Genomic DNA, 576,716 nt, shown 5'->3' with positions numbered 1-576,716 from the left:
GACTCAGATGATAAAGAATCTGCCTTCAATGCAGAAGACCCAGGTTCAATCCCTGGGTCAAGACTAATACTGTGTCTACACTTATCTCCGGTTCCATACCTGTTCTTCATCTTCTCTTCCTCTTCAACTGCTTTAAATTTTGGTCTCTCTCCACTGCTTTGACTTTGAACAGCCCTCTTGATTAATGATAATCATACACTCACCGTATGCAAATTCCTCTTGTATAAATCATCTGCCATAAAATACAAAAAATTATTTTGCATATTTCACAGCTACTTCCTTGAAAGTTCTCTTTCCTGTCTTGGCCTCATGCTCATCTGTCTCTTCCATTGCTCTGCACATAATCATTCCTCTCAAGATTTTTCCTCTCTTCCACCATTCGTCTTTTCTTTTCATTGTATAGCAGGATAAGAAATATGCATAGATAATTCAAGTAAGGACATCTCCAGGGCCTGCCCACGAAAGTCTCTTGCATCTTCCACATGGCAGGTGGATTCTTTACTGTCTGAGCCACATGGGAAGCCTGTGTTATGCTACAGGTTGAGCTGTAAACCTAACTTGCTATATTATGTGCGTCCCTCATGGCTCAGATAGTAAAGAATCAGTCTGCAATGCAGGAGACTTGGGTTTGATCCCTGGATCAGGAAGATCCCCTGGAGAAGGGAATTGCTACGCACTCCAGTATTCTTCCCTGGAGACTGGCATGGACAGAGGAGCCTGGCGGGCTACAGTCCGTAGGGTCACGAAGAGTCAGACTATTTTATGGGATAGTCCTTCTCAACCCTGATTGCATGTTTGAATCAATTGGGTAGCTTTAACATGACCAATTCCTGCCCCACTCAAGATAAATATACAGTAAGTTCCCTACATGAGAACATTCAAGTTGCAAACTTTCAAAGATGTTTATGTGCACGCCAGCTACTGTACTGTACTGTGTATTTTTCAAGGTACTATACCATAAGATTTATTTTTGTGTTTATTTTTTATGTACGTATTATTTGTGTGACAAGCATTATATTATAGTACTATATAACTGATGGTGATAGTTGGGCATCTAGGCTAGCTTTGTGGATTCACGAACAAACTGACCTTACGAACGCTCTCTCAGAATGGAATCCATTCACATTTAAGGGACTTCTGTATCTGAGAAGCAAGTGTATAATCTGTATTTCTAAAGGTTTTCCATATGATTCAAATATGCAGCCAGAGTTGAGAACCACTGATTTTGTGGGAGAAGATTCTAAACATAAAATCATATACTGCTTGTTATGAGTTAATTTGGGCTAAGAATTAACTTCTGCATGCACAAGGGAACACTTTAGAAAAGGACTAAACATTTGAGGTCTCTGCTTAAATCTAGAAGGAAAAGGATTAAAACAATCAGTGATGTTTTCCAGTTTGGCAAGGACTCAGAATTATAATCTGTAAGATGACTGGGAGAAATAAAGACATAGTTCAGAAGTATAAGATTGCATTACAGCTGAACCAGCTACACAGTGGGCAAAAATGTCCCTAAGGAGTGAGTGGGGGTGAGAGGTGTGAAGAGATTATTTCTAATTTCCAAGTATCTCAAGCCACTGTTCCCAAATATACGTGGTGGCCTTATCTTAAGGCAGCATGCTTTAATGACTAGAGACTAGATTGAAAAAAAAAAAACAACACACAGATTTAGAACCCACACACCTTGAGTTCAGTCTTGGTTCCACTTTGTTTTGCTTTGTGATTTCAGGCATCTTAACTCACTTGTCTTATTCTGAATTACATTGTTTGCAAAATCATAATGACTGCACCTAATATCATGATTAGCTGAGATGATTTATATGAAATTCTTAGCATATATTAAGAACTCAATATAGAGTTATCTTTTCAGTAGTTTCCACTAGAAATAAAGCACTTTATCTATCCAATCCTAGCTTTAATTTTATTCTTTATTTCCATTTGCTTCTTCTCTAAATGTCATCCTTTTAATCCTCACATACAGACACCTTCTATATCCTCAAAGACCCAAATCAAACACTGCATTTTCTGACTGTGCTAAATTTTCTGACTGTGCTAAATTTTCTGACTTTACTAAAGGTAGAGACACAAATTCTAAGAATGTTAGTATTTATCCACATAGTAATATAGTACCCATTGATAAATTCTTATAGGAAAAAGGTTAAATATCTTACTTTAGTTTGACTATCTGAAAACTGCAGAGTAGGTGTGCGTGAAACTATGGGCGATGGAATAGTTGCATAAATAAAGATTTCAAAGACTATACATTGATAATATATACCTTTGTAGGAGTAGCTGGTGGGGAGAAAAAAGAACAATGAACATCCACCATAAAAATTTTCCATGATAAATAGAAATTGTCACACTTTTCACTTTAAAATTCAGATTTATTTTAAAAGGGGGAGCAGAGGAAATTGAGTTCAGAATCTTGTTTAAAATATGCCTTCCAAGGCCACCCACCCAACAGTCTAACCTCAAACTGACTAATTAGGTACACTGGCTTTATGAGGCATGTGCTTTAAGAACTAGGATAATTTTTAATAGCCTAGCCAGGAAAAACAACAGAAGTAGAAAAATATTTTTATAGTTGAAAAACTTGGCAACAGTTTTTCTGCAACTGAGAACATATTTTGGCTATCCTTTAAAAAGTCCTGGAAAGACAAAAAGAATTAGGATGCACACAGAAGGCTTTTGAAAAGAAATTTTAAATAATTTGCATATCGCCACAGAAATGAGAGCATCCTCATGACTGCTAATTTAAATAATCAAACATATACAGCATTATAAAAAAAAGGAACAATGAACCCTGAGGGATGTATAATGTAGCATAAAATTAAAAAGAGGTTGACCTAACTGACATTAAATTTGATTGAGAAGTTTCTCTTAAAGGTCTTGTGCCCTTTCAGTTCTGCAAACAACTTGCAGGTCAACTAAATTTCTTGTATTTGTGGAAGTCTTCCATGTCAGGAAAAATCCATGATCTCTGCAATAGCCCTCAAACTCATTTTCTTATTTGAACTGATTTAAAATCTATAAGACTAGGATTATACTCGTATTTCAAATTATGTGCACTTAACGTGCTGCAGTCTATGAGATCGCAGACTCAGACATGACTGAGTGACTGAGCTGAACTGGATGTTTGATTACTAGCAATTTTTTTTGTTTAAAATATATATTTTACTTCTAATACATACATTTGTATACATAATTTCCAATACATGATAGACATACACGTTCTAAACATGTCATGTTTCCCACATAGTAATATGCAACTGTTTGATAAATTCCTATTGGATAAATGCTAAATAGTATATTCATGTTTGACTATCTTAAAACCACAATAGGTGTCTGTAAAACTATGGGTTGTGGAATATTTGTACAAAGAAAGATTTCAAAGTGCATATGTACATAATACGATATATAAGAATCCGTCTGCAACGCAAGAGAAATGTTTTTGATTCCTGGGTTGGGAAGATCCCCTGGAGGAGGGCATGGCAACCCACTCCAGTATTCTCACCTGGAGAATCCCGTGGGCAGAAGAGACTAGCGGGGTATAGTCCATGGGGTCTCAAAGAGTCAGACATGACTGAGTGGCTAAGCACAGAATAGAATGATATATATAATGCATCTAAACATTGATGTGTATTACAAATACATTATAATATAATTTATTATATATTATCTGCATATTTATAAGCATAAAATATAATAGGGAAATGTGTGTATATATATGTACAAACATGACAGCGTACATATGTATGTGTACGAGAGAGAAAGAGATACAGAGAGAGACATGAACAGAATTTGGTTCAACCCGTTTGACAGTCATTGTTTCAACCAGATAAAGATGCTCTCTGCACTGGGCTGTGGGGATGAGCCCAGGGAGGATGTGTGATGAGGGCCTGGCACATTTCCACTGTCCCGGGGAGATTTGTGTGGTTGGAGAACTCAGAGAGCACTGCCAGCAAATGCGGGAGCTCGATAAAGAGGAAGCTTGTCAGGAAGAGCTCCCAGTATCCTTCAAGAACACATGGAGCAGAATTAGCAAGCACAAAGAATACCAAAGAGGTGGGGAAAGTCGGGCAAGAGCACTGAAAGTCACTCATCATTAAGATCAGGGTTATGGAACTGGCAAATCTGAACATTATTTCTAGCTGTTGACTGATGAGTCCTGGCAGCATATGAATTGTTTTAACAGTTAAGTCCCTAAAGGAAGAAGTGAGAATCCTAGATGAGGACTGGATTATACCAAAACTGCTTGGTGCAGAAGAACTTCTGGACTGAATTTGAATAGACTTTACTCCCTGAGCTACTGGGATGAAGAATTACCATCAATGCTTTAGTGAGGAGAACCTTGAAATCAACATTTCAACTCAGAACCCACCTGCTCTGTATTCCAGGCTTGGTAGTAAACTGTGTTGAAAGCCCCCCTTCTGAAGGCCTTTACTTGGGAATTGTTGTTTCTTTGCTCATTTTCATTAAAATGCCAAAGTATGTCAGCCCACATATCTTCATAGTGAATATATTTTTGTCTCTACTTGAGTACTTTAATGAATATATTTGTAAAGCAAGACATCGAATAAGCTTTTTTTTTTTCTATTTTTGATTTTTTAACACATTCCACCAAATTTTTTACTAAGAAATTTCAAGATGACATTCATTCATACTTTTGAATTTTGTAAATGTCAGGATTTGTTGTTTTTCAGTCAGTCAGTCTTGTTTGACTCTTGGGACCCCCATGGACTGCAGCATGCCAGGCTTCCCTGTCCTTCACCATCTCCTGGAGTTTGCTCAAACTCATGTCCATTGAGTTGGTGATGCCATCCAACCAACTCATCCTCTGTCATCCCCTTCTCCTCCTGCCTTCAGTCTTTCCCAGCGTCAGGGTCTTTTCCAATGAGTCAGTTCTCCACATCAGGTGACCAAAGTATCGGAGCTTCAGCTTCAGCATGAGTCCTTCCAATGAATATTCAGGACAGATTTCCCTTAGGATTGACTGGTTTGATCTCCTTGCTGTCCAAGGGACTCTCAAGAATCTTCTCCAATATCACAGTTCAAAAGCATCAATTCTTCAGCGCTCAGCTTTCTTTATGGTCCAACTCTTCTCATATCCATACATGACTGCTGGAAAAACCATAGCTTTGAGCAGATGGACCTTTGTTGGCAAGGTAATTGTCTCTGCTCTACTCCAATGTCAGCATTGGAATCTCAAAATTAAATATTTGGTGTTCTATTAGCTCTGATAATTTAAATAGTTCAGCTACCCTCTTGGTTTTTTAAGTATTAAGTATAATTTTGTTGGTTATTTTATCAGTCACAATTAACTAATATGAAATTGCTAAATAGTTGTCTTTGGGTATTCTCTTTGTGAAAGTAACCATTCATTTAAAAAAAGAAAAAGAAAATGAGAAGTAATTGCCTGGGCAACGGCAACCCACTCTGGTACTCTAGCCTGGAAAATCCCATGGACGAAGGAGCCTGGTAGGTTGCAGTCCATGAGGTCCCTAAGAGTCAGACACAACTGAGCGACTTCACTTTCACTTTTCACTCTAATGCACTGGAGAAGGAAATGGCAACCCACTCCAGTGTTCTTGCCTGGAGAATCCCAGGGACGGTGGAGCCTGGTGGGCTGCTGTCTGTGGGGTCGCACAGAGTCAGACATGACTGAAGCGACTTAGCAGCAGGGTTACCCCCAAGGTGGGCTGCACCTCACATCCAAAATAGGTTGCAGTATTAACAATGACTGTACCATAGGTTGCAGCAAGAGGGTATAAATACATGTAGCAATATTACTCATTTGTTCAGGATTTCTAGAGACAGAAGGGTCATGTTAAGACCAAGAAAATCCTAAAATAGTTTGAGAATTTGGGGTGGTTACGAGGTGGGTCTGAGATGAAGATTCCCTGGTAAAGGCCACGGCTTGTGTGGTTGGAGATTCAGGGTTTCTTATGAGCTAGAAAAGATTGGGGCAGAAAGAGAAGGGGGCAGAGGATTTGAAAGCCATTGGCAGCTGAACTATTCATATAGAGCAAAACTGTTCACTCTTCTTATATAACAAAACTGGGTGAGTGGTTCTGACCTGTGCTGCAGACTGGATCATGCCCCCTACATCCTTATGTTAACGTCCCAGTACCTCAGAATATAGCTGCATTTGAAAATAGGAATTTTTTAGTTAAAATGGAGTCCTTGGTGGTGTTATTTTAGTGGTTTAGTGGCTAAGTCATATCTGATTCTTGCAACGCCATGGACTGTAGCCCACCAGGCTCTTCTGTCCACGGGATTCTCCAGGCAAGAATACTGGAGTGGGTTGCCATTTCCTTCTCCAGAGTCCTTGGGATGGGGCCTAATTCAATATGGCTGATGTCCCTATAAAATTAGGAGTTTATGACAAAGACAACACAGATGGGGACAATGTGTGAGGGCAAAGCAAGAAGCTGGCCAGCTGCAAACCAAGAAAGAGGCATCAGAAGAAATTAAGCCTGCTGACACTTTGATCATGGGCTTCCTGCCTGTGGAACTGTGAGAAATACCCAGTCTGTGGTGTTTTGTTATGGCAGCCCTATCAAGTTAGTTGGGGTTGTCAGACATGCTGGTCTACTAGAAATCAGCAATATCCATCAATTATTTGATAGAAAACTTAACATGAGTTAAGTTAATAAAAACCACAAAAAGAGGCAAATGTTCACCTACTAAATGTCTCAGACTGAAAACCCTAAAGTACTAAGAATTGACAAGAATTTGGAGCAACTTGAACTCTCTTAGATTGCTGGTTAAAAGCAAACAGTTGTAGGCACTGAAAATTAGCATACATTTACATATATACATTATATGACCAATCAAGTGCATCCCTAGCTATTTATCCAAAGAAAGAAACAACCATTTCAAAAAGACAACATACCAGAAGTTTTGGATTCTTACCTTAATTGTTTTGACTTCATTTTGTTGCCTCAGAGGCACAGCTTGACAGTTTCTTAAGGCCATAATAATGTCAAGAGTTATAGCTTTTCAGAATCCATCTGATTTGCTCCCCAAACTGGGACATGTTTTGAATGCAACTGAAAATTGGAGGGTCCTGTAATATTAATTTGGAAATTTCTGCTAATTTATGTCACCAAAAGTTCTGATTTGAGACTGAGCCTTTGACCATAGGAATTGCATAATTAACTTCTTATCAATTAGTTAATTGAATTTATAGATTGAACTTGTTTTTCTTACCAAAATCTGATTTACTACTTATAATTAACCATAATCCCCTTAAAATGTAGTACAATGGTATAGAAACATAATTTAAGAAGTATGTTATATCTTGGACTTTAATTTTCAGAGTTAACAAGATATGTTTTTAACAAAAGATTGAGTTTAGGCAAGTTACATCAATTCAGTTCAGTTGTCTATTTATAAGCAATAAGTTCAGACAGTTTACTATTTATTTTTTAAAGAAATATTATTGGCAGCTTATTTATGTAGTACAGTTCTTTCACATAAAGACTTCATCAGTGGATTTACAGTAAAAATATTGACCAGAAGTGGACTTGTGTTCAAGACTAACCTCTCCTATTTTGACATAAGGCATAGTGTTTCTTGGTGCATTAATTGTCTCCATGAATCTAAATATAATGACAGAACCAACATTATTTGGATTTTTATGAGATTCAGAGGATAATATGCAACAAAAATTATACTGACCCCCTTTTGGTAAAAAAAAAAAAAATCCATTTGGATTCAGTTCAGTTCCGTTCAGTCACTCAGTCTTGTCCGACTCTTTGCCACCCCATGACCCTCAGCACTCCAGGCCTCCCTGTCCGTCCATCACCAGCTCCTGGAGTTTACCAAAACTCTTGTCCATTGAGTTGGTGATGCCATCAAATCATCTCATCCTCTGTCGTCCCCTTCTCCTCCTGCCCTCAATCTTTCCCAGCATCAGGCTCTTTTCAAATGAGTCAGCTCTTCACATCAGGTGGCCAAAGTATTGGAGTTTCAGTTTCAACATCAGTCCCCCCAATGAACACCCCGGGCTAATCTCCTTTAGGATGAACTGGTTTGATCTCCTGGCAGTCCAAAGGACTCTCAAGAGCCTTCTCCAACACCACAGTTCCAAAACATAAATTCTCCTGTGCTCAGTTTTCTTTATAGTCCAACTGTCACATCTATACATAACTACTGGAAAAACCATTGTTGACAAAGTAATGTCTCTGCTTTTTAATATGCTGTATAGATTGGTCATAACTTTCCTTCCAAGGAGTAAGCGTCTCTTAACTTCATGGCTGCAATCACCATCTGCAGCGATTTTGGAAACCCCGAAAGTAAAGCTACTGCTTCCACTGTTTCCCCATCTATTTTCCACGAAGTGATGGGACTGGATACCATGATCTTCGTTTTCTGAATGGGTATTGGGATACATATAGTTCGACATCAAGGTATTTAAGCTAGTGCACTGGTAGCTAGATAAACTGATAGCAAGCTTCAGTGTGAGAAGGTGGGATGAGTAGCCTTAGCTAAGCTAAGTCACTTCAGTCGTGTCTGACTCTGTGCAACCCCATAGATGGCAGCCCACCAGGCTCCCCAGTCCCTGGGATTCTCCAGACAAAAACACTAAAGTGGGTTGCCATTTCCTTCTCCAATGCATGAAAGTGAAGTCGTTTAGTCGTGTCCGACCCTCAGCGACCCCATGGACTGCAACCCACCAGGCTCCTCTGTCCATGGGATTTTCCAGGCAAGAGTACTGGAGTGGGGTGCCATTGCCTTCTCTGTGAGTAGCCTTAATAAAGTATAAATTAAATACATAGGTCAGAGTACAGAGCTAGAACTTCCTCAAAGGTGTCATGTGGCATGTGGCATGGATGAAGTCAGGGGCAGGGTTACAAGGCAAGGAAGCTTAACACTGAGGTTTTGGAGATGATTCATGGAGTTTATTTTATATGAGTAGAGTATTAGAATATGGGAATTATCTAAACTTGCTTTCTGCTTTCCCAAAGCTTCCAAAATTTTGCAAAGTGATGTTGGGCTATGTGATAGAATCTTGAAATAGATATAGACAAATAAATACATATAGGTAAAATTGAGATACATATATTTATATACACACTGTGCTCTTCAAACCATATTGGAATTTATCAATATCATATTTCGTAAATTTTAAAGATATGTAACATTTTTAGACTATTTTGCACTCAAAGCATAACTAGAAAAAATGTTAGAAAAAGTACAATATTTATGACTCAATGATAATAGATTATTTTTTGAAACTAGGAAAAATGCATATTCATTACAAATTTTATTTTTTACATGATGCTGGCAGTCCCAAAAGTTAAATTTTTTTTTTTTAACACAGCTCTTGTCAGAGAATGTTTAGATAATATTATTTTAAAACTAGCATTAAATATACTTTGATTATTTTTAAAAGTTATTAATTTTTTGGAAAATAAAACTGTTTTACATGTCAGTAATTCTATCATTGTTCACACTTCTAGACTTAATGAAAATTAAAGGAGTTTTGTTAAAGTAAAATAAAATTTGACAATGGAAAAAGCTGGTATTAAAACCTCTTAAGGCGTTTAATGATAATATATGAGTGAACTGAGTAATTTTTGAAGCTACATTATATTTGTGTTATTTGTGCCTTGTATATTGTTATTGTTTGGTTGCTGTTTTAGCTGCCAACAATTTTGTGACCCCATGGACTGTAACCTGCCAGACTCCTCTGTCCACAGGTTTTCCCAGGCAAGAATACTAGAGTGGGTTGCCATTTCCTTCACCAGGGGATCTTCCTGACTCAAGGATGGAACCCATGTTTCTTGCACTGGCAGGCAGATTCTTTACTACTGAGCCAGCAGGGAAGCCTGCCTTTTATAAATGCCTTATATATACTAAGCTTATTAAATAGTAGGCCTGATACAATTGTAGGTACAGATTACATGTTTTGAAAATGTATAAATGATACATTAATTGTGGAACATCTATTTTAGAAACTAAATGGTACAATCTTTTTTCTCATTTCTCATGAGCATGGTGTTGCAAAAACTACAGCATTATTTCATGCATTTTGGTAGCCACCGTAGAAGTCCATACATTCAGTACTTATCTATTGAACCAATTCAATTTAATTAAATTCAATTTAATTTTTAATTGAAACTTTGCCATGGAGTTAGAAAATAAAATAATTTTATAGCCTTAGAAAATCAAGCTTACAGTCTGGCTAGATCCCAAGAACTAAAATAGTGTCATCTAATTATTAGAGGAAATTGTCTCTCCTACATGATTCTGTTATCTTTTTCTAAGGGGAAAAAATGTTCTATTTTGCTTCCAATAATAAGACGGATTCCTCAAGTAAAGTGAACTGCATTACAATTACAACATGAGAAATTGAAAATAAACTAGAAATTTTCTCATCTTGGTTTTAGACAGAGTCAACTTCAGTAAAAATACTCAAATTAGAAAAATGAGAAAGCAGATTATCATATTCCTCAAATGACCAAATATTCAGAATATTTCTATGTCAAAAAAAGTACAATAGAAATTTGCAGAAATCAAGTTTTAAAAACCAAGCAAACTGAAATTACACGGAGAGTTTAATAAAACCCAGACCATCATAGGATTCTTTAGGCATCAACGTATTACCTGGTAATTAGTATTTTGGTCTGTGCTAATTATATAACTTTAAAAGAAATGGAAAGCAAAAAGGTTTATACCAATCTTGCCATGGACATTTCCATAGTTAATATTTACATTCTAAATGATGATCACAGCTGACAGGTTTTGCTATGATTTTAGCCATAAGGCAATTCACTGTACCAAGCACTGAATATATATATATATATATTTTCATATATATAATTATATATAATATATATTTAATATAAAATAAATATAATATATATGTAGAAAAGAATTACATCAAAATATATCTGGGAAATTAAAACTTGATGCTCAAGTTGATTTAAGTTCCAAAAATCTAGCCACTTGTCAAAATTTCACAAGATACAGGCTGGACACTGAAAGTGTTTAGCATAGCATCTTTTTTAGAAACTTGAGTTCAATTTACTTCTTTTTAAACTAAACATTTCTAAATTCTTATCAAGCAAAAATAATCACACAGTAATGACAAATATTTTTCATGCACCCAGGCCACCCAGGAGAAGCAACATAATTGAGATTTTTAGCCTTAAGAATTCTTACATACACAGCAAAAGGTGTTGTCCTAAAGGTCCACCCATGAAGGGAAAACTAGTATTTTTTTCTCTTGGTTCTTGAAAGCATGCTAAATTAGAATGAGATATTTTATGTGATAAACAAGCAGTTTAGCACATTAAGTACATTTCACATGCACTTGTGAGTCTACGTGAATAAAGTCATTACAGGTCATCCTGAGGATGACTGAGCCTGAGAGGGACTGGAGGCTGTAACTATCAAGTTTCTTCCTCCACTGGCTTTATGCAGGATAATGACTTTTCTCAGGTTGCCTTGGCAATTATCTAACAGTTTGGCTCATTGACTCAAAGCTGGTCAAAAAGCCAATTTAATAAACTACAGAAATGTCTTTGGCTAAGTGATGGCCCCAGATGAAGGCACCAGAAACTACTCAAGTGAATCTGATGCAGCCACTGGGCCACGGTCCACTGTGCTTTGCCCCCAGTCCAACTCAAACGCCCCCAGGCAGAACACTTCAGGCCACTCAGAACAAAGCCCTGACTTCAGAAAGGTTGATATTTACAAAAAGTAAGGCTTAAAGCATTTCAAGTGTCATTGGTTTCTGTAGCCTTAAAAATATACAAATCACTAACAAAAGAGAAAGACTCACGGACTTAGAGAATGAACTTATGGTTGCCATGGGGGAAGGGTGGAGAGAAGAGATAGTTAGGGAGTTTTGGATGGACATGTACACACTGCTATATTTAAAATGCATAACCAACAATGACCTGCTGTATAGCACATGGAACTCTGCTCTGTGTTATGTGGTAGCCTGGATGGGAGGGAGTTTTGGAGAGAATGGATACATGTATATGGATGGCTGAGTCCCTTTGTTGCCCACCTGGAACTATCACAACATTGTTAATCAGATATACCCCAATACAAAACAAAAAGTTTAAAAAATATAAAATAAAAACAATCTTTAAAAAAATAAAAATATACAAACTAAGAGAGCCACTTTTCCTGCATATAATTATATTTAATGGTCTAGAATTTAAACATATATGTATACATATGCTACATATATTTTCCCAAGAGGGGGTTCTATGCAATGAATAATACATATTCTAGAAAGTGCAAAATTATGGTGAACCAACCAATATAGCAAGCCATAACATCAGTAGATAATATTCGATAATTTTCTAGAATAATTGTTTTCAAATGCATCAATTTTAATTAAAGTAAATCTGCTAGGTTAACCAATGCTGTATAAAAACTTGTAGTAGTTTAAAATTTGTAGTAGCTTCAAATAGCAATGATCTGTAACTTCTCACCATTCAGTAAATTGCTGGGTGGTTCTATGAAGCTTTTACCTGCCCTTCCTAGCACAGTTGCTAGGTGACCAGGCTGGAAATCCACATCTTTCTCGCAGGTCTTTCTGGGGCCAGCGTGAGGAACTCCACCCATGGCAAAGGTCATGAGGAAGGAGGCTTGGCATACGCAAAGGCGTGATCAAGCCTCAGGAAACCCCCTGTTCCCGAGCATCTACCCCCCAAACCAGAGTCTGTTTTATGCTCTCACCTACACCTTTGACTTTACAGGGGGCTCTCCCCCATCACCATTTCTCTCGGCAAAGGAGTTAACTTGCATCTCCAAGTCAATAAAAATTCCTGGGCATGACAAGAGTGTTTCAGCTTACGGACTCCTCTGAAGGTTATCTAGCCCGCCTGTATAGTTTCGTCCGGCCACATGTGATTGTTTACAGCCTCCCAACCTGAGAGGCATGAGATGTTTTAGACTTACTAAAGGCAAATTCTTTTGGGAAATTGTCAGTATAGTGGGTTGGTTAGGAATTATATTGGTGAAGGGTTTTTTCATTTGTTGTGCCAATAATTACTGCTAATTCCCTGCCCTGGGTGGGACAAGGGTGTCTCAGGTCAAACCTCTCTGCTGACAAACTAGCTTGTGTGACAGGATTATCCATACTCCTGCCACTATGCACATGATTGTTTACTACCTCTCAACCATAAACAGCACAGAGAGTTTTGGAGTATTTTGAGAGTCTTAATTAGCATAGGGCTTTTCTCATTGTTGAGTCAATGATTGCTATCAGGCCTCTATATCCTTAGGCACCTGGGAATATATTAATCAATGCATTTGGAATATAGAAAAGGAAATATAGTAGTTTTTGATGTTAGCAATACTAGACTTTTTGAGTTAATGAATTTTCTCTTTTGTAATAGATCACTGTACTTTGTTATAAATCACTGTGTCCTTGCTACATAAAAATGTAACTTTATCACTATCTTAAGACTAAATAGATCTTAAGGGGAACATTGGTGAAAGGATTTTCACTTGTTGGGCTGATGTTTGCTGCTAAATCTCCATATTCCCTGCCCTTATAATGAATATAACTAGCATATAGGAGAAATAAGTATTAACCTTTAAGATTAATCATGTTAACCTTGGGTTAAATAAATTCCTTTCTTGATTGTAACTCACTACACCCTCACCCTATAGGAATGCAACTTTATTTGGAGGGTAGTGCCTGGTTTAAGAAAAAACACCCTTGGAAAAAATAAGTTTTTAGGTTATCAGAAAGAAAGGGTCGTAAAATGTCAGCAGGTCTCATGGCCAGAAGATGATGTAAAACCCCTAAGACTTTTTTTATACATTTATGTGAAGCACCTGATTTTGATAAAGGTCAGGACTGCTGACCCCCGCGTGACTGTGTATTCATCCCTATGTGTAACGAAAGGTATATAAGCAAACCCCAAAATAAAGAAATCAGGATCAGTTTCCAGAAAGACTGATTCCCCCATGTCGCTTCTTTCTTGCTCCCGTTTTTCTGGCTGAATTCCCATCTGGAGCATGGGTGCTTGCCATGTCTACTTACTTGCCCCGGTTTTCAAGCCCACACGAGAAGGAGCTCAAGGAGGGGCACCTTCCGATATTCAAGTGGCACTGGTGGCCCAAAGTAGATGGTGCAAATTCCTTGTCTTGAATTTTATTGGTATCCCACGTAAACCAAGTTATTCAGCCTCTTTTTCTCTCCTACTATTTTCTGGCCGAATTCCCATCTGGTACATGGGTACCCACCAAGCCTACTAATTTTGCCTGGGCTTCTAAGATCGGACCAGGGGGCCCTCAGTGCCTCCTCTCCTTCAAGAGAACTGGAAGATGCCTGCGGCCTAAGTAGGTGGTGATTGGTATTCCATGCAAACCAAGCTATTCAGCCTCATTTTCTCTGCTAATTTTCTAATCCCTCTCTATCTGTAATTAAATAAGTTATTTCCAAGGACGCCAACTCCATCCCCACCTTCGAATCATCCTGGATCCACCGGGGCTGGACCCCGGCAGTCTGGCAGTGAGTGTAGGCAATTCTCTGGCAGTTTTCATTTCTCTTCCATGATGCCTCTCATCCTCCAGGAAGGCAAGCCAGTTTCCTCCCATGGGGGGCTCAGGGTAACATCCCAACAGACGAAGACTTAAAACTGCCACCTTCTTGATACCTGGGCCCAGAATTTGCCTAGCATTTTACTGCCATATTCTGTGAGTAAATCAAGTCATTTGTCCAGGCAGACTCAAGGAGAAAAGAGCAACAGAATCCCTCTGTTAAAGAGTGTGGAAACAATTATACTCACTTTGAGAACAGCAGTCTTCTTCAATTTTCTCATAGACTGAGAGGCAAATGCACCTGCTATTTTCCCAACAAGAGGTCCTATTTCACAGTTTTCATAATGTTGAATGATATCCATTATGCTTTACATGTACATAATACAAATTTGCAAAAAAAGCTGTAGGCTTCAGAATATATAACTATATTACAGCATTGCAAAAATCTAAGAATAATTCCTGTATTCATAAAGAGTCAGACATAACCTAGAGAGTGAACAAGAAAGGTAAAGCTGTCTCCATCCTTCCTTGCAACTTCTTGTGGACTCTTGGATGCTTCTCCCACTGGCCTGCCTCTATAAAGCCACAGGCCTGTTTCCATGTCTCTGAGAAATTTCTCAGTGATCTCCCAATTGCTATAGCCTGAATAAAAATACCGTCTCTTTAGTTGTTTAGAGCATCTTGCCTTTTACATGCAGCATAAGTCAATATGAGAAAAATAGCAACACACTTAATTTCAATACAATTCAAAGCACAAACTTGCTAAGTTTAAGCCTCATGATTCAATTCACAGCTCTTAATTATCCATGTGGTAGGTTTAATTTTCAGTGAATCAAAATATTCACTTATTCTTTTGTTCCCATTGTTTGAACGCCTTCACTCTCGATCAAATAAAACATGAAGCTCACTGACATTCATAAGGATATATTGTAGGTTTCTTATAATAGAAAAGTTTATGAGAAAATTCTAAAGAGATAACAAAGTGTAGCAGGGAGGAGGTACAGTTTTGTTGTTTTTTTGAATTATCCATTTTTGCCTACTGCTCTCAGTGGGAACATTAGCCTGTCACAGGTTACTTCATCTTTTCACTCCACAAAAACTTAACAACTATTTTTGGATCTTTGATTTCTTCTGCTTTTCAATTTCCTAATTTAGACGAATGGATAAGAAAGCTGTGGTACATATACACAATGGAATATTACTCAGCTATTAAAAAGAATACATTTGAATCAGTTCTAACGAGGTGGATGAAACTGGAGCCTATTATACAGAACGAAGTAAGTCAGAAAGAAAAACACCAATACAGTATACTAATGCATATATATGGAATTTAGAAAGATGGTAATGATGACCCTATATGCGAGACAGCAAAAGAGACACAGATGTATAGAACAGTCTTTGGACTCTATGGGAGAAGGCAAGAATGGCGTGATTAGAGAGAATAGCATTGAAACATATATATTATCACATGTGAAACAGATCGCCAGTCCAGGTTCGATGCATGAGACAGGGTGCTTGGGGCTGGTGCACTGGGACGACCCTGAGGGATGGGATAGGGAGGGAGGTGGGAGGCGGGTTCAGGATGGGAACACATGTACACCCGTGATGGATTCATGTCAGTGTATGGCAAAACCACTACAATATTGTAAAGTAATTAGCCTCCAATTAAAATAAATACATTTAAAAAATAAAACTTTAGTGTTAGAGACAAAGAGAAAAAAAGTAAGAGGAGGCACTTTGTTTGTGTAGGGAGGGGAGGAAAGGTGACATACAAGGTGTCACCAGTGTTTAGGGGAAGGGAGTGCCTCTTGTCCTAATCTTTATTAGACGTCTTCTGACTGTTGTTTTAAAGGAGTGTGAGCATCCTGAGTTTCTCAAGACCGATAGTCTTCCAGCTACCTCTCAACTCTTAGAACAGCAAAAAAACAGACATACACAATGTGTAAATCTATGAATTTGGCTATGTTTCTGCAAAATTTATTTACACAAACAAGTGGTTGGCCAGGCAGTCGACTGTAGTTTGGCAACCCTTGATCTGGTTTTTTGGTTAATTGAGATAGAAGAAATGGAAACATATTACAAAGCTATCAGTGTGTGTGTGTGCATTTGTGTCATGGGACATAAACATTATCTTTGAAGACACTGTAATTGGATGGAATTATACAGGGAGTTCTGAAAAACACATTCATGGACTATTGGTCCTAATTTTTATCCACCCAGAAGTGCTAATTTGCCAGTTACTTCAGGTTATAATATACATTTTCTCTGTGTATCATCTGATTCCAAGGATTGTTTTATTTCAAAAACTTAGTGTTCTCTTTGCTGATATCTTAGGTCAGCAGCAATCTGTCAGTCATTAAAATAAACTTGCTTGATTATTTTTATAGACAATGATCCATTCTGTCTGGTCTACTTTTGTTTACAAAATGACTAGTTTAAAATGGGTGAAAAGTCCATGGAAAGACAATGACAAATTTAAAAGTTCCTTCCAGGGATTGCTACTACACTCTCTATATTCATAGTAAATGGTCTAAATTTCATTAAAACCTTGCTTTAACCAGTTGAGATAAATAAGTGAAGATAATCAGTTTTGGAATAGCATCAATACACTGGCTATAAAAGGCAATTTTCACATTGCCATCCAGTGTGACAATGGGCCCAAGGTATAGATTTTCCACTTTAATCTAAATTGAAATTAACATCAGATTAGGAAACAAAGAAAGTAAATTAAATCATGGAAACAATCGTACTGACGTTCAGTAAAACCTACCATCCAAGGCAAAATAGCATATATCATCTTCCTTCTATTCTGAGACCTTGCTTTGTGGCCAAGCTGTATTTCCTTTCCTCCAAAGAAATCTTTCTTTCTTTGTGTACTGGGCGTGAAACAAAATTACTGACTTCCATCCCCTAGTGGCTCAGCAGTAAAGAATTTTCCTACAATGCAGGAGACACAGGAGACCCAGGTTCGATCCCTGGGTCAGGAAGATCGCCTGGAGGAGGGCTTGGCAACCCATTCCAGTATTCTTGTCTGGGAAATCTCTTGGACAGAAGAGCCTGGGGAGCTATAGTCCATTGGATCACAAAGAGTTGGACATGACTGAAGCAACTGAGCACAAACACATCCAGAAATGGAACATACATATATTTACTGAGTAACTGGATATCCAAGGACAGTTAAATTAATTAGTTGGTTTTTTTCTTCCCATGAAAGTTAAATAAGAACTCAGTAAAAGATTACCCTTCTAGATAATTGTATTTATTTATTTATTCTATTTAGTTTTAATTAAAAGTTTCAACAATATTCTCTTGAAACTGGGATTAGCCTGGTTCTGAAAGCATAAATCATATTTTCCCTAAATTCTCTTGAAGCACTTCACAAATTTTATTAAGTATTTGAGTCTGATTTTTATGTGAGGTTCATGATTTGGTATAATTTCAAGAAATGCAGTTATCTTTCATATGGGTTCGCCAATAGATGTGTCCATGCTTGAAGTAAATTATAGAGGAAACGTGTTCTCAGTTGTGTCCAACTCTTTGTGACCCCATGGACTGTAGCCCACCAGGCTCCTCTGTCCATGGGATTTCCCAAGCAAGAGTACTGGAGTGGGTTGCCATTTCCTTCTCCTGACCCAGGGATTGAACCCGGGTTTCCTGCATTGCAGGCAGATTCTTTGCCACCTTTCTGGTACTCTACTGAAACCAGATTTAATTTGCTTAGAAAAACTAAAAGTTTTGTTTTGGACCATTTTAGATAAAAACATAATTTGATTTTCTAACTTAGTAACTATTCAAAAAATTCAGTTGTACTTTTTAAAAGGTGGTATATAAAAGGGAATTTTTCATTTAAAGAACTCTGTCATTTCCTGTGGGACTCTCTCTCACCACCCCTAAGCCTAAACATAGATAACTGAGGTTAAAGGGAATGTTTGGTTTGAAATGAAGAAATTTTAGGCATATACATCACTTTACATAACTGATTTCACCAACTCTCTGAGTGGTGGTGGTGATGGTGGTTTAGTCTCTAAGTCATGTCCGACTTTTGCAAACCCATGGTCTGTAGCCTGCCAGGCTCCTCTGTTCCTGGGATTCTCCAAGCAAGAATACTGGTTGGGCTGCCATTTCCTAATCCAGGGGATCTTTCTGATCCAGGAATTGGACCCAGGTCTCCTGCATTGCAGTCTGAGCTATGAGGGAAGCTCCTGAGTGGTATTTTTAAATAATAAAGTATATTTTAAAACTATAACATATTTTACATGACTATGAAACCTGCTTTCTCTCTTCAATAGCAAATGGAATAAAGACAGTAGATTTTCTCACATTTGTGTGTGTGTGTGTCTGTGTGTGTGTGTGTGTTTTCTTTTGTATAGTCCCCCCTGTAATATCTTAAAAATAGCCATTGTTAAGGAAGAACATAGAAAGGTCATAGAAGATTACCTATAAGTCTGACAGTTAAAAACCACTGTAATTCACTTAGATTGTTAATAGGGGCCTATAAATTTTAGATTCATAGCAGGAAACACTTAGTAGCTTGACATAAAAGGTATTCTTGTTATTTTTATGGAGACTTTCTTTTTTATTGAAGTAGAGTTGACTTACAATGTTAGATTAGTTTCAGGTGTACAACATAGTAATTCGATATTTTTATAGATTATACCCCACATAAAGTTGCAAAATATTGGCTATCTTCCTGTGCTATACATTTCATCCTTTTAGCTTATTTTTTTATATCTAGTAGTGTGTACCTCTTAATCCCTTCCCCCTTTCATGCCCCACACCTCACACCTCTAATCTCTGGAAGTAACCATTAGTCTGTTAACTGTATCCATGATTCTGTTTTGTTTTTTTTTATGTTTTTTCCTTTTTTTTTCCCATTTTTTTTAGATTACACATGTGCATGAAAAAAGACAATCTGCTCTTTGATACTAGTCTTAGCAATATTTTTTGATCTTTCACATCAGGCAAGGGAAACGAAACCAAAATAAGCAAATACAACCTGAGTAAACTTAAAACCTTTTGCTCAGGAAGGAAACCATCATGAAAATGAAAAAGGCAGCTTACTAAATAGAAGAAGATATTTGCAAATGATATCCTGTTTGTTAACTTACTGCTCTATCTGGTTCAAATTTTGCCCACCAAGAGATTAAGTCTTTACCCAAATACACCTGAGGACAAGGAAACCATGTTTATAAGCAGAAAATGAAGTCCCGTGTCCTCTCTGTTCATGCTGCTTTATTAATTCTTTCTCCAAGAGGTTGGACGACTTATTTCTAGGGTCAGACGTGAACATCTAAATGTTTTCAACACAGACCTCACAGTATTGCCAGTTCCGTAAAGTAGCGTGATTAAAGGTATTTATTGCTGGTGCTAGGCAACCTGATCAGTCTGGGCTCTGGGAGAGGCTCTCTTCACACTTTATTCCCAGCACTGAAGCTAAATTGAACAGATGGGGTGTGGTCTTGATTGGCAAAAACCTAACTGATGAAGAAAGCTAAAGGCTGAGACATTGAGCATCTATTGTCAAGTTTAAGCTTAGCTGGGTCCTTTCGAGTTTGTTTTACAGCTTAGCGGGTTACACTGTTAGCACTGTTTTTTGCAATAAATCCACGGAAAACCTAACATTACTTGTTTTGTTTCTTATTGTGTATATATAAATGAATACTAACAAGTTTTTTCAGCTCCTTAACATAAGCTTCAACAGGCACAGAAAGCTGTAAATTTGATAAAGTATGAGGTGAATGATATTTTATAAAGCTATTTTCTATGGCGTCAGTTGTGTTTTGCTTCATAGTATATCAGCAAAAAATAAAATTCTTCATATTTACAGAAAAATGGTATGTCTGATAAGAGGTTAATATCTGAACTATATAAAGAACACATAAAATTCATTATCAATAAAACAAGCTATCTGATTAAAAAATGAGCAGAGGACCTAAATAGGTATTTTTCCTAAGACATAGATGGCCAAGAGGCATATGAAGAGACACTCAGCATCACTAAGCATCAGGGAAATGCAAATCAGACCACAATGAGATGTATCTCACACCTTTCAGAATCACTGTCATTCAAAAGACGTGGAGTGACAAGTGTCAGAGAGGAGGTGGAGAAAAGGGAACCCAAGTACAATGTTAGTGGGAATGTAAGTTGGTTCAGTCAGAGTGGAAAACAGTATGGAAATGACAAAAAAAAAAAAAAAAAATAATGAAATGGAACTGCCATGTGATCCAGCAATTCCAATTCTGAGTATTCATTTGAAGAATATGAAAACACTGGCTTGAAAATATATGCACCTCAATGTTCACAGCAGTGTTATTTAAAATAGTCAGTTATGACAGAGTATTTTTTTTTATAGCAACTACATATTTGACTTTTCTCAACTGGAAATGGCTGACTTAATATTTCAGTTTTAGTAATCATTTAACCATTGTTTTTTGTTTTTAATTCTGAGTCACTGCCCTGTCTCTTTGTCCAGCACACACTCTTCTACTGAATATCAAAACCTGTTTTCCTTCCTCAAGGAATTCTGCATATCCTAGGTTTTCTCCTAAACTTCCGTCTTCCTTACAAAGGCACCCTCACCTGTTAAGTGGTCATCTTGATTTCAATTGCTTGATTCTTTGAGCTGACATGTATTGTTTTCTGGAAATTTTCTTCATCCATTATACTCTCATGATGGAACAACTATCTGTTGTGATCTAAGGCTGGTCTCTGACACCTACCAGACTCACCTATTCTGTTTCGAGCTTCCTAGGACAGCCAGGGTTGATGTAGTCCAAAAGCCATAACAATAAACATTTTATATTTCAAGATTAATAGCAATGCTATTTCAAAATTAATAGCAAATCATAGCAAATTATTTTTCATAACATTTCATCCAGCCTCATATCTGCCTTTGTGATACAAGTAAAGCCTTGACAAGGCTTTAAAATTAGACTGAGTCTCAGAAAATTAAAAGAACTAACTTGGTATTACAAAACTAAGAGGTGGAAAAATGTGGACTCCTCTGAAGTTTTCAGAGAAATTTTTTTCATTTTACTACTTATATCTCTGAGCGGAGAAAAAGACACAGTCAGAGGCAGAGAAAGAGAATTTCAACCTGGCTGGCTCTTACAGATCACAGTTGATTATCTAAAATTGGTTATTAAACAAACAGATATTACATACTTGTAACATACATACACACGGAATAGTCACATAATTACATCAAAGAAATCATCCATTGACTTTACTCTCATATTCTTTCCACTCACTGAATACTTAACAATTAGACTTCGGAGATTTAGGGAAGAATTATAGGCTATATTGTATTTTGGAAGAGTAATGAAAATGCACTATAAATATATAATTACTACAAGATGCTAGATATACCAAGGGTTATCTAGCAATCATGGTTTCCTTGATCGCTCAGTGGTAAAGAATCCATCTGCCAATCTGGGAGACATGGATCTATCCTTAGGTTGGGAAGATCCCCTGGAGGAGGAAATGGCAACCCACTCTAGCATTCTTCCCTGGGAAATCCCATGGGCAGTGGAGCCTGGCAGGCTACAGTCCATGGTGTCACAAAAGGTAGGACACGACTGAAGCAACTTAGCACACACACACGCACACTGCAGTGAGATACATGTTGACATGCATTTTGGAAGAGCAGTGCTCTTGATAATACAATTAAATATCGCAAACATAACGGTCTGCTTCATGACACAGTTTGCACTGACTTATTCAGTCACTCAGAGAGACTAATGGGAAAGCAGGTCAAGAAGGAAACTGTTATTTTACTGTGGCAAAATTCCATTTAAGGTATTTTTCAAAAATTAGTAACTAAAATGACTTACCAACAAAAAGAGTCAAATTCTGAAGTATGGAAATATAAGTGATACAGAAATATTTAATTGCATTATGTTAATTATTTTACTGTTTTATCCTGGACTATAGCTTATCCAGTTGTACTTACAGCCAAATTTGCCTCAGCACAGTTCTTATCCATAAACCACTATTCACATGAGAAAAGTGACAATTTAATTTTCTCAAACATAAATATTCACTTCTTTTAGAAATAATATATTATCAAATCACAGCCATTGCTTTGCAGATGGAAGCATATGAATTCATATAAAACGTCCAGAAATACCATTTCTTAGTTTTTAGCTGCTGGCAGATTAAAGAAAATGCCTCAGGACATTTTAATCTGAATTCTAAAGAGTGCATTTTGTTATAAACAAAATAAATGAGTATGACTCAATTTGTGTGTCAAAAACCATAGTTCTCATAATTTATATTAATCACAAAGCAGATGTTACTTTAGTAATTAGTTGAATTCATTCAAATAGATCTTCTCTCTATATAGAAAAATCTGTAGTTAACATACTGTGTTGTGGTTAACTTCCAAGGTTACTGTTTTTCATCTGAAGCTACCTGAGTTTTTTAGTAGTTATGCCTATTTAAAATAGAGTCTTATAATTACATTTGAGTTCTTAATACAGATTAAGAGTAACAATATCAAACATATGAACAAACAAAAAATAGCTTCATTAGGTCATTTCACTTTAAAAATTGATTTTATAATGAGCAGCATCAACTATATACCACATCAAATAACAGGCGCATTCAGCACATTCATAGTCTTCATGGACACATAGACATGTGCACACACGCACACACACCACACACGGACACACACCACACACGGACACATAACCATGTGAATGTCACACAGAGTTCAACATCTGCAGGGCAATGTCATTTGACCCATTTGTGGTGAATTGCACCATTTGATCAGTATGATGGTAAGTGTAATATAAGATAACATGCTTCTTTTGCAGGGTAATCTACTAATGGCATAAAGCGGGGCTTTGTTATTTTAATAACAGAATTTATTTTTGAGAAATTTTAAGGCTATAGAAAAATTAAGCAAAACATACAGAGAATTCTCATAGATCTTGTCACCACCGTTCACAGTGACCCCTTTCATTGACTTCTTGTTTTAGTTTGGTACATTTTTATAATTTGGAGGTGATGCTGTTACTAACAAAACTCCATAGCTACATCACGGTTCTCTTCTCATATTGTACATTCTGTCATTTTGGACAACAATATCAATGGTTAACTAATATCCACCATTATTATCCATACAGAATATTTTTACTATCTTGAAAACCCCTTCTGCCCTAATCATAGCTAACTGCTTGTCCCCAGACCTCAGACATCGCTGATCTTTTAATTATCTCCCAACTTTGATTTTCCCTGAAATGTCATAAAGCTGGAATTTACGCCGCCTTCTCAGTTTGATTTCTCTCACTTAGTCATATGGATTTAAGGTTCCTTTTTTCATAGCTTGATAGCAGCTTTGTCTCATTTTTTTTGTGCTGATTAATATTTTATTGTTTACTGAATTTATCCATTCACCTGCCAAAGTACATCTTGATTGTTTAAACTATCAGCAATTATTAGTGATCTATAAAAATTGCATACATCAATGTGGCTAAAAGACTAGAATGGTTTTCCTGGTCTCCAGGACCTGTTACTTACCAAATGATTTTCAACACAAAACCCACATTTTCTTATGTTAATTCAGCATTTATTCTACACACACATTGTACAGATTTTTTTCACACATTGTGATGAGCAAAACATCATGAAAATTAAAAATAACAATAATGGGTTTCAATCTTCTACTGTGAGGGCAATGATTATATTATGAGTTAATAGAACTTAAGCCTTGAGAAAAGCTATGACATCTGAACTGAATCATACAAATGTTTGCTAATTTTATTAACTACTGTGTTTGGTGAGGTGGACCACCTGCTCATATACTTGCTGACTATTTGTATGTCTTCTTTGGATAAATGTCTGTTTAGATCCTTTTGATCTTGTTCAATTTGGTTTATTTGTTTTTTTGCTATTGAGTTGGAGTTTACCATGTATTTTGTATATTTGATGGATATATAGTTTACAAATATTTTCTTCTATTCTGTAGATTGCCTTTTCACTTTGTTTACTGTTCGCTTTGCAGAAGTTTTTTTAACTTGATATAATTCCACTTGTCTATTTTTGCTTAAAAATTTGCTAAGAAGATAGATCTTATATTAAATGTTCTCATCATGCCTATGGGAGAAAATAGGCTAGAAAGAAGCTCTTGGAGATAATAGATAGGTTTATGGTATTGATTTTGGTAGTGTTTCATGTGTATGCACTTAGCTCTAAACCCATCAGACAGTATTCATTAAATATAAACAGCTTTTTGTATATCCGTCACTTATGCTTTATGCTGTTTAATTCAGAGAGAATTGAATTAAACAGTTTATGTCAAAAAATTTGCTAAAGAGTTTTCAGGATTTCAAGATTAATGCCATATTATTACTTAAACCCAATTTATCACAAGACTATCATTGCTAACTGAAATTTTATATTTCAAAAATTATGTTACACAATCAGAAGTTCTAAATATATGTTAGTATAAGGGACAAGACTTAAATTACAGAAAACTCCTAAAAATTAGTTTATAAAGAGTACTTTTGATAGTTTCTCAATCCCTAAAAAAGGCTTTCCAAGTGGCACTAGTGGTAAAGAACCTGCCTTCCAATGCAAGAGACAAGGGTTCGATCCCTGGGTTGGGAAGATCCCCTGGAGGAGGAAATGACAACCCACTCCAGTATACTTGCCTGGAGAATCCCACAGACTGAACAGCCTGGCAGGCTACAGTCCATAGAGCGGCAAAGAGATGGACATGTCTGAAACTATTTAGCCTATGCACACAATCCCTAAAAATATGTTCTATGTAATTTTCCAGTGTCATTGAAACCTATAGTCAGACTTCCATATCTGCTGATTCTTAATTTGTAGATTCACTCAACTATAGAGCGAAAAAAAAAAAAAAATTATAGAAAGTTCCAAAAAGCAAAACTTGAATTTGCTTTTTGTTCAAATAGCAAATAAGGGAATAGTTGTGCCAGCAACTATTTACAGAACATTTCCATTTTATTTACAGCTAATTATATACAATTCACATGGTATTAGGTATTATAATTTACCTAGAGATGATTTAAATATACAGGAAAATGTGTAGGTTATATGCAAATACTGTGGCATTTTATGTCAGAGACTTAAGCATCCTCAGACATGGGTATCCAGAGGGGGTCCTGGAATTAATCCCCTGCAGATGCCAAGAGACAATTACACTGTCCCTACAAGAAGGCCGTGATAAAGGTGTCGAAATATGTGTTATAGAGTCTTAGATAGCCTAAGCAAGTGAATTAAATCAAGAAATCAACTATGCTCAAGTCTAGTAAAATCTACTACACAGGATAAAATAGACTGTATCTTCCCCTCTGACGATATTTGCTTCACTGAATTCTTCATAGGCTGAATTCAAATATGAAAATAATGTATAACAACTCTTGCCCTAATGATCGAATATGATGAAAATCACTTTCCTAAGACATTTGACTCATTGAAGTATAAACAATAAATAACTCCTCATTATATTAAAATATGCTTTTCAAGGAAAAAGAAAGTCCAATATGATTACTGATAAACCAAATATTAATAATATATTACTATGAAAATTTAAATGATAGGGTAAAAATGAAGATATATACTTCTGTCATCAGTATATTCTTACATGGGTAATATACAGCCACTTTCCTGCCTTTCTCTCTCTATTTTCCCCTAGTATTTTCCTGTCTCTATCCATTAGTAAATAAATGACAAAGGAGAGGAACATTCACTTGATTACTGCAAGACCCTGGCTAAGCTAAGAGACTTCAAATAACTGTCATATTGAGCTTCGCTGAGTTGATTTCTGAAGTCATGTTCCCTTTGAAGTCTCAAGGTCTCCTGTTAATATGGCCAATTTACAGAAAATTTATATATATATGTATATATGGCATGAGGTGCCCAAGAATAAATATTTTGATAACTCAATATGAGCTAAAATTGTATGACGCTATTTTAAATCACTTCCTCTTATATCCTACACATACTTTATTTTTCTGTGTTTTTTGTATTTGCCAAACAAACATTCTTTAATATGGATTTTATTTTTTATAATGATTAATTTTCAGTTTTGTGTTTCAATTTCTTATTAGCTCTAAGATATCTCATACTTATTGCCTTAACACTGCAGAATGATGGTTTTGTGAAAGGGTTAGATTCAGAAAACAAAGACTGAGTTAACTGCAGTTTAAATTGTGATCATTTAAGCTTAAAGAAATGTTTAAATTTGGGGCCACTAAAATGTGTGTGTTGACCATGGAACTTAGCATGGTCCCTACAACTTTGGAGTCTGGAAATTCACACAACGTGACATAAGTATTTAGATGTTGCAAGCACATTTCTGTAGCAAACATTTGGTGACTGTTCCCCAACCCCATCCCTACCTTCTTTTCCCCTTCATTCTTTCCTCTCCACCCACATGACCTCCCTTGACAATCTTTTCAGATTTTCCATCCTGAGTCCCCAGGCTCACACTGTGAAGCTACTGACATTTTGAGCCAGATTTTGCAGTAGAGGAGTCTGTCCTGTGCATTACAGGTTGCTTGGCAGCCTTCTTGATCTCTATCCAATAGACAGCAGGAGCGCCCGTTCCCATTGAAGGCAACGGAACGCATGCAGATATCATCAAATGTCTCAGGGGGGCGGGAGCAAAATCTCCCCAGGCTGAGAATCTTCCTCTAGGGCTTGGTGTTGCTTGCGTCACCAAATGACAGAATAAAGTGATCTTAATGACAAAGATCTCCAGGTGCTTCTAGCGGTAAAGAACCCGCCTGTCCATGCAGGAGACACAAGAGACTGGGATTCAATCCCTGGGTCAGGAAGATCCCCTGGAGGAGATCATGGCAACCCACTCCAGTATTCTCGCCTGGAGAATCCCATGGACAGAGGAACCTGGCAGGCTACGGTCCATGGGGTAGCAAAAAGTCAAATACGATTGAAGCAACTGAATAGACACACACACACACACACACACACACACACACGCGCGCGCGCGCGTGCGCGCGCGCGTATATATATGTGTGTATATATATATATATATATGTATAGAGAGAGAGAGAGAGAATTTCTGTTCAGACAATGAAAAAACTGTATACCTAATAAATTCACATACATTCAGTATGCCTAGAAAATATTGCAAATTATTTTGCATTTGTCTCAGGATAAAATAAAACTTACCCCACTGCCACTGTTTTGCATAGAGAGGGAAAAAAAGATAATTTAATTAGACTTGCTATGGCTGGCAGACCCACAGATAATAGAAGAGCATTACTTGAAGAACAATAGTAATTAAAACAACTAAAGAATATATTATGTTCATCAAGTTAATAAAGTACCTTTTGTCTTTTTCTTATATGGCACTTCTTATATTTCAGAACTCTACACACAGCAGATCAAAAAATAATAAGTTGGCTTTGCAGTTGAAAAAAATCTATGTAGTTTTATTAATGAATGGTGTTGCATAGTGATACCATCATTACCTCCAGAGGATCGTTTACCAGACTGTTTACCTACATTCACGTAGGATGATTTAAATAAACAAAAGGGAAAAAGAAATCTTCTCAATCTTCCCTGGCAATAGTGATTTGAATAACACTTCCATTTTCCACTGAATGTATATGCCTTTTTCCACCAAAGGATTTCATATCTCCTCCTGTAAATCATCATTTAGCATCACTTCCTTCACTACAAGATACAAATTTCAGGCTTTATGCATATAGAATGCTGACATTTATTTGCTGAGATTTATATTCATTTTAAAAAATGTAACTGTCAACATCTGAGAATCATTTTGACTGCATATCTGACTTGAGATTTTGCATCTTTTTTAAATAAAAATACCACAGCAAAGTAAGAAATCTAACATTTTGTCAAAATGAATACATAATTCTATCTTTTCTTTTGCTTCTGAAATCTTAGTTTCTTTTTTGTTAACATGTGTGTGAAGTCAGTGGAAGAAAAATGAAGTAGGCAGAAATTAAATTAAAAGTTGTTATAATTATCTATTTAGAGCAAATGACAAATGCATTTTTTATTGGAAATGAACTTGAAGAAATCATTAAGAATTATTGTTTAAAATTATTTTATTTAAAAGAACACTAGTTAATAAACCTAAAAATAGTACCATTTTAAGTATGTCTTGAAGACCTCTCTATAAATTTTTTAAAATCTAATATAATGAAGGCTTTAGGTCCTCTGTAAAAAATAGCAGGTGAATATCATTAATTTTGTAGTAACTATATAGTAAGCTGCATGGTTGAAGTTTTGGCAGTTCATATATAACTTATAACATATATTTGGATCAGAATTTTTAATATGCTCTATTTCTTCTAGTTTTATTATTTCTATTGGTGCTGCTATATTTTCAAATATTCGTCATTTGAAACTCCCATTGACTTATCTGAAAGAGAGAATGGACATCTCTTTGCAGGAAAATTAAGATGCTTTGAGTTGGTAATGCCTTCAGCCATGAGGTTCAGGGTATTTTCTACATCTTGTTTGAAATAGAAGTGATTTATGGAACTACTCCAAATAGTTTTATCTTGGACTTCTGAAAATTGGTAACCAGGAAATAATGAATATGGATGACATGCTTTCCCATTGGTAGTGCTCAACATACAACATGCTCATCTTAAACATAATATTTGCTGATTTTAATCAATCACAAATATTTAAGCACTTTTGTGTACAAAAGTTGCATTTTTAACTACAATAAATTGGAAATTTTTGGAAGTAGTGCTTTTTAAGAAGTAATAAAAGGAAACAAGACAAAAAAGGCAGATATGGTCCACGTTAGAACAGTCTGTTTAGATTACAATTAAATTGCACTAACACAGTACTAAATGATTGCATATGCAGACATACAGGTATTGTAAGAAACACAGTTATTTTCATATGACATTAGATGGACATCAATTAAAACAAATCAACTGATATTTCTAGGAGATTTACTTAGGTAGCATAATTTCCTTGAATATTTAATACTAAGTTGATTGTTTATAACATTCAAAAAGACATAAAGATGCTTTTTAAAAGCTGCCATTATAAATACACCAACATAAGATATGTGAATTTATCAGATATCAGAAATAAAAATCCTTACATTACAATTTCATTATTTTATAATAAAATATTTTATACTTTATATTTTACAAAACTGAGATTAGACAAATATTCATCATATCTGAACAGTTTGTTTTAAGTTCTAGGGCTTCCATGATGGTTCGGCTGGTAAAGAATCCACCTGCAATGCAGGAGACCCCCGTTCAATTCCTGGGTGGGGAAGATCCCCTAGAGAAGGGATAGGCTACCCACTCCAGTATTCTTGGGCTTCCCTCGTGGCTCAGATAGTAAAGAATCTTCCCACGGAAAATGCGGGAAACCTGGGTTTGATCGCTGGGTTGGGAAGATCCCCTGGAGAGGGGAGAGGCTAGGCACTCCAGTATTCTGGCTTGGAGAATTACATGAACTGTATAGTCCAAGAGAGAAGGGTATTTTAGCATTTGCAAACGTGTTGATGCAAGTAGGGGATCACCGTCAAGGAGGTTCCATAAGAGTTCCTCTCCTGAAATCAAGGACCACTGTCTTTACAAGTCACCGTGGCAGTAGGAATACCATACAGGCATCACTGGCTTTAAAGACTATTCTTAACCATTGGTTTAGTTCACCTCATCAAATGCGACTTTAATTTTATGCCTCTCTTCTCTTTATAATGTATCTGAAGCAATGGTGGCGCAGAGGTTAAAGCGTTTGTCTCCAATGTGGGAGACCTGGGTTCGATCCCTGGGTTGGGAAAATCCCCTGGAGAAAGAAATGGCAACCCACTCCAGTATTCTTGTCTGGAGAATCCCATGGACGGAGAAGCCTGGTAAGCTACAGTCCACAGTGCTGGAGTGCTGATTGCACATTCCACTCAAGAACATCTTACTGTTTGATCTGGCTATCACATGCTGATTGAACAGCTCAGGACATTGTATAAGGTAGTGGCAGGGCACAGGATGCTAGAGAAGGTATCTTTGGGGAAAAATAAAAATAGGCTAGGTGACAAATGGCTTCCCAGATGGCTCAGTGGTAAAGAATCTCCCTGCGAATGCAGGAGATGCAGGTTTGAACCCTGGTTTGGGAAATTCCCCTGGAGAAGGAAATAGAAGGAACCACTCCAGGATTCTTGCCTGAGAAACCTCATGGACCGAGGAGCCTGGAAGACTACAGTCCATGAGGTTGCAGAGTCAGACAGGAATGTGGTTGAGCATAAACGCAGGTGACAAATAAATGAAGACAAGGGACTTCAAAAAACTCAGCTGTGGCTTAATGGCCAAGTATTGGTGCCAAGATAGAAATGGGGTGATCTGGAAGATATTGGACAGGTTTGGCCAAAATAACATGCTTCACTTTGACCCAAACTGAATTTAAGTTGAAGAAAGATAGAGCGTGGGGCTTGAAAGAGACTAAGAACTGGAGCTGAGGATTTGTTCTTCACGTACACAAGTTATATTTAAAACTGCAGGAATGGAAAAGAGTGCTGACGATTAGTTTTCGTTAAAAGAATCAGAGGGCATTCTAGGGGGAAAACGTCCAAGAGTGAAGAAAAAGATACTGCCAGTGAGCATTCAGTTCAGTTCAGTTCAGTTGCTCAGTCGTGTCCGATCTTTGCGACCCCATGAATCACAGCACGCCAGGCCTCCCTGTCCATCACCATCTCCCGGAGTTCACTCAGACTCACATCCATTGAGTCCATGATGCCATCCAGCCATCTCATCCTCTGTCATCTTCTCCTGCCTTCAATCTTTCCCAGCATCACAGTCTTCTCCAATGAGTCAACTCTTCACATGAGGTGGCCAAGGTACTGGAGCTTCAGCTTTAGCATCATTCCTTCCAAAGAAATCCCAGGGCTGATCTCCTTCAGAATGGACTGGTTGGATCTCCTTGCAGTCCAAGGGGCTCTCAAGAGTCTTCTCCAACACCACAGTTCAAAAGCATCAATTCTTTGGCACTCAGCCTTCTTCACAGTCCAACTCTCACATCCATACATGACCACAGATAAAAATTACATCAAATTTTTTAATATATATCAGTAACATAGAAACTGGGGAGGAAAACAGGTTAATAAAGAAGGAAGAATTGAAATCATGGATGTGGGACAACCAACCACAGATCATGTAGTACTGAAGCACATATTTAGTGAAAAATATCCACATATAAGTTGACCCACAAAGTTCAAAACTCTGTTGTTCAAGGATCAACTGTATGTGAAGGGATGGATGGGTTAATTAACTCAATGGGGAAAAAATCTTTTCATAATGCCTACCAAATCATTACATTGTACACTTTAAATAGTCAATATTTTATAGTTTTCTTAATTACACTTCAATAAGACTGGAAAGTCTTTTTTTTTTAAATGTTGGGAGAAATAAACAGCAACCTAGAATTCTGTGTCCTGAGAAATTATCCTTCAAAAGCGCAGGAAGAAAAATTCTCAAACAAAAGAAGGAAAGAAAGAAGGGATGATCAATAATAGTACCTGAAGACTAATCAAGAAGGTTAAGAGCTAACGCTGGTCATTAAGTCATCAGTAATGTTTGCAGGTAATTTTAGTAATATTATAGGGAAAATGCCAGAACAAAAGTAACTGGAGCATTTGTATAACAAATAAAGACAAATTTAAATGTATAAATAATAGATATATTTAATGAATATCTCATTAATTTTTCATGTGTTATATTTTATTCGAAAATTATTTCCCAAGGAAGAAGGACCCTGCCTATCTAATTCAATTGTATGGTGTCTCTAACATCACATTGGATTACTAGGTGCCATGGATAATCATGATGAAAGACACTGGGAAAAATTAATATATTTGGAGAAATTCTTGTGGAATTATAGTGTTGGCTATTCTATGGGTTAAGGGTTCAAAGTCCAGCTGTTTGGCAACTGCCAGAGCCAACCATCTATCAGTTAGGGTTTAAAATCTGCATTGCAAATAACCACCTGGTAATGATAGTTACCATTTGCCATTGCTTACACATTACACATAATGGATTGCCTTGGAAAGGCCAAGTATTCAACAGGCACACAGCTAAAATAATGTTTGAATTTTTATGCCAAGAGGAAAAATGTGCCTATGTTTTCAATACAATTTTAACTTATAGAAATCTCCCCCCTATTACATTTTTAACCGTTTGATTCTTTATTTTAACATTAAACTTAAACCTTTTGAGAAAATGTCCAACTGTCTACAAAAGCCCTTTAATAAGAAATGTTGTCTTAATCATTATTCCAGCTAGACTTTTCTTTCTAATCATCCCCTTGCCAAAGAATCCAAACAAAATTAATTTCCCCTGAAACTCTTCCTCTCTGCTTTTACTGTCATATTAAACTCTGAAATGATTAACAGATGCCAATTATGGAAGTTCTTCACAAATGAAACTTTGGATGCATTTTGAAATAATTGAGAAGAATTACTTCTCAACTCAGTAAAAGCAAATACTGACACTTGTTTTCACATCTTTCATTAATTTAAGAGTCTGTTGTATTGAAAGTAGTAATCAAGCCAATTTGGAGAGCCATGTAAGCCAAACTCATTTCCCATTTCATATTTTTATGAGGTCATTGAATTTAAAGTGATAAAAAGTAATGCCCGGAAATTCACTGTCTCAGGATTTTACTGAGAAATCTATGCAAAGTTTAGCACTCATCTGAATAATTGACTCTAAATAACATAACTAATGAGTAAAAAGGTCCAGCCCAAAATATTTCCTTTCTCAATATCAAAAGTCTCCTCTAATTATGTTTAATAATTCTTTTATACTAATTAATGATATTTAGCCAGTTGGTAGCATGTGCAGTAAATCGGAAGAAATTGAGCAAAACATTGCAAGCAAGCTATTTTCTGGAAGTGTAATATCCTTCCACATTTTTCGGCTAACAGTACTATTCTAGATTCTGTCATGTTTTATTTCCCTAACAAGTTTAGGTAAATTTTATTTAGAGATATCATAAACTCGTATGTGTCAAACAATCCCACTGAGAAATAAAGGAGATTTTTAGAACTCAACTTTATTATTATCTGGCTATTGGTAGGAAAAGAAAATGAAATATGAAAACAGTTATCTTCTACTATATAACAGTGTCAGATGATTTGGAAAAAAATCAGATGGTTGATTTAGAGAATCATATAAAAGAACAAACTAAAAGCTGTATAAGAACCAGAATTTTGATTACTTATAGGTGAGGCTTATTCTCTACTTATGTGTTAGTGGAATGCTTAATAACTTGAAGAAATAAGTTAAAGAAATTCACTACTAAAAATATTATTTTATATTATTAACTTTTTAAGCAAAAATCATGATTTATATAAATTTAACTTGCAGAGATATTAGTTAATATATACAGATTATCAGTATTAGGAGCCCCTTTTGTTGTTGCTGTTGCTGTTTAGTAGCTAAGTTATATCTGACTCTTCTGTGACCCTATGGACTATAACCCTCCAGGCTCCTCTGTCCATGGATTTCCCAGGCAAGAATACCCAAGTGGATTGTCATTTCCTGCTCTAGGGGATCTTTTGGACCCAGGAATCGAGCCCATGTCTCCTGCATTGACAGGCAGATTCTCTACCACTGAGCCGCCAGGGACCCCATAAAGCATTTAAATATCATGTCTTACTAAATTTTTATTTCCAACAAAAAATTATTGAGAGATTTAAGTTCTAAGAAATTTAAAATATATTGATTTTTTCAAAAATTGTTTATTGAGATGCTTTAATATGCAGTCATATTTCTATATGCAGAACAGAAAAAAATAAAAGATCTTGAAGTAGTCGATGGGAAAAGCAAGATAATCAATGCAAGACAGAGTATAATCAAAGCTACAATACAGATCATTCAGCAGGTTTTTATGTGGATGTAAGTTTTCATCTCCTTTGAGTAGATATCAAGGACTGTGACTGCTGGATTATAGGGTAGGAATATGTTTAGTTTTTGTAAGAATCCTCCAAATACTCTTTTATTCAGTGGCTATCTCCATAAGCAAAAAAAAAAAAAAAAAAAGAATAAAAAATTGCTGTTGTTCCATATCCTTCCTAGCATTTGGTGTTGCTGGTGTTCTAAATTTGGGACATTCTAATAGGTCTTCACTGGTATCTAACTGGTGTTTTATTTTCACTCCCTGAGGCTTCCCTGGTGGCTCAGACCGTAAAACGTCTGCTACAACGTGAGAGACTCAGGTTCAATTCCCTGGGTCGGGAAGATCCTCTGGAGAAGGAAATGGCAACCCACTCCAGTACCTTTGCCTGAAAAATCCCATGGAAGCAGGAACGTGGTAGGTAGGCTACAGTCCATGGGGTCACAGACTCTACAGTCCAAGAGTCAGACGCGACTAATTAACTTAAGGACATACGATGTGGAGGATCTTTGATATGTCATTTGCCACCTATATATCTTCTTTGATGAGGTATCTGTTAAGAATCTGGCTCATTTTATAATCAAGCTTTTGTTGTTGTTGTTGAGTTTTAAGAGTTTTATGAGTAAAACTTAACGTAAAAGTCCAAGGATAGGATTAATGAAACCTGGATTTTTGCCACTACTGTTTATCTTCCACAAACTAATTTTATCACCTCAGGCAAAACACTCATTTTCTTTGCTGTGTCTTTATTCAGCTATAATATTACAGGAGTTCTGTGGGAGAGGGTGTAAAATTTATTTCTGCTTAAATGTTTTTATATTTTACCTTTCTTCTAAATTGGGCTTCCCTGGTGGCTCAGATGGTAAAGCGTCTGCCTGCAATGTGGGAGACCCAGGTTCAATCCCAGGATTGGAAAGATCCCTGGAATAGGAAATGGCAACCCACTCAGTACTCTTGCCTGGAAAATTCCATGGACTTAGAAGCCTGGTAGGCCACAGTCCATGGAGTCGCAAAGAGTCAAACACAAGCGAGCAACTTCACTTTCACTTTTCTTCTAAATTAAACACCTTTCCTATCCCCTGTACATTTCTTTATCAGTTGCCTGCGTGCTAAATCACTTCAGTCATGTCTGCCTCTTTGTGACCCCATGGACTGTAGCCTGCCAGGCTCCTCTGTCCATGGGATTCTCCAGACAAGAATACTGGAGTCGGTTGTCACGCTCTCCTCCAGGTGATCTTCCCAACCCAGGGATTGAACCCATGTCTCTCGCATCTACTGTACTGGCAGGCTTTTTTTTTTTTTTTTTTTTTTTAACCACTAAGGCCACCTGGGAAGGCCCTCTTTATCACTTACCTCACATTAAACATTTTAAGATATTTGCTTCCAAAGGTTAACGTGAATTCATTGAGGGCAGAGTCTCCCCAGAAATACAATATTATCCCCTGAAGATGGTGGATTTTAAATAAGTGCCTACTTTTAAACTAAATGTTATCCCAGCAATTTCAGCAATGGCACATTTCATCTCCCATCTTGAAGGGCAAAGAGAAGACAGAAAGAATGAGATCAGTCCATCATGAATACAGGAAGAAGTAGACATGTTCTAAAGATGTGTCCAAGAAAAGAGTAGGTCAGAGAAGATGTACAGAACTTCTGACATTGTAAAAGTTATTTTACACTTTTGATATTGAGCAATACAATGGTTGTAGGGGTATGGCAATAAAATATGACACAGCATTTAGGAAAGAATGCTACAGAATTTGAGATGAATTGAAAATGCTATCAAATTTGGATATACAAATAATAAGCCTTATTTGTTGTTTTATAACACATTTCACAGCAATTCATAAATCATGGATTATATATTAGGTCATATGTTCACCAGCTTAAACTGCAAGGATGAGTGAAAACACTCTGCTTAGTTTGGCCTCTACTCAAACCTAATGCATTTTATATGTCAAATGAATTCAATGCGTTCAAGGATAGAATGCAATTTATTTTTTGGCAAACATACGAGTTCCCAGTTTGAAGAAAATACTACTGGATTTTTTTTTTCAAAGCAATATTTAAATTTGAGTATAAATCAATCAACCAATATTTGATTCAAACACACTGAAATCTTTTTAACATGAATTAGAAAATTGCTTCAGTAAAATACACTTAGGCTTGGTGTTCTTGACTTAGTTTTTTTTTGAGTATAATTTCAAAAACGTTCATCGAGATTTGTTCTAGCACACAGATGTTTTCAACCTTTACCTGGATTTCACTATAAGATTGGAGGTATAACTGCCATGTGATTGGGAATTCTAATGAAACCCAGTTCATTCCAACAAGACCAATTAGAGTACCGCCTTGATGGAGTCAGTAATATCAGGATAAAAATGTCAGAATAGGGCTCCGTGCTCTGGGTTTGGGTGGTTTAAATCAGGCCTTTCAATCAAGGGATCTGAGTTGGATGGAGCAAAGTGTATGAAATATTAATTTAAATTTAGTGCTCAGAGTGAAGTGAGGACATTGAAACAAGCCTGGACAGAAAACAGTGTTTTAATTAGTGTGTTCTTTGCTCAGCTGGGGCTTCCCTGATAGCTCAGTTGGTAAAGAATCTGCCGGCAATGCAGGAGACTCCAGTTTCATTCCTGGGTCGGGAAGATCAGCTGGAGAAGGGATAGGCTACCCACTCCAGTATTCTCTGGCTTCCCTTGTGGTTCAGCTGGTAAAAAAATCTGCCTGCAATGTGAAAGACCTGAGTTTGATCCCTGGGTTGGGAAGATCCCCTGCAGAAGGGAAAGGCTCAGTTCAGTTCAGTCTCTCAGTCATGTCTGACTCTTTGCAACCCCATGGACTGCAGCACCCCAGGCGTCCCTATCCATCACCAGCTCCCGGAGTTAACCCAAACTCCTGTCCATGGAGTCGGTGCTGCCATCCAAACATCTCATCCTCTGTAGTCCCCTCCTCCTTTTGCCTTCAATCTTTCCCAGCATCAGGATCTTTTCCAATGAGTCAGCTCTTCACATCAGGCTGCCCACTCCAGTATTCTGGCCTGGAGAATTTCATGGACTGTATAGTCCGTGGGGTCGCAAAGAGTCAGATGCGACTTTCACTTTCACTTTTTGTTCAGTTAAGTCATCAATTGCCCCAAGGAAGAGGCTTGCAGCCCAGGTGAACAAAACATCGCCTTGAAGGGAGCCCTTGAGCAATTCTGTCATCAGTGGCTTTATTGAGTGGTTACACAGTAGTTTAATCTCCTGGGCAAGCGATTCCTAGAAGAGAGTAAGCTCCTGTCTACGAAGTAGGTTTCTAAATTCTCGTAATGAAACCACGTGAAGCCACGGTCGCTCTATGCTTAAAGTGGAGATGAGACCGTTTCTGAGGGCGGAGGGCGCTCTCTCCTGCGCTGGAAGCCATCTCGCAGGGGCACCTGGTGACTGCTGGCGTTTGGCTACTCTGAAGGGAGTCCGCCTGAAGTGCACACACGATGAAAAGCGAAGATGGGAGAACGGCAGAGAAGAAGAGCCAGAGCTCTGCCCAACTAGATCCGAACGGCGGCCGTGGCGCTCGACTCCTCACACAGGTAAACCAGAATACTGACTTTGCGTTTCTGGACAGCTCACCTGGGGTGTGTCATTTGCCTCCGAAAACATGGTGGTTGAGAAACACGCTAAACCTTTGATAATGATTTCCTTGGCAGATAGAACTGATGAATGGAAAAGGGACTGCTCCCTTAAAAATAATGACTGTAAAGAATATTTAAATATATGGGCAAACCCTTGAGAATGCAAATAAGGGGAATAAGGAATACGAAAAGCTTCATTTCAGTAATTCAGCAAATTTTGCTGGAGACCTATTGTGTGTCACAAGTAGTTCTAGATGCTGGAAATAAAACAGAGAAAAAAATCCTTGCCTCATATCTTCACCTTTTTTTAAAGTACTGTATTCACACTAAAAGAGGAAGTTCAAGGGATTATTAACAGAAGTCATCAGTAAGTATTGAAGTCATGGTTGCTATTACTCTTTGTATTATATACATATATTAATTTTTTCTATAATAAACACTTATTATTTATACTCCTAAAAATGGATCTAAGAATACTAAAGAAATGGAAAGGCACTGATAACTCAGAAAGAGATCTCTTTGGCTTCAACTCAATCTCTATTCACATAAGAAGCGTACTCAATTCAGTTCAGTTCAGTTCAGTCGCTTAGTCATGTCCGACTCTTTGCGACCCCATGAATCACAGCATGCAAGGCTTCCCTGTCCATCACCAACTCCCGGAATTCACTCGAACTCATGTCCATCGAGTCCGTGATGCCATCCAGCCATCTCATCCTCTGTCGTCCCCTTCTCCTCCTGCCCCCAATCCCTCCCAGCATCAGAGTCTTTTCCAATGAGTCAACTCTTCGCATGAGGTGGCCAAAGTATTGGAGTTTCAGCTTCAACATCAGTCCTTCCAAAGCATTCTAAAGCTACTCAAATATAGCTGAATTAAGGTACCATTTGGGAATCTCCAATTCCTGTCTCGATCATCTTGATCATACCCAATGAAGAACTCAAGAAGATGTAGATAAGTGAAAGAAAATCTAAAGTGTTAGTCTTGAGAAATTATTTATACAATACAAAAAGACTCACAGACATAGAAAGTAAAACTTATGGTTACCAAAATGGGGGTGGGAAGAGGGATAATTTAGGAGGAGGGGATTAGCATACACACTACTATATATAAAACATATAACCAACAAGAACCTACTGTATAGCACAGGGAAATATACTGAATATTTTGCAACAGCCTATAGGGAAAGGAATCTTATCCTAAAACAAAAGTGAAAAAAATTAACAGATCATATTAAAATTCACATAATAATTGTAAGCATCATTCACTTCCGTTTTTCATCATTAGATACTATTATTGAAAAATCTCATCATTCTGCACATAGTGTTTTTCAGTCTACATTTTAATCTATATTTTTATTGCCTATTTTTTTTAACAAAATTTGCTCTATTATGGGTCTCTTGCCTTGACTTCAAAAGAAATGAAAATTTCAAAATGTATCTTTCATTCAAAAATGTAGGTACATTTCTTTTTTGACAATCTTTGACATTAATATATTTTCTTTTGATAAAGTTTAATAACACATATTAGAACTGAAAATTAAAATTCACTTACAGAAAAAGAATAAAAAACAGTACAACAATTATAATGGCAGAAATTGCTTTTTCAAACAGTACATGTGGTTTAAGAAAATAGGAAGTAACTTGCAAACGGTGTGTATTATATGACTTCCCTGGTGGCTCAGACGGTAAAAGCATCTGCCTACAACGTGGGAGACCCGGGTTCTATCCCTGGGTTGAAAAGATCCTCTGGAGGAGGAAATGGCAGCCCACTCCAGTATTCTTGCCTGGAAAATCCCATGGACAGAGGAGCCTGGCAGGCTGCAGTCCATGGGGTCGCAGAGAGTCGGACACGACTGAGCGACTTCACTTTCATATATATATATCTATATATAATCATGTAGAAGTAAAAGGTCAATATCTCTACTACACATCTAAAGTTTTAAGTGGTTTTACTTTTTCACTGGTTACATATCAATTTTCAGACAGCAAATGCAATTTGATGACAAGTGACCTTATCCCTGTCAGTTAGAGATGTGTCTTCGAGCCATCAACCCCAAATATATTACTATCCTTGTACTCTTACAGGAACAGAATAACACATCTTCATTAAATGTCAAGTGTTTATCTTATAATTTAGAATTGATAAAAATATGATAGAAAATTGTGTCATGATAGTCAATTTAACATGATATAAGTTGGCATTTTAGGAAAATATGCCACAATATAAGATGTGGGTACCCATCAGATTTTTAGCATCTTGAAAAGTCTGCCTCTGAAGTTTTTGTTATCTACATGGAATCATAGAAACAAAACCATATATGTTTGCATTATATACTAAATTATTTTATAAATATTTTACTGCATTTGTTAAATATAAATAAATTTCTTTGTCAAAAGAGCAGTGAGAAAATATTTATGCAGTAAATCATGTTTTCCCCCCATGTCCTCTTGCTTTAGACCAATGAAGCAATTGGTTCAAAATTCAGTCATCTATTTTATATTCAAGGTCTTGTTGGGTGGTCTTTGATTTTACTAATGTGTCAGTCAGTGCCAGTCTTTACTGCTGCTGCTGCTGCTAAGTCACTTCAGTCGTGTCTGACTCTGTGCAACCCCATAGACGGCAGCCCATGAGGCTCCCCAGTCCCTGGGATTCTCCAGGCAAGAACACTGGAATGGGTTGCCGTTTCCTTCTCCAGTGCATGAAAGTGGAAAGTGAAAATTGAAAGTGAAGACGCTCAGTCGTATCCGACTGTTAGTGATCCCATGGACTGCAGCCTTCCAGGCTCCTCCGTCCATGGGATTTTCCAGGCAAGAGTAAGGTTTTATCAAAATTCAAAATGGACAAATACCAGACTTTCTTTCAGTCAGATTTTATTTAAACAGTGTAGACAAAGCTAGAGTCAACCCATTTGAAAATGTGCTTTTGCACTTAAAAACAAATGAAACAGAGAGATTAAAATATAAGAAATACAATATGTATGAATAACTAATATCCACAGTAAGTCTTGGACTAAGAATCCAAAAGGGAAGAAGAACAAAATAGCTAAATGGAATGCTTGTTGCTGGGCAGATTTTCCTGTTATTTTTTTCTCCTCCGCCTCCGCTTTCTCCTCCTCCTTAGTATTCACCTGGTCAGCTGGTTCCCCCCAGAATGAACCACTATAGAGTGGAGTAAGTTAGAAACAGAAAGAGAAACATCTTATGACATCCCTTATATGTGGAATCTAGAGGAAATGATACAAATTAATTTTCTTTCAAAGTAGAAAGAGAGTCACAGACTTAGAGAAGGAACATGGTTCCCGTGGGGGCGGGTGAGGGGAAGAGGTAATTAGGGAGTGTGGGATGGACATGCACACACTGCTATGTTTAAAACATAACCAAAGAGGACCTGCTGTAGAGCGCAGGGAACTCTGCTCAGTGTTATGTGGCAGCCTGGATGGGAGCCAAGGTTGGGGGAGAATGGATGCATGTATATTTATGGCAGAGTCCCTTTGCTGTTCACCTGAAACTGTCACAACATTGTTAACTGGCTATACCCCAGTACAAAATAAAAAGTTAAAAAAAAAAAAAAAAGAAAAGAAAGAAAAAATTAAAGAACAATGGGAGAATTCCACAAGTATTCATTCCTTGGGACAATCTAAAGGCCACCTACTGTAACAGGCACTTTACCCCTCAATGTGAAAGTGATTCTTCATGACCCCATGGACTATACAGCCCAAGGAATTCTCCAGGCCAGAATACTGGAGTCGGTAGCCATTCCCTTCTCCAAGGGATCTTCCCAACCCATGGGTCAAACCCAGGTCTCCCGCATTGCAGGCAGATTCTTTACCAGCTGAGCCACCAGGAAAGCCCCCTCAATGTGAACCTAGACTCATAAAAACTATTTAACACTATTATATCTGAGATCTGGGACACTTGATGCCCAGCTACTAGTTATTTATGATTCTGTTCTCTTCTTAAAGGTCATCAGTTCAGTTCAGTTCAGTCACTCAGTCGTGTCTGACTCTTTGCGACCCCATGAATTGCAGCACCCCAGGCCTCCCTGTTCATCACCAACTCCTGAAGTTCACTCAGACTCACGTCCATCAAGTCAGTGATGCCATCCAGCCATCTCACCCTCTGTCGTCCCCTTCTCCTCCAGCCCCCAATCCCTCCCAGCATCAGAGTCTTTTCCAATGAGTCAACTCTTCGCATGAGGTGGCCAATGTACTGGAGTTTCAGCTTTAGCATCATTCCTTCCAAAGAAATTCCAGGGTTGATCTTCAGAATTAAAGGACATAGTTTTAGTTAAAAAGAAACAAACAAATGAAAAAAAAAGTATATTTTTGAAGTGAGGGCATTAGATACATTATTCGTCAGTTTTATAGGGTGATAATCAGCAAGCAATTATTAAGCATCTAATATGTGCTGGGAAGCCTGTGGAACTCTTAGGATGTTTGGGTAAATAAGATGAAATGCTTGTCTAGAAAAGGAGCATGAGCTATATACATACAAATGTAATCAAATTGTCATACACGGTGATAAAGGCATTTGATACATACATTAAGCAAGCATCTATAAAATCTTTTACTATGAACGTTGTATCTAGTGAAAACACTATTTATATATTTCACCATATTTAAGTCATGTTACATCAGTTATATATTTTCCATCGCATCATTTAGTATTATATATTTGTAATTTATTTTCCTTACCTAAAGGCATGCTTTTGCAGTAACTTACTTAGACACTCAGAGAATTTTCAGTAAATTGACAAGCAAATTAAATAAAACAAACTATCAATTCAGCTAAATAATTGGTCAAGAAGTCAATTTGACAAGAAATTGTTTTGACTGAAATGGCTTGTTGTTTGATGAAGTTAATTTTTCAATTTAGTCAATGCTTTTAAAGCAATTTTATGTGTGTACAAACAGCTTTAATCTACTGAGGAATTTCATTTCCAGTCCAAAGTAACTAACCCTAATGGAATTCTCTTTGATGGCATTGCCTTATATTCAGACAAATCAGTGGTCGTCCCGATAAGAAATGATAAACATAGCAACATGTTTTTGAAGCGTGAAGTAGAATAATTTAGAAGCCTAATAGTCCAGGTACAAATAATTCTACATAAAATTGGTTAATTACAACTCAGAGATAAATGGAATGTGTCCAGTTGCAACAGGAATTGCTCAATTGCCTGTGCAATTATCCAATTGTAGCAGTAATTATGGCTGCTAATTTTTTTCTTTCCAAAATAAGTTCAGAATCATATATGTATTTTAAATCACAAGTACACATCTTTCCACTTCTAAAGTTTTCTTCAAAGCATTTCTAGTTTCCATCCTGTAGATTTTTCTTGAAAACATCTCTAAGTATATTATGTAAAATTAAGTGTGAGACAAAAGTTTACAATTAACAGACTCAATTTTATACCAGAATAATCAATTCTCTTCATCTACATATATTATTTACTGAGGAAGATCTTATACTAGTTTAAGGTAAAAGAATGATTCTGAAACCTTGTTCAACACAGAACACTCATTCTGTTCAACAACATTTTTTTCTGGTGAACCAGAATTATGCAGACATGGTTAAGCAAAGTTGTTTTTGAAAATGTAAATTATTAATAGCGTGTATATTGCTCAAGTATAAGGTCATGAAGGAGTATTGAATTACTCAGGAATAATAGGAGAGAAAATGGAAACCCACTCCATTCTTGCCTGGAAAATTCCATGGACAGAGGAGACTGGCAGGCTACAGTTCATGCGGTCGCAAAAGAGTCAGACATGACAATGTGCGTACACACACTCAAGTTTGATTTACAAATATCTTACTGTTTTCACATAGTATTATAGATTCTCAAAATAGTTGGCAAATGTAGTTGACTCAGTTTCCAAAATATAAGGGTGAATGCAAAATAATTTAAACCTAGTGACTCCACGGAGGCATACATTTCAGATCTGTACTTTGACATCAGTTATACCCTATTACTCATTGAGTTTCCACTCTCATTTGCTGGGTGGGTGGTAGTATTCAGAATGTAAAGAACATAGTAGCTTGAAGAAGAATTATTAAAGAACAGATTTGTGAGAGATAGTTGTCAGCAGAATGAAAAATAAATCCCTTTGAAAAATAAAGGAGTTGAGGAAGAAGGGAAGGATAAGTGAAGAAAAGATGGTTTTCCTAAGGTAGTTGAAAATAAGGTATGTTGAGACATGTATTATAGGTTTTAGGTCTCAATTCCCATAGTAAGTTCAGTTTAGTTCAGTTCATTTCAGTCGCTCAGTCGTGTCCAACTCTTTGCTACCCCATGAATCACAGCATCCCAAGCCTCCTTGTCTATCACCATCTCCCGGAGTTCACTCAAACTCATGTCCATCAAGTTGGTGATGCCATCCAGCCATCTCATCCTCTGTCTTCCCCTTGTGCTCCTGCCTCCAATCCCTCCCAGCATCAGAGTCTTTTCCAATGAGTCAACTCTTCGCATGAGGTGGCCAAAGTGCTGGAGTTTCAGCTTTAGCATCATTCCTTCCAAAGAACACCCAGGGCTGATCTCTTTTAGAATGGACTGGTTGGATCTCCTTGCAGTCCAAGGGATTCTCAAGGTCTTCTCCAACACCACAGTTCTAAAGCATCAATTCTTCTGTGCTCAGCTTTCTTCACAATCCCACTCTCACATCCATACATGACCACTAGAAAAACCATTACCACATCTATTTATTTTTTCTCCCAGGAAAATGTTAAAGAAAATGATCCCAACCTTACCTTTTCATCTCTGTTTGCGAGTTTGGCAATAAAACACATTTTATTTTTATTTAATCATTCAGCCATGAGCTGTTTTTAGTGAAAAGGCGGACAGCTATTGTGCCCCCACCACCGTTTTTTGTTTTTTGTTTTTTGTTTTTGACTGTAGTGGTCACCTGCGTTGTTGGAAAGAGTAAATGTCTGGAGTTCTAAGGTAAGCAGTACTATGTTAAATCTGAAACTGTGTGACAAACTTAATTCCTCTGTCTCTGACTCCTTATCCTCTGAGTTATGGAAATTGTCCTTATGAGTTGAGTTGCATTGCCCAGACACTTACATAGCCGGTGGTCTCACCATGATCCCTCAGAAGCTGACTTCATTTGGAAATAGGGTCTTTGACATGTAATTTGTTATGATGAGGTCACACCAGAGTACAGTGGACCTAGTCATCTTATATAATCAGTGTCCTTACAAAAGGGGAAGTTCTAGACACAGTCATGCACACAGAGAGAAGGTCTCGTGAAGATGAGGGCACAGACTAAGGGAAGCAGCCAGAAGCCAAGGCAAGCTAAAGACTGCCAGCAAACCACTGGGACGTAAAAGAGTGTCATGGGCTAGAGTGCCCCTCACAGACCTCAGAAGGAGCGTCTCCATGCTGCCTCATGTGAACCTCCAACGTCTGGGCTTCAGAGCTGTAAGAGGGTAAGTTTGCGTTCTCTAAGCTCCCCAGTCTGCGGTACATTTCATAGCAACTGAGCAAGTGTGCCTGTGACTCTGTCATTCTGAATGTCTGAGTTCCTGCCTCCTCACTAAGTAGGGGCAGCAGATACAGCGAGGCTAACATAGCAATAAAGCTATCAAGGGTGGTTTCAATACGCGGTATGTATTCTGTTAATACATACTCAGAAAAGACTCTCAGAAAAGTTCCTTTCTCCTGTAGAGTGGAGAAGAACTTGAATCTGTGGAATGAAAGATCTATTTGACTAGAAGCCTCACCTGTGAATTTGACTAATTTTTGTGTTGATTTTTGTTATATGCATATATATTTTAATTACACAAAACCTTAAATTTTTAAAGGAAAATATGAAAGAAGAAAAGTGTCTTGAGGGGATCATCTCCCAAATCGTTTCACCATCTTTTCCCTCCACAACCAGCCTACTAGTACTCCTGATTTTTGAAAAAAAATGAACCAGTGTGTAGAGGAAAATGTTGCTTAGTTCAGTCACAGTTGAATCACAGTTGAATTGGTTGAATTCAATCATCCAATTCCTCTATTCAAAGCTAACAGTCCTTATTGTATAAAAAATCACTTGAAAGATGAAATTGATGTGATTCCAATATTCTCATTAAATATAGTTTTATTTCAGGATGTAAATTGATTTGATACTTTGATTGAGTTTATTAAATTCATTCATTATTTTTTTAAAATTAGTTTTGTTGAAGAGGTCTATAGCTTATTTAGGTAATACTAAAAATTCAAATTTCAGTGAATTAATCCAGTACATTCTGTTTTTGATGCATAGACTCAGTGCCTTTGGTAAACCACTTAAGAACTAATTGAATATTTCATTATGGAGGACAATCATGGCTCCCACTGCAGACAAGCTCTCAGACCAAGACATACTGGTTCTCACTTTCTGAGATAACAGCATAGAACAAACCAAGATGCTCATAGAAAATAAAAGAAGGAAAACCTGTTTCCTCCAGAGAACATTATTTCAAAGCTGCCACTTACTCGTATATTGCCACAAATCATTGACAGTTTCAGCTTGGCCATCAAGAACACATTACTTCAATCCACTGTGAGGAGAAAACTGTCAACAATATTGATTACAAATAATTTCATGCCAAGAAAATATGGAACACTGAATATGAGACACCAAAACCCCAATGCGTGTGATTCCAAAGGTACACTGAAGTCTTCTCAAGTTGTTTTCAAAAATGACATGAACTGCTTAATTGAGTTCATGTCATTTACCTAAATGATTATTGACCCTTGTTTATTGGGAGCTAACGATTACAGGATTACAATGAGACTTATTTTTTTTCACTGCCAAGTACATCTGTCTTAATATAATTGTTTGAAGCTGTACTTTGAAAATTTATATTAAATAGAAAAATTAGTAAAAATTCACATATCCAGTTTTTGCTAAATATATAGTACATGCATAATCTTTGTGCTTGCCAGGGGGAGTGAGTGGTAAAGAACCCGGCTGCCAGTGCAGGAGACATAAGAGACACAGGTTCAATCCTTGGGTCAGGAAGACTCACTGGAGGAGGGCAGGGCAACCCACTCCAGTATTCTTTCCTGGAGAATCCCACTGACAGAGGAGCATGGTGGGAACAGTCTATAGGGTCGCAAAGAGTTGAACATAACTGAAGTGACTTAGCATCATGCACATACTTATGTCTTCACTATTGCTAATAGAAATTGTTTAACTGGTTGATTGTTTAACTGGAAAGCAGCTATTCCAAGGAGTATAAAATGTTTACAATGGTTCATTAAATATCCTAAATAAAAAATCTGCAATGTAACAGGAAGCATATATCAAACATAGAGATATCCATTGCACTGTAACAGAAATAGTCTGGTGTAACTTGAATGTCTAATGATGGCAGTATTAGAACTCTATTTGAGAGAAAACCTACAGCAACTGAGTTTATCTTTAATGTTTTAAATATTAACATGTTATACTAGTAATGCTGAAGAAGCTGAACTTAAACAGTTCTATGAAGACCTATAAGACTTTCTAGAACTAGCACCCCCAGAAACACCTGGAGTAACAGGCAAATTTGGCCTTGGAATACAGAATGAAGCAGGGCAAAGGCTAATAGAGTTTTGCCAAGAGAACACACTGGTCATAACAAACACCATCTTCCAACAACACAAGAGAAGACTCTATACATGGACATCACTAGATGATCAACATTGAAATCAGATTGATTATATTCTTTGCAGCCAAAGATGGAGAATTTCTCTCCAGTCAGCAAAAACAAGACTGGGGGCTGACTATGGCTCAGATCATAAACTCCTTATTTACACATGCAGACTTAAACTGAATAAAGTAGGGAAAACCCCTAGACTATTCAGGTATGACCTAAATCAAATCCCTTATGATTATACAGTAGAAGTAAGAAATAGATTTTAGGGACTAGATCTGATAGACAAAGTGCCTGATGAACTATGGACTGAGGTTCATGACATTGTACAGGAGACAGGGATCAAGACCATCCCCATGGAAAAGAAATGCAAAAAAGCAAAATGGCTGTCTGGGGAAGTCTTACAAATAGCTGTGAAAAGCAAAGGAGAAAAGGGAAGATATACCCATTTGAATGCAGAGTTCCAAAGAAGAGCAAGGAGAGGTAAGAAAGCCTTCCTCAGTGGTCAGTGCAAAGAAATAGAGGAAAATAATACAATGGGAAAGACTAGAGATCTTTTCAAGAAAATTAGAGATACCAAGGGAACATTTCATGCAAAGATGGGCACAATTACAGACAGAAATAGTATGGACCTTACAGAAGCAGAAGATATTAAGAAGAGGACTTTATAGATAGTGACAAAGAAAAATGTGTTCAGTAGAAAGCATAGTTCAAAATTTAAGTTTTGCTCTTTTCCTGGGTTAGAAATATGTGGTCTATCAATGTTCTCTCATGATTCTGGGCAGTGGCAGTGATTAGGAGAGTAAACAATCAACACAGCTACAACCTTTCTATATCTAGACAAACACTCTGTTTTTCACTTTCAGTTCAGTATTCAATAAATTGAGATACTCAGATGTTATCATAAAGTAGGTTTTGTACTAGATGATTTTGACCAAATGTAAGCTAATATGAATGTTCTGAGCAAGTGAAGTCATAATTTTCAGTGAGTAAGAGGTATTAAATGCATTTTTGATTTTAGGATATTCTCAACTGATGATAGGTTTATTGGAATGAAGACTCTTGAGAGTCCCTTAGAGTGCAAGGAGATCCAACCAGTCCATTCTGAAGGAGATCAGCCCTGGGATTTCTTTGGAAGGAATGATGCTAAAGCTGAAACTCCAGTACTTTGGCCACCTCATGCGAAGAGTTGACTCATTGGAAAAGACTCTGATGCTGGGAGGGATTGGGGGCAGGAGGAGAAGGGGACGACTGAGGATGAGATGGCTGGATGGCATCACGGACTCGATGGACATGAGTCTGAGTGAACTCTGGGAGTTGGTGATGGACAGGGAGGCCTGGTGTGCTGTGGTTCATGGGGTCGGAAAGAGTCAGACACGACTGAGTGACTGAACTGAACTGAATTGAACATCAAGGTAAATCAATGAAGATCTGCAATTAAGAATTAATAAAAATACACTCACTGGAGGGTCCCCCCTTCATACACCATTATTTTAGAATAGTCACCACTATGAACCACTCTCATCTACCCATTTTCCGCTCTGGTAAAAGTACCATGATAAGCAATGGGGCACAAAATATTATTGCACTCCACCATGAGACTTAGAAATTACTTGAGGTGTTCTATGGTGTATTAAAGAATAGAAACAATACCATGTATAATATCAGCAACATTAAATAAAAATAAACAGTACCAATCATAAGAAACTGCAGGGTCTCCACCTAGGAGTCACCTGAGTGCTCACAAAAGGAGAGAGAATTTAAACAATACTAGTACTATAAGAATTAAAGGGGCTTCCCTGGCATCTCAGTGGTAAAGAATCCACCTGCCAGTGCAGGAGACATGGGCTCAATCCCTGGTTTGGGAAGATCACACTTGCAGTGGGACAACTAAGCCCGTGTGCCACAACAATTGAGTTGTGCTCTAGGACCCAGGAGTGAAACCTACTGAGCCCACATGCTGCAGATACCAAAGCCCCACACACCCTCGAGCTCCTGCTCTTCAGCAAGCAAAGCAACCATATGAAAAGCCCACACACTACAAATAGAGAATAACCCCCACTCATTGCAAGTGGGGGAAAGTTCAGGCAACAACAAAGACCCAGCACAGCCAAAAATAAATAAGAATTAAAAGAGGAAAGAAGATGTAGAGATGGTTCTGGGGTTGGCAAAATGAAGTTAAATATATGATATTGTAAATAGCAGCTTAGTTTGTTTTGAATAGAAAGAGCTGGGCCCAGAAGTGGAAGACAGGGGAAGAGTGTAGACAGCCTCAACTAATGACCTGTGTGTTGGACTTCAGCTTGTATATATCGATGGTAGTCAGACTTCTAATACTTTTACCTAGAGTGATCGGTATTGTGAAATTGTATAGTACATTTAAAACTCATACTGGGAACCTAATCAGGGCACCTTTTTCAAAGCAGCAAAAAAGTGATCAGCGCCCCGTAACTTTGCAACTCCTCTCTTCTCTCCGAGCTCCAAGGATGGTTTGAGCATCTCTGCTTATAGAGACTGAATGAACAGTTAAAGTTTAGGGCGTGTCCTTGTATGCTTGATGGGATTTCAGGAGATATTCAAAAAGGGCTCAGAAAAAATACTATAAAAAAAGATTAAGGATGTGTTGGACTAAGAGAGATAAGGATAAAGATTCTGATTTAATATCACAAAAATCCATTTAATTATCCTGGGGTGCTAAAATGGGAAATTGAGAAGAAAACCATGATTTCTCAACAGTTCCTTTAAAAAAATTTTTTTTAATCTATTTTTATTGTTATTTATTTATTTATTTTTTAATTTTTATTTTTACTTTATTTTACTTTACAATACTGTATTGGTTTTGCCATACATTGACATGAATCCACCACGGGTGTACATGCGTTCCCAAAAATGAACACCCCTCCCACTTCCCTCCTCCCCCATAACATCTCTCTGGGTCATCCCCGTGCACCAGCCCCAAGCATGCTGTATCCTGCATTGGACATAGACTGGCGATTCGTTTCTTACATGATAGTATACATGTTTCAATGCCATTCTCCCAAATCATCCAACCCTCTCCCTCTCCCTCTGAGTCCAAAAGTCCACTCTACACATCTGTGTTTCTTTTGCTGTCTCGCATACAGGGTCATCATTGCCATCTTTCTAAATTTCATATATATGTGTTAGTATACTGTATTGGTGTTTTTCTTTCTGGCTTACTTCACTCTGGATAATTGGCTCCAGTTTCATCCATCTCATTAGAACTGATTCAAATTCATTCTTTTTAATGGCTGAGTAATACTCCATTGTGTATATGTACCACAGCTTTCTTATCCATTCCTCTGCTGATGGACATCTAGGTTGCTTCCATGTCCTGGCTATTATAAACAGTGCTACGATGAACATCAGGGTACATGTGTCTCTTTCAATTCTGGTTTCCTTGGTGTGTATGCCCAGCAGTGGGATTGCTGGGTCATAAGGCAATTCTATTTGCAATTTTTAAAGGAATCTCCACACTGTTCTCCATAGTGGCTGTACTAGTTTGCATTCCCACCAACAGTGTAGGAGGGTTCCCTTTTCTCCACACCCTCTCCAGCATTTATTGCTTGCAGACTTTTGGATCACAGACATTCTGACTGGTGTGAAGTGGTACCTCACTGTGGTTTTGATTTGCATTTCTCTGATAATGAGTGATGTTGAGCATCTTTTCATGTGTTTGTTAGCCATCCATATGTCTTCTTTGGAGAAATGTCTATTTAGTTCTTTGGCCCATTTTTTGATTGGGTCGTTTATTTTTCTGGAATTGAGCTGCATAAGTTGCTTGTATATTTTTGAGATTAGTTGTTTGTCAGTTGCTTCATTTGCTATTATTTTCTCCCATTCAGAAGGCTGTCTTTTCACCTTGCTTATATTTTCCTTTGTTGTGCAGAAGCTTTTAATTTTAATTAGATCCCATTTGCTTATTTTTGCTTTTATTTCCAGAATTCGGGGGGGTGGGGGGGGTGGATCATAGAGGATCCTGCTGTGATTTATGTCGGAGAGTGTTTTGCCTATGTTCTCCTCTAGGAGTTTTATAGTTTCTGGTCTTACATATAGATCTTTAATCCATTTTGAGTTTATTTTTGTGTGGGGTGTTAGAAAGCGATCTAGTTTCATTCTTTTACAAGTGGTTGACCAGTTTTCCCAGCACCACTTGTTAAAGAGATTGTCTTTACTCCATTGTATATTCTTGCCTCCTTTGTCAAAGATAAGGTGTCCATATGTGTGAGGATTTATCTCTGGGCTTTGTATTTTGTTCCATTGATCTATATTTCTGTCTTTGTGCCAGTACCATACTGTCTTGATGACTGTGGCTTTGTAGTAGAGCCTGAAGTCAGGCAAGTTGATTCCTCCAGTTCCATTCTTCTTTCTCAAGATTGCTTTGGCTATTCAAGGTTTTTTGTATTTCCATACAAATCTTGAAATTATTTGTTCTAGTTCTGTGAAAAATATCGCTGGTAGCTTGATAGGGATTGCATTGAATTTGTAGATTGCTTTTGGTAGTATACTCATTTTAACTATATTGATTCTTCTGATCCATGAACATGGTATATTTCTCCATCTATTAGTCCTCTTTGATTTCTTTCATCAGTGTTTTATAGTTTTCTATATATAGGTCTTTAGTTTCTTTAGGTAGATATAATCCTAAGTATTTTATTCTTTTCATTGCAATGGTGAATGGAATTGTTTCCTTAATTTCTTTTTCTACTTTCCCATTATTAGTGTATAGGAATGCAAGGGATTTCTGTGTGTTGATTTTATATCCTGCAACTTTACTATATTCATTGATTAGCTCTAGGAATTTTCTGGTGGAGTCTTTAGGGTTTTCTATGTAGAGGATCATGTCATCTGCAAACAGTGAGAGTTTTACTTCTTCTTTTCCAATTTGGATTCCTTTTATTTCTTTTTCTGCTCTGATTGCTGTGGCCAAAACTTCCAGAAGAGAAGGCCTTTGACAAAATTCAACATCCATTTATGATAAAAACTCTGCAGAAAGCAGGAATAGAAGGAACATACCTCAACATAATAAAAGCTATATATGACAAACCCACAGCAAACATTATCCTCAATGGTGAAAAATTGAAAGTATTTCCCCTAAAGTCAGGAACAAGACAAGGGTGCCCACTTTCACCGCTACTATTCAACAGTTCCTTACCAGTGGTGTTAAGTGAAGTATAAGACCAATTTGAAATTGGGATCCATTGACATATTTCTGAAAGATGGAATAGTGAGTAACTCTGGATAACCTAATATTTAAAGATAAATATTTCATCCGGTTAGTTGCTTAAAAAATGGCGAATGTAGAGCTCCATTTATAGAAACAACATATGCTAAAAATAGGATAGAAAGAAGCTTGCATCAGGTTATAAAATATCTAAAAATATATATATTATTAATGTTGCAATAATATCAACTAAATAAATGGAAGAAAATATTTGGAGAAAAACAACCACCAACATTCCCTAGACTACAAAATCAAAACTGCATTTTCAAGTAGAAAATAATTATTTCAGTGCTTAGGCACTTTTCCCATATCTGTGCTAAACACATTTTATCTTGACTATTTCCTGAATGTGAAAATTGCTTGCAAGGATATAAAATAGATGTGGGAGTAGAGTTGACACATTTTTACTAAAATGATTGAAATGATTATACATATATATATGTATATAATTTAATATATATTTGTTGTCATTTAGTTGCTATGTCTGACTCTTTTGCGATCCTATGGACTATAGCTCAGCAGTCTCCTCTGTCCACAGGATGTCCCAGGCAAGAACACTGGAGTGGCTTGCCATTTCCATCTCCAGCAGATTTTCCTGACCCAGGGATCAAGCCCACATCTCCTGCATTGGCAGGTGGATTCTTTGCCACTCTGCCACCTGAGAAGCCCTAAGGAATACATTATGTTTTCCCAAAGAACAAAGTTTGGATGGGGTCATCTTGGGTTCTATTACTAGGGTCATTTGGAGGAGGAAGGAAACCCAGCAGGAGGAAGCTACATTTTTTGGCTCATTTCAGCTGTTATGTGGGGAGTGGTCTGTGACAGAGAACCTGGAAACAGCCAGACTAAGGAGAACTCTGCAGGGGTCCAGCCTGGCAGTGTTACAGGAGTTAAGAGGTAGTCAGACTACATATCTAAAGAAGGGTGTTCAGTTGCTGGTGAGTGAGCAAAAGAGAGGGGTCAAAGATGAAATCACAGGAACTTCCCTCGTGGTATGATAATTAGGATTCTATGCTCCCAACACAGGGGACATAGGTTTGATCCCTGGTTGGGGAAGTAAGATCCCACATGCTTCATGTCATAGCCAAAAAAAAAAAAAAAGAAATCATAGATTCTGGGTTATTTAATGGAGGTGTCATTTATTTAAGAAGAAAACTGTGGGATGAGCATGTTCGAGAAGAAAAAAAAAATCAAAATGCATTTCTGGACTTACTATGTTTGTTATATTTATTGTAATCACAACTACAGTCATGGGGCATACATTTTATTCTATTCAGTTTTCTCTTCAATTAATGGCAAGATCACTTGGATTGATAGCCATAGATGTTAGTTTTATGAATAAATGAAATCAATTCCTGAACAATAATTATTGATTCTTTGACTGTATGAAAAAGAGGTTTAAAACGTTTAGGATTTATATGTATGTGTCCTACTTTGTTATTTATTAGTCAGGACTAGACTAAGATACCTGAGTGCATTCTGTTGTTCCTGTTGTTTGTGTTCTTTAAAGCTTAATATGGAACATTTAAGTAATGCACAATTACAGTCTTTTCCAGACTCCATGAAACTCAGTTCCTTTGTGGAAGACACACTGAGAGGTAATTGGTAACATGGAAACAAGGGGTGATGATAATTACCCCAGCTCGACAGGAACTCAAGCCTGCAAGCCCATAGGACACTGTGGTGACTGACATTAAAAGCTCTCAGTAACATGCCCATTTCCTGCCACTGAGATGTGCAGTGACTCCCTCCTATTCCAAGCCCCCAAGAAGCAGAAGCTGAGGTAGGATTAAATGAGCAAGACTTATATTAGAGAAAGTGCCTTTGAGGAAGCATAGGGGGAAGGACTGGTAGAGTACAGTGCAATCCTGAATGAAGGAGAGATGTGGGAAGGCATGTTACATGCAGTCTAAAGAAGTTTCTAAAGAAAAAGCAAGAGAGTTCCAGAAAAACACCGACTTCTGCTTTATTGACTATGCCAAAACCTTTGACTGTGTGGATCACAAAAAACTGTGGAAAATTCTTCAAGAGATGGGAATACCAGACCACCCGACCTGTGTCCTGAGAAATCTGATTGCAGGTCAAGAAGCAACAGTTAGAACTGAACCTGGAATAAGAGACTTGTTCCATATTGGGAAAGGAGTATGTCAAGGCTGTATATTGTCACCCTGCTTATATAACTTATAGATAGAGTTCATCATGGGAAATGAAAGGGCTGGCTGAAACACAATCTGGAATCAAGACTGCCGGGAGAAATATCAATAACCTCAGATATGCAGATGACACCACCCTTATGGCTGAAAGCAAAGAAGAACTAAAGAGCCTCTTGATGAAAGTGAAAGAGGAGAGTGAAAAAGCTGACTTAAAGCTCAACATTCAGAAAACAAAGATCATGGCATCCGGTCCCATCGCTTCATGGCAAATAGATCAGGAAATAATGGAAAGAGTGAGAGACTTTATTTTCCTGGGCTCCAAAATCACTGCAGGTGGTGACTGCAGCCATGAAATCAAAAGACTCTTGCTCCTTGGAAGGAAAGTTATGACAACCTAGACAACATATAAAAATCAGAGACATTCCTTTTCTTAAAAAAGTTTGCCTAGTCATAGCTATGGTTTATCCAGTAGTCATCCATGGATGTGAGAGTTGGACTATTAAGAAAGCTGAGCGCTGAAGAATTGATGCTTTTGAACTGTGGTGTTGGAGAAGTCTCTTGAGAGTTTCTTGGACTGCAAGGAGATCCAACCAGTTCATCCTAGAGGAAATCAGTCCTGAATATTCATTGGAAGGACTGATGCTGAAGCTGAAACTCCAATACTTTGGCTACTTGATGGGAAGAACTGGCTCATTGGAAAAGACCCTGAAGCTGGGAATGATTGAAGGCAGGAGAAGAAGAGTACGACAGAGGATAAGATGGTTGGATGGCATCATCTATGCAATGGACATGAGCTTGAGTGAACTCTGGGAGTAGATGATGGACAGGGAAGCCTAATGTACTGCAGTCCATAGGGTCACAAAGAGCTAGACACAACTGAGCAGCTGAAATGAACTGAACTGAAAGAAATTTCAGCAAGGCCTCATGAAATGCTAGCCAAGATCAGTGGTCAGAGTTGTCCCCTGTCTCCCAGAAATGTGTCCACCTTAGGATATACTTCCAATACTCCATTCTTTAGTAAAAACAGACAGAAGAGTTGAGGCCTTGATATAAATGCAAGGATGGCTTTCAAATTTCAGTAGCTGAGGCCCTTGGACAAGCATCTCCAGAAGCTTTACAGCAAAGCATGACCCAAAGATAGATTTACATTGAGCATGTGCAAGAAATATTTTCTGTAGATCAAGTGAATTGTCCATCAGAAGGACACTGACCAAGGTAGCTCCCATCATCAATTAGAGTTAATTGTCAAGAACTAATATTAGCAAAGTAAGAATTTCAAATAAACATACTTTCAAGTCTGTTTGGGCTGTCATAAAAAATATCATAAACAAATATTTCTGTCTCACAGTAACAGAGGCTGAGAATTCCAAGATCAAGGGACTGCCAGATTTGGTATTTTGTGAGAATCTACTTCATCTTTCAAGGCTGACTTTTCTCAGTGATCTTGCATAAGGAGGCTTTCTCCAGCATTCCTTTATAAGGGCACTAATTCCATTTTTAAGGGCTTCACCCTTATGACCTCTCCAAAGCACCACCACCTAAGACCATCCCCTTGAAGGTTAAGATTTCTAGATATGAATTTTGAGGAGATACATTCACTATACCACAATTATTCACATGGATTATGTTGAATGTATCTGCATTCTCTGTTGATATTCAGAAGCCCAGGCCAAATGGAAATCATTTGGATCAAGGATAAAACAACAAGAACATTAATAATAGAGACAATGTTAGGTTTGGGGGCTTCAAGGTGTTTTTCTTAGGAAATTACATCAACTTGTATGTGAGATGAACTCTGCATGATCATAAATATTGTACAGAGGACGCAACTGAAACAGAGAGTTTACATAAAATCTCTGAAGTTACATAGCTAGTTTCCAAATCAGGTATCCTAACTCAAAATGAAGGAAAAAAAAAAAAAAAAAAACAGACTCTCAACCACTATGGTATCTTGGTTATCTTTGGAGTTTTAGACAACTCAGAAATGATCCATAGAAATGATTTACTATAAAGTGAAGTGAGCCTCCTGATGAAAGTGAAAGAGGAGAGTGAAAAAGTTGGCTTAAAACTCAACGTTTGGATAACTAAGATCATGGCATCTGGTCCCATCACTTCATGGCAAATAGATAGGGAAACAGAAGAAACAGTAAGAGAATTTATATTTTGGGGCTCCAAAATCACTGCAGATGATGACTGCAGCCAGGAAATTAAAAGACACTTGCTCCTTGGAAGAAAAGCCATGACCAACATAGACAGCATATTAAAAAGCAGAGACATTACTTTTCCAATAAAGGTCTATCTAGTCAAAGCTACGGTTTTTCCAGTAGTCATGTATGGATGTGAGAGTTGGACTATAAAGAAAGCTGAGCACTGAAGAACTGGTGCTTTTGAACTGTGGTGTTGGAGAAAACTCTTGAGAGTTCCTTGGAATGCAAGGGGATCCAACCAGTCCATCCTAAAGGAAATCAGTCCTGAACATTCATTGGAAGGACTGATGCTGAAGCTAAAACTCCAATACTTTGGCCACCTGATGTGAAGAACTGACTCATTGGAAAAGAGCCTGATGCTGGGAAAGATTGAAGGCGGGAGGAGAAGGGGACGACACAGGATGAGATGGTTGGATGGCATCACTGACTCGATGGCTATGAGTATGAGTAAACTCTGGAAGTTGTTGATGGACAGGGAAGACTTATGGGCTACAGTCCATGGGATCACAAAGAGTTGGATACGACTGAATGACTGAGCTGACTGAAAGTGAAGTGAAGTGACAGTTAGTCATACCCACCTCTTTGGAATCCCGTGGGTGATAGCCATCCAGTCTTCTCCATCCATGGAATTCTCCAGGCAAAAATACTGGAGTGGGTTGCCATTCCCTTCTCCATGGGATCTTCCTGACCTAGGGATCAAACCTGGGTCTCCCACATTGCAGGCAGATTCTTTACCATCTGAGCCAAAACTGTGTCCTTAATATGACTCTCAAATTTTTTTCTTTTTAATTTTTTTTTAAATTTCTTCACCGCCCTGTGTGGCATGCAGAATCTTATTTTTCCAACCAGGGATTGAGCCCATGCCCCCTGCATTGGGAGCATAGAATCTTAACCACTGGATCACCAGAGAAGTCTCTACTCAAAACATTTTGACTGCAGCAAATACAGTGAATTTTTTTTTCAATTTCAAAATCTAGAGTTTTGTAGCAAAGTATTCTCAAAATATCCAACACCATATCTCTTAGAGGAATAAAAATCAAATATTCCAATAAGCACAGTAGAGCCCAAGTGAAAAGAAGATTTTTGAGGAATAGCCTAATATCAAATTGGTTTGGCACATCATTGGGATGTAGTTTTGAAAATGATTTATCAATAATAATACCATTCACTGATTATGATGAATATTAATTTCAAAGTTTTACCAAAATGTGAGTTATTCTTTACCAATCTGTTAACAAAATGAGAATAAAACACTGTACCCAAGGAACTTCTTACATCCTGTGTAATTATAATGCTTTCATGCTGGACATTTCAGTTACCCTTGATCTTTGCTCTGAAAGCTTTACAAACCTTTAGGAAGTCCATGGAAGAGGGTTAAGCATGAGTCCCCTGAAGTGCTACCATTAATTAAGTAGTTTCTATTTTAACAGGAAAAAAAAAAAAGCTAGAAATATGACTGCAGATGCTGAAGCTGAAGCTGAAGCTGAAGCTCCAATACTTTGGCCATCTGATGTGAAGAGAAGACCCTGATGCTGGGAAAGATTGATGGCAGGAGGAGAAGGGGATGACAAGAGGATGAGATGGTTGGATGACATGAGTTTGAGTAAACACCGGGAGATAGTGAAGGACAGGGAAGCCTGGCATGCTGCAGTCCATGGGGTCACAAAGAGTTGAACATGGCTGAGTGACTGAACAACAAAGTGAAATTATCAATGTGATCATCAAAACAGTGAAGACATAAAAACCAAAACTTGGAAGGAAAGTTATGACCAACCTAGATAGCATATTCAAAAGCAGAGACATTACTTTGCCAACAAAGATCCATCTAGTTAAGCCTATGGTTTTTCCAGTGGTCATGTCCATACATGGTGTGAGAGTTGGACTGTGAAGAAAGCTGAGCGCTGAAGAATTAATGCTTTTGAACTATGGTGTCGGAGAAGACTCTTGAGAGTCTCTTGGACTGCAAGGAGATCCAACCAGTCCATTCTGAAGATCAGCCCTGGGTGTTCTTTGGAAGGAATGATGCTAAAGCTGAAACTCCCTCCAGTACTTTGGCCATATCGTGCGCAGAGTTGACTCACTGGAAAAGACTCTGATGCCGGAAGGGATTGGGGGCAGGAGGAGAAGGGGAAGACAGAGGATGAGATGGCTGGATGGCATCACTGACTGGATGGACATGAGTCTGAGTGATCTCTGGGAGTTGGTGATGGACAGGGAAGCCTGGCGCGCTGTGATTCATGGGGTCCAAAGAGTCGGACATGACTGAAACAGAACTGAAGAAGCCAAGTAACTGGCCCAAATACACCACTGGTGGAGGCAAATTTTGAACCTCACAGTCTGACCCCAAAGAGCTTGCCACTCTCCTTTGCCTGCTTCAAGGGACACCTTCCATTTCTCTTGTCCCCCAAGACATCCAGTTTCTATACACAGAAGAGACTGAATGCAAATTTGTTGAGTGAAGGCAAACAGACATAGTCCTTGTTTCTGCAGGACGAAATATCACAGGACTGGAAATCCCATTTTAAAAATAGAAGAGGATTTTCAACTTTTGACATTACTCCACATCAAGGTTAAAGAATTGCAGAAAAATGAATAGAGTCAAGATAAGAAGGAAAGAAAGGAGATGTATGGTGTTGATTCTGGAAACTATAGTCCATAAATGTCTACCTCTAGCAATATCAAAGGTAACATATAGTTATGAGTTAATCTGCACCACTGACCCCCCCCCACCCCCCCAAAAAAAAGATATCTTGAAGTGTTAGCCCCTGGTATCTCTGAATGCAATGTTATTGAGAAATAGGATCCTTGCCCAGGGACCATGCTAACCTTCTGTATATCATTCCAGTTTTAGTAAATGTGCTTCAGGGCAGGGATACACAGACGTGGAAAATGGGACTTGTGGACACTACTAGGGAAGAAGATGGTGGGACGAATGGAGAAAGTAGAACTGACATATACGCTGCCATATATAAAATAGATAGCTAGTTCGAAGCTGCAAAGAACATAATCAATCGGATTTCGGTATTGACCCTCTGGTGATGCCCATGTGCAGAGTCTTCTCTTGTGAAGACTACTTAAATAGTCTTCGTTTGTGAAGACATAGTCAAAGCTATGGTTTTTCTAGCAGTCATGTATAGTTGTGAAAGTTGCACCATAAGGAAACCTGAGCACCAAAGAATTGATGCTTCTGAACCGTGGTGTTGGAGAAGACTCTTGAGAGTCCCTTGGACTGCAAGGAGATCCAACCAGTCCATCCTAAAGGAAATCAGTCCTGAATATTCATTGGAAGGACTGATGCTGAACCTAAAACTCCAATACTTTGGCCACCTGGTGCAAAGAACTGACTCTTTGGAAAAGAGCCTGATGCTGGGAAAGATTGAAGGCAGGAGGAGAAGGGGACGACACAGGATGAGATGGTTGGATCGCATCATGGACTCAATGTACATGAATTTGAGTAAACTCTGGGAGCTGGTTATGGACAGGGAGGCCATGGGGTCGCAAAGAGTCAGACAGGACTGAGTGACTGAACTGAACTGAGTCAGAAGCTGCTATATAACACTGGGAGTCCAGCTTGGTACTCTGTGATGACCTAGAGCGGTGTGATGGGGGAGGGGGAGGCTCAGATGGGAGGGGATATATGTATACATATAGCTGATTCACACTGCTGTATAGCAGAAACCAGCACAACATTGGAAAGCAATTTCCTCCAATTAAAATATGCATTTAGGAAAATAACATTAAATAGAGTCTTTACAAAGTTCATCAAGTCAAAATGAGGTCATTACTGTGGTTTGTAACTCACTATGCTATGACTAGTGTCCTTGTTAAAGGGGAAATTTGCGCACAAAACAAGCATACACAGACAGATGTAGACGTGACTACACAGCGAAAGCTCAAGATCAAGGGAGACTCTCAGAAACTAGGAGACAGGCATGGGATAAACTGTTGCCCATCACTTTCTGAAGGAGCCAACCCTTCTGACACCTCAATTTTGGACTAGCATCCAAAACTATGAAACAATTCATTTTCATTATTTAAGCCACCCAATCTGTGTACTTTAATACAACAGTCCTAGGAAATTAATAGAGTTTAGTTGATGCAGAATCCTTTCCTCCCAGTTTCAAAATGCTGAGTAATAATTCTTTCACTCACAGGCCAAGTGAACCTCAGAGCCTCAATTAGTATGAGGCTGAATCGAATGACTTCTTTAAGGGAGAAATTCACAAAAAAGAAAGAAGGAAAGAAATCTGTATGTCTTGGTGCTTTTATTCCTCCTTGTTTGCTTATATTAGCACTACTTTCTTTGCCCTAGAGCCTTCAAAGGAACTCACCTTGTGTTCATCCAATGAAAACAAGTCATCATTTGGTTCATTCAAGTGGCCACTTTGGGAGTAAGGAAAGAGAATGTGCTTGGGTTTGTTCGAAGTGAGCATTTGAAAAATTAAAACAAAGAAGAAGAAGAAGAATGATTATGTAGCCTTGAGAAGACACAACTGGTTTGATAAAACTCTTAATGAAGTCTGAACTAGCGTTATAAAGCTGTCTTTAAAATAAATTGTGTGTTCCATTTTAAAATACAAGTAACAAGGGACTTCTCCGTTGGCCAAGTAGTTAATTGCATACTCTCAAAACAGAGGACATGGCTTTGCTCTTTGGTGGGGGGACTAAGATTCCCCCCCACCCACACACACACACACACACAAAAAAAAATGACAAAAGGTAAATAAATAAATAAATAAAAATACAAGTAACAATATTTTTAAAAAGAAAGAAATTAAGCAAACTCAGCACAGTGGCTATTTGAAGAATGATATTTCCTTACCCATACATGTAAAACTTTGCCTCACAAATCCTATTGCCTAGCTGTAGCTTCTTGGAAAAATGTTGTAGGAAACACTTTAATAAAAGCAAGCTTCAGACTTGGACAACAACGTGCTATACCCCAAACCATGCATGCTTCAAAAGGAGATGATAGCTATTCTTTTTCTGTATGCCCAGTGATAATATTGCCGAAGTGCTAGGATTATTTAAGTGGGAGCCAAATTAATCTTTATTAATCCTCATCATTGTGGTTACATAATGTCTGGATTAGAATGTCTGGTGTGTGACAATGTCTTTCCTCTTCCAGTGGCAATCAGAAGTGTAAAAATAAACCTTACGCTTTAAAAGAAATGTCGATTTTGGAAAAAAAAAAAAAAAAGATATACTCATCTGAACCAAAATAAGAGGAGAAAAAGGCTTTCCAGGAGAAAAAATATACACTATGTCAGAGCTCTAGACGTGTTCTTTTCTGTTAATATATTCACTGCTATATGTCAGGGCTGTGAAAATAGGTGGCAAAACAAGAAGGCAGGTGGCCAAACGCATACAGAGAAATTTTATAAATGTGTTCATTTGCATTTTTTGATAAGATCTCTTTAGAGCTTAATTAATACCTTTAAAATTACTTCCTAGAATGATCTGTGCATAGGCCCAATTGAAATTGCCACCAGGTGCTAATTAGTAAGTGAGGTCAAGTCCCATAATAAATAAATAAATGCAAACACAAACACCTCCCAAGGAGGACTGGTGCCTGCCATTCCAGTGTTTTCCTTTGCTGATGTGGTTTAGTCTGGATCCCTCTAAATGAATTCTCTGCTATAAGACCCCCACTCACCAAATCTAACCCATTTTATGGTGCCAAATTCAATGAAGCACCACAGTGTTTAATCAGCCTTCCCAAAGGTTTGATTTCCTCTGGATCTCTGACTCCCAGAACTTGCAGCCTGACACCGTAGCATACACTAGGGTCTGGCTGGATTGCCAGGTCTCAATCCAACTTGGCTCCCAAGTTGAAGTTATCAAACAGCCTCTCCTAAGATCTTCACATCTTCTATAATATTATTTTATTCTTCAGTTGCTAAGTTGTGTCTGATACTTTGAAACCCCATGGAGTGCAGTATGCCAGGCTTCCCTGTCCTTCACCATTTCCTGGAGTATTTACCCCATAGTTAAAATGTCACGCATCCATATTTATATGTCCGTATAGATGGTTATCTTTTTAGATATAGCCATAGACATTGACACACATATCAATGTGAAATTAAATACAGATCTGTTTTATGTGTCAGGAAGTATACGGGATCTAGAAAACACATAAGTGGAAAAAAAGAATCTTCTAGAAATAATGGAAGAAACCAATAGTAAGTATGTAGATATAACATCACTTTTTGTTTGCCCAGAATTTCAGAATTTAAGACATAAGGATTCAAGCATTATAATGAAATCCAGGAGTGATTTTTCAAATCATTTTCCCGTTACTTTGTGTTTTTAATAATTTTATTCAAGTTGATGTCATGTCTCCCTGTGGGAGGAGGGGAGAGAATGTACATGGTGTGACTTCTCTTCAGATACGCTCTGGACTGTAATATCTCGGCACAGCTGGAGAAACTTAGAGGAATGCTTTCCCATCTGACGACTCTGATCTGGGTAATTTCAGTCTATTCTAAATTCCTGGAATGTACTCTACCTGAAGTTCATTATTAGCTTCATCAGAGGAATCACATTTTGTGAACTGCCTGCCTACAGCACCCTAGTCTGTTGGAAAAAGTCATTTAACAGTCATGCTTTTCCTAATTGCCTGAAAGATCTTAACTTTTGAATTCAGATGAAGAGTTCCTCATTATTTTAAGGTTCTTCCTACAAATTAAATCAAGTAAACTTAAAGCTATCCAATGTGATTTCTCTATATTGTATTAAGTATTTAATTGACATTTTTCGAGTGTGCAGTTTTTTGTACTTATTGCATTGCAAGCATAGGAGCTTTCTTTAGATCTGAATGAGACTGACGAGGTTAAAATGATTGGATTCTTCACCATTTTGCTGTCAGTTAATCTTACATTGCCCTAAGAACAGGCATAAACCATTTACTTCATATTTTCTCATAGTGATTGATCTATTACCCTAGAACTTTGAACTTGGAATTGCATGATCAGCCTGCTCAGTATCACAGGGTCTCAAAATCATGTCCTAGGGAAAAGTCATTGATCCAACTGAAATGAAAAACTGCAGTGTAGCCAAGGTCTAATCACTCCCAAACGTGTCAGGATTTTCAGAATGTTTTTCATGAGGAAATAAAAAGCTGCAGAGAATATCAAAGAGCTTTTTGAGCAGTGTGCCACACACCTAATAACTCGGGTGCTTGCTCTTCAGTTGAGATGAGAAAATGCTAATGTTTACGTAAACCAAGTCCACACAGAATGATAAGCGGTAGTCCACAAAATGATGGCTAGAAAGTGAAAACGTAAGGCAGATAATTGGAGGAGTCTTTCTATTTTATAGCTTCTTATGACTATCAAAAGCATTCTGGTGCATATGAACTTGCTATGGGAATATAAAATCAACTTTCATAGGAATTTTGTACACAATTGTAATTTTTTATTTAGTTTATTCAACACTTCATTCTGACCCACTCTTTGACTTGCAAAAGTCAGACACTTATTGTGAGGAGTTACACCACTTAGTAAATAATGCTGCTTTGATTTATTTAAAATTAACCCATATTTCTCTACATCTCAAAGTCAAGGTCTATACAGTGGAGGTGGAAAACGACATTGGAAAATGATTTAAAAGTACATTTGTAGAATCCTGTCTTTCTTGTGACTCTTTTTTTCTCAGAATTTGAAGAAATTGGCATTTTTTTTTTTTTTTTCCATCATGTAGTTTGTCCTTAACTGTTCTGTTTCACAGACGTCCTCCTAAACTTCTGGAAAGGAGGTAAATTATATATGAGTATAAAGAAAGAACATTTGTAGTCAAAATGAAATTAATTGCACTTTCAGATTATGACTGTTTAATTTGGGGGAGGAAGCAAAACAATAACCAAAATCTTCTAAAATCAGCATTAACCAATCTTCATAGATTTTTCCATATATGTTTTAGGTCCTATTTTTATTTCCTATGGTTCTAGTTCATAGCAATTATAGATTTAAAATATATTTTACCCTTGTGACTATTTGTAAGTTTCTTAACATATGAAAATGTGGGAAAACCAATAGGTAAAGTTATTAGTACCTAAGTTTGAACAATATAGTGTAAAAATTTCAATACTACAATAATACTGAGGGGCAAAGTCTTGATTTAAGACATTTTTAAAAAACAGTGGAAACTAACACTATATTGTAAAGCAACAATGTGTGTGCGTTAGCTGCTCCGTCGTGTGCAACTCTTTGCGACCCCATGAACTGTAGCCCGTCAGGCTCCTCTATCCATGCGATTCTCCAGGCAAGAATGAAGTGAAGTGAAGTGAAGTGAAGTCGTGTGGACTCCATGGACTGTAGTCGACCAAGCTCCTCCATCCATGGGATTTTCCAGGCAAGAATACTGAAGTGGATTGCTGTTCCCTTCTCCAGAGGATCTTCCTGACCCAGGGATCGAATCCAGGTCTCCTGCATTGCAGGCAGATTCTTTACTATCTGAGCTACAGGGAAGATCTCTCCAATAAAAAGTAATTAAAAAATGTATCTTTTGTAAAAAGCTGATTTGTACATGAAGTTGTAATTGATGAATATTAATTGGGAATCTACTGTAGAATTAACATGATGGTAAACACTGAAAATGGCTATTGAATAAGATTCCTGTCCCTAGCAGGCTCCTACCTTATATGCTAGCAGGGATTGATAGAGACATAAAGTAGTTTCAAAAAGCAAGAAAAAGATAAATGCTGTAATAGAGTTAGGTACAAAAGCCACAGCAACTTAAATATAGCACGGTTAAATACATCTGAGGGTGTAAAAACAGAATTGTATAAGGGGTGTAAACCTTAGGCTGTATCTTGAAGAATTAATAACTCAAAAGAGTATTTTTTGTCTGTGAAAAGAAAAAAGTATTCCACCCAGATGGAATAGATGATTGATCCTAGAACTTTGTTAAGATAAAATATTCTGTGCAATGTACTGTTGCAGGAAGGCGGACACCTTCCAGGGCTGGAAATGGGGCTCTTGTCTAACACTGGGAAATGAATTGTCTGAGGAGACACGGGCACTCACAAAGCAAGAGATTTTATAGAGAAAGGGCACCTGGGTGGAGAGCAGTTGGGTAAGGGAACCGAGGAGGACTGTTCTGCCACGTGGCTAGCAGTCTCAGGTTTTATGGAGATTTTATCTCAGGTTTATGGATGGGATTAGTTTTTGGGTTGTCTTTAGCCAATCATTCTGACTCCGAGTCCTTCCTGGTGGCGCACACTTTGTTCAGCCAAGATGGATGCCAGCAAGAAGGATTTTGGGAGGTGGTGGGACAGGTGGTGTCTCCTTTTGACCTTGCCTGAATTCTTCTGTTTGGTGGTGGCTTATTAGTTCTGTGTTCCTTACCAGGACCTCGTGTCATAAAACAACTGAGGCAAATGGTTACTATGGTGCCTGGCCAGGGTGGGCTGTTTCATTCAGTGTGCTGCCCCTAATAGTACCACAAATTTTGGCAGTTTAAAATAACCACATAATATAAAGAAAGGCATTATTAGCTCTCAATAATATGTGGGTATGTTTCTGTTTTACACAAAATATAGAGAAAATTTTACATAAAACTCCAATGATTGAAACTCTTGTGAAGTCACTATTCTTCTAATTATCTCAGTTCAGGCAATTGCAGTTCTTGAGTAAAATGTTTTTATTTTCTTTGTTGTCTTATGTACAATTTGAGTCACAGGAGAAGGAAGGTCTCCAGCTTCAGGCACAAAGGTTTGAATTGAAATCTACTGCTTAATGGATAGTGGACAATCTATTTATCTCTCTGATTAGGTGACCAATTTTCACCATTTGCCTGCTTATTAAAATGTGGGTAATAATAGTGACTCTTCCTGGCTATTGTGAGTTTTTAAGCACAATTCTTGACCCACATTAAGCCATCAATTACTATTATTAGCATTATCATCACCATCATTTTTATGATAATTACTTAGGAAGAGAACATTATGTTAATATGAACGAATTGAGTAAGAAAAAAATCTTATTTCTAGAAATAGCAAGGTCAACTAGTCTTTCATTTCCAAAAGAAATCAGTCATGACAGAATATATGCTTGTTGCCTATCATTTTTTTTCAAATAAATATTTTCACATGAAACTTTTATTCAAAATGTGTCTTTATTTTTGTCATTTTGGACTTTTCTTCAAGTACTCATAAAAATTGCCAAATGCCTTTATTTTACCAAGTAGATAATTCATTTTTGAAGACCTACATCTTTGCTATTTATATCAATATCTTGAACAATGAGTATTTCTGTAAGTTATGGTTGATGACACATTATCTCTAATAATAAAATTAAAGAACAGTATAAACTAAAATCACTTTTTTTTTTTTTTTTTTTTTGCTTTGTTTTGGAAATGACAACTATCCCTTCTTTTTAACATCACTGGAACAGAATATTAAGTGCTGGCAGGAGAAATAACACCTTTCTTAAAGATCAAGTAGGTAATTTTAATTTGAAAGAACAGTGAACTCATTGCCAGAAGACATATTTAAACCCCAAATCTGTCTCTTACACACTGGAAATTTCAATCATTCAATGAATTTCTCTGAGAGTCTTTCCTTAATTGACAATCTTACCATTTGTTTTTGATGTAGAAACACATTGATATAAAATATTCTGCTAACTGAGCTCACATCTACAAACCTAAGGTAACATTACAAATTAATACAGAAGTTATTATCATTGAAGATTCAATCCCTGGGTGGGGAAGATCCCCTGGAGAAGGAAATGGCAACCCACTCCAGTTTTCTTGCCTGGGAAATCCCATGGACAGAGTCTGGCAGGCTACTGTCTAGGGGGTCATAAAGAGTCCGGCAAGACTGAGAGACTAACACTTTTACTTGCTGTTGTCATTTAAACTGATGAAAAATGTCTCCTGGTCAATTTAAGGGGAGAATATATTTTCTAGCAATGGAAAACTTTCCTTTCCTCCACTTCAGAAACAATAGCTAATTCATAATGATTATGTGAAATGTCTATGTCAGAAGCCAGTGCTACTTAAAAGCTGAACTGGCGTGTTGTGTGTGTGTGTGTGTGTGTGTGTGTGTGTGTGTGTGTGTGTGTGTGTGTGTAGAGACAGAGAGAGAGGGAGAGAGAAAGAGAGATTAAGATTTTTAAAATAATTTCTGGTTCTGTAATACTTTCATTCTTTAAATGCTTCTGCATTTGCTGTTAATGGCATATAAAAATCAAACCAAACTCGACGGTTCTTATCTGCATCAGCCCTTCTTTGGCGTAGGGACTGTAACGCTGTTGGAACTGGAGTTCTGGGTCGTGCCCGGAATCCCTCCTCAGTGAGAGCTTCTTTCATCTTCCCTTGCATCTGCGGTTCTCACCTTCCACCTTTGCAGGCACTATGTAATTATCATGTCCGCGGACCACTTTTCATTTCTCCATCAGCTTTGACAAGAAGATGGACCCTCTCGCTACAGACTACATGTCATTGCTCATGAAGCACTTGCCCAACAGGAACTTAAATATTAATTGTGAAAAAGCTGCATGGGGTAAGGATCTTTGATGAACTAAAATTACTGTTGTGCCGTGATGTGAAGGGCCTTTAATTTTGCCATCTGGGTCTAATTGACAGAGAATGGCTAAGAATTGTAGCCTGGAGAATTGGTGAACTTTGCATATGAACAATTAGCTAGAAAAAGAGCAAGGTAGTTTGGAAAATTGTGAGTATCTCTGAAAACGAGGTGTCTGCATACCTTCAGATTATGCAGCCAGTATTCCATCAACCAGACACACTTCTTGCACTGAACAGTAGCTCGGACTGCAATTAAGATGAGTGTCAGTGCACTGGACCTAAATACACAGATTTCAGTTTTCTCTAGAAGCCAAGATCCATGTCACATGATCTGTCAGTGTTTTCCCTGCCCCGGTTTTCCTAACACTTCCTATTACAACAAAGATATCATTTTGCCAGATCTCTGATATGAGATATAAATATCTGAGACATTTGATTTAGTAGATATTTATCTCTAACACAAAAAATAAAGAGAAGTGGTTATAAGTATTTATATGTTTTAGTCAAAATTAACTGATTCTGGGTTTAGTCATAAGATCAGTTTTTATTTTTAAAAAACACACCAAAGAGAACTGGATTAAAATAATCCTTTTATGCTTTAAAACAATTAATATACTAGAACAACTTGTAAGAAGAAAGCTATTCACCTGCCATTAACCAAATACCAATCTGTTTACACATCTCATTATCTTTTTTCTTTGAAATCAGCTTGCTTAGGCTGTATTTTTTCATGTGGATTTGTTTCACTGGAAAATCAATGACAAAATTTGTTTTTCTTATAAACATTAGCTACAAGAAGTGGCTTTTAAAAAATAAACTATTGATATTTTTGAGCATTACACTTAAAAATTAGTGTTGGATGTTTACCGTTTTTGAAAAATAGGATTTTAAGCATGACGGTTTGTTGTTCAGTTTCTAAGTTGTGTCCGATTCTTTGGGACACCATGGACTGCAGTATGCCGGGATCCCCTGTCTTTCATGAAAGTTACATGTGAGAAAATATTATACCGGATCAATTTTAACATTAGATATAATGAAGTCACCAATTAGATACAATGAATGTTATAACTGTAAGTCTAACAGAGACCTTAGATGTCACCTGCCCTAATCCTTGCTTTCTAAAGATAAAAGGATGGAGACCCTAGGGTTATGTAACTCTGGTAGTTAGTACCTTAGATGCCTCTAGAATCTACTCTATTGACGTCAAACACTCAACCCACTGAAAGAAATCGAGAGGAATTACAAGTACCATTCCAATGCATGACTTACAGCTTCAAGATCCAGATCAAGGACACTTTATGGACAAAAATGTAGAAAAACTATATAGAAATCTCTGTTTGGAGCCACCATTAGAGGCTTAAGGGAGACTGAAAACATCAGCTAACCTTGAACACTGCAAATTTTAATGGGGTGAGGAAAAAAGACAGCACATTTTAGGAGGAAATGCATTGATGTTTCCCATATAAAATATATTTGAAAGAAGGAAAATAGTTATTAAGACAGCTGTTTTTGATAATTTCTTGAGAAGCTTCATAATATATGAATGAGCAAAATTGGTTTTGGCAATCTTGATAGCTAAAAATGTATGTTTCTGTGATTTATTTGATCAGTTCTGTGCTTCTGTTAAACTCTTAAGATAGTGTTAGCATTGATTTTAGATGGAAAATACACATGTAGCGGAATGGTATAATATGCCACTGCCTTTGTTTCTGGCTGTGATAATGGTTTGCATGTGTCAAAAACAGTCACTTCAAAAACAATAAAAGTTTTTGGAAAATCTATACAGGCTGCCTAAGAGTTATGCCAAAACATGTTTCCTTTTCATCAGGATATGAAAATCAAACATTTTCACTGAGTCATTCAACTGTAGATAGCTGAAGCACCAGAGGTTGCTGAAATTTTCTCCCTCTTGAGTTAGTCTGTGATCAAAAGGAAACTGCGAGCATCACTCCTTCTTAATCACATGCAGTTAATTAGAATAATGTATATCTTGGGAAAAAGAGGTGCTGGCCTGTACTTGGAATAGGCTTTATTGGAAACATATCTAAGTGAAGGTGATAAATGGACCATACAAACAGATGAATGCTTTTCCAATTGTATTGTTGCTACGTTAAAAAAAAAAAAAAAAAATCAGTGCATTTCTCCTGAGCCACAAGCTGCTCTCCATCTGATTTCTGTACACTACTATTAACCAGTAATGAGATATTCCATACACTGATATCGAGCTTCTATTTCTCTTCATGCCTGCCAAAACATCCCTTTTTAATAACACCCTAAAACAGGTCCTTCCTGTCTCTTCTCTTATATAAATGTATTCTTGTTCCTTTGTTTTATTAACATCATCAGTGCTGTCTCCTAGGTAAAAGATTCATTACTTGGCTGTGATTCACAGAATTGGAGCAGTAACTAAATTACCAAGGGAATATATCAGAAAATCAGCTGTTGTTATATTACTGATCAGATTCTTTAAAAGAGGAAATAAAGAAACACTCTTTGATCTAGAAGCATGCCTATAGGTCAGGAGAAAGCAGCTCAAGTCCTTTAGAAGAAGTGGAGGGAAAGAGGGGCTAGGATGAATTGAGAGCCTGAGATTGACTCTGGCACACTATTGTTACTATGTATAAAAATGCAAGTAATGAAAACCTGCTTATAGTGCAGGGAATGCTCTGGTGTGACCTAAATGGAAAGAATCCAGATCCACGGGGCTATATGTATACGTGTAACTGATGTGCTTGGCTGTACAGTCAAAACTAACACAGCGTTGTAAAGCAACTATGCCAATAAAAACTTTAAAAACATAAATAAAAATCAAATAATCTAGTACAGAAAAAAAAGAAGGGATACACTAAAGAGCGTCAATAGGCGACAACCAATGCCTACTTAATGCTGAAAAATGGGTGTGACTTTATCCTGATGCTCCCTTTTTAGTGAATATCTGTTTGTTGCTCATTAATTAAATTTGGGCTAGCTATATTTCTGTGATCCCTCAATAACTGATGACTGCTAAGGGAGAATCAAAACCCCACTGCTAATTAAACTTGTAATTGTGAGTTGCAGTCTTTGAAGTCTTTTTTTCCAGAATACTGTTCCTGAGACCATGGTTTTTTTTTTTTTTTCCCCCTAGCTTCTTTCAAAAGATCCATACCTCTCAAATGGCATTATACAGCGAAGATTTATCAAAACATAATGAATTATCACTGGCAATGATAATTTTGAGACAAAGATTACGAATAATCCAATTGGGTGTGCCCAAAAGCCAATTACAAGCATAATCATGGTAATAAAAATAGCAATAAAGATAAAATTGGAGAATGTTAACAGTTAATAAACAGGAATCTTTGCTTTGTGACTTGATTAAGCATCCATCTCTTTCTTGCACTTTTTTTTTCCTCTTTTATGATCAAGTCCCGCTTGATTATGAAACCTACTGTCAGCTTGTCTGGATCTGCTTCATTCTGCAGACATATCAGTTTCCTCTAATTGCTTCAGTTGAGGTCTGCATTCTCTGAGCTTGGAGATCACCAGAAATACTGATCAGAAAATGTAAGACTGTCTCATTTGGGGAAATCTGTATATATATATTTTTTCAAGGTATTGTAACTCTGGTCCTCAAATATATTGATACTTCAGTTAGCCAGAAAGGGGTTTATTCCAGTAATATCTTTAATTACACATAAAACCAGATAGAGTAAATTCATTGCAATACAACGGTCAGAATGTAGCTTCATCTTGGAATTCTAAGATCCATGGCTGAATCAACAGGAACATGATATTAATGATCTTGCATTAAGCCAGGATGAATACCCAAACTCTTACCACTAATAACAATTGAGGGTTGTAGGAAATATATTGAGTTCACTTTTTCATTTCATTGCCATTACACTTGTTCTTAAGCTCACCCATTTTTTTTTCTTTTTAATGAAGAGGTTTTGTTTGATTTTGAAATAATTGGTGGAAGAAATGTGGATTTGTTTTTTAACCTCAAGGTAAATAGAGACTTTCTATCTCAGTTCATATGTAAATATGATACACTGTAATTTAAAACAAAGTTATGAAAAACAAACGCAAATGTTTAGCATGATAGGATAGTTTGGAAGATAGTTTGGAAGTTTCAAGCCAACAAGAATTGCAGAGTTTAGACATATTTGTTTGACTTTGGGTTTTGTCACAGTGAACGTGCTATTGCCACTTCATTTTTCTAAGACTCAGGTTTCAGGTCAAACTGCATTAACTGCTCCTTAGATTTGTTGAGGAAGTATATAAAATCACGCATGCACAGTGTCTGGCATAAGATAGGTGTTTAGTGTGTAGTAGTTATTTAAGGTTCAATCATTGCGAGCTTTTAAATGAAGAATATTTTAACAGAATGCATTTAAACAACACCACAAATTTAGGGATATTCTAGTATATTGACCTGTGTCTCCATAATTCTGTGCTTTTTCCACATATCCTGTTAGAGAATTTCCACGGAGTTAGCAGCAGTGTGCATAATCAGTTCAGTCGCTCAGTCACGTCCGACTCTTTGCAGCCCCATGAATCGCAGCACGCCAGGCCTCCCTGTCCATCTCCAACTCCCGGAGTTCATTCAGACTCACGTCCATCCAGTCCGTGATGCCATCCAGCCATCTCATCCTCGGTCGTCCCCTTCTCCTCCTGCCCCTAATCCCTCCCAGCATCAGAGTCTTTTCCAATGAGTCAACTCTTCCCATGAGGTGGACAAAGTACTGGAGTTTCAGCTTTAGCATCATTCCTTCCAAAGAACACCCAGGGCTGATCTCCTTCAGAATGGACTGGTTGGATCTCCTTGCAGGCCAAGGGACTCGCAAGAGTCTTCTCCAACACCACAGTTCAAAAGCATCAGTTTTTGTACACATTACTCAACCGCAAAAGGAACAAAGCTGTACATTTACAGAGACGTGGATGGGCCTAGGTGACAGTCATTCAAAGTAAGTCACCAAAAAGAAAAACAAATATCGTACATTCATGCATATATGTAAAATTTAGCGAATGTTACAGATGTACTTCTTTGCAAAGAAAAACTGGAGACACAGATGTAGAGAACAAACTTACGGACACCAGGAGGGGAAGGAGGGGGGAAGGAGCTGGGGAGACTGAGATTGACACAACCGCACTGTTGATGCTCTGTATAAAGCAGACTACTAAGGAGAACCTACTGGATGGCACAGGGAACTCTATTCTGTGGCAATCTAAATGTATTTACTTATTTTCTTTTAAAAATTTACTTTATTTTTTAAAAAATTGTTGGAATATTATCTCAACCAATCTTAAAAAAAGCATTCGACATGGAGCCACATGTGTGATGCCCTAGGCATTTGGATATATGTTGTAAAAAGAGGGAGTAGACATATTTGGAGGAAGCTGAGACTGCTGCAGGAAGTGTTGGCCTCTGCTTCACAGGGGTCCATGGACGTCCTTGCCTGAAATTGGGAGACAAGTTGCACCTGCCTCCCCTGGTGCCCTGCGTGGTCCAGGGCTCTGGGAACATCACCATCTTCACCCTCATCTTCTCTTGTGTCATCAACTACCCTCGTGGTTCAGTTCCACACTGGAACTTAAAGAGAGGCTGTCCTGTTGCTTTTCTTTGTGCTGTGGCCAGTGCTGGGGAACCGCTGCATGCATACTCATGCACCAAACAAGAAGCTTTCATCATCTTCATTGTGTAACTTTTGACATTATCACAGAGTGTAAACATTTTTTTGAAATTGGGTAGTTTGTGTAAATTGCTTTTTTTTTTTTTTTAAGCAGAGGTGGAGAGATAAAGGACCTCCAGAGGGCAGTTATGAGCCTTGGGGATCTGAAAAGGAAGATCTATTCCAGTCATTACTCACCAAAGGAGGGCATTGGTGGCTGCCTTCACCCACCACCACACCGGGTCTTTCATTAGTGCAGAGTGAAAGGTCAGTGAGAGTCCTTGCAGTGACTTGGGAGTTTTGAAATTTACTTCCAACCACTTAAAAACCTTTGTATCTGGATTATACATCCATAAGTGCTCATTTAGAAGAGATTTGCATATATAAGCCACATAAAAATTAAGGGAATTAAAGCTAAGCTGAACCATTTCCTGTTTCATCTTAATGCTAATCTTTTGCCTTTACTTGCTGTTTCCTCATGTTCTTACTCTTGGATCCTTTGGATTCATTTTCTAATACTAGTGTGAAAAATCTATACACTTTATGGATTTTTGAATGTCATATTTTGTCAAACATGAGAGGTATACATTTTCACAATCTGATATATCTTGGTTGTTGGAGAAGACTCTTGAGAGTCCCTTGGACTGCAAGGAGATCCAACCAACCCATTCTGAAGGAGATCACCCCTGGGATTTCTTTGGAAGGAATGATGCTAAAGCTGAAACTCCAGTACTTTGGCCACCTCATGCGAAGAGTTGACTCATTGGAAAAGACTCTGATGCTGGGAGGGATTGGGGGCAGGAGGAGAAGGGGATGACAGAGGATGAGATGGCTGGATGGCATCACGGACTGGATGGACGCGAGTCTGAGTGAACTCCAGGAGTTGGTGATAGACAGGGAGGCCTGGCGTGCTGCAATTCACGGGGTCACAAAGAGTCGGACACGACTGAGCGACTGAACTGAACTGAACTGACTCTGGTTGTGTCCTGCAAATCAGACCACAGATAAGACTCCATGTTTATTGTTTTGCATTGGTATGCAGGAGTTAGAGCTAAAGGTAAAATTTTTAGGGTTAGGATTTAGGGTTAGTGTTAGGGTTATTTTTAGGGTTAGGGTTAGGTTATTAGGTGCTCATTTTTAAGTGAGCTGTGTAGTTTTAGTTCCACAGGTATGGATTTAATTGCCAATTAAATTATATTTACAAATTTTTCATCATGCATTAGCGTTAAAATAAAAAAGGTACTATGTCCCCAGGAAAGAACGGAACAGCAGAGCATAAATTCAGTGTAACTGAAGAACATATTAATCAGTGGAGAAATGATTACAATTTCATATTTTCTTGCGAAGTAACAAGAATATGCTTTATATCTGGAAGCTTGAAAGTCCTCTCCATTTCAGTTGCATTAGGATTGTATGTTCCACCTGCAATGCAGGAGATTCCTGGGTCAGGAAAATCCGCTGGAGGAGGAAATGACAACCACTCCAGTATTCTTGCCTGAAAAATTCCATGAACAGAGCAGCCTGGAGGGCTAGAGTCCATGCATTTGCGAAGAGTTGGACACGACTGAGCAACTGAGTGCGCATGCACGCAGGATTGCATGTCGCACCGCAGACAATGAAGTTGATGAAGCTGATGCCAGGATAAAGCACCAAACAGCTAGGGATAGGTGGAGGAAAAAAACAAAGTAAAAGAGGTGCTGGTGTGACAGATTTATACATCAAAGAGGGCTCTTGTTAAGGTGTCAAACATCAATTTGTCAGAAATTTTCTGCTGATGTTGAACAGGAAACCATAGCAGCACGTTCCTTTAAGAAATGCTGCATCCCCAGGGCTCTTGTCAGCGCATAGCATGGGGTTGTGTGCAAAAAGATGTTGATTTAGGCTGAGTTAAGAGCGACCCAAGTCATGGACTCTGTATATGAAGTAACATCAAACTTAAGTTTACACCACTTTTTTTTTCTTTCTTGTGTGTGTGCAGAAAAGTGATATAAAAATGTTTAAATTTTCAGAGAGCAATATACGCTATACAGCCTTGATGTATTCCTTTCCAGATTTGGAACCAGTCTGTTGTTCCATGTCCAGTTCGAACTGTTGCTTCCTGACCTGCATACAGGTTTCTTAAGAGGCAGGTCAGGTGGTCTGGTATTCCCATCTCTTTCAGAATTTTCCACAGTTTATTGTGATCCACACAGTCAAAAGCTTTGGCATAGTCAAGAAAGCAGAAGTAGATGTTTTTCTGGAACTCTCTTGCTTTTCCAATAATTCAACAGATGTTGGCAATTTGATCTCTGGTTCCTCTGCCTTTTTAAAACCCAGCTTGAACATCTGGAAGTTCACGGTTCACATACTGTTGAAGCTTCGCTTGGAGAATTTTGAGCATTACTTTGCTAGCATGTGAGATGAGTGCAATTGTGTGGTAGTTTGAGCATTCTTTGGCATTGCCTTTCTTTGGGAATGGAATGAAAACTAACCTTTTCCAGTCCTGTGGCCACTGCTGAGCTTTCTATATTTGCTGGCATATTGGTGCAGCACTTTCACAGCATCATCTTTTAGGATTTGAAATAGCTCAACTGGAATTGCATCATCTCTGCTAGCTTTGTTTGTAGTGATGCTTCTTAAGGCCCATTTGACTTCACATTCCAGGATGTCTGGCTCTAGATGACTGATGTCAGAGCCTATATCATGCTGTCCTTGAAAGCCACTTTAATTATCTTTTTAAAATTTTTCTAAGCAATGAATAGGTTTAAGAAATAGGGAAAAGGGAAATCAAGACCAAGAGCTGGTAACGATGAGATAGAAGATGGTTTTGATAATGGTGTAGGATCATCAATTTTGATTATTGAGAAGGGAGGCCCTGGACATTTTCAGAATGGAGGAAACAAGGAATGAGTCAGTTTGGGATTTATCAATGTTGAAGAGAAAAAAAAAATTATGTTATCAACACCGAAATGTTCTATTCTCTCTAGTATTTGAAAATAAACACCTGGGTAGACAACTGAGTTTTGATGTCTTGCATGGTGATAGACATTTTGAAAAATAATCTACACTTACCTACTACATTAGAAGCTGCCCATACCATACAATGTAATATTGCATTCCTACGAATCTACATTGGAAAATTTTGTGGACTGGGATATTTTACAGAGACATTCATAGAAGCATGGCTCATGATAGTGAAATATTGGGAAGGACTTGAATGATCTGCACAAGTTGTGGTAAAATGTGTAGCACACATCAATTACAATTAATTACAGCTCCCACACTCTACATATTTAGCTAGAGCTTCTTCACTGAGTAGTGTTCATCTGGGAATGTCATGTTTATTTATGCACTAAAATGTCCACTCATTTTTTTTTTATAATTTTAAGTATACATGTTTCATTTAGTGATATGTATGTTAATTATATGTACACAGTGAATATACACACAAAAATGTACAAAATTCACAAGCATATTGATATCAAATAGCACTAAAATGAACAAATGTGCAACAACTATGTGAACATATGTTTTGATGCTCTGTGCCCATTTTATAGGCACAAAAACGAGCTTCCCTGGTGGCCCAGTGGTAGAGAATCTGCCTGCTGAGGCAGGAGATGCAGTTCCATCCCGGATTGGGAAGATCCCCTGGGGAAGGAAATGGCAACCCGCTCCAGTATTCTTGCCTGAGAAATCCCATGCCCATAGAAGCCTGGAGGGCTACAGTTCATAGGGTCACAAAAAAGTCAGACTTGACTTAGGGGCCCCACAACAATTGGTACAAAAATGCTTTAAACAAGAGAAAAGGCTTATTGTGATGCTGGTTAGGAAGATGCTTAACATCATGGAATAATTTCTCCCTTTCTTAACTTATGAGTTTAACAATGTCCTGAAAAAACATTAACAGGGATTCTTTTTAACTGCACAATTTGATTTTGAATTTATCTGGAAGAATAGGAACAGACAAAGATACCTAGGGAAACTCTAGAAAAAAACAATAGGGAGCAATCACTACAACTTGTAGAAATTGAAACATATTGTGTAGACTATATTCATTTTAAAGAATCAGAAAATAAATGCAAAAAATAAAATTATCAAGATACTAAATATGTAAGAAAATTGTTATAAACATTTGGAGCAAGGACATATCTTCTCCCAAGGTTCAACTAAGAGCTCATGGAAAAAAATATCTAAATAAATAATAGATAAATTTAAAATTTACCATTTAAAATTCTTAATGGGGAGGACACATCAAAAGAAGCAAAGTCAAAATAAAAATGACAGGTTGGAAAAACCTGTTTTCTTCCAATATCAACATCAAAGAGCCAATCTTCCTGAAATATATGCAGTCACTATTGGTGCATAATAAATGATCAACAACCACCCAATAGAATAAATAATAAATGCATCCAGTTAAGGCTTCCCTGGTGGCTCAGTGGCAAAGAACCTGCCTGCCAATGCAGGAGACACAGGTTCAATCCTTGGGTCAGAAAGATCCCCTGGAGAAGAAATGACTATCCACTCTAGGAGTCTTGCCTGGGAAATCCCTTGGACAGAGGAACCTGATGGACTACAGTCCATGGGTTCGCAGGAGTCAGACATGAAGTAGTGACGAAGTACGCACACACACACGCACAATACAATTACCTCTTAAGTGTTGTAAAAGGTAACCAGACTTTTTGTAAGAATAACACAGATTATATCACAGACTGATATACAGTTTCCCCCATTGGGTGAGGAAAGGTCTAAAAGCTTAATAAAATGGTCCTGAAGCAGGCATTGGCCCATATTTTAACTCCATGGAAAGCCAGTTGGCAGTATCTATGAAAATTGGGGTGCATGTGTACAGTAGCCGAAAACAGCACCCCAAAATAAGACTATAGGAGCTCAGGACATGCCACCCCAAATAGGATGGTTTGCCGTACCGATTATTTTGAGCTGCTCTTGAAAAAGAGCTAAGGAAGTAGGAGGTGTTTTCTGAACTCCTCTTAGCCTAGAGACAGATCCTACGGAAGGAACTCTGCTGTCAAAAATTCCCTCCCCGGGAGTTCCTCAATCGGGGAACGTTGACTGGTCACAGGACAGAAGACGAGACGTTAGTCAAGCCCACACCCAGACAAGTTTTGCCAGCAAGGATCATTCTTCCCCTCTGCTTTCGTAAGGGACCCATTCATCTTTACAAATCACTGAATCTCCCCAAAGAGGCCAAGGCCCCTCTTCCTTTTCCCCATTAAGATGGTAGATCAGCTTTCATTTCCTTCCTTTTTTCTTCCCTCCTTCCTTACATTCCTCCTTCAGTCTCTCCTCCCTTCCCTCTCATCCTTCTTTTTCACCAACGACCATCTAGTTGAAAAGCAAAACATGCGTAGCACTACTAAATCTTGTTTCCGCTACATTGTAGTAAGGGAAATTTAAAACGCACAGATTCCAGAATCTGGTTAGATGTCATTTGTGGGTTTTATTCTTCTGTGATGTGTTACAATTTCTTCTATCTGTGGATATATTAGTGGAAGTTTAGAAGCAGAATATTTGAACAAGGAAAACTTGTTGCATTCTCAAAGACCTAACCCTTAAACTGAAATTGCAAAATGTAGTATGATTTTAAAATACTATTTTGACCTTTAAATACAGCCAATTTCTCTTTGAATTGAATAGTAATAATAGATATTTGGGTTTATATTTTTCACAACTGTATTAATGACAATTATATTTGACATCATATATACCCTTCTTTTCTATTAAAAACTATTTTGTAAAAAATACCATTTGACTTAAATAAAATTAAACAAAAAAGCTTAGCATTTAGCATTTTTTAAAAGTAGAAAAGTGAAATCAGCCTATTTAAAAAATCAGGTTATGTTCAAGTCATACCCCCACATCTTATATATTCTATTTCTATATATATTCTTATATATTTCTATTTCTATGTGTACATTCTGCCTACCTCATGTACACACACACACAAACACACAAACACACACAGAGCCAGAGTCAGAGAAAGACAGAGATTTAAATATCATGAAGAAAAATAGTGAGATTTGTTTCAACATTAGGAAGCCACCATCAATACTTTAAAAAGACATTATGCATAGGCTGATATTTTTATTAAATTTTTTTAAGACTGTGAAACATTAAAATTATTGATTTGTGGTTCTTCTGAAATTAAACTAGCAAGTATCCCTGTGTACCTGATAGGTTATTGATTTCCTTCAGAAAGATTTAAAGAAATGTGATGGAACTGAAAGATCTATGGGAAACTAAATTGTGCTTAGCACATTGTCTCATAATTGAAGGCTTTTTTTATTCAATTAGCATTTTCTTAACTATATGTATCTTCTTTTATTAAAAACAGTCTGATGATTAAGTGACTCTATGAAATAAATATTTGATTATTATAATATTGCTGAATATTGGTCATAAAAATATATTAAGAAAAATCAGCATATTTAAGAAGACAAGGCACTAAAAGTTCTTGTTGCCTGAAAGTTTATCATTATTTTTTAGTTTCTGACTACAATGCTGTGCTTTTTCTCGACCAGATCATTTTCATCATATATTTCAAGTCTGCAGAAAACCAGTTCCTGTCTACAAATATTTCCAATTTCATTCATCCTTTGAGTCATTCGTTACACCCTCAAACCTGTGTTGTTGTAAGTAAACCTTCCATGATTTGTTACATGCGAGACAGAGAAGAAAGCTCAGTCTTGAATTTCAAATATTTATGGTTCAAGGGAGCAACTAGGGGTCGAGGGCTGGGGAGCATGGCTTTAGCGCAGGAGCTGCTCATTAATTGCTTGCTTCTCACCGTTCCATGCTGTTGTTGTCTGCATCTCAGTAATTTTAAACCTAGGACCAAAAATGAGAAGGTGACAGCTACTGGACGATTTTAAGAAGGACATTTCGGGCAGAGAAACAGTTGATTTGAAGACCCTGAGAAGTGAAAGGGTTTAGCGTTTTTGACAGTCTTTGAGAAATCAAAGAGCCATGCTGAGATTGTCAGGGTATATTCTTGTGTGACCTTTGTGGTCACGGGGGGAATAAGGTCCTCACTTTACAATAATTTAATATTCACTGAAGTGTATTAAGGAGTTTCCAGGCAATAGTACTGGAGTGGGTGGCCATTTCCTTCTCCAGGGGATCTTCTCAACCCAGGGACTGAACCCGGGTCTCCCGCATTGTAGACAGATGCTTTACTGTCTGAGCCACCAGGGAAGTCCTTGTATTCAGGAATAGTGATGAGAAAAGAAGCAAACAGGATTAGTGAATCACCTATAGACACAGTTACAAATACCAGGCTCAGTCACCTCAGGTGTGTCCAACTCCCTGTGACCCCATGGACTGTAGCCCACCAGGCTCCTCTGTCCATGGGATTTCCCAGGCAAGAACACTGGAGTGGGCTGCCATTTCCTTCTCCAGGGTCTCCCTGACACAGATTGAGCCCGGGTCTTCCACTGCTCCGATACTGCAGGGAGATTCTTTGGCCCTGAGCCGCCAGGGAAGCCCACAAATACGACTGTGTCCAGTTTTCAGAGTGTCAGTCCATCCTAGTAATAAAATATGACTGAGCCATTAAAGTGATTTTGACCTGATAAAATAAGTATAACATATTTTAAAGGACAGAGTACAAATATTTGCATTATTTTCACCAAGTACCTTTCAAAAATAAGAACGTGAAGAAGATAATAATGTTGATGGGATATGTAACACTGTACTTTGGTCTATATGGGCATGTTATAAATAATGACTGAATGAGTGAGTTAATTAGGCAGTATGAACAAGACCATCTATTCTCATATTAAACAAGAGTTTAAACATGTTCATCTGTACAAGTATGTTTGCGTGTGTGCATGCGTGTCCGTATGTGGTTAGAGAACATTCCAAAGAACTGAAAATGATGTTTATTTATTTTTATTTGTTTTAAAATCTTTCTACTGTAAATGTTTTAAATTATTAGATGTGCATGATAAATTATCATTTTTTAATTATGTTTTCAATATATTTTCTACTCATTTTCTGAAAGAGTCATTTCCTAGGCAGGTTGATAAGAAGTCCAGGATCCTGAGGAGGAGAAAGGGGTCTGGAATTCTCAAGGAGGAGGAAATGACAAATATTTTTTTTTCTCTACATTCCTTAGTCTTAGTCACATAAAATGTTTTTTAATTTAAGCCCAGAACTGATGATTTCACGACAAACAACTCAGTTTAAACTTTGTACTAAGGATTATGTAACAACAATGTATCCTGCTCAAGGACAGTTTCTCCTTAAAAACCTTCTGGCTGATCCTGTTATCTTAAAATGTAAATAATGGGAGTGGGTCTAGGAAGATCTTCACAACAGTGAGACATTCTTTTGATTTATTGCAATAGCTAATTTTAAAAGTATATAACTCCCTTGCTTAGAGTAGGGATGGGGGCACTCTCCATCCCCCTTCTGATGTCTATGTCAGAAGCTTTCTTTGTCCCTTTTCACTTTAATAAAACTCTGCTACACAAAAGCTCTTGAGTGATCAAGCCTGGTCCCTGGTCCTGAAGCTAAATCTTCTTGGAGATTAAGAATCCAACACCTTTCACGATAAGCTATCATTTGTAAGACAATATCCTGTCTCTAGCCATATAGGCAGTAGGTGCAAGCTATCTTTATAGTACGCCCTAAATTGTTACATACTTTCATTAAATTGATTCATCATATTTCAGGCATAAATTTGTGCTTTGCAATTTGATACATAATTAGGTGAATTTACTACTTACTTGTGCATACTTTGCAGAAACAACATAAATATATTAACATTAGTAATTTCAATATGAGGATCCTTGCTCTAGTCCTGACATTACCTTAAATCTCAAGATGCTAGGCAAAAAAGACTTCCTTGATAAGTAAGTTTAAAAAACTCTAGACCAAATAAAGTTGAAAAGCTCGTGCCTGTGTGTTGCTCTTTTTGCTGAGGCTTCCCAGGGTTGTGCACTAGGAAGGGGATAATCTGAAATTTCTTTTCTACAATTCTCTTGATAGCATAGTTAATCTGAATAGGTATTATCCATATAATTTCCTGCAAGTGATGAGCGAAGGAATATGCATGGGAACTCTGTTCTTGCTCTGAGAGTTAGGTAAAGCAACATGGTACAGTGGCATCCCCACTGAAACACACATTAGAAGATTCATATTTTAGTTCTGACCACTTGAAAACATTTAGACTTGTGAGCCAGGTCATTTTAACTATCTAGTCCTCTATTTACTTAGCTATAACAATATACAGCTAACATCCTATCTTTCTTGCACTGGTAGACCTTATAAAATAGAGATATCTAAATTCTACAAAGGGGTTTCCCTGATAGTTCAGGTGATAAAGAACCCACCTGCAATGCAAGAGACCACAGTTCAATTCCTGGGTTCAATTCCTAGAAGATACGCTGGAGAAGACATAGGCTACCCACTCCAGTATACTGGCCTGGAGAATTCCATTGACTGTATAGATTTGCAATTCTACAAAAATAGCATCTAATTATTAATTTTAAGGGCTATCCAGGTGGCGCTAGTAGTAAAGAACCTGCTTGCTGATTCAGGAGACATAAGAGACTGGGGTTTAATCCCCGGGTCTGGAAGCACCTGTAGGGTCACAAAGAATCAGACACCCCTGAAGTGACTTAGCATGCACACACACAGACCTTGAAGTTGCTAGTCTCTTTCTTCAGAAGTTATAGTATATAGCATATTGCCTGCTATATTTGAAAACTCTGAAGTGTGCTACCTTTACAATGTTTAACTTAAGGGAAAATATAGAAATAATCTCTCTCCATTGGTAAAACAGAACCCAAAATAAAGCTATACTCCTGAATTCCTTAGAAGAGAGGTAAATATCGAACATCATATTTTTAATATGTGTTGCTATCTTACAAAATTGTCTTGGTACTTTTACCGATACGTTATAACAAAAATGGTTTGATGACTTATTTTGTTCTCCAAAAATAATAGGATGTCATTGACTTTTTTTAACCTGGCAAACCTATCACTTTATCCTCTCTGTTTTAAAATTTATTTTCCTGTTTTCAGTACCTTTGTCTAGGGTTTGGTAATATTTGCTATTTTCCTCAGATAATTTTATTCAGGCAATTGGGAGGATTTAACAATAGCATTAAAGAGTGGTCTTAAGGAATCCTGTTCACTGTCTTTACAGAAACTTGACATTTTTGCATTTTTTCCCTGGTACCTGTTAATTCTCACCCCATGACTTGGTTGAGACCCTACAGCATAAAGTTCTAGATCCACCACTCAGGATGCTAATGAAAACACCAGATATGGAAGCAAATTTTGTCTATGAAGATTCTTTTTCTTTGATTTTAAAGTGTGAGGTTTTGCAACTTTATGATTATATTTAATATTGCTGTTACTTAATTCCTTTTTGCATTTAATTATGATTCAATCCACTTTTGTATCAAAAGTCTCTCATTTAAATGTGAATTTGAACTTAAATGCCAAATATGTAAAATTTCAAACTTTTCATAATAGAGAATTTAACATAACCTCTGTTCTCTTTAGCTGTATTTTTATTATTCCCCTTAGAATTTCAGTTATCATTATTATTAAAATCAGTTTAAACACAAGCACAAACTGAATTATTTTGCTCTTAGGTGGCTTGTTGTACAATTCAGCTGTTCGTTTAAAATTGCCATTATTGAATTCAGTCACATTAGAATTAGCAGAAGCTTTGAATGTTTCTTTTACATGTTAACATATTTCGGCTTTCAAGGGACTAAAGCAGGAGCATAAATCTAGTGTTTAACTGGTAGAGTTAATGTGATCAAATTGTAAAGCCAATTGACTTAATTATCAAATGTTTGTTTGCTGGGTAATCAGAGTAAGGAGAGGTTTATTTTGAAACGCCATCAAAACCTAGACAACAATGTTGCCAATCCACATATTAGAAAGAGTTCACACGTGCGGAGGAGAAAAAACCAGAACAACCCGGGAGTGACTTCAGAGACTTCACATGGGACCAACACTGGGAACCAGAATGAAACTGTGCTGGTCAGAGGTCAGAGTTGGTGGGTGGAGGAAAGGGCTAGGGATCAATTAGGAGATCACAAGGCATTAAGTCTAGGCTTGGAGTTTTTCATCTTTACTGAAGAACATATTTGGTTATTACTTCTGACCTTGGGGTTATAGTGTGCCAATTATTTCCATTCGTTCATTTTGTAAAATTCGCTGTGATTGACTATATAATAGGAAAATGTTAGATTTTCACCTCTGTAGAGGAATAGATGTTCTTTATTGCTTTAAGAAGTTCTGAAAGATTATAAAAGGTTAACTGTGATTACACTTGAGTTTAAATAAATGTAGATTCTACGTTTAGAAGAAATGTAGTGTGACATAACACCCTGATACAAGACGAAAGGTGGAAACTATTAATGTCAATTATTAGCACTATCTCAAAGGCACAACAGGTACAGCACTGTGTCTTACGCTGTTTTCATTACACATTTAACAATAGGAGATGCTTATTCAATACAGAAAGGGGATTCCTTTTAGTCACTAGTAACTGATTAATGCATTTCATCCACTGAAGTCATCTGGAGTTTTTCAGATGTCTGTTATGATTCTAGAATTCCTTATATTAAAACAAACAAAGTTCATAGAGCAAATAGTTTAACAGCAAGTCAAATGTTCCTGAAGTATAAAGGTGCTAGACAATGTGTGCCCTAGAAAACCCTCTGATTACAACTGATATAAGTTTTAAAAATAACCAGACTTTAATAGACTAATTGTGAAAGATTAGTCTATTTATCTGAGCTTGTTAAACACTGCAGTAGACTGGAACCAATTAAATAAATAACTCTAATTCTATATTATTAACTTCAAAAGTCCCTAGTTCCCATCATTGCAGTGCTATGATAGGTAATTTTTTTTCAAAGCACAATTCTTTTCCCCCACAAAAGGAAGTGTAATTGGCACATTTTTGAGTGAGTCTACATATATCAGACTAAATATGGTCAATTGAATTTGCCATATTAGCTCCAAAGATAAATAGAGCAAAATATCGAATTAAAATTTTGTCTTTTGGGTGCAGGTCAAATTTTATCCAGATAAACTATTTCAATGTATTTAACTCACCACATTAGAATAAATGATCTGTATGGTTCCTAAAGATGATTTTCTTTAAATCATGTTTAATAACTTAATTTAAAATATGTTCCTGACCTCACCACCACAGAATCCCATAAGAATTCAAAAGTTCAAAAATAGTACAGAAAGAAAAATGAAAACAGACTCTGGATCATTGATCAGCATATGTGTCTGATGCAAAAGTGAGGCTTGTTCATCTTTTAATACATTCACTGTTGCCTAAACAATATGAACATTAATATTTTTATCTCAGAACTAATTGAGAACTCAGAGGCTAAATTCCAGAACTGAACTTTCTCTACTCTGTCTTGGTTAAGCTAGAAAAAAGTAAATATACTATTAATATCTTAAAATGAGGATTTAAAAGAAAATTATTTCCATGAGAAATATTTGTTAATTATTTGAATGATGTGGTTTGATATTAAATACTAAAACAAATGTCTTTTACAGATGACTAATATGATAGTAACTAAAATGTTCCTAGAATTAAGTTAAAAAGAAAATTTGGAAATTTGTTGCCTAGATTTACTCTTTGGAGAAGGCACTGGCACCCCACTCCAGTACTCTTGCCTGGAGAATCCCATGGATGGAGGAGCCTGGTGGGTTGTAGTCCATGGGGTCGCTCAGAGTCAGACACGACTGAGCAACTTCACTTTCACTTTCATGCATTGGAGAAAGCAATGGCAACCCACTCCAGTGTTCTTGCCTGGAGAATCCCAGGGACGGGGGAGCCTGGTGGGCTGCCATCTATGGGGTCGCACAGAGTCAGGCACAACTGAAGCAACTTAGCAGCAGCAGCAGCAGCAGATTTACTTTTCAAAATCTGGTCTCCCTAGCCTTCTCTCTCTCTCTCTCTCTCTCATCCATCTCACAAATGTGAATTTCAGAGCTGCTTTTCCATAAGCTCTGATGATGAATATATTTTAGTTGAAATTCTTTCTTCCCAGGGAAATTTTGCAAATCAGAAATTAAAAGAAAAGTTTCTGGACATTATAGCTAAAAGCAAGGGCATTTTCTGATACTTCTTTCATCTCTTTTTATCAACCTGAATTAGATTCCAGATCCAACTGTGATAATGTTGAACCATGTTCATCCATGTGTCAGAAGCTAATATTGATTCATTGAAAATTTCTTAAGTCTCCTATGCCCTTTGCTATAGAGTATTTTATTTTGGAAAAAAATAAAAATTTAAAAAAAAAAGGAGAGAGAGAGATAATTTGACTATTAAATTCTTCCTTTGACCAAGGCCAGTGAAATTCATCTGCAATGCAGGAGATGCAGGAGACACGGGTTTGATCCCTGGGTGGGGAAGATTCCCTGGAGGAGGGCATGGCAACCCACCCCAGTATTCTTGCCTGTAGAATCACATTGACGTAAGTACCTGGCTGGCTACTGTCTATAGGGTCGTAGAGAGTTGGACAGGACTGAAGTGACTGAGCATGGTGAAATCCTAGAGCACTTGAGGAAACTGTCCAGGCCCTGGTGTCATGTCCTATGCCCAGAAGCTTCTGTCCATGTGAGTTTCCATAGCTTCCTGGAAGCAGGCAGTGATGCAGAGATCTTTGTATCAGTCTGTATCTGGCTCACAACAGTTTCATTCTCCCGAGTGCTGAGCTCCTGTAAGTGTCCAAAAACCCTTGAAGAAAGGAGTAAGTGAATTTTAATATATTGACCAAAAATGCAATGTTTTTAAACAAGGACTTTATCATGGAGCTTCCCTGGTAGCTGAGAGGTAAAGAATTGGTCTGCAATGCAGGAGACCAGGGTTTGATCTTTGGGTCAGGAAGATCCTCAGGAGAAGGGAATAATAACCCACTCAAGTATTCTTGCCTGGATAATTCCATGAACAGAGAAGCCTGGCAGGTTACTGTTTGTGGGGCAGCAAAGAGTTGGACATGTCTGAGCAACTAACATTTTCACTTTTCTTTCTTTTTGTCGTGCATTGACAAACTGGAGCAAAAGGGGGAAAAAAAAAAAAAAAGAAGGAAATCTGTTTGTTATCAAATGGAAGGTCTTTATCCTTTTCTGGAAAATAAGATGAGCAGAAAAAAAATGGGATTACAAGAAAACAGGAAATAACAGTCTTCAGGTACTGGGGAAAGCATTATTTAGAAAATGTCATCTCTTAAAGGAACAAGTTCACATTTTAAGTTGAGAATTAATGAGTAGAATAGATAGACTTCTTAAGACTAAACCTGACTCCTTTGGTTAATGTCCTGATGTTTCTTTTGAGAAAAAACCCAAAGATGCTAATTCATGGTCATCATACCGACCCTTTCATCCCAAATCACGTATGTCAAATGTCAGCTGATTAACTCTTTGCTCAGTTTCTAGAGAGGACACTCCAGAGGTGGGGGGGAGGGCGCATAGAAGTGGCTTATAGACGGTAATTGGTGTCCCAGACTCTGGGAAACAGATCAACTTTCAACCAAGTCTGTTAACTTACTTTAAAATATTTATTCATTCTTTTACTATTACAACTATCGTTTTTAGGCAGTTGACTTCACATTATTGGACCAGGCACTGGGAAATAAACCACTAGGGAAATGTCATATAAGTTTAATAATTTACACTGTAAAACTTGCCCTAAGTTAATTTACTAGCTTTTTAGATTCCCCTCTGAGACCATGAGTCCCTGTTTAGAGTACAGTGCTAAATTAGTTAGTGAGTATTTTAATTTGTGTTCTATATTTAGTTTCGTAATCAACTTTCTTGTAAATAGAATGACTTTCTTCACTTCTGTTGCTGTTATTTAATTTAAAACTGCTTAGTAAAATTTCTAATAAGTTTTGCTTTAATTCTGTAGTTGTCATTTTTTGACACTGCTTTTCAAGGCAAATCGAGTTTAGTGCCTGATTCCAACTTTATAACAATATTCATTTCAGTCTGTACATTGAGAACTCTCAGTTTTAGACTCTTTGTGATTAGGAGATGCTGGCCTTCCTGTGGGGGAATCTGCAATGACCCAAAGGTTCCTCTCGTTACAGTGGACTCTGTGCCAACCAGTTTGTGATTTGTAAAATCGATTCAGTCTCAATACGGGTACTAAGTGAAAGTGAGACCCTAACAGTATGGTGTGTTCTATCATGTTCCATCGTGACTCTTGGTGACTCCATGAACTGTAGCCCACGAGGCTCCTCCGTCTATGGGATTGTCCAGGCAAGAATACTGGAGCAGGCTGCCATTTCTTACTCCAGAAGATCTTCCCAAACCAGAGTTAAAACCTGCATGTTCTGCACTGGTAAGGAAGACGTTTTACCACTGTGTCACCTGGGAAGCCCTCCTGAAAAACATACAAATGAGCACTTTTAAAAACTCACTAACAGACTTTTCTTTTCTTGAAAAGTCAGCAAAGTAATTAATGCTTCAACTGGAAGACAAAATTATTTCAACTACAAATGTATAAATATAAATTATATTAATGAATGTTTATTCATTAAATATGGTACATTATCTTCATTATCACTTTATATTAATTTCACACAAGACATTTATAATGTTATCTGATCTGAATCACACAGAAGAAAGATTAAGTTTATATTATAATAACTTTTCACATGTACTAAACTTTGGAATAAATAAAATACTTTCATATTTGGTGTTGTTCTCAAATATTTAGAATTTGAATTTAGAATATTACTGAGGATCTTATATATTATTATCTAAGATGGTGGTGAATATAGTTTAAGCCCATTTTTCTTCTATGTGCTTATTTTCCAATTAATTTTATCATTCCACCATTTGTGGTCTAAATTAGAAATTCCATATTCTATTAGGTTTTTAAAGTACTTTCAAGATATATGGAGCAAATATTTAATCAATAAGTTTCTCTAAATTTGGTTTCCAATCTATAGATATACATACTAAGCCCAATTAACATTTTTAGTAAGATCTAAATATAATAGCATTTTTAAAACTGAATGTGCCTCACAAAGATGAAAACCACTGTTTCAGTTTGAATGTATTCTCCTGGTGGATCAGTTATTGCATTGTGAGAAGGGGACTATCTCCCTCTTTATTTATGGGATTTCTGCTACTGGCAGATAATCACTGCTAGTGGAGTGTTAATACTCCTATTAATATCCTTTCAGGTCAGTGCTTTTTCTATGGCTTTTCCAAACCAGAATTCTCCTTGGAGAACATCAAAGCCATTGAATGAAATTAGTTGTAAGAGTGTCGCTCAGAATCACAAGGTTACTGAAACTCAAATGTATAATCATTTTTCAAAGAAAGCAAAAGAGAGACTCTTGATTTTTTTTTAATAATCCCATAAATGCTTAATTCAGAGAACAGATCAAAGTATCGGTAGTAAAAAGACTTTGTGAGATAGCTGGCAAGGTGAAATATAAACACTGTAGTGTACTGGTTTTCTAAGTTAATAAAGAATCTATCCATCCATCCATATTAAGGGACTCTGAACGTTATAAAGGCAGAATCCGTTATTCAATTATTTTAAAGTAATAAACACTACTTATTATGGCTTAGTGAGTGATAGTGAAAGTAGCTCAGCCGTGTCCAACTCATTGCTGACCCCATGGACTGTACAGTTCATGGAATTCTCCAGGCCAGAACACTGGAGTGGGTAGCCTTTCCCTTCTCCAGGGGATCTCCCCAACCCAGGGACTGAACCTAGGTCTCCCTCATTGCAGGTGGATTCTTTACCAGCTGAGCCACAGGGAAGCCCAAGAATACTGGAGTGGTAATGTATCCCTTCTCCAGGGAATCTTCCTGACCCAGGAATCGAACAGGGGTCTCCTGCATTGCCGGCGTATTCTTTACCAACTATAAGAAAGCCCTACATGCTGAACTTAGTCATGTACAACTGTTTATGATCCTATGGACTGTAGCCTGCCAGGCTCCTCTGTCCACGGAATTCTCTAGGCAAGAATACTGGAGTGTGTTGCTGTGCCCTCCTCCAGGGGATCTTCTTGACCCAGGGATGGAACCCAGGTCTCCCGCATTGCAGGGGGATTCTTTACTGTCTGAGCCATCAGGGAAGCCTGTACTAAGACTTAAAATGCCAACATTTGCAAACTTTCTTCTCGAGATAAGAATAAGACAAGGCCAATCTTTAAGTTTCCTAATAACATTTTATAAAAATTTTAGCAGAAGCAAACGTAACTAACAATCATTTTCTCCCCATTCACTATTGTAAGGATTTTTGTTTAGTCCTCATAAGCCTAAAAAAAATTCTCCTTATTCAGACTTTGTAGATGAGAAAACTAAGGCATAAAAAGCATCAATAAATTTCTTAAAAATACAGAGTTGTTGACATATGACTTAATCCACAGGAAAATTCTGACTTCTCAGTCACCCTTAATTATCTGTAAATGACTTATACATTCCTTAAATTTTTCTGTAGTACACTGTGGAGGTAACCAGACCAAGTTGCTTTGACTTCATTTAGACTTTGTGACATAAATATCTAAAAAAACTAAGCTATGTCAGGTTGTACTGGCAGAGTTCTGTTAAAAAATATAACCTCTTAAGAGGAAGCAAGTACTTGGCTGAAATGTATTTTACATTTTAACATGCCAGTGAAAAACTGTAGTTTTAAAATACGAGATGAATTAGTTCATCATGTCCCTCCTCTTTCAAGAAAATTGATCCATAGATCTGAAGAGAGGAAATTCCCCAACAAGAAAATAATTATCCTTATTAAGGTTTCCTTTCAATTGCTGTATTTGACATCTTTAGAAGATAACATTTATGATGAAGGAATTAGAGTATTATTCAGTTATGGAGCAGATGATTTTTAAAGCTGGAAGATAACAAGGAAATTATCATAATCAGGATTGTCATCATTATCAAAATCATCAGTGGAATAGTCCTGGGTAATTTCCAAGAAAATGAAAAAGAATGATGATTTTCCTGAAGAAATTTACATATTAAGTCTCAAATTTTCATTGTTGAACACATACATTATGAATGTACTAAAGCCATCTCAGAGTTTTCAAGCCAATGTGGGTAGGGAACAGAAAACTACTGCAAGTTCTAAACTTCACTCTTAAGCTGTAAATATACTGATACATTTTCCTTGAATGTTAAAAAATGGCATCCTTGCTTTTCAGAGTGCTACTGATGAGAGTGTTGGGGTTTTAAAACTTCTATGTCAATAACCGCTATAAATTACTTCCAGGTTTTCCTTTCCTGGGAAAATACATTTATTTATTTATTTTTCATTCATATTTGCATATTTGTGAAATCTCCCACAAGCAGAATCCTGTTGTATGTTTTTCTTTTCTGTACAGAAATGTGAGGATATCATAAACTCTATTTCTCCATCCTATATTTTTCCTTGTAACATGTCGTAGAGGTCAGTACCCAATAGTACACGTAAAGAAGACTAATTCTCTCTAAAGGCTGAGTGTACTTGCATAGTTGCAAGAGGACTTATAGAAATCTGAATTTGAAAGTCATTTTAGTTGTTTTCAGTCTTCTACTCTTAAACTGTTCCATGAATGACTTTGTGTGCAATTTTTTACTTGTAGGACAAATAGAACTGTTAAAGAAATAGAACGGCTAGGTCAGAGATTGAGGGCACTTTAAATATATACAAGTAAAATACACATTCAAACATGTACGTCACCCTAGAGTGATGGGATGCAGTGGGATCTGGGAGCGAGTTTCAAGGGGGGGGCCACATATGTATACCTATGGCTGATTCATGTTGATGTGTGGCAGAAACCAACACAACATTGTCAGGCAATTATCCCCCAATTAAGAGTAAATAGAAAACACACGTATGTGCTAAGTCCCTTCAGTCGTGCCCGACTCTGAGACCCCGTGGACTGTAGCCCACCAGGCTCCTCTGTCCATGGGATTCTCCAGGCAAGGTTACTGGAGTGGGGTGTCATGCCCTCCTCCAGGGGATCTTCCTCAGGGACTGAAACTGCCTGTCTTACTCCTGCATTGGCAGACAATTTATATATATATATATATACACAAATAAATATATGCGTGTGTGTCAAAATATATGTAAATTGCCTTCTACAAATATACCATTTTCACATCCATCAGTAATGCATGAAAATGCCTCAGCAGTACATTAAGATTTTGTTTTCATTTTTGTCACTTTTTGCCAAATTTAATTTACTTTCATCTTAATATAAGTGAGGTAGATTAACTGTATATAATAAAGCATGCTTGCTTATTTTTAAAAAATTGTTTATTCATACCCTTCATTAGTTTTTACCTTGATTTCAATTTCATTCTAATGGATTTGTAGGAGATCCTTACGTACAAGAAAAGTTCCTTTTTAATCCCATATGAATTGTAAACAGCAACCTTACCGACAAAAACTGAATTGGTAGTCCCAGCTTTTCACTTCTCTTAGATTAGATTCTATACCAAAAACCTGGTTCTTGCCACATCGTGAGATGGCGGACTTTTCCACCCCTGGAATTTGTCCTTGTCAATGTAGTTTGTTTTGGCTAAAGATGAGTTCATAGAATGGAGAATGTAAATTTGCTTACAAGATAGATCTTGAAATCTGAAATTGTTTGATCTACAATTACAAGTGGTTTCCCACAGTTACCATTGTATGTTCAACCTGACCACCACATAGAACCCATACAAAGACCAGAGCTCACCCTTGGCCAGCAGCCAAACCTCGCTGGTGCTGCAGGTTGAAGCAGAGATTCCCCTCTCCCCTCAGCAACCTTGTTTGAGTTAGCTTATCCAGATGCAACCTAAGACTGTGTGGGTATGAGCACAAATCCTTACTGAGTGAGCTCTGAGATCTGGGGGTAGCTTGTTACGCAGCAGCAACTGACAGAAACATTAAATGGTCAGTTGTCTCTAGTTGTCATGATGTTTTTTTTAAGTTGCATTATACAGGTATACTATTTATATAGCTTAAATTTATTAATGAGCTTTATGTAAACTTTCTAAGATTTGTATGTATGCTGTGGATATGGGTCTAACTACTGAAATTCTGAATTAATATTAGATGATCTATTTTATTGTAGCTTAATGGTGCTTTTCTTTTGTTTAATTATCCAACACTTTCAGAATTTCTTTTAATACAAATTATGGAGAAGGAAATGGCAACCCACTCCAGTATTCTTGCCTAGAGAATTCTGTGGATGGAGGAGCTTGGTGGGCTGTGTCCTTAGGGTCACACAGAGTCGGACACAACTGAAGCAACTTAGCATGCTTGCATGCAAGAGTAGAAATTAAAAAATATTTTTCAACTTAGCTGTTATCTGCTATTTACTTAATAAATTATATTTATTATATTCCTCTTAATATATATTTAATAAACTATATTTATCATGTTTCTCTTAATATACCAAATTTTCCAATATTAGTTAGATTCAATTTTTTTCTTCTTATCCTTCATTCTGGGAGTCATTCTTACTTATCTTGTCTAAGAGATCCAAAAATAAATTAGCATTTAAAATCAGTTGGAATTTTCATTAGAATTACATAAAATATAGAAATAATTTAGGAAAAATTATATCATTTAAAATACACTGAGTCTTCATTTTCAGTTTCTATAATAATTTTTTTACTTATTACTTTTTGTGCCTCAGGAGTACCTTTTAAAGTTTGTTGATGTTATGTCTATTTTTAAAAATTTTATCTGCTAACTTCATCTTCTATTTCACTGCTGTTTGTCTACACAGAAGATACATAAATTTTGTATCTAGCTAGTTAAATGAGTTACATCTTAATCTTTATTTCTATTTTTTCTTGTGTATTATAAATCTAGATGAAATATATATCTTAAAGCAATCATAAAGGTTTTAAATATTTCTCTTCTGACTTTTTGAAAACATTTCCTGGGAAATAATTTTGCATGCTCTTTGGGCTTCCCAGGTGGCACAGTGGTAAAAAATTCACCTGACACAGAGATGCGGGTTCAATTCTTGCATCCGGAAGATAGATCCTCTGTAATAGAAGTTGTCAACCAGCTTCAGTATTCTTTCTGGGAAAGTTCCATGAACAGAGGAGCCTGGCAGGCTCCAGTCCACAAGGTTGCAAAAAGTCAAACGTGACTGAACAACCGAGAACACGTGCACACAATTGTAGACTCACAGATTAATTGTATTATTTATTAAAAAGAGAGAGACCCTGGATAATCTTTACCCAGCATCTTCAAAACCACGACACAATATGTAACACTATATACCAACTAGAGTATTGACATTCATTCAATTGAAACACACAAGTTTCCCATCACACAAAGGATCTTCATGTAACATTTTATAGCCTCACCTACTTGTCTCCCATAACATAACTTGTCTACCTTCTCCTTAACCCATCTGAAACCACTAAAGCATTCTCTACTTGTGGACTTTTGTCATTTAGACAATATTGTATAAGTAGAGTACAAAGCCTTCTGTGATTGACTTTATCACTCAGCAAATTTTCTGGAGATCTTTCCAGGTTTTTATGCGTATCAACCATCCATTCCTTTATATTGCTGAGCAGGAATCTATGGAATGGCTAACCCATTGTTTGTTCAATCATTTATTCATGGAAGGGCATCTAGGCTGATTCCAGTTTGTGGTTATTGTGGATAAAGCTTCCTGAACATTTGTGTACTGGTTTTGTGCCAATCTAAGTCTTCACTTTTCTGGGATAAATACTCAGGTGTGCCATTGGGGGTGTTTATTTAGTGCTTTAAGAAAGAGACATACTGCCTCCTGGAGTGGCTGTATCACTCTGCAGTCTCAGGAGCAATATATGAATGATTCAGTTCCTCTCCATCCTTGTCATCATTAGATGCTGTCCCCCCTTTTTTTTCTTATCTTAGTCATTCCAATAGGTGTGTGCTGGTATTTCATTGTGATTTTAATTCACATTTCCCTAACAGCTAATGATGCTGAACATCTTTTCATGACCTCATTTGCCATCTGCATATCTTCTTCAGGGAAATTGCTCTTTGTGACTTCTGCCTTGCTCTAAATGGATAGTTTGCTTTTTATTGTTGAATTTTGAGAGTTCTTTTTATATTTCACATGCTTATTCATTGTTAGATAAGTAGTTTGCAAATATTTTCCCGCACAGCAGCTTGTTTTCACATCCTGCTAAGTCTAAGAATTTTTTACTTAGTCCTATGTCACAAAGATTTCCTCCTATCTGTTCATAAAATTTTGAGTTTTGAATTTAATTCCATAATACTGCTTAAATTAGTTTTCTTGTAAGGAATGGAATTTAAGCCAAGGTTCACTTCTTTTTTTTTTTTTTTTGAATCTATGCATGTCCAGTTGCTCCAGCTATATGTTGAAAGTCTATTTTACCTTCTTTGAATTGTTTTTGCAACTATGTAAAAAAATCAGTTGGGAAGAATTGTGTGAATCTATTATTGACTTTGCTAATTCTGCTTTTCCTCTAAGTATCCATCCCTTAGTCAGTACCACACTGCCCTAAGTACTGCAGATGTTCGCACACATGCTCAGTCGCTTCACTTGTGCCTGATTTTTTTTTTGCAACCTTGTGGACGATAGCCCACTAGGCTCCTCTCATGGGATTCTCCAGGCAAGAATACCGGAGTTGCTATTCCTTCCTTCAGGGAATCTTCTCAACCCAGGGATCGAACCTGTGTCTCTTGAGTCTCCTGCATTGCAGGAGAATTTTTTTTTTTACCACTGAGCCACCTGGGAAGCCCCTCTGAATAGTGAGAGCTCCCCCCAAAAAGAACAGAGACTCAGAATGGAAGAAAGAATCACTGAAATTATTTTAAAGTATTGAATTCTCCTGAATGAAGAAAGTCACTGAGTTGAAAGGCCACACTGATAGCAAAACAAATCAACCCCACACCTAATCCATCATCATAGAATTTCAGAACACTGGATGTAGACAGACAATTCTCAGAGCTTCCAGAGAGAAAAGACAAGTTGCATACAGTATAATACTATAGCACATAGAATAGTAGAGTACATATAGTCTCTATAATATCTAATCTATATACTATATATAATACATGTACAGTATTTATAGTATCATATGCAGATTATAGTAAAGCTGAATATTAAATCAAGTCATTCTTTCTACATTGTTCTTCTTTAATAAGCTTGCCTTAAGTATTATTCTAGGTCCTTTTACCATGTATACGTTTTAGAATAAGCTTGGCAACAAATTTCGTTCAGCTTACCTACATCTGGATATGTCTTGATTTCCTATCCATCCCTGAAGGATACTTTCATTGGATATTGGATACTGGCTTAAGAGCTCCTTTCTTTCAAGGTCTGAAAATGTCATGCCTCCTTCTTATGACCTCCATGATTTATGATGATAAATCCACTGCCATTATAATTGTTTTTCTTATAGATGAGTTGTCACTTTTTTTTTTTCATGCTGCTTTCAAGATCTTTTTTCTTTGTCTTCAGTTTTCAGAAGATTAATGATGTGCATTGGTATGGATTTGTTTGAGTCCATCTTGTTTGATTTGCTCAGTTTCTTGACGCTGTAAGTCAAGGGTCTGCTGTCCACTGTGAGCATCCGGGGAACTATGACCAGCTAACGTATTAGTTTGTAGTTAGAACAAAATCTAAGACATGTCAGAATTCTGAATAATCAGGCACAAAAATTTTAAAACACTTTCCAAGACACATGCAGAAACCTTCAAGCTCAATAATAATCAATGAAATTCAGACCAGACAACAAAATAACTTAATTCTTTAACTGTTAGAAGTATTAATACTTGTCCATGAATTTTTATGAGGTTTTTGCCACTCTCGTCTACTATTGATACTACTATTACTGTTACTCAGTTATATGAGGGTAACTGAATAATATGTTGAAATGTCTTAAAAATGTACACCTTAATATAAAATGTTTACATAATATATCAATTTAGTTTCTAAGAATTTTTGATTTCTAGATCTCAAAGAACATTCTTTGCAACACTGATCATGATATAAAAATATGGCAACGCTTCATATATAACCTCTAACAGTAATATTTTAAATGAACAAAATAAAGTATATTGAGATGAAATATTCTGTAGCAACCATAAGGTACTCTCAGAAGTCTTTTTTGTTGTCAAAAGAAAATGATCTCAGTTTAGTTAAACATAATAAGCATGACGCAAAGTGGAATTTTTAGAGAACAATTCCATATTTGAAAGTAATATATTTAGATGCATTAAATAAAACATAAAATATATACTATCATCATACACTCATGGATGTCTTATGCATACTAGTTCATGAGAAAGAAATTGGGTGGACGTATAAATTTTAGAATTTTCAGCATCTAAGTGAGTTGAAGCCAAAAGTTTGGATGAGTTTACCAAAGGAGGGTGGAGAAAAGTACCAGGATCCAGGGATTAAATACTGTGTCTAACATAATTAGATTAACAAGACATTGAGGTTTCATAAGCAGGAAATCAAATGGGTGAAGATACATTTTGGGAAACAAGTAAAAATATTGAGAACCTACTTAACAGAGACAAAAAATATGAAGTAAGATGAAGACTAAAGCTGACCTTGATCATGAAGAGTCCAGTATTTTCCAGTGAAGTCCTTTAGGAAATAAGAGTTATCTCACTTGTTTGAGGTCAAAGAAACCAAAACTCACTTAATTTAAAAAACTGAATAAAATAATAATAAAAATACAATTTTCCACTGTATATTAAGACTATATCATTAACAATAAGATTTGGCAAGAATTGCAGAAAAATGGTTGCATGCTCAGAAATGCAGTAACATTATCTGTTACATTAGAAAGGCAAGTGAGAAAAGCTTTGTATGTCATAATTTTTAAGGAATCTGAGAAGACATTCTTGAAATGCCTCAGGAAGTTTTATGGAAAAACAGGGTATTTCTTCACCTAATAAACACGAGGAGTGATTAGAGTTTTTCATTTATATTTTTGCTTTGAATTTTGGAAGATCTAAAAGATCTTTTTTTTTTTTTTAAGAATGCATGTTATGTTGAGGAACACTTATTGGGTTTTTTTGTTTTTGTTTTTATTTGACTGTGAAAACCATCTATTTATTACACATCGTATCCGGTAGTGGCTGACCTCTCCTGATCCACATGTTTCTATCAAAAGCATGTCCTGTGCCATGACCCCACCTACTTCCAAGGCTAATTAGTACAGAGGTGATAGGAGCTGAAATAATCTGAATATGTGCTCTAGATTTTGGAACAATATCTTTCTAAGTGGATGAAACTGAGAATATGTAAATACAGCCTTTCTCAGTTTAAAAAAAAAAATCTGTCATATAAACAAAGAAGAGCTTCCCTGGTAGCTCAGATGGTAAAGAATCTGCCTGCAATGCAGGAGACCTGAGTTTGATTCCTGGGTTTTAAAGGTACCCTGGAGAAGGAAACGGCAACCCACTCCAATATTTTTGCCTGGAGAATCCCATGGACTGAAGAGCCTGGAAGGCTACAGTCCATGGGGTTGCAAAGAGCTGGACACGGCTGATTAACTTTCACGTTCAAAGAACATACAGGAAGAGAAACAATAGGCAAGAGGTCAAGTGAGGAAGCCATTTTCAAGAGTATTCAATCTGTTAATCTACTCAGGTTCTAACTCCTATACTCTTAGGACAAAATCCTTTTGTTATTGCAAGCCACACAAGTCAGATTGTTATGTAAAATTTAAATGATCATAACTGCTATGTTAATTCCTACATTCATTATTTAGAGTCATTGAAATATCTTGGAAAAGGAGAATGACTTTTAGAGGTTCCATCTTCCACTAAAGAAAAAAAACATGCTTTTTTAAGCTTAAGAAGTTTAATTCAGATATTTCTTTTAGGAATTATAATTCTAAATGAGCAATCAACATCCGGTATATGAGTATTTTGAAATGATGGATTAGAGATAGAAGTAAGTATCTAGACATAGAAATAGGCATGTGTGGATATGTCAATTTTTAAAACACATGCTCTTCATAATGTTATTATATCTATAATACTCTGAATAATATTACAGTGTAGAAGAGCACTTAAAATGTATTTCATTTTTTAATTTCCATAATTTTACAATGATCTTTTCTGATATAGCTTTCTGAGTTCTATTGTTCTAACAAAATAATCATAAAAAAAAGAAAAGTTCAACATTTTGTAGGGGCTTCTTCACATAATTAAAACCTCTTAAGTTATTAAATTCAGGACCCAGTAATCTTTGCTTCTGACTTACAATAACAAAACTGTGCTAACTTTATCATGTGTAATCTTACTGCTAACTTCACATAGTGCTGTGAAAGTGCTGAAAATCTGTACAAGTTTTCCACCAATAAAAATGATTAAAATCCTAAATCATTGTGATAGGATATCAGAGGCTGCAATTATATCTGCTAAGATAATTGAATGGAAAAAAAATCACTGTTAAAAAAATTACAACCAGTAGTTTTCTTAGCATAGGGTATCTTTCATGTATTTTTAAACAATTTCTCCAATAAATAAAACATGAGCATCTGTATTAATTTTCATGCATAACTAATCCACGTAGAACAGTCTCAATCTATTGTGTCATTAAAATGGTTAGCTTTGCTATAAAAATAAATGTAATGCCCATTGCTGAAATTTGACAAAATCAGAAACAAAATTGCGGTATTACACCATGACTCCACTGCTACTGTTGGTCTTCTTACACACGTTTGTATTTTTATATGACAGATATTAGCTTATAAATAAAATATGGTCGATAGTTAATTTCTAAGTGGATTTTAATGTTCATAGTACAACTAATATGCAGGGTATGTCATGCCAAATGCCAGGATAGATGAATCACAAGCTGGAATCAAGATTGCCGGGAGAAATATCAACAACATCAGATATGCAGATGAAACCACTCTAGTGGCAGACAGTGAAGAGGAACAAAAGAGCCTCTTGAAGATCAAAGAGGTGGGTGAAAATACTGGCTTAAAACTTAGCATTCAAGATACTAAGATCATGGTATCTGGTCCCCTCAATTCATGGCAAATAGAAGGAGGATTGTGGAAGCAGTGGCAGCAGGAAGATTTTTGTCTTGGCCTCCAAAATCACTGGGGACAGTGACTGCAAGAAATTGAAAGATGCTTGCTCCTTATAAGGAAAGCTATGACAAATCTAGACAGTGTATTAAAAAGCAAAGATAGCAATTTGCCAATAAAGGTCATATAGTCAAAGCTATGGTTTTTCCAGTAGTCATGAACAGATGTAAGACTTGGGTCATAAAGATGGCTGGATACTGAAGAACTGATGCTTTATTTTGGTGCTGGAGAAGACTCTTGAGAGTCCCTTGTACAGCCAGGAGTTCAAACCAGTCAATCCTAAATGAAATCAGTTCTAAATATTCATGGGAAGGACTGATACTGAAGCTGAAGCTCCAGTACCGATACTGACTTATTGGCAAAGACTCAGACGCTGGGAAAGACTGAAGGCAAAGGAGAAGAGGGTATCAGAGGATGAGATGGTTAGATATCATCACCAACTCAATGCACGTGAATTTGAGCTAACTCTGGAGATAGTGAAGAATTGGAAAGGCTGGCATGCTGCAATACAAGGGGTTACAAGGGGTTGCAAAGGGTTAGACACAAGTTAGTGACTGAACAACAACAAGCACACCATAGATTGTCATTTATTAACAAAATAACAAAAGAATTAATACTGCAGAAAAAAGTTTAAAAGCAAGTGAGACTTTATACTGGTTTTATATTTAAGATCATGTTTATTATGCACTACAATATGCCCACATAGAGGAATTCGTAAACCATTGTCCACAGGCTAAACTGTCTTCCTATTTTTATAGATAAGGTTTTATTAAAACTGCCACACAACACTGTAAAGCAATTATCCTACAATTAAAAAAAAATCCTACCACATTTACTTGTTTTCAAATTGGGGTTTTGCACTAAAATGGCAGAGTTTAGTGATTTTGAAGGAGAGAGAGACAACATGACCCCCAAAACTCAAAATATTTATTACCTTTCCATATACAGAAACATGTTTCCTAATTCCTGCTTTAGGATATCAAACAAATGTAATATTCACTGCATTCAACAGTTTACAATCTTTTCAAGCAGAAAAATATATACATCAAATAAATACCTATCAATTGTTGCATTTTTCCTACTAAATTCTTCCAAGCAGGGATATTTCACTTGAGGATTCTAGTTTGAAATAATCTTTAATGATCTTTGGTTAGTCAAGCACACTGATTCTTCTGTGTGTGTGAGTGTGAGTGTGTGTGTGTGTGTGTGTGTGTTTATTCAGTCACTCAGCCATGTTTGACTCTGTGACTCTGTGGACCCTAGCCCACCAGGCTCCTCTGTCCATGGGACCTCCAGGCAAGAATACTGGAATGGGTTGCAATGCTCTTCTCCAGGGCATCTTCCCCACCCAGGGATAGAAGCCATGTGTCCTGAGGATCCTGCATTGCAGGCGAAATCTTTACCATTGAGACACTACTTTTACTTTATTATGGCATTAATACTATCCCAAACACTTCAACACAGAATCTTTAAAACCATATTATATTGTCCATAGAGTAGAATTCTTGCTCTTAAAAAATTTTTAGAAGTAAATTAATTTTCATTTTCTATCATACATTGTAAATATGATTTCAATATCACTAAAGATCTCAGTAAGACCTAACATATGCAAAGTATAGTCTGAAAAATTTTGCTCAGAGGTTCTGTTAAATAAAATTGATTTCTTCTGAGAATAAAGTGCTGATACTTCTGGATAAACTAGGGTAAATTAAGAATGTAGCATTTAAAAATCAAATGAACAATAATATATTCCATCTGCTTAGATTTTTTAAGTTAACATTTAAAATATAATATTGATTTATACTTTGTTTTTTGATTTATCAGCTCAAAAGTAGACCATATCTGCAGTTCTCTTTTAACTTTAAAAAAGGACCTGTATCTAGTTGAATATAGTCAGAACTATAAAATCTAAACATTTCCAAGCCCATGTATGTTTTATGATTTGATAAATGGCCTCCATTGAAGTAAACAAAGCCATAGAAAAATATTTTGAGGGTGAAAGAGTCTTCTTGTGATATGAATTTTGCACACTGATGTATTGAAAATTAATAATCTGGATGAAGAACTACTTTTGAAAACATTATTTGTAAGGCACTGGAATAATATAAGGAATACAATGTTAGAAAGTTAAGCTGTTTGTGCTTCTCTTCTTTTATTTATGTTTTTTACTGTGATAAGTTTAGTCCACAGGAGATCTATCCTCTTAAATTTTTCAGGGCACAGTGCAGTGCTGTTAACTATGAGCACATAACAGAACTCTAGGATTTATTCATCTTGTATAATCAAAACTTTATAGCCATTGAGCATTTCCCCATTTTTGTCTCCCTTGGCAACTACCATTCTACTCTCTTTCTGTAAGTTTGACTCTCTGGGGTCTTCATATACATGGAGTCATGCAGTAGTTATCTTTTTGTGACTTGCTCATTTCACTTAACGTAATATCCTCTTCTTTCCTCCATGCTGTTACATATGGCAGGGTTTCCTTTTCTTTTTTAACTTGGAGGATGATTGCTTTACAATGTTGTGTTGGTTTCTACTGTATCACAATGCAAATCTGCCATAAGCATATAAATATCCTCTCCCTCTATGGCCTCTGAGCCCTCTAGGTCATCATGGAGCACTAGTCTGGACTCCTGGTATAACAGAACAGCTTCTCATCAGCCATCTATTTCACACATGGTAGTATATATACATCAATTGTATTCTCTCAGTTCATCTCACCTTCTCCTTCCCCCACTGTGTCCACAAGACAGTCCTCTACGTTTGTGTCACTATTTCTGCCCTGCAAATGAGTTCATCAGGACTTTTTTTCTAGTTTCCGTATATATATATATATATGTGTCACTATATATTTGTTTTTGTCTCTCTGACTTACCTCACTCCGTATAACAGGATCTGTGTCCATCCACCTCATTTCATCTGACTCAAATGCACTCCTTTTTAGAGTTAAGTAATATTCCATTGTTTATGTGTACCACAACTTCTTTATCCATTCATCTATCAATGGCCATTTAGACTACTTCTACGTCTTGTTGATTATAAAGAGAATTTCCTTCTTTTTAAGAGTTGAACTATATTCTGTTTTCTTTTTCCATTCATAAATCAGTAGACATTGATGTTTATTTCATATCTTGGCTATTATAAAGAACATTGTTATGAACATGGGAACCAGATCTCATGGAAATATTGATTTAAATTCTTTAGGATATATATACCCAGAATTTTCATTGCTAGATAATATGGCAGTTCTATTTTTAAGGAACCTCCATGTTATCTTCCGTAATGACTGCACTTGTTTGCATTCGTATCAGCAGTGTACCAGTATTCCAATTTCTCCACATCTTTGTCAATGACTGTTAACTGTTTTTTTTTTTTTCTATTTTGTCTTTTTTTTTTTTTTTCTTTAAGTCCCATTCTAAGATGTGGGGCATAATATCTCTTTGTGCATTTTCCTGTGGCTTAGTGATCTTGAGCATCTTTTCCTATACAGTTTAGCCATGTATGTGTCTTTGCTGGAGAAATGTCTATTCAAGCATTTTGCTCATTTTATATTGGGCGCTGCTGTTTATTATTGTGTTGCAGGATTTTCTTATGCTTTGGAAAATAACCCCTTACCATATTTATGGTTTGCAAAAATTTCATACGTTGCATTTTCACTGTGTCGATTGTCTTCTTTGTTGCACAGAAGCTTTTAAGTTTGAGGTAGTCCTCCTTGCATATTTGTCCTTTGGTGTCATATCCATGAAATAAGTGCCAACACTAATGTCATGAAGGTTTTTTGCTATATTTTCTTCTTATAGTTTTATAGATTTAGGTCTTATGTTTAAATCTTTAACCTGTTTTGAGTTGACTTTTGTGTATGCTGCAAGATAAAGATCCAATTTCATTCTATTTCATGTGGCTATCTGATTTTTCCAGCACTATTTGTTGAAGAGACCATACTTTCTCACTCTGTATTCTTAGAACTTTAGCTAAAGATCAATTGATCATATAGGTGTGTTTATTTCTGGACTCTCTACTCTGTTCCAATGGTCTATATGTCAGTTTTTATGTCTGTACCAAATTTTAAAAATTACTGTAGCTTTTTAATTCACTGGAAGTCAGGAATGTGGTGTCTCCAGCTTTGTTCTTTCTTAAGGTTGCTTTGGCTATTTTGAGTCTCAAATTATAGCTTGGATTCTTCTCTCTCTGAAGGAACAGAATCTGATGTATATTATGGTTAAATACAAGAATGTGTATTTCATAAATGAAAAAAAGAAACATTAGAAAAGATTTTCTCTTTTGCATAGAACAGATTTCAAGTACTTCTAATTAGCACTGGCAACACTAAAATTTGTAATCTCTTTATTTACTCTAAGTAGCAAACTCTACCCTCTGCCTTTTGGATTTCTGATATTTGAGATTCATTTTAGATCCAAATATGTTACATATTGAAGTAGAGTATTTTTAAATTATAAGCAATCTTAGAGATCACAACTTTATCACTTTTTTTTTTAGCAGTGATAATTGGGATTCAGTGAGTATATGGAAGTAACTGGGTAGAGTTAGTTATTTTTCCAAATTAAAATCAGCTTTTATTTTTTTCTCAAATGTAGTATGCACTGCCTTATGTATGAAAATTGGTTATTACTTAATCCAAAAAAGGTAAACAGTAAAGGCCAAATATCAGATGCATTCCCTAGGGTAATTCTGATGTATATTATTATTGCCAGACAAACTCACTCAGGGACTCATTGGTTTCATTGATATTCTAGAGAATCACAGGAGGAATATTCACCCACACTGATGCCAGTTATGTATGTAAATCCTCTGTACAATGATGGGAGAATTACCCTAAAGTGTTTGACTTAATTAATCTTTTCTGAGACCCTTCACTACAGAACTAAAAATCTAAATAATGAGTAGGGACAGAGTATTAAATATCTTTCTGCACTTAGGGGATGATTAATTATAATGGCTAAACCCCTGAACATTAAGTTGAATACTAATCTGATGACAGAGTTTGGAATTAAGCCAGTGCTATGCATACATCTGGATGCTTTCTACCCTTTGGACGGAATAATAAAAAGAAGAAGAAGGACATATTAATAGTTTATATTCATTCCGTTTAACACAATCTCCTTTATATGTGTTTGTAAGTTAAGTGTAAAAGTAAATTTCTCATACTTTCTTAACCAAAAACATGAGCTGCATATTTATCTCATTGATTTGATACTCCTCTCTGGGTACTGAGATATATAAAGTGGATGTTCTTCAAATACAAGTGAGGGAAATAAACAACAAAGAAGAAAGAAACTGACCCTATAATTTACACAAACATCTTTCTGTTGTGCTTGCCTGTTGTCTGAAGACAGCTTGAAGAAAATGTACAGTCTTGTGTAGTTGCAAACTGCTTTGAGATGGTTTTGATTTACAGAGCAAATACTCACTAAATTGCTCTGTATCACATGAGCTTGCAGGGCTGGTGCAAATAAACTAAAAGGGCAAATGGATAGAAGGTCAAAGATAAATGTTATTAAACACTTTTGCCAATAGACAATAGAAATAGGAAAACCGCTTTCACAAAAATAAAAAAAAAAAAGAGTTGGAAAAACAAGAAGCTCTTTCAAACTTGCTTTCATTGTTCCAAGAGATCTACCCTATCCCAGTGACAATAGACAGAAAAATGTCTGCCAGATGTTTATTTCTGAGTCCTTCTTCTCTAGCTTTGGTGTTTAGAAGTAGAGAAGAATACGAGGTCAAATATCCACCGCCTGAGCACTAATAAATTTTCTTCTTTCTTCAATGTTGATCGATTTGGTCATGACACCATTCTTCAGATCATTCACCTTGCTCCATTCAGTTGAAATAAAGCACCAGACTGTTGCTGTGTGCTAGGAATTTTCCCCCATTAACGCACTGCTATAGTGCATTTCCCTCCCCTTATCTGTGACCAGAAAGTAGATACATATCAGATCTTACAAAGTTCTCAGACAGTAAAGAATCTGCCTGCAATGCAGGAGGCCCGGGTTGGATCCCTGGGAGGGAAGACTCCCTGAAGAAGGAAATGGCAACCCACTCCAGAATTCTTGCCTGGAGAATCCCATGGGCAGAGGAGTCTGGTGGGCTATAGACCATGGGGTCACAAAGAGTCAGACATGCCTGAATGCACGCACACATATGTGTGCACACAAACACACACACACACTCAATGGGGGCAAGTCAACACATGAAGAGAAAACTACAAGGGCTACTAAGGCTAGGAAAGAATTAATGGGAAAGAAAATCTATGGAAGGGCACCCTTGGAAGAGGATCACTTCTAGTTGAAGAAGGTGGAGTTTCAGCCTATTGGATGGAGTTTGCTGAGTTGCCTGCCCCAGAGCTGGTCCAGGGTCTCCAAACTAGCAGGCATATTCTCAGAGAGATGGGAGCCACTGTGCATGGGTGGGGATGTGGAGCATGTCCGTGTGCTACAGCAGGAGCAGCTGAAACCAGGCGGAGAGACAAGCGCTCTGCAAGAATCAGCTCTGGCTGCAGCATCTCCGAGAAGCTGGGCAGGACTGCAGTGGGCACCCCTGAAGGGATCCTGGCATGTGAGAGTGGGGCTGGGCAGGGAAAGGGATCTGAGAGCGCCAACTCAGACTGGGGTTTGGGTCTGGGATGTCTAGTGCCCCTGGTGATACTGTTACTACTGCCTGAGTCATCTGCTGAAGAAAACAGGCGATGCAGGCGATGTGGAATTTTTTGCAAGCATTTTCTCCCATTCCATAGGTGGCCCTTCTGTTTTGTAGCTCTGCAAAAGCTTTTAAGTTTAATTAGGTCCCATTTGTTTATTTTGGCTTTTACTTCTTTTGCCTTAAGAAAGAAATCCAAAACAGTGTGGCTACCATTTGTGCCAGTGAATGCTCTGCCTACATTCTCTTCTAAAGAGTTTTGTGGTTTCAGGTCTTACATCTAGGTCTTTAATTCATTTTGAGTTTTTTATCTATAGTGTGAGGAAATGCTCTGAACTCATCCTTTTACTTGGAGCTGTCCAGTTTTCCCAGCACCATTTATTGATACCAAAAGTACCATCCATAAAAGAAGAAATTGATAAATTGTTCCTGTATAACAATTTAAAATGTATGCCCTTTGAAAAATGCTGTTTAAAGAATAAAACTGCAAACTGGGAGAAAATACTTGCAAATCATATATCTGAGGAAGGACTTGGGTCTAGGATCTATAAGAACTCTCAAGACTCAGTAATAGGAAAACAAACAACTTAGCTGAAAAATGTGGGAGGGAGAGGCTAATAACTGAAATACTCCACAAAAAAAGGGTACATAACACATACGCATATCAAAGATGCTCAATATTAACAGTCATTGTTATGGTGGTGGTGATGGCTGTGTAGTTGCTAAGTCTTTGAGATCCCATGGACTGTAGGCCAGCTGGCTCCTCTCTCCATGGGATTGCCCAGTCAAGAATACTGGAATGGGTTGCCATTTCCTTGTCCAGGGGATCTTCCAGACCCAAGGGCTTGAGCTGAATTCATGTCTTGTGCACTGACAGATGGATTCGTTACCACTGAGCCACCTGTGAAGTCCATTGATAGTCATTATGGTCGTGGAAATGAAAACCAAAATGGAATACAACTATCCGTCAGTTGGGAGAGTTAAAATTTAAGACGGATGATACCAAATATTGATGTGGATCCAAATGACCTGGAGCTCTCATACACAGCTCTTGGGGTGCAAATGGTATAAACAATTCCAAAACCAGCTCCACCATTTCTTGAAAACTTAATCACACACTGACCCAGCCATTATACTGAGATAAAGAATAAGGACTGTTATGAAGTAGATAAAACAAAGATAACAGGTGACTTTAAAATCTTCATCTGTGCTCATTCTAGCCCTTGTCTTGTGGTAGAAGTGGGAGTTGAGAATGCAACACTATGGAAAACAGTTTCTTTTTTCCAGACCTGAGTTTTAGGTATAAATGTTAAATTTCATTAGTATAACTATTTTTCCTTATGAACAACATTTCTTATAAAATTTATTGACCTTTAAATGAATCCTTGTGTACTTTTCTGGTGCTCAGCTTAATAAGCACTTTGATCCTGCTCTCTGCTTGAGGGAATACTATATATATCATGCTGCAAACATCTTTACTAAGCTGAACCACAGTAAACTCAGTTTAAATAGACTCCATTCGTATCTTTGAAATCTTGGTAACACAAATGCCTACATTCCAGAAATTACAGAATTCGTATGTGTTTGTCCTGAGTATTTCTTTGGAAAAAAGAACTGGTCACAGCATCAAATTAGAATGCTTAACCTTCCATACAGTTTACAGTGGTACTTTTTGGAAAAGATAACATGTTGTCAAAGCCATAACCAAAAAAAAACCATTAAAACAAAAAACTAATCCTGCCAGCTGGTTAACTGGGTAAGACATTGGGTGAGGCCACAATTTGTGATAAGAAGGTGGGTTGAAAATACCATTTAAATCAGGCATATCTGAAGGAAGTACAAACACTCCTATTTCGGTACCAAAATAAAATACACACATGAAGAGAAGCACGTTTATTGTGAATATTAAAATAATTTACAAAAAGTAATCTCATTTCTCACCAGACGTTTTACAAAATAAAAGAAAAATATAGTTAGGATTTTTCTAAAAGTCACTGTCATTGTGTTGCCTCAGGCTACTGATCAACTTCACTTCCATCTCCTTTCCAAGTCCTGCTGGTGATGTGGCCAATATGAATTCCCTACAAATGCACTGGGCTTTGTCAATGCTCTTTATTGAAGGAGAGCCCTCAGGAGAGATCCATAATGAAGGAGCAAAGTAGGCTAGAGACAATGGCTACTCAAGCACGTGATGTCAGGCGAACTCCAGTTTGTAACCAGACCCCAGCAGGAATTCCTTAGGCTTGTCTTGCCTTGATACAATGGACTTGAATTTTGTAAGTCCTGGAAGAAACTTCTAGGCTCCTCCTCTATAAGGAGGGATCAAGCACCCTAAAGGCAAGCCCTGGGAGGAAGCAGGTGGGAGCCAAGAGTGAAACCCCAGGTGCACAGAGGGAAAGGGCAGACCAGGGATCCAGGGTACCTGGTCTGGAACCAACAGCATCTGATGCAGGTGAGAGTGAAAGTGAAGTCACTCAGTCGTGTCTGACTCTTTGCCACCCTGTGGACTGTAGCCCACCAGGCTCCTCCATCCATGGGATTCTCCAGGCAAGAATACTGGAGTGGATTGCCATTTTCTTCTCCAGAGGATCTTCCCAACCCAGGGATCGAACCAAGGTCTCCCACATTGCAGGCAGACGTTTTAACCTCTGAGCCACCAGGGAAGCCCTCTGATGCAGGTGTGTTACCTTATTTCATCCTAGCAACAGCCTGCCAGGTAGATAGTAGTTTTATGTCTGTTTTCCATAGGTAACTGATGCACAGAGAGGTCACTTAACCCCTCCCATTTTACATAGCAAGTAAGCAGCTGCACCTTTACTTGGAAGAAAGAATGAGAGGGTTGGAGGCATAAAGGGGCAAAGTGGAGAGGGGGAAAGAGAGGGTGGTGGTTTAGTCTCGAAGTCATGTCTGACTCTTGAGACCCCAGGGAGCCTGCCAGGCTCCTCTGTCCATGAGGATTCTCCAGGCAAGAGTAATGGAGTGGGTTGCCATTTCCTTATCCAAAAGAAAGGTTGGAAGGAAGTAAAACTGTAAAACACGTGTATGATCTCCTACTGTACAGAGGTTCCTACTGAATTTTGGAAATTCAAATAAATTGCTGTCAACATTTGAGGTTCTTTATCTGGTTCTTGATGTCCAGAGGAACTTGGGTCAAGGCACATAAAGCCTATGACCCTAGTCAAGATACATGCATTTTAAAAATCCATTTTTTTCATTTCAAAATTTCAGTGAAAATGACAACCTCTAACTTAATAACCAGGAAACTGCTTATTCTATTTTTCCAGGACATTTACCTGGATATTTAACTTCTCTTTCTTATGTTTCCCAATACGAGGATTGAATATTTACAAGTACAAACCCTAGTTCATGCCTGATGTTCTAGGTGAGTGATACATAAACAAGACTAAAATAAATTATGTTATCTTTAGGTGACTTGGTTTCAATTTTTGTAATATGAACATATTAAAATATATTACATATTCTAGATTTAAGAATATAATATATTTCAAAAGATATTTAAAATAAAAATATGCTATGAAACATATGCTTATTATGAATACTTTTCAAAATGACATCCTTTTTATAAACTGATAGGTAAAAATTACTCATATCCACAATGACAGCTCCTTTGTTCCTCACATATGATATATTTCTGTCCATTTGTTCATCTCTGTGCTTATGCCTATAGCCTCTGTTGTACCCTTGGTACTTCCTACTTAGAACCACAAAGGAGCTACCTTACCTATTCTATTGTTGGTGATAACAAAATAGTTCATCCTTTTTTTCCTGTATATATGATTGCATGATTACGCTGGATTATACAATCCAAGTCCTATGAAGCTGATTCAATGAATTACAGCAATGTAACTGATTAAATGTAAAATGTCGTTTCTTTAGCCAGCTTCTTTTACCCCCTTTTCCTTCATTTGCCTCTTTATCTCTTTAAACAAATTAACGTAGACCCCTATGTCTTTTTATCCTCCACTTAAAACAGGTTTCTTATAAGTTGTCTTGCATAAGTTTCTAAATTATATATAAAATTTTATATCTTGAAATTTCTCTGGACATCTCAAGTCATCACTGCCTATATGTCTATCTGGATGGCCAATATAAGACCAAATGTATCTAGGTAATTTGTCTTTTGCATCACATTGTATTGTTAATTTTGAGAGTTAGTGTTTATAAGATAAAAGCTAAAGCACCATACTTTGGCCACCTGATGCAAACAGCCAGCTCATTGGAAAAGACCCTGATGCTGGGAAAGATTGAGGGCAAGAGGAGAAGTGGGAAGATAGAGGATGAGATGGCTGGATCACATCTGTCACTCAAAAGACATGAGTTTGAGCAAACTCTGCGAGATGATGAAGGACAGGGAAGCCAGGCAGGCTACAGTCCATGAGGTCACAAAGAGTAAGACACAACTTAGCAACTGAACAATAACGAAAGCACCATATTATGCAGTTCTATGTCTCATGTGATAATTTGCAAAAGATGAGTATGAGCTCAATAACATGGTAAGAACATTGTGCCATAGTGATACTACTTTGAATACCATCTAAGAGGTATTTCCTTTTTGTGTACTTTTATACTTTATTTGTAGCTCTTTCTCAGAGTTCCCCAAGGAACTTTGCTACTGCTCCCAATTTCTGCCGGGTATGCCTTACATGGGCTTCACACACACTCCCACAAAGTCTTGACAAAGGCGGTCAGAGAGGGAACAAAGGAGGCACGATTCTTTATATCAAAGACAGTACAACACATTCAACCCGATTTTATAAGAAGGTGTATAATACACATTATCCATGCATCGTGAGAACATCCTTGTCATTCTAGGGCTATGGTGAGTCTTGCCAGGCAATTCGAAATTGTACTTGCAAATACAATTCCTGGTTCTTGTAATGTGATCTAGGTGAATGATGCATAAACAAGCGTGGCTCTTATCACCCAGTGCCTGGGAAGACAAATGGAATTCAGGTAGCGTATTCTGAGCAATTAGATAGAGACGACTCCCAGTGGTACCGCTCCTCAAACTCCACATACCTCAATGCTTATATAAAACAATTGCTGTCTGATGAACGCTTTTACCAAAGCAGCAGAGAGACAACACTATAAATGGCGTGAAGTAGTAACACTTGACCTAACACTATAACAGCTATGATAATGGGAAATGAAAAGGAAGTGCAGACATAATGGATTATAAATATCAAAGGCATGTTGACACAAAGAAGGAAACGTCACAATGCAGTTGGCATGATCAATGTTTTAAATGAAATCCGTGATAGCCACACTCAGGAGGCAAGAGCTGGTGGGAAAAGAAGTGCTCTTCAATGGCTCAAGGACTTTTTCTCTCTCCTGTGTCAAGTGCAGCAGTCTACACAGCATAGGGAGTTAATATATACTGATGGCACGAAATTTAAAAATCAAATCAGATAATCTTTGGCATCAATTTAAGACACAGATTACCAATAATCAGTGCAGAAAGAAAAGTCGCTTTCCTGATGTTAGAAATTATGTGCCGTTCTTGAGCTATATTATACAATAATAGGTCTTATGCATTTTTTCTAATTATAGGATAACTGAGGAAAAATTGGGGGCCCCTGGTGGCTCAGCTGTAAAGATTCCGCCTACAAATCAGGGGCAGCGGGAGACGTAGGTTCCATCCCTGTGTTGGGAAGATCCCCTGGAGAAGGAAATGGCAACCTCACAGGTTACAGTCCATAGAGTCACAAAGAATCAGGCACAACCGAAGCAACTTAGCAAGCAGAAAGGCATGAAAAAAGTAATGAAAGGTAAAGACATAGCAAATTTTCCCATATAGGGTACATATTTCCAAGAAAAATCACGTACACACATTCTCATACACTCTGCATGCGTGCGTGCTAAGTCACTTCAGTTGTGTCTGAGTGTTTGTGACCCAGTGGTCTGTAGCCCACCAGGCTCCTCTGTCCATGGGGATTCTCCAGGCAAGAATACTGGAGTGGGTTGCCATGCCCTCCTCCAGGGGATCTTCTCAACCCAGGGATCAAACTTGCCTCTTCTGCAATGCAGGTGGATACTTTACCACTGAGCTACTGGGGAGACCCCTCATATACTCTAGATATGCTGAAATGTAAATTCTTCATTCAGAGCACTAAATTTTGGGCACTCTGAAATACAAACAAAAGAAATAACCTCAATGTTACGCAAGTATGTGCTTTCTGTTATACCAATACACTTTCAGATCAAACTCACTGGATATTTTTCTGGGAGTAGAAATTTTTCTTTTACTAAAGAACATACAGAGAAAACAAAATTATTTCTTTAAGAAAATATCTGTCAGACTTTTGATAGACTGTTCCATTAAGCCATTTCAATAAATTCCCTTGATATTTCATTCTTAAAATTCTTTGATAAATTAAGTAATTAGCTCAGCTCCAATATTGTTAATTAATTAATAATGCTCATTTTCATTGTTTATTGATTCAATATTCTGTCTACACCTGAGTAAATAGTCTTCTTTCAGAAAGTTACTGGTTAAATTATCCTATGTCATTTATCACTAAAGTCACGGACATGTTTGTCCTGTGAAGTTCCCTCTCTGCTAAGAAGTAATTGAGGCTTTGAGCTTCCAAAAGGTTAAGTAATCTATGAATGACCAAATAGTTTCATCTCAGAAGGTCATTGTTCTTAAAAGTCACAGTCATTAGAAGTGATTGCAGCTTAACTACCTACCTTGGAGTTGTTTTTTAAGTCTTGAAGAATTAGAAAGCAAAATAAAAATTCTCACTTTTATCAGGGGTTAGATTACCATAGGGTCAGTGCCTTCAAGGTGAAGTTGTCAGTGTCTGAGTGCAATTTTGTACTCAGTTGTAAAGAGACCCTAAATTGCTTAGAAGAAAAGTATAAATAACCAAGCTCTTTTCGTGAGGGGGATATTTTCCATAAATACAGGTTTGTGCACACACATACACCCACACCCACACACACAAAAAAAAAACTAAAATTTTTTGCAGAGTTGTGTTGTTTTACTGTTAAAAATAACATTTCCAGACCTCAAATCATAAACATAACATCATATGTAATTTTCAAAAGTTCCAGATATTTGTATATGAAGAAAAGAAACCTATTGAAAGGAATTAGTATCTCCTTTCAACTCTCCAGCCAGAGCAAGATTGATGTGGACTGAAAAAAAAAAAAATCATGCCACCTAAAAGTTGAGAGTGATGTTTTATTTGAGGGGAAATTTTTAGGACTCCCAACCCAGGAGGCAGCATCTCATAAAACCCTAAGAGAATGGCTCCAGTGAGGTGTGAGGGTAGCCAGGTTATATCGAATTTTTGTAACAAAGGGCAGGTAGTTGGAATGTCAAAAGATTATTGTTAATTAAAGAAGACCAGATATTCCGACTTAAGGAATTTAGAGCTTTTCTATGCCTGGGAAGATGCCAGATCTAGGCTCACTGAAAGCATTCCTTTGGTATGCACCCCAGCTCTCTGAGGCCCATATCCTGTGTTTTCACACCCTGAGTTTCCTTAGGACTCATCATAGGGAGTGGCTGCAGTCTGGTGGCTGCTAGTCTTCTTTTCAGCCTTGAGTTCCCTTAGGGCTCACCAGCTGACAATGTCCTCAGTAGCCTCTGTGGCCCCACAGACCCGCGTGCCTTCACTGGTGGTTCTGATGGTTCAGCGTCCACCTGCAATGCAGGAGTCAGGAAGATCCCCTTGGACAAGGAAATGGCCACCCATTCCAGTGTTCTTGCCTGGAGAATCCCACGGACAGAAGAGCCCAGCAGATCACAGTCTATGGGGCCATTAGGAGGTGGACAAGACTGACTAATATCCACACGTTCTGTAGCTCACCAGGCTAGTCTGCCCACGGAATTTTCCAGGTGAGAATATTGGAGTGGATTGCCATTTCCTCCTCCAGAAACCAGCTCACGTTGGAGGGCTGCAATTATTGATAACTGTGACATCCTTGTTTACTGATCTGGCAGGAAATATTCCATTTCTCATCTCCGTCTACTGTTGAGCAGACTCCTTTTCTGTTTGCCTTTCTTTCAGACCTGAAGAATCATTTTATCTGTGCTCCACAGAGTCCAATTTATCTTTCTAAAAAGCCAAAATGAATATCTACCTGATTCTCTTTCTGAATCACCTTTTAGCGTCTTCCAAAGCCTGTCCTGCAGTCCAAACGTGTTTTCGTAAAAGCGTGAAAGACACGGAAACACAGTTTTAAAGATGGTGGTAATTTGAACATCGATGACACAATTTTGAACTCATCTATTCTTTTGACCAATAAACGGCCAACTTAAAAAATAAGCCACAACATGAGAATGGTAAGCTAAGTTTTATTTGGGGGCAAAATGAAGACTAGAGCCCAGGACACAGCATCTCAAACAGCTCCGAGAAACTGCTCCAAAGAGGCGGAGGAGAAGGTCAGTACAGAGGTGATTTTGGTGAAAGGGAAGTGCATGCAATCAAGCACATAATTTTTGCAGAAGTTTTCTGTTTCCTGTAGGTTGCTGCTAGTCCTAAGACGTCTCACCATAAAGGATTTCAGTGCTTTTCTAGATATGAGAAGACTCAAGAATTGGACTCATAAAATTGGCTTCTGAAAATATTTATCTGAAGGCCTGTCCTGCCAGTTTTTCCCAGGGGACAGAGTGCCTTGTTCCTGATCTTCACATTGATCTACTTTCAGGGGTATTGAAAGTCAGCTGCTGCAGCAGGACGGAATTTAATCCTTGTAGAGGGAGTTGGGAAGTGCCAATTTGTCGTTGACAAAACCACCATGCTCCTTGACAGTTCCTCCCTTCTGCATTTCTAAATAATAGTGATTTTCACTAAAGATTGATAGGCACTTCTCTCTCTGAGATGTGTTTGTTTATGTAATTACTAGAAGTATACGATTTGGAAAACCAATCCACCACCGACTCAAATCCTGCCCCAGTTACGCAGTTGAAGATGAGTTGAGCTATAGAACTCCTCAAGTGCTCCGTCACTCAATCTTGTCTGACTCTTTTGCAACCCCATAAACTGTAGCCAGCCAGGCTCCTCTGTCCATGGGATTGTCCTGCCAAGAATACGGGAGTGGGTTTCCATTTCCTTCTTCAGGAGAATTCCTTAAGGGCCTCAGGTAAATTTCACTGAATTGTAATTCAATATTTTTATTTCAGTCCACACAACTAGATGTATTGGTGAGACTGGACACTCTCATCATCACAGTGAATTGCAATGTCTCATCTCTGAATTAAATTTAAATTGAATTTGAAAAGACTTTCCAGCCCATAAAAGAAGGATCAGGGAAAATGCTTCATTTATCTCCATCTTACAAACTGAAGGGAATAGGTTGCTGAGTGTTTTATCATCAAAAGTTCATATTCTATAAATCTGAATTGGGAAATGGGAAAAAATCAAGTCATTTAAAATTTATTAGGAAAAGGAGGAGAAAAAGCCAGTCAAAATGTACAGCTAATAATTTTCAGTGATTCCAGAAGCACACACAAAAAATCATTCCTCATTCTTTCTTCAACTGTGCTGTGAAAGGATACATTTTAAAGTGTATCTTTTGCTTCTTTAAAAAAAAAAAAAGCTCTCCTGTCAAAATAAGAGCTGCCTTTCAAATTTCCAGATTACAGGTGTTCCCCGTGATGTAATTAACTTAAACAACTGTCTTTCTGCCATGATGACAAAGGTGGAACAATTTATGTAACAACTATCCATCTTGAGAGAGTTTATAAAGCCCTTACTCATGATTGGTTTCACACATTGATTAATAGGCACGTTTTATTTCAGACTTTAATTAAAAGCAATAAAAACAGTCAACTGTAGGCCATGACAAAAAAAAAAAAAAAAGCCATTAGTGAGATGGGAGATCAAGCAATGAGCAAATTTAGTGTGAGACCTTGTAAGGAGATCCATATGCCTGTGCTCACAACCTCTCTGAGACAGTTCCGCATGCGCGCACGCGCATGCACACACACACACACACACACACACACACACAGCAATAAAGAGTAGAACCCACAGATTTAGGTCCAGTCTGCTTTAATTTAAGAGAAATTTGCACCATATTTTTCCGTATTTATATTAATATCAAAGTTAGTGGAAGCAAAATAAAGAAAACTTTCGAATGAGCAAAGTCTAGCCTGCATGTTTCGTTATAAAATACAAATTGCTAAATTAATGCTGTTGCATCTGAAGAGTAACTTAATATAAATTGTTGAACAGATGTCATGGACTGTTGAGACTCAGAAAATTCAAGCAAACCGTTATTGAGTCCCATAGTATTATACTAATCACTCACATTCTACTGCAATTTTTTTTTTTTTACTGAATATAGAAGTCTTAGTTTTATACTTTTTCCTTTGATATTTCTTTTTTAAATTTATTTTTTTATTTAAGTATAGTTGAATTACAATCTGTTAATAACTGCTGTACAGCAAAGTGACTCAGTTTTATGTAGACACATATCCTTTTAAAAATTCTTTTCCATTATACTTTATCACAAGATATTGAATATAGTCCCCTGTGCTATTCAGTAGGACAGGGACATTGTTTATCCAGTCTACATATACCAGTTTACATCTGCTGATCCCAGACTCCCAGGCTAGCCCTCTCCCACTACCTGATTGCTTGGCAACCATCTGTCTGTTCTCTGTGTCCTGTAATCTCTTTCTGTTTTGTGGATAGGTTTATTTGTGTCTTATTTTAATTTCTACATAATGTTTACCTGGATCTTAAGCCCTATCCCATGTAGAAGAGCAGCAGCCAAAGGTGGAGTATTAGCAACTCACGGGGGGATATGAGTTGTGTGATTTTTTTTTCTTTTTTCCTTCATTTCTATATACATTTCTATGCACTTAAATGACAGAGCAGCAACTCAGAGGAACTTTTTTTTAACACGTCTGGGTATTTACAGAGACAAAAGTTCATCTTCAGTTTTCTGAGATTCTGAGGGACATTCTTTACTCTACAGATGTACCTGGATCACAACCAAATAAGGGGTTCAGAAAATGTCTGAACTCAGTTTATCTTTGAAAGGAAGGCATCTTTCTCAACCCCACTAGGGAGAGCCCTGCGGTGTTCAGGCATGATGTAAGGGCCCGACTTCTCAGGGCTCCGTGTCTTGGCACAGAAGGCAGACAGATACCAACTTAGCAATTTACGAGGGCAGTGTTACAAAGGTTTGAAAAATGAAATCTAGTGTGACAGCAAAAGCATTAACATATGAGTTTCACAGCCTCTCCCCTTTCATTCCGCATTAAAGATAATTCTATTTTTGCCAGTCTTGTGCAGGGTCTTACGTGCAGATTGGCCACAATGGGGTGTGGGTGGTGGGGGGGGAGGTTGGAAGGGGGTAAATTAAAGAAAGGCAAACACAAATTGACTGTGTTGGAAAAGGTAGAGAATTACTTCTAGAGGATAAAACATGTAGAAAGTGGAACTGGAGATAAACATGAAAGCAATTCTACTGTGTTTTAGAGAGGTGAGTGAGTTGGGCATTTGTAAGAGATAGCACAGCTTTGCTGAAGGGAGTGGAAAATAAAAGGATCGAGGAGGGAAATGGGCCTTTCGAAAATATGTTTTAACATTGCTTGTGTCTGTGCTCTTCTCAGAAACAACACTAAATATTTAAAGTGTTTTAAAAAGCTCTTTAGATATAGGGTTGGGATTTTATTGTAATGCCATGTTTTATAAATATATCCAAAATGGGTAATAATTTATACAGATTTTGTTAATATAAAATCAAGTGTAAAATTCTTTTTCAAAAGTGTGTGTCTAATGATCTAGCCAGTTCTTCTCAAAACTATCACAGGCCTGTAAAATCCACTCTCCAAACATGCCATAAGTTACAGTATATTTTAATGTGAGTTCACTATATTGAAACATAGTGATACCAGATATTTAGGGATTGTTTGATTTTCCTGTTAAGGAAAGAACTATATCTTCTTCCTGCTATTGCGGTAATATAAATAAGGATTAAGAATCTATGACCTACACATATGTGATGACAGTTTTCCCCTGGAATGGATGTTATTCTGTTTTGTAGTACCTATAACTTCTAGATCAGTTGTAACATATTACAATTTGATTCTCCTGGAACATAGAAAAATCCACTTTTTCCTCACAGTATACAGATAAAATAGTACAAGTCTTGCTAATTATTTTAGTATAGGTTCACAAGTCCATTAAAATCTCAATATTAGCAATCACTTTCTTGTAATTAAAATGCAGCTCTTGTTCTTTTCATTTTATTGGTTTTGTTGATTACTGTAGGTCCACAGTCTATTACAAATCTGAATATTAACAACCCATTTTTGGCAATTAAAATGCATCCTTTGTTCTTTTCATTTTATTGGTAAACAGATAATACTTGCCTAAAAATTCATTGTGATATTATTAATTGTGAGCAACTAGTTTTAAGAATTTTAGACTTATAAGTGTCTTTCTACTTGTCCAAATTATAACTTGTAAGCAAATACACATTTACATATATGCCATTTCCACCAAGCTCAAGTCAATCCATAGACTTAAATAAATTCTTTTCTGTGTTACTTTATCTTTGTTACTTAGGGGAATTTTGAGAGTGTTTCATGGAGTCAGAAGACCTGAGTTGAGTATTAACCAGTCTTCATTTTTTTTTTTCCTAAGATTTTTTTTTTTTAATGTGGACCATCTTTAAATCTTTATTGAGTTTGTTACAACCTTGCTTTTGTTTTGTGTTTTGGATTTTTGGCTAGGCATGTGGGATCTCAGCTCCCTGAGCAAGGATGGAACACACAGTCTCTGCATTGAAAGGTGAAATGTAACCACTGACCCTCCAGAGAAGTTCCTTGGCCCTTCCTCTTAGTTCCTGAAAATCCCTGTACTATCAGTACAAATCATCCCGGTTTTCTTATCTATGATTTGGAGATTAAACTTGAACGTACTGCCTCTGTATTTTGCCAAGTTATTACAAAACCATGCAAGGGAAGTGCCCAGGATTCTACAGGGAGCAGCGCATAGCAAGTTGCAATAAAATGAAGTGGTTATTTTCATAATAGAATTAGCATTTGCATTCTCTTCCAGAGCCTCAAAGAAAGAGGCACAGCATTTTCATACTTTTGCTTCTAGCAACAAAACTATCATCGGTGTAAAAAATACAGAATGCTGGCTCTGTGTTACATGAGAGCTCCCACACTGGCCTTGATGTATATGCTCTGTTCCACAGAAAAACATTCATGGCTATACGATTCTCACGTCCTCTTTCCCTCTCTCTCTGCCATGCGAACAGAATTTGGAAAAAAATAGGCATTTGTTAAAATCTATTTTTCATTGATCAGATGAAGATATTTTATGTTCTTATTGTAATTGTATTACTCTGAGATGTTGGGATCAATGTAGTGATAACTTCAATCAGGAAAATATTGATGTGTAAACCTAGGTCTAGAGACTTCCCTGGAGCTCCAGTGATTAAGACTCAGTGCTTCCACTCCAGGGAGCATGGTTTGATCCCTGGTTGGAGAACTAGCATTCCACATGCCAAGTGACATGGCCAATAAGTAAATAAGTAAAAGCTCTTTTAAAAAAGGCTATAAAAAATAAGTATATAAATAAACCTAGGTCTGAGTATCACTGTTGTTTTGTTCTCGGTCTAGGAAATTATGTGAGATTTCTCAAAAATTTTGGAGGCTTCTTTGGCAGTGATGAAGCCAGGGTTTCCACAATATCTGATATGCAGGGTTTAGAGATTTTTCTTCAGATGTTAAATAAAAGTAGAAGTCACATTTTGCAGTAATTCTAAAGAATATCCTGCAACTGAAATCTATGTTACATCTAGAATAACCGCAACAGAGAAATTCCTTTACAACTTGTGTATTCTAGGCCATTTCATCTTAGTGGTAAGAATAAAATGATAATAAAGTTTCTGAATAGATTTTTTCTGGTTCTGCATCAACCAAATTTACAGGAATCCCAGTCCCAGATAATTCTTCTCAAATAGACGCATGGAGGTATGGGATGAAATGGGAAGAAAAGGGTAGCACCAAGGACATGGTCATCAGTAGACAGTCTGATGGGTTCTAATGGCCCAGACAGGGAAGCCTGGCATGCTGCAGTCAATGGGGTTGCAAAGAGTCGGACACGACTGAGCTACTGAACAACAACTATAACCAATGGCCCAGTGAGACTGTGTCCTTACTCTTTCTTGACACAGGCATTGGGATTAAAGGCCAGAAAAATGATCAAATATCAGAGCTAAGGAATAGACATTTATTCCTACAAAGTGAGGGGGTTACAATCTGGTTTGCCAGAATGTGATTCTCCTGTCTTTTTATTTAACTACTTTAAAAACTTTTTAATTTTATATTGGAGTAGAGCTGACTAACAAAGTTGTGATTGTTTCAGGTGAACAGTGAAGGGACTCAGTCATACATATACATGTATCCCTTCTCAAAACTCCCCTGCCATCCAGGGTGCTGTGTAACACTGAGCAGAGTTCCCTGTGCTCCACAGTAAGTCCTTTCTTTCTCAGGGGACTGGGTCAAGCCATCAAAAAACAGAGGAGGAAGCATCAAATTGACTTTGACAATCAAGAAATGCATCACTCAGGAATCATTTGGCCTGAGACTTGGAAATTATTTGCTGATTTGCCAAATATCAATGAAGAGGGATACCACACCTTCATCCATTTCACCATGTCCATTGAGTGCAGTAGCCAGGTGCCATGATGAAAAGTGAAGGAAAGATGATGGTGCTTTTCCTCTTGGTCCACTAGATTAGCGGACATGATAAACTATGCACATAACGACACAACTGCTTTTGTGCCTACTAAGTGCCTTGAGTGGGATGATAGAAAATTTCAGGTTGCTATGCCCGCCTGCTAAGTCACTTCAGTTCTGTCCAACTCTTGAAGGTTCCATGGACTGTAGCCCACTAGGCTCCTCTGTCCATGGGATTCTCCAGGCAAGAATACTGCAGTGGGTGGTCAGGGGATCTTCCTGACCTAGGGATGGCACCTGCATCTCTTACGTCTCCTGAACTGGCAGGCAGGTCCTTTTCAGCTAGTGTAAGCTGGAAGGCCATAGATATATATGGGCGTCCTTGGTGGCTCAGATGGTAAAGAGCCACCTCTAGCCTCCTCCTAGAATGCAGGAGACCTGAGTGCACACACACGCAGTCTTTAACAGTCCTGGCTAACTCTCTAAAAGTTCTCTATTTTCCTATTACTAACAAAATTCCATAGGTCCAAAATGCTAACGTGAGACCACAGTGCTTCCTTGGCTACAGAACAACTAAGTGCTAAGTCAGCAATTCAACACCTCTCTCTCTCTCTCTCTCTCATACATATACATATATATACATAAATGAATTTTTTTTTTTTCTTAGAAACTAATGATCTTTGTTTGAGATGTAGTATGCTTGAGGCACTTGTCTGGTACTCAGCTGGAATATGCAACCGGCATTAGGAAGGCAGGATGCAGTTTCCCAAGAAGAAGCCAGAAATTTCCAGCAATTTAATTACTCTCTGACCTTCTAACATCTTCCTTGACTGCCTGCAATGCAGGAGGCCCAAGTTCAATCCCTGGGTCAGGAAGATCCCCTGGAGAAGGAAATGGCAACCCGCTCCAGAATTCTTGCCTGGGAAATCCCATGGACAGAGGGGCCTGGCGGGCTGCAGTTCACGTGGTTGCATAGGGTCAAACAGGACTGAACGACTGACACTGACATTCCTGTGTGGAACAACTGAATCACTTAGAAAACGCATCATCTCCATGAATATGGATGGAAAAGCCGCAAATTCACCAAGTATAGAGCATCATGAAGCTTAAATTGAAAGGACATGGGTGGCAGCTTGGGAAAGAAGGTGAAAGATAATAGGTATCACCTTGAGAGAAAGACAGATCTTTTGTTGTTTGTGAATGCTTTATCTTCAGAGGCAAACAAAAGGAAAACGAGCAAACTACTTCAAGATAACATCCTCTGCAGTATTTTTGTTGTTGTTGTTCAAACACTAAGTTCATCTGACTCTTTGAGAGCCCATGGCCTGTAGCCCACAAGGCTCCTCTGTCCGTGGGATTTCCCAGGCAAGAATACTGGAGCAGATTGCTATTTCCTTCTTAAGGGGAATCTTCCCCACCCAGGGATCAAACCTGAGTCTCTTGCATTGGCAGGTAGATTCCTTAACTGCTAAGCCACCAGGGACGCCTGCTCTGTATTGCATATTATATTTTATTATATTATGTGTCTGAAACTATAGCCATTTTCAGTATCTTAGAGTATATATGTTATGTCTACCTTTATTCTAAACATTTCTAACTATCTGTGGAAATTACTTAAGGGGTATTTTTAGATATTCTTCTGAACTGAATAGCTTGACACTTATATACTATGTGAGAAAACTTTGCTTCCTGGTGATGGCAAAAAGATGCAAAGTCAATTACCTGAGATTCTTTTCCAGCCTTTGAGAAGGATGTCTCTCACTCACGGAGTCTTCAGAAGTTATCCATCTCTATAGTGACTGGCCAGGTTGTTTCATAGAGTCTACGACCATTTGGCAAGTGTTGAAAACCCTCCTGAAATTGCACTACTGGATTCATGCCTGGATACACTGAAGAATTTAAGCATCTAATGAATCTAAAAAGAAAAAAAAAAAATCATGCCCCATCCTTCTTATCACAAACAATGTCATGCTTATGTTCCAGGATCAATAATAACAAGATCAAACCTGGCAGACAGACACTCTACTTCTGAATAACAAGGTTCCAGAATTCTGTGGAAAATAACATGCTTCCAGGAGATAAACCACGCTCCATATCCTCTTTACTGTTTTGTGAGAGGATTCATTCACCGTTCACACAACCCTCGGGAACACATTGAAGGCCAAATAAAGGCATTAATTTTTCCTTGAGTTTAGGCAGATTATTAAAGATAAGTGCCATATAGAGAGAATAAAGGCATGGATATAAGGCATCAGAGACAAAGGCTCTGATGTTATATGTCACTGAGGAATTCTCAGTGACATGAGAGCAGTAAGCTTGGACTTGGAGCTCTGCCTGTCCATCCTAGAGCATACCAAGAGGAGGGGGCATGGCTGAGTCTCTACAAAACAGGTGAGGGGGCTGGGCCTCCAAGCACTAATCTTACACCCTGCTGGGGCTAATCTTATGCTTCTTAGGGCTGAATCCATTACCAAATTGGCTTCAGCAGCATCAAGAAATAGACCATCCTGGTTCCAAAGAGTGGTGAGGCATCAGAGGGTATATTATCAAGTTTAGGAACTGAATGTTGCCAAAATAGTTTGGCTGGACCAGAAGGAAAAGAAAGAAATAACCAAACATCCTGAATAAGTGCCCATGTTTCCCTCCGATCTTCACCTGAGAAAATGGACCAGAATCACAGAGGTGTCGGGCTGAAAGTACTTGATAAAGAGAGTTGCCTCTGGAAATCGGAGGAGACGGCTTAAATGTCATGTGTCTGTTTTTTTTGCTTCTGCAGGTGAACTTTCTCATGTACCTACTGGACCATTGCATGAGCCCAGATGCTAGAATATCCTTCACCGCCGCAGCACATTAATACTAATTGTCTTGTTAATTAGAGAAGAGATTTGGTTATAATTTTCTGTGTCTGCTTAAAAATGGCTCTTCACCTCAGAGCCATCTTGCCAAAGACGATCTGAAGAGGGAATAACATTCTTCACCTAGACTGTGTTCTCTGCGTTAAATCCTCTGACTCTGTCCCCTAGTAAGAAGACAGATGTGAATCAGCGAGAACATATGTGCCTGTCCATTTGTCTAACCACCTATGCTTCACTTTCAAAGAAAGCGGATTTATAATTTCCTCATACTCATTTATTCCTCCCCCCATATTTTATTTTCTTCCTTCCATCAAATGAACATTAAAGATCACTCCCCTCCCCTCCCCCCCATTTAGTAGCTAAGGGTAGGCTACGTGTATATTCTCCAGGGTGAGTTTAGTTCTTCCTCCTCTCTGGAGTTCCAAACAATAATTACACTGTTTTTTCTTTCTCTTCGGGGCTGCTTTGCACTTTGAACCAGCTCTCAAAAGTTTCCCAAGCCAATATAAGATCGGCTACATCTTTCTCAAGACAACCGATGCTGCAGCTGTGCAGATTTGAGGGAGAGAAGCTGGAAGCACCAGAAGCCATTAACTTTCTTTTCCAAAAATCACCTTTCTCATTAGATTTGAAAAATGTGTTTGAGAACAGCAGCTTATGGCAGTTGACTAGATAAAACTTCAGGAAAGATAGTACACACAAGGAAAGGTGAGACAAATTGCGGTGATAAGGTATGTCAGCAGAGGGCTGATGCTGCAAGAATATAGTGTCTTTGTATCTGTGGCCATTCATTAAGTGAGGTTGTGTCAGGGCTGTTGGCATAGAGAAATGGAGACTCCCGCATACCCAGCAGCATCGGAATATAATCACTGGTACTTCTGGATTTCTGTATCCTTCCCTCCGCCTCTTCATTGGCACTGATAATGTTCCCTTGAAAAATACATATGCCAGAAAAATTATTTTGAGGATAGTCATTTTAATAAGCAATTCATATGAAACTAACCACTCATCCACATTATAATAGGAATAATTCTACCTCAGAAAAAAATATCTGATTATTAACCCTGAATAATCATGAAACTCCAACGGTGTCTTATTAGCTTAGGAAATATTAAATATAGTCATGTTTCCCAGGAGAAAGGGTAGTCAGAAGAAAAAGAGAGACATTTAAAATGAAAAAAAAAATCCCTGTTTTCAATTGTAAGTTACAATCACTGTATAATAGAACATATTCTTTTGCAATAAAGTCAGTGTTTGATTCCTCACTTTTACTAAGGAAAGATTGGCAGGTTTCTGTTGATAACAGAAATATCTGCATAATCCACAAAAAGTAACATTTTTTGTTACTTTAGATAAAGCTGATTCTTACCTAATAGGGTTTTCCAATGTTTGTGTCCTATATCTGGAGGATGTTTCGAAACTGTCCGTGAAACTTCTCTTGTAAAAAGCACTACTTTCAGACTAAACGTTAGTAATAGGAATTGGAGGTAAAAGAATTGCATTTGAAAAGATGAAAACTCTCAAATGTGATTATGGGTAAATCAGAAAAGGGCTTCCTCACCCTTCCCCAGTGCAACCCCCTCCCAGCTGCACATTCACATATTCTGACTTGAGAGGGTGCCTCGCCCCTGTTTCTGGCTAAGGTCTCTGTTTTTGCAGTAGTTTCCAGTCTTCTGAACCCAGTCAAAAAAGTTGCTTCTGCAGATGAGCTTTAAGATGTACCTGGAGAAGGCGATGGCACCCCACTCCAGTACTCTTGCCTGGAAAATCCCATGGACGGAGGAGCCTGGTGGGCTGCAGTCCATGGGGTCGCTAGGAGTTGGACACGACTGAGCGACTTCACTTTCACTTTTCAGTTTCATGCATTGGAGAAGGAAATGGGAACCCACTCCAGTGTTCTTGCCTGGAGAATCCCAGGGACAGAGGAGCCTGGTGGGCTGCCGTCTATGGGGTCGCACAGAGTCGGACACGACTGAAGCGACTTAGCAGCAGCAGCAGCAGAGGATGTTACATGAGCGTGCAAAGATACTATAATATCCTTCACCATTATAGCACACAGATAAAAAGCAACACAAAATATGTTGACCCACAGCTCTCTCAAGCTAATGTTCTATTTCTCTGGTCTCTTTCGAAAGATGCCATATCCTGCTAGAAAATGGAAACTGAAGCAAGCTCAAGAGGCTAGTGCTTTCATAGGAGGTGAGACCAGGCAAGGGAGGGGAGGAAAAAATGTTCCAAAGAAAGGGAGCCAAATCTAAGATTATAGTTTATCAAGCAGCTTCATAAGGAGATACAGCTGACTCTGGTTGCATAGAATATCCTCAGCCAGCCAAAAAGAAACCTCTTATCTGAGAACAATTCATTAGAAGAAGGGTGGGAGGGGTTTATTTAAGACTTCTATTACATCTTCCCCTCATTAATGGCCAAGATTGCTCTCACAAAGAATAAATGCCAACATACTTTTGTATTGAGTCATTTGGACCATTGGGAAGTCACTGAATAATCAGAATGCCTGAAATATGGGAATTCATCTCAGTCCCAAAGTAAAAGCAGGAGTCAGGTGTGTCTCTTCAGGTGTGGTCAGGTGACATCAGCCTTGGACAGAGTCTCCTGAACTGCAAGGAGCTCAAACCAGTTAGTCCTAAAGGAAATCAGTCCTGAATATTCACTGGTAGAACTGATGCTGGAGCTGAAACTCCAATAATTTGGCCACCTGATGCAAAGAGTTGACTCACTGGAAAAGACCCTGATGCTGGGAAAGATTGAAGGCAAAAGGAAAAGGGGACAACAGGATGAAATGGTTGGATGGCATCACCGACTCAATGGACATGAGTTTGAGCAAACTCTGGGAGACAGTAAAGGACAGGGAAGCCTGGTGTGCTGCAGTCCATGGGGTCACAAAGAGTTGCACATAACTTAATGACTAAACAACAACAGCATACACTTTGTGCCTAAAACTTGCACTTATTGTTTTAATAACTTTGTTGAAGTATAATTGGCATATAAAAGATATATTTAATATATAAAGTCAGATGAGTTTGGATACAGACATACGCCCATTCAATCATCACCACTATGAAAGTAATAAACACATCCAGACCCTCTAAACACTTTCTCCTCCCTCCCCACTTGTGTGTGTGTGTGTGTGTGTGTGTGTGTGTGTGTTTTATGGGAAAGATACTTCACATGAAATCTACCCTCTTAACAAATTTTAAATGTGCAAAATTTTTAAAAAATAGACAGTATCTTGTAGAGCAGATGTATAGAACTTATTTGTCTTGTGTGTGTTCTTAAAGTGACAAGTAAGCTCATTATAAAAATCACTTGCTGAAGTAAACTATAGAAACAATCTAATCTTTTATTGTCAAACAAATACATTTGAAAATAATTATACAATTAAATATAGAACAACTTGGGTATACCAATCTTGAGAATGTAGTGACAGGTGAAAAAAAAAGTTTGAAGAATTGTATATTTTCTAATGTACTCTAGATGGCTTTCTTGTTGGCTCAGACAGTACACAATCTGCCTGCAATGCAGGAGACCCAGGTTCAATCCTTGGGTCAGGAAGATCCCCTAGAGAAGGCAACCCACTCTTGTATTCTTGCCTGGGAAATCCCATGGTGAGAGGAATCTGGCAGGTTACAGTCCATGGGGTCACAAAGGGTCAGATATGACTGAGTGACTAACACTACATTGCTATGTAGATGGTCATGGACAATGATATTCAAATAATAATAAACTGGCCTGGAAAGAAATGTGCTATATTTAGCATAATATTACTTCTTTGTACTGACAGTGAGAAACACAGGCAGGTAGGTAACAAACAGAATTCAATTACATTTGTAATATTTTATTTCATTAAAGAGAGTCTTGGAAGCAAAATAATCTTGCTTTAAAAAGCATTTTTAAAAGCTGTACAAGTAGAAAGAAACTAACATTTATCAATGGCTTACTGTGCGCCAGTTTTCTGATTATTCAGACCATTGATTCCAAAGGCAGTATGCCTGGGGTTGAATCCTGCTTCTGCCATGTACTAGACAGATTGTTTTGAACAAGTTAGGTAGCTTTCCTACGATCTGATCTGCTTGTCTATAAAACAATGATAGTAATAACACCAACCTCCTAGTATTGTTGTGATAATTTAATTATAAGATTTATTTATACAGTGTTCTATATAGTGCCTGGTAGTAACAATGATTCAGTAAATGTGATTTCTTATCATTAGTCTCTGAACCCAGACGGTCTTTCTCCAGAGCCTCACCATGGAAGCTAAGGAGCAAATCAGACTGAAAATAATTATAATCAGGATGCACCTTTTATTTTTTTCATCTTAAAAATACACCCACTGTTGATGAGGTCATTAGCGGGAGGAGATGCAGTCTCTTCTTGATTAATCAGCACAGGGCCTTCAGCATAGGTCAAGCTTGTGAGCTGTTTTCTATCAACTGATACAAAATTTCATGTCCATGAATCTGAGCACATTTAAATGAAACGTTTCATCAGAGATCCTTGCACATCATAACATAAAAAGTTAAAACATTTCAAAACCCTTTGTGAATGCAGTGATATTCTTGCAGAGTCTAAATGACATGGGAACTAAGATGAATTATCAAACTGCAAATAAAAGCATCCATTACCTGTCATATCAGCATGGAGACTTTATAGTTACCAGTTGAAGAAATTGCAGACAAAGGCTCTGTAAATATGTAATGTAAAATTTGCTGAATTTGTGTCCATTTCCTAAATGTATACTTACTTTTTTTTTTCTTACACGTTTAAATATACAGCAGACTTGAAGGTTAAGAAAGAGATAGGGAAGATTTTTGCAAGAATAGTTTAAACTCAGAAGACTGTTCTCTGCCTGGCCTAGTTACCACATTCTGCTGAGGTAGCATTCCCTCAGTACTCGCCCTTAAGAACACATGCTTTTGTATTTATTCCCCAGGTTTTTTCAGTTCAACTTTTACAGGGTTTCCTTCTCTAATTCCTCAGGGGCCACCTGGCCTCCTTTCAGACTAAATGTTTGCGGACTGCTAGACAAGGCGAGCTGGTAGGTAGCTCTGCTCAGAGATGCTCTGCCTTGCTTCCATAACATGACTGCAGGGACCCCTGGGCAATAAAACACAGTCGCTCATGGATTCAGGCTTAGTTTAATCTCCATCCCACTACTATAGCCTGTTTGGCTGTGTTTCTTTTTTGATAAAACCAGAAAAGTGTAGGTTGTCTAGGAGGAATTTCATTTGCTCGAGACACAGCCAAATTTCAGACACAACTAATTTTGATCTGAGAGTGAAAGTCACTTCAGTTGGTGTTCTCTTCTCTGTATGGATCGCTAAATCAAAAAAAGAATGAAAGACACAATAGAAGTTGGCCGAATGTCAGGCATGATACGTATATATTAGTACTTACTGTTGTCAAATAGTAAGTACTTGACCCAGTTCAAAGCCTTGTCTAACTCAATGAAACTAAGCCATGCCCTGTTGGGGCCACCTAAGATTGGAGGGTCATGGTGGAGAGGTGTGACAGAATGTGGTCCACTGGAGAAGGGAATGGCAAACCACTTCAGTATTCTTGCCTTAAGAACCCCGTGAGCAGTATGAAAAGGCAAAATGATAGGATACTGAAAGGGGAACTCCTCGGGTCGGTAGGTGCCCAATATGCTACTGGAGATCAGTGGAGAAATAACTCCAGAAAGAATGGAGGGATGAAGCCAAAGCAAATATAATACCCAGTTGTGGATGAGACCAGTGATAGAAGCAAGGTCCAAATCTATAAAGAGCAATATTGCATAGGAACCTGGAATGTCAGGTCCATGAATCAAGGCAAATTGGAAGTGGTCAAACAGGAGGTGGCAAGAATGAATGTCAACATTCTAGGAATCAGCAAACTAACATGGACTGGAATGGGTGAATTTAACTCAGATGACCATTTTATCTACTACTGTGGGCAGGAATCCCTCAGAAGAAATGGAGTAGCCATCATGGTCAACAGAAGAGTCCGAAATGCAGTACTTGGATGCAATCTCAAAAACGACAGAATGATCTCCGATCATTTCCAAGGCAAACCATTCAATATCATGGTAATCCAAACCTATGCCCCAACCAGTAATGCTGAAGAAGCTGAAGTTGAACGGTTCTATGAAGACCTGCTGCTGCTGCTGCTGCTAAGTCGCTTCAGTCATGTCCACACTACAAGACCTTTTAAGACTAACACCCAAAAAAGATGTCCTTTTCATTATAGGGGACTGGAATGCAAAAGTAGGAAGTCAAGAAACACCTGGAATAACAGGCAAATTTGCCTTGCAGTACACAATGAAGCAGAGCAAACGCTAATAGAGTTTTGCCAAGAGAATCCACTGGTCATAACAAACACTCTTTTCCAACAACACAAGAGAAGACTCTACACATGGATATTGCCAGATGGTCAACACTAGAATCAGATTGATTTTATTCTTTGCAGCCAAAGATGGAGAAGCTCTATGCAGTCAGCAAAAGCAAGACGGGGAGCTGACTGTGGCTCAGATCATGAACTCCTTATTGCCAAATTCAGACTTAAATTGAAGAAAGTGGAGAAAACCACTAGACCACTCAGGTATGACCCAAATCAAATCCCTTATGATTATACAGTGGAAGTGAGAAATAGATTTAAGGGGCTAGATCTGATAGACAGAGTGCCTGATAAACTATGGAATGAGGTTCGTGACATTGTACAGGAGACAGGGATCAAGACCATCCCCATGGAAAAGAAATGCAAAAAAGCAAAATGGCTGTCTGAAGAGGACTTACAAATAGCTGTGAAAAGAAAAGAAGCCGCAAGCAAAGGAGAAAAGGAAAGATATAAGCATTTAAATGCAGAGTTCCATAGAATAACAAGGAGAGATGAGAAAGCCTTCCTCAGTGATCAATGCAAAGAAATAGACGAAAACAACAGAATGGGAAAGACTAGAGATCGCTTCAAGAAAATTAGAGATACCAAGGGAACATGTCATGCAAAGATGGGCTCAATAAAGGACAGAAATGGTATGGACTTAACAGAAGCAGAAGATATTAAGAAGAGGTGGCAAGAATACACAGAACTGTACAAAAAAGAGCTTCATGACCAAGATAATCACGACGGTGTGATCACTCACCTAGAGCCAGATATCCTGGAATGTGAAGTCAAGTGGGCCTTAGAAAGCATCACTATGAACAAAGCTAGTGGAGGTGATGGAATTTCAGTTGAGCTATTTTAAATCCTGAAAGATGATGCTGAGAAAGTGCTGCACTCAATATGCAAGCAAATTTGGAAAACTCAGCAGTGGACACAGGACTGGAAAAGGTCAGTTTTCATTCCAATCCCAAAGAAGGGCAATGCCAAAGAATGCTCAAACTACCGCACAATTGTACTCATCTTACTTGCTAGTAAAGTAATGATCAAAATTCTCCAAGCAATACGTGAACCGTGAACTACCAGATGTTCAAGCTGGTTTTAGAAAAGGCAGAGGAACCAGAGATCAAATTGCCAGCATCCACTGGATCATCAAAAAAGCAAGAAAGTTCCAGAAAAACATCTATTTTTGCTTTATTGGCTATGCCAAAGCCTTTGACTGTATGGATCACAATAAACTGTGGAAAATTCTGAAAGAAATGGGAATACCAGACTTCCTGACCTGCCTCTTGAGAAACTTATATGCAGGTCAGGAAGCAACAGTTAGAACTGGACATGGAACAGCAAACTGGTTCCAAATAGAAAAAGGAGTGCATCAGGGCTGTATATTGTCACCCTGCTTATTTAACTTATATGCAGAGTACATCATGAGAAATGCTGGACTGGAAGAAACACAAGCTGGAATCAAGAGTGCCGGGAGAAATATCAATAACCTCAGATATGCAGATGACACCACCTTTATGGCAGAAAGTGAAGAGGAGCTAAAAAGCCTCTTGATGAAAGTAAAACAGGAGAGTGAAAAATTTAGCTTAAAGCTCAGCATTCAGGAAACGAAGATCATGGCATCTGGTCCCATCACTTCATGGGAAATAGATGGAGAATAGTGGAAACAGTGTCAGACTTTATTTTGGGGGCTCCAAAATCACTGTAGATGATGATTGCAGCCATGAAATTAAAACACTCTTACTCCTCAGAAGGAAAGTTATGACTAGCCTAGATAGTATATTGAAAAGCAGAGACATTACTTTGCCAACAAAGGTCTGTCTAGTCAAGGTTATGGTTTTTCCTGTGGTCATGTATGGATGTGAGAGTTGGACTGTGAAGAAAGCTGAGCACCGAAGAATTGATGCTTTTGAAATGTGTTATTGGAGAAGACTTTTGAGAGTCCCTTGGACTGCAAGGAGATCCAACCAGTCCATCCTAAAGGAAATCAGTCCTGGGTGTTCATTGGAAGGACTGTTGCTGAAGCTGAAACTCCAATACTTTGGTCACCTCATGCAAAGAGTTGACTCATTGCAAAAGGCCCTGCTGCTGGGAGAGACTGGGGGCAGGAGGAGAAGGGGACAACAGAGGAAGAGATGGCTGGATGGCATCACCAACTCAATGAACATGAGTCTGAGTGAACTCTGGGAGAGGGTGATGGACAGGGAGGCGTGGCGTGCTGTGATTCATGGGGTGGCAAAGAGTCGGACACGACTGAGGGACTGAACTGAACTGATTGTCAAATAAACTATGCAGACTGTTTTTAACACCTCTGTGTGTGTGTGCTCAGTTGCTCAGTCCTGTCTGATTCTTTGGCGCCCTATGGACTGTAGCCCACCTGGCTTCTCTGTCCATGGAATTTTCCAGGCAAGAATACTGGAGTTGGTTATCATTTTCTACTCCAAGGGATCTTCCCAGCCCACAAATCCAGGACAAATCTCTTGAGCCTCCTGTATAAGAACATGGGTTCTTTACCACTAGTTCCACTTGGGAAGCACAACACATCTCCATAGATGTAGTATTTTAATGTTTAAATTTTGCACCTATTAATTTATTGTACTTCTGCTTTACTGACTACGCCAAAACCTTTGACTGTGTGGATCACAACGAACTGTGGAAAATCCTTAAAGAGAGGGGAAAACCAGACCACCTGACCTGCCTCCTGAGAAATCTGTAGGCAGGTCAAGAAGAAACAGTTAGAACCGAACGTGGAACAACAGACTGGTTCCAAATTGGGAAAAGAGTACATCAAGGCTGTATATTGTTACCCTGCTTATTTAACTTATATGCAGGGTACATCACACAAAATGTTGGGCTGGATGAAGCACAAGCTGGAATCAAGATTGCCAGGAGAAATATCAATAACCTCAGATGGGTAGATTACATCATCCTATGGCAGAAAATGAAGAGGAACTGAACAGCCTCTTGATGAAAATGAAAGAGGAGAGTGAAAAAGTTAGCTTAAAGTTCAACATTCAGAAAACTAAGATCATGGCATCCAGTCCTATCATTTCATGGCAAATAGATGGAGGAACAGTGGAAACAGTGGAAACAGTGGAAACAGTGGCTGACTTTATTTTTTGGGGCATTTTAGTTGAATCCCTCAGGATGCTTTTTTTTTTTTTTTTTAAGGAGATACTGCAAAGAGCCAGGTTGGAGGTTATTGAGGTCCTTTAGCATTTTGATGAGAGATGACTGTAAGATAGGAGAGTGAAACATTCTTTCATTCTATGTACTTGAAGCTACCAGGATTTACTGACAAATTGGAATAAGAGACTGGAGATGACAAAATAGGCAAGTCATGTTGACATCACGTTGAAGACCTTAAAGGCCTCAATAATGTGGGTACACATAACTAATGAAGGGAAACTACAGGAGGAGCTGACCTGTGAAACTCTGGGGCTTAGTACTGGATTTTCTTGGAAATGGACAAACCAATGTGGAGTTCAGGGGAGTATCTGGGCTGGAAATACCAACTAGAGGATCATCAGCATGTGGAGAGTGTACCATCCGTGAGACGATGAAGGACGCGAGGGAGTCAGGAAGGTAGAACGGAGGAGATCCTCAAGGACTGAGCGTGGTGTGAAGCAACATTTAAAGCTCAGAAGATAAGGAGGAACAAGCGAAACAGAACAGAGAAACAGTAAGAAAGTAAAGGGGATACCGGGAGAGCCTAGCATCATGAATCTACATGAAGGATCGGTTTCAAGGAAGAGGATTGTTCTGAATGCCTTTGAGAGACCCTCTAGATTGAGGCTCAAGAAATGGTCACAGAACTCTGGTCTTTGGTGAACTTAACACAGTCTTAGTGTATAAACTTGACGAGTGTCTGTAAAAGGATAGGAAGAGAGCTAACAAGGCATACGGACAGCTCTTCTGGGAGTTCTATTGTGAACACAAGGAGAATAATGAGTAGGTTCTCGGAGGGAAAGGATGCAGGCACAGAGGAATGTTAAGGTGACGGAAATAGTAGCTTGCATGTGTGCTGTGCTGAATTGTGTCCAACTCTTCACAACCCCTTGGACTGTGGCCCACCAGGCTGCTCTGTCTATGAGAGTTCCCAGGAAAGAATACCGGAATGGCTTGCCATTTCCGTCTCCAGGGATCTTCCCAACACGGGGATGGAACTCATGTCTCCTGTAGTCTCCTGCATGTCAGGCAGATTCTTAACCACTGAGCCATCCAGGATGCCCAAAATAATAGCCCTAGTGTGTGCCAGTGAGAAACATACCCTTGAGAGGGCATAAAAAGGATTCAGGAGAGTGAGGAAAGAATTGACTGATCAGTTTTGGCAGAAATGGAGAACAAATGATATCTAGAGCATGTGTGGAGGGCAATGGTCTGAATCAGGGCCTTTTCTATTCATACAACTCATCCAAGTCATTTCATAGAAGAGCTCATCTGATCATCTTAAATCCCCTCACATCCTGCCTCTCTAGGGACACCCTCTTCCCATACACTGTTCTATCTCCTCATGTGTAATAGTGGACATAAGTTAAACTGCAATAAATAGAACACCCAATGCATGAGAACAGTTCAAGTGTAATAAGTTAATTGTAGTGTGTGTTAGTCACTCAGTCATATCCAATTCTTTGCAACCCCATGGATTGTGGCCTTTCAGGCTCCTCTGTCCATGGATTCTCCAGGCAAGAATACTGGAGTGGATTGCCATTCCCTTCTCCAGAGGATCTTTCTGACCCAGGGATCAAATCTGGGTCTTTTTCATTGCAGGCAGATTCTTTACCTGAAAGTTAAATACAAGTTAATTGCAACTGTTCCTATTAGCCCAAAATGGATCCCTGGTCCCTGGATGGTGGTTGTTTTCATGGGGAATCAGAATTAGAGCCTCGTCTCTTTTGCAGTTTACCTGATTTGAAGATCTTTCATGGATGCATGAGGCAGGAGATGAAGAGAGGAGAAAAGAGAGAGAAAGAGAGAGCCACTTCATAACCTTTGGCAGGAAATGGACACATAGCAGTTCTGTTCAGCTGGCCTTGGCAGAAATAATCCTTGAAAAAGGACCACACCCCAGGTACATCTGAAAGAAAGAACACATTTTGGTGGAAGCTTGTTTACCACGACCTCACCTCTTGTAGTGAAAGTGAAAGTGTCAGAAACTGTCAGTTGGGTCCCTCTGTGACCCTAGGACTGTAGCCCACCAGGCTCCCCTGTCCATGGAATCTGCACGCAAGAAAACTGGAGGGGATTGTCCCAATCCAGGAACCAAACCTGGATCTCCCACATTGCAGACATATATATATTTTTACTGTCTGAGCCATCAGGGAAACCCTTGATGTTTCCCTGATAAATTTATATTTATACTTAAATTACAAATATAATTATAAACATAGATTTAATTCTACTTTGTTTTAAGGAGAAAGCAAGCTCCATGAACTTTCCTGTTACGTTTCTAATACCTTGTCAAAGGTTAGGCATATACTAGGTGTTTAGGAAATAAGTATTTCCTAAATGAGTGAATTCAAAGCACGTACACTTATTTGGCCTAAAATTAGTTTCCCAGGAGCCAGGAAGGAAAGCTATCTCAGCATTCAGAATAAGTATCCATCTGCCAATTTTACTAGGTTTTGCTTAATAAGCTTCAACCTCATAATGTATATTCCACTATTCCCCATAAGATAAGACCAAAATAAACTTTAAAAAATATGTGTTTTGACTGTTGCAATAGATAAATGTAAAATAACCTCATTTGATATGGTTTGACATGTTTGAAGTATTTTGGGGGGGCCTTTTATGTTTCTGACATTATAAACATTACAAAATTTATTTACAACAAATTATAAAATTTTGTAAAAAACATTTACAAAATTACCTTTTGACATGTAATGAGAAATAAAATAAAATTAACATTTTCTATTGAGGAAGAAAGAAATCCTGTTTTTAGTATTATGATTTCTTTCAAACTCTTTAACTTGGATTAGTTTATTTGACTGTTTCTTAAAGCCACTACTATACAAAGAATAAAACAAGATATACAACATTGAAATTTATAACTGCTTTTAGGATCCAAATAAGTCACCATCCTTAGTGAACAATTTGGATGCTTAAGTGAATAGAAATTATCTAAATTTATTTTGTAGTATGTTAGGGACATATCATATTACATATCATCAGTTCAGTTCAGTTGACTGACTCTTTGCAATCCCATGAATCTCAGCACTCCAGGCCTTCCTGTCTAACACCAACACCCAGAGTTCACTCAAACTCATGTCCATCGAGTCGGGTGGTGCCATCCAGCTATCTCATGCTCTGTTGTCCCCTTCTCCTCCTGCCCCCAATCTCTCCCAGCATCAGAGTCTTTTCCAATGAGTCAACTCTTTGCATGAGGTGGCCAAAGTATTGGAGTTTCAGCCTCAGCATCAGTCCTTCCAATGAAAACTCTGGACTAATCTCCTTTAGGATGGACTGGTTGGATCTCCGTGCAGTCCAAGGGACTCTCAATAGTCTTCTCCAAAATCATAGTTCAAAAGCATCAATTCTTTGGTGCTCAGCTTTCTTTACAGTCCAACTCTCACATCCATACATGACCACTGGAAAAACCGTAGCCTTGACTAGACCCACCTTTGTTGGCAAAGTAATGTCTCTGCTTTTTAATGTGCTATCTAGGTTGGTCATAACTTTTCTTCTGAGGAGTAAGCGTTTTTTAATTTCACGGCTGCAGTCACCATCTGCAGTGATTTTGGAGCCCAAAAAAATTAAGTCTGACACTCTTTCCAAGGTTTCCCTATTTCCCAAGAAGTGATGGGACCAGATGCCATGATCTTAGTTTTCTGAATGTTGAGATTTAAGCCAACTTTTTCACTCTCCTCTTTCACTTTCATCAAAAGGCTTTTTAGTTTCTCTTCACTTTCTCCATAAGGATGGTGTCATCTGCATATCTGAGGTTATTGATATTTCTCCAGGCAATCTTGATTCCAGTTTGGGCTTCTTCCAGCCCAGGATTTCTCACGATGTACCCTGCATATAAGTTAAATAAGCAGGATGACAATATACAGCCTTGACGTACTCCTTTTCCTATTTGGAACCAGTCTGTTGTTCCATGTCCAGTTCTAACTATTGCTTCCTGACCTGCATGTAGATTTCTCAAGAGGCAGGTCAGGTCATGTGGCATGACACATCATATGACAGGGACACTTGCTTGATGAAAGTGAAACAGGAGAGTGAAAAAGGTGACTTAAAACTGAACATTCAGAAAACTAAAATCATGATGTCTGGTTCCATCACTTCATGGCAAATAGATGGGGAAACAGTGACAGACTTTATTTTGGAGGGGCTTCAAAACAGTGCAGATGGTGACTGCAGCCATGAAATTAAAAGATGCATGCTCCTTGGAAGAAAAGCTATGACCTACCAAGACAGCTTATTAAAAATCAGAGATGTTACTTTGCCAACAAAGGTCCATCTAGTCAAAGCCATGGTTTTTCCAGTAGTAGTGTATGGTTGTAAGTGAGAGTGAATGTGAAATTGCTCAGTCATGTCTGACTCTTTGTGACCCCATGGACTGTAGGCTATTAGACTACTCCATCCATGGGATTCTCCAGCCAAGAATACTGGAGTGGTTTTCCATTTCCTTCTCTAGTGGATGTAAGAGTTGTACTATAAAGCTGGGTGCTGAAGAATTTATGCTTTTGAATTGTAGTGTTGGAGAAGACTCTGAAGAGTCCCTTGGACTGCAAGGAGATCCAACCAGTCCATCCTAAAGGAAATCAGTCCTGAATATTCATTGGAAGCACTAATGCTGAAGCTGTCACTCCAATACTTTGGCCACCTGATGGGAATAACTGACTCGCTGGAAAAGACCCTGATGCTGGGAAAGATTGAAGGCAGGAGGAGCAGGGGTAAACAGAGGATGAGATGGTTGGATGGCATCATGGACATGAGTTTGAGTAAACTTTGGGAGTTGCCAGTGGACAGGGAGGCCTGGCATGCTACCGTCCATGGGGTCACAAAGAATTGGACATGACTGAGTGACTGAACTGATGACATGTATTCCTGTTTGTTTGTTTGTATGTAAGTATGTTTGGAAATATTTTGACATAAATATTTCATAAAATTACACAACTTCTAGATACACCATCACTTGCTTATTGCAGTTTTCTGAAGTGTGGATCTTAAATGGTGAAGGACTAATTATAATCATTCTAAGATTTGGATGATGAGTATCACTCAGAAGCCCAGCCTGGTATGAAACAACCATGGCGATGTGGCTGTGGTCCTGGGGTTTGGGAGCAGATGCCCATGTTGATTGCCTCTCCATCTCTGAATGCAATTCATAGAGCTGACACTTTGATTTAGAATATGTCGAAGTTCTGAGCTCTTCTCAGTAACAGCCCAGGCAAACCATGCTCTGCTGCACTGTCATTGAAGTTCCGTTACTTTCCTCCCAGCCTTTTGTTCAAAGGTCTACAACAGCTATCTCTAATGGTGAAAAGTGATCATAGTTCAATACCAGAATCTCCTTTGGCAAAGACACAGATCTTCAGCTTGAATTTTGTCAGTGATTCTGTTGTATTGCCAGGTGAAGATATACCTGAAATGAATCTTTTGTGAGTCTAACAAAGCAGTCAGTCAATCTGAGTACTGCAGTGGGTTCCCAGTAAGATGAAGAAGAAAAGTGTGGTTAAGACAGCTTTCTCTTTAATTGATCACATATTCCTTCAGAGACCATTTTGCACAACTTAACTCTAAAAAGTGCCCTTGTGCTTCTGAACTGTAAACCACCAACATGATTCGAAACAGAAAATCCAATCAAACACAATTGGCAAAACATTGCTAGTTTCCTAAGCAGCTAACTGGATGTATTTGTCTCACGTTCATCTTCCTTGTCTCTGTTACAGCTTATCTGATTTAGACATATATTAAGTCGGGCCAAATCTAGAAATCAAAAGATATAAAAATCATGTCAGTTTGGGCAGTGGATCTAGTCCCACAGATGCTCTTTAATGTCCATCAATGTTATTGAATCTTTAACAGGCTTATAATGCAACAGGCAATGTGAGATTACTTAACTTGTATTTTCTATTTTAATTCCCAGAAAAATACTTCTAAAGTTTTCTCCAAAAGTATCTATAAGGTGGGCTTCCCTGGTTCCTCAGCTGGTTAAGAAGCTGCCTGCCAATGCAGAAGATGCAAGATGTGTAGGTCCTATATCTGGGCAGGAAGACCCCCTGGAGAAGGAAATGGCAACCCACTTCAGTATTCTTGCCTGGAGAATCCCATGGGCAGAGGAGCCTGGTGGGCTACAGTCCATGTGGTTGTAACTCATGTCCATGGGGACACAATTGAGCATGCACACACATACATCCACACATCCAAAAGATACTACTATGGGGAATTTCCTCTGGAATGAATCGAGGTTTAGAGAGGTTAGATAACATAACAGGAATTGTTGTTTAGCCACTAAGTCACGTCTAACTCTTTTGCGACCCCATGGACTGTAGCCCACCAGGCTCCTCTGTCCATGGGATTTGCCGGACAAGAATGTTAGAGTGCACTACAATTTCCTACTCCAAGTGATATTCATGACAGAGCGATCAAACCCACATGTCCAGCATTGGTAGGCAGATTCATTACCACTGAGCGAGCCTCCAGGGAAGCGCTTACCAGGAGTTACATCACTGTAAAATATAACATTGTCAGGATATAGACTAAGGCACCCTGAACCAGACTTGTCACCTCTACATTGGATTTCTTCCATTTAAAAAGTCATATTTTCATTCATTGATCTCGCCATTCTCTTTATAGGAATGTGATTTCTAACCCATTTTCCCTTATTAGATTCCTACTTAAATTCAAAGTCCAGCTAAAACAAACATATCAATGATTTTTGTGGCAGACATTAACTGTTTTTTTTTTTTTTATCACTTTGTGAATACCTTTTCACTAATTGTCAATCAACATAGGAAATATCTATGTTGGAAGGGTTAAATTAGGAAATTGGGATTAACATACATAAAATAGGTGAGTAACAAGGACTTACTGTCTAGCACAGGGAATTCTATTAAATATTCTATAACAACCTCTATGGAAAGGAAATCTGAAAAGAATGCGTATACATATATAAGGGCTTCCCTGTGGCTCAGCTGGTAAAGAATCCACCTACAATGCAGGAGACCTGGGTTTGATCCCTGGGTTGGGAAGATCCCCTGGAGAAGGGAAAGGTTACTCGCTCCAGTATTCTGGCCTGGAGAATTCCGTGGACACGACTGAGAGACTTTCACTTTCACTTTAAATATATATATATATATATATATACACACACACACACACATATATATGTATATATAACTCATACATCTAAAACTAACACAACGCTGTAAATCAACTACACTACAAGAAACTTAAAAAAAAAAAAAACTATGTTCTCGTTTTTTAGTTCACCATTAAACATTGCTCAGCACTGCTATCTTCTTAGTCCCTTTAGGCTAATCCTCACCAGTGGAAAGTGGGTGAAATGGTGGAATCCAGTTTCATGCCTGATGCCAGAGATTTCCTCTCTAGCAATTCATCTTCTCTTCTTTCACCTCTTGGCTAGAAGCAGAGATCCCAGTGAAGGTCACCAAGACACTAAAAATGACAGAAGGCATCTGTGTCCTCATTTCAGGACACCTGAGTGTGAACATCCCCACTGGATTTTTCATGGGTTTGTATTAATAACACACACTCATTGTCTTAAGAAGCCCTTGAGATTTACTTTCTCTTGGAGTTGGTCATTATAGAAACTGTCTAACCCACCATTTAACATGTGCTAATTATTTTCAGTTTACAATGTGCTTTACAGAAAATATATTCTAACATTATATCAGTCACATGACACATGTATAATTAGTTGCTATTTTGGGCCGAATTGTGTCCTCCCCCAAAATGGATATGTTGAAGCCCTAAGGCCTAGTATGTTAAAACACAACTGTTTGAAGATAAACTCTTTAAAGAGATAATTGACTCAGTGGTAAAAAATCTGCCTGCCAATGCAGGAGATATGGTTTCAATCCCTGGGTCAGGAAGATCCCTTGGAGATGGAAACGCATGCCCACTCCAGTATTCCTGCCTGGAAAATTACATGGACAGAGGAGTCTGGTAGGCTGTAGTCTGCGGGGTTGCAAAAGAGTAGACACCACTTGGCAACTAAACAATGAGATCATTGGGGAGAGCTCTAACTCAGTATGACTTTTCTTAAACAAGAAAAGGACATAGGTAGACACAGAGGAAAGAGTATGTGAAGACATAGGGAGGAGATGATGGCCATCTTGAACACAAGGACAGAAAAGAATCAATGCTGCTCATAGTCTGATCTTTGACACTCAGCCTCCAGAATTGTGAGAAAAGTACGTTCTGTTGGTTAAGCCATATAGTCTGTGTGCTGCTTTGCTAGCACAGCCTTAAAAAACTAACACAGTTGCTATTTAGATAAATGAAGTTTAGAGGGAAAAAGAACTTTATAAATGACAAAATGGCAGCAGGATCAGGAGGCAAGGTCCTTTCTTGAGATGCAACGTGGAAAATCTTTCTTATTCTTTCTGATCTTTGCTGTGAAGATTGTAGCTTGATAAATTCATCTGAATTCCTGTAATGTTTACTGTTTGTGCTATTGATTTGGAATGATTATACCCCAATAACTATGCATGTTTTTATTGTTCCCTCACTATATTTCTAGCTCAGAGTGGGGAAAGATTTTATTCTAAATCTTCCTTTCCCTAGTAGAATCTGGAATCTGGAACCTAGCAGAATCATGGAGTTGAAAAGTGTTTAATAAACATTGTATTTAAAACAAAGCACAAGAAGGTAAATACTATATTAAAGAATTTCAAAAACCAATGATAAAAGTTATTTGTGTCATAATAAAAGTAGATGAACAGCATGGTTTAACTGCCTATAAAGATACTTTAAGTGAAAGTCTCTCAGTCATGTCCAATTCTGCAACCCCATGGACTATACAGTCCATGGGATTTTCCAGGCCAGAATTCCGGAGTGGGTATCCTTTCCCTTCTCCAGGGGATCTTCCCAACCCAGGGATCGAACCCAGGTCTCCCACATTGCCGGTGAATTCTTTACCATCTGAGCCACAAGGGAAGCCCAAAGATACCTTAGTTTGATTGTAAAAAACAATTGCATACATACATCTCTTCCATAGGCTCCTCGATGGCTCAGCAGGTAAAGAACTCACCTGCAATGCAGGAGATGCAGGAGACAAGAATTTGATCCCTCAGTTGGGAAGATACCCAGGAAGAGAAAAAGGCAACCCACTCCAGTATTCTTGCCAGGGAAATCCCTTTGACTGAGGAGCCTGGTGGGCCACAGTCCCTGGGATTGCAAAGAATCAGACACGACTGAGTGACTGAGCATATCTTTTCAACAATGTGATTTCTTTTTCTTTCATATATTTTTCAAAATTTTCAATGAAAAATTTCCTGCAAACCTTTTAAGATAAATGTATAGATTGAGTCTTCACTGTTTGCAACTCACATACATATAACCTTAAAATACTATCTTTTCTCTTTTTAATAACCCTGGGAATCGACATTATTCTAGATATTCATAGTCCCATATGTAAATACAAACTTCATGCTTATCCTTCTGCTTCTTTGTGTATGATATAAAAAGCTCTATTCAAATATTTATTTGCCTACTTACCTTTATTCATTTGTGCCTCCTCTTTGCCTGATAATATCCCACTAAAATGTCTTAGGCATAATTTCTTAAAATTGTGATTGTCATGGTAACTACCAGCAGCCATGTACCAGTACCTCTGGCAGGTTCCTTTAAAATACTCAGAACTGAAATAGCAAAATAAGGATGTAAAAAAATCATACTGAAACACATTAATAAAAAATAATAGATTTGTAAAGCCTAACATTCCTGTTTGACACTTGGAGCATTATTAGCTTGCAAGACATAAAAAAATTAAATAAAAATATATGCATGGTGAAATAAATTAGATTTCAAAAACATCATTTTTAATAAAGGCTTTTAACTGCCTCAGTCTGGAAATAGTCTGCAATCTGGTTGATAAATATGCGGCAAATGACAAATTAATATGTGTTGGCCCTCATCAACAACGGAGACAAATGTTATTATAATGTTTTGGACTCTGCTCAGTTTTGGCTGTCTGGGGAAGCGCTGAAAAAGTGCAGAGAATATGCAATTGAGAGGGATGAAGCTGCCCTCTAGGTGAAGAGTGTGTGTGCTGCACCACACAGGAACAAGTGAAACTATGTAAGATTTATACAGAAAAGGAGACTGTATTCTGCAGGATTTATTAAAACTCTTTAACTATTGGGGAAAAAAAAATTTATGGGATTGCAGTCCCAGTACCACCTCTAAAATGTTAGTGGAACTAGAAATAGTTTCCCCAATAGATTATATATTTCCAGAAGTTAAATGGTTAACCTAACTTCTAAAGCTTTAAATTTGTCATTTAAAGCTTAGCAAAATAAAAAATGTGGAACAATTTTATATAATTAGACATTAAACTTATACTTTAAATTAAACTATATGCTCTATACTTGATTTTAAATTAAACATATACTTTAAACATTCCTGCTAGATTATATAAACACACAATAACCCATCAAAGATTTTTCTTATACTCAGGATATTTTCATAAAGTGAATGGGTTAGTGAGTTTCAGATTGTGTAACTTCAAGAGTCTAAAAATGTAGATTAGCCTTAAGTTGCTAGTAATAAATATTGGTTTTTTTATTGCTTTTTTATTTGTATTATCCTTCTCTTATATTTAGATCATTAAGAAATGTTTACTAGGACTTTATATGAAAACTACTTCACAGTAACAATTAATGATTGTGAAGCTATAAATACATTTCAGTCCCGGATTTGTCTTCTAATACTTAAATTATCTTGGACAAGAATGGAAAAATTAGTAGTATTAAGTAACAGACTTTGTCAAATAATTAAAGAAAATATGCATGCAAAACATTTATCTCAATAAAATACACATAGTAAATAATAAATACTATGTATTTTTATTATTAAGATTGCTATGATGTAATTTTCTGTCTCTGAGACTGGAACAACATCATAATGACAGTATGCTTTCCATTACTATGGTCTTGTCTGCCCTCCACCTCAATATATCAAAGCAATAGCAGTCAGTATATTGTGCCACAAATATTAAATTGTGTTTGACCCCTACCATATTCAATTCTGATTTTCACCTAATATGAGATCACTACCACATATGCTTCCAGGTTTGCTTTTTCCCTTTCTGCTTAAAAATTGCTCTGGGAGTTTGGGAATTGAGTTTGTTCAGGCTTAGAGAAAGCCTAAAGCTAGTAATATTCTACAAGTGCATAGCTGTGTGTAAATACCATTACAACAAATTTTAAAACTTTCCCTGTATAACAAAGATTTCCAAATTCTTGCCAATGGCACTTTTGATATGAGCTATAGTCTAACTTCTAGTGCATGGAAACATTTAGGGGAACTTTAGGAAGTACTTTTTTACTGGATAAGAACACAACCTGTGGTTCATTACAAAATTTTTACTGAGCATTTGCTTTGTGTTTCGTATAAAATGTATAACTTGTGAAATACATTTTAAAGGGCATGAGAGAGAATTCTAGTGCCCATGATGATTTCAAACAATATATAGCTAAGCCTTAGATTAGGGCAATGGGACTTCCCTGGTAGCTCAGAGGTTAAAGCGTCTGCCTCCAACGCGGGAGACCTGGGTTCGATCCCTGGGTCGGGAAGATCCCCTAGAGAAGGAAATGGCAACCCACTCCAGTATTCTTGCCTGGAGAATCCCATGGACGAAGGAGCCTAGTAGGCTACAGTCCATGGGGTCGCAAAGAGTCCGACACGACTGAGCGACTTCACCTTCACCTCGATTAGAGCAAAATGGTGCTGTGCTTGCCCAGTCATTAAGGCGTTTAAGAAATGTTTTTTTTAACTTAAAAAAATCGCAGAGATCAGACTAAATCAATGCCTTGCACATTTCACAGAATAGGAACTAGAGCTTCAAATGGAAAGCCAAGGGGAACAAAACCCCTGGATTATCATTGGCAATACTAAGGAAAAGGTTATGTTAAAGTCTATGAAGCAAAACACAGATAATATTATGTCTAACAAGGACATACACTGTCTTAGTAAGTAAGTCGGAGAAGGCAATGGCACCCCACTCCAATATTCTTGCCTGGAAAATCCCATGGATGGAAGAGCCTGGTGGGCTGCAGTCCATGGGGTCGCTAAGAGTCTGACACTACTGAGCGACTTCACTTTTATGCATTGGAGAAGGAAATCACAACCCACTCCAGTGTTCTTGCCTGGAGAATTCCAAGGACTGGGGAGCCTGGTGGGCTGCCGTCTATGGGGTCGCACAGAGTCGGACATGACTGAAGCGACTTAGCAGCAGCAGCAGTAACTAAGTAATTTGGAGAGTATAGCAGTAAAATTTTAAAAACCAAGCAGCCAAACTTCATGTTTGTGTAAAATAGGTGGTTGTCTGATGGCTTAGAAGGTAAAAAATCCATCTGCAATGCAGAAGACCCAGGTTCAATCCCTTGGTTGGGAAGATCCACTGGGGGAGGATAGAGCAACCCACTCCAGTAGTTTTGCCTGGTGAGTCCCATGGATGAAGGAGTTTAGTCGCTTACAGTCCATTGGGTTACAAAGAATTGGACACAGCTGAGTGAATAACACTTCCACACACTTCACAGGCAGAACCAATGAACTGAATTTTAAAATCTTGGAATATGTAGAGAATTGAGGAAAATTTAATGTGAGGTAAGCATCTGTCCTACAAGTTAAGGTGAGAACATTTTAACTAATAAAATATAAGGAAAATGTGTGCTTTCAAACAAACATTTCTATATTGTGAGAAATTAAGAATGAATGTTTGTTTTTAATTCATCAGTTATATTTCTTAGTAAATGAAGTAGATAAGATAATTGATAGCTTTAACAAACATTGACTAAAGTATTCCTTTCTATGATTTGAAAATTCAATCTTATCATATAATGCTGCTGCTGCTAAGTCATTTCAGTCGTGTCCGACTCTGTGCGACCCCATAGATGGCAGCCTACCAGGCTCCCCCGTCCCTGGGGTTCTCCAGGCAAGAACACTGGAGTGGGTTGCCATTTCCTTCTCCAATGCATGAAAGTGAAAAGTGAAAGTGAAGTCGCTCAGTCGTGTCCGACTCTTAGCGACCCCGTGGACTGCAGCCTACCAGGCTCCTCTGTCCATGGGATTCTCCAGGCAAGAGTACTGGAGTGGGTTGCCATATTGCTTTCACATTCCAATAATTTCTGTGTCTTATAGAGAATCTGTACTCTCTTTCATTAATCTATTAATACCAAAATAAAAAGTCTGTAAATACCCATTATTTTAAAAAGTTATCTAATTTTTTCATATAGCTGTTGATAAAAACAGCACCTTAAATTTATGGGGAAAACCTAGGTTTCAGATTGGTTTCAAATTTCAATTTGTAGCTTGACTTGAGAATTTTCACTTCTACTATATTTTATATCACTCTTATTTTATACAATAAATGTTCTGATTATACCAGACTTCCCTAGTGTCCTTACTAAATTTTTATTGATTGTTACTATATTGTCTTTGAATGTTTCTGCTTAAGATTATTTCTTATTTTTCCATATTTTCTTGCAGTTACAAATCAATGCATTGCTTACTTAATTAATTGTCCATTTGGTTATCACTAAAAAGAGTACACAGCTCATATAGTAGTCTTGAAAAAAACAAGTGTTTTAAGTTCAATTTTTGTTCTAAGAATGGACAACTGATAGTCTTGGAATCTGGCAGTTGAAAATTCTTGTATATGCCTCTCTAATACTTATGATACTATATATTTCTTATATGTATTCTTCCTTTCTCTGATTTCATGCTTTAAAACAGTTCTGGTAAAAGAAAAACTAGTAATGACAATGTAGACATCCTTGATTTCTATGTAGAAGATTTGAATTGGAGTACCATGTAAAATATTGACTGTTTTTTTCGGGTAGCTAACTGTTGCATGATTGTTGTACGATGTTGTATGATTCCATTGCTTGGAAGAGTAGCATGAAGGGGTAATACATTTAATCTTTATTTTCAGTATAAGAACACCTATTTATGAAGTGTTTATTCAGTGTTGAGCATGGTTAAAGACTTTTTCTTGAATGCAATGAATTATAGTGATAGATTATCTAATGTTTACCTTTTTGCAATGAAATTTATTGAAGTAACCTATATTTTAAACACTAATGACGATGGTATTTTATTATTGACATGCGTTTATATGTATGATTAAATACATTTCTTTGTATCTATTTCCTTATTATCTTCTGTAATTTTCTCACACTGACTTCTGAATTCCCTGAAAGGATTAGAGACTCCTAAACCAATTGGGCTAAAGACTTGCTTTAAAAACACCCAGTTTCGGCCTCTTTTCCTTCCCAGTCTCACTGACTCTTAGACTTGCTACTAGTGTCTTCTGTGATCGCCTCTGAAATCAATCGCTTCCTTTTAATCCTTGTCCTGAGCCTGCTTCTGATGGGACTGAAACGAAAGAATCAAGGATCCACAGAGAAGAGTAAGAAAGTGAAGGTGGATACATGGGAATCTTAATCATTTTGAAAGGAAAAATCATCCAAATCATTCCAGTCCCAAAGAAAGGCAATGCCTAAGAATGCTCAAACCACTGAATAATTGCACTCATCTCACACGCTAGTAAAGCAATGCTCAAAATTCACCAGGCCAGGCTTCAACAGTATGTGAACCGTGAACTTCCAGATGTCTAAGCTGGATTTAGAAAAGACAGAGGAACCAGAGATCAAATTGCCAACATCCGTTGGATGATCGAAAAAGCAAGAGAGTTCCAGAAAAACATCTACTTCTGCTTTATTGACTATGCCAAAACCTTTGACTGTGGATCACAACAAATTGTGGAAAATTCTTGAAGAGACAGAAATACCAGACCACCTGACCTGCCTCCTGAGAAGTCTGTATGCAGGTCAAGAAGCAACAGTTAGAACCGGACATGGATCATCAGACTGGTTCCAAATTGAGAAAGGAATACATCAAGGCTATATATTGTCACACTATTTATTTAACTTATATGCAGAGTACATATGAGAAACGCTGGCCTGGATGAAGCACAAGCTGGAATCAAGATTGCTGGGAGAAATATTAATAACCTCAGATATGCAAATGACACCAACCTTATAGCTGAAAACTAAGAACTAAAGAGACTCTTGATGAAAGTGAAAGAGGAAAGTGAAAAACTTGTCTTAAAGCTCAACATTCAGAAAACAAAGATCATGGCATCCGGTCCCATCACTTCCTGGCAAATAGACGGGGAAACAGTGGATGCAGTGACAGACTTTATTTTCTTGGGCTCCAAAACTACTGCAGACGGTGACTGCAGCCATGAAATTAAAAGACACTTGCTTCCTGGAGGAAAAGCTTTGACCAAACTAGACAGTATATTAAAAAGCAGTGACCTTTGCCAACAAAGGTCCGTCTAGTCAAAGCTATGGTTTTTCCAGTGGTCATGTATGGATGTGAGAGTTGGACTATAAAGAAAGCTGAGTGTCAAAGAACTGATGCATTTGAACTGTGGTGTTGGAGAAGACTCTTGAGAGTCCCTTGAATAGCAAGGAGATCCAACCAGTCCATCCAAAAGGAAATCATTTCTGAATATTCATTGGAAGGACTGATGCTGAAGCTGAAACTCCAATACTTTGGCCACCTGATGTGAAGAGCTGACTCATTTGAAAAGACCTGATGCTGGGAAAGATTGAAGACAGGAGGAAAAGGGGACGACAGAGGACAGGATGGTTGGATGGCATCACCGACTCAATGGACATGAGTTTGAGTAAGTTCCTGGAGTTGTTGATGGACAGGGAAGCCTGATGTGCTGTAGTCCATGGGGTCACAAAGAGTCAGACATGACTGAGTGACTGAACTGAACTGAACTGAACTGAAGTGATTCCCATAACCACCTTCAATCCACCTGAAGCTATTATAATCCTCCACTGTGGGATTGGGGGCAGGAGGAGAAGGAGACGACAGAGGATGAGATGGCTGGATGGCATCACTGACTCGATGGACGTGAATCTGAGTGAACTCCAGGAGTTGGTGATGGACAGGGAGGCCTGGCGTGCTGCGATTCATGGGGTCGCAAAGAGTCAGACACGACTGAGCGACTGAACTGAACTGAACTGTGCTCTATTATGGTTACCTGCTTTCTAGCTCAAATTCCTTCTCACGTCACACCCTGAAAATATATATTTTTGACATTGAATATCTTTCTATTGGGCTTCTCAGGTGGCACTAGAGGCAAAGGACCAGCCTGCTAATGCAGGAAGCAGTCCCTGGGTCAGGATGACCACATGGAGAAGGAAAAGGACAACCTACACCAGTATTCTTGACCAGAGAACCCTATGGACAGAGGAGCTTGATGGACTACTGTCCATAGGGTCGCAAAGAGTTGGACATGACTAAAGCAACTGAGCATGCAGACTCCCATGCTTTCTATAAATATTGATTTATTGAGTAAATGATTGGAATTTTCTGAAAATATTTCAAAAACCTGTAAAGTGCCAAAAAAAATCAAAGATTTATCGAAATCATGCAGATATTGGCATACCTATATGATTCTGGTATTTTATGAAATGTTCACACTGTAGCCACATGTCCTCCATTCATTTCTCTTTTATGCTTCAACTTTTATTTTGTCTTGTCATATAGTTGATTTACAATATTGTGTTAATTTCAGTTGAATAGCTAAGTGATTCAGTCATATATATGCATATATCCACTCGTTTTCAGCTTCTTTTTCCCATGGAGTTAGTTCCAGACTCTCAAGTAAAGTTCCCTGTGCTATACAGTAGGTCCTCGAGTCTCTTTTTTATATATAGTAGTGTGTAAACGTTAATCCCAAACTCTTAATCTATCCCGCCTCCACTTTTCCCCTTTGGTAACCATAACTCCATTCATTTCTTATGTGCTTGGATCTCCTAGTTGTGTTCCTGGATTCTTTAACTAGATCAAAGCCTCTTTCTTCTAAGACTTCAAAACATTTCTAAAGCAGAGTTTAATTATAAAGAATAAAAGTTTTATGAAATGATTATGTCATAAGATAATTCTAGAAAAAATATTTTCATCACTCTTCTATCCTTGAAGGCAAGTAGTTAGGCAACACAGTGACTTTCTTGCTCTGTAACTCCAGGCTGGTCTTGGCATTGGTCAGTTTCTCCCCACTGGGATTACCGGGAGGTCTCAGTGAGATCAAAGGTCCCCAGTACGCTCGCTGCTGCAACATAGGTCTACATTCAAGTTCACCTTTTCTTTTTACTCTTCCCTTCTTGATACTAAATGTTTGTGATCAGTTCACAAGATCTTAGTGTAAATACTAAATCATAGCTGTTAATTTCTAAGACAGGATTTGTTCAACAACCACAAAAAGCAGTAGCAAAACTGGTTTAAATATAAGTTAGCTTGGTGGGGAGACACCTACATTTTGGACTATATATTCCATAGAGAAATTCTTTGTCAAGCTAACGTGCAAATGAACTCACTCTCCTATTTACACTAGGAAACAGTATATATGTATATATATGTATGTATATATATATATATATATATATATATATTTTTTTTAGCAGACAGTCTTTGCACTCATCCCATGTAATCTTAAAACCATTACCCCTCATATATCATATGCTAGCCCTGCACTTTGGCTCAAGGCCAGAAGAGTGAAAAAAGAATACATTTCATGAAGAGCACCCTGATGGTGGTGGTTCCACTCCTTGGAGAAATGAGCACAGTAGAAAAACATCTTTTGCTGCAGTTATTTCAATTGAATAAGCACAATTTTGACATGAATCCATTAAAAAACTACTTTAGTTCTGGGAAACTGAGTATTAGAAATATGATGAGCATATTGGAAGAAGTTCAAAACTGAACATCAGGAGTAATTAAGGGAATGGAGAGATTGATTTATGAGAAAAGATTAAAAGAGCTCAATCTGTTTAGCTTGGCTAACAGACAACTAAGTAGGGGATATGGTAATTGTTTACAAGTGCTTACAAGGATGCAAATATCAAGGCTGGAGCAGAAATGCTCAGGCTGAGATCAGAAAGCCTGAGTCACTCCAAGTTAATAAAGAGAAAATTTAGGTTGACTGCCATCCAAAATGTGGTGATAGTAAAGGCCTTTCAGCAGGAATTGTCTCTTAGGGAAAATGGAAAAACAAACTCTTTGGGATATTTAAATGTGAGACAGCCTTTGTGAATCTATGGCTTCTGTACGTTTATGAGCAGCGATATTTGAAAAGTACTGAAATTGCATTGTTCTATGCCCTGAGATGTTCAAATGAACCAGAGTGCTTCAGAAAAATATTTTGTAAAGATGAGACTTGAATACAATATGTGTAGAGAGACATTATTATTATTTAAAAGAAGTAGAATATTCTCTATTTTTTTTTTACATTTTTCTTTATCCCAAACAATCAGGATTTGGTAAAGTAGTACAGCCAATTTCTTTCAAATTAATATGTATTAATTAAAATATAATAGTGTATTATCACATTTTTTATACATAAACATGTAATTCCTAAAAACATATTCACATAATATTGTTAGTGTTATTAATGTACCAATGTATTTTTAAATCTAGTAGAAATTTTAAAAATTTATAGCAGTTCATATATATTTTTAAAGTTTGGTTTATAGAAAACAATTTGATGAGTATTATGCTATTTAAATGACTCACAGAAACATATGCTGTGATTATGTGATTTGAATATAAAACCAATCATAATAATCACTCAGAAGCAAAATAACTATTGCATTACTAGAGATCATATATATATATATTTACATATACGCATATCATATGTCACACTTCTTTCTTTCTCACACCTGTAAAGAATGTAATTTTATTTATTTCTCTATAAAGCTAGCACAGTGGTACAACTGTTTTTATTTCTTATAGTGGTCATTGTGTTAGGTTTTGTAGGAAATAAAGTAACTGGAAGGTGTCAGTTTTATTCTTTGTGCTTTTTATTAGTAGTAGTAAAAATTAGAGTTAAATATGTATGCAAGTTTAGGGAGCAACTGAAATGAAATACAAATTCACTTTCTGGTATAGATTGGCTTTTAAATGGATGATTTCATTATAAATATTTCACTTATGTACAATGAGCTCTTCAGTGATTGACCTTTGAGTTTATCTGCAATCTTTAATTTGAACTAACAGTTTATTTCACGTTATCCATGGCCTAAAGATTCATTGTACCTCTGAATGTATATATGTGCTATTTATAGGTTGCTCAGAGAAATTTGAGGAATTTACATATACACACACATGCACATGTGCCCCTACACAACTTTACACAAGCAAGCACACACAACCATGCACACATACCCAAGCACATACACAACTATACATGCATACATATAGAGACATACAAAACACAAATATATGGAAACCTACCAACACAAATCCACACATTAATGCACACAATCTAGTCTGAACCCTGGCTATCTTTCAAATTATTTTCTCCCTAATTGAAAACATATTACCTTTCAAAATAGAAACAGAATACGGGAGTATATTTGTGCATGTGATTTGCAAAAGAATTGAAAGTAAATGAAGCGGTTTGTGTGATACATAAAACCATTCCTTTTGGAAACCTGTGCATAGAATCATCCCAATTTTATATAAAGGGGCTTCCCTTGATAACTCAGTTGATAAAGAATCCTCCTGCAATGCAGGAGACCCCAGTGTGATTCCTGGGTTGGGAAGATCTGCTGGAGAAGGGATAGGCTACCCACTCCAGTATTCTTGGGCTTCCCTTGTGGCTCAGCTGGTAAAGAATCTGCCTGTGATGGAGACCTGGGTTCAGTCCCTGGGTTGGGAAGATCCCCTGGAGAAGGGAAAGGCTACCCACTCCAGTATTCTGACCTGGAAAATTCCATGGGCTGTATAGTCCATAGGGTTGCAAAGAGTCACAAATTTTATATAAAATAAATCATAATTCAGGTTCTAAGTTGTTACATTACCATAGAAAACACATTACTGATCTTCTGAGTCCTCACATTGCTTATAGTAAACATGAGTATGTTTATCTAAATATAAAATTATATAGATAATTTATCATAGATGAATGTATTAATTAAACAGCACAATGCAAAAAGAGCATATATAATGACAAAATTAAAATATGTATGTGTTTGACATATGCCAAACATAATATTTATTTTATTTTATAATATTTTGACATATGCCAAACATAAGGATTTCCCCAGTGGCTCAGATGCTAAAGTGTCTGCCTACAATGTGGGAGACCGGGGTTTGATCCCTGGGTTGGGAAGATCCTTTGGAGAAGGAAATGGCAACCCACTCCAGTATTCTTGCCTGGAGAATCCCATGGAAGGAGGAGCCTGATAGTCTATAGTCCATGGGGTTGCAAAGAGTCAGACACGACTGAGTGATTAAACTATATAAACTATATAAACATAATATTTTACAGTAGGAAAGAGCAAGGACTAGCAGAATTTGTTAATGTAAATGAAGACCTGTAGAATTTCATTTTCTCATAAACTACAGACACTTCACTTATTTGCATGCATTAAAATGAGTATTTAACATATTCATAATTTTGCCAGGCCATCTGATCTCACTTTGTACATATCCCTGGGCACCTCTTCCAATAGTGTTACACAAAAATCTTGTCTCTACAATTAAGGATGCATTTTTGAAGTATCACCATTACTCTATTGCAGCTAATACTGCCATCATGTCCAATCAAAGCTTGATTTATGTCAGATTATGTGTGCACCATTATGCTTTCTAAAAGATTCTGGAATCCTTCTGGATTAATTGATCTTCATGGGTGGAAAATAAAGAGCACTCTTTTTATTCCAAGAGAGAAAGGTTTTAGCTCTAAATCTGAGCATAATTGTTGGACTAAACTTAGAACACTGTCTAATTTCCATCTATTTGTTTCCAAGAATCTATAATAATTTTTTAAAGATGAAAATGATCTCTCCTAGAATAGAGTTACCCCTTGAGTATTACAGAAAGTCTAAAATCACTGCTTTGAAGGCAAATGTCCTAGGATTTTACACTAATTATGACAATTGCTGAGTCATAGTGAAAGAGGCAGAAATGTCTACAAATTACTCTGAGTTGCCTGGATCAAGAGCCAACAGGATCTAGGAACTTCCACCTTCTCCCAGCATAAGGACGAGCACCCAAAGCCAAGTTCCTACAAGATAAAGACTTCAATTGTCTGCCAGAGGTGTGTGTGTGGTTCTAATGAACTGCACGTTTCCCAAGTGCTGGAAGACTGCTTTCTGAGATAATACAAGTGAATAGCTTCCCTGAAAATATGCACTGTCTACCGGTGAAACGGTCCTTTCAAATTCTGCTTGGCAAGTTGCTTCCATGCTGTCTTGTAAGTACAGAAAGCAATGGCAGGTCATATCCAGCAGAGTGTCATGGTTTGAGTGTCCCTCTCCATGGGTAAGTGGAAACAGTGATAGATTTTATTTTCTTGGGCTGCAAAATCACTGTGGACGATGACTCCAGCCATGAAATAAAAAGACACCTGCTCCTTGCAAGGAAAGTTTTGACAAACTTAGAGATTAAAAAGCAGGGATATCATTTTGCTGACAAAGGTCCATATAGCCAAAGCTATAGCTTTTTCAGTAGTCACATACAAACATGAGAACTGGACCATTAAGAAGGCTGAATGCCAAAGAATTGACGCTTTCAAACTGTGGTGCTGGAGAAGACTCTCGATAATCCCTTGGACAGCAAGGAGATCAAAACAGTCAATCCTAAGGGAAATCAACCCTGAATAGTCAGTGGAAGGACTGATGCTGAAGCTGAAGCTCCAGTACTTTGGCCACCTGATGTGAAGAGCAGACTTTTTGGAAAAGATCTTGATGCTGGAAAACATTGATGGCAAAAGGAGAAAGAAGGGAGCTGCAGAGAATGAGATGGTTAGATAACATTACTAGCCCGATGGACATGAGTTTGAGCAAACTCCAGGAGACAGTGAAGGACAGTGAAACCTGGCATATTGCAGTCAATAGGGTCGCAGAGAAGGGACACGACTTCGTGACTGAACAACAGCAGCTCCAAGGGTAAAATGAGAGGCGAGACAAAGACGTGTGCTTTGTCTTCTCTTGCTGGCCCTTACCTTGTTAAGTTTCTAATGAAGCTCATTTTTTAATCCATACCACGAGACATTGTAGAAATTGTTCCAAATTATTTTGCTGATTACTACAAGAAGGTCATCAGAATCACAAAAAGTAATATTTCATAACAAATATATGTGGAAGAGGTATGATTGAGAAAACATCACTGGGGTAAAAGTCCATTCTGTAAGCTGGAATATGGGCCTGCTATGCAGAAGAATGATGAATGTTATAAGTGGATATATCCAGTTGCTATTTTATGATTTGATTAAGAAAATACACACATCTCCTTCATATTCCCCTTCAGGTTAGAGTGACACCTATTATTCCTCAAGGAGGAAATGTTTGCTCGAATGCAACCTGCAAATGTAATTGATTCCAATTACCTGCGAGGCCAGAACTGGGTCACATGGCCAAATGAATCAACATAGAAGTCTGAGAAATATGAATTTGATTTGTTATCATCTATTGTGAAAGGGAGCATGTGATACAGACATAGACATAACTTTTGTTGCTGGTCACCACTGTTCCCTTCTTATACTAATATTTTAAGTGGATTTCTGGAGGGAATAGCAATAAATTCACAGGTTTATTCTTTGTTTAATCAGATTCATGGATCTAAAAACTCTTCTTGAGATATATCATACCTGCATTTTATAGTTGGGCTTTGAGGATGCTGACAGTAATTCCAGCAGCAGTTGAAGTTATATATTCATCACATAAAGCAGTATTTCTCTTCCAAGAACCACTGTGCAAAGATTAGGTAAGAGATGTCCTGATTTCTTCACAGTCATGCATATTCTAGAATACTTCCAATCTCATCGCCATGCTGGACCAATATCAAAAACGTTATAGGTGTTCATGGTCCAAACCAACATGATTCCTTAGGTGACCTCAAGTGAGATTCTTTCTGGGATCTATGCCTTCCTTGGACTGCAGCATTACTGGGAATCCTGGAAGACTCATACTTCAGACCCATCTTTGGGCTTCCCTCATAGCTCAGTTGGTAAAGAATCTGCCTTCAATGCAGGAGACCCTGGTTCAATTCCTGGGTTGGCATGATCTGCTGGAAAAAGGATAGGCTACCCACTCCAGTATTCTTGGGCTTCCCTTGTGGCTCAGGTGGTGAAGAATCTGCCTGTAATGCGGGAAACCTGAGTTCAGTCCTTGGGTTGGGAAGATACCCTAGAGAGGGGAAAGGCTACCCACTCTAGAATTTTGGCCAGGAGAATTCCATGGACTGTACTTGTAGTCCATGGAGTCACAAAGAGTCGGATACAACTGAGCGACTTTCCCTTTCACTTTTCAGGAAGTCATCCTGTCTGAGTTGAGGTAATTTATCAAGGGGAGTGTCACCAAATTGAGAACGGATTATTGATACAAGGGAACCCACTGACTCTGACATATTTCAATGCCCACATAAATCTCTTCCTATCAGCTCTGACTTCTTCTTGAGTTCTTGCATTTTTGAAGCAAGAAAATAGCACTCACTTGCTTCTTCAATCTGTTCTAATTCCAGAATTATCAGCATTCATAGGATCAATATACTTCTTCAGACTAATTTGCTTCATCCTACCGCAAAATGGCTTTTACTGGGTGCGACTGTGGAAAAATATTACTAACCCTGATCTCTTTCTCTTTTTCTCTTTTTCAGATTTACTGAGATATAATTGACACTTGCAAACTGTATATGTTTAAGATGTGCATGTGATGTTTTGATACACGTATATTTTTGAAACATTTACCACACTAGGTAATTAAGATATCCATCAACTAGCATCCATACATTTTACGTGTGTGTGAACAATTAAAATCTACTTTCCTAGTGTATTTCAAGTATATAATACAGAATTTGTAATTGCAGTCACCATGCCATAAATTGACTCTGGATAACTTACTGACCTAGAGCAACTAAAACTGGCACCCGCTTTGACCAATCTTTCTACACTCCCACTTCCCTGACTCTTGGCAACGATCATTTCACTCTCTGCTCACACTGATTACTCAGTACCTTATATCAAGCAGATTCAGTATGTGCTCAGTCGCTCAGTCATGTCTGGCTCTTTGTGACCCCATGGATTGTAGCCCACCAGGCTTCTCTGCCCATGGAATTTTCCAGGCAAGAAGCTGAAGGTGCCATTTTCTGCTCTAGGGAATCTTCGCAACCCACGGATGTTCGATCCTGAGTCTTTTGTGTCTCCTGCATCATTGGCAGGCAGATTCTTGGAATTCCATATATACTTTTGGATTTGTCTAATTTGTTGGCTGTAAAGCAATTAGAACTATAATTGTGAAGCAAAACTACTGGGACACAGAAACATTTTGCAATGTTTTAGTTCGATAGTACAGGAAACCTGACGGCAAGACAAAGAGAAGTAAGAGCAAGGAGAAATGTGAATCCATGAATGTGCTTTCCCTACTCCACAAGCTCTAACCAACACTGAGACATGGAAGAAGACAGCTCGAAAAGGACATTGCATTTCGAAACAGATTTGTATGGGTGTCCTTACATCACCCTGTGCGTGATACTGGACACATAACTTCAACTTTCTGAGCCTCCTATCCTACTGGCCTCTCTGAGATTTTGAGTTAACGCACACAAAAGAGGTTCATAAACCAAGCTTTCATACATCTGTAAAGTATTATTATACACTTTGGAGTTATTTCAACCTGCCAAGATGATATCGTGCCTTCCTATCCTACTTTCCCTCAAGGATTAAAGGAAAATAATTTCTCCTCTTTCACCAAGATTCAAGAAATATACAAGAAAGAAAAAGTGAAGAAAGAAAAATTTTAAAAAGAATAGTAAATGCACATTTGCTGGGGAAAAGGCTAAAATGCAAGAAAGATAAACCACTTTGGATTATTGCTTCTGCTCTTGGAGGGTGAGAATAAGGTCAGAGATTTAAAAACCTTGGCCAAGGCTTCCTCAGGGACTGACAGAGCAGCCAAACTTTCACATCTGGTTAAGTTCAGTGGCTCATGTGGCTGCAGCGGAGTGACAAGTTTTCAAAACTATGAAATAGAAATGAAGCTGTTACTGCGAAGTCTGGATAATCGCACGTGGATTATCTGTTTGCTGATTCTATTCTGTTGACATGAACAGTGTCACAGTTTACACTGGGCCAGCGGGAGCTAGCGAGGGCGAAAAAAAGGAACTTTTAAGTCTATTAATTGCTTCCTTTCTCAGAGAAGGTATATACACCAAGGCAGGCTTCTTCTAACTCAGACAGACTGACTGCATTAGGACGAAGGAAAACAAGGGGAATTCATTGTGTAGAACGTGCTGCGTGGAAGCTAACAGTAGGGTGACAGAGACTGGATATTCAGATCTGTAAAACACATTGTATGAAAGCATGGTAATCCCTTTCATATTAATTAATTGGGTATTATTCTCCTATATGAAGTGAATATGTAACTGGATCGAGCAATTAAAACAGAGCTTTCAGCATGTGACATTCCAATACGATGTGGGTGGTCTTCGCAAGTATGGGAAAGAATACACTTTCAGAGGGAAATGGCTAACAAAGAAAGTAATTCTGACTTGTCATGATAAAATTAGTATCAGCAGCAGATGATTATTCAGTGGCAAATACAAATAACTACTGGGCATCCAGACCTTGTCATCAACCACACAGAGACTGCAATCTATTCTCAGGGAGAAAATGGTGTTTGGTGGTGGTGGCAGCTTTCCTGGTGGCTCAGATGGTAAAGAATCTGATTGCAATGCAGAAAGCCTGAGTTCAATCCCTAGGTTGGGAAGATGCCCTGGAGAAGGAAATGGCTAGCCCACTCCAGTATTCTTGCCTGCAAAAGCCCATGGACAGAGGATCGTGGTGGGCTACAGTCCACTGGGTCTCAGAGAGCCGAACATGACTGAAGCCACTGAGCATGCGTGCACAATGGTGGTTTTGACTGTGCTATGTTCACTTTTTCACCTTCTGGTGAAGAACTCTCCAAGATTTCCCTCGTAAGACCAAACATTCCTGTTCTGAATTGTGTTTTTTTCTTCAAGGATTGACCCAAAGACTTCTCACAGTGGACCTGATGGAGGTCAGTCATTCAGAAAGCTCATCCTGTGAGCAAGAGGATGTGCTTGTGGAGCTGTGCCGGGCACAGTAAACGAAGTAACACGGGATGTTTATCGGTGACTCTGAAAGCCAGCCTCGTGCTTTTAAAAAGTGAACGTGAAAGTGAAGTCCCTCAGTCATGTCTGATTCTTTGCGACCCATGGACTGTAGCCCACCAAGCCTCTCCTTCCATGGGATTCTCTAGGAAAGAATGCTGGAGTGGGTTGCCATTTCCTTCTCCAGGGGATCTTCTCTGCCCAGGGATCGAACCCAGATCTCCCACATTGCAGGCAGACACTTTAACCTCGGCTCCACCAAGGAAGCCCTTAAATACAAGAATACAGTCTCTCAGAAAACCTCCTATATAGACACAGAACTTCAGATCTAAGGACTAACATCAAAGATTTCAAGGGAGGAAAGGAAGCCAGGTTGAAAGATGAAGGGGGAGGAGGCAGGAGAGGGGGCAAAAGGGGTGGCCTTACAGACGTCTCCTGCCACCTACAGATACCCAGGCTTTATGTGACTTTTCCCTGGGCCTCCAGAGAAGGGAGAACTGGAACTCAGCCCTACAGGAAATCAGACCAGACCAGAACCAGAATTCAAGTTCTCTGCCAAGAGGAGGTGATCAGTCTCCAATCCTCAGCTCAGGCTGAGGGCCCTTCGACCAGATTCCTGCGTCCAGGACTAGGGGACTAGATAAACAGGGAAGGATAGGAAGGGTTAAGGAGAGGAAAAAAAGAGCGAAGGGCAGTGCCTGAAGGAAATGCTCACTCTTACCTTGGACATGAAGAGGGCAGGACCTGAGATCAGGGAATTTGCACAGTCATGTGGCTACTTTGGGGAGGACAATCTGAAGATGACATGGAAGCAGACAAAGGCAAATATAGAGGGCTGTAAAATAGGACCTTAAATCCAAACGGTAAAATTGAAAGTTCCAAAATAAATTAAACTAATAGTCTCCATGAAATTATTTAAATAAAGGAGATATAGTGTATTTTTTTTCATTTTTCATTTTTATTAGGTTCTTTGGTTTTTCTTTACCAACATTTATAAATATCTCTATGATGTCACTTAGAAATATACATGTAACAGGAGTGTTCAGTTGGCTGTGTTTATAGAAAATGGTTTCTACTTCTATCTCTACCACGAACTTGAGGCAATGATGGAAACTCTTTAAATCTTTCTTTATGTAGGATTCTTTCCTCTCTTCCTATTTTTCCTTTTCTTTGCCCTTTTCTCTTTTTTTAATAACCATTTTTTTGATGCAATTACAAAGGACTGGGAACTGAGATTTCAAGTATAAAAGAGAATACACTTTCCGATCTTGAAGGGCTTACAGAAGAGTAGAAGTGACATACAAATAGACGATTCAATAGAGTCATGTTACCAGTGCTACAGAGTCTTCAGTCTTATAAAGTGCTGTGGGAGCTCAGAGTATCATTACATAAGAGAGTCTGTCTATTGAATCAGAGCAGCTCTGGAGGACTGTGATAATTACAATGGTTTGTTCCCCCAGTCCAAAATGTATCTACTTCCTTTCCTATTCTTGTAACACATATGTCTTTCTTCTGGGATGTTCAGTCCAACCTCATTTAGTTCAGGTGGGATTGCCCACCTCCCCTCCATTTCCAATCTATGTGATTTTTACCTGTGCTGAATTTGAGAAATATATGACAGACACAACTACCATAAGAAAGTGAATTCAAGTTCTTTAGATAACAGACAATCTGCAAATACAAAATATAGGCATTGCCAGCAACTGAAAATGTAAAGGAAACTATCAGATGTGTAAGAACAGAGAGATGCTATGAAAAAATAAATAGAATTTATAGAAATTAAAAAAAACAGAAGCTAATAATAAAATTGGTCAAGCAAAGGAGTAAGAATGCCACAGACAATTCTGAAAATGAATTAAAAAGACTAAGTCAAAAATAAAGAGCATCCTATGTCATCAGAGAGTTGCAGATTAAAACAGGGAGACCACTGCATGACTATTAGAGCAGTCAAAATCTGAAACACTGACAACACCACATCCCGGCAAGAATGGGGAATAACCGGAAATTTCATACATTGCTGGTGGGAATGCAAAATGGTACAACTTTGGGAGGTGGTTTGGCAGTTTGCTAAAAACTAAACTTATTCTTATCATCTAGTGACATCACCTTAAATTATTGGAAAATTTATATCTGTAAGAAAATTATAGATGTATGTTTACAGCAGGTGTTTTCATTATTGCCAGGCTGGGAAGCAACTAAAATGTCCTCTGGTAGGTGAATGAATAGATAAATGAATTGATAAATGAATTGATAAGTGAATAGATAAATGAATTGGTATATCCTGGCAATGACATTTCCATCAAGAACTAAAAGGAATTGAACTATTACATCATTGAAAGGCCTGGATAAAGCTTAAATGTATATTACTAAGTGAAAAATGCCAATCTGAAAAGACTGCATGTTATATGATTCCAAATACATAAACTTCTGGAAAAGATAGAACTGTGCGGACATATCAGTGGCTTCCAGGAGGTCTGGGGGGAGAGGGATGAATAGATGAAGCACACAGCTCCTTAGGACAGTGACATTTCCTGTAAGATACTGCACTGGTGGAGACATGTCCCTACACATTAGTCAGTACCCATGGAACGTACAACTTTAGGAGTGAATCCTATGTAAACTATGGATTTTGAGTGACAATGATGTGTCAATAGTTTCACCTTTTGTAACAAATGGACTACTTTGGTGTGGGATGTCGACAGTGCTGAAGTTTATGCCAGCAAAATTGAGCTGAAAGTACAGAATTCCCACATGGCCCCTGGACCCACACTCATAGACTTCAGCTCAAGTTTGCCATGTAGGTAAAACTGCTCTGAAAAATAAAACTTTGTTTTATTTTCAATAGGGAGGAAGAGAAGAAATATAAGGGAGAGATAGAGAGCTTTTTTCAGTGCTCCAATACTTTGGCCACCTGATGCAAAGAACCAACTTATTCACTGGAAAAGACCCGGATGCTGGGAAAGATTTAAGGCAGGAGGAGAAGGGGACAACAGAGGATGAGATGGTTGGATGGCATCACCAACTCGATGGACATGAATTTGAGCAAACTCCGGGAGTTGGTGATGGGCAGGGAAGCCTGGTGTGATGGACAGGGAAGCCTGGTGTGTTGCAGTCCGCAGGGTCACAAAGAGTCAGACACAACTGAGCAACTGAACTGAACTGAACTGAACTGAGGTCATGATAAAAAGATCAAGTCAATAACATTGTGTATTAGGAGCACAAAAAGCAAAACAAATAGACAAGTGGGTCAAAACAAGAAGCCTAGAAACAAGCATGTCTATTTGAATATATTTAGATTCTTACCTCACACCATAAACAAATTCCAACATATTTTAAGTATAGATAGTTAAATAATAAGTCTATAACATTTAGAAGAAAAAATCATAGAGTATCTTTATACCTTCAAGTTTGAAGGATTTTTAAGGCTCAAACGTACACACAAAAATTATAAAAACAAAACTTCTCATGTTGATTTCAATTTGAAGACCAAGGAAATTGAATGATAAATTGGCATATGAAGATTTTAACCTCACTGGGTGACAGATATGATAAATACATATCAAAACTGTATTTTATAATAATCAGATGATTTCTTTTAAATAATCAGATAATACCAAATAGGATACAGGAGTAGGACTTAGTCCTATCACATTAGGAAACAGTTTGACAGTATTAAGCATCATAAAACATTCTACTTATAGGCGTTTATGTTAGAGAAACCTCCTATCATCAAAGGGAGAGTTTCACATTGCTGTTTATTTCAGTTTCTTCAAATAGCAAAAAATCATGTAGAAATTTCTTAACTAATTCTAAATAGATCTTTGGTTAAATGTATTTTTTTAATAATCTAGAAGATTGCAGAGGAGTTAAATTAAAAAATTGTATGTGTCCACATGCATAGGGTCTAAAAACAATGTTGAGTGAACAAATCATACTGTAATCAAATTCATGTTTTAATCTATCTTTTATATGAATAGAAATAAAAACTACAATATATAAACAAAAAATAACAACTCAGGTGTTTATCTGGGTATGCTGGCAGAGATGGAAGATAAGAGTTCAGTGGGATCTGTAATGTTTCATTTTTCTAAAAAATGAAAGAGAAACTCAAAACAAACACAGCACAGGGCTAACATCTGGTTAATCTTGGGAGCTGGAGTACAGGGCTCTGTTCTGTTATTTCTGTTTCTTTCCATATGTTTAAAGTGGTTTGTAATTAAAATAAAACACGGATGAGTAGGAATTAGTCTGGTAGAAAAAGACTGAAAATGCATTGCAGGCAGAAGGAAGCAAAGGAATTAAGAAACTCTAAACGAAGAAGATGGTTTCAGAAAGCCATGCACACTTTGGCATGGCTTTGTCCTGAGATGCCAGAGAGAAATTCGGAAAGGGTAGGGATGGAGAATGTGGGTGAGAGCAGGATATTAAAACGGTCCGGGTGCTCTGCTATTCAATCTGGACTTCATCGTATGAACCAGTGTGGTAGGCAGAGGAATGGCTTCCCAAAGCCGTTCACCTGCTACTCCCAGAACCTGTGGCTATGTAACATCACATGACAAAGGAGATTTTGCAGATGTGATTAAGTTAAGGAATTCTCTGGTGGAGGAATTTTCCTGGATTTTCTAGATGAGTCCAATGTAATCACAAGCGTTCTTATAAAAGGAAACAAGAGGGTTCAGGGAAGGAGAGGTCATGATGGACATATAGGTGTGACTGATGCAGGGTCATGAACTGAGGGGCTGCCTCTCAAAGCTGGAGCAGGTAAGGAGATGCTTTGGCCCTGAGGCATCTAGAAAGCAGTCCTTCCAGCCCACGTTAGTCTCCTTACCCTGGACTGGTAACACAATACACTTCTGTTGTGTTAAGTCAGTTTGCAGCTACCTGGCAGAAATGTAAAACGAGTACAGTAGAGCTGAGAGCTTCCCTGGTAGATCATTTGGTAAAGAGTCTGCCTGCAATGGAGAAGATCTGGGTTTGACCCCTGAGTTGGAAAGATATCCTGGAGAAGGAAATGGCAACCCACTCCAGTGTTCCTGCCTGGGAAATCCCGTGGACAGAGGACCCTAGTGGGCTACAATTCATGTGGTTACAAAACAGCTGGACATGACTTAGCAACTAAACCACAGTAGAAATGATGAAATCTTATTCCAGGGACGGACAAACGGAAGGTCCTGCACTGTGTGTGTGGATATGGAGGGAACAGAAGAAGGCAACCATGCAGTGGCACTGTTGTTATTATCTCTGTAACATTTTTATATATGTCTGTTGTTGTTGTTGTTCAGCCGCTAAGTTGAGTCCAACCCTTTGTGACCCCATAAACTGCAGCACACCAGGCTTCCCTGTTCTTCACTGTCTCCTGGAGTTTGCTCAGACTCATGTCCATGGAGTCTTACGTCTGTAACAAAGTAATAATATCTATGCTATGAACATGATTAAAGAGAAATCCAATGATGGTATTCTCAAGATTCATCTACTTTGTTGCAGAAGGACAAATATTCCATGATTCCATTGATACGAAGAATAAAAAATAGTCCAGAACATATAACCAGCAGAGTAAAATGGTACTTGCCAGGGGCTATTGGGAAAGGAAAAAAAAGATTGTCCATGGAATATAAAGTCTCAATGATGCAAGCTGATTAAGTTCTAAAGGTCTGCTGGACAACGCTGTGCCCACAGGTAACAAGGTCATACTGTACAATTAAAGTTTTGTTAAAGAGCATAGAACTCATGGTAAGTGATCTTATCACAAAAATCAATCAAAAAATAAATCAAGGGAAAAACAAGCAAACAAACCACAACTGAAACTTAAACTCCTTGGTTATGTGTAAAAAGAATTTGTTTAAAAGAAAAAGTACCCGAAAAAATGTGATAATTTATCAGTGTTTTTAAGAGAACATCAGAGGACAGGCCATGGCTGTGGACGACAGATATAAATAAAAATAAATAAAAAGCAGAAAAAGAAAGAAAATTGTACAAGTTCATTGGGTATGAGTTTATGTTGATTTATAAAAAGTCTATATAGTTCTTTGGCCCATTTTTTGATTGGGTCATTTATTTTTCTGGAATTGAGCTGCAGGAGTTGCTTGTATATTTTTGAGATTAGTTGTTTGTCAGTTGCTTCATTTGCTATTATTTTCTCCCATTCGGAAGGCTGTCTTTTCACCTTGCTTATAGTTTCCTTTGTTGTGCAGAAGCTTTTAAGTTTAATTAGGTCCCATTTGTTTATTTTTGCTTTTATTTCCAATATTCTGGGAGGTGGGTCATAGAGGATCTTGCTGTGATGTATGTCGGAGAGTGTTTTGCCTATGTTCTCCTCTAGGAGTTATATAGTTTCTGGTCTTACGTTTAGATCTTTAATCCATTTTGAGTTTATTTTTGTGTATGGTATTAGAAATAGACATTTCTCCAAAGAAGACATACAGATGGCTAACAAACACATGAAAAGATGCTCAACATCACTCATTATTAGAGAAATGCAAATCAAAACCACAATGAGGTACCATTTCAAGCCAGTCAGAATGGCTGCAATCCAAAAGTCTACAAGCAATAATTGCTGGAGAGGGTGTGGAGAAAAGGCAACCCTCTTACACTGTTGGTGGGAATGCAAACTAGTACAGCCACTATGGAGAACAGTGTGGAGATTCCTTTAAAAACTGGAAATAGAAGTGCCTTATGACCCAGCAATCCCACTGCTGGGCATACACACTGAGGAAACCAGAATTGAAAGAGACACGTGTACCCCAATGTTCATTGCAGCACTGTTTATAATAGCCAGGGCATGGAAGCAACCTAGATGTCCATCAGTAGACGAATGGATAAGAAAACTGTGGTACATATACACAATGGAGTATTGTGAAGTGAAGTCGCTCAGTCGTGTCCGACTCTTTGCGACCCCGTGGACTGTAGCCCACCAAACTCCTCTGTTCATGGGATTCTCCAGGCAAGAGTACTGGAGTGGGTTACCACTTCCTTCTCCAGGGGATCTTCCCGACCCAGGGATCGAACCCAGGTCTCCCACATTGCGGGCAGTTTACTCAGCCATTAAAAAGAATACATTTGAATTAGTTCTAATGAGGTGGATGAAACTGGAGCCTATTATACAGAGTGAAGTAAGTCAGAAAGAAAAACACCAATATAGTATACTAACGCATATATATGGAATTTAGAAAGATGGTAATGATAACCCTCTATGCGAGACAGCAAAAGAGACACAGATGTATAGAACAGTCTTTTGGACTCTGTGGGAGAGGGAGAGGGTGGGATGATTTGGGAGAATGGCATTGAAACATGCATAATGTCATATATGAAACAAATTGCCAGTCCAGGTTCGATGCATGATACTGGGTGCTTGGGGCTGGTGTACTGAGACGACCCAGAGGGATGGTACGGGAAGGGAGGTGGGAGGGAGGTTCAGGATAGGGAACACTGTATACCTGTGGCGGATTCCTGTTGATGTATGGCAAAACCAATACAATATTGTAAAGTAGTTAACCTCCAATTAAAATAAATAAATTTATATATATTTTTAAAAGTCTATAAGTTCGTTCTATGTTTTTCTAAAATATTAAAATTTATTTAAGTTGTAAGTTAGACTTAATATTATCTGTTTTTTAAAATTCTGGTCAAATGTCAGGGCCACACACTAATTTGTCATAGAACCCCCAAATACCTGGAATATTTTGAAACGTGGAGGATATTGGTGGTAGTATTTTAATTATTATTTCTTTAAAATGTCATACAGCCCTGAACATGAATAAAGCATTGTGAATACTACTTTTGCCATAAATTTCTCACATATGATTTAATTATTTAGCTCAAAGTTATTGTACTTCCCGAGCAAACTCACCAAAATGAACGTGTTTTAAAATATAGAAAAGCAACAGCCAAAAAACATCAAGCAAAATGTGTGGGTTTATTTTTCCTGTCTCTTTCTTATGAACCAAATTACAAAAATCAGAGGAAATTCTACCATTTTTTCAAAAGACCCATTTTATATTTATATTCAATTTTAACAGGAAAGATTTTGGCAAATTAAGAGAATGCATTAATACACAACTCCCTCACTCCCTAATCTTCCAAGAATCAAAATAAAATAATATCAAATACATCACTGAAGCAAGTGCTAATTAATAGTTCTCATAAAGAGTAAAACAAAGTAAATTACTCGCTTTGAAATCATCACATGAGGTAGAACATTGAGTTGTCTGATTCTTGTCTAATAAGTCATCTAGTGTCTAATGCATTGTATGGGTTTTATAAATTCTTGCTGTTGGGAGAATAAATAAGATATTTTGATGTGAAATCACTAAACTTCAAAATGGTTTATGGTTGTAACAATTATATTGCAATCTACCAATGAAGGTAAACCAAGACACAAGCATTATTATAGAAAATTGTGAATAGATTTGCAAAGAATCATTAAAAGATTAGAGATAGAATACATATCATATTTCCAAAACTATACCTTTAACACTTTAAAAATCATCTTTGATGTCAAGCTGGAGAAGAAATTTTGCAAGAAAAATAATGCCAGGATCAATGAGAATATCTTATCCTGAGACAATGTGGTAGAATTTAAAGGACAGACTTTTTTCACCTTTTAGAAAAAATCTGGGGCTAAGTGTTCAGTTTCATCAGCATTCTTATAAGCTGGTTCCCTTAGGCTTAATTTCTCTAACTAAAGTACAATTTCTAAAAAGTTTGAATATTCTTTGCATGTATAAATTACAACTTTTCACTGCAAAATTTCTTTTTTTCAGGAAAATTAGATTCAGAGAAATTTAATGAAGAGTTTCTCCAGTTGTTAAGAGGGCTTCCCTGGTGGTTCAGATGGTAAAGAATTCACCTGCTAATGCAGAGACCAGGGTTCAACCCCTGGGTCAGGAAGATTCCCCTAGAGAAGGGCAAGGCAACCCACTCCGGTTTTCTTGCCTGGAGTATTCCATGGACTGAGGAGTCTGGAGGGCTACAGTCCGTAAAGTCGATAAGAGTCAGACATGGCTGAGTGACTAACACATACATGTGAGGGTCCTCATCATTGATTCAAAAGCTCCAAGGATAGACACGGCTCAAAAACAGAAATTCATACAAATTTTGAGATTCTTTTCTTGCATTGTTTCATTATTCAATACTCAGTAGCTTAAAACATAGAACAATAAAAATAAGTAAAAAAATAAAAGATTGAAATGTGCCTCCCTGGTGCATGGAAAAACAATGATTTCATGCTTTTATTCAGTTTTGCAGAGATATCTTGAAAAATCCCAATTGTTAAAAATGTGCATATTGTGGAATAATTGTAGATATACAAAAATGTTGCAAAGATAGCACAGAGAGTTAAGACTTAAATACCGTTAGCCCAGTTTCCCTTAAGTTTAACATGTTAAATAATCAAGATACATTGGTCAAAATTTAGAAATTAACACTGCCATAATGCTATTGCACTGATTAGTATGTACCTTGGGTGTATGTTGAGTCCTCTCGGACTCTTTGCAGCCCCATGGACTGGAGCCCACCAGGCTCCTTTTTCCATGGGATTTTCCAGGCAAGAATACTCCAGTGGGTCAATCCCTTCTCCAGGGGATCTTCCTGACTCAGGGATTGAACTCATGTCTCCTGCATCACAGGTGGATTCTTTTATCTCTGAGCCACAGTGGAAGCCCTATACCGTTAACTAAACTCAAGATTTTATTCAGAATTCACTATTTTTTTTCCATGAATACATTTTGTCTCTGTTAAGATGCCATCAAGGAGACCACAGCACGTTTAGCTCAATATTTTGAAACTATAGAAAATCTTTAACTGTCTTTGACACATTTCTAGAAATGCACAGAATGAGGATGGTTCTCATTTCTGCTGCCCATTCTTCCTCTTCAGTGCTAGCCTTCCAGACTCAATTACATAGTATCAGCCCATTGTATCCTTGAATTAAAGCTATTTGTAAACTTTAAACATGACAGATGTTTCCGACATCTGCTTAAACGGCCAGCCTTTGAAAAATCATCAAGTGTGCATTTGGCGTTGTTAAGACCGCCTCCCTTCAAATATTGTTCAAATGCTTTGAAATAAACACTGCTCCCTAAACCAGATGACGTACCCCTCTCCTTCCACTGCCCAAAGTCTGCCCTGACCTTCACCAGATCCTGTGTTTCACACATTCCTTATTTCCACATATTTCCTATGTATCATATCAAAATTGATCAGAGCGATTTCCCCCTCCCTGAGGGCCCTTCTCTCTGCATATCAAACACATCAGCATCGTGCAAAGAAGTAGTGAGACAAAGCACCTAGATCCTCCTAACCCATAAGCTTCAGTTCTTCCTGTTCTGATCATATCTGCTGCTACTACCCAAAGACACAACATGTTCTTTTATTTATTCTTTCAGGCAAGGCTTTGTCTGGGCCCCCTGCTGCAGCTGGGGGTAACAAGAGGGAACAATAAGTTCCTTTGCTTGCTTGCTTTTTGGTGGGGAGGGGGCTGGGAGTGAGCTTGTTCCCTATGTGTGGTGAGGATAGGGGGTGTCCTGGGGTCTGGCTGGAGCGGTGGCTTTGCCCACCGCTCTGGTGGTGTTGAGTGCAGGAGGCATGTTCAGTACCCTGTTGTTGTTCCCAACAACCTGTTTACGTTGCTTCTTAAAAATGACACCTTGCTATTGTTCCCTTCAAAGCCCTCTTTATGCAGTGAGGAGGCCACATGCCCATCCCAGAAAGTTGGTGTCGGGATGTCTCTATCAATGATAACAGCAGTAAAAATAACATTAGAAATCAGGGACAGTTATATGCTGATCTCACACTGCAGATGTAATAGCGATGCACTCATTTAGGGAATGTGAAGACAAAAGCTGACCATAGTTAAGTATGTAACACTTGATCTTTATCTGCCATAACTTCTCATGAGACATCACTTGCGTGTTGCCACAGAGCAGGGGTGCTTCCTTGCTATACTGTTTAGCAGACAGAGCTTGGCATCATCCTTGCAGGAAACACACTCTTGGACTGACTCCCCACTGGCCATCTCTCATCTGACACCCAGTGCATGCTGCTCCTCAAAGATAATGGCCTTGTGCCCTGTCCCTAATGGGGGCAGATGGCTCTCTCTTTGGCAAGACTGATGAGAGAGATCACAGCTGGCTCCAGGCAACTGAAGTCACAGTCTGTCTTCCTGGAAAATCTAATAGGAGTTATTATTTCTGCTTCTTTCTGTTATATCAGCTCCGTTTTCTTCTCCATTCATGTGTTTTCTTTCCATCAAGTTTTAAAACTGACTCTGTATCTGTGTCTTTCTCCAACTGTTAGTTCCTCACATGGAATGATGCCACTCCCTTGAATTGAGCTAGCGGGTCTGCCCTCTCATGCATCAGTGTTACAAAGAGCCAAACTTGCAATGAGCTGGCATAGCTCTGCCTTCTCCCTGCTACTTAATATAAATCATTGTAAACTGGAGCTGTTTATCGGGATTGAGCTCATGTGCTCCTTCTAAGCAAAGAAGAAATGTGTCTTTAGCAAGATCTTTTTGAAAAGAATGTCTTTCCTTTTCGAGGAGCAATTTGCAAGGTGGTGATATAGATCTGATAACACACCTGGGAGGACAGAGGGCGAGGATCCACCTGAAGTCAGCACTTCCACTAGAGCACAACTCCGTGTCATCAAAACATCACAGGATTCCGTAACCTCAGAAGGTCCTGTTAATACTCACAGTATCATAGTGACTCAGAATTGGCAGGTTCAATCCTTTACTATGAGTTATCTATGTTACAAAAATAGGCTATTTTAAATACTTCTAAAATGACAGCACATTTACAATGAAATTTTATAAATAAAAATTAACTCCAAATGGAACCCAAATGTTCAATTGAAAAGTGACATGCATCTGTAAACATAGATGATGTTTTCATATGTACAACCATCACATTAAAGCCATAATTAACACTGATGACGTTACTATTATTTACATGTATATGTTTTCATGTGTATCTTATTGTGTTCATTTTATACATGTATACATATAAGCCCATTCAGATGCCTTATATCATTTGTCAGTGCTTTGTTTATATAGATGTAATAAAAATTATCTAGTACCTAGTTTAAAAGTTATTTAGCCTGCAGGTCTATTTTATTTTAAGAACTGGATAAAGAGAGATTCAATAGCCTTTCTAAGCTCCAGCTTTCTTTAAGGTACAGCTCTCAGTTGTATTGCAAACATTTTACCTAAAATAATTCTCTTAAATCAATATGACAAAGCTATTACAATTGCTCCCCAAAGCTTCATTCCTCTTTTAAAATTTGTTGTTGTTAACTTTGTGCTTTTGCTTAGGGGGATCGTCTTTCTTTTTGTGGCTTTTTTTCCCCTTTTTCCCCCCCCACTAAATCTGCCTTTCCTTCAGGTGCTGCTTCAAGAACCTTTTCTAAGTGCTCATGCAAACAAGAGGAGAAATGTCAGCTTCCACGGTTGGCAAGACAACGAGATGGGAGAGTAGGAAGCAGCTTCGTGGCAGGAACTGGGCATCCACAGCAGGGATGCAAAGGGTTGCTGATCCATTTTCAGCAGGTGCAAAGAGTTCTGAAAGAACCCACCCTTCCTAATACTCTCTGGTATTTCCTAATATTTTATATCCAGCTGCTCCACGTGGATTGTCAAAGCACTGTGTTTCTCGAAGGTCAGAGTCAAGTTGAGTTGGAGAGTTCAATATAGCAGAGACAGGAAGGGACATGTATTAATATACTATCTTGTGCAGCTGCAGTCTTTATCAAACTGTGGCTTATCTAGCACTCATCATGATTCCCTCTCTCCAGCACTCATGAAATTTTCTTCAAAAATGTACCATACTGTAGTTTGTAGTAGAGTTTGTAGACTCTTCAAATTGGCTTCTTTCCCTTGATGAACATGCATTTAAGGTCTTTTCACAACTAGATAGCCCTGGAAACTATTTCTTTTTCTAGATGCACCACAGTTTATTCATCCATTCACCTACTTCAGGGCATCTTGTTTGCATCCAAGAAACAAGGTCCCCCTGCAACAAACAGCCAAGTTGTGAATGCAAAGGAAAAATTCCTGAAGGAAACGAAAAATGCTACTCCAACAAACACACAAAAAGGTAAGAAAGCAAAATACTCCATTCCTACTGATATGGAGAATATCTGAGTAGCCTGGGTAGAAAATCAAGCCAATCGCAATATTTTCTTAAATCAAAACCTAGTCCGGAACAAGTTCCTATCTCCTTGCAGTCTATTGAAGTTGAGAAAGGTAAGAAAGCTGCCAAGAAGAGTTTGAACCTAGCAGAGGTAGGTTCACTGGGTTTAAGGAAAGAAGCCATCTCCATCACATAGAAGTGCAAGGTCATTGGAAGGACTGATGTTGAAGCTGAAACTACAATACGTTGGCCACCTGATGCAAAGAGCTGACTCATTTGAAAAGACCCTAATGCTGGGAAAGATTGAAGGCAGGTGAAGAAGGGGGTCACAGAGGATGAGACGGTTGGATGGCATCACCGACTAGATGGACATGGGTTTGGGTGGACTCTGGAAGTTGGTGATGGACAGGGAGGCCTGGCGTGCTGCGGTTCACGGGGTCGCAAAGAGTCAGACATGACTGAGTGACTGAACTGGACTGAACTGAACTGAACTGAAAAGACCATGTGCTGATGTGGAAATTGCAACAACTTACCCAGAAGATCTTGCTAAAATAATTAATAAAAGTGGCCACATTAAGATTATCAGTGTAGATGAAATAGCCTTATATTTTGAGATGATACCAGCTAAGAATTTCATAGCTAGAAAGGAGAAGTCAATGCCTGGCTTCAAATGACAGGGTGGCCTTCTCCTTAGGGGCTAATGCAGTGGGGATTTTAAGTTGAAGCCAACACTCTTTTAACATTCAAAAAGAAAAACAAAAACTGAGAGCCCTTAAGAATTATGCTAAATCTACTCTTCCTGTGCTCCATAAATGGAACAACAAAGCCTGGATGACAGAGCTTCTGTTTACCACATGGTTTGTTGAATATTTTAAACCTACTGTTGAGATTGCTCAGGAAAAAATTCCTTTCACAATATTAGTGCTCTTTGGCAATGCATCTGGTCACCCAAGAGCTCTGATTGAGATGTACAATGGACTTAATGTTGATTTCATGCCTGCTAACACAGAATCCATTTTGCAGCCCATCAATCAAGAAGTAACTTTAATTTTTAACTCTCAATATTTAAGAAGTACATTTCATAAGGCTATACCTGCCATAGATTGCAATTCCTCTGATAGAACTGGGCAAAATAAATTGAAAGCCTTCTGGAGAGGATTCACCAAGCTAGATGCTGTTTGCAATGTTTGTGATTCATGCCTACGTGCTGAGTCACTTCAGTTTTGTTCGACTCTTTGGGACCCCATGGACTATAGTCTGCCAGCCTTCTCTGCCCATGGTATTCTCCAGGCAACAATACCAGAGTGGGTATGGGTTGCATGCCCTCCTCCAAGGGATCTTCATGACGCAGGGATTGAACACAAGTCTCCTGTGTCTCCTGCATTGGACAGGTGGATTCTTTACCCACTGAGCCATCTGGGAATGGGAAGAGGCAAAAATATTAACAAGAGTTTAGAAGTTGATGTCAGCCTTCATGGATGACTTTGAAGTGTTCTAAGACTTCAATGAAGGAAGTAACAGCAGATGTGGAAACAGCAAGGGAACCAGAATTAGAAGTGGAGCCTGAAGATGTTGCAACAATGTAACCTCATGAGCACATTTTCACAGAAGAGAAGTGGCCTCTTCCTGTGCTTGAGCACTGGAAGTAGTTTCTAGAGATGAAATCTACTGGGGAAGATTCTGGGAAGATTTTTGAAATGATAACAAAGGATTTAGAACATTATATAAATTTGGTGGCTACAATAAAGGCAAGTTTTGAGAAGGCTGACTCAAATATTAAGAGAGATTCTATTGTAGGTAAATGCTATCAAACTGCATGGCATGCTACAGAGAAATTGTACGAGAAAGAAAGTCAGTGTGTATGGCAAACTTCACTGTTGTCTTATTTAAAGAAATTACCTTAGTCATCCAGTCTTCAACAACTATCACCCTGATCAGTCAGCAGTCACCAACGCTGAGACAAGACCTAACCTCAGCAAAAAGATTACAACTCACTAAAGGCTAAGTCGATGTCAGTAATTTGTAGCCAAAAAAAAAAAAAAAGTATCTTTGAATTAAGGTTGTGTGTTTAGTTGCTCAGACATGTCCGACTCTCTGTGACTCTTTGAACAGGAGCCCACCAAACTCCTCTGCACTTTCCTCCTCCAGGGATCTTCCTGACCCAGAGATCAAACTCATTTATCTTGTATTGCAGGCAGTTTCTCTACCTGGAGAGACATCAGGGAATCCCTTAAATTAAGGTACAGTTCAGTTGCTCTGTAGAGTTCGACTCCTTGTGACCCCATGGACTGCAGCATGCCAGGCTTCTCTGTCCATTAACAACTCCTGGAACTTCCTCAAATTAATGTCCATCAAGTCCGTGATGCCATCCAACCATCTCATCCTCTGCCATACCCTTCTCTTTCTGCCTTCAATCTTTCCCAGCATCAGGGTGTTTTCCAATGAGTCAGTTCTTCTCATCAGGTGGCCAAAGTATTGGAGTTTCAGCTTCAACATCAGTCCTTCTAGTAAATATTCAGGACTGACTTCCTTTAGGGTTCACTGGTTGGATCTCCTTGCAGTCCAAGAGACTCTCAAGGGTCTTCCCAAACACCACAGTTGAAAAGCATCAATTCTTCGGCAGTCAGCTTTCCTTATAGTCCAACTCTCACATCCATACATGACTACTGGGAAACCATAGCTTTAAGTAGAGGGAGCTTTGTTGGCAAAGTAATGCCTCTGCTTTTTATTATGTTGTCTAGGTTGGTCATAGGTTTTATCCTAAGGACCAAGCATCTTTTCATTTCATGGCTGCAGTCACCATCTGCATTGATTTTGGAGCTCAGCAAAAATAAAGTCTGTCCCTGTTTCCACTGTTTCCCCATCTATTTGCCATGAAGTGATGGGACTGGATGCCATGATCTTAGTTTCCTGAATGTTGAGTTTTAAGCCAGCTTTTTCATTTTCCTCTGTCAGTTTCATCAAGAGGCTCTTTAGTCCTTCTTCACTCCTGCCATAAGACTGGTGTCATCTGCATATCTGAGGTTATTGATAATTCTCCTGGAAATCTTAATTCCAGAAGATTCCAGTGCTTCATCCAGCCCAGGACTTTGCATGATGTACTCTGCATATAAGGTAAATAAGCAGGGTGACAATATACAGCCTTGACATACTCCTTTCCCAATTTGGAACCAATCTGTTATTCCATGTCCAGTTCTAACTGTTCCTTCTTGATCTGCATGCAGATTTCTCAGGAGGCAGGTAAGGTGGTCTGATATTCCCATCTCTAGAAGAATTTTCCATAGTTGGTTGTGATCCACACAGTCAAAAGCTTTGGCGTAGTCAATAAAGCAGAAGTAGATGTTTTTCTGGAACTTTCTTGCTTTTTTGATGATCCAACAGATGTTGGCCATTTGATCTTTGGTTCTTCTAGCTTTTTAAAGTCCAGCTTCAACATCTGGATGTTCTTGGTTTACATATTGCTGAAGCCTGGCTTTTGGAATTTTGAGCATTATTTTACTGGTGGGTGAGATGAGTATAATCATGAGGTAGTTTGAACATTCTTCGGTATTGCCTTTCTTTGGGATTGGGATGAAAACTGACCTTTTCCAGTCCTGTGGCCACTGCTGAGTCTTCCAAATTTGCTGGTATATTGAGTGCAGCACTTTCACAGCATCATCTTTTAGAGGCCCACTTGACTTCACATTCCAGGATGTCTGGCTCTAAGTGAGTGATCACACCATCTGGTGGTTATCTGGGTCATGAATATCTTTTTTGTACAGTTCTTCTGTGTATTCTTGCCACCTCTTCTTAATATCTTCTGCTTCTGTTAGGTCCATATCATTTCTGTCCTTTGTTGTGCCAATCTTTGGATGATATTTTCCCTTGGTATCTCTAATTTTCTTGAAGAGATCTCTAGTCTTTCCCATTCATTGTTTCCCTCTATTTCTTTGCATTGATCACTAAGGAAGGCTTTCTTATCTTCCCTTGCTATTCTTTGGAACTCAGCATTCAAATGGGTATATCTTTCTTTTTCTTGTGGGTCTTTAGCTTCTCTCTCAGCTATTTGTAAGGCCTCCTCAGATAACCATTTTGCCTTTTTGCATTTATTTTTCTTGGGGATGGTCTTGATCATTGTCTTCTGTAAAGTGTCATGAAACTCTGTCCATAGTTATTCAGGGATTCTGTCTATCAGATCTAATCCCTTGAATCTGTTTGTCACTTCCACTGGGTAATTGTAAGGGATTTGATTTAGCTCATACCTGAATGGTCTAGTGGTTTTCCCTACTTTCTTCAATTTAAGTCTAAATTTGGCAATAAGGAGTTCATGATCTGAGCCACAGTCAACTCCCAGTCTTGTGTTTGCTGACTGTATAGAGCTTCTCCATCTTTGGCTGTAAGAATATAATCAATCTGACTTTGGTGTTGACCATCTGGTGATGTCTATGTGTAGAGTCTTCTCTTGTGTTGTTGGAAGAGGGTGTTTGCTATGACCAGTGCACTCTCTTGGCAAAACTCTGGTAGCCTTTGACCAGCTTCATTTTGTACTCCAAGGCCAAATTTGGAGTTACTTCAGTATCTTTTGACTTCCTACTTTTGCATTCCAGTCCCCTATAATGAAAAAGATATCTTTTGGGGTGTTAGCTCTAGAAGGTCTTGTAGGTCTTCATAGAACCGTTCAACTTCAGCTTCTTCAGCATTACTGGTTGGGGCCTAGACTTGGATTACTGTGATATCGAATGGTTTGCCTTGAAACGAACAGAGGTCATTCTGTCATTTTTGAGATTGCACCCAAGTACTGCATTTCAGACTCTTTTGTTGACTATGATGGCTACCCCATTTCTTCTAAAGGATTCTTGCCCATGGTAGAAAATATAGTGGTCATCTGAGTTCAATTCACCCATTCCAGTCCATTTTAGTTAACTGATTCTTAAAATGTTTATGTTCTTTTTTGCCATCTCCTGTTTGACCACTTCCAATTTACCTTGATCCATGGACCTAACATTCCAGGTTCCTGTGCAATATTGCTCTTTACAACATCGGATTTTACTTCCATCAGCAGTCACATCCACAACTGTGTTGTTTTTGCTTTGGCTCTGTGTCTTCATTTTTTCTGGAGTTATTTCTCCACTGTTCTTCAGTAGCATATTGGGCACCTACCGACCTGGGAGTTCATCTTTCATGCTGTTTTTTGCCTTTTCATACTGTTCATGGGGTTCTCAAGGCAAGAATACTGAAGTGGTTGGCCATTCCCTTCTCCAGTGCAGCACGTTTTGTCAAAACTCTCCACCATGACCTGTCCGTCTTGGGTGGCCCTACATGTGTGGCTCAGAGTTTCATTGAGTTAGAAAAGGCTGTGGTCCATGTGATCAGTTTGATTAGTTTTCTGTGATTGTGGTTTTCATTCTGTCTGCCCTCTGATGGAGAAGGGTAAGAGGCCTATGGAAGCTTCCTGTTGGATGAAACTGACTGAGGGGGAAACTGAGTCTTGTTCTTATGGGCGGGCCCACGCTCAATGAATCTTTAATTCAATATTCTGTTGATGGGCAGGGTTGTGTTCCCTACTGTTGTTTGACCTGAGGCCAAAATATGGGGGAGTTAAGTTTTAGAAAAGGCAGAGGAACCAGAGATCAAATTGCCAGGATCTGCTGGATCATTGAAAAAGTAAGAGTTCCAGAAAAAACATCTATTTCTGCTTCATTGTCTATGCCAAAACCTTTGACTGTGTGGATCACAATAAACTGTGGAAAATTCAGAAGAAAATGGGAATCCTAGACCATCTGACCTGCCTTTTGAGAAATCTATGTGCGGGTCAGGAAGCAACAGTTAGGACTGGACATGGAACAACAGACTGGTTCCATAAAGGAAAAGGAGTACGTCAAAGCTGTATATTGTCACCCAGCTTATTTAACTTCTGTGCAGAGTACATCATGAGAAACGCTGGGCTGGGAGAAGCACAAGCTGGAATCAAGATTGCTGGGAAAATATCAATAACCTCAGATATGCGGATGACATCACTGTTATGTCAGAAACATAAAGAGCCTCAGTGAAAGTGAAAGAGGAAAGTGAAAAAGTTGGCTTAAAGCTCAACATTCAGAAAACTAAGATCATGGCATATGGTCCCATCACTTCACGGCAGATAGATGGGGAAACAGAGGAAACAGTGGCTGACTTTATTTCTCTGGGCTCCAAAATCACTGCAGATGGTGACTGCAGCCCTGCAATTAGCCCTGTAATTAGAAGACGCTTGCTCCTCGGAAGGAAAACTATGACCAACCTAGACGGCATATTAAAAAGTAGAGATGTTGCTTTTCCAACAAAGTTCCCTCTAGTCAAGGCTATGATTTTTCCAGCAGTCATGTATGAGTTGGACTGTGAAGAAAGCTGAGAGCCAAAGAATTCATACTTTTGAACTGTGGTGACAGAGAAGACTCTTGAGAGTCCCTTGGACTGCAAGGAGATTCAACCAGTCCATTCTAAAGGAGATCAGTCCTGAATATTCATTGGAAGAACTGATGTTGAAGCTGAAACTCCAATATTTTGGCCATCTGATGTGAAGAGCTGACTCATTTGAAAAGACCCTGATGCTGGGAAAGATTGAAGGCAGGAGGAAAACGGGAAGACAGAGGATGAGATGGCTGGATGGCATCACCGACTCCACGACGTGAGTTTGAGTGAACTCCGGGAGTTGGTGATTGACAGGGAGGCCTGGCATGCTGCGGTTCATAGGGTTGCAAAGTCGGACACAACTGAGTGACTGACTGAAGTGAACTGAATGAAGATAATGGGACCTCCTTCAGAAGGTTCCATGCCAGCACTACAGCACTCGGTGCCTGGACCCTGCAGCCGGCCACTACCAACCCACCCCTCCAGCAGAGACTCTTGGACACTCACGGATAAGTCTTGGTCAGTCTCTTGTGGGGTCACTGCTCCCACAGTGCTCCCATTAAGATTATATACATCATTTTTAGACCTATGTTGTGGCACATTCAGCAGACAACAGTATGGTATATATGTAATTTTAATATGCACTGGGAAACAAAATTTGGGTGACTTTCTTTATTGTGGCATTTGCTTTATTGTAGTAGTATGGCACAGAACATGGAAGTTCTCTGAGGTGTGCCTGCATTTGTATTATATATATATATATATATATATATATATATATGCATATATGTATATATATATATACACATATGTATACATACATATATGTCCTATAAATTCTTTTCTGTTTCATTTCAAACAAAGTTTTAATTTGGAATAATAGCTGAATCTGTTTTTCTGATGACCAAATTTAAAGGACTCTCTAAATAGAACAAAATCAAGGGGTGGTTTTAATTTCTGGAATATGCCTCATCATGAAGATGGTTATTAACTAGTCATAGTTGGCAGAGATAGAAAATACAGTGTATATTCATGGAAACTGCTAGAACAATCTGTAGATTTCATTGGGGCTACCAGAATCCTGCTATGAAAGGCCTAAATTTTGGTTCTGCAAGAATATACAGTAACAAATCCTGTGACCTCAATGGAAGAACACCTCATTGATATCACTTGGTGATCATTCAAACCAACCTTTAATTTTTGTAAATGTCTCTGGGAGTTTCTTCTGTTGTGTGCAAATATTCTATTCAAACTCTCCTGAAATAGGACCCTAGCCTTAATTATGATTTCGAAGTTTTATTGTTTTATTTCTCACTAAGCAAAATGTGTCAATAATTTGGATTCTGAAACCATAACTAAAATGTCATTACAAGAGATATTTTTTCTTCCTCACTCAGGGGGATACTGTGTCCATACCAAGAGTTGGCTTTGGACCATGATCACACCGGCCATGAGCTGAAACTACAGTCTTGGAAACAACATATTGCATTTGAACAAACTCTTGACTATAGCTCTCTGCTCAGCTGTTTTCAGACACTCTTAGAGATACACTGTGTGAAAGGGCATGGGTTAGGGCTGCAACTTGCGAGAAAACTCTCAAGCTAAATTAATTATATTTCTGGAAAATATGGAAAAAAAGAAAAAAAACCAAGGTTCTGTGGGATCTTGAATTATTGCTCGGGAATTCTTAGCTGACAGTAGAGCATCGCAGAAGGAAATACTATCACTGATAACTAATTCTTATTGAGGACCTTACTGAAGCCTAGCTATGACCTAATACAAAATGTAGGGCTGTAAATACAATATCTAGCAGGTCTGACCTATACTTCAAGGATTTTACACCCAGTGAGGAAATGAATCACCATACTTTTGAGCAAAATAGGAATGAAATGTATCTTCTCCCTGTTGTTCTAGTGGATTATCTGGCGCTGGGACAGTAATCCAGGATAAAGTCGTGCATTTTAAAGTCCTTGTTTTTGTGACTTTTATTGGGAACCCCAGGTGAACAAAAGGGCTACACTCAAGAACTGTGAGAGGTCAAGGGTTTTATTCTACTTGAAAGTTAGCAAAGCTGCCTGCCACCATTTCTTAGGTGCTGGGAGAGGACACTTGGCATCTGGTTAGAACCCAAACAGGAAAGCCAGAGGTTCTCGTCTGTTCCTGTCGGCCTGCCGAGCCGCTCAGATCCCAGGAGGTAATGCGGGCGGTGCGTGACGGATGCTGGCACACAGCAGGTCGCCCTGAGAAGAGCTACGCTGAGACCGAGGAATCTCCTGCTTGCAGCCAAAGGGAAGCCAGGGTGCTGTCTCTCATCCTTCAGGACCTCTAACTGAAAGCGCCATCCAAAGAAATCCCCAGGGGAAGGGTGGGCCGAGCTGTACACTCTTGGCGTCCTTGGTAAGAATGCACCATCCGCAGCAGATGGATCCTCTTTCACGACAGTCACCAGGGAGAAGTTACAGAGGAAAAACAAACACCTAGGAGTAAACTGTCAGAAACACCAATATTTTAAAATACTTGAAAGAGACCAGAAAGGAAGAATAAAAAGACAGGAGAGAAGTCAAAAGAAAATAATAGAATCACAGATAAGGATGAAAAGAGGGGTTCCCAGGTGGCGATGGTGTTAAAGATCCTGTCTGCCAGTGCAGGAGACATAAGAGACGTGGGTTCAATCCCTGGGTCAGGAAGATCCCCTGGAGGAGGACATGGCAACCTACTCTAGTCTTACCTGGGAAACCTCATGGATGGAGGAACCTGATGGGCTGCTGTCCACAGGGTTGCAAAGAGTCGAACACAACTGAGGTAGCTGAGCATGCGCACACATCACTTTTTAAAGTTTATTAATGTTTTTATAATATAGTTTCTCTTTTATGTTTTGTTTTTTTGGCCATGAGGCATGTGGGATCTTAGCCCCCCATCAAGGGATGAAACCCATACCCCCTGCATTGGAAGGTGAGCTCTTAACCACTAGACTACCAGAGAAGTCCTTATCAGATGTTTTTTCTTAAAGTGGCAAGTTCAATGTCTTTGTTCATTATTAAAAAAATAAAGAGAGCTTTTCTGTCAATCTTTCTTTCAAGTGAAAATGGTGCTTCATGAAAGAGCTAGTTTGGCTTGCAATTCAGACAATTACACAAGCTAGGGAGCAATCATCATACTTTGATATGCAGGAGTAAGGCTTTATAAATGCCTTCATTTCATCACTCAGTAAATTACAACAGCATTACCAGAGAGTTAAGATTTAACAAAAGTCATAATTTTTATGTTTCACTTAGGAAAGTCTTGAATAAATTTTCTTCTTATGTTTTCCTTACACCTTCCTGACTGTGAAGAAATCCACGGCTACCTGTGGATTAGGGTCACTCAGCTGATTTGCACCAAGCAGCCAGAAGTTTTACCCAAGCTGCTTTACAGGGTGGACATACACCAACGCTGTAAGAAAGGCAAATAACTCCTCAGTATTATCATGAAAATAATTTGCCTATTACAATGAATGTGTCTCGGGGACCCCAAGAGCCTGAATACTATGTTTTCAGAACTACTACTTTAGAAGATAAAGACTGGGCCTCTTCCTTCCCTCAATTACTGATCTGTTTCCTTGTTTGCTTTTTATATTTAACTTCTCTGTTTTCATCCTCTCCCTCTGTGTGTGTTTCTGTGTGTTCACACACAGGCATATGGGAATTCTACCAGTGACAATTTGGAGTCTAATGAAAAATTGAAGAAATGCTTCATTTTCTCATTGCAGAATATTTCCAGAAATAAATTTTTTTCCAATAACTTTTTCAACTTTATATTAGTAATTAAAAAAAATTCATGTTAGGATTTCATATTTTAGAGGAGCTCTGTGTTCACAGCAAAACTGAGGTAAAGGTACAGAGATTCCCCCAACAAATGCATAGCACCCCGCCCCACCCAAAACCATTCTCAACTTCCTCCATCAAACACTACATCTGTTACAAGCAATGAACGCACACTGATCTAACAACGTTAGCAAAAGTCCACAGCTTGTATTAAAGGTTTTCTTTTCAGGTTCCAAGAAGCTGCAACTCTCTCTGTTCACCTGTCTGTCCAATCTTAGAGGCAGCAGTTTGTCCTCTCTCATCTCTTTTTTTAATAGTTTTTTTTAATGTTAATTTTTCCATCTGTTCATCTTTTCACATGTTATTGAAAAGGAATCGTGAATTTCAATCTCTTTACATGTCAAACTAGAAAGCAGAAGACTTTAACAGAGTATTTTTGAGTATATTTCTCCTCTGCTTTGGAAAAAAAATCTCCTAAAAATAGTCTGTAAGTTTCTGATTACATTGGAAACAGTCTCCAAGTCTATGTCTATAACTATCTTCCCTGTATTAAATAATCTACTTAACCTTAAAAAATTGCAAATAAAACTGCCTGATGACCCAGCAATCCCACTGCTGGGCATACACACCGAGGAAACCAGAATTGAAAGAGACACGTGTACCCCAATGTTCATCACAGCACTGTTTATTATAGCCAGGACATGGAAACAACCTAGATGTCCATCAGCAGATGAATGGATAAGAAAGCTGTGGTACATATACACAATGGAGTATTACTCAGCCATTAAAAAGAATACATTTGAATCAGTTCTAATAAGGTGGATGAAACTGGAGCTGATTATACAGAGTGAAGTAAGCCAGAAAGAAAAACACCAATACAGTATACTAACACATATATATGGAATATAGAAAGATGGTAATGATAACCCTCTATGTGAGACAGCAAAAGAGACACAGATGTATAGAACGGACTTTTAGACCCTGAGGGAGAGGGAGAGGGTGGGGTGATTTGGGAGAAGAGCACTGAAACATGTATACTGTCAGGTAAGAAACGAATCACCAGTTTAGGTTTGATACAGGATACAGGATGCTTGGGGCTGGTGCACGGGGATGATCCAGAGAGATGATATGGGATGGGAGGTGGGAGGGGGGGTTCAGGATTGGGAACTCATGTACACCCGTGGCTGATTCTTGTCAATGTATGGCAAAACCAATACAGTATTGTAAAGCAAAATAAAGTAAAAATAAAAACTAAAAAAAAAAAGTATTACAGAAATTTTACCCAGGCATATCATCAAGGGCTTCCTCAGCAGCTCAGATGGTAAAGGATCCATTTGCCAATGCAGGAGAAACAAGTTTGATCCCTAGGTTGGGAGCATCACCTGAAGAAGGAAATGGCAACCACTCTAGTACCCTTGCCTTGAAAATCTCATGGACACAGGAGCCTGGCAGGCTACAGTCTATGGCAGTAAAACAGAATTGGACACGACTGAGTGCACAGAGTAAACACAATACCATCTAATCATATATATGTCAGTATTTTAGAGAGGTGTAAAATAATCAATTAACAAAGCCAGGATAAACCTCATAGTTTGCTACTATGAGAGCTTGACAACTAATTGTAACCTATTTCTAGTATAAACACATCCATTTGGCAAGTCATGCATTTTATCTATCAGTTGGATTTAAATATTACATTTTCACATAGTTAAAAATGACGTAGCATGTATTAACACAACAAATAGAACTTACATCAAATTAGAGAGTAAAAAGATGAATTGAGTCAAAAAGCAAACTTTACTAAATATTCCTGGGTTTCCTTGGAATCTGGTATGACCTAAATATTTATACAGTTAGAGATCATATTATCATAAACAATTAAAAATATAAAGTATAATTAGAAGTTTTCTATGTGTCAGGATTAGATTAATATACTTTATTATGACTTACTCATAATAAATGTTATATTGGAAAACTTATCATTGCCAAATTCTATTGGTTATATAATGGTAAATATAGGTAATTGTCTTTCTCCAAGTGTAGCAGAATGGCATTTTGAAATTCTATTCAACTGATTTTTTCCCCTTTTTTGCTTCTGTTTTACTCTGAGTTACCTATATCATTAAAATAATACTGAGTTACTGCCCTGTGAAGGGAAAAAACAATAGAATATGAAGAAATAGTCAAATAATTGCCTTTGACTTTCAAAATAAGATTTAAAAATCGAAAGCTAGGTAAAGCCTTCCGTGAACTCTTGTTTCATATAAATGTGGATTTGGAGGAAAGAAAACTGATTTAAACATTCCACCAATGCAAAGAACAAATATTTACAACACAGAGAAAAGGTAAATAATGAATATCAGAGTAAGAACGGCAGTATGCAGATCCATTCTTTGTTTTCTGAAACAGATGAATAAAGGTCTCAGTGGATAGGCAGGGAGAGGAAAGTTAGAGAAGTTCCTAGTCGATAGCAGCTGTTGGAAGCTGAAAAGAAGTCCAACACACCCACCCATCTGTTCCGTTCAGTGAGATAGAGTTGGAGCGCACATGAGTTTGACGGAAATCTGAGAGTAGTGAAGCCTCTCTATTCCCAAGGATAGCCCATGAATGTTCAGACCTTGAAGAGAGGCTCCACGTGATGGTGCCAAACCATACGCTGTGGGCTTGAAGGCAGCTTCAGAAAATGCTGACAACCTTGGTTTGGTACAACCTTGGTAAGGAATCAAGTTTTCCATAAGGTGGCTGTGGCAGGTGGTATTTTTGAAAGACAGCTGTAACAATTCCTTTTTATCCACACGCTGTCTTTACTAAGTGACTTTGACAATCCTACCACCAGGAGGAGGGGTTTGTGTTTCTTCCTGAATCTGCTGGGCTTACAAACAGGAAAAGTGACATTGTGTGATTCCAGGGCTATGTAATAAAAGGCAAACAACTTCTGCCTGTTTCTCTTGCTTTTTTTTTTCTCCCCTGGAACCCAGCCATTCATGCTATAAGGAAGCCCAAGCAGCCAAGAGAAGCTTCGTGTAGGTGTTGGGCCAACAAGACCAGCTGAGGTTGCAACCAACAGCCAGCCTCATTGCTCAGACATGAGAATAAAGGAAAGAAGCCTTCAGATGACTTCAGTCTCCAGACGTCATGTGTTCCAGATAAAGCCCAAAATAGCTCAGAAAAGAAACGAGCTGTCCCCACTGGGCTTTTTCTGGATGCCTGCTCCTCAGAATCCAAGAATATGATAAAATGTTTCTTATGCCATAAATGTGGTTTGTTATGAAGACTAGATAGCTAGAATGGTGGGGAGGGGAAATGGAGGAGTAAGTCTATGTGGCTCATGTAGCAGAAGAAACTGCTCTTAAGAGAGATAAGTGTAGTATCTAAGTGCCAAGATCTCATGCCCACAAGGCATGCAGAGATCATAGACACCAGGACCAGATTTCACATTCAGTTCAGTTCAGTTCAGTTGCTCAGTCATGTCCGACTCTTTGCGACCCCATGAATTGCAGCACACCAGGCCTCCCTGTCCATCACCAACTCCCGGAGTTCACCCAAACTCATGTGCATCGAGTCGGTGATGCCATCCAGCCATCTCATCCTCTGTTGTCCCCTTCTCCTCCTGCCCCCAATCCCTCTTAGCATCAGAGTCTTTTCCAATGAGCCAACTCTTTGCATGAGGTGGCCAAAGTCTTGGAGTTTCAGTCTCAGCATCAGTCCTTCCAATGAACACCCAGGACTGATCTCCTTCAGAATGGACTGGTTGGATCTCCTTGCAGTCCAAGGGACTCTCAAGAGTCTTCTCCAACACCACAGTTCAAAGGCATCAATTCTTCGGCCCTCAGCTTTCTTCACAGTCCAACTCTCACATCCACACATGACCACTGGAAAAATCATAGCCTTGACTAGACGGACCTTTGTTGGCAAAGTAATGTCTCTGCTTTTTAATATGCTATCTAGATTGGTCATAAGTTTCCTTCCAAGGAGTAAGCATCTTTTAATTTCATGGCTGCAATCATCATCTACAGTGATTTTGGAGCCCCCAAAAAATAAAGTCTGACACTGTTTCCCTATCTATTCCCCATGAAGTGATGGGACCAAATGCCATGATCTTCATTTTCTGAATGTTAAGCTTTAAGCCAACTTTTTCACTCTCCTCTTTCACTTTCATCAAGAGGCTTTTTAGTTCCTCTTCACTTTCTGCCATAAGGGTGGTGTCATCTGCATGTCTGAGGTTATTTCATGTTGCTGCTGCTGCTGCTGCTAAGTCGCTTCAGTCGTGTCCAACTGTATGCGACCCCATAGACGGCAGCCCACCAGGGTCCCCTGTCTCTGGGATTCTCCAGGCAGGAACACTGGAGTGGGTAGCTGACCCAGTTAAACTGACTAAACTAAATTGCGTTTTAATAAGTGGGCTTCTCTGGTGGCTCAGCGGTAATGAATCTACCTGCAGTGCAGGAGATATGGGTTCAATCCCTGGGTCAGGAATATCCCCTGGAGAAGGAAATGGCCACCCACTCTAGTACTCTTGCTTGGGATATCCCATGGATAGTGGAGCCTGGCAGGCTAGAGTCCATGGGTTCGCAAAAGAGTCTGACTTGAGTTAGGGGCTAAACAACAAGTGTTGCCAGAGACAAAAGATGATAATGGAGCATACACTTCTTCCTTAGCTCTATGACACTAGCGTGGTTTCCTAGGAATTTAGAGAAACTGTGGAAGAATGAAAGGAAAAAGCAAAATAGATGAGTCATGAATTGGCCAAGCTTCACCCTAAAATACCCAGCATTTATAGAACATATTCAAATAAGGATGGTTTAGATTTCCTCTGTCACTTCTGGATTATTTTAAGTTTAGTGAAAGAGAAAACAAGTCCTTTTTTACCAATCTTAAACATTAACTTTATAAAAAATTCAAAGTGCTAGCTAAATGCTTTTTAGACATGCTTGTAGAAATAGACATTACTCTGAGCAGATAATATATGACATTTATGTCATATTATAAATGTATGTGATATCATATATGCCTTTACAAAGTTTTAAATTTTAACCAGAGACTAGCAAATGTTGGCATCTTGAAACCAAATCTTCATGTTTTCGGTGGATTTCATTTGAGCAGAAATTAACAGCTTTTTGATTCCACTTGTTAAAGTTTAGTTTGCATTAATTGTAGTAAAGTAAATATAACATACAATTTATTTGCTTAACTGATTTTAGCTGTGCAGTTCATAGCTTCTGTTTCCACTTTCAATGATTCACTCTGTCCTTTAGACCTCTCTAGAGAGCTAATATAAACTTTCAAAGTGGGATCTTAAGCAAAGAACTTTAAGTATTGCTCATAAATGACAAGTGCTAAGTTTCTGCCACTGATAATTGGCCCATCCCCATCTAATCAGACTCTTCTTATGAATATTCTTCGAGATTGGTAAGTTTCGTAAGATCAATGGTCGTGATTGAGATGCATCTGTGGCCTCTTTGCAGAATGGAGTTCACTGGCCTGAATGGGTGATGAATGCACAGTCACATGTTCTGAGAAGCTCAATATATTTACACAATCAGATAAAAAATATATATTAGCAGGGGCACTTTCTTGACTAAAATTTATAAATCAATTTGATATAATGAAAAATCTGGGATAAGGGGCTTCAGTTTCTATGGCATCAGTGTTTCTCAGACTGGGTTGCTGAGACCAGGGAAAGGAAACCAAATGAAAGATTTTAAGAGCAGATGGTGCACAAAACCATTAGCTACGCAGAACTCTAAAGGAACCAGATCCTTGGAAAAAATATACACGTTGCAGGGAGATGTACTGCAGCATGCATCGCCTTGTAGACAATACTATGGAAGTTGAGTTCAGTGGCTTCTCATAAAAATAAAAGTAAGTACTCTATGCTAGCTGCTCAGATTGTTAGAACACGCTTTCTTTATTTTGTGATGAATCAATTACTAACAATTCCTTGAGCTCAGTTCTCAGAGGAAAGAAGAGAGAGAAAGGGCATTGCATGTTTTTATTTTCTATCCAACCTTGAAAGGAGAATTTTGGTAAGTTAAGTGCACTGATCATACTTTGGGTTCATTTTTAGTATGTCTGGAAAGAAATAAATATGCATGGAGAATTCCTAATAGTTTATTTTAGTAGTTTTTTGAGCCATGAGTCCTTTTGGCAATCCAGTGAACCTCGTAGACGTCCAACATTTTTTTACATATAAAATAACATACATAAGATGACAAAGGAACACAATTTATTGAAATGTAATTAGCATATTAAAACGAATAAATTCCATAATTTCAAAGTAGTGGTGTGTATACATGATGTTTTTTGATATATTCAAGTAACTTGAACAGAATATGAAAACTTCTGATTTCTATTGGTAACAAAGTTACTTAGAACTCTTTGCACTACTGTGATTTAATACCAGCATGGAATGCCAAAGGAAGTGTTAAATTTTAAAGGACAGTAAAAATACTTTTTAAAATTTCATTCACGTTCACGAGTCCTCAAAAGACTAGCCAAAAATCCCTAAGGTTCAGCAGATCCCAGTTTAAGAACACCTGAGTTAAGATTAGGCTAAAGCTTCACTCTACCATGGAACAAATAGTTTTAAGATTCTTATTAACATCAAGAAAAGTTGTTTATCATAAAAATTCCAGCTAAAGTTCGAAAACAAAACAAAACAAAACAAAAGTCCTATCTGTATTCACCAGTAGTAAGCCAGCAACCATAGCCTGGCTTAGTCTCAAGAGATAAAAGGTTGTATGCATGAGACTTCAGAAAGGATTTTGAAAAACCTGTTGTATTAAGCTTAGGATGCTTCCATTTTTGATCAGTTTTAAAATCAAGTGAAGAAAATGGGTAGCCATATTAGGTGAGCAAGATACAATCTGTGCTCAACCATATATTCTTTTTCTACTGGTTCTTGAAGTGGAATTTCTTCTCTGGTTAACTTTCTGTGGAAGTTTAACTATGCCAATTACATAGGTAAGGGCAAATTACTTAAATATTCAGCTCCTCAGTTTTCTTTTATGTAAAATAAATGGGTTAAGCTAAATGATCTTTTAGATGGACTTTAGTGGAAAGAAAATCAGTTTTGAGCTTAAACATTAATTAATATGCCTACTGTAATGTTACTAAATAAAACGTGATTTTAAAAATTTGAGACCTGGTTCATTATAAAGTTGTTATGAGGATCAAATAAGATAACACAATATTTCTCTAAGGCATACCTTAGGCACTAAATAAGAGGCTTCCCGGGTGGCACAGTGGTAAAGAATCCATCTGCCAATACAGGAGATGCAAGAGATGGCGGTTTGATCCCTGGGGTCAGGAAGATCCTCTGGAGAAGGAAATGGCAACCCACTCCAGTATTCTTGCCCGGGAAGTTCAGTGGACTGAGGAGCCTGGTGGGCTACAGTCCACAGGGTCACAGTCAGACAAGACTGAATGACTTTCCCTCATTTAGACTTCTTATTTGGATGGTCAGCATATGAAACCCATAAATAGATGGGGCCCGTTAAATCAGATTATCTTCATTGACCACTATATCCAGTCTAAAAAGAAATTCACTTATTGGAACCCAATGTTAATCATGTCACAACTGGGCTGAAAAGATACTTTCCTTCCTTAGAAACAAACATGTCAACATCATGCTCTCATTGTGATTTCTGAATTGTGTTGGTAAACATCCAGTAACCAGGGCCCTAGATACCAATCATTAGAATATGGAATGCTCATTCAGAAGCCACTTCTATCAGAGATGGCTATTGGCTGCTTCCTGAAGTATCCTCTGCCTTTCTACAGTATTGACCCAGAACCAATATAATATAGCCTGGTAATTACAAGGCATGCTGCAAACACATAATTCACTAAATAATCCAGTAGCCAAATGTAACCCACTCAAGAACTTGCCTCCTTAAAGCCTTTGAACACAAGCATGGAATGTTATCATCTCTCATTTTCCAGATTCATAACAAATAAATAAATGTACCTCATTATTTGAATATTAATGACATTTCTTAGTTTACTCTTTTTCAAAATTGTACATCTTTTCTTCCAACTATACTATTTCTACTGTACAAATTAACTCTGTACATATTAGATAGAAGCTGTGTGTGTGTGTGTGTGTGTGTGCGCGCCCAGTTGTGTCTGACTGTTTTGTGACCCCATGGACTATTGCCCACCAGGCTTCTCTGTCCATGAAATTTTCTAGACAAGAATACTGGAGTGGGTTGTCATTTTCTTCTCCAGGGGATCTTTCTGACCCAGGGATCGAAACTGCCATCTCTTGCATTGGCAGGCAGATTCTTTACCACCGCACACCATGCAAGCTCTCTAGCAACCCAGATGCTTATTTTATTACACTGCTATAATGTATTCTTGAGTCTATGTTAGCAGGCTTAATTTTCATATGTTCTAGTTAATTTCCTACACAGTACAAGTCAGGAAACAAAGCACTTGATTCATCAGAGGCAGAAAGAGAGATGAGATATAACATGGTGAAACTAATATCTGTTCCTCAATAATTGTAGCCTGAAGCTTTGGCTTTATTATCAGCCAGATATTAGCATCATTTTCACAAGGTACAGAAGATTTGCTTGGCTTAATTTTTCCAGTGATTCAATAAACATTTGCAGAAGATCTCAAAAGTCTGACACTATTTCAATTGCTGGCCATATAAATAAATATTCTATTTGTCATATTTTAAAGAGGGAAACATGGAAAAGTGATTTTAACGTGGACACATTTCTTTTTAGTGGCATATTACTGCATTAGTAGAGAACCAACCTTAAGAAATGCATTTAGAAATGATGCGATTGTTTTTCTACATTTGACACGCTTTATAAATGTTTTACTCTATACCTTTAGATTTGTAATGAGGGGAAAAATAAAAAATGTGGCTTTCGTACATCTGGGGAAGAACTTTCAGTGGTAGGAAAACCACTGACGAAGGGAAGAAGGGAAGAGCCAGTCCTTAGCTTCATATGGGTGTGGAGCAGAGCAGGAATGATGTGAATAAAGTCAGTCGTAGGCTTCATAGGTGACACCTGCCTTTTCTGATCGTTCTTGGTACCAGAGGCTTAGACTACTTTGTCAATCATGCTTTAATAATACTGGAAAGAGTTCTTCAATCCAGGGATACGGTCTTAGCAACAAAAGCTTCCCTTGGGAATGATTAAAGCAAGATACTAGAAACACATGCAGTTTATTATGTGATTAACTGAATCTGAATATGGGTATCCATCAAAATATGGGTAATGCATAAAGTAATTGTGATTAATCTTTGGTCTTTCTCACTTGGAAATTTTGTGATCCTTTGCGTACCGCAACCAGCCAGGATACAATTCTCTCCGCAGCACACGCCACTTTGTATTATTTGTCATACTTTCTGGTGTGTGTACACTGCCCATGTCCCAAACTGTCTACTTTTTAAAGATTGATATCAATGCAAACTGCAAAGGAATTTTGATTTATACTAGTTGCTAATGTTCAAAGTTCAATAAAAGATAGGCCTATTTTTCAGTTTTTTTTTTCTTTACATGAGGCTAGCTAATCCTGTTACTAGCTACTGCACTGATCTGTGTAATTCAATAATGTAGGAGCATATATTCTTTTTCAGTGGGCTGGCTTCCGATGAATTCATGGTACAATTGCCTGTTTCTTTAACTGAGAAATGTGCTATCGTCATAGCTCCCCAAGTTTGTTTCCGCAATTGAGATTTGAACTGTGCTGGGGTGGTAAGAGAGAGTTTATAGTTCACTCGAGTTTGGGGGCTAAAGAAAATTAGTGCTCAGTTTTCGTCCTGATCAAGTCACCACATAGCATTTTTGAGTGTATGATGCTTTCTGGATTCCAGCAGCGAATATTAATATCTCTACTGGCTAGGAGTTTGCTCTTTAACTGTTTCACTCTCACTTGTCTCCAGTTTTTAGTACTAAACATCCATCATTTTATCTAAATAAAACAGTAATGAATGCATTTACCAGTTATTTAAAAATAAATACATTAATTAAAACACTATCTCAAGATAAAGCATGATACCCTATTACTGTGCAAATAAATATACTATTCCTCCTTCTATTAAAAAAAGCATTTTTGCTACATAAATACAGGAATCTATGGATAGAAAAATAAATAGATGGGCATAGTAAACATCTCATTTTATCTTCCCCTTTAACCTAATTATTTTGATTTGCTAACAAAATTAAAAAAAACATTCTAACAGGTATACATGAATAAGGCTGAATCATTTTCAATAAAACAGCATTTTTCTGATTCAGAAACTGAACAACAGATTCTACAAAGGCTTACTGACAAATTCTATTGTCACTTTAATTCAATTTCCATTAAGTACCATGGTGCTAAGCCTTGTGTGATGCCAATTACTGATTATCATAGGAAGACTTTCTATTTTATATTATATGACATATAAGATTTGCTCAAAATGGAGTAATAGACACTATTTGTGAGATAATTTATAATACATTATTCACCAGGATTAGAAAATAAACATTTTTTTGGATATACTATATCTTTATTGCTATAAATATAAAATTTAGGCTAATAGCAACTTTTTCAATAAAAATCTTCAAAATTTTATGCTTAAAAATGACTGAAAGAGATTAACTTGCTTCCTGCTTTTGTAGAATTCATTCAGAGCATATATCAGGATACTAACTTTCTCTCAGAATTGCATTTTGTGTTACTATTCCCTTCAGAGAGTTCACTAACTTTAGATAAATGCTATTTACTATATAAACTGCCTTTTATGTCTCAAAAGGTCTATATTCTGAGCACTCAGAAAAGGCTACTTCCTCTTCCAATGCATCATGCTAGAGTCTGCAGGACGACAGTGAAGAGGTCAAAAGGACCTCTGAGCCCCAGGATGCTTCAGTTAACAAGACAAGATAAATATTTGAGAAGCTTTGAAGGTTCGTTTCTCATAAAGATTTAGATAACCATCATATGTTAGATAATGGCTTCATCTTCATAATCATCTGAAATTCCCTTCAAATTAAATATATATATTACACGTAAATATTTCTTCTTTGACATAGCCTCCCAGTGAAACAATTACTTTGGTGAATTTAATGGCCTTCTTCCTAAGTGATAGAGCTGTGCAATGTTCGCCATCCTGCTATTAAAATATTTTAATTAAATCAGTCACCCTGGTCCCATCTGTTACAGACTGATCTCACATGGAGAAGCTGCTGGAATGTCTCCAGGGCCGTCCATGTACTTAGTTCCTTGCACGGCTCATTGGATGTCACAGGCATGAGGACCTTGTTCTTGGTTTGAAGCGATAACTCAGGCTCTGGGTATACAATAAACTGCCATGAATGTTACTGAAGATTAAATCAGTGCTTTTCTTGTACCATCAGAATGCTTGCATAGTAGGAACGGTTGTGGCCCCTGACACTGTTTAGTAATCTCCTCTCAATCATGGTCTGGGAGAGAGACTCAAGGACCAACTCTGGACATACTCCCAGTTCTAAGAGTGAGGTGACGGTCCCAGGAGCCCAGATCAGTAGGAGCTCTGGAGAATTGCAGAGGCCACCCCAAGGCTGGGCCCGACCAGGATGGATACCAACGCCAGGGCTGAAGCTGGATTTATAAGTGCAGACCTCTGTTCTCCCAAAGGTCATGGCATATTCAATTACCATTTTCCAGCAAGGGTGACTTTTTTTTTTTTTAATTTAAATGTCTTGGATATTAACAATGGTTTGACAGGGACTGGAGGTTGGGAGGTGAAGATTAATCTGTACAACTTCACATATATAACTTTCCTGCTAAACGATGATACTAACAACTGTCCTGGTATGTTAATCAGGGGTAATTGGTTGACAAAATGTAGGATTTCATGAGTGATAGATGAGAAAACTACGTTTTTCTTAGCATTTGTCACTGCTATTTTTCAGCTCTATTTGATTCATGGGATGTCAGATGACTTTTATGAGGAATAAAGTCTTAGTTTTAATACCATGTTTTAATAATTAAGTGAGTTAGTCTAGCTGATACCACTGTTCCCTGGAATGTACAGCTACACATGATTACTTGCGACAAAGCTTCATTACAGAGCTGGCAAATCTGTTTCTATCTCAGATCCTTTTTGGAATTAAGAAGGCTGTGAAGTGAAAACAAACAGACACATACATTATTTATTCAATCTGCTAAGCATATAGCTTATCTATATGGATTTGATACACACACATATATACACACATGGACATGTACTTCTTTCTCTCTTAGCCTATTCCTTTTTTCAATTTTTCAAGTCTTAATTTTTCAAATGTTATTTTTATCAAAACTATTCCTTCATAAAAAGAATCAACTGGTTTCATCAGTTTTAAAAATAAATAAAATGCAGTCTTTTTCAGAGGAAACCATTTAGCTCTTGAATCTGGTTCATTGAGAATTCACCTCTTTTTATACAAATCACATTTGTTCATATCTATTAAACTTCTGTGGTTTTTTTTTTACTTGGCTCTTTCTTCTCTCCTTGTCTTCTCTCACATATACATACCTTCCTCAGCTGTCTTTTGTCCTGATAAGGTTACATTTCACTTTGGGTCTGAGCAATACTTAGTTTTGATGTCTGTGATGCTCTGCATTTTACCCAAAGCTCATGTCAAGGTGACGTGGTCCATTCTCTTTCCCACGCTTACACAGCTACCTTTCCAAAGGTTCTCTTGCTCCAAACCTCTAACATCTTCTCTCCGGTGCTCACTCACAGCCCACCTTGCTTCCTATTTTCCCAAGAAAATCGATGTAAGTAGGAGAGAAAACTTCGGCCAACTCTCAGATATGACACACAGACTCCACGCCTCCACCTCGTCTCCGGTAAAAACAGATGTGCCTCGTGGGTTCCTAACTACTGCCTGCCTTTCCTCCTGCCCAAGCTTGACATTTTTGTGGCTCTCCTCCCTTCCCTGCATTTCTTCTGCATCAGTATTATCATCAAAACAGTTTTCTACCATTTCTAAAAGAAAAATCCCCCTCTTACTTTTAATACCAGTTCCCATATTTCTTCTGCAGTTTCCCTCTTATTCCCATTAGCAACCCATGAGGTAAGTCTACACTGAGCATTGTCTGGACAGACTCACGCTCTTCAGTTGAACTCTGCACATTTTCTCTTGAATCAACCCTCCTCTATTAGGATTTCACTCTCACCATGCTTGCAAATAGATGGCAAATGGATGGGGAAACAATGGATGCACTGGCAGACTTTATTTTGGGGGGCTCCAAAATCACTGCAGATGGTGACTGCAGCCGTGAAATTAAAAGATGCTTACCCCTTGGAAGAAAAGCTATGACCAACCTAGACAGCATATTAAAAGACAGAGACATCACTTTACCAACAAACGTCCATCTAATCAAAGCCATGGATTTTCCAGTAGTCATGTGTGGATGTGACAGTTGGACTATAAAGAAAGCTAAATCCCAAAGAATTGATGCTTTTGAACTGTGGTGTTGGAGAAGACTTTTGAGAGTCCCTTGGACTGCAAGGAGATCCAACCAGTCCATCCTAAATCAGTCCTGAATATTCACTGGAAGGACTGATGCTGAAGCTGAAACTCCAATACTTTGGCCACCTTATGGGAAGAACTGACTCATTGGAAAAGACCCTAATGCTGGAAGAAATTGAGGCAGGAGGAGAAGGGGATGGCAGAGGATGAGATGGTTGGATGGCATCACTGATGCAATGGACATGAGTTTGACCAAGCTCTGAGAGTTGGTGATGGATAGGGAAGCCCTGCGTGCTGCAATCCATGGGGTCGCAAAGAGTCAGACATGACTGAATGACTGAGCTGAACTGATGCTTGCAAGTCATTAACAAGGAGACCAGTTTCTGTTCTCTATCTGACTTCAATATCAACATTATCATACAGTCTTGACATACTCCATTTCCTATTTGGACATTATCTCACCCTGAAGCATTTTCTTCACTTGGATTCCAGGAGACCCCTAGAAGAACTAGCTTTTTTTTTTTTTTTTTTTTTTTCTGATTCTGCTTTAATAAATTTAAACCTCTGACCTCTAAATGCTGGTAAGCCCAGGGACATCTTCTATTGCCACTCAAACTCCTCATGAAGTCACCTAATCACAAGCTTCACATATATACTTCCAGCCTGATTCCTTCATCTGAATCCCAGAGTGTTAGATTTAACGTCTTCATCAACATTTCTACATAGATGTCTAATATATATTTCAAGCTCACCATGTTTAAAACAACCCCTGCCCCCCAAAAAAATGAGAAAAGAAAGGAAAGGTCGACCACCTTGTTTCTGCCAGCAACACGTTTTGAGTAGAGAAATGGCATCATCTGTCATTTTAACTTGATCAGTTTGAGAAAAACAGAAAAAAAGGAGAAGCAGGGTGAGTCTATCCATTTGCAGTGTTTGTGATAAATTGCAGATGAGGGAAGAAAGGGGCTGTGCCTTGGGTGGGAACAGCAAAGGTATCAGATGATGGGGGGCAAAACTCTCTAGAAAGGAGATGGGCTCTGATGCAGATGCCAGCTGACATGAAGATGGGGATGCAGCCATCGCTGACAAACTCTGTTGGAAAGTTGGAATTCTTTGCTGGGTTTTGATGGTCTGGCCTCAAAATCTGAAGAAAAGAACCCAACGGGTCAAATCTACTTAGGCTCAACATCATACAAAAGTGTTGTTTAAGAGTTCAGAAGGAGATAAAAACTTCCTTACTGTGAGGTTGGGCTCTCCAGCTGGTGCAGTGGTAAATAATTCACCTGTCAGTGCAGGAGACACAAGAGATGTGGGTTGGATCCCTGAGTCGGGGAGATTTCCTAGAGAAGGAAATTTCAACCCACTCCAGTATTCTTGCCTGGAGAATCCCATGGACAGAGGAGCCTGGAGGGTTGCAGTCCACGGGGTGGCAAAGAGTGGGACACGACTGACTGAGTACACGCACATGCCCTGTGGGATTAAACACCAAAGAAGCCAGAGACCAACGCTACTGGGAAAAACATGAATGCTTCTCAGGGCATTCCTGAGCACTGTGATTGGTTTTTGTCACAGAATGGTGATTCCAGGGTCATCAAAGACAAACAGAGATGGCTTTTGACAACATGGAACAACAGACTGGTTCCAAACAGGAAATGGAGTACATCAAGACTATATATTGTCACCCTGCTTATTTAACTTCTATGCAGAGTACATAATGAGAAACGCTGGGCTGGAAGAAGCACAAGCTGGAATCAAGATTGCCGGGAGAAATATCAATAACCTCAGATTTGCAGATGACACCACCCTTATGGCAGAAAGTGAAGAGGAACTAAAAAGCCTCTTGATGAAAGTGAAAGAGGAGAGTGAAAAAGTTGGCTTTAAGCTCAACATTCAGAAAACGAAGATCATGGCATCTGGTCCCATCACTTCATGGGAAGTAAATGGGGAAACAGTAGAAACAGTGGAAACAGTGTCAGACTTAATTTTGGGGGGCTCCAAAGTCACTGCAGATGGTGACTGTAGCCATGAAGTTAAAAGATGCTTACTCCCTGGAAGGAAAGTTATGACCAATCTAGATAGCATATTAAAAAGTGGAGACATTACTTTGCCAACAAAGGTCCATCTAGTCAAAGCTATGGTTTTTCCAGTGGTCATGTATGGATGTGAGATTTGGACTGTGAAGAAAGCTGAGTGCTGAAGAATTGATGCTTTTGAGCTGTGGTGTTGGAGAAGACTCTTCAGAGTCCCTTGGACTGCAAGGAGATCCAACTTTTAGGTCATCCTAAAGGAGACCAGACCCAGGTGTTCATTTGAAGGACTGATGCTGAAGCTGAAACTCAAATACTTCTGCCACCTCAAGCAAAGAGCTGACTCATTGGAAAAGACTCTGATGCTGGGAGGGACTGGGGGCAGGAGGAGAAGGGGACGACAGAGGATGAGATGGTTGGATGGCATCACCGACTCGATGCACATGAGTTTGGGTGAACTCCGGGAGTTGGTGATGGACAGAGAGGCCTGGCGTGCTGCGATTCATGGGGTCGCAAAGAGTCGGACACGACCGAGAGACTGAACTGAACTGAACTGAACCCTGAACAACCATATGCTTAAGGAGAAGATTTAAGCTCTATATAAAGTAGGACTGCATGAGTGAAGAAGCAGGATGTGTATCAAACAAAGGAGCTGTGAGACTGGTCAATGTAACAAGGTGGGTAGACGCACACGTAGTTCTTCCATGGAAAACGTTGTCCTGGGGAGATGCATGGGCATCATTAATACAGAGGCATGAATTCTAAAGATCCTGCTGGAAAATAAGGTTTCCATCCCTTTGGAGCAGAAGGCCAGTGAAAGTTTAGCCAGAAAGTTTTGGCTCTGGGACTATAACTGTTATCCTTCTGTAGAGGATTCTGGGTGCTCTTTTGATCTGCAATCTATTTTCACTCTGTTGATCCTACAGCAGTGTAAGTGTTAGAATACTTTATCATCTTCATCCATATGGTGGTGTGTATAGACAGTGACCTGCCTTGTCTGAGATTAGACTGAAGGAAGCAGTGAAGCAGACGATCATGAAGATCTGAAAGAAACATTAGAAAACTCCAGGAGGAAAAAATAACGTGAATGAACGGAGAAAGTGTCTAACATTACACTGAAGGAATGCTTCTGCATTTCTGTTGTAGAATCCTTCAACCCCAGTGAGCACTTCTTTCTAAGTGAACATTCTGTATTATAGTATTATAAACCTTTCATATGTATGACTGTCAACTGAAGCTTTAAATGCATTATATAGTCTGTCAAAATGGTCTTTGTCCACATGGAGGAACTAAAGATTTTGTTTCCTGTTCCTGACTACATGTATTATTGTTACTGAGAAACCAAAATGGTTGCATAACTTCAGCACACCATTCTGTAACACATACACAATACTAAATAAAACCTGCCTTTACCGATTTTTGGAAGGAAATATTTTCCTCCGTGATATTTGTAAACTCAAGCCTTGAATTTGTAATTGCAGCGATTATTCATAATTGGCAGTATTTCTTCCACCAAAAAAGAATTAAAATGGCACTCATTTTAAATCTGCATTAATGAAACCACAATTTAAAATAAAAATTCTATCAGTGTCTTCCAAGAGCCTGCAAGAACATGTTACTTTTCTAGAGTTAAATTATATAATCTCCACACTAAAAATTCTTTTAATTAGATGCACTCAGTTGCTTCAGTCATGTCTGACTCTTTGCTGCCCTGTGGACTGTAGCTCACCAAGCTCCTCTGCCCATAGTGATTCTCCAGGCAAGAAGACTGGAGTGGGTTGCCATGCTCTCTTTCAGAGGATCTTATTGACCGAGGGATTGAGTTTTCATCTCTTATGTCTCCTACATTGGCAGGCATATTATTATGATCATTTAATAATAATAGCTGTTACTATTTGTGCCAAATTTCCAAACTCTGCTTTAAGGGTTGTGCCAGTCGAAAATAAGACACAGCTTTTACACTGAAGTAGTTTATTATACAATAGTGTCTGTTTCCATATGATCATTATGAACAAACCAGAGAAAATTTCATGGCAAAAATGTGGTTCTAGAAGTAGAATGAGAGGTGAGAGGAAGGAATGGTCACTATTGCCTGGAGAATGGAGATGAGACTTTCTATGAAGGATAGAACTTGTCTCAGACTTTGAGGAATAGCTAAGACTTGGAGGGTTCCAGAGATAGGAAGATGCTTTCCAAGTCAAATTGCAGAGTGTCTGAGTAACATCTCATATAAGAACATCACAGACATTTGGGAATTTATGACCAAAATAAAGGGGTATTGAAATATGTTCATTTTCAACAGGGCTGTAAAGCGTGTCCAGGGGCAACGGATGCCTTGTGTTGCTGAACAGTGCAAAGAGGCCCTTCTCCAGACAAACTTTCAAATCAGACTCCAGTCCGAGTCAAAGCAGAATGGTAGCCCCTTAGAACAATAAAAACAGTGCTATCATAGTATCCTGCAATTCCGCTCCTGGCCATATATTCAGAGAAAACGATAATTCAATAAGATACATGCATCCCAATGTTCCCTACAGCGTTGTTTACAGTGGCCAAGGCAGAGACGCAGCCTGAATGTCAATTAATAGATGAATGGATAAAGAAGATGTGGCAGACACACACACACACACACATATGTATGTATATATATATGTGTATATATGTATATATATATAATGTATTACTCAGCCACAAAAAGGAATGAAATAATATCATTGGAAGCAACATGGATAGACCTAGAGATGATCATACTAAGTGAAATAAACCAGACAGAGAAAGACAAATATCATATGATACCACTTATATGTAGAATATAAAATTTGATACAAACAAATTTTGTTACAAAACAGGAGCAGATTCACAGATATAGAAGAGAATCTAAAGGGAGAAGGGGAAGGGATAAATTAGGAGTTTAGGATTAATAACTGTGTGTAAAAAAGATAACCATAAAGATCCACTCTATAGCATAAGGAATTATACTCTCTCTCTCTCTCTCTCTATATATATATATATATATATACACACATATTGTATGTATATATACATATATATGTATATGTGTATATATATACACATATCGTATGTATATATACATACAAATGTATCACTTTGTTCTATACCTGAAACTAACACACCTTTGTTATACTTCACTAAAATAGAAAGCAAGAACCCTTGTTTGCAACCATGTGAGAGATTCTGCAGGAGGGGACCCAGCTAAGCTGTGTCTAGAACTCTGACCTTTGGAAACTGTGAGAGATTATAGATGTGCCATTTTATGCCACACATTTCACACAGCAGTCATAGATTAATGACAAAACACGTTAATTTAAGATGATAGACAAATGATGATAACATCGTGCTCCGCAGAGGAAGGCATCACCCAAGTATTATTCAGTTGGTGTGACATTCTTCTAAGCGTAGAAGAATTGGAGGAAAGTCATGTGATCTAAAGCTTGTGGAATTATTTAAGCTTAGAATGTTAAGTCTCTATTAGAATTCATGGGAATTAAGACATTACTATTCCTGCTGCTGCTGTTGGTCATCTATTGAGAACTTCTTTCACGGAAACACACTTCTAAGCACCTAATGCATACTGACTCAGGTAAAATGTGTAACTACCTTATGTGACGTTTCTTTCTCATCCCATTTTACAGGTGGTGAATAATAACTGGGCGAAACTAATGGGTAAAGATCCAGGCAATATGATCCTGAAACCAATGTTCGTAGAGATAAGATGTTCTTAACACACTTAAGAATAGAGATAGAAACACTCCACCTGAGGCCAGATGGTGACAGAAGTCAGGGTTTAAAGGTGCCAAAAACTGCTCACTACTAATATACACAGGGTATGTTGAGGCATATCTGAATCCAACCCTAAAAACCCAAGGATGTCATAGTGACTTTGGTCATAAAGGGACAGTTTGGTTACTAATTTATTAAGTAATGATAACAATAAAATCTATTTACTGTTTAAGACTTTCTTTTTAGGTTGAAATCTAACTGTAGAGATATATAGAAGATGCTCTGAATAGAATTTATATGACTTATGAGAAAAAAATAAGATAGCATATGCTTCATAAGTGTATGTTTTGTGCCAGAATAGATTCCCAAATGGTTTTATGGTTTGAGATGGCAAAAGCTAGGAAGGATAGGGAGTAGGTTAATAGTGTCACGGTTGCATAATTACAGCATAACTTTTATCCTAAAGACAAGTGTACCATAACAATAAAAAAAGTTTTAGAAGTGATGGGACACTTATACCTTCAGTAAACCACATAAGCAGTTTATATTATATCTGAAAGAGGACACATTCCTGTTTCTCATCATGAACAAGCCACTGTTGTCTGCTGTAGACTTTGCAACCTTTTTATTTATTGGACTTCACTATTCATGTATCTATGCATTTTACAATAATTATCAATTATTTTATGCTCATGAGAGAGATTTTTTAAATAAGTACAGGTACAGGGCCAGATCATCCAGAAGCAAAACAGCAATGTTGTGTTCTTGTTTGCATGGGCATCTCTGGTGATTTTGCTGGTGAAGAATCCCCCTCTAACGCAGGAGATGCAGGTTCAATCCCTGGGTCGAGAAGATACCCCAGAGAAGGAAATGGCAACCCACTCCAATATTCTTGCCTGGAAAATTCCATGGACAGAGGAGCCTGGTGGGCTACAGTGCATGGGGTCACAAGAGTCAAACATGACTGAGCGACTAAACCACCACTGCCACTTTATCCAGGGACTAAAATGCAAACCATATCACAATCATTAGATATGGAAAAGTGGGAATTAGCGCGATGGAGAATGGTGAAGGTTGCTAAGGAGAAATGATGATGGAATTTATACAGAAAAAGACAATGAATTTGGTTGCATGAAACTCATATCCTAGAAGTTTTACCCATATTTAAAGGTAAAAACCACACAAAAATTCTACTAAGTAATTCTACTTAGTAACTCTACTAAGTAATTCTACTTAGTAACTCTACTAAGTAATCAGTAATTCTACTCGTTTGTTGAAATCTGAGTTCTAGTTGTTGCTCAGTTGCTAAGTCCTGTCCTAGTCTTTTCGACCCCATGGACTGCAGCACACCAGGCTTCCTTGTTCTTCACTGTCTATCTCCCAGAGGTTCCTCAGACTCATGTCCATTGAGTTGGTGATGCCACTTAGAAGGGAACATTTCTCTGATAATTCATAATTACAAGTCACTCCTCAAAGGGTTTTGATGTACATATTCATGTAACCTGTATATTCCCTAGATCTCCAAGAAAAGTGTTTAATTCATAGTGGACTCAGATTGATGATTTTGAATTCTGGTTTTGGAGAAAACTCTTGAGAGTTCCTTGTACTGCAAGGAGGTTAAACCAGTCCATCCAAAAGGAAATCAACTCTTGAATATTCATTGGAAGGACTGATGGTACAGCTGAAACTCCAATACTTTGGCCATCTGATGGGATGGGATGACTCGTAAATAAGACTCTGATGCTGGGAAATATTGAGTGCAAAAGGAGAAGGGCGGCAGAGGATGAGATGGTTGGATGGCATCACTGACTCAATGGACATGAATGGAGCAGACTCTGGGAGATGGTGAAGGACAGGGAAGCCTGGCATGCTGCAGTTCATGGGGTCGCAAAAAATTGGATGCCAATAAGCGACTGAAAACAACAGATTATTGTTATTATCCTCAGGCATTTTCAGAAGTAAAAGCAAACTTTCAAGAAAAATAAACAAATTTCAACCTAGGTCTCAAAGATGTTTACAAATAAAGCAGGAAAACACTGGGTTTCACAGCCTCAGATTATAAAATGCCCAGGCAGCTTGGTACCATGGATAAGAGTTGGCACACAGGACACAGAGACTTCAGATTTTGGAGTTATCACTCACAGAATATAGAATAAATATGTTTAATATATGTTTAAGAGAACAATTATGAAACTGTGAGCAACATTTAAGAGATAAACCAGTAGGTTTTAAAAATAATGGGTTTCCCTCATAGCTCAGTTGGTATAGAATCTGCCTGCAATGCAGAAGACCTGGGTTCAATTCCTCGGTCGGGAAGATCCGCTGGAGAAGGGATATACCCATTCCAATATTCTTGGGCTTCCCTTGTGGCTCAGCTGGTAAAGAATCTGCCTGCAATGGGAGACATGGGTTTGATCCCTGGGTTAGAAAGATCCCCTGGAGAAGTGAAAGGCTACCCACTCCAGTATTCTGGCCTAGAGAATTCCATGGACTGTATAGTCCATTGGGTTGCAAACAGTAGGACATGACTGGGAGACTTTCACTTCACTTCACTTTAAAAATGATGGAGAGAATACTTAGAAATAAAAACTACAACTGAAAAATTGAAACTCAGTGGATTATACATAGATGGAGAGAGATCCTCATAGCTCTCAGAACACAGTCCAGAGAGGAAAAGACATTGAACTGTGAAAGAAAGGCTAAAAATTGTGTTTAGAAAATAGAAATATTTTGTTGCTGTAGCCGTTCAGTCACATAGTCATGTCCAACTCTTTGCAACCCATGGATTGCAGCACACCAGGCTTCCCTGTTCTTTACCATCTCCCAGAGTTTAGTAATATATATTCAATTAATTTTCCAAAAGGAAGGAAGGGGAAACAAATTTAAAAAGAAGCACTATTTGAAGAAACAATGGCTGAAAATTTTACAGCCAAAAGACAGTAAATTTCAGATCCAGGAAACATGGAAAGTACAGGTAAAAAGTAATCCACATCTACACATTTCACACTGAAATGAAAGAATATCAAAGAAAGAATAAATTTAAAACATTCACAGAGAAAAGAGAAATTACCTACAACGAATCATTAGGCTAACCATTGACTAATTGACAGCATCAATGAAAAGAAGCCGAACAACAGTGAGAAAATGATTGTAATGGTCTAAGAGAAAATAGAAGTTGAAACTCAAGATTTCAGTCAAGAATGCAATTTAAGTATTTTTTATATTTGAAACTTGAAAGTGTTTGTCACCAATATACTTTCACTAAAATAAATTGTGAAAGACGTATTTCAGGAATGAAGAAAATGGTTTTAGAATGCAGACTGACACGCACACAAAAGCACTGGTTAAAAATGTGATTTAACTGCTCGGGTTAAATATATGAACATTAGTTCTATAAAACTATAGTATGTGATGTCTAGTTTGAGAGATCAGAATAAAGCAGAACTGGAGAGGAATAAAGCTAAGTGGTAAATTTCTCAATCAAACTAGGGGAATAAACAAAAGCCTTTAGGAAACAGGAATGAGGGGTGTGCAAATGAGCTTAGGGGCCCCGGAGACAGAGTTGATCAAAGAATGTCTTTGGATTTGTAGTCTGAGAGAAGAAGCAATCCCTGAAGGCTGGACCTAACATAAGGAAATGTAAATTCTTGGCAAAGCAATATAAACACCCAAGTTAAAGTGCCTTTACACTTGGAAGTCCATATGGTCTTTTATGTGTTACCAAGATGCATGAAGGTTAACAAATGAAGGAAACTCTCTACACAATCATGAAGAATAAAAGTTCTTTACATCCTGGGGCTGACTTGATGCTCTCATCTCATTAACATATCATTCTTACTCCATGGTTTGTCTGGTCTCATTAAAGGTAAAAGGAGCTGTAACCTTCACGCCACAGTGCAAGAGTTTATGTTCAGATGTATTTATTTAAAGAAGTCAGAAGGGAGGAGACTATTATTACTCGGCTTAATTTCACTTTGAAAGGAAAGCTCTAGCATTAGATGCTAATGTGTTCAGTTTCCTAAACAAGTTCCCTTTGAGCAGTAAAAGCATTTCTTTGCCAAAATCTTCTTCCATCTTTTTCTCTCTCAAAGGAATAGAAAAAAATGTTGACTTTCCTTTTAATTCATACTGTATCAATTAGTCATAAAAGCTTTTAGCAGATAATTTTTATTTTCCCAGATACGTTCAAGTCTGAAACCATTGTGTAATTTATTTAACTTATGAAAAGATGAATCTGCAGTGTGTATTTATATTTGGGAAGAGGACTAAGAATAATAAATAGAGTTGGTCATCTTGTTTACATCTATTTGAAATTTCTCTAGATTTTTGCATTCAGTCTTGGTAGACTTAGCCATAGAGACTGTAGAATTGTGTAATTCCTTATAACTTTTTACTTCCCTGGTGGCTCAGATGGTTAAATGTCTCTCTACAATGTGGGAGACCTGGGTTTGATCCCTGGGTCAGGAAGATCCCCTGGAGAAGGAAATGGCAATCCACTCCAGTACTATTGCCTGGAAAATCCCATGGACATAGGAGCTTGGTAGGCTACAGTCCATGGGGTTGCAAAGAGCTGGACATGACTGAGCGACTTTACTTCACTTCGCTTATACCTTTGTAAACTCCACCTTGTGACACAATCACTATAACTTAGTCTGTGACCATCATGTGGGTCCATCAATCACTGATGCCATTCAAAGAGCTAAAATCCTTTTTATACTTATGCATCAAGTGAGCATTCTCTGTTAGATAACTTTTGAATTCTTAAAGAGCATCATACACAGATTTGCTGCTCTTTTTTAAAAAAAAATGGTTATTTATCTACGTATTTATTTATTTCGCCATTCTCAGTCTTAATTGCTACATGGGGAATCTTTAGTTTCGGCATATGGACTTTCACTTGCAGCATGTAGAATCTAGTTCCCCGACCAAGGATCGAACCCACATCCCCTGCCTTGGGAGTGCAAAGGATTAGCCAACAGACCACCAGGGAAGTCTGTGATTTTGCTGCTTTTTACCTCTATCTTTACTAGAAGAAATAATTCTATTTTCTTCCCTTTTCTATATCATTTTCTAACTTTTATCTTACATTTCTTTTACTGTCCCCGTTCCTTCAGTTCAGTCGCTCAGTCATGTCTGACTCTCTGTGACCCCATAAATTGCAGCACGCCTCCCTGTCCATCACCAACTCCAGAAGTTCACTCAGACTCAACGTCCATCGAGTCTGTGATGCCATCCAGCCATCTCATCCTCGGTCGTCCTCTTCTCCTCCGGCCCTCAACCCTTCCCAGCATCAGAGTCTTTTCCAATGAGTCAACTCTTCGCATGAGGTGGCCCAAGTACTGGTGTTTCAGCTTTAGCATCATTCCTTCCAAAGAAATCCCAGGGCTGATCTTCAGAATGAACTGCTTGGACCTCCTTGCAGTCCAAGGGACTCTCAAGAGTCTTCACCAACCACCACACTTCAAAAGCATCAGTTCTTCGGCACTCAGCTTTCTTCACAGTCCAACTCTCACATCCATACATGACCACAGGAAAAACCATAGCCTTGACTAGACGGACCTTTGTTGCCAAAGTAATGTCTCTGCTTTTCAACATGCCATCTAAGTTGGTCATAACTTTTCTTTCAAGGAGTAAGCGTCTTTTAATTTCATGGCTGCAGTCACCATCTGCAGTGATTTTGGAGCCCAAGAAAATAAAGTCTGACACCGTTTCCCCATCTATTTCCCATGAAGTGATGGGACCAGATGCCATGATCTTTGTTTTCTGAATGTTGAGCTTTAAGCCAACTTTTTCACTCCCCACTTTCACTTTCATCAAGAAGCTTTTTAGTTCCTCTTCACTTTCTGCTATAAGGGTGGTGTCATCTGCCTTAAACGTATGTATTATTCAAGACGTGGTCCTTGGTCTTCTGCTTCCCTCCACCATTTCATCCTTGGATATGCCTCTCTCAGTCTTAAACTATCCTCTCCATATTTGTGTAATGTCCAAGAGGGATTGTAGGGCTCTCTGAAAAAGGTAAAAATTTACATGCAAATTAGGTCTATGCTTAAACAGTTAGCCTGTTTCTTTGAACATCTAAAACAGTAGTTACATTATCATCTATCAAGCTTAAACATATAATTAGGAGAATAAACATATCTGATACTTTAGAATTAAGTGATGCACTAAGATATTGGACCTTATTCGTGCCTATGTTCTATATTTAATTACTTCAGAATTTGACAGATAATGTAAGCATAGCTAGCGCTCAGCCATGTCTGAGTTTGCGCTCCCCTGCACATGAAATTTTTCAGGCAAGAATACTGGAGCAGGACACCACTTCTTACTCCAGAGGATCCTTTGGACTCAGGGATCAAACTCCAGTTTCCTGAGTTTCCTGCATTGGCAGGCATATTCTTTACCAATAACACCACATGGGAAGCCCAATGTGAGCACTGGTCCATGATATTTTTCTCTTGCTCTTTCCTTACATTATCCTTGACATTAACTGAATCATTTCGGGTAGTGATGCTAAGTGTAAAATCTAGGATGGTAAAAGGAATTCGTTAACCCCCAAATTCCAAGGGTCTCATAATTTTTTCTTTATGTGACGCTATCACTAGCAACTTCAGAGTGACTTTTACTTTGTCAGTGTGCCCAACTTTCATCCACTTTGGCCACAGGTTGATGCCTTCCTTATTTCAGTTACCACCAACCCTACAAAACTCTTTCTTTCTTTCTCCTGCCAAGTGTTTTTATTTGAATTCTTGCCATTGGTGTCCTGCATGCCTACCTCTTTGGGAAAATAAATTTAATGGATACTCTCCATTTTAAGAACTCAGAATCTGAGAGATACTCAGATACATCATCTCATTTGAGTCCTTGGTCTTTAGACTTAAGCCACTAAACAGCCTTGAATACTCTTTCACTAATCCAGTTACTCAATTGTTCATAAATTCTTGATTTTAGGAAATAAAAACTAGGCCCATTCTATGTACCTGGAATTGGACTAGATGATGTCTATTTGCCCTTTCACTTTAAAAACCAACACATCCAATATCTTTAAGACATCCTAATTCAGACAACACATACTGAATAATCTGTTATGCAATACTGTGCTAGACTCAAATGCATTACCATATCTGATCAGATGGAGATGATGCTGGAAAGATTATGCGGTGCTACCAAAAACAAATTTTAGCATCTCACAGACTGTTTTCTGATTTATAAAGGTACCCCTTTTCACTCTAAAACATGGATAAATGTGTAATCTCATATCCAAATAAGTTAAAATCGATTCTGATCCCAAATGAATCTCTGTACCTTAAGGCTAGAGAAATCTTGAAAACCAATCCAACCCATTAGGATTGCTGATCTGACCATTTTTCACATCAGAACTACAGAGGACAGCTACAAAGTGTCCTCTTATTGATGAAAATGTAGCCTGTCACTCAGAGGTCTTGGGGCAGAGGAGTGGTTGGAATGTCTTGACTTAGTGAAATGAATTTGTTTTGCTTACAGGTTTTATGGGATCTGTGTGTGGAAATCCCAGACTTGATTTAACCGGTTTTCATGTTTATATTGACTTTATTGAGGTCAACATTTAAAAACAGAAAATTCCATATCATTGATCTACACTCTTAAATGATTGTTAGAACAAAATCACAAGAATAAGCAAACCATCAAGCAAACAATTCTCAAACAAAAACTTGTAAATCAATCATAAAAAATGTATCTAGCAGCTATTAGATTCATAGTATATATTGATTGACTGATGATCATGAAATACTGAATATAAACACAATAAAAACACAACATGGGGGAATCTGAGAATTACAGATATAAAATATATTAAAGGAAGGACTTCTCCAGATGAAATGGAGAGGTTTCCGTGCTCAGTCACTCAGTTGTGTCCCACTCTTTGCAACTCTGTGGACTGTACCGCCAGGCTCCTCTGCCCATGGGATTCGCTAGGCAAGAATACTGGAGTGGGTTGCCATTTCCTCCTCCAAGGACCTTTCTGATCCAGGAATCGAACCCATGTCCCTTGCATCTCCTGCACTGGCAAGCAGACTGTTTACCACCGAGCCACCTTGGAAGCTCGGAGAGGGTTTGTTTCCTGTATCATTTGGGACTGACTTCTCTGAGACATTTCTCTGGAACCATAAGAGTTTAGGGAAGGATTTCACAAGAATGAAAAAAAAAAAAGAAGGAAATTTAAAAAAAAATGCTCAAGACCCAAATTTATGAGTAGGTAGTACTTAACCTTGGGATTTGTGACTGTGCTGCCATGCCAGGACTTTAGTTCATTTTTTTATCCCTAGGATTTAAGTAATGTTGCCCTTTTAAACTGAGTAATTTGGATACTATCATGTAAGAATTGAATCGCCAGTCTATGTCTGATGCAGGATACAGCATGCTTGGGGCTGGTGCATGGGGATGACCCACAGAGATGTTATGGGGAGGGAGGTGGGAGGGGGGTTCATGTTTGGGAACACATGTTAGAATTAAAGATTTTAAAATTAAAAAAAAAAATAAACTGAGTAATTTAATGATCACTTCTAGATGGACCGAGGGACAAACAATAGAAGACAAGAACAGCACACAGACGTCTCATTACTGAGAACTTGATAGTTGTGATTTGCTACAATTACTGAAGAGAAAAGAAAGTGAATTGCAATACATAAGTTGTCTAATATTTGTTTATAACCCAGAAACATGTTTCTCGTGGAGTATAAAACTTCAGTGGGGGATTTTAAATATGTATTACCGACAGTCATCACCAGAAACAAACTGAGTAAACGCCTCTATGTATGAAGTGTGAGGAAAATTCCTCCACACTCAGAAAAAAATAGTGCTAAAATGTTTGTGCATTCAGCTGAGAAAAACATGGTGCTATCTTTGTATTTATCACTATAACATTTTCCAGTTATGGTAGTTTCAGCTTATGATATTAAATAGGGAAAGACTAAATAAAAATGAATAGTAAGATTCTGTAAAGAGTCTCATTTAGGTAAATGTTCTGATTATAAATACTGAACACATGAGTGATTACCAGAATAATGCACATAGATAGCCTACTTCAATGTGTCAAAAACTGCAAAAATAGCACTTTATTAATAGATGATATGATAATATTCTAATATTTTTGTCAACAGGAAACTGCTTGGCTGCAAATGGTCTTCACTAGAAGCATTTGGCTATGAGATATGTGGAATTTTCCATCAAGCACTCAGTTAAAAATAATATATCAGAAATGCAATTGTCCTGATATGTTTCAAAAAACCATCCTAGAGATATTCATATATATGAGAATCTATTTCTATAAAATGATTGTAAAAGTTCCAAGAGGTAGATTTTGTCCCCATTTAGTATGTGCTGTAAGCCATCAAGCTACAAGAATAAAAAGCTCACCCCAAAATTACTTTAATGGAGATTATGAATGCACAAAATTAATATTACCAAACTGATTTTAAAAATAAAAAGAATCATTCAAATCAATGGTAAGTACAAAGATAATTCACACTCAATTCCTAACCTTTTATGTGATAGTTAAATGTTTCAAAAAATGTTTTTTCTAAAGTTGGTTTTTCACATCCTCCTTTGATCCTTTTTCAAATGCTCTAGATTTTTAAAGACGATTGACAAGGATGCTGCAAAATTTTGACTTTAAAATAACCTGACTGCTGGGGAAGATCTATTCATTGTTCACTTATTCATTCAACAATTACATGTTAAATTCCTACTATTGCCAAGCAAGTTTTCTTGCAAAAAAATCTTCCCCTTACAAGTATTTTATCTAGTGGAGAAGCAAGTCATAACAAAAATAAGGAAAACATGATACTAAATGACAAGTCCTAGAAAGGAAAGACAAAAAAAAAAGTGATGCTCAGTGAGACTGGAAGTGCTTGAGAGAGTTATCCATGGGAAGCCCCTCAGAGAAGGGGAATTATGAATAAAGTTAGGAGAGAAGTGAACAAGTGAGCCACGCAGGCGCTAGTGGAAGGATCGCCTGTTGCTTAGAGGAGGGCCTGCCTGATGTGTTCAGGAAACAGACCAGAGCCCTGTGCGGCTGGACCAAAGAGAACAAAGGTATCTCCAGGAGATGTCAGGCAGTGGTGAGAAGACGGAGAATGTGGGGTCTGAGAAGGCATAGGAGGAGTTTGGGGTTTTGCTGAGAATGGCATAGAAACCAGTGGAGGGTTTGCCTCGAATATTTACCGAACTCCTGAATTGCTATGTCAACGACATTCTACAGGGAGCAAGGCAGAAATAGGGCTGATTTAAATTATTTTCCATCTGTTTCTTAAGCCAAAAAAATACATTGATTTTTATTGCTCTTGTTACTTAAAAGTGTCTTCTGAAGAAATCTACATTATATATTTTTATATATTATTTGTAAACTAATACATATTATTTTTAAAATTTCAGATATGTGACATTATATGAAACTGTGTAAAAAAATTACCCAAGCATGTACTAATCAGGTTAAGTAATCAAGAACAGCCAACTGAGCTGGAATTGCCTGTAAAGCTTGCCCTGCCTGTCCCCTCAGTTACCACAGTTTCTTCTTCCTCATCCCAGAGAACATCACTGTCATAAATGCAATGTTTATGATTCTACAATTACTTCAGCGTTTGCATTTTTCCCATGCAGAATATAAGTATTCCCATTTCCAGTTAATGGTGTATCAGGAAAACTGAACTCCTCTAAATATTTTGAACTGACTGAAAGTAATACAGTAATTTCCAATAAATCCTAAGGAAAATCGACACTGAATGTTCATTGGAAGGACTGATGCTGAAGCTGAAGCTCCAATACTTTGGCCACCTGATGCAAAGAACAGACTCATTAGAAAAGACCCTGATGCTGGGAAAGATTGAAGGCAGGAGGAGAAGGGGACAATAGAGGATGAGATGGTTGGATGGCATCACTGACTCGATGGACATGGGTTTTGGGTGGACTCTGGGAGTTGGTGATGGACAGGGAGGCCTGGCATGCTGCAGTCCATGGGGAAGGAAGAGATTGGTTGGATGGCATCACTGTTTTGATGGAAATGAGTTTGAGAAAGCTCTAGGAGTTGGAGATGGACAGGGAAGCCTGGCATGCTACAGTTCATGGGATCCCAAAGAGTTGGACACAACTGAGCAACTGAACTGAACTGAACTGATGCTAAGCATCAATAAAGCTAAAGCTCCAATATTTGGGCACGTGATGAGAAGAGCCGATTCACTGGAAAAGACTCTGATTCTGATGCTGGGAAAGATTGAGGGCAGGAGGAAAAGATATTTGGAGAGCATCACCAACTCAATGGACGTGAGTTTCAGGAAACTCTGGGAGATAATGAAGAAACTTGGTATACTACAGTTCAGAGTCAGAATTGCAAAGAGCCAGACATGAGTTAACAACTAAACAACAATATTGAAAGGATGGGGAGGTAAAAAGAGACAGCAAGCCTTAACCCAGAGCCACAGGAACTTTAATGCTTTCACAGAAGCTGCTGCCTCTGCTGTTGTTAGAATGATTGACATGCAAAGCCTGTATCCCTGCTTTGTTTTAGGAGGAGCCCAGGAGGATGGAGTCTCCCAACACTGATATTAATACTTCCCTCAGAGAAATGGGCCAGGGCTGCGAGCTGATGTGAGACTACTGAATCCTGGCTACTGCCATGGGAGAAAGAAGTATGATAGAGAATGGAAACTGGCTGGCACTGAAATCTGGGAAATGTAGCTTTCAGACCTCTACCTGTCCACCCTACAGAGAGAAAGCACAGAAGGTTGGAATATAGTGGAGAGAAATTTGACAAAACTTGCACACTTCCATATAGTCTTCTAAATTATCACAGATTGTTTCCCCTAGTAGGTAAATCTCCTCTGCTGCCTGGAATTGATTTCTGCTCTCTTTGGTGTAGAGAGCCAATTTTACTTTTTATAAGCTAATAGTAGATTTATCAGATTATCTAGCGGTACCACTCCTGGGCATATATCCTGAGTAAACTCTAATCCGGAGGGACACATAGACCCCAAAGTTCATGGCAGCGCTGTTTACAGTAGTCAGGACTTGGAAATAACCTAGATTTCCATCAAAAAATGAACGGATAAAGATGCGCTATTTATACATATATATACTATAGCCTACCAGGCTCCTCTGTCCATGGAATTTTCCAGGCAGGAGTACTGGAGTGGATTGCCATTTCCTTCTCCAGGGGATCTTCCCAACCTAGGTATCCAGGGAATGAACCCAGGTCTCTCACATTGCAGGCAGACACTTTACCCTCTCAGCCATGAGGGAAGCCCATATATGTATATGTGTGTGTATATGATGGGATGCTACTGAGTTGTAAAAAAGAATGAAGTAATGCTATTTGCAGAAACATGGATGCAACTAGACACTGTCATGAGTGAAGTGGGTTGGAAGGAGAAAGACATATATGATATCACAGATATTTGTAATCTAATATGTCATTTAGGCAAATTTACCTGTGAAGCAGAAACAGACTCTCAGACATGGGGAGCAGACTGGTGGTTACCCAGGGAGAAGGGGCTGGAGGAGGGAAGGAGAGGGAGTTGGGACGGGGAGATGTGAGCTTTTATGCATGAAGCAGATAGACAGCTGGGCCCTGCTGTACAGCACAGAGACCTATGTCTGGTACCCTGTGATAGAGCATAATGGGAAAGAAGATAAAAAATTATATGTGTGTGTATATATATAATATAATATTTTAACATATAATGTATAATATTATACATATTATATAATATATATTGTATACTATATTATATATTATGATTATATTATAAAATATATATTATGCATTATACTATATTATAATGTATGCAATACATTATAATGTATATTATAATATAATTATATTACATATAATGTATATATTATACATTATACTATATTATAATGTATATTATACATTATAATATATATTATACCATATAATATAATATATACTTTTTCAACTTGTACATAAATATGTACAAACTGAAACACTTTGCTTTACAGTAGTAATTAGCACAATGCTGATTATCAATCAACTATATTTCAATACAAATTAATAAAGTTTACTTTTTCTAAATACCTGCCTAATAATTCATATTAGTATCACAGACTCACTAAAGATTAATGCCAACTCTGTCATATTTTGGCCATTTTCATATGTGATATTCTTTTTCAGGACTCTGTTTGCTATTGCTTACATACATATGTTTAATTATCTCTGCAACAGTAACTATGGATTATAGGCCTTAGATCTGGCTTGAAAAATTTCCTCACATTAATCTTTAATAGCCTTAGTTATTCTTGGCAATTCTCTCTTTCAAATACAATAGAAGATGGTCCAGTTTTCTAATAAATTATGTAGAAAATATTGATATTACATTAAATTTATAGAGTACTTTTAGGGAAATTATATCTTTACATTAGTAAGATTTAACCTATGAATGTGATATCATATCCTAAACATCTCTTAATAAAGCTGTGTGTCTCCACATGAAAGACATTTTGCTTTGATAAATCTGTACTTGAATTTTTTAATTGATATTATAATTAGTATAATCTTTCGTTTAAATAATTGTAAAAAAGCAATCTGTGACTAGCATATAGGAATACAATTAATTATTAAACTATGTATCTTATATATAGCTACTCACTTACTCTAGAGACTTGCAGATGCTTTGTGTATAAGCAATAATATATATTAATTATTATTTTCATGCCACCTTTGAAGCAATATCCTTCTAATTTTTTTCTCCTAAATATTTGCAGTAACAGCAAGTGTATATGTTCAATCTATTTTTGTCTGCTTTAGTAAAATAGAATAGATGCACATCACTGTATGATTTTCAGGTGTGCAAGACTTGTTACTTATTTGAGTGAATAAATTTGAGTATGTTAGAAAGTTAGTTTAGACAATTTTATTAAAGAAACTCTTGTTACCCGAGAATGTAAAATAAAGTTCTTCTTATCTTTCTTGAGATGAAATGAATATTTCCTCATTATAGAAACCCAAAGGCAAGAAATAAAATGCTTGCTCTAGCTTACTACCTTCCATCAGCACATAGTAAAGCAAATATAAGTCCTTCTGTGGGGACAGCTGTATAAATTAGTCAATATTCATACACAAGGAAATGAGTCACCATGAGTGAGGAGTGGCAATAAAAGAACAACGCACACAGGGAGACCAGTAACCCGGGTCGCAATAATCAGATGAAACACACAATAACCATCTATGACATATTTCATGAATTCTTGTTGGTATTTCTCCAGACACGCTTTTCCATGCTTTCTGGGTGTCTGAATAAAGTCAAGGCAGGAAAGATTATCAAAGACATCAGAGAAAAACAAAAGGGACTTCTAGAAAAGAAAAATGTTAAGATTCAGCAGATGGATTAGACACAGCTTGAGAAAGGTTGCTGCTAAGTCACTTCAGTCGTGTCCGACTCTGTGTGACTCCATAGACAGCAGCCCACCAGGCTCTGCCATCCCTGGGATTCTCCAGGCAAGAACACTGGAGTGGGTTGCCATTTCCTTCTCCAATGCATGAAAGTGAAAAGTCAAAGGGAAGTCGCTCAGTCGTGTCCGACTCTTCGCGACCCCAGGGACCGCAGCCCACCAGGCTCCTCTGTCCATGGGATTTTCTAGGCAAGAGGACTGGAGTGGGGTGCCATCGCCTTCTCCGTGAGAAAGGTTAGAGACATAGAAATCACAGAACACAGCAAAATAGATGGCAGAATTTAAAGTGAAAGAGTGATCAAAAGACAGTGGGCATGGAATAAGGCTGCTGAGACGTCTGGTGAGCCCCTTAGCTCTCCAGCCAGAGCTGCACTTGTTCCTGCCAGGCCCAGCTCGGAGCTATCAACTTGGGATCATGTCATCTTAATTTCCCAACTCTAGCATTTCCTGGATCATGACCATAGCATTAATAATACAGATATAGATCCTGAACCTATCGAAGAGACATTTAAAGAGTGTTAAGTATCTGTAAGATGTTTCCCCTTTTGAGACTCTAGGCTCATACAGATAAAAATCCTCTCCCCTCCTTGCTGTTCCTTTTTATCGAGAATATAGCATCGTGAGGGTTCCACACTTTTGTGTCTGGTGGGAATTCAGCTGCATGCACAGAGTCCTGCTTCTTGCCGACCACACTGTTATTTACACGCAAGCTTTGGGGTGAGCAAAAGTGACTATACACCCACAGCAGGAGGCTTCGGGACTACTTAGAATGCTCGTTTCCTGCTCCTTGTTACCTTTTAACCTCCCCGATCTCCTTGTTCTCTGAGAAGCTCAATAAATAATTTGCTGGGATATTCTAGAGATTGTTCAGAATAGAGTTTTCAGGATATCAAGTATGCCACAATGTAGAAATGCAAATATTTTAGTATGTGCTTTGCATTTTGATGAGGAATTATGAATAACATGATAAAAGTATATTCTGGTGAAATGGGTGATCACATTTATCTGGTACTATCTCAAAATTTCATTGTCCATCTTTGCAACATATAATTCCATGTTTAATATTATGGGTTAATAAGACCTAAATCTTGTTGATTTAACACATGACATATTTAGTTACATCAAGGGAAGACTAAATGACATGTTTTGTTATGATTGTTCTAATAAAGAAAATTACTGTGATCTGACCAAACCACAGAGATGGAACATATGAAAAGATCCTTTTAAGCTTAATCAAAATCCACTGTATGAAACTCATAGTAATGAGCTATGGGATGTCCAGCTTTATTAATTACTATCTGTTAATAATAACTCTGCTCTTAAAATATTCCTGATAAACCAAACTTTCTTTAAAGTACATGTTATAGTCATATTAATCTTTTATTTTCATGGTGATATGTAAAAAAACTGAAAACAAAATATATAGAAACGCATTTAGTGATTTACGTATTTAAAATAAAACTTATATTACAGACATGAACACTCTTCTCTAACCATCTAATAATATGTGTGCCAATTAAAAACTGGGTTTTTTAAAGGATGACTTTTTTCTTTGTTGTATGAGATTATTTCCTCTGAACCAGTAGACTTACAGAATAATTCCAATTAAGTAAGGCTGATTTCAGAAATGGTTTTAGAACTATTTAGAAACCAAAACCTTTCATTCTAAACCACGGAAAGTGACTCTACACTAATACTGTCTGACAGTGACCTAATTAGAGTAATTTGCATACTAATGAGACTTTGAAGGAGATAAGCAATAGCATGCTTGTAATAGATAATTAATTTGTATTTCAAAATAAGCTATGGCTATTTAACAACAACTCAAATGACACATCGAATTAAAAGAGTTGTTCAAGTTACTTCTTAACAATAAATGCCTGTTACAGCTTTTCAATTTTGCTTAAACTTCAAGCAGATGAACGGATCCCAAGAATCAATTTATATTCATAAGGTGACTCTTCATTAAGTGCTTAATTCTCAAATTCATCTTCAAAATAATATCTCCTTGCCAAGAAATTCAGAGTGATTTATGTAGCATTAATTAGAATGTTTTCTACCTACGTAGTGAAGTGCCTCTGAATAGTACAATGCACTTTTCAAGTAATCTTACATCATCTCCCAGGATCCTAATTCCCATGTTTTAGTTGTTGAAATGGTCGCACTGAGAGTTATAGTGATTTGGGCAAATTAAAATGAGTCAGGCTACTGGGGCAGCCTTCTCACTTTGTATTTTGTCTCCTAACATGAAATGAGACATCCAGGACCTTGAATAAACTGACCAGGACAACTAATAAACTTGTTCTATATGTCCAATATACTGTCTCTTATTGATCTTTGAAAGGATAAAACATGTAGACTCACTCACCAATAACTACATTTGGTAATGGATAAGTGACTTGGGATGATTTATAGAATGCCTTTCTCCTCTAACCCATTAATTTTTCTTTCATGTAAGTTTCAAACTATAACGGTGGTTTATTTTCATAGAGATAAGTCACTCTACAGTATAGCAGCTCTGTTATCAATTACTCTATGCCTAGAAGTCCTGGAAAAAAAAAATCACTGATGACATAATTGTGGGTGAATTATGAAAATAATACCAGCCTTTATCCAAGAGAAAGTTCAAATTTTCACATGAAAAACATTTCTCCATTGACCCCAGAGGGCACGTTCAATGCAGTCAGGCACTAGCATTATTTATGTAGCCTTTGACAAGAAGATTAAGAATAACCACTGTTGGAATTTCAGGTAAGTAAGGAAGAACTAACGGGTTGGTATAAAGGGGAGGAAGAAAAAGAAATTGGGTCAGATGTTAGAAATAGGATGTTTGTTGTCAATTGTGCAAACTTAAAAATTCAAAATACTCTTAAAGGCTTGATATACTTTAAAATAATTTTGTCAGCAGTATTTTTGTAATTTTTATATTATACAATACAAAAAAGTATTTCATTGGCGTTTGAGGTTTAGTATTTTTTATATGTCACTGTTCTAAAAACCATTGGAATCATAGACATCAGAGCTCTAAGAAACCTCCAGAGATTTTTATACTATATTCTTTTTTAACCTCCAAATATTTAGAGAATTTATTTTCTATATATGTGGAAAAATCACTAAAAAAAATGTTAGATGACATTCTTCAGGTTACAGATGTTAAACACTGGATTAGAAAGTAATGTAAACTTATACATAGTAAGATATTAAATACCTGGATTTTCCTTAAACTTTAAAATCAGCTAGAAATGCCAGAAGGAGACACTTAGGATTTATGTTTTTTGAAGGCTCACATTTTTTTTTAGGTTCAGTAAATAGGTCACAATTTGAATAAGCTTGGCATGCTGCATCCATGGGGTCACAAAGAAACAAACACAACTTCACTACTGGCAGCGACAACTTGACTCCCAGGAAAGCCCCTTCTAGGGTGTGTTTTTTGGCTGCTCCTGAAATCCATACAGAACACTTTAACTGAGCAGGTATTAACACATTCGAATCTTTTTATTGCAAAATCCCACCTGAGTTTCTATAGTTGAAGCTTATTGCTCACATAAGACTCCCCACACGGCGCTAGTGGTAAATAACCCACCTGCCAATGCAAGGAACATGGAGACACGGGTTCCATCCCTAGGTTGGGGAGATCCCCTGGAGGAAGTTAGGGCACCCACTCCAGTATTCGCTCCAGGAAAATCCTATGGACAGAGGAGACTGGTGTGCTGTGGTCTATTGGGTCGCAAAGAGTTGGACACGACTGAAGTGACTATGCATGTGTGACCACATAAAACATTATAGGTAAGACTGAATTAAAAAAAAATACCAACTTGGCAAGGCCTGCTCACTAATATCCCAACACCTAAAATCATAATCACCATGCTAAAATATCTCACATATTTCCAAACATAAAAGTGATCTAAGTTTGACTTTCAGACAGAGATTTAGGTGAACCTGTACCATTCTGTAATGATCCATCTTTCCCCCCAACTGACATCCAAGTTTCCTATGCACTTGTGTTTAGATTTCAGGATCCTAACTCATTTGATGCCTTGTTCAGAATTTATACACCCTGTTCCACTGATACACACTTTCAGATAGCTAGTCCGCCAACTCTGATGAGCATTTATTACAACTATAAAGCCATAAGTTTTTACTTACATAAGTTTTTACTGGAGAAATATTGTCTTAATCATTAAGCTTCTTTCAGGATGCTGAAAATTCTGAGTTTCTGACTTTGGGCACTTTAAAATACTGCTTGAAAAGTCACCTTGTGTGTGAGATAGGAGCTAGCAACACATCACCAAAATGACATTTCCTTTGAAAATAAAAGTCATACTTTCTGTGCACTTCAGATAAAAATAGCAGAGGCCTCCAGCACTGTCCCACATTTTATGGTCTCGTGGACAAGCACAAGAAGCTTCGTTTAAAAACAACAAAACCCATGGAGTGTTCATTTAATTGTACAGAATGTCAGAGATTTCCAGAGTTACCGCCTTCAGTCTGAATTAGGTCTGCATAGTTGACGTGAATCTGCGTTTTGCTTTGAGGGTCATGAGGCTGACCAGATATATACACTTAAGCGAGTAGTGTTGGACAAACCTCCTCTACTTTTCAAAAGCTTTTATAATTTGGGGTATTGATGTCAAATGACTCTGCAAAAAAAGAGTAAAACAGGATTCAAAGTTCATCTTGTCTGTTCCTCATATAGATAGGATAGATTTTTATCAGAGATAGTCTTAAATTCTCAACCATATGAAAAGATTCAAGTGTCTTCTACTCACTCAAGACTCCTCTTGAAGCCCATGGCCAGTGAGTGAATCCTTCTTTGCTTCCTACTACCATCACAGATTGTATAGACTTGGTCATTTACTTGCTCCATTTCATTGAAAATATGTTTCATTTTTAATTTCTGTCAACCCTTTAGACTCTAAGTTGCAAAATGAAGTTTTTTCTAATCTACCAGCTTCCTTCCAGAAACGAGCCCATCAGACCTCAGTAAGTCTGGCTGCTTCTCCTTGCTTACGATTCACTCCTAGCTTGGAGCTCAGTGCTGCCAACAGCTAAAGGGGAATGAAAATGTGCTAATAATCAAGGGGTCTTTGAGGGCTTACTTTCCTCCCAAGTATTTCTTCCTAGCCAGCAATTAAAGGGTTAAGGAGCCCAGCACTGGACTCAACACAACACAGGTAGCCATGGTTTGCTTTATCTATAACAGGCTGGTAATAGTTAAACTCTCCTTCAAGTCACCCTAGGTAGCGTTTCCAGCAGCCTTGAGATAATAGCCATCACTGGTCTACCTCCCAGAGGTATCTCAGTCACTCAACCTCTTCAGTCCTGTCATCATCCGATCATTCGGCTGACAATTCTAGAGAAGCTCTACTGACCTCATATGCAGACCAGAACGCTTCTCAAAATAAATAGTGAAACAAAACAAAAAAGCAGCTAAGATGTTAGCCGCAGTGTAGACATGCAGTCCAAACATCTCCTGGAATTATTCCTCTCACATTCAGCTTCACAGGTTTCAGTGAATGAGTTTGCACGTGAGCTCACTCACTAAGTTATATCCAACTCTTTGCGACCCCATGGACTGTAGCCCCTCAGGCTGCTCTGCCCGTGGGATTCTCTAGGCAAGAATACTGGAGTGAGTTGCCATTCCCTTCTCCAGAGGATCTTCACAACCCAGGGATAAAACTCGCATCTCCTGCATTGCAGACAGATTCTTTACCACTGAGCCACCTAGGAGGAATGAATTTGGGTATCATTCATTCAGGTAAATAAACTTGTCTCTAAGAAAACCATCTATGGAGCATATATCCTTCAGTGGATTGTAGGTGGTTGTTGGGTAGCATCAAATTCGTGGAGAATTCTGATCATCAAGACTTTAATTGAAATGATGAATTCCAGTGCTGTGAATAGAATGAAAAAAGAGAAAAAGATAGACCTACACAAGCACACAGCTTGGAGCCTAATGAGTAACTCTAAGTGTCAGGACACATCACATCGATTAGCCAGGAATTGGATCAGAAGGCAGAGTGTTTATTTCTGACACTAATTCACAGTGGACTAGCCATACCAGATGGTTCTTCTTACAGAGTTCATACCCAAAGTCAAGAACAATGCCAGACTTTTCCCAAACTTCAGGAGGTCATTCGGATTAGCCTTTTCTTACATGAATGCATCTCCGTGTTTATTTTGTTTCCCTTAACAGAAAAGTTCTGTCTCACTTTTTCAGAATGTGGTTGTTCAGTTGCTAAGTTGTGTCTGACTCTTTGTTACCCCATGGGTTGCAGCACACCAGGCTTCCCTATCCTTCACTATCTCCCAGAGTTTGCTCAAATTCATGTCTATTGAGTCAGTGATACTATCTAACCATCTCACTCTCTGATGCCCCTTCTCCTTCTGCCTTCAATCTTTCCCAGCATCAGAGTCTTTTCCACAGAGTCAGTTCTTCGCATTAGTTGGCCAAAGTATTGAAGCTTTGGCTTCAGCGTCAATACTTCAGCATTTTCAAAATAAACATGGATAAGTAAAGAGTGAATGTATATAGCTGCAAAGTAAGGAAAGATGCCAGGAGCCAGCGTGAGGAACTCCGCCCATGGCAAGTGTCATGAGGAAGGAGGCTTGGCATATGCAAAGGGGTGATCAAGCCTCAGGAAACCCCCTTTTCCCGAGCATCTAACCCCCAAACCAGAGTCTGTTTTATGCTCTCACCTACACCTCTGACTTTATGGGGGGCTCTCCCCCATAACCATTTCTCTCAGAGAAGGAGTTAACTTGCAGCTCCAAGGCAATAAAAATTCTTGGGCGTGACAAGAGTGTTTCAGCTTACGGACTCCTCTGAAGGTTATCTAGCCCACCTGTATAGGTTCGTCCGGCCACATGTGATTGATTACAGCCTTCCAATTTGAGAGGCATGAGATGTTTTAGACTCACTAAAGGCAAATTATTTTGGGGAGTTAGAAATTATTAGTATAGTGGGTTGGTTAGGAATTATATTGGTGAAGGGTTTTTCATTTGTTGTGTCAATAATTGCTGCTAATTCCCTCCCCTGGGTGGGACAAGGATGTCTCAGGTCAAACCTCTCTGCTGACTGACTAGCTTGTGTGACAGGATTATCCATACTCCTGCCACTACGCACATGATTGTTTACTACCTCTTAACCATAAACAGCACAGAGACTTTTCGAGTATTTTGAGAGTCTTATTTAGCATAGGGCTTTTTCTTCTTGTTGAGTCAATGATTGCTGCCAGGCGTCCGTATTCTTAGGCACCTGGGAATATATTAATCAATGTATTTGGAATATAGAAAAGGAAATATAGTAGTTTTTGATGTTAGCAATACTACTTTTTGAGTTAATGGATTTTCTCTTTTGTAATAGATCACTGTGCTTTGTTATAAATCACTGTGTCTTTGTTATGTGAAAATGTAACTTTATCACTATCTTAAGACTAAATAGATCTTAAGGGGAGCATTGGTGAAAGGATTTTCATTTGTTGGGCTGATGTTTGCTGCTAAATCTCCATGTTCCCTACCCTTATAATGAATATAACTAGCATATAGGAAGAAATAAGTATTAACCTTTAAGCATATAGGAGAAATAAGCATTAACCTTTAAGATTAATCATGTTAACCTTGGGTTAAATAAATTCCTTTCTTGATTGTAACTCACTACACCCTCACCCTATAGGAATGCAACTTTATTTGGAGGGTGGTGCCTGGTTTAAGAAAAAACACCCTTGGAAAAAATAAGTTTTTTGGTTATCAGAAAGAAAGGATCATAAAATGTCAGCAGGTCTCACTCATGGCCAGAAGATGATGTACCTTTTTTATACATTTATGTGAAGCACCTGATTTTGATAAAGGTCAAGACTGCTGACTCCCGCGTGACACTATTCATCCCTATGTGTAACAAAAGGTATATAAGCAAACCCAAAAATAAAGAAAATGGATCAGTTTCCGGAAAGACTGATTCCCCCATGTCGCTTCTTTCTTGCTCCCGTTTTTCTGGCTGAATTCCCATCTGGAGCATGGATGCTATTCCACGTAATCCAAGTTATTCAGCCTCTTTTTCTCCACTAATCTTCCTACTACACTATCCATTTCTAATCTCTCTATATCTGTGATTAAATATGTATTTTTCCAAAGACACTGACTTCTTCGAATCACCCTGGATCCACCGGGGCTGGACCCCGGCAGAAAGAAAACAAAAAACCACACACACTTGGGGAACATAATTGTGAGAAGTTATCAGAAAGTGAAAAGAAATTCAGAGACGAGATATATTTAGCTCAGGCTGTTTCCATATAAATATGGAGATCATTTATTAGTTGTGATAGATCAAAAAGCAGCTTCTCATTAAAAAAAAAGTGAAAAGACACTGGCTATTTGGACAATAAGTATGTCACAGTGGAAATGATTCAATGCAGTTGAAGTCAGTTCACTCCCAAGGGTCTCTTATTTTCTGCTCCCTAGCCTCACTTATGACTTTGAAATGCAAAAGCCCGAATTAGTCACTCAAATGCAGCTTCTCGAGTTAGATGGTGGAGGTTTATTTGCTAAGTCATGTCTGATTCTTTCAGTCCCATAGACTGTAGCCCGCCAGGTTCCTCTGTCCTTGGGATTCTCCAGGCAAGAACACTCAGTGGGTTACTACTTCCTTCTCCCAGTGACCTTCCTGACCCAGGGATCGAACCCACATCTCCTGAATTGCAAATGGTCTCTTGCATTACAGGCGGATGATTTACCACCTGAGCCGCCAGGGAAGATGCCTTATTCTAACTCTGGATTCACTAATTTACTAGTAGTATGACTTTATTAAATTTCATAATTAAACTAAGTCTCTGTCTTCTTACAAGGAAAATAAATATATTAGTAGTGACCTCAGGACACTTCTGTGATAGCTAAACTTGAAGGTAGGCAAGTTGTTTGGCATATACCAAATAAATGCTTTAAGCAAATAAATTAGTTCTTGTAAACAGAAGCCCCAGATTTAGTTCCAGTTAGGATCTTGTGATTATGTTATGTGTTATTGGATAGCGATAACTTCTAACAGTGACCATTTCCATATTTTCAATGTATCTTTTCAAATATGCTTTCTATGAATATTTCTCTGAGAGAAAGTTATGCAGTTAATGGCATTAGCTTATGATTTAGAAAGCAATATTCTCTTTCTGCTCTTTTTTTAAGTCTTAGTGGCAGAACACTTGAGTGTTCCTCAGACATACTATGTCAATTAATTCCCTAAAATTTGCATTCCTCATTGCTGAGTGTTGTGGGAACTTCTTATTCTTCACAGCTGAGAAAGGGTGAAAACTGAGCCAATAATGAAATCACTAAAAATTACCTTTGGTGCAATTTTATATCTGATATTTTACTTAAAAACTAAGAGAGAAGAAAGTAGCAGTACAGAGTAAAATATACAAATATTTCCTTCTCCAGGGGAATCTTCCCAACCCAGGGGTCGAATCCACACCTCCTACGTCTTCAGCCATTGGCAGGAGGGTTCTTTACCACTAGCGTCACCTGGGAAGCTTGTGCAAATATATACTGACTTATAAATAGCATCTGACACTGACTGTCACACATATAGAAATATTAATATTCTAATACTAATACATAATATGCCCAGAGAGGTCCCATGAGTTTCACTTCTTTGCTATGCACAGTCAACAATAGCTTCTCTTTCTATACATGAGGCTATCATGACTCGATTTTAGCCAGTAGAACATGGCGAAAAGTGAAGGGATTTCGTGATTGAGCAGCTAAGGTAAAGTTAATCTTTCCATTGTGTTCTTGCCATTCTCTGTGCCCAGGTTTGTGGAGGCTTTGGGTGTCAGTGGGAGTGGACTTATGAGCTGGTTCAGGACTCTTGGTAAAAAGGAACCACTGTTTTATATTTAGAAGTCTTGAGAAAAGACTGCCTGGCTCCAAATACAGAAGGGGCCCATGCAGATACAAAGGTGTGGTAGAAAGATTCAGTGGTCTACCTGGTGGAGCACAGTGGATGCTGGTGAGGAGACATGTCACAGAGGAGTGCCACCCACTGTCTGACCTCTAGGAGTGGCCTCTCTACCTCAGATTCCACCCTCCAAATCTGGTCTGGCAAAGTGACCCTCTGCTTCAAACAGCTCACATCCTTTGTTGCATACTGAGCAACTCTTATTGATGAAACAGATGTAAACTAATTACATAAATCTCAAGCCATGATGTTATTGAACAAATAATGTAAACAGCAAACACAACTCAATCATTAATTGTGCCCCTTGGAATGGCTCAAGGGTAACTTCTATCTCTTGCTGATATTCAGAATATCATTGTTCTCCAGATTCTCATTTCATTGCTACTACTGAAAATGTGTTTGGTATTATTTTCTCCATGAAAATATCACTCTTTCCCAAGTAAAGGGAAATAAAATGGAGATGTCACACCTTTTAGACGCTGAGATCTAAATATACTAATACAGCACTCGGTGAAGAAACTAAATTTGTCTTGGTGTTCTGAAATAATTTAAATAGTTTGTTTAATAACCTATTCCTCCTAAAGTTTGTGAAACTCAAATGAAAAATATTTTGGTTGGTTTGCTGTGGTAGTTTTGAAAGGCCGAATATAAGCTAATAATAATCATACTAATATAATATAATAATATGTTAATATAGATGTAATCTTAAATGAGATTCTATATAACAGTGCATATAAACATCACTGAGGACTGTACCAGCTTTCCTAAAAGGTTCTTTGACGTATTTAATAATGCAACATTTTTATAATGACAAGAATATATGTAATCATAAGAAAATATTCTTTGAATACAGATTTTTATTCAAAACATTTTAGAACATTTTAAAGTAATAACAGATCATATTCTTCAATTTAATTGTATTTGTGAAAAATAAAATAGTTATACAAATAATGATTGGGAAATATCAAACTGTACCAGTCTAGAAACAAAAGCTGGCTTTTTGAGATTGGTAGAAAAAAAAATGAGAAGAGAGTTTAAAATAGATGGAAATCAACATAGAAGAGTGTATAAAATTCAGGTTTTCAAATCCATATGAGGAGTGCAGCCCATTATGGGAGGATCTGGGGAAATTTTGGAAAGCAACATGATAGTAGATTCTAAATGACCTGGTTGTATAAGTGAGAGAAGCTTCCAACTGATGAGGAGCAATAATGAACTTTGAGTTTATTTATTTCCATTGAAACATTGCTCTAATAAAGGTACTAAAGCTCTAGTTCACTGATTTTCATATACTTGAAAATCAGTGAACTAGAGCTTTAGTACATATATATGTATAGATATAGATATTATTATAGTATTATTATAGTATTATATCTATACTATATAGTATAATTATAGTGTTATATCTATACATATTAATATGTATAGATACACATATTATATGTATTACACACGTATAGATGTACATGTAGCCATTTACATACGTAAAGATATATCAATAAAGTGTACCAATTCTTTAAATCAATCTTGTAAAACCAAATAAATTGCTAACAAAAATAGAATGAATTTGTTCAAGGGAGGAGGCATTCCCCTTGCCATTCTCAGCAACTCTGAGGCAAGGTACCCAGACCACATTTTGCAAACCATGATAACCCAATCAGGGGGCTTCTCCTGGTGGTGCAGTGGAAATGAACCCAATGCAAGAGACTTGGGTCCAATACCTGAGTCAAGAAGATCCCCTGGAAGAGGAAGTTCCTTTCAATTCAGTCACTCAGTCATGTCTGACTCTTTATGACCCCATCGACTATAGCATGGCAGGCCTTCCTGTCCATCACCAACTCCCTGAGCCTGCTCAAACTCATGTCCATTGAGTCAGTGATGCCATCCAACCATCTTATTCTCTGTCTTCTCCTTTTCCTCCTGCCTTCAATCTTTCCCAGTATCACGGTCTTTTCTAATAAGTCAGTTCTTCACCTCAGGTGGCTAAAGTAAACTGAAGCCTCAGATTCAGCCATCAGTCCTTCCAATGAATATTCAGGACTGATTTCCTTTAGGATTGACTGGTTGGATCTCCTTGCAGTCCAGGGGAATCCCAAGAGTCTTCTTCAATACCACAGTTCAAAAGCAACCCAATCCAGTATTGGGAAGAGGAAATGGCAACCCGATGCAATATTCTAGCCTGGAGCATTCCATGGACAGAGGAACCTGGTGGTCTATAGTCCATGAGGTCTCAAAGATTTGGACAAGATTGAGCAACTGAGCACACACATACATACAGCCCATCAGAATGGTGGACTATCAATAGACCAATACCTGTTCGGTTATTTGGGAGACCTATAAGTAACCTTACAGTTAAAGTCTAAAGGAGTTACATCTATAATTTGATTTCAACTTTCCAGCATAGGGGCTGAATAAACAAGTTATGGGCATGGACAGATGAAACTTTGACAAGACCATTTTGTCCAGGCAATTCTGCAGAGCAGATCTTTTGAAACCCAATAAAAATGAGTTTTCAATATTGTTTAACTATTACCAAGTAACAGATGACATAGACATCTTGACTTCATATTTGAGGTACCGAGTGCCTTCATGTCACCCGATCGGGGAGCTCGTGCCCATGCCTCATCCAATCAGAGGAATGACTCATCCTTTGGCCTAAAGCAAAGATATAGGGTAAAGTAGAGGTTAAAGGGACTCTCTACAGTTACCATTTAGTGCCCAAGCTTTGAGCTCACTCTGTTAAAGTGTCCATCCCAGAAGTCAGCAATATATGACTCCCCTCTCCCCATTTTTGTATGACTAGCAAGCTAAGAATGATTTTTACCTATTTATGAGGTTGAAAACTTGAGAGAATAATTATATTTTCTGACCTTTGAAAGTGAAAGTCACTCAGTCCTGTCCAACTCTTTGCGACCCCATGGACTATATAGTCCATGGAATTCTCCAGCCCAGAATATTGGAGTAGGTAGCCTTTCCCTTCTCCAGGGGATCTTCCCAACCCAGGGATCGAACCCAGGTCTCCCACATTGCAGGCAGATTCTTTACCAGCTGAGCCACAAAAGAAGCCCAAGAATACTGGAGTGGATAGCCTACCCCTTCTCCAGAGGATCTTCCCAACCAGGAATCAAACCAGGGTCTCCTGCATTGCAGGTGGATTCTATACTAACTGAGCTATGAGGGAAGCCCTGACGTTTGAAATCATAAACAATTAAAATCTCAGCGCCCATAATTTAGCTTCCCTGGGGGCTCATATGGTAGTCTGCCTGCAATGCAGGAGAGCCAGGTTTGATCTCTGGGTTGGGATGATCCCAAGGAAAAGGGAATGGTTATCCACCATAGTATTCTTGCCTAGAGAATTCCATGGACAGAGGAGCCTGATAGGCTACAGTCCATGGGATTGTAAAGAGTTGTACATAACTGAGTGACTAACACTGTCACTTTGGGCTTCCCAGATGGTGCTAGTGATAAAGAACCTGCCTGCCAAAGCAGGAGATGTAAGATGCATGGGCTCAATCCCTGGGTCAGGAAGATCCCCTGGAGGAGGGCATGGCAAGCCACTCCTTTTGCCTGGACAGTCCCATGGACAGAAGATGCTGGTGGGCTATGGTCCATAGGGTCACAAAGAGTCAGACACAACTGAAGCAAATTAGCATGCCCATAAATTAGCTTTATCGGTACACAGCCACCTTCATCACATGATTACATATTGTCTGCTTTCTCATTGCACACTGTGGACCAATTTGATGCAGTCCCCAAAGCTCTCAAAGCTCGAAAAGATTGATTATCCGTCACTTTACAGGAAAAATGTGTCTGATCCTGAGAGGCTATATCAAATTAGCTACGTTAAAATGCCTGGCTTTGGGAATATTGTAATATTCTAGGTTTTAAGGACTTCTCTTTATGAAATCATTATTTTTCATAATCAGTTCAGTTCAATCGCTCAGTCGTGTCCAACTCTTTGCGACCCCATGGACTGCAGCATGCCAAGCTTCCCTGTCCATCACCAACTCCAAAAAAAATACAGTCCTACAAGCTGTACATACTTTCTACTTATTTTTCCATGTTGATGTTAAATTTTGCTATAAACTTTGTAGTGCTTTATAAAATGGAGAAACTTTGGGTAGTATCACCTGTATGTTGCATGTGTTTTACACTGAGACAGCTGTTTAGGATTAATGGTGATCTCATATTTTCTTAAAATAGTGGCTGAGAAACATCTTGTCTTCTACCACGGCCATAATATGTAATTATTACTTCAATCTGCTTGAATAAATAAGCAATACTGAAACAATGCCTACAACATGCTGCCCAATTTTTACTTGTTAAATTTTTTTAAATGGTGAATTTGTACACATTTGTGAAAGAAATACCACATGACAATCAACATAAAGGAAATATACGTATTGAAACTCTCTTATAGAAATATGGGCCAAACTAAGTGCCAAGTGGCTGTACTAAAATAAAGACACTCAGATGATATGCACTCATTTTCAAAACAAGAAGCTTCAATGGCAAGGAAATTATGCCACTAACCTTCGTCCATAAATATGTTCCTTTTTCTACGTTACCCCTACCCCTCACAAAATTTAGCTCAATTAAAACAAAATAATTACATAATTATCTTCCTGGAAGAAGATTTAGACATATTACAATTACTTAAATTTTAAATTCAGAAATTTTATTTAATTTTGTGAGTCAATATATTTCTTCTTACCTTTAATAGTAGTACCCAGTATTATATATAAGTGGGGAAAAATATTAAACCATTTATTCCAAACCCAATCTATTTTTAATAAACAGAAGTTTTAAGGTTGAAATTAAATGGTAAGCTATTACATGTGTGTACTAATACTGTCTTTCAATAGAGAGATTATATAGAACTATTTATGATTCTTCTACATCAATCCAGTTCAGTTCAGTCGCTCATTTGCTTCCAACTCTTAGCTTCCCCGTGGACTGCAGCATGGCAGGCCTCCCTGTCCATCACCAACTCCCAGAGTTTACTCAAACTCATGTCCATTGAGTCGGTGATGCCATCCAATCATCCCATCCTCTGTCATCCCCTTCTCCTCCTGCCTTCAATCTTTCCCAGCATCAGGGTATTTTCAAATGAGTCAGTTATTCTCATCAGGTGGCCAAAGTATTGGAGTTTCAGCTTCAGCATCAGTCTTTCCAATGAATATTCAGGACTGATCTCCTTTAGGATGGACTGGTTGGATCTCCTTGCAGTCCAAGGGACCCTCAAGTCTTCTCCAACATCACAATTCAAAAACATCTATTCTTTGCCGCTCAGCTTTCTTTACAGTCCAACTCTCACATTCATACATGACTACTGGAAAAACCATAGCCTTGACTAGACAGACCTTTGTTGGCAAAGTAGTGTCTCTGTTTTTTAATAGGCTGTCTAGTTTGGTCATAGCTTTCCTTCCAAGGAGTAATTGTCTTTTAATTTCATGGCTGCAGTTATCACCTGCATTGATTTTGGAGCCCAAGAAAATAAATGCTAAAGCTACACTTAACTGAAAATATTATACATTTGAGCACTAAAACGTTAGTATTGAAATTTATGTGTTCACTTATTTTTCTTTATTTCAACTATCTTGTCAGATGGAAAGAAACAAATTTAATAGGAAAATTAGCCCTGGTATAAACATAATAGGAACTTTTCCAGTGGCTCAGAAGTAAAGAATTCTGCAATGCAGGAGCCTCAGGAAACATGGGTTTGATTGCTGGGTGGGTAAAGAACTCTTGGAGGAGGGGATGGCAACCCACTCCAGTATTCTTGCCTAGAGAATCCCGTGGACAGAGGAGCCTGGTCGGCTACAGTCCATAGGGTCGCCAAGAGTCAGATGTGACTGAAGAACTCAGCACACACACACAAATACAATAACTTCAAAAGATTAAAATTCAATTTTTGTCCAAAGTAAGGATTATCTCATTTGATAATGGAAATAGCATGTTTTTCAAGTGTGAGTGTAAGTCTTGATTTGCATATAATGATTTCATAAGGCAGAGAACAGGTGGACAGGTTGAATATTTATACCTATTGATTAAATGCTATAGTATAGTCCTTATGTTGTTCATATAGGAGGCAAATAATGAATGGACTTGATTATTCTAAGTTCTCTTTTTTCCCTGTTTTCTTTTTGATTTAAGATTGTTCATTTCAAATTGGCACTATTTTTCTTTTCTCAGGAGCAAATATTAAGTCAATATTTTTTTATGATTTATCACTCGTATGATTACACTGCTTTCAGTCCTGTGTAATTTGTACTAATGAATACCTAGTAGAAGCTAATTTATTTTCCTGAATAAAAGAATGAGCATCTAAATTATTCCATTAAATCAATAACCTTAAAAATAGAATTTATGTTGGTGACATAATAAGGTCTCACCACTTAAAGGCAATGGCAAAGGAAATCTAATTTTCATGTGCATTAACTTAACTTAATTTTTCTACCAGAAAAATCAAAAGAAGGAAAATGTTACTTTAAGTTTCAAAGAAAAGAACAATACTTTTTATTTTCCTGATGAGATACTATAAAAATTCATTTTAATTTTTTTTAGTTCTTGTAATGTCAAGGTGTTTTTAGGGAGAACGTTCCTTTAACTAAACACTTTCAAATACATTTTAATTTGGTTCAACTATAAGAAACAAAATTCTACTTAGTCTTTTTTTTTTAACAAACTGATTGATAGATTAGTTCATTGGCTTTTTCACTGCAGAGATAAATGCAGAATAATTCACAGAAAAGTTATACTAATATCACACCTACCTATGGGAAAAAGTCCACCAGGTATATAAGAATATAGAAATTTATAACATTCAAAGACACTCATTATTACATGAAGTTTTCCCTGTCAATTTATGCATTCATTTAACGATTGTGCCTTAGTCTAGACATGTGATTTCTTTGCCACCAAAAGGATGAAGCCCATTACATTTTTATGATAGATAGGCCGTTGCAATAAATAAACCCTCTGCAAAAAGGTTGTATGTGTGCTAAGTCACTTCAGTCGTATCTGACACTTTATGACCCTGTGGACTATAGTCCGCCAGTCTCCTCTGTCCATGGGATTCTCCAAGCAAGAATACTAGAGTGAGTAGCCACTTCCTCCTCCAATGGAATCACCCCAACCCAGGGATCAAACTCGAATCTCTTACATCCCCTGCATTGGCAGGTGGGTTCTTTACCACTGGAGCCACCTGGGAAGCCCACATAGTTTATTCATTCGCTCTACCAAGAGATGGAATATTTCAACGTAGCATGCTATATTTTGGAAGTTTAAAAATCGAAAGTCATGTATTGCAAGCAGTGAATGTTTGAATACATGATTCTGTCTTAAAGATCCAATTCACTGAAACTGATAGTGGAAATGCTAAAACAAATTAGAAACACTGTTTATTAGCAACAATTATATAGTTGTACTGAGAAGGCTGGACTCTAACCTGGAGATACTAACAAAGGAAAAGAGAACTGCAGAAAAAGCAGTAACAGTAAATTGAACAATGTGTTTCATAAGTGAAAGCTGGGATGAGCTGTGCCGGGCTGCTCACTTCTGTCCAACTCTTTGCAACCCTTTGGACTGTAGCCTGCCAGGCTTCTGTATCCGTGGAATTCTCCGGGCAAGAATACTGGAGTGGGTTGCCTTTTCCTTCTCCTGGGGATAGTCTCAACCCAAGGATAGAACCCAGGTTTCCTATGTCTCTTGTATTGTTGGCAGATTCTTTACCACTGAGCCATCAGTATGCATGTCTATATATACATGTATATCTATATATGTATATCTCTATGTATATATATGAGTCAAAATCATAATCAACATGTAACTCTCACCTAGCATGTTTTTTTTTGATAATAATTTTCAAGCAGTCTAACCCTAACAATCCCATATGTCACCCCTAAAGTCTCTGGGAAGAGGATGTAGTAACTTCAAAAATGACACAGAATCTCTATAAAATCAAAACATCAGTAGTTGAGTGGGCAAAATCCCATTTATTTACATCAATAAAATATGCACCTCAAGACAAACGGTCTCAGTTGAGTAATGTATTGCATTTTCCACTGTTTTTAGAAGGCATGAATAATGACAGTGAAAAGGCTTAGGTTCGTTAAAGAAAAACAAATTTAATGTACTGGAGTCCTGTATTTAGAAGGAGTCTGTGATGTGAGTTGACAGTTGCTTTGTTTAGACAAGTGTCATAGTTTTATTTCATCGACCACATTTTCTAAAGTCAAATAGGGCAATCATTCTATCAGCGTCCAACTTGGACATCCAACATCAACAGGAACACAATGGTTTCAAACTGAAAAAGTAAACTATTCAAAATCAAATAACTGCCTTTTTTCAATAACGGCAACATTTTATGCAATTTGACCCATATGGGCCTAAATCATCAATGACTTGTTGAGGTGAAATCTAACCCTAGATTCTCATTCCAGATTTTTTCTTTGAAAATATTTTAAAATAAGAGATGTATTGTTAATTAATTAATGAGGGCAAAATGTGCTATTTTGAAGCTTAACTGAGAATATAATACAAATAATACTTCACTGAATATTCTTTGATTTTGAACAATTTCCTGCCACTTTGTCAGAAAGAACAAAATATTAAATCAGGTATTTCCTGTGTCTTGCATTGGTGTTACCAGTTGTTAAATTGTTCTAACATTTAGGAAACATCAAAAGTAAATAGACTGGAAATAGCAAAACAAGACTACATTCAGGGTAGAATGATCATAAAAATTCGCAGCAAGAGTAAGCATTATTTTATTCAATTATTCAATGTATTTGCAAGTAGAATTCATTTACTAGAAAAACAGATTTGAGGGGAAATCCGCCAATAGTATAAACTTTAGAAAATTTATACATCTTTAGTAATAAAAAAGCAAATATAATTTGTGAATTGGGGCTTCCCAGGTGGCTCAGTGGTAAAAAAAAATCCACCTGCCAGTGCAGGAGATACAAGAGATGTGAGTTCAATCCCAGGGTTGCAAAGAGTCCTGGGAGAAGGAAAGGGCAACCTACTCCAGAATTCTTGCCTGGAAAACTCCATGGACAGAAGAGCCTGGCAGGTCCATGGGGTCTCAAAGAGTGGGAGAGGACTGAGCAAGCACACATGACTCATAATTTATGAATTAGTTTGAGCTGTAAGTGCATCTTAAATTGTATTAATGATTTCTGATATTGTGCTTTCTAAAGGAAATCATCATTTTTATTGGGGATGCTTCGTAGATTCAGCCACACTCAGAATATTAGAAACCACTATTTTTTTTACATACTTTATGTTCTTAAACAAAGGTTTAAATAGATGACTTAGACCACCTGATGCGAAGAGCTGACTCATTAGAAAAGACCCTGACACTGGGAAAGATTGAGGGCGGGAGGAGAAGGGGATGACAGAGGATGAGATGGCTGGATGGCATCACTGACTTGATGGACATGAGCTTGAGCAAACTCCAGGAGTTGGTGATGGACAGGGAGGCCTGGCGTGCTGCAGTCCATGGGGTCACAAAGAGTCGGACACGACTGAGGGACTGAACTGACTAAACAGGTGAAAATCTTCTTATTGTGCATCTCAAGACCTATCATCAGTCCACATGATTTCAGGTAAAAAACAAAGTAGGTGAGTCATCTAAAATGTGGGTGCCAAAGGTTTCAGTTGATTATATCATTCAACATTCTCTTTCGTTATTTAATTTGTTTTTACACAGAATCAACTTTTATGCAGTCAAAGATAAAACAAGTTCTACATAACAGTCTTTGATATCTAAATAGCCTCACCACAAAACATAACAACCAGTTAAAAAAGTACAAGCAAAGAACACAAAAAAATGTTTGAAGATTGTACAAATAACTGATAATAAGGAAAGGGAGATGATTCAATTCAAGTCCCCTCTGGCTCTTTTCAGAAACAATTTCGTGTACTCTATGTTTTGAAAACTCCAACATAAAGTGCTGAATATTGACTAGACCTATAGTTAATATAAAACCTGTTTCCCAAACAGATGGGCTGATGTTAAATTAAAGCCATCGCTCTCTCACTTGGAGTCTGTGGAACGCATACATCTGAAGGTACAGTAGTTCCAAACTGTTTATTTCAAAACCAGTACACATTAGGAAAAATCAACTAATTTAGCAGCACATACACTGTCTACTAGATAGCATAAAAATGAAAAATGGAAAAATGCCTCTACTATATGAAATATCATCCACTTTATTTCCTTTCTCAGTGTATAGTGGGTATTGTATTGAATATTGGGAGAGTCTTGTCAAAGCAATTTTAGAAATTAGTAGTCAAAAAAGTTAGGTGTGTGTACCTAGTCCTTCTTGCAGATAATGAAGACGAAATGCAAATCACTAGATGTCATTGGCCTCAGCTACTTATTCAAAAACCTGGCCTTGGAGAGGAGGGATTTCTAAGTTTCTTTAATATTAGAGGACGTTGCGATCCATGTTATCTAACTTTCCGGCGTTAACAATTCAGGCTCAGGGAAGAATTTTGGACTTTCTTGAGGGCATTGCTCATGGTGTTAGAAGGGAATAACTGGCAGGTTCAGGGACCTCTCTGACTGGAGCTCAGTCTTTAAGTGGATTCTGTTTCAGACATCTTTCTTGATAACAGATGTGATAATTATACATTTTAATGTGTGTATGTGTGTGTGTGTGTGTGTGTGTGTGTGTGCTCAGCTGTAACCAACACTTTGAGACGCCATAGACTGTATCCTGCTTGGCTCCTCTGTTCATGGGGTTTCCCAGGCAGGAATACTGGAGTGGTTGCCATTTCTTCCTCCAGGGGATTTTCCTGACCCAGGAATCCAACCTGTGTCTCCTGTATTTGCAGGCAAATGCTTTACCATGGACCAACCAGGGAACCCTTGCTAAAAGAGAGTATATCGCTCATTGCATTTGTGTCATTTTGACATGCCAAGTATTTTGCACTCGATTTAATCAAAGGTAAACTATGTTTTCTCTGTTTCTCTGATAAGGAAGGTGTTGCACATTTTAAAACCGAGACAAATATAAACTTATACTATTGCTTCTGACTTTTAACTTTTTAGGTATAGCTTTCAAATCTATCGGGTTTTTGTAATTTAAATTACTTTTACAAAAATAATGCATTAAATTAGTTGTTTTTTAAAATGATTGACTATAAGTCCCTTTTGACTCTCACCACTAAATCCTTTGGATAGACATTGAGTCACATAAGGCAAGAGTTTATCCAATTGTGTGTGATGAGGAAAAGGCAGCAGGAATCACTGATATGATGAGGTAATCACGTAAACCAACAAGAAAGCAAGGATCTCTGGGACCTTATCCAGGGACTTCCCTGGTGGCTCAGCTGGTAAAGAATCCGCCTGCAGTGTGGGAGACCTGGGCTCGATCCCTGGGTTGGGAAGATCCCCTGGTGGATGTGGCAACCCACTCCAGTGTTTTTGCCTGGAGAATCCCTTGGACAGAGGAACCTGGAAGGCTACAGTCCATGGGGTCACAGAGAGTCTGACACGTTATGTAGTGAAGTGTGAAAACTAGATCTAGTGACGTTTTCTAGTGAAAACAGTAAACAATTCAGCAGAGATGAAGAACGGTTTAGATCCTTAGGTTCACACTATGGAGAAAAGCAGAAATAGTGGGAGTTTAGCCAAGAAGAGCGGCGAAGGCAATGGCACCCCACTCCAGCACTCTTGCCTGGGAAATCCTATGGACGGAGGAGCCTGGTAGGCTGCAGTCCTTGGGGTCGCTGAGGGTTGGACACGACTGAGCAACTTCACTTTCACTTTTCACTTTCATGCATTGCAGAAGGAAATGGCAACCCACTCCAGTGTTCTTGCCTGGAGAATCCCAGGGACGGGGGAGTCTGGTGGGCTGCCGTCTATGGGGTTGCACAGAGTCGGACACGACTGAAGCGACTTAGCAGCAGCAGTGGCAGCAGCCAAGAAGAGACTAACTCTACTGAAAATGCAAACACACTCACACCAGCATTGAACACAACCTTATGGTAATGCCACCAGCAGTATAATGAGGAAAATAGCCCGACTCCAATAAAGAGCATTGAGGCCGTGCTCCAACATGGTGGGCACTTGTTCTATTTATTTATTTACCATAGGAAAAGAATCTAGCATAAGCGTTATTTACAGGTGTAGTTCTAAAGAGGTTTTGGATATATTTTTGGACATGCATGCAAGGAACATGGGTTCAGTTCTTTACTGTCTGGGCCACCAAGGAAGTCTAAACTTACAAGTCAGCTAAAACTTATTTCATTTATTTGAAACGTTTATGTTTACAGTAAATGCATTCAAAACATAACTCTTTTAAGTGTTTTATCTATATTCACATATTTAGGATTGCCATTCAATTCAAATTATTTTTCCAGTTTGATTTGTTTCTTCTCTATCCCCTCAATTTTACAAAAATGTTTTTAATTTCTAGATGTTATCTGCTGTTACTTTCAAATTTCCTTGAGCTGAGGTCAGTAATTATGGTTTTAATAATATAAAGTTAAGAAATTTCCCCTGTGGTTAATTGCATAATTATTTTTATAACAATTTACTGTATATGTTAGTCATTCAGTCATGTCCGACTCTGCGACTCCATGGACTGTAGTCTGCCAGGCTCCTCTGTCCATGGAATTTCCCAGGCAAGAGTACTGGAGTGCGGTGCCATTGCCTTCTCCAAATTCACTGTCTATATTCATTGTTTTTAAGTAGACACACACATATCTATTGTTTAGATCAAGCTTATTAATTGCTTTATTATTTCTTCTTTGTAGTTATTTTCTTTCTAGTGAATTTTCCATTTTCTTACAAAGTATTATAAAACATTTCTAAACATTTTTAAGCATTTGCCAATACTCCGGTTAGTTTCATCAATCTTTGCTTTAAATATTTGAAGGTTCTTAATTGCTTAACTACAGATAAAAGTATTTTTGTCTTAAAAAATAACGCAAGTCTGTTTTCTTTTGTAATGGTTTTAAATTTTATTTGTAATGGTTTCATTTTGCAATGGTTTTAATTTAAATTAAGTCCATTTTAAAAATGGACTTAAATTCATTTTGTCTTATAGTAACATAGTTGTGTAGTATTTTAATCAATGTAGTGCTTTTAATTAATAATTAATTCATTTTAAAAGTTTTTTAAAGTTTTATTTTTGGATATATTTATATACAGCCATTATTTTCCATTATTTTCTTTGATAGGTTTTAGCTTAATTTTTAGGCAGCAGAATCTTTCAAATCTATCCTAACATAGTCATTGTAAAATCTTATCATTCTGAATGGAACCCTACTGTCTTATTTTGCTTTTTATTTTTACCTTGTATCATTGATAAGTAGATGTCTATTTTAGCTACCTAAAAATAAATTGTAGTTCTTCCTTATGTAATAATTCAAGAGTCTTCTTTAGCATCAGTTGGCTCTTCTGCTCCCAGAAGCCAAGGTTCATCTTTCTGCTGGCCCCAAAGGGATTTATTTTTGCAAACACTTTACATGCTCAAGATGTCCAAACTTTTTAACCTTATTTGAATTAGGCTGTTTTTTCTAAACGTGCTCCATGAAAAGGGATTCACTAAGGTTACCATTGACATTCCTGTTGCTAAGTGCCATTTACAGTCCTCATCTTTGACACGGGATCCTTCCTTCCCCCTGGAAATATTTGCGTATTTCCTTCCTTGGCAGAAAGCCTCACTTCACTTAGTTTCCTTCTAACTGCCTGGTCACTTTAGTCAGCTTGGCAGAGGCTTCCTTTCTTTCCTGTATTTTTGCCCCTTCAGTGGCTCATGTTTCAACTCTTGGCTTCTTTTTAAATTTTAATTCTCTCTCATAGTGCCTCAATCAGATTTGTAGGGCTTTATTAATTATAAGATTGCAAGCTTATAATGGCATGCATATAAATAAATCATATGGAAATAGTTTCTATTTCTGTATCCCATTAAAGACTGCATGTAATATTGCTCTTTGTTGCATTATTCCCATGGTCAGAAGTACAGAACACTGTGTCTGATGAGAATTCATTCATGATGAATACATACATATATATGCTTTATCCTTTTGATACAAAGGAGTAGTTTCACGATAACTAAAGAAATGTAATATTCAAAGTATGAAGCAGAGACCTCCCTGGCAGTCCGGTGGTTGACTTCACCTTCCAGTACAAGGGATGCAGGTTCAGTCCCTGGTCAGGGAACTAAGATCTCACATGTCTGGTGGCCAAAAAAACAAAACATAAAACAGAAGCAATATTGTAATAAATTCAATAAAGCTTAAAATAAAGAATAGAGCAAAACAGTCACTCAATATTACCATGGCTAACATTATCTAAACATCACTATCGCGACCAGGATGCACATAGAGGGTGTGAGCAAAACTTAACAAGACCTTTCCCTTTCTGCATGAGAATTTGGCTTTTGAGTAACTTCTTGGTTTTTTTTTTTTTTCCTTCTGACCTGAGAATATAGAATATGTCATCTATGGTACTAGGCAGTGTTACTTAGAGTGGGAAGCATATAAAGAACCACAAATAAACTAAGAATACTTGATGGGGAGCTATAGCTTCGTTGAGTGTGGTGCTGTGCTGTGCCTAGTTGGTCATTGGTGTCCAGCTCTTTGCAACCCCATGGACTCCAGCCCGCCAGGCTCCTCTGTCCATGGGATTCTCCAGGCAAGAATACTGGAACGGGTTGCCGTGCTCCCCTCCAGGAGATCTTCCCAACCCAGGGATTGAACCTAGGTCTTCTGCATTGCAGGTAGATTCTTTACCAGTTGAGCCACCAGGGATGCTCAAGAAAAGTGGAGTGGGCAGCCTATCCCTTCTCCAGTGGATCTTCTTCATCCAGGAATCAAACCGGGGTATCCTGCATTGCATGCAAATTCTTTACCTCTTGAGTGTGGTACAATATAATAACTGGGCATTATCTTTGAGGGAACATTAGGAACTATGCTGGGAGGATTGTTGCAAGAAAAAGTGGATACTATGAAACTCCTACAAAATCCTTCCCTGAAACTGCTCCTGACTCAACACACTGTCCAATGTCACTACTTTCCTTCCTACCCTGATGCATAAAAGTAGTTTGTACTGATGATCTCCACTCTCACTTTACATTTATGCCTCATCTATGATGTGAGTGAGCTAGAGCACCCCATGTCAATTTCTGCATCACCCCTGTCTGTGTCCTCCATGGCGTCTCTGCGCCCATCCTCTTGGAGGTCCCTGTAGCATCTGCTGCGATTTAGCCTTTGAATTTGCTTGTCTTCACCATCCCCTTCTAGATGGATCCTCTGTTCACTCAAGCCCCTTCTTTTCAGCTCTTCTCACTACTTTCTGTTTTTCCCCACTAGATGTAAGCATTATTCAAAACAATATCCTATTTCTCATTTTACTCAGTTCTGTTGTTTCAGTGATCACCTCAATTTCACACCTGTCAACCTTCCATGGACATATTCTGATGTGTTTCGGCAGCTCAGGTGTGAAAATATAAACTCATCTTTCCTCAAAAATCATCAACCCCTCTGATACTCAAAGTCTGTTCACAGCACTTCTATTTTCCCTTCTCTTAGGCTCAAAATTTCAGTGAATTTAGGACCTTTCCATTTCCTCCCACCCTCATCTTAGTAGGAGAACTGGAAAAGTCTGTGTTACCTTTGAATTATACTCAGATCACGTTTTCTCTCTCAATGTTATTGTTACTATGGCCACAAATTTATTCCTTCCCATACACACTATCCCCATAACCTAAAATTCATTCCATAAATGACAAACAATGGAATCTTGAAGCTACTCACCACCCATTGCCAAACATGCCTCTGTGTGTGTGTGTGTGTGTGTGTGTGTGTGTGTGTGTGTGCTCAGTTGCTCAGTTTAGTTTGACTCTTTGTGACCCCAGGGACCGTAGGCTGCAAGGCTCCCCTGTCTGTGGGATTTCCTAGGCAAGAATACTGGAGTGGGTTGCCATTTCCCTTTCCAAGGGATTTTCCCTACCCAAGAATTGAACCTCATCGCTGGCCTCCCCTGCATTGGCAGGCAAATTCTTTACCACTGTACCAACTGGGAAGCCAAACGTGTCTTCGGCCTATGGAAATAAACCTCACATCTTTAATTTGCTATTGAAGAGTTTACACCAATAATCATAAACGCATATGCCTTCCCAGAGTGAGGAAGGATGGGTAAGAACTTAAATGTATCTGGTTGGGAAGGGGTACACGTCCCATGTAAAGGGGAGCAGCTGCTATTCAGCCTCACTGCGATATTCCTTGTGGAAATGTGGTTCATTGATCCAAGATAATCAGTTTATCAAAATCATCCTGAAATTCAAGCCTGGGGAATGTGATTAATCTCCTGATTTGATAAATTAGGTCTTTCTTTAAAAACAAAAACAAAAACTATGTGTCTGCATCAATCAATAAAACGTGTTTTAGCCAATCTGTCCATAGTCCATCTCTGCTTAACTGCCATTGCTGCTACCTTTATTCCCAATTGTTTTATATAACATGGATTCCAAAGATATTAACTCACTATTTACACAATTTGTTCTACTAACTCTCACTTTAGGACCACTTTTCTCCACTCTGACTCCTCTAAAACACCTCCTTGTTTGTTGTTTAGCTGATCAGTCATGTCCAACTCTTTGGACCCCATGGCCTTTAGCCAGCGATGTTCTGCTGTCCATAGGAATTCACAGGCAAGAATACTGGAATGGGTTGTCATTTCCTTCACCAGGGATCTTCCAGCCCAGGGACAGAAGCTGTGTCTCCTGCACTGGCAGGCAGAGTCTTAACCACTGGCAGGCAGTTTCTTTACCCCTGAGCCATCAGTTTTGCATCAAATCACCACCTACAGTGAATATTCATTAAAAGGAATGATGCTGAAGCTGAAGCTCCAATACTTTGGGCACCTGGCGTGAAAAGCTGACTCATTGGAAAAGACCTTGATGCCTGGAAACCTCTGAATCCCATGAGGTGATGCAGAGACACACTAGTGACACCTTCATACTCAATTCAGTCGCTCAGTCGTGTCTGATTCTTTACAAACCCATAGACAGCAGTACACCAGGCTTCCCTGTCCATCACCAGCTCCTGGAGCTCACTCAAACTCATGTCCATTGAATCAGTGACTTTATCAAACCATCTCGTCCTCTGTCATTCCCTTCTCCTGCCTTCAATCTTTCCCAGCATCAGGGTCTTTTCCAATGAGTCAGTTCTTTGCATCAGGTGGCCAAAGTATTGGAACATCAGCTTCAGCATCAGTCCTTCCAATGAATATTCAGGATTGATTTCTTTTAGGATTGACTGGTTGGATCTCCTTTGAGTAAAAGGAACTCTCAAGAGTCTTCTCCAACACCATGGTTCAAGACCATCAGTTCTTCAGCACTCAGCTTTCTTTATAGTCCAGCTCTTACATCCATACATGACCACTGGAAAAACCATAGCTTTGACTAGATGGACCTTTGTCAACAGAGAAATGTCTCTGCTTTTTAATATGCTGTCTAGGTTAGTCTTAGCTTTTCTTCCAAGGAACAAGCAACTTGTAATTTCATGGCTGCAGTCACCATCTGCAGTGATTTTGGAACCGATAAAAATAAAGTCTCTCACTGTTTACATTTTTTTCCCCATCTGTTTGCCATGAAGTGATGGGACCGGATGCCATGATCTTCATTTTTTGGAATATTGAGTTTTAAGCCAGCTTTTTCACTCTCCTTTTTCACTTTCATATTCAGTGCATGAAATGAAAGCAGAAGAACACTGAGCTTAAGGAGATCAAATATTTTACTATGGGTGGTAGTTTTGCCTGACTTCAGAAGAAGACTCCATCTCTATACGCCAAGAGCACTGACTATACAAACACCATTGTAAATTACAAACATCATTGTAAATTAACATCATTAACAATGAAGCTAATATAGTAAGTGTATTACTATTACTACAGTAATACAGTTAAGTCTCCTACGTATAAACCTTCAGGTTGTGAAATTTCCAAGATATGAACATGCATCTGGTCCTAACAAGGAGCCGGAGCCTGTGTCATCACATCAGATTGCAGCCTGTCCTCTGTCTCGGATCCTTCAGCTCTGCCGGCTGCCACCTCCTCTGCCTTTTCCAGTCTGTAACTCTTCCTGCCCGTTCACTCAGTGCCAGCCCCTGAGTGCCAGCTTTTGTGCTGTCCTACTGTACTTTGCAGTAAAAACATAAAAGACCAGACCACCTGACCCACCTCCTGAGAAACCTGTATGCAGGTCAGGAAGCAACAATTAGAACTGGACATGGAACAACAGACTGGTTCCAAATAGGAAAAGGAGTACGTCAAGGCTGTCTATTGTCACCCTGCTTATTTAACTTCTATGCAGAGTACATCATGAGAAACGCTGGGCTGGAAGAGGCACAAGCTGGGATCAAGATTGCCGGGAGAAATATAAATAACCTCAGATATGCAGATGACACCTACGGCAGAAAGTGAAGAGGAACTAAAAAGCCTCTTGATGAAAGTGAAAAAGGAGAGCAAAAACGTTGGCTTAGGGCTCAACATTCAGAAAACGAAGATCATGGCATCTGGTCCCATCACTTCATGGGAAATAGATGGGGAAACAGTGGAAGCAGTGTTAGACTTTATTTTTTTTTGAGCTCCAAAATCACGGCAGATGGTGACTGCAGCCATGAAATTAAAAGATGTTTACTCCTTGGAAGGAAAGTTATGATCAACCTAGATAGCACATTAAAAAGCAAAGACATTACTTTGCCAACAAAGGTCCATCTAGTCAAGGCTATGGTTTTTCCAGTAGTCATGTATGGATGTGAGAGTTGGACTGTGAAGAAAGCTGAGTGCCAAAGAATTGATGCTTTTGAACTGTGGTGTTAGAGAAGGCTCTTGAGAGTCCCTTGGACTATAAGGAGATCCAACCAGTCCATCTTAAAGAAGATCAATCCTTTGTGTTCATTGGAAGGACTGATGCTAAAGCTGAAACTCCAATACTTCAGCCACCTCAAGCAAACAGTTGATCATTGGAAAAGACTCTGATGCTGGGAGGGATTGGGGGCAGGAGACGAAGGGGATGACAGAGGGTGAGATGGCTGGATGGCATCACCGGCTCGATGGACATGAGTTTGAGTAAGCTCTGGGGGTTGGTGATGGACAGGTAGGCCTGGCATGCTGTGATTCATGGGGTCACAAAGAGTCAGACACGACTGAGTGACTGAACTGAACTGAACTGTACTTTGCAAGCTACTGTATTTGAAGATTAAAAACGTTTTATTTTTGTGTTTTGTCTTATTATTAATATGGTTTTTATAATCTGTGTGAAAAGTATTAGAAGCTTATTATAGTACAATACTACATAGATTGTGTCAGTTGGACTTACGAACAAATGGGGTTTTCACACATGCTCTCGGAATGGAAGTTGTTCGTAGGTAGGGAACTTACTGTATTGTATAATGGGGCAGTCCGCGATTCTGTTTTTAATAATGCAGAAATGTAAAAAAATATATAAAAGACAATTTTTCAAAATTAAAACTCCGCAAACTTTTCCCAGGCATCCAAAGTAAACATGCCAAGTTGTGTCTGAGTCCAGAAAATTCACTTTGGTCTAATGCTGACCTGTTAGTTCCCTTTTCTTCTCGTATAAATGATGTGATTTTGTTCAATCTCTAACAGGCAGGCTGACTGTGAGTCAAACAACCATTGTGAGAAAACAGTACTGTCTGCAGACAACTGAAAATCTTGTCGCCCCTACAAATAGAGGAGGAGTAAACGGAGGACAAGAAAGTTCACTTCTTCTTTGCTCTTATTGACCTATTCACAAAATCTCAACTGCGCTTTGCTTTTTATGTTATTTCCGTTACTGTCAGGATACATCCTCTCTTGTTATACTAAGGTTTACTTTTGCGTTAATACCAAAAATGTTTTTTAGACTTAATTTTGTGCATACTTGCTCTATTGATCTGAATAACCAGTTTAAGCATTTTGCCTCTCCAAATCAAGAGTATTAATTTGTATTATAGAGCTTAATATACGGTGTTGCCCAACGAACAATGTCCAAATTCACTGGTGCGTTTACGTATTTAGCCTTAAAAACTAATTTGAAGATATTAATTTTGGAAAGTTGTGTTAGCTAATCCTCAATGCTGTTTCTCCTTGACCTTAAAAATAGATTTTTGAAAGGGGTATACTAGATTAACCATCTGTCAAATACGATAGCCATTAACGTCATTGTTAGCAATTTAAAAATGCAAATAGTAAAACTGAGCAACTGAATTTTTCACTTTATTTAACTTTAATTGAGGAAAATTTTAGTCTAAAAATCAATGGTCAATTTGATTATGTGAAAATTTTTAAGTATGTTTGGGATAACTGGTGTTTATGAGTCTACAACAGTAAATTTTAGGAAAGCTAAATGTGGATCAAGTATTTGCCATGAAAATTGAGCATCCAAAATTGATGTGATATAAGAATAAAATTCAGAACAGACTTTAAAGGAAGATAATTTTTAACGATACATAAGGTTTGCAATATACTGGCCAGACCTAGAGACTTTCATTGTGTGTATTCTTCAAAAATTTGGTAAATTTTTATGTCCATATTTTCTAATAAGATCTCTATGTGACTGCATTTAGTTACCAGGAATTCAGCCTTATATATTAAATAATTTCATTAAAGCAATCATAAATATATTTCAGTCTTATTAAATATCTCTACAAATCTTAGAAATATCAGTGATAAGTAGTTCAAAATAGAAGTGATTTAAACTAATCCAATTTAATGACTCTATGTTTTACCTTACTGAGATTCTTGTTAAGCCTCACATGGCTGGATTTGTTAGTTACATTTAAATCTGTTTCTAAAAGGAAGCATCAAAACTATTCCTCTGAGAAAATCAGTAGCATTATTAAGCTGCAGGAATAGCACTACACCCTCAGCATTTTGGTGACAGGTTTAGCCTAATCCACTGATGCCATTTTAAAAATATCAAAAGCAGAGAACCATTTGAAAATGTTATTTTCCCTCTGGACCAAATTCTGCATTCTCTGCCCAACTGGATAGTGTATCAAATTGATTGAGAATTGTGCCAACACAAATGCAGCTGTTTAGAAGTGGAAATGTTTACTATGTAGAAACTCCAAGCTGTATCCCATAATATGTTTAAGATTAAGTCCACCCAGGGAGAAAAGCCTAGGGCCCAAGCAAACTCTGCTTGCCCTCACCCCAGAATCCATCACGGCTTCTTCTCCGCTTGGTCTTCATTTCCTCACTTGCTGCAGTGCCAAGAGACACGTCTGAGCAAACCACGGGCATTCCAGCGCCTGAGATCAGAGCACGGGGTCTCTGATCACTCCGATTGCTGTGTGTGTTGTGCAAATGTCTGAGGACAGAGGCATCGGCAAAAGGAAAACCAGAGAAACAGTCCTGGCTAGTCCATCAGGGCTTACTTGCTTTCACTCTCCACCACCCTGTTCTGCCTTCTATACATTTGAAGTTCATTTTATTTGATTTTTATTTAGAGAATACTTTATTTGTTTCTATAATCAAACCCATGTATTTAAGACACGGTGTCCCACCCCTGCCCCATACAAATGGAAAAATTACCTTTAACATTTCTAGACCTATATGGCTGTTCATCTCTGTGTGATTCCAACCCAAAACAGTACACTGGGATACTTTTTCTAAAGTTGAAGCACAGCGAAAGTTTCAAGAAATTAAAATTCTAAATCTATGTATATGTATATATATGAAGCAATCAATAGAAATATGTTATGCATCAATAGAAGATCCTCCTGGAGGAGGGCCTGGCAACCCACTCCAGTATTCTGCCTGGAGAATCCCATGGACAGAGAGTGGCGGGCTACAGTCCACAGAATCACAAAGTGCTGCACATGGCTGAAGCAACATGACGCGCATGCACAAACGTCTTGAATGGGCATTAATCTCACTGCTTTATCTAATCATTACTAAGTTATAGAGGGGAAAAGCTAAAAAGAAATAGTACTTTGTTATCTCCTCTTATTAGTTGAAGTTGTCATAATAGACGAGCTAATTTCTATTAGCCTTCAGATATTAAAATTAAACCATCTTGGTCTTTGGTAGAGAATGCCAAGTTTAAAAATTTTCAATATTTTCTTTAATAAATTGTGGATATTTGATGGCTTAAGAAGTATTTTCTCTTTCTTCTGTTTAATATGCTAGAATATTATTCTTCCCATTCTAGTTTCAAATATACTTAAGTGTGAAATAAACAGTAAGATGTCTTTAAATATCATTAATTTTCTGAAAGTTTTAAAATATTGTTTCCCTTCATTTGTTCAAAGGTTAATTCAAACTAGCAGTAAAAGTTGTGATTGAATATTGATTCTACAAGCAGAATTAAAACCTGAATGCCTTTCACTTAGTTTTCATAATTAAAATATAGACAATGAAATTATATAGAGCTATAATTGTTCTTCTATAGAAAAATATCTGCCAAATTAAAGGGAAAAAGTAAATATATCATGCTTTCTCTAAGCTAGAAGAACCTCTTGCATGCACTTTGCAATTTTTGTCAGTAAAACTAATATTAAAAGTGTTGGGGATGAACCAAATTCCAACACATTCTTAAATTTTAAATGTTTAAGAAGCTTTGCATTTTTTGTTTGTTTAACTTTCACAGCAATGCTATGAGGCAGTCATTCGCTTCATGTTAAAAAATTATGAAGTCAACTTCCAACTGCAAAAAAGTGCAATTTATTTCCTTGCAAAATATCCCCTAAATGTGTGAGCATCAGCATGCAATTTCTGTCTTTGGGAAAAGATATCTTTGCCCTCAGTCATAGTATAGGCAGAGAGCATGGAGAGGCAAGCTGACTGATGTACTGAGGGGAGGACACTGAAGCCACAAAAGACAAGCCCCAGTTCCTCTAGAAGCAAAAGCAGGAGAGCGCTGTTTACTAAAAGTCTACCTAAGGCACTCTTGGGTCATCATGACCACCCTGGGCAGGCAGATGTTTGGCTGTTTCAGCTGCTAAGTAATGTCTGACTCTTTGTGACCCCATGGACTACAGTATGCCAGGCTCCTTTGTCCTTCATTGTCTCCCAGAGTTTGTTCAAATTCCTGTCCACTGACTTGGTGATGCTACCTGAGCATCTCATCCTCTGTCACCCACTTCTCCTCTTGCCCTCAGTCTTTCCCAGCATCTTTTCCAAATAAGTTGGCTCTTTGCATCAGCTGGCCAAAGTATTGGAGCTTCAGCTTCAGCACCAGTCCTTTCACAGAATATTCAGTGTTGATTTCCTTTAGGATTAACTGGTTTGGTCACCTTGCAGTCCAAGGGACTCTCAAGAGTCTTCTCCAGCACCACAATTTGAAAGCATCAATTCTTCAGTGCTCAGCCTTCTTTATGGTCCAACTCTCACATCTGTATTTGACTACTGGAAAAACCATAGTATTGACTATAGGGACCTTTGCCGGTAAAGTGATATCTCTGCTTTTTAACATACTGTCTAGGCAGATGTCTCCCTGGGAGTAGGAAATGGCAACCCACTCCAGGATTCTTGCCTGGAGAATCCCGTGGACAGAGGCACCTGTTGGGCAACGGTCCATGGGGTCAGTCACAAACAGTCAGACACAACTGAATGACTAAGCACAGGCAGAGAAGCCAGAAGAGCCATTGATGTACAAATGGTACGGGTCAGCACTACTGGGGACAGGCAGGCAGTGCGAGGTGGAGTTAGGGAAATCCTAATTCTCAAGGGTGAAATCACCTATGACCACACTGTTTTCTGAACTGCAACTGCAAGTTATTTCATGCAAATGTTTGAAAGAGCCTCATCTGAAGACATGGAAAGTTCCCAAATGAATCCATTGCTGTAAACTTGATTACTATGCCATATATATATTTTTTTCTTTTTCATGGCCATACCTTGTGATTTGTGGAATTAGTTACCCGACCAGGGATAGAGCCCAGGACCCAGGAGTGAAATCCCCAAATTCTAACCACTGGACAACCAGGAAATTCCCACCATGCAATTCTTAGAGAAAAAAAAAAAAGGTGAGAGTGAGCTGCTGCTTCCTTTTTCCCCACAGGTATTATAATTACATTGATTTAAGTACATAGTGTCCTTTTTCAAAAGTATGTCAAGTTGTTACCTTGATGAAATAAATCATATAAAAATTAAAATGGGAATTACAAAGGTTAGATAATATGCAAATGGACCCGTGTCAGGAAGCAATGAGAGACAGAACATACTCACACTCAGTACCCCTAAGCTTATACTTCTAGTATAAGACATTGATACCTGAACTCCTTTTTCTGTACACACAAATGCTAAGGAATCAAAAATAAAAATCTTATTAGATTAAGGGCACAAAATTCAAAAGTGCATTTGGCATTTTAAAGGAATAATTTGATTCACAACAAAAAATATGTAAAGACCCAAACACTTGACATTTCAGGAAATTATTGTCAATTTATCACTGAACCTTACTCACAGAAAAATAATCTTCAACTGCTGTCAGTTCGTGGAAGGCTAGGAAATAGTTCTGTGTTATTAACAGAAAATAAGCACTATATCTGAGCCAGCAATAAGGCAATGTTATTTATTTATTTTTTAAATTACAAGTATATTTGAAGTCTTCTTTAGTCTTTGCAATTTTTTTTCAACTTTGATGCTACAAAGTTGACATGCCAAAAACTTAGACGTTCAAAACCACTTAGTGATCCTCTGAAATGAGCTGGATGCTGGGTAGATGCATTTTTTTTTGTAGCTAATAGATAGACATATAGTCACAAAGCAATGTATACTTAAGGGAGCATTCTGTCCAACAGAAATCAGGGAATTGGGAATTGTAGGAGTGGTGATATCAGGTGAGAAATGTGGAAGATGGATTCACCCACGTTGCTGCAGAAGTCAGAGTGTGAAAAGGCAAAAAGGATTGTCTGTGTCATGACACCTGGCCACAAGAGATCATGGCGTTTCCAAGCATGGCAAGTAACCCACTTTGGGTGAAACTCTGGGGAAAAGTGATATCACTAAAATAGGCAGAAGCCAGATCCTTAAGACTGTTCTTTGTTGGTGCTATTCTTTGCAATCCCGTGGTGGCGTGGCGTGTGGCAGAGTCCTCTTGGAGACAATAGCCTCACCATAGAGCCCCGGCTGGGCGATCCACAAACTGGAGAAAAATTATACCAAAGACTGTTCTGGGGCAAGTTTAAAACTCGAGTCACTGTTTTTCAGACAATGGATCAATTGAGTTTTGTTATTTTTGTTTTAATAAGAAAACAGTCTTAAGAGAAAATATATTGATCAGTTTGGAGAGTAAGACTGGAAAAATGAAGTGGTGACATTAGATAGGATTCGATGAGTCTGGGATTCCCAGGTAACACTAGTGGTAAACACGCCTGCCAATGCAGGAGACGCAGGAGACGCAGGTCCGATCCCTGTGTTGGGAAGATCCCCTGGAGGAGGGCATGGCAACCCATTCCAGTATTCTTGCCAGGAGAATCCATGGACAGAGGAGTCTGGAGGGCCATTGTCCATGGGATCGCACAGTCAGGCATGACTGAAGAGGCTGAGCACCACAGATAAATATGGATGCTCTTTAGATCAGTAAAATCCTCTTTTAGTCCAGGGAGATAAAGAAAGGAAAGGAAAATGCCCCCAGGGGTCTGGCAACTGCAATCTTGTGTACTCTAGTGGTATTGTCTGAGGAAGCAAATATTGGCTATCAAGTGAGGTTTTAGGTCTAGTGTGTTTGTGGAATATGTTTATGAGTCCATGGTTAGATTTTCAGTCATCTGTTCAAAAACATCTACAGGTCATATTCTATATACCACAATTTATTTATATAGATGGATATGTCCCTTTATTTTGGGTGACTGAGTTGATTCATTGGAAAAGACTCTGATGCTGGGAGGGATTGGGGGCAGGAGGAGAAGGGGATGACAGAGGATGAGATGGCTGGATGGCATCACTGACTCGATGGACGTTGAGTCTGAGTGAACTCCTGGCGTTGGTGATGGACAGGGAGGCCTGGCGTGCACGGGGTTGCAAAGAATCAGACACGACTGAGTGACTGAGCTGAACTGAACTGAAAATATCTCAGTGAAGGTGGGAAAAAGTATACTCTGAACTCCATCCCTGAAAGAAAGATTACATTTTCATTTTTATACTACCATGTGTAAATTAATGAGGCTGGGATGAACTTTCTTGGAGAAGAGAAAATAATCAAGGCAAGATTTTTGTTGAAGAAGGAGATTAAATACATATTGTTAAAAAGGGTAAGAAGGTTGAATGGGACACCATACGAAAGACATATTGAGCTGAAAAATCTTTTGTTTATTAACAACAACTCTATCATTAACATTGCATTCATAAAGCAAGTAAAAAAATTGATGCATTTTAAACTTAAAACTGAGGCAGATTTTTTAAAATTAAAAATATGATTCATAACTACAATTTGTAATTATAATTTATCTATTTAAGAATACAATGTTATCTCTGAATAATTCCAAATATTCAAAGTGCATCATATTTTAAATCTATGACCATTACTTTGTTCTCAGATATATCTTCACTGGCATGAGTACAGATTACTTCCTTGTGCATATAAATATAACTGAATATAGAGTCATGAGAAAAATCTTCTTCCTATTTCTTAATAACAAGCAGTGTTGCTAAGTAAGAGGGAGACACAATTTGATGTCTTCCACGAGGTCCACGTGCTCCGCGGCACGACCGCTGTATGCCACTGCTTCAGACAATCCCTGCTTTCCTAGAATCACCTCTGGACATCAGTTTCCAAATGGAGACAAGTCCAAAGGATTTCCACGTTCATCTTTTGCTTCATTTATTTGTGATCATGAAGGTTCTTTGTGATCATCAAGGAAGGTTTTATTTTAAGCAGAACAGCAGCCCCTTATGTCAACAGGTTGAAGTTCCCCTGGTGAAACCAATGGTGGAAACAGATGGCTGTTTTTCCTAGGGGTAAGATAGAGGGGATCTTTTTCAGGTGACCCAAGTGGCTGATGACTCTCTTGTTCTCTGGCCTATGAATCCAAGGAGAGAGGCACGGCCCACTGCATGGGCAAAGCAGAGCATCTCCAGCGCCAGCAGCATAGAGGCTGGGATGCTGACCTATCGAGTGATTTCGCACCTCTGCCAGGAGGGGGCGCAGGTCCTTCTCCCGATACTGAGTTCCGAGCATCCTCTGCTCTCAAGGGAAACAGACACGTTTTACTCAGTAGAGACCATAAGGGGCAAGCTTTATTTGAGTCTGTCATACCAGATGAATGGCAAATCAGCATGGGTGATCTGATAGTCCTTACTTCAAAAAGAGAAAAAGATTCAAAGCGAGAAAAATTTTAGGCTTCGTTAAGGAAGAAGTACCCAGAATAATTGTGGTAGCCAGCTTCTCGATTTTTTTTTTTTTCTGTCTCCATCTACATCAGAATCTTTTGTCTGTTGCGGTTGCTGCCTCCATGTCCCTGAGCCACTGAGTGTGACACACTCTTCCAAAGATATAAGGCAAATTTTCAGGATCTTTAGATGTATTCGTTGCTGTGTGCCTGCTAAGTCACTTAAGTCGTGTCCAACTCTTGGCAGCTCCATGACCTAGGGCCCACCAGGCTCCTCTGTCCATGGGATTCTCCAGGAGAGAATATTAGAGTGGGTTGCCATGCCCTCCTCCAGGGGATCTTCCCCACCCAGGGATAGAAACTGTGTTTCTTAAATCTCCTGTATTAGCAGGTGGGTTCTTTACCACTAGCACCACCTGGGAAGCCCATTTGTTGCTGACCACAAGCCTACAGTGACTCTGGAAAACTGGAAGTATTTTCTTTCTTCTCTTCTTTCTCATGAGCCATTTGGGCGTATACACATTTTCTTGTAGAATCTCACTTAAGGCTGGAAGCAGTCGGCAGCACACTTCAGTACCTATCCTATTTTTATTTTTTCCAGTCCCCAAATCTATGGTCATGAAAAGCCATGTCATGAGTCTAAGATACAACTGATATTATATTATCTGCATTTATTTGTCAAGATTGAGTACTTGTCTTAGCTTTCAAGTCTTGCCAGCTTTATTTTCCAGCAGGTCTCTGTCCCCACATAGAGCAGATCTGGCCAGGGAGTAAATGACAGAGGGATAAAAAAGAAAACACCCAAAACAACCCTGAATGAACCAGCTCCAACCACCCCTGATGAATTACCTTTCCCGGAAAGATGATTTACTTCAGTTACCCTGGGTCATATACCCATCCTAGAGGGATGGTTGAGTTGAATGGTCAAGTCGAATGCAGGCTCTCAAAATGATATAAGGGAATGAGATGAACTGACAAAAGTTGGGGGATTTCCAAAACGGAGTCTCAGCTAAACTCAAGAGATATTAATAAAATACAATGTAATTGAAAGAACTGGACTTCCCTGGCGGCTCAGTGGTAAAGAATCTGCCCGCCAATGCAGGAGCCGTGGGTCTAATCTCTGGGTTGAGAAGATCCCCCGGGGAATGAAATAGCAACCCATTCCACTATTCTTGCCTAGGAAATCTCATGGACAGAGGAGGCTGGTGGGCTACAATCCATGGAGTCTCAAACAAGTGGGATACTTAGCATCTTAGCATCTAAACAACTTAGCCTCTGAACAACAGCAACAGCAACAACAATTGAAAGTATTATAAACATTAAGCATTTATTAGCTATCACTATGCAGTTTTAAGTTTTCATTTTTATTTTTATATAAACAATTACATATTAGTTTTAATATGAATTATTGCATGTTAAATGCATTACAAGTTTAATATTTTCAAAAAAGAATTTTTGAAGCTTTTGCATGAAAAATATAACCAGGAAAATAGCCGCTTTTCTTTTTTGAGAGCAACTTTTTGGCTACAGGTCTCGTCACTCTCCTTCCTGACCATATGCAAAGCTGAAGATTGTTAACTTATATTAACTCAGTGCTGTATCGCCAGAAAGACCCTGTATACATGATAATTATGCTATCAGAGAATAAGGAAGATATGTGCAGGCTAAGTTGTTCCAGTCATGTATGACTCTTTGCAGCCCTATGGACTATAGACCTCCAGGTTCCTCTGTCCAAGGGATTCTCCAGGCAAGAACACTGGAGTGGGTTGCCATGCCCTCTTCCAGTGGATCTTCCCAACCCAGGGATCGAACCCATGTCTCTTGTGTCTCCTTCTTTGGCAGGTGGCACCACTTAGCACCACCTAGAAAGCCCCACGGAAGATACACATTGCCACCTTTTAATTGTTTACATGATTTTATTTTTTTCCAGGGGAATCCAAACACTTTAATAAGCAAGCTGAATAGTAATTATATGTGCCGCAGACCTAGGAATTCAGGCAGGGGATAAGGCTGGGCTGAGGGAACTAAAGAGAGGGGGCTGTGAGCTGCCATGGACGAGGTGTTTGGGATGTGTATTGAGTGTCATGGAAATAAAAATTGATCCATTTTTCAGTATAGCCACTGGCTGGCTCTGTAAGCCATGTGCAATACCCTGCAGGCATATTAACCAGCAAAGCTTACGCCTAGCTTTGTACCCTGCACTCACAGAATACTTTAATGAATTGAGATGAGTGAGCTTAGAAATAGTATTTTTTTCTGACAAACATCAGCTATTTTTTTTAATGTTTGGAAATAGCAAATCCTTGATTAAAGACCAAGAACATTCACCCTCTTGATGTTTAAACCCATGCATATTGTAATGTGGAATTAATGTATCATTTCTGATTCATTTAATCTTATCTCATCACAATGTTATAATAACAGTGCTGTTTTACAGGCCAAATTGCTGTTCAGCTTTTAAATTAGGCATTTAAAAGAATCCAAAAATAATATTTTAACCAGGTGTAAAAACAACTTGAAATCTGCGTGGTCTAAGTTAGTTGAAAACATGGATTTCATGATTTCACATGGGCACCATACCACACATTCCTCTGTAACTACAGGACATAATCTTGCCAATCAATGCGAGGGGATCTCTCTCAGGGTCTTACCTTTACAACTTGTATAATGCCTGTGCACACTACAGTCTAATTATTATAAAATCTTGGCTGTTTGAATTATAAATATTTACACAAATTTTCCCCATAGATAAATTACTGTCTGAGATGTTAGGTCCTTGGGACTTCCATTAAATATTTCAGCTATTTGTGGTACATTTAGTAAAATAATTCACTCCAGTATACCCAACATCTCTGGAAAATGGCATACCTTGCTTACTGTTGGGCAGTATTATACATACTAGCATGCACAGGAAATTATTCTGTTTTTCAGAAAAGGTCTAAATTGAATGCCTCAGATTGCTGATTTTCTATCTTTCCAGTGATAGGTGGGAGAACTAGAGCATTTAATGGATGTCGTTAAAAGTATATTAACATGGAGTATGTTATATGGCAGAAAGAGAAATTTTGAGCTAATCCCAAATGATGTTTCTATCACTGCATGTCGATTAGATTGAACTGCTTTGGTAGGATTTATACAAGGAAAGGAAAGGCCATTGGGTGGCAGAAGATGTTTCTGATTCATTATGTATACAACATTCATTCAAACTGGGCAATAAACAAGGTTTCATTGTTTTTTTACAGTGTTTGTCAGAGTGCTTCAAAACAGAAATACTAACCATATGTTGGTGGTAAAAGAAAGAAAATTAAGACATTCAGTCATGTCCTACTCTTTGCGACCCCATGGACTGTAGCCCACCAGGCTCCTCCACCCATGGGATTTCCCAAGCAAGAGTTCTGGAGAGGGTTGCCATTTCCTTCTCCAGGGGATCTCCCCAACCCAGGGATCGAACCCGAGTCAGACACTGCAGGCAGATCCTTTATTATCTGAGACACCAGGGAAACCCTGTTGGTGGTAGAGATACTCATATAAACACTGAGAATTTGAATTTTTCTCAAAATTGTCATTGGTATTTTTATGAAATACAGTAGCACACACACAAGTTCGATTTATTTTGATCAGTCGAGATTTTCGTATGGATTAGACAAATGTTCAGAGTAGTTCTGAACTTTAAAATCTAAGCATGTGAAAATGAAGAGCCTCATTTAGGGTATTAAACTTGACTAAATAAATATATCGTCATTTCTAACAGATAGAAGAGAAACTCAGTAACTCAATCATTCCATATGAATTCTGAAACATATCAACAAATATCTGCAAGGGTTTTACTAACTTTTACTTGAAAACGTATGTGATAGGTGAGTGGGCTTAGAACACCCACATCTATTACCTTGAAAAATAAAGTGCCTGGAGCATGGATTCCCTGCCATTAGAATTCAACAATTGTGCCAATGCAAGAAATGAAGAAAAGCATTTTTAAGAGACACACAGAATAACAGTATGAAGGAAGAAAAAGAAGTATTTCTTCAAGTGCAGTTAGTCCAGAAAGCACTGCAGTGAAAACATGACTGTGGGGTCTGTATTCATTCTTTTTCAATGACTTTTACAGTAATGTTTTATATTTATGTAGGAAAAAAGAGATGATTGCAGTAACTGCCAGCAGTAGAGACTCAGTCTGGGACCTGAAAAATCAAGCTGTTCTTTCTGCTTCTCACACAGGGACTAATAATAAAGCTTCTTAGGAATTACTTCATTGACAATTTAGTCCATGATGTGCAAGGAGGTATACAATTCGACTTACTCCCCTGTAACTATATTGACTCTTGAGTTCTTGCAGCAGCAAAAACAGCTTGTTCCTGTGTAGAACAAACAGACTTATGGCTCAAAATAACAACAATAAGAGATATGTTGAGAATGAAAGTGTCAATTTCATATCGTTTCTTTTCCTCATAAAACTGCACTTATAGTCCATCTGATACATTTTATTTCTCAGTGATACAAAGAAAAATATAAGATTCAATAGAGCATCATTGAGCCCCAGCAAAAGCAGAATAAAAATAAAACCTCCATCAAAACAAGATAGTTTGAAACCCTTTCTTAGTGGTTCCCCAGATTTAAGTTTGTTATCTCAAAAGTAGAAATAACAGGAGAAGGAAAAGTAGGATTTATTGGTTTGGTAAGAATTGAAGTGCAATATTCTTTTCTTGATAACATCATGGGCTCATGCACTTTATTATTTTTTTCTTTGAATTTGAAAATTTAGAGCAAAATTTATAACTGTTTTGAGTATTAAATAAGTGCAACTTATATAATATTAATACTCAATGATAATATAAATGTGTGTTCCATACTCTCCTAGAAGGGCATTCTGTTATATGTTTGTTGCAAAAATAACATTAAAAATCTAGAAATGCATCATAATTCAAATAGAAATGCAGATCAATATTTATTGGATAAGCTTAATTAAAGAATTACATATATCGATGAAAACCCATAATTTGCATGTCAAATACTGGAAGGATCATGAAGTCAGTTATGATTAATCTACACGATATCTGGAATTTTAATTTTTAAAACATTCCTGAATTACGTAGGTATCCTAAGCTCACTATCTGCAGTTGTTTTCTCAGTTTCTATTACACCTGCTAAGGAAACCTGTCCATGCTCATTCGAAACACGTGCTGGGTTTCCAGCTGGCTCTGCTGCTGTTGTTTCTTCCTCTTCCTCTGTTCCTCGCCCCTCCTTCTCCTCCTCCCCATCTTCCTCAGTCTTTTTCTTCTTCTCTTCCTTCTGCTCCTCCTCCTTCTTGTCTGATATTTCCATCTTTTAGCTTTCCTAAAATAAAATAGATCAACAATTTTATTCAGTAACTTTTTGATTGCTAAAACTTACCTTGCCTAGTGGTATAGTGATAATGCACTATAATAAGCAAAGGTGTAAAGGATGTCATATGTGTAACTCGTATGTGCGGGGTGCTGGGGTGTGTGTATAGCATGCACGTCATTCTTTCCTTGGGACACATTCTGAAATGCAGATTTGCTTGGTGAACATTTTTAGAATTTTTGATGTATGTGGCTAACATTACAGAAATGCTGTGACAATGTACTCATCGTGAGAGTACAGATCTCTTACTGACTTTTCAGTTCTCCTCCTAAACCCTCCACCTACTCTCTCTTAATCTAGCCATGAAAACTCTCATCACATCCCATTGTATCTTTCAGGTTTGTTTACAGTAGTTTTTGTGAGCGCATTGAATTTGTTACACAAAGTCTTCTTTTGGAGATCCTGTGGTATTTAGAATTTTTGTCATTAAAAAAAATATTTTTGAATAATTCCTACACTTATTTCAGATTATAAATGTACATCAATTTCCTACAAAATTTATTTTGATATATGTTATGTATTAAGTATTTAACTATGCTATTTCCAAATGATTAACAATTCCTCCATTATCTTTTATTAAATAATCTTTCTCTAATGGCCTTCTTGTCTGACTAGAATCATATTTTAAATCCTTAATTAAAATTTAGAGAGCTTCTGACTTCTTTGAAAAATGTGAATACTCTACCTCAGTGGTACTTAATCTTACCAAATCAAATTTTTTTTTGTAATGTTCCCTTACAATCCTGGAATGAAACTTCTATTTAGTATAACCTACTTCACACATATCTTTAAAAAATCAATAAACTGATATAATTTTAATACAGATGAAAAAAGAGAGACTCATGTTAAAATTGCATATATATTTATATGGTTTTTTTTTTAATGCTTCAGCCCTATTAACCTAACGGCCATCGTGAAGTAATTAGAATCTTCCATCTACTTGAATAAGAGAAGTATGAGCAATATTTAACTTAATATTGTCAACATTTACTTTAATATACACACACACAGAGTTGATTCTCATCACCAATGGTAGGTGTGTGCTATAAAGTTCCTGTGAATGCTGAATTAGTAAATACTAATCTATTGCCACTGAGGGAAATAGGGGGTTAGGTTCTTGTGACTCTCCAAACACTATTATCAGCCAAAATCCCATTTGTGTTCTATAGGCTTGTCAGTTTCCTTGTAAGATGAGCCAGTCTTATCAACTTTGAAAATCTGCTCTTACAAATAATTTTTCCTATGTAAACTTTAGTTGGTATATTAAAAATTATTTCACAAACTCTTGGTCTGCCTAAAACTGATCCATAAATATTCTATATTTTTTTAATTTAATAAACAAAGCATAGTGAACCAACTCCTTTGATCATTCATATTTTCTCACTGTAATTTCATATGTCTGGTATGCATCTGTTTGCTTATTTTATTTCATCCCTGGCAAAGTATCTGTATAGTTACAGCATCTGTAGAAAACATTTTTAATAAATATCTTCATGTACTATCTCTATAGATTAGGACAACTCCGATGTGTTTCTGCCTGGCTATTCAATTACCACTAAAAAGAAAAAAATATAAAATGAGTTTTTATTAAAAAAAATAATTGTAGTAAGGATTAAAGACTTTCTAATAACAAATTACTAAAAATTAGATTGGAGGAAAGTTTAATCAATAGAGTTGAAAAAAATCTCAACAATAGTTTAAAAAAAAAGTCAATTCTTGAAGAAATGATTCTAAGTAAGGAAACAACATAATTAAGAAATTAAGGGAGCTCCCTGATAGACCAGTGGTAAAGAATCTGCCTGTCAAAGCAGGAGGTAAAGTTTGGATCCCTGGTCCAGGAAGATCCTACATGCTGTGGAACAACTAAGCTCATCGCCACCACTACTGAGCCTGTGCTCCAGAGCCCAGGAGCCACAAGTACTGAGCCCGGGAGCCACAAGTACTGAGCCCATGTGTCACAAGTACTGAAGCTCATGTGGCCTAGAGCCTGCTTGTAAAATAAATAAATATAAAATAATAAATATCTTCAGGTACTAGCTCTATAGATTAGGGGAAAGAAAAGTTTATAAAATGAGCTTTTATAAAAAATAAAAGCCTATGTGTAACAATGAAGCCATAAATAAATTATATATATATTATTTTTTATAAAAATTAATACAACTGAGGAACAGTTTGATAGAGAATGATTTTAAGTGAATAAAATTGATGGATTCTGTTTTCACTCCACTTGTAATTTAAAGTACAGAAAACTCTCCTCTGGTAATAGTCAAATAAGTATATAAATTGTTTAAATTTATAACAATCTATCTGTAAAATGTAAAAGTCATCCTTAGCTGATCAGTTGTTTGAAATGAGTTATATTCTGTAAACCATTCACCATAAAAATCACATGCAAAAATCAGGCCATGTTTCAGATAATTGTTAATCAAAATTTATTTGCCACATTTAGATAATTGAATGTAGGATACAAAAGACTGATTTTTTGGTGGGGGAAAGATTATGTGTAGATAATGGACAATAGACATTTGATGTTTATGGACTTTGTAGAGGATTTTAAAAGGCATTTTGTTAATAGCTAACAAGTCTCCGAAAATCCATCAGCATTAAACACGATAAAGTTGGCTGTAACATATGATAAGATCTTTATGTGCAGGTGGAAGCATTTCATTATAGTTTCTTGCTATCTCAACTCACAGAGAACAAAGCCTGTTGGGCGTGCTCATTGAACCAACCAAATGGAATCAATCAAAAGAGTCACACAGCATCTGCAAACATCAGAGAATACAAACAAAGAGAGCACAAGAAAATGCATCTCAAGGGCTCTGTTTGCAGAGGTCTGGCCTCTCTCAGATCCAGCCAAGCCCAGTGCACGACTTGAAGAGGCAGCTTTGCTTAATGCACTGCCTAATGTCTTGGCCCTTCATACCCGACACACTCCATTACAGAGCATACGTTGCACGGCCTGTGTACAGATCACTAGCTAAAACTGAAGCAACAAGCACTCCCAACCCAAACAAACTTAAAAATTAATGCTGCAAAAGGAGAAGTGTGTTCTGAATCTCCATAAACTGGTATCTGTGCCAAATTAAAGGAATTTCAAAGGGGCCATGAAGAAGTATTATAGGAAATAAAAAAGAGAAAAAGCTCTTTCGGTGTTTCATATTTTAATGGAGGAAAGAACACTTCCCATCCAAAAGTGCCCTCACCACTGTGTACGAGAGTCACAGGTGTGCCCTCAATCACTTGTTTAATCCCTTGCAAACTGTTGACCTTTACAAAACGGAAGGCAACTCTCCAGTCAGATGAAGTATAAATAGTGATGTATGAAACAGCCCCTGATTCCAATGAGTTTGGAGACTAGTAGGGAAATCAAGACACATGCTTAGTGTTAATAATGCAAGGTGAGATCATTACACAAGAGTTTTTCAGAGTAGAAAAAAACAGAAAGTAGAAAAATATCAGCTTATCTCTGCGCCACTATTAGTATTTTGCCCAAGAAATGAAACAAATCAAAAAATCTAAATTTATGCATGTACCATATATTATGGGATAAATTATGATAAGAGAAAATTTGCTAGAGGAGGAAATGGCAACCCACTGAAGTATTCTTGCCTGGAAAATTCCATGGACAGACAAACATGCTGGGGTACAGTCCATGGGGTCACAAAGAGTCTGACAAGACTGAGCACTCACGCATGCATCAAGAGACCTAAAAATGTAAACGTCTCTAATAATTATGTGTTTGTTCCTTAGAGACACATGTATTTAGCCAGTATATCTTGTTATACGGTGGTGATGTGTAAATGCTACCAATTGCATAGAAATGCTGGTTATGCATGTATGCTGCTGCTGCTAAGTTGCTTCAGTCATGTCCGACTCTGTGCGACCCCAGAGACGGCATCCTGCCAGGCTCCCCTGTCCCTGGGATTCTCCAGGCAAGAACACCAAAGTGGGTTGCCATTTCCTTCTCCAATGCATGAAAGTGAAAAGTGAAAGTGAAGTCGCTCAGTCATGTCCGACTCTTAACGACCCCATGGACTGCAGCCCACCAGGCTCCTCCATCCATAGGATTTTCCAGGCAAGAGTACTGAGGTAGGGTGCCATTGCCTTCTCCGTTGTTTTCTACAGAACTGGTCTAATTGTAAAACAGTATTATACCTAAGAGACCATCCAACCGGCCACCGCTCGCCATCCTCCAATGGATACCATGGCCATGCAGTATCACATAGGAAGACCAGGTGTGTCTTCTGTAAACCCTGGGGATCAAATCTATCCCAGTTTTTCAGGATACAGTTCAAAGAAGTGAGGCTGGATTTGTTAGCCCCCATCTTGTCCTCAAGAATCCCAGACGAGCCCCCAAGATGAAAGGTTGTTGCTGAACCACATAAAGACGCTGGGATTCTTGGCCTCCAGAGAAGAATTAAATCCAGGGTCAGAGATGAGGCTTTTTCACTCAGAGCTTTTGTGTAATAAAGTTTTATTAAAGTATAAAGGAGATAAAGAAAGCTTCTGACATAGGCATCAGAAGGGGGCAGAAAGAGTACCCTATGCATGTATATTCAGGGCTGGTTTCCTTTAGGATTGACTGGTTTGATCTCCTTGCAGTCCAGCGGAGTCTCAAGACTCTCCTCCAGGACCAGAGTTCAAAAGCATCAGATCTTTGGTGCTCACCCTTCTTTATGGTTCAAATCTCATATCTGCCCATGACTATTGACATGTTAGCTATTACTACCCTTGTTTTTATGCATTGTGCTCTGAGTCATATTCCTTATGTATATTGTCATTAATTACTGCATACTTCTCACTGACTATCTATCGAAAAATAAGTTTCCTCCATTTCAAAATGAGAAAATTGAGGGGTAAAGAAATCAAATGTTTTAGTCAGATACATATAGCACATAAATAAAAGAGCTATGATCTGAACCTGAGTTCAAATTATTTCCAAGCTTTTGCTAATAAATTCTCTGATTAACTGGTGATTATTACAAATGTCAATATTCAAAGCTCTTTAAATAATTTTTAAAACTTGTATGATTATATGTCCTTTACAGCCCTTAAAAATACACATATTCACTTGAGGTTTAGGATATATAAGTACTGTTGTTGCCTCATTTAATCGCCACACTTACAAACATAACTTATGGACTTGGTGTTGTAATTTCATTTTGTAGATGTGGAACTGATGTTTGGATGAATTGACTTTCCCAAGGTTAGATGGCTTAGCTGTAAATGAAAATATCAAAAAAAGCTGCAAGTTAGTTTCTTGTTATCTAACACTTTACTGAAACGTTCCATAAATGAACTCATGTTACATTCCTAATGCTTTGTCAAGGATGATTCATACTTTACAGAGAAAAAAAAAAAAAAGACAGAGTCAAGACTCAAATCTGGATTTGCTTAATGGCAATGCCCTTGCTTTCATAGTCTTGTAGAATCACTTCCTGCTTAAGTCTTTGAACAAGTATTCAGTTGAGACTCAGGAAGTCCTGCACCTAGCCCAGAGGTGAGCTGATTCTTGCTTCCCAGGTAACTCAGTGGTAAAGAATCCACCTTCTAAAGCAGGAGTCTCAGGAGACATGGGTTGGAGCCCTGGATCAGGAAGATCCCCTGGAGTAGGAAATGGACAACCCATTCGCATGTTCTTGCCCGGGAAAACCTGTGGACAGAGGAGACTGGCAAGCTACAGTCCATCCGTGGTGCTGCAAATAGTTGGACATGACTGAGCAAAAGAGCATGTATGCAAACTTCCTGTGTACGTCTTTGAACAAGTGTTCAGTTGAGACTCAGAAAGTCCTGCAACCTCACCCAGAGGTGAGCATATTCTTGCTTGGAAAATTTTAGGAACAGGTATTAACCTCCAGCTTCTTGAGTTGTAAACTAACTTCAGTGTGGTCTCCATAGAAAGTCTGATTTAGAGCATCTCTCCCTGTTAATGGGCCTTCCAAGAAGTGTCAATTGTCGACGGCCTGCAAGAGTACTTAAATGAATTAACTTGCTGTGTGAACTTATTTTCTCATGTCAAGGTGTCCTGCAGGAGGAAATGAGGTAGAAAATGATAATGCTTAACCCTTCCATAAAAGCTGTCATGGTGACATGGGATCCTATCTTAGAGAAATGGTTTGAAGATCGGGGTTTAGAGATTAAGTAAAATAGTGCCACTTACTGTTCATTCTATGAAAAACAAAGGTGATAGATAAGTTTTTATGAGCAAGGGAAAGAAGTACAAGAAGAGAGAGTGAAAAAAAAAATAACTTTGCTATATAACTGAAGCATATCAGGATGAATCCTTTTAAGGAAGGAACTTCTTAAATTGGTGAACACTAGCATTAAAAGGCTGGCTGCAATCTGAGACCTTTAGGAAGATCATTAATTTTATATTTCATGTTTTCTACTTGACTTATTCATTTTATAAAATTTGGTTAGGCACCATTTGAATATTAAAAATACTTTAAAATACTGATGGGACTTTATTAGTTAAAATGTTGGGATCATAATGGCCTCTCTGTAAGTGTTTTCTTCCCTCTTGTACTAAAATGAAGTACTTTTTCAGATAAACATCAAAATGGTAAATTACAGTTTCTTTTTTTAGAAACCTTTTCTCTAACTTCTCTGTGTACCCTGCCTCAATTTCTATTAAATCAAGTCCACTTTCTCTAAAGGCAGAGTTTGCTAAAAGCACTCAGAGCATGACCAACTTATAAAATGAAAGGAACTATTCATTACTTTCAAGTGTAAGTTTGAATAGCATTCAGAAAATGCACTAAATTAGGGGTGAAAAGTCAACATACACACAGCTAACAGCTCATCTTCACGTTAACAAAAAAGACATATATTCTTTTTTGGTGGGGGGTGCACGCCACTAGTTCTTTCTCAAGTATAATGAATCGTGTATTCAAGTAGACTAACATTCAAGTAAGACAGTCTTAGAAAAACAAGTATAACACATTTTATAGGAACATTGACATATTATGTGGTGGTAAGCATACAAATCAAAAGGCAAAAAATGTTAACTAAATTGGAACTCAAAACCCATAGAAGTATCTGTTTTGAAGCAAATTCATTGTGTACTGTCGATACGTTATAGCCATCCCATATATACAAACCTTCAAGTTGCAGACTCTACAAGATGACCATGTGGAGCTCACTGCTGTGCTGCTGCTAAGTCACCTCAGTCATGTCCGACTCTGTGCGACCCCATAGATGGCAGCCCACCAGGCTCCGCAGTCACTGGGGTTCTCCAGGCAAGAACACGGAAGTGGGTTGCCATTTCCTTCTCCAATGCATGAAAGTGAAAAGTGAAAGTGAAGTCGTTCAGTCGTATCTGACTCTTAGTGACCCCATGGACTGCAGCCCACCAGGCTCCTCTGTCCATGGGATTTTCCAGGCAAGAATACTGGAGTGGGCTGCCATTTCCTTCTCCAGGGTAGTTCCTGGAGAAAAATATTCTCAAAACCAGCTCTCCTGCATTTTAGGCAGATTCCCTACTGACTAAGCCACAAGGGAAGCCCATGTCAATGTTTAGGACAGCAGTTCAGTTCAGTGGCTCAGTCGTGTCAGACTCTTTGTGACCCCATGAATCGCAGCACGCCAGGCCTCCCTGTCCATCACCATCTCCCAGAGTTCACTTAGACTCACGTCCATCGAGTCCGTGATGCCATCCAGCCATCTCATCCTCTGTCGTCCCCTTCTCCTCCTGCCCCCAATCCCTCCCAGCATCAGAGTCTTTTCCAATAGTCAACTCTTCGCATGAGGTGGCCCAAGTATTGGAGTTTCAGCTTTAGCATCATTTCTTCCAATGAACACCCAGGACTGATCTCCTTTAGAATGGAGTGGTTGGATCTCTTTGCAATCCAAGGGACTCTCAACAGTCTTTTCCAACACCACAGTTCAAAAGCATCAATTCTTTGGTTTTCAGCCTTCTTCACAGTCCAGCTGTCACATCCATACATGACCACTGGAAAAACCATAGCCTTGACTAGACAGACCTTTGTTGGCAAGGCAATGTCTCTGCTTTTGAATATGCTATCTAGGTTGGTCATAACTTTCTTTCCAAGGAGTAAGTGTCTTTTAATTTCATGGCTGCAATCACCATCTGCAGTAGTTATACTTTAAAAAATTACTCAGTGTTTAAAGGGACCTATTTATATTTGTTTGTTGTTTATCTGAAATTCAAATTTGATGGGATGTCATGTATTTATGAAGTAAAGTGAAAGTCACTCAGTCAGTGTCCGACTTTTTGCAACCCATGGCCTGTACAGTCCTTGAAATTCTCCAGGCCAGAATACTGGAGTGGGGAGCCTTACTCTTCTCCAGCGGATCTTCCTGACTGGGGGATCAAATCCAGGGCTCTTGCATTGCGGGCAGATTCTTGACCAGCTGAGTGGTAGGGAAGGCTTCACTGATAGCTCAGTTTGTAAAGAATCCGCCTGCTATGCAGGAGACCCCAGTTCGATTCCTGGGTTGGGAAGATCCATTGATGTAGGGATAGACTACCAACTCCAGTGTTCTTGGGCTTCCCTTGGGGCTCAGCTGGTAAAGAATTTGCCCACAATGTGGGAGACCTGGGTTTGATCCCTGGGTCGGGAAGATCTCCTTCAGAAGGGAAAGGCCAGTATTCTTGCCTGGAGAATTATCAGGCTCCCCTGAGGAGCCTAGTTTGCTACAGTCCATGGGGTCGCAAAGAATCAAACACCACTAAGCAACTAAGCACAGCATAGCACCCAGACATCACTGGGTCATTTTTTCAAGAGGGTAGAAGAAATTGAATGAGGCAAGGAAACAGAACCTACACCATCAGTGTCAGGCATGAGTGAAACAGCAGCCTCTCCTCTGTCTCTAATTGCAAAGGATCTCCCAGCTACACCATTTCCCACCTCCACTCCCTCCTCCAGTCCATAACTTGCCTTGCCTATTCACTGGATGCTTGTGCCTGTATGCTGGACGCGGTACTGTACACTGTATTTTTCAAGGTACTACACTGTAAGATTGAAAGTGTGTGTTTGCTGTGCTTATTTTTTATGTATTATTTCTATGAAAGTGTCATAAACGTATTATGGTGCAGTACTATTTAGCCGATTGTGAGTGCTGCATGTATTCAGTCACGTCAGTCGTGTGAAACTCTTTGCAACCCCATAGACTATACCCTGCCAGGCTCCTCTATCCATGCAGTTCACCAGGCAAGAATACTGGAGTGGGTTGCCATTTCCTTCTCCAGGGGATCTTCTTGACCCAGGGATCGAACACAGGTGTCCTGCATTGGCAGGCAGATTCTTTAGCACCAGCGCCACCTGGGAAGTCCAGTTTTGTTGGACTAGGAACAGATTGGACTTACCAACATGCTCTCAGAATGGAACTTGTTCACATGTAGGAGACTTACTATAGAAGGAGACTGTGAATCAACGTCAATTTTGAGCAGTTTCTCGGAGGGAGTGGGAGAGCAGACGTTCTGAGTGTGTTCTTGAGCCCAAAGAACATGTTCATGTGCCCAAATCCTTAGGAGACAGGAAAGAGAAACAGTCCACTATTGTCCTCCCTTCCAATGCCAGTCATAATTCTGATGTCTCTGGGCTGTGCAGTATTCCACATGCACGTGATTATAAATCATCTCAGCTGTTTTCTGCATCATGGAGACAGGTGACATCATCTCCAATTGCTATAACCCTTGAGCTTGGAGGAAATCAAACCAGTCACTACTAATGGAAATCAACCTTGAATATTCTTTGGAAGGACTGATGCTGAAGTTGAAGCTCCAATACTTTGGCCACCTGATGCAAAAAGCAAATCATTGGAAAAGACCTTGATGCTGGGAAAGACTGAAGGCGGATGGAAAAGGAGGCAGCAGAAGATGAGATGGATAGAGAGCATCACCAACTCAATGGACATGAATCTGAGCAAACTTCAGGAGATAGCGAAGGACAAAGAAGCCTGGTGTGCTGCAATCTATGGGGTCGCGAAAGAGTTCATCATGACTGAGCGGCTGACAACAGCAAATAACGAGTATCAGCACAATTCTCTGCACTAGCTCTGACTGCAACTCGTCCCTCCCTCTTGGTAAAGTACATCAGAATGAAAATGAATTGATAATTTGGTAAGGATAACCACTCATTTACTGGAATTATTTTAAAATGTTAGAAGGAGGTTGATTCTTGGTAGAAATTGTTTATTGTTGCTGCAATAAGAAGTCAGCTGTGGCTCACTCATATGCCAGGCCATGGAAGTTGTGACCAGAGAACTGATTAAAGGGCACAAGAAAGACAAAGGCTGTCAATGTCCCCTTATCCCTGCCTGCAGATGCAAACCTTAACTCTAGACTTGAATCAGGGTTAGTCTTTGAATGATAAAGGGATCCTGGCTTTAAAATAATCTACAACTCAAACAAATTTGGTATAAAGAGCCATGTGTTAACACTAATTTGCGTTCATCCTTATGGATAAAAGTCAACATCCATAGGTCATAATAGAACATTTTTAAATATTCATTATTTTATATAGAGTGAAGTAAGCCAGAAAGAAAAACACCAATACAGTGTACTAATGCATATATATGGAATTTCAAAAGATGGTAACGATAACCCTGTATGTGAAACAGCAAAAGAGACACAGATGTATAGAACAGTCTTTTGGACTCTGTGGGAGAGCGAGAGGGTGGGATGATTTGGGAGAATGGTATTGAAACATGTATAATATCATATAAGAAACGAATCGCCTCGATGCAGGATATAGAATGCTTGGGGCTGGTGCACTGGGATGACCCAGAGGGATGATATGGGGAGGGAGGTGGGAGGGGGGTTCAGGATTGGGAACACGTGTACACCCGCGGCAGATTCATGTTGATGTATGGCAAAACCAATACAATATTGTAAAATAATTAGCCTCCAATTAAATAAATTTAAATTAAAAAAAAAGAAAAAGTGGACTACAAGTGTCATGATAACGAGGACGAAAATATTTCTTATCGAATGGTCTTCCTGCTCCAATCAAACCATAATCTGGGAAGAGCTGATTGTTTCATTAAGCATCTCTTTAAAAGAAAGTCTGCACAGACTTAGAGAACAAATGTATGGTTACCGGGGGGTGGGGGTGGCGGTTGGGGGAAGTGATAGCTATGCAGTTTGGGGTGGACATATACACACTGCTATATTTAAAGTGGATAACCACAAGGACCTACTGTAGAACACAGGGAACTCTGATTAAGTGTCATGTTGCAGCCTGGATTGAAGGGGAATTAGGCGGAGAATGGATGCATGTATATGTCTGGCTAAGTTCCTTTGCTGCTCACCTGGAACTATCTCAACATTGTATATCAGCTATATTCCAGTACAAAATAAAAGGTTTAAAGTTTCAAAAACAGAACAAAAAGGAAAGAAAGACTGTGTCAGAGCAGAGCCAAATCACCAGGAAGATGGAGGAATTTAAGATAGGAAAGTGTAACAGATAAATCCAGGCAGCAGAAATAACATACTTTAATATTCAGTGTCTCATGGAAAAGTTTCATTTTATGCTGACTTGTTAAAAAAAAAAAAAAATATATATATATATATAAAGATCAAGGTCTTCAGGAGAGAACACTGACTATTCAATTTCCCAGTGCAATTAATATAATATTACAGATTACTTATAAGAAGGTCACAAATTTTTGAAAGACTTAAAAGCAGCTTATTTTTCATTCATGATTTATTATTTGAAAAGTTATTCACATAATATAGCTAAGGAAAAAAGCATCTCCAAGATTTAAACAAAGATTTTTGATAATTGAGTAAGACTATTTCAATCGTTGGTATGAAGACACAGCTCTTTAAAATATGTCAGATGTATTTTGGTTTATAAAGAGCTACCATGTTTTGGGGCTTCTTTGATAGCTCGGTTGGTAAAGAATCCACCTGCAATGCAGGAGACCTGGGTTCAATTCCTGCGTTGGGAAGATCTGCTGCAGAAGGGATTGGCTACTCTCTCTTGCATTCCTGAGCTTCCCTTGTGGCTCAGCTGGTAAAGAATCAGCCTGCAATGCAGGAGACCTGGGTTTGAACCCTGGGTTGGGAAGATTCGCTGGAGAAGGGAAAGTCTACCCACTCCAATATGCAAGCCTGGAGAATTTGATGGACTGTATAGATCATGGGATCTCAAGGGTCGGACACGACTGAGTGACTTTCACTTCCACCATGTGTTTTATTTGCATTAAAATATTTGAGCATATGACTATTTTCAGGGACATAGTTTTTACACAGTGTTCTGATGGACAGGAACAATTATAGTTTAGCCTCTAGGTAAACTATTATTCACCTGCTACTCACCCTAGGTTATTATTCACAGCCTTTATTGACTGAAAGCTTACAGTTTTTTCTCTCCTAGTTCTCAGTAGTATAGTAAGTAAATGGAAATCCCTGCTTTGCCCCATGATTTCCTTCTATTTTATAATCTCGTGGCTATGAAGCTTTCAAGTATAAAAAGGACCTATTTCTTTAGTAGCTATTGTACTATTTATGACCATTCATTCACTGTTCAACTCTGAAAATACTGAATTTAAGGTCAACTTATTTGCTTTTAACAGACTGGTTTTGACAAGACTGATTTGTATGTTCTGAAAACTATTTCGATAAAATATATGAAAAGTTATTTCATTGTGTGTAAGTTTTTGGTTGCTTTGTGTTTTTTGCTTTGTTTTTATTAATAACAGACATCTTGAAACAAATCGGGAAATGCAATGTTTGGGAAAGAAATACAATTTTTAATTCATAGAAAAGTAGAATATTTGTAATTTAAATTATTCAGAATTATCTTTCCAAGTGAATTAGGTTTATTTTAAAGAAAAATAAAACTTTAACCAGTTCTTTCCAATTGCTTTTGTTTGTGGACAAACTTACAGGTAAATTTGTTACCTGGAACATTTTTTTCTTTACCAAAAAATTTCTCTCTCTCTCTCTCTCTCTCTCTCTCTTTATATATATATATATATATATATATATATATATATATATGTATCACACAGATAAGAATGAGACTAAATATTCTATTAATTTATCCATTAAAGCTAATAGCTATGAAGATTCGAATTTCTTAAAAACCTTTAAAATGAAATAAAACAATTTTTATTTGCTTCTCTGTGCAGGCTAATTTTGCCTTTTCTAGGGCTTTCCTGGTGGCTCAGTTGGTAAAGAATCCGCCTGCAATGCGGGAGACCCAGGTTTGATCCCTGGGTTGGGAAGATCCCCTGGAGAAGGAAAAGGCTACCCACTAGAGTATTCTGGCTTGGAGAATTCCATGGACTGTATAGTCCATGGGGTCACAAAGAGTCTGACACAACTGAGTGACTTTCACTTCCAACACTGCTTTTAAGATCAGTTTTCAACCCTGCTCTTCATTTACATTTGCTCACTAAAGCCGCAGGTCCCCAGATGGTAGTTCCTTCATGTACATCACTTTTAGAGAAATTCCATGCCCTTTAAAGCCGCACATGATACATATCTAACTCTTTCCCGTTGATTTCTTTTTAAATGAATAACTGAAGACAGAGTATCATTTCATAACTGTATTTATAACTTATTTTTATGTAAGTCTTGGAGTTCTTCAATCTCAACCCATGCGTTAGTCTTTTCTAATTTCATATTATTAGAATGTAGTTGCTGTGTTCCAAGAAGCACAGGGTTGGTATAAGATTCCTTGAGCTGACAGTGGGATCTACACAGGTATGGATATATAGATTTGTGAATGAACACATAAGGCATGGGTGAAACTGTTTGGATTTAACCAGAGAAATTTTATTTACAGAGAAAACAGGAATAATCTTCTAAAAGTGGTCCTAAAGAAGGTTTAATCTAGTTCACGGTGAAAGCTCTTGAACCAAAATCAGATTTCTATCTCAATGACAGTTTGTCTCCTTGGTTTACTGTTCTTTGAAATGTCAGATCAAATTTCTTAGAAGGTGTTTGTTTGTTTGCTGTGAGTCAAAGTGCTTTTCCTGTGTGCCCTTTGTCAATGTCTTGTTTTGGCGGACAGCTGTGCCCCCTTATCTGGGGAGGGCATGTAGTCCAGGACCCCCCCGTGGATGACTAAAGCCAGGGATGGCACCAAACCCTATATATACTGTCTTTTTCCTATGCATACATATCTATGATAGATTCACAAATTGTACACTGGAAGAAATTAATACTAACACTATACTGTAATGAAAGTTATATGAATGAAAACTATATTATTGTCCAAATTTACAGCTTTGTTCATCTTAACTAACCCTCATCAAGCACTGTGGCAATAAATTTTGCAGTTTCAATGGGACAGCAAAACAAGCATAAATTTTGGTTTTTTTTTCCATCTCCACAATTTTATAGATAGAAGTTTTATTCTTACTATAGATCTTAGCATTAGCAACCATAATATACCTATTTTTTTCTTTGGGCGGTCTAGGACTTTCACCTCTTTACTTACAATAGCACTTTACGGCTTCTCATTGGCATATCTGAATTGCCAGCATCACTGCTCTTGCCCTTTGGGGCCATTATTAGGTAAAAAAGGGTCCCTTGAACACTAGCATCGCAACATTTAATCTGTTGATTCAGCAACTACTAAGTGACTGCTAGTCAGGATGTGCTGGATAAAGAGATGATTGACCTTCCAGGCAGAAAGGAGCAGGTCACGTGAGATTTCATCACCTTACTCAGAATGGCTTACAATTTAAAATTTATGCATTATTTCTTGAATTTATCATTTAATATTTTCAAACTGCAGTTGACTATGAGTAACTGAAATTGCTGGGAGAAATATCAATAACCTCAGATATGCAGATGACACCACCCTTATGGCAGAAAGTGAAGAGGAACTAAAAAGCCTCTTGATGAAAGTGAAAGAGGAGAGTGAAAAAGTTGGCTTAAAGCTCAACATTCAGAAAACGAAGATCATGGCATCCGGTCCCATCACTTCATGGGAAATAGATGGGGAAACAGTCAGACTTTATTTTTTTGGGCTCCAAAATCACTGCAGATGGTGACTGCAGCCATGAAATTAAAAGACGCTTACTCCTTGGAAGAAAAGTTATGACCAACCTAGATAGCATATTCAAAGGCAAAGACATTACTTTGCCTACTAACGTCCATCTAGTCAAGGCTATGGTTTTTCCTGTGGTCATGTATGGATATGAGATTTGGACTGTGAAGAAAGCTGAGCACTGAAGAATTGATGCTCTTGAACTGTGGTGTTGGAGAAGACTCTTGAGAGTCCCTTGGATTGCAAGGAGATCCAACCAGTCCATTCTGAAGATCAGCCTTGGGAATTCTTTGGAAGGTATAATGCTAAAGCTGAAACTCCAGTACTTTGGCCACCTCATGCGAAGAGTTGACTCATTGGAAAAGACTCTGATGCTGGGAGGGATTGGGGTCAGGAGGAGAAGGTGACGACAGAGGATGAGATGGCTGGATGGCATCACTGATTCAATGGACATGAGTCTGAGTTGAACTCCAGGAGTTGGTGATGGACAGGGAGACCTGGAGTGCTGCGATTCCTGGGGTCACAAAGAGTCGGACACGACTGAGTGACTGAACTGAACTGAACTGAAATTGCAGAAAGTGCTACTATGGGTTGGTGAGGGAGGGTAGTGTGATTGTGCTTGGTTAATTCCAAGTATCTAAACCTATATTCTAATCACCACATGTTATCTTAACTGTCAAGTGTATTACCAATTTTGAGAAGTATCTTGCCTGAAGAATGACTCCCATTCTTCACTTTGATAGAAGTAAAAAATTTTTTTGTCTGCTAAAATAACAAGATCTGACATATTAATCATATCTTTAAGTATCAACTAATACAAAGAATAATTTTAACCCTGAACTACTTCTGTATACAATTATAAAATAAAACATAAATTTTGGAAAATAAAATATTAGTTTTTATTTTTAAAAATCCCATTTACTTGCTACAGTGTGGGTGGAAATAAAATGCACTCAAATGCAAACAGACAAAAGAAGAAGCAGTCTTTAAATGAATACAACTTCTGAATCTGAAAAAGCCAGGTTCCAATCCAGTATCACTGTTTTACCATCAGCGTAACCTCAGTCAAGTTACTTGACTCCAACTCATTAATCTCTAAAATAGTCTGAAAATTTTCTTCCTCTGAGGTTCTGAAAATCAAGTGGAATAATGGAGCACCGTCTCTGTCTAGAGTTAGAATAAGTGAAGAATATGAAAATTATTTTCATAAGACAGTACTTGACAAGAACCGGAGTTAAAATGTAAATATATCATGAGTAACATTACGGTCATGAACATGGTAAACTGTATTTGTTTAGCATGGTTCCACCTTGGAACACAAACATGCTGAGGACAGAAGCTGTTGATTTTTGAAAGTATCCTTGAGGGTTGGCGAAGGTAGGGCAAATAAGCCCCATGAGTTATTTGACATGAGGTCTTGTCAGGAGACCCCCTGTTGCATCTCTGGAACCTGAAAAGGAGACACATAGATTTCAACAATTTCACCTGTGGGAATTTGCAGTTTGATGAAGGCAGGCCTACCTTGACATGGTTGGTCACTAATACACTTCATTAAAAAGGATCACCCCTAAGGTAAAACTTTGAATGGTAGAGAGAAGAAATCTAGGATTACCATCAATAGTTAAAAAAAAAGGAACTGGTATCCTATAGAAACATGATTCTTACAGAAAAGGAACAGATACTCCATAAAAAGCATGTCTTGCCCCATTAAAGATGATATTGATTTGCTGTTATTTAGTTGCTACATCATGTCCAACTCTTTTGAGATCCGGTGGACTGTAGCCCACCAGGATCCTCTGTCCTTGAGATTTCCCAGGCAAGAATTCTGGAGTGGATTTCGTTTCTCTCTCCAGGGGATCTTCCTGACCCAGGCATCAAACCCAGGCCCTCTACACTAGCAGACGAGTTATTTACCACTGAGCCATGTGGGAAGCCCGTACTTAAAGCCAAATCAGATGTTAGTTCAGTAATGGTAGTAGGACACACTTCAAATATTTTTCAAAGGGCTAATATAAACTGCCATATGACCCAACAATCCCACTACTGTGCATACACACTGAGGAAACCAGAATTGAAAGAGACACCTGTACCCCAGTGTTCATCACAGCACTGTTACAAAAACTAGAACACGGAAGCAACCTAGATGTCCATCAGCAGATGAATGGATAAGAAAGCTGTGGTACATACACACAATGGAATATTACTCAGCTATTAAAAAAAGAACACATTTGAATCAGTTCTAATGAGGTGGAAGAAACTGGAGCCTATTATACAGAGTGAAATAAGTCAGAAAGAAAAACACCAATACAGTATACTAACGCATACATATGGAATTTAGAAAGATGGGAACCATGACCCTATATGCGAGACAGCAAAAGAGACACAGATGTAAAGAACAGACTTTTGGACTCTGTGGGAGAAGGCGAGAGTGGGATTATTTGAGAGAATAGCATTGAATCATGTTTATTACCATATGTGAAATAGATTGCCAGTCCAGGTTCGATGCATGAAACAGGGCACTCAGGGCTGGTGCACTGAGATGACGCTGAGGGATGGGATGGGGAGGGAGGTGGGAGGGGGGTTAGGATGAGGAACATGTGTATACCCATTGCTGATTCATGTCAATGTATGGCAAAAAACACCAAAATATTGTAAAGTAATTAGCCTCCAATTAAAATAAATACATTGATTTACAAAAAAAAGGGCTAGTATGTATTAAAATACGGTAGCCTTTTTCATCTTTATGGCTTCTTTAATTACTCTTTTTTAATTCGATATATCTAAGATACATTGCATGAATGACTCTGTGAGATACTCCATGCCAAATTGATGCTATTTCACACAGAGACATTCATGATCATTAACTGACTGTATAAAAACTCAGAGGACCCTTGAAAGAGCACAGAATTGCTTTTCCATTCTAGGAAAAATTTAGTAGGATTGTGGAATATTTTTTGCTAAATCAATATCAAATCCACACCTCACATCATATGAAAACAGCACCCATTCTAAAACATAGGCTTTGTATCAGGCAGCTTTTATGTATTCAATTGACTACTTTTTTCAAGATTGGACCAATACAAACAGAATGTCATGAACAAAACTCACTTTTTTCATAATGCAAAATATCTCATAGAGTTTTTTGCTTTGATAATTTGTTGAAATTGTAATATTTTCTAATTGGATTAAGTAAAATATACTATTATTTTAATGTCATCTAAGTAAACAAATTCTTATTTGTTGAATATCTTTTTATGTAAATGTATGTGGAAGTCTTATCAAATTCTTTGTCTCTTTCATGATATAATCTTTCTTGCATTAATCAGTTAATGTGATGTTACATGGATAGAGTATTCTAAGGGTCAGCCATGCTTGCTCTTGAATGACTCAACACAACATAATCATATGTTTTTAAGCTATAACACAGGATTGGTCCAATAATATTTTACTTACGTCTAAATGGCTGCTGGTTGATATTACTAGTGTGTAACTTTTCCCTCTTTTTCTGTCCTTCCTGGGTATTGGTGTGACGGTAACACTAGCCCAATACAATGAAAAGCTAGCCTGACAAATCTTATGAATAGATATTTTGCTCAAGATAAAATTTCTTAAGTGATCATAGAGTCATTAATATTTTATAATTTTACTTGTATCAGTTTTGATAATGTAAACTCTTGTAGTTAGTATTTATTTTCTTCTACATTATTTAAGTGACTTGTCCTTTTGAGAATTAGCTAATATCCTATAACAAATCATAATGGAAAATAATTTATGTGAAAATAATGTGTATTTATGTATAACTGAATCAATTTGCTGTACAGCAGTAATTAACACATGGTAAATCAGTTATACTACAATATAATAAAATATAAGGTTAAATAATTGCTCCTTTTTTAGTATGTGACTTTTTGCTAGAAAAATTTTTCTCTTTAACACCTTCTATGAATAACGATTAAACTAAACTTTCAAATTCTTTAGTTTTTGTTATTTTTCAATTGTATTTTTTAATATGTGTCATTAAATCTTCATTGATCGTAATGTTGTGTATTTAAAATTCCTACCATATAAGATATCTTCGGAAGGACTGAAGCTGAAGCTCAAATAGTTTGACCTGATGCAAACAGCCAACTCATTGGGAAAGCCCCTGATGCTGGCAAAGACTGAAGGCAAAACGAGAAGAGGGTGGCACAGGATGAGATGGTTGGATGGCATCACTGACTCAATGGACATGAGTCTGAGCAAACTCTGGGAGAAACTGTAGGACAGGGAGGCCTGGCCTGCTGCAGTCCAAGAGGCTGCAAAGAGTCAGACATGACTTAGAGAGTGAACAACAGCAAAAGATATCTCAGTAAACTCCTTTTACTTACAATAATATTATTGTGATTCAGTTCAGTTCAGTTCAGTCGCTCAGTCGTGTCTGACTCTTTGCGACCCCATGAATCGCAGCACGCCAGGCCTCCCTGTCCATCACCATCTCCCGGAGTTCACTCAGACTCACGTCCATTGAGTCAGTGATGCCATCCAGCCATCTCAACCTCTGTCGTCCCCTTCTCCTCCCACCCTCAATCCTTCCCAGCATCAGAGTCTTTTCCAATGAGTCAACTCTTCACATGAGGTGGCCAAAGTACTGGAGGTGTGATAAATATTTTTATTATAGGCCTAAACAATACAGTCTTCACAAAGGTTCCCTGGCCTCATTTCATCTTTATATTTCAGACAAACATACTAATTCCCAGACTTGGTCATTATTGTATTTTCTATTATCTTAGTAAGTCAGTGTTTAACATTGCCTTATTTTTTTTAATTGGTAGAGTGACTTGATTTCAACTTTTTTACTAATATTAATATTGCATATATAACGTTTATATACAGCAATGGAAAAATCTACTATATATGTCTACTATTAATTCCGATATTTTTCCATGAACTTTTTTTCCTGTGGATGTGTTCTCCTCCTGTATTTGCTGATGACTTATTACTGGAGAAATATCTGTTAGTTTTTGTCAGGTTCCCACGTGTTAAACATTTTTATGCTTATTGCTCTGCTCACCATTTCCTGGACCATGCATGCACTTACTATACATTCCAAGTCCAACATCAAGTCTTAGATGATATATTTTTGAGAAAGGTATTTTATTTTATATCATCTTTTGTGCCTAGAACAGAAAAGACATGTTCCTCCTGATAAATTGGCAGAACTTTCTTAGAGGCTAATTCATTAATTTGTTCCGTTATATCTAGTGACCACCTCAATTTTCCTACTTTACGGGCTAGAGATTTTTCTCTATTTTTTTGTTCCCCAAACCTTTGAATCTTTAAACATCCTGAGAATGGCCAAACAGAGACCCATCTTAACCATCTTTTCTTTGCAGTTGCTTTTTCATCTTTATCCTTTGGGAATTTTCCCTTTTTTGTGTGTGTGCCATTTCAGTTAATCCTTTAAAAGATCATTTATCACAGTTTACCCAGCATTTTCAGATGTTTTATTATTATATAAAACCTGTTTCTTTGCAAGAACTTTATTTTCCCCGTCCTCATCCAATTTACTCTTATTTAAAAGGCAGCACCATGGCATCTGTTTTCTCTAAAGCTTTCTAAAATGGCTCCCATGCTGATTAATTTTCCATGTCAACTTGACTAGACCAACAGGTACGCAGGTATTTGGTCAATCATGTCAAGATGTCACTGTAAGGATATTTTAAGATGAGATTAACATTTAAATCAATAAACTTTGAGAAAACAGATTATTCTCCAAGATGTGGGTCGACCTCATCTAATCACTTGAAGATCTTAAGAAAAACACTGATCTTCCCCAGAGAAAGATCAAATTCTACCAGCAAACGGTAACATCTGTTCTTCCCTGGGTCTCCAGGCTCATGGCCTACCTCGTGGATTTTGGACTTGCCAGCCTCCACAATAATGTAAGTCAGCTCCTTAAAATCAGTCAGTCTCTCTCGGTCTCTCTTTCTCTCTGTGTGTACACACACACACACACACACACACACACACACACACACACACGGATATGCCTGCCAATGCAGGAGATAAGGAAGATGCAGATTCAATCCCTGAGTTGGAAAGATACCTTGGAGAAAGAAATGGGAACCCACTCAAGTATTCTTGCTTGAGAAATCCCATGGATAGAAGAGCCTGGCAGGCTACAGACCATGGGGTCACCAAAAAATCAGACACGACCAAGCAACTGAGCATCGTACCTATGTATGCAGTATATATGTACATATGCAGTGATTCAGCTTTCCTGCCTCAACTTTATGAAATCATAAAATGAATGTGGAAAATACCTATGACTCTCTATGCTGTTTTAACAATATTTTTAAATCTCTCAGCTCACTTCCTCAGGTCATAAAATTCCAGAGTTGAATCAAACATTCAGGCCATGTGTCTCAATTCCACCTCCTTGATTTTGAAGCACTTTATCTGTACTGCCCCAAACTGCTTCATCTCTCAGTTTTGCTGAATTTTCCTATTCTCATTAGCATACATATTTTCAACTAGATGGTGTTTATTACATTTTTTGAAAGGACTCAATTGTCAAGCAAAGGAGGGTGGGGTGTTTCACCTAATCCTATCTGATGTGCTTAACACTAGATTTAAGTCTGTGTACAAAAATGTGGTCAAAAAACTAATCTAATTTGGCTAAATCTTTGTAAAGCTACTGAAAAAACTTAGCATAGCAATGGTATTAATAACATAGAAAGAAAATATATTCTGTTCTCAAATACATGTCGATGAATCATTGGATGAATTTTTCTGCATCCAGTTTACTTTCCTTTGTTCAAAAATGCTCTCACTTGTATTTAAGGCAATGGTATCCATATCTTTGGGATAGCTGTTAATGAATTTTGCCCTTTTAGTGTCAAATTTTGTGATAATGATAATGTATAAATGCCATTTTAATTTATTTTTAGGTGTAACTCTATTTTCCATGGTAAACCACAAAATATTAACTTGGCTCTTTTTTTTTTTTTTTTTTTTTTTTTTGGTTTTAAGATTTGAGCAATCTGACAGTTTTCACTTAAACTATCTGAGTAACATGAAAGGAAGTTTTTTTGCAATAATTTAACTTTGTAAATGGAAGCTTTTTTGGTTAATAATTTAACTTTCTTTCTTGTGCTTAAATTCTTACCTGTGATTCTTTTGTACCAAATGTTATTTATAAAGCTGGTGTATTGATTACCATGAACAAGTTACAATGGTTAACTTTTTTCTCTAATTCATACATGGGGGTTAAATATTTCAAGTTAAATTAGTCATGATCTAAAAGTAATTAAAAGTCATATCCATTTCCAAAGGTTGTCTCATCTTTCATTGCTGACTTCTTAAAGAAAATGGTAAATTCTGTTACAGCTTGGGTTAAATATCTTTTATAAAATCTGACAATTGTTTAGCTAAACCAAATTCTTCCCCTGGCAATAGCCAAACTCCATTTAGATTGTTTAAGCAGCTGAAGTGCAGAGATAAATGTAGAAAGACCCCCACATGAGCTAACCTTGTCTTTAAAATGAACAGAGAAGAAATCCCAGGCAGGATTCATTTATTTGTAAAATCATCTAATGCCAAGATTACTTGTTTTGTAACTGGTTTTTATTTCTGTTACATAAGAAAGGATCTTAATTTATATTCCAAGAGTTACCCAACACCCCATGATCTCTCCATGTTTCCACAAAGATTGAAAACAGGAAGAAATGAATAAAATCCAATATCACTTGATTGTTTCTTCCTTCTTGAAGAACCACATGGCTAAAAGTCATGGACATTAGTGTCAGTGAAACACTGAGATAGAAAATCCTTCTAAATTATATGGTTTAATTCCTTTGTGTGTGTGTGTGTGTGTGTGTGTGTGTGTGCTTCTTCCAATATAGCAGAGCTTTACATTGTAACCCAGAGACGGGGAACAGTACATCATATTTGAAAACTAATTACAAGACAGTAAAGAGCTCTGTTTTTTCTCACTGTTTCTTTGTACTTGATGAGTCTCTCCTATAAAGAAGCTTCCATAAGCCTCTTCTCCTTTTCCATCAGAGGGCAGACAGAATGAAAACCACAATCACAGAAAACTAATCAAACTGATCACATGGACCACAGTCTTGTCTAAATCAATGAAACTATGAACCATGTCATGTAGAACCACCGTAGATGGACTGGTCATGGTGGAGAGGTCTGACAGAATGTGGTCCACTGGAGAAGGGAATGGCCAACCACTTCAGTATTCTTGCCTTGAGAACCCCATGAACAGTATGAAAAAGCAAAAAGATAGGACACTGAAAGGTGAACTCCCCAGCTTGGTAGGTGCCCAATATACTGCTGGAGATCAGTGGAGAAATAACTCCAGAAAGAATGAAGAGACAGAGCCAAAGTGAAAACAACAGCCAGTTGTGGATGTGACTGGTGATAGAAGCAAGGTCCAATGCTGTAAAGAGCAGTATTGCATAGGAACCTAGAATGTAAGGTCCATAACCTCAGAAATGCAGATGACACCACCCTTATGGCAGGAAGCAAAGAAGAGTTAAAGAGCCTCTTGATGAAAGTGAAAGAAGAGAGTCAAAAAGTTGGCTTAAAACTCACTTTCAGAAAACTAAGTTCTTAGCATCCAGTCCTATCACTTCATGGCAAATAGATGGGGAAACAGTGGAAACAGTGTCAGACTTTATTTTGGGGGCTCCAAAATCACTGCAGGTGGTGACTGCAGCCATGAAATTAAAAGATGCTTGCTCCTTGGAAGAAAATCTATGACCAACCTAGACAGCATATTAAAAAACAGAGACATTACTTTGCCAACAATGGTCTGTCTGGTCAAAGCCATGGTTTTTCCAGTAGTCATGTATGGATGTGAGTGTTGAACTATAAAGAATGCTGAGCAAATAATAGATGTTTTTGAACTGTGTTGTTGGAGAAGACTCTCGACAGTTCCTTGGACTCCAAGGAGATACAACCAGTCCATCCTAAAGGAAATCAGTCCTGAATATTCATTGGAAGGACTGATGCTGAAGCTGAAACTCCAATATTTTGGTCACCTGATGGGAAGAACTGACTCACTGGAAAAGACCTTGTTGCTGGGAAAGATTTTGTTTTTTTTCACATCACCTAGGCCAGACCACAGCTTTGTGAGTTCTCCAGACAATTACAGTCTCGGGGTCTTTGTCTGTTCTTTTTTCTTTGCCTGGAACCCACTTCCCATGCATACATACATGGAACCAGCTTCACTTCCTTCATGTTTCCGAGCACATTCTGCCTCATAGCATGAGTTACTACCCAACATTCAGTATTAATTTACATTTCCCTCATGTTTAATTGTCTCTTCCTAATGATAGCAATTTCTTGCTGTATTCAATATTTTATTCCTAATCTGGATGATTCTTGGCAAATATTATCCACTCCTATAAATATTTAATTAATAAATGAATGAAAAAATAAAGAAATGAAAGCAATAATCTCAGAGGTTTTCAAACGGGAAATCCTTGCAGTAATTGGATTTATTTAAATTGTAGACAACCATTTTCTTCAATTGGAATAAAAAAGGAAGTAGAGAGGTGAGTTACTGATGCGTAACTGATGAGTTACTGATGAATTACTGTTTTAGTTTTTAAAGTGACTTTTAAATAAGGCAGTGGTAAACAGATAGAATGATACTTTCTCATTACCTTGAAGCCTACCATCTTCTTTGAATAGTTTCTACATCACAGTATTTCTAGGTATGTTTTAAAAATATCCCAGAAATTATAATTGTGAAAATAATTCCTCTCCATGAAACTTTTAGATAAATCCTCTTCTTCATTTAATGAGCTGACTGCATCTGTGTATTACAGTTGAACCTCATATTTGCTTGACTAGAGAACTCAGATATTGATTTTGCCCTGCTTAATAGTTAAATCTCTAGTGACTTCAGAGACTACTTACCTACCTTCATGATATCCACCCTTGGAGAAAAGAGATCAATAAGGCACTCCTGTCTGTGATCCTCAGAGTTGAATTTCTGCCATTTCCCCCAAAGGACACACATATCTGGAATTCATTTCCTCTTCATTACAACAAAGCTAAGGTCCTTGGCCTTCGGGGAACTACTCAATAGTAATTTGTTTAGTTAAGCTTTTACCAGCTGATGAGGTGGAAAGAGTAATTGAATTGGTAGCAAATTCTAATACATATTCATATTGCTGTACTTCTGAACATATTCATACATTTCCACCATAGCTTCATTTTATTATTTAGATTTTACAATGATGACTACTCAGTATTTCCTTAAAATCTACCATGAATGTATTTCTCATTTCTGATATTCTATTTTTCAAACGTCCTGGGCAGATTTTATAAGGCACAGCTAGGTTATTAAGGTTTCTGCTGTGTTATGCACTTAAATCCATCATGGGGTATTTTATACATTTACATTAGTAAAGAAAGAATCTGATGGGACATAATTTTGCTATAAAATAATAACCATGCCACCCTGAAAACCTAGTGTTACTATGATTCTTCACTATCTTTAAAAATACAATAGGAACCAAAGTGATATTTATTTCAGTAGAAGGTAAACATGGGACCTCCCTGGTGATTCAGTGGCAAAGATTCTGTGCTCTCAATGCAGGGGACCTGGGTTCGATCCTTGGTCCAGGGACTAGATCTCATGCCACAACTAAGAGTTTGCATGCTAATGTTAAAGATCCCACATACCACAACTAAGACTGGTACAGCCAAATATATATATACTATATATATACTATATATATATATTTTTTTTTTTTAAAGGGGACAAACATGGTCAAACATGATTTCATTTGAAAAATGATTTATCAGATGTATACGAAAGCCAGTTGGATTATGACTTACCTATTAAGTGAATAGAATTGGAAAAAAATTGACTATAAATTTTTTCTTAGATTTCACAGAGTAAATGTGTTGGATTAGGTTACTAAAATATGCAGTTTTATAACTGTTATAGAAAAATTCTACTTGACTGTGTTTCCTTTAAAAAATTCTGCAAATATTTTCCCAAGATACTTCAAAATAAACACTTCAGAGTAAATCTTTATGTATTTTAAACACTTAAATGAGTACTCAGATTGAAGCTTTCAATTTATCTGATACAATGATGCTTTTTGAATGATGCCATTCCCCCAAACTTTCTGTTTATAATCCACAAAAGCCCAAAGACTTATGCCACTTCCCTGACTAAGTAAGTTCCAGAAAAAAGAACCTGGAATTCTCACAGCAATGAGTCCACTCATGATACCAACATACTTTGTGGACGTCATGGAATTTCATTCAACTTATTGAGTCATCATTTCCATATTGTTTTCCTCGATTTTATAGTTCAAGAAGAAAAATAATAGAGGTATAGAAAAATTATAAAGGTATATTTATTTGACTTAATATGAATAACAAAAGAATTATCTTGCAAAAAAGTCCTACTAAACCCAGTCTGTATGCCGCAGTCCATGAGGCCACAAAGTTGGACACATATGAGCAACTGAATAATAAACCTAAAGTCAAAACTAATGCATTTCTGCTCAGATGTTAAAAAAAAAAGCCTTGACATATATGCAATGTCTATGTGATGATATTTTCTTTTGCCAATTTTTGACAGAAAAATTATGCCCAGAATATTGAAAATTTTCCATGGAGTCTGCGTGCCCCTAATAAATTGTGGTTCAGTTGCTAAGTCGTGTCCCACTCTTTGCGACCCCATGGACTGCAGTGCTCTAGGCTTCCCTGTCCTTCTCCATCTCCCAGAGTTTGCTCAAACTCCTGTCTGTTGAGTCGATGATGCCATCCTCCTAAAAATTAATGACAGACCATTGGGCAGTCTAGTTGAGTACATGACAGGATTGTTGTTGTTGTTCAGCTGCTAAGTCGTATCCCACTCTCTGCGACCCCATGGACTGTAGCACAACAGGACTCCCTGTCCCTCACCATCTCCCGGAGTTCGCCAAAGTTCATGTCCATTGAATCAGTGATGCCGTCAACCATCTCATCCTCTGTCGCGCCCTTCTCCTCCAGCCCTAATAAATAATGACAAAGAATTGGGCAGGTCCAGTAGAGTACATGACTGGATAGTGTTTACTTAAACTGGAACATTTCTGTGTCCCATTTACCCCCAAGCTGAGTAAGCCATAACACAATGGGCACCGACCAATTCTCACAGGAGCTCAGAGTCTGCCATCTGCGTGACAGCTGAAAGTGGCCAAGTCCCTCTTTGTTGTGGCTGTATGAGGTTAGGCCACAGTTAATAACTGAGAATCCTGGTTGAAAGGAAGGATGGACCCCTGGGATGCTATTCTCTCTATCGTGTCTGGGGAACCGCGCCCGACCCCTCCCCAGGTTTCTGGGACTGACCGTGTTGACCTTTTGTTGGTGCCGCTTCCCACTGGGTTATGATGTGCTTCTCTGCCCAGGAGGCCTGCATGCACAATGCTCTTTGTGAAGCTGACACCAGGGCACACACAGGCTTTTGTTGTGCTGTTGGTGGCAGGTGGCGGGTGGAGGGAGGCTGACCATCTCAGTTAAACTCAGAGAAGCAGGAGAGACAGACAGACAGCTTATTGCATGTTCTCCTGACTCAGATGATGCTTAAAGGTGACTCTGTTCCCAGGGAAGGCAAAGGTCCCTACTTGCCTATGATCAGGATGGAATCCTTTTTATACAATATGAGCCTGGTGACTTCAGATGGCTCCCGAAATAAAAACAACCCTGCCTTGATTAACCAATGGCAAATGAAGATTTACATCATTGATCATGTTTCTTGTCTTTCATCATGAGAAATAAGCAGCATGTGTCCAATTTGTCTAGTTTTCCTTTCCTCACAGGGAAAAAAAATAATACCATAGTGGTAATTGATCACATATTTTAGAAAACTTTAGAAAGCATTAATGACTATTTGAAATTGTCCCTTGGCATTTTTCACTATTCTGTGCTCCCCTCCCACAAAAATAGATTCAAGGAAAACAAGAATATCTTCAAAACGGGTCTGCCAGTTATTTTGTTTTTAATTCTTTGTAAACGTCTTTAACCATAATAGGCTAATATTTGACTGCATATTTGAATATTATGATGCATTGCAGTGCAAATATGAACACAAAGCAGACAACACTCATGAGATTTGCAGTTACACAAAATATGGCCGAATGAACACGATTGCTTGTAAAAATCTGAATATGAGACTAAGTATCTGGGCAAATATTGATGTGCCCTTGATATTTTGTTCAGTTTTATTTGTAAAATAACTTAACTATATCACCATGAATACCCTGTTTAATACATGGAACAGAATTCAACAAATACAAGATTTATAATATAATTCAGGAAGTAAAATTTAAAATTAAATTAATATTAATGCTCAATCATCTCTCTTATTATTGATCCTCTAGTTTTTAGAAAGTTTATTCCAGGTCAACCATCAGTCTACTTATTTGGGGTTATGCCAAGGCTGTATGATCTGTGCATATTGGTTTAGAACTTCATTAAAGATATTTCAAAATGCTTGAAGAAGTAATGTGTATTGACTGTGAAGCTTATGTTTTTATATCAATACTTTATTCAGACTGGTTCCTTAGATACAGAGTGGATAACTGAATTGTCCCTCCTGGATATTAAATTGAATGGTTGCATTAGGCATAATTCGGACCTGGGACTGTGAATTATTTGGTGACTGCTTCCATTTCCTTGTTTCAGCCTGGGGCTGTGTAATGCATAGTTAAGTTTTACATTATTTAAGCTCAATGAGACTTCCCAAGTGGCACAGTCGTAAAGAATCAGCCTGCCAAGGCAGGAGCTGTAGGAGGCACAGGTTTGATCCCTGGGTCCAGAAGATACAGTGAAGGAGGAAATGGCAACCCGCACCAGTACTCTTGCCTGGAGAATCCCATGGACCGAGGAGACTGGCGGGCTATGGTCCATAGGCTGTAAAGAGCTGGACACAACTGAGCATGCATTTGAGGTTCCGGATGTATCAGTACCTTTTGTGTAATGTGTAACCTCAGTCCAAGAAGACTTTTAAGTGTTTGGATTTTCATTTAAAAATCGAATGTTTTTTCATTGATATATTTAGGATTCTATGAGGATGTTTCTTTCTGGGGAGTGGGGATTGAGTTAAGATAACATTGTACATTTTCTTAAGGGGGAAAAAAAAGAAAAACAAAAACATTACAGTTTATTTTTTTAATTTTTATTTATTAAAAAAATTTTTTTTTCGCCGTGCCATGCGGCATGTGTGATCTTGGCTTCATGATTAGGGACTGAAACCATGTTCCCTACATTGGAAGGACTGAGTCTTAATTGCTGGGCTGCCAGAGAAGTCCGAAAATATTAAGTTTCTACCAAAGACTATTTCAGTCTATCATGATCCTCTATAATGTTTCCACTGTGTTACAGGTATAGTTTGGAAATATTCCATGTTTCTCTAAAAGACATGATCCAATAGAAACAATTCTTTGAGAAAATTACCATTTTGTCATTGTCGTTGTTCAGGCACTCAGTTGTGTCCAGCTCTTTGCGACCCCATGCACTGCAGCATGCCAGGCTTCCAGGTCCTTCACCATCTTCCAGAGCGTGCTCAGACTCATCCATCGAGTTGCTGATGCCATCCAACCATTTCAGATTCTGGCACCTCCTTCACTTCCTGCCTTCATTCTTTCCCAGCATCAGGGTCTTTGCCAGTGAGTTGGCTCTTCACATCAGGTGGCCAAAGTATTGAAGTTTCAGCTTCAGAATCAGTCCTTCCAATGAATATTCAGGACTGGTTTCCTTTAGGATGGACTGGTTGGATCTCTTTGCAGTCCAAGGGACTCTCAAGAGTCTTCTTTAACATCACAGTTCAAAAGCTTCAGTTCTTCAGTGCTCAGCCTTCTTAATGGTCGAGCTTCCACATCTCTATGTGATTACTGGGAAAATCATAGCTTTGACTATAGGAACCTTTGTCAGCAAAGTAATGTTTCTGCTTTTTAATATGTTTGTCATCCACTTAATAAGGACATTTTCTTCATTTTAAATATATCCATAGCAAAATGATTTTTAAATTTATTTTCAAATAAATAAAGATTAAAAATGAACTATATGATAATAAAAGTGTAGTTTGAAAATTTGTTATGTAGGATAGTAAATATATAAAGTAATTCATAGAACGTGAAACTAAGTTGGAGAAACTGAGTCATAATCACTAAGATTATGAGTGATAGACAATATTACATTTATCTCCTATAGAAAGTATGGTTTCTATGATATATAAATTATTAGAATAACTTAAAATTGCTTCAATTATTTTTTCAAATAGGTATCAGCATCAGTGTGTATGTATAAATATGTATAACATGTATATATTAATTATAATATATATGTTATATATATAATTATTATATATAGAAATATTTTTATATTACTTTTTATATACATGCTATCCTATATATGTATTTATAAACTGTATATGTTTATAAACTATTACTTATATATGATCCAGAGTTCTTAAGTTATCTGCATGATTAAATTTAATCTTTGCAACTTCACTTGAGTAAATTTATTAAAATTATTCTTATGATTTAGAGTTTTTATCATCTTGGTTATTAATAAATTATTATCCTGTTATTTTTAATTAATGTCTCTTTGAGAAATTTTACTAACTGGTTAGTAATTTGCTGAATTTTAAATTGCAATTTTCTCATAAAATTGAAGCTAGAAAAAGAGTAGAGAAAGAAATTTCAAGTAATATTCAAAATCTTTAAACTGAATGAACACAAGGCAACACTTATTTGGTTGAATTAAGTCATTTTGCTTTAGTTTATCTCCGATCATTCCCCTGATTCTCCAGTTTTTTTCTTGTGAAGTGATGGCCTTCCCTTTGCATAGATGGACATGAAAGTCGTCTGCCATGTTAAGACTTTTGAACTATTAGTTTTACTGTATTACTGTATAGCCTCATAACTTCTAAATTTTATTTTACCATTTATAATATATTACTATTTTTTAAAATCACTACAAAAATGACAAATATGCTATCCATAGTAAAGACTGCCTTATCAGTGTAGTAATTTGTACTTAATTATGACCTATCAGAAGACTTTAGAAATAATTCATTTCTTTCTTTGTTCAATAAATTACATTCTTTCTAACAGATTAGACTAGAAGGAGCAAAAATATGCCCCCTCAAATAATTCTGAGTTTTAGAGAAATGCTTTCCTTTTTCTTAAGAATGTGTTTCTAGATAAATAAAGGAAATCTAAAATTTCAGAATAATTAATAAGTGCCAATAAATATGTTCTCAAAAAAATTCACTGTTTTAAAAAGTACTTTCAAATAAGTATACATTTATAATCATGAACATTAGCAATTTATGCACATGCAGATCAAAATCTGTGATCAATCCACCTACCATAATATATGCATGGCATTTTTTACAGAACAGTTTTGTTGTGGAATTGGTATATATTTCCTAAAACCTAGGAAAAGTCACGTTGAGCTTTAAAATAATAAGCAAATGAGATTTCTAGCTGAGCTATGGCGAAAAGAAAAAAAAATTAAAGCAAGTCAAAATTTGTCCTGCTGTTTTCCAAAAGGATAAGACTCATCTGCAAATGAGATGATACAGGATGTTATCTTAACCAGCCTTCATACTCATATGGCTATGCCCTATTGCTGTTCATCTTATTACATGTAACACAAATGAATGTCCTTTCTGTGTAGAAGCAAAAAAGAGAGACCCAAAGATATCACAACATCCTAAAAAGAGATTTTAACTGTGGCCATAATGGAAGATATGCCTAATCCAGAGCATTTCCATTTGAAAGAGAAATGACTAATAATTGATTGGCCTGGATCCAAAGTCACAGTGGGGTTCAAAAAGCTGGTAAGTGGCCTCATAAAATAGAAGCTGTATCAACCAATTGAATTTAATTATATATGAAGGTGATGATTGAACTAAACTGCCTGTAATTGGAGTCCAATTACTCAGCTGGTCTCCCATAAAATTAATTCATCTGAAAGTTTGGCATTGTCCTGTGCTCCAGGTCTGTGGCTAGTTTAATTAGTTAACACTGAGGAATCCTGAAACAGTAAATTATTTTTTCTTTATTGCCAATTACTGGTTAATGAAAATTATGTATTAAATATTAACATCTGCTTCCAGTACAAATAGAAAGAGCAGAAGGAAGACACTTTTGATTTCTACTTCAAAGAGGCTGAAGCATAGGAAAGCAAAGTTGTGTATCAGATGGATGTAAGAGAAATCTGAACTTTAAAATATCAAATATGTTGCCTTCACACAAACTTAATGTAAAAATTAAGTTCAATATCAATAGGAAAAATTTTACAGGCAGGTCATATTACTGAAGAAACCCTCTTCGGGGCTTTAAATTACTTTGAGCAATATTTGATAATGTTTTAGAAGAATTTTAAAATGATATTGGCTGACTCCTGAGGTTTGATAAAGTAATCTATATTAGATTTCTTCCAATTATCTGAATTGCATATTAAGTTAATCACTGAGCAGTGGGAATGATTGAAAACATTGATCTAATGGCTTAAATACCTATGCCTAATTATTGTTCTTTTTAATATAACAAAATGAAACATATCACCAATTGGGCAGAAAGCACAGACACCATTCCAAAGCTGTCCCCTGTTGATGTCGTATAGATATAGCTCATTTCTACTTAATAGTCTCCATCACATTGTACTTTAATTTAGAAAATATCACAATTCACATTTTATTCTTTAATCCCGTGTCCAATAACTACTTCAAAATGGAACTAAATGAGAATATTTAATAATAAAAGTCAATTGAAAAATGGTGATTTATTTATCTATGACAAATATCACAAGAAGAGAATTAGTATGGTCAAATCAAAAGGAAAATAATCTCTTTAAGAGATATAATGGAGTAAGCATTACAGTTCTCTTCAAATACATCACTACTTTTGTAAGAAAATGAAAAAATTAGCTTGCATCAAGTTTTGAAAACATAGTTTTACATATTTTTCCTCCAAGAATATAGAAGTCTTTATGGCAAGGTAATGGAGAAGGCAATGGCACCCCACTCCAGTACTCTTGCCTGGAGAATCCCATGGATGGAGGAGCCTGGTGGGCTGCAGTCCATGGGGTCGCTAAGAGTCGGACACGACTGAGCAACTTCACTTTCACTTTTCACTTTCACACATTGGAGAAGGAAATGGCAACCCACTTTGATGTTCTTGCCTGGAGAATCCCAGGGACGGGGGAGCCTCATGGGCTGCCGTCTATGTGGTCGCATAGAGTCAGACACGACTGAAGTGACTTAGCAGCATGGCAAGGTAAGGTTGTGATTAATTATAACACTATAAATTTTAAGACATGATTTTAAGTGCTGAATCAGACGTGTTCAGTTTTATTCAGATGTGTCTCTTCCAAGTTGTAACATTTACAACAAATAGTTCTCTTACTGCATCATGTGATTCATGTAAGAATTGTTAATTTTCTGCATTTCTTCCAAAAATAATATCAAAAGAAACAATTACCTTTTAAAACCCTCGTATCCAATCCAAAATGTCAAGATAAAATTAAATTTTTACAAGAAAACTGAACTCAATCTTTTTAAAAAGAAATGTGCCTTAGCAAGAGGAGCAAGATATAAAATGATCCTGAAAATAGTGTCTCTCTTTGCAGGATTTCACTGAGGCTTTAAAAAGCAAATGCTTTATTTAACATATGAGTAATTATGTCAAGTTAACTGGGTTTTACCAATTTCATAGCATGTTGGCAAATTCTTGATATAGCTGAATTATTTTCTTGTATCCTATGCTATTATAACTTCGTGGTTATTGTTTAGTCGCCAAGTCGTGTCTGACTCTCTTGCAACTCCATGGACTCTAGCCCACCAGGCTTCTCTGTCCATGGGACTCTCCAGCCAAGAATACTGGAGTGGGTTGCCATTTCCTTCTCAAGGGATCTTCCCCACCCAGGGATCAAACCCATGTCTCCTGCATAGGCAGGCAGTTTCTTTACCACTAAGCCACCAGCGTGACATCTGTATATTCTGAGAGAATTCAGATTTCCCAAAGACTATTAACCTGGTTCACATCTGTATTTAGCCACATCTGTGATTATTTGCATCCATTTGGAGAAAACATCACAGCAAAGGTCAAACAAATATGCCTCCCAAATCAGGGCAAACAGGGATTATTTCAGCTTTAAAATAGAGATATTTGCCAAACTATTTGTTTTCAGTACATCCAGAGATAAGACAAGACTGGAAGGAGTCTTCAGTTTTTCTTTGTGTATCAGGGTTTTAGGCAACTTTGCCCACCAGGAGGTTGCCTAGCGTTACTAAGGGAGAGAAAGCAATATTGAAGTCTTCCCCATGGAGCACAGTGGCAGGGGTACTGGCTCTCAAATGCCACTGAACAGCCTCGGCAGGAAATATGAGTGCTAATGCAGGCTCTTTTTTTGGGCTCTGAGCACTCTCTATTAAAAGAAATAAACACACTCTATGCAAAAAGTAGAGATTCTCTCACTTTACACAAATAACACATTTAAGAGGAAATAACCCATCATGAGAATGATGTTTCTCGGGTCTCCTACTTTTCCAGTAGCTTTTCTCAATGCAATAGCTTGCTTTTATGACAATATCCACTTGGCTGAAATAAACATAGAAGGTGTTATTTTTAACTTATTACAATAAATTATGAGAAAGGGGTTCCTATTTCAAGGCACCTTTGACCTATGTTTCTAAGATTATTGTAATAATTGCCTGCCTCCTGCCTCATTTTACATCATCAGACTCTAAATGGGAACTACACTTTCTTTGTGCTGTACTTATCAGATCTGTCAGAGTGTTTTGTCACTGGGCATGCACACACGAGCACACATATGCATGTACTTGTACACCCATGGAAAGGCGGGCCACCAAGGAAGAAAATTTTGTCTTAGAAGAGCACAGCTTTCTCCACATAAGGGCTGTGATAGGCTCACAGTTTCCTAAGTCCCCTACAGTCCTAATTTTAAGGATGTAGGAAAGATTCATATAAATGACTTAAAGGAACAGATAAATGTTTCCTTATGGTGATGATCTGAATTGTTCACTGTTTACTAAGCATCAGACGGAATCATGTCTCTCATCTGTATTGAATTTTCGGGAGGTATGTCTCTGGCAAGGCAGAGGATATTAGGAAAAGCACCCTTGATCAAGAAAAGCACGTCGTAGCAGCAGGGCGATGACTGAATCTAAACGCTGCTGGGGTTCCAAAAATCACGCAAGACTCGTGAGGGCTCTGATTATATTTTTCCTCATAAATAAAAAGTAGCTTTTCCCCCCACTCTTGTCTTAAGTTATCTTACAGAGAAAGATGGGAAATGATGCTGGTTCTGTTCTGACAGGCCTTTGCTTCTGAACAGTAGGATTCTTTTTCACATCAAACCCCAAGTAGCATACGACTTACATATCCTGGGGTAGTCAATCTGTAGAATCTTGACTTGAGAAAGTCAGAACTGGAAACAAAACTGCTGGGAAGGCGATGCCTGGTCGCTCAGCTCCTGGAATAAATTCTCAAGGCTCTGCAGAAACAAATCTGCAAATTGATTTTCTTCCTTTGCAGCCACATGGTCATAGCACGGAGGTCTTCCCACCCAGCCCAAGGACATCCTCTTCCTCCTTCACTTTTGAAATGTGTGTACAAATTTTCTTTTTAATAAAAACAGATTAAAAAAACAGTAAATGAAGTCTGCAAAAGACACACATTTATAATGAAAATAATATTAAGTGAAAATATAAGGCGGAAAATTTCAGTGAAAAAAAAAAACACCTGCCTAATTTTCTTCTGTTATGTTTCTGACATTTGGAGGTACTTTTATTCTGTTGTAAATGTAAAGGAAAAAGCTTATTGTTTCTACGTAACTTGTGCTTGAAATTGGGGTAACGAACACCAGATAGTCTTGGGTAATTAGGCTAAATATCTAGGTAATGAGTGTCATCATCATGGGGAATCAGAGGTGTACCCAGAAGCCTTCCATTCACTCAGAGATTTATTCCTCCACTAAGAAAAGTTTTGAGCACTCATTATCAAACACTGTGCCACGTACTCTCTGCAGTCCTTATATGAGAGCCCTACGAATTCATGAACATCATTTGTCAGTGTTTAACTGTATATGTGTGTGCCAGAAATACTGCTGGAGCATCTATCATCTGGGGAATTTAAGATGAACTAGGGCGACAATATGATAGGTAGATGAGCATTGTATCTGTGTTACTGGTACTTCACTTATCTGCCAACTGCATCCACTGTGTGTGGGCATAAAATGCTTGCCATCAGCAGAAGACTGACATACTCCTGTTAGGGAAGCAGAAAGCGTGCCCTCTCCACCCACGACCCTCAGAAAACTGCCGAGAATGTCTGTCCCAGGTTTCCTGGGAGAAAATCGAGGCTGAGGCTAAATGTGAATATCTCTGGAGATAAGACGGTGATGGTCCTAATTTTTCTCACGTTGCATATGATTGCATACCATTTGCGCTCTTTAAAATTACATCTAATGGAAAACCTTTTAGTTGTACAGTCCTCTGTAGGGTGCTCAGAGGAAATTTCAGATAAGACCGATGATAAATGCGCAGGTAATCAAATAGTGGGAACCTGTTTCGTGTCTTTCCCTCATCAAGAGGCATAATTTTTAGAGCTGCGTGAACCTACCAGTTTTCACTTTCCATCCTTTCACTTCAAAACTTGGGTTCTGCAATACTTCAAAAATTTAATCTCTTGCAAATAGCTCCATCAGCACAGAGACTGAACAGTGACTATAATCGTGTGCTTTTGTGATTTCTAACACTGCTCATGGAACACACCTAAATAAGCTCTTGAATATTTATTTTGATCAATTAGTTGAGCTGGAGCAATATTTCAAAAGCAATTGGGTTCAAATTACCAAAGGATTTTTATTGTCAGTTTCAAGTTAGTCATCTATCCCCGATTTGCTGATGTTTCCACGATGTATTATTTACTTCATACACATGTACACAGAGTTCTTTAACTCGATACATAATTTTTCTTCTTTTACTTTCTCTATGGTGGTAAAGAATCAGTCTCCATACTTGACATTTGTGTTCTTTAATCCTATTGAAATTAGACCCAGGTCCCCATTTTCCTTTGGTGGTTGATAAGAAATCTCTATGAAGAAAATGGCAGCCCACTCCAGTATTCTTGCCTGGAGAATCCCGTGGACAGAGGAGTCTGGCAGGCTACAGTCCATGGGGTATCAGACCTGAATGAGCATGCGCATGAGGTTACAGGCGGAAAGTCAAGACGTAACAGCCTATGCACTTCCTTGCACATTTCTTTTCATGATACTGTGGTTCTTCAAAGACTTGCCTTGAGTGACATGATAACACGCTTCTTTTGGTGAAGCGCATTACTGTGTAGTGTTTTTGAAGAAAAAGAGTGGGGACAACAAAGAATACAATAAGTCCCTTACATGTTCCATTCTGAGAACAGGTGTGTAAGTCCAGTAAAAATAGCTTACGTACCCAACTAACACAGTTGGCTGTATGGTACTGTACTGTAATATGTTTACAATACTTTTCACAGAAATAATACATAAAGAACAAACCAAAAATAAAGGAGACATTTTTAATCTTACAGTAGAGGACTTTGAGAAGTATAGTAGTACAGTACAACAGCTGGCCCACAGGGGCTGGCATCGAGTGACCCGCAAGAAGAGTTACCGACTGCAGAAGGAGCAGGTGGTGGGAAGTGGCGGCACTGAAGGATCATCTTCAGTAGCACATACCAGCTACATCATTGTTGATTTGCGCTCGGTCTCCTCGCTTCAGTTCAGTCTCTCAGTCATGTCCGATTCTTTGCGACCCCATGGACTGCAGCACTGCAGGCTTCTGGGTCCATCACCAACTCCCGGAACTTACGCAAACTCACGCCCTTTGAGTGGGTGCTGCCATCCAACCATCGCATCCTCTGTCGTCCCCTTCTCCTTCCACTTTCAATCTTTCCCAGCATCAGGGTATTTTTCAATGAGTCAGTTCTTCCCATCAGGTGGCCAGAGTATTGGAGTTTCAGCTTTAGTATCAGACTGGAGGAGGAAGGGGTGGTGCGAAGTGGTAGAATGGACGGATCATCTTCAATAGCAGATACCAGCTGTATCGTTGCTGCTTTTGCACTTGGTATGCTAGGCTTGAAATAAAGCTACCATCCTCTATACAGTATAATACAGCAGAGCTCACAAAAGCACAAACGCCTGTTGAGGCTGCACATATGTGACAGCATGTAATAGACATGTGAACTGACTCAAGTGATCAGACATGCAAATGCATGGCTGCATCTTTGAAAGTTTATAACTTGAAGGTTCAAATGTAGGGGACGTACTACAGCATGAACTAGGCAAGGAGAGGCTCAACACAGTCTTACAGATTTCAGTCAGCTGGTGTGCTATCTAATGTATTCTAAGCGTTAAAGAGCCTAACCACCCCCCCCCCCCCTTATGATCTGGCCTTCTCTGCTTGATTTATTTGCCACCATGATGTTTTACACATGCTACTGAAGTTTCTAACAAGTCTCCTGGCTTCCCATTATCTCCATATAATCTGTCCTTTAGTTTTATTAATAGTCATTACTTCACAACCTAATTGAAATCACCCCCTCATAGCTTTGTTGTAAAATGACATGGGATATTATGAGACAATGCTTTGTAAAAAGAAAAAAAACTGTATAATACAAGTATTTTTGTACTTTATTCTCAGAAAAAAAAAAAACTTTATTTCACAGACACTTCAGGCAAAATTCTTCAGACTATATTTTGCATATGTTTGCACTTTCTAAAATCTTCAGTGTTATCCAAATCATTTTTATGATATACAATAAAAAACAAGAAAATTCATTTACTTTAAAAAAAATGTCAAAGAGCAGGAATTCTACCCTATGGACAATATAATATGGTTGTAAAGGTTTTATCTGTAGTCAAATATTTGGGATAGTGTTAACGCCACACTAAAATAAAAATAGTGGCTCAGTGTTAAAGAATCTGCCTGCAATGCAGGAGATATGGGTTCAATCCCTGGGTTGGGAAGATCACGGTGAGAAGGAAATGGCAACCCTCTTCAGTATCCTCACCTGGAAATCCCACAGACAGAGGAGCCTGGCAAGCCACAGTTCATGGGCTTGCAAAGAGTAGACACAACTGAGCTACTAAACAAAAACAAGGGTACCAACGTAATTAAATCTGTTTTTAAGAAAGAGTGGCAAACTCTTTCATAAGAACACATTGGATTTCTGAAGTATGAAATTCCTTTGTAGCAAAGATTTCTGAATGCTGTTCTTCCTTTAATTTGCCAGACAATACAGCTTTATAGAATTTCTTGTTTATAAATTATACTTATTTTATGTTTATGAAAAAGTCTTCATTATACACTAAATTTTGATTATATATTAAACAATCTCTCAAAACATTTCTATCTCCTACAGAATCAAGCACCATGTAATACAAAAAGCAATTCCTTAAATTCTGTTTTAGTTTAGATGACTGCATCTTTTTTCCCCCTCTAAATATAGTAGCTGGTTTTTTATTATTCGTTTTTTGTGACTTTTATCCCTTCAATAATTTTGAATTAGTTGTGCTATATACTTCTTCTCATTATTTTTTACCTCCACTTATAGGAATCAAAATATTCTATTACATTGTGTAATTAAGCCTCTTTAGAATACTTCTTCCTGCAACTTCCTTTTCCCTTGATAGGAGGGGAATTGTATTTTTTTCCCAAAGAGCATTGTGCACCGTTTGTCCTATGTTGTCAAGTGTCTTTTGTTGTTGTTGTTGCCTGTGCTACAAAGGGTTTCTCTGCTCATGTTGATTTCTTGGTTTAGGGTTGCAGCTGCTGCTGCTGCTGAGTCGCTTCAGTCATGTCCGACTCTGTGCAACCCCATAGACGGCAGCCCACCAGGCTCCCCCGTCCCTGGGATTCTCCAGGCAAGAACACTGGAGTGGGTTGCCATTTCTTTCTCCAATGCATAAAAGTGAAAGTGAACGCTCAGTCGTGTCCGACTCTTCGCAACGCCATGGACTGTGGCCTACCAGGCTCCTCCGTCCATGGGATTTTCCAGGCAAGAGTGCTGGAGTGGGCTGCCAGGGTTGCAGCAGGTGTATGTAAAATAGAATCATTGAGCAGCAGGTCTTGGGTTGTCATTTGTTTGTAGTTGACTGTTACTGTTATTGTTCTTGTTTTCTCTAACCATGATTCTAGGCAGAAAGTGAGCATCTTTGCAAGCTTTTCTAGGCTGATGGGCAGAACTTTTCTAAACACAAGGATTCTCACAGATTTCAGGCTCTGAAAAAGAATCCCTACCATGAAGCATCTGAGCCCGCATTTCCCAGATCTTGACACCCACTGGCCAGGGGTGGCATCAATTCCAGTTTATTAATTTAACCTTAAGCTCCAAACTTGTTTCTAGGAGTGAATGTAATTTTTCTATTAATTTGGCAAATATATTTTTAATGCATTATTTCCATGGGTTTTTAATTGGCCAGAAGGGGAGGTAGTCAATGCTAGTTTACATAAACATATACTTTTATGTTAAACTTTCTCCAAGTTATAGTAGGATTATAGTATTCAGAGGTAGAAAAATTTGCATCTATGGAAATTAGGATTTTTAAGAGTTTTAATAATTGCAGGTGAAAAAACAATCTTTATGATTATAAAAATTATCTCATATCACAAATATTTTTGTTGAATATATTTTACATTGAGTCTGTTAAGTGTGGTCCTACTGTATCTCATCATAATCTAATCTTCTACACTTTGCAACTGAGTTCTGATAAACTAGTTCAGAATCTGACACAAAGCTTTATTGTATGTTTCAAAGACTTACAAGGGTCTTGGAAAGTATATAATTTTAACTAATATTTAAGATATTTCCATAAAATTCCCTAATGATTTCTTATATAGAAGAATACCGGCCTTCAGAAATAACATGAATAAATACATATATAATACATTATTATAGTAAATAAATTTATAAATAAATTCAGTACTGGATATTAAAATAATACATCATTTAAAACCACTTCTATAAAATGCTTAAAAAGGAAATCTTATCTCCAAACTAGTACAATACTGTTATAAATTAATACCTTTAAAAAGCCACTCACTCATAAAATAAGTAGATTATTTTCTTTAAAAATTATATTGTTTCTGGATATAACTGATATATTATCAACTTTAAAAAAAAGGTAAATTTGCCCTCTAAGCTAATGAAGTAGTATTTCCACTTTATGTCACTAAATGCCTTAGGCCATATCCTGAACTTTTCAACCATATGTTCATCTTGACTAAGATCTTGTACACACTGAGGGTTTCTGAAATATTTGTGTGCCCTCACGATTCACAGCAGAGACAAACCCTCAAACAAAATCTCATTTGCTTAGCAATGTTAGGAGAATTTATACAGAGTAAGTTATTAAGCAACATCTTAGTAAAATTTGTACTGAAATAACAGTTGTCATGAAAAATAGTCTCTTTCAAGGGGGTAACATAACAACTTTTATTTATCCTTCACTTTTGAGAAATTATCAGGCGAATTATGATTTGGAAGACACTCATGAAAGAGAGCTGGGAGATTGTTAGCCCAAGATCTAAACGTATTTCAAATATACTTTAATATATGATGTGAATAATTTATTATTTAAATATGTATGTTTTCAGCTGCTTGCCATTTGACATGTTTTATATTGTCCTAGACATTGAAAATTTTATGATTAACATGATCAACATTAGGCAAACATTACTAAATGGAAAATAGCTTTCTAAGTATAACCACTGGCTGTAGAATCTCACTGCCACAATGGTTATGATATGTTTATGTATACAATACTACTTTTATAAACCTGCAAAACATTAGGCTCCTAATGGGTGCTGAAAAAATTGACTGTTGAAACATTCTGAGGTTGAACAGTATAAAGTACAAAATTTCTCTTAGTTTATCAAGTAGCATGTTGACAAGCCCCAGGGCCTGATCCAGCCCTGTTAAGCCGGAAGCACACAGAATATGGAGTATGAAGTAGTGGAAATTCTATTTAACCAGTATACTAGAGGAGTCTAAAAAGTGAGAACAGGAGAAAAGCTAATGCAACTGAGTTATGATAATTGACTCTGAAATAAAGTTGGGTAGGAGAAGAAACTGAAGACATGGGAGGTGAGGAGCATTGAAACAATGGTGGATCCTATTAGGTTTGAAATATATGAAGAATCATTATGCAATTTTCTCTGAGCTCTCAGTGAACAGAGGAATTAAAATCTGTGAGGGAGGTTCAAGAGGAATGGAACATATGTATACCTATGGTTGATTCACGCTGATGTTTGACAGAAAACAGCAAAAGTCTGTAAAGCAATTTAAAAATTAATACATTTATTTATGAAATTAAATACATTTTCAATTAAAAATTAAATGAATAAATTAGATGAATTAATTTTATCTAATTATATTTAAATTATAATTTATCTGTTAACAATTTATAATTATTAATAAATAAAATTTTAAAAATAATAAATATAAATAAAATATTTATTTAGATAATCTAAATAAATTTCAATTAAAAATAAATACTTTTTCAAAAAAGATGATGATGAGTTGGTAACGGTAATGACACAATCTAAGGCAGCAAAATTTAAGTATTTTTTTTTAAACACTTATGAAATATTGTATCCTACCATGGGGAAACAGTGGAAACAGTGGCTGACTTTATTTTTCTGGGCTCCAAAATCACTGCAGTTCGTGATTGCAGATATGAAATTAAAAGAGGCTTACTCCTTGGAAAGAAAGTTATGACCAACCTAGACAGCATATTAAAAAGCAGAGACATGACTTTGTCAACAAAGGTCTGTCTAGTCAAGGCTATGGTTTTTCCAGTGGTCGTGTATGGATGTGAGAGTTGGACTAAAAAGAAAGCTGAGCACTGAAGAATTGATGCTTTTGAATTGTGGTGTTGGAGGAGACTCTTGAGAGTCCCTTGGACAGCAAGGAAGTCCAACCAGTCCATCCTAAAGGAGATCAGTCCTGGGTGTTCATTGAAAGGACTGATGTTGAAGCTGAAACTCCAATACTTTGCCCACCTGATGCGAATAATTGACTCATTTGAAAAGACCCTGATGCTGGGAAAGATTGAGGGCAGGAGGTGAAGGGGATGACAGAGGATGAGATGGTTGGATGGCATCACCGACTCAATGGACATGGGTTTCGGTGGACTCCAGGCATTGGTGATGGGCAAGGAGGCCTGGCGTGCTATGGTTCATGGGGTTGCAAAGAGTTGGACACGACTGAGTGACTGAATTGAACCACTCTCACATAAAAATATTATTTGCTCTAGTAAAACTAAAATCTTTTCATTTTCACCACCCATTGATCGCACTGTGCTTTTCCTCCTTATCCTGGGCTTCTTGTTGCCTCGTATTTCAGAATCCTGCTAGTTTCACCTCTTCTCCATGAGCTATTTCTTTGTGATACTAGTCATAACCTAGCTCCCACATTTAATCAGTTATTTTACTAATATTAATACAAATCTTTGTAATTTTCAAAGAGATTTTCCTGTAAATTAAGTCACATGAGTTTTACTTACAATTATGAATTTATTTATGATATGTTGTTGTTCAGTTGCTAAGTTGCATCACCAAGGAAGCCCCAGATACTAAAGCCTTTAAGTATCACATTGAATATAATTAATGAATGTGTTTCTTACTTTACTGCTTCCCTGGTGGCTCAGACAGTAAGGAATCTGCCTGCAATGCAGGAGACCTGAGTTCAATCTCTGGATCTGGAAGGTCTCCTGGAGAAGGAAATGTCTAGCTAGTCCAGTATTCTTGCCTGGAGAACTTCAGGGACAGAGTCTGGCAGTCTATAGTCCATGGGGTCGCAAAGAGTTGGACACAACTAAGTGACTAACACATGCACTAAGACTTTACACAAGCATGCTGCACTGCTTCTGTTACTTCCATCATGGGACTCTGGGCAAAGCTTGGTTAGGACACTTGAATTCTTTTGTCACTGTTCCATGTGTCTTGTTGGCAAATGCTATTTCTTCCTTAGGTTCTAGCAACTGGATAGAAAGCTTCTCAGTGTTACATTTGTTCGTCTGGTTTTAGTCATGGCTGTTGACTAATGCCTGGAGGCCTGGAGGCGATGTAACTATGGACAGTGGCTTTGTTGCTCAACATCTGCTCAGACTCATGTAACTGGTGTGATTCTGTCTCTTCTGTATGTCTACATAGCCCAATATTTATGAACAGAAACTTTTTCTAGGTAAACATAAAAATAGATGAAATCCAAATATCCCTTAGTAAATCAGAAAACAAAAAAGCATTCTTTAGCATGCTTAGGTTAATACAGAAGTGCTTAATCGTTGTTTTTGTGCTAATTACAATACATAAATACTATTATAATTGTACAAATATTACAGGCTCAAATATAATTAGCTCACATTCTGAATTAACTCTTTCTTAGTTATACATTATTGTCCATAGAATTTTATTTCCAATTTTATATTTTAACCCCCCCAAAAAATCAATGAATGTAGGAAAGGAAGGAAAAATTATGTGTGCAATACAATCAGATTTTTAATTGTAAAAGACTAAAAAATTATGAATTTAAGAGGTTTTTTGAATAGTGAACCTATACTTTTCCAGCCAGTAGTCATATACTCCCTTTGCTATGGAACCTAAAATGAAAGATTGCACTTATTAAACTCGTTTTATTCTATCCTTGACTGTGTTCTGTCTTAAAATTTAGCCATATGGTATAGCATCTGTTGAAAAATATACTTATCTTTCTTGGATTCTGGTTTCAGTTATAATTAATTTGTCCTTCAAGATACCATTTTACCTGATACAGATACATATAATTTCTTACTGGAGCCGATTATACAGAGTGAAGTAAGCCAGAAAGAAAAACACCAATACAGTATACTAACACATATATATGGAATTTAGAAAGATGGCAATGACGACCCTGTATGCAAGACAGGAAAAAAGACGCAGCTGTCTATAACGGACTTTTGGACTCAGAGGGAGAGGGAGAGGGTGGGATGATATGGGAGAATGGCATTCTATCATGTATACTATCATGTAAGAATTGAATTGCTAGTCTATGTCTGATGCAGGATACAGCATGCTTGGGGCTGGTGCATGGGGATGACCCACAGAGATGTTATGGGGAGGGAGGTGGGAGGGGGGTTCATGTTTGGGAACACATGTAAGAATTAAAGATTTTAAAATTAAAAAAATAAAAAACTTTATACAAAAAAAAAATACAGAAAATAAGCAATGAGAATGTGTTGAAAAGTCAGTCATGATGGCTTTCACTTGCAGTTAGTATACAGAAATCCCAAGAACTATTGCTCTGACCATTGTTCCAAGAATAAGATAGTTAGGTTGGCTTATATATATACATATACACACACACATATATATACAGGGCTTCACAGGTGACACTAGTGGTAAAAAATTGGCCTGCAATGCAGGAGACCCAGGTACTGTCCCTGGGTCAGGAAGATCCCCTGGTGGAGAGAATGGTGACCAACTCCAGTATTCCTGTTCTTGCTTGGGAAATCCCATGGACAGAGGAGTCTGGAAGGTTATAGTCCATGGGGTTGCAAAGAGTTGGACATGACTGAGCATACATACAACAACAACAACAACAACACACACACACACACACGTAAGTATTCTTCTATTTGTTTAATTCATCAGAGAGAAGCAAGCACAGGAAATCTGAGTGAACCTTCCCAGGTGGCTAGTGGTAAAAAACTTGCCTACCTATGCAGGAAATGTTAGAGATGTGGGTTTAATCCCTGGGTTGGGAAGATGCCCTGGAGGAGGCCACGGTAGCCCTCTCCAGTATAACCCTCTCCAGTGTCTCTTTCCTTGAGAACCCCATGAACAGAAGAGCCTTGTGGGCTACAGTCCATAGAGTCACAAAGACTTGGGTATGACTGAAGTGACTTAGTGTGGCATGCAGTGAAAGGTCCTTTTTAGACAGGGGAGACCCTTCAGTGTTTTCACCACTGCTGGACAAGGAATGTGCCTTAGATGAGAGGAAGGAGAACCAGAACCTTTGGGGGTACTCAGTTAGCAGCCTTGCCAAGACTTGCTTTTGAGATTCATACCCAGAGAAGCTTTAATTCCACCATCAATCCACACTCACACCCAGATCTTACCACTAATCTCTATCAAATGTACTGGGGCATTTCTCTTAAAAAAAAAAAAAATCTAAGGATGAGTCAGGGTTGCTTAGGGCTCATTCTATGTGTCAAGCTGTGCAATGAGCTTTCATGTAGGGTAGAGGGGCTGCAGTAGACATCTTTGAGGACTTTTTTGGCAAACAATAACTGAAAAGACTGTGGTAGTGCATGGAAAGCAACTTTCTCAAGACAAGCAAGTCATGGAGCAAAGAGAACTCTGATGCTGGCGGCCTTATTTTAAAGCAAAGTCTCAACTCCCCTGGTGGCTCAGACAGTAAAGAATCTGCCTGCAGTGCAGGAGACCTGGGTTTGATCCCTGGGTCAGGAAGATCCCCTGGAAAAGGAAAGGGCAACTCACTCCACTATTCTTGCTGGGAAATCTCATGGACAGAGGAACATGGCAGGCTACAGTCCATGGGACATGAGTCAGTGACGACTGCATGACGAGCTCTCAAACGGTTTGAAAAGCTGATGGATGTGATTTGTATCTCAGTGGTGTCTCCAGTTTTGCTGGGGCTTCAATTTCAAGCAGTGTTGAAGAGAATGGCCTGGTTCTGCCTTCAAATTATTTAAAGCTGTTGGTGAACTAAATCTAAAAATGCTGCAGTGAACTTCTAAACTAGCTCATCTAGAAAATGAATTGATTCAGTTCCTTCTCAGGGACACCAACAGAAGGAGCTCTGGGGTCTTTTCTGGTATAAATATTTAATACTTTTTTTTTTTACTTTTATTGTTCTTTTGTAATTGTATGGACCAATTAGAAAACAAAATTACAAGACAAGAGAAAAAGCAGGAAATGTGACCAATGACCAGAACAAAACAAAACCAGGTAGTCAATGGAAGCAAAATCTGAGATCACTGAGACATTAAAATAATCATAAAAACATTTTAAAGCATATAACAAATCTGACTTAAAAACTAAACATGTTTGAACACATGAGAAATTTAAGCCCTGAGACAAAAGCTATAAAAATAATCAAAGGCAAGAAATAAAGCTATCTCTATTCACAAACGACATGATTACTTAGGCAAAGATCTTAAGGAATCTAAATAGAAGATCTTAAGAAGTCTACATAGAAAATAATTCTAGAACTGATAAGTGCAATTACTGCAGTTGTTCAACCTAAGTGGTACAGAGAATATTCAATGACATTTCTAATACATAAAGTGAACAATAGGACACTAAGATAAATGACCACTTAGAATAAAACTAATTTTCTTAGGAAAAAAAATAACAAATGATGTGCACTAAATTTTTTGCACTAAAATTATAAAATATCCTTGAGAATGGACTCACAAACATTTGAACAATTATTTTTGAAAATATGCAAAGTAATTCAATGGAAAAAAAAAAGGATTGTCTTTTCATCAAGTCATGCTAGAACAACTGGACATCCACATGAAAAAGAATACCATTCTCCTTACCCCTAAACTGATCTGAGCTGGACCATAGACATAAATGTAAAAGATAAAACTGTAGACACTCTAAAAGAAAATATAGGAGAATATTTTTATGACCTGAGAGAGGCAAAGATTTTTTAAAAAGTTTGTATAAAGCACAAATCATATAAAAATTGATTAAACTTCATTAAAATTCATATGTTCTACTTATTAGCAAACAACATTAATATAGGTGAACTATCAGCTGAGGAAGTGTATCTGTAAACCTTGCACCCAGATTATATGAAAGGCATATGAAGTGTATGAAAGAAAATATGACAGTGCATAACAAAGATGAGCAAAAGACTCAAACAGATACCTCAGAAAAGAAGATATACAAATGGTCAATACACACAAAAAGAAATCAGCGCTCTTCATCTTTAAGATCTGGGAAATGTAAGTTGAAACCAAAGTAGTAGATAATTTTAAATTAGCTAGAATAACTAAAGTAAAAAAGGTTGAAAATAATAAATGTTAGTGAAGACATGAACACTAGTTATGTGCTTGTAAAACAAATTACTTTATTTTGTGTGTGTGGTTTCACAGAAAGTTATATATCTACTCGTGACCCTAAGATTTCACTACTACGTATTTACCCAAGAAAAACAAGAACATATGTCCTAAAGGAAAGCCTGTATAATCATGCACAGGCTAATGCATATTAGCCCCAAACTAGGAAGAACCCAAATATTTATCAATTTATAAATGAATATTCAAATTATCATATATTTTATACAGTGAAATACCACTAAGGATTTTTTAAATAGCTACTAATAAAGCAAAGGAGAAAAGGAAAGATATAATGATCTGAATGCAGAGTTCCAAAGAATAGCAAGAAGAGATAAGAAAGCCTTCCTCAGCAATCAGTGCAAAGAAATAGAGGAAAACAACAGAATGGGAAAGACTAGAGATCCCTTCAAGAAAATTAGAGATACCAAGGGAACATTTCATGCAAAGATGGGCTCGATAAAGGACAGAAATGGTATGGACCTAACAGAAGCAGAAGATATTAAGAAGAGGTGGCAAGAATACACAGAACTGTATAAAAAAATATCTTCACTACCAAGATAATCATGATGATATGATTACTCACCTAGAGCCAGACATCCTGGAATGTGAAGTCAAGTGGGCCTTAGAAAGCATCACTATGGACAAAACTAGTGGAGGTGATGGAATTCCAGTTGAGCTGTTTCCAGTCCTGAAAGATGATGCTGTGAAAGTGCTGCACTCAATATGGCAGCAAATTTGGAAAACTCAGCAGTGGCCACAGGACTGGAAAAGGTCAGTTTTTATGCCAATCCCAAAAAAGGCAATGCCATAGAATGCTCAAACTATTGTACAATTGCACTCATCTCACACGCTAGTAGAGTAATGCTCAAAATTCCCCAAGCCAGGCTTCAGCAATATGTGAACTGTGAAAACTTCCAGATGTTCAAGCTGGTTTTAGAAAAGGCAGAGGAACCAGAGATCAAATTGCCAACATCCGCTGGATCATCAAAAAAGCAAGAGAGTTCCAGAAAAATATCTATTGCTGTTTTATTGACTATGCCAAAGCCTTTGACTGTGTGGATCACAATAAATTGTAAAAAGTTCTGAAAGAGATGGGAATACCAGACCACCTAACCTGCCTCTTGAGAAACCTATATGCAGGTCAGGAAGCAACAGTTAGAACTGGACATGGAACAACAGACTGGTTCCAAATAGGAAAAGTAGAACGTCAAGCCTGTCTATTGTCACCCTGCTTATTTAACTTCTGTGCAGAGTACATCATGAGAAACTCTGGGCTGGAAGAAGCACAAGCTGGAATCAAGATTGCCAGGAGAAATGTCAGTAACCTCAGATATGCAGATGACACCACCCTTATGGCAGAAAGTGAAGAGGAATTAAAAAGCCTCTTGATGAAAGTGACACAGGAGAGTGAAAAAGTTGGCTTAAAGTTCAACATTCAGAAAACTAAGATCATGGCATCTGGTCCCATCACTTCATGGGAAATAGATGGGGAATCAGTGGAAACAGTGTCAGACTTTATTTTGGGGGGCTCCAAAATCACTCCAGATGGCGACTGCAGCCATGAAATTAAAAAACGCTTACTCCTTGGAAGGAAATTATGAGCAACCTAGATAGCATATTCAAAAGCAGAGACATTACTTTGCCAACAAAGGTCCGTCTAGTCAAGGCTATGGTTTTTCCAGTGGTCATGTATGGATGTGAGAGTCAGACTGTGAAGAAAGCTAAGTGCTGAAGAATTGATGCTTTTGAACTGTGGTGTTGGAGAAGACTCTTGAGATCTTCTGCAAGGGGATCCAACTAGTCCAGTCTTAAGGAGATCAACCCTGGGGTTTCTTTGGAAGGACTGATGCTGAAGCTGAAACTCCAGTACTTTGTCCACCTCATGCGAAGAGTTGACTCATTGGAAGAGACTCTGATGCTGGCAGGGACTGGGTGGAGGAAAAGGGGATGACAGAGGATGAGATGGCTGGAGGGCATCACCAACTCCATATACGTGGGTTTGGGTGAACTCCGGGAGTTGGTGATGGACAGGAAGGCCTGGCGTGCTGCATTTCATGGGGTTGCAAAAAGTTGGACATGACTGAGCAACTGAACTGAACTCAACTGAATACATCCAAAATCATGGATGATCTCATAAGCATTATATTGAGCAGAAAAAATATATATGTGTATATAGTATGATCCCATTTCCATGATATCTCAGAATAAGCAAAACCAATCTTGGATGATAGAAATCAGAAAAGATGATAAATCATGAGAAATAGATAGAGAAAAAGCCCGAGATAACTTTCTAGTTGATGAAATTTTTATCTTCATTGGGGTGGTGATTACATAGAGAATATTCAATTGCCAAAATTAATTGAACATTCTGATTTTTTAATATATAAATGATACCTTAATACAGAAAATATATAATTTCAATGAAAGTTTTCAATATCTAGGTCAAGCACCACAAGTTTACACATTGCCAATGAATACATATACAAGTTTTCATTTATTTAGTAATGAAAAAATCAAAAAATGAGAAATATTCAAATTGTGTAGTATCAGACTTTAATTTTTAAGCGTGAATACAGTTTTCAATTAGTTTTTGCCCTAGGCACCATCAAACAATATTTCATATTTAAGCTACAGTTATTTTAAATGTCTTATGAGAAATGAACCAAAGTAATAGGTAGCAAATCAATAAAAAGGCAAAAACTGATAGAAAAACTTGATATGCTAATTTTTTTACATTTCCGAGCTACAGAATAGAATTTATGAAAATCTTAAATGAAAATAGAATTTTAAAAATGACAGCTTTACACACATTTTAAAAACATTTTATTCATGCAATATAAATGTTGTATCTGGGTAAAATTGTCATACCTTATGATCGTTTTTAGTCTACTTTGCCCTACCAAACTAACTGACTTGAGAGGCAGCAGAGTGATGAAAAATAAATTGACCACATTAGCTTAATATAAAAATTATCTATAAATTCAAAAGAAGACACTTAGAAAACTTCAAAACACTTGTCATTTATTTTGTTCCTATTCTCATCAAATGCTTTCTATATAATGCATGTCTTTCATCCCTGTTACAACCTCTACTAAAAGTTCTTACTGTAAACTTACTACACTTAGCCCTCTCTTAAAATTTCAGAGTTATCTCTTTGGGCATACCTATGTCAATGGAGGCTGCATTACCCTACGTTTCTGCAATAATTTCATGAATTAAATCCCATTAAAAAACCCTGGGTAGCTACACAAAGCAGGTGCACTCAGCTCATTGCTGTCCCCAAGAGAAGACACCACCTCCAACATCTTAGAGAAGAAATCTTTGCAACATTTTAGAAATCTTTTTTATTTATTTTCATTTAAATTATATATATATATTTTTAATTTTAAAATCTTTAATTCTTACATGTGTTCCCAAACATGAACCCCCCTCCCACCTCCCTCCCCACAACATCTCTGTGGGTCATCCCCATGCACCAGCCCCAAGCATGCTGTATCCTGCGTCAGACATAGACTGGCGATTCAATTCTTACATGATAGTATACATGATAGAATGCCATTCTCCCAAATCATCCCACCCTCTCCCTCTCCCTCTGAGTCCAGAAGTCCGTTATACACAGCTGTGTCTTTTTTCCTGTCTTGCATACAGGGTCGTCATTGCCATCTTTCTAAATTCCATATATATGTGTTAGTATACTGTATTGGTGTTTTTATTTTATATTTTTATTGGAATATAGTTGATTTAAAATGTGTTCATTTCTGTTGTAAAAAAAAGTGAATCAGTTATACATATACATATATCCGTTCTTTTAAGATTCTTTCCCCATATAGGTCATTACAGAGTGCGATACCCCCTGTCTATACAGTAGGTCCTTATCAGTTGTCTATTATTTTATTTTATTATTAGAGTATAATTTTCTTGCAATGTTTTTAAAGAACCATTCAGACCAGGGACCAACAATATGTACAGGCTTAAATCCAACGAAACAACAGCAGTCTCCCAATTTCATCTCTGTTATCGACTGCCCTCAGGAATTAAAAAAAATATATCATAATCTCTCTTCATTTTTAATACTGGGATTGCCTCATCCAAATTAGACAGCTTAGAACAATGTTGAAGAGACCCAGGAGCAGCTGGGAGAAAGTTCAAACACAGGTCAGCAGGCAGCCCAAGTGAGCTAAGATCTCTGCATCTTTAGCGTACAAACACGAATGCCGCGTGATGCGAACTGGCAGATCTGAGTCCTGGACACAAACACCGCGCGGAAACGTGGACAGGGTGTTGCCTTAGAGATATGATGGGTTCTGAAAGCCCTGACAAAAGCTTGCAGAAAGAAAACAGGAGGAATTCAAGGCTCTCGCCGCCCTCTGTTCCTCAGAGCCTCAGATGAGCTTAGGGTAGTAAAATGCCCTTGTTCTGAACTCAGTATAGCCTATAAAATTTATACGATTTGTAAAGAGGCCCTTTATACGATAACTCCTCTGATAAGGGCTGGGGGCAGAGAGAATGAGATGGCACGCAAGCAAGCGAAAGGCAGAACAAGGCGATGATTAGTGAATCGGGCCTGTCAAGAAATGGATGAAGGGAGTCTTTCTTCTGGGGCTTCACTTTGTGCAACTTGTCACGTCACCTTGTTTGTGTCTTTTCTCAAATGCTAGCATTTTTACATTATGTTTCATTAAAGCTAACCACTCAAGAATGAAACCTTTTCACCTGACCCAAATTTCATATTAATTCCACTATGTGTGTCTGAATGATGCTTAGAGGTCTACTGTTGTCTGACTCCATTATAAAACATCTCTACAGGAAAAAAAAAAAGGACACTAACAGAAATAATGCTTTCTTGTGTTTTATATGAGCATAATAGAGAGGTCTCAAGATTAAAGAAATAATTTAAAATATATGTCAAATGTGATGGTAAAATAGTTTGTCTATGAAAGTGTTACTCAACTGAATATCAAATATTCAAATTTATCTGAGACTTCTGTTATCCAAGGGAACAAGAGAAAGCAAAAGTACCATGCTATTTCAAATATAATACTAAAAACACCAGTTATATCAAAAGAGATTAGATTTTGCTAGATCTAAATTCCTAAAGGAATTTGTTACTACAGGTCCTTATATTAGGTACTGTTGGGTTGGCCAAAAAGTTTTTAAATCTGAATGGACTTTTTGACCAAATCAATAATTAATTAGTGCGAAACAGTAGTTTGCAGAGTCATCAAAGGTAGTTTATAGAAAAGCAGAGATTTTCTTAAGCTGGTCTCTTCTTGTGTCTATCTTCCTTACTATTTAAAGCTTAGAGGTTTAACGAAGGCCGTTCTCTCCAGGTTATACTATGCAATTTTAGGTACATCCGAGATTTTGTCCTATCTATGTTGCAGACAGAGAAGGACCCAGATTCTGTACTTAGAAGGTACACAGACGTCAAGTTCAAACACTTGAACTTTGTCGGTGTCTAGTCCCTTTTACTATCTCTTTTTCATTCTTCGCATCCACCAGTTGATAATATGATTATAATAGAGATGAATTATTGTAGACTACCAATATTTAATACAAAGCATATTTCTAAAACTCTGGGAGGAAATAGTTTCAAATCAGAAGCTTCAGGCGATTTTGAGTATAATAAGTTTATCTTTGGTATTTTTGAACTTTATTTGAGAAATCATCTTACAGTTTGAGCACACGAGGGTCTTCGCAACTGTTTCCATCAAACAGTATAACCATGTACCCATTCATTACACTGTGATCCTTAGTTTTGCTATCCCAAAAACATTCACGATAGTAAAAATTAAAGACAACATTATGTGTAAATGCCTGCATAGAAGGCCAGCATTAGAAATCTTATTTCTAAATCTCAGCAAGTAAGAGTGTATAAATTGTCTTTCTCTGAATAAAAATGATCCGTATCAAGAATTCACAAGAAATATACTCTTGATAGATTAGAATATTTCTAGTTAAACTTTCCTTTGGGACAATACTGAGCTCCTGCCCTACTTAGTCAATCACAACAATTGAACATTTTTGAATGAAATGGTTGTAGAATTTTGAAAAGGGAGTGTAGACTTAACACGCACCATGGGCTCTGTGCTTAGTTGTGTCCCACTCTTTGCAACCCCATGGACTGCAGCCAGCAGGGCTCCTCTGTCCATGGGATTTTTTAAGCAAGATTCCTGGAGTAGGTTCTAATCCAGGGATTGAACCCGCATCTCTCATGTCTCCCACATTGACAGGTGGATTCTTTAACATCATGCCACCTGTTGGGAGGCGCAACATGCACTATAGTATTTGTACTTATAAAATCACTATCATCAATAATTTAAATATCACAACTAAAATTTTTTTCAGGTGAGTTCAGAAAATACTGTCTTAGGCACCATGGTTCTCTGTGCCAATTGATTCAATTTATTTTAATCTTCATTATATCAAATGTTGATTTCTCTCGCATAATTGAAATTTTCACTGGTAGTATACAAAGACTACTGGTAGTATTGACTCATTACATGGTGATTTTATGCTGTTGGGTAACCTCTCTGAGTACCATTGACCCTTGAACAACACAACTTTAAATTGCAAGGGTCCATTTATAAGCAGATTTCTTTCCCAATAAACACAGTGCTGCATTATCTGGGGTTGAGTGAATCCATGGATTTGGAACCCGGATATGCAAGGCCAAATATGGGACATGGGCATCCAAGGATCTTTGTGTCCCTAAAAGTGAAAGTATTAGTTGCTCAGTATCAGACTTTTTGCAACCTCATGGACAGTAGCCCACAAGACTCTTCTGTCCATGGGATTCTCCAGGCAAGAATACTGGAGTGGGTTGCCATGCCTTTCTCCAGGAGAGCTTCCCGACCCAGGGATCGAACCCCAGTCTTCCACATTACAGGCAGATTCTTTACTCTCTGAGCCACCAGGGAAGCCCAGGTTTCAGAACCAATCCCCTGCGGATACAAAAGGACAACTGTTGATCAAAGCTAGAGGTAAACAGAGGTCTTAGTCAGCATCCTTACTGATGTGGATCAGAATTCACCGATGTCTGGCTTATTTTTCTTCCTGCAATATCAAATGTGTTTTTGAAACAATCAGCTGTTTCAAACACCTGCACCTGGTCCTATCTATAAGTTTCTTACTCAAACTACTCAGATCTTGGGTCACAAATATATGTTAGTCGTGAAAATTTCCGTTAAATCACTCATTTAAAAAATTAGGCTGAATGTCGCCTTTAGTTTCTCAAAAGTCAAAGTGTCTTTCTTAATGCATAATGCGACAGGCTCCTCCCAAAGCTCATTATTATTCTCAGAAATGAGTCAAATGAAATAATTAACTTATGTCCTTAGAAGTAATAACCTTCTATAAATATATTTTCTCTTGCAGGGATTGTGAACCATGATCACAATCATGATCAACATGAACTAGTCATTGAGAGATTTATGCCTCAGAAGTGGAGTCTGTTTACATTTTGGAAGGACCAAGAAGGTGCATTGTGAAAGTCTGAAGGGGAATAATTGAAAGGAGCTAAGTTAGAAACTCTAAGTCCAGATTTTCAAATTGCCGTGGCATTGGGGAAACACTTTTTTCCAAACAGTGAAGACAGTACTAGTGCTGAGAGCTCATATTTCATGTCTTTTTAAATTGAAGGTGGACTGCAAAGTGATTCAGTTAAACATATGCATATATATTAACATATACATATGTGTGTATACATATATTTAGATTATTTTCCAGTTTAGGTTTTAGAAGATATTAAATAAAGTTCCTGGTGCTATACAGCAGGACTTTGTTGTTCACCCATTATGCACATATGTATATACATATACACACACATATATAGTATTGTGTATCTGACAGTTTGTATTTTAGAAAGAGTGTGTGTTTGTTTGTGTGTGTGTGCAAGCATGCATATACATCTTACTAAACAGATACACATGAGGCAAAATAATAAAAAAAATGAGCCTGCATACACACACTGATGGAGAATGCCTAACGGGGCCACACTCACTGGACCGCTCTGGGAACCACTCGTCCAGCAACCTGAGTTGGCCCTTCTGCAGGACTCAGATGCTGACACCTCTCACAGGCTTCCTGCCAAGCCAGGTAACCTCCAGTTGCTACATCTCACACCTGTGGGAACTCAGGAAATGAAGCATGGTGACCTAGTGGATTTCCAGAAGGTGGGTTGAGTGTCATATGATTGACTTTAAGAGAAAAAGAAAAGTATTTTCTCAAAGAACTAGGGAAGCAGAGAGCAGGCTCTTCCAGTCAGAAACTGGTGACTTCCCTGAGGGAATTCCATCTGAAGGATGTATTATCATAGGTGCTTCCTCCTGCCTGTGTGAGGAGAGGTCTATGTAGGGAATGAGTATTAAAATCCGATAAACCCGCATAGTTGTACAGGGTGGCATTGTGGGACTAAAGGAAAGAAAAGAAGAGGAAGACAGAGGCCTCAGTCTTTCTCTCTTTCTTTCTTTCTCTCCCTTAATGTCTATGGTCTGGAAGCAGCTTCCTTTCAAAAGTCTGTATCCAGGAGCACACAATAGGTGGGGGAGCCCCCAGGATGGGAAGAGATGCCCACAGAGAGACTGGGAAGCGTATCAGATGCAGTAGAGAAATGACTCCTGGACAGCTCAGGAGCCAGCAACGAACAACATCACGTCCGTCTACCATGGAGACTGAGCGGTGTTCCTGAAAACCAGAGAAACAACACCTTTTGGAGTCTATGTGTGAAACATGGAACCCATCATAACACTGCTTTCTAAATGTAATTGTTTCTTTCATGCGTGCTCAATCGTGTGGGACTCTTTGCAACCCCAAGCACTGTAGCCCACCGGGCTGCTCTGTCCATGGGGTTCTCCAGGCAAGAATACTGGAGTGGGCTGCCATTTCCTTCTCCAGGGGATCTATCCAACCTGTTGCATCTCCAGTGACTCCTGCAAGGGCAGGCAGATTCTTTACCACCGAGCCACCTGAGGAGCTTCAGAAATATTTCTTACTTGGTTTCAAACACATTATTATTATTCCTGTTATCAATATTTTGCCTTCTGACCGTATTTTGAGGCTCATTGTTAAAGCTGATTTTTCCTCCTGCTCCAGCTCTATATTTGAAATGGAAATTGTGCACAACAAGAAATGCTTTTATCGTGCCTTTTATTCACACTAATTCAAAAACTTGCTCAGAGATGAATGAGGTGGTTCTCCCTGCAGCACACATGGGCCCTCTGTGGGCCGGGTGGAGTAGGGACATAGCTGCTGAAACCCCTACACCTGCTGGAGCCTGGATCTTGGGGAGGTGGGCTCGGGAGAGGTTCTTAACTGACTGGCTTCCCAGTGGAAACAAAGAAAATAATTTGCTCTATTAGATCATGGCTTGTCTTGGAAATAATCCAGCTTGGGAAACGCTTTCATTTTTGCAGGCATTGTGAAGAGTTCATCAGTGAAAGGGGGTACTGTGTGCATGGGCGATTCAGGAATTAAAAGAACAATGGCAAATAACAGACTAGCTCTGAACTGCAAAGCATGTGAAATATTCCAAGAGGAAACGTCTCAGAAGTATAACCGTACCTCTCAGAGCAAAAAAACATCACTAAAGGATCGTATCAACCAAGAATTAGGAAGCTACCCAGAGGTATCAGCATTGTTTTAAGAAGAGATTGAATCACATATTTATCTAGAAAAGGACAACTTCACGCCTCATTTTTGCTGTCCATTTGTTCATATTGATTTTTTTAATCATAATTTAGAAACAGAGTCAAACCCTCCTAAACACAAAAGCAGAATAAACCTCGCTTTCTTATTACACCAGAGAGCTTCTAAGTGGCAGAGGATTTTGATTTAGATTCAGGCATTAAAATTAAATCACACATCCTAAGGAAAAATGATCTGTAATAATGAAAGCCACACACATGGGATATGAAAGTGGTCTTGAATAATGAAGCCAACTACAGTTGCAGCGGGTGAAGCCCGTGTGATTTAATGAACAGTGCTTTTGAAAACAAATTTCTTCTCCGCTGTCGTCTATCGATTGCTGGCATATTAGCAAACAAATTACTGGAAGAGATGAATATCGTACATTAGGAAGGAATTATTTCTCCTCAATTAAAGTAGCTTCATTTTACGGATGCCCTGTGGAAGCCATTAGGATTGGGGCCGGTAGGTACCACTGAAGGGCAAGAGGAGGCATCAGGTTGCGAGAGGTTGCACCAGGTTATGAAGGATGCTCTTTTTTTTTTTTTTTCTTCTCAAACTGTTATTCGGTGACCTGAGGCACCTGAGGGAATGAGAACGTGTGTGATTCTGATGTTGCCAATTCTCTCCTGACCTGGGTTCCTTAACCTACTTCTAATGCGCCACCCAAGTTAGTGACGGAGGTCAAGATTTTTCTGCATTGATCATGAGCTGCTTTGAAAGCTCCGAGTTGGTGCCTTTTTCTTTTCTCTTCTTTTAAATCAACATCTTTATCTTGTTTGGTCCATTTTAAGATTTTCTGATTAAAATGTTTAGCAGTGATAGTTTAAACAGGTTGCAGAGTTTTATGGCTTTTTTTAAAGAAAATTTTTTCTGTTGGGTGATAAAGATCATTATGGTAAATACTTTTTTATTAGCAGATTAAACAGATATGGGTTGAAATCCAGGGAGCTCATGAAAAGGGCTTCATCCACCCCTCTCATTTTGTGTGTGTGTGTGTGAGTGATTTTTATGTCAGTAATGTTTTGGGAAAACACCAAGATGGTTTCAATCACTTTGAGTTCAATCACAAAAAGAAAGGGTTTTTCAGTTTCCGTTCATAAACCAGAAACATTCTTATTTGATAGTGGGAAGAAAAAGACCTAGTCCGGCTATTCTCAAACCCCTTTCTGACCTAAGCTTTGTGACTCTGCATTGATTTTACTTCTCTATTTGACTGCTAAGGAATTCTAAGCATGTAAACTAAAATATTGTCAAACAAGAATCATTGTGAGATAAATTAAAAGGGAAGGAACTATTTTTACTCATATTTACAGGAAATAAGAGTGAAAAAAAAAGAAGAGAGGAGATAGAAAAAGTTTTCATGGTTGCAAAACTGAAAAACAACAACAACAACAACAACCCTAAGAGAGAAAAACAATCTCTACATTTTAGGTTAGGGCTGGAAATAATACATAAACATATGCAAAAGGACTTTGTAACTATGAAGCTGTCTGTAAAGGAGAGGGCTGAGTGCTAGGAGAATTGAAGAGGTGTGATTTCCAATAGTGACTGAACAAAAGTTTTCCCTGATCACCTTGGTCTTGAGATTTTATATAAGTGGTTGTTTAAAAGGTCTTCTGAGATAGCATTCAAATAATGGCTTTTTCCTTAAGATGTAGAATGACAAACTAATGCTAAAATGTGATAAAATATTATCTGGTGGCTCACACCTGCTCTTCTTAGCTGGGATGAATACACAAGATGTGAGACCATCAACCATCTCATCCTCTGTCTTCCCCTTCTCCTGCCTTCAATCTTTCACAGCATCAGGGTCTTTTCCAATGAGTAAGTTCTTCGCATCAGGTGATTAAAGTATTGGAGCTTCAGCTTCAGCATCAGTCCTTCCAATGAATATTCAGGGTTGATTTCCTTTAGGATTGACTGGTTTGATCTCCTTGCTGTCCAAGGAACTCTAAAGAGTCTTCTCCAGAACCACGATTTGACAGTATTAACCTTCAGTGCTCAGCCTTCTTTATAGTCCAACTCTCATATTCATACATGACTACTGGAGAAAACATACCTTTGGCTATACCATAAGCAAAATTTAAAGATTATTAAAATAGCTCTGAGAAAGTAAAATGAGACTTCTACTCTTTGGCTTTGAGTCACAAGATAAAGCAAAGGCTGCAGAAATCTTGGGCCACCATGGGGAATTTTTATCATTAAAAGTACTTGGCAAACTAATCATGTTTCCTACATTTATTAGAAGTAAATCATCTACTTATTAGAAGTCATAAGTTTTGTAGTCTTCTGTGTAAATCATTTTGGATAAATTAGGCAATGTGAATTTGAAAGGAAAAGCAGTTTGGTTGAAATATGCAGCCTGAATGATATCCCATAATATTAAAAAAAACAGGATATTTTTATTAGTAGCAAATCTGAAAACTAATTTATCCAGTAAATGATACCAGCACTGCCCAGCCCCTTTCTATATTTCTTAACTCTTTTATTATCAACCAAACACATCCACAAGTTCACAAAGAATTTCCATTAAAAAGAAGCCTTACAAAATACATAAACCATGAAATTATTGTCAACAGTGCTACAATTCCCTCAAACATTAAGTCCCATAAAAATACTCTTGGCATAGATAAAGTCTGTGAATATGCTATAATGCGGAGATAACACGCTGAATTGACATTTATTAATCATAGTAAAATACCCATTAAAATTAAATTGCGTCTGTTTTAAGCAGAAGTGGTCAGGATATCACAAGACAAATCATAGTATTAGGTTTAACCCCAGTCTGAGTAGTAACCTGATCTCAGCAATCTGAGGTCCTGGGTTCATGGTTCTTTATGTGACTGTCCTGATTTTCCAGCTTTTCACTGGCCCTTCCTTTGCCTCTTTTCATGACAGAAAATGGCTCCTCCTTATCCCTGTCAACAGTGAATAACAGCTCACAAAAGTTGCTCTCTCTATATACATATATATATATATTTTTTGATCCTGTTCACTTTGGGGGAAATAAAATGAAAGCAAGCAACAAAGAGTAAATTGGTCATATTTGCAGTTCCTTGAAATCCAAGCAAAGGGGACAGAGATGCTTTCTAAAGCTGAGAGCAACAGTTGTCAAGATGGGGCAAGTAGGCACCATTTACTGAATGACCTGAAATAAACAGAACTGGAATTAACACCTGAAATAAACAGGTGGGTGAGCTTGTGGCATTGACAGTTCAGCATGACTTTGGCAAATCAAGTCCTCACACTGCTGTCCTAAAAGGCCTTGCAGAGGAATTAAGGAGAAACTGTGTTCTTGTTTTTTTTTTCTTTTTTCCTTGAATATTCCTATAAATCTATGAGACTAAGTCTGATCACTTCCATGGTCCCTACCACCGTATACTCAGCTCTGCATTAGGCATCATTTTATTTACACTCATCACCATGGTATCAGAAACAGAATCCAAACATTGTAGTTTGTAAATGAACAGAGTCTCCAGATTAAAAATGATATGTAAATCATAATACATAAAATAGTCTATGTGTAACAACCTAAGATTGTCTATCGGTATTTTCTGGTATTACAGTTATGTTTGCCTCTATTAATAGTGAGTAACTACTTGGGTTTGCTCCAGATGAGAGCTTTCCAAAGATGTGAGAGAGTCAATCTGGGAATCCCCAGGCAAACTGAGATGTTACTCCACTCCCCCTATTTTTTCCTCTATGTCTTTTCTGTTTTTTTTTTTTTCTTTTAAATTTTTTTATTGGAGGATAATTGCTTTACAATATCATGTTGGTTTTATACCATACATAGACATGAATCAGCCACAGGTAGACGTACGTCTCCTGCCTCTTGAACCCCCTCCTATCTCCCTCCTCATCCCACCCCTCTAGATTGTCGCAGGGCACTGGGTTGGGCTCCCTGTGTGGCAGCAAATTCCCACTTGCCACCTGTTTCACATGCGGATATGTATCCATGCTATTCTCTCAGCTTGTCCTGCTCCTCCTTCCCCGGCTGTGTCCACAAGTCTGTGCTTTATATCTGCACCTCCTTGCTGCATTGCAAATAAGTTCATCAGTACCATCTTTTAGATTCCATATGCATACCTTAACACACAGGCTTTCTCTTCCTGACCTCTGATAGCTCAGTTGGTAAGGAGTCTTCCTGCAATGCAGGAGACCCCGGTTTGATTCCTGGGTTGGGAAGATCTGCTGGAGAAGGGATAGACTACCCACTCCAGTATTCCTGGGCTTCCCTTGTGGCTCAGCTGGTAAAGAATCCACCTGCAATGCGGGAGACCTGGGTCCGATCCCTGGGTTGGGAAGATCCCATGGAGAAGAGAAAAACTACCCATTCCAGTATTCTGGCCTGGAGAAGTCCATGCACTGTGTAGTCCATAGGGTCACAAACACGACTGAGCGACTCTCACTTTCACTTTTCTGACTTACTTCACTCTGTATAATAGGGTGTTAAGTGGAGATGTCTAATAATGCATTGACCTCCAGCAGCAGAAATCTTTCCCTCCATTTCATGACTTTCGAGGAAAAAAAGGTAAAAGCATTTTTGGAAAGAGGAAGTGAATTTAGCTATTAAGTGTGAGATGTGAAGCATAGGGAATTTACAACAACAAATCTGAGTCTCATTCTGCAAAGGGTACTCAAGGGGAAAATTGGTATTTATCTACAAAGATCAATTTCTGCATTACCTTTTCCACCATGGTGAAATTCTGGCACATTAACAATGTAAATTAAGCATACTTCATGATATCACTCAACATCCTGTAGGGAGAACTCATTAGTATAGTTCAGACCTTTAAAATAAGAAAGCCTTAAGTATTATACAATAAATTAGTTATCAAAGTTTACTGACCAAACTAAATATTTATACACTGATTAACCAAGTTACCACCATCTATTTGAATAATGGCTAGTGGCTGAATATATATGTGTGTGCTATCACTTTAATCCTGTCCGACTCTTTGTGACCCTGTGGACTGTACCCTTCCAGGCTCCTTTGTCCATGGGATTTTCCCAGCAAGAATTTTGGAGTGGGTTGCCATTTCCTGCTCCAGGGGATCTCCCTGACCCAAGGATGGAACCTGCATCTCTTATGTCTCCTGAATGGGCAGGTGAGTTCTTTACCATGAGCATCACCTGTGGAATCCCCAGTGAATGATAAAGTACACATAAACATTTAACCAATGCCTGGCACATCATAAGAACTAAAATCAGGTTAGCTGTTATCATCATCACCATCAGCACCATCAATGCTATCATTCCTCACTCAGAGAAATTAATTCTGCAAATATCAGGTCACTGGAATTTTTACAGTTGGGGTCAATATTTTCCCTCAACATTTAGTTTAGGTTGGTTGACTTCAAAAATTTCTATTTTTCCTTTCAGCTGTTCCGATGTCTAAGAGGGTAAAATGGTATCCAGAGCCTTGAGAACCTGTGATGTGCCTTGTGTAGTAGTTGTTACGAAAACTTGTGTCCTGAGAATGTTCTGACTGGCAATGTCCGGATGGATAGGGGGATTAACTTCTAGTTGCCATTAATGTGAAATCCTAGCATTCCTTCCGTTGGTTCTAAGTGAGGTTTCTTTCAATTTTATTTCTCTTGTATTTATCCTCATTTTTTTCCCTTTGTACATTTTTTCTTTCTTCGGATGCTCCTATCCAGATAGCTACTCCTTCTGTATCATTTCCCCTCTGTTTCCAATCCACCCCATACTGCCAACGTGAGTGGTGAGTGGAATCCCAGCTGGAGCCACTTCTTATTTGGGACTTTGGTGCATTTTTTTTTCCTTTTTAATCTGTACTGGACAATATAAGCTGAAGGTGGTAAGGCAAATACTCTACATTTCTGAGCCCCGGTGGCATTCTTGGTCTTGCCTCTTAAATGTGTTGCTGATTTTTTTTTTTCTGCTGTTGTTAATTCCCTCTATACTTTTGTGCTGTATATCACTGAGCTCACTTAAAAGGAGATTGGCATGTAGATTTCTAGAATCTTTCAATTTGTACAAAATTATTACTGATGTTCTATCTTGCAATTTCTAGTATGAGCTTGGGATTTCTCTCAAATTTAGTATCTATTATACACCCTATGTTGGAGAAAGAAATACCAACCCACTGAAGTATTCTTGCCTGGGGAATCCTGTGGACAGAGGAGCCTCTTAGGCTGCTGTCCATGGGGTCACACAGAGTCAGACATGACTGAAGTGACTTAGCAGCAGCAGCAGCAGCAGCATATACCCCATGTAATCACTTTTTGGTCATTTTTGTCAGATGATTTAGTTCGGTTCAGTCATGTCCGACTCTTTGCGACCCCGTGGACTGCAGCATGCCAGGCTTCCCTGTCCATCACCAACTCCTGGAATTTACTCAAACTCATACCCATTGAGTTGGTGATGGCATCCAACCGTCTCATTCTCCACCATCCCCTTCTCCTCCCACCTTGAATCTTTCCCAGCATCAGTGTCTTTTCCAGCGAGTCAATTCTTCACATCAGGTGGCCAAAGTATTGGAGTTTCACCTTCAGCATCAATCCTTCCAATGAATATTCAAGACTGATTTCCTTTAGGATGGACAGGCTGGATCTCCTTGCAGTCCAAAGGACTATCAAGAGTCTTCTCCAACACCACAGTTCAAAAGCATCAATTCTTCGGCGCTCAGCTTTCTTTATAGTCCAACTCTCATATCCATACATGACTACTGGAAAAACCATAGCTTTGATTAGATGGACCTTTGTTGGCAAAGTAATGTCTCTGCTTTTTAATATGCTGTCTAGTTTGGTTATAACTTTTCTTCCAAGGAGCAAGTGTCTTTTAAGTCACCATCTGCAGTGATATTGGAGCCCAGAGAAATAAAGTCAGCCACTGTTTCCATCGTTTCCCCATCTATTTGCCATGTAGTGATGGGACCGGATGCCATGATCTTAGTTTTCTGAATGCTGAGTTTAAGTCAACTTTTTCACTTTCCTCTTTCACTTTCATCAAGAGTCTCTTTAGTTCTTATTTGCTTTCCGCCATAAAGGTAGTGTCATAAGCATATCTGAGGTTATTGATATTTCTCCTGGCAATCATGAGTCCAGCTTGTGTTTCATCCAGCCCAGCATTTTGCATGATGTACTCTGCATAGAAGTTAAATAAAACATATGTCAAATGATTAGAATACTGAAAGCAAAAGGACAAAAGAGTTCAGCCTTAGATATCCTTGCATGATTCAAGCACATAAATAAAAAATAGTCCGTTAACATTAGCTAAAAAGTAATATAATATATATTGTATTGCATGCTGTATATGTCTTAAGAATCAGGGTTTTTGTTTTGTAAGGTGACTCTTCTCATATTCCATATGGTCATTCATTTAAGTCTTTCTACACAAATATAAGACTATAAATCCTAAGAATGAGTTTCAATACTGTTCCTAAACCACTGATTAACTTCCTGAAACTCTTGGGAGGTAGACATTCATTCTTTGTTTTCTTATCTACTTTTTTGTGGCTTTTTGTCTTTTAGATCATAAGAACTTTGTGGGCACAAAACTGCATTTTTGTTTAAAGTAGCATTTTTATCCACATTTTATTTTGCCTTTAATACATAGCTACACATTAACAAAGTGAAGATTTAGGGACAATATATGGTTGTGCTTTAGTGAGGTTGTTCTTTAGTGGGAAATTGTATATTCTCCTCTAAAATATTCCTCTGACTATTTTGATGGTAGATTTATCTCACTGAGAGACGGCAAGCACCAGAGGGAAGGTTCTTAGTCAATACCAGGGCACTAGTAGCTCTCCTGGCTTGTCAAGTGGTCCACATTGACCAGCTGTCATCAAACAAGAAGGAGGCTTGCTGGAGAAATCTGGAGCCTTGAGTCTGATTCATGTTTCTTTTTACTGATTGGCTTATTAAGAAGTCATTTAATTTATTTGACCTTTAAATTTCTCAGCTACAAATTAAAATAAATAAATAAAAGTTGTCCCTAGGCCATTTATATACATATATGTATGGTGTGTGTTTAGTCACTCAGTGGTGTCTGACTCTTTGTGATCCCCATGGACTGTGGCCCACCAGGCTCCTCTGCCCATGGAATTCTCCAGGCAAGAATACAGGAGTGGGTTACCATGCCCTTCTCCAGGGGATCTTTCTGACTCAGGGATTGAAGCCGGGTCTCCTGCACTGCAGGCAGATTGTCCACTGTCTGAGCCATCAGAGAAGTCAAGAGTGCCCTGATTCTCTTACTCTGCTGCTGCTGCTGCTGCTAAATTGCTTCAGTCATGTCCAACTCTGTGCGACCCTATAGACGGCAACCCACCAGGCTCCCCCGTCCCTGGGATTCTCCAGGCAAGAACACTGGAGTGGGTTGCCATTTCCTTCTCCAACGCATGAAAGTGAAAAGTGAAAGCGAAGTCGCTCAGTCGTGTCCGACTCTTCATCACCCCATGGACTGCGGCCTACCAGCCTCCTCCGTCCACGGATTTTCTAGGCAAGAGTACTGGAGTGGGGTGCCATTGCCTTCTCCGTCTCTTACTCTAGAGTATACTAGATCTTTCTATCAGGAATCTCATATGAATTAGACAGAACACCTGGTGGAGTCCTCTAATTCCATGTCTAGCTAAGCACACAGGCAGGTCAAGAAAGAAACCAAGTTGCTATGATCTGAGATCTTCCCAAAGACCTGTTTGCCTAAAAGCATCACACATTTTAGCTCCAATTATAAAGGGTCCATAATTAGACCGCTTGGTACAGACCTCTAGTGACTTACAGAATTGAACCTTCATTTGACAGCTGCCTTGATGGCAAGCATCTAACAGGTTATATAGCATACAGTAGCTGCTTCAAAAATATTGAAGGAGCAAGGAAAAATGGATCAAGAGAAATATGTTAAACAAGAGCAACTCTATAACACTAGACTACAGTCATTTAAATCATCACACTTGATAACACAAATTGCTTTCCAAACAGAAACAGAACTCATCGATTGGTTAGTATTGAGAAATTAAACTTTAAAAAAGAGCTGTTTTTATTTTTCATTTTCAGATTTTTTTTTAAGAAATAAACAGATAAACAGTCCTGTGAGATAAATGACAAAAGAAGCTATTGGGATTTTCCATTTCATTATATTAACAATCAGATGAAATAAATTCTACAAAAATCACTGAATGCTTTTTCAGGCATCATATATTATTATTCACTGTTTCCTTTGAACCATTTTGTGTGTTGCTTTTGATGCTTAAAATACTTCTAAAATGGGAAATGAGAAAATTTTTCCACCTGTCATGATTTTAAAGACAATCTTTTACAGTCCCTTTTATATTTTCATTTTTGTATATATCCGTGTCTACCCCCAAAGTCTCTATAGGTAACTAAAGTACTTTTTCAGAAGTTAGGAAAATAAATCTAATATTATCCTATATATTTGGGATCATATCACTTATCAAGTACTCTGAAATGTTTTGTTATTGTTTTAAATGGACATATCTTACTTAAAAGAGAGTGAGTATGACCAATCAGGCCATAAATAATTAAGGAGTGATTCTTTGGGGAGTTTCAATCCTTTATTCTGATTACGGTTAAGATTCAATTTTTGGTTCTTATCAGTTTATCAGTTAGCAATGACTCTTGGGCTTCCTAGGTGGCGCTAGTGGTAAAGAATCTACCTGCCAATGCAGGAGACATAAGAGATGAGCGTTTGGTCCCTGGGCAGGGAAGATCCTCTGGAAGAGGGCATGGCAGCCCTCTCCAGTATTCTTGCCTGGAGAATCCCAAGGACAGAGTAGCCTGGTGGGCTACAGTCCATAGGATTACAGAGTCAGACATGACTGAAGCAACTTAGCATGTATGTAATGACTCTTGCTTCTAGTAACAGAGACTTGAGTCTATTGCTTTAGACATACAAGTGCTTATTTTCACAAATAAGAGTCTAGAAATGGCAACCTAGATTTAGAGTGGGTGTCTCATCAGATAATTAGGGTAAGTTTCTCCCATCTATCAGTCTCACCATTTCTATTTTCCATGTTTAAGGAAGCCATAATCCAATATGGCTGCAGTAGCCACAAAATCATCATACCTAGGTTCCAAGTTATGGGCCATGGATAGAAAGCCGTTCAGGTGGATGAGCAAAATTTTTGTAATTCTTGCTTTGAATACAAACCTCTATGTATTTCTCCTAGTCTTACAGAAGTTCAGTTTTGCACTCACACACAGCTGCTTACAGCCCAAGCCTTATCCTCCTTTAGTAATTAAAGCTCCAACTCCAAAATCTGAAAACTTCCATCTCATTCTTATTCTGTATATTTCTCATGATCCCTGTGATTTAGCCTCCCACTGAGTGTCCATAATATGAATTCACCTTCATTTTTGACATATGGGAATTTTTTCCCCTTTTCTAAATTAACACATGGCCATGCATTGAAGTTACACTAAATTTATTATATTTTTCCAATATCTGTTACATTTGCACTATAACATCATCTGTATTAATTAAATTCCTAATATCTATCATTTTGTTATACAGACAGGCTTTATCATAACAAATTTGAATTATTATCCTACAGCCTCTTGTAGCTCATACTCACTTTTGGTCTTGGGAACTTTTTCCATGGAAGATCCTGATTTATAACAAACAAATAAAAAAGCATTGTGTGACAGAAAAAGGATATCTCCTTCTGCTTTCACTACAGCTATTTGTACTATTTGTACTAACTCACTTATATTTCCAAGCTGGATGTCATGGAGATAGAGAGGTACCCAGCAAGATGGCTCATGGTTTGCGGAAACTGGAGCCAAAATCTAACGTCTCATCCCCCCAGGTGGGGCGTCCTTCTCCGTTTTCACAGAGGTGGCAGAAATGGTCCTGGAGAGGGCAGTTGTACTCAATTTTTAAACTTGTTTTTTATACACTAATTCTGACAACCTTTCAGGTGTCATTGTATCACCCGCCATTTCTTCTTTCAAAGTTTTCTAACTCTAAGTACAGTTCATACCAAACACCGTGAGACACGTGTTTTCAGAGTGAAATATTTCCTATAAAACTCTCTTTAATTAAAAACCTAAGCAAATTTAACCATTCTGGGACAGCATCATTGCTATCACAATGAATATATTATCCAAATCAAGGTGTCAAAGCTTAATTTCTTTTTAGTACTCACAATTGAAGGGCTGCTTTGTGTTGTCCAGTATAGCTGGAACTTGCTTAATCTTTATTACTTTCTTCCTAACTGACTGTATGCCTATGGAGATTCCTCAGATGGCTTTCCTGTGGCACTCTGACCCTTAATTTATGATGATGAATGGCACTACATCTGCTGTTACACTTTGTAGCATTTATTTGCCATATATGGTCCTTCTGGTTCTTTTGCTTTGGAATCAGACAGTTGTGTTGTTGTTGTTGTTTTTCTTTTCTATTGAACATACTTCTTGTCTTAGGTCTCACTTGACTTGCAACTTCAAGGTTATTTCAGAGCTGATGGTCTCTTGATATATTCTTCACAATAGTTTTGTTTAACTCTCATAAAATCAGATATAACTTCAGTTCAGTTCAGTTCAGTTGCTCAGTCGTGTCTAACTCTTTGTGACCCCATGAATCGCAGCACGCCAGGCCTCCCTGTCCATCATCAACTCCTGGAGTTCACTCAGACTCACGTCCATTGAGTTGGTGATGCCATCCAGCCATCTCATCCTCTGTTGTCCCCTTTTCCTCCTGCCCCCATCCCTCCCAGCATCAGAGTCTTTTCCAACAAGTCAATTCTTCGCATGAGGTGGCCAAAGTACTGGAGTTTCAGCTTTAGCAGCATTCCTTCCAAAGAAATCCCAGGGCTGGTCTCCTTCAGAATGGACTGGTTGGATCTCCTTACAGTCCAAGGGACTCTCAAGAGTCTTCTCCAACACCACAGCTCAAAAGCATCAATTCTTTGGTGCTCAGCCTTCTTCACAGTCCAACTCTCACATCCATACATGACTACTGGAAAAACCATAGCCTTGACTAGATGGACCTTTGTTGGCCAGGTAATGTCTCTGCTTTTCAATATGTTATCTAGGTTGGTCATAACTTTTCTTCCAAAGAGTAAGCGTCTTTTAATTCCATGGCTGCAATCACCATCTGCAGTGATTTTGGAGCCCCAAAAAGATAAAGTCTGACACTGTTTCCACTGTTTCCCCATCTATTTCCCATGAAGTGATGGGACCAGGTGCTATAATCTTCATTTTCTGAATGCTGAGCTTTAAGCCAACATTTTCACTTTCCTCTTTCACTTTCATCAAGAGGCTTTTTAGCTCCTCTTCACTTTCTTCCATAAGGGTGGTGTCATCTGCATATCTGAGGTTATTGATATTTCTCCTGGCAATCTTGATTCCAGCTTGTGCTTCTTCCAGCCCAGAGTTTCTCATGATGTACCCTGCATAGAAGTTAAATAAGCAGGGTGACAATAGACAGGCTTGACAGACTCCTTTTCCTATTTGGAACCAGTCTGTTTTTCCATGTCCAGTTCGAACTGTTGCTTCCTGACCTGCATACAGATTTCTCAAGAGGCAGATTAGGTGGTCTGGTATTTCCATCTCTTTCAGAATTTTCCACAGTTTATTGTGATCCACTCAGTCAAAGACTTTGGCATAGTCAATAAAGCAGAAAAAGATGTTTTTCTGGAATTCCCTTGCTTTTTTGATCATCCAGTGAATGTTGGCAATTTGATCTCTTAAGTAATAGCATCCTATTCTTTACTCTGTTATCTGTTTCCTTCGGACAACTAAAAAGTATTCAATCATTTCTTCTTCACTACTTAAAAAAAATCTATAAGCGTTCCCATTTATTGTTTTTGGTTTGCAGTCACTAAGCTGTGTCTGCCTCTTTGCAACCTCATGGACTGCAGCACAGTAGACCTCCTTGCCCTTCACTGTCTCCCAGAGTTTGTTCAAATTCATGTCCATCGAGTCGGTGATGCCATCCAAGCATCTCAGGCCGTGCTCTCCTCTTCTCCTTTTGGCTGCAGTCTTTCCCAGCATGAGTATCTTTACAAATGAGTCAGTTCTTTGCATCAGGTGACCAAAGTATTGAAACTTTAGCTTCAGCATCAGTCCTTCCAATGAATATTCAGGGCTGATTTCCTTTAGGATTAACTGATTTGATGTCCTTGCAGTCTAAAAGACCCTCAAGAGTCTTCTCCAACACCACAGTTCAAAAGCATCAATTCTTCACTGCTCAGCCTTTTTTGTGGTCCAACTCTCACAGATATACATGACTACTGGAAAAGCAAGTATTTGACTATATGGAGCTTTGTCGACAAAGAGATGTCTTTGCTTTTTAATATGTTTGTCATAGCTTTCCTTCCAAGGAGCAAACATCTTTTAATTTCATGGCTGCAGTCCCCATCCACCATGTTTATGTTCCCAATATTATCACTTAAAATAATAAATTGTGTGTTGTGTATATCCTTTATATAATCAACTTTATTTCAATAAGATAATGGTAGACATTTAATATACATGTTATCAATAAAATGGCATGCTAGACAATTACATCTAGTATGTGCAGTTTGAAGAAAACAATTTTACTTCCAAACATAGTATATGATTTATAAACTAATCTTCAGAGACTTTTGAGAATTGTGCAGGCTTTGAGTAAACAGTGACTAAGTAAAAGAATTAGAAGACTTAAATTCTGGTATTGTTCAAACCAAAAGTTTATTATGTGATGTTTGACATGTCACTTAACTTTTCTGATACTTTGGTGTATATATATATATATACACACATATATATATATGTATATATAGAACAGTAATATCTGACCTTGCTGATTTGAAGGAGGATCGTTTTAAGAGCAGATGTAATAATAGACTTCCAAGATTGCTCGCTCAGTGGTAAAGAATCTGCCTGCCAATGCAGGAGACACAAGAGACTTGGGTTCAGTCCCTGGATTGGGAAGATGCCCTGGAGGAGGAAATGACATCCTGATCCAGTAGTCTTGCCTGGAAAATTCCATGGACAGAAGCCACTGGCGGCCTGCAGTTCATGGGGTCTCACAGAGTCAGCCACGACTGAGCAACTGAGCACACACGCACACACTACTACTAATCATAAAACCACGGTGTAAAAACTTTAAAGTATCGCAAATGCAAAGAGCAACTGACAGAAGCAACAGTAGCAGACGAGCTCCCCCTCGCCCCATTAAGTATTCTCTGGAAGATATTTATAATTATGATTGTCTTATTAAGTATTTTTTATTAATTAGGTACTTACTTTACAGTAGCTGACATTCTAGGGGATGGAAATAGACAATAGACAAGCACACAAATAGAACTGGTATACCTTGGTGAAATGTGCAATGGTGTTAACCAGACCATGTGAAAAGGACTAAAGAACTGAATTTGTTGTGTGTATGGGTGGAGTCACTGTAAACAGGATATTTATGTAAAGCTTTTGAGAGGATAAAATCTGAGATAAGATTTTTAGAATAAGAAGTAGCTAGCCAGTACCTCAGTGAGAGTTATAAACAATAGTGTACATGGCCATGAAGAATGAGATAGGCGGGTGAATCTTGAATATATTTGGGAAGAAGACTTGGGTATGTTTGTTGATATATTGAATGTAAAAGATGAGAATAAGAAAGTTTAAATAAAAGACTTTCGATTTGAGGAACTGAATAAATAATAGTATTACTTACTGTGATTAGAAGAAATATAAGAATGAATTAGGGCTTCCTAGGTGGTGCTAGTGATAAAGAACCTGCCTGCCAATGCAGGAGACAGAAGAGACCCAGGTTCCATCCCTGGGTGGGGAAGATCCCCTGGAGGAGGGCATGGCAACCCACTCCAGTATTATTGCCTGGAGAATCCCATGGACAGAGGAGCCCAGTGGGCTACAGTCCATGGGGTTGCAAAGAGTCGGACACAACTGAAGTGACTTAGTACACACACAGGAAAGGACGTATACAGAGCAGGAGAACAAGAGGTCTGTTTTGGACTCATTGCATTTGACATATATGTGAAACTCCCAAGTGAACATGCCAAAAATTATATATACTTTTGGAATTTAGAGGAAAAATAAATGCCAAAGATATAAATTCTTTATCATTAATGTATGCAGGTTTTTTGACAGCAAAGAAAAGAATGAATTCGTGGAGAGTTTGTAGATAGATAATGTGTATGAAAGAGAGAGAGGAATTGATGATAACAAAAAGCAAGATGAATGTTCAGTGTTTGGAATCCACTTTTATGCTCCATGCTTGTATCAAGATCATTTAGAAAATGTATTAAATAATAGCAAAAACTGAAACAGCCTTGAGTAACCCAGATAATAAAGAACCTGGAGTACACGTTGGAGGTTGAAATTTTACCAAAGGAGAAATGGTTTCCAATGTACACTGAGAAAAGGCAGAATAAGGACAAAGGTTGCATGCGGTTTGGAGACTTACGGGTGAAATATTGATGGAGTTCCTGTAAGATTGATTTTTGCATCCCAGTGAATTCATAAGCAAGGCTTTCAGAAATGGGAGAAGGTTTTCTTTTTCCTTTTTTTCTTCTTTGAGATTTTGGAAGAAAAGAGACAGAATGAAATATTTGTCTGGTAGAGTGGAAAAACAATCTTTCTAGAGTCAGATAATAGGGTTGCTAATGAGGAAATTGTGCACCTTTCAAGTGACCTGGAGGAGAAACAAAGTTTGAACAACTCTGAAACTAGATACGAATATTATTATTCTTGTTCTTGTTCTAGGCACAACAGTGAGGAGGTGTGCAGTAATTCTCACTGCTTTACAAAGTCCCTTTAGCCCTGTATCTTCCACATGTGTTTTTGTTACCCTCAAACTGGGATTTAATCAGAGTATATTAGATCTGGCAATGACCTTGAGGATCATTCTTTCCAACTGTGTCATTTTATATGTAAGACAAGTGAGGCCCCTGGGAGTCTAATGATTTATACAATTGTACGACTGTGCTGCGGCAGTCGCCAGCCTTCCTCTGCTGTTCAGTGCTGTATACAAGAACTTAGAGTGCTGCCATTAGGAGATTTTTAATCACTGAACTTCCCTGATTGTCAGTCAGAGATATCAAAATATTTTCCCTTTCTATGGGTGCGTATGATACAAAAAATTAACTTGGAAAGAGGAAATACATTACAATATATATTATTGTTCTAATATTTCCTTTGTGAAGATGACAAAACCATGGAATATATATTACAATGTGGGTAATATGGTTTTCGTACATTATTAGAACTTTTAAAATTAAATGATTTAATTATTACAGAAAGATAGATTGCATTTTTCTACATTATCTTATAGATTTTCTTTCACCCTTTACACAGAATAGTCTAAACACGTCATAAAACAGAAATGAGGCACACAAATATGGATAAAATATATCTACATAATTAGGGAATTTAATTAATGATATTTTCTATTGGCCTCTATTTTATATACTTGAACTGTCTATAAATGCAATTTTAAAGTTCCCAAGTGTAGCAAGTAGGCCAGATATGAATTTCAAGTGTCTCATTAGTGAAAATCGTCTTTGAAGTTGCAAATGGGAAAAAAAAAAATTATTTGCACATAGAATCTTTCCAACAGAGGATCTCAAAACATATTTAATTGTGACATGATTTATGTAAAGCAAGAAGAGTGCCAAGAAAAGTCTTTATTTTTTTCTTATGCAAGAGCATGCTATGAGAATAAATGATTACTGACTATCTGCTTCACAAACTACTAGCACAGTTTAAAAATATTTTTCACTCCAGGAAGTCTGTCCTATAATACTTAATGCTTCTTTCTCTTCTCATTTCTGATTTCTTCCATAACTCATTAGACAGCTGATGGAACTACACATGGAATAAAGTAGCTGTGTTTCTTCCCTCATATTAAATAGTAAAGGTCATTTGCCTAGGTTTTTTTTTTTTTCTGCCAATAAATTTTTCTTGTGAAATTCTAAAACAATGAAGAAACTCAGACTATGGGTATAATTTTCAAGCAAAATTCATACCATTTCTTAACTGATACAATGTTTTCAATCTACCTTCTTTTCCCTTTTTATTGCAGTATAGAATGTTTTTTTACAGAGTCCAATTAATAGTTTTGAAGTAGCAATATGGAGTTTAATTATTAATATTAAATCAGGAAATGTTTATATGGATAGTAGAATAAATAGATTATAAATTTTAAGGATCACTAACCCAAGGGGGCTTCTCGGGTGGCTCAGTGGGTAAAGAATCTGCCTGCATTGCAGGAGACCCAAGAGACGTGTGTTCGATTCCTGGGTTGGGACGATCCCCTGGAGGAGGGCATGGTGTTCCACTTCAGTATCTTTGCCTGGAAAATCCCATGGGCAGAGGAGCACAGCAAGCTATAGTGCATGGGGTCACAAAGAGGGAGACAAGACTGACATAACTGAACAGGCCATTGAAGGAGAATGTTTCTAGAGGAACAGAATTGCAAATTATGAACCACACACAAATAAAGCAAATCTATTGACTGGTTTTGTTGATTGTATTTAGTTGACTTCATTTATTTTGAAATAATAAGATTGAAATGAAACTGTAGCTATATATATTTGTGTATAGATAATACTTCTGTATTATATATAAATATTGAGTGAATAATAAATAGAATGAATGGAATTTGGTATATAAGTGCTAAGGAAGTTGTTTTGTTTTGTTTTGTTTACAGAAACATTCTGTAAGGACAACCTCAGAAAAGTCCAAAACTAATAAACCAGGCCGACATATCTTTAGTATTGAGAGTTAGGTTGGGATAAAAAGAAGAAGAAAAGATTTTCTCATGTCTCAAAGTTATCTGCAAAACAGAAAGGGGTAAAGTAAGAGATGTGTGCTTGTTTAAAATAATAGAAATGTATTTAACTATGTGGATATAATTAAAATATATAATGTAATTCTATAACATTAAGCATATTTATTATAATTTCTTGCTTGATAAAGAGAGCAAAGCTAAACCAACATTTTTAGAAGCAGTGGTGTAAAATACAGTATGCATGTCCTTCTCATAATTAGTCAAGAAGTTGGTTGTCCAGAGCTAGCATGCCCAATCCCATATATCTTAATCTTTTTATCAGGAAAACCTTCAAAAATGTACAAATTAAATGGGATAGTATAACTAATCCGTCACTGTTTCACCGCCAGTTTTGAAGAGTTGTTCTTAATGTTCTGACATTTTTAAAAATTGAAGTGTAGTTATTTTGCAATGTTAAATTAGTCTCTACTGTACTGCAGAGTGAGTCAGCTATATGTATGTTCACATATACCTGCTCTTTTTTGGATTTCCTTCCCATCCAATTGACCACAGAAAATTGATAGGATTCCCTGTGTTGCACAGTAGGTTCGCATTAGTTGTCTATTTTGAACTTCCCAAATGGCACTAGCAGTGAAGAATTCGCCTCCCAGTGCAGAAAATGCAGAAGCCCCAGGTTCAATGCCTGGGTCGGGAAGATCCCCTGGGGGAGGAAATGGCAACCCACTCCAATATTCTTGCCTGGAGAATCCCTTGGAGAGAGGAGCCTGGTGGGCTACAGTCCATGGGGTCACAAAGAATTGGACACAACTGAGCACCTAATCACACAGTTATCTATTTTATACATAGTATCAGTAGTGTGTATATATCAATATTAACCTCTCAATTCATCCCACCCCTTGTTTGGCGTCCATATATTTATTCTCTATGTTTGTGTCTCTATTTCAATGTGATTAGTTTCAAAATATATATAGCCATATAATCATAGTCTATCTCATAAACATATCCATCACCTCCAAAAGCTTTTATCTCATATTAAAAGAACTCATTATTAATAAAAAAATTATTTTATGGTAAATTACTCTCAAAAATTAGCTTATTGTTATTTAGAATAATCTAAACTACGGTTGACGTTCCCTTTATTTAAATCTTAAAAAGAATTATTCATGAAAACCAAAGTATTATTCTGTTTTATATTATTAGTCAACACACATTTTTATGATTTTGCATAGACTGTTGTTTTGAAATTATTTTTACTTCCTTGAAGAGCTTTCTTTGGGAAAAAAAATGTTGTACATTGAAGCCTAAGGCTTGCAGAAAAGTAATTGTGTCAAAAGGGGAAAAAAAAAACACTTGGTTTATGACATCAAATAATAATAGTTTGAACCATAAAAAATTGCATAGGCTTAGAAACATGTTGATCTTCAAAACTGTGATGTCATATGATTCCACCTAACTCTTGCTGTATCTTGAGGAATGCATGGCCATAGGATTTTTGTTGTGTCCCAAGAGACTCCCTGAATCCTCTCAAAGAGACTCTATTCCTTTTCCAAGGAAATGAAGCATATTTTATTAAACATGCCCCTGTTTAAAGAACATGCATTACAACACTCAAGGAAAAAGCAGGAGCTAATGTTAAGATTTTTCTCAGATCTTCACCACATGGAAGAAGTGCTAATTAGTGACAGTACATAATTTGAACAATTGCTACTGACAAAGTTCTTCATCAGTATGTTTCAAGATTCCAACAAGTTTCCTTGATTTGAAATTAAATCAGTTTCATGCAAAGGAACTCAGAATAATGGAAATCCCCATCAAATATTATAGAAATAGGTAGTTTGGTCAACCACAGATTACATCTCATTACCATTTAATCTTTTTTGGAGTTTCTCAGGTGGTGGTAAAGAACCTCCCTGACAATGCTATAGTCCTAAGAGATGTGAGTTCTATCTCTGGATTAGGAAGATCCCCTGGAGAAGAAAATGACAACCTGCTCCAGGATTCTTGCTTGGAAAATCCCACGGACAGAGGAGCCTGGAGGGCTGCAGTCCATGGAGTCACAAAGAGTAGGACACGATTGAAGCGACTTAGCACACACACACATGCCATTTATATTTTATTAAAATAACATACTTCTGCACAAACTAGATTTTTCTTATTCTAATAGTGGTTTTAACTAAAAAACATACGTTAAACCAATACACATGCAAAGAACAATATTCAAAATAACTTTATTTCCTCCTTATCATCTAGCCTAGACTCAAATGCTGCTTCTATAGACATCAGGTTATAATAATTTAAAATACATTGCATTTATTCTTCAAAGTGTATGTGTAATGCAGAACAGTGAACACAGTATGTTTGCAGTAAATGTTTTGGGAAGAGAATAACCTATAAGGGAATAAAGGCACAAGAAAGAATGACAAGATGTTTGAAATTTCCTACTCACTTTGTATATAAGAAAGCAACATTCATAAACAAATTAAGAATGTACAATATGGGTACAGCACAAGATTTCCCATTATTTATTTTTCAAAATTATGCACATGAATGTATTTCATCTTAGGTATGATATATTTGAAGAAACTGCAATGATCTGCCAGTATATTGAGGAATCTTCTATCTTACAATGACCTTTAAAGAGCATTCTTTCAACATAAAGGAAACAAAATGGTCTTATTGAAGTGAAATTAATTATCTTTGCCATCAAAAACAATTCATCAAATTATGTATCTCACAGTGCTATACACTCTACATTAAGAATTTTAAAAAATATATGAGTATCCGCAGAATCAGTGCTCAAAAATAAATTACACTGATACTGAATTAAAAAAAAATAGACTTGATGGTTTTCAAAAATAGGACAAAAATAAACACTAAAAGTTATGCTTTGATTTATGTTTTCTATTTAAAAAGTAAAGATTTTCTTCCTATTAACACAACCAGAGTAGAATGTGAATGCAGGTGCAATCCACAAGTCCAGTTTGGTACAAGTTCCAACTTGAAAAATGCTGTTAACTATTATAAAGAAAACACTGTGTGTGTGCGTGCGCACTTGCGCGCACAAGTATGTAGATAAAGAAGCCTTACATTAGGCACATTCTGTGGAAATGTTACTCCCAAGTTCCTATGATTTCCAAGAGATACGTTCTTATAGGATTATAAATTTTATAGCCAAGCAAAATTTTGGATGAGCTGTTTTGCTGTCTTTTTAAATTTTCATTTCTCTATGATTATTTTATTGCCTTGGTGCTTTAAGGTGGTCACCAGAATGTCAAAGGACTTATTAAATCTTTTCATATTCCAACCAAAATGTTTAACCAGTGAGAGAAAAAGGGCATAGTACTAATTTTAACCTAAACTTTGAGAGAAACCCAATGATATTCTCTCACAAAGCATAAATATTTGCACAATGGATTGATAACAAGACCTTCAGCTCCTCTGTGAAAACAGGAGAAAACTAAATACCAAAACGCATGGAGGCACCAAGGCTAGCATTATATATATATATATATGGGCTTCCCTTGTGGCTCAAATGGTAAAGAATCTGCTTGCAATGCAAGAGACCTGGGTTCGATCCCTAGGTTGGGAAAATCCCCTGGAGAAAGGAATGGCTACCCAGCCCAGTATTTTTGCCCAGAGAATTCTCTGGACAGAGGAGCCTGGCAAGCTACAGGGCATGGAGTCACAAAGAGTCAACCATAACTGAGTGACTAACACACACACATTGAATATGTGCATACATTATATATTATACAAAATTATATATAATTATATGTATATAATTTTATATTTCACTGTTTTAAAAGTTATTTTGAACCAATTGTCCAGTTTGAGACAAAATCAATATCAAAAGTTAAAATTCCATTTTTAAATTAAATAAAATAAGAAGAAGCTTTGAGTAATACCTATTGATAATTAGAATTTTCAAACATATTGTTTTCAGAAAAAAATTAAACTGGGGCTCTAATACTCCAGACATGGAGACCAGAAATAGGCTAACACAAACACACACGAGTTTTACTCTTTCAGTTTCTACTTCTGTGTTTGGTTTTTTTCCTGGAAATATAATATTTGTTTTCAACATCCCTCACTAGAATTCCATTCAGAATAGATGGAATATGTGTTGGGAGTTCGAAACACATGCTCTAGATATCAGTACGCTACAGAAAAATTTCAGCATTTCCTTCCCTCTTCCAAACTCAGATAATCTCTATTATTATAACTGTAAGTAAGTAAGTATAGTCGCTCAGTCATGTCTGACTCTTTGTGACCCCATGGACTGTAGCCCACCAAACTCCTCTGTCCATGGGATTCTCCAGGCAAGAATACTGGAGTGGGTTGCCATTTCTTTCTCCAGGGGATCTTCCAGACTCAGGGATTGAACCTGGGTCTTGCACATCACAGGCAGATGCTTTACCCTGTAAGACCAATTTTCTTTTTAAAATGCTGTAATGTTCATAAATGTTTGCAATGCTGGCATTTTAATTAGTCTATGTTATCTCACCACAGGAAAATATATTAGAAATGGTAGAAAAAAATTAAAAAAGAAAAGCATTTCCCACCATCTAGAGATTGTGGCAACTTATTAGCATTAGCAAAGCTATTTGTGGTCTTTCCCCTTTGCTGGTTACGCACTGAAGCACCTCCTATATGTAGAAACCATATTTGAAAACCATATGCACATGTTTTTAGAGGCTGTTCTTTCACTTTATTCTTAATCTTGGTATAATCTTTAAATGCTTAAAGATTTGTAAAACTTATTACTTCAGGTTTACCTTTGATTCAGCTTACTACTATAAATTACAGTTAGTGCAGGGACTTAGAAATCTGTGTGTAATTATAGAATGTATAACAATATATTGCAGTGAGTTGAATGAACCTAGAGTCTGTCATACAGAGTGAAATAAGTCAGAAAGAGAAAAACAAATACGGCATATTAATGTATACAAATAGAATCTAGAGAAAATGGTACTGATGAACTTACTTTCAGGGCAGGTATAGAGATGCAGACACTGAGATTAGATTTGTGGACACAGCAGAGGAAAGAGCGGGCAGGATGTATGCTAACAGAATATAGCACATGTGTATACATATGGCTGATTCACAATGTTGTTCAGCAGAAACGTAGCCATTGTAAAACAATTATACTCTAATTAAAAATAATCATTTAAAAAGATGTGGTGGTTTGGTTTGAGTTGCTTTGGCTGTGAACCCAATCCTGAGCAATAGCTGGGACAAAGGAAGATAAGGGTCTTGCATTCTTGACATGAGAAATATATAAGAGCATCTCTTACACATGGAGGACTCAGAGAAATGTCACTCAACAAGCACGGCTTCTGAAGGCTAACATCAGATAATTAATAACATTGCAATATATGTCAATGGTGTAATTTATTTATTCAGTATACATATATTTATTCCATGCCTTCTCTGTCTCAGGCACCGTGCTGTATGCACACAACAAATGTGGCTCCTTTAGTAACGATTCAGTGAAGGAGACAACAAGAAAGGAATCAGGGCATAAACAAAGCCATAATTTCTGATTTTCACAAAGAAGAGAAAGGAGTAAAAAAAAAAAAAATTTGAGAGCTTGAAGCAGGACATAAGGAGAATATCTGATTTAGTTTTAAAAATCAGGCAAGATGTCTCTGAGAAAGTGACAGGTAAGTAACCACGTGAATAAACACATGAGCACCCTTGCTGTGCACTCTCCATGATGCGCTGTTTTAGGGGACATGCTAAAGTACAAAATGCGCTCATCTCCATTCAAAATTCTTCCAATCCATTCATTGGATGGTCAGAATCTAAAAGAGAGAGCTCTATACATCCCATCTGCATTTAGGGGGCATGCTGCTAAGTCATTTGGTCATGTTTGACTCTTTGCAACCCCATGGACTGTAGCCCTCCAGGCTCCTCTGTCCATGGGATTCTCCAGGCAAGAATACTCAAGTGGGTTGCCATGCCCTCCTCCAGGGAATCTTGCCAAACCAGGGATCGAACCCCAGTCTCCTGCATCAGCAGGTGGGTTCTTTACCGCAAGTGCCATCTGAAAAGCCCATTTAGGGGGTGCAATTGAAAATTCTGAAACTAGAATCTGCTGTTTCCTTAGACCTCTATTCAGTAGACACACTTTCCTTTATTGGGTCCTGTTTTTATAAGAAGATCTATAAATTTTAAGAAGCAAATCAAAAGGGAATCACACATTTGGAAGAACATACACATTTTGGCTGTGTGAAAGATAAATGCAATGTGTCTTCCTTTGATCAGAGAGGAGCCTCTGAAGAATTAACTCCACAGTCAGCACAGAGGGGTAATTCGTTCAGCATCTTTGAATTTCATTCTGACTTTTTAAATGACGCACGCTCCTCTGATATTTTAAAGATCACTTGTCATTACATGTTCCTAATTTGTCATTTGATAGATTCAAACAGCCCTGAAGAAGCATCTCTGATTCAAAAGAATGATTCTTTAATTTCAGGCCCCCCTCTACTTCCCGTCAATGTGGCAGGGTGTCCCAGCTGAGCTCAAACCAAGATTCCATTTGAATGTTTGTGAAACGGGGAGGCTGTGCAGCTCTCTGGCATATATTTTTATGATTGGCTCAAGGGCTTTCAGGAGTGTTCGCTGGATTTAGGGGTGGAAACAGATGGAGATATGTGCAAAAGTGTGATATACAGAGAGTGGGTGGAGGGAGCAGAGAGATAAACAGAGGCAGAACGAGATGCAGAAAGTGATGAAATGGCTTTTGACTGCCCACATGGCAGATTCTTTTTGTGAGAGTTCTGTAGTGAGAGTGAATGTATTAAGGTCCTCCCGAGAATTGGCGCTTGCAATTTTGGAGAGTGAGAAGTTCAGTGAAGACTCAGGGAAGCCAGTGCTGTGATTTAGTCTGAGTCCAAAGCCCTGAGGGCCACGTAAACCTGCGTTTGTTCACATCCAAGTCAAAGAACTGGAGAAGATGGGACAAGAGGTCCCAGTTCGAACAAGCAGGCAGGAAGCAAAAGTAATTAAATTATCATTCCTCTAACTTTTGTTCCATTTGATGACTCTTAATAGATTAGATGATGTCCACTCACATTGGGGAGATTAATCTGCTGAGTCCACAGAGGCAGAACTAATCAAATCTAGAAAAATCCCTCACAAACACACCTAGAAATAATGCTTAATCTGGACATTTCATTGACGATCATGTTGACATGAAAAGTTAATACCACAGTGGTGTTAGAATCAGAAGTATTTTAACAATAGCAAGTAAACAACAACAGTAAAACCTTTCCAGAAGCAGTTAGATCAGGATTACAGAAACGAGTGAAATCCAAATTTGAATTGAGGCTAATGCTTCCTTTCTCCATCTCGGAAACATTGCTGTTTTGTTTCACAAACTTATACTCTGAGGGTTTCCCTAATGGCTAAAATGGTTCAGAATCTGCCTGCCTTGCAGGAGACCTGGGTTTGATCCCTGGGTTGGAAAGATCCCCTGGAGAAGGGAATGGCAATTCACCCTAGTATTCTTGCCTGAAGAATTCCATCAACAGAGGAACCTGTCAGGCTACAGTCCATGAGCTGCAAAGAGTCAGACAAGACTGAGAGATTAACACACACACACATACTCTGGGGGCTCATATACCAGCAGAGGCAGAGGATGGTAACTTGCTGAAGCCAGAACAGATGGTATCGTGTGGAAATTATCAGAAACACATGGAAGCATCAATAGCAAATCTCAGAGCAGATTATTTGAAACCACCAAGAGTCCCTGGCGCTGAGTTCCTGTAGTTATAAAAGGTAGGATCTAACAATTAACAATGTAGTCACTCAGTTGTGTCCAACTCTTTGCAACCCCATGGACTGCAGCCTGCTACTTTCCTTTGTCTATGGAATTCTCCAGGCAAGAATACTGGAAAAGGTAGCCACTTCCTACGCCAGAGGATCTTCCCGACCCAGAGACTGAGTCCAAGTTTGCTGCATTGCAGGCAGATTCTATACCATCTTAACCAACAGAGAAACCCAAGTTCTACTAATTAGTTCACAACACTTACGTACGTACTGCTTATTCATACACTGATGGTAAAAGTATAAAGGAAGAAACATTCTCATGACCTTGGGTTGTGTGATAACAAACTTCATTATCACACCCAAGTGTAAATGCGGAATAGGGAGGAACATTTCAATAAGTTAATGGTGAATCAGCAACAAAACCCAGTTAATCACTGCTGTTTTCACTCTTCAGGTAGTTTGTTGACTTCTTACAGATACAGTCACAATTTTAAACCATGATTTATGGAGTAATCTTCCCATGGAGTTTTTTAATGCCATGTGATTGATGCTTTTAATGAAATTATAAAAAAGATGTTTCCAATATTGTATTTAAAACTTTAAAGTGTAGGATTTAATCTTGGTATCCAATTTCACTCTTACCTTATTAAAGACACAAATCTGAAAATCACCAATTAATTAGGTGACATTTTTAGGTTACTTCTACTCTTGACTTCCTTGAAATAATTGGGTCAATTTATTTTACCACCTGTCTTCCAAAAAGTTGACTTTGTCTTTGTTATATGTTCAGAAATCAAATACTAACCTAATGGAACATATGAAAAAAAATGCAAAAACCCCAAACGAGTTGTGAAAGAGTATGTATATTTTAAATGCTCTCAACACTTTTTGTCATCTCTCCTTTACTCCCAGAACCTTTCCATTCCTCCATCAAGTTGTTGTTATTTAGTCTTACGTTATGTCCGTCTGTTTGCGACCATGTGAACTATAGCACAGCAGCATTCTCTGTCCATGGGATTTCCCAGGCTTGGCTATTGGGGTGGGTTGTCTTTCCCTTCTCCAGGGGATCCTCCTGACCCAAGGATCCAACCCACATCGCCTGCATTGGCAGGTAGATTCTTTACCACTGAGCCACCTAGGAAGCCCCTCCATCAAGTGGTAGAAACTATTTCTCCTCTTCTTGAACTTTGTGGGTCGTATCTTTGTGATAGCTACAACTAACAGAGTAAGAAAGAAGCAAAGCTATGTGACTGAATTTAGACCATAAAATGGGATAGGACTTTTCTCTCTGTATCTTATATTTATTGTGAAGTTTAAGACACATGGAGAAACCCATGGGGAGAGGAAACGAATTCTCAGCCCTCATCCTTTAGCTGATCTCCTGGTCATCAGCCAGTCAAAACTCTATGGTGAGAAATAAACCATCTTGGAAATGGACCCTCCAGCCTCTAGGAAATTGTCTCAGCTGATGCTGCGTGCACTGCCACTAAGCCAATAGAACTTAATATGCAATATACGTCATATATTACAATAACATATTATATAGGCATATGTCACTATCAGAAAAGACTCTGATGCTGGGAAAGATCGAAGGCAAAAGAAGTAGAGAGGGGCAGAGGATAAGATGGTTAGATAGCGTCAGCAACTCAGTTGACATGAATCTGAGCAATCTACGGGAAATAGTGAAAGAGAGGGAAGCTTGTGGTTCTGCAGTCCATGGGATCGCAGCACAACTTAGTGGCTGAAAAACAACAACAAATACATCACAATATTTATAATGTCATACATACAAACTCTTCTGCTGGATGTGAACTGGACAAATACTTTTGAGTCTGCAGAGTTGATTTCTTCCATCACCAGGTTCCTCACTCATCGTTTCTGTCCCCTGCCAACAACCCTCCCTCACATCTCCTCAATCAGCTTACGCAAGCTGACCACTGTGTTTTATTAGCTTGCATTTTAAGTGTTAAATTTCAGGAAAAGGAAGGAAATTGATTGCATATGCTAGGTACCAAGCACCACCAAATGTTTTACTATTAAATTAAAATTATTTCAGTTTTACTGTCCTTTATTTTGTTTTGTTGTTGTGGGTTGCTTTGTGGGTTTATTTGTTTTGTTGACAAACATACTTTGCAGACCTTTGAAGTACAGCAGTGCTTTTCTTTTTCCTCACGTGGGTTCTGCAACATCCCTGCTGCAAAGTTCTACAAGTAGATGCGGCGGGGAGGGGTGGACGCACCTCAGTACATTCAAGCTTAAGAGGGTTATTGAATAGAACTTGAAGACAGGGCACTCACTGGAATATTAACCTTGTGCCTCTTCCCATTGCTCAGAGAAGTGTCTCAAAACAACTTGCTCCTGTCACAACAGCAGGACATAAACAGAACTTACATGGTCCCTGTACTGTCAGGAAATAAGAATTTGAACATCAGTATATCTAGTTACACGCTTAAAAATATATTACTAGCAATTCAAATATCGTCAATTAGTGATATTGTTTCATCATTATAGAAGTATATAAATATAGTGTCTAATATTTTCTTCCCATGCTTCATTAAAAAACCACCCTCTAACTTGGTTTAGAGTAATCCTTGGGCATCCCTCGTGGCTCAGCTGGTAAAGAATCCACCCACAATGCAGGAGACCTGGGTTTGATCCCTGGGTTGTGAAGATCCCCGGGAGAGGGTACAGCTAACCACTTTAGGATTCTGGCCTGGAGAATTCCATGGACCTTATAGTCCATGGGGTCACAAAGAGTCAGACATGACTAAGTGCTTTCACTTCACTTCATTTTCCTCTGTTGCTTGGTGGCTGTTGTTGCGATGGCTGTGCCATCTGTGAATAAGGTTTTCTTCTTTATTTCTCATCATATATGAGTTGACCAATAAATATTGTTTCTTTAAAACATTCATGTATTCCCAATCTGCAGTGAGATTGTAATGCTTTGGAGCATTCCCCTAGATAAACAAACTATGATTTAGTCTATAATCAAAGTTATTATTTAGCTTACGGGAAATAATATATGGTATGAAATTCTGTTTACATTTTTTCAATACGATATTATCTTTCTACCTGAGAAGGCTCATAACAGTATAGATGATGCTATCAGATGTTGTATTTCAGTGGCATCAGCCATTTCTGTGTGTGTGTTACATGCTTGATTGTGTCTGAATCCTTGCAACTCCATGGATTGTAGCCCACCAGGCTCCTCTGTCCATGGAAATCTCCAGGCAAGAATACTGGCGTCCATTGCCATTTCCCTCTCCGGGGGATCTCTCCAATCTAGAGACTGAACCTTGGTCTCCTACAGTGCAGGAAGATTGTTTACTCTCTGAGCCACCAGGGAAGGCCTCAGACATTTCTAACCACTCAGATTCAGTCTTAACATGTATACAAAAGCGTCACATATAAAAAGAAAGGGAATTCGTTTAAACTCTTTCAGCAACCAAGCCAATGGTCTTTCTTCTGGCCAAAACAATCCTAATATTTTACTTATAATGCCATAAAATTAAATTTGCCCTTCTTTCACTAATTCCATATTGTTTATAGCTTCCTGTTAGTGTACTTTCTAGTGTGTATGCAGTTTTGATCATTTAAATCATAGATACGTGTCAACTATTTTCTAGAATTTGAGCCCATTTATCCTCTTTATAATTTACTATTTTGTGTTTCATCTTTGAACTTTGTGAAACTCCTATAGAAGTTGAGACAACTTCTTAGATTCATATAGTGGATAATATTTTATACTTATTTCAGTAGTACTGACTTTCAACTGCTATAATTTTAATCCCATCTAAAAGCAACAATCAAAAACGATGTGAGTCACTAAAGAAAATAAATAGCTTAAATCCATGGATGTGGCACACATATCTTTTTTCAATTCATCTGTGCTGAATTTGTCATCTACTCTTTTCTAAAATGCACAGCAGGAAGTTTACAAGGTCCCATTAGAAGCAATCACTGCATGATCAAACAGAGGGAAGAAAACGAGCTTTGTATTTTCAAACAGAAATAGGATTTAAAGAACAACCTATGATCAGTGGTTTGTTATTTCTCTTTAGGCCTTAAACTTTGATTTCTCTTATGAATTCTTACGCTATTAAAGCTTCAGATGTTTATTGACTAAGTCACTAAAGTGTACAAAATTAGCACAGAGAGTGTTTGAAATAATTTAAATATTTTTCCAAGATTTTTAAAATTAAAAAGAGGAAAAAGTTTAGAGTTTATTAAAGAGAAAACGGATATTTTTAAGTAGTTAAAGAAGACTATAGTGCTCAAAGGTTGTTTGTTAATGTTAACAGTTTAGTATTTTCAAAGTGGAGACATCACCAGAAATTCTGTTCCTATACATGTGAAAGGCAATATATGTTAGCTTTAAAAAGTTTGGTAGAAACCAACACAATATTGTAAAGAAATTATCCTCAAATTAAAAATAAATTTTAAAAAGTAAATAAGAATACAGATTAGCAAAAGGCTTGTGACCATAACCCTATTACAGTGTGTATGTGGGCATATTATCTACATATTCCTCAGTTTCCCTCTTTCCCTCCATCTTACTATCTACCTACCTATCATTTATCTATTTATTTTTGTTTTTTCAATTTATCTATATCACCTGGCTTACTATATAATAATCATACCATTTTACAATTTAAATGTCATTTAACCCTACTGCACAACTTTAGATGGATATAGTCTAAAATAAGGCACTTTTATCCACTAATTGTATCATGTCCTGATACTATGTCAGTTTGTTACAATGCAACCTATGTTTATTTTGAGGAAACTAAGAAGCTTCATATAATAGTAAAAAGCCATCAGTGATTTGTAATCTTTTAGCTGGGGGAAGTTCCTGCCTCTATATTGAGGGCTACTGACTGAGCAGGGTAGTGGCTGCTGAATGAAGGTGAAGTGGCTGCAGCAGTTTCTTACAGTGCAGTTCAGTTCAGTTCAGTTCAGTCACTCAGTCGTGTCCTACTCTTTGCAACCCCAGGAATCGCAGCACGTCAAGCCTTCCTGTCCATCACCAGCTCCCACAGTTCACTCAAACTCATGTCCATCCAGTCGGTGATGCCATCCAGCCATCTCATCCTCTGCCATCCCCTTTTCCTCTTGCCCTCAACCCTCTCAGTATCAGAGTCCTTTCCAATGAGTCAACTCTTCGCATGAGGTGGCCAAAGTACTGGAGCTTCAGCTTTAGCATCACTCTTTCCAAAGAAATCCCAGGGCTGATGTCCTTCAGAATGGACTGGTTGGATCTCCTTCCAGTCCAAGGGACTCTCAAGAGTCTTCTCCAACACTACAGTTCAAACACATCAATTCTTCGGTGCTCAGCCTTCTTCACAGTCCAACTCCATACATGACCACTGGAAAAACCATAGCCTTGACTAGGCAGACCTTAGTCGGCAAAGTAATGTCTCTGCTTGTCAATATGCTATCTAGGTTGGTCATAACTTTCCTTCAAGGAGTAAGCGTCTTTTAATTTCATGGCTGAGGTCACCATCTGCAGTGATTTTGGAGCCCCCAAAAATAAAGTCTGATACTGTTTCCACTGATTCCCCATCTATTTTCCATGAAGTGATGGGACCAGATGCCATGGTCCTCATTTTCTGAATGTTGAGCTTTAAGTCAACTTTTTCACTCTCCACTTTCACTTTCATCAAGAGGTTTTTTAATTCCTCTTCACTTTCTGCCATAAGGGTGGTGTCATCTACATATCTGAGGTTATTGATATTTCTCCTGGCAATCTTGATTCCAGCTTGTGCTTCTTCCAGCCCAGAATTTATCATGGTGTACTCTGCATAGAAGTTAAATAAGCAGGGTGACAATATACAGCCTTGACATATTCCTTTTCCTATCTGGAACCAGTCTGTTGTTCCATGTCCAGTTCTAACTGTTGCTTGCTGACCTGCATATAAGTTTCTCAAAAGGCAGGTTAGGTGGTCTGGCATTCCCATCTCTTTCAGGATTTTCCACAGTTTATTGTATTTCGACTGCACAGTCAAAAGCTTTGGCATAGTCAATAAAGCAGAAAAGGATGTTTTTCTGGAACTCTCTTGCTTTTTTGATGATCCAGTGGATGCTGATAATTCGATCTCTGGTTCCTCTGCCTTTTCTAAAGCCAGCTTGAACATCTGGAAGTTCATGGTTCACGTATTGCTGAAGCCTGGCTTGGAGAATTTTGAGCATTACTTTACTAGCATGTGAGATGAGTGCAACTGTGTGGTAGTTTGGATATTCTTTGACATTGCCTTTCTTTGGGATTGGAATGAAAACTGACCTTTTCCAGTCCTGTGGCCACTGCTGAGGTTTCCAAATTTGCTGGCATATTGAGTGCAGCACTTTCACAACATCATCTTTCAGGATTTGAAATAGCTCAACTGGAATTCCATCACCTCCAGTAGCTTTGTTTGAAGTGATGCTTTCTAAGGCCCACTTGACTTCACATTCCAGGATGTCTGGCTCTAGGTGAGTGATCATACCATCGTGATTATCTTGGTCATGAAGAACTTTTTTGTACAGTTCTTCTGTGTATTCTTACCACCTCTTCTTAATATCTTCTGCTTCTGTTAGGTCCATACCATTTCTGTCCTTTATTGTGCCCATCTTTGCATGAAATGTTCCCTTGGTATCTCTAATTTTCTTGAAGAGATCTCTAGTCTTTCCCATTCTGTTGTTTTCCTCTATTTCTTTGCATTGATCACTGAAGAAGGCTTTCTTATCTCTACTTGCTATTGTTTGGAACTCTGCATTCAGATGCTTATATCTTTCCTTTTCTCCTTTGTTTTTCACTTCTCTTCTTTTCGCAGCTAAGCAGTTTCTTAAAATAAGACAAAAATAAGTTTGTGCATCCACTGACCCCTCTTTTGACTTGAACTATTAAGTACCACTGTTCAGTTCAATTCAGTCACTCAGTTGTGCACAACTCTTCACGACCTGATGGACGGCAGCATGCCAGGCCTCCCTGTCTTCCACCAGCTCCCGGAGTTAACCCAAACTCATGTCCATTGAATCTGTGATGCCATCCAACCATCTCGTCCTCTGTTATCCCCTTCTCCTCCTGCCTTCAATCTTTCCCATCATCAGGGTCTTTTCCCAATGAGTCGACTTTTCACATAAGGTGGTCAAAGTACTAGAGCTTCAGCTTAAACATCAATCCTTTCAATGAACACCCAGGACTGATCTCCTTTAAGATGGACTGGTTGGATGTCCTTGCAGTCCAAGAGACTCTCAAGAGTCTTCTCCAACACCACAGTTAAAAATCATCAGTTCTTCGGTGCTCAGCTTTCTTTACAGTCCAACTCTCACATCCATACATGACCACAGGAAAAACCATAGCCTTAACTAAATGGAACTTTGTTGACAAAGTAATGTCTCTGATTTTAACATGCTGTCTAGGTTGGTCATAACTTTCCTTCCAAGGAGTAAGCGTCTTTTAATGTCATGGCTGCAATCACCATCTGCAGTGATCTTGGAGGCCAGAAAAATAAAGGCTGCCACTGATCCACTGTTTCCCCTTCTATTTGCCATGAAGTAATGGGACCAGATGCCATGTTTGTCTTCTGAATGTTGAGCTAGCTTTAAGCCAACTTTTTCACTCTCCTTTTTCACTTTCATCAAGAGGCTCTTTAGTTCTTCTTCACTTTCTACCATAAGGGTGGTGTCATCTGCCTACTTCAGGTTATTGATATTTCTCCTGGCAATCTTGACTCCAACTTGTGCTTCATCCAGCCCAGCATTTCTCATGATATTCTCTGCATAGAAGTTAAATAAGCAGGGTGACAATATACAGCCTTGACGTACTCATTTTCCTATTTGGAACCAGTCTATTGTTCCATATCCAGTTCTAACTGTTGCTTCCTGACCTGCATACAGATATTTCAAGAGGCAGGTCAGGTGGCCTGGCATTTCCATTTCTTTCAGAATTTTTCACAGTTTGTTGTGATCCATACAGTCAAAGGCTTTGGCATAGTCAATAAAGAAGAAGTAGATGTTTTTCTGGAACTCTCTTGCTTTTTCCATGATCCAACGGATGTTGACAATTTGATCTCTGGCTCCTCTGCCTTTTCTAAAACCAGCTTGAACATCTGGAAGTTCACGGTTCATGTATTGCTGAAGCCTGGATGGAGAACTTTGAGCATTACTTTATTAGTGTGTGAGATAAGTGCAATTGTGCGGTAGTTTGAGCATTTTTTGCACTGCCTTTCTTCAGGATTGGAATAAAAACTAACTTTTTCCAGTCCTGTGGCCACTGCTGAGTTTTCCAAATTTGCTGGTATATTGAGTACAGCACTTTCACAGCATCATCTTTCAGGATGTGAAATAGCTCAACTGGAATTCCATCACTTCCTGTAACTTTGTTCACAGTGATGCTTTCTAAGGCCCACTTGACTTCGCATTCCAGGATGTCTGGCTCTAGATTAGTGATCACAAATTTGTGATTATCTGGGTCGTGAAAATCTTTTTTGTACAGTTCTTCTGTGTATTGCCACCTCTTCTTAATATCTTCTGCTTCTGTTAGGTTCATACCATTTCTGTCCTTTATTGAGCCCATCTTTGCATGAAATATTCCCTTGGTATCTCTAATTTTCTTGAAGAGATCTTTAGTCTTTCCCATTCTGTTGTTTTCCTCTATTTCTCTGCACTGATCACTGAGGAAGGCTTTCTTATCTCTACTTGCTATTCTTTGGAACTCTGCATTCAAATGGGTATATCTTTCCTTTTCTCCTTTGTTTTTCACCTCTCTTCTTTTCACAGCTATTTGTAAGGCCTCCTTAGACAGCCATTTTTCTTCTTTGCATTTCTTTTTCTTGGGAATGTCTTGATCTCTGTCTCCTGTACAATGTCACAAACCTCCATCCATAGTTCATCAGGCACTCTGTCTTTCAGATCTAGTCCCATAAAACTATTTGTCACTTCCACTGTATAATCATAAGAGATGTAATTTATGTCATACCAGAATGGTCTAGTGATTTTCCCTACTTTCCTCAATTTAAGTCTGAATTTGGCAATAAGGAGTTCATGATCTGAGCCAGAGTCAGTTCCTGGTCCTGTTTTTGCTGACTGTATAGAGCTTCTCCATCTTTGGCTGCATAGAATATAATCAGTCTGATTTCGGTGTTGGCCATCTGGTGATGTCCATGTGTAAGAGTCTTCTCTTGTTTTGTTGGAAGAGGGTGTTTGCTATGACCAGTGCATTCTCTTGGGAAAACTCTATTCGCCTTTGCCCTTCTTCATTCTGTAGTCCAAGGTCAAAATGCCTGTTATTTTAGGTGTTTCTTGACTTCCTACTTTTGCATTCCAGTCCCCTAGAATGAAAAGGACATCTTTTTTGGGTGTAAGTTCTAGCAGGTCTTGTAGGTCTTCATAGAACTGTTCAACTTCAGCTTCTTCAGTATTCCTGGTTGGGGCATAGACTTGGATTACTGTGATATTGAACTGTTTGCCTTGGAAATGAACAGAGATCATTCTGTCATTTTTGAGATTGCATCCAAGTACTGCATTTCAGACTCTTTTGTTGACCATGATGGCTACTCCATTTCTTCTAAGAGATTCTTGCCCACAGTAGTAGATATAATGGTCATCTGAGTTAAATTCACCCATTCCAGTCCACTTTAGTTCGCTGATTTCTAGAATGTAAATGTTCACTCTTGCCATTTCCTGTTTGACCCCTTCCAATTTGCCTTGATTCGTGGACCTAACATTCCAGGTTCCTATGCAATATTGCTCTTTACAGCATCAGACCTTCCTTCTATCACCCGTCACATCTGCAACTGGCTGTTGGTTTTGCTTTGGCTCTGTTGCTTCATTCTTTCTGGAGTTATTTCTCCACTGACCTCCAGTAGCGTGTTGGGAACCTACCTGCTGTGGAGTTCATCTTTTGGTGTCCTATCTTTTTTGCCTTTTCATACTGTTCATGGGGTTCTCAAGGCCAGAAAACTGAATTGGTTTCCCATTCCTTTCTCCAGTGGATCACATTTTGTCAGAACTCTCCACCAAGATTCGTCTGTATTGGGTGGCCCTACATGGCAAGCTTAGTTTCACTGAGTACCACTGAAGGGTTATTAATTAACTTAATTTGAATGTTTCTGTGTTTCATGAAGTAAGGAGGCCCCAAAAAAGGAATGGAGATGGGGGAAAGCATGTTGGTGGAACAGTCAAAACCCATACATTGATCGACTAACTTTGCTGTCGTTTATGTACTAGTTTGATGCTCCCACCCAAGACAGATATGATAGTAATGTCAAATATCACTGATCACAGATGACCTTAACATATATAATGAAAAAGTTTGAAATTGAAAGTGCATCAATGTTCATTTCTTCACATGCCCAACTAAACTAGCTTTACTTACAGTTGAGAGGGGATTTAAAAAAAAAGCTGTAGATTAACAATTTTCTTAAATACAACTTTTGATTTTTACTCATTTATTCAATATCTAGATTAAAATATTTTGTTCCGACAGTGGCTTACCTAAAGATCCTGTGGAAACATATTTTGAGCACTCGAAGGCTTCCCTCGTAGCTCAGTCGGTAAAGAATGTGCTTGCAGTGCAGGAAACCTGGGTTCGATCCCTGGGTAGGGAAGATCCTCTGGAGAAGGAAATGGCAACACACTCCAGTATGCTTGCCTGGAAAATCTCATGGACAGAAGAGCCTGGTGGGCTGCAGTCCCATGGGGTCACAAAGAGTCAGGCACGACTGGGTGACTAACACTTATACATAAAACACAGATGACATCAAATATCAACTTGATTATAATACAGATCATTGCATTTGCAAATCTTGCTTCTCAGAACTAAGGGTATTTTCTCAAAGATAGTGTGATTTTGTTTGTTTGTTTGTTTTGGTGCCTATTTTGCAAATTGTGAATGAGAAGGTTGGGAAGGGGTAAAAGGAAAGCTCTATAGATTCAGAAGGAAAATTGGGAACATAAGACTGTCAGTTGTAGCCTCATTTTACCCAAATGCTTCCTATTATTCCTTGCACAACACTGCCATTGCTTGAGGAGTGTGTGTGTGTGTGCGTGTGTGTGTGTGTGTGTGTGTGTGTGTGTGAGGAGAGACTTCAGAATGTACAGCCTTTCTATACTAGGTGTTACTTTGCTCTTAACAGACCATATTTATGCTGTGCTGAATTTCATAGACATAAACACATCTAAAAATGTCTGCCTCTCAAGTGAATTCAATGACAAGAGAAAATGGTCTTTATACAGCATTTGCTTCATCCATAATGAATGCAAATGGGGTCAGATCTAGTCACCAAGTATAAGCCTTTTATTTTAAATTTAGTATATGACAGGGATTCATTTTCTCTGCAGAAATGTGATGCTAAATATTGACCATTTAAAACCTAATAAGATGCTGAGTGGAAGAGATTAATAAATCAAATGTATTAACATTGCAAATGTCTTGGAATGTTGCAGGTTGCCATCATAGCACGGATTTTATTTGACTCCATGGTACCATTATGCTAGCTGTTGCCCTAATTTTAGCTCGTTGAATGCCTGATGAAATGTCATGCACGGTGAGTCCATTATAAGCACATCAACTCTTGCCTCTGCAGTTTGCAAGTTTAGACAGTTATTCTTTCAACGAACTCTTAATGGGCTTTAGCATTTGATAAACTGTGAACTAGTTTACCTAGGACAAGGCTCTTCTAGTCAGACAAGCATATTTCCTCTTCTAATGTAAAGATCTCAGCAAAGTCAAATAAAGCAGTAGCACTTATATCAAACTCTCTACATATTATATGCAATATATATTTATTATATATTTATAGATACCCAATGTAAGAATCCATTTACTCAGAAATGAAATATAAAATATAAATGCCAATTCTATTTATTTTAAAGCAAGGAAACCTCTATTAATAGTTGTAGCAGCAGCAGAACTTACAGTAGTCGCACTGCCAATAGTAGTTGTAACAGATTTCTTTATGGAATACTTAGGTTAAAAAAAAAAAAATAGGAAAGACTGGCATCGTCAAGATATTAAACCTCACAGCAACTCTCCGTGTAGGTACTATTTCCCTTCTTACAACTAAGGAGATTAAATTCCAAAGAAATTAATTACTTTTGACAGAGTCATGGATTTAAGCAGAGCAGAGTCACGTTTGGAACCTAGAAGCAGCTAGTTCCATAGTTACCCAGCTACTAAACCATCCAAATAGTGATGTGTCGTTTGCTACTCCTTTCTGCCACGCCAATTTTATCTGTTATCAGCTCTGACTGATCATTGAGATTGTGAAAATCAGCGTATGTCTGAGGCAACACTTCCGGTGTCAGAGCAATTGCCTAGATGTTCACTACCTTGGACACCATGTAGCTGCTTCCCACCATCTTCAGGAATACATTTTCTTACGCTAAGTGAAGACTGGAAAGAAGTAAAGACACACTGAGCTTTTGACCTAATGTCTTGGTCTCAGCCACTCCTGGTAGACGTAGTTCCCCAGGGGAAAACAAGTTCTTCATTTATACTCTCAATCTTCAAAAAAATACATTATCTTCAACCAACTACTCATTTGATATGTGTTAATGATCAAAGCAAGTTCCATTTTTTGATGCAATGACTCAAAAAATTATTCCACCAATTATAAGCAAATTATAGTTCCAATCTTTGGATTCCAATTCCTTTGTGTTTTAAGGACATGTTTTTCTTAGATATAAATATTTGGAACTCAATGTTTTTCCTCTCTAATTTTTAACAGAATCAATGAGTGATGTGAAAATCCATTCCTGCCCTCAGGCTTCAGTTATCCTTTTCTTACATTTTCAGTCTTTCATTTATTTCCATAGGGCAGATAGGGGACATAGGTCTGGGTAAATTTAGGCAGAAGCACCTGTTCTCCATCCCCAGGCACAACAAAGGGTCAGAATGCTTCCTGATCTTCCCTTTGAGTGCCTGGTGTAAAATATACAAGAGGGCACCAGTCTCTCTAGGTCCACAGCACTAAGGGCTTCATCCTGTCTCCGGAGCCCATAGTTGGCTTTCTACAATGCTTTATACATATCTAGCTGTATCTTACCAGTTTTTATGGAGTTCAGGGAAGTCTTTCCCAGATAAACAAATGTCCAAGTCTTGCTTCTCCCTACAGATATATGGCTCTCAAGATTGGGGGTTATTTGATTACTCAGAGATCTCAGGTCCATGTTGATTTAAAGGGAATTGGCTTACTTAATACTTGTCCTCTATTTTTCCTCTTGTAAGGGAAAAAGCAATACTTTCTTGCTCTTCAAATATCCAAGCTTTTAGTCTGTAACAGACACAGGTATACAGCTATAATACAATCTTTTTATCATAATTAGTTATTTTTATTTTTTAAACTTAAATTTATTTATTTTACTTGGAGGCTAATATTGGTGGATTCATGTTGATGTATGGCAAAACCAATACAATCTTTTAATAGTGAGACCAGGTTGATGGTAGCACAGAAGAGGGACGCTGGCCGCAGTCCCTAGCACTCAGGGGAAACTCTCTTTAGGAATTGATTGTCAAAGGAAAAAATGGAATTTCAGAGAAGGGAGATTCCCAAGGAGAAATCTGTGTGTAGAAACCTGTTCTCTTGGTTATAAGTAGTTGGGTTGTAAGAAGAAAGGGTTCTGCAAGTGTTAATGTGGTGAGTTTTATAGCTTACAGATATCTTGATTATATGCACAAATGATACATTCAGGAGACTTGCCAATGGATGCAAGATGACTGTTTAGCACTTTATAACAGCAGCACAATTGTAAAGTGATAACAGAGTGTGTGTATGTGACAGCTGTCATTAATGGGGATAGAGGATAAGGACCAATTTCCTTTAAGCTGAGGAAGGAGCATAAAATTTAGATTGCCTGGAGGAACAGAGTAAGGTGATAAATGCCTCCAGATTCTTGAATGGAGATAATGAGACACAGAAAATGACATGAGCAGGTTTGTACAAGAAGAGGATGGATTTGGGTTTTGATGTATGAACCTTGAAATGTTCATGAAACATAAAGGCCTGTATTGAATAAATGGTCGAGTTCATCATAATTCAGAAGTTCAAATGAGTTGCTTGGGCTTGCAGATGGAGACTTCCCAGTCTCCATCATAAATGTGGTGGTTTGAAGGGTAGAAGTAGGTGGGATGATCAAGGGATGATGGATCAGGAGTGAAGAGTGGAAGTCTAGGACACCACCTTGTGAATTCCTGGAGAAGCTAAGCAGAGAGGCTCAGAAACTAGTCTGCAGAAAACAGTGATAAAGTCCTAAACATCATCAGAGCATCCCATGGAAACCCAAGGAACAGAGCTTTACAATCCACTTTACAAAATAGATAGCAGAGAGCTCTAACAAGAGATGGACTAAAAAACAGAAAAAGAAATTGAAAAAGCTACTACCTCTAACAAGTAGGAGGCCAAATTAGTAAAGGCAGTTTGAGTAGCCTGCTGTGGGCAGAAGTCAAATTTCAAAGCCTAGAAGACAGACCAGAAAGTGAGCGAATGAGGACAGACTATATTTATGAGAAGGTTATGGTTTTTCCTGTGGTCATGTATGGATGTGAGAGTTGGACTGTGAAGAAGGCTGAGCGCCGAAGAATTGATGTTTTTGAACCGTGGTGTTGGAGAAGACTCTTGAGAGTCCCTTGGACTGTAAGGAGATCCAACCAATCCATTCTGAAGGAGATCAGCCCCGGGATTTCTTTGGAAGGACTGATGCTAAAGCTGAAACCCCAGTACTTTGGCCACCTCATGCGAAGAGTTGATTCATTGGAAAAGACTCTGATGCTGGGAGGGATTGGGGGCAGGAGGAGAAGGGGATGACAGAGGGTGAGATGGCTGGATGGCATCACCGACTCAATGGAGGTGAGTCTGAGTGAACTCCGGGAGTTGGTGATGGACAGGGAGGCCTGGTGTGCTGTGATTCACGGGGTCACAAAGATCGGACACGACTGAGTGACTGAACTGAACTGAACTTGAATAAGACGATGAGACCAAAATAAAATTCACCTTCTCTCCGAGAGTATTGCAAATGATGATGCAACAAAGAACAAATGTCAGAAGTGTCAACGGCTAAAATTCATCCGTATGCACGCACATAAACATTCCAACCTGAATTAAAGTCCTGGGTTGATCTGAAAACTCAAGCCACCTCTCTCTCCCTGATTTGTGTCTTCCCATAAATTCCTCTCATGTTGTTCACTCTTCTTTACCCCTTCTCTCCTTCTCTGCCCTCCTTCCTGCCTTCTCTCCTCTTTCCTGCCCTTCCTCTCTCAGCAGTTTCATTATGGCTTTCCCTTTCCCTATGACATGCATATAAAACTGATGTATATTTTAAAATAAATTCTTAAAAGTTGAGGAAATCAAGGGAAAGTGAAGGCTAACTTACGTGGATCGGTTCATTAAGAAGTCAACTGCAAAGGGAGGCACGGACTAAAAAGTGTTCTCTGTGACGCCAGATGATATCAGTCATGTGTAGTGTTTTCTCCTCCTGGGAACAGATGAATTTGATAAACCATCACTATCTTTTATTCCAAAGCTTGGTAGTACAAGGCTCTGACATTCCATCTTATGACAAGAAGGAAAGGAGCCAGAAACCAGTAATGCTCTGCAAAATTCCTGTGATATCTTTCTCTACCCAGAAATGCTGTGTGCTTAGTATCGTGAAGTTTCTATTTAAAAAATAAGAAGGGAGGGACACACAGAGAGACACATTTTCTTCTTCAGCCTCAATCTGAGAAAAGCTTTAAGAATATTGTTGATGTTCTGGACTCCTCTCTGCTTTAACTGGGCATGGATACGACTAGCAATGCTATAAAATGAGGAAAACCTCTGATTCTATTATCCAGATTTGACAATAGGACCCTATGCATTTGTGCACAGTCAGTATTATGAAATGTTCCCAACCCAGGAATTGAACTGGGGTCTCCTGCATTGCAGGCAGATTCTTTACCAACTGAGCTAGCAGGGAAGCCCTTAAATGTTTCATAGAATCCTGAAAAACAGTGCTTAAAATATCAGGAGTTTTTTTTTGTTTGTTTGTTTTTTAATTCTGCAGGCGTTAGTAGGCAATCACTAGTGACCTTCTGTTTGAGCAAGATTTTAGTTGACTGTGGATAAAATAAGGAATGACAATACAGAAACAGCCATTCTAGCATCATCCATTAAAAAGGTGAACTGAAAATGAAAGAGAAAGAGCAATTTTCTCCGGGAAATTATCCAAAGAAGACGGACTTTTTCCCTTCCTCTCTTCTTGCTCTTCCTTCCTTCCTGCCTCCCCGCTCCCTCCCTTCCTTCTTTAGCTGATAAGAGAAAAGGTGAAGACATCAGATCAAGAGCAGGAATTCAAGTTTTTCTATGGACAGAAAGAGGAGCATCTCTTACTCTGAGGTCAGCAGGAAGTAGCAAAGGATGAATCAGAATTCTAGAAACTTTAGGAAGTTTGGAGTTGTCATATTTGATGGCCTCTGTTGCTCCAGTCACATACGTAACAAAGAACTATTAAAAGTATGAGCATCGTGCGGCTGGGAAAAGAGGAGCATCAGACCGAAATGGTAGCTGAGCAGGTGAATCAAGGTGGAGGACTGGGAAAACAAATCAATGAAAGTCATCTGAAATGCATTCATTATTGGATTTCACGACATTGCCGCATTATGTGTAACAGAATCTTCTGTTTCCCAGGGCGCCTCCAATGCACACTGAGACCACTGTAACACGCCCGTATGAAATTCAATGTAAAAAATTATCTCCTTGAACTTATTTACTCAGTTAAATCAAACAATTAACATTTATTTTGGACTTTGAAAATTCAAGAAGCTAATTTTCTGTCTCTAAATTTTTGGCTCACAAATTCTTTGGGGGATTTCCCAAAGCCTAGTTATCAATAACAGCTACCCTCTCTTGTTTCAGGGCCTGCTAAAAGTATCTTAAAAATATTTGATTAATCTCACTCTGTCTGCCACATCCTGGAAGGTAGGTCATGCAGGTTTGTTTTTTTTTCCCTCCTTGTCTTAGTTTCAAAAAGTGACATTTCAAGTTTTATGAGAACTAGATGAAACAAACCTCTATTTCTCTGCAACATTTTATGATAGCAACTCTCATTCCCACTAAAGGTGCTTTCTCTCTCTTTCTCCACAACCAAGGTTATAGAGCATCACATCAAGAGATATGAGAACAGGCAGCCAATTTGTAGAGTAGTGGAACATTACATCAAACACTTTGGCGAAACAAAAATCAGTCCCAAATAAGCACACTCATGTACATACATCTGTATCTATAAGATAGTTTTTCGTTTACATAATGAAGTCTCAGTGGTTAAAAATTTCGAAACAGAAATTCAGAGTCTAAAGCTGTTTTCCTAGAATAAGTTATGTTTAATTTAAATTTTAAGCCCTTCATTATCATCTCATAATAATTGTCCATTTCAGAAATCAAAGGAAAACAAATTGAAGAAAATAACAGGAAAATTAAAATAAGGTTTATCAATTTTTTATCACTGTCTATATTTTTCAGTTTAAATAAATCAGCAAGTAATTTGGTTTTATCTGGAATTAAAATACGCAGTATACAATATAACAATTCTTATATAATCAGTGATAGAAAATAACATAATGATTAAAAGTAAATTAGAAGCAATATGTGTCAATACAAAGTCAGTTTATTCTAATTTCTGCTAAATAAACTTTAATTGCTTAAAAAATTTGGTTTAAAAAATAATTTATTCATTATTTGGTGACTCCCCACTTCAGAGTGTCAGATGTTTATCCTACAAACTCTCTAAGTGGTCAGTTACCTTTATGAAATATCCAATTTAGCCAAACACTTAGGGCTTGGATCATACCCACATCTCTAATCTGCCCACCATTCCCTCAAGGTCATCATTAGTTGCACAGAATAATACCAATTTATTTCCCATCCTACCAACAAAATGGGGGAAATGGAGACGAAATATTGTATGGGAAAAGATCCAAAAGAAATACGATAAATGTTTGGTGACAATAAGGAAATATAGGAGAGCTACAGCATATTTGATCTGGGAAAACATCAATAATAGAGACAACACTCCATTGATTTTAGACCTTGCTGCTTAGGAAGATAACTGGAGATGATCAATATCTATAGCCTCTTTATACTCTTTAGTGCTGTTGACCTCTGAAATACTCCACAGACTGTCCAAACATATGAACGTATTTCCAATATATAGCAATTTAATCCAGCATGCAATTTTATTTACACATTTTGATGTGTAAATACCTTCTGTATTTCTGGTACTCCAAGATCAGTATTAGTCATAATTCCTACTCTCCAGGATGTTCTTGTAGTATTATGAACATGTCATGTCATCTCAGCGAGGGCCTTAACAAGGAGTCACTCATATTTCCTTTCCAAGTCTAATCTCTTCTTGGTGTGTTCTCAGAGAACAAAAACTTGGGTAATATCAAGGGTGAGAAAGCAGAAGATAAGATGCCTAGCATCTTGGTGCCTAGCACACCTGTCACCTGGTCCCTTGATAAGCAAGGAAGACCACAGGCTGAAGGATATGTGGAGAGAGATACTTGTTGGCTCAAGGCAGCAGTCTTATCAATGAGAGTTTCGCTGATGGTGGCTTAGGAAGAAGTTCCGTGGGAAGAAACAAGTGATTAATGCATTTGAACTATGTGTGAGAAGCAATGGACACAAGGAGTTGGCTGGTTATTGAAAAAGCGTGTTAACCTCCTATCTTAGCTTGGGCTGCCATTACAAAATAGCAGGCACTGGGTGACTTAAGCAACAGAAATTTGTATCTCACAGTTCTGAGACCTGGGAAATCCAAGATCAAGGTGAAGCTGATAGTATTGCTGATGAGAGCTTTCTTCACGGCCTTAGAGGGCTGCCTTCTCCTGTGTCCTCTCGTGATGGTGTTAGAGCCCTGGTGTCTCTTGCCCTTCTCAGAAGGCCATCAGCCCTGTTGGATGAGCACCTCAACCTTAGGACCTTCATCATCTCATAAGCCCCACCTTCAAATATTAAGGCTTCAACATATGAATTGAGTGGAGGAGGAGATACAAACATTCCGTACAGAAGACAGGAAGGATACTCTCTGGAGAGAGACAATGAGACGGAGAGCGCCAATTACCAAGTCCTTAAAGGCTGACTGTGAGAACTAGAAGTCCTCTTTATAAGTTTATTAAGAGGCCCATATCCCCTTCAGTGGGCTTCCCTGGTTCCTTAGCTGGCAAAGAATCTTTCTGCAATGCAGGAGACACTGGCTCGATTCCTGGGTCAGGAAGATCCCCTGGAGATGGGATGGGCTGCCCACTCCAGTATTCTTGGGCTTCTCTGGTGGCTCAGATGGTGAAGAATCTGCCTGCCATGTGGGAGACCTGGATTTGATCCCTGGGTTGGGAAGATACCCTGGAGAAGGGAGTGGCTACCCACTCCAGTGTTCTTGCCTGGAGAATCCCCATGGACAGAGGAGCCTGGTGGGCTACAGTTCGTGGGGTCACATAGAGTCAGACATGACTGATCAACAAAGCACAGCACATTGCCTTTAGTGAGTCAGCAGATAAAGATGAAGAACAGACTTAGAAGCAAAAAGTTACAGATCTCCAAAATATATTTCAATATTCAGCCAAAGCCAGTCTTTGGACTGAGTCTGAAACCCTGCTTAGAAAGATCTGAGAACTAGAAACAAGAAGTTGGACATCTGGAAGGATGCCCTAGTTGATTTTCACTTCACAGATCGCTGAGATATCTCTGCTTACAGAACTGTTCACCTCTCTTTAGTAAATATACTCTTTCCCCTGTGATGAATGATAATGCACAGGGAATGAAACTCACTCCTTAGAGCTCATGGGCTGATAACCATGGTTTAACCCCAGCAAAGATAATCTGGCTAAGGACCTGCTGGGATTGACAAAAGAGGAACAAAATTATACAATGGAGTAGCTACAAGAGCTAGTGAGTCTGTGCTTGCAGGAGTATCTTTGCGATTAAATTTCAAGTAAACTTGATTCAGTTTGGTTCAGTTCAGTCACTCAGTCTTGTCTGATTCTTTGTGATCCCATGGACTGCAGCACTCCAGGCCTCTCTGTCAGTCACCAACTCCCGGAGCGCACTCAAACTCATGTCCATTGAGTCAGTGATGCCATCCAAACATCTCATTGGACACAACAATACTTCAGTCTGAAACTGAAGACTGGAAAGTAAAATTTCATTGACCTGGTGGCACTGTTTAGTTGCTCAGTCGTGTCTGACTCTTTGCGACCCCATGGACTGTATCCCACCAGGCTCCTCTGTCCAAGGGATTTTTCCAAGCAAAAGTAGTGGAGTGGGTTGCCATTTCTCTCTCCAGGGGATCTTCTTAACACAGGGATCGAACCTGTGTCTCTTGCATTGGCAGGTAGATCTTTTACCACTGAACTACCAGGAAGCCCAGCAGTTTCTTGGGACATACCATTTCACATTCTGACTGAAGCCTTCAGGATGAGCCTGACACACTGGTAGAATGGCTGTTAGAAGCTTCGAGAAAGTGGGAGCCAGTGCTGAGGAAGGTGTACAGATCTGAGTTACCTGAGTTGCTGCAACAGATGGTGATGGAAGATAGATGGAGGCTGACCAAGAAGGACATGCTGGAATAGATATATTATGTGATGCCAGAAGGCCCACTCAAGGATTATGTCCCCTAGGGCCATAGAGAGCATGTACCATTCAAGGCCAGGAAGAATGCCACGGTGAGAAAGATACCCAAGTTCAGAGGTTGCTGTCCTCTGCAGGCTAGGGCCAATATTATTAATAAAATCCTTCTTTAAAATGATAGGGTCAGGTTCATTGTTAATATATGCTAGAAGAATCCATACATATTTGGATTTAACAAATTAAATCTCATTAAATATATCCATATTTAATTATTAATTTAAATATATATATGAATATAGAGGTAAAATTAAAGAGATATATATGAATTGTAATTGTCATTTTTTTTCTGAGAAGGATATAAAAAGTCAAAACAAAACTAGATTTTGCCACCCAAAATAAAATCTTTCATCAGAATTATTTTATGGAAGGAGTAATATTTCAGTACCAAAATTTAGAAAACATAATGTCAACTCTTAAGTCCTTAGTAATGGATAAATTTGTATTTAGAAAAATTTTACTGAATTAATCATGTTTCTTTCATTTTGACATGGACCAATAAAATCTCATTATGGAAGAAGGCTGGTTTGCTGACCAGAACTTGGAAATAGCTAAATTAGATTTAGTTCCAAAACAAACCATATGTACCCAGGATAGAGAGCAATCTGGTGCCAAGTGCTTAGATGTGGTTGAAGAGACTCAAATTGGAAGGTCTGAGCTTAATGTATTTTCTCCCGATTAAAGACTCTAGCATCTGCTGGGGAAAAGCTGCCACTCAGCTCTTACTGGAGCTGGTAAAGCAAGACTTCACTGGACACAGGTGAGTGGAAATTCAAATTGGATTAGCTGGCAACAGATCAAAATCAAGACCAGTGAAATTGTCATTAGATCTTGAGGACATCATCTGTTTGACTTTTCCTCATGCATAAGTCACGGAGAAGGCAATGGCACCCCACTCCAGTACTCCTGCCTGGAAAATCCCATGGATGGAGGAGCCTGGTGGGCTGCAGTCCACGGGGTCGCTAAGAGTCGGACACGACTGAGTGACTTCACTCTCACTTTTCACTTTCATGCATTGGAGAAGGAAATGGCAACCCACTTCAGTGTTCCTGCCTGCAGAATCCCAGGGACGGGGGAGCCTGTTGGGCTGCCGTCTATGGGGTCGCACAGAGTCGGACAAGACTGAAGTGACTTAGCAGCAGCAGCAGCAGCAGCAGCAGCATGCATGCGTAAGTCAAGGGTTCTCTTTTCATTGCTAATTAGAGAAATATGCTGAAGGAGCAGCACTATTCTATGTACAGTAGAGCAGAATGTTTCTCATCAACCTCACCTACAGACGCTTAGTCTTAAATACGAGTGCCCACGAAAAGGGGGAAGACAATAAGACAGTTAAAGAGCAGTGTAAGTGGAATTTCAATCCTAAAGGAAGTCAACCCTAAATATTCATTGGGAGGACTGATGCTGAAGCTGAAGCTCCAATACTTTGGCCACCTGATGCGAAGGAATGACTATTGGAAAAGACCCTGATTATAGGAAAGATTGAGGGCAGGAGGAGAAGCAGGCGGCAGAGGAAGAGATGATTAGAGAATATTACTGACTCAGTGGGCATGAATTTGAACAAACTCCAGGAGATAGTAGAGGAGAGAGGAGGCTGGTGTGCCGCAGTCCCTGGGGTTGACACGGCTTAGGGAGTGAACAAGGACAAGTGGAATTAAACCTGTTGCAGGATTCATCCATCAAATTTGGTTGTCAACCAAAGATTCTGAGCAACTATCTTGCCATATTCTTCTGCTATCTACTTCTCTATACATTATATTCATTTGGGATTCCTAATTTTTGGGTATGCATCCTTTTCTCAAACCTCAGTCTTACAGATGTGTTCTAAATCTATTTTCCAGTTCATTAATCTTAGCTTTGTGTTTGAATTTCCATTTAATTTACTTTCTTGGTTTCACCAACATCTGTAGTTTTCCTTAATTATAATAGCAAATATCATACACATGCATAGATTTTTTAAAATATACTAGACACATATAAAATGGTGAATCCCTTTCATACCTGCTTATATCACAGGCCTTTTTGTAGCAAGCCAAACCTGTGGTTCAAGAACTAGAATTTGGGGTAAGATCGAAAAAAATTACAGATGAGTTTGGATTTTGTCCAGTAATGAACCAACAGGGAGCTGTTCTGATAAAATTAATGTAAAACAGCAACCTTGGTGACAAGGTAGGTGATAAATTAGAAAGGATTAAGACATGAGTAAAGTTAGAAAAATAGTAGAGTCTTTAGTACAGGTAAGGGATTTTAAGAGGCTGAGATAGGAAAATTTCACTGGGGCTAGAGAGGAAGGTGTAGATTAAAGAGACATTTTGAGGTAGAATTGATTTAACTAAGGTTAAATAACGTAGAAGGGGAGAAGTAATGGACAAACTCCAAGGCAACTGGGGCTTTCATTGTGGAGACTGCCAGAGGGAAAACGTGCTGGAAGAAATTAGGAGAAACAAAATTAGAAAGTCGGTATCATGCTTTGGACTGAGAGCATGTCTACAGGCTATACTGGCTGTTCTGAAGAATAATCATTTTATAAATGAACACCTGGTCATCAAGCTTCCCAGAAAAAAAATATTGTTTATCTTTCCATTGTCCTCAGAGTCAAGTCCAGCACATGTGCTGATAGAGCCTCTAAAAGTGACTACACTCTCATCTATTTGTGAGCACTGACAATCTACCATCGTGGCTTGCTTTCGCTATACCTAAATGTTCTGCCTTGTTTATTTCATGTCTCCTTTTGCAAAGTTGCTTCTTCCACAAGAGAAGTATTCACCTCAGGTGGAGTGAACCCTTATTTATTAAGACTCACACAAACAGTCGCTCACTCTTTGAAGCTTTTTATTTTGTTCTTTCTCCTATGAATTCCCACTCTCAAGATGAAATCCCAAGTTAATTTTGCATGCCCTGAAGACATTCCCTATATATCTTTCTTAGAAGGAGCTTCATTGAATTCAATGTTTTCACACTTGTTTCCCTCAATACACGACAGACACCCTATTCTGTTTGATTTTACAGTACAATGGCTAGTGTAGCTAGGGCATATTAATGTTTGCTGAATGAAGAAATGAACAATTGGTTGTAATTATGAATCACATATTCTGAAGATAGGTTGCTCATTAAGAGAGATATCTGAGTGGCCCTCAAGGAGATAGAAGAGCATTTCAATATGGAAAGAGTTGAATAAGGGCTTCAGATGTTGAGGTAAAATTTATAGGGTGAAGACTAAGAAAAGTCTGAGTTTGTAGTTAAAGAAACGATAAAGAAATCACAATTGAAATGTAACTAGGATGAGCATAGCACTGGGCAGTGCTGAAGCAGAATATAAAAATATAATCTGATGAACTCTATCTGTTTATCTCTTCTATCTAATCGTCTATTTATATAGTTAGTTTAGTGCTCCTTACTCTTTTTATGAGGCATTTATAGAATATACTCATGAACAGAGCCAATTAAAATAACCCAGATTGTCTACTGAAAATTAAAATTCTCCTACAACTAAAGTTCAAACAAGGAAAAATAACCTAATATCATGCAACTTGGATCTCTGTGATCTCATACTAGACAGACTAGTTCCTAAGATAATTTAATTACTTTATTAATATGTGTGTGCTTAGTTGCTCAGTTCTGTCTGACTGTTTGCGACCCCATGGACTGCAGCCCACTAAGCTCCGCTGTCTATGGGGATTTTCCAGGCAGGAATACTGGAGTGGGTTGCCATGCCCTTCTCCAGGGGATCTTCCCAATCCAGGGATCGGCACAGATCTCCTGCGCTGTGGGTGGGTACCTTACCAACTGAGCCCCCAGGGAAGCCCCCCTGTTTTCCTAAAAGACATTAACTATCATCTTCCCCCTCACATAGAACAACAGAAACACTTGAAAATGGATTTATTTTGCTATAAAAATAAGTTGTATTGAAACATTTCAGTTAAATATCCAGGGGGAAAAAAAGAGTTTTTTTCAAAGTATTGAATCAGTTCATTTCTTTTTATAGTTTAAATTTCGAACCGATCCACCAACTTATAAAACTGTTTCTCGTATAAAGATTTTTTTAACTAAAACTGAAATAAACACATCATCTCATGAAGACTAGCATAAAATAAACATTTAATGAAATAATTATATCTTAAAAATCTATAATATAAGAAACTAGTGAAGTGTTAATTTTAATTCATTAGGTCAATTGAGCTATTTAATTGTATTTCTTCTGAAATGTTATATTGATTGTGACAGAATACCTCTAATCACACAATTGCAGAGACTTACTAAATTATAAATTCTCTGTTCTCATAATTCATTTACTTCACAATATAAAATATCAGTCTTCTAATCACAGCTGTGATGCAGCTCACAACAGCTGAATGCTTCAAAAATAGTTTAGATGACCTGCTACTCATTGCAGCAGAAAAACTTCAAGGGCTTTTGAAATAGGTCAGATCATAATGGAGATATTGAACTTTTCAACTGCAAATAATTAGGTTTTATTTTCAGTGTTCACTGACCTAGCCTGAAATTTAAGGTGATACAGGAAGAGTTTAGCTCCATTTGGCCTTATTTAGCAGCAATTGTTCACTCTGTGTCCTATTAAAATGGTTATCATCTCTGAAACTTTTGCTGACATCTGCGTTGGCAACTTTTTGCCACAATTTAGGAATCTGAAGTGATCAGTGGCAAAAAAAAAAAAAAAAAAAAAGGTTACTATTACTTTCTCCAAAACAAAAATTGACTATTAAACATTTTAGCTTCAGTGTTGCTGCAAACAACCACAAAAGCTCTAGGGTTTATGTTTCTAAAAAATTTTTAGCTAATCATCATAGCATGGACCATGGTGGCATTATAATTTCCAGTTTAGTATTTAGTGCAAAATTAAGAAAAGAAAACAAATCTTCTTTGCTTGATTTCTCTTTTATCCCATGACTCAAGAAAAAGAAAAAAAGCAGCATCTATTAGATCACATAACATTTATGCTTTATATCAGATTATGTATGCAGTTCAGACTGTAAGGTTTAGCAACATGATAATGATATCCTTTTCCATAATTGGGGTTGGATATTTTACTTGCCAAAAGAGTTACTGCAGCAAACAATGTCCCATCTGCTTTCATTCTGAGTGTGTTTTCATAGGTGTGAGGGCAGCTTGCAACCCCACGTCAGCATCCATTATAAGGCACCATGCAACCTGACATGACACGCTATGACAGATGAAACCCAACTCAACATGGCATCCGTGAAGCTGATGCACATGAGGAATTGCCTTGCATGTGCGTTCACATTTTAGCAAAGAAAATAACGGAGAGATGCTCAGGTATTTTGTTTCACTTATCTCTGCCAACCTAAATTTTGAAAGAAACAAATGGTGCTCAACCGCTTTTTCTCAGAATTTCCAAAGTAGAATCTATATGACCAAGTAGAACTAGAAATATTCATTCAGGGTGTCATTTTCTCCCAGGAAATGTTCAATAAGCAGAAGATGAAATTCTTCTTCATTCAAAGTAAAATGGCAATAAATATTAACATATTTTCAATTGTACACATTTCAGAGATATAAAACAGAATAAATACTACACCCTCAATACTTATGCATACTGTGTATGGGTAGTTTTGCTATATTGATGTACAAACTTTGTAATGGTTCTTATTTGTCTTATATGCCTATCTTTTTTTCTCCAAATAGATTGTAATTTTACACAGGAGATCAATCACCTCTCATAGAGTAGAATGGAAGAGAGATAAGCCGTATGATATCTAAGATATAGAACTTAAAATAGTTATTAAGGCACTTTGAACCTCACGGTAATAAATAGCAATTCTTGTAAATATTTACAAGGTGAAATAAAGCAGTATTTTTTAAAAATAAAACTGAAACCCATTACACGGTATTGTAAGTTTTTAAAGACAATATGGAATTTAAATTGAGTTTTGAGAAAATAAATACATTTTTTAGAATTTGGTAAGCATAATATAAAGCAAAGCACTTTTTAAAAGCTTTTCAATTTCAAAAGTCATAATGTAATATCTTATTTTCATGTTTCATGGGCACAGTAAGCAACATGATATACTGTTTTCAGTTTCAAGAAGATTAATATTTTTGCCTCTTACAGAATGAAAGAAAGATATTCAGTCTGAAAACCAGAAAGTCGAGATGTTGTCCTTATGTTACTTCAATCATACAATTTTTGTAAGTTTGTTAGATACTTTTAGCCACCTTTCTGCATCCTGAATACTGTAATCATTACAATGTGATTTGATTTCTACTATATCTATGTAGTACAAGGACAAATTATAATTTTATTTAATTTCTAATAAAGTGAGAGCTATGAATACCATAGGCAATAAGAATGTATTGAACCTCATATAGTTGATACTATATGAGAATTAAAAATCTATCTTTTACTCTCTCTGTCTCTCTTTCTCTATCTATATATATATATACATGCACACACGTAACATGTGTATGTGTATACATATATTTCTACACCGCATACGTGCTAACTTGCTTCAGTCATGTCCAACTCTTTGCAGATCTGTGGACTGTAGCCTGCCAGGCTCCTCTGTCCATGGAATTTTCCAGGCAAGAATACTGGAGTAAGTCGCCAGGCCCTCCTCATATCTATATTATATATGTATAAGTATACATATATTTATATATATATAAGTATACATGTATTTATATATATATTATAAGTATATATATATTTATATATATATAAGTATACATATATTTATTTATATATATACATTTATAAGTATACATAAATTTCCCCGGAGGAGGAAATGGCAACCCACTCCAGTGTTCTTGCCTGGAGAATCCCATGGAGGGAGGAGCTTGGTGGGCTATAGTCCACGGGTCGCAAAGAGTCCGACACGACTGAACGACTTCACTTTCACTGTACATATATTTGCATATGCATAGACATATATGTGTATAAGTCATTGGGTTTTAGAAATAAAGATAAGAACTAACTCTAAGATACTCAGTAGGAGGAGAAGTTTAAAGTTTTAATATGTGTCTTATTGAATAATCGGTTCATTCATTATAGGTTCAATATATTCTTATTGAATATAAGTTTTTAATAAGGCTTTTAAAATAACATTATAAAATTGTACAATGCATTAAGGAGCATTTCCCTAGATTCTCATTCCTTAAATAGGTTAAATCAGGGCTTAAATAACTCAGTGTTTATGTTGTTAATAGATACATATACAGACGGTGTACACATTTGAGTATATTTTAGGGGCAGTGTCAGCTGTGTGTCATGAACACAAATGTGAGTATATGAGTGACTGAGGAATATCAACCTTTGATAACTGTCGAAAATGGATATTTAAGATGAAAGGGAGTCTTTACAACCCTCCAAGCCTCCCAAATTAAAAATGTACATCACACTAGAGTACTATTGGTATTGAAAGTGAAACTGAAAGCGTTAGCCACTCAGTTGTGTCCGACTCTTTGCGACCCCACAGACCATAGCCCACCAAGCTCCTCTGTCCGTGGAATTCTCCTGGCAAGAATACTGGAGTGGGTTGCCATTCCCTTCTCCAGGGCGTTTTCCCGACCCAGTGATCGAACCCAGGTCTCTTGCATTGCAGACAGATTCTTTATCATCTGGGCCACCGGGGAAGATCCTTCTAACAGTTAACAAGCTGAGTTACTTTTTAATTTCACATTTTCCTTTGATGCTAATATATACTCATTTGTAGGATCAACTATTTCCCCCTTTATCTCTGTAGTCTATAGCCTAATCTCTTTAGGATGCAATAAGGTGAAGGCAAGGCGAAGTTGCTCAGTCATGTCTGACTCTTCGTGACCCCACGGACTGTAGCCTATCAGGCTCTTCCATCCATGGGATTTTCCAGGCAAGAATACTGGAGTGGGTTGCCATTTCCTTCTCCAGGGGATCTTCCCAACCCAGGGATCGAACCCAGGTCTCCCGCATTGTAGGCAGACGCTTTACCATGTGGGCCCCCGGTCAGTATCTAGGATGCAATAACTTGCATTAAAACTGCCCTCATTTCTGCTTTTCTCAGATGTTGAATCTACCTGTGAGGATGTAAAGCTAAGCTCCATTTGTATTCTGCTTCTCCCATTTTCACCAAATCCCCTTCAAAAAAGGAAAAAAAAAATCAGTGTTCAGATTTTCAAATTGTGTTTAATCCAAACTCTTAGAATAAAGTTTCACATTTTCTGTTTACTAATATTTAAGTAACATTTAAATTCTTTTTTTTTTTTCTGTTACAGCAATTCTGTGCTTTCTGTCTTAAGAGAAATCAGTTTATTTGCTGCTCCTCCAAAGTTAAAGCAGATTCACACTCAAGTTGGTTCTTCATCCAAAGATGTCATATCATGAATATCAGATCACTTATCCTTATTTGAATGACTTCCTTGGTAAGCTTGCACACTTTGTTCATGACATATATCAAATAGTACCCTGTGACAACCTATTGTATAATCTCTCTTAAAACAACATAATTGTGTATATTTTATTAAGTAACATTTATAATACTTGAAGTATTCAATAGCAGTATAGCACTTGAGGTATTTTCATTTCTTTATAGCCTCTTATTGCTCAGAATTTTCCATGATTGAAAAAATAAAGTATGGTTCTATGATCTCTTCTCAGACTTATTATTATAATATGTTACTATAAACACTTTCAATTTATTATATGATCAACACAGTTCTTTTTTTAATGGTCACAACCAAAAACAATTATACTTGCAACTGGACTATTATCTTATTTTCTCTTCTCACAAAATTTATGATTTGGTGTTATTATTTCCATTTTTCACACAAGAAAAATTTTAAGTTTAAAATATTAAGAGATTTCCCAATGATTATATCCAGCTAGAGGCTTCCCTGGTGGCTCAGACAGTAAAGAATCTGTCTGCAATGCAGGAGACCCAGGTTCTATCCCTGGGTTGGGAAGATCCCCTAGAGAAGGGCATGGCAATCAACTCCAGTATTCTTGTCTGGAGAATCCCACAGACAGAGGGGCCTGGCAGACTACAGTACAGACAGAAAAGAGGTTGCAAAGAGTCAGACATAACTCAGCAAACAGCACAGACAGAAATAGCCACCCCTGTGCATTTAAGTACTCACACGAGACACTGGATCATTTTTTTTACCTTCTAGGGACATTCTCAAACTTTCAGCAAAAGATCAAGGGGGAAACTATGAACTGTTCTGAAAATTGCATTACAAATGTAAACTTATAATGTGTCAATAAACATAGAGTATATCCATACATCAGTGTGTATAGAAGTATCTAATTTTTAAATCATTATTTTGAAAAGATTTAGTTTCATTTCACATATGCTTGCATTCTCTACCAACTAGTTTGTAATCTTTCCAAGAATAAATATTTGTTTAGTTATAAATACATATTTTAACAAATAATGAAGGTAAACATGGCCCATTTCTTAAGAAATAGCCTACTAAGGCCGCTGAAGCTCCAGGGTTAATACCCAAAGAGGGATAGGGAGGCTAGCTAGTTCATTCTTTGGGGAAAACAAATTAAATGGCTTGGAGAAAGAAATCCTTCCCCAGGTACTACATACATTTCATCTATTCTAGAAATGTGTTTCCCTCCCATACATCTCTAAGATCAGATGCATCTAGGAATTGCTGGCATCTTTCAATCTTTGCCGGCAATGTTAGCTATTGGAGGAATGACTGCAATTCCATTTATTTTCTTGCAAAGCAAAAATAAAGTACTTTATTGTATCTCACAATGGAAAAACTCCACAAGTAGATTGCAGTGTGTTCCATTTTGCAAGAGAGTTATGTGCAAAATGATTGCCCATCACCTGCAAACAATATAAGCAAGAAAAAAAAATGACATCTCCCTTGGAATATATTAAATATATCTTAAAGCTTGCAAAGGCTAGTGTAATGAATATATGCTGTGCAAATTATTTCTAAGCATGCATTATAGTTTATTGTTTTTTTCTTTCTGAGTGGTACATAAAACAATGGTACATTTAATAATCAATGGTCTTTCAGATTTGACTGAAAACACTATCTCTTTGTATCTATCACAGAGCCTGCAGTTCCATTATTTAGACTTTTAAGCACTCTTTGTTCAGTATAAATTGTATAAGAAAGTAGTTCACTGGATTGATCTGAAGACTTCTGCAAGTGGTACACGCAAGTAATGTTTAGAAAATTGGAAGGAAATGGGAAATATTAAGAGGAAGCACAAAGATCATTATGAAAAAATGCTTCATACAATTTTGACTGATGTCTGATCTCAGAAAGTTGGAATATGACATTTATTCCAGAAGCAAGCAAACTGATTGAAAATATTTGTTGGTTTAGTCACCAAGTCGTGTTCGACTCTTGTGACCCCATGGACTGTAGCCCGCCAGGCTCCTCTGTCCATGGGATTCTCCAGGTAAGAATACTGGAGTGGGTTGCCATTTCCTTCTCCAGCGGATCTTCCCGACCCAGGAATTGAGCCTGGGTCTCCTGCATTGCAGGCAGATTCTTTACCAACTGAGCTATGAGGAAAAATTAATTTATTAGTAAATATTTGCTATTTATCCCCAATATTGAAAAACATGAAATAAAATAAAGGGCTTTTGAAAACTTGATGCATAGAAACACTATTTCATGATACACTGAGGAATGAAAACATTTTATTCTCCAGGTGCTTCTGAAACATTCTAAGTTAACAACTTCATTCATGTATTTTTTTTTTTTCTCATCAGTTCTTATCACTATGTAATTTATTTTGCAAGAGTTAAGTAATTGAAGAGGTTTAGTAAACCTTCCAGGAAACTAAGATACTGTTTAATAAATTACTGCAGCCCAGAGGAGTAACATGATTAATACATTCTTCATATTGTTCTGCTTTCTTTGGAAAATATGAATGCACGCAGGAGAACACTCAAAGAGAAACGCATCATTAGATTCGCTTTCCCATTAAACCTTTCATTAAGATCAAACCATCCTGTTTTATCCATCTTAAAACTTCACCTGGGGAGGCGACTTTTATAAATCATAACCTACTCCTAAAGTTATGTACCTAGGAAACAGCTCACATGTTCCAGAATCATAGTACTGACAATGAGGGAAAATTCCACACTCCCCTTGAGCGGACACAAACCTCACTCCAGTTCTCAGGGATTACTATTTTTTTTTAACAGGTTTCCTCAATCCATTCTGCCAAATGCCTACAACAATCCATCTCTTGGAGTCAACTCCTGTACTGTGCTGCTTACAACTATTCACGAAAGAAGCAGCCAACCATAGACGTCTGTGTTTCCTCTCTCCATAGCCCAGCCTTTTGGTTCCATCAGATTAAAGAATATTCAAAGATAAGGCATTATATATTGCATTAACTCTCCCTGTGGGAGACATGATGAATTTGGCCACATATATATATATATATACACATATGCACTGCTGGCATTTTTTATCAAAAATACCTTTAGTTTTTAAAGCCAGAACATGGAGATTCATTGATAACACTTTCATATCTTCATTTATATGATCCTTGTAATATCTTACTTAATTGGGTGAATGGTTCACATTTCCAGGGCACCTCTTATCCCCCACACATACTTGCTGACATACTAACACTGACAAAGAAATAAACGCTTCAAGACCTGCAGGCCGGGAGAGAACTTATCATGTCCTTAACCACTTAGCAGAACAAAGCACCAAACCAAAAGCACCAGTTAGGTATTGTGAGTGAAGCAGAAACAAAGTGCAGTTCAACTTCTTATCTGTACATGAACAACACGTTCAAATAAAGATGAGCCTTTTTTTCCCTTAGAGGACAACATCACAACCCTGGAATTTTGACTTCCAGAGCTCTGTTAAAAGGAATGCTGTCTTGGATGCCTGCTTGCTTTGTACCTTGCACTTCTGCATAATGAAGAGATTTTTCTCCAGTTCTGGATAAAGACTCCAGGAGCTGGCTTGATAACCCATTGCCCTGAACTTGACCTTTCTCCATAGAAAAGTTTAGCTTCTTAGGCAAATCCCTAAAAGTTGATCTAATGTATTCTGAAGCAAGTATAGCTTCAGATCCCCTTTCTGTTGTGTCAATATTTTTCATACAGGAAAATCCATTGAGCACCCCCTTAAGTGGGGTGGAGAAGGGGGTGGGTGAAGCTCATCCAACACCAACAGGGAAAGAGGCAGCTTCCTTCATCACTCCTGTGACTTCCTACCTCACCTCCTACTATTCCTGAGACTGAAGGGACAGCCTTGGGGAGGCATCCTTCACACAGGGACTGCAGCCCAGGCATGGTGGATTGGGTCAGCAACTTCAGGAAGACAAAGCTATTCCGAGGTTGAAGGTCAAGACTGTTCTTCCCAGAAGGCTGTTGAAGGGTCAAAGATGACAGCATCCTGTGCACTGAGATGGTATAGTGCCCCAAATCTCCACTTTCCTCTATTCTGCTCTGCAAGACAGAATTTCAGCTCCAACCTTGCATGCCAAGTTGCTTCAGTTGTGTCCGACTCTTGGCAACCCCGCGGACGGTAGCCCGCCAGGCTCCTCTCTTCAGGGAATACCCCAGGCGAGAATACTGCTGTGGGTTGCCATGCCCTCCTCCAGGGGATCTTCCCAACCTAGGGATCAAAACACACATCTCTCTCCTACATCTCCTGCATTGGCAAGCGGGTTCTTTACTTGCTTTAAATTCATCTACACATGTTTAAATGAATCAAAATTGTTGTTCAGAAATAGAGCCCTTGTCCACAACCAGAAATATCTTATGGGTCTTAGGGTGTTTTTGTTTGGTTTTGCCCCTTATGTGTTAGGCACCCATACGCTCATCCTTCAAACTTGGAAGAATTCATTAGCACAAATTCCCAGCCCTGTCTGGAAAGAGATTATCTGATTGTCTCTGCTCAAGGTTATCCGCTGGAGCCGATTTCTCACTTGGCTGCACCCGGAGGCTCACATGCCTGACCCTGAAATTCACGGCATCCTTTACCGGGAGTCTGGGACCAAGGGCGGCATCCAGGGCTTTAGCGCCACAGACGCCTGCTCAGGTGACAGTCAGGGGCGTAGATGGGTTGGACGCTCTTCAACACCTTGTTGCCTTCTTATTTCAACAACCTGACCCTGAGAACTGGCCTCAAAAATAGATAAAAGGAGGAGAGGAACTAACGGCATCATCCCAGGAAAGACATCAAAAGAGATTCAGGGTACTTCTGATCTATCTATTCTATGTCTGTATCTGTACCAGTATCTAAAGCTGCCAATATCTCGCTAAACCTGTTGACATAGTTACATAAGGTCAATTTATATCTAGTCATACAAGATGTAAATAGAGATAGATAACACAGTATTGATACAGAAAATGTTAAAATTCTAAGCATCATATTTAAGACAATCTTGAAGCTCCCCAAAGAAAGATCTTAATCTGAGCAGGAGAAAACCAACTCAATAGAATTAAACTAGACTATACAAGAAACCAGTAAGTAAAAATGAAAAGGTATAAAACAGCTGAAACATTGAAAAATAAAGTAATAAGCACAAAACAAATTGATATAGATAACTGAAAAAATAAAATGATAAACATGAAAATTATCCTGTGAACTATAATAGATAACATATTTTTTTAAAGAATAAGAGACTTAATCAGATTTTTTTAAAGAATAAAAGACTAAATCATTCCTATCAAAAATAGGAATAAAGATGATATAAAATAAGGCCGTATAAGCCACGATGGAGACGTGGGATTTTAGTGCTGTCTCTCTGGCACTTTGAAAAGTGACATGATTAGAGTTGAGTGAACATTCTGTTTTTATGAAAGATTTTTAACTGATATAATAGTATGTGGAAAATAATCATTGCAGATTTAATTTACTACAGAGATAAGCCAAGGGAATACAATTAGTATACATTAAGAATCATAGAAATCCAATTCAAAAATTTCCTAAATCTAGCAATAATAACTAAGAAGCGTGTGGATTCAAAGCATACATTAACACCTACCACAAAAATTCACATCCTCTCAAAATTAACTTGGTATGTATGTACATACACTCTTTCTATATCTGGTTTCTGTGAGTATGGTTTCAGTGTGTCTGCCCTCTGATGCCCTCTTGCAACACCTACCATATTACTTGGATTTCTCTTACCTTGGGCAGGGGGTATCTCTTCACAGCTGCTCCAGCAAAGCACAGCTGCTGATCCTTACCTTGGACGAGGGGTATCTGGTAGATATAAATATATATAGCTTTAGGATTCTATAAGTATCAGTTCAGTTCAGTCGCTCAGTCATGTCCAACTCTGTGACCTCGTGAACCACAGCACGCCAGGCCTCACTGTCCATCACCAACTCCCAGAGTTTACCCAAACTCATGTCCATCATGTCGGTGATGCCATCCAACCATCTCATCCTCTATCGTCCCCTTCTCCTCCTGCCCTCAATCTTTCCCAGCATCAGGGTCTTTTGAGATGAGTTAGCTCTTTGCATCAGGTGGCCAAAGTATTGGAGTTTCAGCTTCAATATCATCTATAAGTATAGAATCTTAAATATCCTGTAATAGGGTGCTTTTTCCTTTCTTACTCTGTATGCAGCATGGATTTCCTATAAAATCATTACGTTGTTTTATAACTAATAAATCAAAAGTAAAAAAAATTAAAAATAATTTTACAACATAACTGAAACTTCATAAAGTTGATGTTCTATAATTACCACACAGTAATCATTCAAATCAATTAATATTATTTTTAGCAAATAATGGCCTAATTATGTTCTCTTAAATGTTTGCATTATTATATGTGCATTATTTTCTCAAGACCAATGCTTTAATAGCAGCTAAGATAAACTTGCCAAATCACAGTGATTCCTAGAGCCCTAAAGCATATACACACTAGATACGCATATATACACATATATACACATATATACACATTAGATCTTCTCCATTTGCTTTATTCAATTTCCTTTCCAATACCTGTTTATAGAACTCAGGAATAAATCACTATTCTCCAAATGAATAAGAACTGAAACTAGAAGTGTTCCAGAAGTTAAACACTGGACAAGGTCTTTGTGCAGAGGATGCATTCAGGACAACGTAATTTTTATTCTAACAGGTTAAACGATAGAAATCACATGCTACAAAGATGCATCAATTAGAATGTGATCTTTCACATGATCAAGAGAAATCTGCACAGAAACTGATATCAAACTTTGACACAGGATGTTTATGCATCCTCACAACATAATCCAAGGCTTATATTCTACAAACTACGAAAGTTTTCCATTTTCTTGATCTTCTTGCCTCTTCCATTCCCCTAATCATTTCCTTTTCTTTCAAGCCTTTCATTCAGGTAATAAAGAATCTGGGCCATTCTGAAGGAGAGCTCACTTCCCTCCACTCCTTCTCTATTTTGAGGTATACCTGATTAATGAGATTTATGGATGGGGGCTTATTCAGTGGGGCTTTGGGGCTGTTTTATTTTACTGTAGTCATTCTAGCCTTCCGTTGTCTCTGCTCTTCCTCATGAATTGAACTTTTTACCTCCAAGAGCCCATATGCTCAGCGGACCACAGAAAATGCCAAACGCTGCCTAATTTTATTTCTATCTCAAAACTGGCAACAATTATTTTCATCTCAATCTTTAAGGCCAGTGCAAATGCTCAGGAAAGGAAAGAAGTATACCAGGTTGAGAAGAACACACAAAATCTCACTAGTAATTTAAACAGAAAAACGTTGGCATTGTTCTCAAACTTAAAATGCAATTTTTTCCCTGTGTTTTTCTAAATTTTATTTTGTGAAATATTAATATTCCCTGATTTTTTGTAAATCTGCAACCTCACCAACTGGGCATTTGGCTAATATACAACAATCCTGCAAGTGATGCTCAAAAACACCAGTGGATAAGAACTCAAGTTCTACATGTATTGTGAAGCTTTTATTGCATGGTGTTTGCGAAGTACTGGAATAAATCCACAGAGGAAGGTACTGGATTCTTATATTGCTCTGTTCTTCATTTGCTCACATTTTCCCCCTCTTAAGAATCCACCTTAAAAAAATTAAGACTGAAAATATGTACTATTTTCTGTAGGGACTTCAGTTGGAGTTGATATATGTTGGCACTGACTTGCTAGCATGACCATAAAAATCTGACCTGTCATCGTGGATCCAAATATTTGTAAATATTATGCTTCTGGAATCATTACCTTGGCATGCTAAGAGCAAATCCAGAGCAAAGAGAACTCAAACCTGGGAGCCTTTGGCGCAAGTCTTTGACTGCCTTATCAGCAAAGCAACAGTTTCACCAGCATGCTCCTCTATTTGTCTGTTTCCAGTGCTTTTTACGCAACAGATGATTTTGCATTTGCTGATTTGCAGCATCTCTTCATACAGTTGTCTTTTTTTCTAAAGCTATTTTTAAAACCTTTCACGGCAACAGAGGGGCCACATTTCCCCATCTTTTTAGATGTGTCCTTATGAAAATAAAATTCCCTCGGAAAATGTACAGTAGGCTTAATCCTAAATTAAAGTAGTTGCTGAAATACTATTACTCAACCCCGAGGCACATGTGATTTCCAAAGAAACAAATTCCGCGTTAAATTAACTCTGAAATCCTCCTGTAAATGGAGCTTATGTGTTGTGCTGCAGAGTTCGGGGCAGGATGCACTTAGAGGGGAGCCCCGCTCCGAGGGCTGGCTGGCCGACCGCGCCCCGCCCGCCCTATCTGAGGCAGACAGATTCCACACATGGCTACATGTTCTAAATTAGGGAGTGCGGAGGTTCATCTAGAGTGCACAGATTAGAATTTTCAATAGACCTAAAAATGTCTCCGAGGCATGAATGAGCCTGTCACTTTGCCTCTGCCTCTCCAGCCCGTGATGGATTCCTTTTATCCCCGCCATCTAACCCGTGAGATCGCCCTGCTCTCGGCCCTTATTCCCCATCCTCAGTCATGCTGAAATACACAGGTTGCGGTTAAACAAATCTGCTTTTATGGAGCTAAAGCGCTGTGAAACGGAGCTGATTAGGGTCTGACACATCGAATTAGCCTGGGCTATAAAGTTGGCTGATGACTCTATTGTTTCAGAGGGCCTGCTTCTGGCTTTGCCATGCTTTCTAACAACATCGGAGGACTTTATTTCTTTTAATTTAGGGGAGAAAAGTTTTACAAGAGTGAAGTAATCATGCTTGCAATCAAGTATTTGATTTGGAAACATGGCGGTGCACATATTTATTTGTTTTTCTTGCACCTGGAAACCCAGGTTCTTGCCAACTGGACGCTAAACAAATTAGCTAAAAAACGTGATAATTAAGCATTGAGAGATATTGTGTGGGAAACTGCAAGTCAAATGACCAATAAAATACACGATAAATTATGTGCGAAATGTCCTGAACCTTTTTATTTCAAATAAAACCACCTTTGTAAATATGACTAAGACTCTTGTTTAGCATCTGGCTTAACAATATTAACTAGTTTGAAAACTATCTTTAAAAAACACTAATTATAAGAAGATGGTTCTTATTGTATAAGTGATATTTCTTATATTCTACGTTTCTTAGATCCATTCATGTGTGTATATACATTTACCCTGCAATATAAATCTATTAGTAGTTTACTCAAAATTTTGAGCAGTCCCCCAGATATGTTTATCTTTAGCTATATCATTGTTGCTTTTTATGCAAATATAGCAATACTTTTATTTTTAAAGCTCTAGACAATTTTGAAAGATTCCTCTCATGTTTTTAATCTAGCAATCCCGAAGCTAATATCTTTTCAGCAGTCTTATTTGCTTCAAATAATAATTTACCTTAGGAAGGGGTTAAGTTAAAGAATACTAGTTAGGAAGCAACTGGTTAGTTTCAAAGTCAGCTTAGAGCATCTTTTTGCATCTTAATTCAACAGACTGAAGTTTAGATTATAGAGGAGAGATGGATCTGATATGTGGGGGTCAAGTTTTATGCAAGCAGAGTCCCTTGGGCCTGATCCCCTCCTTCAATAAGGTATCTGCTGCCTGTGTGGCCCACCAGCCAGGCGTCTGTGGTGAATCCACCACAGGGGTGTTCTGTTCTAATCCTATCTACTGCCTTCCTAGTGCCGATGATAGACATAGTCAATCACAGATATTTTTCAAATGTTTTTAGGCGAAATAGAATATAACATACAATAACAATTGTTCATGAAACTGCTATTTTTTTCTTGATGTCTTTTATAACTTTTCAAGTTCAGACAGTTCAGGGAGGGTTTGGGATTGTTCCAGGTTTCTCAATTTTGACTAAAGAGTGAACAAAATCTGTATTTTATTGTTAGTATGTAGAGAGTCTTACAATTGATCAGCTCAGCCTGGACTAGTCTGATGGTCACTTGAAATAGCAATGTGATAGACTACTTTAACCTCAAAAGCCAGACTGATCTTTTTATTACCTGCATGTCACAGATCACATATGAGTGTAGGTTGGTTTGGGGGTTTCCTCCCCTACATAATGTGTGACACAGCAGGAAAGAAATCATGATTTTCCCTAGAATTTCTAGACATGGTCAGGGCACTCAGGACCACCCACAGTCTTGATAAGGTAGAGACAGGTATTAAGAAACAAGTTCTCACACTTGTTCTGATTTCATTACTTTTGTCGAAACATTTATAATAGAAATGGTGGATTGAGGAGACTCATAGGGGCTTCCCGGAGGGTAGGGCTTGAAGAACATGTTTCCTGGAGTTCAGAGGATTCCAAGGACCAGGGCCTCCACTGATACCAGGCTCCATCTCTGTAATGACTGCATCAGCTGGTCCTGTCTGACTCCGCCACCGCGAGAGGCAGGACATTTTTGGAACTTTGTATTTGCATCTGAAATTGCAACTCTGGTTGTCCTCTAGAACATGAACAGAAAGAGGATAAGCGTGGGAGCGGGAAGGGGTTAGCAGTTCCAAGTGAGAGATGGTAATGCCGACAGGGGCTCCAGCTGTGGTCTTTGGCCTGGGAAAGCATGGTTTGATTTGGGGCATTTTGAAAGCAGAGGTGGCAGGACTATGTAGGGAAGGGAGCGTGGGTATGAGAGACAGAGATCAAGACTTTCTCCTGAGTGGTTGGGTGTAGAGTCCTGGCATTATAATCTGAAAGGAAGATGGTTTAAAGGTGGAGAAGGGGTGAGGAGTCGAAAGAAATCAGCAGAAAGAAAACCATTACCTCTATCTTGTGTAAACTTAGTGCAAATCCTAGTGCAGATAGCGAGTAGAAGTTGGATATAGGAATCCGACGGTCGTGAAGTAGGGCTCTGCTATTTTTGTACATTTGAAAGTAAGTGTTTAAGCACTTCCCTGGCAGTCCAGACTTGCCCTTTCAATGCAGAGGGCTGGGTTCTACCCCTGGTCAGTCTCCTCCCAGTTACCCTTTCCTTGGGAAATGATAGTGTTGAATAATATTAGGAAATTAGCTTGCAGCTAAAGTTTGGAATCAAGATGCAAACCTGGGTTCATTTAGTTCAACTGTTAGTAAGCTCTACAGGTCTATTGATGCTTCACACACACACACACAAATTAAATTTTAAAAAAACCTTTATGAGCAAGCAAGTTTGGAAAATGATATCTTATATGAGGCACTTCTTTTGAAGATTCAGCACATGTTAGTGTGTCAATATATCCAAGAAGCAAAAATGGAAGAGCATATATTTAAAGAAAGAAAAACATTTCATACTTATGTGTACTTTTGTATTTAACTTTTAATCTTTAGGACACTAGTCAAATCAATGAAGAATAGGTGGCTTAAGATACTGGTGTTTGAAAGGTAAAACTTGAGAAGACTCCTCAGCAGGAACAGGTATCTGATACACACAAAGGATCCGCAAGTTATATTGCAAGCATATGTGTGTATTATATGCGTATTTTTGGGAAAGGCAATTAATTAATTTTGTTGCTCATAGGAGAGTCGTAGGTTAGACACAGTTCTAAAACCTGCTTTTTTGGTTGAATAACTGCAACACATTCTTGAGCAGGGGTAATATTGCTTTCAAGTCTAAAGCCTAATTATACCGCATTTTACATGAGGATAAAAATTGAGCACAAAATTATTTCTCATACTATGCCAGACTAAAAACATTTTAAAGAATCTAATGCAATATTTAACATAGCCTTCCCCCTTGAATCAGATAAATTCAGGAAATAAAGTTGTGATATCCATGAGGTAGTGTAGATGAGTGTTCAGTTGCTAAGGCATGTCCAACTCTTGGGATACCTAGGACAATAGCCTGCCAAGCTCCCCTGTCCATGGGATTTCTCAGGCAAGAATACTGGAGTGGGCTGCCATATCTGCCTCCAGGGGATCTTACTGACCCAGGGATCAAATCTGAGTCTCTTGCATCTCTTGCATTGGCAGATAAATTTTTTACCTCTGTGCCACCTGGGAATCCCATAAGACATTGCACTAAACTATAATTCACCATTATAGGTGATGGCCTATATCTTTCAGTCAAAGGAAATAGGGTCAAAATTGAGTATATATATGTACTTATGTAAATATATGTAAGCTGAAAAGCTTTGCTTTACACCGAAAACTAATGCAACATTGTAAATCTATACTTAACAAACATTTTAGAAAATTTTAAAAATCAAATGTCAAAACTATAGTTGGAATAAAATGTATAAAAAACTAGTAAATATACAAATAACACATTTGTATTTAATATAATATCAGTGAAGGGCAATTTAAAAACTATGTCACCTCCCATAGCCTTCATGCATAAGTCATACGTGCCACATTATTTTGGTTTGCAGTATGTTTGATCTAATATTGACTAAATTGTTTAATTTGGGGATCAAATGCATCTAATCATTTATGTACCAAATGCCACAATGATCATGGTGATTTCTATTCCAAGGTATATGGCACCTTTTAATTGAAATTCAAACAATTGTTGTATTTTTTTTTTTAATCAGTGAAAATTGATCATTCTGAAAACTGATCATTCTGGATCATATAAATAACAAACCTTCTTTTATTAAAATTAATCATTTCTAACAAACTCAATTCAGGAAAGCTGCATATATAATTAAACACATTAACCAAACTGGCCTTTATTGTATGCTGATTTATTAGGAAAGAAATTTACAGGGGGATTGACAATGTAGAGTTTTACTGATAACCTACTATGCTGAAATTAAATAGCCCAATAGAGACTCTTATTGAATTTTACTGACTTTAGTGAATTTCACAAAATGTGCTGAAGGAATGTTAGCTATAGGTTTAGGAAAAAGTTCTGTTCACCGAGAGACTGCTACAGTGATCAAGGCTTCACCATTGTGGATCCTCAGGGTCATAGGAGAATCTGCCTGTGAGCAGAGACATGGGTGTGAAAGATCATCCATGAATGATCAGTTAATTAATGGAGAGACAGCAGAGATGAGACTAAAAGGCAGAAAAGAGGCAAGTGGTGGCAGGCAAAGTAAGTGACAAACTCTTCCAATAAGGGAATCAGGCTGAAAGTTCAAGGGGAGAGGGGGAGGTAAGGACAGCATTTATATTACAGAGCCACCTCCCATTTGAAAGGCCCTGGACTTTTAAGTTTATTATCCCGCGTCCTCCCATGAACTCTATGAAGTATTAATCGCCCATTTTATAGGCAAAGACCCTTGAAGCTGAGAGCATTTATATAAGTTATGCAAGTTTCCCTGCCAGTAAATAGTGAAACCAGAGTCCAAAATCCAAACAATCTCACTCAATAATCCATGGTTTGTCAACGAATTTCTTGCTACACAGAGTGATCTGTGTCATGTTGTGGGACTAGCAGAATCTTCATGTGGGAGTTTGTTGAAAATGAAAAGATTCATACCCCCGGCCAGAGCCACCTAAGCAGAATCTGCATTGTAACAAGATCTCCAGGTGATTCTCATCTGTATTAATGTTTGAAAAGCACTAAGCTAAAACTCTTTTGTAATGCAACACAAGAGGATAAGCAGGAAAGATAGGGACTCCAGACAAGGAATGAACCAGAAAGTAAGGCAATACAATAAACCTGGGCTCCTCTGTCACCAGGGCGTCCCTGATGAGACAGAAGGCTGGCTACCTGCCGTCTTGGGCAGAGCCAGAGGATTAAATGTGGCCAGACTGTGGCCAAATTAGGAGTCCAGAAAGCTTATCTATTTTATGCATTTGTTTTTGCTTAGTCGCTCAGTCATATCTGACTCTGTGACCTCATGAACTGTAGCCCTCCAGGCTCCTCTATTCATGGGATTCTCCAGTCAAGAATACTGGAGTGGATTGTCATTTCCTTCTCCAGGGAATCTTCTCTACCCAGGGATCGTACCTGCATCTCCTGAGTCCTGTATCTCCTGCATCTCCTCCATTGCAGGCAGATTATTTTACCTGCTGAGCCACGAACGAAGCTCCATTACATACAAAGGCTTTTGTGAAAGTTTTACGATGTCAACTAACTATATGCCAAATATGTATATTAAATTTAGGAGGAGTTTTATTTATTTATTATATTTGGGTTATGTGTTTTATTTTAAAAGATTTATATTACATTGAAGTATATAGTTAATTCACCATGTCGTGTTCATTTCGGGTGCCCAGCAAACTGGTTCCGTTATACATGCACGTGTATCCATTCTTTTTCAAATTCTTTCCCCATTTAGGTTTTCAGAGAGTATTGAGGAGCTAAATTTAAAATCTGATTCTGTATGACAGAAAATAGGGGAACTAAATAATGGGTAGCAAAAAGTAGAAGTTATCCTAAGGGTATGAATGGCAATCACAGTCAATCGTGGTAATAAAGTCAGTTGTAAGTTAGCAATATTTAATCAGCAGAAATGAGAAAATAGAAATGTAAGAAACATGGCAAGGGTGACATTCGAAAGTTTAAAACCCTCTATGGCAGGTGTTCCCACCTATGAGAAAATATGTACATATATGTATACACACACATACCCATATACAACAAGTATGTCCATACAGGAGTTATTATACACATCTTGCCGAAATTACTGGTGAGTGTTTGCTTACTTTGCAGCTCAGCAAAACAGGGCAAAGGAAATACTCATGGTAAGGAATGAGTTTACTCCTCCTTTAGGGAGCCATTTGTATTCATGAAATCTGTGGACGTATGTAGCAGGAATTGAATCAAACATTTTAAATACTGAGTCTTCTTTATGTCTGGACTTGTGATTCCAACTCAGAAGCCATGTCATTAGTATTTGAGCCCCAATATTTTCTCAGATCCACTTTGTAGAATCTGAATCTAGAATTTCTAGCCAAGGTTTCTATACTATGATTTCCAAGTTAATATATGGGCTCTTTGAATGACTTAGTTGTCTTTATAAAAAACAAAACTCAAAATAAAAGTAGATATACCAAAGGATGTCCACCAGATTTCCAATCATTCTGAAATAGCCACTGTTGATTTTGTGACAAACCTTCCCTGTACCTCTTCTAAGAATATGGAAATCAGTCGTGCGTATGCTGTCACTGAAGACAGAGTTTAAAATATTTCAATTTTTGTATTCTGCTTGTTTTATGTTTACTTACCTTTTTACACCCTTATCCACTCCTTATATGAGCACACAAGCCCTACAAGCAATGGGAGTGACCAGCTGGATCTGTTTTGTTAGCAGTTTTATGTTACAAATATCACCAAAACATTACTTGAATAAGTCAGGTTTCAAGTCAACCAATTTTTGTCTTCATCATATAGATATAACAAAAATAGAATGAAAATAACCTGAGGCCAACAAATAACATTTGATTGCAATGTTTGATAATATGTTCAAATGGGCTACAATGACAACATGTTGGAGTGACCCTGGAGGCTGGCTCCAGAGATAATTTGTTTGCATTTGCGCCCTGATTGTTCTTTCTTCTTCCTAGCTATGTGATGTTGGGCACTTACTTAACCTCTGTATGTTGCAGTTTCTTCATCTATAAATAAGGATAAAGACAAAACCTTACAGAGTGCTTTGGGAACTACGTTGGTATTACATGTAAAACAATTTGAATCATGCTTTGCAAAATTAAAACCGAACTCCTCATCTTTGTTTATGGCTATTGTTGTGTTAACCATGTTATTACTATCCATTTGTCACTCTAGAACCATGTGTGACCCCCACTTGACCTTGGCCAAGTCTGCACATCCCTGAGGTCCCCATGGATCTCTTCTATGATGCACCACATACTTTCAGGTGGTGGGGTGAGGAGGACGTGTTATCTTTGTCCATCAAAATATTGTTGGAATAACTGTGGCCCTATGAGATGATGCTTAGGTCAGAGTTCCATTTCATAAGAGAGCACCTGTCTTGGTTATAGGCATTTTGCACAATGTCCCCTTTGATCCTAATTCGTCTCCTGAGTTTACCCAGAAGGGCAGTATTGAGAACACCTGCAGAGACATTATTGCGGCTGCAACCCTGCCTCCTCGCCACGCCATTCAACAGTGTGAACAACTAGGAGGAAAGAAAGCAGCCCCACTACACAGACCCAACGGAAAAAATCACTGTAACATTAATGAAGACAACAGAGAATGTCGGATGAGATTTCGCAGCAGGACAACCATGTGAGGCATTGGCAAAGAAGCCCACTAAATGCTGTGTTCAACTTGTCTTATCTTATGATTCATCAACAGGCTTTAATTAACGCATGGCAGACATAATTTTCCCAGGTTCAGTAAATATTATTGGTATTTCTTTAAGGACTTTTGCCTCGATGGCTACCTGAACTCCCAATAAACAGATTGCATTTTAACTGAACACTCTTATAGTCTGATTTATTAATTCATCATTCCACATATTTTAAAACATTTCTTCTGAATTTTAATAAAGATCTGAGTGTTCGTTTTGAGAATTCCATGGACAGAGGAGCCTGGCAGGCTATAGTCGGTAGGGTCGCAAAGAGTGGGACACGACTGAAGCAACTTAGCTTGCACGCATGCATTTGTTATAAGGGTTGCAGGTTTCCTTTATATCTATAGTTCTTTAAATATGTGTAGCCAATGATGTGAAATTTATTATTTTTAAGGATGTTTAGACTGTTATTTGCTATTGAAAAGTTAGGATTTGTTGGAAAATACTCTTTGTTTTCAGTGATTAGCAATCAAAATGAAAGTTATTAATATATAATTTGATTTTATCTAGTTTTAATTTTATTTACTGTAGCAATTACTGAAACCTAACAGAATTCAGGAAAGTGATTTTTAAATTAGAGGTAGCTTATTGAGAAGACTATTCTCTTTGAAATATGGCTGAATTAGTGATAATGTACCTTGAGGCTTACAAATTTACATAGTCAGTAAAATCCCTGGATTTAACCACTTTTATCAGCTGCAAAGGACGTAAATTTTGAAGGAAGTTGATTGGCGAATTCAGATATTCAGGATAAATCTTTAGTCTATTATATGGAGTTAGAATTACAAATTACAAATCTGGTCTCGATTTTAAAAAAGCAAGAGAATAGTAAAAAGTTATAAACAGTAAAAGAATATAAATATAAAAACAATCTTTCCTTCAATTTAGTATTCTTTCAAATATGAAGTGTTAGCCAAAATGCCAGCTGATTTTGATCTTCTCAACAGAGATTAAGTCAGTCTAAAAGAACAAAGGATAAGATGGTTAGATAGCATCACTGACTCAATGGACATGAATTTGAGCAAACTCTTAGAGACAGTGAAGGGAAGGGAAACCTGGCATGCTACAGTCCATGGGGTGGCAACGAGTTGGACACAACTTAGTAACTAAACAACAACAAAAAGAACAAAAACAAAAAGCCTGTTTTATTTGAATTCAAATTGCTAAGCACTTTAATTCTAAGTAATATTTCTTTCATACATAGTGAAAAAACATATTGAGATTCATTTTGAATAATAACAGCTAGAGAAAGTTATTAAAGACCATCATACTCTTAGCAAAATTGTTTTATCACAGCCTATTAAAATTATATATGCTCTACTTTCATTTGTAGCTGAATAATTTCAGCAATGTTTAATATTCTTATTGTTACTATCCTTTATAACAATAAACTAACATGAAAAATCAAATTGCAAATGTATATTCATTAAAGTTGCTTATTAGCTTAAAATGTTTATAAATTAATATTTTTCTATAAATGAAAATTCTTAAATTGCTTCCCTTGTGATGTCAACTATGTATGTGTCCCAGTTAAAGGAGAGGAAGAGATTTCAGGCTGTAGGGAAATATTCCCCAGTCAATATGAATGCAATATTTAATATAAAGTTAGGCAATACAAGGCTGCAGGCCCTTGGTAACTAACCTGGAGACCTCTGGGTGCTGAGCCTGAAAAAATGAAGTCTGATTTTGACTTCATCGTACAAACAGAATGTCATCCGCACATCAAATTCCACCCACAGTGAACCCCTGGCATGGTTAATGATTATAATCTTCACATTTAATCACAGGAACTCAATGACAGGCAAACAAAGGTTAGCTAAACTGACAGTTCAGATGGTTTCAACAGAAAAATCCACAAATTTTATTTTTAAATATGTATGTACAATTCCAATGGCACTTTGCAGAAATATAATTTAATTTGTACAAAGCGCATCTACATGAAAAAATTGACCATTTGCTCATGCTTTTGTAGGGTAAGAATTATATGGAAATTTGCGAGATTTCTTTCTAATGCCTATTTTTCCACTACTATTTTCCCAGTTGAATGAAATGATGGGCTCTTAAATCTGAGACAACGATCTGGATAAAAACTGGATTCTTTTAACTTAACGTTCTTACGTTCTCATCTTTTTTCAAATCCTTACATTCATTTTACTAAATAATCTCATTTTAACCTATTTCATTCTCTCATAGAATATGCACCCAAATCATGCATAATCTAGTAAAATGAGTGAAAGGACTTGAGATATTTTTTCTAATAGCATGTACTCAGAATTCCTTAAATGAAAATAATTTTAAAATTTTAGTATTTTGCATGAACATTCCATGAAAATAAAATTAGATAACTATATTTTAATTGGAAAATCATGATAATTCAATGAATATACATTTAGTTAGTGATCAGTGCTACTTACCTACTACAAAATCAAAAGTGTGCAGGATTTAATTATTTTAAACTTAATGAAAGTTTTATAAAATGTGTCTATAATACATAGTGTATGCCAAATACACTATGTGTATATACAAATGACATTGATATATATGTATACATATAACTGAAACTCTTTGTTTTACACATGAAATTAAAACAGCATTGTAAATCAACTATACCCCAATAAAATAAATATCTTAGAGGCAATAACCATGATGGAGTTTCTATATTTCCTTAACAAATTTCTCCTTTAGTCAATTAAAAAATGACAATAATTAAGAATTTTTAGAAAAAAGACTAAAACCAGGGTCTGTTCAATCATCCAGGTTTTATCAACTATGAGTAGACCAAGAAAGAATTGATTTTATCCAAGGAATAATTCACAAAACAACTGAGAAATTAACTCATAACTTTCTGCTAGTTCCTGAAATCAAGAATAAATTAAAAATCAACAATTGGGATAGTGAAACAGTCAGGATGATTTGCATTTTATTTATAAAAATTAAAATAGTTTCAGCAGAAAGACAAATCCAGATTGCTTCTCATGGTCAAATGAAAGTATATATCTCTTCTTTACACTTGTTATGAAGGATGTACAACGTGGATGTTACTAATTGTGTAGATGTACTTCAAGACCATAAAGAATATTAAATGTTACTTGATAATCTATCACAAACATTTCTCGTATTCTCATGTTTCACAATTACATAATAAGAAAATAAAAATAAGAATTATGTTCAATTAACACATATACTTCCAACAAATAGAAATATGGTTTTTAATCCATCATTTATAATTTGATAAAAGTCAGATTTCAAAAACATTGCTACAAACTTTTAAACCGCAAACCAATATTCTTTTCTACATTAAATTTCCCATCCAGTCAAAATTCACACAGTTTCTCCAGTTTTCCCTGAGATATGTTACTATTATATAAGTTGTTGATAATTAAGGTGACTTGAGTTTATTGGTGTATGTTTGAAATACTTACAATAAAAAAGATTTCCCATTCTGAGTCAGTTAATATCAAATATTCCATTAGTGATCAGGCTATCTATCCATTTTAGTGAATTATTTGGCAAATGCAGTTGTGCTTCATCAGAAAATTTTAAATAGAATTGTAATTCAAATAAGTTCTCAAAAAATTTTTTAACTTAAAAATTAGAAACAATAAGAACACTGAGGAGAACTAGTGACTATCTTGCATGTAAATGGAGATTTGGAGAGACTGAGAGGCAATAGAGATTTTTGAATGTATTTCCAAGGTTACACAACAAGATGCTTGAGCTGTCAAGAATTTATTGAAGAGGAAAAGAAATGAGAAAAAACGATGCTGTGTTTTAAGCCTGAAATGATGGAGCAACGGCAGCAGAAGAGATTAGAAGTGCCGTTTGTCCTCACATCATTGATTCTGGGCAGTAGACATTAAAACCGATGGCAACAAACCGGCTGAGGATAAATGGCTAACCCATGTAACTTTTTTCAATTTTATAGCCACAGAAGCAGAGCCTGGTGACTTAGAATCCTTAAACATCTGCAGTCTACCCAAGGGGGAGGGTCAACTTTGAAGGACAGACCGATCAACCTTCTAGAATAGGTAAGAGCTAAAAATCTGTGAAGGACACGAACACAAAAGAAACAAACAAGAATGAACGTGAGCTCGCAGCTCCTCTACCAGGGTGTGTTCACATGGTTATGCCTAGCTGGGAAAAGGGAAAGAAAAAAAAAAGATTAGTGAAAAGAAATTCAGAAAAAAAAAAAAATAGAACTACTATGAAATGTGAGTCCTAACTTAGGTCTTTAGGCAAGGTTTTTTTTGGTTTTTCTTTGTTTTTGATTTTTAAAATAGCAATAATGCCACATGTAGGTCGTATACAAATGACATAAAATGATCTGTGTGACAGTGCTTTTAAATTATCAAGTGTCACATAAACAGCAGCTCAATAAGCCCTGCAGAGAAGCGGGAGATGGTGAGAGGAAATATTTGATTCGCTCTCGTCCCCAGGCAGTCTTCATTTCTGACTGCCTCTCATGGAGCGAGGGCCTCAGTTCACTGGTTATGTTATCTTGATGGTATACATTTTCACTTCCCATGCTGATTTTAGAACCATACCCCTCATAAGAGATTCAGTATCACGCGGATTTCCTCTGAGCGTGGAAGTGAAGTGTGAGATAGAAAAGACATCCCCAGAGCTACTGCGGGAGTGTTTTCCCAGTGGACTGCGATTCTCTGTAGAAGCAGTCTTTTGTTGGAATATTGTCCAAGTGAATTCAGAGCGCAGAGAATGGTAAACCAGGCTGTGAGACCCTAGTGGATAGCATCAGTTATCCCCAGCTCCACTGAGATCAAATATAAAACGTCTGCTTTGTTTCCCAAAAACGTGGTGAGTGCAGCTATCAGTTTCCTTATAGTCTATGCTGGTCTCATCAGAATTTCCATCCTGCTGCCCAGGCAAGCACAGAGAAGCCAAATGCTTGTTTCACTGATTCTCCTTGAGTGCACAGAAGGGTATCACTGAATAAGAAACGATCCTGGATCTCTAAATACAGCCAGATTATCATTATGTTTGCCAAGATGCTCGCTATCACACAAAGACTGTCTTTTCCTGTCAATCTTTATTTGACTTCAAAACCCACACCATCCTGACAGATGGAACAGGATTAATCGTCGTTTATTACATGTGAGTTCTACACCAAAACATCTTAAAGAGTTACATCGTAGGACCACAGCAAAAGAAGCTACACAACAACTGAACAAAAATTCAACCAGAAATATAAGATGTGATATGAGTTTAGCAGAATAAAGTGGATTAGCAAAGGGAGGTTTCCCCCCAAAGAAGCAGAGGGAACTCAGAAAGCTTCCCTTGTTTCCTCCCTCTGTCACTCCATCAATATTTATAGCAAACAAACCATGAAGAGGTGTTTGTGTGTGTGTAACATACATATTACGTGTAAATTCATCATTTCAAGGTGTCCTAGGATGAAGCCATGATCCATCCTGTGCGAAAGCTGTCGTTCATCATTAGTTAATTTCACAGTGCTCCACTGCCCTGTGCACTGTGCAAACAGAAGCCCAGATCCTCTCTTGAGAAAGGACTGAAGTCACAAATGCAAAATGATCATTACTGCTTGCTCTTAAAAGTGTGCCTTTTTAAAAGAAAACTTCCATGAAGTACTGGATCTTGGCATGGTAATCGTCAAAAGAATACTTAACTATCAGTATAATTACTGACATTTTGAGAATACTTAAAACTGAAATTCTTTAGTACTGAGGTTTGGAACCAAAGGAATCAAGTCTGAGAATGAATGAGTCATTTATACTCCAGTTTGAGGTTTCTTGGGCTCCCCTTGTGGCTCAACTGGTAAAGAACCTGCCTGCAATGTGGGAGACTTGGATTCAACCCCTGGGTTGGGAAGATCCCCTGGAGAAGGGAAAGGCTACGCACTCCCAGTATTCTGGCCTGGAGAATTCCATGGACAGTATAGTCCACAGGGTCGCAAAGAGTCAGACATGAGTGAGCTAATTTCATTTTGAAGGTTCTATCCCTGGATCAGGAAGATCCCCTGGAGGAAATGGCAACCTACTCCAGTATTCTTGCCTTGGAGAATCCCATGGACAGAGAAACCTGGCTACAGTCCACGTGTCTCAAAGGGTCGGACATGATTGCGCAACTGAGCATCTGAAATGAAAGTCTACAAAGCAGCTACAATTACTAGGCCCCCATTTTAGAGATGACAAAGCTTCAGGAAAGAGAGAATGTACTTTATAAACTTCCCAGTACGGAGTGTGTAGCTGCTCAATAGTCTCATACCAGAGCTCAGGCTCTAAACCACCATGGCATCTGACCACCAGCAGGGCAGCTACCGAAAGAGAATGGATCCCATGACAACCAACTCATCGTTCAGAATCTCCATTTTTTTCCAGCCTACCCATTTCAAACTTAGAACCTAAAAAACAAAGCACGCTTACTAACATGTTCTTCTGTTGTTCAGATATAAATAGCATAAGGGATCCAATGCATATATTCATTTTAAACAAAGCCCAAAACATTTGTGTCACATTTGTAAGGTCTCTTATATAAACGGTTATTTCCTCACAGTTGTTACTATAATTGAAGACGCATATGCCTTAAATTCCAATTCAACAAGAACTGACCTCACACCATGCTATCCTGCTATGCAAGTCGAAGCAGCAAATACCGGAGACTCTGATTTTCAGAAGACAAATATAAACCTTATTTCTTTGGAGTGAATTTTACCTTCCTTTTGCTCAAACATGTAACAGCTATGTTAAAAAAAAAAAAATAGCAACAACAAAAACAAACATAAAAACAAAGACCCCCTAGTCCTATTTTTTCTTTCTTTTATTTCAATTAAGATAGTATCACTTGTCTTGCAGTTTTCAAGGAATATAGTTTCAGTAACAGTAAACTCTGCCACTATTTTTATTCTGAATAGCTAGCTCAAATGTCAAGTATTCTGTTATTTCAAAGGTTAAAATTGTCCCGATTTATTTGAGGTGTATCATTTATTTTCCTGTATTTGGGATTGTTCTTCACACAGATAGCTTTCCTATAAAAAAGTTTATTCTACCTAAACAAATTTTAAAACACTAATATTTTTACAACTTCTACACCAGAAGGCTAAGACTTTTAAACAACTTTTAAAAGATCCCAAGGAAGACAACAAACCAGTCAGTCCTAAAGGAAATCAACACTGAATATTCACTGAAAGGACTGATGCTGAAGCTGAAGCTCCAATACACTGGCCACTTGATGCAAAGGGCTGACTCATTGGAAAAGAACTTGATGCTGGGAAAGACTGAAGGCAAAAGGAGAAGGAGTCTGGCAGAGAATGAGATAGCTAGACAGCATTACTTACTGAAAGTACAATAATTTGAACAAACTCCAGGAGATAGTGAAAGACAAAGGAGCCTGGCATACTGCAGTTCATGGGGTCACAAAGAGCCTACTGGAAACACACTGGGTTCAGATAAGTCAAATTGTAAGCAAAATTTACAAAATACAAAACAATGCCAGAATTTTCATCTTTTTTTAAAAAAATGGTTATTTTCATAAAATATGTTATTTATGTTAACATGTAGTTTTATTTCTTTAAAATGAATTGGTAGATACTTCAAAATGAATTAGTAGGTATTTCAAAAATCTTGATTTTAATTTCAAATACAATGAATATCAAAATAACTAACTAAATGATCTTTGAAATCCTCAACACTTACTTAATGTTTAAAAGGATTGTTTAAAAACTGACTGCAGCCATGAAATTAAAAGACACTTGCTCCCTGGAAGAAAAGTTATGACCAAACTAGACAGAATATTAAAAAGCAGAGACATTATTTTGCCAACAAAGGTCCGTCTAGTCAAGGCTATGGTTTTTCCAGTGGTCATGTATGGATGTGAGAGTTGGACTATAAAGAAAGCTGAGCATCAAAGAATTGATGCTTTTGAGCTATGGTGTTGGAGAAGATGCTCAAGAGTCCCTTGTACTGCCAGGAGATCTAACCAGTCCATCCTAAAAGAAATCAATCCTGAATATTCACTGAAAGGACTGATGGTAAAGCTGAAATTCCAATATTTTGGCCACCTGATGCGAAGAGCTGACTCATTTGAAAAGATCCTGAAGCTTGGAAAGATTGAAGGTGGGAAGAGAAGGGGATAACAGTGGATGAGATTATTGGATGGCATCCTCGACTCAATGGACATGAGTTTGAGTAAACACTGGGAGTTGGTGATGGACAGGGAGGCCTGGCATGCTGCAGTCCATGGGATCACAAAGAGTCAGACAGGGCTGAGTGACTGAACAGAACTGAAAAGGATTTGGACATCAAAATAATTAGATTCATCAGTCTCTGCCTTGATTGATAAGTTTAATTCATTAGATGGAATTACTGATATGTTTGCAATTATTTGTTTGTATATATATATATTTTAATTAATTTATTTATTTTAATTGGAGGCTAATTACTTTACAATATTGTATTGGTTTTTGCCAAACATAGACATGAGTCAGCCATGGGTGCTCATGTGTTCCCCATCCAGAACCCCTCCCACCCGCCTCCCTCCCCATCCCGTCCCCCAGGGTCATCCCACTGCTATTTTTCTCTTCTAATTTTCTTTCCTCCACCTCCTTCCAACTTTTAAAAATTATTTCCACATTTTTAGTAACCCAGTTTATTTTAGTTTTTCGTTATGTTTTTCAACACTTTGTTTTCTGGTGACTTATCTTGCAGTGGCTCTAAGGAGAATTGCAATCTACATATTTAACTTTCCCCCAGTTATTTGAAAGCTAGTGTTTTCTGCTGCCCCACCCACATTTCTGAAGTTTTGTGTCTTCCAGACATCATTTCTCCTTAGTCTGGAAAACGGCCTTTAGCATTTCTTTCAGAGTTCTGCTATGAAAATGTTATCCTAGTTTCCTTCACTAGGTATCTTTCACATTCATTCCTGAAGGATATTTCACTCAACATGGGATTGTGCATCAGCAGTTGTTTCTTCCGGCATTTTGCCTACCTTCTGGCCTCCAGGCTGGTGCAGGAGGGTATAGAAACATCAGAAGCAAAAAGAGAAAAAAGAAGAAGAGGAAGGGATTTTCCACTTTCTCTGCCTCTGGACCAACATGCCCAACTACTCAAGCCAGATTGATCACTTCTTGGAGAGCTCTGCCCACACAGAGAACAGAGTTCTGGTTTCACAATTCCTTGAAGTCCAGGCTGGAGGATATTGGAGGAAAATAAAATGGGAGTCTTCCAGCCAATTCAGTTGCAATTGAGTTCTGACTTCTTTCTACAAACTTTCTGCTACCACTGACTGACCAGAGTCCTCACATGGTTGCTCCATGCATTCCATCCAGAGTATTAGTTGCATTTGGTGAGAGAGATGGTGGAGTGAGCCTACACCTTCCTGAGGGAAACAGCACGGGTGTAAAGTTATGAGAGCAGCCTTTTCTGCATCTACATAGACAATCATAGTTTCTTCTGCTAATCTCATGAATTATTATTTTTAAATTTATTTATTTTTAATTGGAGGATAATTGCTTTATAATATTATGCTGACCTCTGCCATATATCAGCATGAATCAGCCATAGGTTTACACAGGTCTCTTCCCTCCTGCACCTCCCTCCCACCTCCCACCCCATCCCACTCCTCTAGGTTGTCATGGAGCACTGGATTTGCACTCCCTGCATCATGCATATTCTAACTGGCTATCTAATTTTACATATCAGTTCAGTTCAGTTCAGTCGCTCAGTCATGTCCGACTCTGCAACCCCATGAACCGCAGCATGCCAGGCCTCCTTGTCCATCACCAACTCCTGGAGTCCACTCAAACCCATGTCCATTGAGTCAGTGATGCCATCCAACCATCTCATCCTCAGTCACCCCCTTCTCCTCCTGCCCTCAATCTTTCCCAGCATCAGGGTGTTTTCAAATGAGTCAGCTCTTTGCATCAGGTGGCCAAAGTATTGGAGTTTCAGCTTCAACATCAGTCCTTCCAATGAATACCCAGGACTGAGCTCCTTTAGGATGGACTGGTTGGATCTCCTTGCAGTCCAAGGGACTCTCAAGAGTCTTTTCCAACACCACAGTTCAAAAGCATCGATTCTTCGGTGTTCAGTTTTAATTCGTGCATTGATTGCGGATTGCTACACAAACCTTGCTTTCCTGGATTAAACCTCAATAAACTCTGCTCCTTCCTACTATATTAAGTTTGACTTCACTGTATTTAACTGGGATGTCTGCATCCATAGCCCTGACAGAGATGATCTTTAACTTTCCTTCTATAATATCTTTTTCAAGTGTGAGTATCAAAGTTATGTTGGTTTAACAATTCAGTTGGGAAGTCTCCCATTTTTGTTCTTAAAGCTATCTGAGTCTGGGTTATGTCACTTTTGTGCAACAGTCTTGATATTGGTTTACTTAAAAAAAAAGTTAATTCTTTGGCCCATTTTTTGATTGGGTCATTTATTTTTCTGGAATTGAGCTGCAGGAGTTGCTTGTATATTTTTGAGATTAGTTGTTTGTCAGTTGCTTCATTTGCTATTATTTTCTCCCATTCGGAAGGCTGTCTTTTCACCTTGCTTATAGTTTCCTTTGTTGTGCAGAAGCTTTTAAGTTTAATTAGGTCCCATTTGTTTATTTTTGCTTTTATTCCAATATTCAGATGGCTAACAAACACATGAAAAGATGCTCAACATCACTCATTATCAGATAAATGCAAATCAAAACCACAATGAGGTACCATTTCACGCCAGTCAGAATGGCTGCGATCCAAAAGTCTACAAGCAATTAATGCTGGAGAGGGTGTGGAGAAAAGGGAACCCTCTTACACTGTTGGTGGGAATGCAAACTAGTACAGCCACTATGGAGAACAGTGTGGAGATTCCTTAAAAAACTGGAAATAGAAGTGCCTTATGACCCAGCAATCCCACTGCTGGGCATACACACCGAGGAAAATGGAATTGAAAGAAACACGTGTACCCCAATGTTCATCGCAGCACTGTTTATAATAGCCAGGGCATGGAAGCAACCTAGATGTCCATCAGCAGATGAATGGATAAGAAAGCTGTGGTACATATACACAATGGAGTATTACTCAGCCATTAAAAAGAATACATTTGAATCAGTTCTAATGAGGTGGATGAAACTGGAGCCGATTACACAGAGTGAAGTAAGCCAGAAAGAAAAACACCAATACAGTATACTAACACATATATGTGAAATTTGGAAAGATGGTAACGATAACCCTGTATGCGAGACAGCAAAAGAGACACAGATGTATAGAACAGTCTTTTGGCCTCGGAGGGAGAGGGAGAGTGTGGGATGATTTGGGAAAATGGCATTGAAACATGTATAATATCACATATGAAATGAATCGCCAGTCCAGGGTCAATGCAGGGTGCAGGATGCTTGGGGCTGGTGCACTGAGACGACCCAGAGGGATGGTGTTGGTGGGGAGGAGTGAGGGGGGTTCAGGATGGGAAACATGTGTACACCTGTGGCGGATTCATGTTGATGTATGGGAAAACCAATACAATATTGTAAAGTAATTAACATCCAATTAAAATAAATTTATATTTAAAAAAGTTAATTGTGAGAAAGAAACACATAAAGCATCATCTTCACCATTTTTTAGTGCACAGCTCAATGGTGCTAAATACATTCATATTGTTTTGCAACAGATCTCTGAAACGTTTTCATCTTGAAGAACTGAAACTCTCTGCTCATTAAACAAAATCTCTCCATACTCCCTTCTCTCAGTCCCTGGTCACCTCCATTCTCTTTCTATGTTTAAAGTTTGAGTACTTTAAGCTACCTCATAACTGGAACTATATAGTATTTGTCTTCTTGTAACTGGCTTATTGGTTCAAAATGAGAGGTGTCTTTAGGAGTAATCTTATTCTGTATTTCTTTCTGTGATATTTTCAATTAATATTTTTCAATGATTTGGTCAATTTCAAATTGTCAATTTGCAGCATGAAACTGTTCATCATATATTTTTTAATGTCTATGGAATCTATAGGGGGAATCTGATATATTTTATTACTCTACTTTCTCTCTCTATAGTCCTTTTTACCTTTTATTAGACTTAATCAGAGAAGGAGATGGCACCCCACTCCAGTACTCTTGCCTTGAAAATCCCATGGATGGAGGAGCCTAGTAGGCTGCAGTCCATGGGGTCGCAAAGAGTCAGACAGGACTGAGTGACTTCACTTTCACTTTTCACTTTCACGCATTGGAGAATGAAATGGCAACCCACTCCAGTGTTCTTGCCTGGAGAATCCCAGGGATGAGGGTGCCTGTTGGGCTGCTGTCTATGGGGTCACACAGAGTCGGACATGACTGAAGCAACTTAGCAGCAGTAGCAGCAGATTTAAGAGATTATCATATTTTTAACCAATATTTGTCTTGTTCATTGTTTGCCTTAGAGATAGAGGATAAAAACACCCATTTTTCTGGACTGTTTTCTAATAGATCTATTTGAGGTTATAAATTATATTTCTAGCACTGTTTTATCTGCTTTCCTGTAAGTCTGATATTTTTAAAATTCAGTTTGACATATTTTCTATTAATAATTTCCACTATGATATGCATTATTTAGAGGCATATTGCTTGTTTTCTAAAATGTTGGGGCTGTTTTCAATTCCCTTTTGATCGTTTATTTCTAACTTAATTCTATCACAATTAGAAAATCTACCCTGAGTGAATGGAATCTTTAGAAATTTCATCAGTTTTACCTACTGACCCTGGTATGGTTAATTTTGGTGTATGTTGCCTGTGTATGTAAAGAGAATGTGTTCCATGATGTTGATGGGGATAGTTTCTTTATGTCATTTAGTGAAAGTGAAGTGAAGTCGCTCAGTCGTGTCCGACTATTTGCAACCCCGTGGACTCCTCTGTCCATGGGATTCTCCAGGCAAGGATACTGGAGTGGGTTGCCATTTCCTTCTCCACGGGATCTTCCCGACCCAGGGATCGAACCCACGTCTCCCACATTGCAGGCAAACACTTTGACCTCTGAGCCACCAGGGAAGCCAATTTCAAGTCTTTTATATCATTACAGACTCTTTTTGTTTTACTTCTGTTGCTTGTGAGAAAAATATGTTAAAATCTGTCACTAAGATTGTGCAATTTTCTGTTTCTCTTCTGACTCTCTCTGGGAAGGATCTCTAGAGTCAAGTTGACCACAGTCACTGAATCAGAAACAGTTCTTTCTGCTGAGGTTTGTCCTTAACCATCAAAGGTTTTTTTTTTTTTTTTTTTTTTTTTTTTTTTTTTTAATCAGAGAGTCCCTTGTGTTCTACATGCCACTTACCTCGGGCACCTCCAATCACGTCTCACTCTACGGCAGAAGAACTCCAGTGTGCTTTTCAAAAGCTTTCTGCTCTGGCTGTTAGTCTGCAGTCCTTTGTGAAGCCCGCCCTGGTCCCATCCTTCCTGTCCAGTCTCTGGAAATGTCCTAGGGAAAAACTGTCCAGGTGTGTGAAGCCCACAGGTCCTTGGCAAAGCTTGGGGGTTTTGCTGTTGCTTTATTTATTCTCCTGATCCCTCCCTGCCAGCTTCTTCCTATGGATGCAACGTCTGATGCTCAGTCACTTTCTCTCTCCATAAATCAGCCTGAGCGAAATTTCTGCAGGTCACTAACCTGACAAGAGTCTCCCCTTTAGGTTCTCAGCTCTCTGCTTCCACTTATCCTTGCATCATTCAGCACGCTTCAAAAGATAATCTACCAGTTTTGATTCTGTCTGTTTTAGTTGTTTAGGCAGAAGTCCCATCTGCCATCAGCTACTCTATTCTGCTTACAATCAGAAGATGCTTGAGTTCAAATTGTTAGATTCAGTTCAGTTCAGTCACTCAGTTGTGTCCAACTCTTTGTGACCCCATGAATTGCAGCACACCAGGCCTCCCTGTCCATGGCCAACTCCTGGAGTTCACCCAAACTCATGTCCATCGAGACAGTGATGCCATCAGGCCATCTCATCCTCTGTCGTCCCCTCCTCCTTCTGCCCCCAATCCCTCCCAGCATCAGAGTTTTTTCCAATGAGTCAACTCTTTGCATGAGGTGGCCAAACTATTGGAGTTTCAGCTTTAGCATCAGTCCTTCCAATGAACACCCAGGACTCATCTCCTTTAGAATGGACTGGTTGGATCTCCTTGCAATCCAAGGGACTCTCAAGAGTCTTCTCCAACACCACAGTTCAAAAGCATCAATTCTTCGGCGCTCAGCTTTCTTCACAGTCCAACTCTCACATCCATACATGACCACTGGAAAACTTATTAGTTAGTTCCTTTTATTCTTTTATTGTCTCAGATTTTTACAGGCAGGCTTTCTTGGATCAGATATAGCTACAGGTCTTTGTTGCTTTTTTGTTTTATTGTTCTTTTGTTTTTATTTTGGGATTTTTTTTTTTGATTACCTTATAGTTTTTAGTCCAAAACTTATGGGCAAATTACTGTTTTACTTGCTTCTTCCTAGCCAAGAGGGAATAAAATATGTATGGTGTTTTTTCTCATTTTCTTATTTATATTTTTATCTTAAATTCAAAGACAAGACTTTTTTCACTCCACAGGTGCAAATTTTATTCCACAAATATGGATTTTTTTAATGCAATTCTTTATTAGCCTGTGGCATCACTTTCTGAAATCAAACAGCATTTCAATGTTTCTCTGCTATCATCCTCTCCAGTCATTTTTCCCCTCTGTTTTAAACCAGTGGTTTGGATTTCACACCTAGCCTTTGAGAATTGTTTGACTGGGTCCTTTTTGATGACCTGGTCCACTTTTCTTGGTATCTTTCTCATCCTATTCTGGTCTCTTCACACATCCTAGTTGGAGGGTCTTCCAACTAATCCTCTTATGGAGGCCATAACTTTTTCCTAATTATATGTTAAAGAAATAAAAATGAATAAATAAAGTAATGCTTCCCTTTAGCCTTAGTTCTCCTTGTTCCTTCTAGGACAGAAGGAGGAAAGAATATCAGCTTTACACATTCTCAGACAAAATTAGCAAGCACCACTCTTAATTCCAGTATTTTACGGGTGAAATATACAATCTAGGGTGTTGGCTCTGTAAAATATTTTCCTAAATCCTCAAGCTTTTTTCTAAGACAGGGACACCTGGCTGCCCATATGTTACAGTTGAATTTGAACACTTAAGGTAGACTATCTTATTTACATAATAGCCAAGGTTTAAAACATGTGGGACTAAATCAGAAATATAGCAAAAGAGATAAAGTAATAATTCCCATAAACGGAAATTAAAATACACACACATATGGATAAACACAGAAAAGATGCTATAGCAATATGGCAATAACCAGTATATTTCTGAATTAATGATCTAAAGTAAAGCTCGCAGGAGCCTTAGAATCTACCATGACAAACCACTTAGTTAAAATCTGTAGAATTATAGTGATTCAGAAGAGAAAGGATGTCTAATGAAATTCAATTGCTTTTCTGAATTAAAGGCAAGTGACACTAAAATGTTTAATAGTGCTGTATTTTTGTTTCCAAATATTGTGAATACTTAAATTAAACATCAACTGACCTAAATCAATGTATCAGAAAGTCATGAGAAACCACACAATCCTAGTCTTCATTTCTTCCAAATCCATGAACACAAACAATTTTAAAACATGGAGGAATTTCAAAATATGTATATTTTAATTTAGATCACCTTTCTTGCAGTCTTTAAGATCTTTTAGAACATCAATTCAGGTAAACCATAAAAGAGACAATACTATGTTACCTTCAGGACTATTTACAATCTCGTATAGCCTATTAAAGATTGAATTTTTAAAAATCGTATTCCCCATGTGCATCTCAGAACACTCAGTATCTGCTTAATAACCTTATTTGCTGTATCATGACAACTTCTGGCAAGCTCTTGCTAAAGGAACTTTCAAAAATTAACAATAACAAAAAGCAGGAGGAGATAATAATTACCCTCATTAATGACGGTGCTTGCCAGATTCCACAACATTCGCTAGCACAGCAGGAAAGCCAGACTATATTTGTGTCAGATACCCTTCCCCTTGACATTCCTTAATTACTTTTCTTAGTTTTCCTTGACTCACCTTAACTCCCAGGAGCATGCTCCCCCAAACCCACCACCAATTTTAGGCAGTTCGATAACAATAATTCTCTACTAGGCTTGATGTAACACTGGATGTGAAAGGCTTAAGCTTGTCTTAAAGAAATTAGAAACACAAACTCTATGTTAGATCTCAACACTTAGGTTTATTTTTAACACCGAGAGTAGGAATTGAAAAACTTTGAATAAAATTGTCTTTCATATACTCAATTAAAAGGTAAATATTATGAAGTCTACTATAAGCAACGATATTCACAAGGGTTTGGCAAAGAGGTAGTTTGGAAGAATAATTACAGTTGCCAAGTTACTGAGTATTGAAGATTTCTACGTATTGTTTTAATTTGTTATATTATTAAATTTATACAACAATTTGATGCTATTAACAATGAATCAGGTGATTATTACAATTCTTGATGGTTTAAGATAGGATGAAATAACTTGCCTAAATTATAGGACCTGGAATAAATCTCATAAAATTGACAAAGCATTTTCATGCAATGGAATGTTTTGGAGGTTAAAACATTTCTTTTTGTAAATTAAAAATGCTAATGATATTTGACAATAAAACAGAATAAAAGCAACCAAGTGACTTGGTATAAATTTTGTATTATAGAGAGGTTTCTATTTATCTGTGTAGGAGTGGGAAATCTCTAATGTTTTCGAAAATAAAGTAATAGTGGTATAATGGAGTGAGTCCCTAGGGGGGAAAAAAAATTAAGTAAGATGTTTAAAAACGTGTTAGGGACTTACCTGGTGGTCCAGTGGTTAAAGCTTTGCCTTTCAATGCAAGAGGTGCCTTTTCCATCCCTGGTCAGGGAGGTAAGATCTCACATTCCTGCACCCGAAAACCAAACCAACCAAACAAACAAGGTAAAACAGAAGTGATATTGTAACAAATTTAATAACGGCTCTAAAAATAGCCCACATTAAACAAAATCTATAAAAAAACTTAAAAACTAAAAATGCCTAAAACGACTGTATGAATCATTATTGTCATTTAGAGTTGTAAAGCAAGTTAGTAGAGACCTTTAAGTGAATCAAAATGGTGACAAAAGGTAAGAGAGCTGGGGAGAAATAGGTAAACATAGCTTTCAGGGACACAGCAGCAGCAGCAGCAGCAGCAGCTTTCAGGGATCTCAGTATAATCAGTTTCATGCTCATGGTCCTTGTTTGATGCAACTGAATTCAGACCTGCCATTTTATATACATTACCTATAATCTCTAAGGAATTATTTACCATCTTTTAAGGCACATGCTTTAAACCTATTTCCTAGAGTTAGAAAAGGTTTGGCCTACTTGTTATCACTATTAGCAAGTGTGTCCTAAGAGGAAAATTAGTAAATCATTTTAAAAATAATGAGAATATGTGTTCCTTAAAAACTAATTAAGTAAAATTGTGACCATAGGGTGAGAGAACTAGTCGCAATGACTCGGATATCATGAGCATAGGTGCATATGTGAGACACATTCATGGAGACTATGCTGCACTAATTCCTGTGAAATTGTCGCTTTTTCCACGTGAAACGTGTTCACTGACATGGGATATGGATGCTGTCATTGTCTGTCTTAATACTGTGGCTCTGAATAAGAGATTTTCCCAAAATGCCTCAGTCTTGATCTTTGTCCCCATGACGTCAAATCCTTCAGGTAAAAACTAAAGTACAAAAAGGAAATTAAATATTTAGCCTATGAGTGTCTTCCCCACCATAGATTTTTTCAGTTTAAACTTTTTTATTTTCGTAGTTTATATATCTCCATTATTCTCATCTGGGAAATTCCATGGATATAAAAGCCTGTAGACTCAGCCCATGGGGTCACAAAAGAGTTGGACATGACTTAAGAGACTAAACACCAAAAAGCTTATATATATATACGTATACACTATACATACATATATATACACTATATGTATATATAGTGTTTCTTTTATCTTTTGATCCTTTAATAATGTCTCTCCAGTAACTAAGTATCCCTCGATACAGAGTAGAATCTATTATAATTGAAAGAACATGGAATTTGTATTCATGTAGAACTGGATTTATGTCCTGATGTAGATAAGTAAGCTAATGTACACCATAATTGTATTTATGAACTACAGTTTCTGCATATTGAATAAAATATCTGTGCTCTAGAATTATATTAAGAATATCCAAGATTTACATAGTACTGATCGCATTTTTATCTCTCAGTAAATGGAATGTTTATTCTATTATCCACCATATGATTAATTTATACTCTCATCACCACCACCACCCCCCCCCCGCCGCCCCGCCCCATAACTCACTGGCAAGGTGGGTGTGTTGTGTTCCTAGTCGCTCAGTCATGTCCAACTCTTTGTGACCCCGTGGACTGTAGCCTTCCAGGTTCCTCTGTCCATGGGGATTCTCTGGAGAATCCAAGAACACTGCTGTGGGTTGCCATGGCCTTCTCCAGGGAATCTTCCCAAGTCAGGGAATGAACTCAGGTCTCTCACATTGCACGCAGATTTGTTATTGTCTGAACCACCAGGGAAGAGGCAAGATGGGTAGTTTCTATTTTTTCTGATCTTTATGCAAGCCCCAAATCATTTCCCTGCCACTCTATTACATAAACAAACAATCTCTCCTATAAAACAAAGCTCTCATCTTTTCAGGATCACAGGTGTCGTTTTTCTGTACTATAACTCCTCTTCCTTGTTGCAGGATAGTGTGAACTCACAAGTCATACCTTCTCTTTCATAGCAGCTTCTCAGGTGACTCAGTGGCAAAAAAAAAAAAAAAATTCATCTGCCAAGGCAGGAGATGAAAGAGAGGTGGGTTTGATACATGGTTCGGGGAGATCCCAGAAAGAAGGAAATGGCAACCTACTCCAGTATTCTTGCCTGGAAAATTCCATGGACAGAGGAGCCAGGCAGTCTACAGTTCATGGGGTTGCAAAGAGTCGCCACAAGTGAGCATTCTTTCATTAATTTTGTTGCCATTTTATATGATCATGATTATGTGTTTACCTTTATTGACAATGTCCTCTTTAATGAAATTAAGAAAATGAATGCTATTTTACTATCATTATTGTATTTATTTTATTATTTCATAGTTTTAAAAGTTGATCTCATATTTAATCCTTGTATTAATCATTTTTAATTTATTTTATTTTGCTTTTATTCTCTGGTTTGTTCCTTGTTTGGATTTCAGTATTTTCTCACAGATCACCTCCAGCATTCCTTTTTATTTCCTTTCTTGCTCATTGAATAAAGATGTCCACCATATTGGTTTCCTACTTCTTCCAAAGTCTTTTGTGCAGGGTTTTTCTTTGGGACATCTGCCCCCTATATGCAGTCACCCTAGCATTAGGTTTCTTTTTGTCAAGTCATTCAACTCAAATCTATCTTGATGTCTCTGAGTTAGCATTTTCTTTTTCTTTTTTTTTCCCCTCAGTCTCTTTGAATCAGTGCTTTTATAACCAGGAAATTAAAAAGATATGCTCTATATCCATTTAATTATTCTCATAATTTCTGGAATTTCTCTTTCATGGCCATATATGATAATAAATTATGCCTCTCTTAGCCTCCTTCACTCCCTTCTATCTTTCATGTTTTCTCATTTTCTCTAGATTCTGGGAATAGAGTGGAAACTTGATTGCACCTAACAATTTCAGCCAAATTTTCTGATTTTCCACAATTGAATATAGTTTTATGTATTCCTTAAAACTCTAAATCTTTCTCTTCTTATAGCAGTAAATGAGGTGAGGAATATATCTGAATATAAGAAAATCAATAAAAATTTTTAGAGGTCTATAACAAATATATTCTCAAAAGGCCCACATTTACAAAGTGAAATGCTAGTCTCAAGTATTAATGTTAATAGAAATCTGTCTTCAAACTTTAAAGATAATAGGGAACAATTTTTAAGAATAATAAAGAACTTCTTTAAATTAATATCTTCTTTTGGAAGCAGATAATAGAACAAGTTTTGTCTCTTAGGGATTTTTCTTCTTGTTTCTCTTTGCTTTATAACAGTAAAAAAGTTGTCACAAATCATGGTTATAGAAATTATAAAAAAGAGATTACATGATAGGTATTTATGATTTCACTGACTAATATCTGGCATGGCACTGAGTCTCAACTCAGAAAGCTTAGAAGAAAAGAAGCATATTATTTTTATTTGAATAATTATTACAAAGATTTGTTTTCAGTGTATTGTCATACAGCATTTATAGGAGTAAACCTTTTCCCAGTTTCCTCTCTCCATTCCTCCACCATGCATTACCATTTGATTGTCCTAAGAATGATGTTAATCTTAAAAAAAAAAAAAAAAAAAAAACTTAAAATAAATTTTTTTTGGCCATACCACTTTACATGTGGAATGTCAGTTCCTCAACCAGGTATAGAATTGATGGCCCTTGCAGTGGAACTCTTAACCATCAGCCCACCAGGGAAGTCCATTAATGACTTTAATCTTAAGGAATGCAAATAACTCTGATTACCAAAGCCATTTACTAAGCAACATACTTTTCATACTGAGTTATGAGAAATGCAAGATGGTTTAAATACAAACAACCCTTGTAGTGTAGGAATTAACAAGATCAACCAACGGTACAAATTCACATTAAGAATGCAAACATAAATAAACAACTCCAAGAGTAAAAGATGTCCATTTTATATCCAAGAGGGATATGAAAGGGCAGCGCATTTCCTGAAAGTTGGAGGAACAACTGTGATGTTAAAAGTAAAATTCTAAACGCAGCTCAGCTTCCATCAAGCCCTCACTGCAAACTCCTTTGAGTGTTTCTGGGATGAAGTTTGATTGGCAACCTTACTCTGCTGGCCACAGATGCTGCTGAGGATACACTGAAGGCCTCCTGGGGTAAGAACTCTTTAGTATTTGTCAGAACAAATGGAAAGCTATCTTGCATTAAAACCAAAGTCCGCTGCATATTTTTGACAGCAATACTGGCAAATGGAGGTTACCATGTAGTTGATATTGTTCTATAGCTAAAGGAAAAAAAAAAAAAAAAAAACTTGAAAAAAGAAAATTGGATGCAGTCTTGTGTGAGCTCTGAGGTTACCATGTAGTTGATATTATTCTATAGCTGAAGAAAAAAAAAAAAAAAAGCTTGAAAAAAGAAAATTGGATACAGTCTTGTGTGAGCTCTGAGGTCCTACATCCTGGGTTTGCATCCTGGCATGAGAACTTCTCTGGTGACTTAGTCAATAAAGAATTTGCCCACAAAGCAGAAGACCTGGGTGTGAGTCCAGGGTCTGGTAGATCCCCTGCAGAAGAAAATGGCAACCCACTCCAGTATTCTTACCTGGAGAATCCCATGGACAGAGGAGCCTGGTGAGTTACAGTCCATGGGGGCGAAGAGTTGGACACCACTAAGTAAACCACACCGTTAGCCTGCTAAACTTTGTAAAAGTGAATTAATCTAAGTCTCAGTTCACCTACATTTCTAGCATGCTCACAGTTGTAGCTAGACCTTGTCACTACTAATAAGGGCCACCACTCCAGTGTAAATTCTGTGTATCCCTGTCTGGAGTCCCCTTCACTTTTCTTTCTGGCTTTCTCTATCTTGTACCATATTTTTGTCAACTTTTAGACTCGACCAGGATTTCCAGTTCATTGATTCTACCAAAGTTTTCCTCTCCATTATTCCCTTGGCTTCAATTCTCTCTTTCTGACCCAACTTCTGCTGTTGCAGCTTAGCTGCTTCAGTCATGTCCGACTCTGTGCAATCTCATGGACTGTCTATAGGGATTCTCCAGGCAAGAACACTGCAGTGGGTTGCCATGCCCTCCCCCAGGGGATCTTCCCAACCCAGGGATCGAACCCAGATCTCCTGCATTGCAGGTGGATTCTTTACCGCCTGCAATGGGGAAAGCCAACAGGGAGTTCAGTCCCTGATAATTTATTATAACCACCCCTTCCCTTACAAACTTGATGAACGTAACTCAGTTACACCTCTCTCTCACTCTCTTCTTCAGCCTCCTTTCTCTTTCCCTTCTTATCACTGCTGCTGCTGCTAAGTCGCTTCAGTCGTGTCTGACTCTGTGCGACCCCATAGACGGCAGCCCACCAGGCTCCCCCGTCCCTGGGATCCTCCAGGCAAGAACACTGGAGTGGGTTGCCATTTCCTTCTCCAATACATGAAAGTGAAAAGGGAAAGTGAAGTTGCTCAGTCGTGTCTGACTCTTGGTGACCCCATGGACTGCAGCCCACCAGGCTCCTCCATCCTTATCACTAGGCAAAAGCAAAACTTTGATTTATTCTAAACTTCTGTCTACTACACATTACACATATGCAGCTAGAAAAGAAAATACCACTTAAGCGCCTGGCTTCACTTTTTAAGATTTTTATTGCAATATAGTTGCTTTGCAATGTTGTGTTAGCAACTGCTGTACAGCAAAATGAATCAGTCATCGTAACACATATCCCCGCTTTTGGGTTTCCCTCCCTTTCAGGCCACCACAGTGCATTAGTGGAGTTCCCAGTGCTCCATGGTATGGCCCCGTCAGCTGGCTATTTTACACATAGTATCAATAGTGTACGTGCGTCACCCCAGTCTTCCAGTTCATCCCACCCTTGGCTTCCCTTTCAGTGCTTAACAACAGACCTTAAGTGAGCCCTCAGTGGCGTCAGACAACCATGCTTCTTCCTAGTTCCTAGAATATTTACTCTCCCTTTTTCCAAAGTAATTCTTCAATCTCTATCTTTTTCTCAGACCATAGTGTTCCCCTACCACTTTCACTTTTAACCCATGACCTAGACTAGAGTCACACACATCTACCCAGCTCCTAGCACTTGCATCCCTTAACTCCGCCATCCTGCATCCCGCTGTTGATGAGCCATTAGAGGCCCAACAACTCTCAGGACCCCTTCCACTTCTGCACTGACCCCTGTTTCCTTCTATTGCATGCGTGCTAACTGGTTTCGGTTGTGCCTGACTCTGTGCGACCCTATGGACTGTAGCCTGCCAAGCTCCTCTGTCCATGGGATTCTCCAGACGAGAACACTGGAGTGGGTAGCCATTCCTTCCCATTACACCAGACATAATTTAAGTTCTCCAGCCGTTCAATATAATCAGTCATTTTCTCTCTAATGGACCATTTCCATTAGCGTCCAAAAACGATGATGTTTATGATCAGTGCAAAGAAATAGAGGAAAACAATAGAACGGGAAAGACTAGTGATCTCTTCAAGAAAATTAGCGATACCAAGGGAACATTTCATGCAAAGATGGGCTCAATAAAGGACAGAAATGGTATGGACCTAACAGAAGCAAAAGATATTAAGAAGAGGTGGCAAGAATACACAGAAGAACTATACAAAAAAGATCTTCATAACCCAAATAATCACGAAGGTGTGATCACTCACCTAGAGCCAGACATCCTGGAATGTGAAGTCAAGTAGGCCTGAAGAACATCACTACGAACAAAGCTAGAGGAGGTGATGTAATCCCAGTTCAGCTATTTCAAATCCTAAAAGATGATGTTGTGAAAGTGCTGCACTCAATATGCCAGAAAAATTGGAAAAGTCAGAAGTGGCCATGGGCCTGGAAAAGGTCAGTTTTCATTCCAACCCCAAAGAAAGGCAATGCCAAAGAATGCTCAAACTACTGCACAGTTGCACTCATCTCACATGCTAGTAAAGTATGGCTCAAAATTCTCCAAACCAGGCTTCAGCAGTACGTGAACTGTGAACTTCCAGATGTTCAAGCTGGTTTTAGAAAAAGCAGAGGAACCAGAGATCAAATTGCCAACATCTGCTGGATCATGGAAAAAGCAAGAGAGTTCCAGAAAAACATCTATTTCTGCTTTATTGACTATGCCAATGTCTTTGACTGTGTGTATCACAATAAACTGTGGAAAATTCTGAAAGAGATGGGAATACCAGACCACTTGACCTGCCTCTTGAGAAACCTATATGCAGGTCAGGAAGCAACAGTTAGAACTGGACATGGAACAACAGACTGGTTCCAGATAGGAAAAGGAATATGGAAAGGCTGCGTATTGTCACCCTGCTTATTTAACTTCTATGCAGAGTACATCATGAGAAACTCTGGGCTGGAGGAAGCACAAGCTGGAATCAAGATTGCCGGGAGAAATATCAATAACCTCAGATATGCGGATGATACCACCCTTATAGTAGAACAAGAAGAAGAACTAACAAGCCGCTTGATGAAAGTGAAAAAGGACAGTCAAAAAGTTGGCTTAAAGCTCAACATTCAGAAAACTAAGATCATGGCATCTGGTCCCATCACTTCATGGCAAATAAATGGGAAAACAGTGGAAACAGTGTCAGACTTTATTTTCTTAGGCTCCAAAATCAATGCAGATGGTGACGGCAGCCATGAAATTAAAAGGCGCTTGCTCCTTGGAACAGAAGTTATGACCAATCTAGATAGCATATACAAAAGCAGAGACATTACTTTGCCAACAAAGGTCTGTCTAGTCAAGGCTATGTTTTTCCAGTAGTCATGTGTGCATGTGAGATTTGGACTATAAAGAAAGCTGAGCACTGAAGAATTGATGCTTTTGAACTGTAGTGTTGGAGAAGACTCTGGAGAGTCTCTTGGACTGCAAGGAGACCTGGCCAGTCCATCCTAAAGATCAGTCCTGAGTGTTCACTGGAAAGACTGATGTTGAAGCTAACACTCCAATACCTTGGTCACCTGATGCGAAGAGCTGACTCATTTGAAAAGACCCTGATGCTGGGAAGGATTAAGGGCAGGCAGAGAATGGGATGACAGAGGGTGAGATGGTTGGATGGCATCACTGACTCGGATATGAATTTGGGTAGACTCCAGGAGTTGGTAATGGACAGGGAGGCCTGGCGTGCTACAGTCCATGGGGTCACAAAGAGTTGGACACGACTGAGTGACTGAACTGAACTGAACTGAACTGATGTCACTCATTAAAATGTAAAGTAACCGGAACTCTTTCTGTGAACATACTTGTTTATAAATGTCTGAGTTACTGCCTCCAGTGTCTTCCCCTCCATCCTCACAACTACCCCCAAATCTGATTTTCTCCCTCCCAACATAAATAACTGCTTGCCTAAGTGCAATCAATGACCACTTTGTTGTCGAATCCTATGGTAAATTCTGATATATGTATATCAGAGCATGATATACATTTGATTAGTCTTCTTTCTTAAAATATATTCTTCGTTTGATTTCAAGGATGTTTTACTCCTCTTGCGTTTCACTTTCCTCCTCATTTTACGTCCATTAGCAGCCGCAGCAGTCTTCTTTACAGGTTTGTCCTGCCTCTCGCTTTCTGTTTGAGAGCCCCAGGACACTTCTTTATCTACACTCATGTCCTTGATGATCTGTTCCAACTGGAAGGTTTTAAATGTTAGTTATATAATAAATACTTCCAAATTTACTTATCTATTCTGTGCTTCTCTCCCAAACTTCAGATTGCTATATATACTAGCAAATATATCTCCTCTTGGATGTCTAATCTCAATGTGAACATGTTCAGAGCTGAATATCTGATACCCCACGAATCTGTTTTATTCACAGTGTTCCCCATTTATGTTGATGGCACTCCATTCTAGCGTTCCGTGGGTCAAACTCAGAGGGTCGTCTTCATCTGCCCAGCTAACTTGCAAGTGACATTCAATCTGAAAGGAAATCTAGTTAACTCTACCTTTGAAATATATCCAGAATCAGATCTTTGTTCATCATCATTCATTTCTTCTTCTACCTTATCTGAGAGATATCACTTCTATTTTATCTCAGTGGACTAACTTCTCTTGGTTGCCAGTCTTCTTTTCATCATACTCTTTTTGGTACCAGAAGGATCCTTTAAAAATATTATTTTATGTCACAGTATGTCATATTTTCATTCAGAACTTTCTCATAATCCCTCCCGCCCACTCTTCTCTACATTACAAAGTAAAAAGCCCTAGTTTCTTCTGTTTGGAATGCTCTTCCCAAACATCTGCCTTGTTATCTCCATGTGCCCAAATATCATCTTTGCCGTGTTGTTTACACTCACCCATTTTTTAACACTGCCCCTTTGAACTCTGCTGCCTCCAGACCATCGCAATTCCTATTATTCTGCTGTACTTTCTTGATAGATCAAATTTCAAAGAACTTCTCACTTCCTAATAGCCTATATAATCATGGATTTTTTAAGATTAATTTTATCGTCTACTGTCTATCTGTCCCAGGTAGAAGGCATGTCCCAGTAGACAGGAGATCTTTATACATTTACTTCAATGATACATGGTCAATAAATATACTTTAATGAAAGAAAAAATGGGTAACTAAGATCTGGGAAGTATTGCTATTATGTACATCATGCAATGGGTTTGTGATAAGGGCTAAAAGATTAAATCATTTGGTTAGCTGAGTGGCTAGCACAAATTAAGCCTTCAATAAATCTAACTACAATATCATTTTATATCAGCTTAGATTGTCTTATTGTTTAGAGAGTGCTGGAAAGATACTAAGAAAATAGCTGTTTAAATTTTATGGCTATTAAAAGTGGGAAAAAGAACTTTCATTCAAATTTTAAACAATTAAAATTATTTAACTTTACCAATACAGAATTGATGTTAATGTTCTTTGTCATAACAGTAATTTTAAAGTATACCAGAAACAAATATTTTAAAACTTGACATATCTATTTGTATCAGAGAAGGCAATGGCAACCCACTCCAGTACTCTTGCTTGGCAAATCCCATGGACAGAGGAGCTAGTTGTATAATATATAATATATTTGTACATATGTAAGATGCACATGGGTATATTAATAAATGCATGTACATATGCATATATTCACTGTTTATTAAATATGTACATACTGTTAATGAAACTAACAATTATTCAACATTGTTAGAGTTCATTATAATTGAAACAAAAATAAAAATGTTTGAGAACTTGATATTTGGTTCTGTACTGGATTTCTCAACAAATTAAGGAAAAAAGTTCAGGAATGACACAGTGAATAGCTACAGTCCTAAACAGCGTGTTTTATGTGCCTCTGTTTTATTTTCCCAGGCTTATTTTCTTCTGAAATTGGCTTTACGCTGTCAATATTCCTAAAAGAAATATTTCTGAGGTTACGTACGGCTTGTATTTGTTTCTTCTTAGTTCATAAACGTGGCAAATGCAGTAGCACACTGACAACCCTTTTCCGAATGTACTAGAACCCTGACTGCTGCTGCTGCTGCTGCTAAGTTGCTTCAGTCGTGTCCGACTCTGTGCGACCCCATAGACGGCAGCGCACCAGGCTTCCCTGTCCCCGGGAGTCTCCAGGCAAGAACACTGGAGTGGGGTGCCATTTCCTTCTCCAATGAATGGAAGTGAAAAGTGAAAGTTAAGTCGCTCAGTCGTGTCTGACTCTTAGCAACCCCATGGACTGCAGCCTGCCAGGCTCCTCCATCCATGGGATTTTCCAGGCAAGAGTACTGGAGTGGGGTGCCATTGCCTTCTCCTGACAATACCTCTTAAATCAATCTCTTTTTCTCTATCATTCTCTCCAATGATCTCTTCACACTGTTCAGAGTAAAAAATCAAACCCTTCCCCTGCTTAATAGCTCTTTTCTGCAGAATAAAGTTCAAATTCCTTCTCCTGGGAAACAAGACCTCCATGAGCTCCTTTTGTTTATCTATCTTCCCAAAAGAGTTGTCTTCACCTCCCTATTTTCCAAAGAACTCCAGCCATACTGACTACTTAAATTCTCTAGGATGCCACATTCATCTCTGAGGAATTGTGCACGTCTCTCACTGTGCAAAATTTCAAAAATATATAACATTGCCTTCTCTAATCCAGAGATTCTGTTCAGACTTTGATGGCTCCCACTTACCTTTCAGAACTCCTGCAGACTTAGTTCCCAGGGCATCTTTGTTGGCTGCCCATGATTGGGTTTGTAGGTCGTCTGTGTTCCTCTAGCATGTTATATTTTTCCAGTTGCAGCACTTTGCATGTCCACAATTCCTAGCTTATTTACTTGCTTATCTCCCATAAGACTGTGTAAAATTCTTGAAGCAGGAGCAAAACCGTGCCATATTCTCAACCTAGAGAGCACGTGGGAAGTCCCACTCAAGGCTTGCTGATTGCCTAATAACGTACAGATGGATAGTAAACCCTGGCCTCAGGGGTGACAAAGACATTGGAAGACATGGGTGAGAAATGACCTCAGTGCACGCAGTTCTGATCCAGAAGCAACCTAGCATCAAGATTCCATCAGGAATCACAAGACCAAGTAGTTCTAACCATACTTCTTGACATTTTTGGGTAAAATTTAAATCCCTCCCCCACCCCCGGCTTTGTTGTTTCTATTCCATTGTCTCTTTCTTTTACATGGACTCAAACGTTACAGCTGATAGTCTTACCAAATATTTTCTTTTTTTTTGTTAGTTCTCTTTCTTAGTTTCCTCCATGAATTTCCTTCTCCCTGCTGACTTAATTACCTCCCTTCAGATTGCAGCTCCTATTGTTGTCTCTTTGGGTTAAACCTGCTCATTTTCTCATATTATCTATATTTCCAATGAGGGTTCATGGCAATGCTATTTTCAAAGCTTTTCAGTGCAAGCTTTCAAGTTCAGTATTTATCCTATGAAAACTCCTCTTTGGCATCCATTTTACTTACCAATTTTACTCTTAAAACATATATACCACTGACTTTTACAAAGTTCCAGGTGCCTCTCAACCTGTAGTTGTCTCCTACACTCTATCTGAATGACTGCCAATATCTGAGTCATAATTAGTAGACAAAAACATTATATCTGGCCTTATAGATTTTTAATGTACTTTACTTCAGTGACTGTCCTTTGCTTTTCCTCTGACTTTTATTACCTGACCTGAGGGCTTCATTTCTTCAATAATTTCTACAACAATCTTAAGGATATTTCTAATTTCTGTTCTTTCACTGCACATACTTAGAATATCAAATGCATGAATATATGCAAGCTTCAGTATTCTCTAAGCATATACCTGGAATTTCAGCAATTCTAAATAACACTGTCTGGAGACCACATGAGGAATAGTTTGACATTGGTTAAGAAGCTGAAGTGGTCTCTGGAAGAATTTACAGTCGGAGTCGGTCAGGTAATCACTTTCTTTGCACCTGGGCAGTGAGCCTTTCTTGAGGAGAATGTGAACAGAATGAATCTGTGTCTTCCACAACCACTGGGGCAGAGGTAAAAATACGTAGCACCACTGGGGTGAGGGGCTGCAACACTCCCCATGCACTCACGATGCCCGAGCATGATGAAAACAAAATGTGTGCTAAGAGCATTTAACATTAACGCTAAGACAATGCTAAGTCAACAGGGATCTTTTGTCTGATGTGGCCAGTTATTCTATTGCCCAGCATTTTTTCCTCATCTGTCTCATGACAGCACTCTATTTTTTTTTTTTTTCCTAATTAAGAGCAGCCAGCTCTCTATCTCTTGGTCCCTGTGGTTGGAAGAAGTCGCCCAATCTCAGTTTGCAAGGTGATCTCAGTGTCAGTCAGTGGTAGTCATTCAGCCGTGTCAGTTTGTGACCCCAAGGAATGTGGGTTCCCAAGGACCCACTAAGCTCCTCTGTCCATAGGATTTTCCAGACAACAATACTGGAGTGGGTTGTCATTTCTTTCTCCAGGGGATCTTCCCAACACAGGGATTAAACCAGGTCTCCTGCATTGCAGGCAAATTCTTTACTATCTGAGCCACCAAGTTAGTCAATAAAATCTCCCGGCCAAAGGATTGGTCCAGGGCTGTGCACCTAATCCCATGTAGATCAATGGGATCCAGAACCAAGTCTTTGCATACCCTCTTAGGGATCAGCAGAAAGTTGGGCTAGAGGAAGAGTATGCAATCCTGGTGCTCCAGGAGCCTGCTCGGTAGATGATACTTCTTCAGTAATGGGGCTTGCATAAAGCAGAGATGGAGAAACACAGGGACTTCCTAGATGGCTCAGCAGTAAAGAATCTGCCTGCAATGCAGGAGTCAAAGGCGACACAGGTTGCAGCCTTGAGTTGGGAAGATCCCCTGGAGGAGGGCATGGCAACCCACTCCAGTATTCCTGCCTGGAGAGTCCCATGGACAGAGGAGCCTGGCGGGCCCAGTCTATAGAGTGGCACAGAGTCAAACACAAGTGAAACAACTTAGTACACCTTCGTGGACAAACGCCGTTTTCTAGTGACACATTTTGTCCCTACTTCAAGCTACTTCTGACATTCCCTCGGCGCAATGCATTCCTTTTCCATGTGTAAGTTTGAGTTGGGTTGTTGTCATTTAAAATCTGATCCTCTTGAGTAACAATTATACCCAGTTTCCAGGTAGGAAAATTCAGATGCTGACAGGTAAAGTACTAGGATCAAATAGGACAAGATAGAGTCTGAGACCTTTATGCCATGTATCTTTGAAGACATATACCCCCTAACATTCCACTGGATTACATACCTCTAGTGTATCTAAGCAATAGTTTAATTTGAGCAGCTGTTTTTTCTTTCTAAAAAAAATTATGTGATTTTTAAACTTTAAAATTTATATAAAATGCATATGGGTTCCCAGTGAGTAGATGGCCATATAGATGAAATGATATTGAATAGGAATTTATAATATTTGATGCAGATTGTATCGTTTCCCAGGTTCCTCGGTCCATGGGATTTCCCAGGCAAGAATACTAGAGTGAGTTGCCATTTCATTCTCCCGGGGACCTTCTTGACCCAGGGCTCGAACCTGTGTCTCTGCATTGGCAAGTGGGTCTTTTACCACTGTGTCGCCTGGGAATTCCCTGAATTCATTATACTGTGACTTTTATTGTTGTACATGTTTGAGGTTGTTATATTAAAATGTTTTAAAACACTCAAGTATGTCGTACTCAAGTGTGTTGCATTTGTATTTGAGTGGAGAGGATCTCAGAACTTACTAAAAATTAATTCAGTTTTTCTGACCTCAGTACACATACAACAGCACCTTAACCTTAACCCGGCAATGACATGCGGATGACGATAGTGAAATTCAGGTTATTTCAGCATGCTCATTGTAAACAAACAAAAGCAAGTTTAATAGATTCTGTGAATTCCTTTCTCCCTGCCTTTATCACTCCCAAGCAAGGCAAGAATACTTTTGTTTTCCTGGCAGTTGTTTCTTAGGAAATGTTAGGACTACACTTTGGTATCCAATTATGCATGGATACACGTATGATTCAAAAGGGAGCTAAATCTTGGAGCTTCATGGGAATGTAGGTATGAGCATCAAATAAACAGTGAAAAGTCATGCACAAAAAGCCTTTTGTAAGCAGTTTGCATGTGCCATGTTTATTCCCATTCTTGTAAAAGAACCGATATTTCCTGAGATAATTGCCACGTCTTCCAATGGCTTTAGCTCTAAAATTAATTCTGTTCCATCCATCATCCAATGAAGGAACCAGCTTATCTCTATTTATCAGGCTGATATCAGATTACCAAGTTAAAGCTACTGCAAGTATTTGTTTAGAAGTAATTCAACTCCATTTCCCTTTAGAGAAGACTTGCTAAACTAAAGTGAAAAAAAAATTAAAGCACTATGCTTCCTAACGTTTATGAATCAACATCTTAAAGGCTTCTTTCCTGCCTTTAAGACAAGTGGCTAAATTAAACAAAAGCAGCGTGGCATTAGATCACAGGATCTAAATTCCTCTGGGATTCTACTTAATGCAAATTCCACTTTTAGAGTTGAAAGGAAATTAGAGAAGTTTAGTGTGGATAAAATGTTTCAATTCAGGCATTTAAAAGAAACTGGATAAATGACTGAGCATCTGCTTCATGGAATCACACTAGGGGATACAACATCTTGAAATGAAGCTTCGAAAAAATAAATAATAAAACAACTATTTTCCCCAAAGCTAAGCACCCAGTGTTAGTCATTTTCTGATGACTTCCGTTGGTTAAGTAATTTTTCAAAAACTGTTAAAACAAAACCAATTCTTTACAATGTGGAACTTTAGCTATTGTATGGTGCCTAAATTAACAGATACTTAACCATGTCTGAACCAGTCTTTGAAGTTCTAGTACCTTCTTTCTGGATGAAACTGACTCTGTTAGCATTCTACCCTTTTCTGTCTCACTGCTCCTTTATGGCTGACGGGATAAAGGTTGTTAGGTCACTTGGTGGTCTGAAACACCTATAGGATGCCATTTTTTCTACTAAATCTTAATCTGGATCATGTAAGGGAAAATCCATTGATGAGTGTGCTCTTTTCAATAGCTCTACCTGGTCACCTGATCCAAAGACCACTGGTAATGGAAGAATTAATGACAGGCTAGATAGCATCAGCCAGCTATCGATAGCTGCCAGTCTTTGAAGCTCCTCTCAGCTTAGATGTAAATCATACACAATGAAGGCACAGAACATTAAAGACAGACATTCTGTAAAAACTAGTTGAGCTGATTAGTACTAAATTACTGATGTTCCATCTGCTTGGGTGGTACAATTTTTTTTTTTTTTTTTTTACCAGTCTGACTGAAAAGCTTCATTTCACAAAGAATCCATGTTTTGTAGTCCCAGGAGATGTACTTAATGGATGTACAAAAGAAGGAGGTGATGACAAATATGTAATCATTTTAGGAGAATTTAATGCCTCCATTAAGAAAATTAGCAACTCATATAGAAAGACATTAGGAAAGTATGCTTCCAATAGCGTGCAAATACATATTTTGCCATTAGTGTGCTGAATGGAAAGATAGGACTGGGGTCCCCAGATTTTCATGCACATATTCAAACATATGGCTCAATAGATGAAAATTTATGTCACATTATTCTATCCGATATTAGTTCAGACGCTAAGGGAATACCCAATCATGAACTATCCAGGGGAGAGATGACCAATCAGTTTTGAGTAGCCCACACCTGCTGAAGTCATTCATTGTTAAAGATGACTGCATCTTCACCCAACACAAATAAACATTTGATTTACCTAAAACTTTGTATAATGACTCCATGTTTTCTAAGCAGTTTTTTTTTTCATCATGGTTTATCTCCCCTTGTAGATTTGCTGATAAAAACAGCACCCACAGATCATAAGGACTTGGAGTCTTGGCATCTCAGCAATGAAATTTCTCTGTAAATGATCCATGCACTTGGGAGAATAATCTCTCCATGTGATGTTTATCATTGTAAATGAAAATGCTAGAAATCTAGTGTTCTGTATTATTTACAGATTCCATGCATGAGAGATGAATCTGTAATCAATATACTGACAAATCAGGTTGCTAGCTTGCAATTATGTTGCAGGTAACAGAAAATGTAAATTAGGCAATTTTTCTTGGAATGGTTATTAGTAAACAAGAAATTGCTCTGGTAACTTTATGTATCATACAGCTCAGGCTTAGCAATATTACGGAAGCAAACAACGCTTCCATCTCAGGAGTTCACTTGAGCCAAGGCTGGTTGCATGTACATTTACACGTCTTTAAACGTGAGCCATGACTATCTGTGCTGTCTGCATGCTCAGCCTAGAGGAACAGCCCTGATCAGCAGTATGGGTTTCTGAGCAGGGCTGAAAGAGCAATGGGGCAGAAAACAGTGGTCTCAGAGCTTGTCCTGCAACAGACACATGCCACTTCTACTCACTGATCAAAATAGGACCCTGGCCAAGCTGATCAGGGTGGAGCAGATGTATCATGACATTAAAAAAAATTAAAAACAGTACTGCATGCAGCCAGGACGAGGTGTTCCCAGCTGAACACAGATAGTATACAGTAGAGCAAAACCGCAAGCTTGCTTGCCACAAGGTGAGAACACACCAACCCCACCACCTCGACAACGACCGAGCGACCCTCACATGAGCTCAGTGAGGATTAGCATGGATGCTGCTGCCTTTCCTTTTTAACCAATGACAGTCCTAGCCCACTCAAATGCTCATTCTCCCTAGATAAAATGTTTATGGTACACAATATCTGAATTCCCTCTGCTTCCAGAAAATACTGTGTTCAGAACCAGGAACCACTTTCTGAATCCCTCAGAGGAATCACTGATGTGCGGGCTCAGTCGCTCAGTCGTGTCTGACTCTGTGCGACCCCCATGGACTGTACCCAACCAGCCTCCTCTGTCCATGGGATTCTCCAGGCAAGAATACTGGAGTGGGTTGCTATTTCCTTCTCCAGGGGATCTTCCCGATCCAGAGACTGAACCCGCATATCTTGCATCTTCTGCATTGGCAGGCAGATTCTTTATCATCTGAGCCACCTGGGAACCCCAAGGAATCATTGGGCACAATCATGAATTCTATAAATTCTATAAACTGCTTCTTCCAGCAGTCCTTTTTGAGGTATTGTCATGTCTCTTCTGAGAAACATTTGCCCTTTCTACAAGGAGGTGCATGTGTGTGTGTGTGTGTGCATGTGTGTGCGTGCACACACACACGTGCGCGCACACATGCTCAGTCGTGTCCAATTCTTTGTGACCCTGTCGACTGTAGGCACCAGGCTTCTCTGTCCATGGGATTCTCCAGGCAAGAATACTGGAGTGGGTTGCTATTTCCTTCTCCAGGGGATCTTTCCGACCCAGGAATCAAGCCTGCATCTCTTGCATTTCCTGCATTGGCTGGCACAGTCTTTACCACTGAGCCATATGGGAAGCCCCATAGGGAATGAAACTCGCCTGACTTTTGGACTATGGGTATATCCCCAGTGGGTCTTTGGTCAGTGACTTCTAACACTGGGGAGGGAGAGAGCTCACTTTCAGCAATGATGCTAATGATCATACTTACGCTCATCCACTTGTAAATTACATCTCCAGTTATAGCTGCACACCAGAACAAATTCTCTTAACACTCTGTGCAATTTTACACATCATTGTGAGTTACTAATTGAACGCTGTTTTGAAAAGACATCTACCCAGATTAATTTTAAATCCATCTTCATGTTTATAACTACTTGTCTAAATCATTCCTTCATATTGATATTTTAAAATAAAGTCCAACTATTTGAGTGAATTTGTTTTCTCTACCTCAGTACCAAGTCACCAGGATGTTGATTCTGCCCCAACAGCAACTCTTTCTTTGAAAACATATCACTTTACAAAATGCGAAGATACACATCCAAAGAGTATAAAATAGTCAACATGACTGAACAAGCAGAAAACCAAATCCATCCCTTCTGAGAATGATTAGAAATTGACTAAACCATACTTCCATGCTCAGATTAATTAAGAATATTAAACTCCAATAGATACTACTTTGAAGAGACACCAGTCACGTCTGACTTTTTGTGACCCCATGGACTATACAGGCTATGGAATTCTCCAGGTCAGAGTACCAGGGTGGGTGGCCTATCCCTTCTCCAGCAGACCTTCCTGACCTAGAAATCAAACCAGGGTCTCCTGCATAGGAGGCAGATTCTTTACTAGCTGAGCTACCAGGGAAGTCCATCCAAAATAAAATTTAATGTGAAAACTTCAAACAAACCCAGACAACAATGTAGATACAGAAACCATGCCATTTGTGGCAAATTAGTGGTGGACAAAAAGGGATTTAAGGAAACCAAGAAGAACAAGGTTGGTTCAAATTGACAAGGTGTCCAGTCCCTAATGAGTAATCACTCATGTACATTTCTGTAGTAAGTAGGATGACAACAAAATATATCAGCCAGAATCCTGTTCTAACAACAATGATAAACTAAGGGAAACAAAACTGTTCTGTGACTTTGACAAGTCTCTTCCTAGTTCCATTGGTTTTATAGACCCCAATATAAATAAATAGATGACTTAGTAAACTTAATGTAAAAACAAAAGATATGTAGAAAATTTTGCTTACTCAAACAGTGAAAAATTAAGTATTGAATCAGAGGAAATAATAACAAAAAGTAAAATATTGATTATGTTGGTAATATAAAATACATTTCTCTCTGTACAGAATACATCTGTTAAAATATTTTAAAAATGTGAAAAATATGGCTAATAAGTAACTGTTAGTTTCCTACAAATACTTTTTGAATGAATAAGAAGAATCTAGTTCTCTAATTTAAAATTTTAAAGTACAAAGTGCATGCTCAGTCGCTTCAATCATGTTCCATTCTTTGCAATCCTATGGACTTAGCTCACCAGGCTCCTCTGTCCATGGGATTCTCCAGGCAAGAATGCTGGAGTGGATGGTCATAGCATCCTCCAGGGGATCTCCCAGACCTGGGACTAAACTAGCATATCCTGTGTCTCCTGTATTGAAGGCGGAGTCTTTACTGCTGAGCCTCCAGCAAAGCCTCAGTAGGGTATTGCAGAACTTTAAAACCCATTTATTTTAAGCAAATTTATGTATGTCTTCAGAAATGTCTATACTACAAGTGAAGAGTTGGACCATAAAGAAAACTGAGTGCTGAAGTTTGATGATTTTGAACTGTGGTGTTGGAGAAGGCTATTGAGAGTCCCTTGGACTGCAAGGAGATCCAACCAGTCAATACTAAAGTAAATCAGTCTTGAATATTCATTGGAAGGAATTCATTGAAGCTGAAGCTCTAATACTTTGGCTACATGATGTGAAGAGACGATTTATTAGAAAAGACCCTGATGCTGGGAAAGATTGAAGGCAGGAGGAGAAAGGGATGACAGAGGATGAGATGGTTGGATGGCATCGCTGACTCAATGGACATGAGTTTGAGCAAGCTCCAGGAAATGGTGATGGACAGGGAAGCCTGGCGCGCTCGAGTCCATGGGGTCGCAGAGTCAGACACGACTGAGGGACTGAACAACAGCAACAAGAGCAAGTGAAGCAAAGGATCACACATCATACAGGCAGAATGAACAGTCCTGTGATACACACAGACCAAAAGAGAAATACAGTTTAGAAGAACAACCATCTCCCAACAACACTTTCAGAGATTATCCTTCTATGTATTCTTTTTAGCAGTTTCCAAAGACATAAAATATTATTTATTTTATATTACATAAAAAGCGTATGTTGTAATAAATGTAAATAAGACATGGTACAGAAAAGGACAGTTAAACCCAACCTGTTAACACCTGTTTGGTGTTATCAAGCCGTTGATCTATAATGGAGATTCCCTATATCTTTTTCACTAAAGAAAGAAAACAAATGCTTCAAAAATTTTCTAGCCAGTTCTTCATGTCCTGTACATGTGATATTTATAGGTTTCCTGACAGCAGCTCTTTCCTCTGCTCTGCTTTCTCTGAAATCCCACCTCTTGAATAAGAGTATGGAAACTGGCAGTGCCTCTAAGAACGCAGTGTTGAGATTTCTTAGGCTTTATTGTTTGTTTCCAATGCTGATTTTTAATTCAGGTTTTTATATTTCGCTGTCCCCATAAGACTATAAGTTGAAAGCTGCAGTGCTGCTAGCAATAATTAGGGTTCAGGAGTACCCAGTTTGGGTTCCAACAAGTAGTAGAGGTGATAAATAGTAAATGTCTCTAATTAATGTGAGCTGTTTCATGGGGTGCATTAGAAGACAAACAAGACAAAATATTATTAGAGAAGTGCCCAAAGCTAAATGCCATTAATGCAGCAAGCAATATAAATCAGAAAACTCTATTTGAGGTTTCGCAAATATAGTGACTTGAATACTGAATAATAAAGATAAGAGAGCAACAGAGAGAATAAGAAGTTAGTCTGGATAAGACACCATTTTATAAAGGGTGCTGCCTATCTGTTTTACTTTTCTTTCCCCCCAAAAGAGTCGGGCAGGAATAGTTTGGTGTACGAATCTACCCATAGAATTATTTTGAAATGTGTTTCTAAAAATAACATGGGTATCATGTGAGCAGGACTGAATATACATTTTATGATCTAGCATTCTGAAGCATACTTACTAGTTTCTGATATTAAAAATTCAGGTAACATATGTACTAAGGAAGTATTTACATGTCAATCTCTAAAAATATTTCCTTCATGTTCAACCCATTTTATTGATTTTGTTCTTTCTGAATCTTGTTCAGTTTGACTTATTCCTATATTTGCAACTTATTCACATTTGGGGGTGTCACCTCACTTTTTAAAAAATTTCTAAAATAGATCCCTTCAACTACATGTTCACTAAGTATTTAGAGTCTTGTTCAAAATTAATTTTAAATTCAGTGTCTTAAAGAATTACACTAACACTAGCACATCCTTTTCAATCAATGTTTCCCTATCTGTATGACTAGTTATTAATTTGTGAACTGCTATTCTTTCATTTTAATTGCTTTGCAAATGAATTATATGCATTCATTGTCATATTAAAATCTGATCACTTAAATCATGCTGTCTGAGTACTCTACTCAAGCTTTTTGTCCAGGTGACATGTCTATTTATTCCTTCCTTTTCATTCATTAAATCAACAAACATTTGGAAACATCCATTTTGCACTCTGTTATCTATGAGGGATTTAAAATATAAACCAATTTACAGAAATCCATAGGAACACCACAGAACTGTAGGAAAGCCATGGAATTGTGCCAAGTCTTTTATTTTTAATTTATTGTGTGATGTTATCTCTCTTGTATGAAATGACAACCCTCTCCAGTATTCTTGCCTGGAAAATTCCATGGTCAGAGGAGCCTGGTGGACTACTATCCATGGGGTTGCAAAGAGTCAGATACAACTGAGTGATTGAACATTTCATCTCTCTTGAAACCTCCCTCCTGGAAATGTAAACCTTCATATCTGTACATTTACATTGCTGAATTCTTTGTTAGAGAAAGAACTTGTATTTCAAGTGATACCACATTTCAGACCACATTTCACTGACCATCAGGTCTTTTTCCCCTCAGGCACTGACATCTCCTCACAACCTTTCAGCATTTTCAGTTATCACTGTCCCAATTGACACTCTCGAACATTTGTCAACATGCTAACTTTCTTTAGGATGCCACACAGACATTCTGAAGCAAATATTCAGGCAACTCAGTTACTGTGGACTGTGCGGAAATATCATTATTGATGGCCAACAACAGGACAAGCTGGCCAGCAAATGAAAAGCCAAGTGTCAGTTCCTCTTATTCAGAAATGTGAGACTTAGACCAGGAGGTCAAATACCCGCTATCGTTTAAGCAAAGAGGTTGACAAGTGAAAACGAAACAACAGCATAAAATGTACAACTGGCCAGGTGCCCAAATCAGCATTGCGTACGTGTGAGTCTGTGTATGTGTAAAGCAGATCATTGTAGTTGTATATCTTTACAGTTACATGATATTAGCTCCTCTCATTTCTAGCGATATCACAGAAAAGAGTTTAAATTGTTTCTAAACCTGCAAGATGGTTAAGATGGGAATTGGAACGCAGTAGCATCCTTTCCAGTGTCTCCCAGTGTCTCATATGTACTAGTAAGGGTTACAAATCACGTGCATGTTCAGGTAGAGATGTGGACGTAGAAAGCAGATCTGTGGACACAGGGTGGGGAAGGGAGGAGATAGGTGAACTGGGAGATTGGGATTGACATGTATACAGTACCATGTGTAAGGCAGAGAGCTGGAGGGAACATGCTGTCTACCCCAGGGAGCTCAGCTCAGTGCTCGACAGTGGCCTAGACGAGTGGGATGGTGGCAGGGTGGTGGGGCGTCGGGGGGGTGGTTCAAAAGGGAGAGGATATATGTGTGCATTAGAGCTGATTCACTTCCCTGTACAGGAGACACTAATACCACATTGTAAAGCAATTTCACGCCAATAAAAAAAGAAATAGCTCTGTTATTTCTCTCATATTACATATATGCATGTACTCTAGTCCGTAATTACCAGCTTAATCTATGGAATCTTCACACATTTATTTTCCAAGTTTTGAGGGTCAACTTTGTACCTAATGGCATATACAAATAAAAAGCCTGTATAAAATTTTACAAGGACTAAATAGACAAATTACAAATTAATTAGAGTGCTAGACACAAATATTGAAACAATTTTCTTAGTGAACTGCCAAATAAAGTCTTATTGAATTTGAGGTGAAGTGGCTATTAGAGAGAGAAATGACATGCAAATGGGTGAATGGATGGATGGATGAATGCATAGGTAGATAGATATAGAGATCATAGTTGCTTGCTTTTGTAAATGCCACATTATTTTCTAGGAAAATATCATGAATGAAATATTTAAAAATGAAAAGAATATTTCTTGCATAGTGGACTTTTTCTGCATTTTCACTACTAAAATGAAGTATTTTCATTAATCTCTAGTGATACACATTTAAGGTGACATCTATATGCCAGACTCGTCTTTCAAGCTGATTCAAACCATCTTATTAGAGTCAATATTCCATGCTTTACAGTAAGAGACAAGTCAGCTGTTTCTCATGTTTGAAACTCAACTATATTTGCTGCTGCTGCTGCTCTAAGTCGCTTCAGTCGTGCCCGACTCTGTGCGACCCCAGAGATGGCAGCCCACCAGGCTCCCCCATCCCTGGGGTTCTCCAGGCAAGAACACCGGAGTGGGCTGCCATTTCCTCCTCCAATGCATGAAAGTGAACAGTGAAAGTGAAGTCTCATGCTAATTAGCATAAATTTGGATGTTCCTTGGAAAGAATGATGCTAAAGCTGAAACTCCAGTACTTTGGCCACCTCATGAGAAGAGTTGACTTATTGGAAAAGACTCTGATGCTGGGAGGGACTGGGGGCAGGAGGAGCAGAGGACAACAGAGGATGAGATGGCTGGATGGCATCACTGACTCAATGGACATGGATTTGGGTAGACTCCCGGGGTTGGTGATGGACAGGGAGGCCTGCCATGCTGCGATTCATGGGGTTGCAAAGAGTCGGACATGACTGAGCGACTGAACTGAACTGAACTGAGACTTCTAGATTTTATGATAAACAAAAAATTTCCAGTACAAAAAGGGAAAAGTCAACTTAGGCTATAATAAAATGTTTGAGCCATTGAATGTCTAGTTTACCCAAATACAACACTATATAGAAGGGAAGAAAATATTAATTACCTTAATAGAACAACCAAAGTAGACTACTTGTTTGTTGTGATGAAAAGTTGCTTCTAAATTGAATTAGTTTTGAATTAACCCAATTACACATCACTATTCAACTGTGATATTAAATTTAGGAAATTTAATGATGTGAAAACACTTTTGCAAAAACGTCTTGGTGACAACAGAACATTTAAATGTTCATATTTGGAAATATTAATTACATAAATTGAATTATTTAAGGAATGTTTCTCATAAAGTATCATTTAAAAGAGAAAACATTTAATTGCAATAATATGTTATTAGTAAAGCAAAACAAATTCAGAATATCATGGCAAAAAAAGACTAAACAGTACTTAAAATTCTTGGGCAAAATTTTACATGATCTGGAAAAGGAAGCTATGCTTTTATAACAGAAATTAAATGACTTCTGTTTATCAGTTTTCAATATATTCTGGAAGAAAATGAAAATCCTTGGAACATCTTATTAAAACTCCTTTCACCCTAAATTTTAACAATAAAAAAAACTTGAATTTACATAATTTATTTTTCCGAATGCCTTTTTAAATGTAGTGACAAAACACAGAAAACTGTGTCTAAAGTATCAGAGGCCTAGTTTCAAATCTATGCATGCTAAGTCACTTCAGTCGTGTCCGACTCTGTGCGATCCCATAGATGGCAGCCCACCAGGCTCATCCGTCCACAGGATTCTCCAGGCTAGAGTACTGGAGTGGGTTGCCATTTCCTTCTTCAAATCTATACTATGTGCAAAAAAAAAAAAAAAAAAAAAGTAAATTTAATATTAAAATGATAAAGAAAAATAAAGTTATATATCTTAAGCTATTAACCAATAGTAGTATTCTCTTGTAAAATTCTATAAACTCTGTACATATTTTCATTTTGAATGAACTGAGTATCATGCATCTTAACAGAATGAAACTAGTAACCCAAATTATACCATCATGACGTAATTTACTGTTTTGGACTCCAAATATATACATTTGTAAATGAAAATCATTTTCACTTTAATTAATCTGCTTGTTGCTAGATATAATTGAACTGAGTCTTAGCACATTCTAATAAATATTAATTTTAAAAAACTATTTTGGAATGTATTGATGAAAGTGCAGTGACCTGGAAATAATAGTTTCATTTACTATCACTCTATTGGTTATCCACTTACTTATCCATGTAAGTAATTCTAAAATGAAATAATCAAATATGCATCAGTCTGATAGATATAAAAGGAATTTTACACAAAATTATTATTTTCCAGGTTAGAAGTATCAAACTAGCTAAATAATATGCTTCTGTCATTAGAGTAAGATACCTTTATTGAAAAAAAAGTTTTCTCTCCTCATTAAAGTAGATAAACTTCTTCCTTGAAATAGTTCATTAAGTCTCTGCTATGGAAAACAAAATTTGTTAAATGATATAACCTACAATGAGTCTGATGACAACATGATTTTAATTTATTAAGGGATTTTAGATACTTTTTGCTAAATCACACATAAATTAGCTTAAATAATCAGCTCTAGAGTAAGTCCAAACAAAACCAAAAGGATTAAGAATAAAAACTTTGGCACTACACTTTATCAAGATGCTATGTTAAAACCACAATTTCAAAAACGGAAGGAAGTGCAGTCATTAACATAGCAAGCAGTCATTAGGCCAAAATCTTTAGATACTGTGTTACTTAGTGATTTCATATTCCTTAATCTTTCAGAACTTATCTCTCCATCTTCCATGACAGAATCATATTTTCTCATTTTAAATAAATATTGCTTTAAAATATGTTTTAATTATTAAAATAATAAGCAGCCTTTATGATTAAAATTTTTCATCTCCAAGTCATTTTAGAGAGAACTCCTTATGAGATGGTTAGAGAGCATCATACAAATTTGAGCAAATTCCAAGAGATAGTGGGGAATAGAGGAGCGTGGCGTGGTGCAGTCGACCGGGTTATAAAGAGTTGGACACGACTTAGCAACTTAACAACAACAGCAACCATATGGGAGTTACTGCAAAGTTTTCTAATTCCACTGTGGACAGATAATAAGTAGTTGATTGAATCCTAACTATATGCTAGTTATTAGATGTTTTGCATGTTTTATCTCATTTACCATCTGCAAAAGGCTTTTGAGACAGTTTTAATTTCCCCCGTTTTACAGGTGGGAAATCCTAGTTTCAAAGGTAATTTGGTTAAGTTCACTCAGCTACTAAATGAAGTATTACAATCCAAGTCCCCTTGACTCAGATAATACACTCTAAGTTTTAACCCACTTCTTTCTAAACCACTGACCCCATCAAGCCGTTTTTAGATTTCGTAACCTAGGATGTTTGCCCTTAAGCCATTGAGAAACATCACTAATCAATAGTCTCACTCATTTTCAGAAGCCCCCTTTCAGGGAGTTATTTAGTGTCATCTCTGAAAAGCATGTAGCATTGATTCAATTTTCAATTTTTTGATATTGACTAGTACTCCTGCCTGGAAAATCCCATGGATGGAGGAGCCTGGTAGGCTGCAGTCTATGGGGTCGCTAAGAGTCAGACATGACTGAGCGACTTCATTTTCACTTTTTACTTTCCTGCACTGGAGAAGGAAATGACAACCCACTCCAGTGTTCTTGCCTGGAGAATCTCAGGGACGGGGGAGCCTGATGGGCTGCCGTCTATGGGGTCGCACAGAGTTGGACACAACTGAAGCGACTTAGCAGCAGCACCAACATAAAAGTAAATTTTTTATTTTATCTTTAGTTATGTTCATGTAGTATCTTCCTTCCCTCTTTCTCTCTTATTTTTTTGTTTGTTTTTGAGGAAAAGAGCCATTTTAAAATATATAATATAGATCTGAGTTAAAAAAAATCAAAGTAGAATCTGAACTATCTAGGAGGATATTGTTCTAAAAACTAAATGGGAAGAAACCCTCCAGAATTAGTCTTATCTCAAATTTCAACAGATTAATCTCCTATTAAGATTACAGTAAAATGAAAGTATAATATTATCTCTTTACTCCCAGGACTCCCAAACTCTCATCACTAGTTTGAAAATTATTTATTTGGAGTTTTCTGAAATCTCCTTTAAAGAAGGAGTATTTGATATTGTTATGTTCATCTTGAAGATAGGAAGACAGTAGGGCTTTATGTTCCTCTATATAATGAATGGGAAGCTCTGGTGGCTCAGCGGTAGAGAATCTACCTCCAGTGCAGGACGTGTGGGTTCGATCACTGGGTCAGGGAGTTCGCCTAGAGAGGAAATGGCAACCCACTCCAGTCTTCTTGTCTGGTGAATCCCATGGACAGAGGAGCTGTCAGGCTACTGTCTAGGGGGTCGAGTGCAAAGGGTTGGACAAGACGTAGCCACTAAACAATAACAAACCTAGTGAAAAAGTATTATTATGTAATTATAGAATCATTTCTTATGTTGGCTTAATTATACCTTTTAGATTTTGATTGAAATAAGTGTGTGAACACATGAGTGTCAACCACAAATAAAGTGTGAAAGTTATTTAAGTTGTATGTGGAGATTATTAATTTTAATTAGATCCTTACATTGTCACTCAAGTAAATAAAAGATGTCTCCCACACAAACTCCTACTCCAGTCTGACCACCATCTATCCATTTCCTCAAGGAGACTCTAGGGGAAAACTACCCAACAGAGTGCAGTAACCCCACAGACACATAGAGATATTACATATACACCTACAACCACATAAAAAATAATACGTTTCCTTGTCTTAAGCCATTGAATTTTGGAAAGCTTTTTTTTTAATATAATGGAGCAATAACAAACTGAAAAATACTTTAAGGAAACTATTAATCAATTGTGATATATAGAATACATTAGAAACCTTGTTATAAGACAGTTAGATAAAGAAATCTGGTATTGATGAATATTAAACCGACTTCTGTGGTGGCTCAGTGGTAAAGAATCCACCTGCCAATGCAGGAGACTCAAAAGACACGGATTTGATCCCTGGGTTGAGAAGATCCCCTAGAGAAGGAAATAGCAACCCACTCTAGTGTTCTTGCCTGGGAAATCCCACTGACAGAGGAACTTGAAGGCCTACAGTCGATGAGACCCGAAGAGTTGGACACAACTTAGTGACTAAACAATCAACCATTGTAGAAAGAAGAAGCCTAATCTCTGTTGAGCATCTATCAAGAATCTGTCCCTAAAATGAGCAATGAAATGTTCACAGTTAATCCTTTCTATGCTAGCAACCCACCAGGAGAAAAAGCAGGGCTGGAACAATAGATGTAATTAGAATATGTTGTTTATGAATAAGTTGTAATTGAAAATTATAGGACTGAAGATAATCAAGTGACAATTTTGTTGTGGAGAAAAAAGGAAACATTTTAATGACTCCGAGGAATAAGTAGGTACACTGAATGGTACCTTTGATTTCTGTTCTCTGGGTTTAAGGAAATTCATGAAGGGTTGTTTTTATAATCATCACTTGCTTCTCTTTTATTGTCAGACTGCTTTTGCAAGAGTCAGTGAGAGCACCAGAGTAAATGTACTGTTATTAAAAAGCAGTTTATTTTCTATTTAAACCTATTGCATTTAAATATATTTAAATGCCCAGAACAGAGTGTATTCCTGCTAATCATTAAATGCATTTATTGCTGGCTAATTACAGGAAACATTTGAGGTGACTTACAAAGCAAAACATATTTAATAAGAAGAACATTTTGAAATGAAAACTAGATCCCAAGGGAAAAACTGGTAAGCAATATAAGAAGGCAGCTCCGCATGGGTGGCATCTATGCTAACATTTGATGAAAATTAAGTGTGGGACACGGATTAACTGTTGGTAGATGAGTCCTCCTTCTTCACCAATTAGAAAAGCAGAATTAAAATGTAAAAACAAAACGGCTATAAGAAGGCAATGAGAGAGTCTGACACAAAGACAACAAGACTAAGGCTGAGGAGAGCAAAGACCTTTCTAGAAGAAAGCCAGCCTTCTGCCAGCAATCCTACTATGGAGCCAGGTTCTAATTTTGGGTGATTACAGAAGACATATGATTACATTTATATGCCCATGGAGGGCAACTGCTGAGGGAAAAAAAATTGAAAAATATTTTGCAGTTATTTGAGGGGCCTCACATACATAGCCAGTCTTTCCCTAAGTGCATTCACTGAATGGGAGAATTCTATGGGGCTGAGACTAAACACCTAAGCTGAAAGCCCAGGGAAAGCAAAGCAGAGCCTTTTGTTAGTTTTCTGAGATAAGGATAAGATTGGTGTCTGGAAAAAGGTCCCAGAACACTGACTGTGACCTTATTTCAAAATCTTTAAGGACCAGGGAGGACACAGATAAGAGCTGGCCTTTCCAGGACAGCAACAGAGCTGAGATCTAGCAAGTCCCTGATTAGATTAAGATGATCAGAAGCTACTTTATCTGCTGAGACCTGAGGACATACTTTTTTTCTGTAAAGTTCCAGATAGTAAATATTTTCGGCTTAGCTTACACGCCATGTCCTCCTGTACTGACATATTGTACAATACAGTCATCAACAGTGTGTAGCTGACTAAATGTGGATGTGTTCCAATAAAACTTTATTTATAATAAGAGAAAGTGAGTCAGATTTGGCCCTTTGAACTATAGTTTTCCAACCACTGGTCTGAAGGATGATAACATTACCCAAAGGCTGCACAGTTTTTATATGCAAGGTCAAGCTATGGCATTCAATCAAAAACTGCTAGTTGTACCAAGAGATATGACTGAAAACAAAGAAAGAGAAAGAAAAATGAAGACTGATGGATGAGACAGAAATTAAAGCTAGCTGACTAAGGCTTGAAAATGACTATCATTTTTTTTAAAGGATGGGTGGACTAGGCATACAAAAATGTGGAACATTTCACAAATTAATCAGAATACATGAAGGGAAATATATGGAAACTCTAAAGCTGAAAAATAGAACTCCTATAATTAAGAACTGCTTTCCCAGTGGCTCAGTGGTAAAGAATCCATCTGCTATGAAGGAGATGTAGGAGACATGGTTCCATCCCTGGGTCAGGAAGATCCCCTGGAGGAGGAAATGGCAACCCACTCCAGTATTCTTGCCTGGAGAATCCCATGGACAGAAGAGCCTGGTGGGCTAGAGTTCATGGGGTGTCAAAGAGTCAGACACGACTGAGCGACTGAACACACACACACTCAGGCATGTGTCTAATATTTTGCTTTAATCAATTGAAACATTAAAAGAAAATTGAATATTAAACTATCCCGTGACATATTTTCTTAGCTGGTAAAAAGTTTGTTATGGGGTTAGAAAATACCAAACATTCAAAATACCAAACCATTCCAAAAAGCCTTTTTGAATGGTTGAATAAATACCAAAGTGCTGGCAATAGCCATGGGACCATTAGGAGGCTGAAAATAACCCAAGTGTGTTTTGCTTTGATGTAAAATAACAAAAAGGAATAATGTTATCTTGTTTTGATAGCGTTACTCCCAGACTTTTGTTTTCTCTAGCAATTTCTTAGATCCAAGTGAGCCATGAACCAAGAAATTTCAGTTCATGTTAAAAAAAAAAAAATAGTACTGAGAAGACATGAAGAGACACAGAATAAACAGGAATCTGTTTGAATCTCCATGGACATTCACAGCTGCAGAAGAACTGTTAGCTCCTTGTGGAGGTGTCAAGTGCCCTAAACCTCTCCAGGAGTCTGTGACTGCAGACGATTTGAAGTCAATGAAGCAGTCAGACAATTAGACCCAGTTTTCCATTTGGCTTAAATGAGTAATCATCTCATTTTCTTTATACTATTTCTTGACATCTACAACCATTTCACACCCTGCTTCCAGAAAAAAAAAAAAAATCCTCAACCTGGAGTAATATGCTTGTGTCAATTTGGAGGTGACTTCCAGTAGTAGACATTATTATGATTTTTTTTTTTTTTACAGAAATGCACGTGAAAAATGGTATTGTTTGTTTTTTCTAAAACTTTTTTCACTCACTGGTTCCTATCATGTGTTTATGATTTACAAATATGAATATGTATATACAGCTATGATTTATGTAAGTAATTAAAACTATATATTTATCAAAACAAAATAACTTACTTTTCCTTATTTAACACTGTTTGAGATCTTATGTTCTGTCTATAATTATATCATCACTTCTGGTTCTTATAAAGTGAAATAACTTCCTAAAACTGGGACTTCAGATATGAATGTGTTTGGAAGAATTTGAATGTACAGCAAAGTATTAGTGCTTAAGCAAAATTGTCTACTTTTAAGACTGCTAACAATATTTTTAGTTCTAATAGTAACAGTTTACTTTTCTGCATAGTTTTCTCAGACCTTTATATTTTTAGAATTTCTGAGGTATTTGATCAATTTAAATAAACTCATCTCTGGCGGTATATGCCAAAGAATTTATTGCAAATGTGCTCAAGGACTTTACACAAGAATGTTGATAACAGTGTCATTTTTCATTGTGAGCTATTGGCAATGATATAATTATCAACAATAAGGCTTCTGTTAAAGACATCTATTTATGAATATGGAATAGATGCAGTAATTAAAAGGAAATTTTAGAATATTTAGTGACATCAGGACAAGTTGGTAATTTTTTCTTTCAGAAAAATCAGGCTACATAGCTGTAAGAAACAATTTGGTCCACTTTTAAAATTAGTTTTACTTTTGTGTTTGAACACAATACACAACTGAATTAACTGTAGCAAATTGCAGTAAATGTCATTACTTTGCTGGCTGATTAAATGAGATTCCGGTTTTCCATTCATGTATTTTATTGGGTTCAATGGTGTATGCACTATGAATGTTATCAGATAAATAGAAAAAACGTTATGAAAGTAGAAAATTACATTAAGTATTAATAACTGGACTACAATTTGAGGACTGAGAATATTAGGGAAATCTTGATAAGCATAGTGTCTCATCAGAAAGGCATCTTATGAAAAGAAGCATTAAAGATGTGCCTAGTGAGAGAGAAGCAGTTGGAAGGACAATTACTGCCCTGAATACCTTAGAGAGAACAACAAAGAGGGAAGTAAGGGGATTATATACATAATGTGCGATGAGCGCTATGAGCATCGCTGGGCATCTAAGACTTTACCAGAAGGGAGTAAAGGGGGTGAGTTGGGTGAGTGATGGACAGGAGTAGAGGAAGGGTAAAAGGAGGGAGACAATCATGGTCAGAATGGCACTGAGAATATTCCAGACATGGACACAAAAAAATTTTGTAGTCAGGTGGGTTCTGAAAATACATAAAAATGAAGCAATCACCTGCTACAGCAAACCCTTTACAAATCATGGGTAATTATGCTGCAGAATAGAAAGAAGTTTTTGAATATGGACATATCCAAGATGGGCTTTCCCAGTGGCTCAGCAGTAATGAATCTGTACCTGCAATTCAAGATCCTCAGAAATACAGGTTCGATCCCTGGGTCAGAAAGATCCCCTGGAGGAGGGCATGGCAACCCACTCTAGTACTCTTGCCTGGAGAATCCTATGGACAGAGGAGCCTGGCGGGTGACAGTTCATGGGGTCACAAAGAGTTGAATACAACTGAAGTGTCTGAGCACTCATGCACGCATACCCAAGATATGTCCTGGGTTTTCCTTTGGGCTATTTATAGACAAAATGTTATAGTGAAAGAGATGTGTGCTAAGCGTTACTCTGCAATTGCTTTAGGTGAATGAAGATACTGAAGTGAGGAAGTGATTTGCACCTATAACAGGATCAGGTCAAAATTCAATTGCATGTTCTGTATTCACTCTCCCCCAGGCTTCCCTGGTGTCTCAGATGGTAAGGAACGTGCCTGCAATTCAGGAGACCCGGTTTCCATCCCTGTGTCAGGAAGATCCCCTGGAGGAGAAGATGACAACTCACTCCAGTATTCTTGCTTGGAGAATTCCATGGACAGAGCAGCTTGAAGGGCTACAGTCCATGGAGTCCCAAGGAGTTGGACATGACTGGACAACTACCAGCCCTTATCAGGCTGGATTTTATAATGCATTTCTTTGTTGGTTCTCTCTCCACAAAAAAACTATGAACTCCTTGGTCATCACCCTAGTATTACGCTCAATCACAAAGTCAGACATGATTGGGCAACTCACACATGTGCGTGCACAGACACACACACACACACACACACACACACACATACAGTGATCAACATAAATTTTAATGAGTAAATGGATGGATGGAATATACATAAACAAAAATCCTTAAAGGACAGCACAATGGAGAAGCTATTTCTATGAGAAGAGTTTATAACTAAAATTTAATTCCATCACTTTGTGGATTTTAAAGAAAGAAGATACCCAGGAGAGACAAAGGAAGTTCTATGACTGGTCACCAAAAAATAGACTAGAAAAAAAAAAGAAAAAAAAACTATTTTCAGAAAAATTTACTTAATCTTTCAAATTTATTTTTATTTAATTACAGTGGAAAATTAAATTACTATATATTGATAGGCAATAATCATGTGTTTTGAGGTAATGGATCATTTATGGCTTAATGCCTTTTAATTTGAAAATTTTACTCATCAGCCTTAAAGTCAAATTATGCCTATTACTGCCTACCTTGCCTTAAAATTAAGATTTAATAACATACGGCATATGCTCAGAACGCAGTGCAATGCTGAGTCACTCAGTCGTGTCTGATTCTTTGCGACCCCATGGACTGTAGCTCACCAGGCTCCTCTGTCCTTGGGATTTTTCAGGCAAGAATACTGGAGTGGGTTGCTGTTCCCTTCTCCAGGAGAACTTCCTGACCCAGGGATGGAACCTGTGTCTCTTCTTGCATTAGCAGGTGGATTCATAACCCACTGAGCCATCAGGAAAGCCAGGTTTAGAATTTTCGCTACTATTTCAATGATTTTTAAATGGAGAAATTGGGGGTCACTTGCATTAATTAAATTTATGTGGTTTGTGCAAAATCTATTCATTTCACAGACCTAACACAAAATCTTGGGACTTTTAGAAACCCTGATTGGTTTGAGGATTAACAGAGATAAATAATTTTAGGAATAAAAATGTGAAATATTATGATAGACCTCATATATATGCAAAATACTTTCTCTAGAATATAAGTTAAACAATCTTTTCTACAAAATGATTTTTTCTTGGCAAACTTGTTAATTCATAAATAAACATAGCTGTGAATGGGAAAGTGTTTTAAGAACTGATTTAATGTTTTACTCTGCTTCAGTTCTATAAATTAAGTAACACACCTTCTTTCACTAAAGAGCAATGGCACCATAATACTTGGGTAATATTGATTTGCTCCAGACTGTACCTAAAGACATAATTTATTAATAAAGAAATGAGATTATATCATCAGAACCTTACAAAACAAATGAGTTCTCACTTTTAAAAAATTAATAGGAAAGTCAAAGATACATTTTCTTTAAGGATCTGCTAATAACATTTGGCATTGAAAGATATGAGACTTTCTACTTTTGCCATATCTTCCATATAATTTTAAATATATTTGTAGAACTTCCAATAATTGAATCACGTCGTTTCCCTGCTTGTACCTATGATGGTTCATTATTCCAAGAAAAAAAAAACCCGAGACGCCTCAACAGTACACAGTCAGGTCTCTCCACAGTCTGCCATGTTCCACTCCTCCAGGCTGCTTCTTGAAGTCCTGCCGGGGACGCTGAATTACTGCTGGCCATGGCTAGGCTCTGAACATATGCTACTTTCACACCTCTATTTCTGCCTATGCTAGCTTGTTGCTGGAATGTAATTTAAAGACTATGTAAATAAGTTCATTTGTACCATTTTTTTTTAAGATTCCACATATAAGTGATATCAAAGAACTTATTTACAAAATAGAAATAGAGACACAGATGTAGAGAAGAAAATGATAGTTATCAAAGGAGAAGAAGGGGAAAAACGGGAGATTGGGACTGACATATACGCACTACTATATACAAAATTAATAACTGACAAGGACCTAGTGCAGCAGAGGAAATTCAATTCAGCGCTCTGTGGTGACCTAAATGGGAAAGAAATCCAAAACAGAGGGGATATATGTGTATGTATAACTGATTCAATTTGGTGTACAGCAGAAACTAACACATTGCAAATCAACTATAACCAAGTAAAAATTATTTTAAAAAAGACTCTGTCTTAAGACTAAAAAAAAATAAAGCAGATACAATGTAAATAACATTTATAATATAAAAGTCCCTGCTTTTATATTATAACTAAATAGTGATCTTGTCTCTTTCATAGACTAACTATATGCTTCTCTTTTCTCAGCTATCACAGTCATCTGTATTAATGTCTGTATACATGTGATCATATTTCCCCTTACTTACATATTTCAAATATTTCAAGATTTGGAAATGCTTTCCACATTGCAATATGGACTCAGCAACCAATTGTAAATGGATCAAATCAAACCCTGATGATGGGAAAGATTGAAGGCAAGAGGAGAAGCGGTTGACCGAGAGGATGAGATGGTTGGACGGCACCACTGACTGAACAGACACGAGTTTGAGTAAGCTCCTGAAGTCGGTGAAGGACAGGGTAGCCTGGCATGCAGTCCATGGGGTCATAAAGAGTCAGACACAACTGAGCGACTGAACCACAGCAACGAACCATGAGAGGAAGAGAACACTAAATTTCTTCAGGAGACCATAGGCCTAATTCTGGATTTTTTTAAACAAATAAGTACATTCCATCATGACACAACTAAAGCAGTGGCGTAAGATGATACAAGTCTGAGCATGTATTCAACTTGAACTTGGTTCCATCATTTATGAGTGTATCTTACTTAATGCTGAAGTGTTAGTCGCTCAGTCTGAGTCTTTGTGACCCCATGAACTGTTTGCCAGACTCCTCTGTCCATAGGGTTCTCCAGACAAGAATACTGGAGTGGGTAGCCATTTCTTTCCATAGGGGATCTTCCTGATAGGGATCAAACTCATGTCTCATGCACTGCACGCAGATTCTATACCATCTGAACCACCAGGAAATCACTATCTAATCTTCGGTTCAGTTCAGTTGCTCAATCGTGTCACTTTTGTGACCCCATGGACTGCAGCATGTCAGGCCTCCCTGTCAATCACCAACTCCTGGAGCTTGCTCAGACTCATGTCTGAGTCAGTGATGCCATCCAAACATCACACCCTCTGTCGGCCCTTCTCCTCCCACCTTCTATCTTTCCCCCAGCATCAGGCTCTTTTCCAAAGAGTCAGTTTTTCACATTAAGTGGCCAAAGTATTGGAGTTTCAGCTTCAACATCAGTACTTCCAATGAATATTCAGGACTTATTTCCCTTAGGATTGACTGGTTGGATCTCCTTGCAGTCCAAGGGACTCTCAAGATTCTTCTCCAACACCATAGTTCAGAGGCTTCAATTATTCAGTTCCCAGCTTTCTTTATCTCACACCCATACATGACTATTGGAAAAAAACATAACTTTGACTATACGGACCTTTATCTAATCCTGTTTATGTCTAATTTCTTGCTTGAAAAATAGGGAGAGGGCTTCCCACTTGGTGCTAGTGGTAAAGACTCCCAATGCAGGAACCTCAGGAGACTTGAGTTTGATCCCTGAGTCAGGAAGATCCCCTGGAAGAGGGGGCATGGCAACCCACTCCAGTATTCTTGCCTGGAGAATTCCATGGACAAAAGAGCCTGGTGGGCTACAGTCCATAGAGTCACAGACTCAGATATGACTGAAGAGATTTAGCATGTAGGCCCAGGAATATTTTGAGGTTAATTGTGTAGATTAAAAATGAATTGACTTGCCTTCAGTACTTAGAAAATACCAGAACATGATAAATACAAAGATCAGTTCATATAATTCACTCTTACATTAAAAACGTGCTTAAATTTTTGACTCCATTCATTTTGAAAGGGGATTTTGAAATGGTTTTGAAATTTCTATTTATCACTGATATTCTAACTCAATAATGACTTGATAGCTTTCAAAATCATTAGTTTATACATGCAAAACTCCTTTTATAGATCAGGAACCATGTAATATATAAATGGGCTTCCCAGGTGACTCAGTGATAAAGAATTTGCTTGCCAAGCAGGAGGTGTGGGTTTGATCCCTGGGTTAGGGTGATCCCCTGGAAAAGGAAATGGCAACCCATTCCAGTATTATGGCCTAGGAAATCCCACAGACAGAGGAATCTGGGGGGCTACAGTCCATGGGGTCACAAAGAGTCAGACAGTGACTTACCGACTAAACAAAAAACAGTAATGTATAGGCACATAGATGAATACTATTTAAGGCTTGCTATAGTTTTACAATTATTGCTTAAGGCTTATAATGTCTATTATCCTCTTCTTTTTGTTTTTTTTAATAAGAAAATTTGCAGAGAAAGTTTCTTCCATGGCTAATCTACAAAGTTGCTGAGGGATGAGATGATAACACATATGGGAACATCCTTAAAATAGAGGAAAGTGTGAAGCAAGTATGGAGTATTTTTATATCTTACATTTATAGTTTGAACATTATTTTTATCATCTTGATACTTACAAAAGTCCTAATAGGTGGCTAAATATGATTCATTCATTTATAGGTAAGTGATCTGAGGCTCAGAGTGCAAGTGGCTTGCCCCAGGTCTCCTAGCCAAGGAGCAGAATTCTGAATCAAACCCAGATTTTCTCATTGCTGGTCCACTTCTCTTTTCCCTAAACTCTTTTCAATAATTATCTTTCCTATGGGGCTGTAGAAAATAAGGCAACATAACTATAGAGTCTTCCAATGTATGAATAAATAAGCCACCACAGAAATACCAAGAAGATTTTATCAATTCAGACATCAGCAGGTAAAATATTAATAATAAGATTCTATGCAGATAAATTTACATATCCATTTTATAATGTAGAACTGCTTTCTGGAAGGGGTAGCCATCCTCTTTTCCAGGGTATCTTCCCGATCCAGGGTTTGAACCAGGGTCTCCTGTACTACAGGCAGATTATTTACTGTCTGAGCCACCAGAGAAGTCCATTTTATCATTGCGACCTAAATTTATTTTGCATGGATGCCTGCTGAGTCAACATAAGTTACAAGCCACATGAAAAAGTCATCCCTACAATAATTTCTCTCCTCTGAGCTTTATATGTTCAGCAAACACATTACCTGTTATCATATTTGCCTAAGTAGAGTATAACAGATCTTACTGTCAAGGTTAGACTACTTCTAAAATTCAAAAAGGGCTCCACATGTAATAATTGCAAGACATAAGGTCACTCTCTGCCTAACCAACCACTCTCATTATTTTGCTTTATTTTAACCTTTGATAAAAGAGTGGAAGAATAAAATAGTAGGAAGATTGAAGAGATAACCAGAGAAAATCAAAATATTAATTTTGAATGTAGGTCTTAAACTTAAGGATGTTATTAAGGAAGCTCTGGCACATATGATTAGATAAAGGAAAAATTCTTTTAAGTGTTTATTCACTCCTGCCTGGAACGTGGCATGACACATGGTAGGCGCTCGGTGAATATTATTCAAACAAGCATGGTGTAAATATAATATATGCTTGATTGACACAGGTCAAAAATATTTCCCTTTGATGTATAAAACAGCTTTTAATATAGCTTCTGCTATTGTTATTTTTCTAGAAGTATTGTCTTCTTTTCTCCAAAAAAAATCTTTTAAGGATCATAGATGTTCTGTAAATTTTTAACAGTACCTGTTGTAAAAATTTGAAGACAAACAATGCTACCTGAAACAACTGAAGCCACCTATGTCATCATTATTGATTTTAATCTTAAAATATGCAAAGGACCTTGGATACTCTGTTGATTTATTGCCTGGCTTTGTTTCACTTTTAAAATTACAATTGATTTTTAGGTCTTTGATTTGTTTGGAGCCCAAGTGATAAAATGCGTATACTGTAAAACGTAAGAGATATACATACAAAGAAGAGAATGTTTATGAAGGTCAGTCTCATCCAGGATAATTGCAGAATAATACTTCTGCCATTCTGAATGACATCAGGAGGATTCTAGATTGAAAATTGAGTTATTAAATATGGACAAATCATTGTTAAATTGGGTGATTCTTTTAAAACAGGAGCTACAGATGGACTACAACCATTACTTATGTTTATTTATTTGGGGGAAATGCAAGAGCAGCAAGTGTCAGAATCACTCCAAGAATTGAAGACACGTTTGCCAAGTCAACATTCTTTAGGATATGCCTTCCCAGGGAGCCAGGAGAGAAGGGAGGTTTTCTTTTCTGAGACTGCTTTACCACCAAATATGGGTTAGGCATGTGAATGAAAATCAGGTTAGTGTTAGGTGTAATTCCTTACATCTGACTCCTTAATTCCACTTCCCACACTCAACCTACAGTCAGGAACTTTTAGAAAGTCCTGTAAAAATCATTGACTATCCCAGGTCCAGAGCTAACCCAAAAAACATAAATACGATCACAGGCCATGTCCATAGTCATTTATCAGAATTCTCTGAATTCTTGGGAGCATATTATTCAAAAGGCACAATCAAGAGGAAAATTAGTGACATAATCGGTTGCAAATTGACATATTCTCAAAAAGCATTGCCAAACCTTCTTTGCATATGAATTGTTGTAGTTCAGTCGCTCAGTTTTGTATGACTCTTTGTGACCCCATGGACTGCAGCACGCCAAGCTCCCTTGTGCTTCACTATTTCCCTGTATTTGCTCAAACTCATGTCCATTGAGTCAGTGATGCCATCCAACCATCTCATCCTCTGTCGTCCCCTTCTCCCCCGCCTACATCCTTTCCCAGCATCAGGGTCTTTTCCCCATGAGTTGGCTCTTCACATCAGGTGATCAAAGTACTGGAGCTTCAGCTTCAGCATCAGTCCTTCCAATCAATATTCAAGGTTGGTTTCCTTTAGGATTGGATGTGAATAGTTTAATGATTTATACTTTGTGCTTGCAGAGAAATGTTGAAAAAGTTAAACTGATTATAACAAGAATTATATGCATGGGGAAAATGTAAGCTGTAGCATAGAGTAATACACAAGTAATCTTGGCAGTCAATGTAATCTTGAAGTTGAGAGAGATTATTTATTCATCATGCATTCACTCCATTTGGGCACTTTTATTTCCCTTAGGAGTTAAATAGGTAGAATTCATTCTCATAGACAGGAACCTCAGGCTATAGCTCCTGTGCTAGGGAGGCCCAAGGAATTCACACCATCAAAATGCACCCAGAAGAAAGCAGTGAGTCATTAAGACATCCAATTCATAGATGGTATAAAGTGGCCATACAGAACAGGTTTCACAGAAACAGGAATATGAGTTTATGATAAGTCCCATAAGCGCTTTATCACAGAACCCATTACAGGAATAAGCTAAGAAATCAATTCTATTAGTAAATCTATCCTTTGTAATATCACAGCTATTAAAATAATAAAAAATGTACCCTGCAATCCAAGGCAAATCGATTTTTTTTAATGTTGAGTGTGTGTGTCTATATTTCTCATGTGTGTTCTTTCCAAGTGGCAGTAAAGATAATAACTTGTTTCACAAATATCTTTAGTGGAAATATGCAACATAATTTCAGCATCAAAAAATTGGCTCTTGATTACTTGAAAACTCAAACAGAAAGTGCTCTTCTGAGTATAGTTTTGTGTGCTTTTAAATTAAATTAGTTTAATGGAATTTTGAATATTTTAGAACAATAATGTTTGTACCTAGAATGTTAATATATGATACTCCATGGACTTAAAATGTAATAAAAAGAAAAATTCAGAATCATATGTTCTCAGGAATAAAATATCCAGTAAAATTTATGAGTATTTCTAGATTCATATAAAGAGAGAGGGGAGAAACAGCATTAACTTCTGGAGCCACTTATTGTTAAATAGCAAAAAATGTAATTGACCAAAGTGTGCATGTGTGTGCACATATATACACATATAAATAATATGCCTATAGTTTTATGTTGGAAAGAAGCATTATTCTCTAATAATTGATGAAGGAGAGCATAGTCAGGTGCCCTTGAAAAACAACTCAAGAGACTTACTTCATTTTGTCTCACTGCATTTTTTTATATAATGGTCTTTTTGTCACTTTTATTGTTTTAACATGTATGTACATGTATATATATGTATATATATATCAGTTTATAACTTCTAAGTTTATATATATATATATAGGCATTCATATATTATGTAGTATATTATGTGGGGGCTTCCCTGATGACTCAGCAGGTAAAGAATCTGCTTGTGATGCAGGAGATGTAGGAGATTCAAGTTCGATCCTTGGGTGAGGAAGATCCCCTGGAGAAGGAAATGGAAACCCACTCCAGTATTCTTGCCTGAAAAACACCATGGACAGAGAAGCCTGGAAGGTTAAAGTCCATAGCGTCACAAAGAGTCAGAAACAGCTGAGCAACTAAGCATATAATATGTAAAGTGTCTACCAAAAAATATTTATAGAAGTTTTAATATGATTTTATGATAGATTGCATAAGCTTTTTACTTTATCCTTTGTAATAGCAGATTTAATAAAATAACAAAACATACCACACAATCTCAGTGGATTTTTTAAAGTTGAATATATGTGTCTACATTTCTCATACGCACTCTTTCCAAATAGTAGTGAAGATAACAGGCTTCCCAGGTACTGCTAGTGGCAAAGAACATGCCTGCCAGTGCAGGAGACATAAGAGATGCGGGTTCGATCCCTGGGCCAGGAAGGTCACTTGAGAAGGAAATGGCAACCCACTCTAATATTCCTGCCTGGAAAACCCCATGGACAGAGGAGCCCAGCAGGCTGAAGTCCATGGGGTCACCAAGATTGGGACATGACTGAAGTGACTGAGCACAGTGAAGATAATAATCATTTTCAAAACCATCTTCATGGAAATATGCCACATAATGTCAACATCAAGAAATTGACTCGAGCCATTCAAACGGTCTATAATATTTTGGAGAACAACATCTTTTGGTTAAGTTTTAAGAAAATTATATTGGGTAAAGCATCTGTGTACAATGCGGGAAACCTGGGTTTGATCCCTGGGTCGGGAAGATCCTCTGGAGAAGGAAATGGCAATCCACTCCAGTACTATTACTTGGAAAATCCCATGGACAGAGGAGCTTGGTAGGCTACAGTCCACGGGGTCGCAAAGAGTCGGACACGACTGAGCGACTTCACTCACTTCACTTAAAAGTCCCCTGAGATACTTTTAAAGATTAATGATTGTCAGTTAATATAGTATATAAAATTCTTTGATCAGTATAAATTTGAAGACACGATAAGGAACCTTCCAAGCCTATAATCCTATGAGAGTATCATGTTATCTCACTGGAGGCGATAGAGGAAAAAACAAAACAACTTTCATAGAAAGCATTTTGTAAAATATAGAATTCAATGCAAATATTTGTCTCTACTCTTTCTTCCTTGCTTGTGTTATTTCTTCCTTGCTTGCAATATTTCTTCCTTATGTATTCTTTGATATAGTCATAAGGAGGACATCACTGGAAAACAAGTGACATTGGGGCAAAGAACACAGTGGTATGAGATGCCCTCCTGCTCAGTATCCAGGAGGGTAAGCAATCTGAGAATAGATTTTTTTTCTTTTTGCAATAATCAAGACTACCTTTTCATATGGGATATTTTTTGTTGTTTTTTATTTGCTAAGTCATGTCTGATTCTTTCGCGACCCCATGGGCTATAGCCCACCAGGCTCCTCTATCCATGGAATTTCCCAGGCAAGAATACTGGAGTGGGTTGCCGTTTCCTGCTCCAGGGGATCTTCTAGACCGAGGTCTTGAACCTGCACCTCCTGCATTGGCAGGTAGATTCTTCACCACTGAACCACCTGGGAAGCCCATAAGCTACACCAAAGTTCTTTGCTCTTCACAGAATCCCACCAGTACTGACAGCTGCATGTTTTGTCTTATGTCAAAAAGTTGTAATTGGAATTAAGATATGTATATACCTGGAAGATCCAGGATAATGACTGACTTACAAGATACTTGGGCTTCCCAGTTTGCTCAGTGGTTAAGAACCCACCTGCCAATACAGGAGATGGAAGACCCTTGAGTTCAATGCTTGGGTCAAGAAGATCTCCTGGAGAAGGAAATGGGACCCACTCCAGTATTCTTGCCTGGGAAATCCATGGACAGAGGAGCCTGGTGGGTTGCAGTCCATGGGGTCACAAAGAGCTGGACATGGCTGAGCAACCGAGCATGCACACATGCACAAAATCCTAGAGCTTCCTAAGTAATTGAATTTAACCTGAAGTGGGAGGAGGGCTTTTGAGCATTTTATTAGCTGTTAGAATAGTGGAATGCTGATAACACCCCATTATTGTTTTGGCTTATAACAGAGCACTCAACTGTCAATGCAGCAGGGTTCTGTGGTGTGTGAAGAACCGCAGTGCAGCCTGAACATTTGGGCACTGTGTTCCTTATCTTCTGGTGGCTGCTAATCAGGGACTCAGGAAGACCAAAGTTAAGGAAGAAGTTATTTCAAGCCCATTGTCCTGGTGGCTCAGATGGTGAAGAATTTGCCTGAAATGCAGGAGACCAGGTTTGATCCCTGAGTCAGGAAGATCTCCTGGAAAAGGAATGGGTATCCACTCCAGTATTCTTGCCTGGAGAATTCCATAGACAGCAGAGCCTAGTCCATGGGGTGGCAAAGAGTTAGACACGACAGCAACTAACACACATCCAAAAGCCAAAAGAGATATAATTGCATCCTTGGACTCTTTGTATGCACAAAAATGCATTTTGTGTATGCAAAAATGTTATTAACTAAATAGAACCTTAGCTCCTAATTTGGAGCCAGAAATAAATATCATAAATATTTGTTATCACATTTGCCCTTGAGGATGTGGTATTGAGCTGGGTGCTATGTTGCTTTCAATTATTTAAACACTCCTACAACAATAGGTCTGTTATATTCAACAGTAATAAATTTGAAAATTGTTCAAAATTGAAAAGCTAAGTTTTCACTAGTTTATGTTAACACGGTCTGAATCGGTGGGGAGAGTTCTTGGGCTAGAGAAAATATAGTCATGCCAAGATATTTTAAGGGCCCTAAATTTATAAAAGATTTATCAAAATCCTTGTCAGTTGCCTCAGAAAATGGAATGATATCATTTTCTAATTCATTAATTAGGAGATGAAACTCTCCCAACCCATCCTGCAGGAAACTTAGCTGATGAAAGTCAGTTTGTATCAGTTTGTTAGAATTGCCATAGCAAGATACCAAAGACTGGGTGGCTTAAACGACAAAAATCTATTTCTTCACTGTTCTGCACAATGAAGTCCAAGATGAAATGTTGGTAGGTTTGGTTTTTTTTCTGATATCTCTCTCCTTGGTTTGCAGATAGCATCTTTCTTGCTGCAACCTCATGTGATTTTTTTCTCTGGGTGGGTCACCCTGGAGTCTCCTTATGTATAATATCCTTTTCCTGTAAGAACACCAGTCAGATTGGATTAGGACCCACCTCTCATCTTCATTTTAAATTAATTTTGTTTTTAAAGGCCCTATCACCAACTATAGTCCTATTCTGAGGTAGGAAGCTCAGGGCTTTGACATATGAACTGGGTTGGGGGGTGCACAATTCAATCCAGGACAATTTGTAGAAAAGAATCATCAAACCAGTGAAAGAAATAAGTCAGAGACTGTCAAAAGGCTTTTTGGTGTGTCTCAGAATAAACCATTTCTTTTGCTTATGCCTGAATTAAATATCAGCCCATCCAAGAAATAACTCTCTTGGAAAATGAAGTTTGGAAATTGTGAAAAACATCATCTTGTGAAAATAAAAATTGCCATGTCCTTATTGGCTCAACCACATGGAAATATCTCACAGTCTAGCATATCAAGCCTTACTTTAAATTGAAAATAAAGGCAGAACCATATTATGTATTTAAACCTTTGAAAAAAATGTCATCATCATAGTGTTCTGTCATCATATACAAATCCAATGAGAACACTCAGAACCACAGGAAGAGGAGCATATTCATTCTGTAATCTTACTTGTGAAAGGGACTCTCCAGCTTGTGAAATGTAGTCACTTTCCTTGAATCTAGCAACATTCCCGATAAATTATGCAGTTCCATATGGTCCAGAAATAGCTCTTATTACTTTTCTTATCTTTCCAAAATGAGGCTTATTTGGAAAGTGATAAATAATGGACATTATGAGCAATTTAATTTGTTCTTGTTTGTATATGCATATATAGAGAGAGTTTGATTTGTTTATATATATATATATGTTAATTTTATGTGGTTTCTTCTTTCCTAATCTTTCATCAGCCACAGTAAGTTAAAAAGGTATTCATCTACCTCTAAACACTAAATCAAAATTCTTTGTTAAAGCAAATGAACCTAATGCCTTGCCAAGAATACAAAAGTTGTAATTTGAGCACGTTAGTTTCCAGAATGGGTTTTGGATAAATAAATCATTTATTACGAATATGTACATGAATGTTAACCTCCAAATGCCAGCATGCCTTTAGATTAAGAAGGCTGTTTTCCAAAATCAAATGGAAAAGTTGGCCTGGTTAGGCTTATCCAGAAAGCTCTGATCACAGGTTGATTAAATGTATCCTTGAGAGAGCCTGTGTTTTGTTCTGAGTTGCAGCAAGCACAGCTGATCATCCATAAGTTTGACCACGAAGATCCAGCTTCTGAGATAGGCTAGAGTCACTGAGATTCCATGGGACTGGAAACACAGTCTTTGAGAATTCTCATCACTCATTTTGTTTTAGTCTTTAATTGCCTCTATCCTAATCCTAGTCAAAGACCTCTTCATATTCCATGCAGATACTAACAGACCTCTGAGTTATAAATCAGATAAGCCATCTCTATGCACACTTGCAGAAGTTTCTTTTTTATCAATTTACTTATGTTAATTTGTTTATCACATTGTCTACTTTTAAAAACAGAGAACAGAAATGTGAGTTTAAGAAGAGAGTAATGGATGCAACCTGTGCCCTAGATAAAGAAAGTCAAAATGTTCCTTTCTTGCCTCCCAAAAGAGCTCTCGGTGAATTCTGAGAACACAAGTGTTACTTCACATAAGAATCCGCTTTCTCATTCAAATAGATGTCTTGAAACACACTCAACTTAGTAACAATTTGAAAACAAGGTTTTCAAAGCACAAAACTGCAAGTCAGAGAACCAACCACAGGCCAGATTTCCTCTGGAAGGTATAGTGATATTGGTCATAGAATGTTCTAAGAAAGGGGGTAGGAAAACACAGCAGTAAGAATTATTTCGAAAAATTAAATATGATGGGGCTGTAATTATTGTCTTGTACATTATCTAGAGTAATACTCTTCCTACCACACTCCATTCTTGTACTTATTTTTTATTGAATTACATACAGAAAAAAGTACGTTAGTTTTGTGCATCTTCTTGAGTGCTCACAAAGGGGCCTCTCCTGTAAAACCATGCCCAGTAAATCAAGAACAAGCATACATCCAATGCTCTCACGTTCCTTTTGTGCCCTATTCTAGTCATTACCCCTCCTCCTGACATTTACCAGCAGAGAGTAGTTTTGTCCCGTTGTTGTTCAGTCGCTAAGTTGTGGGCAACTCTGTGACCTCTTGGACTGCAGCACCCCAGGCTCCCCTGTCTTTCGGTATCTCTTGGAGTTTCCTAAAATTCACATCCATTGAATTGGTGATGCCATCTGACTACCTCATCCTCTGTTGCCCGCTTCTCCTCCTGACTTCAGTCTTTCCCAGCATCAGGGTCTTTTCCAATAAACCCACTCTTCGCATCAGGTGGCCAAAGTATTGGAGCTTCAGCTTCAGGATCAGTTCTTCCAAACAATATTCAGGGTTGATTTCCTTTCGGATTGACTGGTTTGATCTCCTTGCAGCCCAAGGGGCTCTCAAGAGTCTTCTCCAACACCACAGTTCAAAAGCATCACTTCTTGGGCACTCAGTCTTCTTTATGGTCCGACTGCCACATTCGTACATGACTACTGGAGAAACCATAGCTTTGACAATACATACGTTTGTCAGCAAAGGGATGCCTCTGCTTTTTAATGCACTAAGGATGTCAGAGTTTTCCATCCAAGGAACAAGTGTCTTCTAATTTCATGGCTCCAGTCACAGTCCGCAGTAATTTTGGAGTCCAAGAAAATAGAATCTGTCACTGCTCCCACTTTTTCCCCTTCTCTTTGCCAGGAAGTTTTGTTCTTTGTGTAAATCAAAGTGCACAGTATGTGCTCTGTGTCAGGTCATTCTCATTTGTGTGGAGAGTTGTGTATTGCGTGCTCACCTCGTCCTCTAGAATCCCACGACGTGAGTACACCATTACACTGCTAGTGGGCATATGAGTAGTTTCAGTTTGCTGCCGTCACAAATAAGATCATTGCAGACGGTCTATCTAGTGTGTGTCTTTGGTATATGTAGGCATGCATCCTTGTGGGTTTATATCTAGGAGTGAATTCCTGGAATAGAAGATATGCTTTGCAACATTACCAGAATTTTCCAAAATGGTTGAAAGCAATTGTTACAAATTAGTATTTCTGCCAGCAGTGCCAGAACTTTTCAGTTTTTCCAGTCTTGCTAACATTTTGTAGAATTTCTTTACTTTATAATTTTTAGCTTTGTTTACTGTTGCTTTTTCTTTTAAGTCATTCGGTAATGCATGGTATTAGTGTGTTGTGACTCTAATTTACTTTTCCTGATGAATAACAATCTACTTTGGCTAATACCTCCCAGTTTTCCCCTCCTCCCAGCCTCTGACAGCCATTGGTCAACTCTCTGCCTCTATGAGTTTGATTATTTTAGACTTCTCATATAAAGAGTACCAGGTAGTTTTTATCTTTCTGTATTTGACTTACTTCACTTAGTATCAGTTCAGTTCAGTTGCTCAGTTGTGTCTGACTCTTTGTGACCCCATGAATTGCAGCATGCCAGGCCTCCCTGTCCATCACCAGCTCCCAGAGTTTACCCAAAACCATGTCCACTGAGTCGGTGATGCCATCCAACCATCTCATCCTCTGCCGTTGCATTCTCCTCCTGCCTTTAATCTTTCAGGGTCTTTTCAAATGAGTCAGCTGTTCACAACAGGTGACCAAAGTATTGGAGTTTCAGCTTCAACATCATTCCTTCCAAAGAAATCCCAGGGCTGGTCTCCTTTAGATGGACTGGTTGGATCTCCTTGCAGTCCAAGGGACTCTCAAGAGTCTTCTCCAACACCACAGTTCAAAAGCATCAATTCTTTGGCGCTCAGCTTTCTTTTTTTTTTTTTTTTTTGAGGGTGTGGCTTAGAGGATAGAAGATCAACCAAGCTCAGAGGATGGAGGGTAAACCATCTCCCTTCCTCTTTATTTTTTTTTCAGATTTTATTTTATTTTATTTTTTACTTTACAATATTGTATTGGTTTTGCCATACATCAACATGAATCAGCTTTCTTTAGAGTTCAACTCTCACATCCATACATGACTACAGGAAAAACCATAACCTTGACTAGACAGACCTTTGTTGGCAAAGTAATGTCTCTGCTTTTTAATATGCTATCTAAGTTGGTCATAACTTTCCTTCCAAGGAGTAAGCGTCTTTTAATTTCATGGCTGCAATCACCATCTGCAATGTTCCAGAAACCCATCCATGTTGTTGCAAATGGCAGAATTCCCTTCTTTTTATAAAGATGAATATTATTCTATTATATATATATATATATATAGTATGAGCTGATGAATACATTTATAACAGTGTCTGTGCTGATAGTTTAATAGATATATACTGACCTCCAAACTTGTCAAGGCATATAATTAAGTATGTATGTACAGCTTTTTGTATGCCAGTCAAGGCTCAATAAACAGGTAGAAAAAAACAAAGATTCTGTTTTCATATAAATTGAAAATCATCCAAGATCTCACTTCACATCCCATAGCACGACTAAAATAAAAATAATGGACCATAACAAGTTTTGACTAAGATGTGGAGAAATTAGAAAACGCATAATGCTCTCAAGGACATAAAATTCTGAAACTGCTTTGGAAACTATCTACCAGCTCCTCAAAATAATAACCCAGCAGTTTCATCCCTTGGTATTTATCAGTAAGCATACATGCTCACACAAAAACTTATACAAGGATATCCGTAGAGACATTATTCAAAATAGCTTCCAAGTAGAAAGAACAGGCGGCTCAGTGGTAAAGAATCTGCCTGCCAATGCAGGAGACACAGGAAACACAAGTTCTATCCCTGGGTGGGGATGATCCCCTGGAGTATGAAATTGCAACCCATTCCAGTATTCTTGCCTGGGAAATCCCATGGAAAATAGCAGAGAGGCATGCTACAGTCCATAGGGTCACAAAGAGTCAGACATGACTGAAGCCACTGAGCACTCACCGTGCCAATCCCTAAAGAAAAAATGACAACTTAGCAGTTACGGGGATGAGGATGGGAAGTATGGAGTGATGGTTAATGTCTACAGGATTTCTTTTGTATTGAGAAAAGTGTCCTAAAATTAGATCGTGATAAGTGTTGCATAGCTCGGTGAATATACTGAAGACTTTGCACTTTACATTTTAGATAAGTAAATTGTATGTTTGAACTACATCTTCAGAAAGCTGATAAAAATACATGAAGAAGAAACTGATCAAATAAATGTAGTAAGCAAATTCACAGTAATAACTATGAGTTTAATAAAACTCTGCTGTGCTGTGCTTAGTCACTCAGTCATGTTCAACTGTTTGTGACCCATGGACTGTAGCCCACCAGGCTCCTCTGTCCATGGGGATTCTCCAGGCAAGAAGACTGGAGTGGGTTGCCATGCTCTCCTCCAGGGGATCTTCCCAACCCAGGGATCAAACCCAGGTTTCTCGCATTGCATGAGGATTCTTTACTGTCTGAACCACCAGAGAAGCTCCAGGATATTGGAGTGGGGAGTCTATCCCTTTTCCAGGGGATTTTTCAGACCCAGGAATCGAACCTGGGTCTCCTGCATTGCAGGTGGATTCTTTACCAGCTGCTCTACCAGGGAAGCCCTATCAAACTCTAGAAAACACAACCTAACCAAGAGTGAAAAATGCAGATTAGTGCCTTGCTTGAGGATGGCCACCAAGTGGCAGAAGCAACTGAGGAAAGGAGAATCACAAAGAGGCCTGAGAAAGCTAGGGGGAGTGATCAATGTGCTCATGAAAAAGAAATGGATACATATATTTGCAGATTTCTGTGATTTCCCATTTATGTGTATTAATATGTTCATTGTAAATTAGCAATCTTCTTTTCAGGGGGCACATACTAATTACTCCATTTTATAGCCAGGCATATGGCATAGCTAATGTTGATGCCATCATGTCAGTCTGAATTGATTATGACTTCAGTGGGAGTGTCTCTTTGGTTTCCTTCATTTGAAACAAAAAGAAAAATGAGGATTGTACAAACATCTTAGAAAATAAACATTTAAGAAATTTTTGTCTAGCATTGCCAAGCAAATTAAGATAATTATTCTAGACTGTATTTGAAAAGGTTTAAAAATTAGTTTTACATCCCAGTCAGTTATTAAAGCCAGATCACATTTTGTTTTTGTATTTCTAAGATACCAGTGACATTCTATTTCATGTATCTAGATAATGTTGTTTGCTATTATATGATGAAGTAATAAGTTCAAATGGTCAATTCAAAGTTTTCTTATATAGCTTCAATTTTACCAACAGTTAATTGAGGTTCAGACTGATGAATCAGGTCATCTACGTTTGTACAGCTCATAAGAAATTATTCATCAAATACATGCTAAAAATAAAATTACGTGATGATAGGTATTTAAAGCATTCTATCTGAAAGTGTAACTTACCTTAAGAAAACACTGTCTTAGCACAGAAAACTTTGTTACTGTTGCTCCAATTAAGGAAATAATTTCTGTTTCTTTGCAAATAATAAGAGAAATAGAACTTATTACCAAAGCTGTTGTAGCATATATTTCGAAATGATAACAGAATGAAATTTATTGGAAAAATGCACTGTTTATTTTCTCAAATCATGTCTAAAAATATTATATGTTACACACCTCGGGCACTAAAAATGATATTTTCCTGACTTTAAAAGAGACAACTTATTTGCTGTATGTTTTTCCCTCCTATACCACAATGGTATATATCCCCTTTTCTATAAACTCCTCCTACTCATGTTCCTCTGTGCGCTTATACAGCTATGAGCTCCTCTTTTCATATGCAAAGTTCACAGGAAAATAATGAGGATGCTGGGCAAGTAGTTGAGCGATTTACTTAAATATTTTAAATATTTAAAATCTTTCATCTAGCCCCTAGCCCCATAAAAAAACAAAGCAAATAAATAAATAAATACAGAAACACAAATTTTACATAATTTTAAACAGAAAAGAATAGAAAAATTGAATGTGCTACAGATTTAAGTTTATAGTCTCTTTCTTAAAATAATCTGTCTAGATTATTCTTTCTTTTAGACATTTCTTTTTTTAATTTATTTATTTTAATTGGAGGATAATTACAATATTGTGGCAAGTAGGCATAGACACTTCTTCTGCTATTTACATGCACCATGGGCAGAGTTACTGGTGATTTTTACAATTTTAATTAATTTTACAAATCTGATAGGCAATGGAGAAATGAGATTTTTATTTTATTTTCATTTATCTTGATCATAAATGATGTTCAATATAGTTAAATATATTTATTGGCCATTTGTAGGTATTGTTCATTTCTTATTCATATAACATGTTATTTTTAATATTAGTCTCTTACTAATTTGCAGTATCTTAATTATGCCTTCCTCTTTTACTTAAATACTGCTGAACTGTTAATGATAATATCATTTTACATATTTTTTTCCATATGTTTATTCAAGACTATATCTTGCCTTTCAAATTTTTATGGTATATTTTCTCTTAAGACATTTTGTTTCAGTAAGTTTGGGCCTAAGATTTTCATTGAAAAAACCGGAATTTTTTGTAGTTCAGTTCAGTTCAGTTCACTTCAGTCGCTCAGTCACGTCCAACTCTTTGCCACCCCATGAATCGCAGCACACCAGGCCTCCCTGTCCATCACCAACTCCCGGAGTTCACTCAGACTCACGTCCATCGAGTCAGCGATGCCATCTAGCCATCTCATCCTCTGTCGTCCCCTTCTGCTCCTGCCCCCAATCCCTCCCAGCATCAGAGTCTTTTCCAATGAGTCAACTCTTCGCATGAGGTGGCCAAAATACTGGAGCTTCAGCTTCAGCATCATTCCTTCCAAAGAAATCCCAGGGCTGATCTCCTTCAGAATGGACTGGTTAGATCTCCTTGCAGTCCAAGGGACTCTCAAGAGTCTTCTCCAACACCACAGTTCAAAAGCATCAATTCTTCGGCGCTCAGCCTTCACAGTCCAACTCTCACATCCATACATGACCACAGGAAAAGCCATAGCCTTGACTAGACGGACCTTAGTCGGCAAAGTAATGTCTCTGCTTTTGAATATGCTATCTAGGTTGGTCATAACTTTTCTTCCAAGAAGTAAGCGTCTTTTAATTTCATGGCTGCAGTCACCATCTGCAGTGATTTTGGAGCCCCCAAAAATAAAGTCTGACACTGTTTCTACTATTTCCCCATCTATTTCCCAAGAAATGATGGACCAGATGCCATGATCTTCGTTTTCTGAATGTTGAGCTTTAAGCCAACTTTTTCACTCTCCTCTTTCACTTTCATCAAGAGGCTTTTTAGTTGCTCTTCACTTTCTGCCATAAGGGTGGTGTCATCTGCATATCTGAGGTTATTGATATTTCTCCTGCAATCTTGATTCCAGCTTGTGTTTCTTCCAGTCCAGCATTTCTCATGATATACTCTGCATATAAGTTAAATAAGCAGGGTGACAATATACAGCCTTAACGTACTCCTTGTCCTATTTGGAACCAGTCTGTTGTTCCATGTCCAGTTCTAACTGTTGCTTCCTGACCTGCATACAGATTTGTCAAGAGGCAGGACAGGTGGTGTGGTATTTCCATCTCTTTCAGAATTTTCCACAGTTTATTGTGATCCACACAGTCAAAGGATTTGGCATAGTCAATAAAGCAGAAATAGATGTTTTTCTGGAACTCTCTTGCTTTTTCCATGATCCAGCGGATGTTGACAATTTGATCTCTGGTTCCTCTGCCTTTTCTAAAACCTGCTTGAACATCAGGGAGTTCACGGTTCACGTATTGCTGAAGCCTAGCTTGGAGAATTTTGAGCTTTACTTTACTAGCATGTGAGATGAGTGCAATTGTGCGGTAGTTTGAGCATTCTTTGGCATTGCCTTTCTTATGGATTGGAATGAAAACTGACCTTTTCCAGTCCTGTGGCCACTGCTGAGTTTTCCAAATTTGCTGGCATATTGAGTGCAGCACTTTCACAGCATCATCTTTCAAGATTTGAAACAGTTCAACTGAAATTCCATCACCTCCACTAGCTTTGTTCGTAGTGATGCTTTCTAAGGCCCACCTGACTTCACATTCCAGGATGTCTGGCTCTAGATTACTGATCACATCATCATGATTATCTTGGTTGTGAAGATCTTTTTTTACAGTTCTTCTGTGTATTCTTGCCACCTCTTCTTAGTATTCTCTGCTTCTGTTAAGTCCAGACCATTCCTGTCCTTTACTGAGCCCATCTTTGCATGAAATGTTCCCTTGGTATCTCTAATTTTCTTGAAGAGATCTCTATTCTTTCCCATCCTGTTGTTTTCCTCTATTTCTTTGCATTGATCACTGAAGAAGGCATTCTTATCTCTTCTTGCTATTCTTTGGAACTCTGCATTCAGATGCTTCTATCTTTCCTTTTCTCCTTTGCTTTTCCCCTCTCTTCTTTTCACAGCTATTTGTAAGGCCTCCCCAGACAGTCATTTTGCTTTTTTGCATTTCTTTTCCATGGGGATGGTCTTGATCCCTGTCTCCTGTACAATGTCACTGGAGAAGGGAATGGCAAGCCACTTCAGTATTCTTGCCTTGAGAACCCCATGAACAGTAAGGAAAGGCAAAATGATAGAATAGCAAAAGACGAACTCCCCAGGTCATTAGGTGCCCAATATGCTACTGGAGATCAGTGGAGAAATAACTCCAGAAAGAATGAAGGGATGGAACCAAAGCAAAAACAATACCCAGCTATGGCTGTGACTGGTGATAGAAGCAAGATCCGATGCTGTAAAGAGCAATATTGCATAGGAACCTGGAATGTCAGGTCCATGAATCAAGGTAAATTGGAAGTGGTCAAACAAGAGATGGCAAGGGTGAACGTCGACATTGTAGGAATCAGCGAACTAAAATGGACTTGAATGGGTGAATTTAACTTAGATGACCATTATATCTACTACTGTGGGCAGGAATCCCTCAGAAGAAATGGAGTAGCCATCATGGTCAACAGAAGAGTCTGAAATGCAGTACTTGGATGCAATCTCAAAAACGACAGAATGATCTCTGTTTGTCTCCAAGGCCAACCATTCAATATCACAGTTATCCAAGTCTATGCCCCAACCAGTAACGCTGAAGAAACTGAAGTTGAACTGTTTTATGAAGACCTACAAGATCTTTTAGAAGTAACACCCAAAAAAGATGTCTTTTTCATTCTAGGGGAATGGAATGCAAAAGTAGGAAGTCAAGAAACACCTGGAGTAACAGGCAAATTTGGCCTTGGAATGTGGAATGAAGCAGGGCAAAGACTAACAGAGTTTTGCCAAGAAAATGCACTGGTTATAGCAAACACCCTCTTCCAACAACACAAAAGAAGACTCTACACATGGACATCACCAGATGGTCAACACCAAAATCAGATTGATTATATTCTCTGCAGCCAAAGATGGAGAAGCTCTATACAGTCAACAAAAACAAGACCAGGAGCTGACTGTGGCTCAGATCATGAACTCCTTAATACCAAATTCAGACTTAAATTGAAGAAAGTAGGGAAAACCGCTAGACCATTCAGGTATGACCTAAATCAAATCCCTTATGATTATACAGTGGAAGAGATAGATTTAAGGGCCTAGATCTGATAGATAGAGTGCATTTTTTAGATGATCTAAAATTGAAAATCTCTGAAATAGATGGGAAATAGATGGGGAAACAGTGGGAACAGTGTCAGACTTTATTTTGGGGGGCTCCAAAATCACTGCAGATGGTGATTGCAGCCATGAAATTAAAAGACGCTTAGTCCTTGGAAGAAAAGTTATGACCAACCTAGATAGCATATTCAAAAGCAGAGACATTACTTTGCTGACTAAGGTCTGTCTAGTCAAGGCTATGGTTTTTAGTAGTCATGTATGGATGTGAGAGTTGGACTGTGAAGAAGGCTGAGCGCCGAAGAATTGATGCCTTTGAACTGTGGTGTTGGAGAAGACTCTTGAGAATCCCTTGGACTATGAGGAGATCCAACCAGTCCATTCTGAAGGAGATCAGCCCTGGGATTTCTTTGGAAAGAATGATGCTAAAGCTGAAACTCCAATAGTTTGGCCACCTCATGCGAAGAGTTGACTCATTGGAAAAGACTGTGATGCTGGGATTGGGGGCAGGAGGAGAAGGGACGACAGAGGATGAGATGGCTGGATGGCATCACTGACTCGATGGACATGAGTCTGAGTGAACTCCGGGAGTTGGTGATGGACAGGGAGGCCTGGTGTGCTGCGATTCATGGGGTCGCAAATAGTCGGACACAATTGAGCGACTGAACTGAACTGAACTGATGTATGCTTTTTATTTGGTTTACATACAAACATCTGAAATGATCCCTGTCCCTTCCTAGAGTAGAACTGAAACTCTAGTAATAACCTCTTAATTTTCAATGATAAAGAAGATATGGATACTCTTAATCAACTAAACTTTCAAAGAAAGTTGTACAGAAAATAATTCACATGGCTTGATTCTATTAGAAAAGTTAGCCAAAGTATTCAAGAAAATGCTCTCCAGTGATTTGAAATATTAACTACAGACTTTTCTTTCTTCTCAGATTTTGATAGTCTTCAGGGTGGCAGAGCACACTGGTTCTTATTTTCTCGAATAATGTAAGCATTTTTAAAGGTCATCAATGAGGGTTTGATCAATATTGCGGCTCTTAGTTGGCATTATAATGCTGGGAGGCCAACATGTTATTTGAAATTAGAAAAAAAAAATAGAGCTTTTTGTTATCTATGTGACAGATACACATGCCTTGAGCACTAACAAGGCATAGCTAATTACTGATACCGTTGCTGAAAAAGGATTCTGACTGTTTTGATATACGAGCAAATTTGTCTTGCAAGTGACAAGTCAAAAAGAGGTTATTGGGCATCTTGGGCACTGCCAGCTCAGTGGGCGGGTTGCAGAAAATGTCAGCTTTGTGCGTTTTCCTTTGCTGGGAGAAATAGTCTACCATTATCTCAGACTGTTGGAACTCTCAAGTATGCTCAGGCCATTTTATTAAAAGTCTCAATACATCTTCCCCCCAATATTTCCAAAAGGATTTTAAAAATTCAACTATTAATTTTACTCCAAAGTTCCATCTTAAATTTTTTGCATCTGCAAGATTGTTTTAGTGACGTGCCCTTTGTCTAAATTACCTACATTTATATCCCCCTTTTGATGTTTAATCATGCACTTCTCTTACAGATGAAACTATGTAATTTGACATATACAATGCATAGTAAGTCTCACAGTATTTGATCATTGCCAAGTTTCCTTATAATATCTCAAATCTGGAAAATTATAAGCCTTATGAAGCATATTGAAAATGATTTTGCTATAAGCAAATGACTATATATTATGCTTGTGTGTTCATGCTTCAATAAGAAATGATTGCCTAGAAAGGGAGGTCTATATTCAGAGGCACTCTTTTTAGATTGCTGATTCAGTGTATTCAATGCCAATAAAATAAAATAAAGTATTAGTTGTGCATCAAAAATTTTCTAAATCTCCCCACTTCTCCAGCGCTAATATAATACTCACTACCATTAATCAGTTAATAAGAAGAACTCATTGTTCTTAAAATGAATTATTATGAAAAGATAATATCTGATATAACAGGTTAATATTCCAGTGTTACTGTGAAACCAAGGCCATGCATAAATTATAACACAGAGCAGACACAGTGATAGCAAGCTGTGTACATTTTGTTCCAATCTACATCATTCTAATTGCCAAATGAGTGTTCTATCTCTTTGTGAAGGTCTATTTTTTATGACTAGGAAGAAATTATATGGAAAACCATATTCTGCATGCCCACCGTGAGTTGTGGCTTGGCTGCAATATGATACAAAATGTTCCATGTAGTGTTAAGAAATAAATACAACTACAAAAATATACTTTACATATGGAAGAAAATTGCCCACTTTTATGACAGATTAGAAAGCACACTTTTCCAAACTTGAGGGTGGAGTGTACGGCATTGGTGGTGTTGACAAAGGTATTTTTGTGATGATGTGGGGAGTGGTATGTATGCAGGCTCAGTTGTGTCTAACTCTTTGCAACCCCATGGACTGTAGCCCACCAGGCTCCTCTGTCCATGGGACTACCCTGGCAAGAATACCGAGTGGTTTGCCATTTCCTTCTTCAGAGGATCTTCCCAGCCCAGGGATTGAACCCACATCTCTGCATTGGCACGCAGGTTCTTTACTATCTGAGCCATCAGGGAAGGCCCTGATATACAAACACATGATTTAAAAAGCAGCATTGGAACCAAACAATAAAGCCTATGAAATCTCAACCCAGGATTCTTGGACACTCTGCCAGTTTCCACCGAGCCACTAGGGAAACCCTGGTAATACTTAAGGTGATGGAACAGTGATGGAGGTTCCTGGCAGGAAGACAATTGAGCCAAATCATGAATAAGGAGCAGGGTTAGGCTGGTTCTCCAAAGAAGACATACAGATGGCCAAAACACACATGAAACGATACCCAACATCACCAGTCATTAGAGAAACGCAAATCAGAACTACCAAGAGATAACACCTCACACTGGTCAGAATGGCCATCATCAAAACTCTTCAAACAATAAATGCTGGAGAGGGTTTGGAGAAAAAGGAACCCTCCCGCAGTGTTGGTGGGAACATAAATTGGTGCTGCCACTATGGAGAGCAATATGGAGGTTCCTTAAAAAAACTAAAAACAGAGCTACCAGATGATCCTTGCAATCTCATTCCTGGGCATATATTCAGGTAAAACCATAAGTCAAAATGATACGCATCTTAGTTTTGATTGCAGCACAATTTACAATAGCAAAAACATGGAAGCCACCTAAATGTCCATCGACAGAGGAATGGATAAAGAGGATGTGGGACACATATACAATGGACCATTACTCATCGAAAAATAAATGAAATAATGCCATTTACAGCAACATGGATGGGCCTAGAGATTGTCGTACTGAGTGAAGTAAGTCAGACAGAGAAAGACAAATATTATATGAGATCATGTATGTATGGACTCTAAAAAATGTTACAAATATACTTATTTACAAAATAGAAATAGAGTCGAAGATGGAGAAAACAAACTTATGGTTACCAGCAAGGAAAGCAAGGGGTCAAGGGGGAGGGGCAAATTGGGATTGACACATGAACACTACCGTATATAAAATAGATGATTAACATTGGCCACTGTATGGCACAGGGAACTTTTAGTACTTTGTAATGACCTATACAGGAAAAGAATCTTAAAATGAGTGGCTATATACGTATGTATAAATGATTCATTTTGCTGTACACCTGAAACTAAATGCAACATTGAAAACCAATCATACTTCAAAAAAATTTGTAAAAGAATGAACAAATGGCAGAATGTCCAGACAGAGGAATTAAATATAGCAAGTTTAGGTTCTTCTTTGAAAGAATATCATGAGAGATGGTCTCTCTCCCATCTCCAGCCATACCTCCACTTCTTATGCCTTTCATTTCAGAAGAAATCAAATGGGCTATTTCAGAAGAGCACTTTTAACCTTGTAATTTCTACACCCAGATTCAGTAGGCATTAACATACACTATTCATGTTGACTGTCTATTTCCATCTTCCTTACTCAGTAAGCTGTTTATTCATGCAGAGACATCGCTTAATAGCACATTTATCCTCAATACTTGAATATGCTGTGTTTCATAGTCATTGTTCAATAAATGTTTCTTTAAGATTCAATAAATTTTTGTCACTTTTTGTCTGAGCTCCTGTGATAATTTTATGCATCAATTGGATTAGCAAAGTGATGCCCAGATAACTGGTAAAATATTATTTCTCAGCACGTTTGTTAAGGTGTTTGTGGAAGAGATGAACATTTGAATCAGTAAACTAAGTATAGATGTTCACCTCATTAGTGGCTTGGGGGATCACCCAGCCATCGAGGACCTGAATAGAATAAAATGGCAAAGGAGAAGTAAATTTGCTCTTTATGCTTGAGAGGGGACATCCATCTTCTCTTGCCTTCAGACATTGATGCTCTTGGCTCTTGAGCCTCAGAACTCAGACGGGGATCATCCATCTTCCAGTTCTCAGGTCTTCAGACCCAAAGACAACACTGGCTTTCCTGGTTCTCCAGCTTGCAGAGGGTGGAGTGTGCAATTTCTAAGCCTCCATAATTATGTGAGCCAATTTCTATTATAGGAAGTGGAAGTGAAGTCGCTCAGTCGTGTCCAACTCTTTGCGACCCCATGGACACCAGGCTCCTCCATCCATGGGATTTTCTAGGCAAGAGTACTGGAATGGGCTGCCATTTCCTTCTCCAGGGAACTTCCCAACCCAGGGATCGAACCCAGGTCTCCCACATTGTAGACAGACGCTTTACTATCTGAGCCACCAAATCTCCTCTATATACCCTATTTGTTCTGTTTATCTGGCAAAATCCAACTAATATAATCCCTAAACAATATTTTAGGTATCTCACTTGTAAATACACAGTTCATAAACATACAATTTTTTAAATGCTGTCACAAGAAAACTGGAAATTTAAAAAGTGAAAATTAAGATTATATTGAAGTAGAATGAACGAATAGTATTTCAAGGACCATGTGCTGTGAGGTACTTAGTCACTCAGTCCAACTCTTGTAACCACATGGACTGGAGCCCACCAGGCTCCTCTGTCCCTGGGGATTCTCCAGGCAAGAAAACTGGACTGGGTTGCCATACCCTCCTCCATGGGATCTTCCCAACCCAAGGATCAAACCCAGGTCTCCCACATTGCAGGTGGATTCTTTACCATCTGAGCCACCAGGGAAGCCCGTGAAAACTGGAGTGGGCAGCTTATGCCTTCTCCAGCGGATCTTCCCACCCCAAGAATTGAACCTGGGTCTCCTGCATTGTAGGTGGAGTCTCTCTACCAGCTGAGCTACCAGGGAAGCCCTTCAAAGACCATGCATATGTGCATTTCCTTCAGGTAGACTGTGCTCTAATCTTTAGAAATGTTCATGCCCATCAAAAGTCAAGTAATTGGTGTATATTTAAAGTATACGCATTTTCTAGGTGTTATAAATATGTGTCATGATAATATTTTAGGCAGATTTTGTTTTTAGCCCAGTGAACACAAGGCAGAATTATGGAATGCCCAGTTGGAGGAGCCCAGCAACACTGCTATTTCCACTGAATCTCAGTAAGAGTAGCAGCTTGTGCTCTGACCCTATGGAAGGTGAATTAAGATGAAGGACAAAATGTGTACAGTTGGTGAGGTGCTAGATCTTCTGGGGGAAAATATAATAGAGAAAAAAATGGAAAAAAGGAGAAACATGAATAAATAACAATAAAGAAAACAGAGTAGAATAAAATATTTACATTTTTGGCTCCCTGGAATCATTGTCTACAAATACCATCTCTGAAAAATTGTTATTTTTTGTTTGTTCAATGGCCATAGTTTCTTAGTTTCATAGAAAGTGTTGTTTACCTTGGTGACAAACATAGTTTTTCTTTTTCCAAGTAACTCTCTTCTTTGAATATTTTCTAATTTCCTACAACAATTCTTCAGGGAGATGATGGCACTCAAGTCAAAATTTTTAAAATCTTCCTTGGAGACATATGGCAAATTTATCACAGATATTTATAATTTTCCCTCCTGAAACCAAGTTAAATTTTAAAAATAAAATAAAAATTATATAATCTCATATCAGCAAAAAAAAAGAGCAGATTTTAGTAGAAAAGAAATTTTCAAAATTTTAGTAAGTAGAAAAGCCTCATCAATTAATGAGGCTAAGCTGATTTCCCATGTGTGTGTGTGCTAAGTCATTTCTGTCATATCCAACTCTTTGCGACCCTGTGGACTGTAGCCCATGCAGCTCCTCTGTCCATGGGATTCTCCAGGCAAGAATACTGGACTAGGTTGCCATGTCCTTCTTCAGGGAATCTTCCCAGCCCTGGAATCGAACCCACATCTTTTCTATCTCCTATACTGGCAGGTGGATTCTTTACCACTAGCACCACCTGTGAAGCCCAAGCTAATCTTACTAAGATCCAAATCTCTCAGCAAGGTGCCAGAACCTCAGTCAGTTGTGGCTTCATATGCAAGATGCAAATGAAGGATGGTGTGAAGAACATTTAACATCTCAAACTAGATCACATTTTACTAAGCAAAAGTAATATACCTCGGTGATCATAACCTCCCGAGGAATAAAAGAAAGGTTTGCTTTCCAAAGAAATGAAAGAAAATGTCACAAGGCAATTACAGTACCTAGTTGAACACCCCACAACAAAGCTTTCCTATTCACAGAAGTGATCATTAACAGAGTGCCTAGTTCTCTTCGGTGATGGACCTTGTTCACCTTCACTGAGTTGCTGGTTACAATATTTTATGGCTGCGTTTAAAAATACTGTCCTTTAAGAATGCCACCTGCCATGTCAGTAAACACAGGGTGTCTCTGCCATCAATCACTACAGATCCCCCCAAAGGTGAGCCCTGAGGCTGTTCGGGATGGAAGCAGGATGCCAGTCATCAAGTCCTCAGTCACTACAACAGCCCCCAAGATGGTGCCCCTTTGGGACTCAGGATGAGAAAGTTCTGGATATTGGCCAGGACAGCTGAGATGCGTTTCAAAGGAATGGCATCAGTAAGCCCAGACGTTTGTAGCTTTCCCTACATAGAAAAATGCCAACTGCCTTACACTGAGATGTCTGGTTCTTAATTAACTGTAATCTTCTGATGTTCTGACTGTGGCTTGTTTTTTGTTACAGAACTCCTATATATTCTGGCTCCTCCCTTACCTCTTCAGAGAGATCCTTCAGAGCAATGTAAGCGTCCTGTATCCCAGGTTTCAAGTCCTCAGAAAGTCCACCAAATAAAACAGCACCCTCAACTTTTAGATCCTGCATTTTTTTCAGTCAACAATACCGATAGGTAAACAAAGTTAGTCATACCTTTTGAAATAGGGAAAAATCAGTCTTAGATAAACAAGAAATTCCTAGTGACTGGAAAATTCCGGTCTTTTTATAAATTCCTGATTTATAAAAAAGTACAGAAGTGAAAATAGAAGAGAAAAACAAATGGTAAACAGACCCTCTCGGACAAACAAAATGCGCAAGAAATCAGATATAATCATAATATACTGTTTAGAAATGTGGTGAACATAATTAACATAGAATTATATAAATACACGTATATAGATCTATGTTGATATAGTATGTATATATATATATATATATGTGTATAGTGCATGTATGTGTTTGAATTGCTTCAGTTACAAAGGAGAATAGACCCTGGACAATATAATTTTTTAAGTAGATAATTTCTCATTTGTCAAGTCAAAAGTTCATAAATTAAAATGTAGTAGTAAATCAACCATTTTATGCAGTTAAGACCAGACTAACGAAGAGGGCTTATGTGTGTGGGGTGTGGCAATGGGGCTTATGTGTGTATTTGAAAGGAGATTTCCCAAATTAATTGGAGATACATTGACAATATTTCACTGCTTTTGACATGCAAAAATAATTTCCTAACATTCAACCTTGTAATTTTTTACATGACTTGAATTAATCAGATCTAAATCCAGTCTTCTAATGATAAAGAATCATAACATTGCCTTCAATTTATATAAAATAGCTAATGGTGGGAGAATTTAAAAGATGCATCTTTCAGTTCATGGTAATCTGTGGATCCAAGTTGGACTTCACTCACAGATCTTCTTTCATGGGCTATCAAAGATCTTCCTTATATAATTAATCCAGTTTGGATGTTTTGATAACTCAAGGCATTATTAATGTATCACAGTAAGGAAATTATGTTCAGATAAGAAGGAAAATGAATTCTGCCTCTCCTGGGGCTGTGTGGTCCAATTTGAAATCCCAGTGGGGGAGTTGGAGAATAGAGAGAAATAGAAATAAATAAACATGCAATAGCCAAGAAAGCTTTTCCTGCTTTTGAAAACCAAGTCTCCAGCTGAAGTCCCATATGGAACAATGTCCAATATGATGTAAATTACATAGCAAAGGGGAGACTTAGCTAGATAGGTGATGAGATCATACTGCCACTTGTTCCTGGCATTCAAGATATCAAGAAGCTATTGTGTGCCCTCTTAGGGACAGATGAGACTGATGAAAACCTCACTTAGCTGACGGAGACCTGGGGTAGGTCTGTGCGTGCTCTGCTGTCAGCAGCAGAGGTTTTCATGTCATCTCAAAAGATGAACAAATGCATTCATCTCAGCTGATGCCAGTATAGAGACCACTCAAGCCGACATCTAGTGGCAAAGACCAGCGAAAAAGACAGTACTAGGACTACCTCCGGAGAAGGCACTGGCACCCCACTCCAGTACTCTTGCCTGGAGAATCCCATGGACGGAGGAGCCTGGTGGGCTGCAGTCCATGGGGTCGCTGAGTCGGACACGACTGAGCGACTTCACTTTCACTTTCCACTTTCATGCATTGGATAAGGAAATGGCAACCCACTCCAGTGTTCTTGCCTGGAGAATCCCAGGGACGGGGGAGCCTGGTGGGCTGCCGTCTATGGGGTCGCACAGAGTCGCACACGACTGAAGCGACTTAGCAGCAGCAGCAGCGGGACTACCTACTCTTACCTTGTTACCAGGAAGGATGACCAGATTGTCCGTACTTCTGCTTGATTATGAGAAAATATAGGAATTTAGTTGGACTCAGAAAGAACTGGAATTTCACTGAAGGAAACTTTTGAAAGTAGATAAAATCAAGATAAAATTAAGGAATACATCTAAATTTAGTCTCTATTAAGTAGGCTGAGGACTTATAAGGAAGATTAAATGACCTCTAGAAAATAAGCAAAATAAATAAATTGACTTTGTATATCAGATTTGTGTGATTAAATTTTTGACCTTGGCTACATTATGATTTGTATAAGTTCAAGTTAAAGATTTTAAACAAAGGACTTTTTCTGTAAGCTTATAGTATTTAAAAGATCACAAGGATAAGAGAAAGAAAGGAAGGTCTCAATTTCTCTTTTCTCTCCCCTTTGTTATTAATCTGTAGTTTATGAGTCAAGCACATGAAATGTCTCAAGTTTAAGACATAATCATAAAAAAAATAGAAAGTTCTTCTTTGTATGTGGTCAAAAGTTTAACGGGTCAAACCAGATGAATTGACATTTGGAACATAAACTAAATTTCGCTGTTATCCCAGGACACCACCTTGAATCTTTGAAGAGGCAGAAACTCAGTTTGCATACCAGCCCTTCTTCTTCAGCTCAGCTGCTTCAGTCGTGTCCGACTCTCTGTGACCCCATGAAAGGTGACCGACCAGGCTCCTCTGTCCATGGGATTCTCCAAGCAAGATTACTGGAGTGGGTTGCCATGCCCTTCTCCAGGGGATCATCTCGACCCAGGGATCAAACCCAGGTCTCTTACGTCTCCTTCATATGGAACATATTATTATGCTTGTGTTTAATCCCTGGGTTAGGAAGATCCTCTGGAAAAGGGAATGGCTATGCACTCCAGTATTTTTGCCTGGAAAATCTCATGGACAGAGGAGCCTGGAGAATTACAGTCCATGGGGTCACAAAGAGTTGGACACGAATGAGCAACTAACATAAACGATTATCACTAACCAAACCTAGAAGGATCGTCTACTCATCCCAACCTCATCTTGAATCTAATGGTTATTTCATTTTATTGTAAAAGCCTCCTACACAAAGTTTATCATTTTCCCCCAGTGATGTAAGACCCGTTTTTCTACATAAGCACAAAGGACAGCACTTACTAAAATTGTACCAGTGAATCTTAGAGTCTGCTATGCAATGCAGGAAATAATCCTAGAAACAAAAGCTGAATTTGCATTAAAAAATGTCTACATAGTTCAAGTAAGCACAAAGATTACCTTATGTATTATAGTAACATAACCAAAATAAACTATCAGGACAAAATCATCTACTTAAATATTAGTGACCTGCCTATGAATAACAATGACTGCCCTGCACTTGTTAGGAAAAGGGTCTTGAGGAACTCAAAAGTAAGTGGAAAGGGGGTAAAAATTTAGATAAGAGCTTATCTCTGCAGCCATTTTTCCTCCTTTAGGAACACAACCACCCACCTGACACACTTATAACTCAGCTGCTAAAATACTGTGTAGTGTCATCCAGTGAGATTCTCTCCTGAGACAGTTAAGGAGCTAATCTGCCATAAAATCCATTCCTATATTTTATCATCCATTAGATGATGGAGATAGACTTTAACCTAAGATTACTGTTTGAGTTAAGGCTTGTAAAAACAGAAGGGGAGGTGCAAATGTCTCCACAAGCTATTAGAACCATATTGATATGATTATGGGATTCAAACATTGCCATAGAGGAATTCATTAGATGTTTGCTATTCCTTAACTTGTAATTACTGCAGTACAAAGTATACAATGCAAGAAATAGAGCTCAATATTATATTGTCTTTGGGAAAGAATTCATGAAGGGAATGCCTATACAAATGTTTCAAGTAATAATAAAAAAGAATAAACTGAAAAGAGTTGAAAGTAGTTATTTGCAAAGACACACAAAGAATAGTTCTACCATTTACTAAAAATCCAATTAAGAATCAAGAATCACTGAAACATACAGAATTCCCTGGCAGTCCTGTGGTTAGGACTCAGAGCTTTCTCTGCCAGAGTCCAGGTTCAATCCCTGGCCAGTGAACTAAGCAAGGTCAAAAATAGGGGAAAAAAAATCATTCCAACATATTTTAATATTATTCACATTTTGTTGAAAACTTAGCTAATTAAAAGCTGCACATACACAAAAGCAAAATAAGTTTCTACAAGCTCGTAAGAACTAGTTAAGGCCGTGTTTTCTGTTAATATCAATTATTCCTGAAGTAACAAAATACTAGCAAGCAAAAAGGTAACCAATACATGCATAATTATTTTCCTATATGGATTATTTTCACTTCTGCTTTTACCATGAAATTTAAAAAAAATCTTCAAAATGCTCATATCTGTTTCCGTAGTCCTTCAAATGGCATTCAAAAACTGAAATAAGAAAACCGTAGTTCTGATGCTCAGTTGCATGAAAGAGTATGATAATAACAATGATCAATGTACTTCATTTATCTGGAACTGAACTCAAGGTACAAAATTTTCTTATTCTACCTTAAACCCATTATCACAAAGAATCTGTCTATAAACCAAATTCTGATCACATAGTCAGTAGTGGCTGGAGGCCAATAATTCTTCTATAAATTAAAGCTATATGAATTCTGTTTTGCTACTTCTTTTCTTTACAGCTTTGAAATCTGATTTTAAAACACAGAAACAAAATATCATTCAACATGACCGACTCTAGACTCATATCTTAACTTTTGAAGTGGATTTTATTCACCCATAGACTCACAAGTCTACTACCTTTGATGGCTTCCCAACAAGAAAATAGAAACCCCTTTGTGGCTTAGAAAGTAAACAGTCTGCCTGCAATTCAGGAGACCTCGGTTCGATCCCTGGGTCAGGAAGATCCGCTGGAGTAGGAAATGGCAACCCACTCCAGTACTCTTGCCTGGAAAATCCCGTGGATGGAGGAGCCTAGCAGGTACAGTCCATGGGGTCGCAAAGAGTTGGACACGACTGAGCGACTTCACTTTCGCTTTCAGTAAGAAAATAGGAAGAACGTTCCATTTTGAGTCACTTGAAATGAAGTGTTTAATCCTCCAACTGATTAAATGGTTTTCTCTCTCAACACAAATCTCATCCCTCATAGGACATTAAACATCTTTTTTTTTTTCCCCTGATAGAAATATCTTTCTCTTCCAGGGAATAATTTTGGTAACCTGGTTTTATTCAGCCCATGTTCCTACAAGAATGGGATTATTTGAACTCGTTTTAGATATTTGCAAGATTGAATATAACCATCATACACACACAGGTATCAGATCATATCTTGCTTTTTCTCGCTGTCTGTTTTCAAGTGATCAATCATGTAAGTTACAGAATAAATTTCAATTTGTATCAGCAACAAAAGAGGTTAAATTCTGTCAGCTATATAAAATCAATGAGGTTAACTAGGTCATAAAAAAATAAATGCTGAAGTGTGAATTTCTCCATATGCTTTACTACCAGGGACACTCTTTCTTGCTTTGCCTATTTTACTGCCATTTTTTCAGAAAATAAGTTATAAGTAATTTTAAAAGAAGGAAAAAAAAAAAAAAAGGAAAGAAAACTTGAAGCCAAATCTGGCCTCTGCACACCAATACAGAATTAAATCTCAGAGACAGAGTTTTGAGTAAAGTAGAAAAAGAATAGTTTATTGCTTTGCCAGGCAAAGGGGTACACTGTGGGCTAATGCCCTCAATATCTTGTGCCCTGACCTGGAAGAGTTTTATAGCAACGGTTGAATGAAGGTGTGATCAGCTGGTGGACATTCTTCTGATGGGCCGGTGGAGAGTTAAGTGGGAGTTAGCATCAACAACCTTCAGGTCCAAATGGTCTGGGGTCTAGTTCTTGTGGGCAACATGTCATTAATTTTTCCCACCTAGTGAGGGTTTCCTGTCTTCAAGAAGTTCAAAGATATTGTTATGTGTATCCCTTGAGGGGGAACAGGACCCTGGCCCAAGCCTGTACTATCTTTTCTGGACTGCTCCACAATTGTCTCTGCATCCCTTCCCTTGCCTAGTTAGCAACTGCTTGAAAGTTCCCATCCTGAAGAAAATCAGTCCTGAATATTCATTGGAAGGACTGCTGCTGAAGCTGAAACTCCAATACTTTGGCCACTTGATGCAAAGAACTGACTCATTGGAAAAGACCCTGATGCTGGGAAAGATTGAAGGCGGGAGGAGAAGGGGACAACAGAGGATGAGATGGTTGGATGGCATCACCCACTCAATAGACATGAGTTTGAGTAAGCTCCAGGAGTTGGTGATGGACAGGGAAGCCTGGGTGCTGCAGTCCATGGGGGTTGGAAAGAGTCAGACATGACTGAGTGACTGAACTGAACTGAACCTGCCCATTGGAACACAGGGAAGGTCATGGAGGCTGAATGAAGCCTATTTCCTGTAATGAAGAAATGGGGAACACAGAAAGGCTTTTGTGCCCTGGAGCACCACAGGGTCCAGCTCCTTATTAAGCTCCAGTCACCTGTAGAGTTTGCAGACAGAGCAAAATGAGCTAAGTGGCAATACAATTGTATGTAAGGCAATGGAGATGCCTTTACTGGCATTCCTACACATTTAGTTAAAAAAAAAAAAAAGTCTGACAGTATCCTTACATTTTTCCATAATTAATTTTGTACTCCAATTTCTATTCTCTGCAGAGCTCAAATAGTTCCAAATTAAGTGTAGAGGTAAACAGTTCTTTGAATACTAAATGGTTATTCAGGACATTACAGTATTTGATCTCACTCTCATGCCATAAATGACTTAGAATTATAGAATTTTACAGTTGAATGTTACAGAAGAGTCATCTCCTGTACAGAAGGAGCAAGTGACTAATCTTCGAGGCCAGCAAGAGCTTGACATTTAAATAATCCGTAACTTTGAGCAAGAATTCTCTGTAAAACATTGATTTTTCAATCAAATAGCACTTATATCATATTGCATTTTTTCTCATGTCTAGTGCTTCTCTCTCCTTTGATTATGTTTTTCTCTCAAATGCTAACGTGGCCACAGCTGCCCATGGAATAGGCTCACGGCCTTTCTTTTTCCCAGCTGCTTGCATAGTTAGCTGTGTTGATGTGCAGTTCTGTGTTGTAATTCTAGCCAATGGGTGAGAAACTGGGGTTGAGGGGGGAGGATGGAGGGAAGGGATAGTTAGAGAGTTTGAGATGGACATGTATACTATGTATTTAAAGTGGATAACCCACCAGGATCGACTGTAGAGTGCAGGAAACACGCTCAGTGTCCTGGCAGCCTGGATGAGAGAGGAGTTTGGGGGAGAATGGATACCTGTACAGGTACGGCTGAGTCCCTTCACTGTTCATCGGAAACGATCACAACAATTTTAATCGGCTATCTAGCTCATTTGGTGAAGAATCTGCCTGCAATGCAGGAGACACGGGTTTGATCCCTGAGTCAGGAAGATCTCCTGGAGAAGGAAATGGCAACCCACTCCAGTATTCTTGCCTGGAAAATCCCATGGACAGAGGAGCGTGGCAGGCTACAGTCCATCGGGTCACAGGAATCGGACATGACTTAGGAACTAAACCATCATACTGCAATACACAATAAAAAGTTTAGAAGAGAGCTGCCCTAGGGAGGCACACCCAACTTCCTCCAGAGTTAGCATGAACCAGGAATAATTATGTTATACTTCTGTGGCTTATTGATTAAATGAATACCGCAGCACCGCTTGGACCGTCCTGACCAGTCCATTACACAGTCTCACCTCTGCCTTTCTACTTCCTGAGGCTGGTCTTCTGCACTCTATGTCCCCTTTACCATCAAACTGTCCCCTAGTGTAGATCTCCTTACTGTTTTCAATGTGTAGGCAACATGTTACATACTTTGGATATGTAATAAACATGTGAGTAAACTCAGACAAAAACATGATGTACATAACATTGTGGGCGACCCAATATCGTTCTCTCCTCCCCTTGATGGAACCCTGGTCACAATAAGCATCATCTAAGTTATGACCAACCTAAATAGCATATTCAAAAGCAGAGACATTACTTTGCTGACTAAGGTCCGTCTAGTCAAGGCTACGGTTTTTCCTGTGGTCATGTATGGATGTGAAAGTTGGACTGTGAAGAAGGCTGAGTGCCAAAGAATTGATGCTTTTGAACTGTGGTGTTGGAGAAGACCCTTGAGAGTCCCTTGGACTATAGGGAGATCCAACCAGTCCATTCTGAAGGAGGTCAACCCTGGGATTTCTTTGGAAGGAATGATGCTAACACTGAAACTCCAGTACTTTGGCCACCTCGTGAGAAGAGTTGACTCATTGGAAAACACTTTGATGCTGGGAGGGATTGGGGGCAGGAGATGAAGGGGACGACCGAGGGTGAGATGGCTGGATGGCATCACTGACTCGATGGACGTGAATCTAAGTGAACTCCAGGTGTTGGAGATGGACAGGGAGGCCTGGCGTGCTGCGATTCATGGGGTTGCAAAGAGTCGGACATGACTGAGCGACTGAACTGAACTGAACTGAACTTTACAGAAGATGTACCCCCTAAACATTATCTGATGTTTGTTAGTTCTGTACACTCTCTCAATAACATTCACATGCCCTGTAGACTAGAAGAGTTTCCCAGATAGTGTTAGTTGTAAAGAACACACCTGCCAATGAGGGAGAACCAGGAGACCCAGGTTCGATCCCTAGGTTGGGAAGATACCCTAGAGGAGGGCACAGCAACTCACTCCAGTATTCTTGGCTGCTGCTGCTGCTGCTGCTGCTAAGTCACTTCAGTCATGTCCAACTCTGTGCGATCCCATAGAGGGCAGCCCACCAGGCTCCCCCATCCCTGAGATTCTCCTGGCAAGAACACTGGAGTGGGTTGCCATTTCCTTCTCCAATGCATAAAAGTGAAAAGTGAAAGTGAAGTCGCTCAGTCGGGTCCGACTCTTAGCCTAGAGAATTCCAAAGACAGAGGAGCCTGGCGAGCTACAGTCTCAAAGAGTGTCAGGCACAACTGAAGTGACTTAGCATGCAGGCATGCAGAGTGAGAAAGAGCTTTACGATAAGATCATTGCAAGTCTAAGGTCATTTCATATCTGAGGTCATTTTGATTAAAAAAATTAACCTATCTCTGTTCATATTTGTACTGAAGAAATTTTTTTTTCTAATTTTCAAATCTCTACAGCCTCCCACTTTGCATTCCCACCATCATAAAGCTGCTAACACTCCTCTAATTTTGATTTGTTTAAAGGAAGAAAGGGGTGAAGAGTTCAAGCCGTCATTTTTATATGCCACAAATAAAATAACTCTGCTTCTTTTGCGGCACATGCAGAAGTACGAAAAGCCTCTCGGATTCCTGACAGAGCTGTCATTGTTTACCACGAGTACTGTCATAGCTGTGTGCCTTGTCATTCTATACAGCGGGGCATGGGCTGGCATCCTGCCCGACGCTGATTTGCAGATGGGAAGCCTCTCCTCTCCCTTCCCAGGGTAATTCCTGGGGAAAGTGTGCTCCCTAGTGTTAGCAGAGGATTAATGGCTGGAGGGTTCCAGCTGACCACACAGAAAGGAGGCGGGTGTCCTTTCTCAGCCCTCTTCAGGTACACTTTGTGTGGTTGTCAGGCTGTCCTTCTAACCAGTCGTGCTGCAGAAGTGTCATTCCACTGCAGCAAAAGATACAAGCAGAATTTGTATATACCCGCCAGAAATCATCTGAATGCTAGACGTTCTGGTGATTTTCAAGTAGGTTGACATCTTTGTGGAAGACACTTTTGAGTTATTACATTTATGACCCCCAGATACAAATTCCAATTTCCTTTCCTCCTTCCTTACCTGCTTGAAAATTGCATCCCAGTGTGGAAGTAAGAAACAAAAAAAAAATTGTCTTTTCTGTTTATAGTTTTGTATAAAATCAGTGTTTCTCTTTTGCTGAATTGCAAATTTAGGTAAACAATTTATGTTACCTGAAAATGAAAGGGACAATAATTGATTCAAAGAAATGAGTCACTAAGAGGCAAACTTAAATTATCCTTCTCACTATTTTTCTAATTAAAAGCTATTCAATTTAAAACATTTTCATCAAAAGGTGTGTTATGCTGGAAAAATTGCAGATTATAGCTCCTAGAAACAAATTTTTAATTTATTTTTCTTTAGTGAAAAAAAGTCTACCTTAAAGTTTTGAATTGTATTCAATATTATTTTTAACAAAGATGCTGGAGTTATTTATTTTTCCATCCACCTGTATATATGCATTTTGCTTAGGGAGTTGTTTAATGATGTAGATCCCACTTAACAGCTCAAAATTTACTTCTAGACTTCAACCTTATGTTGTGAACAACACAAATTAGGTATTTGAGAAACCTAACTTAAATTAGATTTTTAAAAAATAAACCCAAAACAAAAATAAAATTTATAACAACCTTGATAAATAGGCTAAAGATTTTTTTTAAGTTATAGACACTAGATTATAATGTATTTTAATGATTTGATAGTCATCTTTTCAAAAGTTGGGGTAATAAGTGTCCCTATTCTTCAAGGTTCTTCAGCATATATGTTTCTCCCAGGACATGCATTATAACTTCATTTTGGATTCATAAAAGAAGTTGTGATGACAAAAACTGATATATGAAAGTTAGAAACATTTTCACTGTTATAAGATGAAGACAAAGATAGTCTGTGCCAGGTTATGTAAATGTTTCCTAGGCATCTGATATAATAATTCCTACTAACCTCCCCCAAAACTCTAAATATTAAAAATCAAGAATATTCTAATATTTTATAGAATCGTGTGCTAAAAATTATAGAAATAGGGAAAACATTTAAACAATAAATTCCACTGGCTCCCTATAACTAATACTATTTTATTCAAGGACCCTGGAAAAAAGACATGGTCAAATAAATATATATGGAATTTCCTACATTTAAGACTGCAAAAATTACTATTATTTACTTGTTAAGTATTAGAAAGGGCTATGACAGGAATGCGTACAATTTCTTTCTTTAGCTTTAGAGTGATTTATGTCTTTATTTATATAGGTTCTCCGGTCTTCAGAGTTTGCAATACCCTCTCCACACGTGTTAAACAACCTGTACGTGATATTGTGTTATACAACCTGTACACAAAACTGTGTTTATCATAATACAACAGTGTGAATATGTATTAGATAAAATAATCTAATATTAAGATCAATAAAATTACCATGATGCTTTAGAATCTATCAAAATGAAGCAATTTTTGCATGTAGAACTTTGTTAGATGTTTACCTGTGTACAAGTTGCTGATTTAAGCTTACTTTCAGCCATAGTTCTCAGTTCTAGGGATCTGTCATTTGTGAGTTGAAACTTAAAATAAGAGAAACTTATAAAAAATACTTTAGTGAATACAATGTCCGACCATTAAAAATAAAGCTAAATATACCATTTTCATCCAATGTCTGGCCTATGCCTCTCCCCATCCTCCACAAAGTTGCATTAGTGAGTTCACAATGGATGGTGAGAATACTTAAAATTCATACTTAATAAAATTAATCCTTTTTTCCTAAATGTGTACTTCTTTTATAATCATATATACCTACCTTGAGTTTTTGTTATCTTTTTCAGGGAGAGGGAAGATGGAGGAGCTAGATGGGGCTAGAGGACAAAGAGGTGTAAACTATTATATATAAAGTAATCTATGAGGATATATCATGTAACATGAGAGAGATAGTATTTTACAATAACTATAAATAGAGTACATAACCTTTAAATACTGTGAATCATTATATTGAACACCTGTAACATAAAATATTGTGCATCAACTGTACTTCAATAAATATGGACATAGATAAAAAATTAATAAAACCAAAAAAGAAAAAAAAAGTCAGTAAAATTTGGTAGGTTGAGGGGCTTGAGGGGATAAATACAGGACAACCTTGTTTCTCAATTAGAGATAATACCAGGAGTTAGACGGATGGAGATTAAACATTCCCCTTGTTACCTGAAAACATCTGTACTGGAGAAGGTGAATTTTCTAATACTCACTCAAACACTGGGTCCTCTCCTCCCATCTGACATGGTAGAAAAGCAGCAAATGAGTGCCCTCTGAATGAATGACCATACCAAAGCAATGAAGAGAGGAGCCGCTCAACCAGGGAGGCAGGCCTTGCCTCTAACTCATCAATGAGATATTTATGTCACGTCTCTCCCAAGACGAGAAGCAAAATGAGGAGCAGCAGAAGGAAGCCAGAGATGCTATTGCTATTATAAAATCTCCCTCCTCGGTACAGGAAAGAAGCCTGGCTTCTCTCCATCCTGAAAAACAAGAACTAACATTCCCAAGCTGAAATCTGAAATAACTTGGATTTCTTGAGCCCCCTGAGTCTTTTAAAGCTGGCCACAAACTTTTTTTCTTGTAAAAAAATTCCATAAATATTCTTGGAAATTATTTTAAATCCATAACAAACAAATCCAGAGATAACTTCTACTTGCCAAACATACTGTTCTGAGGCAAATTAATCACTTGAATATCAGAGTTTTTTGGATCGATGTGTGTTAGCCATGCAGTTGTATCCAACTCTTTGGGACCCCATGGACTGTAGCCTGCCAGGCTCTTCTGTCAATGGAAATCTCTAGGCAGGAATACTGGAGTGGGTTGCCATTTCCTCCTCCAGGGGATCTTCCCGACCCAGAGACTGAACTCAGTTCTCCTATATTGCAGGCAGATTCTTAACTGTCTGAGCCACCAGGGAAGCCCCATTGGATCTGATAATTTCACTCAATCCCAGAAAAATTCAAATGACATATTGTGAGAGGCAAACAATTTTTTTTCTTTCTTTTTTTTTTTTGCTTTTCAACTCTATTTTTTAAAATATGCAGTATTTGATATTTAGGTTAATATTTTCCCAAGAAATGTAATGAAACTATTCTTTTCATTTACATAAAGTATCTAGAATCCCATATGAAAACATTGTATGGTTTCCTTTTTTTCAATCTAATATTTCAAATGCATTACAACTTAGCTGTAGATACTAAATAACATTAAAATCTGCATAGTAACATCAAAATTCTGTCTGCATTTTCATTTCACATTTACGTGATACCATGGAAGACTTTTGTCAAGAGAGGGGTTGCAACTGTTTAAATATTTCCTGTTTGGGAATGAGCACTCTTGAAATTAGAAAATAGTCTATGCTTACTGACATGGATCAATTAGCTGCAGCTGTAAGGAAAAGACAGGGTGTGGATCATGAGCAAGGCTAAATGTGTCACTTTCCAAATATAAAATGATGCAAAACCAGGAGGAAGAAGCAATATAACAGTTGATGACAAGATTGAGATTCAGGTTGTCTCAAAAGACTGGAATGCTGGATGAACACCAAGAATATGAAATCTGATCAGATGGATCTCAAGCCATGCCTTGGGTTTAAAATAAGAGAAAAATAAATGCAAAGTAGCCGAGAGTACGGACAGTAGTGCATGGTTATCAGATCTGACTTGGCCACGACTCAATAATCACCAGCAGAGCCAAGAGGGCAGCGCAAACAAAAGCATATGCTGCGTTAGAAGAAGCTGAGCACACAGAACGGTGGGCAGCACTGACTTCACTTTGGAATGCTCCGTATACGTATCTGAAACACTAGGCTTCATCTGTGAAAAGGAAACTGATGAGTAAACATAAAATTTTTATGGTAAAACAACTGAAAGCATTGGATTGTTAACGTGGGAAAAAGATTAATTTTGAAGACAAAAAGCATGATGACTGATTTAAAGTAGTTAATGGTGTCTCTGCAGAAGCATAAAGAGCTACCTTTGTTCTAATACTTCATAGAACGGGACTAAAAATTAATAACCAAGCTAGAGAATACACTTCAGTACTTTGTTGTTGTGGCTGTTTAGTCACTGAGTCGTGTCGGACTCTTCTGCGACCCAATGGACTGACAGTGGCCCACCAGGCTCCTCTGTCTGTGGGATTTCCCAGGCAAGAATACTTACTGGAGGGTGCTGCCATTTCCTTCTCCAGGAGATCTTCCTGACCTAGGGATCCAATCTGTGTCTCCTACATTGGCAGGTGGATTCCTTACCACTGAGCCACCAGGGAAGCCCCATTTCAGTACTTATTACATACTAAATGCACAATTGAAATGTTGAATGAGTTAATGACCAAAGAGTTTTATCATACTTTTGTCTATGAAACAATGAAACAGGCTACCTAATAAGACAGTTCAAAGAGGGCCCTCAAATATAAGATAATTAATGTTTCAAATTTTGTCAGTTTGGTCAATGAGTTATTGCCATGCCTTTCCATACTTCCTCTAATTCTATGCATTTCTATAATCATTTCATTTTTCACGATAAAATAATTCTATATAAATCCATGTTGGTTTCCATTTCTTGAAGAATCTTAGGAGGCATGCTTAAAATGGAGAAAATAAGTAATTCTCCGATAAAAGTTTCTTAGTGACAATTTTACAATAGCCATGAATGACTAATTGGAAATCTAGTCATCTTGATCATAAATATTCACAGGCAAGAGAACAAGATGTGCCCGATACATTTATGCCTCTGCAATGGGAGAATATATTTCATGTGGAAGGTTTCTGGTTTTGTGTCTATGACTGTCTGTAAGGGGGACATCATTAAAATGTCTGACCAGTGTTACTCTCAGCTCATCAGTACAGTTCACCAAAGTCTCACTGGTTGTGTATCTCAAAAATTTGACTTTTCTTTTCCTGGTCTAATGTTCTTAGACTTGCCTAGTAGCTCAAATGATTAAGAATCCACCTGCAGTTCAGGAGACCCGGGTTCCATCCTTGGGTCAGGAAGATCCCCTAGAGAAAGGAACGGTAATGCACTCCAGTATTCTTGCCTTGAGAATCCTATGGACAGAGGAGCCTGATGGGCTGCAGTCTATGGGGTCACAATGGGTCGGACATGACTGAAGCGACTGAGTATGCAGTGTTCTTGTAGTACAGAAGTTATGAGACCAAATATCCACTTCTCTCTTCATGGAGGGATTAATTCTCTCCACTTTTGCTTGAAAATACACATAGATATCAGCAAGTGAACAAGAGGTTAAAGTTAGAAAGACAAAGAATATGTGTATAAATCTGGGGTAAAATTCTTTACATTTTTTTCACTAACAGTCAACTATGCGTAATGGATTAGACTATCTCTGCCATGGTCCTAATTGGCTGTTAAAATGGCTTAGACCATTGATTTCAGTTTGTGCTAAGTTTGATTTTTTTTTTTTTTTTTTGGACTTCTTGAAATTGCCCAAGGTGAAAAGGGCTCAGGTATACATAATTTATGAATTGATTATCATATTATCCAGATAAACGTATCTGGCCTCCAGGCTATTTGGGTGTTACCATATAAAGTGCACCTCATTTAAATTCATCAGCTTTCTCTCTCTAGGTGCATGGTTTGCCATCCTGCATGAAATACTTTAAAGTAAATAAAAATCATGAAATAAAGGAAGTAAAGTGAAAAAATCAGAATATGCTAAATTTCATGTTGAAATAATTTTGCTTCACTTTTTGTATTATAAAAACAAACATTCTTGATAAGTGATTAAAATATATTGATGCCCTCTCTAAAATAAACTAATTATAAGTGTAATGATTATTTTAATCTGATCAGTGTTTTCCTATGTTAAAATAAGAAATAACACAAAAGAGACAACATATTTATAGTGAGAAATAGACATAAAATTAACATAAAATTTTTTGCTTTGGAGAAAATTCAGTATGAAATGAAATCTAATCCCAATTGGGGGACAGAGAAGAATCACTTTTTATTCTCTTCCCAACTTTTTCCTGAGACAGTGCTTATGCAAATATTTTGTTGGACTCTCCTGATTGTCAAAAGAAAACTCTTGGAAATAGGAAGTCGTTATATTGTTATATGCTCCAGTAGGCTGACATCAGCGGTGCTTTTTAAAGTACAGAAAAGCAGCATTCATCATTGCTACAATGAATGACTGATAAAAGAATTTTGATTTACTAAAGATTTCATGTTCCCCTCATTTTTAATCATTTTTGGTAGATCTCATCATTCTATTCATGAAATTAACATCTAAAGTCTACATAATGCAAACTCCATTAATATCAGGAAAGGAAAATTATGGCTATGAGGTCTAGGTGGAGGATTTTTTAGAAGGAGAGAAGCATATATTTACACGAGGATTTCATAAAAAAAATGTAATCACCTGTGCTGTTCTTTGTATTAAAGTGGTCTCTTTGTGACTGTCATCTATAGGTAGTAATTACCTACCTTTCTCCTTTCTAAATGAACCCTATTTTTGTTCTAAATGACAGTGTGTCTGGTCAACACGACACATCTCCTCCCAGACTTGCTTAAGGCTAAGGCTAATTACGTGACCCAGTTTGGGCCAGAGGGATGTAAGTGCAACTTAAACAAAGTGGGGTTACTGTAACATAATGTTTGTTGAGTAAAACTAATTCAGTGGATATATGCCTTTAGTTTTTGTCTTTTACCTGTTTTTTCCCTCTACCTGTAATGCCAACAGAAAACTGGAGATGGGGTGGGCACGTGGCAAAGATGAAGACAAAATAGCCGTAAATATCTATAGAGGAGATGCCAGAGGTGGAAATGAGAAGACCCCTCAGGCCCCCAGTTACCACCATGTGAATGTTCCTTGCATGTCTTTGTACCCAGTGAGGTGGCGAAAACCACTGTCTCATTAAGCCATCCTCCCTGAAGATTTTAGATTTTATGAACAACAATAATTAGGCTATTTTAATAATTTTTCTTTCAATATAAATACAGTTCTTAGATAAGTTGAGCCTTGGGAAGAATAATGTGTTTCAGGTGGTGAGAATTCTCAGCAAAGAATTGAGAAGTGCTGTAAAATAATACTATTGCTTCGGAAATAATAAAATTTGACTTGGAGATGTCTATTAAATATGGAGAAATTTACAGTTGCTGCCTAGAAGTGTTCAAAGTGTGAAGATTATTGGAGAACATACTAAATATCATGACGAACCCAAGGGAAGAAAAAAAGTTAAGACAAGAAAAAGGAAGTGAAAAGCTATTAGGAAAAAAAAAAACATGAACTTATACAAGAAAGTTTTGTTGTATTTTTTCAGTTTTACCAATAAATTCCAAGTCATATAGTACAAGGGCCATGTGTGTATTAATAGCAAGCATAGGGTAAGCTATATTTAAAGCTTATTTATTTGTGAATGAATTTATTCACTTCATCAAATTTCCATTCACAAACACTGAACATTTATTAACTGTCATGGACTGTTATAGGCCCTACAGATATGAAAGGAAACCATATAAGCAATATTAATGTCCTCGTTGAACACGTATTACAACAAAAATAAATGAAAATAAAAGTTATGGTGACTGGGATAGGCTCACCTTAGATAGATCAATCAGGAAATCTTTCTCTAAGGAGGTAACTTTTTAAAGCAGATATTGGTTGGCCAAAAAGTTCATTTGAGTTTCTATGCAAGATGTGATGGAAAACCCAAATGGACTTATTGACCAACTAAATATATTAGAATAGGTTTATCTAAATTAGATGGCATATTTTATAGATACAGAAAACATATAATTTTGTATATACACCATTTCCATTGTGTGTATGTTTCTCTGTGTGTGTCTGTCATATAGATATATATAGATATATATATATACATAAATATACGAATAAGTGTCATCAGAAACATGTGAAAAACAACAAATTCCTGTTTCAGACCCTTATCCTTGGATAATTAATTGGCCATCTCAACCACAAATGTTGCCTACAGGCTCAGGCAGGAGGTGGATAGCCCCCTCACTCCCCCAGGGTAAAGGAACTAGAGATTCATTCTCTATTGACCAAAATTCCAAGAAAAGAAAATCAGGGCAATTAAGAGAGGAGGTTGGGCCCTGCTCAGACCACATATTTCTCATTCTCGAAGTCAGGGGGCCTCCCTGACCACACATGCCCAGGAAAGGCTCTTCAGAGGCCAAAGGGGGAGCAATGTCAAGGGATACTCTACCCAGAAGACGTTCTGGTAAAATCCATCTTGGCCAACAAATGCAAGCGCACACATGAGAGGATCCTGAGATATATCAGACATGGGTTGTGAGCCAGGCAAATCAAAATGACTCGCCAAATGAAAACCAGAAGAAACACCCCATGTGAGTGATTTAAACCACCATGCAGGCAGGCGCGACCCAGAGACTCTCCCTCTGAGTCTGTCCAGGTGTCTCTCCACATGTATTATACTCTTTTTCCTCAATAAATACTTGTTTCACTACTTTCTGTCTTTGTAGAAGTTCTTGTCTGCAAAGCCAAAGGCCAGAGCCCTTGCCACTGACCACTGGACTAGTTCCTGGGATCTGGTGTTTTCACTGCAGTGACCCAGCCAGACCTCTGGTTGGGAACCCAAGCCTGACTCCAAGTCATTGCAGGCTGAGGCCACTTGAGATCAACTCTATGACAAGCACTGTGAGATATCAATATTTTTTAAAAATGGAAAAAAGCAGCTTCTACCCTCTAGTATCTCACAACTCAGAGGGGGAGAAAGGCAAGTAACAATGGTAAAAATGCATATATTTAAGTGTCAGTCGCTCAGTCATGTCCAACTCTTTGCCACCCCATGGACTGTAGCCCACGAGGGTCTTCCATCCATGGGAATTCCCACGCAAGAACACTGGAATGGTTTGCCATTTCCTTCTCCAAGGGAACTTTCTGACATAGGGATCAAACCCAGGTCTCCTGAATTTCAGGCAAATTCTTTACCATTTGAGCCACAAAAACCACATACAAATTTTCTTAGTAAGAAGACTGTCTTTTATTAAGCTAAATATCTGATCAGTCATTTTGCTTGGCTTTAATTGAAGGGCTATGTGGCAGACTTCATTTGTCATGAGGAATAAAATAAAAATAAATCTGGAGTTTCACTGGGAATCTAGAGGCATGGGATGAAGTAAGTGATACTGACAGAAGAGAAGAACAGGACACAGGAACGTGATGTGGTCCCCAACTTTGGAAATGGATGAGAGAGTCTTTCTGGACAAAGACAGTGATGGTACACCCTTCAACTTGAAGGTTTAACAGATATATATTCAGTTCATGCCATTCTACATTCTATTACACAGCTGCTTAATACATTTCATTGGAATTGCCCTTTAGCCATTTCATCTATATTTATACAGATATGGATATGGATCTTTTTCAATGCATATTCATTTTCTCTCTAGCACAGTGGTCATCTGATTTAAATGGCTAACAGAGTATGAATATATATCATAGGTATATGGAAAGAGAACACTTCCATTACTCTTTGGTTTTTCCTATTGTATTCATACTTAATTTACAATAAAAGGGCATTACATTATTAGTTTAAAAATTGCTAAGCCCATAAACAAAGTAAACAGAAGACGAAATACATCATTGAAATTAAGTGCTCTGAGTGGAGGAAACTTTTCTAAACCATAGTACACTTTACCTACCTTTATGTAAAACCATTTGCCTTGAAATTCTTCCTTAGTTTCATTATCCCCATTTTCGTGTCATTATTAATCCTATAATGAACATGGATGTGTTGTTTGCTCAGTCGTGTCTGACTCTCTATGATCCCATGGACTGTAGCCCACCAGACTTCTCTGTCCATGGAAATCTCCAGGCAAGAATACTGCAGTGGGTTGTCATGCCCTTCTCAGGGGATCTTCCTGACCTAAGGATTGAACCAGGCTCTCCCACATTGCAGGCAAATTCTTCACCATCTGAGCCATCAGCAGTAGTATTAATCCTCTTTAGATCCTCTTTTATTCTTACTTTGTTTTATTTTCTAACCAAAATAAATGCTAAACAGTGATGAGGTCCTTTCTAAGCACCAGAATTTTCTGAGAGCTGAGGGAATGCATTTCCTTTGTCCTTCTTGCCTCTGCAGCATCACGTGACAACAACCTGCCTTGGAAAAATTTTCCTTTGTTCTTCTTGTTGCTAAGCCCTATCAACTAGTTAGCAGCAATAATGATTGTGGTAAATACTATTTAGAGAATGCTTGCTGTTGCACTGTCTAAATGAATTTGAACCACAAAAGATGTAAGAAACATCTTTACTTAGCAGATGAGGAAACTGTCAGAAAAAATCACACTCAAGTTTATACAGCTCTTGCAAATACCATATAATTAGTATTGTAATTTCTGCATAAGTGGCAGCTAAAAACATTTGCTGAAATAAAAAGAAATAAATATATGAATGCACATAATTATGACTTCAGTGCAAAACCTACTGGAGAAGTGGCTTGTAGAAACCAACAAAACTATTTCCAATAACTAAAGGTGATCTAGATGCTCGCTACAAGCTGTAGTATGACCAGGAGACTTCACCATATGGAAACATTTATTGAAAAAGACCCTAAGAAAACTAGGCATTTCCATTGACAGGAGAGAGAGGGAAAGCTACCCTCAGTTCCACTGTCTTTTCAATGTGGTAGAACTTTCCCTTTTCAAAGGATTGCCTTATCAATGTAAACTTTAAAATATTTAATATTACTATTACATATCTTTTTGTGCAATTTATTTCAGAGATAATTATTTTCAAAATGCTAATCTTGGCAAATTGCTGATCCGGTTGGTTGCTCCAGTATTTTAAGTGTTTAGAATTCTTTGTAGGTGTGTATACATTTTGAATTTTGCATAAACCCATCAATAGAAGCCTGAAGGTTGATATCTACATGTTAACTGCAATGAAAAGGTTTAATTTTGAGATTATAAAGATAATACTGCTATATCATTTTCATACTATATAGACAATATTGTAAAAACAAGAGAAAGCTGAATACTCTAGTGTAATGTTCAGCAGTAACTTGTGTGATTTTTAAGTGACTAAAAGTCAGAGGGTTCATTTTTATACTTCCTCTCTCTCATCTTTAAACATATTTTGTTAGGCAGGATCTCCCAAATAACTTTCCCTTTTATTTCACTTGTTTCATCTGCATTCTTAAGAAAACAATAGATAAATAAAGGAAAGAAACCAAAGATACCCCAAAGTGAAACTCTGGCAGTAAAAGCAAGATCTCAAAAGTATTCAATTTGTGAAACTTTACAATTAAAAAAAAGTGATAATAATTATTGCATACTTTACAGCATCTTAGGATTGGGGGATAGTCCAAAGACCCTTTTATCATTTCTAATTCTTCGGTTTAAATCTTCTCAAAGCTATTCTTGAACAATTCCAGATTTGAGGATCCATCATCTATGTTTTTAGAAAGTTAATTATCATTACCTCTGAAATGAATGGCAAAGTGAAATGTGTGCATGAGTGAAACGAATGCCATTTCCTCTTTTTGTGCAATAGCAGGCATTGGTTTGGGGGACCCTACATCCATTCCTCCGTTTGGTCACCAAAGATTTCCTGATTTCAAAATATCTACTCTTTTGGTACATATAGTACTTTTAAAATTGAATGATTCAAGTCATATCTCCTAATTCAGACCAATGAGAGTAAACAGAAATCTTCTGTGGACTTCTGGAAAAGTTAGAGCTTGCTTTTCTATCAACATTTCCATAAGCAGCCCTGCCTCACTCCTACTAAATGGTACCTTTTATAGATATGTGATCTGATAGTACTTTTGACATCAGGCTACTGGTTGGAAAGATCAGGCTTCAGAAAGAAAGTTTAGCCTGGAAAACCAGGCCAATTCCTGCTAGTTTCTGCAGTAGTAAACAGCAGGTCATAGAAATATAAATTCCATTTTCTTCAATCCAGTTTCATTCGGGAGAAGCAAACAGAATCTAATATGTTGCTGAAAAAAAATTTAAGCATGCAAAATAATAAATATATGACGTACTATACGGCTCATTCTAGTTACATAAAGTCAAAGTCAAATTCCCAATGACACATGAAAGAACACAATTCTGACACTTTTTCATGTTCTCAAAACATGCTCCTTTTGTTTACAATTAAGCACAAGATTTATTGGTTTAGTTCATTGAACATTCAATTGAGTTTAAAAATCCCTGGCATTAGTCTGCCTAATAATTTTCAACTCTGACTCATTCATATTATCTGTCTGAGACTCCCAACAGAATCAGTATTCCAGTCTTCTTTCTTTGTTGAGGAAAAAGTAAATACATTGGAAGTATTTTGAAAATGAGCAAACACATTAAACGGGGCTTTCCAGGTAGTTCAGTCATTTAGAATCCACCTGCCAGTGCAGGAGACTGTGGGTTCAATTCCTGGGTCAGGATGATCCTCGGAGAAGGAAATGGCAACCCACTCCAGTATTCTTGCCTGGGAAATCCCATGGACAGAGGAACCTGCAGGGCTATAGTCCATGGGTTCACAAAGAGTTGAACAGTACTGAGCAATCATGCAAACACTTTAAATAGATAAAAAGGGAGTACTGTGAAAACTGGACTTTGGGCTTTTTCATTCAGCAGGTGTCCAGAATTAAAAGAGCATGCGGACATCAGCAGGTAAATTTATAAAACTCACTATAAACTCACTGAGGGCAAAGGGGGCTATATTTGTTTACATCTCAGTATTTTGTAAATGTCTCTGATTTTCCCTAAAATTTAAAAGGCACTTAAGATGCGTTTGTGTAATGAATACATGATTTTCCAAAACCCCAATTAAAAAACTTAATATGCCTCATCAATACTAAGATAGCTTTCATTTTAATAGAGAGCAAGTGAAAACTGTGAAAGCTCAGTAGGGTTGTTCCACTTGGGTTTTTACGATTCTGCAATGACAATATCAGAGATGTTTCTAGAATAAAAGTGCCCTCAGTTCTGCTCAGGACCCAACTATTTAGTTAAGCCTTTCGATTATTTGGACTAAAACCATTTTATTAAATAAGTTGGACTGAGCACGATGTGAGTTAAAACCTTTGTTTTTCCTCCCCTCCTCATACCCTAACACCTCATTCAGGACACCCTTCTTTATACTCCACTCATCCAGCTCTCTGATAGGGTGGGTAAGTCTTACAGTCACTCTGAGAAAGCTAAAACTGCTCACCTTCCTCTCAAACATGAAAGCATCCTCGTCTCACACTTTCATCTTGACATGGTGGGAAGTTATTTATTCTTGAAGCTTATGGCTCTTAATCTGCACGGGCTGCTTGAGATGGCAGCTCCCGCTGGAAACGCAGCAAGTGAGTGGTTTTTTCCTTATGTGTCTCCTCCTCAGCCCATGGCTCCTGTTCCTGACCCCTTCCTGTGAGAGACCAGAGCATAGATGAAAAGCCGAGGAGAACCTGATCAAGACCGCACAGCAGTGCTTCTGCACCGGCCTCCTGGGAGCGGTGGGGGTGTGAGGCTGACTCCTAGTTTCAGGGGGAGTTTGGGCGTGTTACTTGGTCATCTCCCCCTGGAAATGTTGAAGTTGGCACCAGTATGTTGGCTTGGGCTGCATGACTCTCTAGATACCCCACTACAAGGAAAAAACACCCCAAAATCTAAATAACAGCCCTCATAATCAATTGATCCTCAAATTCCTCCTTTTGTCTCATTGCATATTTAATTGGTCACAAAGTCCTGCGATCTCTAAGTCTTATGATCTGTAATATTCCAACTCTTCACTGGCTTACTTTATTCCTAAAGTATACTTTTTTCTAATATTAATATTGTGGAGCCAGATTTTTCTTCTAATATGATGATGGGACTATTAGAATTTTGAAAACATTATATTATTTTGCATTTTCTGCTTGCCATCCTTTACTTGACTATTTTTGGGTGTGTCTACTTTCTATTGAATTGACCCATTTTTAAAAAATTATTTTCTTTTGTTGCCACCACTATGTGAAAATTTTACATTCTATCATTTTAAAACTATATGCATTTTGATTTGGTAAAACCTTTATTCTAGTAACATTTGTATCTAAAGAAGCAGTCCAAATTCCAGTCCCTCTCTAGCCTTTTAATATATGTAATTTCCCTTCACAATGCCATTTGACACTGCATTAAATATTTTTGTTCATCATTTATTTCAGCCTATTACAGTGTAAGTTCCAGAATTCTTGTTTGACATCATCACTGCATAGTCCCTCTGCCTAAGCATTGCTTGGCATATCCTAGACATCAAATAGGTAAATTCTTGGTTTTTTTTTTTTCACTTATTTATTTATTTTTTTTAATCTTTAATTCTTACATGCGTTCCCAAACATGAACCCCCCCTCCCACTTCCCTCCCCATAACATCTCTCTGGGTCATCCCCATGCACCAGCCCCAAGCAGGCTGTATCCTGCGTTGGACATAGACTGGTGATTCAATTCTTACATGATAGTATACATGTTAGAATGCCATTCTCCCAAATCATCCCACCCTCTCCCTCTCCCTCTGAGTCCAAAAGTCCGTTATACACATCTGTGTCTTTTTTGCTGTCTTGCATACAGGGTCGCCATTGCCATCTTTCTAAATTCCATATATATGGGTTAGTATACTGTATTGGTGCTTTTCTTTCTGGCTTACTTCACTCTGTATAACCGGCTCCAGTTTCATCCATCTCATCAGAACTGATTCAAATGAATTCTTTTTAATGGCTGAGTAATACTCCATTGTGTATATATACCACAGCTTTCTTATCCATTCATCTGCTGATGGACATCTAGGTTGTTTCCATGTCCTGGCTATTATAAACAGTGCTGCGATGAACATTGGGGTACATGTGTCTCTTTCAATTCTGGTTTCCTCGGTGTGTATGCCCAGCAGTGGGATTGCTGGGTCATAAGGTAGTTCTATTTGCAATTTTTTAAGGAATCTCCACACTGTTCTCCATAGTGGCTGTACTAGTTTGCATTCCCACCAACAGTGTAGGAGGGTTCCCTTTTCTCCACACCCTCTCCAGCATTTCAAATAGGTAAATTCTTAATGAATACTTAAGAAATATTACTTGGTTTCATTAAAGTAGCATGATCAAATGGATTGAACAATACCAACAAACACGATTTCTAGGTAAACAAAGTTGAACTTTTAACTTGGTGACAGTGTAGACATTGATGAGAAATCAAGAGGAGAAAGAAACTGTATAATTATAATTTAACTGTTTTTCCTTTTTTTAAGAGTGGGCAGATATTCTGTATGTAACAATCAGCTGAAATAGAAACCCTATCATACCTTAGAAAAAGTTAATCTCAAATATTTTTAAATATTCTATTTAATAAATACTGCATGTATGGTAGTCTCTAGGTCTATCCATGTAGCTGCAAATGGCACTAAGGAATACAAAATTTCTAACATTTTTTTAAATAATAACAACGGTTTTATGGTATGTACATAAACTGGATGCTTTGGGAAGCTGTTAGAAAAAATAAGCTCACCAAAGCAAATATTTACTCTTCCTTGCATTTTATTAAACACTCTGGAGTTAAGAAAAGTAGAACATGGAAATGGTGCTGTAGGCCAAGGCTCGTGATATATTTGGCCTGAGGGATCATGGCCAGAGTGTGCTCTTGTCTGTTCATTTCAAGACACTTTCCCCAGACTTGGTTCTCTACTCTCGGGACCCTTTAAAAGTTCAGAAATGTTTTAAACTTTCAGTATGTTTTGAAGGTGGTTTTGAGGTTTCCTTTTTCCTTATATTCCACACACTTTTATATTCGATCTGGAGCCATAACTTCCATTATTTGAATACCACCAGTGTATTGAATAGAAAGAAGTTTGGCTAATTTTGACAGATTGCCATTAAATTGTGCAGACATAAGGAAAATTAGGCACACACTTTTCATCCCCATATCTGCTGGCTCATTAAAGCCTTTCCTCAATATGTCTTGTAGTCCTGCCAAACATAAATCAGTGCATTTTATAATAGTGAAAATTCCCCAGAAGTTCTAAGTCTAATATTTATTTTAAATATTAATTCAAATGTTTGATTCCATTTACACTTCCAAAAGGTTGCAAAAATAAAACAAATCAATAAGAAAAAGTATTGACAATACCAGCGTATTCAAGCATGAACATTTAATCCTCAATAGAAGAAATTCAATAATAACAAGCACAATGTTTAATCTTGGTGGCTAAAGTCATGCAGATTATACTAATAGCTAATATTTATTGAGGGGCTTCCCTGGTGGCTCAGATGGTAACTGCTTGAAATACAAGAGAACCAGTTTCGATCCCTGGGTGTGGAAGATCCCCTAGAGAAGAAAATGGCGAACCACTACAGTATTCTCACCTGGGAATCCCATGGACAGAGGAATCTGGTGGGCTACAGTCTATGAGGTCCAAAAGAGTTAGATATGATTTAGCAACTAAACAGTAACAACCTTGTATGTCAGACATGAGTCTAAGAACTTGGCCTGAATTAGCTAATTCAGTCATCACAATGATCCTATTAGGATAGCACCATTATAATCAAAATTTCCATTTTATTAATAAGGATTTCATGTGTAGTAAGTGGTGAAGCTTGAATATAAAATCAAGCTATGCCAAACTCAGAGAGCACATACTTAGCCAAAACACAATTCTGCCCATTCAGCCCTATCTACTAATAACAGTTTGCATAAATGCCCATATAAAACTGCTTGTTTTCCACAGAACTGAGCAAATGAACTTTTTGCATTTAGCTCAGAGACATGCAAACAAATGTTCATCCAAAATTGCCTGCTTGTCAGCTTTGTTTATAATAGTCAAAAACTGAGAACAACCAAGATTTCTCTAAATAGGTGAATGGCTATAAGTAAACTGTCACATACATACCACAGTAGACAGCAATACAGAAATGAACTAGGGACTTCGCTGGTGGGCCAGTGATTAAGAGTCCACCAAGTGCAATACAGGGGACGCAGGTTTGATCCCTGGTGGGGGAACTAAGATCCCACATGCTGTGAGGCAACTGAACCCGTGTGCTATAATGAAGGTTCCCATCCCACACAACAACAAAAATTGCGCATGCCACAGCTAAGACCCAACACAGCAAATAAACAAATACATAAATTATTTAAAAGGAATGAATTACTGATGCACAGCTTGGATGGCTCTTTTACGGTAACTCCGTTGAGTGTGAAAAACTAATCTCAAAGGCATATTTGAATTATTCTGTAGCACTGATGTATATAATATTCTCAAGCTGACAAAATTATACTCATGGAAAATAGACTAGAGGTTACCTGAAGGTTGGTGATGGTGGTAGAGGGGTAGCATGAGGGAATCTTATTGGGGGGGTGGCAACAGTTTTATATCATGATTGGGGTGGTGTTACAGGAGTCTACACAAGTGATGGATTGCACAGAACCACACACACACACCGTCAGCAGCTTATCAGCTTCTCCTCCACTATTTCTTGGGATTTGCTCAAACTCATGTCCATTGAGTTGGTGATGCCATCCAACCATCTCATCCTCTGTCACCCCCATCGCCTCCTGCCCACATACAAAGTACAAATGAAACTGGTAAAATCCAAATAAGCTCTGCATAGGGCTACAATCATAGGGCTGCAAAGAGCTGGACAGGACTGAAGTGAATTAGCACGCACACACACAGACATGGCACCAAAGCCAGTGTGTTGGTGTTGAGATTGTAGGATAGTGATGCAGGATGTTATCATATTGGAGGCGGTTGTGGAGAGGGTATAAGGGGCCACCGTCTGCATAGTTTTGTAAATTCCTGTGAATCTATATGTTGCTGTTCAGTCAGTCACTATGTCATGTCCGACTCTCTGCAAGCCCACAGACTGTAGTACACCAGGCCTCCCTGTCCTTCACCATCTCCCAGAGTGTGCTCAAACTCATATCCATTGAGTTTGTGATGCCATCCAACCATCTCATCCACTGTCATCCCCTTCTCCTCCCACCTTCAATCTTTCCCAGCATCAGGGTCTTTTCCAATGAGTCAATTCTTCGCATCAGGTGGCCAAAATATTGGAGCTTCAGCTCCAGCATCAGTCCTTCCAATGAATATTCAGGGTTGATTTCCTTTAGAATTGACTGGTTTGATCTCCTCATTGTCCAAGGGACTCTCAAGAGTCTTATCCAACACCACAATTCAAAAGCATCAATTCTTCAGCACTCAGCTTTCTTAATGGTCCAACTCTCACATCTTTATAAAAGTAAAAAGGTAGGGGGAAAAATCCTTTATCTGCTTGACTTTGCCCTCAAATTCTAACTAGTATTTAGTCACTTGATCTCTTTAGGCTTTTCTATCAATAAATTGTGGGAAATAACATTATTGTTCAAAGGAATATTGCTAACTTGCTAAATCATATGACATAATACACTTGAAAGCATTTTATTTCTTTGAAGATGGGGGAGCTATTTATGACAAAATTCACTGGCCTCATCATTACCGTAGCCATTTTTCTGCTACACAGAGACAAGTGATATTCTTATGGAAACTGTAATTCAATATACTTTACAAGGCTGTGAGCTGAATGAATTTATATAAATCCATATAATAAACTCCATGAGCAGAAATGATCTAAAATCTTCTGTACTCTGTCCCTAACAATGATTCCCTTTGTAACTCTGGGACCTTTAATTATCAGCACCCAAGTAGTGATTTCATGAGCAAATAGTATACAATATTTCAAGTCAAATGCATTCACACCCCTTTAAAAATTCCCAGTTAATTGAATTTGCCTCTCACAAACGTACAGGAGTAGTACTTTGTATAGTGAAATCACTACTATATTTGATATATTGGTCATGACAACATATTTGCCACAAACAAGAGAGAGACTTTTAGATGACAGTTTTCATGCAGGAGGTTTTCAAGGGGAGCTTTCTGAATAATGTGCTTAAGGCGATGGCACCCCACTCCAGTACTCTTGCCTGGAAAATCCCATGGATGGAGGAGCCTGGTGGGCTGCAGTCCATGGAGTCGCGAAGAGTCGGATACGACTGAGCGACTTCACTTTCACTTTTCACTTTCATGCACTGGAGAAGGAAATAGCATCCCACTCCAGTGTTCTTGCCTGGAGAATCCCAGGGTCAGGGGAGCCTTGTGGGCTGCCATCTATGGGAGTCACACAGAGTCGGACACGACTGAAGTGACTTAGCAGTAGCCGCTTCCTGGAATAAATATTTGTGGCATTCTAGTGGTTTCCAAAGGAAAAATCAAAAATTTTAATTATAAGCTTAGGATTTTTCTTCTTAAGGGGATTTACCAAGAGGCAAGACAGTAGTCAAAACTTACATTTTCAACAAAAAGTTTGCTACTGTAATATGAATTAAAGCTTGTCTGATACAAAATATATATCTGAGTATTCAAACATAACATTTAACCAGATATTAAGTGTACCAAGTCATGCCCACCATGATTTTCTTAACTGCAAACCATGAAATGGTCTGAGAAATATTAGAATTAGACACAAAAAGATTTTTCTTCTTACATTTTTGTGGGAATGAGCTAATTCTATTTATTCTGACTTCAAAGTAAATATTGTTAAAAATATAAATGAGGTGAAATTTGCATTGATGCTAAAATAAAGCAAGTTTCAGAAAGCTCACAACAAACAAGGTAATGTTTCAATGGAAAATATTACTATGGTATATGATAAAGCTTTCTTTTTCTCCTGTCATTATTTTCCATGCCCCTTAATTTTATGGAAGCACATCCACTTATTAAACCAAAAACTAATCTGAAAACATTCCTGTCAGATGATTTACTTGTGAATAAAATTGTCAGCCTAGTTAATGATTAAGATAGAAAAAAGTCTTAAGAGCTCTTAAGGAAAACTGTTTTTTAACCTTTGACAGTTGAGATAATTGTTCCTGTAAGTAATTAAGAGGAGAAAAGACCTGTGTGTCTCAGAGTCAGTTGACATATACACAGTGATGCTGCACATGGGTGACAGGCACAAACCTTGCTAATTTAGGCGGCACTCAGAGGAAACCCTTTTTAGAAAAATACAATGGCCTATCTCTACTTCACAACTTCCTTTTCTAGTATATGCTTCCCCACATATTTGACATCCTATTTACCTTGGAAAACATTACGAGGTACAAATGCCCTGACCCCTTCCACAGAGATATGGTTGCTGTTGACTGAAATTCAAGTCTGGATGAAAGAATTAATTCAACAGACAAACAGCAACCATAGAACATCCCAGGTGATTTGAAAGCATTGCTCTGTAGTTTGTCCTCATTTAGCTGCAAATATGAGTATTTCCATTGAGCAGGTGTGTTTGGCTTTTCACCTTGTGCATGATGGGCTCTGAAGTCTGAAAACATGAGGAAATTGGCAAGGGAAAAATGCTGGTCTATCCTCACATTGATCAGTCCAATCTATGAATGGAGAGGTGAAGGAGCTAGAAGAGCTAACACCATTTAGAAAGAGAAGAAGAGAGGTAAAGAAATTATGCTAGACAATTTTAAAACTTGTTAAAAAGCTATAGCAATCAAGACAGTGTGCTATTGGAAAGAAGCCAGACAAATATATCAAAGGAATAGATTAAAGAGTCTGGATATCCACACAAAACTAGCAAATTGATATTTTATGTAGATTCAAAAGTCATTCTGTGGAGAAAGAATAGCCCTTTCAACAGATGGTGCTGGAACAATTGGATAGCCACACATTAAAAAAAAATTTTTTTTGAATCTCTATTTGAATCTCGCATCATATACAAAATTAACTTTTAATGGATTATAACTCTACATGTAAAATATAAATATATAAAACATAGAACAAGACATAGAAGAAAATATGTGTCAACTGCAGTTAGGAGACAGTTCTTGGATATGACACAATAAGCATAATGCATAAAGGAGAAAATAAGAAATTTGACGGAATTAAAAAGTGTTTTGTAGTGAGAAAAAATTATGTTATGCTGTGACAAACAGTATGGTATGTTGTGAGAAAACTTACATGCACAGTACATCATACGAAATTCTGGGCTGGATGAAGCACAAGCTGGAATCAAGATTGCCAGGAGAAATATCAATAATCTCAGATATGCAGATGACACCACCCTTGTGACAGAAAGCGAAGAACTAAAGACCCTCAATGAAAGTGAAAGAGGAGAGTAAAAAAGTTAGCTTAAAACTCAACGTTCAGAAAACTAAGATCATGGCATCCGGTCCCATCACTTCATGGCAAATAGATGGGGAAACAATGGAAACAGTGACAGACTTTATTTTTCTGGGCTCCAAAATCACTGCAGATGGTGACTGCAGCCATGAAATTAAAAGACACTTCCTCCTTGGAAGAGAAGCTATGACTAACGTAGACAGCATATTCAAAAGCAGAGACATTACTTTGCCAACAAAGGTCTGTCTAGTCAAAGCTATGGTTTTTCCAATAGTCATGTATGGATGTGATATTTGGCCCATAAAGAAAGCTGAGTGCCAAAGAATTTATGCTTTTGAACTGTGGTGTTGAAGAAGACTCTTGAGAGTCACTTGGTCTGCAAGGAGATCAAACTAGTCCATCCTGAAGGAAATCAGTCCTGAATATTCATTTGAAGGACCGATGCTGAAGCTGAAACACCAATACTTTGGCTACCTGATGTGAAGAGCTGACTCATTGGAAAAGACCCTGATGCTGGGAAAGATTGAGGGCAGGAGGAGAAGGGGAGGACAAAGGATGAGATGGTTGGATGGCATCATCAACTAGATGGACATGAGTTTGAGCAAACTCCAGGAGTTGGTGATGGACAGGAAAGCCTGGCGTGCTGCAGTCCATGGGGTTGCAAAGACTCAGACACAACTGAGTGACTGAACTGAACTGGAAAAAGTGTTTTGTTGTGAGAAAAGCACCATTGAGAGAATGAAGAGGTTAGATGTGGACAGAGAGAGAATATGTGCAAATGGCCTTTCATAGTGATAAAAGTATCAATCCGGAAAACATTCTAAACATTTATGCTTCAAAATGCTTGAATACAGTTCAAAAATGCATAGAGTGAAACGGCAAGAAGAAAAGGGATGAATCTACAATTACGGGTGAATATTTCAATATCCATTTAAAATATTTCATAGGATAACTAAAAAATATAAGGATATAAATGATTTGAATGAAATGGTCAATCAGTTTTACCAAAGTGTTATTTTAATTTATCAAGAAGCAGTAGAAAATATGCATATTTTTATTGCCCATGAGACATTTACCAAGACAGACCAAACATTAAAATAATACAGGTGATACAACACATGGGTTCTAACCACAGTGGAATTAAATTATATGTCAATCAGCAAAAGGTTTCTATAAAAGTCTCAAAATGTTGGTGAGTAAATAAGATACTTCTAAATAGCTCATGAGACAATAAAGAGAAGACAAAGGAGAAATTAAAAAGGATTTGAAACTGAATGAAAATGATAAAACCACATGAGAAATTAGTTGGAAGTCACTGTAGAAAGCTACAAATCTCATCTGATAAATGACTCATATGCCCAAGATTACATAAATGATTTTCAAAACTCAATTACATTTAACAAAACATGGGGGAAAAAAGTTTGAGTAGGCATTTCATGAAAAACACAAAGATGGCAAATAAGCACAAGAAGACATGCTTAACATCTTAGTCAGTCAGTCAGTCAGTTCAGTTCAGTCTCTCAGTCGTGTCCGACTCTCTGCGACCCCATGAATCGCAGCACGCCAGGCCTCCCTGTCCATCACCAACTCCCGGAGTTCACTCAGACTCATGTCCATTGAGTCAATGATGCCATCCAGCCATCTCATCCTCTGTCGTCCCCTTCTCCTCCTGCCCCCAACACCCACCCCCAGCATCAGAGTCTTTTCCAATGAGTCAACTCTTCACATGAGGTGGCCAAAGTGCTGGAGTTTCAGCTTCAGCATCATTCCCTCCAAAGAACACCCAGGGCTGATCTCCTTCAGAATGGACTGGTTGGATCGCCTTGCAGTCCAAGGGACTCTCAAGAGTCTTCTCCAACGCATATTACAATCACAACGAGATACAAGTAGATGTCTGCTACAATGACTACAATTTAAAAAGTGACCATCCCTTTTAGTGATATTTGGGGGGACCAGAAACACTTATCTATAGCTGATTTACAGGTTGTTGTTGTTTAGATGCTAAGTTGTGCCTGATTTTTTGTGATCCCGTGGATTGGAGCACCCCAGGTTTCCCTGTCCTTCACTATCTCCCAGAATTTGCTCACATTCATGTCCATTGAGTCAGTGATGCTATCTAACCATCCTCTGCTGCCACCCTTCTCCTTTTGCCTTCAATCACTTTGCAGTGCAGTTTAGCAGTTTAGTAAAAAGTAACACATACACTTACCATTACATCACTTCACTCCTATATATTTCTGGGAGAGAAAATAAGCATGTGTCCTTACAAAGTTGTAAACTTGAATTTCCAAAAGAATTTGCTTGTAATACCCCAAAACTCTATATCACTCAAAAATCGATCAGTAGGATGAATAAACAAATTGCTATTGATCTATATAATATATTGTTAACTAGAAAATTAAAAAAAAAAAAACTAATTGACTATTGATGCATGCTACAACATGGGTGACTCTCAAAATAATTATCCCAGTGAAAGATGTCGAACAAGAGTCACTGATGTTTACCTTGGGAAGAAGGGCTGGTATACCCAAAATTTTTATCATACTGATGCTTCTACAAATGATTATGCTAAAACTCAAATTTTATACTTTCAATATTTTCAATTTCCTATCAATTATGCCTGAATAAAGCTGTCTGAAAGAGAAAAAAAGTTGAAATTTATGCTGAAAATCAGTATTCTAATTGAGAGTCTATGGCTTCCTTGATAAAATTATGACTCTAGTCAAGTGACTTACTACTCACGTACTTCAGTTTTCTCATCCATAGAATAAGCCAAACAATAGTTATCCTGCATTTGGATATCATATAAGGAAAACATTTAATACAGGGTGTTAAGGTTCAAGATGTACCAGGTTTCACCATCCTAGATGTTTCAAATCCATATCCTCTCCATCTCAAACTTCTGGCTAGAAGAAATGCATCACTTGATTAAGTATGAGACATTTCTAGAGTTGTTTCTATTTTAATGATACCCTCAAATATAATACACATGGCTTTTTTTTTCAAAATGGATCTGGGATTACAATTGTAATTTGTTAAAATCCTTATATCCAGTGGGAAAAAAGGAAATTTTACACAAAAATCTTCTTCATCAAGTCTAAGAGCCAACAGTAGTCATATGTATGCTGATTTCCTATCAATATTTATAAACGAAGCGTGTATTTTACAGATTAAAAACTCACTAATATATATCTGTTTGCATGCATGAATGACTGACAACATCACTTTTTGTGCTTTTTATCATGATTTGATCACTAGAAATCAAAACATCCTTAGTAAACAGGGTTCGGCAGAATGTGGCTAATCTAAACATCTTTGAAACCTTTAGTGAGCGTGCATGTCGTGAATGTGAAATTTCTGGAAACTGAATCTCTAGCCTGCTGGAGCAATGGTGGGACAGATGGCCAGTGGTTACATAAGGCAATAGTTGAAGAATTTGCCTCTCAGCAACCATCTTCAAGCTAAGAGTAAGCATCTGGTGGGTATGCACGAGGTATTAAGTGGACCACAGATCTGGGAGGAGAGCCACTTGGCTGCTCTGAGTTATGCAGGCTTTCTTAAAGACAGCACCATATGGATCTATATTGGGAGAAGGGTAGCTCAAATGGAAACTGAAGAGAGAAACAAGCTAAAGTAAATGAGAAACAGAAGTTCAGTAGATTTGTGAAGAGCTAAAATCAGAGGGCTAAACTTGAGTTCATAGTTTTTTTCCATTTATTACACAACTTACTTCATGACATTTCTCTGCCAAGGCAGTGCCATTTAAGGACTGACATAGTGTGATTCATATATTCCTACACACGGAGCTATTTTCTGATCATGCTGTGTATCAGGGTCCATTTGTACACTTAGTTCTCTACATACGTGAGTCACTCCAAGATCAATCCTGTTGTTAACAGTCTTTCCTTGACAGAAGACGAGGTCCCATTTTTGTTAAGAACAATGCTTGGCAATCAAAATAACATGCTTCAGATGGGCAAGTCGTCAAGAAACACGTGTAACGCTTGGCCTGATTCAAATGCCTGTTTGGAGTTTACTGGAGAGAGCGTTTCCACATTCTTTTAATTTCTTCTCAGTAAAGTTTTACTGAGCACTTACTATATGTGGGCGAGGAGATGAAAACGCGAAACTGAACAAGAAGGTTTTACCTCTAGGAGGCACTTAAGACAGAGAAACATCTAAAGACACTTATCTGACATGGTGGTGGTGAATTCAATAATGATGGTATGTATATAATACTGGAGAAGCAGATTGAGGCCAGTCTTCCTGTTGTAAGCCTCTTTCCTTAAGAGATAAACTTCTAAATCTCCTTCTCAAAAGATGTAAGACATTTTTCCTTGTTCTGACTGCCTAGCCCGCTGCAGGCTAGTTTTCTTTATAAACCCTTCTTGAGGAAGAAGTACCATAAAGATGGAGAGGGCCATTGAGAGGAAAAGATTGACTCCTGTTCCCCTCAATGCACTTGCATCATCCCTGCCCACCCCCAGAGCTCACTTCATAGCACCGCTACACAACGGAAATACAACTCAGCCACACAGGGAACTTTAAATTGTCTAGAAGCCACATTCAACAAGGGAAAAGAAATGAGAAAAATTAATTCTAATAATAAGTTCCATTTAACCTAATATATCTAAAATGGGGCTTGCCTGGTGGCTCAGTGGTAAAGAATCTGCCTGCCAATGCAGGAGACACAGGTTTGATCCCTGGGTTAGGAAGATCCCCTGGAATAGGGGTACCCACTCCAGTATTCTTGCCTGGGAAATCCCATGGAGGGAGGAGCCTGGTGGGCTACAGTCCATGAAAGTGAAAGTGTCAGTCTCTCATTCATGTCCAATTCTTTGTGACCCCATGGGCTCTAAACAGAGTATTCTGAGTATTCACTGGGCAGGGTTGCCATTCCCTTCTCTAAGAGATCTTCCTGACCCAGGGAACAAACTTGTGTCTCCTGCATTGCAGGCAGATTCTTTACTATCTGAGCCATCAGGCATCCCATTGACGGAGGAGCCTGGTGGGCTACAGTCAATTGGGGGTCACAAAAGAGTCACACACAACTTAGAGATTAAAACGACAACAATATCTGATGGTCTCATTTCAATACATCCTAAATACAAAATTATCAGGGAGATATTTTGCCTTCGATTTTTTTATGCTGTGTTTAAAATATGGTGTGGATCTCAAAACTGCAGCCCTTCTCAATTTGGAATCACATCCAAGTGTCCGATATCCACGCTCTCACAGTAAAGAATCCACCTGCAATGCAGGAGAAGCAGGAGACACGAGTTCGATCCCTGGGTCCGGAAGCTCCCCTGCAGGAAGGCATGGCAACCCGCTATAGCATTCTTGCCAGGAAAATCCCATGGACAGGGGAGCCTGGGGCTAAGGTCCAAGTACTCAAAGAGTTGGACACAACTGAAGCAGCTGAGCACATACACATGCACAGAGGAAAAAAGCAGGAAGAACATTTTTGAGGCTCACCCAGCTTTACCTCCCACGCTATTTGTCCTCTCCCAGTGCTCCCTCCAAGCCTCTTTGAGCCTCTGCCTGCAAGTGACATGGGGACATTGTACATCTATACGGAGATACACATGCCAACAAATGCCTACGGCTCCCCGTGCTCTGGTCGTTTGCACTTTCAGGGCTTGTAAAGTTCTTAGAAATTGCATTGACCATGTGTCAGTGAGTCATTCATTTTGAAAATTTTCTGAAATCATACCATCTTTTAACATATTTACTCTAAGTTCAGGTGGGTCTCATTTTGAGAGGGACAGAAGTGGGGAATCTGAACAAACAGAAGGCTCTCTTTGAGTTTGCAGAGTGATCATAAGCTCACCATGGGAAAATGCCACGCTGAAGATATCGGAGCATCTGCAGTGTCCATATTTTCTGGACTCGCCTTTCATCTCGGAGATGAGCTGTGCTTTCTGTTCTTTGATGCTTGTTATTGGTATTCAGCACAGGGCTGCCACGTGGGACTTGCCAATGAGAATTAAACTTGAAGATCCACTAGCTACCTGCTCCCTTGGGGCATTCTGAAATTTTCTCTCAGCACAACAGGGCACAAAGAGGGTGGCATTGTCAGCTGAGAATTTATTAACCAAAATTCAAAGCCCCAGTAAACAGTGCTCAGCAGCCCCCCTCAGTCAGGACATCCAGTGGGGGAGTTCTGGACAAACGCACGTGGGCTTCTGCAGGGAAATGGAAGCTTGAGATCTTACTTCCCACAGTTTGCCCTGCATCTGTTTACGTGCTGTTCTCAGAGATGCTTCAGACTAGAAGGAACCCTGAAGGCTCAGCATGTGAGCCTTTTTAGATGGGAGAAACATGTCTGACTCTTTGAGACCCCATGGACTGTAGCACACCAGGCTTCCCTGTCCTTCACTATCTCCTGGAGTTTGCTCAAACTCATGCCCATTAAGGTGGTGACACCATCCAATCATCTCCTCTGCCACCCCCTTCTCCTCCTGCCCTCAATCTTTTCTAGCATCAAGGTCTTCTCCAATGAGTCAGCTCTTTGCATCAGGTGACCAAAGTACTGGAGCTTCAGCTTCAGCATCAGTCCTTCCAATGAATATTCAGGGTTGATTTTTTTTTTAGGATGGGCCGGTTTGATCTCCTTGCAGTCCAAGGGACTCTCAAGAGTCTTCTCCAGTGCCACAGTTTGAAAGCATCAATTCTTTGGAGCTCAGCTTTCTTTATAGTCCAACTCTCACATCCATACACGACTACTGAAAAAACCATAGCTTTGAATACATGGACATTATAATTTCCATTCAATATTCAAAGGACCTAGGCAGCCCCACATGTCATTTTGATTTTAGGTACTTAAAGATTTTGTTTTCATTTTTTCTTTTATATTGGAAGATAGTTGATGTTTTATTGGAGTATAATTACTTCACACTGTTGTGTTGGTTTCTGCTGGGAAGCGTGAATCAGCTCTGTGTACACATATATCCCTTCCCTCTTGTACCTCCATTCCACTCACCCTTATCCCACTCTTCTGGGTCATCACAGAGGGTGGAGCTGAGCAACCTGTGCTGTACAGAAGCTTCCATCTCTGTCTGTTTTACACACAGTACTGCAGGTGTGTGAGTCCTGCTTTCCAATGTGTCTCACCCTCCTCTTTCTCCCACTCCCACTGTGGCCAAGTGTCCATTCTCATCTGCATCTGCATCCCCGCCCAGCAAATAGGTTCTTCCGTAGGTACTTAAGGTGCTTCTGAAGTGATTCAGAGGTAAAGAATCCGTCTGCCAATGCAGGAGACCAGGGAGATGCTGTTTCAATCCCCAGGCCACTCCAGTATTGGACTTGGCAACCCACTCCAGTATTCTTGCCTGGAAAATGCCAAGGACAGAGGAGCCTGGTGGGCTGCAGTCCATGGGGTCACAGAAAATCTGAGAAGACTGAGCAACTGAGCACGCACGCATGTAGGTACTTGAAGGTTAATGTTCAAGGAGCATAGCATCCAAGAAGGAAAGAACATACTGTCTACGGAATAAGAGCCTTCTAGAATATTCATATTTGTTTTAGAGAGATGTGGTTTAATTATACTATATAGAACAATTGAGGCCAACACCATCTAGAAAGAGACATCAGGCAAAGAGCTCTGGTACTGGTAACAGGCTATATTCCAAATAAGACACGCATGGCTACTAACACTTTACTGTTGAAAAAAAGAAATGTTATAAAGGAAAAGTAGACAAAAAAAATCTAATGGTCTATAAGGATACAGAACTTCCCTCTGTTGCCCTCATACTTGTAACAAAATACGTTTTTAATTTATAATTTTAATAGGAAAGTACAAAGATATCTTTATCATTTACATACATATATACAAACATATGTTTTGATATATTTAACTGAAGGCTTGTTAGATGTGGGTTATGAATAGAATGAGTAGTTTATAAAATATCTGTTTTTCTAAACTGGAGATTAGAAGTGGATTGTCTTAAATTTGCATGAGGAGTCATATAGGTTTACATACATTGTTCATGGTGGCAAAGGACAATATTTACTTTCTTAACTCTAAGAGAAGTGTGACTACCGTGTCTCCTTCTTAACACCAATGACCACACTTTTGTAAAGTGATTTTAGTGTAGGAGGATCCAGAAGTCTTAGATGAGAAGGAATTCATTCCCAGGCTGCATTACCCTACCCTCCACTCTAACCAAAATTTTAATCCCTGAAACACTGAGGCATCATCACCAGAGGACTTCAAGCACCAAAGTGCAATGTGTTGCAGGAATTCAGTAAGACACAACAAAGTATGGGAATGAATGAAGTCAACATTTCAGAAATGATTTCACACAATGAGAGAATTCATCAAGTGATCTTCTTGAAAGAAGGCACATGGAGGGGCTTCCCTGGGGTCCAGCAGTTAAGACTCTGTGTTTCCATTGCAGGGGGCACAGGTTCGATCCTCGGTCAGGGAACTAAAATCCTGCATGCCACAAAGCACAGCCAAATAAATAACAGAGTTGAGAATCATCAGAGCATTTTAAATACAAATAAATAAATAAGGAGAAGGCACACAGAATCCTATCATGACTCTTATCAGAGTATCCTGGCTTTAGCTTAACCAGCCTCTGCCTTGGGTAAGTCACTTCATGATTGAGAAATTCAATATTTCCTCACATGTAAAGTGGTCAGAATAATAGCTTCCACATATTGAATATATTCCATGATTCTTTTCTCATGTTTGATACTTTATGTACCATATCTTTTATTCTTTCATGAACTAGTTGCAGCTGTTAACTCCACTTTATAAATCAGATTCACAAAGGTTAAATGATTGATCCAAGTCCAAAGTACTCTGAAGTGGCAGAGCCAGAATTCAAATCTATGCACTTGCAAATTTTCTATATTATATTTAGCTTATTGAATCCAAAAGAGTATCATTGCAGCATGGCATGTTAACCAAGCTTCAATTCAAGTACAGATGGCAGATTACCACAATACTGAATGTATCATTTTCTTACCATTCTCCAAAACAGATTTAATCTCCATGACTTTGGTTATTCACACTCCATCTGCTTAGGCACCCAGCTTCACCAAATCCAGATTTTTATAGAATCTTACAGATTTTGAAGGACTTTGTGTTTTGTGTGTGTCTGTGTGCCTAGTTTCTCAGTTGGGTCTGACTCCTTGCGACCCTGTGGACTGTAGCCCGCCAGCCTCCTCTGTCCATGGGGATTCTCCAGGCAAGAACACTAGAGGGCTGCCACCCCCTTCTCCAGGGGATCTTCCCAACCAGAGGATCAGACCCAGGTCTCCAGCATTGCATGAGGATTCTTTACTGTCTGAACCACCAGGGAAGCTCCAGAATATTGGAGTGGGTAGTCTATCCTTCTTCCAGGGGGATTTTTGGACCCAGGAATCTAACTGGGGTCTCCTGCATTGAAGGCAGATTCTTTACCATCTTAGCCACCAAGGAAGCCCTTTAGCCTCAATCAAAACTCCAAAGATAACCTCTGGTATGAATTTATGCCTTTCTATGTCATTCTCATTGAATTTTGTAGCTCTTTACCATGCATATTTAACCTAGATTTTTTGCTTGCTCTATAATTGTTTTTGCATTCGTCAGGGTCACCTACTAGACTGTGAGCAATTGGCAGCCACAGAGTGGGCCCCGTTGATCTATGTTTCCTTATACAATCCCCGGTATAACATCATATAGTGGGTAATCTGTTGACTGTCAAAGGAATCAAACCAAATTGCCAGATAAGGAAAAAACAGTAATGCATATTTGAAAAATGACCCAATTTTAGTGTATGTTATTTGTTTGATATTATAATGCTTAGATTTAGATGATACTTTAAGGCTGGTATGCATGGTAATGCCAAATATTTTCTCATATATTAATATTTATCTTCTAAGACACAATGAAAAGAGGCTACAAATAAAGATATTTAAGGATTCTACTGCTAGTGTCCAAATATGCATTTGAAAATCCATTATTTATGTGCTTCATAAGTGCATGTATATTTATTTTGCTAACCTCCTCATAACTTTATCATCTGAAATGACATTTTGTGATGGCTACGTTATGCTAGGTGATAGAAATGACATCTATGGAAGGTAATTTCAAATGGATCAAGCCATCTGCACATTAAGAAATGAATACAGAGATAAGAAGCAACAAATCAGTAAATAGCTTATTCTTCCTCCTCACTCAAAGGAATGTCATAATTTTTATGGGCTTTGACTATAAACATTATGAATAATCGCATACAATCCTTGTTATGGAGCCAAATAAAAAGGTAAAAAAGATTTTCCAATCAATAAGAAACAGTGAATCAAGCAAATGTAATGGCATTTTGATATCAAGTGTACCTTAAATTGTCTTTTTATTTAAAACTCACAGCACTCTTTCCTACAAGCATTCATTGAAGATATACTTTTGCTTTTTCATTAAATCAAGATGGCTCTTTTATACCAGAATTTGGGCTTGTTTAGATTAAGGAAGAGAAGCATAAACTATTTTAGAGTTGACTTGTAATCGTATAATGGGCATCAACACAGTGGAAAAACAGATCTAAGCACATGATAATAAAATCACTTTAATTTTCACATGGTTTTAATACCATAGATAAAAATAAAACAGAGCTGATAAAACGCAAAATATTGTTAATGGACCAAGGAGTATCTATTATCTTTCCAGTTACAGATGGCCATTGTTATAACTATGGACACATTTCCGCTTTCTTGCATTTGTGTGGGTATGTATGATTTCCATGCAGCATTGAAAGAAAAGAGTCCTGTGGTAATCAGAGTACTATTTGGCATAGTACTCCAGATTTGTAATTTTTTTTCATATTTCCAAATTATGTTTACAGTATTTTTATAGTAGATTTGAGGAAGTATTTTTAATATATCTACATCTTTCTGTAACAATATTTCTAAATATCTAAACTGTTTATTTTAATTTTTGGTGTTGTTAGGATTATTTTTATCCTCATGTCCTTCCATTAGTCTTTGCTATGAGGTAAAAGAAACAATATTTTGTATATTTTTATGTACTCAATTATTTTACTAAATTTTCTTTTCATATGCTATTATCTTTCCTTATTTTTTCTTCAATTATTTGTCACCGTTTGTTGTTTTAAGTAGACACACAGGCACAGAGCTTTAAAAGTCAAATCATTTCACATGATTATGGAGAACGTGTTCTCTCTTCTCTCACAGAAGTAATCTCTTTGAAGAATTTTCTCATCTGTGTCAGGCATTTAACTCCATAACTCACTATCATTTGTATACCACTCTTTGATTTTTCAGTTTTGGGCATGACCTAAGGTTTTCAAATTGTAGAAAGTGAGAATTTGGCTCTGTCCCATTTATGACACAATTAACCCGCTTTTTCTTCTCCGCATCCACACCAGTTTGGCTGGACCCTATGCCATGTTTACGTAGTGACTCTCTATGCAGCATGTGAGGCAAGACAGGCCTGTTCTAAGATCACATGTCTCTTCTATCCCTTTGTTTTCCCTGTAGTTAATAATAGTATCATAATTGTATGTATTTAACTTTTATTTGTGTTCCATTAAATTAACTCCTAGCACTCACCACCTTTGAGTAAGTTCAGAAACGTGAGCATTTCCTTTCTCTTCTACATACTCTGCTAAAGGTATCTCATATCTTCCTCATCCTTTCTTTTCTCCTTCTTTTTTTTTTGGCTGGACTCCATCTTGAGAAAACAGGTGGAAATTTGAGGAAAGTCATGTATGAAACTATTTTTTGTAGACTCATGCTTAATTGACTGCTATTGAATCAGTGTTGAGAACTCCTTTTCTTCTGTAAGACTCTTTCTTTTAAAGGCATTATTTCCTATCTGTTTAGTTTCAAATTTTGATCTTAAGACATTGATTCTTAGTTATGTTAATATTTTCTCCTGAAGCCTGTAGGCATTATCTTTGTTCCCACTGAACTGAAGTTGGGAATAATGGCCTTGTTATAAATCTATTTTCATTAATTGTCTGGGAACGAGGTGACCCTAGTTGTCAGACAATTCATGTCCTTCAATTTGGAGAAATTTCCTGGACTTATTGCTTTGATAATTTCTTCACCTCAATTTTCTCTATCCTTTTTGTGAAGCTCCAATTTGAGATTTGAGGGTCTAGTGGAATGATTCTTTAAAATTTAATCATTTCTTTCTCATTTCATCTTTTTGGTCTTTTTATTACACTCTCTGTATTGTTACTTCAACCTTAACTTCCAGTCATTTTCCTTTAAAAAAAAAAATGGACTATAGTTATTTTGCAATGGTCATTCTTTATTTTCAAAATGTTGTTTTTATCCTATTTAAAAACACTGATGACTAACTTATCTAAGAACATTTTCTATTTTCATCTTACTGTTCCCTCTTAGTTATGTGAATGAGTGTCTGTGTGTGTGTGTGTGTGTGTGTGTGTGTGTGTGTGTGTGTGTGTCTATGTATTTAGGAAGCTGTGAGGTTGCTTTTTGAAATTGTACTTGGTAAACAACAGCCACAGTAAAAGAACTGCAATGTTTTTGCATTCATTTTACTTTGCTAAGCAGAAAACTGAGGATAGGCAAAAATGAACTGTCTCCTTACCTTGTTTGTATGTAAAATAAAATATTTCTATGTAAAAACTAAAATATATGAGTAGGTTCATTATTTTCAATTGAGCTTTATAAGCATTGAAATTAGCAGAAATTAATCTAGAAATCAGAAAGTGATTTTTCAAAATCTAGCATTTGAGGAGTGCCAGTGGAACTAAAAAGCCTCTTGATGAAAGTGAAAGTGGAGAGTGAAAAAGTTGGCCTAAAGCTCAACATTCAGAAAACGAAGATCATGGCATCCGGTCCCATCACTTCCCGGGAAATAGATGGGGAAACAGTGGAAACAGTGTCAGACTTTATTTTTGGGGGCTCCAAAATCACTGCAGATGGTGACTGCAGCCATGAAATTAAAAGACGTTTACTCCTTGGAAGAAAAGTTATGGCCAACCTAGATAGCATATTCAAAAGCAGAGACATTACTTTGCCGACTAAGGTCCGTCTAGTCAAGGCTATGGTTTTTCCTGTGGTCATGTATGGATGTGAGAGTTGGACTGTGAAGAAAGCTGAGTGCTGAAGAATTGATGCTTTTGAACTGTGGTGTTGGAGAAGACTCTTGAGAGTCCCTTGGACTGCAAGGAGATCCAACCAGTCCATTCTGAAGGAGATCAGCCCTGGGATTTCTTTGGAAGGAGTGATGCTAAAGCTGAAGCTCCAATACTTTGGCCACCTCATGCGAAGAGTTAACTCATTGGAAAAGACTCTGATGCTGGGAGGGGTTGGGGGCAGGGGGATAAGGGGACGACAGAGGATGAGATGGCTGGATGGCATCACTGACTCGATGGACGTGAGTCTGAGTGAACTCCGGGATATGGTGATGGACAGGGAGGCCTGGCGTGCTGTGATTCATGGGGTCACAAAGAGTTGGACATGACTGAGTGACTGAAATGAACTGAGTGATTTACATTGCAATTTTCAAGCCCATATAGATTTATTTTATTATTTTATTTCATTTCATTTTATTTCCTGGGGAGGGAAAGTTGAAATGTGTCATGCACTATATTGGCTCACAGAATCCCTACTCTGAACTTGTTTGCCGATAATTTGAACATAGCTATTTCTTTGAATGTTTCAACCATATTGTCAGAATAGCATTTAATCTTTAGCTTACATTTACTTGTTCTTAACATAGACTGTATTGGTAGCTTTCATTTTATGCGTATATATGATTAATTATATGTATTTCCCCATGATTTTGAAAAAAAAAAATTTCCACGTCTATAATAGTGGAAAGATAAAAACCTCTTGTAAGGAAACAAGAAGATAGAAAAGGCATTTAATTACAGGCTAACATTGCTGCTTTAAAGCATGTGAAGCTTGCTTCAAGTGAAGATGTTTTTATTTTGAGAGATTTTTCTATGTGTATTTATAGACTTTAATGAAACTATTTTAATATTTCTCATTTAATGATGATTAATGTTTGCTAACAGATATTCTACTTTAAACAGAAAAAGATCAAAGGGCTTAACTGGGTGGCACTAGTAGTAAATAACCCACCTGCCAGTGCAGAAGACATAGAGACACAAGTGTGATCTCCTGAAGAAGGAAATGGCAACCCACTCCAGTATTCTTGCTTGGAACATTCCATGGACAGAGGAATCTAGCAGGCTACAGTCCATGGAGTTGTGAAGGGTGAGACATAACTGAAGTGACTGAGAATGCAAAGCATTAAAATTTCTCGTAAAAGAACAACCATTGCAAAAATGTTTTTAAAGATGTCTTACCCACATTTCGGGAAACAGAAAGACATTACAATACTATCCATGCTCAGAAATGACCAGAGAAGGGAGTCCCAACCTCTTCTCATTATCCTTTAGCATAAAATTTTCTTGATGGCTCAGCATATAATCAGTTTTATCAAATGACCCACGTAATCTTGAAAACTGCACATCTCTGATTGGGACTAAATAATCTATTCATTCAGAAAACTAAGATCATGCCATCTGGTCCAATCACTTCATGGGAAATAGATGGGGAAACAGTGTCAGACTTCATTTTTGGTGGCTCCCAAATCACTGCAGATGGTGATTGCAGCCATGAAGTTAAAAAACACTTACTCCTTGGAAGGAAAACTATGACCAATATAGATAGCATATTAAAAAGCAGAGATGTTGCTTTGCCAACAAATGTCTGTCTAGTCAAGGCTATGGTTTTTCCTGTGGTCATGTATGGATGTGAGAGTTGGACTGTGAAGAAAGCTGAGTGCTGAAGAATTGATGCTTTTGAACTGTGGTGTTGGAGAAGACTTTCAAGAGTCCCTTGGACTGCAAGGAGATCCAACCAGTCTATCCTAATTGAGACCAGTCCTGGGTGTTCATTGGAAGGCCTGATGCTGAAGCTGAAACTCCAATACTTTGGCCACCTCATGCGAAGAGTTGACTCATTGGAAAAGGCTCTGATGCTGGGAGGGATTAGGGGCAGGAGGAGAAGGGGACGACAGAGGATGAGATGGCTGGATGGCATCAGTGACTCAATGGACGCGAGTCTGAGTGAACTCCAGGAGTTGGTGATGAACAGGGAGGCCTGGCGTGCTGTGATTCATGGGGTGGCAAAGAGTCGGACACGACTGAGCGACTGAACTGAACTGAATTGAATCTATTCATGCTCAGCATGTTATTAATGTCATTTCATGGTCTCACAATCTTACCAATCTAATTAGTTTCTGAGGTAGGTGTGATTAAAAACCCCTCACTCCCATATACATTTGCCTAATTCTCTTTGTAGTTATTCTATTTTGTGCTTCATCTATCTTGGGGCTGTATTATTATGTACATACAAATTATCCATGTTGAATTGCCCCTTCAGCTTCATGACATTTCCCCTTTATCTCTAATAATATTTTTGCCTTAAACCACAGTTTTTCTAATTTTCCCAGAAAAATGCCACTTTATTTTTGTGTTTGTATGCTGCATTTTTTTGTCTTTATGATTCCAAAAGTTCCACATTCTAATGCTGAATATCTGTCTTTTGTAAGCAAAATAGTTGTTTCTGTTTTTGTCCTATTTTACCTTGTTTTCCCCTAACCTGACAATGTTTGCCATTCATTGCAATATTTGGCCCCTTTACATATAAACTAAATATTAACATATTTGGTGTCATCTAGCATCTAATTATTTGCTGTCATCTTATTATATTACTGGAATTGCCTGTTCTGTGTCTTTCCTCTTTTGCCTTTTCAGTTTGAGTAAGCACATAATGTTGTACCACAACTTATATGTACATTTCATATCTTCTTGATCTTAATTCTCCCTCTGTCCACTACTGAAGCAAACAACTTGGCTTCATGCATGTATGACTTGATAGAACCTTGATTCAAAGATCTGCTTCATTCTTCTTCCTGCCTGGAGACTCAGATATCCTGCAAAAGCAACCTGGAAACAGGGATTACTTAAACCCCACAGGGCTGTTTGACCACTGACATAAAATGTTTCCCCAAATGTTCTCTCATGGATGCCTATCTTGGTTGTTATACCAAGAAGACAACACAGACTAGTCAGTTTTGGATGTGGGTGAAAAAAAAAAAATCTACACTGAATGGTGGAAGGTGACGATAGATTGATATAAATTCTTCTAAATTTGTAGTAACCAAGACATGGAAACAAGCCAAATGTTCAATGACAGATGAATGGATGAATGTCCATGGTACATATGGACAACGGAATACTACTCGGCCAGAAAAAGAATGAAATAACACTGTTTGCAGCAGAATGAATGGATCCAGAGATTATCATACTAAGTGAAGTAAGCAAGACAGGCAAAGACAAATACGTAATAACACTTGTATGTGGAATCTAAAATAAAAGATACAAACAAACTTATTTACATAACAAATATGGCCTCACAGACATAGAGAACAAACTTATGGTTGCCAAAGCAGAAAGGAGAGGAATAAACCAGGAGTTTGGGATGAGCAAATACACATAGTTCATTTCAGTTCAGTCGCTCAGTCGTGTCCGACTCTTTGAGACCCCATGAATTGCAGCACACCAGGCCTCGCTGTCCATCACCAACTCCTGGAGTTCACCCAAACTCTTGTCCATTGAGTCGGTGATGCCATCCAGCCATCTCATCCTCTGTCGTCCCCTTCACCTCCTGCCCCTAATCCCTCCCAGCATCAGAGTCTTTTCCAATGAGTCAACTCTTCGCATGAAATGGCCAAAGTATTGGAGTTTCAGCTTTAGCATCAGGCCTTCCAAAGAACATCCAGGACTGATCTCCTTTAGAATGGACTGGTTAGATCTCCTTGCAGTCCAAGGGACTCTTGAGAGTCTTCTTCAACACCACAGTTCAAAAGCATCAATTCTTTGACACTCAGCTCTCTTCACAGTCCAACTTTCACATCCATACATGACCACAGGAAAAACCATAGCCTTGGCTAGATGGACCTTCGTTGGCAAAGTAATGTCTCTGCTTTTGAATATGCTATCTAGGTTGGTCATAACTTTCCTTCAAAGGAGTAAGTGTCTTTTAACTTCATGGCTGCAGTCACCATCTGCAGTGATTTTGGAGCCCAAAAATATAAAGTCTGACACTGTTTCCACTGTTTCCCCATCTATTTCCCATGAAGTGATGGGACCAGATGCCATGATCTTCGTTTTCTGAATGTTGAGCTTTAAGCCAACTTTTTCACTCTCCTCTTTCACTTTCATCAATAGGCTTTTTAGTTCCTCTTCACTTTCTGCCATAAGGGTGGTGTCATCTGCATATCTGAGGTTATTGATATTTCTCCCAGCAACCTTGATTCCATCTTGTGCTCCTTCCAGCCCAGCGTTTCTCATGATGTACTCTGCATAAAAGTTAAATAAGCAGGGTGACAATATACAGCCTTGACATACTCCATTTCCTATTTGGAACCAGTCGGTTGTTCCACGTCCAGTTCTAACTGTTGTTTCCTGACCTGCATATATGTTTCTCAAGAGGCAGGTCAGGTGGTCTGGTATTCCCATCTCTTCCAGAATTTTCCACAGTTGATTGTGATCCACACAGTCAAAGGCTTTGTCATAGTCAATAAAGCAGAAATAGATGTTTCTCTGGAACTCTCTTGCTTTTTCCATGATTCAGCAGATGTTGGCAATTTGATCTCTGGTTCCTCTACCTTTTCTAAAACCAGCTTGAACATCTGGAATTTCACGGTTCACGTATTGCTGAAGCCTGGCTTGGAGAATTTTGAGCATTACTTTACTAGTGTGTGAGATGAGTGCAATTGTGCGGTAGTTTGAACATTCTTTGGCAAATACACATATAATTAGATATAAAATACATAAACAAGAATCTATCTATAGCACAAGGAACTATACTCAATATTTTATAGTAATCTACAAAAGAAAAAAAATTCTGAAAAAGAATATGTGTGTATGTATATATACTCTAATTTAATAAAACATTCTTCTGAAAGAAGCTAGTAAATTATAGGTAGTATTGGTAGCAGTCTTACATCCAAAACAGAGAAGAAAAGATTTTTACTGTGTTTTCAACTAGTCAGCAAACCTCTTGACTTTTTCTCTGTAACTTCTGCCTCACATTTTAGAAATTTGAATGAGTATCGGCATATCTTGGCACCTAATATTACATAACTGTAATCTTATCATTGGGAAAACAATTGAGGAAAGACAGGGCATCTAACTGAACAAAACAAGACCACAACAAAAACTTAGTTAAAGCCAGAACTTCAAATGTCTTATTAATTTCTTAAACAAAGTATATAAAGTGAAAGTAAATGAGTTCATGTTACATTGACAAGCCACATCCAACTCTTTGCAACCACAGGAACAGTAGCTACTCTATTCATAGTTTTTCCCAGAGAAGAACACTGAAGTGGGTTGCCATTTCCTTCTCTAGGGGATCTTCCAGACCCAAGGACTGAACCTTTCTCTTGCGTTGGCAAGAAGATTGTTTGCTGCTGAGCTATTCAAATGTCTTATTAATTTCTTAAGCAAAGTATATAAAGTAAAAGAGAATGAGTTATTATATCATAAAAAGTGAAGTCTTTGAAAGGAGGCAGTACTAATGAATTCTTCCTGTATAATTCAATCAAAGAGAATTTGCTCTAACCACTATTTTATATTTACTCTATTATTGCATTTGAAAAGAGATATTAATATTGTTCAGATATTTAATTCTTTAATTAGATGTTGAAATTATCATGGATAGTTCTGTTCCCCATTGTTACTTCTATTCCTAGATTCTAGTGTTATACTTGGAGTTTAGCGCAAATTAAATGAATGCTGATTGAGGGAACAAATGAATTGATATTCTTAATCAATCAAATATTTTACATCAGATTGATTTTGCACTGAGTCTCAAAATTTAACATTACCTATTACTGAGAAGATAAGGCTGTATAATACTATGGCTATTATGCATTGAATAAAATAGAAAGCAAAACAAATCTTAAAATGGTAAAGCAAGTAAAAGTGAGGAAAATGTAAATGGGTCCTAGGAGAATAGCAGGGAAAGAAGAAATACTTGGAGGAAAAAAAATAACATTGTTTTGAGGGTTTCCTTGATGGCTCAGTGATAAAGAATCCACCTGCCAATGCAGGAGACACAGGTTTGATCCCTAGTCCAGGAAAATCCCATATACCATGGAGCAACTAAGCTCCATGCCACAACTACTAAGTACGTGCCACAACCACTGAGCCTGTGCTCTAGAGCCAAGGAGCTGCAGTCACAGAAGCCTGCATGCCTAGAGCCCCTGTTCTGCAATGAGAGAAGCCACCACAGTGAGAAACCCTTGCACCGCAACGGCAGGGATGCAACCGCTCGCCTCAGCTAGACAAAAGCCCATGCAGCACTGAAGACCCCGGGCAGCCACAAATAAACAGATAAAGGAAATGTTCTAAAAGTTACTTGGATAACTTTTCCCCCATATTAGTCATTTTGTGAGTCAGACAAATAAATATTGATAATTAAAAGAGCAAAATGTGTTCTTAAAAGGACTAAATGTTCATGTGCATCTAATTGACAAGTTTCTCACACATAATTAATTCATCAAACCTCTACTTAGATGTCAAAATTAATCAATTACTAATGGTAGCAATAAATCATTAAGTGACATTGATTGCATGAGACTAAAGTAAAAAAGCAAAAAAAAAATAAAGGGACATAGAAGCATGTTTTAAAAAAGCATGAAATAGCCAAGAAATATTGCAAAAATAACACAGGGATTGTCGAAGATAAAACACATCTTTACAAGTACTCTGTGTAATCTTTCTTTATCATCAAGTCTTTCTCACTAAAGGCTGGCATCTCAAGCTGTCTTGATAAAACCTAACTAAATCAAAACTCCATGTGGAAAAGCTTCTGGCATCTTTCTTTGAGCATTGAGAACTTTTCCTGTGCACAGCATCTGTTTCTGCCATTTTCGGAGGAAACAATATGATAAGAAATAGCACAATATTCTCCAAGATGATATTGAAGAGACACCAAACTCTCAAAGGAACTTTAAAAAATTTAATAAAGAATGACTAAGAAATGAAAGTGTTTGATATTTACATTTATTATCCTCACTTAAAAAGTATTCATGTTCAGCACCTGAAAATGATAAAAGTGTTGTTTCTCCTTAGCTAGGGAAAACTAACATATTTTAAGTAAGACTTTTAAAATTAGAATAAAAAGATGACTCTTTAAATCTCAAAATGAGTGGAATCTGCAGTCCCCGGTTCTACACTGTTTCCAGACTCAAAGAAACATCTGTGATTATTTTTGAACTACAAGGAAAGTCATCATGAAGAGAAAATAGTGTCAGCAAAGCCCTGTCCATCAAAAAAGAATAGTCTTCGTTTACAGACCATATTTAATTTTGATTGGAGAAAAATTAGTATTATCATTAACTGCTTTTATGTTAGTCATTTCCCTGTCTTGTCCATCAAACCAAGAAAAATTCCCATGTCTACCTCTGAAACTCACAAATAGGTAAGGCTTCTGACCTTGCCAAGCTCCGACATCATTGTCTCCCATTTGTCATTTGATCTGAGGTTGTCAGCAAACAGATGTCTCCTTTAGCCTAAGGCATCCTCAGGGTTGCTAGGGCAGCTGTTGCTATGACATTTGATGAAGGTATGGAAACTGAGGATAATGTGATTTGTAGGCCCATCCACAGTAAGTGCTTCAGCGTATAAGACCAGAGTGATGTGTTTCTTGCTAATTTGTTAATGCTTATTTTAAAAATTGTTTTTAGTTAAATGCAATTTCCTGTGCCAAACATGTTTTTTCCTTTAAAGTGCCTCCTGAGATAATTTACAAGGAGGTGACCTGTGCCTGGGAAATGCTTCTATTTAATGTCTGAACTCGAAATATAATTTGCTTGAGAGACCATCCAATAGTCTTGTGAATTTAAAGGCAAGTGTGTGCTAATTATCACTGTGTCCTCTCATGATGAATGCATATGTAAACAGGGGATAGTTTGTTGTACTAATATGAGCAAAGGGATTCTAATATGCTTTAGTGAACTTTGAAGTGTCAATAGAAATTTGGGGGTTGGGGGGAACACCTTTACTTAATGTTGAATTTCCTTTTGACATGTATAGCACCACATATACTTAACAAGCATTCCCAATGTGTACTCAATTGTGCTTCAAGAAAAGTAGTAAGTGTCCTGTTCCTTCCTTAAAAATCTTGCTCTTGCTTTGGAGGAAAGATTGAAAGCTAAAGGAGAAGAGGGCAGCAAAAGATGAGATGGTTAGATAGCATCACTAACTCAATGGAAAAAATCTGAGCAAACTGAGAGATGGTGAAGCACAGGGGAGCCTGACTTGCTGCAGTCATAAGGTCTCAAAGAGTCAGACAATACTCAATGACTGACAACAACAGCAGGTTGGGAAATGCAGATTAATTATGAATATAAAGCAGTATTTCAGGGTAATTTTATTTTTTGCTTCTATTAACAATAATTTATTATTTAGTATATTCACATGAGTAATTGAAATGGATGCTAGTTAAGCTCAGAAAGCATGGCCATGATACTAGTTAAAAACTGTAGTCTTATGATTGAATTTAGCATAGTTATTAGAGATCTATGGAAATGGGGGAAATGTGGAATTTGAAAGGAAGACAACATGAACTCAAATACTTTGATAAAGGCAAGTCCCTTGACCTCTTTGTCTTAATGAAAACTATCGTGAAAGATTATCATCACTGAAATTCACATTCATGAATCATCCAATGCCATGCCTCCTCTATAGGATATGCAGCAGTGTTACATATATAATAAATGATCACTACTATGATTATTTTCATACTTAAGTATGAAAATTCTTAAGTGGCAACCCACTCCAGTACTCTTGACAGGAGGATTCCATGGACAGAGGAGCGGGACAGGCTGCATTCCATGGAATAACAAAGAGCTGGACACGACTGTGCGACTTTCACTTTCACTGATTATTTTCACACTAAGGCTACAGAATCCCAAGAAGAAAAGTGTGTGTTTATGCACATGTGTGTATTTTGTGCATGTAATGAATAAGTAGAAACACTTACTGTGTTTAATAAACTTACTTAAGTTCTCATGCAAAAATTTAATAAATAAAATTAATTTTATTTAACAAAATTAATAAAATTAATTATATTTAATAAATACAATTTTTAATTAAAAATAAAATTTTAGTACTCCTAGGTTAAAATAGGCAAACTTCTGGCTCTTTCCTTATAGTAAATTACTGATGCATCTTATATCTATTGCAAATATTCTTCTCTTAATTCTACATGGGTCAAAGTAATGGAAAGATTATTCTTAAGTCTTTGTAATAGACAGATAAGAGAATCACTGAAATATTGCCCTTCTGTGTAGCAGGTCTCATGATGCTTTACAAATATAGTCACAAAAATGTTATTTCATTTAATAGCAAATAGTTGCTGTTTAGTCACCAAGTCATGTCTGACTCTTGCAACCCCATGGACTGTAGCCTGCCATGATCCTCTGTCTATGGGATTTTTTTTAAAACTTTTTTTAAAAGGGCTAATTGAATGACAATTTGAGAACCACTGGCATACTCAGACAGTCCTCTTCCTTAAATGAATAAAGTTTGTTTTACCGCAATCTTTTTTTAATTTCCATCATGTGATCATCAAAACCTGTATTATTCTTTTCTGTAAACTAATTTTCCTCCAAATATCTGTTTAAACAGCTCTATATAAGTACTATGGGCTTAAAATAATTTATTATTTTAAATAATTAAATTAAACACATGCATTAAATAATTTATTTAAATATCCAGTTGCACATGACAGTTCTGACTGGTAATTTTGTTAAAGTTCAATCCAACGTGGGCAAAACAGTCACAAATTATCTAAACTGATCTAGTGAGAATAAAAACATGAATACTTTATAGGTATCAACGACAATTTTGTGAGTGGGGATAGGATGAGTAACCATGTAAACTGTTGTTTGACACCAAAAACTACTAAAGAAAATTACTTTCAATTAAAAACCCTTGTGATTAGTTGTTTGTCAGTTGCTTCATTTGCTATTATTTTCTCCCATTCAGAAGGCGGTCTTTTCACCTTGCTTATATTTTCCTTTGTTGTCCAGAAGCTTTTAATTTTAATTAGATCCCACTTCACACGAGTCAGAATGTCTGCGATCCAAAAATCTGCAAGCAATAAATGCTGGAGAGGGTGTGGAGAAAAGGGAACCCTCCTACACTGTTGGTGGGAATGCAAACTAGTACAGCCACTTTAGAGAACAGTGTGGAGATTCCTTAAAAAATTGCAAATAGAACTACCTTATGACCCAGCAATCCCACTGCTGGGCATACACACCGAGGAAACCAGAATTGAAAGAGACACATGTACCCCAATGTTCATCCCAGCACTGTTTATAATAGCCAGGACATGGAAACAACCTAGATGTCCATCAGCAGATGAATGGATAAGAAAGCTGTGGTACATATACACAATGGAGTATTACTCAGCCATTTAAAAGAATACATTTGAATCAGTTCTGATGAGATGGATGAAACTGGAGCCGATTATACAGAGTGAAGTAAGCCAGAAAGAAAAACACCAATACAGTATACTAACACATATATATGGAATTTAGAAAGATGGCAATGACGACCCTGTATGCAAGACAGCAAAAAAGACACAGATGTGTATAACGGACTTTTGGACTCAGAGGGAGAGGGAGAGGGTGGGATGATTTGGGAGAATGGCATTCTAACATGTATACTATCATGTAAGAATCGAATCACCAGTCTATGTCCGACGCAGGATACAGCATGCTTGGGGCTGGTGCATGGGGATGACCCAGAGAGATGTTATGGGGAGGGAGGTGGGAGGGGGGTTCATGTTTGGGAACGCATGTACACCCGTGGTGGATTCATGTCAATGTATGGCAAAACCAATACAGTATTGTAAAGTAAAATAAAGTAAAAATAAAAATTAAAAAAAATTAAAAAAATAAAAGTTTTTTTTAAAAAAAAAGAGTCTTCTCCAACACCACAGTTCAAAAGCATCAATTCTTTGGAACTCATCTTTCTTTACAGTCCAACTCTCACATCCATACGTGACCACCGGAAAAACCATAGCCTTGACTAGATGGATCTTTGTTGGCAAAGTATTATCTCTGCTTTTCAATATGCTATCTAGGTTGGTCATAGTACCACATCTTTATCTATTACTCTGTTGTGTAATGGTTATGTCCATGCTTGCTTACATGTCCTGGCTATTGTAAATAGTGGTGCTATTAAAAGTGAGATGCATGTTAAAAAAAAAAAAAACCCTTGTGAGCAAAAACAAAATCAGAAGGCACATTTTTAAATGGAAGCATTGGGCACTCTTTAAAAATGTATTCATTTAAATTCATTAGAATGTGTTCACATTTTGGCAGAAATAAAGGGGAAACGTTATAGAATTGGAATATATAAATAAATAAATTTTAGCAATTAAAAATTATAATAAAATTTTCCATACAATTGGCATGAACGAATTTTTTAAAGTTTTAATTAGACTTTATAGTGAGTGCATAAATGCTCAGTTATATCCACAGATTCGATCAAATCTCTAGCCAAGAACGTTAAGAATGCAATCTCATAAAGTTGAATACACATTGCATTAGTAATGTTTTTAGAACCTTACAAAGCAGTAATGAAGGAGTGGAAAGAAGAACGTTAATTCAGAACAAATTTGGCTGTAACAGTATTGTTATCTTGGAGGTAAGACTGCTTGAAAAATTGTGTTAATTTCTACTGAGAACAACAACCCAGGGACCGCATGCTTGGCATAGATTTCATGTCTGTTATGATAGTACACATCCGATTCACAACAACATTGGCAGCATTTAGTAATGTGGGCATTACATGACCCTTGATGTAATGAGGATAGAGAAAATGATGATGAACAACGTGGTGAGAAGTTTAATGGATAAACATCAGGAAAATGATTATAGCATCAATGAAAAAAATGCTTTAAATAATCTCTTATTGTTGAGAAGTGATATAAAACTCACCAAAAATGGCACAACAGAAATCTTAACAGATGGTAAGTCATCTTAATCAAGCAAATTAAGGGATCATACATTTAAAAAATAAAATAGTAGGTTATCTGACATGCACTGTAATTACATTGTATATATTGCTTTCAATAAACGTTAAAGGACAAATTAGCATTAGTTGCTCCAACTGCATTTCCAAATCTGCTTTTCAAGCTTATAATTAAAATCCTAAAGTATTACTGCCACAAATTAACAGTTTTAATGTAATGCAGACATTGTAATCATCAGCATTTCCTTGTTTTTTAAATGGATTGCCTCATGCAAATTTAGACCATATTCACCTCTGTAAACAGTAAATACTAATAGCCTTTTCTGACTGACATCTCTGCTGTAGACCATTCTCAACCAAGAAGAAAAGACTGACTCACAAGAGGAATGATGCAGTCCTTAATAGAATAACCAATGTCTGCCTCACCCCAAGTGTGACAGGCTTGGAATACAGTTGTTGAGAATCTTCTGCCTTACAAAAAGCGAAGGAGACAGCGCTATCTCATCTGGATCGTGCGTGCTATGATGTCACTTCATGGGAGTCCTCTAAGTCAGAAGATGAACCTAGAGGCTGCCAACTCCGAATTCCAACAAGATTCTGATATTCTCATTGAACACATGGACTCTGTTAATTCTCACAGCTTTCCAAGTGCTTTCTCTATTGTAGCAGCTGATGAGCAAATATACTTTAAGACCTTTATTATACATTTGGAGTCTTGTCAAATTCCACTTGAAAGCTATCGGTGTTTAACTGTACTGATGCAAAGTGCTGTTTGGTCCTGTCTGTCCTTACTTGTCTGTGTCACGTTGTAGGTATCATCCTAACTCAGTGGTTTGGTATTGAACAATTAAGGAAATACTGTAGTTAAAAAGTGTTATCACAATGAAGTTTCATTCAGTCAGGCTGACTGTATGAAGTTTGGGGTCATAAAATTTCCTCTTTAATTATTATATATCAATAAAGACTGTGAATAGGCAAATGAAAAATTATGTGTAAAGGCATGGTTTTTTCTTTAGTAGAAACAGCTAAGAAATCTTGTAAATTTTGGATTTATTTTAGCATTTGATAATAATCTAAGGAGTCAATGCTATGAAGGAACTACCACACACACACAGAATTATTCATATCATTATCAATGGTTCTTTGCATAGATTATTTTGCACAGAGGCGACTACAACTACAATGTATTTTTAATATCTGATACAGTTTTAGTTAAAATAATCTCAGTATGGGACACCCGGGTTGATCTGGTTTTAAGACTGCTTAATCATGGTCTAGAGGGAACAGGTTCAATTCCTGGTCAGGGAACTAAGATCCCATATGGTGTCTGGCATGGCCAAAAAAAAAAAAAAGAGGAAAGTAAAAATAATAATCTCAGTATAAATCAGCAGTAGCTTGTTTCCAGGATTTTTTGTTTTTCCATTTTATGATTGAAACCACAGGAAAAACAAATTATGAGCTTAATGAGACACTTAGAATTCTGAAGACAAAAATTGCAATTCTATTGTCAGCTGTATTTACCAATTTAGATATATTAATAATATAATGGTGTATAAAAAATAAACTCATCAGATTCATGCTAAGCCTTCTTATTTATGTACTCTCTTCATTGATAGTACCACTATTCTTATTCAACTCAGAGACATCTTTAATTTGTTAGTAATTACCCTATCCTTTAACACTGGGCTGGAACAAGCACAAGCTGGAATCAAGATTGCCAGGAGAAATATCAATAACCGCAGATATGCAGACAAAACCACCCCTATGGCAGAAAGTGAAGAGAAACTAAAGAGCCTCTTGATGAAAGTGAAAAAGGAGAGTGAAAAAATTGGCTTAAAGCTTAACATTCAGAAAACGAAGATCATGGCATCTGGTCCCATCACTTCATGGCAAATAGTTGGGGAAACAGTGGAAACAGTGTCAGACTTTATTTTTTTGGGCTCCAAAATCACTGCAGATGGTGATTGCAGCCATGAAATTAAAAGACACTTACCCCTTGGAAGAAAAGTTATGACCAACCTAGATAGCATATTCAAAAGCAGAGACATTACTTTGCCAACAAATGTCCATCTAGTCAAGGCTATGGTTTTTCCAGCAGTCATGTATGGATGTGGGAGTTGGACTGTGAAGAAAGCTGAATGCCGACGTATTGATGCTTTTGAACTGTGATGTTGGAGAAGACTCTTGAGAGTCTCTTGGACTGCAAGGAGATCCAACCAGTCCATTCTGAAGGAGATCAACCCTGGGATTTCTTTGGAAGGAATGATGCTAAAGCTGAAACTCCAGCACTTTGGCCACCTCATGCGAAGAGTTGATTCGTTGAAACAGACTGTGATGCTGGGAGGGATTGGGGGCAGGAGGAGAAGGGGACGACAGAGGATGAGATGGCTGGATGGCATCACTGACTCGATGGATGTGAGTCTGAGTGAACTCCGGGAGTTGGTGATGGACAGGGAGGCCTGGCGTGCTGCGATTCATGGGGTCACAAAGACTCGGACACCACTGAGTGACTGAGCTGAACTGACTGACTGACCCTATCCTTTTGAAAATGAAGGGGGATGATGGTGAAGATGATGATGATAAAGATGCTTCATTTATTGTGAAGGATTTTGGTGAGCATAAAGTGAGAAAAATGGAAGTGTCTTTTAATCTACAGAATGCATAGCACATCTAATGTATTAACTATTAGAAGCTGACGTTCTTCTCTTAATATAGTCTTATTTGAGGGTCACCAGATGAACTTAACTCCTATCTCAGCTATAGCATGTACCCATGTCTTTGTTAAAAATATTTCATAAATTTGAAACCCCCCACCAACAGTTGGACACAGCGGAGTGACTAATATTTTCACTTCTGTCCCAATATAAAAGGCTGCTGATCAACTTTTTCTTAGAAATAAACTCATGAAGTTGGAAAAATAACTGCGTGTAGACACTTTTCTACAATTGCTCAAATTCTTATTACAGGAAACATTTCATTCAAATAGCTATGCAGCAAACTTGAACCCCAGAGGGAAATATTGCCCTTGTTTTTATCCTCCCATGGCTTGAGACTCCCAAGGCTACGTAGACCACATTCTAGAACTGTATGTTAGTCTTTCCACATCCATGCAAGTTGACATAGAGGATGCCATTTTTTTTAGGCCACTCCTTAATATACCACCTTTCATCTAGTGGGTCAGTCCTCTGAAGTGAACTTTCCCTGCTAAGGGGCATTACTTTTCATGGATTCTATACATAGTGCATTGAGCTTCTAGCACAATTCCTAGATCTTTGAAATTTTCTGATTTACCCCTATTTCCATATTTTGGAGGCCTCTCTAATTTACTCTGAATCACACATGGAAGGAAATGTTGACTCATCCACTATACAACCTTCAGGAAAATTCTGCGCTCCAGGCCCTCACATACTCACATGATCACTCATTGCTTTTTATTTTTTTTAATTTAATTTCATTATTTTAATGAACACTTTAACAACTATTTAACAACTTTAGATATACTTAGTGAATGTGTGAAAGTTGTTGTCATGTCCGACTCTTTGCAACCCCATGGACTATGGAGTCCATGGAATTCTCCAGGCCAGAATACTGGAGTGGGTAGCCTTTCTGTTCTCCAAGAGATCTTCCCAACGCAGGGATCGAACCCAGGTCTCTCACATTGCAGGCAGATTCTTTACCAGCTGAGCCACAAGGGAAGGCCATACTTAGTGAACATTAAGTAATAATGATTATTAATGGCTATTGCCAACCAAGATAAGGTCTACTATGTCCATGTTCTGAGTCACTGAGTCTCACATAGTATGTTCTTTTTTTTTTTTTTGGCTTGCATTTTTGCTCAGTTTAGTTTAATTTGCTTCTTGCCACTTCATCCCACCTCCTTGATCCCAACATATATAAGGAATACTCATTCTTCTTCCCTATAGCAGCTCTATTCTTACTTCCACCAGTTGGCCAACAATGTAATTCAATTCAGAATGTATATATGTAAACACCACTCCCCTGGGCTTGCATTCATTCAGAGAAGTCATAGTTTGGTCACATGCCTCAGTAGGCATTCTAGAGGCTCAGGCAGGGATGGATGGATCAGCATGGCTATTCCTCACTCCCATCCATGAAGAATACATATACATACATGATCGCTAGCATATACAAATTACACAAAGTACTATGAAATATAGATTCAATGTGCGAACTCATTTACAGTTACAGGAATTAAGAGCATATATTCTACAGTCAGTAGCTGTGTGCTCATATTCTGAGTCTGTCTTTGATGGTATGACAGTGTCTTTCACCTCTTAATTCTTTGCACTATCTGTGCTTCTAACAGTTGTCTACCATTGGGATCCTCACGTGACACCCTCCACCTCACAACCCTTAACATAGTATCGTGGACTTAGCAAAGGACTTGTCAGTCTTCTCCTGAGAGATTTAGAATGACTTCCCAGTGGCTTTTGTTTCCAGACCAGATCCCTCCAGATAAGTCAGAAGTTTTTTTGTTTTGTTTTTTTTTCAACCATTTTTTTTTTTTTTTTTAAGCCTTAAGTAACTGTCACAAGTGTCAGTCAGGAAGGTGTGAGCTGAAAGGAAGCCAGGCATAGTGCTGATGTGGCTGACAATTTGTTGGAAGTGGCAACAGCAATGAACCAAGGATGACAGAAGGATAACAATCAAATTTTACTGACTAATAGACTTTAATGGCCAAGAAAAATTAGCATAGAGACTAAGATGAAAACAAGAAACTCCATCCAAATATATTATTATTTAAAAGGGTTGGTTATGATATTTTAAATATTTACTCATAGCATAAAAGACCTGCCTCACAATACCATTATAAATAGAATGTATTTTTTAAGAGTGGCTTTTTATAATGAACTCTAGCCCTGTGAGCACTTAGTTATGGAGAGTTATCTAAGAATGAATGAGCATAAAAGATTATCAGTAAACACTGATAATCATGTCTCAAATAAACAATCAAACAAAAGCAAAATAAGCAAGCAAGCAACTTTTAAAATATGTTTAAATATCTTATTTACATAAAGAGTTATGTATATGTATGTATCCTCTATTGGTTTTGTTTCTTAGGAAAACATTGGCTAAGATGCAAGAATTTCCTGGTAATAAATAAAAGTTCTGTAACTTGCTTCTCTGGTGGCTCAGAGGTTAAAGCGTCTGCCTACTATGCAGGAGACCCAGGTTCGATTCCTGGGTCGGGAAGATCCCCTGGAGAAGGAAATGGCAACCCACTCCAGTATTTCTGCCTGGAGAATCCCATGGACGGAGGAGCCTGGTGGGCTACAGTCCACGGGGTTGCAAAGAGTCAGACATGACTGCGCGACTTCTCTTAAGAATGCAAATGCTAGGAGAATCCCTTGGACTACAAGGAAATCCAACCATTCTATCCTAAAGGAAATCAGTCCTGAATATTCATTGGAAGGACTGATGCTGAAGCTGAAACTCCAAAACTTTGGCCACCTGATGCAAAGAACTGACTCATTTGAAAAGATCCTGATGCTGGGAAAGACTGAAGGCAGGATGAGAAGGGGATGACAGAGGATGAGATATTTGGATGACATTACTGGCTCAATAGACATGAGTTTGAGTAAACTCCAGGAGTTGTGATAGACAGGGAGGCCTGGCATGCTGCAGTCCACGTGGTAGCAAAGAGTCAGACATGACTGAGCAACTGAACTGACCAACTGAACTGAACTAAACAAACACTAAGAGTACTGGATGCACAGAGTTCAAAAATAAGCTCTATATTCTAAATGTATATGCTTCATTGTTTTGGTCATTAGAAATCTTCATGTAAATCTGTAACTGGGACTACAATTCCATGTCTCCTTTAAATCATATAGTCATTTTTCACTAACAGAAGTCATATTTTATTTGACACATATGCTGGACTTCAAAGAGATTATTTCCTTACAACATGAAGTGATGAACATAAAATCTACTGTTATGTTTCCTAAATGCACAGAGTAACATTATTAATATTTTTCTAAGTTCAGCCTTGATTCTGATACTGTATTTTCTTCACCAAATGTGAATAGCAGTTTTAGAAATTTGATATATCCAAAGGAGACTTGAACTCTCCCGTGCTTCGATTGTTGTAATGTCATTGCAATTATTTCTATCATGATCATCTAAGTGGAACATCACACCCTCTTTTCCTCTGAAGAAATGTCATTGTTTCTGTTTATAATATAATATGCATGAGTTCTTAACTTGAGATCCTACCACTATAAAATTTTAGAATCTGCTTTATCAACTTTTGTTCTATATCTGTGTAATACAATGTAAGAGAAAGCCAACATATTTCTGTTGGGTGGAGGTGACCACAAAACCAATCAGCATGCTATGAAAACTTGGATAATTTTATCTTTAGGTCAAATTCCTTGTCTTTTAAAAGAAGCATTCATTATCTCAAAACTTTTATTTTGATATCATATTATCCAAGATTTAATTTACTGTTCCAGTTTGTCTTGTGACAAAAGTATACAACAAAAATAGCAAAGTAGACAGAAAGCAAATGTCCTCAAAAATAAAATGACACATAGACAATGGTGATACAATAACAATTTATGTCTGCATGTGACAGTAGCAACTGAAATTAGAGTTCTGTGATATTTTATGACACTGACATTATTAATTTTTCCTAAATACTGTTCCCTGAAAATAAATCACTTTATAATATTATATTTGTAATTGAGGGTTTGAATACAGTTTTAAAATAATAAAATAATTCTTTAATTTTTTGCCAAAATATAAATAAAACAAAAACATGTAGTCAAAATACTTAATTTTTCTCCCCCTTTTAAACCAAGCATTCAGCTAACAGTTTTATAAGGTTCTGTACCTATTATATTTGAAGGACACAATATATCGCAATACTCAAACAATTTCTACATTAAACTGTAATTTCAGATGAGGGAAATGGGAATATTAGAGAAATATACCATGTTCGTGGATCAGAAGAATCAATATAGTGAAAAGGAGTATGCTACCCAAAACAATTTACCAATTCAATGCAATCCCTATCAAGCTACCAGCCATATTTTTCACAAAACTAGAACAAATAATTTCAAGATTTGTATGGAAATACTAAAAACCTCGAATAGCCAAAGCAATCTTGAGAAAGAAGAATGGAACTGGAGGAATCAACTTGCCTGACTTCAGGCTCTACTACAAAGCCACAGTCATCAAGACAGTATGGTACTGGCACAAAGACAGAAATATAGATCAATGGAACAAAATAGAAAGCCCAGAGATAAATCCGCACACATATGGACACCTTATCTTTGACAAAGGAGGCAAGAATATACAATGGAGTAAAGACAATCTCTTTAACAAGTGGTGCTGGGAAAACTGGTCAACCACTTGTAAAAGAATGAAACTAGATCACTTTCTAACACCACACATGAAAATAAACTCAAAATGGATTAAAGATCTAAATGTAAGACCAGAAAGTATAAAACTCCTAGAGGAGAACATAGGCAAAACACTCTCCGACATAAATCACAGCAGGATCCTCTATGATCCACCTCCCAGAATTCTGAAAATAAAAGCAAAAATAAACAAATGGGATCTAATTAAAATTAAAAGCTTCTGCACAACAAAGGAAAATATCAGCAAGGTGAAAAGACAGCCTTCTGAATGGGAGAAAATAATAGCAAATGAAACAACTGACAAACAACTAATCTCAAAAATATACAAGCAACTTATGCAACTCAATTCCAGAAAAATAAATGACCCAATCAAAAAATGGGCCAAAGAACTAAACAGACATTTCTCCAAAGAACACATACGGCTGGCTAACAAACACATGAAAAGATGCTCAACATCACTCATTATCAGAGAAATGCAAATCAAAACCACAATGAGGTACCACTTCACACCAGTCAGAATGTCTGCGATCCAAAAATCTGCAAGCAATAAATGCTGGAGAGGGTGTGAAGAAAAGGGAACCCTCCTACACTGTTGGTGGGAATGCAAACTAGTACAGCCACTATGGGGAACAGTGTGGAGATTCCTTTAAAAATTGTGAATAGAACTGCCATATGACCCAGCAATCCCACTGCTGGGAATATACACCGAGGAAACCAGAATTGAAAGAGACACATGTACCCCAATGTTCATCGCAGCACTGCTTATAATAGCCAGGACATGGAAACAACCTAGATGTCCATCAGCAGATGAATGGATAAGAAAGCTGTGGTACATATACACAATGGAGTATTACTCAGCCATTTAAAAGAATACATTTGAATCAGTTCTGTTGAGATGGATGAAACTGGAGCCGATTATCCAGAGTGAAGTAAGCCAGAAAGAAAAACACCAATACAGTATACTAACACATATATATGGAATTTAGAAAGATGGCAATGATGACCCTGTATGCAAGACAGCCAAAAAGACACAGATGTGTATAGCAGACTTTTGGACTCAGAGGGAAAGGGAGAGGGTGGGATGATTTGGGAGAATGGCATTGTAACATGTATATTATCATGTAAGAATCGAATCATCAGTCTATGTCCGATGCAGGATACAGCATGCTGGGGCTGGTGCACGGGGATGACCCAGAAGGATGTTGTGGGGAGGGAGGTGGGAGGGGGGTTCATGTTTGCAGTCGTATGTACACCCGTGGTGGATTCATGTCAATGTATGGCAAAACCAATACAGTATTGTAAAGTAAAATAAAGTAAAAATAAAAATTTTAAAAAAAGAAAGAAATTAATGTTTTAAGTAAAAAAATAAGAAAGAGTTTGTTATCTCACATAATGTGCAGTTATCAACTTATTGGCTCTCATCTCCAAATTCACCCTTTCAGAACTGATTAAAACTAACACGTGGATTTATTCCAAGGGCACAAGGATGATTTGACATTTGCAAACCAATAGTGTGATATACCATGTTAACAAGAGTAAGGATAAAAATCATATGATCATCTCAATAAACACAGAAAAAGCATTTGACAGAATTCAACATCTATTCATGATAAAAATCCTCATCAAGGTGGATGTAGAAAGAACTTATCTCGACATAATAAAGGTCACTTACAATAAACTCACAACTAACTTCATACTCAGTGGTAAAAAGCTAAAAGCCTTCCTCCAAATTCAGGAACAAGACAAGGATACACTCTCTTGCCAGTTCTATTGAACACAGCGTTGGAAGTCTTGGACACAAAAATCAGACAAGAGGAAGAAATAAACATCAAAACAACATCCAAATTGGAAGGGAAGAATTTATACTGTCATGGTTTTCAGACAACATAGTACTTTACATAGAAAACACTAAGATCTCTACCCCAAAAACTCTTAGAACTAATAAGTGAATTCAGAAAAGTTGCAGGATGGATACAAGGTTAACATACAAAAATCTGTAGCTTTATTATACACTTATAATGAACAATCAGAGAGAGAGAGAGAGAGAGAAAATCTCAGTTAAAATCACATCAAAAAGAATAAAATACCTTGGAATAAACTTAACCAAGGCAGTTATAGACCTATATTCTGTTCTATAAAATATTGATGGAAGAAGCTGAAAATGATCTCATGGTCTTGGAAGAGATCTTGGAAGATCTTGGAAGGTCTTGGAAGAATTAATATTATTTAAATGGACAAAATACTCAAAGAAATCTACAGATTTAATGCAATTCCTATAAAAATACTCAAGACAATCTTCACAAAACTAGAACAAAAAATCGTAAAATTCACATGGAACCACAAAAGAACCAGAATTGCCAAAGTAATGATGAGACAAAAGGACAAAGCTGGAGGAATCATCTGCCACAATTATCCAAACAGCATGGTACATGCACAAAAATAGAGATATAGATCAGTGGGTCAGAATAGAGCACCCAGAAATGAACTCACCCACCTATGATCAATTAATCTGTAACAAAGTAGGCAAGAATATTCAGTGGAGAAAAGGCATGCATGTGTGCTAAGCCACTTCAGTAATGTCTGACTCTCTATCACCCCATGGAATGTAGCCCACCAGGCTCCTCTGTCCATGGGACTCTCCAGCCAAGAATACTGGAGTGGGTTGCCATGCTCTCTTCCAGGGAATTTTCCCAACCCAGGGATCGAACCCAGGCTTCTTACATCTACCTGCATTGGTAGGTGGGTTCTTTACAACTAGTGCCACCTGGCAAGCCCTCGAGAAAAGACAGTCTCTTCAATAAGCGGTGCAGGCAAAACTGGACAGTTACATGTCAGACAGTGAGATTAGAATACTTCCTTGCATCACATACCAGAAGATCTCAAGGTAAGATATGAAACCATAAAACTAGAATAGAGCCTTAGGCAGAATACTCTGACATAAATTGTAACAATACATTTTTTGATATATCTCCTGAGACAAAAAATATGAAAGCAAAATAAGCAAATAGGACCTAATTAAACTGAAAAGCATTTGCACAGCAAAGGAAACCATTGACAAAAGGGAAAGATAACCTGTAGGAAAAGATGCTCAACATTGCTAAGTATTAGAGAAATGCAAAGCCAAACAATGAGATATTACCCTGTAAGAATGACTGCTGTTAAAAAGTCTGCAAATAAACAAATATTGGAGAGAGTGTGGCCAAAGGGAACTTTTATACAATGCTGGTGGGAATGCAAATTAGTGCAGCCACTATAGCACAATGTGAAAGTGAAAGTCACTCAGTAGTGTCCAACTCTTTGTGAATCCCATGGACTGTAGTTCATGGGATTCTCCAGGCCAGAATACTGGAGTCTTTCCCTTCTCCAGCGGATCATCCCAACCCAGGAATCGAACCTAGGTCTCCTGCATTGCAGATGGATTCTTCAGCAGCTGAGCCACAAACGGAATCCCATAGAACATATATTCATAGAACAGTATAGAGGGCCCTAATAAAAGAACTATCATATGACCCAAGCAGTTCCATTCCTGAGCATACATCTGGAAAAAAAAATGGACACAGTAATTCAGAATTGTACATATACCCCAATGCTCATAGTAACATGATTTGCAATTAGGACAGGGAGGCCTGGTGTGATGTGATTCATGGGGTCGCAAAGAGTCGGACACGACTGAGCAACTGAACTGAACTGAAGCTATGAAAGCAACCCAAGTGCCCATCAACAGATGAATGGATATAGAAGACACAGAACAGTACTCACCCTTAAAAAAAGAATGAAATTCTGCCATTTGCAACAATGCGGATGAATCTACAGTATATTACGCCTATGAAATGTCAGAGAGAGACACTTACATGTGGAATCTAAAACATAAAACAAACACAAGTACGTAGTAAAACATAAACAGACTCACAAATATAGGAAACAAAACTAGTGGTTACCAGTAGGGAGAGGGATGGGGAGAGAAGCAGGTTAGGGTTATGGGATTAAGAGATAAAAACTACTACACATGAAATCAATAAACAACAAGACTGCATTCTGTAGCATAGGGGATTTTAGGAGAGAGAAACAGATACATATATGGAGGGAAATAGAGAAATAAATGTGACAGATGTAATGTATATATATACAGACATATGTTTTTATTCTGGAGAGATGCTTAGAAGTTGGATTACTGACTCAAACCTGTGTGCAGTTAAAGCATGAATAGATGCTATCAATTTATCCTGCAAAAATTTAGCAGTACATATTTTCACAGATATTATGAGAGTTTCTTATTGTCCATAATTATATAGGAATTCTGCTTGTCAACTCTTTCTCTAGAAGAGAAACTGTCTTCTTCTTTTAATTTGGATTATCCTGATTAGCCATGAAAAGGAGTATATTTTCACAAGTTTATTGACAATCTATGTTTTTTTTTTTTCTTCTATGGTTTGCTTATTTACATCTTCTGTCAAAATATGTTTCTTTTTATTTGCTTCTTTTAGGAGCTCTTTGCAAATAATGACTATTGATTGTTTTAAGTGCTAAAACTAATTTATCTCAAGCTGTTTTGACATTTCTTAAAAAGCCACTGAAAGATACTGCTATTTTCAGTTGATTGTTTATCACTAGATCTCTCCAACATTCCAGCAGGTGTTTCCACTACCTCTGTGGGTCTTCTCAACCACTCACCTTATCAAAATGATTACCTTACTTCAAATTTAAAATAAAATTCTGTCATCTCTCTGCAGTCTTATTTGTAGCTGTCCTTGATTTTCCATTTCTCTGAATAACTCATTTGGTAGTTAACATTTTTAGCATTTACTTTGTAGTGGTTATGTTTCATTTGGACATCTGAAACATGAAATGTATTTTCAACTTTATTAAGACATTTAACTTATTAGGCATCATTTGATTGCTAAGAAAAGAGGAAAACTCAACCTTCCTAATGTAAAATCAGAACCCATTATATTAAACAATGAATACGCACAGGTTCCCAATACAGTGAAATGAACCAGCCTTCTATCTCTTGCCCCAACAGGAGAGCACATCTTACTACAGAGCTCCCCGTGGGATCAGGTTGACTCCAGACTGCATGAGAGACCACGGTCTTGCTTGGATTCGTTCAATGTGCCGTTCTCCCCTCTTAGACTTTCTGTCACACACATGAGTTTCTGTCTTAGGCTCTCGTGGTATGGAACAAACCCTGAGAGAGAAGGCAGTAAGAATGAAAACTAGGAAGAGGCATTGTTTTTTATCACAAGAAAAAGTGTTTACCACGGGTTCAATCCCTGGGTTAAGAAAATCCCCTAGAGTGGGAAATGGCAACTCATTCTAGTGTTCTTGTCTGGGAAATCCCATGGACAGAGCAACCTGGTGAGCTACAGTCCATGGCGTCGTAAAGAGAAAGACACGACTGAGCAACTACACAGCAATGACATTACAATTTTACTGGGCGAAAGAAGGAAAACAAGTTCCCCTGTCTGTGTTTTTAAACTTGAAGTCAAGACTTTATTTTGAGTTAACTGGATAATTCTCTGATGACACACAGGTAAACATAGCTTGTAAAATTGATATTATCTCAGAATTAATCTTTTCTTTCCATCCCCAAGACAGTGCATATTAGCAAAATCTCAAACCTAAAAGGAAAGGTCATATAATATTACAAATATAGTTAAATAGATAAGGTAGCAATAAAGTTCATTTAAAATACAAGATAACACAGATGTATATATTCATATGCATGTAATGAAAAAGTTGTTTTCATGTAATGAAAAGCCTTTCTTGACACTATACTAAATATTTTACATAATATATCCATTGTGATTGCATTATTTAATCAATTTAAGTGTGTGGATTAGTTGTGCAGTCGTGTCTGACTCTATGCAACCCCATGGACTGTAGCCCACCAAGCTCCTCTGTCTGTGGAATTCTCCTAGTAAGAATACTGGAGTGGTTAGCCATTCCCTTCTCCAGGGGATCTTCCTTGCCCAGGGATCGAACCCAAATCTGCTGTTTTACAAGCAAATTCTTCACTGTCTGAGCCACCAGGGAATTCTCTGAATAATTTCATTCTCACATATTTCTAAATATAACATAGATCTGACTGTTTTGCTAGTAAAATAAATGAGTGTTTAAAGCTCAATTCAGAGAATTCATAGAATATTCTTATTTTCTCATTATTAGACTATTTTTCTCTTCAATAAACACAAGATATTTATAAAACCTTGAAAGTTTATTTGAAAGGTGATAATATGATTAAAATGAATAAAGAAAAGGCTGACTCAAATACTCATTTTTTTAAAAATTTTCCATAAATGTGTTTTTTAACTGAATAGACCACACTGAGAAGCTAATTTTGGCAACAAGCAGACACAAATACTGTGTTAAATACTATACAGAATATTGCAAAGGGTTTGGAAAACCAAGAATAACCTTACTAAGGTCCATGAGGACCAAAGAACAAGGCAATGCCTCAGTATTCATCGTAAAGTTACTTTGATACTGAATAACGTGTGTTTCTTAAAAGCCCTGCCTGGGAGAAATCTCCTGTATTATAACAGCACATGGGCTTTCTTTTTCAAACAAAATATAAGTAGGTAAAGAAAATGCAATGTGTGTTCATTAAAAGAAATACGCTGCCATATATCTGGTTGAGGCTCTCTCTATCTTTATCTGATCTACGTGTTTTGCTAATCTATCCTTAACTACTTTCCTTAATGTGTTTTCCTACGCATTTGTATTCAACTCCCAGAAAAGTTAATTACGTGAACCTCTTATCTGAAAAGCTCCACTCTCTGAATTAGGCCATGTTTCTCTACATGCACCATGTACATTAAGAACTTCCCATTCTTATCTGAAACCTTCATTATCCAAATTAAGTCTCTGACCTTCTTTCCATCTTGCTAATTGAGGTTTAATGATATCAGAATTCATATTCTCTGATTTATGAGAATAAAAGGGGGAAAAGTTTCCTGTCTAACTGGACCAAAATATAATCATTACTCATCTGTATGAAATGGTTTGTTTTGTGGTTGTGTAGCAAATTTCCAATTCAGATCTTTTAAAAGAAAATCATAGAGAATCAAATAAAATCCTATCATCTCTTGATTTTAGGAGGTAATAGCAAGTTCCTTTTTTTTTTTTTAAGTATAGTTGACTTAACAGCATGTGTTAATTTCTTCTCTACAGTAAAATGATTAAGTTCTACATATAAACAGAGCTGTTGTTGCCAAGTGGGAGGAGGAGAAGGGAGGAATGGACTGGGAGTTTGAGATTAGCAGATGCAAACTGTCATATACAGAATGAACAAGCAACAAGGTCCTCCTGTTGGAGGACTATAGTAGCCTGGAGAACTATATTCAATATTCTGTGACAAATCATAATGTGTGTTAGTCACTCAGTCGTGTCCAACTGTTTGAACCCCCATGTAGCCTACCAGGCTTCTCCGTCCATGGAATTTTCCAGGCAAGAATACTGAAGTGGGGTGCCATGCCCTTTTCCAGGGCATCTTCCTGACCCAGGGATAGAACCTAGGTCTCCTTCATTCCAGGCAGATTCTTAACCATCTGAGCCACCAATAGAAAAGAATATAAAAAAATATACATATAATATATGCTCTGATTTTTTGGCCATACCTTTTTTGATGTGGTTCCATTTATCAAGTAGTTACATTTATTAATATTTCTCTTTATGTTGTCTTACATTTGTGTCATGTTTCGAAAAGACTTTCTTGCTTAAAGGCTTTTTAAATCATCCATGATCTCTTCAAGTGTCTCCCAAGTTGGGGAGCTGGATGAAGACTCAGATCCTGGTAGATTTCTGCATGTGTTAGATAAATTACTAGGTGGAATATTTATCCTCTTCCTTATAGACATTTCCCTCAAATTTCAAAAATTTTAAAGGATTTTGTACATTCATCAAGCACTTTAAATGTATTATTTGTCCAGTGACTTCTGTGGATTCAGGGTCCAAAACTATGGAGCTGCAGATTGTGGGTGAGAGCTGGGTTACCCTGGTGACTGTGAGACCGACAAGGAGGAAGCGGGTGTAATGAAGGCTAAAGATAAGGAAGCCTGGAGTAGATCAGAGGTGGTGGGAGGCAGGGGTTGACTCTGTGCATAGCTGTCCGAGTCCCTTCTCTCTGATATGACCGCTGGACCAATGCCTTAGATGACTGCAGGGGTTGGATAGAGCATGAGATGCCCACACTCCCTTGGTGCAATAATTAGTATTGGTGGCCCCTTTCCTGGCAACCAGATCTGACTTTATGTTTATTTAAGTTCTATGAAATTTAGTTTAGCCGCCTGTCCCATTGAATCTATGGTTCTTTATAGTATACCATCATGGAAAGAACCATAGGGTATATGGAGCTTTCTAAAATTCTAGGTTAGAGTGACATTAAGACTACTTGTGGTCGTGTTTGTCCACTGCTGCGGGTGTTGATTTTGTTAATATGTTTAACTTTGTGTATAATCTCTTCTGTAGACCTAGGGTAAAACACTAGAATGGATGATGATAATTAAGCGAACTCTAAACATCATAAGGGATGGGGGAAGAGCGGCCCGAGCTATTATGCTAATTGGATTTGTTAAAACACAATGAAGTTACTGTAAATAAATGCTTGCAAATGTTCTTTTATGTAACATAACTAAGCTAACAGCCAGCGCTTTTACAATGACTCACAAAAGCCAGAGTTAGGAAGCTACATCCATGACTGAAAATCTAATTTCTTAAATTCAAATTGCTAAAATGTATTTAGAGAATATGAAGAGGGGCTTAAGTTTATGTCGTGGCTGCAAAAAAGAAATCAGGTATGGTTGCCTCAGGATCTCAATGACGTGACCTAAGATCTAGTCACTGGTAAGACAATGCTGTGGAATATTTTAGTACCATTGTATTTCAGCGTTCCTATTGCCACAACTAATTGAGTTTATGATATATAAATTCTCTAAGTTGAACATGTGAAAGATCTTATTAGATATAAATATTTCAAATTTTAATTTAAGAGAATGGCATACATATATTTCTTGGAGATAAATCATTTGTTACTTCATAGTAAATCAAGTTATTGGGTTTTTTTGTTTGTTTGTTTGTGTTTTTGCTAAGTATATGGTTAGGTTTGTTTTTTGGTTTTTGTGGGTTTTTTTTGCATTTATTTAAGTGATGCTTTCTCTGCTTAAGCCACTGCTAAAAACGCAAAATTGCTTTGCAACAATCCTTTGCCATCTTTCATAAGGCAAGATTTTTTTCAATCCTCTTTAAAAATCAAAAACTACTCTCAGGACCAGAAGGAAGAACCAGGGTCACACACGGAAATCTGCAAGAAGACGCCAACACACTAAAATCTTAGCCTCATGTGATCCTGGTACATTGTGGGTGTATTTTTTAACAAGTACTATGTTTCTATGACATATATTTGATGTCAACTAATGATGGTAGAAGAATATTTTAAACCTGAAAATATGAAAAACTGATTTTTTAGTATCTAAGTAAAAATCTGTATGCTTGCTCATTTTTCTTAGGATCCCAGTTCTTTGTTTCTTTTTATTTATTTTGTGACTACTCAAACCATTAGGGTACGTTAGAATTAGTACATCTTGGCATTTTCACTAATAACAATGTAAAAGAGTAATCAAGTCAATAAGATGAAAACAGATTTGAATACCTCTTAAAGTTTTCAAAAACAAAAAACTCATTCAGAAGATTAATCTCAACAGTTCCTGTTTTTCTTTGTTTGTTTATTTATTTTTAGTCATTGAGAACTTATATCTCCTTAAAACTCAGAAAGTATTTTCTCCCTTTATTTTCTTGAAAGGCATGTCTACTTAGGTCTTAATAAATGTTAAATCAATTTATTCATGCTTTATAAACTTTAAAGTACATAAACATCTCAAAAATACTGTAAAAGTATATATCATAACATAGTAAAAATGCATTATTATTATTACAGTTAGAACTGATATTCTCAATGACCTAAAAAAAAATACTTGGAAATATATTTGTAAACATTTACATCACCTAAACAATGAAAGGAGAAGGCAATGGCACCCCACTCCAGTACTTTTGCCTGGAAAATCCCATAGACAGAGTAGCCTGGTAGGCTGCAGTCCATGGAATCGCTAAGAGTCGGACACGACTGAGCGACTTCATGTTCACTTTTCACTTCATGCATTAGACAAGGAAATGGCAACCCACTCCAGTGTTCTTGCCTGGAGAATCCCAGGGACGGTGGAGCCTGATGGGCTGCCGTCTATGGGGTCTCACAGAGTCGGACACAACTGAAGCGACTTAGCAGCAAACAATGAAAATAGTAGTAATTTTCCAAAACAGTTGTTCAAAGGTATTTCATTTCTTTGTTGTCTGAGTTCTTCATTAATTATTAAGTGACTTCAACATAATCTGTTTCAAACGGAAATAAAGATAATATTCTAAATAGCCTGTTTTTGTTTTTTTTTGTTTTCCATAAAGAACATGAGCTTTTTAGACTATCTGGGTTCCAGATCCTTCTCAGTCGTTTATTATTAACTCTTTGAATTGAGAAAATTAAAATATCTTAAGCATTCATTTCCTCAGTTTAAAAATTCAGTGTAGAACTATTCATGTCTCAGGACCTTTGAATAAATGATATGAAGTAAACTGTATAAAGTATATATCATTTCTGAAAGTGCTAAGTACATAAAATCTATTACAAAGTTTTTTTTTTTTTAAATATGAAATGACACACATTGACGGTTCCTCAGTTTTTATTTTCACATGTGAAATAGGACATCAATATATTTCTTGGTGGATAGAAATTTAATGGTTACAAAACTTTGGATCGAAATACCAGGTGATGTGATTACTTCAGCTTAGCTGTATGTTTGATTCTCTTTCCTGCACCCAGGTTTTTTTGGGCAAAAATAATTCCATCACTGAGACTTAAGGTATAAAGCAGCGGAGAAAATGACTGAAGAGGTAGTTCTGTGTTCACATTTGATCAACACCCTAAAGTCTTACCATTAAATGCGCTGAGGTCAAGTTTTCCACTATCCCCTTATGACAAAGTGCTGAAAGGTCAGAAGCCGTAGTGGGAGAAAATGTTTTATAATCATAGCAATTAAAAACCACCACTGCAACTGCATATATATAGTGTTTTAAAATGTACCAATAGCACAAGGAAGGGTTTTCTGATAATATGAAAGCTATTTGTATGCAAGCTATTTGTATTCAAGAGCGTATCTTGAAATCATTTAGAATCTGCTTGCTATCAGGTCATCTGGGTTTTGCAAATTAAAGGTATATATACTTTTGTCTCATACAAAAATGAAATATTTGTTCCCACTCTTTAAAATTATTAGAATAGTGTTTTTTCCATGGTCAGGTGCCCTTTAAATATATAAGATTTTTATATCAAATAAAAAGGCAATCACCACTTACTGAGACAGAAATGGGTTTAGATCTCAAATTTAATGAAACTTGCATGGTACTATTAGCTGTACTTTTGCGACAGACTAGCAAATATTTTAACAAGTGAGATAAAGCTCCAGCCCAAGCCTCCAACATGTTAGCAGCACCTTATGGAAATGTGGAGAAAGGGGGTTATGCAGAGTTCAAATGTGGGCCAGCCTCTTCCCCCACGAGATTAAAAACAAAAGTAGAAGAGAAGGTCTTTCATATTTTGAAAAAATAAATAAATAAATGCAGTGCACGTGAAATAGGAACTAAAAATATTATGTGTGTAACAATTATTTGAAAGATTGAGTATAACATTTCAGGGAATATGACGGCTGCAATAAATTCAGTCAAATTGGTTCAAATATAATTATGTCAATTATACTCCACAGAAGCCTGTGCTCCAGTCCCATGGTCAGAGGCTTTATTGTTTATAATATGCCAGCCTGTGCTTTATCTCTATTACACAAATGGAAATTCTCTTCAGATTCTCATAAAGTGAATTCATGCTGAAGCTACGTTCCTTGAACTCTAACCTAACAGGCCTAAGTCACCTTAAATTTAGATTCGGTGTTATGTTTTGGATTTGCATTATATTTGAGGATCTTAGAAAATAATAACTATGATTCAGCATGATATTTTGTGTTTGTCTCATTTCCATGAGTTGAGCCACCAGGCTTAGGTACCATTAAGCCTCTCAAAAGCCGGAAACTGAAGAACACGCTCACAGAAAATTAGTTGTACTGTGGAACTGTTTCCCGTAACATAATTTAATATTTTTGGTCTTAAAGCAAAGTCAGTTAATAAGTACAGCAAATGGAAAGGTTTTTTGCCACTACTAATATTTCATGCTACTGCTGTGCCCCCCCCCTTTTTTTTTTTTTTGAGATCTTTAAACAACTTGTTATATCAATAGCCCAGCAAAAATTGCTAGAGGAGTCAAGTGCTCAAGTTACAGAGTGAAAAGATAAAGGTATATCTTAAAATCACCAGAAGCATCATTTGCCTAACTAGCAATATTTTCCTTCTATTGTTGACATCTTATATTAAGTGAATTTTATAGTGAAAGATGGAAGAATGAATGAAAGACAGTTAGTCATAATACTTTTTCAGGTAGTAGATTTTAAACTTGATACAACCAATTAGGTTAGACTTATGAATATTTATACCGTGCTCAGTGTTGTAGTGAGTAAATACAGAAAAATACATATTCTCTTATCCATGAATTTCAGTCGTATGTCCTTAAACAGTAAATATTTATATCAGTCTTAAATGAAATAGTACACATGCAGGTACTAACCAAAATGCTCACACATAGAAGATATTCTACAAAGTTTAGTTTCTTTTCATTTTCCATAGGAAATAAAAAAGATACTTTTATCTATGGTTTTCTAACCAGCCAGAAAGTGGAAACTAAAGACAAATTAAGATACTTCACATGGCTTCCACTGTGCTTTATTAAAAATGATCCATCCTGTGTTGAGCATGTAAAAATTAGTTTTAACTCAGGAATTGTTTGAGTAAGCTTCAGTACATTTGTTTTTCCTGCTATCATTTATTGTTTGGTCATCTTAAAGTTAACAACAACAACGAAAAAAGATCATTATCTTAAGTTCATCTCCCATCGTCATTCCCACTCCAATCCCACCATAGTTGAGGTCTCAACAAACTTACTCTTCAAGTTGGCTTTTGGATTTGGAAACAAGAGAACGAAATGGTGTGTAGTTCCTTTTAAAAGCATAGACCTTAGTACCAATCTATGCTGCTTTTATACTTTTAGAAACAAACATAAGTTTGTTAGGGAAAATGGCAGTGAAGAAATTGATTTTGCCATTAGCATGCAGCCTTCTTTGCAATGGCCTGACTGCACTTCTCAGTATCAATTCTTTTTGATGCTCTCCCAAATGAGCTGTCTCCAAACATTGGGATAAAAGTAAATGTGTTTCTAGCGAAGCTTCCAAACCAGATAGGGACTGAGAGCTACACATAGACCCATAACATCCCCTCATTTGCAAGCAACAGACTTGGGGAATGGAAGGCTCAGAGCCACGGGCTGAAAGCTTGGCGCTCGGTGCACCTTGACCTCCTGAACCGAAGCTGGCGGGCAGTCAGTGGGAAGCCTTCGGTTGTGCCCCAGTCTGGGAGCTGACATGTGAGCTTGAACAGCAGTGACAGGCTGCTCTGACGTGGCTGTCATCCGGCCCATTTTCTGCACAAACCATCAACATAATTCACTCTAAAGGGCTCTCCGAGAGGACCTCATGCTTTTTCTTTCTTCCCTTGTACAGTGCAGAATTTAGGACAGCTTATTTTAATTCGATGACCTGCACCATGATCTAATAAGGGACAGCTGTGGCAGCTAAATCCCTGGGCTATTTATTGTCAATTAGAATGAATCCTAAATAAACTCCCTTCATTCTAAACTTGACCCATTCTTGAACGGTAGGCGAAAATGACACTTACAAATGGAAACGCTGGGAAACGGAAGAAAGAGCCAATGGAATGTGAAAACCGTGAGAGAGAGGAGTCCTCAGACAAAATTAGAACGACGAGTGGTGATAATGACATTTTGATGTCAAATAATTGCCGTTGAAATGTTGGTATTGGGGAGCATAACCATGGAGGGGAACACAAAGAAACAATATCAAGATGTCAAAGAAAATGTACCATGTTATTAGAGCTACACTAAAAATAAATGCATTCTAGTTGGAGAGAAATGTCTTTATTCAAATACAGGAGTTCAAATGAGCTGTCTCCAAACACTGGGATAAAAGTAAATGTGTTTCTAGCGAAGCTTCCAAACCAGATAGGGACTGAGAGCTACACAAAGACCCCTAACATCCCCTCATTTACAAGCAACAGACTTGGGGAACAGAAGCGAATTACAATATTTTTAGCAGCAGTGAATTATAATATGTTTTGTCTGGTATTCATAATAGATAAACATTTTCCAGCAAGACCTAGGACACCAGTACATAAATCCATATATGTGTGTGTGTGTGTGTGTGTGTGTGTGTGTATGTTGAAAGTCTCCTGAAATAATATTTACTTTGTCCTGTTTGACACACTCTTAGTCTGTATTCCTTTCTGTTTTTCTCACGTTCAAAGAAATGCTACTCACAATTCATCAAGTTCATTTCACCATCTCCTCAATCACCAGGACCCACTGAAAAAACTGTACTCCAGAACCAAGAAACACAATATGGAAATTTCTAAAGAAAATTGGAAGCATTTGGAAATACTGATAGTTAAAGGGAATTTATCAGCCCAACGAAGAGGCAAGTACATTGTGGGCCTATGCAAAAGTAATTTATTGGAACATTGTTTTACTGCTTTCTTGAGTGTGGAGGGCATGATAGAAAATGATAGGAAATTAACATGGGAGCGTGTGACTGTTATCCTTAAGTGTAGCTGTCCATTAACTTCTGAGCTCTTCTCACTTAAGTTTATAATACATGAAACTGATGATTTCTTGCTGTCCCTGGCAACTCCCTTAGGAATAAATATTTGAAGTGATGATGATGTTACATAGCATCAAGATGCAAGAGAACTTCAGGTCTTGAGAAAGTCTGATGATTCTCCCTATTTGGTGGAAATAGAAAATATTTTAAAGGGACTCAGATTGATAGAAATGTATTGAAATTGCAAGACGGTTTTGAGAGTGTAAGGGCAAACTTGATGAGCAGAATCGTTTAAAGGGATCTGCTCTCCCTCCTGGAGGACCAAATCTCTAGAAGGCTTGTCAGTTTGTACCACTTGCTGTGTACCTTTGTCTGTCACACAGGCAGACCTAGGAATCAGTTGAAGCTGGGCAGGCTGTTGTGAGGGGCCTTCTACCTATAAAGAACAGACTTATGGACGCGACTGCAGGGGCAGAGGGAGGAAGGAGAGGGTGGGATGATGGAGAGAGCATCATGGAAACATACATTTTCATGTATAAAATAGACAGCCAATGGGAATTTGCTCTATGACTCAGGGAACTCAACCCAGGGCTTGGTAACTTGGGAACAACCTAGAGGGGTGGGATGGGGAGGGAGGTGGGATGGAGGTGCAAGAAGGAGGGGACATGGAGGTACCTATGGTTGATTCATGCTGATGTTTGGTAGAAACCAACATAACACTGCAAAGGAATTATCCTTCAATTGAGAATAAATAAAATTTTTTAAAAAGACATGATGGATGCTCACGCCTCTGAACTTCCTACAGGGAAACACATTCTCCCTGCTGAGACTGAGTCTCTAGAATTTCTTCATAATTTGCTCAGCCCTAAAGGTCTCCAGTGCCCTTATTAATAGGCTGGGTCTTCATCTGAAATCTCCAAATTTCTCCACAAGCGTGTAAGTTACTCTATCAATTCTTTTGGTTTCTTTCACGTTAAAAAGTTAAAACTGTCAAGAAACAAGAAAATATGTCATATAAGCAGTGAAGTCTAAGTATCATTTTTTAAAATTCTAGCTCTAATCTTACTGTACATGGAACAATGGACTGGTTCAAAATTGGGAAAGGAGTACGTCAAGGCACTGTGGGCAGTTACTGCAGTCGTATAATTAAAAGACACTTGCTACTTGGAAAGAAAACTATGAAAAACCTAGACAGCATATAAAAAAGCAGGGATATCACCTTGCTGACAAAGGTCCATATAGTCAAAGCTGTGGTTTTTCCAGTAGTCATGTATGGACGTGAGAGTTGGACCATAAAGAAGGCTGAGCACCAAAGAATTGCTGCTTTCTAACTATGGTGCTGGAGAAGACCTTTGAGAGTTTCTTGGACAGCAAGGAGATCAAACCAGTCGATCCTAAAGGAAATCAACCCTGAATATTCACTGGAAGGACTGATGCTGAAGCTGAAACTCCAATAGTTTGGCCATCTGATGCAAACAGCTGAATTATCAGAAAAGACCCTGATGCTGGGAAAGACTGAGGCTGGAAGAGCTGCTTGGATGGCATCACCGACTCAATGGACATGAGTGTAAGTTAACTCTGGAAGACAGTGAAAGAAGTCTGGCATGCTGCAATCCATTGGGTCTCAAAGATTAGGACACTTAGTGACTGAACAACAGTAAATGAAAAACGTATATAATAAATTCATATAAAGAAAAGCAGTTAAAATGAGTGGATTTGATCTTCATATCAAAGTGAATAAACTTTGAAAACAATATTGCTTGCAAAACAGGTTTCCAGAAGATATTTCTATCATGATAGCATGTATATGAAACTTTAAAAAGTGGTACACTATTTTATGGATACCAGCAACCAATATGGGCAAAGATAAAATCAACTTAAGAAGGGAGGCTTTTTCTAGGAATGGAAGGAATAGAATGGAAGAGAAAGAACCTAAGGAAAAGTAACTGCATATGAAAGCTGAGATAATTACTCCACAGATTCAAGCTTTAGTTTTGCTGAGCTAAAACTGTGTGGACATCTTGTATACTACCCTCTCTGCCTTTCTGTAGGTTTGCAATAGTTTGTGATACAAACACATTCATATAATAAATCTTTAAAAGTTAACAGGTTAAACTAATCCAATATTCATTTTGAAATATCAGTTTACCATTCTTTAATGTTTACAGGGATAGTTCTAGCCCTTATCTACATGAGCATTATACGGGTAGGGTCACATATGTGAAGAATCTGTTTACAGTAAGTGCAATAAAATAAGACGCTGTTTCTATTCTTACTACAAATTGAACCCAAATGTTTCCTTTTGTTTTCTGAATGCAAAACATAATTGGTGCAAGTGCACCCAGTTACAGCACTTGCAGGCCTGCCAGACTAACAGCCCACAGTACAATGTGGAGCTTACCTCTGGTGTTCTGAAACATGCCTTTTATAAAGGCCTTCCTCCACCAGGCCTCTCTCCAGCTGGCCTGTGACCTTTCAACGACTGGACTGAAGCTAAAGCAGTGTGCTTCCCAGACAGCAAGTCGACCTTGGGTGAGGATGATGGGAGAAGAAAATCATCTGACGATGCCATAGTAGTTTCCTAAATTACTTCAGATTTTAAAACAAAATAATGCCCCAGACCGTCAGTAATTGCATTATTGTGAGTGCTGGAATCATTCAATTGCTCTTTTGACTGAAAGAATTTTATTCTAAATGCAGAGCACCTTATAAAAACTGCTCTGGACAGTGGCCTTTTCCCAAAATAGTATGTTATAAAGATCTGAGTGGTAATCCTTTTCCAACTCCAATATATAATCGATTTCTCAAAGAAAATGCCCTCATTTCACTTCTTGTTACATTAATATTATCAGTATATTTGCTAATGTTTATGTTGACTGGGAATTTTGCTTGTTGCAGGCTGGCACCATCAGCAAAATTTCTTGCAAAAGAGAAAGTATTTCCTAGAAAGGAGACTTGAAACATAGGGAATACCATTTCTAGCCACCCTGTAGACAGGACTAGCCACTTAATTAAATTCTGGCCCCAGATTTTCAAATGGAAGCTTGCTGAGAGGAACATCTTTTGCAGATAGAAAGCTCAATTCAAGGATAGACTTCAGCCCTCTCATATCTACTCTTTCTGGTCCTCAGGCTGACTCATAGAAGTCTGCCAGGAAACACGAGGACTGGCACAGGAAGACAGCAACCGTCTGGCTCGGAGATGACATTCTTCATTAGCTGCACCTTCCTTGGTCTGCCTCTTTCAGGGCTTCCAGTTAGGAGAGAGACCATTATCTCATGTATTTAGACCTCTGATGCTGGGAGGGATTGGGGGCAGGAGGAGAAGGGGACAACAGAGGATGAGATGGCTGGATGGCATCACTGACTCGATGGACTTGAGTTGGAGTGAACTCCGGGAGTTGGTGATGGACAGGGAGGCCTGGCGTGCTGCGATTCGTGGGGTCGCAAAGAGTTGGACACGACTGAGCGACTGGACTGAACTAAACTGAACTTGACAGGTAGGTTCTACTCCTGGTTGCTGTTGTTTAGTTACTAAGTCATGTCCAACTCTTCTGCTATTTCATGGACTATTGCCCACCAGGCTCATCTGTCCATGGTATTTCCCAGGCAAGAATACTGGAGAAGGTTGCCATTTTCTTCCCCAGGGGATCTTCCTGACCCAGGACTTGAACCCGTGTCTCCTGCATTGATAGGCGTATTCTTCACCACCAAGCCACCAAGGAAGCCCTACTCTTGCTGGTAATGGAACACAACGCCAGCTGACACAGAAATAGCCCTCAGCCCATTTGTCGACTAGTTCCCTGTCGACGCCTCTGGCATTTTTCTGCACAATAGATGTGAGCTATAATCATTTAGGCTACATCTGTCTGTATATTTGCTAAGCACACCTGAAACGTGTATTTTTTTCAGGACACAAAACGCTAGCGTGAGCAAATGAAACTCCCTGTTTCAAACAGGTGGGCATGGTATGCTGGATAAAATGACCCAAGATGGTCCTTTGTGGTGTCAGACTCTCCATCTATAACACTAGTGTAATATCGTATTTATAATGGAAAGACCGATGATGCTGCTTTTTAAAATTTATTTTTAATTGGAGGATAATTGCTCTATAATATTATGTTGGTTTCTGCCGTACATCAACATGAATCAGCCGTAGGCGCATATATCCCCTCCACCTTGAACCTCCTTCCCACCTCCCACCCCACCCCACCCCTTGAGGTCATCACAGAGCACCAGCCTGAGCATCCTGGGTCCTACAGCAGGCTCCCACTGGCTACCTGTTTTCCATCCGGCAGTGTATATATGTTTCAACGCTACTCTCTCAGTTTGTCCCACCCTCCCCTTCCCCAGCCGTGTCCACAAGAAGGTTCTCTATGTCTGCATCTCCACTGCTGCCTTGCAAATAGGTTCATCAGCAGATGGTGCTGTTTTAAAGTGGCTTTTCAGAGGATGCCCACTCATCACTGCAGCCACACCAATCATTGGTAAATTTGGCCACTTTTTCTTTCCCCACGCAATACCTCACAATGCCATGACTTCAATACAGGCAAGAGTTACCTGCTTTACTAAGAAAAGTGGGGTTGAAGTGGCTCCCTATCCATTTCGTCCAGACGTGCCTTCTCCCTAGTTTTCTTTCTGCCACTGCCTTTCCTGTACTATAGATATTTCTCTCTCCATGGAGTGAATGATCTTATGCTTTAAAAAATATATTGGTAAAGTTTCATGTAATGATCACTTTAGCTGTGTTGAGAATGAGAAGTCTCGTGCTATAAGATGATACTGCGAGTTATAATTCAAAGCCAGTGACTTCCTCTGGCACATATACTTCTCTTAACATGTTTTTGTTGCTTGTGGGGTCAACAGATGCCTTGGATTAAATCGCAGCCTCTGTCATAATGCTGACTCTGCTTAACGATCCCTCTGTCTCCCAGTTTCTCTTGCCAAAGGTAGGAAGGCAGCCCAGCCTCAGCAAACAGAGCATCATTTCTCATTGACTCAATAAAAAATGTTATTTGTCTTGTTTGGAGCAATATGCCAGGTGTAAGTGAAAAATAAAGTGATTACCAACGGCAGTTTAATCTTTATTTTATTCATTTATTATCAACTTTATTTTTTGGGGGGTGTGGGGGCGGGTGGAGTGAAAAACTGCAGAATAGCACCAGGAGCTAAATTAGTGAAGGCTCGTATGTCTTTTTCAGTTAGAATGTTGATATATGGCAAAACCAATACAATATTGTAAAGTAATTAGCCTCCAATTAAAATAAATAAATTTATATTAAAAAAAAAGAAATAATCAAATTGCAAGTAGAACAAATTGTATAACCACTGACAAGGAGTTACCTAAAAACATTATTCTGGTGCAAAGTCCTGACATCTCTGTGGCTCAGAAATGTTCAGGCTGAACCATTTACGTTACACATTCATGCTTTTGCAGACTAACATACTCCATTTTCCTTGATAAATACTACAAAGTTCATTCATTTTTTGAATATGTTTTTATTTCCTCTTAATGGAAATTCCCATACCTTTCTCTCAGAATTAACTCAGCTTACCTGCTATTAAATTTTGATCTGAGTTAGGTAAAATTTAAGGTGATATATTAAACACTAATCTAAAATCAATATTTTGTAGCATTTAACTTTATTACAAAAATAAGCATATATGTGATAGTGAGGTGCTTCTGAAAACTGACATTAATAACATCAAGAAAAGATATTTTTACAAATATATGAAGTAATTAGTTTAATAAATAACAATTCATGAAAGTTTTAATATACAATGAAACCTAGTTATATTTTCAGAATATCATATTTATATCTTCTTGGAATCTATACTGAGTCACAGATGATGCCGGAAAGAAAATTTTTTCTTGACAGTTAATATTGTTGTCATATTTTACCATAAACACAAATAAAATGTATGATATATTTTCATTGTCCCATCTCATCTTTTATGAAATTGAATTCCTTGATTTCTCCATTCTGAACTGACTCTAAATGCTGAGAACTCTAATCAGCAGTCTAAACACTGTTCACAGATATGTAATCAGGAGCAAAACCATCCCATGTCAGACACCCATGGGCACTTACTCTTTCCTTCAACTTTGTTCAAAATATTCAAAGTCTGAAGATTCTTTCTAGACCCTTCCTGAGCCCATAAATTAGTTTAGAATTTCATAAGTTAGATTTCTACATGAAGATTATTGTTAAGTTTCCCAGGGCAGAAATGTGGGCTGGATGTTATTATTTAGACTGGTGTTACTTTTTCTTACTGATTGCAACACTTCAATAAATCAAACCCCCTGAGTTTATGCTAAATGTAATCTTATCTAAATAGAAGCAAAACTCAAGCTCTAATAGCAAGAAATGGCAGAAGAAACACTCAGATGAAAAAGCAGCGCATCATTAAAATGACAGATATTCCGCAGGTTTTCTAATGGATTGAACAACAAAAAGGAAAATAATAGGGAGATGAATATCTTCAAGAGAAAATAGGATGAGTTTGATATGTCATGCTGCTCACTGCCAGATAAAATACATAGTTCTATTAATTATATTTCTCAGATTAGCAAAGATGAAAAGAAGGATGAGCACACAGCAGGGAAACCAAGAACTGAATGCTGGTCCTCTGAACAGACTTCCAGATTTTGACATTGACACCTGCTGGGTGACATTGGGGGATCATTCAGTCTCTCCTTGTCTATTTTTACTGAAGCACATCATTACTTTGATGAACGTGTTTCCATTTCTTACTGAGATATTGGGAATTAACTGTAATTCACAGAGAAACCACAAAATGCCTATACATTTTTCATCTATTAATACACTGGACTTACCCATAACTTTTATCCAGAATGAAGACTTAGGAGAACTGGTGCTACGGTTTTCTGTTAATGAAAAATAATTTCAACATACTGAAGAAATAAAAACTGAACACAAAATCTGATCCTCAGGCATCCCTATGCTTATCATTGGTTGAGATTTTTCCAGCAACAGAACCAGTGCTGCCTTGGTTTGCTTTTTAGACACTAAGACGTGGAGAAGGGCTTCCCTGGTGGCTCAGCGGTAAAGAATCTGCATGTCATGTAGGAGACATGAGTTTGACCCCTGGGTTGGGGAGATCACCTGGAGAAGGAAACGATAACCCACTCCAGTGTTCTTGCTGGGAAATCCCAGGGCAACGAGAGCCTGGTGAGGTACAATCTGTCGGGTCACAAAGGAGTCAGACATGATTTAGCCACTAAGCAACAAGAAGCAGAGAGGCTTCTTTTTGTGAAGGACCAGCCATCTCCTGCATCATAGCTCCCTGCCACATGGTGTTTTCTCCTCTGCCACTTGTTGGATGCTGAGCTGACACAGTTTCAGTAGCAATGGGTTCAGGAGGAAGAGGAAAAGGCATGCTTTCCAAGGCGTCACTTCCTTCCCTCCCCTCCTTTTACGCTCGTCTTCTCCCTTCATTTCTCCTTAATCTTCTCAATCTTTTCCATTAAACCCTAAGTGGAAATTACCAAAAATGTCACTCTCGATTCTTTCCAACTTGGAAAAAGTGAAGATGTAAGCAGTGAGGAAATAGAGGCCGAGGAAAGGCAACCTTTTTTTTCCTAACACCACAAATATTAAAACATATATTCTATGACACACTTCAACGAAGAAACAAAACTTTCAAAACATCTGCAAAATCAATGCAAAAATTATCCTTGCTTTTAAATCCATTCATGTTTAACTAAAAATGAATTCACTTTCACTTTTTAATTGGAATTTTTTTTTTAAAATTCTGCAAAAAATATTGGGCACCTAAAAATCTCAAAGTTTATACAGAAATAGTGGTACTATGCTTTTATTTAACAATTTTCCCTTTATATTTCTTTCCATTTTTTAATCAATCAAAAGTGCTAAATAGATGGATGGGCTGAGATGCACACCCACACACGGCACTGGAGAGACCCTGTGAATTAGATATCCTCTCTCTTTTCAAAGTCTTTGACTACGTTCCTATCTTTCAGAGTAAAATCTACAGATCTACAAAGCCCATCATTTTCTCTAACCACACCCTCCACTTTTTCCCTCTTCTTAACTCCGTGATTTCATCTGTCCAACAGCATCCTCACTGCTCCAGGTCAGGACATTGATCAAGACCTTTTACTTAAGACTTCCCTTGTGGCTCAGACAGTAAAAAGCATTTTCCTACAATGAGGGAGACCCAGGTTCAGTCCCTGGGTTGGGAAGTTCTCCTGGAGAAGGAAATGGGAACGCACTCCAGTACTCTTGCCTGGAGAATCCCGTGGATGGAGGCGCCTAGCAGGCTGCAGTCCATAGGGTCACAGAGTCGGACACGACTGAGTGACTTCACTTTCACTTTTTACTTAGCACATCTGGGTCGGTCCCCTCGATGCTCTGGTCCTGAGCTGTACTCTTCCTGTCACCCTTCATCCACACTTCCTCATTTCCTTCAAGTCCTGCCTCAAGTGCTCCATGCTTGAATGAAGCCCTGCCAACAATCCTACTCAAAGTTTGAATATCCTTCCACACTCTTTAGGATGTCTAACCTCTTAGGGGCTTTGAGTGTTTCCCTATAGGACTCGCATGCGTTTGTGGATCAGCCCCGCTGTTTTCCACTGAAACAAGATGACTCAGATTCAAAAACATCTCCTCTGGAGAAAAAAAAAAAAAAAAAGTATGGTCATCCTCCTTATAATCAATACAACAATTGACATGGTTGAAATATAAAGTGCTTTCTTTTGACTAAGGTCACAAATGACCACTCCTAAATGATATGAGTATTAAATGAGACTCATGTGTTCATATTAATAGATTTGCATTGAATAAAATCACCCTAAAACGTGGAATCCTAAGCAACATGTCTTTCTTTGTCATTTAGCCTTTTGCCTACAGTGCATTTAGGGATAATTACAGTACAATTATTCACCTGCATCAAATTTGGGGCTCCCACCTAATGTTTATGAAAAGACTTTACAAAGGATATTCAAGTCATGATTGATGGCACAGTAATTATCAAAATCTTCAATCTTGTTCAAAGTAAATAAGTGCCCAAATAAACAAACATCAAAAATAGATCCAGTGCCTGCTAACTTTGGGCAAATGGAAAAGTCTTGGAACAAACAATGCACTTCAATTAACAAAAGATAATTTTAAAAGGGGGCTTCAAATATCCTTGAAACCAATCATAATTCCTATTTTATTCTGTGACTCCAATGTCCATGAAATTATTCAACTGGAAAAAAATCAACCAATTATTTAGCTAACAAAATGTTATACTACTCTGTGTGTGTGTGTGTGTGTGTGTGTGTGTGTGTGTGTATGCATGTGCACATGCTTGCTTACTCATGTCCAACTCTTTACAACCCTGTGGACTGTATTCCGCCAGGCTCCTCTGTGCATGAAATTTTCCAGGCAAGAATATTGCAGTGGGCTGTCATTTCCTACTCCAGGGAATCTTCCAAACCTGAGAACAAATCTTCATCTCTTGTATCTCCTGCATTGCAGGCAGATTCTTTACCACTAGCACCACCTGGAAGGCCCCAGGTGTAATACTATTATCTGTGTAGTACTATATATAAAACTTTCCTAAAATACAAATATAATATATCTCTAATAACCCAAAGATGTCATTTCTCACAAACCAAAGTTGGACTACCATGGAAAAGTTTTAACTACACTTGTTTAATTATCTGCTTTCATCAATTATTTTCTGCATTTTTCTCTAATAGGGTAATTTCATATATTTGCATGGTCTCCCCAGTCATTCTTACATATATTCATATCTTGTGCCTATAAAATTAACATTGACTTACATTTTAACTTGAAAGATAGAATCTATGCTGCCTGTATAATTACTGAATTTTAACTTTATATAGAGGTGTAGTGTTTATAATAGAATATTATACTATTTAGCTTGGTGCATGTGTCTGAATTTTTAACAGAGAAATCACATACCAAGGATGCTGTTTCGAAAACTCAAGTGACGATTTCATATTCTTGGTTACTGCTGAGCCAACTTCTTTTATCACAGTCTCATAAATCTCACTGAAGAAAATTTAGTTACATCAATATATCGTTGATTTTTATATGGCCTTTTGGGCTTAGGATAAAGAGTAACAAAATGATATTGATTTCATTCAAGCTAGGTAAATCTTCTATGACCTTGTTGCTCAACCAAGTGTAATGTACATGACTTTTAGATTAATCAGTTGCAGAACAAATCCACATTTGTCCTTAAAATTTGAAGTACGAATAGATAATAAGATGAACTTTATATTCTGAAGGATTCGTTTATATATCCCATTTTATCTCCTATTTATGAACTCCCGTTTGTTCATATGCATTACTACCCCTCTATACAAATTTATGCATCATATGTGTTAAGTAATTTCAAGGTTTTCAAGAAATATGTTGATACAGACTTATAACAAGCTACCAGTAGTGGATCCAGAACAGAACTGGATCAGTAAATAGCAGATGTAGAGGTACAGAAGCAAATGTAAAATATATTGAAGAATTGACTTGGTAAAACATGGTGCCCAATCTTTGAAGGCATAAAAAATTCAGGCAGGGAGTAGGTGAGGATAACAGAGACATAGTTTTGAGTGTATTGGTGATGATTAAATTAAGTGAGCTAGAGACAGCGGGATAGATTTGAAAAAAAATAAATTTGGTGTTAGGTTGAAAATAAGGTGTATGGCTTGGAGGAGAACTGTGCACATTTGAAACTGCAGTATGGCTGGTGACTTCTGTTTTTTGTGTGCCAAATCCTTAGTTCAGTCCCTATATTTATGATAATTTTCTGTCAACATGGAATATTCGATTGTTCATATCAAAGAGCAAGGGTAACAGAAGCACACGTGTGTATAAAAGGGAAAATCACTCGATAAGACAATATTACTATCTATTCAATGAATGTTTGGCATCTATACCATCTCAGTAAAAGTTGAATGACTTATACAAAATAATTATAATGCATCCAGGGCTTCCCACGTCGAGCTAGCAATAAACGGCCTGCCTGCTAATGCTGGAAATGTGAGACACATTCTCGATCCCTGTGTGGGGAAGATCCCCTGAAGAAGGTAATAGCAACCCACTCCAGTATTCTTGCCTGGAAAATCCCAGGGACAGAGGACCCTGGTGGACTACACTCCACAGGGCCACAAAAAGTTGGACTGGACTTGGCCTGCACATAATACATCCAAATACTTTTAGAGCTAAAATTAAGGTTTTTGTTTTTTTTAACATTGGTCAAATATAGCCTAATGAATATATTACATAAATACTTACAGTGTTATTGAAGAGAACCTCGTATAAGAATAACAACTTGGAAATATGTACCATTTCAGGTTACACTATATGAGTAAGAAAACATGTCTTTCAGTAACTGCCCATCACCTGAAGCCACTGCTTTTATTTCTAAATAGATCGCTCCTCCTTCCAAAGCACAAATGACTGTTACGCTTGGACTTGAGCTTCTGATCCCTCACTGGGATAGCAATCTTGTCCACTTTCTATTCACCAAAGGGGCCACACTCTGAACGACTGACAAGGCTTGACTTGTCCACTACAATTCTGAACTGGATTCCTCTGGCCCCTTCTCTATCCAACGCCTCAAGGAAAGATACTTAGTGCTTCCTATAGCCCAGGCAGTTTGTACTTTCTACTATTCTTCTCCAATTTTTGGCTTATTTTTAAGAGTCTGTCATTAACCAGAAGTACTAATAAATAGAATAATGGTCTTCCCAGGTAGAGCAGTGGTAAAGAATCCACTTGCCAGATGCAAAGAGATGTGGATTTGATCCTTGGTTTGGGAAGATCCCCTGAAGAAGGAAATGGCAGCCCACTCCAGTATTCTTGCCTGAGAAATCCCATAGACAGAGAAGCCTGATGGGCTACAGCCCATAGGGTTGCAAAGAGTCGGACACAGTGAGTGAGTGAGCATGCATGCAAATAGAGGAATATTTTATTTTTCTCCTGAGTTACATATTTAAGTTCAGCTATAAATTCAAACAAACAAAAACAAAAAGTAATGCTTCCAAACACAACACTACTATTTGTAGCTGGTTAATAAGGAAAATTTTTGTAAGTTACTTGAATAACTTTACTAGCATTGGTTCAATAATTATTTCATATTGTACTCCTGGTCTCAGCATACTAAAAATGTGCATTAAAGTGTTTGAAATCCACAGACGGGGGATGCCTGGCATCTTTCACCTGCATTCCTGCCTTCCAGTTAGGTCTTAATTGTCCCCAACTAGGGGCTCAGGTCTACCCAAGTGCTGACCTTGGTCTGGTTCACAAATCAAAGTCATTCCAGAGACTGACTCCAGGATCTGCTTGAATTCTTTCAATCTGTCATTTAGACATTCTCTAAGAATCCATTAGATGCTTTTTTTTTTGTTGTTTTTTTTTTTTTAACTCAGTGACTTAAGACAATGATGAACAAGGCATGGCCAATGTTCTCAAAGATTCATGGTTTGATGGAGTGAAAGATAAGTAAAATAACCCTGACAAAATGAAATATCTTTTGAAATAGCTGAGGGAGAAGAGAAAACAGATTACCCAGTCATTGGTGTGGTAGATGGTAAATGCATAGTTAAGGAGAAGTTCACAGAGGAATCACATCATGAAATGATCCTCGGAGATGTTATGGGTGGCAGGAACAGTGTGTCAGACAGTAACGCACCTTACTTACTCAGACCTCTAGGAGGTCCCTCTCCTTTCACTTGGCGCTGATCTTTTGAACTCTCTACCTGGACATCTGGTCTTAATATAGACTCCTGAATCTTCACTGGCTTCCTGTTGGGGACTTTACACCTAAGCAGACTGTCAGGGTCTATCAGCCCCAGGCAGCCCAGCAAGATCCAGGTGAGACTTCCCTCAGCTTCTGGTTCTGTAGGAAAATGGGGATTCTCATAGGAAACAGAGTCACTTCATCCCTTTGAAAGCGCTAAGTTGCCTTATTCAACACTTGAGGCTTCCTTTCTTACTATAAGCTCCCTATCTTTATGGGGCCACCCAGGTGGCGCTAGTGATTAAGAATCTGTCTACCAATGCAAGAGACAGACATGAGACATAGTTTCGATCCCTGGGTGGGGAAGATCCCCTGGATGAAGGCATGACAACCCACTCCAGTGTTCTTGCCTGGAGAATCCCATGGACAGAGGAGCCTGGCGGGCTACAGTCCTCGGGGTTGCAAAGAGTTCGAAACTTCTGAGCACCATAACTTTACTGAACAAATAGGCAAGTCCTTCTGTAAGACAAGGTTTCCATGTCCTCAACAGCAATGCTCCAAAGCTAAGTTTTTGACTCTTCGTTTGTTTTGTAGTCTTCGTTTAGCAATGTTTTCTACCCCTTTCTCTCTTTTCAGAAACTATTTGTCATCAAAACTGAAAACAAATGTTATCCCCTCTATGAGACATCAATCAAGTGTTGCTCACCCTGCTTAGGACCCTTATAGCAACGATATTTGAATATGGTTTTATCATCATCCAATTGTTCCATAAGTATTTGCCCTTCCTACATAAGGCAGGAGAAGTATGAAACAGCCGTTATTCTCTAATCTTGTGTGCACCCTCATACCTATAATTGTTCCCTAAATCTATTCATTCTTTTGTTCATTGAACAAATATGAATCCACATACATATGAATTCATATATATATATTAAAGCATATACATATATGCTTTCCAGGTGGTGCTAGTTGTAAAGAACATGCCTGCCAATGCAAGAGATATAAGAGATACGGGTTCAATCCCTGGATAGGAAAGATCCCCTAGAGGAGGGCACGGCAACCCACTCCAGTATTCTTGCCTGAAGAATCCCATGGACAGAGGAGCTTGGCAGGCTACAGTCCATAGGTTTGCAAAGAGCTGGACATGACTGGAGTGACTTACCATGCACTCATATATCTTCCTGGTAGTAAACTGAATCAAACTGCAACCTCTAGTACAGAAGGATATAGATTTTGTTTGCTTGTTCAGTTAAGTTAATGGGGAAGAATAGAAACACACACAGCTTTCCCCCCCACCTTTAAGTCCAAAAATAATATACAGTTAGAATTCTGGGCTCAAAGAGGAGAAGCAAGGGCTTTAAAATAAACCTTGTCATTCAACATGCAAAATCACAAAACTCTGTTTTTTCATATCCCAATGCTTCTTTTTCAAATGCCATTGTAATTCTCAAATCAATTCCATGTGTTAATACACAGGAATGAAATGGTCCACTGGCTCAGTCCTTGAGGAGTTATGATCACGTCCTTACTGCTTTAAATTCCAGACAGAGACCTGAAGTGTCTCAGAATGCCTTAAACAAAAAAGGCTGAGGCAGCTGTGTTTTGAGGCTTGAAAAAGATCTTGTCATTCGTCGTTTACGTTCAGGACATTTTAGAAAGCTTTCACATCATCAGGCTTCACGTCCCTGAAGAAAACAAAGGCCAAAGGTCAAAACAGCAGCTGTGTAGAGGCGGAAGTGCTTAGGGCTCCTGTCTGCCTCAGTTGGGCTGAGAATATCTAACACTGAACACGTTTTCCCTGACTACACAGAGAAGAGGTTCGTGCACGCACACTACTTATAAAGGTTTTGGCTTTCCCAAACAAAGTTGAGAGAAAACTTCTCCAAGGCAATCGAAGTAAGAAAAGTAAATTGTGGAATAATTTGAAACTTCCTAATATTGGAGGTTAAGGCATAGAACGACAAAAGCCAAACTACATAGAACAAAAGCAAACCGCAGACATCAATTGAGTCATTAAGAAATGGTTCTCTTAGAGAAACACCAATACAGTATGTTAACGCATATATAAATGGAACATAGAAAGATGGTAACAACGACCCTATATGCAAGACAGCAAAAGAGACACAGATGTAAAGAACAGACTTTTGGACGCTGTGGGAGAAGCTGAGGGTAGGATGATTTGGGAAAATAGCATTGAAACCTGTATACTACCATATGCAAAAATAGGTGACCGGTACAAGCTAGAGCTATGAAGCAGGGCACTCAAAGCTGGTGCTCTGGGGTAACCCAGAGGGATGGGGCGGGAGAGGGCTCAGGATGGGGGGACACATATGCACCCATGACTGATTCATGTTGAAGCAAGGCAAAAACCACCACAACAGTGTGAAGTAATTAGCCTCCAATTAAAATAAATAAATAATTTTTTAAAAAAAGAACAGTAATAGTTCTCTTCAGTAAACACAGGAAAAGTATGCTGCCCATTAAATGCAGAGAAACTACTCCTTTTTCTATCCACCCTGAGGAAAATACAGTGTTTGAATGGCTTTCCCATGATGCTAGGGAAGTGGGACTGAAGAATTAGCACCTTCTCATCTGCTGTCTGTGACTTCCAGCTCATATTTTTGAGGAATCTGACTATGAACTTGGGATTTCAAAATGGAGTTTGCATTTGGAGACCATATTATAGAGTTCGTTCACTGGCTCAATTAAGAGTTTTCTATCTGTGATGGGGAATTTTCCTAAAGCCCACTGTAAGCAGGGCTTAATGCTTAGAACATTCATTGTTCTCCCTGGTAAACTTTCAACCTATTTCTTCATCTTGAGTACTCAGAGATCTGAGTACACGACTTCCTACTCCTCCCATCTCAGACAAGAAATAAAAGACAATAGTGCCGAAGGAACATGAATAATAGCAACAGTGCAAAAGCCCTCGGTCTTTGTCTTTGGCATCTCTGATCAGAGACAAGTATGTGGAGATGACTCATTTCTTCCTAATCCCCAGCTCGAGTCATAGATATGCTCCATTTTCTGCCTTCATCTTCAGGTCTGATCTCTATCATCTGGGGGGCTTACTCTGCTCTTAGCTCCATCATTGAACACCACAGACATCAACAGTGACTTCAGAAATGTCTGATACTTCCCATATTGATGTTGTTTGTCCCAGCTCGCCCCATCATTTTTGCAATGTACAGCCCTCACGGTCGGTAGAGAAGAATCTTCTTCACTAAGTGGCACAACTTTGCTATGTGAAAGGATGCATGAAATCTCCCTGCTTTGGTGTCTGCTTTGTTTCAGTGGCATCTCTGATCTCCAATACATCCCTTTTACGATGCCCACCTTGTGCCTGCTCGGCAACCCCTGATCCTACGTACGTTCTGATGCTCTGTCACCTACAATACGCACAATGATATTTGCATCATTTGTAGGCCCAAACCTCAGCAAGCCTATTTCATGATGTCTTTTAGAGATTGCTAGCTCTGTCCTCACACAGCCTTCCTCCTAACACCTGAGTGCCAGGTAATGATGTTTTCCACCTCCTCTGTTTCTAACAGGCTGATGTTGCCATGTTCTCAACAGTGGAATGTGAGTGACAAGGACTGGACTCATAAGCTACAGGTTAAGAGGCGAGAGCTGCCTGCTAACCCAGTTCCCTCCATATTTCCAAAAGTGGAGCCCCACTCGCCCAGATTGTTACTCTAAAAAGAAATTACCTTTGCATTTGTTTGAAGGGCTGCATTTTGAGGCTTATTTCTTACAGCCGCTCAGCCTCATCCTACTTAACACACTGTAGTTTCTACCAAATAAACCACTACCTTCTATGCAACTGAACTGACTAGAGACGAGCACACAAGACATGTTTGAAATAAGCATCCCAGGAAAACTCTTGGGTAGCTGGTATTGTTTTCTTCATCAGACATGATTGGAAGTATGGAAGACAGATTATTTCATTGCTCAGATATATTTATGTATACATATGGGGCTTCCCAGGTGGCACTAATGGTAAAGAACCTGCCAGCCAATGTGGAAGACAGAGATATAATAGACTTCCCATGCAGGAAGATCCCCTGGAGGAGGGCATGGCAGCCCACTCCAGTATTCTTGCCTGGAAAATTCCATGGACAGAGGAGGCTGGCAGGCTATAGTCTGTGGGGTCCCAAAGAGTCACACACGACTGATGCAACTTAGCATACATAGTGTATACATATTATTGAACTGAGATGCTTAATATTTAAGAGTAAAAGCTGGGACATAGGATACATTATCTGCAAACTGTTTAGGTTATTGATATTGTTTTAATTCATACTGAAAGCAAGAAAGACTTATATGTGAGACCTGATTACATTTTTTAGATAGTGGAGTGTAAAAAGAAAATGAAAATCAGGGAGTTCATCAAATACTAACACTCAGTATTTTAAAACTATGAAGTATTCTATTTTATTGACTGTGTTGGTTTTAAAAAGAATAGTGATAGTAATAGATTTAATTTTAAAATGTATATGTGCTTACCTCAGAAATTCATTTTTTTTTAAATATAGAGTACTGTAGTAAAACAGAGGACTGATTTAACACAAGCCCTCCTATCAGAAAAGGCAAAGCAGCAACCTAGCCATGCAAGAAGCAGTTAAGAAAGGAAGGTCCTTTTCATTAAGAGAAATGATTTCTCCCTCTCTGAAAAAGAACTATAAAAGCTGACAGTCCTTCTGATAAGTTACAGCTTCCTGCTCCAGCTCATCCCCTTCATTAAGATTCACCACATGTGAATTCAGGTTCCTTTTACATCTACTATCATCTTGACCTGCTATCCTTAACTTATATCTAGTTTCACTATGAAATTTAATTGAAGACATTACATATAAACTGTCCTGTGCAATACCTTATTGATAAACCAGACAAAGAAACAAAAAGATAAATGTTCCTGGACTTTGGACCTTAGGAAATTTTGCAACTGAGTTTTGCTTATGTCAATCAGAGAAGGCTCTAAGCATCACTCAGTAACTGGCCTCTAACCATCTTGCTCTTGCAGGAAGCTTATCTCTTTATTCAGTTCAGTTCAGTTCAGTTGCTCAGTTCTGTCCGATTCTTTGCGACCCCCTGAATCGAAGCACACCAGGCTTCCCTGTCCATCACCAACTCCTGGAGTTCACCCAGACTCACATCCATCGAGTCAGTGATGCCATCCAGCCATCTCATCCTCTGTCGTCCCCTTCTCCCACTGCCCCCAATCTCTCCCAGCGTCAGAGTCTTTTCCAATGAGTCAACTCTTCACATGAGGTGGCCAAAGTACTGGAGTTTCAGCTTCAGCATCATTCCTTCCAAAGAAATCCCAGGGCTGATCTCCTTCAGAATGGACTGATTGGATCTCCTTGCAGTCCAAGGGACTCTCAAGAGTCTTCTCCAACACCACAGTTCAAAAGCATCAATTCTTTGGCGCTCAGCCTTCTTCACAGTCCAACTCTCACATCCATACATGACTACTGGAAAAAACATAGCCTTGACTGGATGGACCTTAGTCGGCAAAGTAATGTCTCTGCTTTTGAATAAGCTATCTAGGTTGGTCATAACTTTTCTTCCAAGGAGTAAGCATCTTTTAATTTCATGGCTGTAGTCACCATCTGCAGTGATTTTGGAGCCCCCCAAAATAAAGTCTCACACTGTTTCCACTGTTTCTCCACCTATTTCCCATGAAGTGATGGGACCAGGTGCCATGATCTTCGTTTTCTGAATGTTGAGCTTTAAGCCAACTTTTTCACTCTCCTCATTTACTTTCATCAAGAGGCTTTTTAGCTCCTCTTCACTTTCTGCCATAAGGGTGGTGTCATCTGCATATCTGAGGTTATTGATATTTCTCCCAGCAATCTTGACTCCAGCTTGTGTTTCTTCCAGTCCAGCGTTTCTCATGATGTACTCTGCATAGAAGTTAAATAAGCAGGGTGACAATATACAGCCTTCACGGACTCCTTTTCCTATTTGGAACCAGTCTGTGGTTCCATGTCCAGTTCTAACTGTTGCTTCCTGACCTGCATACAGATTTCTCAAGAGGCAGGTCAGATGGTCTGGTATTACCATCTCTCTCAGAATTTTCCACAGTTTATTGTGATCCACACAGTCAAAGGCTTTGGCATAGTCAATAAAGCAGAAATAGATGTTTCTCTGGAACTCTCTTGCTTTTTCCATGATCCAATGGATGTTGGCAATTTGATCTCTGGTTCCTCTGCCTTTTTGAAAACCAGCTTGAACATCAGGAAATTCATGGTTCACGTATTGCTGAAGCCTGGCTTGGAGAATTTTGAGCATTGCTTTACTAGTGTGTGAGATGAGTACAATTGTGCGGTAGTTTGAGCATTCTTTGACATTGCCTTTCTTTGGGATTGGAATGAAAACTGACCTTTTCCAGTCTTGTGGCCACTGCTGAGTTTTCCAAATTTGTTGGCATATTGAGTGCAGCACTTTCACAGCATCATCTTTCAGGATTGAAATAGCTCCACTGGAATGCCATCACCTCCACTAGCTTTGTTCGTAGTGATGCTTTCTAAGGCCCACTTGACTTCACATTCCAGGATGTCTGGCTCTAGGTGAGTGATCACACCACCGTGATTACCTGGGTCGTGAAGATCCTTTTTGTACAGTTCTTCTGTGTATTCTTGCCGTCTCTTTATTACTTGCCATCTCTTTATTATTCTAATCTAAGTTATTGGAGGACTTGGGTAAATAATCTGAACATTCCTAAAGCTTAAAGGAGTCATGTCTCCCTCTCAAGAACCTATTGAACCTGTACAGTTGTTCCTACCTCCATTTTTAGTAATGAAATTAGGACCAAGTCTCATGGCGATTTTATTGTGCAATAAGTAACAACAGCATATGACCCAACTTTGACTAGTAAAGAGGTGAATAACAAGGGCATGTATCCATGCCTACTAAGTCATTTCAGCTGTGTCCACCTCTTTGCAAACTGTAGGAACTGTAGCCCAATAGGTTCCTCTGTGCATGGAAATCTCCAGGCAAGAATACTGCAGCAAGTTGCCAAGCCTCCTCCAGGGGATCTTCCCAACCCAGGGACTGAAATGGTGTCTCTTACATCTCCTGAATTGGCAGGTGGGTTCTTTACCACTAGCGCCCCCTGCGAAGCCCAGTACCTGTTCTGTTCAGTTCATTTCAGTTCAGTTCAGTCGCTCCATCTTGTCCAACTCTTTGCGACCCCATGAATTTCAGCACACCGGGCCTCCCTGTCCATCACCATCTCCTGGAGTTCACTCAAACTCACGTCCATCAAGTTGGTGATGCCATCCAGCCATCTCATCCTCTGTCGTCCCCTTTTCCTCTTGCCCCCAATCCCTCCCAGCATCAGAGTCTTTTCCAATGAATCAACTCTTCACATGAGGTGGTCAAAGTACTGGAGTTTCAGCTTTAGCATCATTCTTTCCAAAGAAGACCCAGGACTGATCTCCTTTAGAATGGACTGGTTGGATCTCCTTGCAGTCCAAGGGGTTCTCAAGAGTCTTCTGCAACACCACAGTTCAAAAGCACCAATACATGTAATGTAAGGTAAATATCCCTTGCTGCTAAGTCCCTTCAGTCATGTCTGACTCTGTGTGACTCCATATATGGCAGCCCATCAGGTTCCCCCGTCCCTGGGATTCTCCAGGCAAGAAGACTGGAGTGGGTTGCCATTTCCTTCTCCAATGCATGAAAGTGAAAAGTGAAAGTGAAGTCGTTCAGTCATGTCCGACTCTTAGCGACCCCTTGGACTGCAGCCCACCAGGCTCCTTTGTCCATGGGATTTTCCAGGCAAGAGTACTGGATTGAGTTGCCATTGCCTTCTCCAGAAATATTCCTTAAGGTCATCAATCCTAACACTAATGTAGCTACAACTACTATGGGTGATGATAACAAGAAAAATGGTACTAAAAGTTTACACCAGTAGAGTCCTGACTATGCACCGTGCAATGTTCCATGCATCTCATTATAAGACCATTTAATCCTCATCCAAAACAGGACTACGATGTAGGTACTGCCATTATTCCATTTACCATATGAGGAAAATGAGGCAAAAAGATGATAAGTGAGTTTGGCAAGGTAATATCTGCCCCACTTATTACAAATTCCTGGAAGAATCTGGATTAAGGATGAGCAGCCACAGCCCAAATTCCCTGGGAGGGAGAGCTGAAGGAGAGGACAACAGCTAGGGGAAGGAGGAGAGACCAGCAGATGTGGTCTCCAGCAGCACAAAAGTCACACATTTGGAAGAACACACTTGCCATTTTCCATAGCAGGACTTGGCAGCTTAGAAATAGAGAAGGAGGGATTTTGGTTGAATTAATCCTAGAAGCTACTCATTAAACAGTCTCAGATTCAGCTCTCTACATATTAAAAGGTTAAGTTTTGCTGATCACAAAATACAAGAATGTCAGAATTCTCTGAGGCTATTCACAAATGATGCTTTATTTAGAAATTCAATTTATAATTAAAATGTTTTAATGGGTGGAGCTGGAAGAAATTACATTTTTCTGCCTAATTTGCCTGTATATGGTTTCAGACTGCTAGTTTGACAAAGCATGTACAGACTTCAGAATGATATGCTCTGGAAGTGTATACCTCAAGATATCTTAAGGCTCAATTTGTACTAACACCATCTTCTTAAAAAAACTACATTTCACAATGATATGCTATTCATATAATTAGAGCCTATGCTTTTTCTCTAATAATGTAAAATGTTGAATTAGTTTTGCACTTCATTTTGCACATGTAGACACAGTCCTAGTGGCCAACTAATTAGACGTATACCAATTAGACGTATACCAATTAAAGCATTTTCTGTTGTGGTATATCTGTTCTTTGCCTGAATAATACTTAATGAGCAACATGGTTCACTGAGTGAATTCAAAATATGAAAAGGAATTATACAAATTAGAGCACACAGCTAACTGTTATTAAAATAATTTACTTATCTTTTCCCACATATCAATGACTATGCCAAAGGTTATTGGTATTTAATTTATAATAATCACTGCTAATTTATTTATTCAACAGCTGCAGAAAAACTCTCATAACCTACATAGAAGTATGGAATTCAACTGTAGCATATGATACTGGGCTTCCCCGGTGGCTCAGATAATAAAGAATCTGCCTGCAATGCAGTAGGCCCCAGTTCAATCCCTGGGTGAGGAAGATTCCTTGGAGAAGGGAATGGCAGCCTACTCCAGTATTCTTGCCTGAGAAATCCTATGGACAGAGGAGCCTGGCAGACTACAGTCCAGGGGGTTGCAAAAGTGTCAAACATGACTTAACAACTAAACAGCAACAACATATTCTTCAAGATACTTAGAGCGATTGCGTCAGATATATAGTGACAGAGCCATCATAATTGAACTATGAAGGTGGGCCCAGTTACTCTAGGAAAGAATATTAGTCAAGAAGTAAAAGACGAGCCATTGTAAAGTACTGAAAACTCAATATTCAATGGTCAGAAGCTGGCAGAATATTCAAGAAAAAATATACTGAGAAGGAGTAGCCAGAGAGGAAGGTAGAAACTGGCAGAAATGGTAAACACAGGATGAATTCAGTTCACGTTCTGGGGCAGATTGTCTGGAAGGGAGTGGGAGAGGCTTGGCCCCGTGCAGCTTTCCTCTAAAGATTTCTCTGTTGGAAGCCTAAAACATGTGTCCACACACTCACAGATGCCCCCTCACAGCCACAGGAAAACACACAGACATACATGTATATTCATGTGCACTCGGGCCTTTTCCAAAGCCTAAGTCTCTACTAGAAGACCCTGAAAAGTGATTTATGGAAAAAGAGTGAAAGTACCCAGGGAAATTCGGTTGGCAGGCCTCACAAGATAATGACCAAATAGAACCAACATATTTTAGTTACTTCATATGTAGGTATAATCATTTAAAATAAAATGGAAAACAAGATTAGTCTGGTTTGAGGCAAGACAATCCATGTATAAGGCCAATAATAAATGGTGAAATAATTATGGTTAACATTTACTGTGCACTTGTATATGAATGCAACTGTAGTAATAGGTAGTTTTACAGTAAATTTTCAATATAAATGTTTTAACAATACTATGATGTAGGGTTTAATGTGATGCTTTCTGATGCCTTTCTTAAAAAAACAAGGGTTGTTTATGGAACTTGAGTAATTTATTCAAGATAACTAATAAGTGGAAGCAGATCCAGTTGTATGAGGCCTCAAATATCACACTTTTAAACACATGTTTACTATTGTGTGAGCTCAATAGAAATAAAAGGAGACTATGATGACATCTTTCCTTTGCAGAAATGGAGCCATAAAATAACCTTGGCAATGTGTGTATCTGACTCGTCAAGTGAGATGATGGTTTGCTTCAACCCTTCAAAAACTGAGTGTGTAAAGCAATTAATGTCCGACTCTTTGTGACCCCACGGACTGAATCATGCCAGGCTTCCCTGTCCATCACCAACACCTGGAGCCTGTTCAAACTTATGGCCATCGAGTCAGTGTTGCCAGCCAACCATCTCATCCTCTGTCATCCTCTTCTCCTCCCACCTCCAGTCTTTCCCAGCACCAGGGTCTTTTCAAATGAGTCAGCTCTTTGCATCAGGTGGCCAAAATATTGGAGTTTCAGATTCAACATCAGCCCTTCCAATGAATATTCAGGACTGATTTCCTTTAGGATGGACTGGGTGGATCTCCTTGTAGTTCAAGGGACTCTCAAGAGTCTTCTCCAACACCACAGTTCAAAAGCATCAATTCTTCAGCGCTCAACTTTCTTCACAGTCCAACTCTCACATCCATACATGACTACTGGAAAAATCATAACTTTGACTATATGGACCTTTGTTGGCAAAGTAATGTCTCTGATTTTTAATATGCTGTCTAGGTTCATCATAGCTTTTCTTCCAAGGAGTAAGCATCTTTTAATGTCATGGCTGCAGTCTCCATCTGCAATGATTTTTAGAGCCCAAGAAAATAGTCTGTCACTATTTCCATTGTTTCCCCCATCTATTTGCCATGAAGTGATGGGACCAGTTGCCATGATCTTCATTTTTTGAATAAGTTTTAAGCCAGCTTTTTCTTTCTCCTCTTTCACTTTCAAGCCTTCACCTAAGGGGTAAGGGTGGAAGGCAGCTTGAAGACGGCAAGGACATACCTGTATATGTAGAGGGTTCACATTGCTATATAGTAGTTATGCTCCAATGAAGATAAATAAATAAAAATAAAGCAGTGAGTCTCCCTTGGAATCATTTTCTCAGTCATACCCAATGATTTGCAATGGAAAGAATCAAAACAGTTTGAACACAGTTTAATTTATCTATTTCTTTTAACATGGGTTTATATTATCTGACTTATATTGTTTGAAAACATGCTCTATGTATACAATATAACATCAGCTGGAGTTTCCTCTGTAAGATCTTTGCTGTTGCTTTTATTTTATTTTATTTTTTTTTTTTTTTTACTTTATTTTACTTTACAATACTGTATTGGTTTTGCCATACATTGACATGAATCCACCACGGGTGTACATGCGATCCCAAACATGAACCCGCCTCCCACCTCCCTCCCCACAACATCCCTCTGGGTGTTGTTGCTTTTAATGTGTTTAACGTGTTGCATAAATGTGTTTCCTTTTTTTGTGGCATCAGTCTCCAAATAAACCACTAAGCATGTAAAAAATGTTTCTAGTTTGGGTAATAATAATAATAAGGTGACATATTCTAAGATGTAATAATTTATTCAACTCACTGAGAATAGAAAGGACTCTTACATTAAAGGCTATTAGGAAAAGAAGGAGAAGAATGAAGACAGCATTCAAGATGCTCTGGAGAAAATGTTTTGCTCCATTTTAATATATCAAGATTAGAAAATAACCAGCAACTGAAAGGTTATTTCCACAAATGAAAAATACTGTCTGCTAGAAGAAAGGCTGGAAGTTATATAACTTAATAACAAACTGACTCTAACGGGAATTTTTAATGTAAAAAAGAAAAAAAAAAAGGGTTGTTGACTTGTGATTTGTGTCTACATCTTTGGTAATATTTACACAAATTCAGTTTCCTAATCCAGGTAGAAAGAATTTATTTCCTTTCCGTGATCATAATAACAATAAGATTGATCACAGAATTAAACACAGAATTGCACCTAACATTAGTTTCAGAGTCTTGTATTAAATAAATATTTTAAATGTACTTATAATACATGTATGACCAAACTGCAAAAACATTATTTCCTTAAAAATCAAGTCTGATGGGAAGAAATAACATTAAGCTAATCTTTTAAAAATTATTTTGAATGAGTTCTCCAGAGTAAAATTGAATTCTTTTAGCTAAAATAGCAATGCTTCTTTTGAGATTAAGACTTTGAAAAGAATTTATGTCTGTTATTCCACATAAGAGCAATATTTGAACCTGAGTGGAGTCTTAAAAACACTTTTAATCTTAATTTATGCTATTTTGAAAAAATATAAAAACAGGAAGAAGCAGTGGAGGGAGGGATTAGGGAAGAAAGGTGAATGACAACAAATAATGTTACTTAGTAGTTGAATCTAATTCCTGCATGGCTGGATGCAAGATTCATGAAACTATATGGTTTTTATGTTACCTTCTACAATATTTTCAGTTTTTTCCTTTGTAATTGTTAATCCCAATATATTCATCTTGTGTGTCATATTTTATAAAATTCATATTAATTTTGCAAGATGAAGACACTTTGCAACATTGCAGAAAACAGAATTCAGGAAAAAGAAAGAAGAATGAAAATCTGTATATCAGAACAATGCAATTCTATTTTTCATGAAACATAAGCTTTATTGAAACAAACAAACATGAAATGTCACTAGGTGGGAGAAATTGGTCTCTATAAAATGGCACAAACTATCTCGCACATTGTTCCAGCTATGGACTCCCCAAGACTTCATCCTAAGTAGTCCTGTCCACTTAGTATGATTGTACTATGCAAATGAACAATATTGATATATTAAAAGTTAAGATCTCGGTTTGTTAGTAATTACTTTAGTAATGACTTTGTTAATTAGTATATTTAAATCAGGTGCAGTTTAAATAACTTCCTTAAGATAATCCCTCCTGAATTACCTGGCAAAAGAGCATCCTAGAATTTCTAACCTTAGGATCTGTCCCTGAAGCCATGGTGAATGGCTCAGATGTGTAGGTCTCAGTGTATGGTCCCTCTTCTCGTTACGGATGAAGCAAGCATCCGCTTAGAAACACTAGCCTTCGTGTACTCAATTCTAATGCAATTTTCAAAAGGAGACAAGTTATTGTCAAAATATGAGAATGCCTAATAGAACCATAAAGCATCATAAAGAAGCCTGCATGTCGAAGAATCGATGCTTTAGAACTGGTGCTGGGGAAGACTTTCGAGAGTCCCTTGGAATGCAAGGAGATGAAACCAATCAATCATAAAGGAAATTGATCCTGAATATTCATTGAAACGGCTGTTGCTGAAACTCAGGCTCCAATGCTGTGGCCACCTGATGTGAAGAACCAACTAACTGGAAAAGCCCTTGATGCCGGGAAACATTGAGGGCAGGAAGAGAAGAGGGCGACAGAGGATGAGATGGTTGGATGGCATCACCAACTCAATGGTAGTGAGTCTGAACAAATTCTGGGATATGGTGAAGGAGAGGGAAGCCCGAAATCCTGCAGCCCGTGGGGCCACAAAGAGTCAAACACAACTAAAGAACTGAACAACAATTTTCTAAACATGTTTGTATCAGTCAGTTCAGTCACTCAGTCATGTCTGACTCTTTGTGACCCCAAGGACTGCAGCACGCCCGGCCTTCCTACCATCACCAACTCCTGGAATTTACTCAGCCTCACATCCATTGAGTCGGTGATGCCATCCAACCATCTCATCCTCTGTGGTCCCCTTCTCCAGCCTTCAATCTTTCTAAGCATCAAGGTCTTTTCCAAAGAGTCAGTTCTTCACATCAGGTGGCCAAAGTATTGGAGTTTTAGCCTCAGCATCAGTCCTTCCAATGAATATTCAGGACTGATTTCCTTTAGGATGGACTGGTTGGATCTCCTTGCAGGCCAAGGGACTCTCAAGAGTCTTCTCCAACACCACAGTTCAAAAGCATCGATTCTTCAGTGCTCAGCTTTCTTTATAGTTCAGCTCTCACATCCATACATGACTACTGGAAAAACCATAGCTTTGACTAGATGGACCTTTGTCGGCAATGTAATGTCTCTGCTTTTTAATATGCTGTCTAGGTTGCTCATAGCTTTTCTTCCAAGGAGCAAGCATCTTTTAATTTCATGACTGTAGTGACAATCTGCAGTGATTTTGGAGCCCCCCAAAATAAAATCTGACACTGTTTCCGTTGTTTCCCCATCTATTTGCCATGAAGTGATGGGACCAGATGCCATGACCTCAGTTTTCTGAATGTTGAGTTTTAAGCCAACTTTTTCACTCTCTCCTTTCACTTTTATCAAGAAGCTCTTTAGTTCTTCTTTACTTTCCTCCATAAGCGTGGTGTCATCTGCATATCTGAGGTTATTGATATTTCTCCTAGCAATCTTGATTCCAGCTTGTGCTTCATCCAGCCCAGCATTTCTCATGATGTACTCTGCATATAAGTTAAATAAATAGGGTAACAATATACAGCCTTGCCGTACTCCTTTTCTTATTTGGAACCAGTCTATTGTTCCATGCCCAGTTCTAACTGTTGCTTCTTGGCCTGCATATAGATTTCTCAGGAGGCAGGTCAGGTGGGCTGGTATTCCCATCTCTTTTAGAATTTTCCAGAGTTTGTTGTGATCCACACAGTCAAAGAAGTTTTGTTTTGTATTATATATTTCTTACATGTTTGATAGAATTCACCTGTTTCAGCTTGTCCCATGAAGCTACAAAAAAGTACATGTTTATTTAGGACCACTAATTTTTTAGATACAGCTTTGTGAAATACAAACACACACATATATTTCCAGGTATAGGGAACTCTCTAAACTACTTAATCTATTTAAATATTTTGTCAAAGAAAAGTTTATTAAACCTGTGGCACAATTTAAAATTGAGAGCATGTTCTGTCATTGATAGAACATTTTGATATAATTGTGTATTATTCTCTTCATGAGCTTTTAAGTTGTAATTTTGTTTGACATAGATAAGACTGATAATCTTATAAACACAATTCTATATAAGTTTCCCTACTTTTCAAAAGTTTGCTTTACACTTCTTCACTTTTGTGGAAGACTTTCATTTGCGTTTGTTTTTGCTAACTGAAAGAAATTCAAAAAAGTATTTTCACCTTTAGGAAAACAGCTGAAAATAACATTCAGGTCTTGTTTTACAACTAGCAGAGGTGGCCAGAGATTGAGTACAAAGAGGAACCATGGAGCGTCTCCCTGGGAACTACATTCAGTATTTCAGCATCAAGACCCCAAAGCTTTGAACTGTGTCTACAAGTATCTGGGTTTTACCTTGATACATGGTGTGTGTCTGTTAGCAAGATGTGCTGTGAGTTAATTGCTTCTTCCCTTTCAGCCATTTCAGATTATGGAAGGTTTCATAGAAATGCTCTACTTTTGGACAGAGGTGGACACCTGTGCTCAATATCCACTTCCAAAAGAAGCCCACAAATACATTGTCTTGACTCAAAAGAAAGATAGAATTGCCAACTATAAAATCAGTACAGCAGCAGTTGTACAGCAACAGTTTCTTTCCTTTCACTCTTCATTCCTCTTTCCTCTTTTGCTTGTTAAGATGGTTAACATTTGTTTTATCTGTGTTAATGCTATGCTTTCTTAACTTTCTCTGAATTGCAAAAAATGTATAAAAATAATGTGTTGTGTTGAAAATAGCATCAGTTACACATGGCATTATGCCATAAAAACTCAAAAAACCAAAGCATATTCTCACATTCTATCTCTGCCAAGTTGGTTTCCATTCTGGTAAATGGAGAATGATTGATCTGTCACTGCCTAAAACTCTACACCCATTTCTTGTCCTGAGGGTGACAAGATGTCTCTATAGAAAATTTGTATGAGTAGTGAAATAATGCAGGAACTAGAAGAGAAAAGAACTCTGGTGAGAATGACTTCACCAGACGAGAAATCAAACAAATTGCTGTGGAAGGGAGAATCAAAGTAACAGATGACTCTTAAAATGCAAATGTATCATCCATGCAAAAGACGTCAAGGGAAAGCCAACAGCAGCTGGACCTACGCAGTGTCAGAAAAGACACTTAAATCAGGAGAGTGCGATAAAAGAATACTTTACTTATCAAATAATGACCGAATTGAATCTTCAGACATGCACCCTACATGTAGAGATGATATGTGAAAAGGATCAAAACTTGAGAACACAGGGTCACGGTGCAAAGCCAGAGACAGATTTGAAGAGATCTTCACCTCACAGAAGGGGGATGAAGGGTGATGCCCTGATGATCATAACATCCTCATTGGAGCCACTTCACCCTGACATATGAGAACTGGCTGCCTTGCAAGGAAGGAACCGATTCATAGGGGTATTTTTTCCCTTAAAATAAATGCAGACTTTTTGAGGGCTTCCCAGGTGACACTAATGGTAAAGAAATCTCCTGCCAATGTAGGAGACATGAAAGATGGAGGTTGACCCATGGGTCAGGAAGATCCCCTGGAGGAGGCCATGGGAACCAACTCCACTATTCTTGCCTGGAGAATCCCATGGACAGAGGAGCCTGCAGGGCTACAGTCCATAGGACTGCAAAGAGTTGGACATGACGGAAGCAACTTAGCACTTAGATTTTTTGAGGGAAACCACATACAAGAAGAATTTTTCAAAGGCAATTGAGGAAAATATCACCAGAAGAAAAGAAGTCTGTATTTACTGTTTTTTCTCCCCCGTGTATTTTTATATCTATTTTAGCAAAGTTATCAAATAGGGAAATTGACATGATCATATCAAATGTAGGCAATATTTCCTAGATTATCTTTATTTAGCAATGCTTGGGGTTGCTATAAGAGGTTGGATACTAGAGACTAGATACAGGGAATACCAGGTGGTATAGCAATACAGTTCTATGTACAGGCTACCTTTGTGTCGCTACCCTCATCTTTTCTTCCAACAGAATGTTTAAAACTAATTTTGTTTTCCTAAGACCCTTGACTTTTGAGTATCCTAGTTAGTCTCCTCACTTTTTGTGATCTCACAAATATAAAAGATAAATAAATAAATAAGCATGTGCCTACTGATATTTGTACATTTATTACAGACCTAAACGAAATGCAGGATTAGAAAAGATTTAAACATTGGTGTGTTCTAACCGGCTTACAGAAGCCATCTACTCACCATGAAAAACATCCATTTATATAAAGATCCCTCCCCAGGGCCAGTGTAAGTAGTTTCTTAAACTCAGTATAATGCATGTGGCTGGCATTTTAAAGAGCAAAGATTAGTGTGTATGTAAGTGTCAGAGCACTTTGATAGAGACAGTCTCTGGCACTAGTGGTAAAAAAACCCACTTGCCAATGCAGGAGACCTAAGAGAGGCAGGTTCGATTCCCGGGTTGGGAAGATCCCCTGGGGAAAGGCACAGCAACCCACTCCAGGATTCTTCCCTGGAGAATCCCATGGGCAGAGGAGCCCGGCAGGCTATAGGCCACAGGCCTCAAAGAGTCAGACATGACTGAGGCAACTTAGCACACATGCTCCCACTTAACAGAAACAAAATGTTTCATTCCCTTCAAATGAAAAAAAAAAAAAAGACTAGAAAATAAATCTAGGTAGTAAATCAGAATTTCAAGAGGAATGAAACACATTTTAAGGCAGGATTTCAAGATTTGTTTTGCAGAATGGG

At 38.0% G+C, this 576,716-nt stretch overlaps 1 non-coding gene across 1 annotated transcript; it reads left to right on the top strand.

Moving 5' to 3' along the window:
- Positions 1-529,144: 529,144 nt before the first annotated feature.
- Positions 529,145-529,218, top strand: TRNAS-ACU (transfer RNA serine (anticodon ACU)). Its single transcript has one exon. It is a non-coding gene; the product is annotated as a tRNA-Ser (tRNA).
- Positions 529,219-576,716: the final 47,498 nt, after the last annotated feature.

The sequence above is a fragment of the Budorcas taxicolor genome, chromosome 12 (genome assembly GCF_023091745.1).
Source record: "Budorcas taxicolor isolate Tak-1 chromosome 12, Takin1.1, whole genome shotgun sequence".
Classification (NCBI taxonomy): domain Eukaryota; kingdom Metazoa; phylum Chordata; class Mammalia; order Artiodactyla; family Bovidae; genus Budorcas; species Budorcas taxicolor.
This window is presented reverse-complemented; position numbering and strand designations above follow the sequence as displayed.